The sequence below is a fragment of the Sorex araneus genome, chromosome 6 (assembly GCF_027595985.1).
Source record: "Sorex araneus isolate mSorAra2 chromosome 6, mSorAra2.pri, whole genome shotgun sequence".
Taxonomy (NCBI): Eukaryota; Metazoa; Chordata; class Mammalia; order Eulipotyphla; family Soricidae; genus Sorex; species Sorex araneus.
The window spans coordinates 71,030,984-71,575,983 of record NC_073307.1 but is presented as its reverse complement, the minus strand read 5'-3'; the positions used below and the strand labels follow the sequence as shown (position 1 = coordinate 71,575,983).

Genomic DNA, 545,000 nt, shown 5'->3' with positions numbered 1-545,000 from the left:
GCCATACCTACAGGTGCTCACTGGCGATTCCTGACCCTGTCCTTAGAAGTAACCTCAGCAGTGCTCAGAGGACCATTTATACTCCTGGGGATGAACTGGGGTTGGCTACCTAGGGAAGACCAACATCTTCCCACCGCACTCTCTGTCTGGCGCCAGAATAGTTGGATTTTCACACACACACAAAATGTAGGGTCCAGGGTGTGTCTCTGAAACATGTCCTGGACTTGCAAGTGGGAGGCCTGAGTTCAACTCCTTGCAGCACCAAATAATCAATATAAAAACACAAATAATTTGATAAATGACTACAGGATAATCTAAGTTCTCAAAGAATAGTATTTTAACTTAAAACACTTTTATAAGCTCAGACATGCTTGTATTAAAATAAGAAATCAAAAATAGAGCCCTACTAAACTTTAAACTGTATCAGTTTATCAGCATCACTTGTATCACTTGTCATCCTGTTGCTTATCGATTTGCTCGAGCGGGTGCCAGTAACATCTCCATTCATCCCTGTCGCGTGTTAGTGTAGCCCAATGGCATCTGCTCTCTCCAGCAACACGAAGAGCCTCAAACCATTTGTTCAAGGTCTTGACAAAGAAGTCTGACCATCATAGGAGGCCATTTATCAGAATAAAATGTTTTAAAAAATCAAATCTTCCTTAATAATGCAAATGGTGGATTTATTTTTGCTTGCTCGTTTTTGTTTTTGAGTCATACCTGATTGTGCTCAAGGCTTACTCCTGGCTCTACAGTAGGATCATTCCTGGCGGGACTCAGGCAACCATATGGCGTGCCAGGGACAGAACCTGGGTCAAACACATGCAAGGCCAGCCCCCTACCCAGCTATCACTATTGGAGCTACTACGCTCTGGCTCAGCAAATGGCGAACTTCTTGAACAGAAGACCCTTCTCAAGTTTTAGGATGATGTAAATGAAATAACAAAAAAAAAAGTCTATAAGGCATATATAGTGGTGACTATCTGTAACACTGTAACACTATCTATATAGGCTATATGTAACACTGTGTAGAAAATGAGAAACTTAGAATAATGAGGGAGTCCTGGAGGTGCTCAGGGGACCATATGGGATGCTGGGAATTGAACCCAGGTCAAACGTGTGCAAGGCAAATACCCTACCCACTGTGCTATCGCTCCAGCCCATTATTGTCTGGATTCTTGAGATTGACAGTAAAACATCTCAAGTGCTTAATGCTTTTTAAAATTATGTTTACAAAGAAGTGGTCAGGGCCATGATTCAAAGAGCTAGAGAGTGTTATGTCCATAAGGGTTTCCTGGCATAATCCCTAAAACAGAACTCAGAGTATGAGGTAAGCATCCCCAAATAAAAGTATGAACGCTCATAGAAATGGATTATGCTCCTATGAGTAAGTCAATCACTATGATTCAGAATAAAAATATTCTGGGAACAGAATAGAGTGTCAGGATACAAAGGCCTGAAACACAAATTGACTGATAGTCATTCTATTGTTCAGGAAAAAGCTAACCTCAAAACCTAATGTAAATCACCGTAGACTGATTTACACACCAACTTCATGACCTAGTTTGAACAAGTCATGAAATACCTGAATTCAGTCAGAGCACACAATACATGAAATTATGTGACTGGTAATGCACCCTATACATAACACATCTCACTTTTTTTGGTTTCGTGCTGGGGATCCAACCCAGAGTCTCGTACATTACTCCATCACAACTGCATACTTAAGTGGTCTATTTCCTATAGGCCACTGTCAAATCTGTGTTCACTCACACATTGCATTTGCATGCACTTTTAGAAATGCTTCCTCCATCTCTGCATGTTACAAAAGAGAAGGAATGAAGTAATTTTTGCCACTATCTCAAAAGTGATCACACTCACAGAACAGTAGGAATTGAAGGCCCCTGAAGTTCTCAAACTCTGCCAGTTTCCTGTGATGCCCATTCATTCCTCTGAAAAGAAGCTAGGGGTACAGAAATATAGTAGAGACAGTAAAACAGTGCTTATTTCTGACACTTGTGTGGACATTTAAGCGGCTCCCTGGGAAATCCCTGGCAATGCATGCTACCATTTGGCCAGTATGCCAAATGGAAAGAGATGTATCATGCCAGGAGAATTGTTGGGGAACAGTTTTTCCCCAATGTGCCGAGACATGTTGTGCACTGGGTCCAGGCAGACATGGGGCGAAGGATGATGGGTGCACAGATGAACCACTCCAGGAGACAGCTGATGGCCGCTCACTTTATTGCCAAACACACACATATTTTATAGAGGGCCTCAGCTTAAGAGGATGGTCCAATCACATAAAGTTCAGCATTACTGACCTATCACCTTTCCAACTCTGCTTTGCCCTGGCCCAATCCCAACTAAGGCTGGATGATGCAGTTAGGAATGCAGTTAGGTGACAATTCTTGGGGGATGAGACTCAACACCGGATACCTGGTGCTGGTAAAATGCTCCCAGACACCCCCTACTGGGTCTCTATGCAGGGACAGGTCTTATCTGCTATGCAGGGACAGATCTTATCAGCTCTGGTGCCTGTTGCCATGCACTTCCCAAATACTCTCAAGTGGCAGTATTTTTGTGATGAAACCAATAAAGTCTGTGGTTTAATAGTCACTCACTTCAAAAATATACACTACTTTCAGCACGCATTTACCATCCTGAGCGATCCCTCCAACCATAATTTACTTAGTGGTTCCTTCTCTATCCCAGCTGCCTTTTCCCCCAGCATGGGAGGCCGGCTTCCAAGCCGTGGAGCCATCCTCCTGGCCCTTATCTCTACTATCCTTCGTTGTTAGTCCCCTATTATGTTACTTTATATCCACAAATGAGTGCAGTCATTCTATGTGTGCTGAAAGTAGACTACGGACCAAACATGATGGCCACTTAGTACTTGTATTGCAAACCATAATACCCAAAAGGAGGCGGGGGGGGGGGGGGGAAATGTGCCTGCCACAGAGGCAGGGGGTGGGAAAGGGTGGGGGGGTCACAGAAGGGATACTGGAACATTGGGGGTGGAGAATGGGCACTGGTGGAGAGATGACTGAAACATTGTATGACTGAAACATAATCATGAAAGTTCATAAGTCTGTAATTGTATCTCACGGTGATTCATTAACATAAAATTAGCACTGTAGCACTGCCGTTCATCGATTTGCTCGAGCCAGCACCAGTACCATCTCCATTGTGTGACTTGATGTTACTGTTTTTGGCATATCGAATTCGCCACAGGGAGCTTGCCAGGCTCTGCCATGCAGGTGGGATACTCTCAATTGCTTGCGGGTTCTTTGAGAGGGACGGAGGAATCGAACCCGGGTTGGTCGTGTGCAAGGCAAACACCCTACCCACTGTGCTATCGCTCCAGCCCAAAATAAAATTTAAAAAAAATTAAAAAATATATACACTAAAGTGAAGCCAGAGTGATAGTACAGTGGTGAGGGTGCCCGCCTCGCCTAGGGCTGCCTGAATTCAATCACTGAGCTGATTGAGGTTCCCTGAGCCCCACCAGGAGTGATTCCTTAGTTCAGGGCCAGGAGTACCCCCTCAGCCCTGCTGTGGCTCAAAAAGGGGGGAAATACACTGAAGATGCACTTGTTCACTTCACCTCTTGATGCAGTTTGAAAAAAGAAACTATAATTGTTTGTTTCAGTCTGATAAAGGTCAACTCAACCACTTCCAATTAATCGACTGCAAATCAGCCCGGGGCAGGAAGGGCCTTCACAATGCCTCCAGGGCACCCCCCCCCCCCCCCGCCCTGCTCCTCCGGGCTGATATTTAAGCAAAAAATATCAGGAGCAACCATTGATTAAGAGCATGCAGGGGCCCCAGGATTAATACTGCAGTCGGGGGCTATGATCCACTGGTTAAGACCCCCCACTAGACTGAACAAGAAAGCTACTGATGAAAAGCCGCTTGCCTGGGAGGAGCCCAGGGGAGGAGGCCGGGATAGGGGGTGGGGGGGAGGAGCCTGGGGACAGAATGGGTGGAGAAGAGCCCAGGGAGGAGCCCAAGGATAGAGGGGGGAGGCAGAGCCCGGGGAGGAGCCTGAGGGAGGAGCTTGGGCACAGGGGGTGATGTGGGGACAGAGCCCGGGGGAGGAGCCCAAGGGAGGACTCCGGGGACAGAGCCCGGGGAGGAGCCCGAGGGAGGACTCCGGGGGACAGCCCGGGGAGGAGCCCGAGGGAGGACTCCGGGGACAGGGCCCGGGGAGGAGCCCGAGGGAGGACTCCGGGGACAGGGCCCGGGGAGGAGCCCGAGGGAGGACTCCGGGGACAGCCCGGGGAGGAGCCCGAGGGAGGACTCCGGGGACAGGGCCCGGGGAGGAGCCCGAGGGAGGACTCCGGGGACAGGGCCCGGGAAGGAGCCCGAGGGAGGACTCCGGGGACAGCCCGGGGAGGAGCCCGAGGGAGGACTCCGGGGACAGCCCGGGGAGGAGCCCGCCGCCCGCTCCGCCTACTCCGGGACGGCCCGGGGACCCGCGTCTGGACTGGATAAAGAGCCGCCCTGAGCGTTCTCATCACGCCCTCGGCCCACCCCTGTCCCGCGCCAGCCCAGCATGCGGGGCCGGAGGAGACCCCCCAGCGTGAGGGGAGGCCCGGTCCCCGCCCGCGGGCCGCCCTGCACTGCGCCTGCGCACCAGGAAGTGGCGCCCTCAGCGGCAGTCCCAGACACCCACCACCAGGGGATGCTGCGGAGCCAGGAGTGACCCCGATACCCATGGCCCAGAATGTTACTCGTTTCCATTCTTACATTAAAATTGCCGCATTGAGGGGAAGCTTTTCCCATCTAGCACGATGTCCTAAAGTCAGAGAATGTATTTCGGTTACTTTTGGCTCTATCGTCTAGAGCGACAGGATTCAGGGCCGGGGAGGTTGCTCAATGGGCAAGGCACTGCCGGGCGCATGTGGACCTGAGCTCCACGCCCCGCATCCCGTTCGGTTTCTTGAGTCCGCCCAGAGTAATCCTGAGCACAGCCAGGTGTGACCCCAAATCCCCCCAAAATAAAGAACAGGAGGTAGGATGCTTGCCTCCATGCTGCAGATCCATTTCATATGCACAGTACCACATGCACAAGGATCACTCGTGCACAGAGAGCCAGAAAATTCTGAGCACTGCTGGACGTTACCAAAACGACCTCCAAACACTATCAAGTGGTGATATTTTTATGAAGGTGTCTTTTGATTATATGAAACCCTTTTTAAGTAGTTCAATTGTGTTTACACCTAAGTCACAAAATAAATCGGTTTGGATTCATTAGTGAGGAGCAGAATATCCTTGTATTTATTTGGTGAAGAAGAGCTCAATTGAACCACTTTAATGTTCTGTTCTACTGGCTTTTATCCGCTTCTCCTATAACATTTTCCTGTTTATTGGCTTTTATTTACCTATACAATTTCTGAAATGTAATTAATGAAAGAAACGTCATGGGGGGCTGGGGAAACAGTACAGTGAGTTGAGCACTTGCCTTGCATGCAGCCGACCCAGGTTCAATCCCTGGCACCACATATTGTCCCTCGAACCCTACCAAGAGTGATCTATGAGCACAGAGTCAAGAGTAATCCCTGAGCACTGCCAGGTATGGCCCCAAAACAAACCAAACAAAAAAACTCTTAAGGGTCAGTAATTTAATGGGCTGAGTACATATGAGAGCCTCAAGTTTAATCCCCCAAATTTAATCGCAGACCCAGGTCTCTGAAGCACTACCAGGAATAACCCTGAAAAACAAGACAAAACAAAAAAAAATAAAGCCATCAAATGCAAACACATTTATTATCAAGTGATTCTGTCTTACCTGGGGGTGATGACGGACAGCATGAAAATAGAAAAACTTTCAAGTATTTTCCAAAGTCACTGGAATCAGGTGTTTGGGGGGTGAGGTGTAGTCACACCCAGTGATACTCATGACTTCCTCTTGGCTCTGTCTCTGTACTCAGGGATCATTCCTGGTGTGGTTCAGGGCACGTGACCAACTATCACAAGTGACTCCGGGTGGCAACCATATGGAATGCCAGGGATGAAACCCAGGTCAGCCACAAGTACTGCACACTGTACTGTGCTCTGGCCCCTGTAATTAGTATGTTTTTTAAAAATTTCTTTTGGACTGGGGTCACTGGTGTTGAGAAATGTACACTGCTGAAGGAACAGTTGTCCAAACATTAGATGACTGAAACCCAATCATGAACAACTTTGTAACTGTGTATCTCACTGTGATTCAATTAAAAAAAAAGAAATTTAAAAAGATTCTTTTGGGCAACATCTGCAGCGCTGGGGTCTCACTGCCCCCAGCTCATCACTCAGGGGTCCCTGTGGTACCAAGGACTGAACCCTGGTCTCTAGTATGCACAGCATGTACTCTGGCCTGCTGAGCTGCTCAGCAGTGTGGGGACCATGAGGTGTTGGGGATCTAACTGGAGTGAGGGCATGCTATACATGTGCACGCCGCTGTCTTGTCTGAACTGCATCACTTCTAATTCCACGAGAAGCCCTTCTGGTCATGAGAATTCCTGCTGTCTGTGAAGGGTTGGAATTCAGTGGGGGTTCAGTTCCTCTACTAGCAAATAGCTCCCCTCTTGGAGAGCCCGACAAGCTACTGAAAGTGTCCCGCCTGCATGGCAGAGCCTGGCAAACTACCCGTGGTGTACTTGGTATGCCAAAAACAGTAACAACTATGGTCCTCATTCCCCTGATCCTGAAAGAGTCCCCAATGCCATCGAGCTACACCAACACGCGACAGGGATGAATGGACACATCACTGGTGCCCACTCAAACAAATCAATGAACAACAAGATGACAGTGATACAGTGATACTAGCAAGTAAGTTGGTAATGGCTTCCTTATTTTCCTTCTCAGTTATGGAGAGCTTCCATGTTCCAGTGCTTTGTGAGGTTAACTGGCTTTTCAGAGCAAATACAAGTGCACTGTTTTTTTTCCCTCAACCTTACAAATTCAGACACTGGCAGATTGAAGCTATTTGCCTAATTGGCCCACAGCTAGGAAATGAGAGCCAGAATTGAGATTTAACTTCACCTGGTATTGGTCCAAGCTCTGCAGCCGTCAGATAATCCCTGCCAGATTGTCACGTGTTGTGGGGAGTGCCTTCCCTTGTAAGGGAAGACCTTTTGTTGAGTCGGGTTTCTAGAGATGCTGGGCAGATGTGTCTGGAACATGTAGATACATTCCAGCAGTCTACCTCCACAATATCTAAGGCATAGAAAGAAGAGTTAAGAGAATTTTTGTAAAACAAGGACTGTTCCTTAACTCAACATGCTTTCATGTCAGCTTTTGAGTTCAATAGTTGCTTTATTTGTCAGGACTCCTCCAAGCCCCAGGAATTGGGAAATAAATATTTCCCTCTGTTAATCTTTTTCATCAAGTATGGATTAAGATAGTAAAGGGAGCATCCCACTTCGCAAGCACAGTTTTCAAAAGAGCTGTGCAGGTGTTGCTGAGTTTTTAAGTTAGAAAGACAATTCTTTTTTTAAAAAAATTTTTATTAGTGAATCACCGTGAGGTACAGTTACAAACTTATGAACTTTCATGTTTGTATTTGGTTTACATCCCTCCACCAGTGCCCATTCTCCTCCACCAATGTTCCCAGTATCCCTCCCACCACCCCCATCCCAACCCCCAGCACCCCACCCTGCCTCTGCAGCAGGGCATTCCTTTTTGTTCTCTCTCCTGTTGGATGTTGTAATTTGCAATAGAGGTATTGAGTGGCCATCATGTTCGGTCTATAGCCTACTTTTGGCACGAAGCTTTCAACCCAAGTGGGTCCTCCCAACATTCTCTACTAGGTGTTCCCTTCTCTGTCTCTGCTGCCTTCTCCCCCAGCATGTGAGGCCAGTTTCCAAGCTGTGGGGCAGATCTCCTGGTTCTTAACTCTACTACTCCCAGGTGTTAGTGTCCCATTCTGCTACCTTATAATCCACATATGAGTGCGATCTTTCTATGTGGAGAGACAATTCTTTATAAATGAAGACACGTGTTAAAGAGTGCTGAGGACCAACTTGTCTAAAGTGGAATAATTGGCAGTAGGTGTGAAATGGAGGCAGTGAGGCAAGGACAGAATGGTCTTAAGGTACCCCCAAACAACAAACAAACCATCAAGGGAAGTTTTATTTTTTTTATGGAGAGATGCAAAGATATTATAGGCAGGGAAGCAGTGAAAAGAGTAGGAGGGCATGAGAGTTGCTGTGTTTGGGAGGTAAAGAGTGGAGAACACATAAATGTGTGTCCCTACCAGACTAAAACTAGAAGTAGGGATTGTTGGATTCAAGCTTGTGATTTGTTTTGTTTTGTTTTCTTTTCTCCCAATGCCCAGTATCTTATCCCTTGAATAAGTGTTGAGTGAATGATGTTGCAGCTTTGGAAAAGAGGGGCTTTCCCTCATGAGGCTATATGAAAAAAATTTTGAAAAATCTCTCTGGTGTCAATCAAGGAGAGGACTTCTGCTGAGTAAAGGTCCGTGATGGGGGTTTGTAGCCTTAGTCTACTAGAAAGCTAATCAAGGTTGGATTTGGATTGTGGATGTCTCCTCACTCCTGTCCATCTCAGACAAACTATCACAAGCAATTCAGGGTGGCAAGCCATTAGGAAGTGTGGCTTCCTAATCAGGCCCCGAGGTCTGATTTCCTAAACAAAGCTTGCTAGCAGTGTGTAAGGCAAATAGCGACACATCTCAGCGCCTGCCAAAAATGCCGCAGGTGCTGTGTAAGGGCAGGAAAGCAGCTAACAGTACCGAACTCTGGGAGTAGTTGGTCATTTTTTAGTTAGAGTAGTTCTCAGTAAAAGAGGAAGCCTCAGTTTACCCTCGCCAGCTACCATGAGCAGTTCTGGTTCTGGCTTGCCCATCCTACTTTTTTGACTGGACTTTTCTGATAAACAAGGAGTTAACAATTATTCATCATAAAATTCTGCCCCAGAACTTAGGCTCACAGGGAGACTAAGACATGGACAATATCCGAGGCAGGTCAGAAAGACTCCAAGCAGCCCTCCAAGAGCCTGTCTCCCTGTAAATTCCCTGCATTTGGAAGAAACGAGAGCACAGCCTCCCACTGGGAAAGCCAGACTCCAATCGTGCCTCAGGGCCAAGAGTTTACAACCTAATAAGAAAAGCATGACAGACGCCAAGGACACGGACGTAAATGCCCAGACACCTGGCCACAGGTAACAGGGGTGAGTCAAGTCTATGTAACAAGCTGTGCTAACCTCCTCTTGTTTGCTCAAGGTGATGAGAATGCACCTGGCAGAGGGCACCCAGCACATAGGCCGGAGGTCAGTAGGCTTAAAAACCTCTGGCTGGTGACAATCAGGGTTCTAAGCTTGTGAACTCTCAGTCCCTTGTATGTGTGGGTTTCGGTGTGTGAATAAACCTGGAAATATCTGTCCTGTCTCTATGCGTCTCTGCCAATGGCTGAGCTCAGGGTTGTGGCCACTTAATATCTGGAGGTCCCACAGAGGTCTCTGGCACCTAACATATTCTCTGTAGTACTTGCCATGGATTAGAAACGCAAAAGGGGGCTGGAGCGATAACACAGCGGGTAGAGCGTTTGCCTTGCACGCGGCTGACCTGGGTTTGATTCCCAGCATCCCATATGATCCCCTGAGCACTACCAGGAGTAATTCCTGAATGCATGAGCCAGGAGTAAACCCTGTGCCTCACCAGGGATGACCCAAAAAGCAAAGCAAAGCAAAAAAAAATAAAGTAAAATAAAATAAAACCCGAAACGCAAAGGACCTTTAAAAAGGCCTACGCAAAAAAACCTTTCTTTTACCTTAGTCCTACACGAAGTTCCTCCCCACTGGGGGAGCGTCTTTTCTTTTCTACTTTCCAATAAACTTCTCCACTTTCCAAATCTGAGCATCTGTTTGTTTTTTTTTTTTAATTTTTATTTATTTATTTTTTTTAGCTTTTTGGGTCACACCCGGCGATGCACAGGGGTTACTCCTGGCTCTTGCACTCAGGAACTACTCCTGGCGGTGCTGGTGAGACCATATGGGATGCCGGGGGTTGAACCCAGGTCGGCTGCGTGCAAGGCAAACGTCCTACCCGCTGTGCTATCGCTCCGGCCCCTGAGCATCTGTTTTGACTCACTATTTTCATTCCTGAAAATATTGAAAAACCTGGGAATCTGGAAAGAACTGAGAGACCCTCTTCCGCCGCTTCGGTCGCATCCGTGGCGGTGGCAGACAGGTGAGTTGTGGCTCTCTGGAGTTCCAAACCCCAACAAGGAAACCGGGTTCTGAGCTCCTGCAAACACCTTGGGCCGTTTCAGGCGACCCGCGGAGACGCCTTCTCGCTGCCCAGCCAGAATGGGGCGGCCCCGCCGGCCCTGCGGACACTCGCCCTGCACGGTCTCACCCGCACCTCCTCGCCCGCCCTGCGGATACTCGCCCCTGCACGGTCACACCCGCGCCTCCTCGCCCGCCCTGAGGACACTCGCCCCTGCACGGTCTCACCTGCGCCTCCTCGCCCGCCCTGCGGACACTCGCCCCTGCACGGTCACACCCGCGCCTCCTCGCCCGCCCTGAGGACACTCCCCCCTGCACGGTCTCACCTGCGCCTCCTCGCCCGCCCTGCGGACACTCCCCTGCACGGTCACACCTGCGCCTCCTCGCCCGCTCTGCGGACACTCGCCCCTGCACGGTCACACCTGCGCCTCCTCGCCGCCCTGCAGACACTCGCACCTGCTGCCACACCTGCAGCGGGCGGGTGCGCGTCCGGGCCGCGCTCAAGGCCAGCTGCGGCCGCTGCGAGGGGTCAGCCCGCTGGCGTCCAGCCGGGTGAGCTTCCGCGCGCTTCTCCGTGCCTGAGGTTCCTGCCCGGAATGAGGGACCCCGTTTGGGCCTGGGGGTCCGGGAGCCCGGGAGCTCGCGTCCTTGCGTGGCCCCTCTCTGCGCCCTGCCCACGTCCTTGCGTGGCCCCTTTCAACCCTGAGCTCGGTCCGCTGACGGGCTCCGCTGGGTCGCGGGGTGCTGGGGACCGGCCACGCTTTCCTCCCATTCTCATGATCTAACATCCCGACCCGCAACGTCAGGTTGTTATGGGAAGACCGAGCCCCAGGTCTGGCTCCTGGTCCCACCCCTAGCGCGAGACTGGGCACGCTCTCTAGCACTCGCCCTCGCCTCTGCTATTCATGCCAGACTTGCAGTCAGACCTGGACCCCCTTCCGCCGCAGGCGCTTGGGACTTGGTGGTTTTTATGACTATTTTCATTCCCAGTCACCGTCTGGAAGTTCCTGGGTTTGGAAGGCAACCGTTCTGCCGAACATCAGTTCTGCCTTTGCGAAGTGACACTGAAAAGCTGCGCTCGTGCCAAAGCGTGTCCTGAGACGCCAGAAGAGCCTTGCTGAAGTTCCCCACTAGCACCCACTTTGACTAGTACGTGGGCTACACCTGGCTCTGCGGCTCACCGGTCACTCCCGGTGGGACTCCCGGGGGCGAGGGGGTGGGGAGTACAGAGGAGTCGGGGCTCGAACCCTTGTCAGATGCAGGCGTCCTATCCGCTGTACTAACACTGGCTCCCATGGTGATCTTTTACATGTCTATTCAGAGTCTATGTGAAGGGAAAGAGAAATGCCCAAGGCAGCAACTTAGTTCAAATATAGGTAAAGAAAAATGAACAGATTGTCTTAACTTAGGTGATGGAGAAGGGGATGGATATCAGACCGGAGGCGGGAAGGAATGGCCCCTTTCAGGAGAGCTCTAGGAATGTGGTATGTCCAGGGATGGCTTAGAACAGGGTGAACCTTTATGAAAAGATTGATTAAGTGTTAGATTACAGTCTGAGGGAACTGGTGTGGTTACCACTGCCCCACAGCAGAGTTCTAGCCACGCACGGTAATGCTCTGCCTTCAATTGATAGGAACCCTCACCTTCCTCCCTTACTGGTTTCTGCATTTCTAGAGCCCAGTAGCGTCTTTCATGATTTGTATTTCATGATTGTGTAAATCTGTGTTTTTTTTCGAATGTCTTTTACTGAGCAGGGTTAAACTTTGAAGACCCACTGGATTTGTCTCCAGGCGATGTGTGTGTGTGAGATGGAGTGAGGGTAAGAGAGAAAGGAGTCCATCATGATTGAGATTTTTGATCTAAGAAAGCAGAAAAGGGATCTATCATTTTCTCTGGTGGGTAAATCTTGAGAAATAGGCTTTTCTTGAATGAGGTGGAATGAGAAGGGACCAAAATTCTTACTTTGTGAGCCTCTCAGAAATCTACTGAGCAGTTGGAATTTTCTCCTTTTTCTCTCAATGGCCAGTTGATTACCCGAGAGTCAAGGGAGAGTCCAGGATGGAGATATCTTCTGTTTTTTCCTTTTCGTTTTGGGGCCACACCTGGGGTGCTCAGCTCCCATCACTTTGCCAAGCCAAGGTGTGTGAACCCAACCTCTGATCTCCCTGTTGCCCTGTTGTCCTACCATTGCTTTGCAGTCCTCATCTTTAATGTAACAAATATGGGATTCAGACTTCCTCGAACAATTACTTTCACACGGTCTTTGGGTTCTCACTCAGCATCAGCTGCTGCTGTTTCTTCTCCTTGGCAGGTTCCTTCCTGTCTCCTTGCACTTCCCACATGGTGAGGATTCCAGGATTTTGGCCTCCACCCGCTCCCTCCTTCCTACTACCTACCCTATCAGGCTGAAGACACTGAGTTCCAAAATTTTTAATACCACAAGAATCTTGTATCTCCAGGGTTTGGAGAAACAGTCAAGGGGGAAAGGTGCTTGCCTTTCATGCAGCTCACCCCAAGTTTAATCCCAGGCACTGCCTAAAATTCCCCTAGCACCACCAGGAGTGGTTCCTGAACACAGAGCCAGGTGTAAGTCCAGAGCAGAGGGGATCATATGGTGCAGCCTTCAACCTGGCTCCATGTTGAAATGTTTTTTAAATAAGCTCCTCAATACTTTGATTGGGGTCAGGTCAATCCCATGACTGGTGTGTTTTGGAGATTCTCTATAAAAAGCACAGACACAAATTTTGTGCCCTTGTTTTCCAGACTTAGTTGCCACTTTTTCTATTCTCTGTACTAAATACACTTTATTTAACTTTGTCTTCGTTCTTGTCTGTGAGCCAAGTAGACATTATTGAAACTTAGAACTTTTCTTTGAATGGACTCATGATTTTGGAGATCATACCGGCGGTGTTCAGAGATCACTGCTGGTAGGGCTCACAGGACCCCATGGTGTGCTGGGAATTGAACCCTGCTCTGCCCTGAACTCACTTTTTAAAACTGTACTCATCCTTAACAGTTACCTCTGAAAACAAGGAGTAGTTTTCCCTAGTTTTGTTTTTTCTTTTTTGTATGAGAGTGAAAACTCAACTAGTGACTTCGAAAGTGTACCCATCTGTGTGTACCCATCAGTATTGTGACTCTTCTTTATTAAATACATTTGTAGTCATTGGAGTTCCTTACTATAGAAAGCTAAGAGTAAACCACCTTAAATCTTTAAGGGGAAATGGTTGAAGTTCTGACTTCTGGAGCTGCTTCATGCTGACAAGGGGGCGCTGACTCTGCTTGCATAAGGGGTGAAGTCTCACACTACCCTAGTTTTTTAATGGGTCCCAGGTGATGAATTAGTTGGGATCCTGAAGGTATAATGAGATGCAACACACCCGTCTGTTGTGGGTCCTATTCAAAAGAAGCTAAGATCTGTAGTGATGAAAGCATACAGTTTGACATCATGTTTAATTCACTCAATCCCATGTTGAAAGCCTTAACATCCCATTATCTCAGAGTGCTTTACTAGGAGTCCAGTGTACCGTTTAGCATGTCTAATTCAGCTAATCCCATGTTGAAAACCCTTGATTTCCTGCAACTTTTTAAAGAATTCCATTATCTAAGAGCACTGTAACATGAGTCTGGATAATCCTTCCAATATATTTTTCGTAGATCTTGCCAAAAAGGTACTAGCACAATTCTGTAGATGTAATTTAAAGAGTTTCTTATACCAATACAGTTTGATCAGTTTCTTTCCTTAAAACACAGCCTCAAACTTCTACACATCCCTTTACAGTCTGTCCTGTTAACTTTCCTTCAACCCATTTCAAAATCAAGTTCACTTTAACAGGATTCCCTTCCTATTCCCACTGATAATATCTCCATCCATTATCTTTCTGATTTAAGGCATACATGTAGATTCCTCTAGTCATATCCCAGAAGTTTAAACTCTTATTTTACTGAACTTAGTACAGCATGATCTTCCAAGTTTGGACACAGGTTGCTAATCATCTCATTTAGCATGACAACACTGTACTCTGCAATACTATTTCAAAAGAATTATATTAGTCCTATAGATATTCCAAAAGCTTTAAAGATGCTCACAATTAAAGTTCTTACAACATATATTCACTGGGAAAAACTTCACATTAGAAATTAACCAGGAGGCATCTTTAGGATTCTGATTTCTAGGAAAACACAGATATAAAAAGATTAAAACACTCATTGACTACCATGAAACAGTCATAGACTACCATGAAACAGTAAGGATTTCACACTTGTATACGAAGTTCTCTATAGGTCAGGACTAGGTTGATACCTGGTGACAAAGCTTTGCATGAAATAAAGTTGTGAGAATAATAGCATGCATTTTCATGTACTGGACACTGATTAACGATATAGTCAGTAAAAGTTGACTAGTTATTTTCCCACATTTTCCACACAAGTCTCCATTCTCAGAAACTACTATAGCCAAAGGGGCTCTTCTTAGCCACTTGCAATTTAAAGTGACTTTTTTTTAAGTTCTGAAACTGGTCTGGCATTCCAGCAGGAAAACCTGTTATCTTTATATGATTTAAATCATAGTTTATAATGTTCAAAACACTTTTTTTTCTGATTTCTGAAAGTCATATACTCATTGAAAAAGCTAAAAAATACTGAAAGTTCTATGAAAGACAAGATCTATAATCCACATAGAGAACTGCTGTTAATTGCACTTTTATTTCTTTTTTTTTCTTACTTTCTTTTTTGCTTTTTGGGTCACATCCAGTGATGCACAAGGGTTACTCCTGGCTCTGCACTCAGGAATTACTCCTGGTGCTGTTCGGGGGATCATATAGGATGCTGGGAATCGAACCCAGGTCGGCCACATGCAAAGCAAACATCCTACCTGCTCCAGCCCCTGCACTTTTACTTCTAACTTGTCTTCCAGACTTTTTTTTCACTTGTATATCTGTATTTAGATTTTTTTGCAAAGGTTTTGTTAAGCCATACATGCTACTCATAATTTTGTTTGTTTTTGTTTTATTTGGGGGGCACACCTGGAAGTGCTTTTGGCCCTTCACTCAGGGATCACTCCTGGCATTCTCTGGGAACCATATGGGATACTGGGGATCAAACTTGAGTTGGCTCAATGCAAAGCAAACTCTCTACCCACTGTACTACTACTCTGACACCTAGTTTTAAAGTTAATATATTGTGTTCATTTTTCATGTACAATTCACACTTGTATACAAAGTTCTCTGAAGGTCAGGACTAGGTTGATACCTGGTGACAAAGCTTTGCATGAAATTATAATGCTAATGATTATACAATATTAGGCATCTAGATAGAAATTTTGCTATTATATTAATAAATATATGTTTAACAAACTTCTTTATACATGTATTTTGCATACTATATATAAAGTATAAATATATAAGTATAAATTTGTATCACTGTATCATTGTATCATTGTCATCACTGTTCAGTAATGTCTTCATTTGTCCCAGCCCTGAGATTTTAGCAGCTTCTCCTTACTCGTCTTTCCCAACAATTGGAGGCTCCTTTCAGGGTCTGGGAATGAGACCTGTTATTGTTACTGTTCAATGTGTCAAAATGAGCATTAAGAGGTAACCTATGAGGCTGTAGTGATAGTACAGCAGGTAGGGCATTTGCCTTGCACGTGGTCGATCTGGATTCGTTTCCTGGGATCCCATATGCTCCCCCAATCACCACCAGGAGTAATTCTTGAGTACAGAGCCAGAGAAACCCCTGAGCACCGCTGGGTGTGACCCAAAAAGCAAAAGAGAAAGAAAAACAAACAAACAAAAGAGGTAACCTAGCATGTGGCCAGAGTGGGTAGGGCACTTACTTGCCTTGCACATGGTCAACCTGGCATCCAATACAGTCCCCCAAGCACTGCCAGGAGAAATTCTTGAGAGCAGAGCCAGGAGCAATCCCTGAGCATTGCCAGGTGTGGCCCCCAAACAAAAACCAATAAGAAACATAACATATGTTTAGTCATTAATAACCATGTCAAGGGAATATTTAGTTTCCACTAAATAGGAGGAGGAAGAGGTGACCCAAAGAGGCAGAGTGAATTCAAGAGAAAAGTGGGATGGAGGGTTGAATTTGGCCTCAAAGGAATGGAACTGACAGCTCATTGATGTAGATGGTTGAGAGAAGTTCCGTATATCTCACCACACAAACATTGCACATTTTGTAATTCTTTCTTTTATTGTTTGCAAAAAGTGGGATGTGACTATTATGTAAATATTTAGAACAACTGTGTATTAAAAATCACTTAGTATTTTATGTGATGGTTACTTTTTAAGAGGTTGTTCTTTTGGACTTAAAATGGTGTAATGATTATGGGATGGAAACAGGGTTATTTGTGGTTTTCTTTTCTGTGAATCATGTTTTATAATAGGAATCATCTGGAAAGAAAAAACTTTATCTCCTCTTTAACTGTATTAAAGAGGAGAGAATGGCTGGAGAAATGTCCACTAGGGCCAACGTTGGGGTGAAGGAAGACTTTGGACGTTCGCACCCTGGACAATTCCTCTGCGGGAACAGCTTCAGAGGCGGACTGTGGTAGTGAGAATTGTGGAAGTTTTCTTTTCAGTGCTTCAGGTTTCTCAGTGCCATAGGAGAGTGAGGCCAGAGATGTAATGAGTGGAGAAGGAAGGGCTGACAATTTAAAAGGATTATGGGAAAGTGAATGGGCAAGGGAAATACAGTTGTCAACTCTATCAATCTGAGGGTCAGCAGTCATGAACTTAACGTGACTTTTCTTGTGGGATGGTGGTGTTTGCCCCATCTATATTCAGTACAGCTGCTGGTGTTCACATGAAGAGTACTTCAGGAATTGAGTTTAGTCAGGACTTGAATTGATAAGGGTCCAGAGGGACAAGGGAATTGAGATGATGATAAAAGGTAATCAATGATATTTGGACTTTGGGATTTGGGTTATGGAAGAGGAACGGGGAGATCAGTGAGATTTGGGTGAGTGGAATGTGGGTCTGCAAGTGGATTGGATGCTTGTGTCAAAGCTCAGAGCTTTGATATGCAGACAAAAAAGACAGAATAAAAGGAAATGGTACTACGTGATGCCCAGCTAGGGAGCTCTGGGGAAAGTGATCTTGAAGTGATACTAGGGAGCTCACACATACGTACTCTATTTTTGCCCGTTGATTCCAAGGCTTTGGACAGACAGTTGTCCCTACTCAGTAAGACTTTAGGGGAACTGTGTCCTCCTGGGACACCCAGCTATTCCTTAAGCAGTGAAGTAAAAGGACAGGGAAGGGGGGTTCCATGATAGCAAGATGTTGCTGATCCAGGGCCTTCAAGAAGGTGGAATAGAATATTTTGTTGTTGGGAAGGAAATAAAGCAGCTTGTAATGCAAGTGCTATGGATCCTGGCCAGATCTAAGACTGACCCGAGGTATCTGTTGGTTGACTAATGTGTTCTATTCAGAGGCTTTTTTCTGAAGTTTTTTTCCCAGTGAAGTGATGGGGTGGGCTCTGACACAACCCAGAAATCTTTGTAGTAGACTGTGAGGAAACCTGTACTGAAGGGAGAGCATTTTCATCCACACATAAGGTGGAGGGTAGAAAGTGGAGGGCCGGGGCTGGAGCAATAGCACAGCGGGTAGGGCGTTTGCCTTGCACGCGGCCGACCTGGGTTTGAATCCCAGCATCCCATATGGTCCCCTAGCACCGCCAGGAGTAATTCCTGAGTGCAAAGCCAGGAGTAACCCCTGTGCATCGCCAGGCGTGACGCAAAAAAAAAAAAAAAAAAAAAGTGGAGGGCCAGGGCTGGAGGGATAGTCTTGTGGGTGAGGTATAAGAGGAGGTCGAGGAACAGTGGCGTGGCTATGAGGGAATATTCCAAGCCTTTAGGATTTAGGGAATGACTTATATGGCAGATATACCAATATCCTTTCGGTCTTTTACTATTAGAAAGCTGAATATTTCTTTAGTTTGCTATATTTAGAGATAACTTGCTAAGAAAATTTTAATTTTTTTTCTTTTTGGGTCACATCCAGCGATGCTCAGGGGTCACTCCTGGCTCTGCACTCAGGAATTACCCCTGGCTGTGCTCAGGGGACCGTATGGGATGCTGAGAATTGAACCCGGGCCAGCCGCGTGCAAGGCAAATGCCCTATCCGCTGTGCTATCATTTCAGCCCCGAAAATTTTAATTTTTGGTAGGAAAATTATGGTCTACTACTGGGACCTTGAATGAAGGTGTTAACCTCAGGAATGAAAGATTCATTGTATGCATTTCCTCTTCCCCCTTTTGGTAGATGAAATATGTAACTATTAATGGATGATTTACCCTTTTACCCAAGGTAACTATGTTGTTGTAGTTGTAACAACTACAGTTGTTGTAGCTCTCTACCCTAATTTAAAAACCTTCTATTTCAAGGAAGAAAAGCTGTACAAAAAGCCACCACGTCAGATTCTCTACACAATGAGTCAGGTTTTTATAGTGATGGAGCCAGAAAAGAAAAGCAAATAAAACTTGCTCAAACGGCAAATTCCCCTCAGAACTAAGATCTTTTTGATAGGATTTCGCCGCTGAAACAAGAGCAGGGTGCTAATCTATAAAATTCTTTCCTCTTCCCTTCCCCCCCTCTAGGGGCCACTTATAGAGATACTTGGTACCTTTAAATAGAGCATAGAGGTACTATAGAGGAAATTGCTGGTATCTCATGGTCCCCCAAACACTGCCTAGAGTGACAGTAATCCCTAAACTGGGAATAGCACTCAAGCACTACTGCTAGATAACCCCTCCTTGTTGCCCTCAGAAATATGGATCAAGGAGATAACTATAAAAGGTCACACAGAGACAGAAAGTAGATTCATGGTTGCTACTGGCCTGCGGGGGAGGAAAAAATGGTGTCACTGTGAATGGATTAAGTATTTCTTTTTTTGGAGGGGTAAAAAATACGTATTGCATGCTTTTAAAAAGGTATTTTATGGACTATAAACAACCAATGAAATTGTGTTATATTTGATTGTACCAATTCAGTGATTAAAAAATTTTTTATAAAGTAGTTCACAACATTTGATTACATTTACTATTCAAACCAATCCCACCACCACTACACCTTCCCACCACATTTTGAATATTTCCATCCCAAACCCCAACCACTTCCCCAAAGCAGAACCAAAATAATATATTTTGTGTTGTAATAAAAAACCGCTGAAAATGCTATAAAAAAGTTTCTTAGAGGAGTGTGAAGATTGTTTTATTTCTCAGTGATTATGTTTTTAAATCAAAACCCTCCCTCCTTCATTTCTTTCTGCTGCTGTTGGGATGTCCCAGTGTTGTCACTGTTGTGGTGCTTGGGGGGTGGGATGCCTATGTATCCTATGTGGATGCCTATGCCTATGTGATGTTGGTACACATGCTCACCGCTTAGTTGTGCTCACATCCACCTGGTTGTGTATGGATGTCACACACAACCAGTCATATTCCTTTGGGCAGACAGCAGAACCCCTAGAACTATGCTCCATGTATATGTGTTGCACCAGAGATCAAACTCATGACCTCACACTTGCAAAGGTGCTCTTAGCTATGAGTCATTTACAGAGCTCCAAATCCCCATGTGCCTGTCCATAGTTAATATAAGGTTTTTGTTATATTTGCCCCATCCTCCGCCCCATTTTGTAACTGTGTCTATTGTCAATTTTTACTTTTTGTCAACATTTTTTTATTGGTGTAATTTGGGTTTCCTCCCCTTAGGTTCTCTAAAAATGATGTTTTTCTGCTTCTTTCTCTTAAACTAATAATGGGTTTCAATACAGTGGGGAGGGCATTTGCCTTGCATGCCACAGACCCGGGTTCGATTCCTCCGTCCCTCTCGGATAGTCCAGCAAGCTACCGAGAGTATCCTGCCCACACGGCAGAGCCTAGCAAGGCTACCTGTGGAGTATCTGATATGCCAAAAACAGTAACAACAAGTCTCACCATGGAGACGTTACTGGTGCCTGCTCGAGCAAATTGATGAACAACGAGATGACAGTGCTACAGTGCTAATCAATCATTTTAATCATTTAATCACTTTTAATCAGTTAAAAGTGGCCTTCTGGGATCAGAGAGACAGTATAGCAGGGAAGGTGTTTGCTTTGCATGTGACTGACCGGGTTCAATCAATGTATATGGTACCCTGTATCTTACCAGGAGGGATCCCTGAGCCAGGAGGGATCCCTGAGAACAACTGAGTGTGACCTTCAAACCAACAAATTAATAATGATAAAGATAATTAAAATGGTATTTTTCAAGATAAAAGAGGTAGTACAGAAGATAAGGGTCTGGCTTTGCATGAAGCTGACCCTGATTTGAATCCCAGCTCTATATAAGGTCCCTTGAGAACTTCCAGGGGTGACTCGAGCAGAGATCCAGGAGTAGATCCTGAGTATCACTAGGTATAGCCCCCAAATTATTCCTCCTAAAATAAAATAAATAACAGTGGTCTTTCTTTTAAAGAAAAATATTTATGTCATGGAATATTTCATTGATAAAATAATGTGATCTTTCAGTTACTGTTTTTGTTTTCTTATACAGACTGTCCTATTATTTTTTAACATCACAGAATGAAAGTAATGGTTTTTTTTTTTTGTTTTTGGGTCACACCCGGCACTGCACAGGGGTTACTCCTGACTCTGCACTCAGGAATTACTCCTGGCGGTGCTTGGGAGACCATATGGGATGCTGGGAATCGAACCTGGGTCAGCCTCGTGCAAGGCAAACGCCCTACCTGCTATATTATCACTCCAGCCCCCAAAGTAATGTTTTTATCTATACTTGGGAAGTTACTAAGAGAGGGAAAGCTAATACAGTGCGCCTGGTAGAAGCTTAATTAATATCAATGCTGTGCAGCGATTTATTGGTGTCTGTGGGAATTTGATCTGTGATCCTCATATGCATAAATTACTTATATATAGTCATATTTTCTTATAATCTATATGTCCTCCTAGATACTTAGAATCATTTCTAAATTATGAGTTTATGCAATATAACTGGTATATAATTACTTGTTTATACTAAATTGCTTAGAGAATGACAGTTGTTTGCTACAGACGTAACCATACAGTACCAATTTTTCATATGCAATTGGCTGGATTTAAGGATGTGGACTCTGGATATAGAGCTGATGGTAATTTATTTCCCGAGACTGGTAGAAGAATTGGCTTCCTAAAAGTATTAGAAATCGCTAGTAAGAAAACAAGTATTGAAGCATGATTAAACAATTAAAGGGGAAGATAAATGAGTCAGAGAGATAGTACAGGGGTTATGGCACTTGCCTTGCATCCTTCAAGTAGGATGGGGAAGAAATGAGAGAGAGAGAGAGAGACAGAGAGAGGAAAAAAATGTTATTAAACCTAGACCCAACAGAGCTTCTAGAGCATTTGATTTGTTTTCCCAGGTTCCCTTAGGCTTACATGGTCCCTGTGTTGAAGAATGGAAAAACCAAGCCTGTCCAGTGTCAGGCTAAGTTCAGTTCTAGTTTCATATTCATTTCTTAGTGCAGTTCTGTTGTTTAACTGTGTATAGTATACAGACGCTATTGCGATGTCCTCTGAGCAGACCTAGTATGAGAGCTAGGATCTTACAGTGGTGATGCAGGAGCAGAAAGTGACCAACCAGCTAGCATTCAAGGCCTGAATTGTGGAGTTACAGATAGTAAAGCAGAGGACCTATTTTGGCAGGCTAGCATCATGGTCTTTAAAGTGGTGACTACATTTCTTTTCTTGCATTTTATCTCTTCCAGGCTGTTGTTCCTGATCCCAGAAAACATTTCCAAGATAACGTTCTAAACATGGACTTAAGTCATGGTAGTTTCGTAGAAGATGAAAAACGTGTATCACTACACAGTCTGGAGGAATCTTCTGACACTGTAAAGCAACGTAGGTTTTCTTAGCCTATCTCTTGTACTCACTTTGTGGGTGAAATTATTGAGCCAGGCTTTCATTTCTTTGCCTTTCCCTTTCCCTTCTACCTCAAAGAACTCAAATGGCTCTCTTTGTGAAATTATAGGGGTTTTTAAAACTTCTTTTTTATAGAAACAAAGCATGAAAATAGACAGTTTATTTTACTATACTTTATTTTTTGTTCTTTGGGCCACACTTTAGAGCATGGCAAGCTACCCACGGCATATTTGATATGCCAAAAACAGTAACAAGTCTCACAATGGAGACATTATTGGTGCCCAATTGAGCAAACTGATGAACAATGGGATGACAGTGCTACAGTGGTACAGTGGGCCACAGCCGGCAGTACTCAGGGCTTCCCTCCTGGCTTTGTGCTCAAGGATCATTCCTGAAAGGCTCAGAGGACCATATGGGGTAACTTTGCTCGAACTCAGATCTGCCACATGCAAGGCAAACACCCTACCTGCTATCCTATCACTCCAGTCCAGGGAATAGACAGTAAAGAATAATGACAAGCCCTTGGCCTTTGATTATGAAAGAGATTACCAAGAAGCTGGAGGAGGTGGGGTGTAGGAGAAGCAGACAAGGACAGGATGATTTTGGAGGGTCTTGCACTCTGATAATGGTGAAACTGCAGCAACTTTTGGAATCATAGGGATAAATTTTCATTCTATTGTGACCATGTTTCCGACAGCACAATTAAAAAAAAAAAACCACTTGGACCCTCCACTACACGCCCCGCCCAGTAATAAAATGCTAAAAACATGGTGGGGCTGGGGGTATAGATAGAGCAAACCAAAAGGAACTAGAAGAAAGAGGAAGAGGAATATCAAAAGAGAGAAAAAGTAAAGAAAAGGGAACAAAAACTGAAGATTTTACCATAAGTGGCAGTAAAGTTTATGCTCTTTTTTAAAAAAAAATATTGAATCACCATGATAGTTACAAGCTTTCATGTTTGGGTTACAATCACACAATGATCAAACACCCATCCCTCCACCAGTGCACATTCCCCACCACCAATATTTCCGGTATATCCCCCCCTTTCCCACCCACCTCCCTGCCTCCATGGCAGACAATGTTCTCTATAGTCTCTCTCTACTTTTGGGCATTATGGATTAAGTTTATGCTCTTTAAGGAAGATCTGGACAACAAAATTTAATGTTAAGTTTCAAAGTAAGATAGGGTTATTTACACTTGTTACTAAATAATCCCTGGCTCAAAAACAAAGTGCAATGAAAAATCAAGCATTTTTATAAAGCTCCCTGAAGAGAACAAGTCCCATGAAAGAGCAAGGAAGTCTCACCCATGAGTGAATCTGCTGTATAATCATATTCTAAATTTTAGAATTCCTGTACCTCTCTTAACACTACTGATGTACCAAGAGTAGCACACAACATTTGATTTGATTTAACGAACATGTTAGTAATTTCTTATGCAAGGGCTTAATTGCTCCAGGATAAAATACAACAATTTTCACATACTTTCTTCTAAGGAAACTTTATTGGATCATTTTTAGTGGATTATTCATAACAAACAATACACAATTAATTGTTTTGGTTCTGCTTTGGGGAGGCATGGTTTGGGATTTGGGGTGGAAACATTTGAAATATGGTGGTGGGATTGGTTTGAGTATTAAAGGTAATGAATTATTGTGAACAATTGTGCTATCACTCCAGCCCATTTTTCTTTCTTGGAAAGACTTGTGCTAGTGCTTGGTGAGAGAACAAGAAGAGAACCTTTGAGGAAGTAGAGACAGCCTCAGCAAAGATTCTGGCTCTGGTGGTGGCAGAGACACACGTATGGGTTAAGCTATATATTTAAATAATATAGCTACTATTTAAAAATTTCAGTGTGTCATCAGATATTTTTGGAATTTTAGAAATGGATCTACAAAACCAGAGCGTGGTCTATCAAAATAAAGAGGACAAATGGGACACAGACCTTGCCTATTATAGGTCTTTCAATAGTGAACAAGATTTAAGTATTCAAACTAATGAGATGAATGAACATTTTCTATCTGGCGGTAAGTGTATTGACATCTACTTTATTTTGTACTCCCATTGTTTCTTATGGTGTCCTAAGCTTATTCAGTATATATCTATTAACTGTGTCAAATCATCTCAGGAATACAGAGTACTTTGGTCTTTGCACAATTTTTATATGAATACACATGAGTGAGACCAAACACTGCAGAATCAGTTGAGCCTTTTCCTTAAGAAATGCAGGGTGTTACACAATTTTTGATGCTTTATTTCTTAATTTTTGGGTAATTTTTGACCAGAAATGGTTCTTGGGGAGTCTTCCTGGCTCATTGTTTGGTGGTTGCTCGTGGCACTGGTTCTTAGGAACAATGCAACACAGGGGATTGGATAGGGGGCTCCCATGTGAAAAACACACAGTTCAGCCCTTTGAACTGTCTCCCAGCCCATCCAAATTATTTTTAGAACAACCATATTGTAGACTTGAAAGTTACCTTACTTAGACTGTAGTTTCTCAGTTTAAAAATTATATCTTACTTAAACCTGAAAGCTTTGTAACTTTCCACATGGTGACTCAATAAAAGAATTAAAAAAATATATGTCTTAAACAAAAGAAATTATTTTGCCTTAAAAATAATGCCGAATGGGGACTGAAGAGATAGTATAGCAGGTCAGACATTTGGCTTGCATGTGGCTAACTCAGTTCTATCCCTGGAACCACATATGATACCCTGACATGTACGAGGAGTATTACCAGAGTAGAGAGCCAAAAAGTCCCGAGTATAGCCAGATATGGTCCCAAAACCCCCAAAAGAGAAAGAAAAGGAATGTTGTGCTAGATAGGCCATTATAAAAACTAACCCACTTGGAGTAAAAGCCATGGAATGTGGTATAAATGATAAAAGAGGTCTGGAGAGCAAATATACTGAGTAAGACAAATGCCTAGAAATGACAGACTCTGGTTTGATCCCTGGTACCATGTACCAGGAGTGATCCTTGAGCTCAGAGCTACTAATAAGCCCTGAGTATTGCTAGTGTTGCCCCCAAACAAATGTAAAAAAGATGTTCTGACAATGAAAGGAAAAACTGGGTCTATAGAACATGATTTTGTGCCTTAGTCTGTCAAGATTATGCTGTGCTGCTAAGTTTTCTTGTGCCGAGATACCTGGAATGAAGGAAGATGTTGAGGAATCTATATCTCGGCTTTAATATTAGATCTTTATCTGATATATCATGTTCAAACATTTTTTCCCATTTAGTAGGGATAAAATTCAGAAATACTTTTGGGCTTGAGGCCACATCTAGCTTACTCTTAACTCTATATTCTGTAATCACTCCTAATGGGATTGGGAACCATGTGGTATGCTGGGAATCAAACCTGGGTGGGCTGGGTGCATGGCAAGCGCTTGACCTGACTGTTATCTCTCTAGCCCCAGTGAGTTTTATTTACTTTTCTTTAGCCCAAGTTTCTTCTGTCCTGAAAAAAAGATGGAAGACTACTAACAAGTCTAATGGAAGGGAACAGAGGATAGTGAAGGGAAAGCAGGGGGCCACCAGGAAATGGGATCTTGGGAGTGTCTATTGTAGTTGATGACTTTGGTTGGAGATCGAAGGTGTCCACCTCCTTATGATCAGACATTTGTTTCTCTGTGATGAACTGATGTGCACAGCAGGACATTTGAAGACTCATCTTCATTTGTCAAGCAGCTTTTGGGGTTTCCAGGAGGTGAGACTTCCCTTTCAAAATATGCAACAGTTCTAGGCAGGCTCCTGTGTGCTAACTTGTGACCAAAGGACTTGAATGTTCAGTGGTCCCAGTTTAAATTCCATAGGAATGTAGTCGTGGAAACCTTTAATTAGGTATGTCAAACTCTTCAAAGTTGAACATGATAGGAATGTTGTTTGTTTGGGGGCTCCTACCTTAGTGCTCTCCATGGTGGACCATGTGGTGCCAGTGATTGAACCCAGAGCCACCTCCTTGCAGCACATGCACTCCAACTTGTTGAGCTATATCTCTGGTTCCTAGTGAGGAGTTTTAATTAAAAATGGGGACTGGAGTGATAGTACAATGGATAGGGCATTTACCTTGCACATGGCTGACCTGTGTTCAATCCCCAGCATCCCATATGGTTCCCTGAGCATGGTCAGGAGTAATTCTGGAGTGCAGAGCCAAAAGTAATATTTGAACATTGCTGGGTGTGGCCCAATACCTCCCTTCCAAAAAAAAAGAGAAAAAGAAAAATTTTAAGTGTGTCCTCTATAAGGATCCTTTTGTAAGGCACTGTAAATTTGCAACTCAAACACTCACCATAGGATTTTGACAACCACACATTTATGTACTTAGCATAGTTCTAGAAGATTTTATATACTGATTTTAAATTATTTAATATTTAATTGTACTAACTAGCTAAGTTTTACTTTTGTGCTAGTATTTATTAGGTTAGGACATTATTAATGTTTTTGAAAATCCTTTTTTAAGCTGTAGCTTTGGATTTGATTGCACGTGATGAAGAAAAATTTAATAAAGAGCACCAATTCATGCAGGTTTGTAATTTATTGACATTCATTAATGTTTTAGGTTTCCATATATTAGGGATGGGGATATAGCTCAGTGCTAGATCACCTGCCGTGCATTTGTGAGACCCTCAGTTTGATTCCCCCAACCAATCCTGTGTTAATTTAAATTAGGCAAAATGTTAATTTTATTCTGAATAGACATATAATTAGAATTTTGTTTTGTTTTTCTCCCCTCTTGGAGAGCCTGGCAAGCTACCGAGAGTATCTCACCCGCACGGCAGAGCCTGGCAAGCTACCCGTGAAGTATTCGATATGCCAAAAACAGTAGTAACAAGTCTCGAAATGGAGACGTTACTGGTGCCCGCTCGAGCAAATTGATAAGCAATGGATAGGGCATTTACCTTGCACATGGCTTGTTTTTCTCATCTTTACATTATTTCTACTCTTTCCATTATGATCTAAATTAGTCATTGAAATATACTGACATACTAAAAAATTTTAATTCATTGCCTTTAATTCATTTTTCATTCTATTGCCTTTATAGACGTAAGAGATTCTAATCATGCTTTAAAATTAGGTAATGATGCTTATTTTTATTGACAATTTACTTCTTTCTGCAGATTAACTAATGACACTCACATTATGATTAGACAATATATTAAAAAGAATTCATCTTAGGGGCCGGGGCCATAGCACAGCAGGTAGGGCGTTTGCCTTGCATGTGGCTGACCTGGGTTTGATCCCCGGCACCCCTTATGGTACCCAGGCACTGCCAGGTGTAATTCCTGAGAGCAGAGCCAGGAGTAACTGCAGAGCATCGCTGGGTGTGACCCAAAAAGCAAAAAAAAAAAAAAAAGCATCTTATAATGCAGTTATTCACAAGTAAATCTTCTGAATTTCATGTCTTAGTTACTTACACTTAAATATGCCCAAAACTTGTCTAATTTTTGAACAACTGACATTTTCTTTACATTTTTATACATAATATATATGCTATATATATGTATGTTATATTGCATATTGGTAGAACTGAGAGATGGCTTATTGGGGAAAGGAATGAAATAGTAACTTTTTTCCTAGGAAGAAAATATAGATATTCAGAGCACACATGTGGCAGGAGATAAGTCCTGGGAAACTTCAATCAATTCCAGTCTGTTGAGGAAATCAAACATGGACTTCGAGGATGCCAGTTTTTCACGTCTCTCTTTAGGAGAGTACTTTGCTCAAAGATCTGAAGCTCTTGGTTGTCTTGGTGGTGGACACAATGTGAAGAGAGTAAGTATGATATATACCAGAAATAGCTAAAGTCTCCAGCCTTGCTATTTGAGTGGCATGAGAGTTCTGTTAGAGCACAGAACCTTTAAAACTGAGGCCGACTTGGGGCATAACAGAATAGTAATCAAAGCTTAGATTTTGTAGGCATTCAGGCAGTCATTCCAGTTCTAGCCCTGCTTTTTGGTTGTTTCTCCTTTCTGTGTGTGTGTGTGTGTGTGTGTGTGTGTGTGTGCGTGCGTGTGCGTGTGTGCAAGCATGTGTCTTTTTTAGCAGTACAAGAGGGCTACTTTGGCTCATTACTCAGGAGCTGCTCCAGGCTGTGCTCCAGACCATTCTCTGCCAGCATTCTAAGCCAGCGATCAAATCCGTGCCTTCTGCACACACAGCACGTGCTCCAGCCTGAAGATCTATCTCTCCACCCTGACTGATTCATTCTTTATTTCCAATAATTTTTTAAAATTCAATCACTATGATAGATCCTTACAAAGCTGTTCATGATTAGGTTTCAGTCCTACAGTGTTCCAACACCCATCCCTCCAGCAATGCACAATTCCAGCACCAGTGTCCCTACTTTCCCTTCCATCATACCCCCCACCCACCCCTAGCCTGCCTCTCTTATGTCAGATACTTTCTTCTTCTCTCTCTCCCCTTCCCTTTTGGGCATTGTAGTTTACAATAAAGATACTTAAAGATTATCATGTATATCGTGCTGGGAATCAAACCCAGATTTGGCACATGCATCCCAACCATTAGACTATCTCCCAGCTATTTTTTAAGGGGGTGGTCAGGGTGCTGTCTTAAAGGAAATTACATTGAATTAGGTCCTAAATAATAAGAGGGGCAGACTGAAAGATTGAGAGGAAGACTGTTCCCCAAAGAGTTGCTATGTAAGTGAAGGTCTGGAGGTCCGAGGGCCATTTCAGGAACAGAGAGCAGACTTTGAGCTGCTGTAAGTGGGGGTGGGAGGTGAGGGGTAGGTGGGCCTCAAGGTTAAAGTATGAAAGGGCCAGATCGTAAGGGGCCTTGTAGGTCTCGTGTTTCTCTCAAAAGAATTGGAACAACCTGGCCATGGTGTTCAGTTGCGTCTCTAGGCTAGAGTGGAGGCCACCAGAGGTCTCAGGAGTCTGGGTGCCATCAGTGTAGCAACGAAGCATTGGGGAAGTAGGTAGAGCCTTCAAAAAATGGGATAAAGGCTGGGGACCAGATTGATAATATAGAAACAGAAAAACCAAAGTTATTTTAGAGGTGAAGTCAAATCCCAGTAATAGGGAGTTATGGAGTTATGGAGGGAGTGGTTATTCAAATCAGAACTCAGAACTCAGAATAACATATATAGTGTTGGAATTCACAATTGATTTTTAAAGCTTAAATGTGAAATGGAACCATGGAAAATAGGTATTTTTGTCAGAATTTCTGTTTTGGTGACAAGGTATAAGATATTACTTTTGTTCAAGTTCATAGATTAAGATTTTCCATGTGAAAGAAAATCTTAGATAGGCAAATGGGCATTTGCTACACATAGCAATTTCCTTGAATGTAAGCTTTTCTGAATAGATTCTCAAAGTCAGTAGAGACATACTCACATTCATAAAGATTTTCAAGCATGTACTTGAAAATATTCAAAAACAAAAATATCCTCATATTTCAAGTTCCGTGAGGGCATTTGTTTTCTTACCAATATGTCACTGATGATTAATAGTCCCTGACATTGCAGGTCATTAATGATAATTACTAGAGGAAGGAAGTGTCATTTCAGATTAATTTGGATTTCTTAGTACAAGCAACATTGACAGTATTAATTCTGAAGAGCAATGATAGCAATAAGAAAATTGAAGGCTCTACCTGGGCTTTTTATCTATGGTAATTTAAGGTTAAATGGAAAAAAAGAATGATTAAGTTGCTGGTTAAGATGCGTTACAATCGAACTAAAGAAATAATCTGCATGTTTGATTTGTAGCCATCATTTGGTTATGTCATTACATCACCAGAGATTAAACAGCCTGAGGCTTTAATAAGAAATTTGGATCTATCTGGAAGTGAGTTGGAAAACAAAATGACTCCACTTCGCCAGGAGCCAGTCTCAGGTAATGGAGACTCATGCTTACTGATTTTTATTTTCAAACTGTAAGTCAGTGGCTGGTTGAACACGTACACTGAGTACAATGAAACATGCTCTGATTTTTTTTTAGTGTATTTGGGGTGTAGATTTGATTTTTGTACTACTCTGCGTTGCCTTTTCAATCTAAAGTGGGAACAAGTTAGCTAAAACCTACCTAAATCCTTTCATAAAAATGAAAGTTCATTCAGATAGGCTCATTTTGCCACAGCTCTTCTCCATTATTATCAGCCTGTTTAACTTTTGAAAAACAGTCCATACTCTCCCCCAAAATTGTTGGTATCAAAGGAATTGATCTCATGCACAAACCTGTACAGTTATTGTGTTTTCCTACTCTCATTATAAAATACACGTTTCTCAGACTTGAAGGCCTTTCCCAAGCATGGTGTGCGAGTCTCTGAGAATGAACTGGACGTCTTCAGACCTTCTGCTTTACCACTGAGTCATTCCTCTCCAATTGATGTTTCTGGAACAAGTTTACCAAGGTAGGTGATTATCACCCCCTTTTAAAAAATCTATTAAAATAGTTACATGCCCAGGGTGGGAAAATCAGTGCAGCCAGCCTCTGACACCCTGAAGGGTAGAGGAAGGAAAATATTGCATGAAGCCCTGAAGGCTGCCGGCAGACTCTCCCTGCCACTGTTCCCCCTGCCCAGCACAGTGTGGGACCAGGCGGGGTACACATCCCACTCTGCATCCTGTCTCCCTGCAGTATTGGGGCACAGCCCGTCCCACTGGCAACACCACTCTGCCCCAGGGCTTGCCAGCAGCAGTGCTGCGTGTGGATTGCTGGGAAGCTGCCCCTGCCCACAGGTCACAGAAGAGCAGGTGCACAGCTCGGAGACGTGGGTATTTGTCTTGGACAAAAGATCAGCTCTGGACTCCAGAGGTCCTCTTCCTTTTATGACCTGTATTCTAACACTTTAGGTCAAAATCTCCTAAGGACAGCAAGCCCGGGAAAGGCTTTGAAAGCTGGGATTCCGAGTGATGTTGGAATTTGGTAAGACACTCTTTTTTTTTCCCTGCCACTGCTTATTCTTAACGACTACCACTCTCCGCCCCCCTCCCTTTAAAAAAAATGTAATTTTCACAAATGGGACTGCAAAACTAGTTAGTCCTAAGGAGATAGTTTTGCGTCTCTTGCATATTTTCCTTTATTCTGAATTGAGATACAGGCCACCATATAGCTCCCTGAAGCGACCTTAGAAAAATAGGAAAACATGCACTGGTGAATGATCCTGCTTGCTCTGCCCTGGGATGAATTAGCCTTTCAACCAGTGGGTGGCCAGTTTCGAATCTGCTTCCTGCAGAAGTCCATTTTCTTCCAGTCTTGAAATCTCTAGGAGGTTGGGTTTTGTGGTCATGGGAAATGTCCCGCTTCCTATCCCATCCATGAGAGAGTGCCTGTCCTTACCTCCTAAACAGGGAATCTTTATTATTTTAAATTTTGAGGGCAGTATTAAAAAATCAGCATCTGCAGAGGACTCAGAACATTGCTTTAGGTAGCTATGGTTCACTGCAGAAAATATTACTATGTAGTAATGGCACTGAAGACGAGTGAGGTCAGGGAAAGCTGATCATCCAACGGCTCACAATAGCTGGGGACATCCACTCAGTGCAGGCTGCAGTTTCCCTCTCTGCAGGTTTGTGCTAGGAAACTGTTTCTCATAAGAACAAGCTTACATCAAGGTTAGAAAGCACAGCAAGTAAGGTGCTTGCCCTGCACATGGACAAGGCAGGTTTGATCCCTGACGCCACAATATGGTCACCAGTGCCCCACTAGGAATGATCTCTTAGTATTAAGCCTTGAGCACCACTGAGTGTGGCCCCCCAAATCAAACAACCAGGACCTCCTCCAGATACCTTCCATACATTATGTACATTCATAAGGTTTCTCTCTATAAAGAACCCTGAGATGTACAATGAGGTGAAATTTCTGACAAGGTTTTTCCCTACTTTTTTTTTTACATTTACAGTTTCTATTCTTTGTTAACTATCTGATTAAGAAATGAAGACTAGATTACTGTACAAGATTTTCCCATATACTTGGCATTCATACATTTACTATCTTGTCCACTGGTGTCCAGCAGAGGTTAACCTTTGATTTATATTGTTAATCAAAGATTTACAATATAAATCACTCTCCCCTGTGTGAAATCAGATGTTTGATAAAAAAAATTATGCTTCCTCTGCTGTGTGAACTCTTTGACATACAGTGAGGGATGACTTCCAGGCGAATGATTTTGAGCATTCTTTACATTCATAAGGTTTCTCTTGTGTGACTTTGGCTGGAGCAATAGCGCAGCGGGGTAGGACCTTGCACGTGGTAGCCTTGCACGTGGTGGACCCAGGTTCAATTCCTTCGCCCCTCTGGAAGAGCCCAGCAAGCTACGGAGAGTATCTTGCCTGCACAGCAGAGCCTGGCAAGCTACCTGTGGTATATTTGATATGTCAAAAACAGTAACAAGTTTCACAATGGAAACGTTACTGGTGCCTGCTTGAGCAAATCGATGAGCAACGGGATGACAGTGATGACAGTGACTTTGCTTATGTCTAGTCAGGGATGAATTCTGGGAGGCTTTTCCACACTTACATTCACAAGGTTTCTCTCCTGTGTGTTTTCTGATGTACAGTAAGGGCTGACTTCCTGGAGAAAGATTTTGAACATTCTTTACATCCATAGGGTTTCTCTTCTGTGTGTTTTTATGTTGACTGAGGCATGATTTCTTTACACAAAGTTCTGCATTCTTTACATTAATAAGGTTTCTCTCCTGTGTGAATTAGCTTATGTACAAGGGCTGACTTTATTTGTACTTGAATGCTCTTTACATTCATAAGGTTTCTCTCATGTGTGAGTTCTTTGATGTACAGTAAGGGTTAACTTCCTAGAGAATGTTTCTGAACATTCTATACATTCATAAATTTTCTCTCCTGTGTGAATTTTCTGGTGTACAGTGAGGCCTGACTTCTTACAGAAAGTTGTCCTACATTCTTTACATTCATAAGGTTTCTCTCTCTTGTGAATTCTTTGGTGTATAGTGAGAGCTAACTTCCAGGAGAATGTCTGAATTCTTTAAGGTTTCTTTTAAGGTTTCACTACTATGTGAATTGTCTGATGTAGAGTGAGGGCTGACTCCCTGCAGAAAGTTTTCCCACATTCTTTATATTCATATTTTTTGTCTGTGTTCTTTCCTGTTTCTTAAAAGTTGAATGCAGACAGTTTTCTGGCATTTATAGTATTTCTCTCTTCTGTGTTTTTTATATTTAGTTGACAGTGATTATTTTACATATCATTTCACCACATATTTGGATTCAGGCATTTTTAAAAATCCTAACCATGATGATGATGAGTGAAGCATAATTTCAAGCTACCATAATTCCCATTTTGATCGCTATTATAATGTCCCTCAGAATTAAAGGATGTCACAATTATATTGAATGTCTCAGAAATCTCATCAGATTCAACTGGCAGACACATGTTCTTACATTTATATCATTCATATCATTTAGGCATCACTCCTGAGTAGTTTCCAGTACTTATAACTGTTCTGGAAATATGAACTGAGTTCAAATCAATTATTTTTGTTGAAAGTCATTACTCTTAATTGACGTTTTCTCAAAGCAAGTTTAAATGACAATTGACAATAATTTTTGCCCCAAATCTTCTTATATCAATCAGCCCATGGACAATTTGAATATCTAAAGTGAGAAACATCTAAGCATGTCTTATAGAATTTTATTATACATGGACTGGAGCAATAGCACAGCTGGTAGGGCATTTGCCTTGACCACGTCTGACCTGGGTTCAATTCCTCCGTCCCTCTCAAAGAGCCTGGCAAGCTACCGAGAGTATCCCACTTGCATGGCAGAGCCTGGCAAGCTACCTGTGGTGTATTTGATATGCCCAAAACAGTAACAAGTCTCACAATGGAGATGTTACCGGTGCCCACTTGAGAAAATCGATGAACAACAGGACAACAGTGTAATTGACAGTGCATAGGCTGGAAGGAAAAGAAAAACCTACTAAATTTATGAAACATGTCACGTTTCTCCCCAATGAATGAAAACAAGTTACATTAGGAATAATCTAACTATCGAATCATGCCTTTTTGTTTTTGCTTGTTTAATTTACAATGAAGTATTTGGTCAAAATCATCTATTTTCCGGTTGCAAATTTTAGGAAAGAGGTTTTTACTTACTCAGTTTTCATATACTTTTCCAATACTCTTTTTTTTCATAACTAAGAGCTGTTTTGAACAGCTATTATTTAAACATTATTATTTAAACAGACAACATGAGTTTTCTGAATGAGATGATGGAAGTTATCTGTCGCTTAGGTAACAATGAAGCAAGGGACTAGGGTTTTACAACCACCTATGTTTGCTTTATACTTCTCCGTGGAGAATAGCTATAGCCATCCGTTGGTTCCCGATGTGCTGAGAATCAAATTTATATCATTTGCTTTTCAGAACAATAAAGATACAAGAAAACATCATTCTTCGTTTTCTGCAGGCCTTCCCTGCTAAGCTACAACGGCGATTTTCAAACTTTTACACATGCAAACCAGGCAAAAAGGAATCTTCTGCAGTCAATAATGAAATAAATGATTACTACTTTAGTTTTAACTTTGGGAATCAAGTGTGTAAATAAAAATAACTTTTTCACCCTTTAAAAACTCTTTCACTGTTATACTACTGGGCAACAGGCAAAGTGGTTTTTTATCCTTGATGATATGAGTTTCCTTGAGTACTACTGGCAGCAGTCCCCAAGCACAGAGCCAGAAGCAGCAGCATCAACAGTACCGCACCTTATCTCTGACCTTAGCACCACCAGGTGTAGCCCTAAAGCCAAAACTAAGTATAATAGATTCTGCAACCAGGACTTGTTCTTAAAGAGTTTGAAAAAGGTTTTCCCCACATACTTTTGAATTAATATCCCTGGCATCCTCATTTCATTTCTTGGTACAAGTGTCCTTTCTTGATGCTCACAATGTGTGAAGTATATGCACGTTTGTTTTAGAGTTGTTACTGCTGAAGTTATATAGGAAACAAGGCAATTTGTTTTTATTTTTGGCCTCTGAATCGATTATTTCTATAATTGAGGGTGAAAATTATGTCAACCTCCACTCTCAAACTCTGAGTCCTCTGTTCCCTTGGTTTGGGACCCCAAAATTTTCACATTTTACCTGTAATACTGCAGTGACCTCTTTATGTAAAGAGAAATATACACTATATTCTCAGGGCCATGGCTTCTGCTGTGATGTCGGCTTGTTCATGGACCTTGGCTCCTATTCTTAATAATCTCACCAATTCCAATCAGTTTTGAGCTAATTCCCCACTTGCATCTAACGTGGTGGCAACCTCTAATTTTCAATGCATGTGTTACACTGTCACTATTTGTCACTGTCATCCCGTTGATCATCGATTTGCTCGAGTGGGCCCAGTAACGTCTCCATTCATCCTAGCCCTGAGATTTCAGCAGCCTCTCTTTACTCATTCTTCCCAATGGTGCGACATTAGAGGCTCTTCAGGGTCAGGGGAATGAGACCCATCTATGCCACGGGGAGCTTGCCAGGCTCTCCCTTGCGGACAGGAAACTCTTGGTAGCTTGCCAGGTTCTTCAAAAGGAAGCTTGGTTTTATAGTCTCTGGATGTTGGCCATTGATGGGATTACACGGTGCTGGGGGTAGTTTCTGGGTACGACTGCCTAGCTACTGGAAAATGGGAAATCTGAATGGAAAAGGCCCAGTCCTGATTCGAGCAGCCTTGGAGATCTTGGCCCCAGGTCCCGCATACCTGGGTTTCTCTGCCGGTTCCTTCATGTGTGAGCTCATCTGAATGTATGTTCAGAAAAATGTAAAAGTAAAAAAAAAAAAGAAGAAGAAGAAAAGAAAAAATAAAAGTAATGAGAACAAAATCAATTTTTTAAAAATTCAGGAGCAAGAGAGATAGCTCAACAATGTTTTGCATGCAGCATACCTAGGCTCAATCCTTAGCACCATATGATGGCCTGAGTACCACCAGGTGTGACCAAAACAACAAAATGGTCCAGGACTAGGCTTCAGCTATGATTTTAAAAATAATACCCAACCTACTCAAACTCTTCAAAAAATTGAAAAAGGGACACAATTTTAATGACATAGAAGACATATAGTACAATTGTTTTGAGGCAGTAATAAGCGATATTATTATTATATATTATATAATATATATATTATACATAATATATAGTATAATATATAATATAATAAGCCCTTTTCATCGTCAAATATTAAGTATGTTCTAAACATTTAAGAAGGATTTCATTAATGAATTTTACTAGAGTTTAGGGGAAAATATTATGATTAGCACGGTAGTGTTTTAAGAACTTGAGTAGTATAATGATTAGTTTTTAGCTCTCACAATCACAGTGAAAATAGAAAATCACCCAACTTGTAGGATGTGTTACACACCAAAAGTAAAAACAATCCCTCTCAAACTTAAGCTCTGCCTCCTAGTGCTGTCTCCTAGAAGTGCTTTCTGAACATTTCACTCACCTAAAATACCTTCCATATTTCTCTACATTTCTCTGGGACTCTTACATCATATGACGTATATGTTAAAATTGTTTTCTCTAAACAGAACATAAGCAATATTGAAAGGATATTTTTATTACTGTTATGGCCAGTAATAAAAAAATAAACATTTTCTAAAATTATTAACAGGTTGAACCAGAGGATATGGGCACTGTGGGTGGAGGGTGCAGTAACTTTGTGCACTGATACCATTGACGTTAAAACTACTACTGTAACTAGCCAGAGCAACAGTACAGCAGGGAGGGCATTTGCCTTGCATGCAGTTAACCTGAGTTCAATCCCCTGCAATCCCATAGGGTTCCCCTGTAACAAAATCCAGTCATTAGGAAGCCAGATGTTTGCGAGAACAGATTAGAGACTAAATGACCCCTAATAGCAGACTAACTGCTGGAGATCTGGGCCTGGGAACCCCATGGGTGAGTAATGGCTCTACACAGCACAGTGTGGCCCATTCTCCTCTCTCCCCCACCAAAGGCCTATTCTTGCAATGGTCAGTCACAGTCTGTAGCATCCCACAGAAAACCCTACATTAGTTTTTACATTAGGGCACTAAGGTTTTTAATTATCTAAACTTCACAGAAAGTATATATTACAAAAACTTTTTTGGCCCATTACCTAGAGGGCCATAAATGTACACAGTGCACATTTCTGGTGGCCCCAGTAGTGATTCCCTGTTGATTTTCTCATAAGTCCCTCCAACTTCTTAGATGAATGTAAATGACCCTCCTCAATATTCTGAGCCCAGTCAGTTAAGATACAAAAGCCCCAAAAGCATAACCTGTTGTTCTGCATGAGCATTATCTATAAATGGAAACCAGTGTTTCACCAAGTGGATGATCCAGTGGGCTTTGCTCTATTGACTTTGTTTCAGCCAAAAGGCAATCACTAGAGAGGATGTAGATGATGAAACGTACTTTTCCCCTTAAGTTTGCCTCCGTAGAAACTGTCATCACTGTCCCTTGAAGAACTTGGGGTGTCCCCATGGCAGCAAGGGACTGGGGTAGGCAGTATGTGGGCTTGTTAGAGAACTCACAAAGTAGTCTAGACAAAACTATTTATAGGGAAATAGTGCATTAGCAAGGAAGAGATAAGTACCTTTACTCCAAAGTGTAAAGGGGACGGGTTGTGTTTTCCTCCCCGCCCTGAGCAGAGCCTCGACAGTTGAGGACCTCCAGAACCCAGCCACAGCCATGCTCAGGGCCACTCTCCACATGCTCAAATGAGCCTCATGCATCGGGAAGCTGGTGGAGGAACCCAGGTGTGCAGGACCCAGGACTGAGATCTCCAAGACTGCTCGGATCAAGACTGGGCCTTTTCCACCCAGATCCCCCAATTTCCAGTTGCTAGGCAGTCACACCCAGAGACTACCCCCGGTGCCGTGTAATCCCATCAACAGCCATTATCCAGAGACTATAAAACCAAACTATCTAATCGCCTAGTTCTCCCTCTTGGAGAACCTGACAAGCTCCTTGTGGCGTATTCATATCCCAAATACAGTAACAAATACCTCTTGAAGAGCCCGGCAAGCTACCGAGAATATTCCGCCTGCACGGCAGAGGCAGAGCCTGGTAAGCTACCTGTGGCGTATACATATGCCAAAAACAGTAACAATAGGTCTCATTCCCTTGACCCTGAAAGAGCCTCCAATTGTTGGGAAAGACGAGTAAGGAGAGGCTGCTAAAACCTCAGGACTGAGTGTAATAGAGACGTTATTGGTGCCTACTTGAGTCAATGGACGAACAACGAGATGACACTGATACAGTGATACTCCAAAGTGTGAAGGACAATGTCTTTATCAATAGCAGCTTCTATGTTGCTTTCTGGGCTGTACCCACTGACCCTGGCAAGACACTTTAATGACTTAGGTCTCAGATTCAGATATCCCAAGCCTTTTCCTTTCTTCATCTCTTCCTAAACAGTAGGAGCCTCTCCTTTAGTCCCTTCAAATTCCTCTTTGGACCAGGTAATCCATAGCTGGACAAAATTTTTCTTTTCCTTGCTAAGACCAAATGATTTTTTCCCCATCACACTGCATGGCCTCAGTATAAATCCAACAACCAAGAGATCTGGCCCCAAATGGCAGTCTCATTTACAGCACAATTTTGCAATTAGATCTTCCGCACATGAGATGTCAAATGTTTCCCCAAATACAAGCTTTAAAAAAACCTTGCACGAGGCCAACCCGGGTTCGAATCCCAGCATCCCATATGGTCCCCTGAACACTGCCAAGGGTAATTCCTGGGTGCAGAGCCAGGAGTAACCCCTGTGCATTGCCGGGTGTGACCCAAAAAGAAAAAAAAAAAAGTGTTTCAAAGCTTTTAATTCCTGAGAAACTTCCTAATCATGTCTAATTAGTAAAATCTGAACTAATGAGAAAAGTAAATAAATTTGGGAGGTCTTAAAAGAACTACTTAAAAGCTATTACATAATTATTTTTCCCTGTTAGATGTATCGAAACATTGTGTTTTGGGGGGGGGGTGGGAGATGTGGTTTTGAGCCACACCCTGTGGTGCTCAGGGTTTAGACCTGGCTTTACACTCAGGGAAGAATCCTGGCGGAGTTTGGGGAGCCACATGGGGTGCAATGGATGAAATCCAGGTTGACTGCATGATGCAAGGCAAGTGTCCTACCCACTTTATCTCCAGCCCCAAGGGTGTTGCAATTTTATAACAGTATGTATGTGTGACTTTCCAAATTTATATAAAATGAGGTAAAATTATTTTTTAATTCCTAAAAGCCTTAAAAAAATTATACATTACAAGAGCTGAGAAAACTTCCTGGCTGTTTTATAATAAAATCCTTAATCCTTTCAAAGGCCTCTTCCCACTTATAAGATTGTTCTAGCAGAGCCAGACAGCCAGCTCCATAAGGTCCCAAACATCATGCGTTGTGCTACGGGGAGTTGCACCCGTCTATGACATGACTGACTTCTGCAGTCTAAGGAAAGTGTCTTCTCTTGCTACACTAGGGCCAATGACAACAGTGCTGGCAGTATTCCTGGAATAAGGCCCCCTAGCTAGGAAGCAGTAACACATATCCCACTATTCCCCACACAGGAGTTCTCACCTATCTGGTATTCAGAAAAGGGGAGTGATGGGAGAGAGGGCAGAAAGTCATAGCACCAGCCTGGGGCCAAGAGAAGACCCAACAGGTTGTAGGGTTAACCAGAATGGTCCAGTCAGAAATCAATTCCCAGATTCATCCAAGGGAATCTCTCCTGGTCAGAGATTAATAGGAAAGAACGTGGAGTCCCCAGGATGTACGAGCTGGTAAGTGCATGAATTAGTGAAATAATTCACTGAGAGAGCAGGCAGAAGGCTTATCAGAGAAACAGAACACAGCATGTCTGGGACAAGTGGGCTTTTTTTCCTCCAATGAGTGAAAAGATCCAACATAGCACTTTTTCCAGGTTTACATGCTCTTTCTTAGATGGGGCCCCAGACACATGTGCCTAGGTCTGGGAGTCTGGTCTAGGACAGACCCTATGTCCAGTTGCTGCCTAAATCCTATTGGTCAGTACTTTGCAGAGCTGATGATCTGCAGCTTCTAGGCCTTGCATTGTGGGAAGAGTAACCTGCCAAACATCAGGAGGGTTAAGCACAGAAGCTTCCCCCCACAGTTATTCCAAGATATATGGCTGTGTCTCCAAGCAGGCCCCCCACTGGCTTCTTGCACACTAGTCTATGCCTGGGAATGAGTAAACTGTGAGGAAGTGGTATCTTGTGTCACCCGTGAGCCTCCAAATGTAGGTCCTGCTACTCAGCTCTTGCTGGGGTGATCTGCCTCAGCCGGCACCAATCCCTATGGGTAAATGCAGTCTTGCTGGACCAATTTGCTCATTCATAGCCCCAGGTGACTACAGCCATCCAGGGAACATATCACAGACATTCTCAACAAAAGAAAACGGCAGACCCTGGCACTTCAAATAAAGTGTTTGTTTTTAATCAAAAGAATCATGACTAGTGACTTCCATAACAAGCGCTAAATGATAAATCTTAATTACCAAACTTAATATATCTTAAGCAAATCCTATGGAGGAGAAAGGCCTGAATTATACACCAAATGCAATTAGTAGGCTTTACAAATACATGTGCAGTAGCTGCACTGCACAGCAAAGGTAAACGGAAGAACTTCACTGAGGTGGTTGGAACTAGAGATCAGACAGATGAATTTTCTCAAGAGCAAAAGACTACAACTGTTTTACATCATAACGGAGTCTTGTGTTGTTCTGAGGTGCTGCGCTGTGCTTTACCTACAAGTTGAAGAAATCGGTTAGGAGCAACTGTGCAATGTAATCTAATTGCTCCATTTTGAATACAGAGGACACAACGGAACATCCAAAAAACATGATTTTATTACACAGGATACTCATTTTTATCATCAACTCCTTGAAAATTGAGGCAAAAAGAATCAGGTTTTCTAAGTCAAGGTCTTCGAAAAACATTTTTGTGCTAAAGCAGCTCCAGTCTGGCAAAAACATAAATGAAAGTGACTAAATTGGCAAAGTATATAATAGGCTCAAAAGTCAGGGTGTCTGTTCTCCACCAGTGTCTCAGTTTCCCTCCTTAGGCCACAGTCTGCCTCAGTGGCAGGTGCTTTCCTCCTCCACAATTCCCTTCCTAGTTTTCCCCAAGGGAGGACAGAAACTGGATTGTAAAATGTTGTGGGAGACTTGACATTCAGGAAGGAACATTCACAGCAGTGACAAACAGGCTGCACCCACACCCTGCTATCAGCCACATTTCTTAGGCCTTGGCCTACCCCTATAGTCCAACGCATGTGTCCTGGGCATCAGCCTAATGTCCAGCATCTGGGCCTGGGAGGTGGCTCAGATCACTGAGCACAGACTACAGATGAAGGCCAGGCTCCATAGAGCACTGCAAAGCCCCAAGCAACGAGCCTGGAGGACTCTCTAAGCAAAATGGATCAGCCATTTCTTCAAACTACAGCGGGGCTCTGAAGCTGCAGGGGCATTCCCCACTTGCTAAGGGGACTCTTTTTCAATAATGAGTTAATGCTTAATTTTACTGCAAGCTCTGACTATTCAGGTGTCTTGTTTTGAAGTCAACGAATTTTTTTTAAATGAAAATCTTTAAAAACAGCAAAAAGTAGTTTGACTATGCCAAGTGGGCTCCAGCCTGTGACTCCCACGCCTGCACTCAGCAGCGGAGGGCAGACTGGGGTACCAGGGCGCGTTTCTGCATGGTTCTCGTTCGTGGTGGGGTGGTAGTGTGTGTGCGTGTGGGGGGGAGGGGGGCTGCTCACTGGAGCGGTTCCCCGAGGCAGTGGGCTTCAATACCCCCCTCAAGGTGCGGCCCCTGGAGCCTTGGCCCCTGCGTTGGAGAAGCCCACAAACCCGCCTGCCGGGCCCCAGCGCTTGGCGGGGCTTCCAGGCGCATCTTGCTTCTTCGCGGCGCTGCGGCAGCTCCAGGCGCCGACGGCTGCCAGAGCGCGGCCCGCGGTTCGGAAGGGCGCAGAACCGCCGCACGGGGCCGCGGAGCCGGACCGAGTCCGGGGCACAGACCACCCCTGAAGGCCCGGGACGCGGCCTGTCCTCTGGCCGGCACCACACCACCGGGGCTGGCCTGTCCGAGCTGCGGCCGAGTCTGGCCCTGCGTCCCCTCAGCCGCCACTCCGGGCCCCTCCTCGCGGGCTCGAGGGTCCGGGGCGCCTCACCCGCGGCGTCTCAGGGTCCCCCAGCCCCCCGCCCCTCGTGCCGGGGGCCCTGGGGAAAGACCGCGGAGGAGCCCTAAGTGCCGGGGAGGACCCAGGGGCCCCGACGCCACCACTAGCCCGGTGGCGCCCGCGCGCTCGGCCCACGCCGCCTCTGCTGCCGGCCGCCGCCACCCCGTCCCGGGAAGGCCCGGGCCCGCCTTCATACTCGCCTCGAAAACCTTCCCCGGGCGCCGGATGGCGACGCCCCGTCACCGCCGCGGCGACACGCGCTTCCCTGGGCGGCTCCGACGCTTCCCCGGCCCCGCGTCGCGCGCGCCCGAGCCCCGCCCTCACGTATCTTCCACAGGGACCCGGGCCACGAGGGGTGGGCGGGATTTCCGGGAACATGGCGGATGGGGCGGGCTGCGCAAGCGCAGAAGGAGCCCGGGACTTCCCGGAGCCCCTTTCCGGAGCACAGCAAGTAGACTACATTTCCCACAGGGCTCTGCGTCTGCCCCAACTCAGTCTTGTCATCAAGGCCAGCGCTTTGTGAAAGTCTATAAAAACTCAGGCAATAATAAAAACTAAAATACATAAATAAATCAATAAATTAAAAAAATTAAATACATTTTAAAATAGTAAAAGAAAATAAATAATAAAATAAAATCTGTAAATACATTTAAAGGTAATATAAAAATATGAAGCTGAGGGGTCTACTACTTGTCAGGCAGCACTCAGGGGCCAGATTTGCACTTGAAGTTTTTGAAGGACTCATTTTCATTTTAGATGTACAATTTACACGCACAATTAGAGTCTAAGATACAAAACATGTCTCACAGATGAACAATGAAAGCACATTTACCAAGCATTGAGATCAGCAGTGCTGATGGAAAGTTATTTGTTTCCTTTTTAGTGAGCTCTAATAAGGGTGGAATTCAAAGCAAAACTCTATTTTTTTAAACAATTAAAGTATTTATCCCTTAACCTAGTATTCACGTATAAAAATAAGAAAGAGCTTCGTGAGTTCAAGTGTGAGTGCTTTTGACGGCAGAGAATCACCTCTCAGGCCCTCCACCCAAGGCCAAATGAAGGAACAGGCAACAGGCTGGTTGGTAATCAGTGACTATTTATTCAAGTCTCACAGCATCAGTTATATAGAAATGAAACAGAAATCGTGAAGGGTGGGGGTACATAGGTGTAGTTGAATACAACTGTTATTTATCATAACAATAAACAGATGTAAAGCCCTTTCTTCAGGGAAAGTTCTTCTAGGAGGTTAACTCAAGGACAAAAATCTCTTCTGGAGGTTCAGAACTTTAGATTACTAGGAGCTCCACTCAAGGAAGGGATTCCATCTAAGCAGACTTCGATTTCTCTCCTTCTTTAGTCACTAATCCATTTAAATAATCATATTAAATTTGGACTGGAGTGATAGCGCAGCGGGTAGGGTGCTTGCCTTGCATGCAGCAGACCTGGATTTGCTTCCTCCATCCTTCTCGGAGAGCCCAGTAAGCTACCGAGAGTATCCCGCCCACACGGCAGAGCCTGGCAAGCTACCCGTGGTGTATTCGATATGCCAAAAACAGTAAGAACAAGTCTCACAATGGAGATTACTGGTGCCTGCTCATGCAAATGGATGAACAATGAGACGACAGTGATACAGTGCACTGCTATTAAATTTACTTCTTACTAATATTTCTAGTCATTTTGTATGAACACAGTAAGCTTAAAAGGTGGCTCTTCCCAGAAACATCTCGGTATATATCTCACAGACTACAGTCCTCTGGCTAAGTTAGTCTTTCCTAATCCTAGCAGGGTCTTTATTCAGTTACCTTTTGGAGGGTCATGACAAAGTTTGTTCCATGATGATGCTCTTAACTTATTATACTTCTTATGATGCTTAACCCATCCCTTTCCAATGCCAGGGTAGGTTAAGGCTTGCCCTGGGTACATCCAAGTTCCCCACCCAGACCTTCCTTTGTGGGTAGTGGGGTAAAATTAGGAAGTAAGGGCAACTGAGGTTTAAGCCAAGTAAATGTAATGGATACCCAGGAGTAAATATTATTTGGAGTCCACTCACAAAAGTTACAAAACCATAGCATTGACTGTCATCTATGTCTACACAAAAAGGACATTACATTAAGGTAAACTGTACAAAGGACACAAAAGAAGGATAAAAGCAACATTTCACTTACATATACAAATCCAGAGCCCTTAGAAGAATTTCACTTTACAAATTACTGGGTCTGATTTGAGGCATTGGTGGCATCAGTGTCCTTGTAAACACTAACTTGACCATGAGCATTGATATTTTCGAATGCCTAACAACCCAAATCATATGATTACGCTTGAATAGATGCGGCTCACTGCTGGCAGTTTCTATATTCATCGTCTATGCACCAACATCCAACTATGATGAAGAAGAAATTGAGAAGTTCTACATGGAGCTGGAGAAGTTCTATAAAGAAGACCACATCTTCGACAAGATCATTGTTGGTGATTTTAATGCCAAGATAGGACCGAGAGAGTCGCCCGAAGAACTCCACATTGGAACCCATGGCCTAGAATGGAATGAACAGGGTGAGAGACTGTCTGAGTTCATCATGTCAACCAAGACCATCCATGGTAACTCACAGTTCTAGAAGGCAGAATCTAAATGTTGGACATGGGAGTCTCCCGGTGGACAGTTCCACAACAAAACTCACCACATCATATTCAGTCAAAGGTTTTGCCTGGCAGATGTTGCGTTTGTCCCAAAGTTTCAAACGGGATCAGAGCACCGTCTCCTTCATGCAAAATTCTACTTCAGAACGGGAAGAAAGGTGTGCAAAGTTTAAGTTTAAGAAGAGAACTCCCAGAATGACCACCAACTGGGAGCTCTTTGGCACTATTGTGGCAACATGGGAAGATGCCGTCATTGACAACATCAATGAGGAATACGATCGACTGGTTCAGAACCTCCATGACTGCGAGAAGAATGATAGAAGTGGGAAAGCCACAAACAGACGCCTGTCTTCGGAAACTCTCGAGCTCATTCGCCGACGTGGTTTGGCACGAAACTCAGGCAACCACAAGCGAATGTCCAAGCTTGAAAAGCTGTGCAGAGAAGCGATAAAGGAAGACCTCAAAGAGGGGAGAGCAGCAGTGTTGACTGATGCAGCAGAAGCCAGGAAAAGTCTTCGCAACGCTTGCCTGTCCTTCGCTAACTACAAGACCAAGATGACTGCCCTGCGACGTCCTGATGGATCTATCACATTTCCAGAAGGGCAATGGAGAGGATTATTTATTACTTCTACTCGGATCTCTTTGACAGCCACTTCTTACCTGCTCACATATGAAATTCCACAGGATGAATATGTCGTTCCAAACGTCCTCCCTTCCGAAATCCAACATGCCATTTCGTCGGTAAAGATGCATACAGCACCTGGTCCAGACAAGGTCAGACCCGAACACCTGAAGAATCTGCTGCCAGTACTCATCAATACACTGGCTTGGCTCTTCACACACTACCTGTCTGTATGCAAGGTTCCATCCCAGTGGAAAACCAGCAGGACCATCCTGTTGTATGAGAAGGGAGACATCCACGACACTGGCAACTATCGCCCAATCTGCCTGTTGTCCATCATCTACAAGTACTTCACTAGAGTCATCCTGAATAGAATAGGCATAACACTAGATAAAGGACAATCATGCGAGCAAGCCGGGTTCTGAAAGGAATTCAGCATGATCGACCATATCCACACAGTGACCAAGCTCACTGAAGTTTCGAGAGAGTTCAAGATGCCACTCTTTCTAACGTTCATTGATTTAAAGAAGGCCTTTGAGTCTGTTGAGACTGAAATGGTCATCGAAGCCCTAGCCAAACAGGGCGTTCAAACTCAGTACACCAAGATCCTCTGCGAGCTGCATTATGGATTCATCATCAGGATCTCACCATTCTACAAGGAAGTGATCATTGACATAAAGAGAGGGGTTCGGCGGGTGATACCATTTCACCGAAACTCTTCAGTGCCACCCTTGAGAATGTCATTCGATGACTGGAATGGGAAGGAATGGGATGAAGATAGACGGTCAGCAACTACACCACCTCCGCTTTGCTGATGACATCTTTCTCATAACACCAAACAGTAGCCAAGTGGCACAAATGCTGGCCAACTTCAACCAAGAGTGTGGAAAGGTCAGACTGCAGCTAAATCTCACCAAAACAATGCTCATGAAAAACGAACTAGTCCCTGACGCTCCATTTGCTCTCAATGGAATGAAGATCTCTGAATGCAGCAGCTATGTGTACCTGGGTCAAGAACTCAACATGAGGAACGACTTGGTGCCAGAACTGCTCTGGAGGAAGAGAGCAGTGTGGAATGCCTTCAAGAGTGTCGAAGAAGTGGTTAAGAGGGCAAAGAACCTCTGGCCCGGGCACATATTTTTTACTCCATCATTCTTCCTGCACTAACATAAGCGTCAGAGACCTGGGCCCTCTGAAAACAAGATGAGAACTCTATTCAGGTATCCCAAAGAGGAATCCAAAGAGCTATGCTTGGAGTATCATGTTTCACTCAAGTGAGAGAAGGAATCCGGAGTTCTGACCTCTGTCATCGGTCAAGAATCAGGGATGCTGTCTTGTTTGCTAAGGCATAAAAATCAGATGGGCCGGACACGCAATGCGATTCAGAGATGACCACTGGACTAGAGCTGTTAACTACTGGATTCCACAGGACATCAAAGACAGCGTTGCCGCCCACCAACGAGATGGTCAGACTTCTTCGTCAAAACCCTGAATGAACGGTTTCAGGCTCTTCCTGTTCCTGGAGGGAGCAGACGTCATTGGGCTACACTAGCACTCGATAGGGATGAATGGAGATGTTACTGGCGCCTGCTCAAGCAAATTGAAGATCAACAGGATGACAAGCGATACAAGTTGTTTGGGAATATATGTGATTAACAGATAGGGGAAGAAGAGGACAAAAGAAAGATTAAAGAGGAGAGGATTAGGAGTGCCTGATGAAATTGGAATTGGGTGTGCCTTGAGAGCACTGTTATGGGAGTAATTCAAAACTAAGCTCCCTTCCGGAGGAGCAATGACAAACCAATGTTATCCAACAGAACTTCATACCTGAAGTCTTTCAGTAGACTTTTGAGTCATGCTTTCTCCCCATTTTGTTTACGCTCATATTTACAACACAATTTTCAGGGACATTTTCAGTGGTCCCCAGATTCAGAGTTTTTCCTCCAGTTTTTGGCCCACACATTTGGGGACATCCGAAGCACTGCGTCCTCACATGCGCTCGAATACTTGTCATTCCTAGGATGCCCTTGTGTCCCTATTGGGACACAGCATATGTGATCCCTTTGTTTCTCTTTGTTGTGCACTGTCTCCAAGAATGCAAGACACCCAGAGACTTCCCAGAGTCTCTCTTTCCTCTGCGCCTTCCAGCACTCATACCTGACAGTGCTCAGGGGCACTTCTGACAGTTCCTGAGAGTGGGGAAGGCACACATTTTTTCATTTTATTTATTTTTTAATTTAATTTAATTTTTAATTTTTATTTTATTGAATCACCGTGAAAAAAGTTACAAAGCTTTCAGGTTTAAGTCTCAGTCATACAATGATCAAACCCCCATCCCTTCACCAGTTCACATGTTCCACCACCAAGAACCCTGATATACACCCCCTCCCACCCACCCCCACCTAAGTGGCTAATGATCTTCACTTTATTCTCTCTATACTTTGAATATATTCAATATTTCAATAGAGAACTCACTATTATTTTTTTTTATATTGAATCACCATGTGGAAAGTTACAAAGCTTTCAGGTAGAACTCACTATTATTATTTGGAATTTTCCCCCCAAGAATCAAACCTGCTGAAAAGGCATCATTTGATAATTTGTTTTCCATTGCTGAGAGTGAAGATTATTAGCTAGGTTTGGATTTTTGATATTTTAGCTCAGTTCACAGTCTAGATGCATTTCTTTAAGAAGCCGCTGGGTGCCAAAATGGGTTAGTAGACCTCCAGGATCATAGTCTTTAAGGAACAGAGGGGCCGTTTTCTGCACAGCTGCTCTGGATCTCATCTGGACGAAGAGCGTATTTATTTTTATTTTTATTTTTTATTAAATCACCTGACCCGACGCGACGGGGACGATTGGAGACGTTACTGGGGCCCACTTGAGCAAATCGATGAGCAATGGGAGGAGGAAGGACACTGATACAGTGATACCCTGGTTAAATCACCATGAGATACACAGTTACAAAGTTGTCCATGGTTGGGTTTCAGTCATACAATGTTTCAAGACACATCCCTTCACAGTGAACATTTACCACTACCAATGGGAGAGGGGGCACATTTGGGGCTAGACATGAAACAGAGGCTGGCTGCCTGTAGCCACGTGCCTTCACCTCTGTACTCTTTCTAACCCTTGCAGGATGTTTTTCTGTTCTTTTACATGTGTTTTTGAAGATGACCAGGTTGACTATTTCCTTTCCTGTGCAAATATTTGTTAGTGGGAATATTGGGGCCTTGATTGGCTGTGCTAGGGGCTTACTCCTGGCTCTGCACTCAGGAATCACCCCTAATAGGCTCAGGGTGCTTTTGATCACATCCAAGTTGATCACATGCAAGGCTAGCACCTTACCTGCTGTACTATCACTCCAACCCCCTTATTTAAAAATATATAAAATGAGTATTTGTACTATTACATGATTTGTCTTATGCAAACCAGCATGACTCCCCCTATTAGATAAAATTCTTGATACCATAAAAAATTTATAATTAAGATTTCAAATATCAATTAGACTGGAAGAAATCATACCCAATGACTGTGTATCCTGCTGCCTGATACGCACGTTTCTAATTTATAATCCTAAATATTATAAATAAAATTTTCATGACTTAGCCTTAACTATTCATGTTTTATTATGGCTTAATATATAAAGCATTTTATAAATATCTTCTACGTGAAAACCTGCACATGTTTTAGTTCTAGCCTTGCAAATGGCATCATTATCTGGCACACACAATTTCTTTAAAAAATTTTTTTAACTTAGACACATGATTAACAAAGCTGTTAACAGTAGATTTCAAATACACAATGTCCCCATGTCCAGTACCACCTCCTCAGAGCCCCGGATCCTCACCAACACCACAGTTTCTAAAGCAGCAGTTCTACACTACTGTAAGCTGTGCTAGTAGGACACTGGACACTTTACCATCGCCATTGAAACCCTGAGCACACGGCAGAGGCACAGAGTGACCACTAGCTTCCACCTGAGCCCGCTGGAACTCCATCTTCTGGTGCTCTGGTATGAAAGGGTTGGTTGAGATTAAGGTTTTGCTTTTGTATGCTTAAACTAGGGCATAGACAGGAGGTTGGCTCCATAGCTTAGAAGCAGGCCTCACATGTTAGTGGAAAGTCATCCTAGATAGAGAAGGGAGCACCAAGTAAAATGTGATTGGAGATCCTGCGTGGGGAAGGAGATGCGTGCTGAAAGTAGACTAGAGACTGAACACGATGGTCACTCAATGCCCCTGATGCAAACCACAACACCCAAAAGGAGAGAGAGAGAGAACAAATTGGAATGCCCTGCCATAGAGGCAGGGTGGTGTGGGGGGATGGGATGGGGGTGGGAGGGATACTGGGTTCATTGGTAGTGGAGAATGGATACTGGTGGAGGGATGGGCTCTCGAACATTGCATGAGGGTAAAACAAGCACGAAAATGTGTGAATCTGTAACTGTACCCTCACTGTGACTCACTAAAAAAAATAAAAATAAAAAATAATAATAAAAAAAGAAAAAAAACAAAGGCATAGAAATATTTGAGAATATGGGTAGGTAAATGAGGATCCCATAATAAGGCATCAGGTTTTAAATTGACACCAAGCTGTCCATTGTACAGAGTGTTTCCTTGATGAACAGTAATGATTTTGTTAAAATTCTCATTTAAGGGGCTGGAGCAATAGTTCAGTGAGTAGGGTGTTTACCTTACACATGGTCGACCCCTGTTTGATCTTCAGCACCCCCTACTGTCTCCCAAGCACTGCCAGGACTAATTCTTCAGTGCAGAGCCAGGAGTAACCCCTGAACATCGCCAGTGTGACCCAAAACCAAATTTTATAACCAAAGCCACTGAAAGCTAAACCAAAGGAGTTTTTTTTCTCATTTAAATACTTGCACATTAAACTAGTGACAAACCATTCTTAGGTTTAAAATTTGGGGCATGGGGCCAGAGAGATAGTACAAGGTGCTTGCCTTGCACACTGCTGGCCTGGGCTCAACCCCTTGCACTCCATATGGTCCTCTGAGCACAGCAAGATGTGATCCCTGAGCATAGTGTCAGGAATAAGTGTGAAATACAGCCAGGTGTGACCCCAAAGCCTTCCACAAGTAAATGCATAAATATTTTAAAAATAAAATGTTTGATGCAAAATGTTTTCGTTTCTAACTGTGTGAGCAGCCCCTACGCACCAATAAGGAGAGAATGACAACAGAGTTAATAAACATGGGCAGCACTCAGGACAGCCTGTCCACATGTGGCCTCAAAAGGTTTCCTCCTGAAGCATTCATTTCTTTATTTTGATTTTAGGGGCCACACCAAGCAGTGCTCAGGGCTTACTCTGGCTCTGAGCTCAGGGGTCACTCCTGGGGGCTCAAGGAATCATAAGGGGTGAAAGTTTACCAACAAATATATTTTTACCTGAAACAATTGGCATGTTTAAGTAGTAATCAAATGATTTTAATATCATTCATAATTTCTTCACAAATTTTATATTCGACATCCCCATGTTGCTATTATTACACATTTGGGGGAATATATTTTCACTAACAAACTTCTGGCTACTATTCTAAAATTTTTGCCCACTGGTTCTTTTTCAACTTTTCCAGTCTTGAATTTTTCACATTTAATCTAAATAAATTATTATTCCACCTTTTTTTCTTGGTATGAGATCAGGGTGAGAGAATTAATGAAAACAACTCTAGTTTGACACACTGACCAAGTTATAGTATGGACACATTTAACAGTTTTTTTCTGTTTTAAAAAATTATTTTTAATTTTTTAAAAAGGTTTAAGAACAGTTTTAAAATTTTGGGTTTTTGTGTGGGAACTACAACTAGTGGCGCGAAGGGGATACTCTTGGTTCTACAGTCAGGAATTACTCCTGGTGGTGCACAGGGGACCATACAGGAGGCCAAAGATCAAACTTGAGTCGAGCAGGTGCAAGCAAGTGACCTAGACACTGTACTATCTCTCCGGGCTCCCCCCAATTTTTTTAAATTAAAAAAATTCTCTATTAAGGTGAAAATTTTTTGTCTACTAATAAAATAGCATTATTTTAGCATTCCTCAAACATGTCCTCTAAGAGAACACATCCTAATAGTGATTTTTTTTACCAGCATATGAAATGCTATTAGCTCTGACAAAGAGAAGGAAAATTGTTGAAACCAACATTGTATATATTTAGTTATAAGTATATAACTAAATGTTACCCAACTATCCTTTAGAAAATATGGAAAATGTGGAATAATTTTTGTTTACTATGGCGAGACTGTGGTAATCAATTCTTTTCAGCAATTTCTTTTGTATAATACAAATTGGGGTGATGCACATAGGACTAGATTATCATTTTCTTGCTTTGACAGTCAAAATACAGGGGTCAGGCTGTCTTGGTGGAAGATGTCAGCCTTGTGCTACACACTTTTTCTGCATTGAAATATTTGGGTTCCCACTCACAGGCTGACATCCAATGGTGGATCTGATGTTCACCAGAACCTTATTTAAGAAATAGTAAATTAAAAGAATCAGAGACACATTTTGATCTATGTCTTTTGGTACTGAGTAATCAGTGGGGAGAATTTTCTGTTAATCAAAGGCAACTTTGAGGCTCCGGGTGACTCTTAGTTGGTGCATGGCCAGTGGTGCTGCATGGCCGGGGGCCGTGTTCTTCCAGGAATCACACATGGGGCCTTTCTGAATGACTGCCACATTCTTTTCTGTCTTTAGAAAATAAATGTGGAATGAATGTGATCTCCTTGTAAATGAGTCTTACAAGACAGAACAACTTAGTGATGCAGAATTGTGTGTGGAGGGGTGGGGGGTGTTGGAGATTTTTTCTTTGTTTGTTTGTTTGGTTTTAGGTTTGGTGGCCACACCCAGCAGTGCTCTGGGCTTATTCCTCACTCTACATTCGGGGATCACTTTTGATGCTACTGGGAGCGCCATGTATAGCACAATCGCTCGAACTCTAACCAGCAGCAGGCAAGGCAAGTGTTCTGACCTCTAAGATCTCTCCAGCCCCAAGAATTGTGTATTTTTTTAAAAACAACTTAATACTCTATTATTATAAAGTCTTCTGATATATTATTTATTTTATTATACTTATAATTTAGAAAAATATAACACCTAGTTTAAAAGGTCTATAATAATTCTGTATTACATTAAACTTTTAATTATTTTTTATATTTTAAACTATAAATTTATTGTATCTCTCTATATATTTTTTAATTTATTTTTTAATAAGTGAGTCACCATAAGGGTACAGTTACAAATTTACCCATCTTCATCCTTGTGTTTCCCTCATACAATGTTCCAGAACCCATCCCTCCACCAGTGTCCATTCTCCACCACCAATGAACCCAGTATCCCTCCCACACTCCACTCCTGTCCCCCCCCCCCCCACCCTGCCTCTGTGGCAGGGCATTCCATTTTGTTCTCTCTCCTTTTGGGTGTTGTGGTTTGCGATAGGGGTATTGAATGGCGATCGTGTTCAGTCTCTAGTCTACTTTCAGTACGCTTCTCTCTTCTCACGCAGGGTCCCCAACCACATTTTACTTGGTGTTCCCTTCTCTATCCAGGCTGCCTTTCCCCCAGCATGTGAGGCCAGCTTCCAAGCCATGGAGCCAACCTCCTGGTATTATATACTGCTATTCTTCGGTGTTAGTCTCCTACTCTGTTATTTTATATTCCACAGATGAGTGCAATCTTTCTATGTCTTTCCCTCTCTTTCTGACTCATTTCACTTAGCATGATACTTTCCATGTTGATCCACTTATATGCAAAGTTCATGACTTCATCTTTTCTTACAGCTGCATAGCATTCCATTGTATAGATGTACCAAGTTTCTTTAAACAGTTGTCTGTTCTCGGGCACTCGGGTTTTCTCCAGGTTCTGGCAATTGTAAACAGTGCCGCGATGAATATATAAGTGCAGATGTCATTTCGATTATATCTTTTTGTTTCTCTGGGATATATTCCCAGAAGTGGTATTGCTGGATCAAATGGAAACTCAATTTCTTTTTTTTTCATCTGGACTTTATTGATCTAATAAAATTACATTAAGAATTGAAATGAGGGGTTGGAGAGATAGCACAGTGGGGCTGGAGAGATAGCACAGCGGGTAGGGCGTTTGCCTTGCACGCGGTCGACCCGAGTTCAAATCCCAGCATCCCATATGGTCCCCTGAGCACAGCCAAGGGTAATTCCTGAGTGCAGAGCCAGGAGTAACCCCTGTGCATCGCCAGGTGTGACCCAAAAAGCCAAAAAAAAAAAAAAAGAAAAGAATTGAGATGAATTATACATTATTGTGCTCATGTTTCCCCCATACAAAGTTCGAGAACCCATCCCTTCACCAGTGCCCATCCTCTACCACCAGTAAACGCAGCATCTCTCCCACCCTCCGCAGTCCCGTCTCCCCCCCCCCCCCCCGCCACCCCACACTGCCACTATGGCAGGGTATTCCCTTTTGTTCTCTCTCTCTGATTAGGTGTTGTGGTTTGCAATAAAGGTATTGAGTGGCCATTGTGTTCAGTCTCTAGTCTACATTCAGCACGTGTCACCCCTCCCCCGCATGACCTCTGACCACATTTTACTTGGTGTTCCCTTCTCTGAGTTGCCCAGAATGAGAGACCAGGCTCCAAGCCATGGAGTCAACCTCCTGGTACTTATTTCTACTATTCTTGGGTGTTAGTCTCCTAGTCTACTATTCTATATTCCACAGATGAGTGCAATCTTTCTATGTCTGTCTCTCTCTTTCTGACTCATTTCACTTAGCATGATACTTTCCATGCTGATCCACTTGTATGCAAACTTCATGACCTCATTTTTTCTAACAGCTGCACAATATTCCATTGTATAGATGTACCAAAGTTTCTTCAACCAGTCATCTGTTCTAGGGCACTCAGGTTTTTTCCAGATTCTGGCTATTGTAAACAGTGCTGCGATGAACATATAAGTGCAGATGTCATTTCGACTATACTTTTTTGCTTCTCTGGGTGGTGGTATTCCCAGCAGTGGTATTGCTGGGTCAAATGGGATTTCAACCTCTAGTTTTATGAGAATCATCCATATTGTTTTCCCAAAGGGCTGAACTAGGCGGCATTCCCACCAGCAGTGTAGGAGGGTCCCTTTCTCCCCACATCCTCTCCAACAGTGGTTGATTTTGTTCTTTTGGATGTGTGCTAGTCTCTGTGGTGTGAGGTGGTATCTCATGGTTGTTTTTTTTTTTAATTTTTTATTGAGTCACCATGTGGAAAGTTACAAAGTTTTCAGGTTTAAATCTCAGTTATACAATGCTCGAATACCCATCCCTTCACCAGTGCTCATATTCCACCACCAAGAATCCCAGTATAGCTCCACCCCGCCCCCTCACACCCCAACCCCCCCACGCCCCTAGCTCCCCCACCCTAAGCCCCCCCCCCGCCTGTGTAACTAATAAATTTCACTTTACTTTCACTTTGATTGCATACAATATTTCAACAAAACTCACTATTATTGTTTGGAGAGTCTCTCCCCTAAAGTCAGACCTGCTGAAAAGGAAGCATTAGATAATTTGTTTTCCATTGCTGAGGATGAAGAGGTATGAGGTCGAGTGACCACACTTAGCGGCCTCTCAGTTTTGGGTTTCTGTAATGTAGTATTTTAGTAACTAAGTCCAGAGAGATATCTGCCAGAAGTTGCATCGTTGCCAACTTGTACTTCTCAGTTACATTATATTCCACATATGAGTGCAATCTTTCTATGTATGTCTCTTTCTTTCTGACTCATTTCACTCAACATGATACTTTCCATGTTGATCCACTTGTATGCAAATTTCATGACTTCATGTTTCCTGACAGCTACATAGTATTCCATTGTGTAAATATACCAGAGTTTCTTTAGCCAATCATCTGTTTTCGGGCACTCTGGTTTTTTCCATATTGTGGCTATTGTGAACAGAGCGGCAATGAACATGGAAATGCAGATATCATCTCTACTATACCTTTTTGCCTCTCCGGGATATATTCCCAGGAGTGGTATTGCTGGGTCAAATGGGAGCTCAATTTCTAACTTTTTGAGAATCGTCCATATTGTTTTCCAAAAGGGCTGAACCAGTCGGCATTCCCACCAGCAGTGAAGGAGAGTCCCTTTCTCCCCACATCCCCACATCCCCACATCCCCACATCCCCACATCCACGCCGGTTGCTTTTGTTTTTGGGGATGTGGGCCAGTCTCTGTGGTGTGAGATGATATCTCATTGTTGTTTTGATCTGAATCTCCCTCATGATTAGTGATGTTGAACATTTTCTCATGTGCCTCTGAGTCATTCGGATTTCTTCTTTGGGAAAGTTTCTGTTCATTTCATCACCCCATTTTTTGATTGGGTTGGCAGTTTTCCTCTTGTGGAGTTCAACCAGTGCATTTCACATCCTTGATATCAACCCTTTATCTGATGGGTACTGCATAAATATCCTTTCCCATTCTGTAGACTGTCTTTGTATTTTGGTCACTGTTTCTTTTGAGTTGCAGAAGCTTCTTAGTTTGAGATAGTCCCATTTATTTATCTTTGTTTTCACTAGCTTAGCCAGTGGCGTGTCAGCTTTGAAGATAACTTTGGCTTCAATGTCATGGAGGGTTTTGCTGACCTTATCTTCAATGTACCTTAGGGATTCTGGTCTGATGTTGAGGTCTTTAATCCAGTTTGATCTGATTTTCGTACATGGTGATAGATGGAGGTCTAAGCCCATTTTTTTTGCATGTAGCCGTCCAGTTTTGCCAGCACAATTTGTTAAACATGCTTTCCTTGCTCCACTTCACATTTCTTGCTCCCTTATCAAAGATTAGATGATCATATATTTGGGGGTGTATGTCAGAGTATTCAACCCTGTTCCATTGGTCTGCCGCTCTGCCTTTGTTCCAGTACCATGCTGTTTTAATGACTACCGCTTTGTAGTAGAGTTGGAAGTTGGGGAGGTTGATTCCTCCCATTTTCTTTTTCCCAAGGATTGCTTTAGCTATTCGTGGGGGCTTATTGTTCCATATGAATTTCAGGAGCGCTTGCTCAATTTCTTTGAAGAATGTCAAGGGTATCCCTATAGGGATCGCATTGAATTTGTACAATGCTTTGGGGAGAATTGCCATTTTGACAATATTAATTCTTCCAATCCATGAGCAGGGGATGTCTTTCCATTTCCTCATGTCCTCTTTTATTTCCTGAAGTAGTGTTTTATAGTTTTCATTATACAAGTCCTTTACCTCCTTTGTTAAGCTGATTCCGAGGTATTTGATTTTTTGAGGCGCAATTGTGAATGGGATTGCTTTTCTCAGGTCACTTTCTTCTCTCTCATTATTTGCATATAGGAAAGCCATGGACTTTTGGATATTGATTCTATAGCCTGCAACTTTACTGTACGAGTCTATTGTTTCTAGGAGTTTCTTGGTAGAGGTTTTAGGGTTCTCTAAGTATAGTATCATATCATCTGTGAATAGTGAGAGCTTGATTTCTTCCTTTCCTACCTGAATGCCCTTAATGTCTTTTTCTTGCCTAATCGCTATTGCAAGTACTTCCAGTACTATATTGAACAGAAGTGGAGAGAGTGGGCATCCTTGTCTCGTCCCTGTTCTCAGAGGGAAGGCTCTTAGTTTTTCCCCATTGAGGACAATGCTTGCCATAGGCTTGTGATAAATGGCTTTGACTATATTGAGGAAGGTCCCTTCTATACCCATTTTGGCTAGTGTTTTCATCATAAACGGATGCTGGATCTTGTCAAATGCTTTCTCTGCATCTATTGATATGATTATATGATTTTTATCTTTTCTTTTGTTGATATGGTGGATTATGTTGATTGATTTCCGGATGTTAAACCATCCTTGCATCCCCGGGATGAATCCCACTTGGTCGTGGTGTATGATCTTTTTGATGAGTTGTTGAATTCTATTTGCTAATATTTTGTTGAGAATTTTTGCATCTGTGTTCATCAGGGATATTGGCCTGTAGTTTTCTTTTTTTGTGGTGTCTTTGTTTGCTTTTGGTATTAGGGAGATATGAGCTTCATAGAAACTGTTAGGGAGGGTATCTGTTTCTTCAATTTCCTGGAAGAGCTTGAGAAGGACTGGCAATGTTTAATGTTTAAATGTTTGGAAGAACTCACTAGTGAATCCGTCTGGACCTGGGCTTTTGTTTTTGGGGAGACTTTTGATTACAATTTCAATTTCCTTGATGTTAATTGGACTATTCAGGTACTCCAGGTCTTCTTGGTTCAGCCTTGGGAGATTATAGGAGTCGAGGAATTTATCCATTTCTTCTAGGTTCTCTTGTTTCGTGGCATAGAGATTTTCAAAGTAGTCTCTGATGATCTTTTGAATTTCATTGGTTTCTGTTGTGATGTCCCCCTTTTCATTTCTGATTCGGCTTATAAGGGTTCTCTCTCTCTCTTTCTTTGTGAGTCTTGCTAGTGGTTTATCAATCTTGTTTATTTTCTCGAAGAACCAGCTCTTGGTTTCATTGATCTTCCGGATTGTCTTTTGGGTTTCCATGTCATTAATTTCTGCTCTAAGTTTTATTATCTCTTTCCTTCTGCCTGGTTTTGGCTCCTTTTGTTGGTCCTTTTCTAAGGTCTTGAGCTGTGAAGTCAAGTTATTTATGTGGGCCCTTTCTTCCTTCCTGAGATATGCTTGCAGAGCTATAAATTTTCCCCTTAAAATGGCTTTAGCTGCGTCCCACAGGTTCTGGTAGCTCGTGTTTTCATTCTCATTTGTTTCCAGGTACCTTTTGATTTCTTCCTCGGTTTCCTTCCTGACCCACTCATTGTTCAATATCGAGCTATTTAATTTCCAGGTGTTTGATTTGGTTTTCTGCATCTGTCCACAGTTAAGTTTTATCTTCAGTGCATCATGGTCTGAAAAGATAGCTGGTACAATGTCTATCTTGTTGATTCTGTTGAGGTATGTTGTGTGGCCCAGCGCATGGTCTATTCTGGAAAATGTTCCATGTGCACTGGAAAAGAATGTGTATTCCTTTTTTTTGGGATATAAAGCCCTGTATAGATCTATTAGCCCTCTCTCTTCTATTTCTTCCTTCAAAGCCAGTATTTCATTGGTGAGTTTTAATCTTCTAGATCTGTCCAGAGGAGACAGTGCGGTGTTGAAGTCTCCAACTACTATTGTGTTGCTCGAGATGTCCTTCTCGAGGTCTCTTAGCAGCCGTTGTAGGTATTTAGCTGGTCCCTCATTGGGTGCGTAGACATTTAGGAGTGTGATTTCTTCCTGATGTACACATCCCTTGATTAATAAAAAGTGGCCTTCACTATCCCTTCTAATCTTTTTCAACCTGAAGTCTATGTTGTCCGATACTAGTAAAGCCACCCCGGCTTTCTTGAGGGAGTTGTTTGCTTGCAGGATTGTTTTCCATCCTTTGACTTTGAGTCTGTGTTTGTTCTGGCTATTCAGATGTGTTTCTTGCAGGCAACAGAATGTTGGGTTGAGTCTCTGAATCCATTTTGCCAGTCTGTGTCTCTTAATTGGTGAATTCAGACCATTGACATTAAGGGAGATTATTGTTACGGGATTTTGTGACGTCTTTCTGCAATGGTTTGTTGTGCTTGTAGGGGTTGTTCTTGTCTTACAAAAGCCCCTTTAGTGCTTCTTTTAGGTTTGGTTTTGAGTCTATGAAGTTCCTGAGCTGTTGTTTATCCCCAAAGTAGTGTATGATTCCTTCTAGTTTGAACGAGAGTTTAGCCGGATAAAGTATTCTTGGTGAAGCGTTGATTTCATTGAGTTTTTTCACTATATCCCACCATTGCCTTCGAGCTTGGAGGGTTTCCTCTGATAGATCTGCTGTGAGCCTAAGGGGTGCTCCTTTGTATGCAATTTCCTTCTTGGACCTTGCTGCTTGGAGTATTGTGTCTCTCTGGAAGATGTCCATCATTGTAACTATGATATGTCTTGGGGTTTTTCTGTTCGGATCTCTTTTAGCTGGCACTCTTCAGGCGCCTTGAATCTGGATGCCTGCATTGTCCAGCTGTGGGAAGTTTTCAGCAATGATTTGTTTGACTGTGTCTTTTTCGTTGGGGTTGGTTCCCTGTGGTTCTGGTAGTCCAATGATTCTAATGTTGTTCCTCTTGAATTCATCCGCTAGGACTCTGATTCTGGCTAGAGCTATTTTGAGGTCTCTTGCCATGGTTTGATGTTGCCTGTAGGCCTCTTGTAGCTCATCTTCAAGCATACTGATTCTGTCTTCGGCTGCAGTCATCCTATTGTTGAGGGAAGCCAGAGAGTTTTTGATTTCATGTATGGAATCCTTCATTTCTTTTTGAAGGTTTTTTATTTCTGCTCTCATTTCTTCCCGTATTTTGTCGGCTGTCTGTTGTATTGTTTCCGCCAGGTCTTCCTTGAAGTTGTCCATCTTTGCATTGAGTTCATTGAACATGTTGAGGATTTCAACTCTGAATTCTTTCTCAGAGAGGTCAAGTTTGTAGGAAGCGCCCATTGAGGTTTCCGGACTCCTTTGATCGTCCTCTGGTTGCAATGGGGATTTTCGCTGTTTCTTCATGTTGTTTGTGGTGATATGAAAGAGGGCCCTTGATGATGAGTGTCCCTGTTTCCTTTTGTTGCAAAAAAGGATTGTGGATAGGCTCAGTTAATAGTGGTTGGCTTTTTACTTGCCGGTTGTAGAACCTGGTCTCCTACTGAGATGTTTCCTTCAGGTCTTATGTGAAGTCTTGTGTTTTATTGTCCTACTGCTTGCGAATCGCTAGGATGTTAGTCTTGGATAGGATGTGGAGGAAACTACTTGCCGCCGGGTGAGCTTTGGCCGGCCGGCAATGAGGCCAAGCCCACTTTTCTTAGACCACGCCCCTAGTGGTTAGGCCACGCCCCTTTCCCACAACCCGACACTGGTCAACGTGCTGGGGGTGGCGTGCTGGCCACTCGGCCGGCAGTCCGGAGGGGAGGGAAGCCCGGGGTGCTCAGGGCCGCGGAGCAGGCTGGGATCTCATGGTTGTTTTGATCTGCATCTCCCTGATGATTAGTGATGTAGAGCACTTTTTCATGTGCCTTTTGGCCATTCGTGTCTCTTCCTTGGGAAAGTTTCTGTTCATTTCTTTGCCCCATTTTTTGATGGGGTTGGATGTTTTCTTCTTGTAGAGTTCAACCAGTGCTTTATATACCCTTGATATCAACCCCTTATCTGATGGGTATTGTGTAAATATCCTTTCCCATTCTGAAGATAGTCTTTGTATTCTGATCACTGTATCTTTTGCGGTGCAGAAGCTTTTTAGTTTGATGTAGTCCCATTTGTTGATCTCTGTGTTTACTAGATTGCTTAGTTCCGTGTCATCTTTGAAGATACCTTTATCTTCAATATCGTGGAGGGTTTTGCCGACCTTGTCTTCAATGTACCTTATGGGGAAACTCAATCTCTAATTTTTTGAGAAGCATCCATATTGTTTTCCAAAAGGGCTGAACCAGTCGGCATTCCCACCAGCAGTGTAGAAGGGTCCCTTTCTCCCCACATCCTCTCCAACAGCAGTTGCTTTTATTCTTTTGGATGTGTGCCATTCTCTGTGGTGTGAGGTGGTATCTCATAGTTGTTTTGATCTGCATCTCCCTGATGATTAGTGATGCAGAGCATTTTTTCATGTGCCTTTTGGTCATTCGTATCTCTTCTTAAAAAAAATTCTGTTAATTTCTTCGCCCCATTTTCTGATGGGGTTGGATGTTTTGTTCTTGTAGAGTTCATCCAGTGCTTTATATACCCTTGATATCAACCCCTTATCAGATGGGTATTGGGTGAATATCCTTTCCCATTCTGAAGATTGCCTTTGTATTTTGGTCACTGTATCTTTTACGGTGCAGAAGCTCCTTAGTTTAATATAGTCCCATTTGTTTATCTCTGTTTCCACTTAGTTGGTCAGTTGTGTGTCATCTTTGAAGATACCTGTAGCTTCAATATCATGGAGGGTTTTGCCAACCTTGTCTTCAATGTACCTTATGGATTGTGGTCTGATGTTGAGATCTTTAATTCATTTTGATCTGATTTTTGTGCATGGTGTCAGGTCGAGGTCTAAGCCCATTCTTTTGCACGTGGTTGTCCAATTATGCCAGCACCATTTGTTAAAGAGACTTTCCTTGTTCCACTTCACATTTCTTGCTCCTTTACCAATGATTAGATGATCATTCATTTGAGGTTGTGTGTAGGGATATTCTACCCTGTTCCACTAGTCTGCGGTTCTGCCTTTGTTCCAGTACCATGCTGTTTTAATTGTTACCGCTTTGTGGTAAAGTTTAAGGTTGGGGAGGGTGATGCCTCCCATTATCTTTTCCCCAAGAATTGTTTTAGCTATCCGTGGGCATTTGTTGTTCCATATGAATTTCAGGATTAGTTGATCCATTTCTTTGAAGAATTTTATGGGTATCCTTATAGGGATTGTGTTGAATCTGTATAATGCTTTAGGGAGTATTGCCATTTTGACAATGTTGATTCTCCCTATCCATGAGCAAGGGATAGGGAAATGTTTCCATTTCCTCATGTCCTCTTTTATTTCATGGAGTAGCATTTTATAGTTTTCTTTGTAGAGGTCCTTTACTTCTTTAGTTAAGCTGATTCCAAGGTACTTGATTTTCTGGGGCACAATTGTGAATGGGACTGCTTTTTTCATGTCCCTTTCCTCTGTCTCATTGTTTGAAAATAGGAAGACCATGGATTTTTGGTATTGATTTTATAGCCTGCAACTTTACTGTATAAGTCTATTGTTTCTAAGAGTTTCTTAGAAGTTTTAGGCTTCTCTAGATATAGTATCATATCGTCTGCAAATAGTGAGAATTTGATTTCTTCTTTTCCTACCTGGACGCACTTAATATATTTTTCTTGCCTAACAGCTATCGCAAGTACTTCCAGTACTATATTGAACAGCAGGGGTGAGAGTAGACATCCTTGTCTTGTCCCTGATCTTAGATGAAAGGCCCTTAGCTTTTCCCCATTGAGGATAATGCTTGCCGTAGGCTTGTGGTAAATGGCTTCGACTATCTTGAGGAAAGTACCTCCAAAATCCATTTTGGTGAGAGTTTTGACCATGAACGGATGTTGGATCTTGTCAAATGCTTTCTCTGCATCTGTTGATATGATCATATGGTTTTTATCTTTACTTTTGTTGATATGATGGATTATGTTGATTGATTTTCGAATGTTAAACCATCCTTGCATCCCCGGGATGAATCCCACTTGTTCATGGTGTATGATCTTTTTAATGAGTTGTTGGATTCTATTTGCTAATATTTTGTTGAGGATCTTTGCATTGGTTTTCATCAGGGATATTGGTCTATGGTTTTCTTTTTTGTGGTGTCTTTGTTTGCTTTTGGTATTAGGGAGATATGTGCCTCATAGAAACTGTTTGGGAGGGTTTCTGTTTTTTCAATTTCCTGGAAAACCTTGAGGAGAACTGGGAACAGGTCTTTTTTAAATGTTTGGAAGAATTCGCCAGTGTATCCGTCTGGACCTGGGCTTTTGTTTTTGGGGAGACTTTTGATTACAGTTTAGATTTCCTTGATATTAATGGGTCTATTCAGGTATTCCAGGTCTTCTTGGTTCAGTCTTGGGAGATTGTAGGAATCAAGGAATTCATCCACTTCTTTTAGGTTCTCTTGTTCCGTGGCATACAGGCTTTCAAAGTAGTCTCTGATGATCTTTTGAATATCCTTGGCTTCTGTCGTGATATTTCCCTTTTCATTTCTGATTCGGTTTATTAGGGTTCTCTCTCTCTCTTTCTTTTTGAGTCTTGCTAGCAGTTTATCAATCTTGTTTATTTTCTCAAAGAACCAGCTCTTGGTTTCATTGACCTTTTGGATTGTTTTCTGGGTTTCATGTCACTCTAAGTTTTATTATTTCTTTCCTTCGGTCAGATTTGGGTTCCTTTTTCTGGTCCTTTTCTAAGATCTTGAGCTGTGAAGTCAAGATATCTATGTATGCCCTTTCTTTTTTCCTAAGGAATGCTTGCAGAGCTATAAATTTTCCCCTTAACACAGCTTTAGCTGTGTCCCATAGGTTTTGGTAGCTCGTGTCTTTATTGTTGTTTGTTTGGAGGTATCTCTTGATTTCTTCCTTGATTTCCTTCCTGACCCACTCATTGTTCAACACCAAGCTGTTTACTTTCCAAGTGTTGATTTACTTCTATCTTCAGTGCATCGTGGTCTGAAAAGATAGTTGATACGGTTTCTATTTTTCTGATTCTATTGAGGTATTTTTGGTGGCCCAGTACATGATCTATCTTGGAAAATGTTCCATGTGCACTGGAAAAGAATGTGTATTATTTCTTTTTGGGGTATCAAGCCCTGTATAAGTCTATTAGGCCTCTCTCTTCCATTTCTTCTTTCAGAGTCAGTGTTTCCTTGCTGACTTTTGTTCTTGTCGATCTAGCTAGAGGTGACTAGACAGTGTTGAAGACTCCAACTATTATTGTGCTGCTAGCAATGTCCTCTTTAAAGTCTGTTAGGAGTTGTTTTAAGTAGTTAGCCGATAGCTCATTAGGTGCATATACGTTTAAGAGTGTCATTTCTTTCTGTTGTACATATCCCTTGATAAATAGGAAATAACCTTCACTGTCCCTTCGAATCTTTTTCAACCTGAAATCTATGTTGTCAGATACTAGTATGGCCACCCCAGCTTTTTTGAGGGAGTTATTTGCCTGCAGGATTGTTTTCCATCCTTTGACTTTGAGTCTGTGTTTGTTCTGAATGTTCAGGTGTGTTTCTTGCAGGCAGCAGAATGTTGGGTTTAGTTTCCGGATCCATTTTGCCACTCTGTGTCTCTTAATTCGTGCATTTAGGCCGTTGACATTGAGAGAGATTATTGTCATGAGGTTTTGTGTCATCTTCCTTTGGGGTTTGTTGTTCTTGTGGGGTTCTTCCTTGTTTTACAATAGCCCCTTTAGTCCTTCTTTTAAGTTTGGTTTTGAGTCTATGAAGTTCCTGAGATGTTGTTTATCTGAGAAATAGTGTAAGATTCCTTCGAGTTTGAGTGAGCATTTAGCCGGATAAAGTATTCTTGGTGATGCGTTCACTTCATTGAGTTTTTTCACTATGTCCCACCATTGTCTTCAGGCTCGGAGGGTTTCCTCTGATAGGTCTGCTGTGAATCTAAGGGGTGCTCCTTTGTAAGTGATTTCCTTCTTTGACCTTGCTGGTTGCAGTATTGTGTCTCTATCCACAGTATCCATCATTCTGACTATGATGTGCCTTGGAGTTTTTTTATTCGGGTCTCTTTTTGCTGGTACTCTTAGGGCTCCTTGGATTTGGATGCCTGCCTCCTCCAGCTGTGGAAATTTCTTAGCAATGATGTCTTTCACTGTGCTTTTTTCATTGGGGTTACTTCCCTGTGCTTCTGGTACTCCAATGATTCTTATATTATTCTTCTTAAGGTCATCCCCTAGGACTCGGATTTGCTCTAGTGCCATTTTGAGGTCTTTTGCCATTATTTTTTGTTGCCTACAAGCTTTGTGCAGCTCATCTTCGAGCTCGCTGATTCTGTCTTCGGCTGTAGTCATTCTACTGTTGAGGGCTCCTACTGAGATTTTTAATTCATCTACCTATTCCTTTATTTGTGTGACTTCCGTTCGTAACTTTGAAATTTCTGCTCTCATTTCTTCCTGCATTTTCTTGGTGGACCGCTCCAATGCTTCATTTATATCCTCCCTTAGTTTATTGGATGTCTGTTCCATGGTTGCTTGGTACTCATCTACTCTCCTCAAGATTTCCTCTCTGAATTCTTTTTCTGAAAGTTTGTATAGGTGGGTAGCCCCTGTTGAGGCTTCAGGAATCTTTTCTTCATCCTCTCGTCGTGGAGGGGATTTTCGCTGTTTCTTCATATTGGTATGGAAGTATAGAGTTGAAACATTCTAGTTGTCTATCTCTATTCCCTCTTGCTAGGGGAGGAGGGGTTCTGTTTGCGATAAACTGATAATGGTAGCCTTGTACCTATTCTAGAATTCTTCCTTACTCTCAGGCATTCATCCTGATTTATGTGGGGCCTCTAGTGAAGGTTTAAGTATATGCTCTCCTTGCAAAGTTTCTATTGTTCACGGATAGTTTTTGTGAAGGGAGAATAAGCTAATATACTACTGACATAGAGTGATTGGGATGGCCAGGGTATTTTTCAAAGGAACAGGTTATACAGATTATGCTAAAAAAATAATAGCTGTTGCTGCTCCGGCAGGAAGCCATACCCCTTTTGAGACCACGCCCCTTGAGATACAGGCCACACCCACAGTAACCACTTGGGACACTGGCAGTGCTCAGTACACGACAGGGGCGACGCAGTTGGGGAGCGAGCAGAGAGGCATGGGGATGGGCACAGGGTCTGGAGGGTCCTGGGAGGGCCGGGGGGTGGTGGTGGCAGGGCCCACCTGGGAGCCGTTCGAAGCGGAAAAGTAGGAGTTCCTGGTGGGCAGATTATCTTCAGGACAGGGGCGACACAGTTGAGGAGCTAGCAGAGAGGTGTGGGGATGGGCACAGGGTCTGGAGGGTCCTCAAGAATTGTGTATTTTAACATCACATGAGGCTGACACCCAAGGACGGTAGATATAAGGGCCAGGAGGATTGCCCCATAGCTGGAACTGCTTCATGAGTGGAGGGGAGAAGGCAGATGGAATAGAGAAGGGATCACTAAGAAAATGATGGCTGGAGGAATCAGTTGGGATGGGAGATGCATGCCGAAAGTAGATAATGGACCAAACATGATGACCTTTCAGTGCCCGTGTTGCAAGCCATAATGCCCAAAAGTAGAGAGAAAGTATGGGGAATATTGTCTGCCATGGAGGCAGGGGCAGGGTGGGAAAGGGGTGGGTATACCGGGTATATTGGTGGTGGGGAATGAGCACTGGTGGAGGGATGGGTGTTTGATCATTGTGTGATTGTTACCCAAACATGAAAGCTTGTAACTATCTCACAGTGATTCAATAAAATTTTAAAAAATTAAAAATTAAAAAAAACCCAACTCATTCTCACCACTTTGGAAAGATATTTCATAGTAATTTTGATTTGTATTTCCCTAATAATGAGTGAGTAGAGCTTTTACTTTTATGTTTCTATGGGCCATCTGTATACCTTATTGGAGAAGTATCTGTACAGTTTTTTTCTGCCCATTTTTAAACTTCTTTTGTATTGTTGAGTTGTGTAAATCAACTTTTGGATATCATCCCTTAACATATATGGTACTCAAATATACTCACCAGATTATCAATTAAAAAATGTGCATTTTGAAAGATCTATGGAAACATTTGCTTTTATTTTAGTTGACAGACCCAAAATGTAAGTTTTAGTTACCTGAAGATCAAAAAAATGGGGGGAAGAAAACAATTTTAGTTAAGAAAAAGTCATTTATGTTCTTCCTAAATTTAAAAGTATAAGGTACAACTGCTATAGCACTTCGCACAATTCTTAAATAATGGAATAGGGTGTAACTATACATTGGAGCCGGAGCATTAGCACAATGGGGTACCCTTGTATGTGATGAAAACCGGATCAATTCCCAACACCACATATGGTCCCCTGAGTCAAGCCAAAAGTAATGTTGAGTTTAGACCAGGAGTAAGGCAGGAGCTCTGCAGAAATAAAACATATATAATTATACTTGGATAAGGTTACACACATTTATATCTGTATGTGTTTACAAAAATTTTTGTTCATTTTCTTGAGTGACACCTGGAATTGCTTAGGGCTTCCTCCTGGTTTTGCACTACAAAATCACTGGTTGGGCTTGGCGACCATATGGAAAAATTCTACCACCATTCCACCCTCTCACCGCCATATTTCCAATGTTTCCATCCCAAACACCAAGCCCTGCCCCCAAGCAGAACCAAAATAATATTTTTGTATTGCTAGTTATGAATAATTTGCTAACAATATTTGGAAAATGTTTTCTTAGAGGAAAGTGTGTGAAGACTGTATTATTTCATCCAAAAGCCATTATGCCCTTCTATAAAAGATTACTAACAATTTAAAGATTGAACCTTATGTGCTTATATATGTTTGTGTGTGTGTATATATATATGTATATATATACATACATATATTTTCCCCTAAGATTGGTTGCCTTCTAGCATAGACCCCATCAAAGGTGGTGTGCTACACTTGGTATATCAGTGATGTAAAGTATGGGAGGTCACAGCGCACGCTCTAGAATTCTAAGATTTAAAATGTAGTTACACTGCAGATTCACTAATGGGGGAAGTTCGCCTGACCTTGTGGAGAGCAGCCATGAGCATGACAGGACTGAGTTCTAGAGGTCTTTCGCTGCAGGGGCTCTGCTGGGGTGGGGCGTGGAATGCACCCATCAGCCTCTGGTTGCCCTAGATGAAACAGCCTGGGGTGGGCTCCAGAGGCATTTCTATGGCATATCTACAGTTATTTGATTATCCTCAAATCTGCAACAGTAAGGAATTTTAAAAAACACACAGAATGTCTTCCTTCTGACACCTTGTCCCTTTGAGATCAATGACAAATGATAAAAACTGCAGAAGTATTGTTACACTTCACATCAAAGAAGACTCCCAGAAGGTTGAATTTATTCTAGAATTTTATTGCGGAGGCCACATCAGTGTTCAGGGCTATTCCTTCCTCGGCGGGACTCAGGAGAGTTACGTGGCAGTGGTCAGGACACCATTACTTGCCACGGAGATTGGACGGGAGGGGGGCTAAGGGGGTTGGAATCAGGGTTGTGGCACTTCCACCCTGTCCTGTGTCTCCGCCTAGGTCTTCTCTAGCCCACTACACAGACAGCCTGCAGCAGGGACACGTGGAGGATGTCATCAGCCATTTCCCGATGCAGTCCAGGTGGAAGAAGTGCTTGCAGGGCAGAGTCCGAATGTGGTCTCCGTCCACAAAGTCCAGCAAACAGATGGCACAGTCCCGGGTCCTTCCCGCTGCAGCTTCTCCGCTCACGTAGACGCCAACGGGAAGACAGCGCCGGCACCTGAGTCGCTGGGCTCGATCTAAATCTGCCGGACTCCGCTGGGCTGCTGGCAGGTCTCTCAGGAGCAACTGGTCCGGGCTTGGGACCGTCTCAGATGAAAGCTGACTGGACTGAGACTCGGTGTCCGAGGGGTCACTGGATCTGCAGGTTTGGAGGCAGTTCCCCATCCTTTGCACCAGAATGCAGATCTGCTCACTCTTCTGAAAATCCTGAGAATCACGCACTCCACCTTCCAGAAAAAGGCGATAGTCAATAAAATGGATTCCGTGAGGCAGGCTCCATCTCTAGATGTGATTACTGCCCCTCCCCCTCTCCCAATAGCACTGCTGGTTTGGGATAACTGGCCTGTTTTGGAAATGCCCTGAGAGGAGCAGAGCCCTAGGCACCGAACACAGCAGCGTGGCCTGACCGGAGTCAGCCAGTGTGTCAGTGTTGGCGTGCTCTTCCCAAGCACAAATTTTCTAATGTGATTGTCTTGCGGAGGACATACCACATCGACATTGTGACCCCAAGACAGGACTGCAGGGCTCCCCCTTGTGAGTCTTCACGGGGAGGGGGGGGGGCCCGTGGTGCCGGGACTGGGACCTGGAGCTCTGCAGAGCACGTGCTGCAGCCTGTGAACTGTCGCCCCAGCGCTGGGTCCCAGGTTCGAGCTCTCAGGGCAACTTCACAGGGCCTTGCACTAGACTGATCAATTCCTTGGGATTTTGCCATGAAAATCCACTGTACCCATTGTTACTCAAGGCCTCCACAAAGTACACAAGTCATCCTTCATTCGCATGCAAACGAAAAAGAAAAAATAGAGGCAGAAGCAGGGAACTGGAGGCAGGACCTCTGAGTGATCTATTCTGGCAGCGAGGCGAAGATGAGCGAGTCGGGAATCACAGCATCCCCACCAGAACAGAGTGGAACGGGGGCGATCAGAACAGGACCAGGTCACAGAAATGAGTAGGAAAGTTCTATATGCGACTAGGAAACTCATTTTATTAACCGCTGAATCTACCAGATTGTACTAACTGTGTACTTGTCAACAATTATGTTAGAAACCCTTTTGTATGTGTGAGGTGTAAAGTAATGTTTCCATGGATCCTGGATCTAACTGATAGAAATTCTTTGAGACTGTATGTGGCTCAGCCCATTTCAGCATTAGCTAAAATGTGTCAATTAAATTGTGTCAATAAAATTGGCTCTCCCTGTAATCTCTCAAGAGTTTGTCCTGCTTCTTGGACAGACTTCTGTAACACAACTGCCCACCCACCCTGTAGCATGCCTTTGTCCCCAATATTCACTTGCCTTCCGTCTGATGAACTGAACTTCTCACAGCTGTCTTTACTGAGGTCCAGCCTACATTAGTCTTTTCTCCCCAAGTGCAAATAATAGTTCATTTGACCTTTTAAACAACTAGAGGAATAAAATTTGGCAGCAAAACCTATGATCTAGGTATTTACTATAGGACCACACTGGTCTTACGGCAGGAAACTGGCCTCAATATTTTTTACAGCTATGTACAATTTCTCTCACAGTTACCAATGAGTTAAAATTCAGGGAATTCACGTATTCATAACAACATAGCCTTCCCTCCCCATGAAATACTCAAATATTCATGAAGTACCCAAATACTCATAACATAATGGTAACATAATTACCAAGTACCCAAAGAAAGTTGTCTCCAGTACTTACCATGCAATGGAAGCACAAGAAGGCTGCCTCTGGATGCTGCTGTCCCCACAGAGGTAACAGAGAAGAGTGTCTTGACTCTGTGCTACAGAGACCCCAGTGTGGGGACTCTTTATATAGGGGTCAATGCTCAGCCAGACCACATAATCTTGTCACTCATTGAAACACACAAGACCCACCCTTGTAATTTGACACTAGTCATGATAAATCTCATTAAGCTCACTTTTTTTTTTTTGCCTTTTTGGTCACACCCGGCGATACACAGGGGTTACTCCTGGCTCTGAACTCAGTAATCACTCCTGGCAATGTTCGGGGACCTAATGTGATGTTGGGAATCGAACCCGGGTCGGCCGTATGCAAGGCAAACGCCCTACCCGCTGTGCTACTCCAGCCCAAGCTCACTCTTTAATGAAATAATTATTGAAATCAGAGAAATTTTATAAAAGCAATGAAAGAAAATGGGTAGTTTTGAAATCTGAACTTGTGTAAGTCACAAAAGCAAAGTTGTCATCTTCCTCCCAGAAGTTACTGTTTCATGGGATTTTGTTGTTCTGAGCAAGAAGAAAATCCATTCTGTTCTTCATTCCCTAGAAGAAATTTATACTTCTAATATCCGTTCATGCTTGGAGCATTACTGTGATATTGCAATGTACTGCAAGACATATCTGCTTGCTAGATATGTTCTTGTTGAAAATGTGTCTTCAAGGGGCTGGGGATATTGCTCTTGGTAGCTCATTTGTCTTCCTTGTGTGTGGGCCAGAGTTCAGTCCCATGCACGGAAAATATAAAACTGGAGAACAAACTTCAAAGGAAAACACTTTCCCGGATGCCAGAGCACCTGTAGTTTACTAACCATGCAGGTCTCCAAGTTAGATGGGGTTGCTGTTCAAAGAACCCAAATAGCCTAAAATCACAGATGCACCTTTCACATCCCAGCATACATTCTACAGTTCTATGACAGCTTTCTAATGAGTGCCCAGGCAGTGGGGGCACAGATTATGCTCAGAGGGTCCAAGGGCCACTCCTAGCTTTTATATTCAATTGCCACAGAGTGCTATTTCTGGTGTCTCATTAAAGTGGAAATGAGGGAGCCAACCTCTAGCAAAGAGTGCTCCCCACTCTCTGCTCCATCCAGGAAATATCCGCTGGGTCAGTACTGTTGAGATGTTGGAAGCACTTCAATGGCACAGACGTTCACATGCTGCCAGTGCTGGTAGTAGCCATCAAGCTGTACTTGAAGTTCACTTGCTGTGCAGGGATGGGAGATGATCCCTGTCTCCTGATGTCTCAGGGAACTGTGGACTCAGCTCAGCAAGGCCCTGCTCTTTGCAGGAAAGAAATGCCAGTCCTAAACTTGGTATGAGCATTTTGAGTCCAGCGCCTTCCCGAGCAAAACAGAATTGCAGGAAGGTGTGAAATTCGAAAGCAAGAATTTTTATAAGGGAAGTTTACTTCCAACCATGAGTGCTGCTGTGCTCTTTGCTCTCTGTCTTCTGTCCGAGCCAACCTTGTAATCTTCTGACTTCTCCCAACCTTCTAGCCACATAACTTCACTATTTGACTTTTTCCACCTCCTACCCTGTTGCTTTTGACCTGATTTCTACGGTGACTATTTTTCTCACATTGTAACTTTTTCTTCTGACCCCCCAGTCCCTTACAGCATAGTTTATATAGAAATTGGGGGCTGGAGCGATAGCACAGTAGGTAGGGCATTTGCCTTGCATGGGGTTGATCCGGGTTCAATTCCAAGCATTCCTTATGGTTCCCTGAGCAACCTCAAGAGTAATTCCTGAGTGTAGAGTCAAGATGAACCCCTGTGCATCTTTTAACACAGAAAGAAATCATGCAGGGTGGGGCTACAAAGGTGGGGTTGAAGATTATCCAATCAACAAAGAGAGCTAAGACCACTCCTCCAGGAGATCAACTCAAGGACAAAAATCATCTAAGGACATTGCTTCAGATTACTAGGAGATCCGATCAAGGGCGGGATTCCATCCAGAGTGTGTTGCTTTCTTCTTTGCTCAGCTAGCAATCCACTTAAATAGTCATAGTAAATTTACCTCTAATAATATTTCCAGCAATGTCATTTTGTATGATCATAGTAAGAGATATCAAGTTTAAAGTTTGGTTCTTCCTGAGGACATCTCACTTTACATTCCAGAATAAGTTCTCAGACCAGGTTTGTCTTTCTAAAACCCAGCAGGATCTTTATTCAGTTACTTCTTTTGGGTCATGACAGAGTTTGTCCATGACGGTGCTCTTAACTTATAGTTGAGTATCATGGTCCTTGGCCTGGCCCATTTCGATGCCAGGGTACCTCACAGCTTGCTGGGTCCATCAGGCCCTCATTGGGACCCTGCTCTTGGAGTGCTAGGAACTAAGGGCAACTGAGGCTTAAGTGAAGTAAATACGAATGCCCAGGAGTAAATATTATTTTGGAATCAGTTACTCCCATGTGACATAATATAGCATCATTGCTAAATAAACCATATAAATGACATAAAGGAAAGAGAAAAGCAAGATAGGATTATTCGTTGTGTCTCAGTTGCCCTGTTGTAGGAGTGGCTCAGTAAACCTTAAATCCCTGCAGGAGCAGCAAAGTGTTATCCAACACCTGGGGTGGGGGTTGGGGGGCAGCTGTGGCCCCACCTCCTGGCAGATCTGTGATATTGGAACTCCCAGTTGAATGCAAATGTTTTTTCTCAATAGATTTCTTTGGGGGGGTCCTCTTGGAGTAGGTGCTCAGCAGTGGATTTGCCGGGTCTATGGGAGCTTAATTCCTAAGTTTTGGAGAAGCATCCGTGTTGTTTTCCGAAAAGATGGGCCAGTCGCCATCCTAGCAGCAGGCTGCGAGGGTCCCTTGCCTCACATCCACACCAACACTGAAATGCTTTGGTTCTCTCTGAGGTGTGTCAGTCTCACTGTGTAAGAGAATATTTCACTGTTGTTTCTAACTGCATTTCCCTGATAATTACTGATACAGAGAATTTTCTCATATACCTCCTGGCCATTTGAGTGTCTTCTTTGAGAAAGTTTCTTAGAAAGGTTCTGTTTGTCACTCCCTCCATTTTCTCATAGGGCTTCTTTCTTTCTTTCTTTCTTTCTTTCTTTCTTTCTTTCTTTCTTTCTTTCTTTCTTTCTTTCTTTCTTTCTTTCTTTCTTTCTTCCTTCCTTCCTTCCTTCCTTCCTTTCTTTCTTTCTTTCTTTCTTTCTCTTTCTTTCTCCCTTTCTTTCTTCCTTTCTTTCCTCCTTCTTTCTTTCTTTCTTTTTTTCTTTCTTTCTTTCTTTCTTTCTTTCTTTCTTTCTTTCTTTCTTTCTTTCTTTCTTTCTTTCTTTCTTTCTTTCTTTCTTTCTTTCTTTCTTTCTTTCTCTTTCTTTCTCCCTTTCTTTCTTCCTTTCTTTCCTCCTTCTTTCTTTCTTTCTTTTTTTCTTTCTTTCTTTCTTTCTTTCTTTCTTTCTTTCTTTCTTTCTTTCTTTCTTTCTTTCTTTCTTTCTTTCTTTCTTTCTCTTTCTTTCTTTCCTTCTTTTCTTTCATTCTTTATTTCATTCTTTTTTTCTCTGTTCACAGTAGCCAAAATCTGAAAATAACCCAAGTGATTAAGAATAGGTGAGTGGATCTGGATCAAGAAACTATGGTAGAAATACGTAGTGCAATAGTACTTGTCTCTAAGAAAATATTAGATCATGTCATTTGTGTCTAAGTAGATGAATCTGGAGAGGAACAGGTAAAGACATACCTCTGATATTTAGGGTATAAAGCAACACAGTAGAGGAATTTAAAAAATCCCCCAAAGCAACAGAAACCAATAATTGGTCTTTGGTAGGAAGATTAACACAAGGATGACTGGGGGGGAACTAAGGTGAAGGGTGGGGCGGGCTCTGAGGACAATGGTGGGGGGAACTAAGGTGGGAAGGGGAAGGGGAAGGTGTATCTCTGAAATCCTATCACCAACAGTATTGTAAACAAGATCCCTAAACTAAACTTTAAACCCCCATGGGCCAGTGCAGAATTTGAAAGTTGACATGCCACCAGTTTCTAGGGTATCCAGTAGGGCTCCCAGAACAAGAAACAAAGTTCATGGACACTACACAAAATCACGGAGTTTCCAGATGAAGAAAGACAATATTTTTTTGTAATTGAAAATAGTATTTTTAACAAGTCAATTCTTTTCAACTTTATCTGAAGATTCAGTCTTTTATTTATTATTATTATTATTATTATTATTATTATTATTTTGCTTTTTGGAGGTCGCACCAGTGATGCTCAGAAATTACACCGGACCATGCTTGGGGATCCATATGGGGTTCCAGGGATCCAACCCAGTTACATGCAAGGCAAATGCTCCCCAAACCCCCAAATCTCTTTTTTTTTCTTTGTGGGTCATACCCGGCAAATGCACAGGGGTTACTCCTATCTACACTCAGGAAATACTCCTGGAGCTGCTCAGGGGACCATATGGGATGCTGGGAATCATCCCAGGTCAGCCACATGCAAACCAAATACCCTCTCTGCTGTGCTATCGCTCCAGCCCTCATCCCCACCCGACTCTAAATCTTATCCCAGGAAGTGTCTCAGCCTGAGAGGGAGGGATAAGACATGGGATTAAGACACTGACATTCCCCGCAGCTGATCCCAATTAAATCCCAAGCAGCGCTTCCTTCAATCAAGCATGTGCTCAAGACTTTGAGTCCACCTGCCCAGGAACACTTGTTTTTTTGGCTTTGTGTGTGTGTGTGTGTGTGTGTGTGGTGTTGAGGGGAGCCTCCTGAATCCAACTATTTACCCCAACTTTACAGTATGTTAGGAGAGGTCAGGGGCAACCTCCCTTGAGTAGAATCAAAGCTGCATCTGGAAAAAAACATAAACAATTGGGCCAGATATCATAATACAGTGCTGAGGAAATTCAGCCTTCCTGCAGCTCACAGGGATTGATCCCACCAAGCATCTCGGGAGCAACCTCTGAACAGAAAGCCAAAAACAATCCCTGGAACAGGGGTGGGGTGGCCTAAAACCACCCCCCCAAAAGTAAAGTAGCACCTGAGCACACTGGGTGTGGCCAACATGTCACAAGAGATGAAAGCAAAACAAAAAGACACTTTTCTGCTCCCATTAAACAACACTAAGACTTGCTCCTTCTGCACATCTGCTCCCTGAGCATGTCTCCCTGTTGAGAGCATGCATCACCCACATCTCCCCTCTAGAGATGTGCAAGTTCACACGTTCAGACTTACGCTGGGATGTATGCTGGGCTCCCCCTCCACTCTGGAGAAGCCCACGTTCTCTCTTGAGTATGTTCTCTCTCAGTCTCTAACTCTGTGTCTCTCTATCTCTATCTCTCGTCCCTTTCTCAAAATTTCCAAACAAAATCTTATTTTAACAAAACTCTTGATTTCCAAGAGTATTTCTAAGACTGTCTAGAAACCACTTGTAGAGGATGCACAGCCATGTCTGTGCTTTCGGAAGAGCTGTCTTGTCTCCTCAAGTGATGTCCCTGAGGCTTGGGCACACACTTCTCTGTGTTCCTTCTTTAAAGGACTGCTCCTAGTAGAACAGAGAAGTGACCAGTCGGACAATTCCAGTCGGAAATGATTACTCTGGACAAGAACTGAGCGCGGGGGCTGGAGCAATAGCACAGCAGATAGGGCATTTGCCTTTCACGTGGCCAACCTGAGTTCCATTCCCAGCATCCCATGTGGTCCACTATGAACCGCCAGGAGTAATTCCTGAATGCAGAGCCAGGAGGTAACCCCTGTGCATTGCCAGGTGTGACCCAAGAAGCAAAAAAAAAAAAGAAAGTAAAAAGAACTGAGCGCTGACGGGAGAATCAAGGAATTTCCATGATAACATTTCAGTATCTGTATTGAAAACTATAATGCGTAAAAGGAAAATCAGTGACAGAGAGAGAGAGAGAGAGAGAGAGAGAGAGAGAGAGAGAGAGAGAGAGAGAGAGTGAGAGAGAAGAAAACTGCCTGCTACAGAGGCAGTAGTGGGGGGATTGCAATAGGGACAAATGGGGTCATTGGTGGTGGAAATGTACACTGGTGAAGGGTGAAGGGATGGGTGTTGGAACATTGTAGGACTGAAACCCTCCATGAACAACTTTGTAACTGTGTATCTCATGGAGATTAAATTAAACATAAGTAGATTAACAAAACAAAATTTTTAAAAATGCCTTCAAATATTAAAAAATAAAATAAAATAAAAGACTGCTCCAACCCAGCCTAAACAGCACTTTTGTGATTCCAACCAGGATTCCCTCCCTGCCTCACAGGCCTGAGTTTGAGTCACCTGGATCATAAATTCTGGAAAAAAGTAAAATATTTTGCCTTAAGCTTTTTAAATAAGCAGATTGAGAGATTACAGGAACATAAAGTAATACCTTTTTAAACATTAAAGATTTATTATATTACATATAACATACAAAATCACCCATAGGCCTAAAAAGACTCCAAGAGCTCAGACCATTCGTACATAACTGGTATGCACCCAACCAAATCCCAAAAGACTTTGGATACCTGAAGTCATTTGGATACCTGAAGAATACATTTACTCTGGGATTCTGAAACATTCTACCATTTTTAGGTTATTATAAACCTTAAGACAACAACTCTATCTACTCTGAAATGAGTTGCATTGTTAGTAGCGCTGTAGCATTGTTGTCCCATTGTTCATCGATTGCTCCAGTGGGCACTAGTAACATCTCCATTGTGAGTCTTGCCCTGGAGTGATAGCACAGTGGGTGGGGTATTTGCCTTGCACGTGGTTCGATTCCTCCGTCCCTCTCAGAGAGCCCGGCAAGCTACCAGAGTATCCCCCCTGCACGGTAGAGCCTGGCAAGCTACCCGTGGCATATTCGATATGCCAAAAACAGTAACAGTATTGTTAGTAAAACACAGAAATTTTGGAACCCTGGAAAATATTCTCCTTAAAAGTTTATTTTCCAGTTTGATGTTTTTAGTCCTGAGGATTGAACCCTCTCCCTCACACATGCAAGACAAGTAATCTTCCACGAGCAACATCCCCAGATCTTTGAAGACACGTTTTCAACACCAATACCTAGCTGGCAGATATAATACTTTGAAGTCTTTTTCAATGTCACAGTAATGCTCCAAAGCATGAAAGGACATTTTGAATATAAATTTCATCTCAGGAAAGAAGAGAGGATGGATTATCTTGCTGTTTAGAACAACCAAATTCTACCAAACAGTATCAATTATGGAGAAAAAAGGGCAGCTTTGCTTTTGTGACTTAGAGAAATTCATATTTCAAAGAAATCTCTATTTTCTTTAATTTCATTACAATATTTGCAGGTTTTCTTTGGTGGTTCTTTTTATTATTCAGTCACAAATAGCAGTGCTCGGGCATCCATGCAGGGCTCACTCCAGGATAGGTTGGGGGGGAAACATTTTTCTGTTGCTTCTGTTTGAGGGCCACACCCAGCAATGCTCTAGAGTGTACACAGGGTTCACTGCCAGCAAGACTCAGGGGGACTCTTGTGCTGGTGACTGAACCCCACGTGCTAGGCAAGCACCTGAGCTACTGCATTATCTCTCTGGCCCTGAAAAACAGTATTTTGAACTATCAATTAGTTGTTTTATGACTGGTTGTATTTTAGAAATGAAAGTTTTGTCACTAGAGATGTGACAATAAAGGGGTTGGAGAGATAGTGGAGGGGTGAGGGTGCTTGCTTTGCACGTGGATTCAGTCCCCACCACCCACACGTGTCCCCTCCTCCTGAAAGCCTTCCAGGCTGCTCTTCAGGCCCATGTTCTCCTGCAAACACTCATTCTCCTTCTCCTTTTCTACTCTGGAGAAGCCAAGTTCTCTCTCAAGCATGAATTTCCTTTCTTGTTCTCTCATTTCATGGTTCACAGTAAACTTCCCATTATAAATATTCTGCTTTCGCATTTCACATCCTCCTGCAATTTTGTTTTGCTCGGGAAGGTGATGGACTCAAAATGCTTGTACCAAGGTTAGGACTGACATTTCTTTCCTGCAAAGAGTAGGGCCTTGCTGAGCCAAGTCCATGGCTCGATGAGACATCAGGTGACAGGGATCATCCTCCATCCGCACAGCAAGTGAACTTCAGGTACAGCTTGATGGCTACTACCAGCACTGGCAGCATGTGAACGTCTGTGCCATTGAAGTGCTTCCAACAAACTCACAAACAAATGACCCAGCCGGACATTTCCTGGGGAAGTGGTGGTCCAGGTGGATGGAGCAGAGAGTGGGGAGCTCTCTTTGCTAGAGGTTGGCTCCCTCATTTACACTTTAACAAGCCACCAGAAATAGCACATTGTGGCCCAGTGAGCCTAAAAGCAGAAAGTAGCCCTTGGACCTTCTGAGCATAGCGGGTGACCCCACTGCCTTGCCACTGATTCGAAAGCCATCATAGAACTGTAGGATATATTTATTCTGGAATGTGCAACATACACATATGATTTTAGACTATTGGGATCCTTTGGACAGCAACCCCATCTAACTTGGAGACCTGCATTGTTAGTAAACTACAGGTGCTCTGGCATCCGGGAAAGTGTTTTCCTTTGAAGTTTGTCCTCGTTTTATGTTTTCCGTGCATGGGACTGAACTCTGGCCCACACACAAGGAAGATAAATGAGCTACCAAGAGTAATATCCCCAGCCCCTGAAGATGCATTTTCAACATGAACATATCTAGCAAGCAGATATGTTTTGCAGTACATTGCAATATCACAGTAATGCCCCAAGCATGAACGGATATTAGGAGTATAAATTTCCTCTAGGGAATGAAGAATAGAATGGATTTTCTTGTTGCTCAGAACAACAAAATCTCATGAAACAGGAACTTCTGGGGGGAAGATGGCAACTTTGCTCTGTGACTTAGACAAGTTCAGATTTCAAAAATGCCCATTTTCTTTCATTGCTTTACAAGATTTCTCTGATTTCAAGAATGATTTCGTTAAAGAGTGAGCTTAATGAGATTCATCATGACTGGTGTCAAATTACAAGGGTGGGTCTTGTGTGTTTCAATGAGTGACAAGATTATGTGGTCTGGCTGAGCATTGACCCCTATATAAAGAGTCCCCACACTGGGGTCTCTGTAGCACAGAGTCAAGACACTCTTCTCTGTTACCTCTGTGGGGACAGCAGCATCCAGAGGCAGCCTTCTTGTGCTTCCATTGCATGGTAAGTACTGGAGACAACTTTCTTTGGGTACTTGGTAATTATGTTACCATTATGTTATGAGTATTTGGGTACTTCATGAATATTTGAGTATTTCATGGGGAGGGAAGGCTATGTTGTTATGAATACGTGAATTCCCTGAATTTTAACTCATTGGTAACTGTGAGAGAAATTGTACATAGCTGTAAAAAATATTGAGGCCAGTTTCCTGCCGTAAGACCAGTGTGGTCCTATAGTAAATACCTAGATCATAGGTTTTGCTGCCAAATTTTATTCCTCTAGTTGTTTAAAAGGTCAAATGAACTATTATTTGCACTTGGGGAGAAAAGACTAATGTAGGCTGGACCTCAGTAAAGACAGCTGTGAGAAGTTCAGTTCATCAGACGGAAGGCAAGTGAATATTGGGGACAAAGGCATGCTACAGGGTGGGTGGGCAGTTGTGTTACAGAAGTCTGTCCAAGAAGCAGGACAAACTCTTGAGAGATTACAGGGAGAGCCAATTTTATTGACACAATTTAATTGACACATTTTAGCTAATGCTGAAATGGGCTGAGCCACATACAGTCTCAAAGAATTTCTATCAGTTAGATCCAGGATCCATGGAAACATTACTTTACACCTCACACATACAAAAGGGTTTCTAACATAATTGTTGACAAGTACACAGTTAGTACAATCTGGTAGATTCAGCGGTTAATAAAATGAGTTTCCTAGTCGCATATAGAACTTTCCTACTCATTTCTGTGACCTGGTCCTGTTCTGATCGCCCCCGTTCCACTCTGTTCTGGTGGGGATGCTGTGATTCCCGACTCGCTCATCTTCGCCTCGCTGCCAGAATAGATCACTCAGAGGTCCTGCCTCCAGTTCCCTGCTTCTGCCTCTATTTTTTCTTTTTCGTTTGCATGCGAATGAAGGATGACTTGTGTACTTTGTGGAGGCCTTGAGTAACAATGGGTACAGTGGATTTTCATGGCAAAATCCCAAGGAATTGATCAGTCTAGTGCAAGGCCCTGTGAAGTTGCCCTGAGAGCTCGAACCTGGGACCCAGCGCTGGGGCGACAGTTCACAGGCTGCAGCACGTGCTCTGCAGAGCTCCAGGTCCCAGTCCCGGCACCACGGGCCCCCCCCCCTCCCCGTGAAGACTCACAAGGGGGAGCCCTGCAGTCCTGTCTTGGGGTCACAATGTCGATGTGGTATGTCCTCCGCAAGACAATCACATTAGAAAATTTGTGCTTGGGAAGAGCACGCCAACACTGACACACTGGCTGACTCCGGTCAGGCCACGCTGCTGTGTTCGGTGCCTAGGGCTCTGCTCCTCTCAGGGCATTTCCAAAACAGGCCAGTTATCCCAAACCAGCAGTGCTATTGGGAGAGGGGGAGGGGCAGTAATCACATCTAGAGATGGAGCCTGCCTCACGGAATCCATTTTATTGACTATCGCCTTTTTCTGGAAGGTGGAGTGCGTGATTCTCAGGATTTTCAGAAGAGTGAGCAGATCTGCATTCTGGTGCAAAGGATGGGGAACTGCCTCCAAACCTGCAGATCCAGTGACCCCTCGGACACCGAGTCTCAGTCCAGTCAGCTTTCATCTGAGACGGTCCCAAGCCCGGACCAGTTGCTCCTGAGAGACCTGCCAGCAGCCCAGCGGAGTCCGGCAGATTTAGATCGAGCCCAGCGACTCAGGTGCCGGCGCTGTCTTCCCGTTGGCGTCTACGTGAGCGGAGAAGCTGCAGCGGGAAGGACCCGGGACTGTGCCATCTGTTTGCTGGACTTTGTGGACGGAGACCACATTCGGACTCTGCCCTGCAAGCACTTCTTCCACCTGGACTGCATCGGGAAATGGCTGATGACATCCTCCACGTGTCCCTGCTGCAGGCTGTCTGTGTAGTGGGCTAGAGAAGACCTAGGCGGAGACACAGGACAGGGTGGAAGTGCCACAACCCTGATTCCAACCCCCTTAGCCCCCCTCCCGTCCAATCTCCGTGGCAAGTAATGGTGTCCTGACCACTGCCACGTAACTCTCCTGAGTCCCGAGGAAGGAATAGCCCCTGTCTTTACCACAACCCCAGTAAAATGCAGAAATCAGGGTTGGAGAGAGACTCCACGTGCTGGGCAGGTGGTTGCATGCAGGAGATCTGTGTCAAGTCTGGGCACTGCATGGTTCTCCCACCACTGCTAGGAGCTGCTGCTTGAGCAATGGTGGTTGTGGTCACTAAACTAAACATAAATTCGAGATGACATGGCAGAAACTCCTGTTTTTTCTTAATATGTTTATTACCTATTCTACATAACGCAGGAGAGAGATATTCTTCGTTTGTATTCACTGCTTTCTTTTTCAATTTTGTAAGACTTGTGTACAAGAAAATTACTTTGATTTCTTGGAAATAAGAGTGAAAATCCTTCACTGAGGACCTGAGTTTGTTTCCTGCCACCATATGACTCCTAACCTCACTGGGCCAAGTACCAAACCATCAACCTAGAGTAACTCTGAGTATCAGAGTTGACTCTAATTATCACTGTAGCACTGTCGTCCCATTGTTCATCGATTTGCTCGAGCAGGCACCAGTAAGGTCTCCATTGTGAGACTTGTTACTGTTTTGGGCATATCAAATATGACACGGGTAGCTTGCCAGGCTCTGTCATGCAGGTGGGATATGCTTGGTAGCTTGCTGGGCTCTCTGAGGGATGGAGGAATTGAACCCGTGTCAGCCGACTGCAAGGCAAATGCTCTACCCACTGTGCTATAATATAATTAGTCACAGTTTTTCTCCACTGATAACTCACTATGAAAAAAACACTGACTGAGACTCTGATTCTTTTAAGTTATTACTTCTGAAATAAACTTCTTGTGAAAATGAGATCCACCATCAAATGCCAGTGTGTCACTGGCAACCAAATCTTTCATGCAGAAAGAGTGTTTATATAGGACTTACATCTTCCACCAAACCACTCTTGTCCCTCTATGTTTACTTTCAAAGCAAGAAAGAAATATCCTAGTCTATCACATTTCCCAGTGTGTAGTTGTATTTTCTGTACAAAAGAAAGTGTTGAAAACCTTGAAACATCATGATCTAATCATATAAAAAAGAATCATTTCTCATTCCTCACATTTTCTAAAGGATGGATGTTTGGATAACTTCTTGGGAGTTATAGACAATAAATAGCTATAATGTTCTGTTCAACTTTTTCCCTCTCTCTGTCACAATACGAAGCATTTCACATGTAATAAAAAGAATAGTTTTAGGAAGGCATAGTCTCTTAAATATGTTGAAGAATTGTACGAAATTTGCATGCTTAAAACATCTTATTAGTAGAGAAGCATTTTTTTTAAAAAAGGTCTGGATCCACAAAATAAAATGTTCCATATGGGAGACTAAAGTGTTTTTCATTGATAACTAATTTTTAACCCTAATCTCATATTGAGAAAATTGTTTACAGTACTTCTTATGGTCCCAATGTGGAGTTCTTCGAGTGAACTTCTCAGTCCTATCTTGGCATTAAAATAACTAACAATGATCTTGTAGAAGATGTGGCCTTCTTTATAGAATTTCTCCAGCTCGATGTAGAACTTCTCAATTTCTTCTTCATCGTAGTTGGATGTTGATACGTAGAGGATGAAGATAGAAACTGCCGACAGTGAGCCACATCTATTCAAGCATAATCATTCTATTCAGGTTGTTAGGCATTTGAATGAATCAATGCTCATGGCCAAGTTCGTGTTGACAAGGACACCAATGCCACCAATGCCACTGATGCCTCTGTTGTCGCATGTTCCGAAGAACAGTTCTTCTCCAGTGTTGAAAATGGTGTGATGCGATCGATGCCTTCTCATCTCAGTCAATCTAATGGCACTGAACTTGATGTTCTGCGCTTGCACCATCAGACCCTTGATGGATGCTTCCGATGCCAGCATACGTGCATTGAAAGTATAGTCATTTTAGTCTTTCTTCGTTTTGGCAGTCTAGTTTGTCCCTGAGATTTTTTTCAGCCTCTCCTTGCTCATCCTTCTTAACTCTGCCATATTTGGGACTCTTTCAGTGTCAGGCAGTTGAGGCCCATTGTTGTTACTGTTTTGGGCATATCAAATATGCCAGGGTCTGCTGTGCAGGCAGGGTACTCTTGGTAGCTTGCTGGGCTGTCAGAGAGGAATGAAAGCTTTTAGGGCAGCCTCCAATCACCCTTACAGGTGTTCCCATGATTCAAACCATATTTGAACCCCATCAAATATGGTGCAAAAATTATGGAAAATTAATATTTTTGTCTTATGGTGTGTCATGCAGCACAAGATGGCCGCGCAGTCTGGAAAGCGGCCTGGGGCTTGGCGGTGGCTGGGTAGTGGAGGTAGTGGAGTTCTGCTGGTGAGGTATTTATCTGACTCCTGTAGTGTGGGGCATCTGGGTTTGATCCCGGGAGCGCTGGAGATTGGAGGAGGCAGACAGAGGATATTGTTTCAGGGTCTCGAGCCTGGAGTCGCAAAGTTCTGCTCTACCTGGTTCTGTATGGCTTCACTCATGCATGAGGTTCAGCCCGAGTGTCCGGAAAGTGGCCTGGAGCATGGCGGTGGCTTGGGTAGTGGAGTTCGTCATAACAATTTTTAATAATATATCTAATATGCAAATTTAACTTCCTGTAAAATTGCAATTAATTTAGAATGAAAATCCAGTAAATGGATTTTTAGTATCCCAGCAAACTATTTCACAAGCAATATTTCTTACTGGGTACAAGGTTGATCTGATTATAATATATTTGCTTTACATCATCTGAAATCAAATTACTTTCACATATGCTGAAAACACAATTTTAAAAAAAGTTCCATATGTGTCATTAACTCGAGCTTATTCATTATATTATGTCCCGTTTTGGATTCCTTCAACATCTTTTTTCTTTAAACATCTTATCTGCTTTCTTCTCATCTGTTGAACCATTTTCCCTACAATCAAATAATTATTTATTAATCTTATTTTACTGCCAAATTTATTGATATTTCTAAGCAAGACTATCCCTAAACTTCTTTGAAATGGTGCCACAAATCGGGGCCGGAGCGATAGCACAGCGGGTAGGGCATTTGCCTTGCACGCGGCCGACCCGGTTTGATCCCCGGCATCCCATATGGTCCCCCAAGCACTGCCAGGAGTAATTCCTGAGTGCAAAGCCAGGAGTAACCCCTGAGCATCGCTGGGTGTGACCCAAAAAGCAAAAAAAAAAAAAAAAAAGAAATGGTGCCACAAATCTTAGTTCTTCCACCAAAATTAAACAGTTCTAAGAACTATTAATTTTCTAAAGTTCTGACTATGATGTTCTAATGGATGCCTCTACCCAATAAACATTTTGGAATCTTGATGTGAATATAGATGATGTTATTTTCAATAAATATTTATCAACATTTATTTACACACTAGTGATGAGGTTCTAAAATTTATATAGAAAAAATAGATGATTTCATGGAGTTTACTCACACTTAAAAAAATGCTAAGTTCATATACAAGTTGGAAATTCTACTGAAGTAACTGATAAAGCAATGTTCAACTATTTTTTGTCCTTTTTGGGTCACACCCGGCAATGCACAGGGATTACTCCTGGCTCTGCACCTCAGGAATTACCCATGGCAGTGCTCAGGGGACCATACGGGATGCTGGGATCCGAATCCAGGTTGGCCACGTGCAAGACAAATGCCCTACCTGCTGTGCTATCACTCCAGCCCCAATGTTCAACTCTTTCAGAGGGTCAAAACTGTCTTGAAATTACTCTAAGAAGCAACAGAGTAACAGCTGCTGAGGACAGAATCAGTGAGCTTGAAGATGAAGTCCAGAGACTATCTAGAAAAGAGCAGAAAATGGAAAAGAGACTGACAATCTGGGGACAGACGGCAATAGAAGATCGTGATGATGCCAAGAGGAGTAACATAAGAATTATTGGAGTACCAGAGGGACAGAAAGAAAACCCTGATGAAGAAGAAACTGTCAAAGACATCATTGCTACGATGTTCCCAGAGCTGAAGAAAACGTGACCACATTCAGGAGGCTCGAAGGGTAATAGCTAGAAAAAATCCAAATAAAAAATACCCAAAGACACATCCTGATCAAAATGCCCAAAACCTTAGATAAAAAATCCTGAAAGCAGCAATATCAAAGAAAGAAATTTCCTATAAAGGAGCATCCTTAAGATTCACAGCCGACTTGTCTGATGAAACTTTCATGGCCTGAAAACAGTGGTGGGATATAGTGAAAAAACTCAATGAAATGAATGCCTCACCAAAAATACTTTACCCAGCTAGACTTTCATGTATAACAGAAGGAACAGCACACAGTTTCACAGATAAACAACAGCTCAGGAACTTCATAGATTCAAAACCATGGTTACAAGAACAACTGAATAGGCTACTTTAAGACAAGACAGGAAGAATCACCAAATTGCAGCAGAAAAATGGGACAAAGCCCCATAACAATAATCTCTCTCGACATCAATGGGTTAAACGCACCAATTAAAAGACACAGAGTGGCAGGATGGATTAGAAAATTGAACCCAACATTCTGCTGCCTGCAAGAAATACATATCAACAGTCAGAGCAAACACAGACTCAAAGTCAAAGGCTGGAAAACAATCCTACAGGCGAACAACTCCCATAAAAAAGCTGGCATAACCATCTTAGTATCAGACCACATTGATTTCAGACTGAAGAAGGTCACAAGAGACAGTGAAGGTCATTTCTTATTGATAAAGGGATCGGTACAACGGGAAGAACTAATAATACTAAATATATATGCACCTAATTAGGGACCAGCAATGTACTTAAAACAACTACTCATAGAATTGAAGAAAGGCATCTATAGCAACATAATTCTAGTGGGAGACTTCAACACCACTTTATCGCCTCTTTTTTTTCTTTTTGGCAATGCTCAGGGGTTACTCCTGGCTATGCACTCAGGAATTACTCCTGGAAGTGCTTGGGGACCATATGGGATGCTGGGAATCGAACCCGGGTCGGCCGCATGCAAGGCAAACGCCCTACCCGCTATGCTATCGCTCCAGCCCCGTCCGCTTTATCACCTCTTGATAGATCAACCAGACTCAAGCTTAGCAAGGACATACAGCATCTGAGGGAATAAATGGAAGAAAGGGACTTAGTAGGTATATACAGAACACTTCATCTTCAAAAAGCTGAATATACATTCTTCTCAAGTGTAGAATGTATATTGGAACATTCTCCAAGATAGACCACATGCAAAGCTACAAAACATACCTCCATAAAATTAAGAAGATAGAGATCATATTAACGATCTTCTCAGACCATGATACGCTGAAATTAGAAATAAATCACACTCACAAACAGAAAACTACATCAAACTCCTGGAAATTAACAGTTCACTATTGGGCAACGAGTGGCTTAGAGAGGAATTCAAAGAGGAAATCAAAAGATTCCTGGAAATGAACGAAAATAAGGTCATGAGTTATCAAAACTTATGGGACACAGCAAAACTGTGTTAAGAGGAAAGTTTATAGCTTTACAAGCATCCCTCAGGAAGGAGGAGCGAGCTCACATAAGTAACCTAACCTCACAGTTTAAGAGCTTGGAGAATGACCAACAAAAGGAGCCCAATCCAAACAGGAGGAAGGAAATAATAAAACTCATAGCAGAAATTAACAAGATGGAAACCCAAAGAACAATCTAAAAGATCAATGAAACCAAGAGCTGGCTCTTTGAGAAAATAAACAAGACTGATAAACCTGTAGCAAGACACAAAAAAAGGGAGAGAGAAAACCCTAATAAACCAAATCAGAAATGAAAAGGGGGCATTACAACAAAAACTACAGTAATTCAAAGGATCCTCAGAGATTACTTTGAAAAGTTTTATGCCAAAAAATACGAAAACCTCAAGGAAATGGATAAATTCCTAGATTCCTATAGCCTCCCAAGGCTGAACCAAGAAGACCTGGAATACCAGAACAGACCTATCACCATCAAGGAAATTGAAATGGTAATAAAAAATCTCCCCATGCAGAAAAGTCCTGGCCTAGATGGATTCACTAAGTGAATTCTTCCAAATCTTTAAAGAGTACTTACACCAATCCTCTTTAAGCTTTTCCAGGAAATTGAAGTATCAAAAAATACTTCCAAACAGTTTCTATGAAGCAAATATCACCCTGATACCAAAAGCAGACAGAGACACCACAAATAAAGAGAATTACAGACCGATATCCCTAATGAACACAGACGCAAATATCCTCAACAAAATATTAGCAAATATAATCCAATGACTCATCAAAAAGATCATACACCATGACCGAATATGATTCATCCCAGAGATGCAAGGATGGTTTAACATTTGCAAATCAATCAACATAATTCATCATATCAATAAAAGAAATAATAAAAACCATATGATCATTTCAATAGATGCAGAGAAAGCATTTGACAAGATCCAGCATCTATTTATGATGAAAACTCTCAGCAAAATGGGCATTAAGGAACTTTCCCCTATATAGTCAAAGTCATCTACCACAAACCCATGGCAAGTATGATTCTCAATGAGAAAAAACTAAAAGCCTTCCCTCTAAGATTGGGCACAAGACAAGTTTGCCTGCTTTCACTACTTCTATTCAATATAGTACTGGAAGTCCTGGCCATAGCAGTTAGACAAGAAAAAGATATCAAGGGCATACAGATAGAAAAGGAAGAGGTTAAGCTATCACTATTTGCAGCTGATATGATACTATACTTAGAAAACCCTAAAGACTCTACAGAAAAGCTCCTAGAAACAATAGATCAGTATAGTAAAGTGGCAGGCTACAAAATCAACACCCAAAAGTCCATGGCTTTTTTAAATACAAATCATGAAAGAGAAGAAAGAGACAATAAAAAACCAATACTGTTCACAATAGTACCTCAGAAAATCAAGTACCTTGGAATCAGCTTAACCAAAGAGGTAAAGGAACTATACAAGGAAAATTATAAAACACTACTTCAAGAAATAAAAGAGGACACTAGGAAATGGAGACAAATCCCCTGCTCATGGATAGAAAGAATGAACATTATCAAAATGGCAATACTGACCAAAGCACTATACAAATTTAATGTGGTCCCTATAAGTATGCCCATGACATTTTTTAAAGAAATAGACAAAACACTCTTGAAATTCATATGGAACAATAAGCCCTCAGGAATAGCTAAAGCAATCCTTGGGAAAAAGAAGATGGGTGGCATCACCTTCCCCAACTTCAAACTCTACTACAAAGCAGTAGTAATGAAAACAGCATGGTATTGGGATAAAAACAGACCTGCAGACCAATGGAATACAGCTGAATATCCTGTCACAGACTCCCAAATATATGGCCACTTAATCTTTGACAAAGGAGCAAGAAATGTGAAGTGGAACAAGGAAAGCCTCTTCAAAAGTGGTGCTGGGAAAACTGGATAGCTACCTGCAAAACAAATGAACTCTGACGTCTGTCTAATGCCAGGCACAAAAATCAGATCAAAGTGGATTAAAGATTTCAATATCAGACATGAATCTATGAGGTACATAGAGGAAAATGTAGGCAGAACTCTCCGTGACATTGTAGCTAAAAGCATCTTTAAGGATGAAACAGCACTGACCATGCAAGTGGAAGCAAACATAAACAAATGGGACTACATCAAACTAAGAAACTTCTGCACTTCAAATGAAACAATGACCAAAATACAGAAAGAGCCCACAGAATGGGAAAGAATATTTACCCAATACCCATATGATAAAGGATTAATATCCAGGATATATAAGACACTAGTAGAGAATTGTACAAGAAAAAAACTCCAACCCCACCAAAAAATGGGAGAAGAAATGAACACAAGCTTCCTCAAAAAAGAAATACAAATGGCCAAATGGCACATGAAAATATTCTCCACATTGCTAGTCATCAGGGAGATGCAAATCAAAACGACAATGAGATGTCGTCTCACACCACAGAGAATGGCACACATTCAAAAGAACAAAAGCAACTAGTGCTGGTGTGGATGTAGGGAAAAAGGAATGCTCTTTCACTGTTGGTGAGAATGTCGACTGGTCCAGCCTTTTTGGAAAACAATATGGACAGTCCTTCAAAAACTAGAAGTTGAGCTTCCATATGGCCCCACAATACCACTTCAGGAATATGTCTCGAGGATGCAAAAAAGCACAGTAGAAATGACATCTGTAACTTTATGTTCATTGCAGCACTGCTCACAATAGCCAAAATCTGGAAACAACCCAAGTGCCCTAGAACAGATGACTGGTTAAAGAAACTTTGGTACATCTACACAATGGAATACTATGCAGCTGTTAGGAGAGATGAAGTCATGAAATTTTCTTATTAATGGATAGACATGGAGAGTATCACGGTAAGTGAAATGAGTCAGAAAGAGAGGGACAGACATAGAAGGACCATACTCATTTGTGCAGTATAGAATAACATCACATGAGGCTGACACCCAAGGACAGTAGATACAAGGGTCAGGGGTATTGCCCCATAGCTGGAAGACTGCTTCATGAGCAGAGGGGAGAAGGCAGATGGAATAGAGAAGAGATAACTAAGAAAATAATGGCTGGAGGAATCAGTCGGGATGGAAGATGTGTGCCGGAAGTAGATAACGGACCACACATGATGACCTCTCAATGTCTGTGCTGCAAGCCATAATGCCCAAAAGTAGAGAGAGAGTATGGGGAATATTGTCTGCCATGGAGGTATGGGGAGGGTGGAAAAGGGGGGTATACAGGGGATATTGGTGGTGGGGAATGTGCACTGGTGGAGGGATAGGTGTTTGATCATTGTGTGATCGTAACCCAAACATGAAAGCTTGTAACTATCTCATAGTGATTCAATAAAATTTTAAAAAAGAAGAAATAAATTACTCTAAGAAGTGCATGTAAGATTATCGGAACTTTAGTTGATCATTAAAATAAATGTCAAAAAGGCTTATGAATAGAAACAGAACAAAATTAATAAAATATTAAGAAATATTGCATTGTCAAGAAAAGGTGACCCATATGACCCAGCAATATCACTCCTGGCAATATATCCTGGAGATGCAAAAAAAAAAACACAGTAAGAATGACATCTGCACTTGTATGTTTAATGCAGCACTGTTCACAATAGCTAGAATCTGGAAAAAACCCGAGTGTCCAAAACAGATGTCTGGTTAAAGAAACTCTGGTATGGCCATCTTGCTGCACTCAGCAGTGAAGGCGGGCACCACAACACCGGAGAATGCACCAGGCCCCACACCAAGTCAATAACACTGGGGTGCCCCAGATGGAGCAGGTGCAGTCTCCCCGCCTTCTCCAGATGGAATCCTGGCGACCATGAGCTTCTATAAACATGGCTATGGTATGTGGAGACCAGGACTATTTCTTTGAACCTTGAGGCTGTGCGAACTTTCCCAATATACAACGTGAGCAATGGAAAATAGATGATCTAGCATCTGCCCCTAGAAGGCAGGATCTCATGGTGGTGCAAATATCCAAGAAAAATATAATGCCCAAAACTATAGAGTGTATCTGAACAACTGTCTGCTGTAGAGGCAGAGTAAGGACTGAAATGGAAAAGGGGGGGATAATGGGGATATTGGTGGTGGGAGGTTTGCACTGGTGGAGGGATGGGTGACTGATCATTGTATCGATCACTGAATATCAAACATGCGGCTTTTGGCAGAAATGCGTCCGGAATATACATTAGGTTTCCGGCTCCCAGGTGGGAATGGGTTTCATGCCTTGGCCTGTTCCCCCTGGCAGCTCAGTTGCCACCGCCATCTTCCAGAGGCCTAGGCCTAGGGGCTGCAGTGACGAGGAATGTGGGGTCTCACAGGATGGGAACAGAGCCGGCCCTTCCCCACCCCCACCCCTACGAGACCCCGAGTTGCTGCCCACAAACGAGCCCTCTGGCTGCTGATCAAGCTGCTTATTGGCCATGATCTCAGAAACAAAGCTCGGAACAGAGCGGCTTTTGTCAGAAATCCCTCCAGATTCAATTATTAAAACTTTAGAATTCCAAAATCGTGTGGCCACAGTAGCAGCCGCGCATCATCATATGCAATTCACAATCAGCAATAGAAAACAAAATGGTGCCTTTTTGGCAGATCTGAGTGTTGGGGTAAAATCCCAAATAATAGTGGTGGGTTTGGTGTTGAAATATTGAATGTAATCAAAGTAGAGAGAGAGTAGCGTGGAAATCCTCTGCCACACAGGTAGGGGGAGGGTGTGGGATGGGGGATGCTGGAGTTTTTGGTGGTGGAAAATGTGCACTGGTGAAGGGTCAGGTGTTTCATCATTGTATGACTGAGACTTAGACCGAAAACTTTGCATTATCGAGTTCACGTTTCTGTTAGTCTCGCCGCTTGGGAACCCAGAGTCCCGGGCTTAACACTACCACCTGGCTGTCTGCAAAATGTCCTGTCACCTTGTCACAGGGAGACCTGCTCTGCCTGGGGCTAGACCCGCACTGAGGAGCTGGCTTTATGCCAGTTTCTCCCTTTCTCTGGGCACCCGCTTAGATACGGCAGCTCCTTCCATGCTCCGCGAGTGTTTTTCCCTCTGTGACCCTACCCGGTGAACTGATGCTATTTGACTACCTCAGCTAGAAAGAATCTGACGGGCTGAGGATGGAGGCTGTTGCAATGGCTCCATGTGCTCAGGCGCCCCCTTATGGCAACAGTGCAGAATCTCACAAAACAAGCAAGTAACAGGAATCCAGTTCTCTCACACTGACTGCATAGACTTCTTTACTTCATATACGAATATGTGCACATAAAAATAAAAAATCATAATGCTGTCTCAGAGCATGACTAAATCCAGCCAGTGAATATCATTCACATACAATACAGTCTTACTTTCTCAGACTGCAACTGTTAACTGGTCTACAAAGAAATCACGGTGTTTTTTTTTTTAAAAGAGGATGCATGAAATACTTGCTAAGGAATGTCCCGGAAAAAGACAGCTTTATGTCTAGCTTCTACCTTATGAAATCTGTACTGACAGAAAGTGCAGCAAAGTGTATTTTTACATAATCAGAACCATTTTTCTGCTCACCAGGGAAGGGAATTTTCCGCATGCAGTCAGGAAGTTGCAATTCTGAGCTCAGTGAGTCTGGTTATATTGGGGTGAGTACTGGAGTGGGTACTGAGGCAGGTACTGGGTTGAGTACAGGTGTGAGTATTAGTATGGGTAATGGGGATGAATACTAGGAGAGGTATGAGATGCGAACTGTGGTTAGTACTGGGCTGGGTACTAGGGTAGGTACAGAGTGAGTATTGGACTTGGTACAAGGTGGGTACTGGGTGAATACCAGGGTCAGTGGTGTTCTTTCGAATCCAGTTGTCAGGCATTTCGTGCCAGCTAGGTGGAGGGTTTGCTCAAAGCCTCCTTGTTGAAGAAGTGTCGGGCCACCACGTTGCTGAGGAGCACGGAGTGGCAAGAGGGGTTGTGTCTTCTGTGGGATGCCCTTGGCGGTGGCTGTCCAGGTCACCTGCAGACAGCGAGTGTGAGTGAGGGCTGTCCCAAGCGGAGAACTGGCACCGGGAACTGACCCCCGCTCTGTCCCTCTGGGGAGGAAGGCACAGTGTTGGAAGAGTCATTCACTGAGGATTCTCCTCGTGGCCAGTGGAGTGTGGAGGTGAAGGCCGTCCAGCGCTGAGGAACTCCCCCCTTCCAGCAGAGCAGTCAGTCGCACCTGGAGAAGGCCACGTCTGACACGCCTGGCGCCTGACACACACACAGGTCTGCAGCGAGGGGCTCCCGGAGCCACAGGCAGCCTCACAGGACAGTGGCAGGAGATGGGCGTGCCCTAGGCAGACAGAGATGGGAACCAGGCCCAGCAAACAGTCATTCCAAGGGCTGGCCCTACTCTGGGAGCATTTTCCCATTGGGACTTTAAAAATAAAAAATAAATTTAAAAGAAAAGAAAACTCCATTGGCAAGAACGTGCGACCAAGATTTCTTTGGGCGAGACCAGCACAGGAGGGAGGGGGTGCGGAGCTGAGGGTTTGGGCTCTGGCATCCGCCTGGGGTCACAGTGTCTCCCTACCATCAGGCCAGTGTGGTGGAGAGAGCATGCTGTGTAGCCGGAATTGCAGGGATCAGACTTGGAGACTGAGAGTTGGAGTGCCCCAGTGACTGAGGCGACAGGCTCAGGAGAGGTGCCGGGTCAGGGGGACCTGGGCGTGAAGCCCCTCCTCACCCACACCTCACTTTATGCTGGCATGTGAGCCCTCCGGTGCTTTATCCAGGGGACCCTTCTTTTTCCTTGCACATGAAGTTGGTGACTCTCCTTGAGGTCCCCTGTGTCAGATACCCACTCCCAGCTCCAGGAGAAGCGCCCCTAGGGGAAGTGAGGGAGGAGGAATCTGGGCTGGACCCCAAGGGCTGGGTATGTACCCCACCCACACTGGATATTTCTTGAGGGTAGAGAAGAGAGCTGAGCAAAGCTGGGTGACCCTGAACCCAACGTTTGGTTTTGAACATCTTAACTGAACAAGTGAACAGCAAGTGGGAGCCTTCTAAGAGGTGATGGGAGGTCAGGGTCAGAGGGGAGAGGTGAGCTGCAGGGAGCTGAGAAAGTGCAGGACTAGGGCACTTGCCTTGCACACAGTGCACCTGGGTTCAATCCCCGGCATCCCATAGGGTCCACCGAGTACTGCCAGGAGTAATTCCCACCAGGAGTAATTCCTGAGTGCAGAGCCAGGAGTAACCCCTGTGCATTGCCAGGTGTGACCCAAAAAGGAAAGATAAAAAAAAGAAGTGAAGCTGCAGCAGTTCTCGTGTTGGCTGCTTTATCCACACAAACAGACTCAAGAGAGGTAGCAGGACCCTTTATTCCAGAAACATCTGCCTGGGGTTAGGATGGTGGAGGACTCCTCAAATGTGCCCCGTGGCTGGTTTTCAATCAAGGGTTCCCATACACATCCAGAGATGGACTCCCAAGTCAATGAACTGAGTTTGTGAATCACCTCAGTTGCACCTTACCAATGAAATGCTTGATCTAACTGAAGGTTCAAGGGCTTTTCCTTTTTAAGGGGATGGATGGAGCAGCCTGGAATTAATTATGTTGGTTACTTGCCCTCGGGCAGTTTCAGAGACCGTGGAAAAGTATGATGCAGCCTCAGGCAGAGTACCAGGGAACAGGCAGGATTATCCCTCCTTGCCCTCAATGCACCCTAAAGCATGTTCATTAATGATCCGTCTGCTCAGAGGAGCAGATTTGAAGTTCAGGAGCAGTAGCTGAAGCCAGCTTTTCTCCCCAGCCAGAGCCCACATTACCAGTGCAATGCCTTTTCTGTTTGCCAAACCCGAAAATGATCAGGGCTGACTCTTGTCTCTGCACTCAGGGGACCCTCTATGGTGTCAGGGATTGAAACTGGGTCAGCCGAGAGCAAGGCAAGTGCTGTCCCCGCTGTCCTCTGTGGTTGCGTGGAGGCTGGCCCTGAGGGCAGGTCTCCGTGTGGGCAGGGCCCAGGGGTGGGGCTTTGGAGGGCGGGATCAAGGGGGCAGGGACCTATTGGGTTGGCTCTAGAGCTCTGAGGAGAGAGGCAAGGGGCAGGATCAATGTGGTGGGTCCACAGGCCAGTGGGCAGGGCCAAAGGGGCAGGGCCTGTGGGCGGGTCTTCAAGTTGGGGGGGCAAGGGTCGGGCCGAAGGGAGGGCTCCTTGGGAGAGGCCAAGGGAGGTGGGAATTGGGAGGGCCAGGAGAGGTGCCTCCAAGGTTGGGGCCCTGGAGGCAGGTCCAGGCTGTGGCCAGTCACTGGGGTTAGTGGGCCCCAGGGGCAGGGGTGGGGGGGTGGATACAGAAAACAAGATCTGATAAGACCTTCAGCAGCAGACCCTGAGGAGATTGGACCCCCTCCCCAGGAAGGAAATTCCTGAATACCCTCAGATCATGATCACAAAATCCTGTTAATCACCGATTTCTCGGGTGGGCTCAGTAACATCTCATTTCCTCCTTTCCCTGAGATCTTAGAAGTCTATCTTGACTTGGCCCTCCTAACGATGTTGCACTGGGGGCTCTGGGTCAGGGGAATGAGATCCAGCTTGTTACTGGATTTTGCATATGAATACACCATGGGAAGCTTGCAGGCTGTCCCATGTGTGCAGGAAACTCTCAGAAGCTTGCCAGTTTCTCCCAGAGGGAGTAGGCTAAAGATATCGTGTGGCCGTAAAGTGGCCACGCGCTTCTGAGAGCTTGCTTTTAAGTCTCTCTCTGGATGTTGGCCGTCGATGGGATTACACACACCTGGGCTCCACTACCGGTACCTTCATGCATGAGGCCTGTCCAAACGTGTGGAGAGGGGCCTCCAGCATGGCTGTAGCTAGGTTCCAGTGGTCTTCGGCCACCGGGAGCTCTGCTCGGGGTGGGGAGGGAAGCTGGAGCCCATCCCCTCCGAGGGGCCCCAGGGAAGACAGCCAGGCGTGTGGGCAAGCCTAGAGAAGATTCCAGGACATTCCAAACCACGCCAACCGGAGAAAAGCCTATAAAAGTCAGTCCAAAAGTCCATTCAAGGTTCTCTCTGCCCTTGGAGAAGCCCATGCTATTTCTTGAGAGCATTTGTTACTCTCTGTCTGTCTTTGTCTCTGTCTCTGTCTCTGTCTCTCTCTCTCTCTCTCTCTCTCTCACTCTCTCTCCACACCTCCAAAAACTTCCAAATAAAATGTTTTACTTTACTTCACTGCTTGTCTACTCCTGAAATTCTTCTCTGCGAGGTGAGACAAGAACCTCGAAAACCCTGGGTAAGGCCTGGGACTGGTTTCTCCTTTCCTGCAAAGGGCAAATCCTCACTCTAGCCAAGTCCGTGGCTCCCTGAGAAATCGAGTGGTGGAACCAACTCCCCGTGCCAAGCAGGGGCTCACCACAGACTTTGCCAGTCCTAGGCTTCCCAGCGGGTCCTGGGTGGCAGAAGTGGATTGGGAGGTCACCGTCTTTCTCTTCTCCCCAACTCACGTGAGCCACCCTTGGGGTCCACCGACATCAGTTTCAGTGGTCTGGGGCCAGTCCATGGTGGGCCCCAGGGTACCCAGAGTTGGAGGAGCTGTCCAGGTGGGGATGGGTTGCCCTGGAGGCCCTTGGGGTAGAAGCAAGCACAGCTGGTCACAGTTCCAGGGCCAGGCGGGGTGTGGCCAACCGTGGGCATGCTGAGGGCCTCAGTGACTGAGGGCTGGCCCAGTGTTGGCTTCGGGGGTGGGTTAATAGGCAGGACCAGCTCTGAAGGGCCCCTGTTTCCAGGGATGAAGGATCAGGCCAAAGGTGGCCCCCAGGGCACAGGGCAGGCCTCAGCAGTCTAAGGGTGTGAGGCTGATGCAGGCAGGTAGACAGGGAAAGGCCCTCGGCAACGAAATTTAGGTCAATAGAACTTCTGGGAGGAAAATCTTAAGACTGATCCACCCTGTGGATACAGGAAACAGACCTGATAAGACCTTCAGCAGACCCTGAGGTTGGACCCCTCCCCATGAAGTTCCTCAACCCTTGGACCTCTCCCTTAATCTGATTAATTCAGCCCAAAGAAGATCATCACCACTCCCAACCTCCCTGGTAACCTCCTTAGCAACGGACTTTTACCTGGGAAGAAGTCCTAATGGGGACAGGTTGGAGAAACCCTATAAGGGCCACCTTGAACAAGGGAAGGGCGTGCATATGCTGCCCAACCCCATGTGCTGCTTGCGCCCATGTGGCTGAGCACATGTGTTGCCCGCATCTCCCTTCTTGAGATGTGGACTTTCACGCTTTTGTGTCTAATGCTAGGATGTGTGTAGGGGCTCTCTCCAGTCCTGGAGAAGCCCTGTTCTCTCTTGAGTGCATTATTCTCTCTCTCTCTCCCCCCTCATACACACACCTTAAAAATACTCCAAATAAAATCTGTTTATTCACTGTCTGTCTACTCCTGAAATTCCTTTCTGCAAGACGAGGCAAGAACCCAGTAACCCTGGGTCCCGAGTGGCAGAGGCGGATCGGGAGAAAGTGACCATGTCTCTCCTCCCTGCTTCACATAAGTCACCCGTGGGGCCCACTGACATCAAGGGGCATTGTCAGGGGGAAGGCAGGGCTGCTGGGGGTTGGTCCTGAGGGTCCTGGGAGGCACGATGCCATCATATGGATGGCCTCGGGGAGCCAGGGATCAGGTCTGGCCCGGGGCAGGCCTCGGGGTCCTGGTGATGGAGGGAGGCCTAAGGGAGCCTGAGTGCCTGATGGGGGCAGGGACAATCCAGAGCACCCACTGGGGTCCTCAGGGGCTCAAGGCTGGTCCTGACAGAAAGTGGAACTTCTCCCAAAGACGAAGATAAAAGAGTTGAAGTAATCTTAAAAGTATGAGAGTTGTATGTAATTACTCCTCTCAGAAAGCGTCACATATAAAAATGCACTTCCTGTTGCTAGCATATAGAAACAAGTGGCTGCAACGCCACAGGGAAAATAGGTAAAAACTTTAACATCTCCCCATCTATTTACTTAAAAGATATGAAGTAATCTGGAAAAGTTCAAAGCTGCATGTCTTTTCTTCCACGAGAAAACTTCACATTTAGCAGGCTGTATTTTCCAATTGATTTTTTTTTTTGTTAAATCTGATCCAATTTTATATATTGGGGGTGGTCCATTTTTTTTAATCATACTCGGTAATGCTCAGGGGTTACTCCTAGCTCTGCACTCAGAAATTACTCCTGGTGGTGTTCCAGGGAACCTATGGGGTGCCGGGATCAAACCCGAGTCTGTTGCATGCAAAGTAGATGACCTACCCACACCACTACCGCTCAGGCCCTCCAATTGATTCCAGTAGGAGATTCACTGCTGCCGATATATGGAAACAAAGGTTCCCAAATCCAGAGGGAAAAGAGATAGAAAGTGGAATTTCTCAATGTTATGCAATCAAAAGCATGGACTTAATCTTAAATGTACTTAAACTGTTGAAGTGATCTTAAAAAGTAATCTTGGGAGTATGGTGCCACCAGCAGGTCAAGTTTTCCTTTCGGGATGAGTGCATCAGCAGTCTGATGGTGCCTTCAGGCTTCCTGATATTCCACAATTGCCGCTGTGCCTTTGGCCAAACCCCAATAATTTGGGGCCAAGCTTACCAAGAAGTTAAATAGCCAAAAGTGTCAGAATGTCCTGATCCTGTGCCATGTGTCTTCACCGGGGCACCTCAGAGAGGGGTGGGTTGAATTTTCTTCCCTACCCCAAGCAGAACCCCAGCAGCTTAAAACCTCCAGAAACCAACTGCCACCATGCTCAAGGCCGCTCTCTGTATGCTCAGATGAGCCTCACCCAAGTAGGGGACGGGCAGAAAAACCCAGGTATGCAGGGCCCTGTGACTGAGATCTCCAAGCCTTCTTGGATCGAGACTGGGCCTCCTCCCCCCAGATCCCAGATCCCCAGTTTTCCAGTAGCTTGTCAGTCACACCCACAAACTGCCCATGTCTGCCCGGACCTGGTGTGCAACAGTCTGGGCATGCTGGGGAAAACTGTTCCCCAACAATGTTGCACTGAACTTGTGGGAAATGTCTGAGTTGAGTCTTTTATTTGGCCTGAATCTAGGCTTGCCTTTTCCATTCTTTGAAATCTCCTGAAACTATCATTGAAATCAATGAGAAGTGCATGAGATTTTGCTCAGAAAATGCCTGAAAGAATGGTAACCGCACAAGTAATATATGTAGAAGGTCAAACTGCACTGGTAATGTGATGATCTCCAAGTTTTGTCTTCTTTTGCCCTAAGACTTGGGCAGCATTCTTCTTTCACTGATGTCAATTGAACTCCCTTGAAATTAATGGACAAGTATACATTGCTAAAAAAAACATGTTTATGCAAGAAGAGTTAGAGATTCTCGGATCTGCTGTTCTCTGTCCTTACCTGAACCTAGCTTGCGTTGGAAATCTCCAAGGACACCTTGTTTCCTATTGAAAGAGAGTGGCCAGGTTACTTTTTTCGAAAAGCTGTGAAACTCCCACAAGAATCACTGGGAAAATTCACTTACCAAAGCCACCATGTCCTGCCCCGGCAGACGTCCTCTGGCGCCCTGAAGACCCACCCCAGATCAAACGTCCCTGATGATCCCAGGGTTCTGCTAGAAACTTCAGTGCCAGTATCTCCAAAAGGGAAAGAGATATAAACCTGAACTTCTTGGAAAGAAACAGTACAAGGTGAGAAAGGTAAGTGCTTATTATCCAAGCTGCAGATCTTTTCTTCTTTCAGAAGACTGCATATTTAGCATATTGCTATTTCCCATTAATTTCAATAGGAGTTTCGCTTTTCTGGCATACAGAAACAAAAGCCCTAACTCGACAGAGAAAGAGGTACAAACTGGAACTTCTTCCATAAGATGCAGACCCAGGTGTGTAAGGTATGTGGAAAATGTCCCAGATGTAGATGTTTTCTTCAAAGATTGCGCTGGCCCAGTCTCAGAAGGGCCCTGGGGCACGAAGGGAGTGGAGCTGCCTTCAGTGGACCACGGGGTCTCAGGGAGGCAAGGCCAGACGGGGCTATCCTGGGGCCCCGGAGAGTGGGGACAGCCAGGGTGACCCAGGAAGGGGGGGATGGCCCAGAGCGGATTCAGGGGTCCCCAGGTTTGCAGGGTCATTCTGGGGCAGGCCCCAGGGGCACGGCCAACACCTGGTGGACTCAGGGGTGGATGGGGAGCAGGGCCTGCCTGGGGCAGGTCCGGGGGTCTCAGTGGGTGCGTGTAGCTAGACCCAGAGTTTCAGGGTGTCTTGCCTCACAGAAAAGAATTTCAGGAATAGACAAACAGTGAATTAGAAGAGATTTTATTTGGAGGGTTTTTAAGGAGTAGAGGGGAGGAAAAGGAAGAGTAACATACTCAAGGGAGAACGCGGGCTTCCCCAAGGACAGAGAGGGCCCCTAACACACCCCAGCAGTAGACAGGAAAGCATGAAAGTCTACATCTCGAGAGGGGAGATGCGGGCGACACATGTGCTCAGGCACCACATGTGCTCAACCACGTGGGCACAAGCAGCACATGGGGCTCAGGCAGCATATGCACGTCCTTCCTCTGTTCAAGGTGGCTTTTATAGGTTTTTTTCCAAGACGCCCCCACGTGGGGCTTTCTAGCTAGATAAGAGTCTATTGCTAGGATTGCTGCTAAGCAGGATTGCTGCTAAGCGGGTAGAGTCGGGAGTGGTCATCTTTGAAACTCTTTTTCTTGACCTTTGGCACTGCTGGACTTTCTCTCAGAGGATGTGTCCAGCCTCCTCTGGTCTGGGCTAGCTGAGGGTTAATCAGGTTAACGGAAGGAACTGAGGGGTCTCCAGTAGTTTCCTTCAGGCCCTTTCTGTGGGGAGGGTCCGGTCCCCTCAGGCTCTGCTGCTGCAGCAGGTCTAACAGGTCTGCTTTCTGTGTGCACAGGCGGGTCAGACTTAGGACTAGGGCTTTTACTTTCCAGAAATATCATTGCCATGATGTGGGGGAGAAGGAGGAGCTCCTGTAACCTACCAGCCTGCATAAGGCCCGCAGGGGCAGAGCCCGTCCCTGGTGTGATGGGGCCCGGTCAGGGTCAGGTGCTGGGGCCAGCTCAGGTTCGACTCAGGTGGGGCCCATGGAGTCAGGGCCAGCTCGAGGCAGGCAGTGGGACCCCAGGGCGTGTGGTGGGGATGAGGCCATCCCAGGAGAACCCCTGAGCACCCGGGAGTGAGTGCAGCTGGCTCAGGGCTTGCGCAGCAGGCTTGGGAAGGGCAGAGGTGGCCCACAAGGAGCCCGAGGGCCCCAGGGAAGTGGGTCTTGCCTGGAGGGCCCCCCGGTCTCCATGGGGGTGATGCCAGACCAGGCAGCAGCAGGGAGGGTGGGGTGGCAGTTCCTGCCCAGGGTGGGCCCCAGGGTTCCGAGGTTTGGCACAGGCCGAGATAGGCAAAAGGGAAGCTCATGAGGATCTCGCCATGGGACTTCAGCGGCTGGGGGCGTGGGGCGACCAGGGTGGGCTTGGGGGTTTGTGGCACTCCGGGGCGGTAGGGCCTGCCTGGAGCAGGTCTTAGGACAAGCGGCCCCCGGGGTGTGGGGCTGGCCCACGGGGAGCTCGGGGACAGCACTGGCCAGAGGAGGCTTGTCCTGGCAGGCCCAGGCCTTCTCCACTGTAGCCACCGCCTCAAGGCAGCCCCGGGCCAGCCACAAGCCCGAGACCCATCGGCCTGGCCTGCCCACCGCCCAGGTGCGCCCCGAGGCCCTTCTCAGACTGCCCCCCCACTCCTGCCCCCCGCTGCAGCCCTAAGGCCCACCCCTGGCCAGACCAGCGACCTGGACCACTGCAGGCCCCAGGGCCTTCCATGCGACAGCCCAGCCACCCTGCCTGCCCCTGGGCCACCCCAGGCCAGCCAGGCAACTTCCTGGGTTGCTGGCCCCAGTGCCCACGCCTGGTCACCCCGCAGGCCAGGACTGCGTCCAGCCCCAAGGCCTGTGTCCCCCCAGTGCCTAAGTCCGCACTGGACAGCCTCGCCCACCATGGCGCCGCCACTCTCAGAGTCCTGCCCGCGTAGGCCCCACCACACGCCGTTCCCGGGGATGCCCGGGTGCTGAGAGCACCTCCCCCAGCCTCCAACATGCTGGGTGCCAAGGCCAGCGCCCCGTGGGTCTCGCCTCCCCTGTCCTCTACAGGCACCAAGACCGCCCAGGAAAAGTCACCACCTCCCCCCACACCCCCCAGCTGCTGTTAGCTCTGAGACCCTACCCCAGCACACCACGCTGCCCTCATTGCTCACAGCCAGCCGGAACCCTGTCTGTCCCGGGGCCTCCACTGCGGTGAGGCCCTAGGCCAGCCACACCCCCCCCCAGCCGCCATCCCAGAGGCCTGCACGGAGCCGGTGCCCCAACGTGGGCCTGCCCAGCCTGCACGGCCGCAGCACTGAGGGCCCGCCCTGGGCTGTGCCACTGCCACCTGGCTGCCCCGTGCCCCACAGAGCCTGCTGCAGGTGCCTAGGCCAGTCCCGGGGCCGGCCCAGGCCCCCTCTTCTCTCCCCAAACCCACAGTGCCTAGGCCCCGCCTGGGCCGGCCCCAGTGGCACTGGAGATGAGGCCATGCCCCGGGCCAACCTAGCCCAGGAGATGCTGGCAGACGGGAGACGGCCCGTGGTGACGCGTTTCTGAGGAGTAACGAACCCAGCAGGGCCAAGGCGGCACACAGGACCAAGGCCTGATAGACCCTCACCCGGCACCAGCAACGTCCTAGAGGGCTGTGGCCCCCTTCCGAGAGAAGCTCCAAGAGGAAGAAAAAGCCAGGAAAGGATCATCAAAGAAGACACTGACCACTGCCAACCAACTCCCCTAGCAACACCCTAGCAACGGCCTCTAACCCAGCTAGAAGCCCCACATGGGGCAGTTTGGGAAAAACCCTATAAAGATCACCTTGGTCAGAGGAAGGGTGCGCATACACTACCCGAGCCCATGTGCTGCTTGTGCCCACATGGCTGAGCACACGTGGCGCCCGAGCACATGTGGCAGCCCCATCTCCCCTCCTGAGACGTGGATTTTCATGCTTCAGTATCTACCGGGATGTGTAGAGACTCTCTCCACATTTAGTGCAGCCCGAATTCTCTCTTGAGCATTTTCACTTTCTTCTCCCTCCTTCCCATTCATAAAAACCTTCAAATAAAATAGCACAGCCAGTAGGGCATTTGCCTTGCAGGCGGCTGACCCGGGTCGATTCCTCTGTCCCTCTCGGAGAGCCCGCCAAGCCACTGAGAGTATCCCACCTGCACGGCAGAACCTGGCAAGCTACCCATGGCTTATTCGATATGCCAAACACAGTAACAAGAAGTCTCACAATGGAGACGTTACTGGTGCCCACTCGAGCAAATCGATGAACAACGGGATGGCAGTGCTACAGTGCTACTTCGCTGCCTGTCTACTCCTGAAATTCCTTTCTGCGAGCAGACACGAACCTGGAAACTCGGGTAAAGCTGAGGATTAACTTTCCTTCACTGCAAAGAGCAAATCCTCGCCCCAAACTGAGTCTGCAGCTCCCCAAGAAACTGTGTGGTAGGGATCAACTTCCTGTACCTATAAGACCTAGTGGACATCAGGTGTGGCTTGATGAGACCTCCTAGGCTGGAGGGGCTCGGCCCATGCTGTGCTCATCACAGAGTTTACTAGTCCTAGGCTCCCTGGGTGGTAGAGAGGTCGGATCAGGAGAAAGTGACCTGACCTCTCTCCTCCTCACAGAAACACAAGCCAGCCCTGGGGGCCCACGGAGGACATGGGAACACGGGACACAGGGACACAAGACACGGATATGGCAGATAGCACTGAGGCCTGACCCTGGCCTCACCACCTCCCCCAGGGCCTTTGCTATTGCCCAGGCCCAGCCCTGGGCTGGACCTGTCCCCTACCCCCCTTTGGTGCCAGGCCCAACATGAGGCACGCCCACTGCTGGTGGGGGTCATGGGCTGGAGCCCAGAGACCTGCCCGGGTCTTCAGGCCGCTGCGATACCTCAAGGCCCGCCTGGGCCGTGCCGCTGCCCCCGAAAGGCCCATTGCATGGTGCCAGCGCCCAGGCCCGCCGGGGCTGGCATTCGACATGGGTGCTGCCGCTGCCCCTGCACCCTGGGCCCCAGACTGGTCCCCCTCCCTGCAGCCCCCCGCCTCGAGGGTTGCTCGACCCCGCCTCGAGGCTGGCTCGGTCCCGCACCTCCATGGGCCTGGCCCGCCGCAGGAGACAGGGCCCGCCCAGAGCCACCTTCGGCCCGCGAGCCCCCTCTCCCCCAGCAGGGCGGGCCCGACCCCCAGGGCCGCTGTCTGCACCCAGGCCGGGTCCCAGGCTGAGCCCCACCCCCACCCCGGGACTGCCAAGGAGGCGCCCCTCCCGTTCCCGCACCCCCAGGGCTGACACCCTCACAGAACCTCCACCCCTGAGGCCTCCGCAAGGCGGGGGGCCGCTGCTGGTACCCAGGACCCCCCGCCCCCGACCCGATCCGAGGCCGCCCTCACCCACCGGCCACCAACGACCCCGAGGACCTCCCGGCGCTGTCCTGCCCCCGCCCGATTTCACCACCCCCGGCCGCGGTCGGCGCCGAGACACGCCCCAGCCGGCCAGGGGAGCTTCGAGGGTCCCGGCCCTGCCCACCCCGGGGAGGCCCCCCTTTGGGCCAGTCCCGATGCCCCGGGAGGCCCCGGCCCGGCTGGCCGCTCCACCCCGCGGCCCACCCCGCTCGCGCCCCCACCCAGGCCGCGCCGAGGGGCAGCCCGACCCCGCCGCGCCGGCCTGGGCGTGAGCCCCCCGCCTGAGCCCCCGCCGCCCGCGCCGCGCCCGCCCCCCGCCGGCCCCCCTCCGGGCCGCCGCCGGTACCGCATCGAGGCCCGCCCACGGGGCTGCCACTGACGCTCCACCCAGGGCCGAACCCGAACCCCCCGGTCTGCCCGCCCTCCCTGACGCCGACATCCGCCCGAGGCTTGGCCCCGGAACCCGCGACGGAAACGCGGCTCTGTCCCCAGGTGGCCGGTGGCCCGGGCTCGCCCGCCGGGAGGAGGGCCGCCCCCGGCTGCCACACCCTGGGATGGGCGGCCACCACCTGCAGGGCCAGCGCCTGGGCCACCGCAGGCGACAAGGCACCACCCTGGGCGGTCGCCAGTTAGCACACCTGTTCACACACATGTACATATATGTTCACACGTGTACATGTATGTGCACATGTGTTCACGTGTATATACATGCATGTGAAAATGTGTTCACATTGCATCTATATTCACATTTGTATGTTCACATTTGTGTGAATATGTGTACAGGTGATCACGTGTGCCCATGTATCTGCAGGTGTGTACAGACATGTACATGCGAACATGTTTACATGTGCATATATATGCACATGCATGTACATTTATGTTTAGATATATGTGTGCATTGTCACACGTGTGCGCACATGTGTATGTATGTGTATGAACGGTGCACATGTATGTACATGCGAACATGTGTGAACATATACACATGTGAGCCTGTGTACATGTACATGTATGCACATGTGAACATATTTGCTCATTTATGTGCTCATGCATGTGCATGTGTGTTTCCCACATTTCCCTCATTCTTATTTTTAAGATGAGGATTATTAGTAAGATGGGTGTGCTGCTTCTCTCTGGTGAGTTTTGCAATGGCTGAAGATGTTGGTTTCTGTGAGTGGTCCCACCTGGTGGTGAGGTGGGTGATGGTGATAGCACCATCTCTGGACCCAGTACAGGAATTGATGCTGCAGCAAATTATCAATAAGAAGATTAGCATTCCAGTTTTACAGGAATCCAGCTTTTAATGGTATTCCAAAATTTCAGGTTTATTGGATTAAGGTTATTCCGCCAATTTCAAGGAGTGCCCCTGCTCCTTCAGATTTTGTTGATAATTAATCACTTGCTGATGTAATATGGATAGCATCCTGTAATTTATTACTAAAGTCCATGTAGGGTTCTGTAAGGCCTTGCTGGACTGTGGCTTGAGGGAGACTTTTAGAATTAAATTGCCCAATCAAATATAAATTTTCAGGGGCTGGAGTGATAGCACAGTGGGTAGGGCATTTGTCTTGCATGCGGCCAACCTGGGTTTGATTCCCAGCATCCCACATGGTCTCCCTAGAACCACCAGGAGTAATTCCTGAGTGCAGAACCAGGAGTAACCCCTGAGCATCGCCGAGTTTGACCCAAAAATAAAATAAATAAATAAACAAATAAATTTTTGCAGGCAAATGCCATGCAGGCATTTGCCATGGTCCTAATTCAACGAGTTGATCAAAGGTAATTTGCTCTCTTCTGCTTGGTTACTTTGAACGACTCATTAAGTGTAGGCTTTTCTTAACTCTGCCTATAAACTACATACTGAGCTGGCGTCAATATAATTTTCACAAGAGTCTTCTAATCCCTGTGTAATCTCCGGGCAGCTAGGGAAAGCCTCAGGGGCTCTCCCTCTTGCCGCCCAGGTTCGGTGGACTTGGGTCACTCTCACCGGGGTGGCTCATGCCATTGGTGGACGAAGGAGGAAATGAAGCCTCCAGGCTGGTTGATAAAAAAAAAAAAAAAAAAAAAAAAAGGAAAAGATAAAGGCATTCCATGGACTTTTTGCTGTTTCAGTTTGGCCTTTGCACTTTATATTTATTTACTTATTTATTTATTTTTGCTTTTTGGGTCACACCGGCGATACACAGGTATTAATCCTGGCTTTGCACTCAGGAATTACTCCTGGCTGTGCTCAGGGGACCATATGGGATGCTGGGAATTGAACCTGGGTCGGCCTCATACAAGGCAAATGCCTTAATTGCTCCAGCCCCATGCCTTTGCTCTTTTAAATATGACCACACAGATTTCAAGTATGTAACAAAACCAATCCAACTGCTACGTTTTCCCAAAACCCTTCAATAGATCCTCACCACATGTCAAATTTGTTTGCCAGAGCTCAAGCATTGACTTTCTGGTGAGCCAAGGCTTTGATTTTAATAAAGTTTTTTGCAATGAAATTCGGTATTTAAATCAGGAAGAAGAAAGGCAGTTAAGAGAACAGTATAATGAAAAGCACTTGCAGTCCAATGGTGCATGAGCTCTCTCGTAAGTTTTTCCTAACGCTTCCAAACGTCCCGTAACATTCTTGAGGATCAGAAGAAGTTCATTAACCAAGTGCTTGAGAAAATTGAAAATTTACTACAGAATGTGATGTCAGTAGGCACATGGGTGACTTATGTGAAGTGGAGAAAAGAAGATGGTCACTTTTTTCCCGATCTGCCACCCAGGACCCAAGGTTACCGGGTTCTTGTCTCACTTGCAGAAAGGAATTTCAGGAGTAGACAAGCAGTGAAGTAAAATAGATTTAATTTGGAGGGTATTTGAGAGAGAGAGAGAGAGAGAGAGAGAGAGAGAGAGAGAGAGAGAGAGAGAGAGAGAGAGAGAGAGAGAGAGAGAGGGAGAGAGAGAGAGAGAGAAACACACTCAAGAGAGAAAGTGGGCTTCTCCAAGGGCAGAGAGAATCCCTAGATCCCTAGAGGGGAGATGCGGGCGACACATGTGCCTTAATCAGATTAAAAGAGAGGTCAGAGGGTTTGAGGAACTTCATGGGGAGGAGTCCAACCTCCTCAGGGTCTGCTGAAGGGCTCACCAGGTCCCAGGCTGACCCCCTCACCCCATCCCGGGGCTGCCGCCTGCACTGAGCCTCCACCCCGGGGGCCTCTGCCAGGTGAGGGGCCTCTGCAGGTGCCAAGGACACCCCGGGCCCGACCCGATCTGAGGCTGCCCTCACCCTCCGGCCACGGGGAGCTTGCCAGGCTCTGCCTTGCAGGCGAGGTACTCTCGTAGCTTGCCGGGCTCTCCGAGAGGGGTGGAGGAACCAAACCCAGGTCGGCCACATGCAAGGCAAACGCTCTACCCGCTGGGCTATTGCTCCAGCCCATATATGCTATATATATATATTTTTTTCTCTATGATTTGTTGCCTACTATTTAAACCCCACCGAATGTGGTGTGGTACTCTTGGAGAATGGGTAGGGCGCGTCTTACAATGTGTCCAGGAATATGTTCACTCATGTGTGAGGCTTGGCCCGCGTGTGTGGAGAGCGGCCTTGAGCGTGGCTGTTGGGTTGTGGAGGTTTTTGGCTGCTGGAGCTGGGTCCCTTGGGGTGGGGAGGGTTCTCACCTGTTCCCCCCGGGACACCCCACATGAAATAGCCTGGAGCAGGGTCTGGTGGCAAGGCTGGGGGGGCATCATGTTGCTCCCTTCCAGAAGAAAGAACCAGGTAATCTGGATGGTGGCTGATGAGATTATCTGGCACCGGCAGGAGGTGGTTTATGGGCATGACCCCTGAGTCGCTGGAGACTGGGGGAAGTGGGCAGAGGATATCTCTGCTCCTGGACCTGTTGAGTCCAGAGTCCAAGGTCACAAAGTCCCGCATTACCTGGGTCTCGTGGGATTTCATGTGTGAGGCTCTGCCCGAGTCTGTGGGGAGCGGCCTTGAGCATGGCGGACTGAACTGTATTTCTAAGGAAGCTCTGTTTTCTCGAAACAATTCGTTTCCAGAAACTGAACGGCTGGGTTTGAATCCAGAAGACAGCTCGCAGTCTGTCTTGAAATTAAAGAAATCCAAAACCCGGGGCTGGAGCAATAGCACAGTGGATGGGGCGTTTGCCTTGCACGCAGCCGACCCGGGTTCGATTCCCAGCATCCCATATGGTCCCCTGAGCACCACCAGGAGTAATTCCTGAGTGTGTGAGCCAGGAGTAACCCCTGTGCATCGCCAGGTGTGATCCAAAAAGCAAAAAAAAAAAAAATCCAAAACCCTAAAACCAGAGCACCCATAATGTAATGCTTTTTATTTGACTTTATGTACATATCTGTAGTTTTCTTAATCTAGAAACTATTTCTTAATCATCCCAACATAATTTTCCAGCAGATGAACTCCTGTTTGTCCTTAAAAATTGAAGACGTTGCCCTGCTGTGGAATCTCATGCCTTCATTTATTATCTTGGTGTTGTCCAGCAGTTCCAAGACAAACATATTTGATTTTGGGGTCACAATTTATGCTTGACTCTGTGCTCAGGGATCATTCCTGGCAATGCTTGGGGTGTTGCAAATGGATCTGGGGTCAGTGATGTACAAGGCAATTAACTTTAACCTTGCTTTTCTTTTTTCCTTTTAACTTTTTAATTGAATAGCTGTGAGATAGAACCTTACAAAGCTGTTCGTGATTGGGTTTCAGATGCAGTGTTCCAACACCCATCCCTCCACTAGTGTACATTAACTAGAACCAGTGTCCTCAGTTTTCCTCCCATCATCCCCCCCTCCCCCCACACACACATCCCCAGCCTGCTTCTATGGCAAGTGCTTTTATCTTCTGTCTGTCTGTTTTTCTCTCTCTCCTTTTGAGCATTGGGTTTGCAATACATATACTGAGAGCTTTATATCCCTTTACCTAAACTTAAGACTCAATTCTTGTCCAGTGTGATCATTTCCAGCTATTATTGTAATACTGGCCCCTTCACTATCTAACCTACCATCCACCCCCCCACACATATGGTTAATTCAAATCTTTGAACACTCCTCCTAACCCCTGTTTTCCCTGGCCGTGGATATTAGTCTTCTAATATATATGCATTATATATTGTACCACAAATGAAGGCAGTTATTATATGTCTGTCCTTCTGACTCATTTCACTCGGCATGATATTTTCCATGTCTATCAAATTATAGGCAAATTTTGTGATTTCATTTTCCTAATAGCTGTGTAGTATTCCACTGTGTATATGTGCCATAGTTTCTTTACCCATTTGTCTGTTTTCTGGCACTCAGGTGGTTTCCAGATTCTGGCTATTGTAAATAATTCTGCAATGAACAGAAACAGAGAGCTACAGATGGTGTTCCTACTGTGTGTTTTTGGGCCCCTGGGGTATATTCCCAGAAGTGTATTGCTGGGTCATGGGAGTTCAATTTCTAGGTTTGTGAGCAATGTCCATATTGTTTTCCAAAAATACTGGACCAGTTGGCATTGCCACCAACAATGAAGGAGAGTCCCTTTCTCTCCACATCCAAGCCAGCACTGGTTGCTCTTATTTTTTGGATATGTGCCAGTCTCCGTGGTGTGAGGTAATATCTCATTGTCAGTTTGATTTGCATCTCCCTAATGACTAGTGATGAAGAGAATATTTTAAATGTGCCTTTTGCTCATTTGAATCTCTTCTTTGAGAAAGTTTCTCTTTATTTCTTCTCCCCTATATTATGTTTTGATGGGGTTGGATGCTTTTTTTCTTGTAAGGTTCAACTAGTGCCTTATATATCTTTGATATTAACCCTTATCAGGAGGGTTTTGGGTGAATAAACTTTCCCATTCAGAAGGCTGTCTTTGTATCTTGGTCACTGTTCCTTTTTTTTTTTTAAATTTAAGAATTTTATTTTATTGAATCACCATGTGGAAAATTACAATGCTTTCAGGCTTAAGTCTCAGTTATACAATGCTGAAACAACCATCCCTTCACCAGTGCCCATATCCCACCACCAAAAAAAAAAACCAAACACAGTACACCTCCCATCCAGCTCCCCCGCAACCCCCCCACCCCCCGTAACTGATAAATTTCACTTTACTTTCTATATACTTTGGTTACATTCAATATTTGAACACAAACCTCACTATTATTGTTAGGAGTACCCCACTAGAGTCAGACCTGTTGTGAAGAGATATGAGGTCGGTTTTGGATTTCTGTACTTTAGCAACTAAGTCCAGGGAGATGTCTTCCAGATATTGGATCATTGCAAGCTTGTAAACCCCATCTGTGGTCGTCATAATATGGCGGTCACCATGCCCTTCACCCCCTGCAAGGAAGAGGCGAGAGAGAGAAATACCTTTCCCCTCCTGGCCAGGCATGGGGCCGTGGCTTAGTTCTCAGTCTGGAGACATTCTGCTAGGAGCTGCCCATGCCGAAAAATGTAGCTGGCATCTGGAGTCACACTCGTGCAGCTGTGGAGAGGCCGCACACACGTGCGGCCCCCGGGATCACATCTTGGCGGCAGCGGTCACTGTTCCTTTTGAGGTGCAGAAGCTTCTTAGTTTAGTGCGGTCCCATTTGTTTATCTTTGCTTCCACTTGCAAGGTCAGTGGTTTTTCATCTTTGAAAGATAACTTTAGCTAAAATATGGAGAATTTTGCCTTCATTTTCTTTCATGTACCTTATGGATTTGGGTCTGATGTTGAGTTCTTTAGTCCGTTTTGATCTGACTTTCATGCATGGTATTAGGTAGAGGTCTGAGTCCATTATTTTTGCATGCAGCTGTTCAGCTTTGCCAGCACCAGTTGCTGAAGAGGCTTTTCTTGCTCTAGTTCATATTTCTTGCTCCTTTATTAAAGATTGAGTGATCATACATTTGAGGTTGTGTGTCAGGATATTCAACCCTATTCCATTGGTTTGCAGGTCTGCCTTTATTCCAATATCATGCTGTTTTAATTATTATTGCTTTGTAGTACAGTTTGAAGTTGGGGAAGGTGATGCCTCCGAACCCCTTTTCCCTAAGAATTGCTTTATCTATTTATGGGGGTTCAATGTTCCATATGAATTTCAGGAGTGTTTGTTTAATTTCTTTGAAAAAATGTCATGGGTATTCTTATAGGGATCTTACAGAATCTGTATAATGTTCTGGGGAGTATTGCCATTTTGACAATGATAATTCTCACAATTCATGAGTAGGGAATATCTCTCCCTTTCTTATATCTTCTTTGAGTTCTTGAAGTGGCAATTTATAGTTTTCTTTGTACAGGTCCTTTACCTCCTTAGTTAAATTAATTCTGAGATCCTTGATTTTTTTGAGGCATGATTGTGAACAGGATTTTTTTTAAATATCACTTTCTTCTCTTTCATTATTTGAATATAGGAAAGCCATGTACTTTGGGTATTGATTTTGTAAGCTGCCACTCTAGTATACAAATCTATTGTTTCTAGGAGCTTTTTGGTAGAGGCATTAGGACTCTGTAAGTATAGTAACATGTTATATGCAAACAGTGAGAGTTTGACTTCCTTTCCTATCTAGATTCCCTTAATATCTTTTTCTTCCCTAACTACTATGGCAAATACTTACAGTACTATATTGAATAGAAGTGGTGAGAGTGGACATCCTTGTCTTGTCCCTGATCTTGGAGGGAAGGTTTTTAGTTTTTCCCCATTGAGAATAATGCTTGCCATAGGCTTGTGGTAGATGGCTTTGAATATATAGAGAAAAGTACTTTCAATTCCCATTTTCTTGAGAGTTCTCATCATAAATGGGTACTGTATCTTATCAAGTGCTTTCTCTGCATCCATTGATATGACAATATAGTTTTTATCTTTTCTTTTACTGATACGGTGTATTGGGCCAGAGCTATTAGCACAGTGGTAGAGTGCCTTGCACATGGCTGACCTAGGTTCAATTCCTTCACCCCTCTTGGAGAGCCCGGCAAGCTACCGAGAGTATCTCGCCTACATGGCAGAGCCTGGCAAGCTCCCTGTGGTGTATTCAATATGCCAAAAACAGTAACAACAAAGTCTCAAAATGGAGACATTACTGGTGCCTGCTCGAGCAAATCGATTAGCAACAGGATGCCAGTGACAGTGATATGGTGTATTATGTTGATTGACTTGTGAATGTTAAACCATCCTTGCATCCTTGGCATGAGTCCCACTTGGTCATGGAATACGATCATTTTGATGAGTGGTTGGATTCTATTTGTTAATATTTTGTTGAGGATCTTTGCATCTGTGTTTATCAGGAATATTGGCCTGTAATTTTCTTTTTTTGTGCTATCTCTGTCTGCTTTTGGTGTCAGGGTGATATGTGCCTCATAGAAACTGGGAATGTTTCTGTTTCTTCAATTTCCTGAAAAAGCTTGAAAGGGACTGCCAATAGGTCCTCTTTTAAGGTTTCAAAGAATTTACTAGTGAATGCATCTGGACCTGGGATTTTGTTTTGGGGAAGACTTTTGATTACCATTTCAATTTCCTTGATAGTGACAGGTCTATTCAGATATTACAATTCTTCTTGGTTCAATCTTGGCAGGTTATAGGAATCCAGGAATTTATCCATTTCTTCTAGGTTCTCTTGTTTCATGGGATATAGATTCTCAAATTAATCTCTGATCATCTTTTGAATTTCTGTGGTTTCTGTTGCAATGCCTCCATTTAATTTCTGATTACATTTATTAGAGTTCTTTCTCTCTTTTTGTGAGTCTTGCTAGTGGTTTATCAATCTACTTAATTATTTTGAAGAACTAGCTCTTGGTTTCATTGATCTTTTGCATTGTCTTTTGGGAATCCAGATCATTGATTTCTGTTCTTAGTTTTATTATTTCTTTCCTCCTTCCTGGTTTGGGCTCCTTTCATCGGTCATTTTCTTAGGTCTGAAGCTGTGAAGTCAAGTTACTTATGTAGATAATTTCTTCCTTCCTGATAAATGCTTACAAAGCTATAAACTTTCCCCTTAACACTGATTTAGATGTGTTTCACAAGTTTTGATAGGTCATGTCCTCATTCTCATTTGTTTACAAGACTCTGGTTTTCTTCCTTGATTTTCTTTGTAACTCACTGGTTGCTCAGCATTGAGCTGTTTAACTTCCAGGTGTTTGATTTGATTCTCTGTCTCTGTGTGTGATTAATGTCTATTTTCAGTGCATTATGGTCTGAAAAGATAATTGATGTAATTTATATCTTCTTGATTCTATTGATAATCTTTAAGTTCCAGCGTTTGTTCTATTTTATTCCACGTGCATTGGAGAAGAATGTGTATTCGGTTTGGGGGGAATGAAAAACCCTGACTATATCTATTAGCCCTCTCCCACTCCTTTTTCAGAGCTAGTACTTCCTTGCTGAATTTTTGTTTCATTGATCTATCAAGAGGTAACATGCAGTATTGAAGTCTCCAACCACAATTGTGTTGCTACCAATGTCATTCCTGAAGTCTATTAGCAATTGTTTTAAGTATTTTTGCTGGCCCCTCATTGGGTGCTATATGTTTAGGACTATAAATTCTTCCTGATGTATATGTCACTTGATAATTAAAAATGGTCTTTGTTGACACTTCTACTCTTTTCAGCCTGAAATCTATGTTGTCTTATACTGGTATAGCCACCCCAACTTTTCTGAGAGAGTTGTTTGCATAAAGGATTGTTTTCCATACTTTGACTTTGAGCCTGTATTTGCTCCAACTGTTCAAATGTGTTTTGGAGACAGCAGAATGTTGTATTCAGTTTCTTAATCCTTTTTGCCACTCTTAATCGGTGTGTTTAGACTACTGACATAGAGAGAGATTATTGTCATGGGGTTTTGTGCCATCTTTCTGTAGAAGTTTGTTGTGTTTGTGGGGTTTGTCTTGTCTTACAGTAGCCCCTTCAGTCCTTCTTTTAAGGTTGAGTCTATGAAGTTCCTGAGCTGCTATTTATCCATAAAGTAATGTATCATCCCTTTGAATTTGATTGAAAGTTTAGCTAGATAGAGTATTCTTGGTGAGGTATTTATTTTATTGAGTTTTTTCACTATATCTCACCACTGTCTTTGGGGCTGAATAGTTTCATCTGATAAGTCTTCTCTAAATCTAAGGGATGCTCTTTTGTATATGATTTCCTTCCTTAACCTTGTTGCTTGCAGTATTGTGTCTCTATAATATTCATTGTTCTGATTATGATATGTCTTTTTATTCGGGTCTCTTATAGCTGGTACCCTTTGGGCTTCTTGGATCTGGATTCCTGCATTCTCTAGCTCTGGGTACTTCTCAGCATTGATGACTTTAACTGTTACTTCCTCAATGGGGTTGTCCTTCTGGTAGTCTGATGATTCTTATGCTATTCCTCTTGAATTCATACCCTAGGTTTCTTATTCGCCCTTGAGTTATTTTGAGATCTTTTCCCATTATATGCTGTTGCTTGTATGCTTTCTGCAGCTCATCTCCAAGCTCACTGATTCTGTCTTCGGCTGTTGTCATTCTACTGTTGAGGGCACACACTGAGTTTTCTATTTAATCTACCAAATTCTTTAATCGTGACACTTCTGTGTATAGCTTTCTTATTTTTACTCTCATTTCATTCTGTATTTTATTGACTGACCATTCCACTGTTTCTTTCACTTTCTCCTGTATTTTATTGGCTGTCCATTACAGCTGGGTGAATCTGATACAGCAGAAACAGAAGCGTGGAGCACCAGATTAATTTAGTTTTTCACTTTAATCTTGCCCATGGAACAGGTAGCCAATCAGCATAGATAATGGGATGGCTGGGGGGGGGGTGGATTATAGCAGAGGATTAAAGGAAGCCCCCAACCCCAGCTCTCACTTTTCTTCTGGCTCTCTTTCCATACTTGCATCTTGCTTTCTTCACCAACTGCGGGATAGGTAAGGCTGCACACCAGACAGATGGTCAAGTATAGGTAGGCCACATAGCCCCAGAATACAGGTAGGGCTCAGATGCATGGGAAAGCTCAGATTCAGGCAGGGCTTGGATGCCCAGGTAGTGATACAGTGCTGAGCACAAGAGTGTCTCTCACAGACACACACACACACACACATACCCATAGTGATACAGTGCTGAGCACAGGAGTGTCTCTCACACACACACACACACACACACACAACCATAGTGATACAGTGCTGAGCACAGAAGTGTCTCACACACACACACACACACACACACACATACCCATAGTGATACAGTGCTGAGCACAGGAGTCTCTCTCTCTCTCTCTCTCTCTCTCTCTCTCTCTCTCTCACACACACACACACACACACACACACACACACACACAAACATACCCATGGTCATGGCTTCAAATGAGGAAAGCCAGGACAGGACAACAGGACCTGCTAGGGTACTGTGTTGCTGGAGACCCAGCAACTGGTACAGAGCATGTGGCCATGGCTGGATACTGAGGAAAGCAAACTTGGAATAGAGAGAGTGACGCAGTGACAGGACCTGGCCGTTCCTCTCAGGAGACAAGTAGACTGTGTGGGAGGAAACAGAGAGGTGATTCACTGGACAGGGCAGGACCCGTGATGTCGCTCAGAGCTAAAGGAGAGGCCTGGACATCTTGGGGGGAGGGGACCCAGACCCTTCTACCTTATCAGTACAATAAACTCTGTTTATATTTTGAGTTTTGTATGCAAATCTTTCATACAAATCTTAAGAACCCACCAGAGCAGGAAAATCCACTTTCGCACTAACAATTCAAAGAGGAAAAAGAATAAGTACTTTGCTAGAAAAAAATAGCAGAAGTTATTTTTTATTGTGGTATCACTGTATCACTGTCATCCCATTGCTCATTGATTTGCTCAAGTGGGCACCAGTAACGTCTCTATTGTGAGACTTGTTGTTACTGTTTTTGGCATATCGAATATGCCAGGGGTAGCTTGCCAGGCTTTGCCGTGTAGGCGAGATACTCTTGGTAGCTTGCCAGGCTCTCCGAGAGGGGCAGAGGAATCAAATCTGGGTCAGCCTCATGCAAGGCAAATGCCCTACCCGCTGTGCTATCGCTTCACTTAATGATAAGCTACAAAAAATAAAGATCACCTAAATTCTCATCTAATCTAAGACGGAAAAGAAGCTCGTGCAGAAAAGCAAACCAAGGCAGGCCTCAGCTGACAGCACTTTTGGGAAAGGGAAGCTGAGACCCGTGAAGACCCGTTTCTGTGGGGATTCAGACCTTTTATTGTGGTAGAAAAAATAATAAATTGTGATAATTTTTGTCCCAAACTCAGTTTTGCCTCCGATTAGATTTGTGACCTTTCACAGAATAATGAATGGAACTTGGTGGTTTCTAAAGTTCTTCAGACTTTCTCTTTATAAGTTATCATTTATTCATAATGTCAAGCATTATATATCTATATGTATGTATGTTTTATTATCTTTACTTTTAAAGGAAAATATTTCCTTTGCCACTCCAATTTTCTCAATTATGAAATGGAATGATAATAATTTCCTACTCACTATTCAACCTTATAAAGTGGTTGATTGTTTCTAAAACTAACTTGGAAAATATAAAATACTGTCACAAATACCTGACATATTCACATGCACAAGAATATACATATATAGAGGCTGGAGCCATAGCACAGTAGGTAGGGCATTTGCCTTGCACACAGCCAACCCGGGTTCGATTTCTAGCATCCTATATGGTCCCCTGAGCAATGCCAGGAGTAATTCCTGAGTGCTGAGCCAGGAGTAACCTCTGTGCATGTGACCCAAAAAGCAAAAAAAATAAAAAATAAAAAAGAATATACATATATGTTCCAGAACTGTTTGTTCATCTTATTATCTCAGAGAGATATATAGATAGATTGTTTACCTGAAAATATATAAGGTGCCAGATGACCAGATTAATGGTTAATCTAATGCTATTCCCAAGTTGTGTGGGTATGTTTGTGTGCAATCTCACATGCAAAAGTTATAATTATATCAATTCAAATATAATGTAATATTGCCATTTAGAATAATAAACAGTATGATCCTTGATAATTTGCCTCTCTTATTCACCTCTCTATGTTCAATAGCAATGTATGTTGGAGGAATATCTCTTGTCTTAAAAATCACACTCATTTTTTCTTTATACTCTGTCTTCACTTCACTGTTGTAATATTAAAGGGATTTGCTGGAGTTCATTATGAGTTAAAATGATCTGTGCATAGAAAACAATATATTAGTGTTGAAAATATACATTTCCTATACAATATTTTAACATTTTATTTCATTTTTGAACCCTGAAATCTTTTAATGTGTAAACTGCAAAGGTCTGATTTCACTGCCGTTTGAAACCAGGGAGTTGAGAGACGCAGTGATGGGTAAAAAGAGCTTTGTTGGCAAGAAGTTGGTAGGATGAAGATGGCAATTCATGTTCTCAAAATAATCACCGTATCCCAGCAGGACCTCAGTTTGATCTCCCACAGTTTTATGTTCCCCTGTGCAATACGAGAAGTGGTTCCTGATCACATAGTCAGGTGTAAACTCTGAACTCTTCCAGCTGTGTCTCAAAACAAGCAGGAAGGGAGAGAGAGAGAGCGAGCAAGAGAGAGAGAGACAGAGAGAGACAGAGACAGAGACAGAGAGAAAGGGAAAGAGAAAAGAGTGAAAGAAAGAAAAAGAAAGAGATAGTGAGATTTAAAGAGATAGAACAGATTTTATGAGAAAGAGAATAATGGACTTGTTAGAGTGAATTACAGACTGCTGAGTACCAAAATTTATTTCTTTATATTTGCAAACTAAACAAAGTAAGGATCAGACAAAATAAGGGAGAATGTCTTTATTTTCAGGCTTTGGCTGAAGTGTAAAATGATGACATATTATCCTTATCTTTTAGACTTGGGGACAAGGACCCAAATACTGATATTGAACATTACATAATAATAAACTTCGACTCAGTTTCAAATCTACTATTTTTGTTTAGTTTCCTAACTTGTATCACTTGTATCACTTGTCATCTGTTACTCATCGATTTGCTTGAGTGGGCACCAGTAATGTCTCCATTTGTCCCTGTTGCGTGCTAGTGTAGCCCAATGGTGTCTGTTCGTTCCAGAAACATGAAGAGCATCAAACCATTTGTTCAGCATCTTGACGAAGAAGTCAGATCATCTCGTAGGTGGGTGGCCAGGCATTCTTTTGACATCTGGTGGAACCCAGTTGGTAACAGCTCTAGTCCAATGGTTGTCTCAAAATCACATTACATGTCCAGCCCATCTGATTTTTGACTCCTTGGCAAACAAGTCAGTGTCCTTGATTCTTGATCGCCAATGGAAGTCAGAACTTCAGATTCCTTCTTTCACTTGAATGAAACTTGGTACTCCAAGCATAGCTCTTTCAATTCCTCTTTGGAAGACCCGAATAGCAATAGTGTTCTTATCCTGTTTTCATAGGGCCCAGGTCTCTGAGGCATATGTTAGTGCAGGAAGAATGATGGAATCAAAAAGATGTGCCCAGAGGCCAGAGATTCTTCGTCCTCTTAACAATTTCTTCGACGCTCTTGAAAGCGTTCCACGCTTCTCTCTTCCTCCTGCACAACTCTGGTGCCAAGTCATTCGTCATGTTGAGTTCTCGACCTAGGTACACGTAGCTGTTGCATTCAGAGCTATTCATTCCATTAAGAGCAAATGAAACATCAGGAACTAGTCCGTTTCTCATGAACATTGTCTTCATGAGATTCGGCTGCAGTCTGACCTTTCCACACTCATGGTCGAAGTCAGCCAGCATTCGTGTCGCTTGGCTAATGTTTGGTGTTATTAGAATGATGAAGAGGTAGTGTAGTTGCCGACTGCCTATTTTCACTCCCATTCCTTCCCATTCTAGTTGTTGCATGATGTTCACGAGGGTGGCACTGTAGAGTTTCGGTAAAATGGTGTCGTACTGTTGAGCCCCTCTCTTTACGTTGATGATCACTTCTTTGTAGAATGGTGAGATCCTGTGGTGAACCTGTAATACAGCTCATGGAGGATTCTGATGTACTGAGTTTGAATGCCCTGTTTGGCTAGGGCTTCCATGACTGCTTCAGTCTCAACAGAATCAAAGGCCTTCTTTAAATCAATGAATGTTAGACAGAGCGGCTTCTTGAACTCTCGAAACCTCAATGAGCTTGGTCACCGTGTGGATATGGTTGATCATGCTGAATCCTTTTCAGAACCCGGCTTGCTCACATAGTTGTCTTTCATCTAGTGTTCTGCCAATCCTATTCAGGATGACCCAAGTGAACAGTTTGTAGACGATTGACAACAGGCAGATCGGGCCATAGTTGTCAATGTCGTGGATGTCTCCCTTCTTGTACAACAGAATGGTCCTGGTGGTTTTCTATTGGGATGGAACCTTGCATTCAGACAGGTAGCATGTGAAGAGCTGAGTCAGTATATTGACGAATACTGGCGGCAGATTCTTCAGGTGTTGGAGTCTGACCTTGTCTGGACCGGGTGTTTTACCACTTCTTTACCGACAAAATGGCGTGTTGGATTTCGGAAGGGAGTACGCTGGGAATGACATATCAACCCTGCAGAATTTGGTGTGGACATGGCTATCAAAGAGATCTGAGTAGAAGTCGTAGATAAACCTTTACATTGCCCTTCTGGAAGATGTTATAGATCCATCAGGATGTCGGAGTGCAGTCATCTTGGTCTCATAATTGGTGAAGGACAGGCGGGCACTGTGAATACTTTTCCTGGCTTTTGCCACATCGGCTAACACTGCTGCTCTTCTCTCTCTCTCTCTCTCTCTCTCTCTCTCTCTTTTCTCTCTCTTTTTCTTTTTGGGTCACACCTGTCAATGCTCAGGGGTTACTCCTGGCTCTGGACTCAGGAATTACTCCTGGCAGTTTTCAGGGGATGTTATGGGATGCTGGGAATCAAACCCAGGTTGTACACATGCAAGGCAAACGCCCTACCCGCTGTACTATCGCTCCAGTCCCTGCTCTTCTCTCTTTGAGGTCTTCCTTTATCTCTTCTCTGCACAGCTTTGCGAGCTCAGATGTTAGCTTGGGATTGCCTGAGGCTTGCACCAAACCACGTTGGCAAATGAACTCAAGAGTTTCCAAAGACAGGTGTCTTTTTGTGGCTTTCTCACTCTTGGCATTCCTCGCACAGTCATGGATGTGCTGAACCAGTTGATCATATTCCTCATCAATGTTGTCAATGACAGCATCTTCCCATATTGCCACAATAGTGCCAAAGAGCTCCCAGTTGGTGGTCATTCTGGGAGTTCTCTTCTTAAACTTTGCAACCCTTTTTTCCCACTCTGTGAAGTAGAATTTCACATGAAGGAGACGGTGGTCTGATCCCGTTTGGAATTTTGGGACAGCAGCGACATCAGTCAGGCAAAACTGTTGATTGAATATGATTCGGTCAACTTCATTGTGGAACTGTCCACCAGGAGACTCCCATGTCCAATGTTTAGATTCGACCTTCTGAAACTGCAAGTTGCCATGGATGGTCTTGGTTGACCTGATTAACTCAGACAGTCTCTCACCCTGTTCGTTCCATTCTAGGCCATGGGTCCCAATGTGGAGTTCTCTGGGTGACCTTCTTGGTCCTATCTTGGCATTTAAATCACTGGCAATGACCTTGTAGAAGTTGTGGTCTTCTTTATAGACCTTCTCCAGCTTTATGTAAAACTCCTCCATTTCTTCTACATTGTAGTTGGATGTTGGTGTGTAGATAACGAAGATAGAAACTGCAGGCAATGAGCCACATCTATTCAAATGTAAGCGTCCAATTTGGGTTGTTAGGCATTCAAATGAATCGATGCTCATGGCCAAGTTTGTGTTGATGAGGACACTGACATCACCGATGCCTCTGCTGTCGCATATTCCCAGGAGCAGTTCTTCTCCAGTGAAAATGACATGATGTGATCGATGCCTTCTCATCTCAGTCAATCCAATGACATCATACTTGATCTTCTGTGCTTGCACTATCAGGTCCTTGATGGATGCTTCTGATGCCAGCGTACATGCATTAAAAGTGCTGACAGTCATTTTAGTCCTTCTTCATTTTGGCAATCTAGTTCAGCCCTGAGATTTTAGCAGCCTCTCCTTGTTCGTCCTTCTCAATGCTGCCGTATTGGGGGCTCTTCCAAAGTCAGGGGAATGAGGTCCATTATTCTTACTGTTTTTGGTGTATCAAATATACCATGGGTAGCTTACCAGGCTCTGCCATGCAGGTGGGATACTCTCGCTAGCTCACTGGACTCTCTGAGAGGGACAAAGACTTTTGGAATGGCCTCTAATAACCTTTATAGGTGCTTCCAGTCTACTGAAAGCAAGCTTTCAGTTGACTGGCATCTTGTAATGATCTGCACATTGACAAACATGCCACACACCTTGTGCATGGACATGCTGCTCACGTACAGAAAGTACTGGCCAGATGGATACAGTCTGGCCCTGCACCTACCTGCATCTCTGGGCAGCACCTGTTGGTTCATTCTTCACCGGTTGGCACCATTGCCACCCCCTTCCCATGATGATGCAGTGAACCATGGAGGGGGTAGTTTCCTAGCACCTAAAAGAATGTGGCACAGAATAGTGATCATTAAATGTTCTCAGTTAATTAGTCATTAACGATTTTTTTCTATTAATGAATTAAGTGAAGAGGGTCCCTGGACTAGCACAAGACTGATAGAAACATTTCAAAAGGAAACAGGCCCAAATAAATTAGGAGATGAGAACCAGAAAGTACAGGAGTTAAGGCATTAAGACACTTGCCTTGCATACGACAGAGCTGAGTTTGATCTCCCACACTACAATATGGTCCCTTGTGCCACACCAGGAGTGGTTCCTGGCCACAGAGACAGGTGTAAACTCTAAACACTTCCTGCTGCGACCCAAAACAAGAAGGAGAGCGAGAGAGAGAGAGAGAGAGAGAGAGAGAGAGAGAGAGAGAGAGAGATGAGTGAAAGAAAAAGAATAGTGAGGAGAGGAGAAAAAGAAAATAAAAAGAGAGTGAAAGAAGGAAATATAGATAATCTATATGACTTAGGCCTGGAAAAGTGACTTTGGATTAAATGTTAGGCCTGGGCTAGTTCCTTCCTGTGTCATGATATTATCAGTATCCTATGAATAAACATCTTTGCTGAATTGCTATAAGTTAACATGTAGAAATTGTTTATGAGAACTGAAATACCCTGGAAGGGCATCCACAGCAGTTTGTCTCAAATTATGTTTCCCTGGGAGATTTATGATCTCAGTCAGTCCCATGCTGAACAGTATTAATTTTGTAACTGTGTCAAACCCTTATTCTCAAAATAAGCTATTGATTGCTCACCAGACAACTTAATATAAGATTCTTGTTAAGCTATTTCACTTTATGTTTCTGTTTGTATTGCTATTAGTGTAGCCTACATAGGGTATCCTCTTCATAAAACTCAAGGAATTTTATTTAAGATATTTAGATGTGAAAAAGAACACACATATATGACTTTTTTGTTTGATACCTTTCAAAACTTTGGAAATTATTAAAAATAAAATGACAGCCCTTTGGACCCTGCTGCGGAGCGAGCATGATGGAAGAGCCCAAGGAAGCGCTCTTGGACTCCAAACAGCCCACTGAACTAATTCCGGCATGGGACCAGAGACCCCACGGTGCGCTGAAACAGTGGGAGCTGGGCATCCCCCAATTCTTTTAACCTCTCTCTCTCCACACCTCCCCCCTGAGCACAGCGCAGGATCCGCGGTTTTCCTGAGCGCAAAATGGAGACGGCGATCCAGCTGAAACGGGAGGCGCGCGCGCCTGCGGGAGGCCCCAGGGGGCGGGGGCGGCGACCCCCGCCCACAGCAGATAGATACTTAAACCCACCTCCCCCACGTGCGCTTCCCTTTGGACCCTGCTGCGGAGCGAGCATGATGGAAGAGCCCAAGGAAGCGCTCTTGGACTCCAAACAGCCCACTGAACTAATTCCGGCATGGGACCAGAGAACCCACGGTGCGCTGAAACAGTGGGACCCGGGCATCCCCCAATTCTTTTAACCTCTCTCTCTCTCCACACCTCCCCCCTGAGCACAGCGCAGGATCCGCGGTTTTCCTGAGCGCAAAATGGAGACGCCGAGCCTCTCTCTAGGCTTCTCCATCTTATGAGCACCATAAAAGGGTAAAAGTTTGTAGTGATGTTATTTCTGGTTGTACTTTCCCTGGACTCTATACAGAAACCCAAAACCGCGCGGCCGCTGTCGCGGCCGCGCGACCTAATGTCATCTTAGCATCAGCAATATGTAATATGTCCCTTTTTAATGGGTCGGACTTTTGTGGGAGATCCTAACAAGAATAGTAAGTCTGTTGCTGAAATATTGAAGGCAATCAAAGTGGTAGCCATCTCTCTAGACTGAACTAAGCTATATCCCCACGCCGGCTGAGAAGAAATATCCTTCTTTCTCGGGAAGAAACGCGGCGTGGTGTCAAACATAGTGTGATGTCCATTAAGCAAACAGACCTGGTGGCGTGGGAATGGGATATAAGGGGAAAAATTATGTACATGGAACAGTGGGACGCTGGTGGAATCTCGAGCCGGAGCCGATACCAGCGCAAGCCCTTCGGTTCCAGAAACTGCTTGCAGAAACTCTACTAGTCTATCAACTAAGCCAGAGCCCCACGCCTGCTGATGACGGGAAATAACCATCCTTTTCGGTTTTTTTTCCCCTTGTCAGGCAGCGTGGCGATTACCAAACAGGCGTGAACTCGGTGGCGCGGGGCAAGGGGGAAAAAGAAAAGTTATGTAACAAACAGCGGGACTTAATATCTCTATATTCTTAGCAGTGGAGAACTATCAAATGCCTCCTTGGCAATAGGACTGCTTTCCTTTTTTGGGGGAAACCCCAACAACGGTAGTGAGTTGTGTGTTGAAACATGGAATGTAATCGAGATAAGGCATAAACGAAGTGGAACTTATCATGTACAAGGGTGGGGACTGGGGAGGTGGGAGGGGGTGGCAGGTATACTGGGGGGGTTGGTGATGGGAGATGGGCACTGGTGAAGGGAAGGGTGTTTGAGAATTGTATAACCGACATAATCCTGAGAACTATGTAACCCTCCACATGGTGATTCAATAAAATTATTTAAAAAAAAATAAAAATAAAAATAAAATGACAACTTAAAAACTTCTTTAGCTATGTTTCGATAACCATGAGTGCAAGTCAAGAGATGTAATGAATCAAGCAACAAGTCAGCAGGTTGGAAGATGGCAGACTCCTGTATTCAAAGCAAGCACTTTGCGTACACACTCACAAAAAGCAACTTTTATAGAGTAAGAGAGAAGTATATTCTTAGAAAGTGTGGGTTATAAATTGGCTTGTACCAGAGTGATTAATAAATTCCCTCATAGTGTGATGCATATTCCCCAAGCCCCAGTGAACTGATGATCCTCTGAGGCACGCTTTCAATGTATTCACAAAGATTAAGATCCATCTTGATACAGTGCAAGTGGAAGAAGGGTGAAGCATAAGGTGAATTTATTTGTCACCTTAAATCTTTTTTTTTTTAATTTTAATTAATTTATTTATTTTTAATTCGTGAATCACCCTGAGGGCACATTTACAGATTTATACACTTTTGTGCTTATGCTTCCCTCATACAAAGTTCTGGAACCCATCCCTTCACCAGTGCCCATTCTCCACCACCAGTAAACCCAGCATCCCTCCCACCCTCCCCGATCCCATCTCCCCCCACCCCACCCTGCCACTGTGGCAGGGCATTCCCTTCTGTTCTCTCTCTCTAATTAGCTGTTGTGGTTTGCAATAAAGGTGTTGAGTGGCCACTGTGCTCAGTCTCTAGCCCTCATTCAGCCAGCAACTCCCTTCCCCCATATGGCCTTCGACTACATTATAGTTGGTGATCCCTTCTCTGAGTTGCCCTTTCCCCAGAATGTGAGGCCAGCCTCCAAGCCATGGAGTCAACCTCCTAGTACTTATTTCTACAATTCTTGGGTGTTAGTCTCCCACTCTGTTATTCTATATACCCTAGATGAGTGCAATCTTTCTATGTCTGTCTCTCTCTTTCTGACTCATTTCACTCAGCATGAAACTTTTCATGCCCATCCACTTAAATACAAAATTCGTGACCTCCTTTTTTCTGACAGCTGCATAGTATTCCATTGTATAGATGTACCAAAGTTTCCTCAGCCAGTCATCTGTTCTAGGGCATTCGGGTTTTTTCCAGATTCTGGCTATTGTAAATAGTGCTGCGATGAACATACATGTGCAGATGTTGTTTCGATTATACTTTTTTGCCTCTCTGGGATATATTCCCAGCAGTGGTATTGCTGGGTCAAATGGGAGCTCAACCTCTAATTTTTTGAGAGTCGTCCATATTGTTTTCCAGAAGGGCTGAACCAGTCGGCATTCCCACCAGCAGTGTAGAAGGGTCCCTTTCTCCCCACATCCTCTCCAATAGTGGTTGCTTTTGTTCTTTTGGATGTGTGCTAGTCTCTGTGGCGTGAGGTGGTATCTCGTGGTTGTTTTGATCTGCATCTCTCTGATGATTAGTGATGTAGAGCACTTTTTCATGTGCCTTTTGGCCATTCGTATTTCTTCCTTGGTAAAGTTTCTGTTCATTTCTTTGCCCCATTTTTTGATGGGGTTGGATGTTTTCTTCTTGTAGAGTTCAACCAATGCTTTATATACCATTGATATCAACCCCTTATCTGATGGGTATTGTGTAAATATCCTTTCCCATTCTGTGGATAGTCTTTGGATTCTGGTCACTGTGTCTTTTGCGGTGCAGAAGCTTTTTAGTTTAATGTAGTCCCATTTGTTGATCTCTGTTTTTACTAGATTGCTTAGTTCTGTGTCACCTTTGAAGATACCTTTATCTTCAATATCGTGGAGGGTTTTGCCGACCTTGTCTTCAATGTACCTTATGGTTTGTGGTCGAATGTTGAGGTCTTTAATCCATTTTGATCTGACTTTTGTGCATGGTGTCAGGTCAAGGTCTAAGCCCATTTTTTTGCATGTAGTTGTCCAGTTGTTCCAGCACCATTTGTTGAAGAGACTTTCCTTGTTCCACTTCACATCTCTTGCTCCCTTATCAAAGATTAGATGATCATACATTTGGGGTTGTGTGTAGGGATATTCCACCCTGTTCCATTGTTCTACGGCTCTGCCTTTGTTCCAGTACCATGCTGTTTTAATTGTTACTGCTTTGTAGTAGAGTTTGAGGTTGGGGAGGGTGATGCCTCCCATCATCTTTTTCCCAAGAATTGTTTTAGCTATCCGTGGGCGTTTGTTGTTCCATATGAATTTTAGGATTGCTTGATCCATTTCTTTGAAGAATGGCATGGGTATACTTATAGGGATCGCGTTGAATCTGTATAATGCTTTGGGGAGTATTGTCATTTTGACAATATTGATTCTCCCTATCCATGAGCAAGGTATATGTTTCCATTTTCTCATGTCTTCTTTTATTTCATGGAGTAGCGTTTTATAGTTTTCTTTGTAGAGGTCTTTTACATCCTTGGTTAAGCTGATTCCGAGGTACTTGATTTTCTGGGGCACGATTGTGAATGGGATTGCTTTTTTCGTGTCCCTTTCCTCTGCCTCATTGTTTGTATATAGGAAAGCCATGGATTTTTGGGTATTGATTTTGTAGCCTGCAACTTTACTGTATAAGTCTATTGTTTCTAAGAGTTTCTTAGTAGAGGCTTTGGGCTCCTCTAGATATAGTATCATATCATCTGCAAATAGTGAGAGTTTGATTTCTTCCTTTCCTATCTGGATGCCCTTGATCTCTTTTTCTTGTCTAACAGCTATCGCAAGTACTTCCAGTACTATATTGAAGAGAAGTGGTGAGAGTGGGCATCCTTGTCTTGTGCCTGATCTTAGAGGAAAGGCCCTTAGTTTTTCTCCATTGTGAATAATGCTTGCCGTAGGCTTGTGGTAGATGGCTTCGACTATCTTGAGGAAAGTTCCTCCAAAACCCATTTTGGTGAGAGTTTTCATCATGAATGGATGTTGAATCTTGTCGAATGCTTTCTCTGCATCTATTGATATGATCATATGGTTTTTATCTTTACTTTTGTTGATATGATGGATTATGTTGATCGATTTCCGGATGTTAAACCATCCCTGCATCCCCAGGATGAATCCCACTTGGTCATGGTGTATGATCTTCTTGATGAGTTGTTGGATCCTATTTGATAGTATTTTGTTGAGGATCTTCGCATCGGTGTTCATCAGGGATATTGGTCTATAATTTTCTTTCTTAGTGTCACCTTAAATCTTGCCCAAGGGACAGGTAGCCAATAGAAATAGAAAATGAGATGACTGGGGCTGGGAGATGGCAGCAGATTAAAAGGGGCCTTGAGCCCTTCCAGCTCTTCCTCTCTCTTCTCTCCCTTTCCTCACTCTTCTCTCTTCCCTCTGTCTTCACATTTTCTTTCTGTTCTCTCTCCTCTCTCTTCACAGACACACAGAAGGCTGCAGGTTCTTATAGGGCTCATGCCCACACACGGAAAATAGCTGAGAGCAGGCAGGCCTCAGAGAACCAGACTGGCAGTCTACAGCAAGGAAAGCTCCAATTCGGTCAGGGCTCTCGGATGCCCAGGTAGGGATAAATACTGAGCACAGGAATCTCATGCTTGTGTATCCTGGCCTTGGCCAGGAGACTAAGGAAAGTCAGAAAAGGACAAGAGAAAGTACTGGGGTGCATTTGAGAGAAGCCCAGCTACAAATACACACCTCGGGTGTCTCATCCACAAGCAAGAGGTGGCAGGCTGGAGACCTAAGGAAAGCCAGGACAAGAAGGCTGGACACCATTGAAATATAGACCAGGGAAGGTCCAGGGACATGATTTTAGATTAGAAAAGTGTATACTGGACAGAGAATGACAAAGACCTGGTTCTCATGCACTGGAGGCAATAGACTGAGTGGGACAGAACTGGTAGGTTGAACCCAGGACATAACCGGACAGTACTAGTGACATCATTCATGGGTAAAGGAGAGGCCTGGGCATTCGGGGAGAGACCAGGATCTATCTACTTAAGCTCATACAATAAACTCTGACTTCTTAATCTTCTGAGTTTTGCATGCAAATATTTTATACTATTCCCAAGAACCCATCAGTGTAGGAAAATCTACTTTCATGCTAACAATCTGATTAAAATTTCTGTCCTCTATCCTTTAGGATAAAATAAGGGAAATATTCTTAATATTTTCAAGCATCCTTGCCAGTGTAAATTTTCTGGTTTCTAATATTGCTTCTAGCTCCTGATTTCTTTTTCTTTTACCTTTCTTCATTCCCCTGCCCCAGGATTGTCCAGTATCCCTCACCTATTATAAGCACTCTAAAGACGGGCTTTCTGTTATCTCTCTTCATTTTCCTCCTATTGTCCTTTGAATTCAATAGCATTCTGATTCCACCTGGAAAATTTAGAGTTGGGCACAAAGTTGTTGTGCCTCCAGTAGCCACCTTTAAGTCAGAAATGTAATCACTAGGATTACACTGGACACAGAAGAAATTATAGACTAATCTGACTAGAAAGGCAGAAGACTGATTATCACTTCTTGGTATTGATGGTTTTAAGTTTATTATTATTATTATTATTATTATTGTTTATTGAGCTGCTGGAGCTGTTAAGATTGTTTTAAGTCTTTGGCCATCAAATGAACTGCCTGAGTTACTAATTCACATTGACCTTAATTTTCATCCTTTACTTTTTCTTTAGAGATTGTTATACAGCACTTTCTCATCAAGACATTTCTACAGGGGGTGGCTGGAAATTACTTAAGAATAAGTGCTTAATTTGTTTAAGAATAAGCACTTAAATAATTCCTCTACACACAAAAACTACCAGTTAGATAAAAAATAAAAATTTGAAAAAATAAAATCCTCATCTTCTAAAAAAATTTTTTTAAACCAAAGTCTATTTTGTTTTATTTTGTTTTTCTCCATTTTTATCACGTTTTTCTAGCAGAGCATTCACTGCTTCTGACATTTTAGCCTGCCCCAAATCCCAGAACAGATGGTCCCTTCAGGGAAGCTCAGTAAACGCTGGATGCTTGGATGACCATCCAAGCTTGGAGATGCTTAGCCTCTCCCTCCCTCGGGAGGCCTCAGATGACAAGTGGTCAAACCAGTTTTCCTTTTCTCTCAGGGTCCTTGATCCATCCAGTAGCAGCCGGTTCCAGAGAGGGTAGAGACCCTTTGCAGTTGGGTTGAGCGTCGGTCTCCGGCCCCGCAGGCGCCGGTCGGGTGTGAGAGTGATATGCCGTGTCTCCAATCAGAGAGCAGTTTTCTTTCCGATTCCGCCCCCTCTTTCTCCCGGCCCCAATAACCGCCTGGATAGGTGGGTTCCCACCCAGCACCCGGGGGGTGGGGCCTCCTCCGAGCGAGGTTTTGCAGAGGGGCGGCCGGGGCTTTGCAGCTGCTGCGGAAACCTGTAGGACAAGGTGTGGCCGTACCGCGGCGAGCAGGAGCTGGGAGCAGGTAGGAGGCATCCTCTCTGCAGGGAGAGCCGAGAGGCTCGTTCTCGGCTGCTGCCGCCCCCGCGCCCCGCCCAGTCATCTCCCAGACCCTGCGGTTCACCCGGGGAATCGCCCTCCCCGCCATCTCTCAGAGCCCTGTGGTCCATCCTGGGAATCGCTCCGGAAGGTCGCGACTGGAGGGATGCGGGATGCGGGTACCGGGCAGGAGGGGTGCGGCCGGCTGCGGCCGGGTACCGGGCAGGAGGGATGCGGCCGGCTGCGGCCGGGTACCGGGCAGGAGGGATGCGGCCGGCTGCGGCCGGGTACCGGGCAGGAGGGATGCGGCCGGCTGCGGCCGGGTACCGGGCAGGAGGGATTGCGGCCGGCTGCGGCCGGGTACCGGGCAGGAGGGATTGCGGCCGGCTGCGGCCGGGTACCGGGCAGGAGGGATGCGGCCGGCTGCGGCCGGGTACCGGGCAGGAGGGATGCGGACGGCCGCGGCCAGGGACCTGGCAGGACGGGGCGGCTCCGGGAGGAGCCGAGCAAGCCCGCATCTGTGTCCCAAATTCTCAGAGGCCGTGACCGCCGCCCCCGGACTCGGGGGAGTTCCGGGAGCCCTGGCGGGGAGGGGATGTCTGGCAGAAGTGTCAGGAGCCGGGAAGCCCTAGCACGTCTGAAATCCAAAAGAGCTTTTCTTCTCTCCACGGCAGTCCGTTCTTTCTCATTTTCCCTTTACTACTTTGCACCTAGATTAGCTGGGGAAACAGACAAAAATCAAAACCCCAAATGCCTGGGAATTGCGCTGAAGGGGTGAGGGATCCCCTACCCCGGGCCTCTCGGCTAAGAATTCGTTTCGGTTCTGAGAGTTGGGTGGGGCGGTGGAATCCTTTCGGCTCGGAAGACGTTTTCCCATGTATGGCTTCGGTATCTAGAAGCAGCGTGCCCTGCTCTGCCCGCTGCAGACAGCGGAGGGCAGGTGGCGAAGGCTTCTTCCCTCCGTAAGTGGCGTTGCTTTTCGGGAACCACCTTCTAGTAGTTGGTGAAAGGTGAGCCTAGCCTTGGGGGTTCCTCTAGAGTAAAGTAATTGGGCGCCTGTGGGCTTCAGTCGCCCTCCGGAGTGACAGCATCTGGAATAATGAGGCTGGCGGAGAGATCAGCTCCTGCTGGAGCCAAATGGGTGGAAACAGAGGGAAGAACTGCAGAAAAATTAGACACCGCATCACTCTCAGGGACAGATGATACCCTGCTCTGAAAATTACTGAAAAATTGGGGCGACGGGAAATGAGAAAGATCCTTTTTCATTTATTCATGCGAAATCCAGCTTGAACCACATTTTGCATGTGCACGTCTCCAAGGTGGAGCTATATATAGCTCCTGCACATTCAGCCCTGTTTGCCTTTCGAAGCAGTCTAAAAGTGCTCAGTGGGAGGGGCTGAATAAAACCAAGATCTCTTTTGGAGTAAAAGCTGGAGAAAATGCATGCAGATTTGAGGAAATACTGCAGAAATGGTTCTGCAAATTTACACGATCACTATCTCCAAATATTACTTAAAATCTATTGTACCCCTTGGACTTCATTCATTCCCTTCATTCCCCGCCCCCAGTTTCACTGTTTTTATGGAAACTTGCTAACCCGAAATGCAATTCAGATATTGAATAAAAAATCACATATCATATCTGAGTATTTTATTAAATTCTCATAGAGAAAACTGATTAGTTTATGACTGCATCTTGGTTGTTTGATAGTCAGTTTGAGTGTTATCCTATAAGTAGCAGCATTTGGGGAACTGGGTAGAAGTAAAACTGGGCAGAGGAAGTAAAACTAAGGGATTTTTAGAACATTTAAACTTTTTTCTGTTTGTTTTTGGGCCACCCTCCGAGGTGCTCAGGACTTACTGGCGGAATACTCAGGAATCACTCCTGCAGGGCCACACAGCACAGCAGGGATCTAAGGCCGGCACCACCCTGCCCTACTACTGCGCCCCAGCCCAAACCCTTAAATATTAACAAACAAACAAACAAAAACCCCTGATATTTGACAATGATTTTCAACATTTTTATGCTGATACTTATATATATCTTTTTATAAAATTTACTGGTAGGCCTGAGATTTAAACTGTTTTACAGTTTTGAATCATATCTAAGCTTTGTGGACTGTGTTTCCTTTTTCCATTTCCTAGAATTATTTGATGAAGAAATAACTTGATATAGAATTACTTGATTATTTTTATTTTCTTAGATGAGAGACTAAGGTTTAGAGAGCACAATGTGGTTAAGGTCCTAAAAAATACATTATTTCAACCCAAATATTCCAACAATCTGCTATGAAAGATACAGCAGTTTTCCCTCAGTTTTCAGCCTCCCATATTCTGGAAAGGAAATTCTGTCAAAATTGATTCCAGCAACACTCTAGGCCACAGTTTTTCAGTGTTAATTTTATATGCATCTTTATTTACTTCTGAGTTTCTTTGGGGTGTGTGTGTGTGTGTCAGTATTCAAAGGCTCCTTCTGGCTCTGTGTTCAGGAGTGACCCCTGTGTGTCCTTGAGGAATCATATGTGATGCCAGGGATTCAGACTGGGGGTAGCAGCATGCAAGGTAAGCACTTTACCTCCTGTATTAGCTTTCTGGCTGATTTCTGAGTTTTTATTATATTACAAAGTAGTAATTGACTATAAAGATGAAACTTTTACCATTCACCAAAAAAATGAAAGAGCTCAGTAATAAATCAAAATAAAATTCATAGGTTATATGATATATTATTATATCACCTAGACATGCAATATAAGGATATAAAATGGATGACTAGATAAAGCAAATAAAAAAAGACACACCAGTTGTTATTTGCTGATAGTAATGTTACTTGACCAGAAGGGGAGGGTCATGCATGGGTGATAAGACAGGGGTGTTAGAAAAAAGAGATGGAAACCAGTTGAGCTAAGAATCTGTAACAGAAACAAACTTTTTAGACTATTTCCACCTATCTTGACCTTTCTGAATAGACTTTAGGCTCCTGCACTCTTGCCATGATTTTTAGAGTCAAAGCCCTGCATGGAAGAATTTGATGGGCTGCATGACCATGCTCTGCCTCTATGCGATAAAGATCTCTGACAGAGATGGAAAGAACAGAGATCCTAGGGCTGCAGAGACAGTATAGCTTAAGCCTCCTGAGAATTCTATTGGGGTTTAATCTGGGGTTTGATCTCAGGCACCCTTTTAAGAAAGTAGTTTAAAAGTCACCTGCTAGGAGTGATCCTGAGCTCCCGAAGCCAGGAGTAAGCCCTGAGCACTCCTGGGGGTGGCCCCCAAACCAATATTTTTCTAATCTATGTCTTAAGAATCAGATGATACTGGTATAATAACTTTTTTTTTAAAACTATCATATTTATAGCTAACTGATTTTCAAAATGAGTAACAGTACAGATCAATAGGGAAAGAATGGTCTTTTCAACAAATGATATTGGTAAAACTGGGTATCTATACACAAAACCAAGTACACAAATAAATTCAAACCTGTTTATCATACCACATAAAATTAATGTATCAGAACTTGGAATGTGTGTCAGTTGTAGAGCACCTAACTTGCATGTCTAAGGTCTGGGTTTGATTTTTGGCACTCTTTGGTTCTATAAAAACTACCAGAAGTGAACCTCTCAGCAATTCCTGCCCCCAAATCAAAATGAATTAAAGATATAAATGTAAAAGCAGATATTATGAAACTTTTTAGAAATAAATGTGTGAATCTTCTTGAGTTTATACTAAACAATAGTTTTTTTTTTTTTAAATTCTTTTATTGATTCACCATGTGGAAACTTACAAAGCTTTCAGGTTAAAGTCTCAGTTATACAATGCTCAAACACCCATCCCTTCACCAGTGCACATATTCCACCACCAAGAATCACGATATACCTCCCCCCCCACCTCCCCAGCCACCCACCCCGCATGTGTAACTGGTAAATTTCATTTTACTTTCACTTTACTTTGATTACATTCAATATTTAAACAAAAAAATTCACTATTATTGATTTGGAGTTTTTCCCCCCCTAGAGTCGATCTGCTGAAAAGAAAGCATTTGGTAATTTGTTTTCCAAGCAATAGTTTTCTTAGGTAAAACAAAAACAATAAAATCAACTGAAGAAAAAATAGGAAAAATTGAATTTTATCTAAAACTTTTTGAGTTCCAAATGGTACCATCAATAATGTCTAATACTCAGACGCTGTACATTTGATTAGGGCTTTGCTTTTAAAATATATATTAAGAACAGATGAATCAATAGTAAAAAAGAGCAAATGTACAAGTGATTAGAATAGTCTTTTCCAAAGAAGTTATACAGATGGCCAATAAAATTATTAAAAGATAATTGCCATCAGAGAAATGCAACTTAAAACCACAATGAGGGCTGGAGTCACAATGAATAGGGCAGTTTTCTTGCATTCTGATGACCAGGATTCGATTGCCAGCATCCCAACTCAATGGTTCCTTGTGCACAACCAGAGGTAGTTCTGAGGGCAGAGCCAGAACTAACCCCTGAGCATTTCTGGGTGTGGCCTGAAAAGAAAAATATAACCACTTCGTGCCTACTAGAATTTCAATAATCAAAAAGATAAAAAAATAATAAAAAAGAATTACAAGAATTAAAAGAGGTATGGTGAAATTGAACCCCCACAAAACTCTCAGTTGATGACATTGTAAAATAGGCATTCATTTTGGACATATAGAAACATACTATTACCATATAATGCAACAATTCTGAAATTTTTAGGTATTTGGTCTTCAGATACATATAGGATAAATTCAAGAAAATGCAAATATCTATCGATAGAAAACCACACAAATGTTTATAACACTATTCACAATGGCTAAAATGTGGAACCACCGAATTGCCTTTCTTTTTTAAAAAAATTTAATTTATTCTTTTATTGAATCACCATGTGGAAAGTTACAAAGCTTTCAGGTTTAAGTCTCAGTTATACAATGCTCGAACAACCATCCCTTCACCAGTGCCCATATTCCACCACCAAGAGTCACAGTATACCGCCCCCTCCCCCCTCCCCCCACTTCCCCAGCCCCCCGCCCCGCCTGTGTAACTGATAAATTTCACTTTACTTTCACTACAATATTTCAATATTGAAATTTCAATATTTCAACCAAAAACTCGCTATTATTGTTTGGAGTTTCTCCCCCCTAAAGTCGGACCTGCTGAAAAGGAAGCATTTGATAATTTGTTTTCCATTGCTGAGAATGAAGAGACATGAGTTTGAGCTGCCACACTAGCTGCCGCACGGTTTTGGATTTCTGTATTTTAGTAACTAAGTCCAGAGAAATATCTGCCACAAATTGCATCATTGCAAGCTTGTACCTCTCAGCTACTTTATATTCCACATATGAGTGCAATCTTTCTATGTCTGTCTCTTTTTTTCTGACTCATTTCACTCAACAAGATACTTACTTTTCATGTTGATCCACTTATATGCAAATTTCATGACTTCATGTTTTCTGACAGCTACATAGAATTCCATTGTGTAGGTGTACCAGAGTTTCTTTAACCAGTCATCTGTTTTTGGGCACTCTGGTTTTTTCCAGATTCTGGCTATTGTAAACAGTGCTGCAATGAACATAGAAATGCAGATGTCATTTCTACTATACCTTTTTGCCTCTCCGGGATATATTCCCAGGAGTGGTATTGCTGGGTCAAATGGAAGCTCAATTTCTAATTTTTTGAGAATCGTCCATATTTTTTTTCCAGAAGGGCTGAACCAGTCGGCATTCCCACCAGCAGAGAAGGAGAGTCCCTTTCTCCCCACATCCACGCTAATACCGGTTGCTTTTGTTTTTTGGGATGTGGGCCAGTCTCTGTGGTGCGAGATGATATCTCATTGTTGTTTTGATTTGCATCTCCCTGATGATTAGTGATATTGAACATTTTCTCATGTGCCTCTGAGCCATTCGGATTTCTTCTTTGGGAAAGTTTCTGTTCATTTCATCACCCCATGTTTTGATTGGGTCAACAGTTTTCTTCTTGTGGAATTCAACCAGTGCATTGTATATTCTTGATATCAATCCTTTATCAGATGGGTACTGCGTAAATATCCTTTCCCATTCAGTAGATTGTCTTTGTATTTTGGTCACTGTTTCTTTTGAGGTGCAGAAGCTTCTTAGTTTGAGGTAGTCCCATTTATTTATCTCTTTTTTCACTTGCTTTGCCAGTGGCGTGTTAGCTTTGAAGATACCGTTGGCTTCAATATCGTAGAGGGTTTTGCTGACCTTGTCTTCAATGTACCTTAGGGATTCTGGTCTGATGTTGAGGTCTTTAATCCATTTTCATCTGACTTTTGTACATGGTGATAGATGGAGGTCTAAGCCCATTTTTTTTTGGCATGGAGCTGTCCAGTTTTGCCAGCACAATTTGTTAAACATGCTTTCCTTGCTCCACTTCACATTTCTTGCTCCCTTATCAAAGATTAGATGATCATTTATTTGGGGGTGTGTGTCAGAGTATTCAACCCTGTTCCATTGGTCTGCAGCTCTGCCTTTGTTCCACTACCATGTTGTTTTAATTACTACTGATTTGTAGTAGAGTTTGAAGTTGGGGAGGTTGATTCCTCCCATTTTCTTTTTCCCAAGAATTGCTTTAGCTATTCGTGGGGCTTATTGTTGCATATGAATTTCAGGAGCACTTGCTCCATTTCTTTGAAGAATGTCAAGCGTATTCCTATAGGGATCGCATTGAATTTGTACAATGCTTTGGGGAGAATTGCCATTTTGACAATATTAATTCTTCCAATCCGTGAGAAGGGAATGTCTTTCCATTTCCTTGTGTCCTCTTTTATTTCCTGAAGTAGCGTTTTGTAGTTTTCATTATACAAGTCCTTTACCTCCTTAGTTAAGATGATTCCAAGGTACTTGATTTTTTGAGGCACAATTGTGAACGGGATTGCTTTTATCATGTTGCTTTCTTCTCTCTCATTATTTGCATATAGGAAAGCCATGGACTTTTGGGTATTGATTTTATAGCTTGCAACTTTACTATATGAGTCTATTGTTTCTAGGAGTTTCTTGGTAGGGATTTTAGGGTTCTCTAAGTATAGTATCATATCATCTGCGAATAGTGAGCGCTTGATTTCTTCCTTCCCTACCTGAATGCCCTTAATATCTTTTTCTTGCCTAATCGCTATTGCAAGTACTTCCAGTACTATATTGAACAGAAGTGGAGAGAATGGGCATTCTTGTCTCGTCCCTGTTCTCAGAGGGAAGGCTCTTAGTTTTTCCCCATTGAGGATGATGCTTGCCGTAGGCTTGTGATAAACAGCTTTGACTATATTGAGGAAGGTCTCTTCTATGCCCATTTTGGTGAGTGTTTTCATCATAAACGGATGCTGGATCTTGTCAAATGCTTTATCTGCATCTATTGATATGATTATATGATTTTTATCCTTGTTTTTGTTGATATGATGAATTATGTTGATTGATTTTCAGATGTTAAACCGTCCTTGCATCCCCGGGATGAATCCCACTTGGTCGTGGTGTATGATCTTTTTGATGAGTTGTTGAATTCTATTTGCTTATATTTTGTTGAGAATCTTTGCATCTGTGTTCATCAGGGATATTGGCCTGTAGTTTTCTTTTTTTGTGGCGTCTTTGTTTGCTTTTGGTATTAGGGAGATATGAGCCTCATAGAAACTGTTTGGGAGGGTTTCTGTTTCTTCAATTTCCTGGAAAAGCTTGAGAAGAACTGGCAATAGGTCCTCTTTAAATGTTTGGAAGAGGGGCCGGAGCGATAGCACAGCGGGTAGGGCATTTGCCTTGCACGCGGCCGACCCGGGTTCGATCCCCGGCATCCCATATGGTCCCCCAAGCACTGCCAGGAGTAATTCCTGAGTGCAAAGCCAGGAGTAACCCCTGAGCATCACTGGGTGTGACCCAAAAAGCAAAAATAAATAAATAAATAAATAAATGTTTGGAAGAACTCGCTAGTGAATCGGTCTGGACCTGGGCTTTTGTTTTTGGGAAGACTTTTGATTACCGTTTCAATTTCCTTGATATTAATAGGACTATTCAGGTACTCCAGGTCTTCTTGGTTCAGTCTTGAGAGATTATAGGAGTCCAGGAATTTATCCATTTCTTCTAGGTTCTCTTGTTTTGTGGCATATAGATTTTCAAAGTAGTCTCTGATGATCTTTTGAATTTCTTTTGTTCTGTTGTGATGTCCCCCTTTTCATTTCTGATTCGGCTTATACAGAATCCATAATTCTCTCTCTCTTTCTTTGTGAGTCTTGCTAGTGGTTTATCAATCTTGTTTATTTTCTCAAAGAACCAGCTCTTGGTTTCATTGATCTTTCAGATTGTCTTTTGGGTTTCCATGTCATTAATTTCTGCTCTAAGTTTTATTATCTCTTTCCTTCTGCCTGGTTTGGGCTCCTTTTGTTGGTTCTTTTCTAAGGTCTTGAGCTGTGAAGTCAAGTTATTTATGTGGGCCCTTTCTTCCTTCCTGAGATATGCTTGCAGAGCTATATTTTTTCCCCTTAATACGGCTTTAGCTGCATCTCACAGGTTCTGGTAGCTCGTGTTTTCATTCTCATTTGTTTCCAGGTACCTTTTGATTTCTTCCTCGGTTTCCTTCCTGACCCACTCATTGCACAACATCGAGCTATTTATTTTCCAGGTGTTTGATTTGGTTTTCTGCATCTGTCCACAGTTAAGTTTTATCTTCAGTGCATCATGGTCTGAAAAGATAGCTGGTACAATGTCTATCTTGTTGATTTTGTTGAGGTATGTTGTGTGGCCCAGCGCATGGTCTATTCTGGAAAATGTTCCATGTGCACTGGAAAAGAATGTGTATTCCTTTTTTTGGGATATAAAGCCCTGTATAAATCTATTAGCCCTCTCTCTTCTATTTCTTCCTTCAAAGCCAGCATTTCCTTGGTGAGTTTTAATCTTCTTGATCTGTCCAGAGGTGATAGGCCGGTGTTCAAGTCTCAAACTACTATTGTGTTGCTCACAATGTCTTTCTTAAGGTCTCTTAGCAGCTGTTATAGGTATTTAGCTGGTCTCTCATTGGGTGCGTACACGTTTAGGAGTGTGATTTCTTCCTGCTTTACATATCCCTTGATTAATAAAAAGTGGCCTTCACTATCCCTTCTAATCTTTTTCAATATGAAGTCTATGTTGTCCGATACTAGTAAAGCTACCCCAGCTTTTTTGAGGGAGTTGTTTGCTTGCAGGATTGTTTTCCATCCTTTGACTTCGAGTCTGTGTTTGTTCTGGCTATTCAGATGTGTTTCTTTTAGGCAGCAGAATGTTGGGCTCAGTTTCTGAATCCATTTTGCCAGTCTGTGTCTCTTAATTGGTGAATTAAGACCATTGACATTGAGAGAGATTATTGTCATGGGGTTTTGTGCCATCTTTCTGTAAGGTTTGTTGTGCTTGTAGGAGTTTTTCTTGTCTTATAGTAGCCCCTTTAAATCTTCTTTTAGGTTTGGTTTAGAGTCTATGAAGTTCCTGAGTTGTTGTTTATCCGCAAAATAGTGTATCATTCCTTCGAGTTTGAATGAGAGTTTGGCTGGATAAAGTATTCTTGGTGAAGCATTCATTTCATTGAGTTTTTTCACTCTGATAGGTCTGCTGTGAATCTAAGGGGTGCTCCTTTGTATGTGATTTCCTTCTTTGACCTTGCTGCTTGCAGTATTGTGTCTCTATCCATTACATCCATCATCCTAACTATGATATGTCTTGGAGTTTTTCTGTTAGGGTCTCTTTTAGTTGGCACCCTTCTGGCTCTTGAATCTGGATGTCTGCATTCTCCACCTCTGGGAACTTTTCAGCAATTATTTTTTTGACTGTGGCTTTTTCAATGGGGTTGGTTCCCTGTCCTTCTGGTACTCCAATGATTCTAATGTTTTTCCTCTTGAACTCATCCCCTAGGACTCTGATTCTCCCTAGAGCTATTTTGAAGTCTCTCCCCATTGATTGTTTTTGCCTATAGGCTGCCTGCAGCTCATCTTCAAGCTTGCTGATTCTGTCTTCTGTTGTAGTCATTCTATTGTTGAGGGCACCCACTGAGTTTTTAAATTCATCTACCGAATCCTTTATTTGTGACATTTCCTTTTGTAGGTTTTTAATTTCTGCTCTCATTTCTTCCCGTAATGTCTTGGCTGTCTGTTGTATCGTTTCTGTCAGGTCCTCCTTTAACTTGTCAATCTTTCCATTGAGTTCATTGAAAATCTTCTGGATTTCACTTCTGAATTCTTTATCGGAGAGCTCAAGTTTGTAGGAAACATCTATTGAGGCATCTGGACTCCTTTCATCATCTTTTCCTTGTGGCGGGGATTTGCGCTGTTTCTTCATATTGTTGTGGTGATATGGAAGAGAGACCTTCAAGTTCACCTCTGATTGTGAAAAAGGATTCTGAATGGGCTTGGTCAGTGGTGATCAATTTCTTCTGTACCACCTCTAGAACATGTCCCTCTCTGATGTTCCTCTATTCTTTACGTGAGGCTTCAAGTGATGCTTTTAGAGAATGGGCTCCTTTAGCTGTGACTTTAAGAACTGCTTATATTCATTGGTACTTTTGAAAACTGGAATTAGCTAGCAACCTATTTATGAACTATTTTTGGGACAACTAAGATGATACTCGGGGATATAGGTGATGAGCACTGAGATGTACCGAATAATTACTTGGTATTTTGAAAATATGTGCGGCTGCATGAGCGGCCGCTGGCTTAGAAGTAGGCCACGCCCACTTTTGTTGAGGCTACGGCCACCTTTGGCGAGTCCACGCCCACCTTTGTTTAGGCCACACCCACTTTTGTTGAGGCCATGCCCACTAGTGCAATGTGGCGGGGGAGAGGTGCAGGCGCAGAGGAGATGCGCCCATTTCAGTCCACTAACCTGCAAGAGGGAGCTGACCGGTGTGGCGTTGCTGGAGGGTGGCGAGGGGCTGGGGGGGGCGGGGGAGGTGCAGGAGCAGAGGAGATGGCACCCGTTTCAGTCCACTAACCTGCAAGAGGGAGCGAACTGGCGTGGTGGCACTGGAGGGTGGTGAGGGGCTAGCTGGTATAATAACTTTTAAAGAAAAATAAGAAGTACCTTCTAAGAAAGATCACCTAATTTTCCTCCACTTTCTGTTGCTTCTGTTTGCTCTACAGTAGTTATTTGGAGGTGAAGCCCACAACCTAAGTACGTACTTTGTAAGGACTGTAACTGCTTTTTGATTGACAAAGCTTTCTGAAGTAACCTATGTACCTTGCTTATTTTCTTTTTTTGATGTCTGCATTCTAATCACATTCTGAGCAGAGAATTCTCTAAACTAAGATTAGAAATGGACACATTCCCAGAAGAAAAAAATTCACGATAAGATATATATTTTTTTATTTGTTCAATTATGAAAATGGAACTTGCATGGCTGAAGTATTTGGTGATAATATATTAAATTTTTCTTATTTAATTAAATTTTCTTATTTGGTTCCTTCATCCCTTAAACTGGGTGACTACTGCACCTGGGATTAATGAACTGAATGTAGGGGGTTTCAAGAAATCTGTTCTAAAATAAATGATCAGTATATGTTTGATTTGTATGTCTATTTTGTAGTCTGTATGTACCTGTATAACTTCTCTGGCACAAAAGGTTGCAAGTGGAAAAAGTTTAACCTTTTAGGCCTCATTTAGCCCACATAAGATTGGTTTTGCCAAGGGAGGCAAACAGAAATCAAGTGAAAGTCACTTTGAAGAAAGTGTTTGGAATAGACCAAATCAGTCAGTTTGGGATTACAATTCTCGCCTTCAAATATATCTGAGGCCTATACTTTTTGTCTGGTAACTTAATACATCACTAAGCCTCAGTTTCCTAATTTATACAATGGGAATAATTGTCCCCAAAAATGAATGCTAGCACAACTTTTAAAGATAATTGCTTTAGCGTAATCTGTGACATTGTACTCAGTGTTTATCTTCTCTGCTCCCTGAGAAGCAGGAACAAGTAAAGCAGTCAGTGGAGTTACTTATTATAAAGTATGTAATTATTAGAAAAAGTATGAGTAAAAGTCAAAGGTTCACTAACAGTAGTGAACTAAAACATCAATGTAGAGAAAAATGGGCATCCAACTCCAGTGAAAAGGATAACCGCATAAATCCTACGCTTTTCATTTGTAAATCTAACTGCAATCAGTCTAATTTTGTTGCTTAATTCTCATTTCTATGCTCGATTTGTCTTGTAGTTAGACAGGAAATGCATTTCAGGTTAAAAAAAAGGACATACTTTTATATGCTCCACCGCAGTTCTGAGTAGGCTCAGTGATTCTTAACAAGGAAGCATTGTCAAATGAAATGTTTGAATGGAAGCAGGGATAACACGAGGATAATCTATTTGGCTATGTATTGGAGACTATTTTTGGAAACTTCCATTAGCTAATTTATACTGTTCATGAGAAGTAATGTTTATCCTTTTCCAATTGTTTCACTTTTCCAATAGAGGTTATATATTTTCTTATATTTTGTGGCCCTTGAAACTGATTAAAGACTGCATAAATGAATAAATAACATTCTTCCTCTACAAAACATGCAATGTAATTGCCTCATTAAAGAAAGTAAATTGGCCATTATCCATATCATATAACTAGAGCCTATTTTCTCTGTCTTCAAGTTTAAATATTTGTTTTCACTTTATTGGGTATTATGTATGGGTTCCTTTTTATTGCTGCTTTCTATAGTGTTAATCTCTTTGAATTTTATGTCCTGATCTCACAATGTTTGGATATCATAGTTTTCTTTTTTTCTGATCTCCCTAACTTTGTTTTCTTCCTTTTCCTGCTTCAAGTTTTCATATATTATCCCCCAAACTTATGACATTTAACTTTTCATAAATAGATTTTTCTGTCAACATTTCCATTTGTATTATCTTTTCTACTATTTATTCCAGTATTTACTGAGTGGCTAAGAACATAGGCTTTGGAAAATATATATATATACATATATATAATTATCATTGTGTACATAAGTGAATTTTTATAAGTCAACTGATGATTGCAATGCTTTAGAATTTTTATGGGATTTTCTTTTTTAATATTAAATAAGATAAGTGAAACATTTGAAGTAGGAGCTGGAGTTAGAAAGATAGCTGAATAGGCTGAGTAATATTAATAAAATAACTAGAATCTCATTGTTTTATTGCTTAGAAAACTTCATGTGCCCGGCTAAAAGTTTAATAGATACTGTTGAGGGTGTTAGCGTTAGGCTACTTTCCTTCTTTGAAGTGGGATTCAATTTATATATCATCATCATCATCATCATCATCATCCCGTTGATCATTGATTTTCAGGAGTGGTCTCCATAACGTCTCCATTCGTCCTAAACTTGAGATTTTAGCAGCCTCTCTACTCATCCTTCCCAATGGTGCTGCATTGGTGGCTCTTTTAGGGTCAGGGGAGTGATGGGTCTCATTCTCATGATAGGTCTCAATTTACATATATCATGTATATAGCCCGTGTAAAATGCTCATAAGAGATATGAACTATAGTCTCAGTCTACTAAGATATCAAAATTATGCATGTGATTCATAAGCACATAATACCTTAATTCTTTCTTAAGCTACTGCTGTCTATTTCAAAAGTGCCATAGGGCAGATCATACTACAGAAGATATTTATGACCAGATTACTCAGAAAGCAGTCCACATTGTTTGCACAATTCTTATATGACTCAAGCACTAAATCTGCTTTTGCCTGGATAATTCATATAGTTCTTATTTCACAGGATAATTACTTCCCTTCGTACTTGATTTTGATGATTGTTTCATCATTTTTCCTGTCTTGCTTGATCTGATTCAAAAAATGCTTAAGTTTCCTTGGTCATTCAGAACATTTAAATTAGAGCTATGTAGAACTTTGCTTGAAACCAAGCTTGTTCAGTTAAAACTGTGTGATTTGGGGCTGTTTGCTTAATCAGTTTCTTAATCTCCTGTGTAGAAAATGAAAATGTTCAAAATTCAGAGTTCCTGCTTAAGAAGCCATTTAAACACAATCCAAATTAGGTGCTTTGTTAGCACAGTAAGTAGTGTGTCAGTCTCATAAGTGCAATATAAATTAATACAATTTATAATATACTTATAAAAATAACTGGTAAAAATAAACAATACAAACTGGTTATAATAACATGCCTTTTTGTCAAACATATGTTCTTGTTCTTTTATTTATTTATTTATTTTTAGCTTTTTGGGTCACACCCGGCAATGCACAGGGGTTACTCCTGGCTCTGCACTCAGAAATTAACCCTGGCGGTGCTCAGGGGACCATATGGGTTGCTGGGAATCGAACCCGGGTCAGCCACGTGCAAGGCAAACGCCCTACCCGCTGTACAATCGCTCCAGCCCCAATCATCTTTTTTAAATTAGATTTTATCAGGTTCTCCTAACAGACCATCAAGATAACTGACCATCCTTCTCTTTTTTTCTGTTTTGAAATTTAAAACAATTTTTTAAATTGAGTCACCATGAGATAGAACATTACAAAACTGTTTATGATTGCATTTCAGTCATACAATGTTCCAACACCCATCCTTCTCCACCAGTGTAATTTCCCAGTACCAGTGTCCCCAGTTTCCCTCTCCCCACTTCAAGCCACCCCTAACCTCTACCTGTCTCTATGGCAGGCACCTCTCTCTCTTTCTCTTTCTCTCTCTTATTTTCTGATCATCCTTCTTAAATACATCTTTTCTGAAACAAAACAAAACAAAAAGTTTCAGGACTCCCCTCTCCCTTGGAGACTGAATACCATTGTAAACCTTTCAAAGGTTTCTCCTCAAAAAGAAACTTATCTACAACAAATCAAGTTTGAGATGGCAATGACCTCATACAAAACTGGGAGCTCTTCCACTCTTGTCTTACCCCCCGCAGACTTAAGCTGGAAACCCTCCTACCCACCAGCTTAGCCTCTTTTTCAGTGGAATTAACTGCAGAAGGAAGACATTTGTCCTTTTCCCTCTCAAAGTGTTTCAAGGGGGAAACTAGCAAAAGTCCCCTAAAAAAGAAGCCCATTTAAATTCTCATATCTGAAATGACAAGTAGGCTGAGCCTGCCCCTGCTAGCACAATCCGCTTGCTTTTCACCGTCCCGGTCACTCTATTCTTGGGATAAGCTCAAATTATTTTATCGACATTTCACTTCCTTCTCATGATTTGCTGGGAACATTTTATATACAATTCCTTCCCTTCCCAGAATTGGCTACTGTAGCCACTTGGCCTCCTCACCTATTTATCAAAATAAAAAAGCAGACGCTGGGGCAATAGTACAGTTGGGTAGGACGTTTGCCTTGCACACGGCCGACCCGGGTTCGATTCCCAGCATCCCATATGGTCCTCTCAGTACCGCCATAGGTAATTCGCGAGTGCAGAGCCAGGAGTAACCCCGGTGCATTGCCAGGTATGATCCAAAAAGCAAAATAAGCAGAAACTTCCCACTTAAGCAGCCCAAATACAGTTGAAGATTCCCAAGACTATACTAGACCATTCTCCCTCTCTCTCTGGAGACACTCCTGTGTTAGTATGAGCAGTGTACATTCTGTTAGTAATTTGCTTTGCCCTCGGACTGAAGCGATAGCACAGCAGGTAGGGCATTTGCCTTTCACGCGGTCGACCCGGGTTCGATTCCTCCGTCCCTCTCAGAGAGCCCAACAAGATACCGAGAGTATCCCACTGCACGACAGAGCCTGGCAAGCTCCCCATGGCATATTTGATATGCCAAAAACAGTAACAAGTCTCACAATGGAGACATTACTGGTGCCCGCTCCAGCAAACTGATGAGCAACTGGGACAACAGTGCTCCAGTGCTACTTTGCTCTCACCTTAACTGTCTTATTCTTCTAGTGAATTGTTTTACCACCAGGCCTGGGTTCAAGCTCCTCTCCATTCACACTCATTGCCCATCTCATGGAGGAATTCCTCAGGCACATTCTCTACACTGAACTTACCTTTTTAAAAACAATTCTATCAGGTTTCTCTGCTGAAAACTTATTTGATAGTACTATTTTTTTTTTCCTGTAAGATGATCAAAGTTCTGGGGCCGGAGCGATAGCACAGCGGGTAGGGCGTTTGCCTTGCACACGGCCGACCCGGGTTCGATCCCCGGCATCCCATATGGTCCCCCCAGCACCGCCAGGAGTAATTCCTGAGTGCAAAGCCAGGAGTAACCCCTAAGCATCACTGGGTGTGACCCAAAAAGCAAAAAAAAAAAAAAAAGATGATCAAAGTTCTTTGTATTGCCTCTAAAATCTTTTTGTAAATGTCCCTGTTTACTTTTCGGAATTCATTTCTTATTCTAACTCCTCTATTTCTGTAAGACCAGACTCATAGAACTGTTTGCATTTTTGTGTATCAAGTTCTTTTTTCTCTTTTCCAAACCTGTTCTGTCACTTCATATTCTCTCTACAACCAGAAATTGCCAGTTTCCTCAGCAGCTCTAATTTATTCTCAACCAATTAAAATTTCCAATAAATTAAGAATTTATATATCTGTCTTGGAAATCAGTCAATAAAAGCTAGACACAGTATCAGTCTTCACACTTTTTCAAGAACTATCTTTGCTTCCTAGTTTATGAGTGTAAGACTAACAAACAAAAGAAAAATTTTTAATGAGCAGCTTTATGAGAAGCCATGTCTACGACACTAAATAATTTTCAAAAGCTAAATCAGTGTGTAGTTCTCTTTTAAATAGTTACACATTTTATATCACTGTATCACTGTTGTCCCATTGTTCATTGATTTGCTCGAGTGGGCACCAGTAATGTCTCCAGGCTCTGCCGTGCAGGCGGGATACTCTCTGTAGCTTGCCGGGCTCTCTGAGAGGGACGGAAGAATCAAACCCGGGTTGGCTGTGTGCAAGACAGATGCCCTACCCATTGTGCTATCGCTCCAGTCCTGTATATATATATACACATATATATGTACATATATACATATATATACATATATATACGCACACATAAATATATATATATACATATACATATTTTCCTCTAAGATTGGTTGCCTTCTACTTTAAACCCCATCAAATGTGGAACAATGCTCTTGGAGTATGAGTCGTGAGATATGAGATGTTGTGGCTTCGCAGTCCAGGGATTGGTTTACTTGTGGGTGAGACCTGGCCCGAGTGTGTGGAGAGAGGCTGCGAGCATGGTGGAGGTTGAGTTCTGGAGGATTTTGGCTGCTGGGGCTGGGTCCCTTGGGGCGGGTTGGGGCTCACCCGCCCTGCTCCAGGGTTCCCCAAATGAAACAGCCTGACGAGGGGCCTGGCAGTGTGGTATGGCAGTGTTGTTTTTGCTTTCTTCCAGATGTAGCCCTGCACTGTAGCACTGTCATCCCGTTGCTCATCGATTTGTTTGAGCGGGCACCAGTAACATCTCCATTGTGAGACATTGTTACTGTTTTTGGCATATCAAATATGCCACGGGGAGCTTGCCAGGCTCTGCCGTGTGGGCGAGATACTCTTGGTCACTTGCCAGACTCTCCGAGAGGGATGGAAGAATTGAACCCGGATCAGCTGAGTGCAAGGCAAATGCCCTACCTGCTGTGCTATCGCTTCCAGAAGTACATATTTTTAATGACTGATTTGTTTCTAAAATGGTGATTTATTTTTAGAGGCATGTGCTATGAAAAGAATAATTTTTTTTTCTGTGGGCCAGAGAAATAGTACAGAGGGTAGGGCATCTACCTTGCATGTGGTAGACCCAGATTCCATCCTCAGCATCCCATATGGTCCTTGAAGCACTGTATAGAAGTAATCACAGAGTGCAGATCCAGGAGAAACCTTTGAGCAGTGCTGGTTGTGTCACCAAAACCAGTATTTTTTTATATGCCCTACCCGCTCCAGCCCCAGTTCCATCAATTTTTAATCTAGTCTTCCTCCACAGCTCTCTGTGAAATATTCTGGAAGATGCTTCTAATAATAATAAAGCTGTTTAAGATATTACAATGTTGGGCCAGAAAGATAATTCAGCATTCTCTTTGAGATCAAAGAATATATCCCATGCAAAATAGAGTCCAAGAATATAAAGTACCTAGGAATTAACTTAACCACAGAGTAAGATCTATACCATAAAAACTTCCAAAGCATTTTAAAAGAAATACAAGATCTTAGAAAATTACAAACTATAATACACAAAAGTAGAGAGAAAGTAAGAAGAAAAGTCCCTGCCATAGAGGCAGGTGGGGTGTGGGTTGAGGTGGGGGATTGAGAATGGCAGGAGGGAGACTGGGGACATTGGTGGGAAATGTACACTGGGAGAGAGATGGGTGTTGGCACATTGTATGACTTAAACCCAATTATGAAAGTTTTGTAGCTGTGTCTTATGGCGATTCAACAAAAAGTAAAAAAGAAAATGGAAAAATGTTTCCCGCTCTTGGATTAGAAGAATCAGTATTGTCAAAATGACCATTTTACCTAGACTACTGTATAGATTCAATGCAATCCCTATCCAAATTCAGACAGCATTCTTCAAGAACTTAGAATAGTCCATAATAAAGTTTGGATGGAATCACAAAAGACCCTGAATATCCAAAACCATACTGAAAATTAAGAAACTGGCAGTGGTGGTGGTGGTGGTGGTGGTGGTGGGGTTATCTCAGAGCCTCTAACTTAAAACTATACTATAAAGCTATAGTGATCAAAACAGCATAGTATTGGACTAAAAATAGACTCTGAAAAATGGGTAAGAATAGAATGCCCAAAGACTAACCCTCTTATATATTGTCAGTTAATAGTTGACAAAGATGCTGAGAGCATCAAATGGAGTAAAGACAATCTGTTCAACAAGTAGTGCTGGGAAAACTGGATAAGCACACCCCCCAAAATTAAAACTGGATCCATATATCATACCTTATACAAAGGTCAATTTAAAGTGGGTTAAAGACTTGTACATCACACCAGAATCTATAAAATACATTGTGGACATCCCAAGAACTGGACCTCAAGAGGTGTCTTCAATGATAGAAGGCCATTGGCAAAGGCAACAGAACAAAAATTAAACAGATGGGACTACATAAAATAAAAAAATTTTGGCATGGCAAAAAAAAAAAAACCATGGGATTAAACTTAAAGACAGCTAACTGGATGGGAAAAAAACCCTCATCCAGCACATCAGGTAATGGGTTACTATTCAGGATATACAAAGCACTCACAAAGATCAACAACAACAACAACAACAAATCCAAAAACCCCATCAAGAAATGGAGAGTGGAAATGAATATGGACTTCCCTGAGGAAGACCAACAGATAGGTAACAGGCAAAACTGCATACCATCACTTATTATTAGGGAAATATAAATTAAGACAGCAATGAGATACCAGCTCACATCAGTAAGAATAGCACATATCAAAAATATTGGGAGAAATCTGTGTTGGCAGGTGCAAAAAAAAAAACAGTTCTTTTTTGGTGAAAAAAGAGTTCTTGTCCATTACTCCTGGGTAGTTGTTTTTTTCAACTCCTATGGAAAACAGTATGGAGTATATTCAGTAAACTTAAAATTGACTGACCATTCGACAAGTAATTCCACTTTTGGGTATTTACCCACAGGTCAGAAAAACATTCATTCAAAAGAAGGTATGTGCAACACTATTCATTGCAGCATTCAGTACAATAGCGAAGGTTTGGAACCAACCTAGTTGTCCAACAACAGGTCAAGGGATCATGAAGATATGGTATATATACAAAATAGAATATTACAGAATACTACACTGCAAGGAATGATGAAATCATGCAATTTAATGCAACATAGTTGGGACTGGAGCGATAGCACAGCGGGTAGGGCGTTTGCTTTTCATGTGGACAACAAGTGTTCGATTCCTCCGCCCCTCTCAACGAGCCCGGCAAGCTACCGAGAGTACTGCACCCGCACGGCAGAGCCTAGCAAGCTACTCATGGCATATTGGATATGCCAAAAACAGTAACAAATAAGTCTCACAATGAGAGACGTTACTGGTGTCCGCTCGAACAAATCGATGAGCAATGGGATAACAGTGACAGTGACAGTAGTTGGGACTAGAAGATACCATTTTAAACAAAATAAGTCAGAAGAAGGACAAACATAGGATATCACGTAAGATGATAAGATGATATATATGTTGTTTAGAGTGACTGGATGAGGAGGACAATGGTTGAAAGGAGGGATTCTTAGATCATTGTTGGTCTCAGAGTATATTTAGGAGAAGAAAAGCTATAGAGTGAAGGGGAAGTGGAGAAAAGATGGAGCAACAGGGACAGGAGCAAGCTTGATTCAGATACATCCATGATGTCAAGGAATGAGGGAGGTAAATAACCAAACCACGAAGTCAATAACACTGACATTACCCAGACTTTAAAACTGAACATAAAAGGTGCCAGTCACTATGCCAGCTGGGGTTGGTGGTGGAGGGTGCAGTTGGAGAGGGAACCTGTAAACACTGGTGGAGTGAAGTTGAAAAAGGTGGTGGATCACTGATAGAATATTGGATGTCAAAGCCCCAACTTTGTATATCTTTGTATATCCTTGTATGTCTTTGAATACTTTTGTAATTCATGGTACTTTAATAAAATAAAATGTTGGATTAACAAGAGGATACAAGAAAATATCCTATATTCACGGGTTGGAATAATCAATACTATCAAAAATACATATAGACACCAATAACAGTCTACCAGGACTTAGGAAAATGGAATCATAAAATACCCTATATAGTCAAAATCATATTGACAAACAAGTAATCTGTTTTTTGTTTTTATTTTTTATTGAATCACTCTGAAATACAGTTGCAAAATTGTTATTGATTACATTTTAGTCATACAATGTTCCAACATCCATCATATCACCAGTGTACATTTCCCAACACTAATGTTCCCCGTTTCCCTCCTGCCACATTTCCCCGGCTACCTCTGTGGAGGGCACTTTTCTTCTCTTTCTCTCTGCCTCTGTTTTTTTGTTTCTTTCCTTTTGGACATTCTTGTTTGCAATACAGGTACTGGGAGGTTATCATGTTTGTTCCTTTGTCTACTTCTCAGCACATGGTTCCTTTCCGGAATGGTCATTTCCTATTATTATTGTCTTAGTGGTCTCTTCTCTGTCCTAACTGCCTTCTACCCCCAACACCTCAGGCAAACTTCAGTCCTTCTTGCCCTGTTTCTACTGTCTTTTGTTTTAGTCTCTTTATATGCTTTTTTTTTTAATTCCACAAACGAGTGCAATTCTGTCTGTCTCACTCCCTCTGACTCATTTCACTAAGCATGATACTTTCCATGTCTACCCATTTGTAAGTGAATTTGATGACTTCTTTTTGCCTGGTGGCTGCGTAATATTCCATTGTGTAGATGTATCACAGTTTCTCTATCCAGTCTGTTCTTCAGTACTCTTTGGATCTTTCTGGATTCTGGCTATTGTGAATAATGCTGCAGTGAACATACGAGGTGCATATGGTGTTTCTGCTTTGTGTTTTTGGGCCCCCTGGGTATATTCAAGAAGTGGTACTCCTGGGTCATATGGAAGTTCAATGTCTAGTTTTTTGAGAGATGCTCATATTTTCCAAGAAAGCTGGACCAGTTAACATTCCCACCAATAATGAATGAGAGTAACTTTCTCTCCACATCCACATTTTTTGATGTGTGCCAGTCTCTATGATGTGACATGGTATTTCATTGTTCTTTTGCTTTGCATCTCCCTGATGATTAGTGATGTAGAACATTTTCTTTCTTTAAAAAAATTTATTTTATTTTCATAAAGTTGTTCACAATAGTTTGTTACATTTAATATTACAACACTAATCCCAGCACCATTACTTACCCACCACCATATTTTGAATTTCCACCCCAACCTCCAAATTCTGCCACCAAAGCAGGATCTAAATAATTTATTTTGTATTGCTTGTTATGAATAATTCACTAAAAATAATCCAAACATTTCCTTAGAGGAAAGTGTGGGATGATTGTTGTATTTCTCTCTGGAGTCATTAAGCCTTTGTATAAAATTACTAACGTGTTGGTAAAGATTGAGCCTTGTGTGCTTATATATATGTGTGTATATATATATTATCACATATTATTCATCTCAAATAGGTTGCCTTTTACTTTACACCCCATCAATTGTGGTGCGCTACTCTTGGTACCTTAGTGGTTTAGAGTATGAGATGTTCCTCCAGGAATTCTAAAATTTTTTGTTAGTGAATCACTGTGAGGTACAGTTACAAACTTATAAACTTTTGTATTTGCGTTTCAGTCATACAGTGATCCTTTATCCATCCCTCCACCAGTAGGAATTCTAAAATTTTAAATGCTGTTATATAGCTGAGTTTAATTTAATTTTTTTTAACTGGGTGGTGACTTTGGGGCCTGGAAGCATTTGTGTCACATCGTTGTATTGCTCTCTTCTGACAGATTTATTTGGGAGTCTCTGGATTATAGCCGTTAATGAGTTTATATGGCGCAAAAGTTCCTTGACTTGACTGCCATGCTACCGGAAACACAGGAGGATGGGGGAAGGTCACCCATTCCCGACTCCATGCAAGCCTGGAGATTTCAGTCACTACTCCTGCATACCTGGGATTTTCAGCAGATTCCCTCATGGATGAGGCTAATCGTACCCTGTGGAGATCAGCTAGGAGCATGGTGGTGATTGAGTTCTGGAGGTTTTTGGCTGCTAGAGCTTGTTGGGGTGGGGAGGGAAACTCACTCACCCCCCTCCGGTTGCTCCAGTTGAGACAGCCTGGCACAAGGTCCAGAGACATCCTGTAGAGCATTTTCTAATGTGCCCTTTGGTCCCTTCTTTGAGAAAGTTTCTGTTTATTTCTTCTCGCCATTTTTGGATGGGGTTTGTTGTTTTTTTCATGTGAAGTCCTACCAGTGCCTTGTATATCTTGAATATTAACCCCTTATCTGGTGGGTATTAGTTAATAGTTTTTCCCCATTCCTTGGACTGCCTTTGTATCTTGGTCACCATTTCTTTTGAGGCGCAGAAGCTTCTTGATTTAATGAAGTCCCGTTTGTTTGTCTTTGCTTCCATTTGCTTGGCTAGTGGTGTTTCATTTTTGAAGATGCCTTCAACTTCAGTGTCGTGGAGAGTTCTGCCGCTGTTTTTCTCCATGTACCTTTTGGATTCAGGTCTGATATTGAGGTCATTAAAACCATTTTGATATGACTTATGTGCCTGGCATTAGAGAGAGGACTGAGTTCATTCTTTTGCATGTAGATGCCCAGTTTTCTTAGCATCACTTCTTGAAGAGGCTTTTCTTACTCCACTTTATATTTCTTGCTCCTTTATGAAAGATTGAGTGATCCTATATTTGAGGATGTGTGTCAGAATGTTCAGTTCTATTCTATAGATCTGTGAGTCTATATTCTAAATACCATACTGTTTTAATTACTACTGCTTTGTAGTATAGTTTGAAGTTGGAGCCGGTGACACCTCCCACCTTCTTTTCTCCAAAGATTGCTTCAGCTATTCGTGGAGATTTATTGTTCCATATGAATATCAGGAATGTTTGATCAATTTCTTTAAAAATGTCATGGGTATCCTTACAGGGACCTCATTGGATAAAACTTTGGAGAGTATTTTCCTTTTGACAATGTTAATCTTCTCAATCCATGACCAGGAGATGTGTGTGTGTGTGTGTGTGTAAGTGTGTGTGTCCTTTTTAATTTTTGTGCCCTCTTTATTTCTTGATGTAATGTTTTGTAGTTTTCTTTGCATAGATCCTTAATCTCTTTAGTTAAGCTGATTCTGAGGTATTTGATTTTCTGAGGCACAATTTGAATGAGATTTTTTTAAAAAAAAATCTCTATCATTATTTGGGAAAGTCATGGTCTTTTGGGTATTGATTTTGTAGCTTGCCATTCTACTATACAAATATATTTTTTCTAGGAGCTCTTTCAAAGAGTTTTTAGGATTTTCTTAGTATCTTATCATCTTCAAATAGTCATAGCTTGATTTCTTCCTTTTCTATCTTGTTGCCCTTCATATTTTTTTTTGGCCTAATTTCTATTGTAAGTACTTCCAGTACTATATTTAATATAATTGGCAAGAGTGGGTAAACTTATCTTGTGCATGACCTTAGAGGGCAGGATTTTAGTTTTTCTCCATTGAGCCTAATGCTTGTTGTGGACTTGTGATAGATAGCTTTGACTACATTGAGAAAAGTGTCTTCAACTCCGATTTTGTTGAGAGTTATCATGAATGGGAGCTGGATCTTGTCAAATGCTTTCTCTACATCTATTCATGTGTTCATATGGTTTTTATCTTTTTTTTTATAAAAATGGTGTAATGTGTTGATTGACTTGTGAATGGCAACCCTTGCATCCCCAGGATGAATCCTATTTGATTATGGTCTATGATCTTTTTTTTTCTTTTTGGGTCACACCTGGTGATGCACAGGGGTTACATATGGTATGCTCAGAATCGAATCTGGGTCAAGGCAAATGCCCTACCTGCTGTACTATCACTCTAGCCCCATAATCATTTTATGTTATTGAATTCTATTTGCTAGTATATTGTTAAAGATCTTTGCATTTGTGTTTCTGAAAGAGAGCATCTTTTAATTCTCATTTTTGTGGTATCTCTGTGTGCTTTGGGTATCAGGGTGATATTTCTTTCTTTCTTAGTGTTTATATTTCTTTAATTTTCTGGAAAAGTCTGAAAAGGATTGGCAGTAAGTCCTCTTTAATGATTTTAAAGAATTCACTAGTGAATTCATGTGGGTGTGGGCTTTTGTTTTGGTGAAGACCTTTTATTACCATTTCAATTTCCTTGATGGTGATAGGTCTGTTCAGGTATTCCAGATCTTTTTGGTTCAGCCTTGGGAGATTATAGAAACATGGAAATGTATCCATTTCTTCAAACTTTTCTTTATGTGGCATAAAGATTACCAAAGGAATCTCTGATGATCTTTTGCATTTCTGTGGTTTCTGTTGTGCTGTCTCCCTTTTCATTTCTGATTCAGTTTATTAGGGTTCTCTCTCTTTCTTTGTGAGTTTTGTTAGTGGTTTATCGATCTTGGTTTTTCTTTTCAAGAACCAGTTCTTGGTTTCATTGATCTTTTGGATTGTTTTTGGTATTCCAAATCGTTGATTTCTGCTGTAAGTTTTATTATTTCCTTCCTCTTATTTGGTTTTGGTTCCTTTTGTCATTTTTCACGACCTTAAACTGTGAGGTTATTTATGTGGGCCCTTTATTCCTTTCTGATGAATGCTTGCAGAAGTATAAGCTTTCCTCTGACACTACTTTTGCTATGTTTCACAGTAAAAGTTCTAGTAGTTTGTGTTGTCATTCTCATTTTGTTTGCAGGAATCTTTTTTTTATTTAATTGAATCATCATGAGATACAGTTACAAAGCTTTCATGTTCGAGATTCAGCTGTACGATGATCAAACACCCATTCTTTCACCAGTGCACATCTTTCACCACCAGTGTCCCCAGTATATCCTTCCCCCCATCCCAGTTCTCACCCTGCCTCCATGGCAGGCAATTTCCCCATCACTCTCTACTTTTGGGCATTATGTTTTGCTCAAATTTTCCCACCACCATTCAAGCCTGCCTGCCAGTCTCAGTTGCTCGATCATTTATTGTCCATTGCTCATTTTGAATATCCTGGGTGCCATGGTCACGTGCTTCTGGAATCCTAGATTGTAAATAGTGGGTACCAGAGACTATTTACAATATGGGGCACTAATCCATTTTGGGATTCAATTGGGCTTCGCTGGACCAGGGCTATTAGTGTGCTTAGATGGCGCCTGGACGCACATTGTGGGTGTGACATCCAGGTCAACAAGTGGGCATGGAGCCTGAGAGGGAAAGCCTAGTGCCTCTGCTGCCATGCGGCATAGAGATTTAGTCCTGGAACCCGCAAACCTGGGCCTTGCTTGTGGAAGCTCGTGGTCACTGGGATTCCATCTGGAGGAGGCAGGGAGACAGCACCTGCTCCCTCTGGGCTGCCCTGGTGAAACTGGCTTAGTATTGGGCTTGGAGAGAGCTCTGGCTCTTCTGGGTGTCTTCTGGGACTCACTGCTGTGTCTCAGGCTTTTGATCTCTTTTGAGATCTACTTATGGGTCTCTGAAGCAAGGCCAGTAATAGAGTTCACATGGTGGCGCTGGAGCTGATTCATGGGGATGACTGCCAGTGCTTCCATGTGTATTGGGAAGTGGGGGAAGTAGCCCAGCCCAACTCCGTGAAAGCCTGGAGATTTCAGTTATAAAACCCGCACACCTGAATTTTCAGCAGATTATATCTTGGCGAGGTCTGTCCTGAAATGGTAGAATCAGGCTGGGCGTATGGTGGTGATTTTAGATTGTGGAAGCAAGCAGCTGCGTGGGTTGTGGCTGCCAGGGAGTAGAGGGGAAGCTGCTGCCTATGCAGCCGCCAGTTAATTTCCCTTTCATAGTGCATTGGACCCGTATCTCACTCTTCTATACTGAACACTTATACAGGCAACCTGGCTACCCCAACAACATTAGGCCAATAATCCGCTAGCCTATTCCAATAAAAATACCCCCAAAACTCACAAAAATAACAGTAAACACAAGAATATGTACAGACCTAATCTAAAAGAACAGGGCCCCCAAATCAGCTCTAGAGGCCCACATAAATCACACAGGAGCACGAAATAGGAAGGTAATATCATTGAAGGAGAAAGAAGAGACCTCCATTGACCAAGCTCGTCCAGATCCTCCTATGCAGTGAAAGGGGGCATTGATAGCAAACTGGAGGGATCCACCTTCATACTACTATTGCATCATGGGGAAAAAGCACAGATTCCCCATCATGAGGCGTGGACAAAGAAAAGAGCCCTGAAGTTTTGATAGGGAATATCCACACACATAATCTGTCTGATAAAGGATTCAGAGATGAAATGGTGAGGATGTTTAATGAGCTCAAAGAAACAGTGGAACAGACATCCAATAAAATACAGGAAGAAATGAGAGCAAAAATAAGAAAGCTGTACATGGAAGTGTCACTCACTATTAAATAATTCAGTAGATGAAATAAAAAACTCAGTGGGTATCCTCAACAGTAGAATGACAACAGCTAAAAACAGGATCAGTAAGCTTGGAGATAAGCTGCAGAAAGCATACAGGCAACAGCATATAATGGGAAAACATCTCAAAATGGCTCAAGTGTGGATAAGAGACCTAAGGGTTGAATTCAAGAGGAACAACATAAGAATCATCAGACTACCAGAAGGACAGGGAGGCAACCCCAATGAGGAAGCAACAGTTAAAGACATCATTTCTGATAAGTACTCAGAGCTGGAGAATGCAGGCATCCAGATCCAAGAAGCCTGAAAGGTACCAGCTAAAAAGAGACCAGTAAAAAGACTCTGAGACATATTATAATCGGAATGATGAATACCATGGATAGAGACAGAATACTGCAAGCAACGAGGCTAAGGAAGGAAATCGTATACAAAAGAGTATCCCTTGGATTTAGAGCAGACTTATCAGGTGAAACTACCCAGACCCGAAGACAGTGGTGGAATATAGTGAAAAAACCCAATGAAATAAATGCCTCACCAAAATCTGGCTAAATTCTTAGTCAGACTCAAAGGAGCGTTATACTATTTCATGGATAAGAAACAGCTCAGGAATTTCATAGACACAAAATGAACCTTAAAAGAAGGAGTGAAGGGGCTATTGTAAGACAAGACAAATCCCCCACAAACACAACAAATTTCTACAGAAAGAAATTTCTTTCAAATTTCTACAAAACCCCATGACATTAATCTCTCTCTTTGTCAATAGTCTAAATACAGCAATTAAGAGTGGCAAAACGGATTAAAAAACTGAATCCAGCATTCTGCTACCTACAAGAAATGCATCTGAACAGTTGGAACAAACACAGACTGAAAGTCAAAGAATGGAAAACAATCCTTCAAGCAAACAACTCTCAAAAATGCTGGTTGGCCATACTAGTATCCAACTACAAAAATTACAGACTGAGAAAGGGTAGAAGGGACAGCAAAAGTCATTTTTGTAACCAAGGGATATATACATCAGGAGAATTTACAGTCCTAAACATACACACCAAATGAGGAGCCAGCAAAATACTTAAAACAACTGCTAATAGACTTCAGGGAGGACATTGGTAGCAACACATAGTTGTTGGAGACTTCAACACTGTATATTACCTCTTGATAGATCAACAAGACTAAAACTCAGCAAGGAAGTATTGGCCCTGAAAGAAGAAATGGAAAAGAGAGGGCTAGTATGTATGTATATGATTTTTCATAAAAATTCTTCTCCGATGCACATGGAACATTTTCTAAGATAGATCATATGCTGGGCCACAAAACATACCTCAATAAAATCAATGTAGGAAAGCATTGGTTTGTCCTTTCTCCGTTTTCGCAGGGAATTTAGGTTTATTGGGTTATACACATCACAGTGCTCCCGAGGTTCTCCCATTCCTTTGTGTTTATCTTTAACTTCTCCTCTGTGTTCTGCTTCCCTACGTATAAATCACCTATGTTCCTTAATCAGACCCTGTAAATTATAAGGTTAGATCCTTCCATGAACTCTGGATTTTTGTATTTGTAAGTGAAATATTCCTTTTCACTTTCCCTTATGTCCTTTGCATAGTTTATTTTAGAGAAATATCCTTTTGTTTAGACACAAGAAGACAGTTAAATCTGTGCTTTTGTAACTTGGGAGTTAATTGATTCCGAATAATATTTACTCCTGGGCTTCTGTCATATTTCTTTGGCTTAAGCCTCAGTTGCCCTTAGTCCTAGCACCTCAAAAGCAGGGTCCTGATGAAGGGACTGGTTGGACCCAGGGCAAGCTGTGAGCTACCCTGGCATTGGAATGGGACAGGCCAAGTGCCTGTCTTATAATAAGTTAAGGGCAGGGTCGTGGACAAATTTTGTCATGACCCAAGGAGAAGTGACTGGACAAGGTTCCTTCAGGGATTAGGAAGCACTAATCTGACATGAGGACTATTGTCTGGGGCTATAGTGAGATGTCCCCAGGAGAGCCACCCTATATCTCAGTAATATATCTCTTACTGTGTCCATACAAAATGGCTAGAAAGAGTATCAAGAAGTAAAGCTAAGATGATTGTTATGGATTGAAAAAAGGACAAGTATGTCCTTAGGTGAAATTCAGCTCTTGAGTGGATCTCCTAGCAGGAAGAAATTTTTGTTTTAGAAGAGCTTCCCTGGAAGGAAGGGAAGGGCTTTACATATGTTGATCTGACCTAGGTGTAGTTGCTACCTACAACACTTGGAGGTTGGGCTCTAGACAAAGGATGTAAGACTGAGCACAGGGAGAGTAGCATGAGGGATGGGAGGAGATGGGAATATGGGGCAGTATGAGACTGGAATGCATGCACAGTGAGACTGGAACACGAGCCGGGGAGAATGGGACAAATGGCATGACCAAGATTGGAATAAATGGCTACTGATCACCAACCAGCCTGGCGGCCCTGTTCCCTCCGTTATGTGTCTGTTGGCGGCAGCTGCAGGCCGGGGTGGGGAAGCAGCTCATGGCCACAGAATGCATGTGGCGGGAGAGAGCCCATACCACTTATCTATTTTGTGACTACACAGTCAAGAAGATAGACATTGCATCAACTACCATGTCAGACCATGTTGTGCTGAAACTAGAACTTAATCACACACAGAAACAGAGAGTCAAATCAAACAGCTGGAAATTAAACAGCTCGTTGCTGAACAACTAGTGGGTTACAGAGTAAATAAAAGAAGAAATCAAAAGGTTCCTGGAAGCAAATAAGAGTGAGGACATGAGCTACCAGAACTTGTGGGACACAACTAAAGTGTATTCAGAGGAAAGTTTATTTCTCTGCAAGCATTTCTCAGGAAGGAAGAAAGGGCCTACAAAAATGACTTGACTTAACAGCTGAAAACCTTAGAAAATAACCAACAAAAGGAACCCAAACCAGGAAAGAGGATAGAAATAATAAAATGTAGAAGAGAAGTTAATGGTCTGGATTCCCAAAAAACAATCCAAAAGATCAATGGAACCAAGAGCTAGATATTTGAAAAAACAAACAAGATCCATAACAACAAGCAAGACTCACAAAGAAAGAGAGGGGCTGGAGCAATAGCACAGCGGGTAGGGCGTTTGCCTTGCACGCGGCCGACCCGGGTTCGATTCCCAGCATCCCATATGGTCCCCTGAGCACCGCCAGGGAGTGATTCCTGAGTGCAGAGCCAGGAGTAACCCCTGTGCACCGCCAGGTGTGACCCCCCAAAAAAAAGCAAAAAAACAAAGAAAGAGAGAACCCTAATCACATCAGAAATGAAAAGGGAGACATCACAACAGAAACCATAGAAATTCAAAGATTGTCAGAGATTACTTTGAGAATCTGTATGCCACAAGACAATAGAACCTTGAGAAATGGATAAAGTCCTAGGTTTCTATACTCTCCCAATGCTGAACCAAGAAGATTTGGAATATCTGAATAGACCTATCACCATCAAGGAAGTTGAAATGGTAATCAAAAATCTTTCCCAAAATAAATACTTAGGCCCAGACACATTCACTAGTAAATTCTTCCAAACCTCCAAAGAGGACCTGTTGTCAGTCCTTTTCAAACTTTTCCAGGAAATTGAAAAACACTCCCAAGCAGTTTTTTTTAAAATTTAATTTTATTTATTTATTTTTAAATTTTTATTGAATCACCATGTGGAAAGTTACAAAGTTCTTAGGCTTATGTCTCAGTTATACAATATTCAAACACCCATCCCTTCACCAGTGCCCATATTCCACCACCAAAAACCCCAGTATAACCCCCGCCCCCCACCCCCAACTGTATAACTGATGAATTTCACTTCATTTTCTCTTTACCTTGATTACGTTCCATATTTCAACACAAAACTCACTATTGTTGTTGGAGTTTCCCCCCAAGAATGACAGCCCTACTACCAAGGAAGCATTTGATAATTAGTTTTCCATTGCTGAGAATGAAGAGATATGTAGCCCCACTGCTCAAAGTACATAACTCTTTTTTCCCCCCTTTTTCCTTTTCTTTTTATTTTTCCCCTCATCCCCCTTCCTGCAGCTCATAGTATGGTGGACGCCATGCCACGTTTCTCCCTGAAAATGGGAAACAACCGGGAAAGAGGGATATTTCCTCTTCTCGGCCAGCGTGGGGCTGTTGCTTAGTTCATAGTCCAGAGAAATGGCTGCTACTTTAATAACCTTCAATATTTCAACAAAAACTCAATGTTATTATTTGGAATTCTCCCCCCCCCCAAGTCAGACTTGTTAAAAAGGAACCGTTTCACATTGCTGACAATTTAGAGATGTTAAGTCAGTTTTGGATTTCTGTATAAAGTCCAGGGAAAATTCTACCAGAAATTGCATAGCCCAGCTTACAGTCCCAGTGCATTGCTGTAAGAAGCTGCGCTGGATGCCCAAATGTGTTAGGTCTTCTGGAATCAAAGTCTTTAGGCGCAGAGGGTCCGTTTCACTCTCAGCAGCTCCGAATTTATCTGGGCCGAGGGCGTGCCAGTTACACCCACTTCCCATGATTCCTTAGGAGCCTCAAGTGTAAAAACCGTATACCTCTGGGTTCGGAGTCTTAGAAGATGGCTCCTTCCATGTGGATGTTGCTGCCGCTGCCATTTTCTGTGCAGGAAGACAGAGTGGGGAGGAAAGATCCATCCCCGGGAAGCACGGAGTTCTAGCCCAGCTCACAGTCCCAGTGCATTGCTGTAAGGAGCTGCACTGGATGCCCCCCTCCCCCCAAAAAAGGAACAGTGACCAAGGTACAAAGACAGCCTTCTGAATGGGAAAGTTTATTCACCCAAAACCCTTTTGATAAGGGTTAATCAAGGCACTGGTTGAAATTTATAAGAAGAAAAATCCAACCTCATCAAAACACAATGTAGGAGGAAGAAATGAGCAGAAAATTTCTGAAAGAAGAGATTCGAATGACCAAAAGGCTCATGAAAAAATGCTCTTCATCACTAGTCATTAGGGAGATGCAAATCAAAATGATAATGAGATATCATCTCACACCACAGAGACTGGCACACATCCAAAAGAATAAGAGCAACCAGTGCTGGCTTGGATGTGGAGAGAAAGGGACTCTCCTTCATTGTTTGTGGCAATGCTGACTGGTCCAGCCTTTTTGGAAAGCAATATGACCATTCTTCAAAAAAATTAGCAATTGAACTCCCATTTGACTCAGCAATATCACTTCTGGGAATGTACCCTGGGTGCCCAAAAACCCACAGTTTAAATACCAACTTCACCCTTATGTTCACTGTAGCACTAGTCACAATAGCCAGAATCTGGAAACCACCTGAATGCCAGAAAACAGACGAATTAGATAAAGAATCGATGACACATCTACACAATAGTATACTATTTGACTGTTTGGAGAAAATGAAGTCATAAAATTTGCCTATAAATTGATGGACATGGAGAGTATCATGCTGAATGAAATGAGTCAGAAAGAAAGGGACATATAGAATTGACTGCATTCATTTGTGGTTTATAAAAATATATATAGATAGTAGAAGACACATCCATGGCCTGGGAAAACAGGATCTAGGAGAACTGATCAATCGTTGGAATCAACCACAAGAGCATGTGTGGCAGATGGTAGGTAAGATAGATAGTGAAGGGACCAGGATGATAATAATAGCTGGGAATGATCACACTGGAGAAGAACTGAGTGTTAAAATTAGGTAAAAGGGTATACTGGATAACCTTTCAGTATCCAGACTGCAAACCACAATGCCCAGAAGGAGAGAGGGCGGAGGAGAGGGAGAGGGCGAGGGTTGGGGAGAGGGAGAGCAAGAGGGAGGGAAGCAGGGTGGCAGCAGGGGAGGAGCATTGATGGGAGGGAAATTGGAGACACTGGTGCTGGGAAATACACATGTTGGAGGTATGGGTGTTGGAACATTGTATGACTGAAACCTAGTTATGAGCAGGTTTGTAAAGATCTATCTCAGTGTTTCAGTAGTAAAATCTTAAATAAAATAAAAATATTATTGAGGCATCTATATTGCCATATGTAAACATATGAAACTGTATCCATATCTTATAGCCTACAGAAATGAAATGGAAACGTTTTCATTTTCTGAAAAGAAATATCCAACTGAATCCACACTCAGCTCATCAGATAAAGTGTTAACATTCAAGATATATAAGGCACTGATTAGGATCAACAATAACAACAAAAAGTCCAGAAATCCTATTAAAGCTGGGAAGGAATGAATAGACACTTCTCTGAAGAAGACAGGTCAATGTTCAATAGGCACATGAAAAAGCGCTCATCATCACTTATTACCAGGAAAATTGATGTATGTTGTATTACAATTGATGTATGTTGTATTACACAAGAATGGCACAATGTCAAAAAGCAAACTATAAATAACTCTGTAATTCATGGTGCTTTTTATAAACCAGATTTAAAAAAAAAACAAAAAACAAATGACACATATCAAAACCTTGGGAACAATTTGTATTGGTGGGGTGTGCTGAAAAGAGAATTCTCTGATAACCAATGTTGATCATAATCCTGGGGTCCATTGCTTGGAGAAAAATTAATATCAGTTGTGGGATTGATGTTGGAATGTGTATGCTTACAATTCTATTGAGAGCAACTATGTAAGTCATGGTGCTTAATTCATCATTATCCTGTTGATCTTCGAATTTCTTAAGCAGTCTCAGTAACGTCTCCATTCGTCCTAGCCTCTCATTACTCGTCCTTTCCATTGGTGCCGCATTGGAGGCTCTTTCAGGGTCGGGGGAATGAAACTCATCATTGTTACTAGTTTTGGCATATAAATACACCATGGGGAGTTTGCGAGGCTCTCCCTTGTGGGCAGGAGACTCTCAGTAGCTTGCCAGTTTCTCCTACAGGAAGAAGTAGGCTATAAGAACTAGGTTTCCGGGAGCTTGGTTTTATAGTCTCTGGATGTTGGCCGTTGGTGGGATTACAGCAGTCCCTGGGTGTGACCACCTAGCTACTGCAGAATGGGGAATCTGGGCAGAAGAGGCCCAGAAGAAGAAGTCTCGTTTTTTCATGATATTAACATTGGAAAATAAATAATATTGTAAGGTCAAGCCGAAGTCTATTACAGAAAAAGTATATTTTTATCTTTTGAGAAAACAGTAGTTGATTTTGTCCATCTCTTCTTTCCAAACCTAAATATTCAAATACCCTTATTTATGAGTTGTGCTTTTATTAATTATTATTTTTAGTTTTTTATTATTTTTTGCTTTCCGGTGATGCACAGGGGTTACTCCTGGCTCTGCACTCAGGAATTACCCCTGGAGGTGCTCAGGGGACCATATGGGATGCTGGGAATCAAACCCGCGTCAGCCGCGTGCAAGGCGAATGCCCTACACACTGTGCTATTGCTCCAGCCCCGAGTTGTGCTTTTAAAAACATAATATTATTATAAAAGTTTGTAATATTTTTTATTCCAGACTTTCTTATGAAAGTATCAAGTCATTAACTCTTTACCCTTCCCAACCCTTCCCATCCCATAGTCTGACCCCCCACCCTGAAAGGCAATTAAATAAGCTGCACTGATATTATTGTAAAAGCTTCTTACCATCACTTATTTTCTACATTTTCTTACACTGCACCTTTTTATTAAGTTATTGAATGTTGTATAAAGAGTTCTAAAAACATATTGTCATTAATAAAGAGAAATGTCAATTTAACTTTAATGCTCTCTTTCAGAATTTAATGTGTTCATTTTTATAGTTGTCAAAGTATTCTCTAAGCAGCAATGAATCTGAGCTTTATGTAATGACACATTTCTTTAAAAACTCAGGATGGAGAGCTGGTTAGAGTAGAGAAAAATTTTCTTTCTCATACTTCCATAACTCAAAATAGCTCCAATCCTGCCAGTCTTTATTGGTGACGACACCTGGTCTTGACCGGAAGCTATTTGGTAAGCAAATTTGTTCTGGACTGATTTGAGTACATGTACCTTATTTATTGTAAATGATCTAAGTATGTTTAAGTTTTCTGAAGACAATTTTTTTATTACACTATATTACCTAAGACAGGTATATATCTTTCCAAAATTGCACACACAAAAAAATCTTTTTGTGGGGAGCACTCTCATAGTGTTGCTTGGAGGACCATGTAGTACAGGGAATAGGATTCATAGATCTTTAATGAAAATTACACCCTTCAGTACTTGAATCATCTTCCTGGCTCTTTCGATAGTATCTTAACTCAATACACGTGGCCTTAAGAAAAAGATTATAAAAGATTATATGTGCTTCAGAAAAAGATTATAAACTGGTTAGATGTTATCCTTGCTAACGTTCAGTTTGTGGTTTATTGAGATGTGTGACAGTCAACACTGCCTTCAGTTGGTCTATATATAGTTACTGAGAGTTTACCAGTTGGAAAATTATCACATTTTTACACATTTATAAAACATGTTTTATATATGGTGTATACAATGCTAACTCAGTGGTATAGACATAGAATTTAAGGGTAAGTTTACAAATACAAGAGATTTGAGAGAGAACTTTTGTTATTGCTTTTTATTTTATCTTTAAATTTATTAATTAATAAAATAAGGCAAAATCACAGCAAATAGGGTATCTCTTCAGATGCAACGAATGAAAAGAAAATATGGAAGCGGGTGATAAAAACTCTGCAGCAAGTTTGTGGTTAGAAGAGAATTGCTTAGAAGAGAATTGTTGGATCATATGTATGTCATCTTGTTCATTTTTTGAGTCTCATCCTTTTGTATTTTCCTGATTGAGAAAACATCCCTACCAAAGGTGAATTTAACAGAAAACTTTTAAATCTGCAAAATATTTGTAATATTTTAGTATTAATTTTAAATATTATTGTAATAACAGTAATATCAGTAATATCTAATGGAAAGTTGTAAGGCTTGATTGGGTAGTGCTTGTAATGAATGATGCTTGGAAAGTAAGATGTTCGTAAACACTGCTTCTTATAAAGCTGTCTCACTTAGGACAGGTGGATATGGGTTTTGTTAGGAAATTATACATAATTGACTTTCATTTTCATTGTATATCACATTTTCTTTTTATGGACTAAATTGTTCCATAATCTTAGAAGATTTTTTTTAATAAGTGAAGTACTATTTGATGAAATAATCTTCAGTTGCTTTAGAACTAACGTTTATACTGGGAGTCTTTGAGTTAAGTGACACGATACTTCCAGATTTAATTTCTAGAATTTTTACAGGAAGCAGCAGAAATTGGAACTTAAGGGAATGCTAAAATATTTTTTGGTTTTATTTTATTTTTCTGAGTTCACACACAATGTTGGTGAGTCTTTTCTGGTAGTGGTTAGGGGACTCTCCTGGCTTTACTGGGAATTGAACCCAGGACCAACTGCACCACCACTGTTACCTTTCCTTCACCATTAAAAGGAATTCTTTCAATGCTGCTTGTAAAACTGGCTTCAAAGATGTGAATTCCCTAAGCTGTTGTCTGTTTTTGAAGCTCTGTATAGTTTGAATATGAATGATAATATAGCTGGATACAATATTCTTGGTAAGGTGTTCAATTTATTGAGTTTTTGTACTATATATTTCCATATATTTTCATATTCTTCTGACTCATAGAGTCATTTGATAGATCTGCTGTACATCTAATGGACTTTTCTTTTTTATGTAAATATCTTTTTTTGCTCTTGCTGCATTCGATGTTCTGTCTCTTTGGAGTTTGTCATTTGAATATAATGTGTCTTGGAGTTTTCCAAATTGGATTTACTTTTATTGGGACCCTTTGGTATCTCAGCACCTCTAATACTTAACTCTGGGAAGTTCTTATCATTTATTTAACAAATATATCTTCATCATATTTTTCTTCCTGTTCTTCAGGGACTTCGATGATTCTTATACTGTTCCTCTTGAACTCATCCTATAGTTCTGTTGTATGCTGGTCATTTCTTTTCAGACCATTTTCCACCTTCTACTGTATCCTGGTGGTTTACTCATTCTTGTCTTATAGCTCCTTGATCTTTCTCAGCTTCTGTTATTCTGCAGATCAGAGCTTTTACTGACCTTTTTGTTTTAATATCACCTACTATGTTCTTTATTTCTGCCATTTCTAACTATAGTATTTTTAAAAATTTCATCTCTCATACTTTCTTGTGCTTTGTTGACTACCTGTGCTATTGTTTCCTTGAACTCATTGAACATCCTCATCTGAGTGCCACTAAAGACAGTATCTGAGGATTATTTACTAGTGTTTATGTCTTCAGTGATATTATTTTTGCTCATTGAGCTTGGTGAGCGTCTGTGTGCTTTCCCCATTGCTTTTCTAGTGTTTTTGTTCGGGGGTCTTTATAGTTACCTTCCTCTTCCTCTTACCTTCCCTCCCCCACTCCCTATTGGAGAATTGTAGAACAGTTGTCCTGTTGTTCACCGATATGCTCGTGCAGGCACCAGTAACATCTCACAATGGAGTTGTGAGACTCCTTGTCACTGTTTTTAGCATATGGAATATGCCATGGGTAGCTTGCCAGGCTCTGCCATAGTGGGTGAGATACTCTCGGTAGCTTGCCAGGCTCTCTGAGAGGGGCGGAGGAATCGAACACGAGTTGGCCACGTGAAAGGTGAATGCCCTACCATTATGCTATTGCATTTTATTTATTTGTTTATCTATTATGCTTGGGCACCACATCTGATGGTGGTCGGGGCTACTGGAGGCTCTATTCTTTGGATTGCTCCCATAGTGCTTGGTGAATCATGTGGTGCTGGAGATCAAACCAGGATCTGCTGCATACAAAACATGAGCTCAGACCTTTGTGCTATGTATCTATCTCTGTTTTGGTTTACTATATTCAGGACAACCAGTGTGGATGTGGACAGCCAGTGCAATACCTGGATTTCCATAAATAGATTTTTATAGGCATATAGTAGACATAGGATCCAGCCAATTACTAGCTTTTCAACAAAGAGAAAAATGATCATCAGCAAATATTGATAGGTCTTGCCTAACTTTTTAAAAAAATTTTATTTATTTTTTATTGAATCACCATGTGGAATGTTACAAAGTTCTCAGGTTTATGTCTCAGTTAGACAATGCTCAAACACCCATCCCTTCACCTGTGCCCATATTCCACCACCAAAGTCCCCAGTATAGCTCCCACCTTCCACCCCCACCCCCCATCCCTGTCTGCTTAGTTGATAAATTTCAGTTCATTTTCACTTTACCTTGATTACATTCCTTATTTCAACACAACATTCACTATTGTTGTAGTTTTCCCCCAAGAAAGACAGCCCTACTGCCAATGCAGCATTTGATAATTAGTTTTCCATTGCTGAAACTGGAGAGATAGGAAGTCCCTTTGTTTCAAGTACATAGAGTTTTTCCCCCCTCCTTCCAGTGCCACCAAGTTCGTGCCTGCTTAATGAATAGTCCTCATATTATGGCTGACACCATGCTGCCCTACGAGAAAAAAGGATACTTCCTTTCCTAGGCCGGCGTAGGGCTATGGCTTAGTTCAGTCTAGAGACATGGTTGCGAGTAGTTTCTGGAACCGGAAGTAGTCTAGTTAGGCTCTGGATTCTGGTTGATCAGCAACATCGCGGCCACTCAAAAGTGTGGCCACCCGGGTCGAGTCTCGGTGGAACAATTGCTGGTATCCGCCCGAGACTTCCCAAGCATCCCGCTGTTCCAAGTATATAGGTCTTTTTTTTCCCCCCTCCCATTCCCGCACCTCTAAGTTCGTGCCTGCTTAATAGACTTCATAATATGGTGGACACCACACCGCGTTTCTCCCAGAAAAGGGAAAAGAACCGAGAAAGAAGGATATTTCCTCACCTCGGTTGGCTTAGTTCACAGTCTAAAGAAATAGCTGCTACTTTGATTACCTTCAATATTTCAACAAATAACTCGGTACTATTATTTGGAGTTTCCCCCCACAGTAAGACCTGCTAAAAAGGAACCTTTTCACGTTGCTGACAATCACTGCAATTTTTTACTTCCCTTTTGTGGTGCTCATATGATGGAGAAGCCTGGAGAGAAGAACCATGCCCCGCTGGAGGCCCATGGGCCAGTAGCTCCGATCACACAGTTTGGAGGCATTTTTGGGGCGCTGTTCGTGTCCAAAGGAGTTCAGTTGCCTCCGGGATCGAGCTCACGCGGCGGCAGAAAAGAACGTACCCACATGGCGCTGTGCTTAAATATCTGCGCAGGGCGGATCCGGAAATCCCGCCCCCTCAGCTTTCCCGGACATCCGCGGGTACCTGCATACTCTAAAAACCGGCAATCGCCTCTCTGCGTTCAATAAGAGAGAGTTGAGAGAGAAAAAACCGTGCCCCGCTGGAGGCACATGGGCCAGTAGCTCCGATCACACCGTTTGGAGGCATTTTTGGGGCGCTGTTCGCATCCAAAGGAGTTCAGTTGCCTCCGGGGTCGAGCTCGCGTGGCGGCAGAAAAGCGGTCTTGCCTAACTTTATACCCTGTTTATAGGGTATAATAATGACCTCCAGTCATTGCATGTTGTGATTTTTTAAAGCAAAAAATCTTTCTTTCCATTTTTAGCAAAATGGAAGTTTCTGAAAATTTCTCCCTTGTCCTTGCAATTTACTAGGATAATTTGAAAATAGGTATACAATTTCATGAAAGCCCACTTCTCTGCTCAGCTCAGTATTATACAGGTGGGTCTCTGTGATAGTGAATATTTCCAGGCTCTGTAGTATTTTCAAAAATGAAAGTACTGAAAACAGTTGCTCCAGTCTCAAAACTTGTAACAGGTATGAGAGTTTGTTGAAAAAAAGAGAAAGAAAAAAGTAAAACAACTCCCTTATGGGAGAGGCATTAGAAAGAAAAATCTATGGGGATAGGGGTCGGAGCAATAGTACAGTGGGTATGGCGTTTGCTTTGCACATGACCGAGGGATCGATCCTTGGCATCCCGTATGGTCCCCCGATCACAGCCAGGAGTAATGCTTGAGTGCAGAGCCAGGAGTAACCCCTGAGCACTGCTGGGTATGACCCAAAAAATTTTAAAAAAAAGGAAAAGGAAAAAGAGCCAACACAAACTGTGGGGCTGAAGAGATAGTAAAGGTATAGGACACTTCTTTTGGGAATGGCCGATCCAGGTTCAATCCCCAGAAATCCTCAAAGTCCCTTGAGCTTGTCAGGAGTAAGCCCTGAGAACCACGAAGTGTGGACAACTCCAAAAACAAAGACAAAAGTAAAAGAAAGCCAGGAATGGCTCATGTCTTAGAAAGCGACTTCTTTTTTTTTTCTTCCTTTCCCATTTTTTTATTTGATTTTTGGGCCACACCCAGAAGTTCTTAGGGCTTACTCCTGGGTCAGGGATCACACCTGGGGTGCTAGGGATTGAACCCAGCTGGATCACACACAAGGGAAATGACCTCCTTACTGTACCATCTATTCAGCCCAGCTTTTTTCTAGGTAAAACTATAGAAAAAAACCTTTACATTTTTCGTGTTTTTTTGCTAACGTAGCAAAATACTTGAGCTAAGGCTTGGGAATGTTGCTGACATTCTTTCTTCTAAAATTTATTTTTTTATTTATTCTTTTTTTTTTTTTGCTTTTTGGGTCACACCCAGTGATACACAGGGGTCACTCCTGGCTCTGCACTCAGGAATCACCCCTGGTGGTGCTCAGATGACCATACGGGATGCTGGGAATTGAACCCGAGTCGGCCGCGTGCAAGGCAAATGCCCTACCCGCTCTGCTGTCACTCTAGCCCTATTCATTTTTGTTAAAAAAATTATTTGCAAAGAGTTGTTCACAGTAATTGATTACATTCAGTATTGCAAAACCAATCCCATCACCGTTACACCTTCCCACCATCATTATTTTGAATTTTCTCACCACCAACCACGCCTGTCCCAAAGGCAGATGCTAATTTATTTTGTATTGCTTGTTATGAATAATTGACTAAAAATTATTTTAAAAGGTTTCCTTAGAGGAAAGTGTGTGAAAATTGTTGTATCTTATCTTGGAGCCATTAAGCCTCTGTATTAGAGATAATTGACATGTTGTTAGAGTGTTAGAGTTTGAGTCTTGTGTGCTAATATATATACACACACACATATATGTATTTATCAAGGTTGGTTGTATTCTACCTTATACCTAATCAAATGTGGTGTGCTCTACTCTTGGTATATCAGTGGCATAATCATATGAGATGTTGTGCCTGCGTGCTCCTAGAATTCTAACATTTTTTCATAGGATACTAAGACTGGAGTTAAATTATTTTTAACTGGATGTGATTTGGGGGTTTGGAGGCATCTCTGCAGTGTGTTGCTCTCTTCTGAGACTTATTTCTGGGTCTCTCTATCATGGCCGTTAACGCACTCAAATGGTGCGGAGAGGCAGTTTGTGCACATGACTGCCAGGAAAGGGGAGCACAGGGAGATGGGAGGAGGGGCCCATTCCTGACTCCAGAAGCCTGATGATTTCAGTCACAAGTTCCAAGTACCTGGGATTTTCAGTGGATCCAATCTCATGCGTGGGTGGCTTAGGGCGAGCCTGTAAAGATTGGCCTTGAGCATGGCGGTGATTGGGTTCTGGAGGTTTGCTGCTGCTGGGGTTCTTTTGGGGCGGGGGTATCACATCTGCCCCTTCTCAGGTGCCTAAATGAGATCAGCCTGGTGAGGGGTGGGGAGACATCTCTGCAGCGTGTTGCTCTTTTCTGAGATTTATTTGCGAATCTATTTTTTAATTTTTTTAATGTTATTTTTATAGTTATTCACAATAATTTATTACACTCAATATTTCAACACCAATCCCACCATTTTTATACCTTCCTGGCACTATTATTTCAAATTTTCCTACCACCATCCAAACCTGCCCCAAAGGCAGATACTAAATAATTTATTTTGTATTGCTTGTTATGAATATTGACTAAAAATGATCAAAAAGGTTTCCTTAGAGGACAATGTGTGAAAATTGTTGTATCTCACCTTGGAGCCATTAAGCCCCTATATAAGAGATCACTAAGATATTGTTACAGGTTAAGCCCCGTGTGTATATACATATATTTATACATATATATGTATCAAGATTGGTTGCCTTTTACTTTATACTCCATCAAATGTGGTATGCTACTCTTTGTATGTCAGTGGTGTAGAGTATGAGATGTCCCTCCAGGAATTCTAAAATTTTAAATACGGTGTTAGAGCTAGAGTTATTTTTAACTGAATGGTGATTTTGAGGACCCGAGGCATCTCTGCAGCATGTTGCTCTTTTCTGAGGTTTATTTGTAAATCGCTGGACCATGGCCGTTAATGTGCTTATATGGCACCCAGAGGTTTGTGGGCATGACTGCCAGGTAGCTGGAAGCACAGGTAGTTGGGAATAGGGTGACCATTCCTTAATTTGTTTCTTTTTTTTTTTTCACTTTTTTGAGTCACACCCGGTGATGCACAAGGGTCACTGCTGGCTCTGCACTCAGGAACTATCCCCGGCGGTGCTCAGGGGACCATATGGGATGCCGAGAATCGAACCCAGGTCAGCTGTGTACAAGGCAAACTCCCTACCAGCTGCGCTATCACTCCAGTCCTCCATTCCTTAATTTGTATCAGCCTAGAGGTTTCAGTCACAAACCCAGAATAGCAGGGTCTTCCAGTGGATTTATTCTCCTGAGTGAGGAGCTTGTCCCAAGCCCTGAAGATCAGCCATGAGCATGGGGGCGATTGGGTTCTGGAGTTTACGCTCACAGGGTTATGTTGGGACAGGCAGAGAGACCCACCCACCCATCTCCCTCCAAGGTTCCCCAGATGAAGTGCTGACATCCTGTTAATTTATAATTCAGACCTGTGAGACAAGTTATTTTATTGGCCTCAAGAATCTGATGGCTGTTCCATCATTTTATGACTGAAACTCAATCATGAAAGCTTTATAACTGTATCTCAGGGTGATTCAATAAAAAAAGACAAAAAACCAAAACCAAAACAAAAACAAAAAATAATTTGCAGATGGGGAGATAGCATTGCAGGGAGGGCATTTGCCTTGTACTCGGCTGACCTGGATTCAATCCCCAGCATCCCATATGGTCCCTTGAGCACTGGCAGGAGTAATTCCTGAGTCCAGAGTAGGAATAACCCCTGAGCATCACTGGATGTGACAAAAAAAGACCAAAAAAAATCTTCAGGCACCACAGATGTACTGCAGATAAGGATAATACACTCATAAAAATGAAATTTGAGATAGTGGGAGGTTTTTTTTTAATTTTATTTCATTGAATCACCATGTGGAAAATTACAATGCTTTTAGGCTTAAGTCTTAAGCATACAATGCTGAAACAACCATCCCTTCACCAGTGCCCATATCCCACCACCGAAGACAAAAAAAAAAAACCACAGTACACCTCCCATCCTGCCCCCCCCCGCACCCCGCCAGCCTTGTAACTGATAAATTTCACTTTACTTTCTATTTACTTTGGTTACATTCAATATTTCAACACAAACCTCACCATTATTATTAGGAGCACCCCAATAGAGTCAGACCTGCTGTCAAGAGAAATGAGGTCTCTTTGGTTTTGTATTTCTGTGATTTAGCAACTAAGTCCAGGGAGATTTCTTCTGGATATTTGATCATTGCAAGCTTGTAAACCCCATCTGTGGTCGTCATAATATGGCGGTCCCCATGCCCTTCATCCCCGGGAAGGGACAGGCGAGAGAGAGAGAAATACCTTTCCCCTCCTGGGCGGGCATGGGGTTGCAGCATAGTTCTCTGGCTGGAGACATTCTGCAAGAAGCTGCCCATGTTGAAGTTGGTTCAGCTGGGTCTGGATTCACGCTCGTGCAGCTGCGGAGGAGCCACACGCGCGTGCGGCCCCCGGGGTCACATCTCGGCAGCGGTCGATAGTGGGAGATTAAGATGGAGTTTCTCTGGGAAATTGGTCAGGGGACAATAAGGATTTCTGCTGGTTACTGGCAAAAGAGGCTTTCTCTATCACTATTGAAAAAGCACAGACTCCTCAATGACACAGCAAACAAAAGAACATGTAATTTAGTTCTAAAGAGATGGAATTAACAAAATAAAATAGATTATATTCTTATATATTGGTTGCTACAACCCAGTAGAAGGTTTATATATGTTAGGCTAATGTCAAGTCAATTTTTATTTTATTTTATTTTATTTTATTTTTTTTGCTTTTTGGGTCACACCTGGTGATGCACAGACAGGGGTTACTCCTGGCTCTGCACTCAGGAATTACCCCTGGCCATGCTCAGGGGACCATATGGGATGCTGGGATTTGAACCCGGGTCGGCCTCGTGCAAGGCAAACGCCCTACCCGCTGTGCTATCTCTCCAGCCCAAATTTTTATTTTAATCAAATAAGAAATTAAACTTTTACAATTAAGGTAGAACAAGAATCATAATGAGAGAAAAATATGAAAGATGAGTTGCCTGGAATGAAAAAATTGCCAAAATAAGAACCAACCCATATGAGAGTAGAAATTATTGATACATTTTCACTAAATCAATTATAAATAAATGAAGAAATTATTCTGGAACACAGAAAAATTAGGGAGGTGCAAAAGTAGCAAGACAAGAGATATTATCAAGGTACCACTAATGTTACATTTGGCTTGAATTACTTTAGACAAGCTACTTCCTGATGGTAGATCCCCAAACTTCCTTTTTCTTGGAGATTGGAGGATGTACTTTAGAAAAAAAAAAGGGGGTAATCATATGTTCCTTCTCCACCCTCGCACTCTGTCACTCAGGTATATGAATTAGATAATGGCTTCTCACCAACTACAATATCCAGGAAAACCTTTCTCAAGGATCTAAGACTTCCCTTCAAAGAACAATCATCACAAAACATAATTGCCCTGAACTTAATTATGTTTCTATGGGAGGGTAGGAATCTAACTTCAATAAGTGCCAGTTAGCTAAAAGACTAACTTATCATTTTGATCTTTCCTCTTAATGTCTTTTAGTACTTTTCCATTAGCTCATCCTAGCTCTGAAAGATTCTCTTTTCTCCCCCTTGAGTGGGGTTTAATGCATTTCCCTTTCACCCCCATCTTAATAGTTCTCAAGTCTTCTTTTACTCTTTAACTTTCTCCAGTATAATTTTACTTTGGCACATTGATCCTTGTGATTCAATATGTTTAATAAGAATTCAGTAATAATGATAATACAAGACCGGAGTACATACAGAGGTGCAATAATTTAAGAGTCACTGTCACTGTCTGTCATCCTGTTGTTCGAGCGGGCACCAGTAATGTCTCTCATTGAGAGACTTATTGTTACTGTATTTGGCATATCCAATACACACGGGTAGCTTGCCAGGCTCTGCCACTCGGGCTCGATACTCTCAGTAGCTTGCCAGGCTTTCCAAGAGGGGCGGGGGAATCGAACTTGGGTCAGCCGCGTGAAAGGCGAACGCCCAACTGTATGGAATAAAATTTTATGCATTCAAAGACTCTAAAGAGTCAAAAACTTACAATAGCAAAGTATGGAGATACATTTTGAGAAGAAATCAACTTATAGATATGGTGAAATAACCTGTTTTTTCCTTAAATTTTTTTCATTATTTTTGAGGTAATGTATTAAAATGGTTTCCATATCATTTTACATTTGCAGTCTGCTTCACCATCCTCACCACTAGAGTTTTACTAACTCTCCATCACTGTTCCAAGATCTCTTTTTCCTCTTCTGCTTTTATTATATATCTATATCTATATCCATATCTGTATCTATATCTATCTATATAGCTACATATCTATATTTATATCCATCTATCTATATATCTTGATTTACTCGAGCAGGCGTCAGTAACATCTGCATTCGTCTCAGCCCTGAGATTTTAGCAGACTTTCCTTACTTGTCTTTCCCAATGATTGGAGGCTCTTTCAGGGTCAGGGAAATGAGACCTGCTATTGTTACCTGTTATTGTTACTGTTACAGATGACAGTGATACAGTGATACAGTGAAATATATTCATATATATGTATATGTATATACATATATATATATATTGTGTGGCTGGAGCGATAACACAGCGGTTGCATGTTCGCCTTTCACGTGGCCAACTCGTGTTCGATTCCTCTGCCCCTCTCGGAGAGCCCAGCAAGCTACCGAGAGTATCGAGCCCACGCAGCAGAGCCTGGGAAGCTACCTGTGCGTATTGGATATGCCAAAAACAGTAACAATAAGTCTCTCAATGAGAGACGTTACTGGTGCCCGCTCGACTAAATAGATATATTGTGTCACACCCGGCAATGCACAGGGGTTACTCCTGGCTCTGCACTGAGGAATTATTCCTGGTGGTGCTTAGGGGGCCATATGGTATGCTGGGAATCGAACCAGGTTGGCCGCGTGCAAAGCAAACACCCTACATGCTGTGTTATTGCTCCAGCCCTTATAATAATTTTAAGGTTGTATAGGAACTCTTTTAAGGAAAGAAGATAGCAGAAAGGAAAATAAGTTTAACTGTAGCACTGTCGCACTGTTGTAGCACTGTTATCCTGTTGTTCATTGATGTGCTCGAGCGGGCACCAGTAATATCTCCATTGTGAGACTTGTTACTGTTTTTGGCATATCGAGCACACCACAGGTACCTTGCCAGGCTCTGCCGTGTGGGCTGGATATTCTCGGTAGCATGCCGGGTTCTCCTAGAGGGACGAAGGAATCCAACCCAGGTCAGCCGTGTTGGCCACGTGCAAGGCAAACACCCTTACCCACTGTGCTATCGCTCTAGTCCCTTAACTTTACAATAGTGCAAAAATAATATTATCTCAGTAAAATGAATTTAAAATTAGTACATTATGTTTGCATTCTCAGGATATTATTTAATAAATTATGAAGATATTAAATATTCATTTAAAACAATATTTTGTGCCTAGATAATATAATATTCTGATCAATTTGAGGTACAGCAGGTACTAGCCTCAAACCAGTAAACAAATAACAAAAGATGAGACAAAATAGCCGCACAAACAAAACCCTAAGAATAGAAAGTGGTAGAAGGAAAAAAAATTTTTCATAACACATTTTCTGGACACACAGTAGTCAGTATGAATGACTAGTCATGCCCTCAAAGATGAATCTGAAAACAGAATATGAGAAGGAGAAACGAAGGCTTTAAAATTGAAATGAAAGATAAAATATTAATGTATATCATTTAGAAAAAACTTTGCAAACCATAACTTTTACAGTGGCAGAAAATGCTAATCAGTGTTAGAAAAAGAGAAATGAATGGGCAATAATTCATAGAATTCAAAAAGTGACTATCTTAGAGGAACTACAGAAGCTCAGTGTTGGTCACCAGTTTTCCACTAGTAAAATTTCCATGATGGGTGGGCTCTTGCTCTTTGGTGTAAGAAGAATCACTCTTACGCTGGTGCACACAAGAGGCAGGAAGAAATACTCGAGTGGACATCTGGATGACAAGGACGGCAACCATTGGTTCTTCATCTAATGTTCCTGCAGTGATTTTTTTAAAAAACTTTATTTATTAAAAATTTATTTTAGACATGTGGCTTGCAAAACTATTTTGTTAGTGAAATAAGTGCCCCTCCACAGGTGGCTTCTGTGAGGCAGAGAGGAGAGGGACAGTCACTTCCTCCTGATCCCCCTCTGCCACCCTGAGGCCGTCCGTGAAGACTAGGACTGATAAGTCTGCAGTGAGCCCCCTGAGGCATGGCCCAGAGCCCCGCCAGCCCCATGAGGAGGCTGTCAAGCCCATCTGATGTCTGCTTGGTCTTCTCTGCCCTGGGGTTGATCCCCACCACCTGGTTTCTTGGGGAGCCACGGACTCAGGTTGGAGTGAGGAATTGCTCTTTGCAGGAAAGGAGTCAGTCCCTGACCTTATCCAGGTTGCTGGGTTCTTGTCTCTCCTCATTGGAAAGAATTTCAGGAGTAGATGAGCAGTAAAGTAAAATTGATTTTATTTGGAGGTTTTTAGGAAGGGGAGGATGGGAAAAAAAAAAGTGAATGAGTAGAGAAAATGCTCAAGAGAGAACACAGCCTTCGCCAAAGGTGGAGAGAGCCCCTTTCACTTCACTGGATGTGAAAGCATGAAAGCCCGAGTCTGCAGAGGGGTGATGCGGGCGTCATATGTGCTCAGCCATGCGGGCACAAGCAACACATCCTTTGTTCAAGGTGGCTTTTACAGAGTTTCTCCAGTCCACCCCCACCTGGGGCTTTCTGGCTAGTTAAGAACCAATTGCTAGGGCTGTTGTCAGGGGGTAGAGTTGGGAGGGTCCATGATCCCCTTTGAAAACTCCTTTTCTTGACCTTTATTCCTGCTGGATCTCCTCTCTGGGCTGGATTCAGCCTTCTCTGACCTGGGCTAGCTGAGGGTTAATAAAGAGGAATCAAGGGTTGTGTGTATGTGTGTGTGTGGGAGACGAGGGCTTCCCTAATCTACCTGCCTCCATCAGGGTTTTATGCATGGAACATTCCAGCAGCACAGCCTCTCCCATATGTGCACTGCCCTGCACCATTGTCCCAATGTCCCACTCACTGCTTTTTTTTTCCCATCTCCCTTCCCCCTGCGTAAATTTCCTCCTACTTAAGACTAGTTTTTGTTGCCTTTGGGCATTCTTTATATCCAGCATATAAGAGAGATCATTCTGTGCCTGATCCTCTCCTCACTAACTTGACTCTGCATGAGACTCTTCAGAGCCTGCAGGCAGCAGCAAACTCCGACTTCATTCTTTCATAAGGCTGAATAGTATTCCACTATGTATTGAAAGCACTGTCACTGTCATCCCATTGGCATACTGAATATGCCACGGGTAACTTGCCAGGCTCTGCCATGTGGGCGAGATACTCTCGGTAGCTTGCTGGACTCTCCAAGAGGGAGGGACGGAGGAATCGAACCCAGGTCAGCCGCGTGCAAGGCAAAAGCCCTACCTGCTGTGCTATCGCTCCAGCCCACTGTGTATAGATATAGTAGTTTTTGCAGTGGTATATTGTAGACTCCTGGATGGGGTCTGGGCTGTGATGGGAGCCTCAATTTGGGGCCTTGTCATAGAGTCTATCAGGACCGACAGAGAAAAGAGAAAATGGGAAGAGAGATGATTAAAAATGTGAAGTCTTCAACCCAGAGGTACTCGCTTTGTAGTGATGTGACGCGCAAGAGATCATGGGATGGGGGTATTACCGGCACACCCTCAGCCCAGATGAGATCTGGAGCAGCCGCGCACGACACAGGCCCCTCTGCTCCTTAAAGACTATGATCCGGGAGGTTCTACTAACCCATTTTGGCACCCAGAGACTTGTAGAAATGCATCTAGACTGTAAACTGAGCTAAAACAACAGAAATCCAAAACCGCGTGGCCGCAACAGCTCCTATAATCTTCATTCTCAGCCATGGAAAACAAACTATCAAATGATGCCTTTTCAGCAGGTTTGATTGTTGGGGGAAAATTCCGAAAAATAGTCAGTTCTCTGTTGAAATATTGAATGTATCCAAAGTATAGAGAGAATAAAGTGAAGATCATTGGCTACTCAGTTGCCGGGGTTGGGGGGGTGGGAAGGGGGTGTATTTGGGTTCTTGTTGGGGGAACAGGGGCACTGGTGAAGGGATGGGGGTTTGATCATTATATGACCGAGACTTAAACCTGAAAGCTTTGTAACTTTTGTCACGGTGATTCAATAAAATAAAATTAAAAAAATATGTGAAGTCTTCATAGTTTCCAGCCTGTGGCCTTTCTTGCTGATGTAACTTTGTGCTATAGAAGTTACTGCCTTCTTCTGTGAAAGTATCTTTCTATTAAAAAATGATATCCTGAATATTATCTTGCAGTCACGTTGTTAAAGTGGTCGTGACCTCACAAGCTGCCAAGGGGTCACTGATTTTCAATGAATGGCAAGAGATGTTTAATGATGATGATGGTGAAGATGATGATTACAGTGATTTGAGGCACTGTTTCTTTTCTCTGAGATTTTATAAGGAAAAGAAAGAGCAGCAAAGACACTTTCACAATCTTAGAGCGTGGGGTTGAAGGAGGAACAGGAAAGCTACCTCTGTTTTTCGGTGAGAAGGTTTTGGACTGTAGTTGGAAATGTTTAGAAATTACTCCTAGCTGAGCTCAGGGACTATAAGTAGTGCTGGAAATCGAACTGGACTGGTCACATGTAAATACTTTTACCTCCCCCCTCCTCAGACTATCTGAAGTTGTCTTTTTTTTTTTTTTAATGATTTGGATGACTTCTTGTTTTACACACTCCTTTACCACTCTACTCCTCAAATGGGTGGGAATACCTGAGGTGAGGTCCTGACCATATTTGTCCACTTTCCTAGTGGACATGTCATGGTAATTATAAAACTGCTATGGTATTAATTTGATGTAGTCTAATGGATTGTATCTGAGCCAACCTTAGCTCCTCTGTCACTGAAGTCTGACTTATGTTTGTTGGTTATAATACAGGAGAGGCCCTTTGGGGGCATAAAATTAAGTGGAAGTTTTCTCTCACCCTGAATTTGGTCTTTGTAAAAAACTAAAGCTCGCCGACGAGCGTGTGCAAGCGTGTACACTCGAGGGCTCTCCAGGTGCTCTGTCTCACGCCCGAGTTCGGTGCTCTGGAACCACTGTGTGTGGCTGTTGGTCAAGAGCAGGCGACGGAAGGAAGAAGGCCAGATTGGTTGCTCGATCAGTTTATTTCATTCTCTCTCCACTTCTCTCCTGGTTCTGGATCTCTCTCTGGATCTTCTTCTATCTCCCTCTCCTGTCTTCTTCTTCTGTTTCCCCTCTCTGCCACACAGTCTTAGTTTATATAGCAAATTACATAGGGCAGTAGCAAAAAGGTGGGTTTAACATCAACAAATCAACAAAGAAGGGCAAGACCATTTCTTGAGGAGATTAACAAAACCTCATCTAAGGAAATCTCATCTAAGGAGACCCACTCAAGGGTGTGATTCCAAACAAGGGTGTGTCAGGGTGTGAGCTAGTAATCTGCTTAAATAGTTACAGTAAATCTACTTCTAATATATCTAGCAATGTCATTCTGTATGAGCACAGTAAGAGATATAAAGTTTGGTTCCTCCTGAGGACATCTCACTATACAGTCCTCAGGCCAGGTTAATCTTCCTAACCCCAGCAGGGTCCTAGTCTTGTCGTTACTTTTGGATCATAACAGCATTTGCCCATGACCATGCTCTCAACTTATAGTTGAATATTGTGGTGCTTTTGCCTGGCCCATTTCGATGCCAGGGTAGCTCACAGCTTGCCCTGGGTCCATTCCGTCCCTCGTTAGGACCCTGCTTTTGGGGTGTTAGGAACTAAGGGCAACTGAGTTAAGGGCAATTGAAAGCAGATGCTCAGGAGTAAATATTATTGGACTCAATCAACTCCCAAGTTACAAGCACAATATTAATTGTCTTCCTGTGTCCATACAGAAAGGATATTGCTTTAAGGTAAACTATGTTCCCTAAGGCAAGGCTAAAAGGACAAACCCCATTTTATCCTCCAGGTCTTGGCATTATTCTGTTGGATATATGGTTTAATAGGAGCTACCTTCTTTTCTTTTCTCTGCCTTTTCTCTTACTATTATTAACTCTTGATGCTGCATTACTAACAATCACTGTCACTGTCACTGTCATCCTGTTGCTCATCGATTTGCTCGAGTGGGCACCAGTAACATCTCCATTGTGAGACTTGTTGTGACTGTTTTTGACATATTGAATACGCCAGAGGTAGCTTGCCAGGCTCTGCTCTGTGTGTAAGATACTCTTGGTAACTTGCCGGGATCTCTGAGAGGGGCGGAGAAATCAAACCCCAGTTGGCTGCTTGCAAGGCGAATGCCCTACCTGCTGCACTATCGTTCCAGCCCGTAACTAACAATAAAAGAATTAAAAGAAAGATTTATGAAGTACTCATAGAAAATATGGAGAAAGATTTAAAGATTGATTTCTAGAAGATTGTGGTTCATGTACATAGAAATAGATTAATTGTATAAAATTGCTACTCTTATTCGAGCATTGTATAACTGAGATTTAAACCTGAAAACTTTGTAACTTTCCACATGGTGACTCAATAAAAAATTAAAAAAAAAATTGCTACTCTTAACCACTTCTAATGTACAAAAAGAGTGGTGAGGTAGATTAATATGCTCCAACTTAATAAGAGAGAGAGTCTCTTGCCCACACGACTGGCTGTCTTCCCTGGGGCCCCTTGGAGGGGATGGGCTCCAGCTTCCCTCCCTGCCCCGAGCAGAGCTCCCGGCGGCCGAAGACCACCGGAACCTAGCCAGAGCCATGCTCAAGGCCCCTCTCCACATGTTCGGACAGGCCTCATGCATGAAGGTACCGGCAGAGGAACCCAGGCGTGTGTAATCCCATCAACGGTCAACATCCAGAGACTTAAAAGCAAGCTCCCAGAAGCGATATCTTATAACCTGCTTCTCCCTCTGGGAGAAATTCGCAAGCTACTGAGAGCTTCTTGCCCACATAGGACAGACTTGCAAGCTTCCCATGGTGTATCCATATGCCAAAGCCAGTAACCAGCTGAATCTCATTCCCCTGACCCTGAAAGAGCCTCCAATGCAGCATCGTTGGGAAGGCCGAGAAGAGAGAGGCTTCTAAAATCTCAGGGATAGGATGAATGTAGAGGTTACTGAGACCACTCGAGCCATTCGACGATCAACAGGATTTCGTGATCATGATCTTGATCGTGAACTTAATAAAATGTGTACAAAAACATACCTCAGTATTTTAGTGTTGTCAGTGAGTGGAAGATTATAGTTTATTTTAATTACCTAATTGTAGCACTGTATCACTGTCATCCCATTGTTTATCGATTTGCTCCAGCGGGCACCAATAACATCTCCATTGTGAGACTTGTTACTGTTTTTGGCATATAGAATATGCCATGGGTAGCTTGCCAGGCTCTGCCATGCTGGCAGGATACTCTTGGTAGCTTGCTGGGATCTCCTGGAGGGACGGAAGAATGGAACCCGGGTTGGCCGCATGCAAGGCAAACCCCCTACCTGCTGTGCTATCGCTCTAGCCCAATTACCTAATTGAATTAAAATAATTGAACAAATACAATACACAACAAAGATACTTTGTAATCTGAACAACGTACCTTGGAGAATAAGAATTTGTTTTTGGTAATCTTGGTATGGGGAAACTGAATGTTGAATCAATGATTAAAACATAATTATGAGATAGAAAAAAAATTAACTGCAAATGAGGAAAGCTATGGAAATTGTTTATTTTATTTGCCTCACCATGTGAAAGAATTAAAACAATTTTAAGTATGTCATATTTAATTTAGGAAATTATTTTTCTTTTATTTTTGTGTTGTCTGATAAAATATTCTATGGATGTTACATCAACTTTATTATTATTTTTTACAAAATTTAATTGTATGACATAATATAGGAAGTAATGAAAACATCAATGATACGTGAAAATATATAATCACAAGAGAAAAATTTTGTACAAAAGTTCAGAGTATATTTATAATGTAGTATTTTATTTTTGTTTTGGGTCTCACCTGGCAGTGCTCAGGGCTTGTTTCCTGGTTCTGCACTCAGGAATTACTCCTGGTGGTGCTTGGGGACCATATGGAATGCCAGGGGTCAAACCTGAATAACTCATGCAAGGCAAATAGTTTATTTGCTGTAAGGCTTTGTTTACATGAATAAACAACTTGCATATGCTTATCCATCTATATATCCATATATAATATAAATGCCGAAATATTTTTGTTTTTGAGCCACACCTGGTGGTGCTCAGGGCTTACTCCTTACTCTGCACTCCGGAATTATATGTGGTTCCATCCCATCACCACATCACTCTTTAAGCCTTACCAAGAGTGATCCTGAGCACAGAGCCAGGAAAAATTACTGATACTGCCTGCTATGTCCTCCAAACCAACAAAATAAAACAAAAGAAAATCCACACAAATTCAGCATGTTTCATTACCTCAGTAACTGACAGATTTAGCATATTAAAAGTATCCAAATTGCACTTATCACTTGATACATATTAAAGATGGATTTATTGTTTATCTTCAATTAAAATTTAGCATAACTAATGTAACCTAATTCAGAAGGGGTCCTTCAAAAGCAAAGAAAAAATTAATTATATCTGTAATGTTTAATTTCTTTAAGAAAACATCTGAAAGAAGTATGGTACACTTATGTTCTGTTTCTTTCAAAAGTGTTGAACAGACCTTGTTGGCAGTAACAACACAAAGGAAAGTTAGCTTGATGGGAACTTATTGATACATATACAAAATCCATATGAAGAAAAATAGTTACATTACCAGGTGTTTGGAAGGGAGATATGCGTAACTTGAAGATGTCATATTTTGTTCTTGCATAGACAGACTTGTATAAAGGAATTTATGATTTCTATTAATGCATTAATAAAAAGCTCAATAAATTATGAATTATTAAAATAATAGGAATAACCCAATGAGTGACTTGTATAAATATAATTACATTCTAGTTGGAGTTGTTACTTAATACTTTGAATAAAGCAGAAAATTATACAATTATTTCATAATGTGGATTTATTTACAGTATACTTTTGAGTCTTTACTGTTTTCTCTATTTCTGTTTTATACTACTCCATTACTCTCCATCCCTAAGTAGTAAAAGCTCTTTAATTCCTCTTCCTCCTTTCTGGGTATATTCAAGTCTTTCCTCCTATTTCTGATGTAGCACTGTTGTCCCGTTGTTCATTGATTTGCTCAAGCGGGCACCAGTAATGTCTCCATTGTGAGACTTGTTTTTACTGTTTTTGGCATATTGAATACGCCACGGGTAGCTTGCCAGGCTCTGTCGAGTGGGCGGGATACTCTCGGTAGCTTACCGCTCTCCGAGAGGGATGGAGGAATCGAACCTGTGTCGGCCGCATGCAAGGCAAACGCCCTTCCTGCTGTGCTATCGCTCCAGTCCTCCTATCTCAGTTAAATAAATTGCTAACATGTAAAATTCATTAGTCACTTTAATAAAATGAATCACTTTTCATTGAATGCTAGGAAACATTATGTTAGTATAAAATGAAGGACATTCTAGGACTCAGACATGCCTACCTCTTTAGTCTCAACTTTAGCACTGAAAAAACTCTGGAAGCTTCTGCCCATTCCTTTTCAGAGGAATCCCCCGCCAATTTGCTTCACCTGCGTTTTGTTTACTGATTTTAAATATATATTTTTAAGCTACTCTATCTGATTCTCTCTCTGATGGAATTGACTTTCTTTTGGTTATCTTCCTGTAGACACTTTTACAATGCAGACTAAATTTTGTAATTTTAAAAATATATAAATTCTTCCTGTACTTCTCCCTCTGGGAGAAACTGGCAAGCTTCTGAGAGTTTCCTGCCCACATGGGACAGCCTTGCAAGCTTCCCATGGTGTATTCATATGCTAAAGCCAGTAACAAGCTGGATCTCATTCCCCTGACCCTGAAGAGCCCCCAGTGAGACATCATTAGGAGGGCAGAGTCGAGATAGACTTCTAAGATATCAGGGAAAGGACGAAATGAGATGTTACTGGGCCCGACCGAGAAATCGGTGATTAACGGGATTTCGTGATTCTTGATATATCCTTCCTGTACTCAGTGCATTCCTCATGACATCATTTCAGATATCTTTTTTGTACTTTGTTCCCAGCAACTACACAATAAGGTATAGTCTATACATAATTAATAAATGTTAAAGTGAGATTTTGAAACTTTTTTTTTCTTTTTGGGTCACAGCCGGAGATGCACAGGGGTTACTCCTGGCTCTGCACTCAGGAATTACTGCGGCGGTGCTCAGGGGACCATATGGGATGCTGGGAATCAAACCCAGCTCGGCCACGTGCAAGGCAAACGCCCTACCCACTATGCTATCGCTCTAGCCCCGATATTTTGAATCTTAACTGAATTCATTTAAATAAAATAACATAGATACAGCAGATAATCACTATCCCAGAGAAGAAGCAAACAAGAAGACTAAATTTCTTGACATAGGAGGGCATATAACAGTATCTCTAGTTTTACTGGTTACTCATTCTTTTATTTGTTTATTCCTTTAAGTGTGCCTGAGGGCTTGATTAATAGTACTGTGGATAGAATGCTTGCTTCCACAGAGGCTGTTTAGGGTTCAGTTCCTGCAGATGGTCACCTGAGCCCTGCCGGAAGTGATCCCTTAGCTCAAGCCAGAAGTAAGCCCTGAGTACCAGCAGGTGTTCATTTAAAACAGCATTTAAATTACTTAAACCATGAAAAATTAGCCTCAATAATTCTTACTTAAAATACTCAGTTGGACTTATATCATGACCTGTATATTTTTAGTATATTTGATAACATTATCAAATAATTATAAAATTATAAAATGTCCCTTCTTTCATCTCACTATTGTTATATTTAGATATGCAGAACCTGGCGAGCTATCTGTAGCATACTTGATATGCCAAAAACAGTAACAATGACAGTTCCCATTCACCTGATCCCGAAAGAGCCCCCAATACACCATTGGGCTACTCTAGCACGTGACAGGGACAGATGGAGACGTTACTGGCACCTGCTCGAGAAAATTGATGAACAATGGGATGACAGTGATACAGTGACAGTGATATTTATATAAAGTATCTATAAATTGTTGCCCCTAAAGTATGTAAAATAATGAACTAAAACAATAAATTCAGTAATGCATTGACGGTCTAGCCTTAATTAAATCTCAACAAGGGACTTTGAATTTTATTGTTTTATTGTACTTAACTTTAATTAAAATATTATTTTTCTTGTTTTTCACTTAGGTAACATGATTTATAATAGATTTCATATTATTTTATTACCCCACCTCCATTACCACTGCCCCACAATTCCTTCCCCCACCACTGATTTAATTTAAATATCTATTATCTATTAATCACTATTTGTAAGAGATATTATAAATATCAAAGCCTTAAATAGTCTGCACACATGGATATTACTCTTATTTTATAGTTAGGGAATGTGACTTTTTGGGTAGTGCTATGACTTAGTCAATATAACAAGTAGTTAATGCCAAGTCTCAAAGGCATAGACAAAAATCACTTCATACTATTTCTCATGATTATAAATGCAATTCTGATTTTAGATATTTTTGATATACATATATCTATTATTAAAATAATTAAATTTTAATTTTAATGAAAAAATTTTAATGAAAAACCTTGAAAATTCTAGACAGATCGTTTTCATTACCAAACAAATACATTTGTATTTCTTATTTATATATTTTAATTTTCTTTGAAGGGAAGAATTTTCTTTTTCTTTTTCCTCCCTTGTTTTTAGGGAAAGAAATCTAGGTTTCTGATCATTCCAAAAGTTCAATGTATTAATCATCTCAAGAAATGAAACAAAATTACTTATAATAGACATTTCAGTTTATAAAATCTTGACTTAGTTACATTTGATAGAAGCAGGAATTTGATATTAAACATTTAACCTGTAACCTAGATACATAGAAAAAAATGTTTTCCTACAGTTTGATATAAAAAGAACTTTAGCAAGTTTTATTTATTCTCATCTTTTATTGTGCAGTATAATGACTGAAAATTGAGTTTTTTAATAGCTTTAATAGTCTAAAACTGAAAGGATGATTTTGTGGCATTTCAGAGTCCAGAATTTTTCCATAAAAATTGAAAGTAGACAATTTGTCTTAGTTTCTGAGGATTAAGTGACCAAATTAATTTGCACTTTGTTACTAATATTTTGGAAATAAAATTGTAAAGGGAGAAAAATTTGTTTCTTTTGTTTCTTAATTGTTCCATTCATTTGTGTAGCCCATCTTCTTTCATGCCATTGTAGAAATTCTGAGCATTGCTGAGAGGGTTTTTGGAAAGTGATTTGAAAGAAAAGTTTCTAAGTGGTTGAAGCATGTATGGTGTCATGAAGGTAAAAAAGATGCTAGCGTGTTTTGAATTTTTTTCCTTTCATTTGACAGAGTAACATTTTTTGTTGTAGAACAATTACACTTGCTCTAGATTTTCAAGCGTTTCCTTGAAACTCCATTGAGTTTGAATTGTTATTTTATGGGACATGGGGGATAAAATGATACTCTAAAACTAATTAGAAGGCATGAGTGTTAGGAAAATAGTTAAAACTATTGCTTCAAATAATCTTGGATGTTCTGACATTTATTAAAGCACTTAATTTTATTAATTTATTACTTATTAAAGAGATAGTAAGGTGAGCCACTATTATATATAAATCGACTAAATATTTTGTGTATAATTGAAATTAATTTTATAATGTAGGTCAATATAAAGTCATTTAAAGTCATTTAATTTGTAGTTAAAAATTATACGTTTTTTGTGATTGTTGATGCATCTTCTACAAAATAAATTGTCATGCACTGAATTTCTAATTTTTTGAAACTTGTTAAAATTTGCATTGGTGATCATACTATCCAGAACCAGATATTTTGTCACTCTGTACTGAGGGTCTTTAAATGGTTGTACCTTGTTTTTTGAAGATTTTTTGTCCATAGAACTAAGCTTACATAGTGTGGGGAGGTGGGGGAAGAGAGATAAGTAGGAGGGGAGAAGGCAGATGGAATAGAGAAGGGATCGCTAAGAAAGTGATGGCTGGAGGAATCAGTCGGGATGGGAGATGTGTGCCGAAAGTAGATAATGGACCAAATATGATGACCTCTCAGTATCTGTGTTGCAAGCCATAGTGACCAAAAGTAGAGAGAGAGAGAGAGAGAGAGAGAGAGAGAGAGAGAGAGAGAGAGAGAGAGAGAGAGAGAGAGAGAGAGAGTATGGGGAATATTGTCTGCCAAGGAGGCAGGGGGAGGGTGGGAAAGGGGGTGTATATCGGGGATATTGGTGGTGGGGAATGTGCACTGGTGGAGGGATGGGTGTTTGATCATTGTGTGATTGCAACTCAAACATGAAAGCTTGTAACTTTATCTCACAGTAACTCAATAAAATTTAAAAAAAAGGTGTCCTTGGGATACTGATTAAGGCAAGAAGGTGGTGGGTATGGTGTTGAAATGATATATGTATGAAAATTACTATTAATATTATTGTAAATTCCTGTTCCTCAGTTAAAATGTATTTGGAAAGATTATTTTATTTTTGATTTAGTTAACTTTAAATTTTTTTATTATACTATACATATATATACTATGCAGTTCTAAGAAAGATTATAGTAGCAAAATCTATCGATTTCAACTTTGTTTAGAACTGCATAGTATATATAAGTATATATATATGTATATTCATAAAACTTCTTGTTCTATATTTCAATGTTGGGCATTTGATTTATTTATAATATTCTGGCTATTGTATTATATACTACAATAAACATATGTGTACATGTATCTTTTCAGATAATGTTTGTGTTTTTTAGAGGGGCACACCAAAGTGGTAGTTGGGGGTCACTTTCAGTGGTGCTCAGGGGACCAGGTGGAGGTGCCAGTGACTGAAATGAAGGTTCTGCATTCAAAGTCCACATTACACCCCAGCCCTTTAAGCCATCTCCCCATTGACATCTAAGAAAATAAGCAATAGTGTGTTTCCCCTCATTCTTTTTGTTTGTTGGCTATACCCAGTGTTACTCAGGGCTTACTTTTGGTTCTGTGCTCACGGATCACTTTTAGCAGGGCTTAGGGGATGGTATGGAGTGTTGGGGTTTGAACCTGGGTCAGCTATGTACAAGGCAAGCAATCTACCTGAGGCTCTATGGCTCTAACCCCTCCCCTTATGCTTTTATTTACAATAAAAGCAAGAAATTAAAATAGCTGAGATTGTTTCTTTATTATTATTTATTATTATTTACTCAGTCTCTCTATAAATTCTGTTTTTCAGTAATAGTCTGACTGATCAAATGAAATGTTTACAATAATAAAGATATTTTAGCTCTACTAGAATATCTTTACTATTGCATTATATGTTGTTGCCTTTGGTGGTTTTAATGATTAGATATGGAATTTTTTTGGCTTTTCAGGTCGCACCCAGCGATGCACAGGGGTTACTCCTGGCTCTAGACTCAGGAGTTACTCTTGGTGGTGCTGGGGGGCGCCATATGGGATGCTGGGAATCCAGGGAGGCCTCGTGCAAGGCAAACCCCCTCCCCACTGTGTTAAATATGGAAATTTTGACATAGACGGATGTGTTACAACCCTGCAAAAGAAAAAGTAGAAAAAGTAGAACCTTGGAAAAAGTAGAACCTTGACTACTCCAAGGTTCTAAAGATTCTTTTCAAAGGGAAAAAGAGAGCAAACCTTATTCTTGCTCACTTCTTGCCTCCTTCTTTTCAGTGATCCTTATCTCTGTTGCTTTCTGTGTTTTCTGTGTATCCGACTGTAAAAAGGTGGGACATAGTGAAGGAAATTATAATTGCCCATGATTCTATATTTAGAATCACTTCTTATTATTCTCTTTTTGCCATTCCCTCTCTATTTCCCCTTCGTTGTTGTGGTCTGTGGTCACACGCATGACTGACTGTCATGCTCAGATATTTTTAGCTGTGGTACTTGCAAGGAGCACCACAGCTACGCTCCACAGCACTGGGCTATACTAGCACGCGACAGGGATGAATGGAGACATTACTGGCACCTGCTCGAGCAAATCGATGAGCAATGGGATGACAAGTGATACAAGTGGTACAAGTGGTGCTTGTAAGGAGGCTGCTCACACACTTTGCTGTGGTGCTTAAAGAGTTTTGTCAGTCTGTTGTTGGGGTACTTTCACACATGCCTGCCAGATGTCATACTTTGAATTGAAGAACACAGGCTATAAATGTGGCTCTTGAGGGTGAGTGGCTCATTGTGTCTCACACAGTTATTGCGCCCTGCCTGGGATGCTGGCAGCACAGACAGGAAAGCCTCCAGGCTCCTTCCTACACTAGACCCACCAGGATTGCGCTAGTACAGGTGTGACACTCGGGCTTGAACTTGTGACCACATGTTTGCAAAGCTGGAGCCATAATCAAAGCATCTTAAACTGTGGGTTATGTAGATCAGGGGGTTGTGTAACTGAATGTGAGTGATAGCAAAAAGGTGCAGCACAAAAATTAATTAAAAATTAAATGAATAATGAATCCAAGTTTTTTCTGGTAACATTTATCTATTTGCACGGTATGATTTCACTGTAGCCTTAGTTCAGAAAATACAACAAACAAATTTTGCACCATGCATGCTATCATAGCACATAGCACCAACTGCATTGATTTGCCAAAAATACTTCAGCTTGGGTGTGAGACTATTTAGTATGTTATGAATTTCAGTTTTTTTAAAAACATGCACCAAGGTTTTGTTCTTATAGAAACATAATAGTTTAATTATGGGAATAAAATACTGTTTTCCTAAAGTCCTTCTTCCTCATGTCCTAATTTGATATGTAACTATAAATTTACTATTTCTTTAGGCTTTATTGTGTTAGATTCCTAGCTTTTAAAAATTTGAAGCAAATTCCTCAAACCCAGGTTTGATTTCTCCTCCCCTCTCAGAGAGCCCGACAAGCTACTGAGAGTTTCTAGCCCGCACGGCAGAGCCTGGCAAGCTACCCGTGGGATATTCAATATGTCAAAACAGTAACAACAAGTCTCACAATGGAGATATTACTTGTTCCCACTTGAGCAATTTTTCAATTTTAATGTAACTGTATGCAGGTATCTGTCAATTGTAGGTAATCATTCAAGATTATTTCAGCACCATGACTTACAAAGTTATTTATAGTTGGGTTTTTGACATACTATGTTCCATCCATGATCCTGCCACCATGTTCCCAGATTCCCTCTCCTGCCTGCCCTCTTCCCCCCGCCCCCAGTCCCAGCCTTCCATTTTGACTGACAGATTTTAAGTTTGGTTATTAAAGTTTGGGTCTCATGATTTCAATGTTGTTGATTCTGTGGTTCCGATATTTAGCTTTATCATTCCATAATAGCACTTACATGCATGAATCCCCTTGATGACTGCCCCAGTTGCTTTTCATCTCAATCGTCTTCCCTTCCCCTTTATTCTATTTCTTTCCTTTCCTCCCCATACTCTGAGGTCTAGAGTGATCTAGGCACCCCTTGATCCCCTAGCTTATTGATGGACATCTAGTTTGATTCCAAATCTTCACTATTGTACTGAGCGCTTCAAGGAATAATGGTGTGCATAAGTCTTTTTGAATTAATATTTTTCTGACCTGGGGGTAGACACCCCAAAATGTAATTGCTGGGTCATAAGGTAGCTGGATTTTAAGTTTACTGAAAACATACTGTTTCCCATAGGGTTGGGACAAACAACATTCCCACCAGCAGTGGATGAGAATTCCTTTTGCATCATATCCCCACCAGAACAGATGGTTCCCATTATTTATTTATTTAGGCTTTTTAGGTCACACCTGGAGATGCTCAGGGGTTACTCCTGGCTGTGCACTCAGGAATTACTCCTGGTGGTGCTCAGGAATTGAACCTGGGTCAGCCACATGCAAGGAAAACGCCCTAGCAGCTGTACCATCCCTTCAGCCCCTGTTCCCATTATCTTTGATAAGGACCATTCTCAGGGGTATGAAATGGTATTTCATTTTTGTCTCAATTGGATTTCTCTAATATGTGTTGGTGAGCATTTTTCTCATGTGCCCACTGGCCAATTGCTGGTCTTCTCAGAGTCCATGTTCATTTTCTCTTCCAATTTTTTGATAGGCTTTTTGGATTTTTTGTTGCTGATCTTTGTGAGTACTTTAGATATCTTGGATTTCAGCCCTTTATCTAGCTTGTTGACCAAAAATATTTTCTCTCATTCCACTAACTATCTGTCCTTTAGTTTTGTCTCATATTTTGTTTGCTATGCAGAAACTAAATTTGATGTAGTCTCTTTTATTCTTGATTCTGTCACTTTTACCTGTCGCCTTGTATCATTGAAGATGCCTTTGAGTTCCAGTTCCTAGATCATTCTAGCTATATTTTCTCAACGTATTTTAGACATTCTTGTCTGATCTCAAGGTTTTTGACCCATTTTGAATTAAGTTTTGATTTTTGTGTAAGGTGTATGGATTCAGCTTTTTTTTAAACATGTGGTTATCCAGTTTTGCCAGCACCATTTTTTAAAGAGATTGTTTTTTTCTTCATTGTATGCTTTCAGTACCTTATCATATATATGGGGGTTTAGTCTTGCATATTTTATTTTCTTTGGTCAGAGAGTCTGTCCCTATTCCAATACTATGATGTTTTGATCACTATAACCTTGTAGCATAGTTTCAAGAAGCTTATGAAATACCCACCAACATCAGTTCCTTATTTTCCATTGTGGTTTTGGCAATTCGGAATCTTTTATGGTTCCATACAAATGTTACTATGGATTGTTTTAAGTCCTTAAAAAATGTTGTCTGAATTTGGAGAGAGATTGTGTTAAATTTATATAATACCTTAGGAAAGATGGTTCTTCAATCCAATAGCATGGAATAATTTTCCTAAGGTCTTCTATTTCTTTTTTAGGTATTTTGAACTTTTCACATAATAGATCTCTCACCTCTTTTATTTTAAGTTGATTCCTAAGTACTTGATGTTATTGGACTCCATTTTGAATTTGGTAGATTCTTTGATTCTTTCTCCTCTGATTTATTGTTTGTATAGAATAGTACCACCCTTTGTGTGTGTGTGTGTGTGTGTGTGCGTGTATGTTTGCACGTATTGACTTTGTAGCCGACCACTTTGCTGTATTGTTATATTGTTTCCAGGTTTTTTTTGTGGACTTCTTTGGGTCTTCTATCTATAATATAATGTCATCTGCAAATAAAGATAATTTGACTTCTTTTCCAATTTTGATCCATTTGGTTTCCTTTTATTACCTGATTGCTGTTGCTAGAACTTCTAATACAGTGATGAATAAGAGGAGATATATTGGACATCCTTGCTTTGTACTTGATCTCAGTGGGAATTCAGTTTTTCACTATTAAGAATAATACTTGCTGGCAATACTCCCCAAAGCACTATACAGATTTAATGCGGTCCCCATCAGGTTACCCATGATATTTTTTCAAAGAAATATACAAAACAGTCCTGAAATTCATATGGAACAATAACCTGCCACGAATAGCTGAAGCAATCCTTGGGAAAAAGAATATGGGTGACATCACCTTCCCCAACTTCAAACTAGACTACAGAGCAGTTGCAATTAAAACAGTATGGTATTGGGCTAGAAATAGACCTGCAGACCAATGGAACAGAGTTAAATATTCTGTCATAGACTATCAAATATATGATCACTTAATCTTTGATAAAGGAGCAAGAAATGTGAAGTCGAACAAGAAAAGCCTCTTCAACAAGTGGTGCTAGGAAAACTGGACAGCTACTTGCAAAAAAAAAAATGACTCAGACATCTATTTAATGCCAGTCACAAAAGTCAGATAAAAGTGGATTAAATACAGCACTGTTTACAATAGCCAGAATCTGGAAAAAACCTGAGTGCCCTAGAACAGATGACTGGTTGAAGAAACTTTGGTACATCTATACAATGGAATACTATGCAGCTGTTAGAAAAAATGAGGTCATGAAGTTTGCATACAAGTGGATCAGCATGGAAAGTATCATGCTAAGTGAAATGAGTCAGAAAGAGAGAGACAGACACATAAAGATTGCACTCATCTGTGGAATATAGAATAGTAGACTAGGAGACTAACACCCAAGAATAGTAGAAATAAGTACCAGGAGGTTGACTCCATGGCTTGGAGGCTGGTCTCTCATTCTGGGCAACTCAGAGAAGGGAACACGAAGTAAAATGTGGTCAGAAGTCATGCGGGGGAAGGGTGATGCGTGCCGAATCTAGACTAGAGACTGAACACAATGGCCACTCAACACCTTTATTGCAAACCACAACACCTAATCAGAGAGAGAGAACAAAAGGGAATACCCTGCCATAGTGGCAGTGTGGGGTTGGGGGAGGAGACGGGACTGGGGAGGGTGGGAGAGATGCTGGGTTTACTGGTGGTAGAGGATGGGCACTGGTGAAGGGATGGGTTCTCAAACTTTGTATGGGCGAAACATGAGCACAATAATGTATGATTCATTTCAATTCTTAATGTAATTTTATTAGATCAATAAAGTCCAGATTGAAAAAAAAGTGGATTAAAGACCTCAATATCAGACCTGAATCCTTAAGGTACATGGAGGAAAATGTAGGCAGAACCCTCCAAGACATTGATGCTAAAGGCATCTTTAAGGATGAAACATCACTGACTATACAAGTGGAAACAAACATAAACAAATGGGACTGCATTAAACTAAGAAGCTTCTGAACCGCAAAAGAAAAAGGAACAGTGACAAAATACAGAGAAAGCCCATGGAATGCGTAAGATTGTTTACCCAATACCCATCAGATAAGGGGTTAATATCTAAGATATACAAGACACTAGTAGAATTGTACAAGAAAAAAATCCTCCAATCCCATCAAAAAATGGGGAGAAAAAATGAACAGAAAATTCCTCAAAAAAGAAATACAAATGGCCAAAAAGCACATGAAAAAGTGCTCTACATCGCTAATCATTAGGGAGATGTATATCAAAACAACAATGAGATATCATCTCACATCACAGATACAGGCCAACAATGAGATATCATCTCACATCACAGATACAGGCACACATCAAAAAGAGCAAAAACAACCAGTGTTGGCACAAATGTGGGGAGAAAAGGTTGCTCTTTCATTGTTGGAGGGAATGCTGACTGGTCCAGCCTTTTTTGGAAAACAACATGGGCATTCCTTCAAAAACTAGAAATTGAGCTCCCATATGACCCAGCAATACTACTTCTGGGAATAATTCCTGAGGGTGCTAAAAAGCACAGTAGAAATGACATCTGCACCTGTATATTCATCATAGCATGGTTCACAATAGCCAGAATCTGGAAAACAACCCCAGTGCCCAAGAACAGATAACTGATTAAAGAAACTTTGGTACATCTACACAATGGACTACTATGTAGCTGTGAGGAGAGATGAAGTCATGAAATTTGCTTATAAATAGACATGGAGAGTATCATGCTAATCAAAATGCATCAGAAAAAGGGGAATCAGACATAAAGTGACTGCACTCATTTGTGGAATATAAAAATGACATAATATGAGACTAACACCCAAGGACAGTTGAGACAAGTGCAAGGAGAGTGCTCCATGGTTGGAAGCCTGCCTTATGAGCTGAGGGAAAAGGCTAGTTGGGATAGAGAAGGGATCAATAAGTCAATGATAGTTTGAGGGATCCCTTGGGATGGGAAATGTGTGCTGAAAGTAGATAAAGGACCAAACATGATGGCCTTTCAGTATCTGTTGCAAATCATGATGCCCCAAAGTAGAGAGAAAACATGAGGGAAATTGTCTGCTGTGGAGGCAGGCAGAGGGTGGGATGGGGGAGAATACTGGGGACATTGTTGGAAAATGTACACTGGGGGCGGGGAGTGGCATTAGATCATTGTATTACTGAAACTCAAACATGAAAGCTTTGTAACCATATCACATGGTGATTCAATACGAAAAAAGAAGAATATTTGCTGTGGGCTTGTTATAGCTTCAAAAATGGTTCCTTTCACTTCTATTTTGTTTTGTGTGTTATTATCATAAATATATGTTGGATCTTATCTAAAGTTTTCTTGCATCAATTGATATGATCATATATTTTTTTTCTTTTTGGGTCACACCTGGCGATGCACAGGGGTTACTCCTGGCTCTGCACTCAGGAATTACTCCTGGCGGTGCTCAGGGGACCATATGGGATGCTGGGATTCGAACCCGGGGCAGCCGCATGCAAGGCAAATGCCCTACCTGCTGTGCTATCGCCCCTGATCATATTTTTTTTACTTTCCTCTTACTGATATGATGTATTACATTAATTGATTTCTGTGCATTGAAACATCTTTGCATCTTTGGGATAGAATCACTTGATAATGGTGTATAAATTTTTTTGATATGCCTTTGGATTTTGTTTGCTAAAATTTTGTTGAGGATTTTTGCCTTAATATTCATGAAGAGATTGGTCTGGTGTTTTCTTTTTTAAAAATGTCTGTCTGCTTTGGGTATTAACTTCATGGAAGGTGTTAAGAAGAACACTTGTTTCTTCAGTATTTTGGAAGAGCATAAGGATCAACAGGAATAAGTCATCTCTGAAGTTTTGATAAAATTCACCAGTAAACCCTTCTGGACCAGATGTTTTGTTGTGGGGAAATTCTTGATTACTGTTTCAATTTTCTCACTTGTGATTGGTCTCTTCACTCTTTTTATTTTCTTTTTCTTTGGTTTCAGGATATTATATTTTTCTAAGAATCTGTAAATTTTTGTTAGATTCTCCAGGTGAGTAGAGTTGTTTATAGTAAGCCCTCATGATATTTATGGATTTCCGAAGTCATAGCAAGTTATGTAGATCTACAAAGTATACAATCAGGTGTGTGCAAGCACTTTAAATTTTTGTAATTTTTCCCCTTTAATTTCTGATCCTATTATTTGAGTATATTCTCCTTTTTTCCTCATGAGTGTAGCCAAATTTTGTCTATCTTATTTATTCTTTTTAAAAACTATCTTCTGGTTTCACTGATTTTTGTTTGTATTGCTTTCTTGGTTTCCATATCATTGATTTTTTTGCTCTGGTTTTATAATTTACTTCCTCCTGCTTGTCTTTGGGTTCAGTAAGACTCAGTGAAATGTAAAGTTGTAAGATTTTTAAGAGTCAGTCCAGCACTGGTACTATCAGATATAGTTTTTTGATATCAGATTATGAAAAGAAATTATGTTTAGCTGTCAGATAATCAGTTCTCCTCATGATTATAACAAATCGACATAAAATAATATATTCGGCAATATGCATTAAGCTTGCACAACAAGAGATAAAGTGGCAACAACCAATCACAAAAGAAAAACACAATAAATCTCTTGAAGGCAGCAATCCTACTGCAGGAGTAAATGAAATGAAATTGGGAAGAGATCTTTAAGGTACAGAAACCTTTCCTGGTGCTGGCAGGGGTGGGGGTGTTGGTCTAACACCTGGACCCTCAGCCCTATTTATAATCTAGTTGAGAAGAACCTCTGGGACCTCTGCTGAGAGACCAGACAGGAGCAAAGAAATGCATAGGAATAATCAGAGACCATGAAAAGCCTACATTCGTTTGCCATGGGACCCAAAGCAATAGCACTGCACCTGGCGCTCAGGAGAAGAAACCATAGATATACCTGAAGCATTTAAGAGGCAGACAACGGAGGCACCCCAGAGCTACCAGAGTCAGACCTGACAGCCACCATCTTGGCGACGTTTAATATCCTTGCTAATAATAGCAGTGATAAGTGTATATTTGAAGCATCCTTCACAGAACCGGGTGCTGAAGGACGACCTGTTGAAAGCAAGGCAGACATCTGACAAGAAGCCAGAGTAGCTCTGAGCTGAGACACAGTGATCAAGAGAATCCACCCAGGGCGTACAAACAGGCCTCCCAGACAGCAACCCCAAGTGCTGCGGCTGGCAGTGAGCATCCAACCTTCCGGGGTTAGCAAGGAGGCCCCTCGGCCTGTGCACACCTCGCAGACCCAAGCATCCCAGCCTCACATTCTTTCAGCTTCACATTAACCGTGTGGCTCGGCTGGCCAGGCCGATAGCTCTAGCCTTCTGGGGAGCCCTCTGGCACTGTAGCCCCAGATGCCTACAAGAACTCGTTTGTCTAAGGCCCCTGTCTTCTGGTTTGTACCTGTGACTCCAGTCTCCTGAAAGACGCTTTTCAGTTGTAAAGCTCCTTGCGAACAAAGCTTGCTTTACCTGCTGCCCTAGTCTCCAGCGGTACCAGCCACTCCCGAGACCTATAGTGTTTGTGTACCATGTAGTTGCTTTGTAACTGTGTGTTTCTCAGTGATTCAATAAAACAACAACAACAAATAAATAAGAATGGAGAATGAAGTTGTTATCCAGGCATGCCAGCAACTGTACAGGACTAAAACTGTGGGGAGTGAAAAGCCCTTTGTTTTCACTGAAGTCTCTTCCCCTTAATAGTTTTTTTGCACTCTGTTCAGCTGAATCAGTATTGAGCTCCAGTTTCAGGGACCAGGTCCCTTTCCTCCTCTCTCCGACTCCCAGGCCTTGTTTTGTCAGCTCTGTCCTTGGCAAACCTCTGGCAGCTGGTGCACTTGGCTGAAGATACCGTGGAGGGGTGACTGGGTGGAGGTAGGTTGTCCCTGAGCCTAAAACGGGAAATACCATGTTTATCTCACCTGAAAACCCACTGGACTTGTTCGATAGCACAGCGAGTAGGGCATTTGCTTTGCACACGGCCGACCAGGGTTCGATTCCTTTGTCCCTCTCGGAGAGCCTGGCAAACTAACGAGAGTATCCTGCCTGCTTGGCAGAGCCTGGCAAGCTACCCATGGCGTATTCGATTTGCCAAAAACAGTAACAAAAATTCTCACAATGGAGACCTTATTGGTGCCCGCTCAAGCAAATCATTGAACAACAGGGACGACAGTGCTCCCGTGCTACAGTGAAAACCCACTGGGCATAATTTTGTCTGACTGGGTCTAATGATAGCCTTAAGCCTCTTCCTTCTCAGTTTAAAAGATATCCTAAGTCTATGTGACAGTGAGTAGTAGTCTCTGGAACATGGAGGGTTTGTTTTTTTTTGGGGGGGGGGTTTGGGTCACACCCAGCGATGCACAGGGGTTACTCCTGGCTCTTCACTCAGGAATTACCCCTGGTGGTGCTCAGGGGACCATATGGGATGCTGGGATTAGAACCCGGGTCGGCCGCGTGCAAGGCAAACGCCCTACCCGCTGTGCTATCACTCCAGCCCCTTGAACATGGAGGTTTAGGCACAAGACAGATGAAGTTTAGTGACATGTCTGCAGATTGCCTAGTAAACCCTTCAGCCTGTGTAGGGGTCCTTGGCTTGTGCCCCTTTTCAGTCTCTTGGTATTTTCTTGTGGCAATACAGAGTCTGTAAGACTGATTTTTATTTATCTTCTATACTTGGACCCCCAAACTTCCCTAGTGCTAGTCTCACTCCCTGCCACCCCCCCTCGAATTCAAAATATAATTCCCTCTCCACGTGTGATTAAGGTCACGGCCCCAGTTGAAACCATGGGAACTGTGTGGATGTTATTGGGCTGATCCCTCATGTTTTCTGCTCTGCATTGTCTCCCCAGGGAGTGCAGTGTTTACTGCAATAGAGAGGCCCAAACTTTCTTTTGCCCATTTCATTCTTAAAATCACTTACACGTTTTCTTGATTATGAACTCAGTGTTACCACATTTCTGAGTAATCTGAATTGTTTACTACTAGTAGTTACTTTAAAGATATAAACCAAAGGTCATATGATAACGTTTTGTATAGACAACGTGAACTGTATTCATTACTAAAAGCAGGAAACTTTAAATTTGTAGAAAACAGACTAACAAAGCTGCTTTTCTCGGGCAGCTTGAAATAAAAACTCAATACATTATCCTGGCTGCCTCAATCTTTTTATTGTGTGCAGTTTGGCTGATGAAGAATGCCGGGTCAAATGCTAAAGAAGACAGCCATTTTCAAACAGGGTGCTAAAAAGAAACAAAGAAAAATCCCTTAGTTTTTGGGTGGTGGTGGTGGGGGATGGTGCTCAGTGCTATGTGCCACTTTCTGCTAGGGTCTTACCTGTGGTGCTTGAGGAGTCATTCGCAGTTGTAGAGTCCGCCTGTGGTGAGCTGCATGTGGGCCCGTCCTTCACCTGTCCGCTAGGGTCCTAGACTGTCTCCCTACCTGACCGTCGGCACATGGGGCCCGTCCTTCTCCTGTCCACTAGGGTCCTAGACTGTCTCCCTACCTGACCGTCTGCACATGGGGCCCGTCCTTCACCTGTCCACTAGGGTCCTAGACTGTCTCCCTACCTTACCGCCTGCACGTGGGGCCCGTCCTTCTCCTGTCCACTAGGGTCCTAGACTGTCTCCCTACCTGACCGTCTGCACATGGGGCCCGTCCTTCACCTGTCCACTAGGGTCCTAGACTGTCTCCCTACCTTACCGCCTGCACGTGGGTCCCATCCTTCACCTGTCCACTAGGGTCCTAGACTGTCTCCCTACCTGACCGTCGGCACGTGGGGCCCATCCTTCTCCTGTGTCTAGGTATTCTGTGAGTTCACAAAGTAACATGGGGGGCTGCTGCTATACATGTGTGTTTGGTGGCCCAGAGTTGCCTCCCCACCTCCCCAGGCCTCCCCAACAGAGAGACAGAGAGACAGGGAGACGGGGGACCACAGCATGATGGTGAAAATGGCCCATTTCATGCAGAGCTGCTAGCATACTTCTAGAACATCTGCCGGGGCTTGAGGTAAGGACATAGGCGTGATTGGTCATTTACGTAGATAAACATTTGGCAGAGGAAATTCTCTTGGGGAGATTAACTCAAGGAAATACTCTGTCTCCCAGGCACATCTACATTGCTCTTACCTTTCCCTCTAGTTGTATATTATCTATACTTGCAGTTTGGATAGATACAGCGAGAGATGAAGATCCCAACACTTAGTTCTCTGGGCCCTGAGAGCAAGCAAGGATTTACCATAAATAACTGGCCAGTCTATGTTCTCAGGCCAGTTCAGCTTGTCCCTCCTCTTGGGGGTCCTGTCTCTTAAGTCATAACAGCTTGCATCGAGATTATGCATTTATGCTTTCTAGAATGTCCCATTTTGATGCCGGGTAGCTTTGCCACTCACCCTGGGTCCATCCTAGCCGCACGGCGAGACCTCCCTTTTGGGGTGTTAGGAACTACAGCAACTGAAGCCTGAATCAAGTAATTATGACCAATTAATTATGCCCAGGAGTAGATATATTTCAGAGCCATTCAACTGCCAAATATTAGGAGCATAGCATTAATGGTCTTTCTGTGTTTAACCAAAGGACATCACTCTACAATAAAATATAAAAATGCTATAGGGGAAATAGAAGAGAAAGTACAAATACACCAAATACAAAGCAGTACAAATACAAAGTTCAGAATTACCAGAGAGTTTTGGCTTATGAGTAATTAAGACTGACTTGGAGAACTGTGACAATGGGAGATAAAATGCAACGGAAAGATTAAAGATAAACTTTAACTCGATTAGGGATGGTAGCAAGAGCACGATAAGCTTCTTTGGGAGGAAGAAAAGGGGCAATTCACTGATGAAGCCTAAAACACTTAGGGTTAATATCCAACCGTATACTATTCTAATTTTTCTACCAGAACTGCTCCCCAGCCCCTGCCAAAACCCTTGACTATTTTTTTTTTGTTTTGAGGCCACATGAAACGGTGCTCAGGGGCCTGGCAGTGCTTGGGGGACTATATGTGTTTCTGGTGATTAAATTCATGCTTGGCTGTGTGCAAGGTGAACACTCTACCGCTATACTATTGCTATGTATTCTGGTGTGCCTTGTCTTTTAATGTCCATTGGAACTTTTTTTAAAGAATAGAAAATTTATTTTTTTTATTATTTTTTAATTTTTTTTTGCTTTTTGGGTCACACCCGGCGATGCACAGGGGTCACTCCTGAATCATGCACTCAGGAATCACCCCTGACCGTGCTCAGGGGACCATATGGGATGCTGCGATTCGAACCCGGGTCGGCCGCATGCAAGGCAAATGCCCTACCCGCTGTGCTATCACTCCAGCCCCAGAAAATTTATTTTTATGTGAGGAGTTCAAAAGAAAAAGAGTGAGAAAAAAAGGAGGAAATAATGTAACTTTTTGAAAGAGAGAACGATGCTTAAAGAACTAATAAATGGAAATTTATACACATATGTGACAAGAAAATTTATAAAAGAAATCTTAAATGTCTGAAAGGCAGGGCCCTGAACAGTCGTAACAAGCTCGGTAAGGGAGGCCCTCTAGGTCTTTGATAATTGGGATGAGGCAGAGTGTAATGAAAATAAAACAGAGTAGAAAAGAAAGTACAGCTCTGGTTGTCCTAATTAAGTCCACGTCTCAGGCTAACTAAGAAATCTGGTGTTGATCTAAAGATCGAGGAAAGAAGCCTTAGCTGAACCAATACACGCACTGCCCAAGGTGGGGGCACTGCCCCGCAGGCCAGCTGACTGTCAGCCCTTGAAGGAAGCTTCTAATGCAAACTTCTCTCCAGCTGATGGCATCTGAGGAACTACCAACCTCCAACACCAGCTGGGTATGTTCTCATTATACAAATGGAGTTTCACGTACAAGTGGAGGCAGGTCAGAATACAAATTTTCTTACTTTATATGAGAGCTTCCGACTCTGTCCTAACCCAGCCTGCTGAATTTATCTACAACCTTAACTATAAGGTGTGTTATAAACTGTGGCCACCAGGCGATGATCCTATGAGGTACACTTTCGATGTGACTAAAAATGTCTGATTGATGTTTATATTCTATTACTGATGAAAGTAGTTTTAATCAAAAGGAATGAAGACAATCAGGTGGCAAACACACAGATGTATTTGGGGATATCATGCTAAGTGGCTAGCCAGAGGGGAAGAGCAAATGCAGAATAATTTCTCTCACTTCCAAGCTATAGAGAGATATAGTAAGGATAAAAACAAATGCCCAAAGGCAACACAATCTGAGAACTGAATTTACAATGTGGGGCAGAAGGATTAGGATGAGGTTCCCTGTGGGGTAGGGGTCCCTAGACAATGATGGTGGAGGAAAGTGGATTCTCAGATGGAGTATGTGGTGTTTGAATATTACCCATAAAACCTTACCAGTAACAATAGCATAAATCAAGGTTCTTAAAATAAAATAAAAATTGGAAACAAATTAGTACTATTTAGTATAACACACCCAGAAAAAACTATGAGACAGCTCTAAGAAATGAAACCATAGAATAATATTTATTGACATGGAAAAAGATTAGCAATGTACTTTTATATAAGATATGCCATATTTAAAATAACATATGCACTTAAATATCAATTTAATGGAAAGAAAATAGCCACATATACAAAGTTAAACATAGGGGAAAATTGAAAGTCTATAATACTAAATATTAATAATTAGATAATAAAATTAGAGAAAATTAGTTTCCCCATAAAGTTTGCATACACTGTGCAAAAATAAAAATATAATGACAGGTGGCAAGTTATGTGGTTTCAGCTGTTTCTAGATCATCATTAGATTGCATGGGAATAGAAACTGGTTTTGAGGTCTGGTCTTTTATTTTTTTTAATTTTTTAATTTTTTTAAAATTTTATTTTATTGAATCACCATGTGGAAAATTACAGTGCTTTCAGGCTTAAGTCTTAGTCATACAATGCTGAAACAACCATCCCTTCACCAGTGCCCATATCCCACCACCGAAAAAAATAAAACCACAGTACACTTCCCATCCCGCCCCCCTCCGCGCCCCCCCGCCTTGTAACTGATAAATTTCACTTTACTTTCTATTTACTTTGGTTACATTCAATATTTCAACACAAACCTCACCATTATTGTTAGGAGCACCACTAGAGTCAGACCTGTTGTGAAGGGAAATGAGGTCGCGCGGTTTTGTATTTCTGTACTTTAGCAACTAAGTCCAGGGAGATTTCTTCCGGATATTGGATCATTGCAAGCTTGTAAACCCCATCTGTGGTCGTCATAATATGGCGGTCCCCACGCCCTTCATCCCCAGGAAGGGACAGGCGAGAGAGAGAAATAACTTTCCCCTCCTGGGCGGGCATGGGGTCGCGGCTTAGTTCTCTGGCTGGAGACAATCTGCAAGGAGCTGCCCATGTTGAAGTTGGTTCAGCTGGGTCTGGATTCACGCTCGTGCAGCTGCGGAGGAGCCGCACGCGCATGCGGCCCCCGGGGTCACATCTCAGCAGCCAAGGTCTGGTCTTTTTAATATCATAGCGAATCGGATTCAAGTTATCTTCTATTTATCCAAGTAGAAGTCTACTACCTTCTAATCTCTATTAGGAACTGTTTATACACTTTATAGTCTTCAGGGTTATTTAATTTAATGTTCAAGTTAGTCCTTGGTTGTATCTCTTACCTGTGCAAAAACATTGTCCAAGCCATTAAGACCCAAAAGGAAGAGATACTCAATCAGGTAAAGTCCATCCGTAATTGAAAAAATAAACAAAAAAAAATTTTCATTTGTTCTTCAAATTCAGCAGGAAGTAGCCATAGAACTTTGGTATACTCACTCTCCTAAAAATGCAAAGTGTGTATTTACAGTCGGTAGTGTTGAATACCCAAAGTTTCTCTAATACCTTATTCTCACCTTGTTGATTATTGTTAGTGCTGAAAACCCTAGCTATTTTCCTGCATTCATTGCTATTTAACACTGAATCCTGTTCATATCAATAACTATGACTGAAAAAGTCATGGGGATTTTTACAGGCGCTGTGTTGAATCTGTCTTGGGTAGGATTGCCATTTTGACAGTATTCAAACATGTACAGGGGATGTGTTTCCATTTTGCTGCGTCTAATTTATCTTAGTAGGGAATTAGAGTTTTCTTTATATAAGTCATTCTCTCCTCTAATTAAGTTCATTCCTGGATACTTGAGGGACATAAGTGGCTGGAATTGTTTTATAGAAATGACACGGGTTTCTGTGTTTTGATTTTATAGTCCATGACTTTATTGTACAAGTTTATTGAGTCTAGAATTTATTTGTTTCTTGTAAAACACTTAAGGTTTCTAAGTTTCATGTCATTTGCAAATAGTGATAGTTTAAATTCTTCTTTTCCATACTGGATCCTTTTAATATTTTGTTCTTGTCTAATTGCAAGAATATCCAATAATATATTAAATAATAGTGTTAATAATATAAAGCTCTGTTTTGTCCCTCATCTTTGAGGGAAGGCTTTTGAATTTTTCACCATTAAATGTGATGTTAATTGTGATTTTGCGGGTGCATGGCTTTAATTATATCAAGAAAATTTTCTTCTATTCCCATTTCATTAAGAGTTTTTTTTCAAACAATGTATCTTGTAAAATGCTTTCTTTGTATCTTATATATGAGCTATAATTTTTATCTTTTTTTTGTATTGATGTGGAATATTACATCAATAGACTTGTCTATTAAATCATTCTATCATCTCTGTAATAAATCATATTTGGCCATGATATTTGATCTTTTTGATCTATTGCTTAATCCAATTTGCTAGTATTTTGTTTAGGATATTTGCATCATGTAATCAAGGACATAAATCTGTAATTTTCTTTTTTATTGCTTTCTCTGTCTGCTTCTTGTAATAGGGTAGTGTTTGTCTTGTAGAAATTTTTTGTGCAGGATTGCAATTTTCCCCCACTTTTTGTGGGGAATTCTAGCCTGAGATATATTGGAAATAGCTTTTCTTTAAAGCTTTGAAAGAACTAATGAGTAAAGCCATTTGACATGGGTTTTTGGTTGAGGCAAAGTTATTAATTTCTTTGTTGAGAATTGGTCTGTTTGAGTGTTGTTTTTCCTCTTGACTCAGCCCTGGAGATTATAAGACCCCCACGTTTATTTTCTCTTCTAAGTTTCATGTTTCTCTAGTTTCATGGCGTAAAAATTTTCTTAGAGAGTGGAGTAATAATACAGCTACTAGGTCACTTGCCTTGCAAGCAGCCAAACTGGGTTTGATTCCTGGTACCCGATATGGTTCTCCAGAGTCCTGCCAGGAGTGAATTCTGAGTGAACCAGGAGTATTACCTGAAACACTGCTGGGTATGGCCCAAAAACTTTAAAAAGGATTTTTTTCTCATAGTAATTCTTGGTGATATTATAAATTTTACTGGTTTTTGTTGAAATTCATATGGAGTGATAGCCTCACCCCCAAATAATCTAGAAAAGAAAATATTAGAAACGAAATTTTAAGAAAAATAAATATGGGAATATTTTCTTTTTCCAACTTTATAATATACAGTAATAAAGAGAGAGTGATGCTAGAATAGACAGATTTTCTGGCCGATGGAATATAACTGTGGACCAGGGACATGTCCTCAAGTCTGGGGTTGGCAAATCTTTAACTAAGGAGGCAAGAATTTTCTTCAACAAATGCTAATATGAAAATTGGTCAGCCACATGTGGATAACGTGACTCAGACATCTGATCACACACCTTAAACAAAGAGCAATTCATAATGGATTAAAAGTCTTGATATCAGACTGTAATCCATAATTTATATTAAGAGACATAAGTAGAATCTACTGGTGTCTTCAGTGATTCATGTCCATACATTGGACAAGTAAACACAGGCTAAAAAATAAAGCCTGACTGCATAAAATTAAGAAGTTTCTGCATTACAAGGTGTTGACTAGAATTTTAAAAAACAAGAACACTGCACTGAGTGGTAGAAAATATTTTGCCAATTATTTACCTGAAAAAGGGTTAATTTCCTGATAGATAAAGCATGTGTAATGTTTAGCAGCTAAAGAAACTAAGAACTCTATCACAAATTAAGAAAAGTCATAAAATATCAAATGCTTGACAAGACATTCACTGTTACTGTCACTGTCATACTGTTGCTCATCAATTTGCCCAAGTGGGCACCAGTAACGTCTCCATTGTGAGACTTGTTACTGTTTTTGGCTTATCGAATATGCCACGGGTAGCTTGCCAGGCTCTGCCGTGTGGGCGAGATACTCTTGGTAGCTTGCCGGGCTCTCCAAGGGGAGTGGAGGAATCAAACCTGTGTTGGCCTCGTGCAAGGTAAACGCCCTAACTGCTGTGCTATCGCAAGACATTAAATTTTATAATTTATTTTTGAAATAAACATAATTTAGGTATGAAAATGAAGGAAATTAAATTGGCTTTTATTATAAATAAAATCACTGAAGTAGGAATGTATAGATAAAAATAAAGAGAAGATAGTTGTTTGCTTCTATTACCATAATTCTTGATAAATTTTCTTTGTATGTGTTTCAAAGTGTCATTTGTACATTAATTCAGTAAATTTTTTCTTCAGTTCTCTGTGAGTGAATTAGGTTTTATAGAGAACATAAACTGGGTTTTAAGGCATTTTGAATTTGGACCTAAAGTATTAAAACTCATGAGTTAGAAAATATTGTCTTATCTCTTCCAGTCTGTTACACCTCATTATCATTCTAAAGTAAAATGTTTATCTATCATTATTTTTGCAATTTTTTAACTTTACATTTTATGTATCTATCCATTATTCCTTAAACAGAATGACTCTAGCTACACCATTTGTTATGGCTTGTTTTGGATTGCTTTACTGGAAAAATTTTCTCGTGCCCCACCTAACCCATTTGGAGAATTACAGGTACTCTTCAGCAATGATTCAGTTGAAACCTTTGCCTGATCCTCTTCTTCAGTGCCTCCTCACCTAGAAATTGCCATTTTATACTTTATTCTTCCTCAGGAAAATTGTCTTAACTCCCTCAAATGCTTCAGGATATTTTATTAGCTGAAATCACCAGAAGATGTTGATGAATCATGAGGAGTGAACAGTTATAAAACATTAGCAAGTGAATTACAGTAAACATAGATATTGTTGTAATGCACATTTCTTTTTTTCTTTTCTTTTTTTTTGCTGATAGAGACATTCTTATAAATGGATATTCCCTTATAAATATAGTTGTGTCCTACAAATGACTTTTTCTGCACTTGTTCAAAAATTATAAGCTCAAAATAGCCATAGCCCTCAGGCCAAAAGATATATTATGTTTCTCTGTATTATAAGAAATGTGAGTACTAGAAGGGCGGTGGGGCAGGCGGGCCACCGGGTCATCGTCTCGGACCCACCTTGTGTGGTCCGCAAAAGGGGCAGCAGGGTGTCCGCGGAGGTCTCGGAGGCGGCGTCCGCCGAGGAGCAGGAGGGCATGGAAGATAAAATAACTAGTCCAGAGAAAAGTGAAGAAGCAACATTAAAAGCAAGATGCCCTCATCTAGGACAAAAATCTGGAGGTTCAGATTTCTTAAGGAAGCGACTACAAAAAGGGCAAAAATATTTTGATTCTGGGGATTATAGCATGGCTAAGGCAACAATGAAGAACAAGCAACTTCCTGCTGCAACTCCGGACAAGGCCGAGGTCACTGGTGACCACATCCCCACCCCACAGGACCCTCCTTGGGGGGAAACCATCTCTTGTTGCTAGCAAGCTGGCTGGCTGATTAAAAGAGCTGAACTGCATGAACCTCATTCCTGTTGTTTCTTTTTTGACGTTACTTCTCTTTTTATTTCCTTTTATTCGCTAAGTCGTTTGAGAGTGAGTTTCATAGGTGGTGGTATTGTGTGTGCTGCGATACAAGGGAATATACACGTGTCAGGTCGATTAGTTTAACAGTGCACTGATGGAAAAGGGTATGTTAGCAACGTGAAGTAAGCTACTGGCGAGTAATTGTATATATATTCCCTAACTCCTAGTCTAGGACTGGTTCCAACAAACAAGCAAGTTTTACAGTTCTAATATTTTGGCTTTCTTTCTTATCTTATTAATAACTTTATATGTTACTCTTATCTAATATACCTGTACGGCATTGATTTCTTATGTGATTTCCTTTTGAATTTTTGTAAAGACAAGAAAGAAAAAGAACAAAAAAGTAAGTTTAAGACCACAAGTTGGAAGAAAGTTCACATATTTCAAATCTAAATAGACGGGGCTCTGAAACATTTCTATCTATGTGCTTGGACTTGAATGGCCTTAAACCTGTTTCAGCTTTAACAGTAGAATTTTACTTGGGCAGTATTTGCCCTCTGGTGTAACTTAGTCACTCCAGTGCTTCACAGCTGCCATTGAGGCTCGTATTCTTCAGTTGTGTAGGGCTAGAACATCTTTTGCTGTTGACCATGTGAATGAAGTGTGCATGTGCATGGACTGTTGAATCCACTTTGTGCCATTCTTATAAATACAGTGGTTTTGCACAACCTCTCACAAATACCTGTATTAATTTCACATTAGAATATAGGTGATGTGCCAACCAGAAGCACAAGAGTTCCCACACTAAACTATGCCATTAGAGCTTTTGTATGTCACGAGCAGTTTATGGACAGTCTCGGCCTTGTACAATATGCCAGACTCCAACCTGCTCTGTCTGCAGCAGGCGAGCTTTCCCATTTGTCACTGATGTCCGTGAGAGTCAGTGGCCTTGTGCAAATAGGATATGTTGCTTCGGCATATCTTTTGTCTATGCAGAATATCTTATCTTAACTTTAATGAAAATTTCAATTCATGTAATTCAATGTATAACTTTTTAAGTGTAAAATCTTTTACTTCCACAGTCAGTTTTTGGAACACCAGAATAAAGAGCTTCCATGTTCTCCTCCTGTGGTCCCCTCCGTTTTCCTGGCTGCTTTCCCTTGAGTCATGGTGGGCTGCATTGTTGGGTTTGCGGGAAGCATAGATGCAGATAGCCTGTGGCCAGTGGCCTCTGCCGAATGCTGTTACTCTGTAACAGTAATGAAGTTATAATTTCTCTGTTGTTACCCACTCTTAATCCTGTATTACTAATATTTAGCAATTATTTAAATAAAAGTAACTTTATAATGAAACACATTTAAGAAGACTGGCCCGGGATACTATGTAATTATGAGACAAAGTGAATTAGGTTTGTGACAAGTAACCACATGATTGGTGGGATATATTCAGATTAAAATACTAAGATAATTTGCTTCTGAAAAAAAATGTAAATACTATATAATGTGAGAGTCAGGAATATCTGAAATTTCATGTAGGTAAATTCAAACTGGTTGTCTTACATAAATTTATTATATTTTACAAGACAGGGTATAGTATCTGTAGGTAAAATTAAAAAATAGGATTTTAACAAAATAAAGAAGTTTAATATCTCTTGTTTCATGAAGAAAAATATGATAAATATAGTATTTGAGATAAGAGCCCCCCAGTGCGACATCGTTGGGAGGCCGACTCGAGATAGACTTCTAAGATCTCAGGGAAAGGACGAAACGAGAGGTTACTGAGCCCGCCTGAGAAATCAGTGATTAACAGGATTTCGTGATTCGTGATTTGTGATGGTATTTGAGCAATATTCTTGTGAATATCTCTTTTCTGTCTATAAGAAACAGAAACTTTTTTTTTGTATTTCTGAAGTGCTTTGAGAGTACTGTCTTGGTGACACATAAATGAAATACAAAAGCCAATTTGTTTCTATATCTAAGTGGGGGGTTATTGCTGACAGTTGTGCCAGCCAGTACAGAATGTAGTAGAGTTCTTTCTCACAAGACACTCATGGCTAAATGGCCTGAGTGCCTGTTGATCAACAAGAATTTTATCTGCTCCTACTTCACTATCTTTTTCTTTTTTCTTTTGCTTCTTTCTTCTATTTTCCTTCCTTCCATCCCATTTTTATTTTTTTAATAATAAAGACTGTTTTTCCCATTCTTCATATTGTCCACCCTCACCATTTTTTCCTAGGCAACCAACTTCTGTTGTTAGTGTTCAGTATTATTTTAATTTTAACTAATTTTTTAAATCAATTTTATATACTCATATTAAACATATGGGTGAAATAATTCAATAATGTTTCCTTTTGATTTATTATTAAATGGCCAAGAGTTTGGTATGTGGGAGAGCCACCTATAAACTACCTCACGCTCAGTTATACAAGCTCAAAGCCTCCGCCCCTCTTGGCAAGCCTGGCAAGCTACTGAGAGTATCCTGCCAGTACGGCCGAGCCTGGCAAGCCACCCTTACTTATTCGACACGCCAAAACCAGTAACAACAACATGCTCTTCATGTTCCTGGAGTGAATAGATGCCACTGGGCTACATTAACACGAGACAGGGATGAATGAAGACGTTACTGGAGCCTTCTTGAGCAAATCAATGAGCAATGGGATGACAGTGATACAGTGACAGTGATATAATTTCAAGCTCCTTCCATTTTGCCATGAGGGAACTGAGGAGACTAAAGTGTTTTTCTGAAACTCTATTGTACTCAAAATTGTAAGTCACTGCATCAGCTAATTTCTTTAGTAACCTTTTTTTCTCAAGATAACGGATATGTCTATCCCAGAGAGGCAAAAAAGTACAATCGAAACAACATCTGCACATGTATGTTCATCGCAGCACTGTTTACAATAGCCAGAATCTGGAAAAAACCCGAATGCCCCAGAACGGATGACTGGTTGAGGAAACTTTGGTACATCTATACAATGGAATACTATGCAGCTGTTAGAAAAAAGGAGGTCAAGAATTTTGTAGTTAAGTGGATGGGCATGAAAAGTTTCATGCTGAGTGAAATGAGTCAGAAAGAGAGAGACAGACATAGAAGGATTGCACTCATCTATGGTATATAGAATAACAGAGTGGGAGACTAACACCCAAGAACTGTGGAGATAAGTACCAGGAGGTTGACTCCATGGCTTCGAGGCTGGCCTCACGTTCCGGGGAAAGGTCAACTCAGAGAAGCGATCACCAACTACATTGTAGTCGAAGGCCATGTGGGGGAAGGGAGTTGCGGGCTGAATGAGGGCTAGAGACTGAGCACAGCGGCCACTCAACACCTTTATTGCAAACCACAACAGCTAATTAGAGAGAGAGAACAGAAGGGAATGCCTTGCCACAGTGGCAGGGTGGGGTGGGGGGGAGATGGGATTGGGGAGGGTGGGAGGGACACTGGGTTTACGGGTGGTGGAGAATGGGCACTGGTGAAGGGATGGGTTCCCGAACTTTGTATGAGGGAAGTATAAGCACAAAAGTGTATAAATCTGTAACTGTACCCTCACGGTGATTCTCTAATTAAAAATAAATAAATTAAAAAAAAAGATAACGGATATGTCAAAATAACATATATTGAATAGCTTGCTTTGACTCACTGCATCCTTGAATTAATTTTTTTAAAGCACCCTATCTGAATCGTATGTTTTAAAACATTTTTATCAAGACTAGAGTGTATATTTATCTGGCAGAAATTAAGTCTTATGTTTTAAAACTTGTATTGAACACCAATTTTTCTAAGTTTATATCAATATTATGGAATATATAGAAACTTAAAATAATAGTATCAGTTTTAGCAAATTTCTTCACCAGTATATAGAAATTTTTAGAATTTGTGGCAATCATAAGTTAAACTTTTCCCAAATGTTTTTACTTAAATAATCAATATAAACAGTTCAACAAGGTAGGCATTAATAATATAGCTCTTAGTTTCAAATTTGATGGTTAAATAAACTGTTTTTACAACTAATCAATGTCAGACCCAGGACCAAAATTCCAGGCTATATTATATGAAACATTGTGCACTTAACTACTGATTGCATGCATATTCTCCTAATGCATCTCAGCTTAAGTATTGTCAATGAAAAGTGAACAATATAAAATTACCTTTTAAAATATTCATAAAGAAAAGCTAAGCAGTCATTTTGCTATAGATATTTGTAGAATAGGCTTTATGGATTGTAGAAAGTCGATGGCTTAGATATTAAAAATACAGAAGTGGGAATAGAGAGGTAGCTCAGTGTACTGGAGTATGCAGGAGCCCCGGTTGCATTCAGTAGCATCAAATTGTTCCCTGAGTACTGTCACAGTAATCCTCCTTGAGGCTAAAGTAGCCCCTGAGCAGTGTCAGATATGAGACATTTAAAAAAAAATAACAGATTGTGATTATCAGGCAGAAGAAACATTGAATAAGTTATTGCATCTTTGAAACTTCATGCTTTCACCAGATTTTAACAAACTTGTCTCACCTATTGTAATGATAATATTACTATTCAAATATGATTGTAAAATGATAAACATCAATGTGACCCCCAAAACTTACTATTAATAACTAGGTATTGACCCTAACCCTCCTGACTGCATAGTGTTCACCAGTTTTTGATAACCCAGCCCTTTGGGTTATCTCCTGAACCCTGTTAGTGAATTTTAAAAGAGCTTTCCTAGTGATCTGTTACATGAGTTCTGTGATTTTAAGGTTTATTCATTGTGTTCTGTTCTAGAAAAGAATGAAGAACCTAATCTGGAATGGGTTAGAATTGATACTTGCTGATGGACATATTGCTTATGGCTGAGATTTATGTGTTCATACAGGACAAAAATTAGGTAAGGAGGGATAGAACTTGAATAAAATCATGGATAAAAAATAATTTTTCAATATTAACTTTGAAGGTTGTGATGGTAGTGATGTGGTGGTGAGGAACTATTGTGACTAAGTGAAAATTAGAATAGAGGCAATATTTAATAATAATATTTTTATGAATACTTGAGCAATACTATTTGATTTATGTAGGCAATTCTGAATTTTCTCTTAAAGCACCACAGAGACTCAGTAAAGTAGTGCATATGCTTCTGATGTAGGAAGCCTGGTTTTGATACCTGGCACCACATAATACTCCAAGAACTGCCATCAATGACTCTAAACACCAAGTTAGAAGTAGTCCCTGAGTCCCATGGTATGAGCCAACCTTACTTCCATCCATACTCCCCACCCCAAACCCACCTAAGTGAATATGAATAAACTTAGATACAAAATCTGAATAAATTATATAGCATCAGTGAAGGAGATCAAGGTAATATATGTTAAGTATTAAAACACAAAGATAAAGTGTATGTCAAGTAAAATATATCCTGCAATAAAACAATAGATCTTTTAGAGAAAAAACTTAAACTGTAATACCTTCTAGTCAGATATATGAAGTTGAATGTTGAATATAAACTTTTTTTTCTTTTTGGATCACACCTGGCGATGCACAGGGGTTATACTCCTGGCTCTGTACTCAGGAATTACTCCTGGCGGTGCTCAGGGGACTATATGGGATGCTGGAAACTGAACCCGGGTCAGCCGCGTGCAAGGCAAACGTTCTACCTGATGTGCTATCGCTCCAGCCCCTGGATATAAACTTTTTATTTAAAAACAGGCAGCTCAGATTTTTTAATATAACCCTATCACAGTTGCTAATTCTCCAAGCCTTGTTAATAGTTAATAAAATCACAAGCTGTATTCTGATTCATTTGCCTATGATTTAAAATATTTTGCTACCCTTACTCTATTTTGTGTAAATGTAAAAATTAGATAAATGTGATCTGTTTTGTAGTGAGGGATTTAATAAACCATTATTAGAATGAGCTTAATTACAGATATATTCTACCCAGAAAAAGAAGATGGTATGAGACTAAATTACATGATATTTAACATACGCTGCAAGGAGATAGGGTAGGAAATGATCAAAGAAACTTTCAAAAGAAAGAACAATTACATTTTCTTCTTTTCTACATTTTTAAGACTTAATCACTGTGAATTCAAAACTATAAAGTTATTCATGATTTTGTTCCAGTCATACATGTTCTAAAACTGAGCCCTTCTCCATTGACCTCTTCCCTCCATCAGTGTCCCCAGTTTTCTTCCCCACTCCCGCTAGCATGTAGGCTCTTTATGCCTGCTGTCAGCTCTCCATCTCCTTTAGAGGACTGCTTCCCTTCACCAATGCTGTACTGTATCCTTCCCTAACCTATAGTGCCCCGGGAGCTTCCTAGTGTAAATCAGTTCTCTTGCTCATTGAAATGTCTTTTGGCATCTGTTATTCTCCCACTATATATTTTTCATATCCCACATAGGAGAGAGACTGTGTCTGATTTTCCCCCTCTGACTAACTTTACTCTGTATGATACTCTCTAGATCCGTCCACATAGCAGCAAATTGCATGACTTGATCTTTTCTTACAACTGAGTAGTATTCCATTGTGTATATGTACCATAGGTTTTGTTTTAATTCGGTCAACTATTTTAGGGCACTTGGGTTGTTTTCAGCTTTGGGCTGTTATGAATAGTGATGCAATTAACATAAGACATAAGAATTCAGGTGACTTTTCTGCATTGTATTTTTGGGCCCTTGGAGATGTAGCCAAAAGAATGGTATTGTTGGGTCATATTGAAACTGAATTCCAAGTTTTTTTTTTTCTCATTGAACTTTGTTTTTAATGGGTCTCAAAATTCTGTGACAGATTTTTGGTCAAGTTGTTTCCATTAAAAAGTATTGATTTTAAAAACTAATAACTTAAACTGTCACACACACGCAAAACACAAATGGTCCACAAAACATTTTCCTTTCCTTCGGAAGGTTTTACGATGCATTGTTATCATTAACCAGTCTTTTACTATTAAACTTAAATGGCCAATTGAGACAAACAGTTCTGAGACCGTTCTTCCACCACTGATTAAGACTGGGGTGGCAGGTACTGGGGATAATATTCATTTAGCCTTCTGAGCCTTCTGGGCAGACTTGGTAACCTTGCCAGCTCCAGCTGCCTTCTTGTCTACTGCTTTGATGACACCCACAGCAACAGTCTGCCTCATATCACGAATAGCAAAACGACCCAGAGGAGGGTAGTCAGAGACGCTCTCAACACACATGGACTTGCCAGGGACCATATCAGCGATGGCAGCGTCACCAGATTTCAAGAACTTGGGGCCATCTTCCAGCTTTTTCCCAGAACGACGGTCAATCTTCTCTTTCAGCTCAGCAAACTTGCAAGCAATGTGGGCTGTGTCGCAATCCAGCACAGGTGCATAACCAGCACTGATCTGATCAGGATGGTTCAGGATAATCACCAGAGCTGTGAAGCCTGCAGCTTCCATTGGAGGATCATTTTTGCTGTCACCAGCCACATTGCCACGACGAGCATCTTTAACAGACACGTTCTTGACGTTGAAGCCCACGTTGTCCCCAGGAAGAGCCTCGCTAAGAGCTTCATGGTGCATTTCAACAGACTTCACTTCAGTTGTAACATTGACTGGGGTGAATGTGACCCCCATGCCAGGTTTGAGCACACCAGTCTCAACTCAGCCCACAGGGACAGTACCAATACCTCCAATCTTGTAAACGTCCTGGAGGGGCCCACGCAGGGGTTTGTCAGTTGGACGAGTGGGAGGCAGGATGCAATCCAGAGCTTCAAGCAGTGTGATTTCACTGGCACCGCCATCCTTAGGTGACTTTCCAACCCTTGAACCAGGGTATATTAGCACTTGGCTCCAGCATGTTGTCACCGTTCCAACCAGAAGTTGGCACAAATGCTACTGTGTCAGGGTTGTAGCCAATTTTCTTAATGTAGGTGCTGACTTCCTTAACAATTTCCTCGTATCTCTTCTGGCTGTAGGGTGGTTCAGTGGAATCCATTTTGTTAACGCCAACAATGAGCTGTTTCACACCCAGTGTGTAAGCCAGAAGGGCATGCTCTCGGGTCTGCCCGTTCCTGGAGATACCGGCCTCAAATTCACCCACACCAGCAGCAACAATCAGGACAGCGCAGTCAGCCTGAGAAGTGCCTGCAATCATGTTCTTGATAAAGTCTCTGTGTCCTGAGCATCAATGATGGTCACATAGTACTTGCTGGTCTCGAACTTCTACAGGGAGATATCAATGGTGATACCACGCTCACATTCAGCTTTCAGTTTATCCAAGACCCAGGCGTACTTGGAGGAGCCCTTTCCCATCTCAGTGGCCTCCTCGAATTTCTCGATCGTTCTCTTGTTGATGCCGCCACATTTGTAGATCCGGTAGCCAGTGGTGGTGGACTTGCCCGAGTCTATGTGTCCGAAGATGACAATGTTCATGTGAGTCTTTTCCTTTCCCATTTTGGCTTGCGTTTAGCTGTGGTTTTCACGACATCTGTGTTCTGGCTGCAAACCCGTTGCGAAAAAGTCCAAGTTTTTTTTTTTTTTTTTTTTTTTTGAGGAACGTCCATATTGTTTTCCCAAACGGCTAGACTAGTGGATGTTCCTACCAGCAGTTTCCCCCACCTCCACCCCGTTCAGATCAGCACTGGTTGCTGTTGTTCTTTTTGATGTGTGCCAGTCTCTCTCAGTGAAGTGATATGTCATTGTTTTTTTGATTTTTATTTCCCTGATGAGTAGTGATCAGAAAATGTTTTCATGTGCTTTTTAGCCATTTGCATTTCTGTTTATCTCTGCTTCTCATTTTTGAGAGGCTTGGATGATTTTTCTTGTAAAATTCTACCACCGCTTTATATATTTAGATATTAATCCTTTATCTAATAAATCATGATATCAAAATGCTTTCTTTCAGCCTGTAGGGTATCTTTGTATTCTGGTCATCATTTCCTTTGAGGTGTAAAGCTTTTCAATTTAATATAGTCCAATTTAGAAATCTTTGCTTTCACTTGCTTTGCCAAGGGTGTTTTATCCTTAAAGATGCCTCTAGTTTCAATGTCAGGAGAGCTCTGCCCATGTCTTCCTCTGTGTAGTTTATGGACTCAGATCTGATATTAAGGCCTTTATACTAGTTTGATTTGACTTTTATGCATGGTGTAAGGAAAGAGGTCTGAGTTCATTTTATTTTTCTATGTGGCTGACCAGTTTTCCCACTACCACCTGCTAAAGAGGCTTCCCTTGCTCTATTTCATTATTTTTTGCCCTTATATACATGAACTGTCTATAAACATATGAGGGTCTGTCTCAGAATTTTTCAATTCTATTCCACTGGTTTGTTTCCTCCTGACTTTGTGGAGGTTTATTTTGTGACCCAGTATGTGGGTCTATCTTGGAGAATGTCCCATGCACACTGGAAAAGAATGTATACTCAACTTTCTGGGGGGTGCACATATAGATGATATATAAATATATATATATATTCCAAACCACTCTCCCATTTATTTCTTCAGATACAGTATTTCCAGTTTTAGTCTAGTCCTTCTCTCGAGAGGTGATAGAGTATTGAAGTCTCCAACTATTATTGTGTTGCTTTCAATATCTTCTTTCAAGTCTGTGAGCAGATGTTTTAACTATTTTGATTGACCCTAATTCAAAGCATATATGTTTACAAATGTGAGTTCTTTCTGATGTACAATATCTTCTATCATTAAAAAATGATCTTCTCTGTCCCTTATGAGTTTCTTAAGCCTGAAATCTATGCTGTCTGATAGAAATTGTATAGAAAGGCTACCCTGGCCTTTCTCAGGGAATTGTTTGCTTGAAATATTGTCTTCCAACCTGTGTTTGCCCTTAGTGTTTACATGCATTTCTTCTAGACAGCAGGAAGTTGGGTTTGAATTTCTAATCCATCCTCGCCACTCTGTGTCTCTTAATTGGTGCATTTACACTATTGATGTTGAGTGAAATTTTTGTCATAGAGTTTTGCTATTTTTTTGTTTGTCTGTTTTTGGGTCACACCTGGCGATGTACAGGGGTTACTTCTGGCTCATACACTCAAGAATTACTCCTGGCCATGCACAGGGGACCATATGGGATGCTGGGAATCGTACCTGGTTCAGCCACGTGCAAGGCAAATGCCCTACCCACTGTGCTATTGCTCCAGCCCCAAGTTTTGCTATTTTTTTCCTGTGGAAGTCTTGTGTATTTGTAGAGATTTGTCATGTCATAAAGAAGCCTCTGCACTCCTTGCAGAGTTGGTTCCAAGTCTGTGATGTTCCTGAATTGTTTGTTTATCTGTGAAGTGTCTTATTGTTATTTCATATCTGAATGAAAGTCTGTCTGGTTAAAGTATTCTTGGTCAGGCATTCGTTTCATTGAAAAATTTATTTTATATATCCCACTGTTGTTTAGGACCTGCTGGGTCTAGTTTGATAAATCTGATATAAATGTTAGGGATGCTTCTTTGTATGTAATTTCCTATGTTGATCTTGTGTTTTTAATATTCTATATCAATGGCTTTCTTCATTCCTATAAGGATGTGTTTTGGAGTCTTTTCATTTGAGTCTCTTTTTCTGGTACTCTTTAGACATCTTGGATCTGGATGCATGAGCTCTATGTCTGGGAACTTGGCAGCAATGATGTCTTTGTTGGTTATTCACTGGAATTGTCTTCTTGGTCCTCTGGTACCCCTTTAATTTATATGTTGTTTCTCTTGTATTCATCCTAAAACTCTTTTAACTGTTGTTCATTTCTTTTGAGATTTCTCCCCTGCACCCCATCTTCTAATGTCAATAGAGGTTTAATGCTTCTCAGTGAAGCTTGCTTATTTTGTCTCCAGCTGCTGATATTCTGCTACTAAGGCCTTACACTGAGTTTTTCATTTCACCTACCAGATTCTTTAGTTTGTTATTTCTGATTCAATCTTTCTCACACTTTCTTATGTTTTTTTTTTTTCTGTCTGTGACCCTGTATTCTTGAGCTCAGTGAACATCCTTACAATTTTCTCTATAGAGTCATTGTCTGAGAGACTTTATGGGTGATTAGTGCTGGAAGAATTTTCTGGGTTATTATCTTTGCTCATTGTATGTGGTGAGATTCTCTGCTGCTTCCTTATATTTTCCTGAAGCACCCTGGGGACAAGTCTCTTACTGTTTGCACCCTTCTACTACTAGGAGATCTCTAGGTGGATTCACTGGTTGGTGCCTTCTCTGTTCTCTGGTGAAGTTCTCCAACCCACGTTGTTGTTCCTCACAGTTTAGATGTTTACTTTAGATGTGTGCTTGGTTATAAGGCAGGTTAATTCAGTTATTATGATCGCCCTATTACATCCTAAAGGACATAGTTTGCAAAAGCTTCTCTCTTGTTCTTCAATTATTTTCTTCCAGATTCTTGCTAACCCAACATCATCTCGTCTTGGAGGTCTAGCTTAAATCGGCCTTGCACCCAGCTGACCCTGGTTTGATCCCTGGCACCACAATTACCTGAGCCAGAGTAGTGACCCCTGAATGCACACTCAAGAGTTAATCTTGAGCACCAAGGGGTGTGGCCCAAAAAATAATTAAACATTAAGGTATACATGCATGTGCCAGTGTCACATTGCCACCCACGGTGGCATCCGTTAACATCCACAGAGGGCATGCTGGTCCCCAAGGAGAACAGTTACAACACCCTCGTGAAGGCCGTTTTAAGGGCTCCTGGCATCCCTTGCCAATTGGCACCAGAAAATTACAGTGATATCCAGCTGGTCTAAATCTTTCTGGGCATGTTTACCCCTTATCTTAGTTTCCCGGTTGGTCCAGGCTCCAGGACAGAGTTTTATGGTCCTAAAAATTATTATGACCACTGGGGCAGGAGTTTGGGAATGAAATGTGCCAGGTCAATGGGAAGAAAGGTGGGAAGTGGAAACTGCCTTGAAGAACGTGGCTTCCTTCTTCACTGGGAAGGGAAGACAAATCTTCCAGGCCTAATTGCCAATGATCCCAGTTTCCCCATCAGCCTAGACTCCAGGATTGCCCATTATCTTAGTTTCCCTGTCAGCCGAAAGGCCAGAGCAGAGTTTGATGTTCCTGTGAAGCCCTGGGTGCTGCGACAGTGCCTTGCGGGTGGAATGTTTGTCAGGTTGATGGGGGAGAGATGGAACATCTGGAGAGAGGAAACTGTGGTTTTGTGTCTCACTGGCAAGGGGGAACTGAGGCTTCCTTTTTCAATAGCTCCTTTCCCTCGGATTCACCTTCTTGTCTGTGAGCCTCTAGATGCTGCCATGAGGGATGAAAGATCAGAAATGCCTTTTGCCTTCACCTTGGGAAGCCTGGAGGTAACCATGAAAACCCAATGTGCTGCTTGTCAGGTTTCCCTGAGCCAAGTTCCCTTTCACCTGGGCGTCCTGAAGCGGAGGCTTCTCATGCCCCTCCCGGCCTGAAAGCTGCAGTCCTGAGCAGACCTGAGGGTCGTACTCCTGGGACAAAGCTAAGCTGGTGGGCATTGCAGCTGCTGGGAGCTGCCCTGTGCCCAGAGTACTAAAAGCCTGAGTTTCCTTGTCTCTGAGAACCTGAGGAAAGGCACGAAGGGTGCGGCCTGCACGGCTTGAGTGCTCTAGACACATTCCCAAGACCACACACACCATGATCTGAAAACTGTCACTCCACGAGCACTTCCACTTGGGGAACATCTCCTTCCAACAACTCGTCATCCCTTCCGTGAGGACAGATCTGAGCCGGAAGTCGCTGCCTCTGCTCCTCCTGATGTGGCTTGGACTTGCTGCTCTAGCAGTGGCCGCCTGCGAGAGATTGAGAGCTTGACCATCTCTGGGGCGAGGCCACTAGAACTTCCCCACTTAGAAACCTGAGAGCTGCATGGACCCCCACTCCTAGAAGCCTTTTCTTTAGTGGGTTCAAAACCATCCTGGATCTGGGAACCACCACGAACTAGTGGCTAAAACCAGAAACTTTTCCTTTACCTTTATGGAGCGCTGTACAAAAAGCTGCCTGTGGCATGGTGGCTTGACAGCCACCACCTCTTTTCGCCTGGGCATTCTGAAGTGGAGGCTTCTTGTGCCCCTCCTGGCCTGAACACTGTCGGCCCACCACACTTAGACCTGGAGAGCTACAATCAATTGTCTGCTCTTTCAGTGTGAGACCTGAATTCACATGATCTGTGTACCAAACATTGAACTTGCCCCCCTACCTGCGATCTCCCTTAGAAGCTATTGCTCACAACTTGTAAACTGCTTGTATCTCAGCCCTGGACCAGGAGCCGCCTTGACAGCTTCTGAATTTCCCTCCAGAGCATGGCTAGAACTGTTAGCCAGGCCCAGAGAAGCACTTCACCTTTAAAGCTAACTTTCTCATCAGAACAGAGCTGTATGACAGGATCTTTTGTTTGAACATAGATCCCATATTTCTTGCTTATCTCGCAAAGAAATAGTCTTTACAACATTTTCTGAGAAGGTGAAGCCTGAATTAACTAAGCCTTCTCCTTGAGCAAAGACCCAACAAAACATTTGCACACATGTAGCCATCATTTATCAATTTCTTTCCAAGTACATAACCTGAAGTTACTATCTTTTGTACTTGAACACATCCTACTTTTGTTGCTTCCTTAGTAAAACAGATAAATTCCAAAACATTCTTCAAATTGGCAATAACAACTTTAAACAACTTTTCTGTTAGACCTGAGACCCAAATGACTGCATCCTTTGCCTGAAGACAGACAAAAATCTAGCACTCCTCTTGAAAGGGCTAGAAATGAAGTAGCAGAACTTCTTAACTCCTTACCAGGAACGAAGAAATACAACAAAACATCTATAAAACCTCTTTCCCCACTTCCTCCACCCTTTGGTAGGTGTGGCCTACGATTGGACCCAAGCCTAAAGCCTTGTTGTGGGTGTATTGCTTTAAGCTAAGGGTTTGGCTGTTAGTGGCTCATCCTATAATAGCAGCCTTTCTCTACATTCTCAGTGAAATGCGTTTCTTTCCAACTCGAAGGATTGAACAAAACCGCAAAACTGGACAGAAAAGTTGCTACAATGTCCAAAGAAACAAATGTCCAACTGTTTCCATAATATTGCTGAACTGATTGCTGGCCACTCTAGAGGCTTTTTTAAGGGAGGATAATATGTTTGGACTGAGCTGATCAATCCTCTTGTTTTTGTTCTTTGATGCACCAGGCCTGGAGTACAAAAACTAAGATATGCTTCTTCATTCTCCATCCATTTAGGCATCTGTATTTTGTTGTATCTATTGGTTTTGAGTTTCGCATATGAGCAAAATATACTTCTATTGCTTTTGGCCTGCTCAGATTTTCCATACCCTTAAGAGATGTTCTTAATATTTCTTCCTCCCCGTCCCCCTCCAGCTCTCTAGAGGTCTTGACCTTGCTGAGTCTGATGTATTCCCGACTTCCCAGTGATTTGGTCCTTAAGTAGAGAAAAATTGCGCGGGGGGAGGCGGGAGTGACCTATCTCTCTTGTTTCATCACATTTCCATACTTGCAATCTGAAATTAAGTAGCTAGAAGTCCCAGTTTTCTTTCTCCTGCTTGCAGCTTAAGAGAGGGCACGAACACAGCACCTTCAAGTCCTTGCTTCCAGCAGCTGCCTAGCTGGTTCCTGTACATGTTTCGCAGGCGTGTGGGGGGCGAGGGAGGGTCACGTGTTTGTTGGTTCCTGTGGCTGGTTCTCTATACAACTCCACACTGAATACCTCGCGTTGGGGAATCAGATATGTTAGTACTGAAGCTGGAGGACCCCCCAAGTGGCTTATTTGAGGCAGAGAGGAGAGAGACGGTCACTTTCTCCTGATCCACCTCTGCCACCCTGAGGCCCGCGGGGAAGGCTAGGACTTCTGTGCGTGAGCGCATGTGTAGCACGAACCAGAGGCAGGGGACTGGCAATCCACACCTGACAGCTCCCTGTCTTCTTGGCACAGGAGCTAATTTCCACCACCTGCTATCTTAGGGAGCCATTGTCAGTAGAGCGAGGAATTGCTCTTTGCAGGAAAGGAAAGCCAGTCCTGCCTAGGCCTTAGAGGACTTTGTCCTATCTCACAGCAAATAATTTCAGGAGGAGACAAGCAATGAAGTAAAAACATTTTATTTGGAGGCTTTTGAGGAAGGGAGGGATGGAGAGAAATGGGAGAGCCAGTAAAGTGGAATCTAGGTACCTATCCCCACTTGGGATACTAGGTATCTACCCAAAGAAGAAAAAACACTTTAAAATTGGTATATGTACTTTACTGTAGCACTATATACAATAGCCAATATTTAGAAACAATGCGAGATACCATCAACAGGCAAGTGGAAAAATAAAATTACACCATATATTTATTATGGAATGCTACCAATCTCAAAGAAACATGAAATCTTGCTTTTTGGTACAACATAGATAGTACTAGTATGATCATGCTGAGCAGTACATGCCAGAGGAGAAAGACAAATTATTATAAACCAGATTATCTTGCTTTTATATGCTATGAAGAAAAAAATACAAAAACAAAGAGAAAGCAATTCAGTGAAATGAAATTCAATTCAATGAAAGCAAATCCTTATTCTTAGTCTCTGACCAAAAAATCTAGGTTACCTTGAGGTGAGGGGGTGGATTGAGGGAATCTGGCACATTTTTAAAACTTTAAATCCCATGGCTTACAAGTTGTTCATAGTAGTGTTGTTCCAGATACTCAGTGTCCTAACACCAGTCGTACCACTGATGTGACCGTGCCTCCGCCACCGTCTCCTTTTCCCACCAACTCCCACGCTTACTCGCCTCGCTGGCACAAATAGCTTATTTCATATTGCTTGATACAACAAAATGGCAAAAAATTTATAAAAACAGTACAGTAAAAGAATTTGTGAAAATGTTTATATCTCACAATGTGGTTATTAAAGTCATTACAGCTTCACTGAGCTTTTAGTTGCTAGTTCAGCCTTCTACGATTTTGTTATTTCCTTATTTCCTTTTCTTTTTTTTTTTCCTTTTTTCCTTTTCGGGTCACACCCAGAGATCCCAGGGATTACTCCTGGCTCTGAACTCAGGAATTACTCCTGGCGGTGCTCGCCCCCCGCCCACCATATGGGATGCTGGGAATCGAACCCAGTAAGGCAAACACCTACCCCCTATTCTATTGCTATTGCTCCAGCCCCTCCTTATTTCCTTAGTGACCTTAGTTGGCTTCTCTGTTACTTTCCCCTCTAATTTGGTGTGGTTCAACTGGGCTGTCAGTATTGTGGAAGCTGAAGGTGTCGCATGTCTTCATGTGCAGCCACATGCTATAGGAATTACAAGGCCTGTAGAACTGGGCCAATGATTTCCGCAGCTTTGGCTTGGCTTCCTGAATTGCAATCCTGAGCCATTTCAAAATGCATTCATGTATGTCTCATGCTTACTTGCTATTCTCTTATTTAAGGTTGCCAGAACGAGCCACCATGCAAACAGCTCAGCCTTATTACTAATCTCTGCAGAGAAGCCAATAAACACTTTTTGAAAGCACTTTTTTTCTTCCTGGGACAGATACCTAGTATCCAAAGTCACTGTCATCCCGTTGCTCATCGAGTTGTTCGAGCAGGCACCAGTAACGTCTCTCATTGAGAGACTTATTGTTACTGTTTTTGGCATATCCAATACGCACGGGTAGCTCGCCAGGCTCTGCCGAGTGGGCGCGATACTCTCGGTAGCTTGCCGGGCTCTCCGAGAGAGGCGGAAGAATCGAACTCGGGTCGGCCGCGTGAAAGGCGAACGCCCTACCGCTGTGCTATCGCTCCAGCCCAAGTATCCAAAGTAGAGGTCAATGTCAATATCCCCAGTGCGGAAGTACTGAATACAAATCAGGGGAGTTCTAAGAACTATCACACTGTGAATAAAAGTACCGACTCACTGCTCAGAGCATCCTCACTGCTAATCTCAGTAGTGAAGCTGTGAAGCTGAGCTGTTGTTATATGACGGGGCTGTGGGGTGTGGGTGGAGCTTCCAGGGGAGGCTGTTTGTCCCCACCCTGAGAAGACCCAGAGTTTTCAGCCCAAAGACAGGTATAGCTGGGATTTTTGTTGACTTGGCCTCTGCATAGCTTAGCAATGAACCTTCGCTATTTACATGAAATATTTATTTACATGGTGGCTGGCTTTTCCCTTTAAACACATCTTGTAAGAGAGGTTTTCCGTGCTCTGTGTCTCCTGGAGGTTTTCCACAGTCTGTGGCTGTGGTAACCTTAAACAAGATAATAGCAAGTGAGTGTGAAACATACATGAGCACATTTTGAAATGACTGAGATTTGCAATTCCGGAATCCAAAGGTTAGAAATTCAAAACCCAAATCAGAAGTGTTGTAGGATTATAAAGTGAAAGCAGACAAAGGTTCACTTTTATCCATTCTTTTGAACTGATCCCAAAGAATTTAATAAGTTTACATTAAAATTGCTGGAGCGATAGCACAGTGGTAAGGCATTCGCCTTTCACGCGGCCGACCCGAGTTCTATTCCTCTGCCCCTCTCGGAGAGCCTGGCAAGCTACCAAGAGTATGGAGCCCGAGCGATAGAGCCTGGCAAGCTACCCGTATGTATTGGATATGCCAAAAACAGTAACAAGAAGTCTCTCAATGAGAGACATTACTGGTGCCCGCTCGAACAAATCTATGAGCAACGGGATGACAGTGACAGTGACATTAAAATTAAAAACCTAGGGCCAGCGAGATAGCCCAGGGGCAAGGTGTTGTCTGGCATCTAGCTGATCCTGGTTTGGTCCCTGGCATTCCACTGTTCCTTCTCACACTGCCAGGAGTCATCCCTGAACAGAATGCCCGCAGTAAGCTCCTACTACCCATGGGTTTGGTCGTAAGCCAGCGCCTCTCTCCCAAATTAAACCTAGAAGTGCTATAAGGATGGTGATGGAGAATTTTTGGCACTCTGCTGGTGGGTGGAAGTATAGGAAATTTACATCAAACGTACACACATTAACATTATTTTTAAATGATCTGGAACAGAATAATAGTTTTTTAAGTTGAAGAAAATTCTTTTTCTAAAAGAAAATTATTCTAGATAAAATATTTTTAAATGTAGGGATTGCTTTCCTTATCTTGTCCATTTCCCTAACGCTAATTATCAGAAGATAATACTTGAATTTAAACCTTAATCAGGAATGTTTTTTCAGAATTTTAGATGCAGTGGAGGATGTCTTTTACCCCCCCCCCCCTCAAATATGGTACTCAGCACCCAACAATCTTAAAAATCTGCATTTTCTAAAAACAGAATTAAGATTTCTACATAATCTGCTTCTTATGACCTCACAGGCAAGATGATTTACTTTGAATATGTGAGCCAGACAATCCTGTGTTTTTTAATACACAGGATTGTTTCTGAACAAGGCTCTTTCTCAGGGCCTGGACTCAATCCCCTGTTGACTCAAGCAACAATGGAACAATAGATCTTCATGGTTACACTTGCAAACTAGATCATTTTAAACAGACTCTTGAAATGCAGATTGTTCAGGGTATTGGCTTTGCTATTTGTTGTTGTTTCTTTTTCATTAAAAATTTTAAAGCCTTTTTTATATTAACTTTTTAAAGTAAAATGATATTGGTTTACAATGTATATGTTTTCAGTGAACAATTTTTATTTGTTCAAATAAATGTTACCTCACCATGCCCAATATCGGTGTATCCTTCCACCACAATTCACTGAGTACTTTCCAACTTTTACTTTTGTTTGTTTGCTTTTTTGGGTCACACCCGGTGATGCTCAGTGGTTACTCCTGGCTCTGTACTCAGGAATCACTCCTGGTGGTGCTCAGGGGACCATATGGGATGCTGGGAATCGAACGCGAGTTGGTGATTTGCAAGGCGAATGCCCAACCCACTGTGCTATTGCTCCAGCCCCTCTTTTTTTTCTTTCTTTCTCTCTCTTTTTTTCCCAGTTGTTCACAAAAGAGTGAAATCATGCATGGTTGTTTTTCTTTTTCTGACTTATTTCTCTTAGTATAATCTCCAGTTTCATTCAGGATATTTTAAATGGCAAGATTTTTCATATAAATAAATAGTGCTTTTTTGCGTACATATAATCTCTTTATACATTCATTTTTCTTTTTTCTTTTGCATCACACCCAGAGATGCACAAGGGTTACTCCTGGCTCATGCACTCAGGAATTATTCCTGGCGGTGCTCAGGAGATCATATGGGATGCTGGAAATCACCAGCCCCCTATACATTCATTTTTAAATTGGGCATATGGGTTGTCAATTATCTTTGAATATAGGCATAAGTACATGAATATAGGCATGCCTACAGTTTTTAAATTAGTGTTTTTATATATTTTTGATGACTACCTAGTACTAAATTTGCAGGATCATATGGTTTATCTATTGCCTATATTTAATAAGATATTTTTGACTGTAAAAGTCTGATCTTTATTGCTTGATGAGACCAATTAGTCGAGAGATAAAATGATAGTTTGTCAAAAAGCTTTATTCAGCCTCAGGCCCTCAGGTTGGAGGGTAACTGTCTCAGATCAAATGGATGCATTTTGATCAAGTGCAGCAGGAAGCAGCTGCCCGGTGTAAAGACAGTGCTCTCTGTTTCCATCTTGCTTGGTCTTTAGAAAAAGGACACTCTCAGTTCTGCATCCATGCGAGTCAGCAAGAAAAACTAGCATGCGGGGTGCTGGGATGGCCACACACCCAGTGAATACTCTATCCTTTGTACCCAAACATCTACACTCTTTTGGGCCATATTGCCTCAACACAGATTAAAGTTTCAGAAAACTGCAGAATTTAGGGATCAGAACAATAGTAGAACATGTAGGCAATTGCCTTGCACACAGCCAATCTGCGTTCAAGCTCCAGCATCCCATAAGGTCCCCAAGTACCTCCAGGAGTAATTCGTGAGTACAGAGCGTCACTGAGTATTGCTGGGTGTGACCCCAAAACAAACAAATGAAGAAACAAAAACACTGCAGAATTTCCTTAATAAAACATAGTGTTACATATTTAGAATTGAAGTTCTGCACTTTTTTCTCAAAGTTATTGTGAATTCCATTTTAGTTATTTGTGTGTTTTATTCATTTATTAGTACATTTTGTAAATGTTGTGAAAGTAGTATTGCTAGATTTAAACTGCTGTTGGAGAGGATGTGGGGAGAAAGGGACCCTTCTACACTGCTGGTGGGAATGCCGGCTAGTTCAGCCCTTTTGGAAAACAGTATGGACGATTCTCAAAAAACTAGAGGTTGAACTCCCATTTGACCCAGCAATACCACTACTGGGAATATATCCCAGAAAAGCCAAAAAGTATAGTCGAAGTGACATATGCACTTATATGTTCACTGCAGCACTGTTTACAATAGCCAGAATCTGGAAAAAACCCGAGTGCCCTAGAACAGATGACTGGTTGAAGAAACTCTGGTACATCTATACAATGGAATACTATGCAGCTGTTAGAAAAAATGAGGTCATGACGTTTGCATATAAGTGGATCAACATGGAAAGTATCATGCTAAGTGAAATGAGTCAGAAAGAGAGAGACAGACATAGAAAGATTGCACTCATCTGTGGAATATAGAATAATAGACTATAATACTAACGCCCAAGAATAGTAGAAATAAGTACCAGGAGAATATTTCCATGGCTTGGAGGCTGGTCTCTCATTCTGGGTAACTCAGGGAAGGGACCACCAAGTAAAATGTGGTTGGAGGACATGTGGGGGAAGGGTGAGGCGGGTGGAATACAGACTAGAGACTGAACACAATGGCCACTCAACACCTCTATTGCAAACCACAACACCTAATCAGAGAGAGAGAACAAGAGGGAATTCCCTGCCACAGTGGCAGGGTGGGGTGGGGGGAGAAGGGTCTGGGGAGGGGGGGGAGGGATGTTGGGTTTACGGGTGGTGGAGAATGGGCACTGGTGAAGGGATGGGTTATTGAACTTTGTATGGGGGAAGCATGAGCACAAAGATGTGTGGATCTGTAACTGTACCCTCACGATGACTCTCTAATTAAAAATAAACTAATAATAATAATAAAAAAAAGAAAAAAAAATAAAGAATGAGTTAAAGAAAAAAAAAAAGAAAGTAGTATTGCTAGATTTAAAAAAGTACATCTTTTTGGCCACACGTGGTAGTACTCTGAGTTTGCTTGAAGGGCCACTCCTGGCTCTCTGGCTGTGAATCACTTTTGGCAGTTCTCAGAAGACCATGCATTTAATGGCATCAAACCCAGGCCTGTCACATGCGAAGAATGCTTTCTAATTTACTGAGCTATCTGCATAGACCCATACTTTATAAAATATGGTCTACTTTGTGATTTATTTGAAGGTTTATTTTTCAATGTTAGAAACTATATATTTAAATGTGGGAATATAACTTACCCAAGAGAATAAAACATGAAAATGGCCTCCCCAAAAACGAGGAGCTGAATTATCAGCAGCTCTTCTGGGCAGGCATACTTGTCTTTATTTTGATCTCCAATTCCTTGTTTAGGTTTGCAAATAATACAGAAAATACCTTGTGAAGCATCCATTGAGAGATAATTATTCATTCTGGTGTTCACTGGTGTCCACCCTTCCTAAACATGTGCTTCCCTGTTCTTCATCTCAAAAACCTGCCTCTGTGGCCAGGAAGTCAAGATATTTTGAGGATAAATTTGCATCTTCCAAGTGACAGCTTGTTGTTAATAAAGCTCTTATAGAGTCCTCACCGTGTCTCTCTTTAGATTGGCCCGCCAGCAGCGGTGGAACTGGATCTTCACGTGATTATTTATATTGGACAATAAAATATATACATTTGATGGTTAATCTCAGGCTACCATTAGAATATTTTAGCATAAAATACGTGCAAATATCTTCTCATTGGTTAGGCAGGGATAATGTTTATACATTAACACTTGGATAAAAGTGGTATCTTCCTGTACATTCATGAATCACACCTCATTGTCATCTATTCTCCTGCTACTCTAACTGATATCAATTGTTACTGTATATAGCCTGAAATTCACATGATCATACCTCTTCCAGAGGTCAATTGTTCCCTGTGTTATAATTAATAATTGAGATCCTTAGATATACTTGGATAGTTATGTGATTTTCTACTTTGAGTCTATAAATCTCATATTATCATCTAGTCTTAAAAATATGAATGTTGTGTTTTTAAAATGTTTTTAATGAATCACTGTGAGACACAGTTACAGACTTACAAACTTTCATGATTACACTTCAGTCATACAATGATAAGTACCCATCCCTCCACCAGTGCCCATTCTCCACCACCAGTGTTCCCAGTTTCCTTCTCACCACTTCCACCCCATCCCCCTGCTTCTGTGGCAGGCACATTCCCTCTTACTCTCTCTCTCCTTTTGGGTGTTATGGTTTGCAATATAGGTAATAAGTGGTCATCATGTTTGGTCTATAGTCTGCTTTCAGCACACATCTCCCATCCTGAGTGAGTGCTCCAAGCATCATTCACTTAGTGGTCCCTTCTCTATCCCAGCTGCCTTTTCCCCCAGCGTGTGAGGCCGGCTTCCACGCTGTGAAGCGATCCTCCTGGCCCTTATCTCTACTATCCTGAGGTGTTAGTTATCTCCCATTATGTTACTTTATATACCACAAATGAGTGCAGTTTGAATGTTGTGTTTTTGTGTGGTATATACAAAAAGATATTTTAGAAAAACATTATTTTATACTTCTAAATCTTAACAATATCATGTTCAATCCTCTGAAATGTAAATATAAAGAATAATTGGCTTTTCATTGAAGACATTTGGGGAAATTGACAAGTAATTATTGTATGTATAGCATTTGCTATTTTACTTGGATGTCCTGGTATTGTAAATTACATTATGACATTTAAAAATGTTGCTTATGTTACCCTGGGTGAATATTAACATAATTAAGTGCACATTTTGTTTTAAGCATTTTTTTTTCTTTTTGGGTCACACTCGGCAATGCACAGGTGTTACTCCTGGCTCTGCACTCAGGAATTACTCCTGGCGGTGCTCAGGGGACCATATGGGATGCTGGGAATCAAACCTGGGTCGGCCACGTGCAAGGCAAACACCCTACCTGCTGTGCTATCACTCCAGCCCCAACCATTGATTTTTTTAAGCCACTAAAAATACTATAAGAAACCATGTTCTTAATAGCTAAATTTTAAGATTAAGGGCCCTCACATCTATTCTGTATACTTCTAACTTGCAAAACAGTTGACAGTAATGATAATATATGGCCATTTATTTATTTGGGGGGTGTGTTGGGCCATGCTTGTCAGTGGTTAAGTTTTAGTCCTGTCATTACTGGTGGTCTTTGGGGACCATAAGTGATGCCAGGTATTAAACTAGGGCCAACTCTGCGCAAGGCAGTCTTCTTAATCCCATACTATGTCCTCAGTGTGTGTGAGTGTGTGTGTGTGTGTGTGTGTGTGTGTGTGTGTGTGTGTGTGTAGTGTGTATGACAGCTGCTGGTGCTCAGGGCTCTGCACTCAGTAGTGTGTATGACAGCTGCTGGTGCTCAGGGCTCTGCACTCAGTAGTGTGTATGACAGCTGTTTGTGCTCCTGGATCTGCACTCAGGAATTCTTGGTGATGCTCGGGGGAACATATAGGATGCCGAGGATTGAACCGAGGTCAGCCACATGCAAGGCAAATGCCTTACCCACTGTACTATCGCTCTGGCCCCTGCCCTCATTATGCTGATTTAAAAATCTCCTATGATTTAAAGCTAGAGAGATTGCACAGTAGTTAAGACACTAGCCTTTTAGGTGGCTGACTCGGTTTAGTCTCTGGCACCACATGAGATCCCAGGTCGCTGCTAGGACTGCGTGGAGTATAGAGCCAGGACTAAGCCCTGAGAACTGTTGGGTGTGGCTGAGAAACAAAACAAACAAAAGGAAAAAAAAACTCCTATGATTTATAGGTATGCATTGCTCACATATTTTAGAAATAGTAGGGAAAATTACTTATAATGCAAATGTTCAGCTAAATGTGAAGAATGTGTGTGTTCTGAATAAAATAAAAACTATTCAATAGTGTTTCTGCTGCAGAAGGACTCAGCATTCTGCAGCATGCAAATGTCATCGCTGTGTGTGTTTTACCCAAGTGAATGCTACTGGATGGAAGGCGTTTGCCTGTGATTTACAATGTAATTTTATTTGTAGAAACAAACCAATCCTGGAACTCCAATTGTCTTAGTAATGAGATGATCAATAGACTATTACTGTATTGAACTAGGGCTACAGGAAGTGCATTGAAGGTTTTGATGCATGAATTATGCATTCAGTGCTCATTCTTTAATCTTGGAACAGAATTGCAGGGTTTATGTAGTCGGCTCAGATAGTTTCTTGCTTGAAGTGACTGCAGTGAAATGCCTAATATTTTCTGGCATAGAAGCAGCATTGACCAGGGACAGCTGAATTTGGAAGACGTAATCTCTTCAGCTCCAAGCATAGAAAGCTTTATTTGAAAGTCCTGCTCTACAGAGAGTCAGCTCGTCCAACCTGCCCTCCCGGAAGGTTGGCTGGAGGATGGGGGCAGTGGCTGTGCCTCCCTCTGAGCTCGCTGCTTGAAGTCCTTTTAACTTGCTTTCTGCACCAGGGAAGAGGCTTATTGTGTTTATTCAAATGTCCAATTTACAGTAAATATTTACCCAGAGGGCAGTTGAATGAATATATGAGGTAAGTCCAAGTTTTTCTTTCTTTTAAGAGAACATGAGAATGTGCTGAGTTAAGGTAGCATGGATGCAGTCTTTGTAAGATTGTGATTAGTATTGCAATGCAGTGTTGGAGTGCTCAATTATTACATTATTTGAAAACTGGCTTTTTTGAGGGACCGTGCAGGCATTTTATTTTCAGTGGTATTTTATTTTTAAAGAAACGCTATTGAAAAGGTAGTAGAGCTCAAATGTATATGTGTTTTGAATAAAGAGAAGCCTGTAAAACGGCTGGGACAACAACAGTAGTGAGCAAAATCAATAAAAGAAAATTATCTCTTTCTGCAGAAGTTTTAGCAGGGCTGTGGTACTCCTTTGGCTCTCCTTAATGTCAGTGTTTTTTAGTTTATTATGATAAAGTAAGCTGGTAAACATTTTAAGAAAGGCCTTATTCTTCTCTCCAAAGTACGGGGAAACACTGAGTTACTAAAACTCAAATACTGTGTTGCATACAAATGGAACAGATGGAATTAAACTAATTGGACTAGTATGTCCTTGAAGGAAGACCTTGTTTCAGAAACCAAGCAGTTTGATCTGGATCACTAGCATTTTTGCCTCCTGTCCAAAAGGTCTTACTCCAGAAGAAGGCTAAATAAAATATTTTGAAATTAATTTTTATAAAGTTTAATCATTTCTAGGTCCTTAAAAACTTAATCCGATGCAACTGTAGAAATACTATATAAAAGTGCACAAACTTTTACAAGGAATCTGTAAAACTGAAAAAAAAAACAGTTCCATAATGTTTATATATTTGTGAATTGAAGTGGCATTTAAATGACATGACAAATAATTTGCAGCATGATGTAAATTCCTGGATATTCACTTATGGCAGGAAAATAGTATTAAATTTTTAATAAGAAACTATAACTGCAGAAAATTCTTTAAAATTTTTCAACACATTACAATATTAGTATGTGTATGCTGTAACATGTCACTTATAAAATAATGCAATATATCACATATATCTATTTCTTTAAATAGTTGTTGCTAAGTTTTAAGAAATACGTTTGTTAATCAACCAAGAAACAGTAATAGATTAAATGTGTTTCATATAATAGTCATCACTCATTTAAAAAAGAAAGAAATAGTAATGTCACAGGAAAACTACTTCTCAAGCACTTTACAGTGTATGTAAATTCTGCTACAGCTTGGCTTCCTATTTACTTTCTGATTGTCTTTTGGCACAAAACTCCCTGTATTGTAGAATGTGTTGAAATTTTCAGGACTTCTGAGTTACAGAGCAACTTGACAGGTGGAATTTTCCCTTAGTGAAAGTCAGGAAGAAATAACTGCCTTCTTACAGGTTTCCTGGTGCTGAGTCATGGTTTCAGTTCTGCTCAAATGCCTCTTAATTTTGGTTGACTTATTAAGAGCTGGTATAATGGAAAAGGAAAATGAGAAAGAGCACATGGTATTAAAGGTATCACTGAAATCTAAAGGTATTGACTGAAAACACACACAACATTTTGTGTAATAAGTTTAATGGCAGTGGTACTTGTTGCACTGGCTTGATGACAAGAGTATGAAAAGCCCTATGATTAGTGATAAGATCATGTAGCAAAACTACCAAAATAGCATTCTGGAGTCTATTCAGGGGTCCTTGTAGCATTATACTTTTATTTATCTAAAACTCTGTCATTATTCTAGTCTCAACTCAACACTTGATCTCAGCCAAAAGGCCGAAAAGCAATTCTAGTCTCAACTCAAGCCATCAACCAATCTCATTGAAAATACCTGATAGTCAGATAAGAAATATTTCCCAGATAATATGAGGGAAATATACGATGGGTTATGCTTAGTTTCCAGTTTCAAAAGTAATTACAATTAATTTTTATGGATGATCACCTGGGAAAAAAATTAAGAAATTTTTTGAATTTAGATCTTTAAATTTACTACTTATAGGTTTATTTCACCATCAGGAACAAAGTTGAGATAATGAATCATCTGAATGCATGTTTCTTTTACTTTTCCTTCTCTCTCTCTCTCTCTCTCTCTCTCTCTCTCTCTCTCTCTCTCTCTCTCCTCCATCTCCCCCCCACACTCCTCTTCCTCTTTTTCCTCCTGCTCCTCCTTCTCCTTCTTTTCCTTCTCCTTCTCCATACCTGGCTGTACTCAGCCTTACTTATGCATCTGTGGCCAAGGATCTCTCTTCTCTTCTCTCCTCTCCCTCTCTCTCTCTCTCTCTCTCTCTCTTCTTCTGGGCATTGTGGTTTGCAATACAGATACTAAAAGATTATCATGTATATCCCTTTATCTACTTTTGTCACTCAGTTCTTATCCAGCGTGATTATTTCCAACCATTACTGTTATACTGGTTCTTTTTCTTTCTTACCTACCCTCTGCCCCACACACGCTTGTGGTAGATTCTGACTATTAACCAATCAAAGATTACTCTTGATGACACTCAGGGGACTGTATGTTCAGTCGTGCAGTGCCAAAGATTGAACCCAGGTTTGCCACATACAAGGAAAGCACCTTTGTCTGTGCTGTCTCTCTGGTACCTGAATGCATGTTTGCGCCTTATGAATTTTGATGTCGCTTTCTAATCCCAAGATTGTATGTTTATAATCTATTGTAAGCACGAAGGCCATTTCATAGATAAAATTTTGATATATCCAAGTGGAAAATTGGAGATGAATTAGATCTGGACTAGGTTAAAATTTCTTGGCAAGTTAGGAAGGCAGCAAGGTAGGTGGTTGTGAAGGAGTCTAAGGGAGGACCTAGAAGGCATATAGAAGTTTAAACACAGAAGATGAAATAGTATTGACAAGAAGGGAAGCTAGGTGAAAAATAAGACAATTCTGTTGAAGAACTAGGAGATGGCTCAGAATATTAGAGTGTATGGCTTGCATGCTAGAGGTCTGGGTTCTCTCTGTGTCAGTTCATGGTTCCCTGATCACTATGAAGAGCATCACCCAAAGTACTGAACTGGCTAAAACTTCTGAGCATTGCCAGGTATGACCCAAAAACAAATACAAAGGAACTGGGAAGTAGTCAGTCAGCATGAATAAATAACAAGATAAATAATTAAGATTAGTAGAAATTTAAAAAGTAGAAAATTATCTATGTATAGAAAGATAATTCTGATTATCATTTTATAATCACAGTTAAGGAATTTAGTCTGTAACTTTATCAGGAGATGATTCCCTCACACCCTGATCCTGGTTTTTATTTGTTTTTTATTTTGGGGGATACATTTGGCAGTGCTCAGGGCCTACTCCTGGCTGCTTGCTCACAGATCACTCCTAATGTGTTTGGGGCAAAGAGGAGAACCACATGGGATGCTGGGGATTGAATCTAGTAAGCCACACGTAAGGCAAGTGTTCTACTCACTGTTATTGCTCTGCCCCCAACCCCCAGTGTTACATTTTCTATAACTTGAGTTCTGGCTCTAGTTTGTTTAATATATGAATCTGGATGGAAAAATAATAGAAGTAATATGTGTTAAAAATTACCCTACAAGAGTGAAATTTATTAGCTTATCAAAATCTGAAAATAATCTTTAGTAAAATGTCTTTGTCTTTATTAAAAATAGCACCAGTGGCATCATAATAAAGGAGATGATCACAAATCTCCTGTTTCCAAAGTTGGCTACATTGTGATTATAGATTCTATTTTATAGGAATCTATAATTTATAGAATCTGTAATTTTGAGTATAGAAAGATAATCAGAGTTATAATCTGATTATACAGATAGATAACTTTCTACAGGTAGATAACTTTCTACTATTTTTTATTTCTACTATTCTTAGTTGTTTATCTTTAAATTTTGATTTTCATGTCGACTGCCTACATTCTTGATCTTTTGTATTTGCTTTTGGGTCAAACCTGGCAATGCTCAGATTGTTATTCATAATTATTCATAGAAAATTATTTGTACTTAAGTTATATGATAGTTTTTAAATGGCTTGTGTCATAGGCTTGGCTTATTCTTGTTATTCCAATTGATATTCTTACAGAAATATGGGCTCTAATTGAAGAGGACATTTTCATTTACCACCAATATGAACTTGTTTAACACCAATTTTTCCTTTCATCTTCTACCTAACCTATAAACTTATTTTTTTGTAATACTGGCAGGAAAAATTAATATTATCCAAGGGAGCTTTTTTTCTTTTTTTTGGCGTCACACCCGGTGATGCACAGGGGTTACTCCTGGTTCTACACTCAGGAATTACTCCTGGCAGTGCTCAGGGGACCATATGGGATGCTGGGATTTGAACCCGGGTCAGCCGCGTGCAAGGCAAACGCCCTACCCATTGTGCTATCGCTCCAGCCCCTATCCAAGGGAGCTTTTTATATCTAATTAGAAATGGAAAGGACATTGTTCCTATTTTGTCCATCTTTGCATGTTGAAAGTCTAGTACTATGCTATGGATAAGGTCAGTCTTCAATAAATATTGAATATTGTTGAATGAATTAATGTTAAATGAATAATTACATAAACTTTCAAAATCACATTTAATTAATTCTAAACCTGTATATTTAAGTTGTACATTATATTAGTTGATCTTTTTGAAATACATTCATGATTTTGAATGTATATGTCAAATTTAAGAAAAATTTTAACATTTAGAATTATTGTTAATTTTAATTATTGTTTAATTATTGTTAATTGAGCACACTTAGAAGTGCTCAAAGGATACTGTTGGCTGTATGTTAGAGGCTACTCTCGGAGGGGCAGACGGTGGCTCCAGGCACCAAAGCCAGGTGTTTCCCATGCAAAACATGTATTCAGTCATTTCAGCTCTCCCTGGCTCAACTGAAGGATTTTAAAAAAATAACTGACTTCTATTATACGTTAAATTAAGGAACCAGAATCTATGGGTCTGGGAACTTAAAGAATTGGAGGCATGCTTTGCATTTGGGAGTCCAGAGTTGATTCCCAGTGCCACACAGTCCTTTGGGTACTGCCAGTAGTTACACTGATGAGACATGATCCCTGGAGTTTTCACCAAGACCTGTCATAGCGAAAACAAATGAAAACAAAATAGGAGCAGATATAGTACAGCGTTTAAGGTACTTGCCTTACATGTGGCAGAGCCGGCTTTGATCCTTGGCACCACATATCATCCCCTGAGCAATGCCAGGACTGAACCCTGAGCACAGAGCCAGTAGGAAGCCCCGAACTGTGTGTAGCCCCCACACAGAGCAGAGCAAAACCAGGAAGGAGAATTTACCAGAAGGCGATGGTATCACATGATTGAAGATCATACAAGCAAATTTTGTGAAGCCTAGATATATTTTAGGCTGTACCTTCTAAAGTATATCTGTAACTGGAAATGTATATGTCATTACTGACATCAGTAATGTCAGCATATCTATTCTTGAGGACTTCAATCTCAGTGAAGATTAAATCCGGGATGATTTCAGAAACATACCTGGCCACGAAGATTTAGATACCCATCTTGTTGTTGTCTCTGGCTTTGGTTTATTCCCAGCAGTGCAAGAGATCCAACCCAGGGCTGCCACAAGAAATGCATGTGCTCAGCCTTGAAGCTATGTCCCCAGCTTCCTTGCATTCCTTTGTTTCCCACTTTTACTGTGTCACTGTATCACTGTCATCCCATTGTTCATCGATTTACTCGAACGGGCACCAGTAACATCTTTATTCCTTCCAACTCTGAGGTTTTAGCGTTACTCTTCTTTCCCAACAGTTGGAGGATTGGAGGGTCTTTCAGGGTCAGGGGAATGAGACCTGTCGTTACTGTTTTGGGCATATCAAATATGCCACAGGTAGTTTGCCAGGCTCTGCCCGTGCTTGTGGGATACTCTCAGTAGCTTGCCAGGCTCTCTGAGAGCTATATAACTCTCTACGACTTGTTGCCTACGGTCCGAACTTCATTAAATATGGTATGGTAATTATAGAAAATGGGTAGGAAGTGTCTTATAATGTGTAGCGCAGTCCCAAAAGCGGCCTGGAGCGTGGCGGCAGTTGGGTCGTGGAGGTCAGCTGCCCGGGCTGGGTCTCTTGGGAGGGGAGGGTTCTCACCCGCCCCCTCTGGGGCACTCCAAGTGGAAACAGCCTGGCGCAAAGTCCCACTTTTACTAGTGACTATATAAACATTTTCTAATATTTCTTATGGGAATTACATTATAAAGGGCAAATTTGGGTGATTGGTGCTGATTGATTGAAAAATTAATGTGAAAATGTTTTGTGATTTAGAACTGGAACAGATAATCTATAAGTAAAAATACTTTGATTTTAATAAAAATGAATTTATGTTATATGTATAAGTTATATTAATCATAAGGATAAAATAATTAAATATTTAAAATTATTTTGAATAAAAATTATCTTTTGACTTCCTCTGAACAATTATTATTCTACTTATATCTATATGTCCCATATTTAGCACAATGCAATTTATTAGTATTTATCATTAACACTTATTAAGATTATTTTGTTTTTGCTTTTGAGACATACCTGCAGTACTCAGCACTTACTCCTGACCCTGCATGTAGGTGACCACTCCTGGTGTTCTTCAGGAGACCATGTGGGGTGCCGGCTATGGACCTGGTGCAGCTGTGTGCAAAGCCAGTGCCTTACCTGTTGTACTCTCTCCAGCCCCTTAAGAATTTTTTGTTTATATAATGAAGATAATAGTTATAGTGAAATGAATTACAATGAGGCAGAAGGGATGCAATAAAGTATTTTTAAATCAATAAATACAATTTTGTATTGTGAGTCAATTATAGATACAGGACAAGTTATATCTAGCAAAGTCCCAAGAATTAGGGCTGGGGAGATAGAATTCAGCTTAAAGGACATATCTCACAAGTTCCCAACCCGGGTTTAACCCTTGGTGGCAAGTGATCCACCAGCACCCTGGAATCACACCATGGAACATCCAGGGATATCCCAATATTCCCTAACACTGCTCAACCTGAGCAGCAGTGCTCTCACCCCCTGGCCTGGTGGCCAACTTTCATGGGAGTCCCTTGAGCACTGGCTGGGAAACTTCCCCTTAAAGAAAAAAAAGAGAGGACAAAAAGAGGGAAGGAGAACAGAAGGAAGGAAGGAAGGAAGGAAGGAAGGAAGGAAGGAAGGAAGGAAGGAAGGAAGGAAGGAAGGAAGGAAGGAAGGAAGGAAGGAAGGAAAATAGGTGTCTTGATGAGTCTCATCTTAATAAAGATGGTTTGAAGTAGTACATTGCTTCTTTGAACTTACTGAAGATGCTAAATATATAGGACATTTTTGAGAAACACAGAAGTCAAATGAAATACAAAAAAAATGTGGAGAGAAGTGGTTATGTGTTTTAGAATACTCAGTCGAAAAGAGGAAGAACATGAATAATTTCTACAATAGATGTATTTGGATGAAACTTCGCAGGAGAGTTTTGTCAAGGTCTAAAACTTAAAAAAGAATATTATCTGACAGAAAGATCGTTTCACAATTTTAAATTGCAATAAAACAAATCCAAACACAGTTCTTATCTTTTTCTCTTTTCCCTTTCGTGTGTGTGTGTGTGTGTGTGTTGGGGGGGTGTATTTCCAGTGGTGCTCTGGGTTTGCTACTGGCTCTGTGCTCAGGAATCACTCCTATTGGTGATCAGGGGACCATATGAGGTGCCAGGATTGAATCTGGGTCAGCTTCATGGAAGGGAAGTAACTTTTCTGCTGTATTCTCTCTCTGGCCCCTACATAGATTTATTTTCTATGTTCAGTACTATGTGTAACTTTCACTGTGGAAACAACTTTAATGGTGTTAATGTCCTCCTATTCTTCCCCAAATTTTGTTTTATGAAAACACTGTGATTTACAAAGTTGTTCTTGTTGGGTTTTAGATGTACAATGTTCCAATGTTCATATTCCGTCCACCAGTGTTCACAGGCTCCACCCCCCTCCGCTCCCAAGCCTGCCTCATTCACTGCTGGTGGGAATGTTGACTGGTTCAATCCCTATGGAAAATGTTATGGAGGGTTCTCAGCAAACTTAAATGTGAGCTGCCATATGACCCAGCAATTCTTCTTTTAACCATTTAACCCCATGGCAGAAAAACATTCATATAGAAGGTTGTATGCACACCATTATTCATTTCAGCACTCAGTACAATAGCTAAGATTTGGAATCAACCTAGATGTCCAACAACAGATCAGTGGGTCATGAAGTATATAAATACACAAGTATATGTATATACAAGATGTGGTATATATATCCAGTGGAATACTACATAGCAGTAAGCATTGATGAAATCATGCAATTTGCTGCAGCATGGATGGATCTGGACGATATCGTCCTAAATGAATTAACTTAGAAAAAGGAGAAACACAGGATGATATGATGTCAAGTCCTCCTTGAGCATACAGTATCAAGGATATAGGTCAAAGGACAAGTTTGGCATTTACGAGGTCCAAATTCAGTCCCAGGTAACACATAACCCCCTAAAGAATGTTGGTTGTGTTCCTGGTATCTTCCAACTACCACTGAGTCTTCTCTCAGCACTATTGCTGTGACCCTGAGCCTAGTAGCTCTTGTTCTGTCATTAAACTCTGGGGCTTGCACCATGTAGTATCGTAACCCTTACCAGCTCTAATGGTTCCAACAAATTTCAATTAGTTCATCAAAATTACATGCTTTATGCAATGATACAACAAATTTTTGGTAACCAAGGTGGATATTATTTATAATATAAAATTGCACGAGTCTGTATTGTAATTCCATTGGTAGTGTTGTTGTTCTGATGGGTGAGTGGGGGGGGTGGTCGTTCACCATCCTGCAGTGACCTGAGGGTTCCCTGGTGCATTTGGGATGGATCACCGCCCCCCTCCCCCGCCCCAGGGCTGATGATGATGTACGAATGAAGGAAGCAATAGACGAATGAAGGAAGTGGGCCACCAGGCTGGTTGGTAATCAATGGCTGTTTATGCATGTCTCACAGCATTAGTTACAGAGAAATCATGAAGGGTTGGGGGGTAGCTATTACGCAGAGTTGTGATTGAACATTGTCATACACAATACACAGATTTAAAGCCTATTCTTCAGGGAAAGTTCTTCTGGAAGATCTACCCACGGACAAAATCTCATCTAGGGGCTCAACACTCTAGATCCCCACTAGGAGATCTGCCTGAGGGTGGAATTCCACCTAAGGGCATATTGCTTTCTCCTTTCCTTTGCTAGTAATCCATTTAAATGATCATTTTAAATTTACTTAATAATGTTTCTAATCATTTCCTATGGAAACAGAGATTTATGATGCTTAAATGGTACCTCTTCCTGGGGACATCTTGCTATATATCCCAGACTACAGTTCTCAGGCTAGGTTAATCATTCCTAACCCTAGCAGGGTCCTTATTCAGTCACTTCTTTGAGTCATGTCTGTTTGTTCCATGATTGTAATCTTAACTTCTTATGGCGCTTAGCTTGTCCCTTTTTTATTTTGCTCTTTGGGACACACTGTTCCAATGTACCGGGATTACTCCTGGCTCTGCACTCAGAAAATACCCCTGGATGTGCTCAGGGGACCATATGGGATGCTGGGAATCGAACCTGGGTTGGCTGAGTACAAGTCAAACACCCTACCCGCTGTGCTATTACTCCAGCACCTAGCTTGTCCTTTTTTGATACCAAGGTAGCTTATGACCTGCCCTGGGTCCATCCTTGTCCTTCACCAAGACCCCTCCCACCTCCTCACCTCTTCTTTTGGAGTATTAGAAACTACGGGCAGCTGAGGCTTGAGTCAAGTGAATATGACAAATGCCCAGGAGTCAATATTTTTCTGAATCAATTAACTGCCACATTACAAAAGCACAGCATTAACTGTCTTCCTGTGTCTATATACAAAAAGGGCATTTCTCTAAAATAATCAGTGTAAAGGACATAAAGGAAAGAGAAAAGCAATATCTCACAAATACAAAATCTAGAGCTCTCAGAAGAATTTAACTTACAGGTTACAGGGTCTGATTTGGGGATGTTAATGATTAACAGGGGAGGAAGAGCACAAAGAAAAGGTTAAAGGTAAACCAGAGGGTTGGGAGTACCCAATGAAATTGGGTATGCCTCATGGAATTTGGTGTGCCACGGGAGCACTATGGTAGGTATAACTCAATAAACCTAAGCTTACTGCGGGGTAAGAAAGGACAAAACAATGTTACTTCTTAAAATGCTTAGAACTATAATCCAACAGGTAGTGTCTACTTCATAGGGTTGTTTTCACAAGTCCCACATTCCCACATAATCAGATGCAATCCTCCTTGTACTGCTCTTGTGGTTCAGGTTAAGTGTGCAGTGTGCACAACAAGCAAGAACATACTAGTACTACAGCCAAGTATATGAGTACTGGAACAAAGTGTGTGCTTATAAATATTGTGACAATATCTAGAACAAAAAGCAAGAAGGAAGGGGAATGACAACATTTAGAATTGTGACAATTTCCTCTAATGGTAGACTTTTAATTCTAGCTTAGTATTCAAGCAATTGATTTCTAAAATTATTAAATAAATGAATTGCATTATAATGCATTGTTTAGTCATTACATTTAGTTGCTTTTTCTTCTCTAAACGATCAGTTTGAAGAAACAATCATTAAAATGGAAGGAAATTCTTGGAAGGTATTGTCCTCCCCAGCATTGAATCTTCCAGTAATTCTCCACACCCCCATAAAGGAAATGCCTATAAAAGAATCATTGTACTGTGATTCAAAACACATAAAATATTTAGATCTTAACCATAGGTATATGTTAGAATAAATCATTCATATACACCGATTAAGAAATGAGAATCTATTGAAATATTCTCAGCATGAATATTTTACATAATTACAGATTTTGTGCCAAAACTTTTGCAAAATAATGTGAAGTATGACCATTGTGTGAAAAAAATTTTTGGTATTAAAATATCATATTTCTAAACTACCTCTGATTTAAGATTAGCATGCATGGAATATGAACAATTATACTTTATTACTTAAAAAATTTAATTGAGGCACCGTGATTTACAAAGTTTTTCTTAGTTGAGTTTATGCCTACGATTTTCGAACACCACTCCCAGCACCAGACTGAAGCGATGGCCCAGCAGGTAGGGCGTTTGCCCTGCACATGGCTGATCTGGGCTCGATTCCTCCGTCCCTCTTGGAAAGCCTGGCAAGCTACCGAGAATATCCCGCTTGCACGGCAGAGCCTGGCAAGCTACCCGTGGCATATTGGGTATGCCAAAAAGCAGTAACAACAAGTCTCACAATGGAGACATTACTGGTGCCCACTCGAGCAAATCGATGAACAATGGGGATGACAATGCTAAAAGTGCAGTGCATTATTTGCTATTATTGGCTGGCAAATTATAATTGAAACACTACATATGGAAATTTTTGCTATAGTGTTGTAAATGATGGATTTGTACAATGTAATATTCTATGTCCAAAAACTGTAAAACCATCATCCTTTGCAGCTGTTTACCTTTTAGCAACATAAGGAACAGTATATATACCTAATACACTGTCATATTCATAATGTGCATTGTATATTACATGTAATGATTAACAGTGTGATAAGTTATAAACCAATTTTTTACTGAATAAGCAGGGTGTGACAATTTTGCTCTGTGATATTGATGATTTTTGGTAAATTTCATTTTTTAAAAATTTATTTATTTTTAATTAGTGAATCACCATGAGGGTACAGTTACAGATTTATACATTTTTGTGCTCATGTTTCCCTCATACAAAGTTTTAGAACCCATCCCTTCACCAGTGCCCATTCTCCACCACCAGTAAACGCAGCATCCCTCCCACCCTCCCCAATCCCATCTCCCCCCACCCCACACTGCCACTATGGCAGGGTATTCCCTTTTGTTCTCTCTCTCTAATTAGGTGTTGTGGTTTGCAATAAAGGTGTTGAGTGGCCATTGTGTTCAGTCTCTAGTCTACATTCAGCCCGCATCACCCTTCCCCCGCATGGCCTCCGACCACATTATATTTGGTGATCCCTTCTCTGAGTTGCCCTCTCCCCAGAATGTGAGGCCAGCCTCCAAGCCATGGAGTCAACCTCCTGGTCCTTATTTCTACTATTCTTGGGTGTTAGTCTCCTACTCTGTTATTCTATATTCCACAGATGAGTGCAATCTTTCTGTGTCTGTCTCTCTCTTTCTGACTCATTTCACTTAGCATGATACTTTCCATGCTGATCCACTTATATGCAAAATTCATGACCTCAGTTTTTCCAACAGCTGCATAGTATTCCATTGTATAGATGTACCAAAGTTTCTTCAACCAGTCATCTGTTCTAGGGCACTTGGGTTTTTTCCAGATTCTGGCTATTGTAAACAGTGCTGCAATGAACATATGCAGATGTCATTTCGACTATACTTTTTTGCTTCTCTGGGATATATTCCCAGCAGTGGTATTGTTGGGTCAAATGGGAGCTCAATTTTTAATTTTTTTGAGAATCGTCCATATTGTTTTCCAAAAGGGCTGATCCAGTCGGCATTCCCACCAGCAGTGTAGAAGGGTCCCTTTCTCCCCACATCCTCTCCAACAGTGATTGCTTTTGTTCTTTTGGATGTGTGCTAGTCTCTGTGGTGTGAGGTGGTATCTCATGGTTGTTTTGATCTGCATCTCCTGATGATTAGTGATGTAGAGCACTTTTTCATGTGCCTTTTGGCCATTCTTATCTCTTCCTTGGGAAAGTTTCTGTTCAATTCTTTGCCACATTTTCTGATGGGGTTGGATGTTTTCTTCTTGTAGAGTTCAACCAGTGCTTTATATACCATTGATATCAAACCCTTACCTGATGGGTATTGTGTAAATAACCTTTCCCATTCTGTAGATTGTCTTTGTATTCTGATCACTGTATCTTTTGCAGTGCAGAAGCTTTTTAGTTTAATGTAGTCCCATTTGTTGATCTCTGTTTCCACTTGGTTGGCCAGCTGCATGTCATCTTTGAAGATACCTTTATCTTCAATATCGTGGAGGGTTTTGCCGACCTTGTCTTCAATGTACCTTATGGTTTGTGGTCTGATGTTGAGGTCTTTAATCCATTTTGATCTGACTTTTGTGCATGGTGTCAGGTCGAGGTCTAAGCCCATTCTTTTGCATATAGTTATCCAGTTGTGCCAGCACCATTTGTTAAAGAGGCTTTCCTTGCTCCACTTCACGTATCTTGCTCCCTTATCGGTAAATTTCATTCTTAAAAGGTCTGCTCATGTAATTGATAGTCTGAAAATTATTACTTAATTTATATTCATAAAATAAATGTTGATGGCTTATACTTAAAAATAAGAATGTTGCTGTTGAACTTTATGAGTCTCCATTTCTCATATGGAAAACTAAGGATTAAATTAGATTATATTAGTCTTTATAATCAATAGATACTAAATTCAGAAAAACTGAAGGTCATATTGATTTGCAATTATGAGAAAGGAGAATGAAGAACAGAATTCTAATTTATTAGTGAATTTATTGTTTATGGGTGTTATTAACTGTGTCACAGCAAAATTACTACCTTTTATATTTTCATGAGAGAATAAAGCACTCCCCATTTATAGAGTAATGTGGATTCCAATTCTTATCTATTATATGCTTTCTGCTAAGCAATGTGATACTTATTTTCATAATTCATTAAATTCATCACTGAAGTAACACAAAATATATTTAAGTGTATTAATTGAACTGGTGTTATAACTCAAAGGACTGTGTTGAATACTTTGCATGGGGGCCAGAGTTTGATTTCTGGCACTGCTTGCTTTTCCAGAACCAGGAGCATCTTTGAGCCATAGGCAAGTTGTAAGTTGTAGCCCCCAGACACCACGTAGTGTTGCCCACAAGCAAACAAGAAGTGTGACTAAACCCTTCTATATGCCTATCATATATGATATATGCAACATATATCAAGAATATGACATTTAAGTGTCTTTATTTTTTATTTTTTTTGTTGAGGTGACTATGATTTGCAAGATCATAAAGATTTATATGATTAAGGGGTACAGTGTGAATTGTGACTGCCAAAAAAGATTTCTGATTAAAGTTACTGTCCTTAACATGTTTTGTGACTGAAATCTCCAGGATTTCCACATCCCAATGCTGCCACCCACTGAAACACCCACCAAAGCTGTAACACTCATGAAAAATTTAGAATTACTGGAGAGCATGGTCTTGAGATATCTCTACAACACTGTAGCAGCATACTAGATTGGATGGGATGTAATGTAGAAGACAACCAATCTTGATTAACAAAACATAAACACAGAAGTAACAACATCTTAGTAATCTCTCATACAAGGACTGAATGTCACCATGAGATAACACTCATTGTCATAGTGGTCCCTTCTCTATCCCAATTACCTTCTCCCCCAGCACTTGAGGCAGACTTCCAAGCACAGACTAATCCTCCCGACCCTTGTTTCATTGGGTATAAGTCTAAAGCTATGATTTTTTTTATATCCCCAAATGAGTGCATTCTATGCCTGTTCCTCTTTTTCTGACTCATTTCACTCAGCATATTTCCCATGTCCATCCATTTATAAGTGAATTTCATGACTTCATTTTACTTAACAGCTCCATAGTATTCCATTGTGTAGATGTACCATCCTAGTTTCTTTAACCAGTCATCTGTTCTTGGGCACTTGAGTTATTTCCGGATTCTGGCTATTGTGAATAGTGCTGCAACGAACACAGAAGTGCAGATGGCATTTTTGATGTATGTTTTCGGGCCCCTGGGTTGTATTCCTAGAAGTGGCATTTCTGGATCATACAAAATTTCAGTTTTTAGTTTTTTGAGGAATGCCCATATTGTTTTCCAGAAAGACTGGTCCAGTTGACATTCACACCAACAATAAATGAGAGTCCCTTTCTTCACACAACTGCACCAACCTGGTCGTTCTTTTTTTTTTCTTTTATGAATGTTGTATCTGTGTGTGAGATGATATCTCCTTGTTGTTTTGATTTGCATCTCCATGATGATTAGTGATATAGAGCATTTTTAAATATTCCTTCTTGCCATTTGAAAAATTATTTTCTTTCACAAATCTCTATACTTTTAATTCATACCCAGTTCAGGCATAAAATTGAATTCTATAGACATTTTTGCGCTCAGCAATTGATGATATTCTATGGAGCTTTGCCACATCAGTGCTCCCAGTGGACCTATTTGGCTACAGCCCTACTGGGAGACTCACCTCGGAAACAGTTGCTCAGTTCATGCCAGGAGCGGAAGAACATGATATAGGGCTCAACAGGACCCCAGATTCATATTGAATGCTGGCATACAGCTAAAGTTTTGTAAATAATTTCTGTCAGTGCTCCCCTCCCATGCCTCCACTTTAGGTTGGTGTTTTATGTTTGGCATTAGCTTGCTGCTCTCTTTCTCTTTTTCCCTTCTCTTTCCCCATAGCAGGGAAGCACTCTCCTTTGCTCTAAATTTCTCCACAGTTCTGTGATCTGCAGAGTTGAATCTCCTTAAGGCAACGGTTACTTATTTATTTTTTGGGTGCTTTTTCTAAATAAGACCCTTCACACAGGATCCTGTGTTCAGTTCAGCTTTTATGATATTTTTGTGTGTGTGTTATAACCACAGGTGCATTACAGAACTGTTTAATTTTTTTCAGTCATCTTTACAGAGTAGACTTTTAATAATCTTACTAAATTCTGTAAGTACTGTTAATGTCTTGATTGCAATTAATTAACTTAAGATTTTTACTTTGGAATTTCTTTAGTGAATGAATAAGTATTTAATGAGAAGGATAGGGAAGGTAAGAAGAGAATAAGAAAGATAAATGGGAGATAAGAGGGGGAGTAAGTAGGGCTTCAGGTATATTGGTGGTATAGAGTTATAAACTATAGTTAATAATACTCTGAGTGTGAGAACCAAACTACAACAACCAAACTTGAAATTAAATAAATAAAAATTAAAAGTAAAATACTTATTTATGGAAAATATAGAAAGAATAAATAATGGTGTAAATATAATAAACGATCTTTTTCAAAATACAAGATCATAGTCTTTATAAGGATTACATGCTAACTTTTTTTTTCTTTATGGGTCACACCTGGCAATGCAGAGGGGTTACTCCTGGCTTTGCCTCAAGAATCACCCCTGGCTGTGCTCAGAGGACCATATGGGATTCTGGGAATCAAACCCAGGTCGGCCACGCGCAAGGCAAGCACCCTACCCGCTATACAATTGCTCCAGCCCCAATTACATGCTTACTCTTAATGTAATAGAAAATTACACTTTCCTCTTTGTTATGAGACTCACATTTTTCAGCTTTTTATGAAATGAGCTAGATAAATGCTTTTTAACTTAATTTATATTTAATCTTATTAATAAATAAAATCAATATGAATAGGAAGCCTGAAGGACACAGTGAGATCATATCTCCCAATCTTGTCTTAAAGACTAATTAATAACATAGTTGTGTCTTGAAGTTCACCCAGGTGCAGAGAATAAATTCATGTCATGCTTTTTCATATTGATATTTTTGAGTATTTTTTGACTCTAATTCATGTTAACTAATTCATCAAATATTGTAGAGAAGATACTTTGCTTCCTTTCAGAAGAGTTAATACTTAATTAGTATTTAATGTAGCACTTCTTCAAAAAATTTTTCTACATGTTTCTTATATTAAGAAAAATAATTTCTCTGGTATGTGTTATCTGGAGTCATTTAGTTTAATAAAAATTTCTGAGGAAACAACAGATATTCTGCTGCTCAAATAAGTACCAAATTCAGAAGAAAAAAAATTTCCTTAATTATTTTATGCTCTATACAGTCTAGTCCTTTTTCCCTTGTTTCTTTTTCTAAATAATGTACAGTTTCTACATAATGAGTCAAATGAAAGATAAAAAGGAAGAAAAATAAAGAAAATCTAGAACTGAACATGGTTTTAACAGAAAAAGAAAGGAGAGAAAATGAAAAATTGAGAAATGGGATAAGAAAATATAATTTGATTTTTGTGTATGAAAGTAAAGTCTGGTCTATCACAATGAAAGTATAAGGCAATAACAGACAAATACATTTTAATTAAAACTAATCCCATTCAAAATGTGACTTTTACCTGAGTTTATTAATTTTTCATTGTAGTAACATTGGTTTACCACACTGTCAATGTTTACACACAGAAAGTACAATGTTAAAATATGCTTTCTACTAAAATGCTTGTTAGTTGTTGGAATGCCTTTTTTTTAATAAATGTCTACCCAACTCTTCTCCTCATATTTTCAAATTAAAAAAGGTTTTGTTTTGTTTTGTTTTATGTGAGTGCTTTATATAGCTTGAATTTTAGCCCTTTTGCTAGATACGGTATGTAAATATTTTCCCATTTAGTAGAATCTCATTGTTTTAGTAATGGCTCTTTTACTTTGAAGAAGCTTTTTTGTTTGATGTTTATTTTCCTTTCCAATAAGGTCACTAAAGATACTACTGGATCACTATCATGGAGTGTTATGCCACTGTTTGTATGTATCGAGGTCTTACATATACGTATTTAATACATTTTGAGTTTACTTTTGTACAAAATATGAGATGGTGCTTCAGTTTTGTTCTTTTGCGAATAGATATCCAATTTTTCTAGCACCATTTCTTGAAAAGACTGTCCTTTTTTCACTTTATTTTCTAGGCTCCTTTGAATTGTCCATATTTATCATAGTTTATTTCTACAATGCCCATTCTATTTCATTCCTCTTAGTGTCTGCTTTTATTTCTTAACTATGCTGATTTTAAAAATTATTAAAATATTAAATTTATTATTTAATATTTAAAATTATTATTATTATAGCTTTGTAGTGTAGTTTAATGTTGAGGATCCTATAGTTCTTTTTTTTTTCACTTTTTGTGTCGCACCTGGTGATGCTCAGGGGTTACTCCTGGGTCATGTACTCAGGAATTACTCCTGGCGGTGCTTGGGGGACCATATGTGATGCTAGGAATCGAACCCAAGTCGGCCGTGTACAAGGCAAATGCCTTCCCTACTGTGCTATCGCTCCAGCCCCTGGAGATCCTTATAGTTCTTATATTCCTCTCAAATTTGCTAGAGCTATTTAGTGGTTTTTCAGTAAAGTTTGTTCTTTGGCCTTGAGGAATGCCCTTGGCATTTTGATATGTATTGCACTGAATTAAATCTTTGGGTTACATGACCATTTTAATAATGTTAATTTTTCCAGTCTATAATTATGGCATACTTTCCACTTTCTTTGTATATTTAATTTATTGTAATAGTTTCATATGTATATTTTACCTTCTTTGTAAGTTTATTCCTGGGTACTAGAATTGTTATGATTTAAATTTTAAGGGTTATTCAATTTTTTAAAATTTCTCTATTTTTTAAAAATAGAAATGTACAAAGTGCAGCAGTATATTAATTTTGTAGCCTTCCACTTTGCTGTATTGATTTGTAGCTTGCACCATTTTATTATGTGTTTAGGCTTCAGAAATCATATGCTTAGGAACCACTCAAAAAAATAAGAACAGATATATTATGAGAATCCTCATTTGTTTTTAGCTATGGGTAGCACTGTAGCACTGTAGCACTGTCGTCCCATTGTTCATCGATTTGCTTGAGTGGGCACCAGTAATGTCTTCATTGTGAGGCTTCTTGTTACTGTTTTTGGCATATCGAATACACCACAGTAGCTTACCAGGCTCTGCCATGCAGGCGGGATACTCTCAGTAGCTTCCCGGGCTCTCAGAGAGGGACAGAGGAATCAAACTTGGGTTGGCCACATGCAAGGCAAATGCCCTACCTGCTGTGCTATCGCTCCAGCCCTAGCTATGGGTATAGAAAATAATTTAAAAACCTTATATTTCCTTATTACAGTCAGGAAATCAAAATAGATAAAACAATTTTTTCACAGTTGCCAGTTTAGTAACATTATAAACACAAGGCCATCACATTCATTCACTAAATCACAGATGTTGAGTAAGTTATTTTTGGTATCATTTTGACATAATTTTTCCCAGTTTCAAGTCTAATTTTCCAAGTCACTTTTGAAAATAAAAATGTAAATAATTGGGAACAGAGAGACAATACACTTGCCTCATTCGAGGCTGACCCCAGACACTCTTGAGTACCGCCAGGAGATCCTTGAGCGCAGAGCTAGGGGTAAACACGTCCTCGGGGTGTGGCTCCAAAACAAAATGAACAAATGAAAAGAGAGATGTGATCACGTGTGTGTGTGTGTGTGTGTGTGTGTGTGTGTGTGTAAAACTGGGGAAAGGAATGATTAAGGGCAGGAGAGAGAATTCTCATTGCAATTGTACCCTGGACATCAGGTAGAAAAGTAGACAGCATAGGAAAGATACATAGAGACAGAACAAAAATAGTCTGATAAACATGGACACTTATCTGTTTCTAAGAGCTGACTTTGATTACGATGAAGTAAGGGAACAGAAGAAGCAAGTGTCAGGAAAATAGGTACATGGAATTATATATAGAAAAGAAATTGACCTGAAAAACGTTTAAAAATACTTTATTATGATTCTTCTAAATTTAGATACATGGACTTATTTAACTTAAATAGTATAGTTGTGCCTTTTCTTAATTTAATTCAGAGAAAATGTCATTAACAGCATTAAAAGTGGAGAAATTTTGTTTTGTTTGGGGGACATACCTAATTATGCTCAGGGTTTACTCCTGGCTCTGTTCTCGGGGATCACTCCTGACTTTGCATAGGAACCCACCCATATGTGGTGCTATGAATTAAATCAGGGTCAGCGGCAGCTAGGCAAGTGGCTAATCTACTCTACTAGCTTTATTGCCTTCACAACATCTCTTTCCTTCTCCCTGCTTTGGTAAGATTCCTTCTAAAGACCAGATTCATTGCTTTTGGGTATTTATTATTTCCTTGCTATTTGCTTTACATCCTACTGTGATATAAAAAGGATCAGGGAGACCATTCCAAATCTTTTACTTACTCATTGCAAATTTTTCTCCTTAAACATCATTTTTCTTCCTCTAATCCACTGTTAAATATCACTTTACTCTTTTTTGAAAAATATTTGTCTTCTTGTGTTTTTTATATATGAAGTGATTTCATATAATACTTGTCTTTTTGTCGTATTTAGTAATGGGTGCTCTAGGTCCATTCATGCTGTTACAAATGGAAGAATTTTTTTCTTATGGATGTATGTATTCTACTGTTTTTATTTACCATACTATCTTTATCCAACAATGAAGACATTTTTGATAGTCATTTGGGTTGTTATCACATCTTGGCTATTCTGAGAAATTTTGTTTTATACGTGTAGGTAGCATATAACCATTAGACTTGACTTTGGTTTTCTTAGGTATATAGAAAAAAGTGTACCTTATATTGGTTGTGACAATATATTTCTCCTAATAGTGTTGTTAAAGTCATGGTCTGAGAATTTATTGAGCTATTAAGTACAAGTTGAACCTCTGTGTTACTGTTTGAGCTCATTGAGTTTAGTGAACTTTTACTCAGTTTCCCCCATCTAATGTTTCTGTGCTTGTATTGAGCTGTTGGCTTTGTTCGTTTGGCGGTGCTGTGTGGCGAAAATGCAGCGGCTTTAGGGGTGTCAGAGCTGGGGTGGTCAGCTGCAGGTGTCTCTCTGGCTCAGACCATTTGTGAGTCAGGTCATTTCTCTGGCAGTGCAGTTACTATTTGTTATATCTATTTGGAATTTTGGATTACCCCTAGGTTTTTTTTCTCCTTTTTGGGTCACACATGGCAATGCACAGGGTTACTCCTGGCTCATGCTCTCAGGAATTATTCCTAGCAGTGTTCGAGAGACCATATGGGATGCTGGGAATCGAGCCCGGGTCGTCTGCGTGCAAGGCAAATGCCCTACCCACTGTGCTATCACTCCAGCCCCAAGGATTACCCCTAGTTTTGTTCAAAGTTTACCCTTGACTTTGTACTCTCCCATACTTCTGGGTGCTCAGGAGGCCATATATGTGCAGAGCACCAAACTCAGGTCGGCTGTCAATCCTGCCCTCTATTTTATTTGTTGAACTTTATTTTTGACTCATTATAGTAAATCTCTGTAAATGTTAATGTTTTTAACATATGCTTGAGGAAATGCCTTTTTTTCATTTATTAACTCAAAAACATTATCCATCATGTAAGAGAAACATGGGCTAGGAACGTGATTACAGTGCAGTGGTTTTCACTTCAAAATGTATCTCAGTATCTCCTCTGGAACTCACGCCTAACTTCAGGCATAGTGCTGGGAATTTCAGTGAGGTAATTAATATGTTGTGCAAGGCTTCCAGGTGATTATAATTTGCGTTGAAGATAAATAATAAAGAACTTTTTATGTTAAATATAATCTTCAGAATAAGTTATTACTTCTAGTCTTGAGAAAATAAGAATAATAAAGTTGTGTCTGTATTTCAGACACCATATAATTGTGACTGGAAAGCTTCGCATGTCATTCCTCACATGTGTTCTAAATTGAAGAAGAAAACCCTAATGGTTATAGCACTGACATCCCTTTTCTCCTTTTGCTACTGCCTGCACGCCAAATTCACAGTATGAAAGAAATGTATTTAAGCATTTTTAACAGGTGTGAGTGATTGATATAGATAAACAATGATATAGATAAAAAAATTCTTGCTTAAAGGGTGTTGCTAGGAAATAGTGTAAAAATAAAACCCCTTACAGAGCTGTTTTCCATCCAGTAACAAAAAAATTATTGTGGTAGTGTGTTCTTAATTTTGAAAGTGGGAAAATACTGTTAAAGTTGCATCCTAAGGAAATCTATTTAGCTTTATTTGAATGGCCTCATTTTGGAAATAGTTTGGTCATTTATGTTTTAGTGGAACTCCGAGTTATTCTCACTTTTATTTGTATAAAAACAAAATTATGGGGGCCGGAGCGATAGCACAGCGGGTAGGGCGTTTGCCTTGCACGCGGCCGACCCGGGTTCGATCCCTGGAATCCCATATGGTCCCCCAAGCACTGCCAGGAGTAATTCCTGAGTGCAGAACCAGGAGTAACCCCTGAGCATCGCTGGGTGTGACCCAAAAAGCAAAAAAAAAAATTATAACTTTACAGTGGCATTTTGTCAAAATAATACATTTTAGAATATATAAAACTATATAAATATGATATAGCACTGTAGCACTGTCATCCAGTTGTTTATCAATTTGCTCAAGCGGGCACTAGCAACGTCTCCATTGTGAGACTCGTTACTGTTTTTGGCCTATCGAATACGCCAGGGGTAGGTTACCAGGCTCTGCCGTGCGGGCCGGATACTCTCGGTAGCTTGCTGGGCTCTCCAAGAGGGATGGAGGAATCGAACCGGGTCAGCTGTGTGCAAGGCAAACGCCCTACCCACTGTGCTCTCGCTCCAGTCCCTAAATATGATATAAAAACTTAATTTTTGATTTTATAACACTTATTAAATTAACATCACCTTCAGAAACTTTGCTATATAGAAAGTATATATTTTCCTATGAATTAATGAATTTCAATTTTAGAATTGAATAATATTGAATCTTATTGTAAGGGAAATCATATTTCTTTAATTTTTAATGTTTAAGATTACTGGGAAATATTTATAAATATTAAGTAAATATGAATCAAAAATTTTCATACTATTAAAATTTTTTACTAGATAATTATAGGTATACACTTACAATAGCGTTAGCAGAAACTTTATTTTTCTTATTTGCATGTATTACTATTCAAGAAACCCATTGTTTAGTTTATATTTGTCACTTGTGTTTAATTAAATTCTTAATTCGTTTTGCTCTTTTGGCACATAATCACACTATATTCAAATAACAACCTAGCCTCCGTTTTTCTAATTGCTTAACAATTTGATTTTCACTTCATTTTGAACTTTGTTTCGCCAGATTTTAAGAGTACTGCTAAATTCGCGTCCTTAAATATTCAGTGGGGTTTTTACTTTCAAATGCTTTGAAAAGATTTGGGATAAATAAACAACTCAGCCATTGTGGGGGAAAAGAGCTGTGGGGAAACTGACCTGGTCTCTTTTCTGCCTTCCGGCGGGGAGCCAGAGCCGCCTTGGCAGTTGCCATGACGAAACGGTCCCCAGCCTGGAAACATTAAGGGGAGGCGTTATCCGTGTGCCCAGTTCTGCATCTTCCTTCCTCCCTCCTGACCTTCCTCAGAGCTGCTCCCAATTGCGCTTTGTGCTGCTCTCACTCTGCTGGTGCCCATGTCCTCCCCGCAGGTCCTGGGGCGGGTAAGGCACCAGGGGCGCCCGCTGCAGCTGCTTCCTCTTGCTCGCGTCATCTCTGTTCCTCTGGTTCCACTGATGACCTGGCGTCATCTCTGTTCCTCTGGTTCCACTGCCCTACCAATGTTCCTTATTGCTGCTCTAAGTAAGCAACACTCAATCTATGTTTCTAGCCACTGACCGCCAAGTGTTTTCTGTAAAAATCAAATTCCGTGCTCTCGGGGAGCTGCGAAATGCCCCACCGCAGGCTGCAAAGCCCCTCGCTAGTGCAGGGATGACTCTGCATCCTGCGTGAAAGGGCGTTTGCAAGGTGTTTGCAGCTCTCCCGCGGCTCGCTCTCGCCGCCCCCGTTCGGTGCTCTCCAGCCACTTCTCCACCCGGGACAGCTGCTGCCTTGGACGGATGAAGGAAGAACTAGGGCCAAGCTGGTTGCTGATTAGTTGCTGTTTATTCAGTCTCTCACAGCTCTCTCCAACACCCCCCTCCCCCGGCTCTCTGCGATTCTGTTTTCCTGCTGTGTGTCTCCTCTCTCTCTCTCTCTCTCTCTCTCTCTCTCTCTCTCTCTCTCTCTCTCTCTCTCTCTCTCTCTCTCTCTCTCTCTCTCTCTCTCTGCTGTCTCTGTAACCGCCTCTCCTTCAAACCATCAATCAATCCATTTCTCCCTACAATCCCCCTCTCAACAATCCCCCGCCCCCATGCTCCCTGCAGCTGCTCTTTTTATCCTCTCACCAGGCTTCCCCACAGGAAGCAGGATCAAAAAAGTTTCTCCAGACTTCTCGACCACCTGCAGCCCATGAGGGCAAAGCAGCCTTTAGGTGTGTTTCTCCTCTCCTTAGACCTGAAACTTGATTATCATCTTTAATTATTCTAATATTTACCATTTCTGTATGGACACAGTAATAGACACTTTTAGGTATATAGGGTGACTCTCCTGGCGACATTGTACCGCTCAGACTACAGTGCTCAGGTCAGATCAATCATTCCTAACCCCAGCAGGGTCCAAATCTAATTAGTGCTTTTGGTTCATGACAGAATTTGTCCACAACCAAGCTCTTAACTTATAGTTAAGCTTTAGGGCACTTTAGCCAGGCCCATTTCGATGCCAGTGTAGCTCATAACTCACCCCTTACCCTGGCTCCATCCAGTCTCTCGTCGGGACCCTGTTTTTGGGGATCTAGGAAGTAAGGGCAATTGAGGCTTAAGTGGAGAGAGCGAGGTCCAGGAGGTAATATTATCTGGAGCCAATAAACTCCCAAGCCACAGGCTTGTCTTTCTAACTGCCTTCCTGTATCCATACAGAAAGCAACTGCTCTGAAATAACTAACCATGCAAAGGACATTAAGGAAAAGAGAAAGACAATATTTACAAGCCAGAGTCTGATCAGGAGACAAAGGTAATTGAGTGGTTGAGGGACAATCGACACACACAAGCTTCCAGAGGCCAGGAAGGAAGGGCCAACCAACCGTTATCCTACAGGTTTCCTTGGAATTGTATCGTTCAAATCTCTCATAGATCTGGAGTTGCACTATTACAGCTATGGACCTTTTTTCACAGATTATTAAATCTAGTCCCATGTAACACTATCAATCTGTCAGATACTATTCATGTATCTCCATTATTTAGGGAAGATGCTGCTTATTTTACACTAGATTATAACAAAATATTAATGACCACAAAAGTTTTTAAATTATGTAATTTGTGGCCAGAAGATAACAGGCTGCGATAAAATGATTTGCATGCACAATGCCTGGCCTCAATCCCTGGCTCTGTGGGAATGACGCCAGAGTACTGAAATGGGCACATCCCCTGAGCAAACACTCACAAGTAGGCACAAGAACCAACAAACAAAAGCACATGTCCTGGTGAAACAGTGCCGTGGTTTGGGTGTGTGCACAGCAGATTCCCAGGATGCATCCTGGACTCATGCACTGAACTGCTGGAGCAATTGGGTGAAAATTGCCCTCGTGACCCCTGGAACTCTTGAGCAGTGCTTAAAAGCCCTCACCCCCATTTTGAATCCTAATTTATGATGCTGAATTTTGTATGTGTGTGTGTGTGCATGTGTGTGTGTGTGTGTGTGTGTGTGTGTGGTGGTGGTGTGCATGCGCGTATGTGCCCTCTGTGGGCACTCTGAGCAATCCTCTTGGGCTGCCCCCAGCTTCCCAGGTCGCGGATTAATCTTGGGCCTCCTCCTGCATGCAAAGTACGAGTTCCACCACTTTGGTCCTGCGTGTATGTTTTTCAAGTAGCTGTATTCTCAAAAATTAGCTAATAATTTTTCATAGAAGTTAACCTACATATTTTCCTTTCCTTTGCTCTTACAAGAAACTAGTGGCATTCACAGCCATCCTTGGTTTTGGCATATTAGGTGTGGTCTTTTATACTTCGGTTTTGGAGATTGTGAACATTTTGTTTGCAGTACTCAGGTGATCACATGGTCGATTGCTGGGCTCACATACCTAGTTGTGATGCTCGCTGGGGAATGAGCACTTTTAATTACAGTGCTTTCATTCGTTCATTCTTCAATGTGATTTGACAGATACCAAGGTTTTTAGTTCTGTGAGAATCACAAAGCGCAGCATGTTTGACATGCCTAACATCATACAGGTTTCATGCTTATAAGTAAATTATTACTGAATTATCATTAAGCCTGAAAAAATTTTTTAAAAAGTTTTTAGTTTTTTATGATAGAGGCCCTGAGTTTGATCCAGATCACCACATGGTCTCTGAACAGTTCTGTCGAGCTCATGAGCACTGCTAGCCCAAGCACTCTATTGCTAGCTGAAACATGGGATTGCCAGACCCACACACCTAGGGGAGCACTGTTAGGGTGGTTCTCATTTAAAAAGAAAGAAAGAAAAACTATAGATGCATTGGCTTAAATTTTAAAAGATAATATTTTTATGATTTAAAAGATCATATTTATTGACATAACTCAAATAGTTATATCTATAATCAAAGATTTCTTACCTTGCCTTCTGAATTACAAATTGGAGTGTGATTTGCAGTCTTGTGCTTATGTGTTCTTGATTTTTGATTAGGATTTTAATGAAAATATGGTTAACAAATAAAAGATAATAAAGTTGGGTTTCTTTGGCTTTTCTGTTTACTTTTTTTAAGTTGGTGATTGATTTTTTGTCACATTACTGTTGCTCACAGAAGAAAGGCAGGAAAGGTATTTTCTCAATAGAATTTTATTAAGTACGGAAGGTAGCTGGATTTTCTTAGAATTTGATTAGTGCCTAATAAATTGGGTAGCTCTTCACAAATAAAACTAGATTGGACAATGTGAGGGATCCAGCAGAGAGAAAGGAGCACATTCCTTGTTTCAGTATCTAGAAAAATAACATGCTGAAGAGGAGCATAAATGTGGGCCAAATAATAAGCTCATTTCTGTGACTTTTTTTAGTTCAGCTTCTAATATCATACTAGTGGTTGTGAGGGCCTGAACCAGCAGATGTTTGCTTCATGGGACCAGTCAATCAAACTTCTTCAAAGTATTTTGAATGTGGCTGTAAATCCTTCAGTGGGGCTGGAGTGATAGCACAGTAGGTAGGGCAATCGCCTTGCACACAGCCAACCCGGGTTCCAATCCCAGCATCCCATATGATCCTTTGAGCACTGTCAGGAATGATTCCTGAGTGCAAAGCCAGGAGTAACCCCTGTGAAATGCTGGGTATGACCAAAAAAAAATTCCTTCAGTATATTCTTTGTAAGGTTACAAATACGCTCTTCAGAAATGCACTATGTATCTGCCCATTTGCTGTATTTCTCCTAATAGTTTGAAAAACTATTAGGAGAAAGTTTTTCTCAAAAAGTTGATAGAAATAGAATTTCTGCCTCTTATTAATTGGATTTTGGGTCAGAATAGTAAGAAAAAAGCAAAGAAAATTGTGTATTTTAAAATAAAACAAATCAGTTAACCATGGTGGAAAAGTTAGAATGTGATTGATGAAAAGGAAAGAGGCTATTGGCATATCCTTACTCTACTTTGGGGCTTTTTGTTTATATACAGGTGTACAAATATAGGTAATTATGTTTTTCTAAGTAAATGAAATATTTATAACACTCAATATTAAAATATTAGAATTCTGACTACTTTTTATATTCAGAGATTTGGAAAATGTTAATTAGGATTTCCTGTGTATTAGGCCTTATGGCCTTTTGAGTCTTTTGTGCTTTCCCTTTTAAACTTATATACAAATGAGGCATGCATTAATGAGAGTCAATGAAAATGTTTAATACTTGCCATGAAGGAAAGGCACAGGGCACTATGAAATTGCAGTGGGTAAAATTGATTTTCACTGGTATTGCGTGAACATTCATTCAGTTGGAGGCGCTGAGACAAGGAATTCAAAAGAAATTTATGTTATGGAGGGTCCAGGTTCTCTCAGACCTGTGACAAAGGTAGAGAGCCCTGAAATCTCCTTTTATTACCATCCTACAGTTCATTCTCTAAAGGGCTCAATACAGTGAGGTCATCAACAAAGGAGTTACAGGAAGAACATGCAAAGCTGAAAGCTTTTCTTCATACTGAAAACAAACAAGCGAAGTACCTAGATCTGCAGACTGACAACAAACAGGCTAAGTAGAACCAGCGATCTGTGAGAAAAGGAAGACTGACAGTTTCAGTATACCGAAATTTAGGAAATTATTTACCAAGGCAGCCAAAAGAAAAAGATGTTCAGCCTCATCCAAACCAGTCAGGACACATGAGCAATCTCGCCCATTTTCCTGGGTCCCTATGTTCCTGCCCGGGTGTGGAGCAGCTTACATGGGCTCATCCTGAAGATCTCACACTCCCCGACACACTGGTGCTTCAGAGATAGCCTTCCTATCAGAAATACACTTGGCTGCTCCCTGAAAAAGACATATCATAGGGATAAACAGGAACTAGATCAGACAGAACCTTCTAGCCCACTTTGGTAAATTTATTTAATAAGATGCAGAAAATATCTAAAAACTAAAAGATCGGAAAAGTTTAAAAGTGAACAGAAGATAAAAGAAATTTAGGATGAATTAAAAAACAAGAAACAGGAATCCCCAAGGAACAGAAAGGCAATTCTGACGAAGAATGGTTGGTAAAAACACTCATTGCTGATAACATTAAAGGTTACATATAAAAACTTTACACTATACCTGTATTGCAAACCATAATGCTCAAAGGGGGTAGGAAGGGAGGGAGAGATAGAGGTAGAGAGGGAGAGAGAGAGCGAGCGAGAGAGAGAGAGAGAGAGAGAGAGAGAGGAAGGGAGAGAGAAAGAGAGAGAGAAGGAGTGAGGAAGGGAGGGAGAGAGAGACTGAGGGAGTCAGAGAAAAGAAGGGATGGATGGAGGGAGGGAGGGAAAGAGGGAGGGAGGGAGGGGGAGGGAGAGGGAGGAGGGGGAAAGAAGAAAAGTGCCTGCCACAGAGGCAGACTGGTGGGAGGCGGGGGCAGGAGGAAAGCTGGGGACATTGGTGGTGGTAAACATATACTGGTGAAGGGACAAGTGTCAGAACATTGACGACTTAAACATTGTTATCACACACACTCCCAGCTCTGTGCCTGGAAGAGCTCTCTAGGAACCAGCTGAGTGTTTCTCTTTTTTTCTCTCTGTTGAAGCTATCCCGGTACAATTTGATGTTAATATCTAGCTGTTTAGAGCTTCCTGTTCTGGTTACAGAAAAGCTTACTGTGTCATTGACTTTGCTGCTATTCTGCCTGTAAAACAATGGTTATTTTCCCCTGTACCTTCCAAACTAGGGATAAAAGAAAATTAACACTATTGTATCTATGTTTTAAAATTATACTCATTTAAAGTATCCATTAATGTGTGATGTCATTTTATATTTTACTTATTTTGTTATAGTTTATAGTAGCATTGAATTATTTTATAGTTGCAGAGTATTAAACCAATCCCTCCACCCGTGTTTCAAGTTCCTCCACTATTGTTTTAGATCCCTTTCCTGGTTCCCCTCTCAGTTCTCAGTTTTACTGATCATGTTTTACGATTTATTCTATTGCGGACCATATGTGGTACAGGGATTTAATCCAGCATTGGTCACAGGCAATGCAAGAACCTTACACCTATACTATCTCTCCAGCACCAAAAGAGAATTCTTTAAAAATAGGAAATCTGTCATGTGTTAGTCACAGAAATATATCATTAATATTGTGATATGAATATATTTATTTTTATTATTATGTTAAACAATCTATTTAACATATGACATTTATTAACATAAGTCAGATGTGGACACATATTATTTAATTCTTATCTAAAAATAACAAAATATAGAGCAGGTGTCATTTTGGGAGTCATTTCATTAAATGTTCTGTATCTTCTGCATTTAATTTTTTTTTACTTATTTTTTAACAGGCAGGTTCTAGATCATTTATTTTGTATTGCTTGTTTTGAGTACCAGGAGATGTAGCGTGGCCATGAAAGCGGCTGCATACTCCTGCAATTCTAAAATTTTAGATAAGCTGGGTCTGGAGAAATCTCTGCAGTGAGATGCTCAGTTCCAAGATTCATTTGTGAGTCTCTGGATCATAGCCGTTAATGCACTAAATGGCAGCAGAGGCAGTTCGTGGGTGTGACGTCCAGAGCCCATTAGGGGCGGAGAGATGGGACGAAGCAGCCCATACACTATACCTTGGGGCCTGGAGTTTGCATCAGTGCTCCCGAGGTCATTGGGATCTGGAAGTTTGCAGCAGCCATGGTTCCTGGGAGGCAAATGGAGGGATGGCACTTGCTCCTGTCTGAGGCACCCTGGTGAAATTGGCCTGCTGTGAGGTCCAAACACATCTCTGCAGCGAGCTGCTCGGTTCAGAGATTAATTTGGAGTCCCTGGATCATGGCCATTGCTGCTTAAATCGCAGCCGGACGCAGTTCGTGGGCGCGACCCGCAGGGTCCATAGTGGCAGTGTGATGGGAAGAAGTGGCTCATCCCCTGTCCCTGAGGTCTGGTGTTTGCAGTCACTCGTTCCGCATACCTAGGCTTTTCATTTGGTCCTGGGATTTCTCGGTCAGTGGGGTTCCTAAGGGGCGGCTTGAGTGATGGCGCCTACTCCCTCCTGAGAACCTCCTTAACTTGGCCTGGTCTGGAGGCGTCCCTGGAGCGAGCTGCTCGGGCCTGGGATTCACTTGTGAGTCTCTGGCTCATGTCCGTGAATGCGTTTAAATGGACGAGAGAGGTTGCACTGGGCACACATGCAGGGTACCTAGGGCGGGGAGATGGGTAGGAATGGCCCATTTCCTATTGCTTGAGGCCAAGAGTTTGCAGCCGCTGGTCCTGCGTATCTGTGCTTTTCATTCGGTTCTGGAAGTTCGCAGCCACTGGTGTTCCTAGGGGGTAGGTGGAGGGATGGCGCCTGCTTCCATCTGAGGCCCCTGGTGCTGTCGGCCTGGAGCAGGCCGGCGGCATCTCTGCAGCGAGCCGCTCGGTTCTGAGATTCACTTGAGAGTCTCTGGATCATGGCCCTTAACACGCTTAAATTGCGGCCGGAGGCAGTTTGTGGGCGTGACGTCCAGAGGCCCGTAGGAGGATGGGAAGGAGCAGCCGTCGGGGTCACTTCAGGCCTGGGCTTTGCAGTCACTGATCCTGCATCACTGCGCTTTTCACTGGGTTCTGGAAGTTCCCGGCCTCTGGGGCTCCGGCGGCAGGTGCAGAGACAGCGCCTGCTCCCGTCTGAGGCACCCCCGCGAAATCAGCCTGGCGAAGGCTGGGGGCATGTCTGCACCAAGCTGCTGGGTTCTGATTCATTTGTGAGTCTCTGGATCAGGGCTGTGAATGCACCTTTGTGGCAGCTGGGCGGCTCACGGCCGAGAATCCAGTTCACCTCGGGGGTGGGAGATGGGAAGGAGCGGCCGTATCCTAATCTTTCAAGCCTGGAGCCGGCAGCCACCGGTTCCGTGGAACTGCGCTTTTCCTGGGTTCCGAGAGTTCGCGACCCCCGGGATTCCTAGGGGGCAGGCGGAGGGAATAGGCTTGTTCCACCTGAGAAACCCCGGTGTAACCAGCCGGGCCCGGGCCCGGAGGTGTCTCTTCAGCAAACTGCTGGGTTCCGAGATTCATGTGAGTCTCTGGGTCGTGGCCATTAGCGCGCCCGTGTGGCAGCCAGAGAGTGCGGGCGTGATGCCCAGTTTACCGCAAAGACAGGTGGTAGGAGGGCGCAGCCCGCATCTCTCCGTTGAGGCCCGGAGTTGCAGTCTCTGGTTGAGCTTACCTGGACTTTCATTGGGCTCTTGAATCTTTCAGCCCAAATGGTTCCCGGTGGTGGGGGAGGGCCACCCGGCCCCTGTCGCAGCCACCTCGTGGCAGTCGGCCTGCTGTGAGTTCCAGAGGCGTCTCTGCACGGAGCTGCTTGGTTCCGAGATTCCGTTGTGAGTCTCTGGGCCACAGCCATCTCTGTGCTAAATGGCAGCTGGAGACAGTTTGTGGGCATGATGTCCTTTGTCCCGTAGCGCGGGGAGATGGGAAAAAGCGGTGAATCCCCTATCCCTTCAGGCCTGGAGTTGGCAGTCCGGTGTTCGTGGGCTTTTCACTGGGTTCTGGAAGTTTGCCGCCTCCCTGGTTCCGAGGGGGCAGGTGCAGGGCAGGCGCCTCCTGCAGCCTCAGGCACCCTGTGGAATGCGCCTGGCTCGAGGTTTGGAGACGCGTCTGCAGGGATCTGTTCCGCTCCAAGATTCATCGTGCGTCTCTGTATCACAGGCGTCGACGAGCTTAGACGGAAGCTGTTCATGGGCGTGACATGCAGGGTCCCATGTGGAGCGGGGGGAGATGGGAAGTGGCAGCCCGTTCCCTGTCCCTTGAGGCCTGGAGTTTGCAGTCACTGGTCCCACGTTCCTCGGCTTTTCATTGGGTTCTGGAAATTCGTGGCCACGGGGTTCCTAGGTCAGGTGGAGGGACGGTGCCTGCTCGTGTCTGAGGCACCCTGGTGCAATCTCTTCTGAATGTCAGAGTGGAATGATATGGATTAGTATATTAGGAATACACATGCACATTCTCTATGAGTATTGGGAATATTCCAATCCTTACACGCTTAATAGTCTAAACTTTTTAGTATGCTTAAAAATTCCCTGAAGTTTTGATTCAAATGCGCCTTGGGTATTATTCCAAAGATTTTATTAACTTTGGAGGATTATTGCAGATATAAATTTTATTAAAACTTGTTAGTTTTATTAAAAGCACGATCAAATATGGGTGATCCAGACTGTATTTTAGGCTACCTTGGCATAATGTTTTGCAAATGTGTTTTTTATTAAATATTCAAATATAGTAAGAATATATGTGTTTTAAAAATTCAAAAATATAAAATGGGTCTAGATCTCTGTTATAGGATTTTTATTTATTTATTTATTTTTAATTAGTGAATCACCGTGAGGGTACAGTTACAGATTTATACATTTTTGTGCTCATGTTTCCCTCACACAAAGTTCGAGAACTCATCCCTTCACCAGTGCCCATTCTCCACCACCTGTAAACCCAGCATCCCTCCTACCCTCTCTGTTATAGGATTTTACTACTTGTGTATTACTGAGTAATCTACACGAGCCACCTATCGTAGTTAATTTCTAAAGTCTCACAAAGAGCTGGAGAGAGTTTTCAGAAGGTTAAACATTTGCTTGCATGTAGTCAGAGGTCAAATCTGGTTGCATTCCCAGTACTGCATGTGTTTCCCTGAGCATTACCAGGGATCATTCCTGAGCTTAGAGCCAGATTTATCCTATAAGCCCCATGGATGTAGCTTCTCCCTGCAAAATTAGAAAACAAAATAGAACATAAATAAAAATCTCACAGGGATTGGCAACATCAGATAACAGAGAGTCCTTACTTGTAATGAGACATATGCTTATTTGTTTAATGTCTCCCTGTTTCTGGAGCTCCTTTTTATCCTCATTCTCCTATTTGTCATCTTTGCCTGTTTATTTTCTTCTATCCTGTTCCTCTTTTAACAGATACAATAGAACAGAAGAATCATAAACTATTTTTTATTACCAAGTTCTACTAAATTTCACCTGCCATGTTTTACCTTTCGTATAGTATTTATCTCCTATTTTAAACAGTAATTCTTTGCCAATCTATGGTGATTAAACACTAAATAAAGTATGGTTTTGCCCTTACATAATAAACTGTTCATTATTAATGCTATAGAAAAATAGTTGAGTTTCAAATATTTCATGACAAAATATTTCTTTTTTACTCATATTCACTGACTAGATCAGCAAGTTTTATTTCAGTTGACCAAGAAATCACATGGATTTATTTATCCCTTATTAGTATTTCATTTTCTATTAATGTCTCAGTTTTGCAATTTCAGTGAAAATAATTTATATGATCTTAGACTATCAATTCCATTATAGGTAGTTTGAATCGGCAGGAACTTTCATGTTTTCAAAAATTTTAAGAGACGCTTGACTACATACATACAGGATTTTAAGTGTGGGTCAAATACATGTAGGAGTTGCTATGTATTCTGCCACCTAAAGATGCTGGTTTCCTGAACCTGGCAATGAATATAATTGTTTCAGTCTGTAGTCTTGTATTTTGTCATGAAACTCAATTAGATTCTGAAAAATTTCTGCTAAATATCAAATATGAAAATCAAATATAAAAACCCCACAAAACTGAATGTATGAGATCCAAAATAGAACCAAACTTAACAATGCTTCTCTGGTCTCTCTCCTCTACTGTACTGATGACTTAATGTGATAGACAGGAATGATAAAATAGCTTGGCACTATAAAATAATTGACTAGCGACAAACAGGTGTGTGAATAAGGTGTAAAAGACGCTTTCATACTGATCATCAAGAAACCCATTAAGAATGCCCTGTGCAGAGGCAGGGTGGGGTGGTGGGGGATGTAGTGGGGGTAGGGAGAGGGATACTGGGATCATTGGTGGAGGAGAATGGGCACTGGTGGAGGGTGGAGGGATGGGTAAACGATCACTGTATGACTGAAAATCAAACACGAAAGCTCATAAGTTTGTAACTGTACCTCACAGTGGTTTATTAATAAAAAAATTTAAAAAAAACATTAAATGAAATAAATTACATGCTTCCAGGGTGATTTCTGAAATAGGAAGTATTTTGGAGTGAAGGAAACATACACTATGACATAGTGCTCAGAATAGTGCAAAAAGCAACCCAATATCAAAAGGAAAATAAAATCATTTCCTTCTGATCTGAATATGCATATGGAAATTGGAGGACAAATTTTCAGCCACACTCATTAAAGTATGCATTATAATGGCACTTTAGACATTGTCACTTAAAACCACATTCTATAGAATATATATAGCAACAGTGATCCCTAACCTTTTACTCTTCTTACTTGAAAAGGAACTATTAAATAACTTTCTCAGCTGAGATATTTTTACCGTATTTTTGGTTTCCTAAATTTATTTGATCTGCTTAGCTACAATTAATGTCCTTTAGTGTAGACAGTCTAATTTCCAGTCTATAAATTTTAATGGGATTAAATGATCATATAATTCACACAAATGAAAAATTTAAGAACTTTTAAAAGTAATTACTCTTCATCTTTTATCTGTTTTCCTCATTCATATTTTCTCTCATCAATGTTTCTACTACTATTCTCAGTACAGAATTATAGCAGCAGCACTGATCCATGAAAATCATTTACATTCACAAATCGTAAGTTTATAAAAAGATAAATTAGAGGGACTGGAGTGATAGTACAGTAGGTAGGTTTGGCCTTGCACATGGCAAACCTGGGTTTTATCCCAACATTCCATAATGTCCGCTAATACCAACAATAGTTAATTCCTGAGTATAGAGCCAGGAGTAATACCTGAACACCACAGGTGTAACCCACAAAACAAAATAGAAAAAAAAGATAAATTAGAAATCCAGTGTAATTTTCACAGTAAAGTACACATGTCTTTTCTCTAAAAGTTGTAATGTGTAAAATGAAATTGTTGTTAGAAATTGTTATCTATACCAGAATAATTTTAAAAAACTTGTTTCACTAACACTTGAACAAATAATAAGATAGAGACCACAATGAAAACCATTATAACATGTACATATTTTTTAAAGTTTGTCAAAAAATATGAGCACTTTCTTGGTATATTGGTTTTTATTACTTCTGACTGAGCTTTGAAGTCAACAGACCTAGAAAAAGTTCCTTTAGTGAAAAAGAAAGTAGAGAAAGCAGACAGATAAGCTATGTAAAAACTCTGTTTCAAGAAAACCATGGTTTTGTAAAGATCAACCAGGTGATGCATGTACCAATACTTTACAAATTATGACATGTGTACTTCCCTCGCTCCCCCTTCCCTTCCCTTCCCCTTCCCTTCCCTTCCCTTCCCTTCCCTTCCCTTCCCTTCCCTTCCCTTCCCTTCCCTTCCCTTCCCTTCCCTTCCCTTCCCTTCCCTTCCCTTCCCTTCCCTTCCGTCTTCTCTCACTTTCTCTCCTGTCCCCTCCCGACCCCTCCCCTCCCCTCCCTTCCCTCCTCTTCCCTTCCTCCCCCAGTACAATTTGTTGTAGAGACTTTCCTTGTTGCATTTCACATATCTAGACCTTTTGTTGTAAATTAACTGGCCATAAATAAGATGATTTATTTCTGGGCTCTCAATTTGGTTCCATTTATCTGAGATTCTAACTTGTTCTACTTTGACACAATTTTAATTACAATAACTTAATAATAAAGATTAATTTGAAGTATAATACTACCTATCTATATTTTTTTCTTTAGAGTACTTTCATGACTTCTTGGTAGTTTCATGGTTCTATGTAAATTGTAGAAATGTTATGCGTTTAAAAAAACAATAGATTTTGAAAGCTTCCCAGTTATGTTTTGCATTAATAATTTTGTTCTTTATGTCCTTATAAGGAAGGCTCTCCAAATTTCTATAATTCACTGAATGTAGACTATATTCTTCCATGTTAACATATAAGTAGTTATGTAGTTTTTACTGAATGGGTAAATGAAAGAAGTGAAGAAGTAGAAGGAAATAGAATACGTATTTGATGGGGGAAGGATGTTTGGTGTCACACCCAAAGGTTCTCAGGTTTGCCCTCTTTTTATGTTCAGAGATCACTTCTGAAGGTGCTTGGGTACCAAATGTAGTGCTGAAATTAAAACCTGGGTTAGGTGTATGCAAGACAAAAGCCGCAATGGAAAACACAAATTTTTCTGATCTTGTTATTGCTTGGGGGTGTGCTGGGGTCACTTGGGGATGGTGTGAGGTGATGAGCAACAGTGGCTGTGCTTAGAAATTATCCTTGGCTCCGTGAACAGGGATTATTTCTGAAAGTGCATAGGAGACTTTATGTGGTCCAGGGATTGAAGCAGTGTTGCCCCCATGCAAGCCAACCACCTTATCCTCTGTCCTACAGAATATATTATTAACAAATATATTTTAGCATTTGCAAAATATTGTTTCTAGAAAAATATGCTTCAAGTCATCAATAGGTAAATTTGTCATATTTTTATGATAATATCATAACAAGATAAAACTATTAATGTTCATGAGTTCACAACCCTCATACAAATACTCATATTAAAATTATTGCCACAGACACATTGAAATGTTGCTATTTGCAGTAAAGATGCAATTAATTATAATATTCACTTGTTAAATATTTAAAAACTGAAATACCTATTGATTGACCTGTCTGTGTTCTTGGTATCATCCAGAAGCAGAACTCTTGTTACTAAGTGTACCTTTTTATTATAAAAGTATTTAAGTAAGCACATTTATTTTACAAACAGGAAATATGAAGTCAGATTAATAATTTTGCTAGCCACAGATATGAACATTTATACTAACTTCACTTCTTCCCTCTTTTCTTCCCTCTTGTCTGTTTCCTTTCCCTTCTCTTGATACAGGCATCTAATATTATCCAATTGCCCTAGCTAACTTCTTTTTAAAAAAATCAACTTTAAGTTTTACTGAATACAAGATGAAAATGTGGCTTATGAATATTCATCTTATGATATCTGTAACAGTATGCCTATCAGGTAAGACATATTCTTTTTACATTACCCTTAAATTATTTTAATATAGTCAATATGTATATTTATTTTATTCATATTTGAATTAATTTGTGGCTCTGGATCATATATAAACTTGATCCCATTTTCCCTGACTTTTTACTTCCAACTAAAATGTCACAGTGTAATATGTTTTAAAATGATTAAAATCTGGAACTCTAGAAAGGGAAAATGTTCCCTGTTGTGAAGAATTTGTCAATTTATGGTCAGTAAGTATTCTACCATGGTTGATTTCAATTTGACATTATTCAGTGTAGAATTTGGAAAGATAAGAAAGTTTCACCATTATGTAGGATTTGCCATAACATATGAGGATTAAACCTCATTAATGTCAAATAAAATAGTAATAGGTTTTAAGCTTCTTTTGTGTTTTTCTTTACTTATACTTTAATATAATTTAATTTTTATTATTGGCATTTGAGTCTTATAAAAGTGATTAAAATTAAACAATTCAAAAAATCAATGAAACCAAAAGCTGTTTTTTTCTAAAAATAAGCGAGATTGATGAGTGGTTAGCTACACTCACAGGAAAAGGAGAAAAGACTCTAATTAGCTGAAAGAGAAATGAAAGAAAGACATATGAACAGTTTTCTATAGAAATTCAAATGATGAAAAGTTTCAGTGGTCGTCCCTAGATCTCATGTTCTGCGAATCTGTGTTTTGGGTGTATGGTTGTACCCCTCACACATGTCACTGCTATAACTGAAGCCCCGATGCCTGTGAAATCATCATGGCTCTTTAGTAAAAATTGAAAAAAAGAAAAAGAATGTTAGGAATGTGATAAACTTTTCATTTGTCTATAGAATTTTTTTTTTAATTTTTAAAATTCTATTGAATCTCCATGAGATAGTTACAAGGTTTCGTGTTTGGGTTACAATCTCACAATGATCAAACACCCATCCCTCCACCAGCGCACATTCCCCACCACCAATATCCCGGGTATTGTCTTTGGAATTACTGCAGTATATATTGAATTATAAGTAAGGACATTTTAGTCAAGAAGAAAATAAAAGAAGTTCAAATGATAATCAGGGATTATTATAAAAATGTTTGTGTTATGAAATTAGAGAAACTAGAAGAAATGAATTTAAATTTTGGGTTTTTATAAACTGCGAAAGCTGAATCAGGAGGAGAAAGGACACCTGAACAAACCAATAATAATCAAGGATATTGGAATGGTTATCAAAAGTCTTCCACTAAACACAAGTATGGGTCCGCATAGGATTATTAGTTTGTTCCTTCGTATCTTTAAAGAAGTCCTACTTCTAAGCCTTTCTGACTCTTCCAGAAAGTCATGGATATAGGAATCCTCCAGTTTCTATGAGGCAAATATTAACCCTCATAAACCAATGGAGACACACTAAAAAAAGATTACTATAGAGTTTTATCTGGGATCAATATAGATGCAAAGATCTTTTCAAAAATTGTAGCAAGTGGTCTAGCTGTGACCTGCTGAGGTGGCGAAGAGACAGTTGGCTCGTGTGATTGGTGTGTCTGTTTAATACAAGAAAATGGAAACTGAGCAGCTAGAGGAACCTTTCCCTGACACGGGAACCAGTGGTGAGTTTGGTAAGCACCCTGTAGAAGACATGGAGGAGGAACAGGCTTTCAAGGGGCCTGGACACACTGATGAGATGGCGGATGCCACACTCTGCTTCAGAGTAAGGCTGCTGGGCCGCTGACTGGGAAAGAGCACTGAGGGTGTCCTGCAGACTGCAGTGGCAGTGTTTCAGGCCCAGACAGCAGTGGCCCCAGCATGCTGAGTCTTAGTGCTGGTACTGAACCAGTTGGATATTTCTGAAGAAAATCATCCCTACATCTGAAGAGGGCTGCAGTGGCTATCAACCACGGAGACCAGCTGGCTCCCACTGAAATCTGATGCTGTGGAATGCTTGAATTACCAAGACTACAGAAAGTGCCTTTGACAGCTAATTAAGACTGTTGATTCATCAGTCTGGCAGGAGAAATATTGGGGTCAAAGGTGCCAAACTCAAAACTACCAGAGAACACTCAGACAACAATCAAACTTTCCCAGGAATGCTGCCCTCATTCTACTGACAGAGTTGTACTTGTTGGAGGAAAACCAGATAGGGTCGTAGAATGCATAAAGATCATCCTTGTTTTTATATCAGAGTCTCCTATTAAAGGACGTGCACAGGGGCTGGAGCGATAGCACAGCGGGCAGGGCATTTGCCTTGCATGCAGCCGACCCGGGTTCGATTCCCAGCATCCCATATGGTCCCCCAAGCACCGCCAGGAGTAATTCCTGAGTACATGATCCAGGAGTAACCCCTGTGCATTGCCAGGTGTGACCCAAAAAGAAAAAAAAAAAGGACGTGCACAGCCTTATGATCTCAATGTTTTTGATGATCGTGGTGGTTTTACTATGACCTTCGCTTACTGCTGTGCTCTCCCGTGTGATTTCCCCTTTGGGTAAGAGGTGGTTTCACAGAATGCCTCCTGGTTGGAATGACTGTCCCGTGCCTTCATCTAGGAGAGTTTATATGATGACTTGAGCCCTCGCCATGGCCCACTGCTGATGTCTCCAGGACGAGGTGGCAGAAATGGTAGCAGAGCTCGGAATCTTCCCCTTCTTCCATCACCACCACCTGGCAGAGGAGATCTGATGGCCTCTGGCAGAAGAGGAAGACCTGGGCTTGTTATGATGGCATGGTTGGTTTCACAGCTGATGAAACTTGGGACTCTGCAAGAGATACATGGAGCGCATCCAAATGGCAGATGGCTCATTACCAATTACAGAAGCACAGGACCAGATATAGAATGCACAGTATTTGCTGCAGAACAGTGTGAAGCAGTATGCAGATGATGAAGGATTCTAATGCAAGATATTTTTTCTTTTATATAGTGGGAAGCACTATTCTGGAAAGTTTTTCTAAGGCTAGTAAAGAACTGAAGGTGTTATGCATCTTTTCTTTTTGTTTTATCTGTTTCTGTTTTAAAAAAAGTCAGCATTCCTCTGCTTCATAGGTCTTCTGCATGTACTGAAAATGTAGTGAAATCTCTGTTGTTCACCAGATATAATGTTTTAGTTCCTTAAAAAATAGTGTGTGTGTGTGGGGGAAGGGATGCAAAAACTAACACTGAATTTTCCAAAACACAGCAGAATGAGTGGATTTTAATTTTTATTCATTGTTGGTTATTTAAAAGAACCTCCCCCAATGTAATTATTGTGAACACTTTGCTTTGTGGTCACTATAAGGTTTGGAGTTAAGGGTGGGACAGGAAGAGTAACAATAGTCCATAGGTCCCTGGCAACTATTCAGAGCAGTGTGCAAAATGTAATGCTCTTACAAAATGTTTTATGATTTTTTAAATAAATTTAGTAAGCCTAAAAAACTTTTTTAGCAAGTTGAATCCAACAATACATAAAAAAATGCAAACATCATGACCAAATAAGATTTATCCTAGGGAAGCAAGGATGGTTTACTATTCATTTGTCAGTTAGTGTAATGGTGTCATAACAGTTGAAAGAAAAATAAAAACCACTTACCCATACCAGTTGCATGTGGAGAAAGCGTTTGGAAAATTTCAACACCAAGTCACGAAAGAAAGTGCTCAATAAGATGGGGACTGAAGTAGTTTATCTTAATATAGTTGAAGCCATTAAGCATGAAACCACAGCTAACATCACAATCAATGATGAAAAACTGAAAGCCTTCCCTAAAGGAGTAAGTATAAGACAAGATTATCCCCTCATTCAGTATAGCATGGGAAGTCCTCTTCTTAACAGTTAGGCTAAGAAAGAGATATTAAGAGCATTCCGATGGGAAAAGAAATAGTCAAATTGTCTCCGTTTTGCAGATGACATGATATACTTAGAAAATACCAAGAACTGTATCAAAATAAAAGTAGAAACAATAAGCTTATGAATAAATTAGCAGGCTATAAAAAGTACATGCAGAAGTCCATTGCACTCATAGAGAAATTAAAAATTTTCATTCCCATTTGTACCTAAAGAAAATTAAGTATTGGGGCCAGAAAGATAGTATAGCAGTTCAGGCACTTGCATTGCTCTGAGCTGCCCTGTGTTCAATACCCAGCATCTTATATCGTCCCCCAAGTCATTCTAGTAGTGATCCCTGAGAAAAGAGAGAAGAGTAAGCCCTCAGCACTGCTGTGTGTGGCTCTTCTGATCCATAAAACGTACCTGAGAATTGCCTTTAAAAAAGTTGAAAGATAAAAAGAAAGGTATAAATTACTACCAAAAGAAATAAAAGAATACACAGGGAGTGGAAATATATCCCCTTCTCATTGACTTCTCGTTTGACTTCACATGTCAAAAGGACAGTGTTATCTAAAACACTGTACAAATTCAGTGCAAACCTTATAATATACCTATGACATTTAAAAAAGATAAATAAAATTTATAAATAAAAGATAAATCACCTGAATCACCTGTCATCCCGTTGTTCATTGATTTGCTCGAGTGAGCGCCTGTAATGTCTCCAGTCGTCCCTGTCACATACTAGTATAGCCCAATGGCGTCTGCTCGCTCCAGGAACACAAAGATCATCAAACCATACATTCAGGGTCTTGACGAAGAAGTCTGACCATCTCGTAGGTGGGTGGCTAGGTGTTCTTTTGTCCTGTGGAATCCAGTTGGTAATAGCTCTAGTCCAGCGGTCATCACCAAATCACATTATGTGTCCGACCCATCTGATTTTCAATGCCTTGGCAAAACGAGACAGCGTCCCTGATCCTCGATCATCAACGGAGGTCAGAACTCTGGATTCTCACTTGAGTGAGACGTGATACTCCAAGCAGAGCTCTTTTGATTCTTCTTTGGATACCTGAATAGCATTCTCATCCTGTTTCCATAGGGCTCAGGTCTCTGAGGCATATGTTAGTGCAGGAAGAATGGTGGAGTCAAAAAGAAGTGCTTGGAGCTGGAGGTTCTTCGTCCTCTTAACAACTTCTTCAACGCTCTTGAAGGCGTTCCATGCTGCTCTCTTCCTCCTGCGCAGCTCTGGTGCCAAGTCATTCGTCATGTTGAGTTCTTGACCCAGGTACATATAACTGCTGCATTCGGAGATGTTCATTCCATTTAGAGCAAATGGAACATCAGGAACTAGTCTGTTTCTTATGAACATTGTCTTCATGAGATTCAGCTGTAGTCCGACCTTTCAACACTCATGGTTGAAGTTGGCCAGCATTTATGCTGCTTGGCTAATATTTGGTGTTATTAGAACGACGTCATCAGCGAAGCGGAGGTGGTATAGTTGCCAATTGTCTATCTTCACTCCCATTCTTTCCCATTACAGTTGTCGCATGACATTCTTGAGGGTGGCACTGAAGAGTTCTGGTGAAATAAGATCACTCTGCTAAACTCTCTTTACATCGATGATCACTTCCTTGTAGAATGGTGAGATCCTGGTGGTGAATCCATAATACATAACTCACGGAGGATCCTGATGTACTGAGTTTGAACACCCTGTTTGGCTAGGGCTTCAATGACTCTTTCAGTCTCAACTGAATCAAAGGCCATCTTTACATTGGTGAACATTAGACAGAGCGGCATCTTGAACTCTTGTGAAACCTCAATGAGCTTGGTCACCATGTGGACATGGTCTATTGTGCTGAATCCTCTTCGGAACCCAACTTGCTAGCATGGTTGTCCTTTGTCTAGTGTTTTGCCAATCCTATTCAGGATGACTTGAGTGAACAACTTATTGACAATAGACAACAGGCAGATTGAACGATAGTTGCCAATGTTGTGAATGTCTCCCTTCTTGTACAACAGAATGATCCTGCTGGTTTTCCATTGGGATAGAACCTTGCACTCAGACAGGTAGTGTGTGAAGAGCCAAGCCAGTGTATTGAAGAATCTACTGGTGGCAGATTCTTCAGGTGTTCGGGTCTGATGTTGTCTGGATCGAGTGCTGTATGCTTCTTTACAGACAAGATGGCTTGTCGGATTTCTGAAGGGAGAACGCTGGGAACGACACATCCATCCTGTGTACATATGCGGGTGGACATGGCTATCGAAGAGATCTGAGTAGAAGTCATGGATAATCTTCTCCATTGCCCTTCTGGAAGATGTGATAGACCCATCAGGATTTTGGAAGGCAGTCATCTTGGTCTTATAGTTGGTAAAGGACAGTTGGGTGTTGCGAAAACTTTTCCTGGCTTCTGCTACATCAGCCAAGACTGCTGCTCTTCTCTCTTTGAGGTCTTCCTTTATTGCTTCTCTGCACAGCTTTGCGAGCTTGGATATTAGCTTGTAATTGCTTGAGGCTCGTGCCAAACCATGTTGGTGAATGAACTCGAGAGTTTCTGAAGACAGACGTTTTTTTGTGGCTTTCTCACTCTAGGCCTTTCTCGCACAGTCATGAAGTTGCTGTACCAGTCCATCGTATTCCTCATTGATGTCAACGATGGCATCTTCCCATGTTGCTGCAATAGAACGAAAGAGCTCCCAGTTGGTGGTCGTTCTGGGAGTCCTCTTCTTAAACTGAGAAATTGGTAAAGAAACTGGTTTATATACAAAATGTAATTCTACTCAGCTGTAAAAAAGACAAAATCATGCATTTTACTGTTACATGGATGGAACTGGATCGTGCTGAGCAAAGTCAATCACAAAGAGGAACACACCCAAATGATTTCTCTCATAGGTGGTATAACTGTAGCACTGTTGCACTGTCGTCCCGTGGTTCATCAGTTTGCTCGAGCGGGCACCAGTAGTGTCTCCATTGTGAGACTTGTTACTTTTTTTGGCATATTGAATACACCACGGGTAGCTTGCCGCTCTGCCGTGCAGGCAGGATACTCCTGGCAGCTTGCCGGGCTCTCTGAGAGGGACAAAGAAATCGAACCTGGGTCGGCCGCCTGCAAGGCAAACGCCCTACCTGCTGTGCTATTGCTCCAGTCCAGTGGTATATAACAAGAAGCATAATAATCAAGTTAACAAATGGCCAATCTATTCAACCATTCATTAAAGTTTCATTAAAACTTTCATTAAAAATGCATACAAAATAATATTTTATTTAGCTAAGCAATGCTTCATTCTAATAATTTTATTATTTTCAGACAGATGATAATTTTATAAGTCTGTAACAATTTTAATAACATTTATGCACACATGCATAACTGTGCACATATATTAAAAGGTTGTAGTAATATTATTTATTTTTCTGAAAAAATAAATCAAATCATCTTATTAATATTAAAAGATCATACTAAATCTTTTGATAAGAAAATAAAATTCTACAATTGTAATATGTAAAGGTAAGAAATAAATTAACTGAAAATACATAACATTTTAAGCTTCTTAGTATAGGACCAACAATCTAATTTCATTCACTAGTATTTCAATTATTGGAATAATATTTTAAACCATGCTTCTAGAGTTCTTTTAATATTAAAATAATTTTTCTGATTCCTTTTCAGAGTTTTCATGGCACAGACGATATGGTCATGGAGGTGAGTTGATCAAAGCATAAATGTTTAATTTTATTCAAACAAATCATATTTTGTCTTTACTTAAGATAGTAAAAACTCTCAAAAACTAAGGGTGAATTGTCAATTTTAAATTACTTGAAAATTTTCTAAGATGATTTATTTGGGTTCATAAAGCAACTTTGTTTTTCTAAATGAATGTACGTATATAGCATACAATATCCTATCAGAGGATTATAGCAAACTAGAGATATTTAATGCAATATATTTTCTGCATATTTTATATCAAGCAGATGTTGTTAAATTTTGAAGCAATATTTTACCTTTAAAGATGCTTAACTTCTTGGGGCTGGAGTGATAGCACAGTGGGTAGGGCATTTGCCTTGCACGTAGTCGATCTGGGTTCCCTGAGCACCACCAGGAGTGATTCCTGAGTGCAAAGCCAGGAGTAACCCCTGAGCATCACCAGGTGTGACCTAAAAAGCAAAATAAATAAATTAATTAATTAAGAAGATGCTTAGCTTCTTGATGTGCAGATTGCCTTTCACACTACAAAATACTATGACAATATCTTGAACTTTGAAAATATGTTTTTAATACATCCAGTTGCCAAAGTTTTGCTGTCTCTTAGAAAAAGAATTAGGAAACCAACTGACAAGAAAAAGCATTCTCTGTTGAGTATAATTGGTTGCAGACTGTTCTTACTGTAACTTCTTCCTGGTTAGGAATATGGCTATTTGACTGTTCAATGACTATTTGTACTTACAGTTTCCAGAATTTGCCATTATAATAGGAACAATCTTTGCTGTACATGTTTTTTAAAAATACTATGCTATTTCTCTTACTGGAACTGTTGAAAGAAAATATGTAAAATAGATCTATTTGATCATCAAATTTATTTTTTAAACATACCACTTATTTTGTTGAACCCATCAAAGACTGTATTCATATCTCATAATAGTAATGCTTTAGTTAAATGTTTACACAGATAATAGTTTGAATTTAATAAATATTATTGGTATTTAAAAAGAAAATAAAAATGCTTAACTTTTTTTTGAAAGTCTTGCTGTGCTGGAAAACATAATTGATAAAAATTAATTTGAAGCATAAACATTGCTTATCTGAAAGTTCAAAGATGTAAAATTTATTTACTTATTAAATATCATCAATAATTTTGTTTGTTTAAATTATACTTCAACATTTCTTGCCAGAAGGACAGAGAGCATGATATCACTGTATCACTGTATCACTGTTATCCCGTTGTTCATCGATTTGCTGGAGTGGGCACCAGTAATATCTCCATTTGTCCTAGCCCTCAGATTTTAGCACCCTCTCTTTACTAGTCCTTCCCAACGGTGCCACATTGGGAGGATAAGAACATGATATAGTGGAAAAAATAGTCGCAAGAAAGACACCTTCATTTACATATTCAGTCTAGTATTTACTAGTTATGTTATCTTTGGTTAAAATTCTATTGCCACCAGCCTTGGCTTTCTATATGTAAAAATCTCAGAATTCTTCTATTAAAATAGTTTTATGATAAGCTTCCATCACAGTGATCTAAATAATTGGTACAGAATTAATACAGTGTAGAAGTCATTACATTTTGAAAGAAGGTAAAATCAGGAAGAATCAATGAGGAGCCATGCCAAAATTTGCATGCCAAATCAGGGTATTCATACAGAGTGGGTTGGAAGATCTGCCGTTGTAATGGTTATAAATATCAAAAGAAATGAAAGGCTCAGCCTAAATTTCACCAAAGTTATTTGTTTTCACCCTGTGAGTCACAGGTCTGTTATCAAGCTCTTTAATCTATTTAAATTTGACTTTTGTATATGGCCCTAGAAAGAAGTCTATTTATTTATTTATTTTCTATGTAGCTGTCCAGTTTTCCCAGCATCAGTTGTTAAAGAGTCTTTCCTGTTCGACTTTATATTTTTTGCTCTTTTATTAAATATTAAGTGATTACATACCTGAGGGTCTGTCCAAGGATATTCAACTCTATTCCATTGAAATTAGGATGTCTTTATGCCAGTACCATGCTCTTTTGATTATTAATATTTTGTACTACAGTTGGGAAAGTGACTCCCAACTTCTTTTACCCAAGAATTGCTTTAGCTTTTCAATGGGGGTGAAAGTTATTTCGTATGAATTTCAGGAGTATTTGACCCATTTCTTTGAAAAATTTCATGGACAATCTTATAGAGGTTGCATTGAATGCCTACAGTGCTTTGATGATTTTTGTCATTTTGATATTAATCCTCCAAATGAAGAATTACAGAATGTGTCTCTATTTCCTTGAGTTCTCTTTTATTTGTTAAACTAGTGATTTGTATATTTCTTTGTATAGGTCTTTCACATCTTTAGTTCAGCTGATTCTGAAGTACTTGGTCTTTGGAGGCACAATTGTGAACTTTTTTTTTTTAATTTCCCTCTCCTCTCTTTTATAATTTGCATATTGGAAAGCCATGGAATTTTATGTATTAGTTTTTTTGCCTGACATTTTACTATAAAAATATAATGTTTTTGGTAGAATCTTTAGGATTTTCTGAGTCATCTGCAAACAGTGAGAGCTTGACTTGTCCCCTTCCTATTTGGATGCCCTTAATTACTTTTTCTTGCCTAATTGTTATGTCAGTACTTCCAGTACTATATATATATTTATATATATGCATGTATATACATATATTATTTTTTATTTTAATAAATCATCATGTGATACAGTTACAGACTTACAATTTTTTGTGATTATGTTTCAATCAAACAGTGTTCGAGTACCCATCCCTCCATTAGTGGCCATTCTCTACCAACAATGTTCCCAGTGTCACTCCTGCCATCCCCACCTCTTCCCACCCCCTGCTCTGTGGCAGACACATTCCCTCTTAACTATATTGAATGGAAGCATAGAGAGTGGGAAGCCTTGTTTTATACCTGAACTTAGGGTGAAGGTTTTTATTTATTCTAATAAATTTATTTATTGAATCACCATGAGAATAGTTACAAAACTTTCATGTTTGAGTCTAGGTCATACAATGACCAAACACCCATCCTTTCACCAGTGCACATTTTCCACCACCAAAAACCCCAGTATACTCCCTATCCCACCTCTCTCCCTACTTGTGTGGCAGATAATTTCCACATTACTCTCTCTCTACTTTGATTACATTCAATATTTCAACATCAGTCCTAACATTATTATTTGGAATTTTCCCCGAGCACTCAGACCTGCCAAAAAGTCAACATTAGACAATTTGTTTTCTATTGCACCTTATGAATAGCATATGATCTCGAAATTCTAAAACTTCAATAATTAGGTCTGGAGAGATTTCTGCCAAGAGCTGCTTGGGTTTGAGATTTGTTTGTTCATTTGTGTGTCTCTGGCATCATGACTGTTAAGGAGCTTAATCAGTAGCAGGTGGGGTAAGGGGGCGGCCGTTCCTGGGCAGCATCTCAGTCCCATTGGGGTGGGGGAGGAGGACCGGCCCCACTCCTATCCTTCGAGGCCTGGTGTGTGTCATCACTGCTGGCCCATACATGGATTTTCCAATGAGCTCTGGTAGATGGCGGCTGTCGGGCTTCCTGGGGATGGAGGGACGACATCTTTTCCCATCTGGGGTGGCCCGGGCAAAGTAGGCCTAATGCAAAGTCCAGAGGCCTTTCTGCCAAGAGTTGCTCGGATCCAAGATTCATTTGTGTGGGGTGAAGTCTTTTAGTTTTTCCTCACTGAATGTTCTATTTGCTTTGGGCTTGTGGTAGATGGCTCTGACTATCTTGGGGAAAGATCCTTCAGTTCCCATTTTCTTGAGGGTTTTTTTTTTTCATGAATGGGTGCTGTATCTTGTCAAACATTTTCTCTGCATCTACTAATATGATTATATGACTTTCACTTTTTATCTCATTGATACAATGTTTTGCATTGCTTGACTTGTGTATGTTAAACCATTCTTGCATCATCAGAATGAATCATGCTTAAGGGCTGGAGGAATAGCACAATGGGTAGGGCATTTACCTTGCACGAGGCCGACCCAGGTTCAATTCCCAACATCCCATATGGTACCTGAGCACCACCAGGAATCAGGGGTGATTCCTGAGTGCAGAGCCAGGAGTAACCCCTGTGTATTGCTGGGTGTGGCCCAAAAAACAAAAACAAAAACAAAAAAACAGAATGAATCCTGCTTGATCATGGTGTATGATCATCTTAATGAGTTGCTGGGTTATATTTGCTAATATTTTGTTGAGGTTCTTTACACCTGTGTTCATCCTGTAGTTCCAGTGTGTGTGTGTGTGTGTGTGTGTGTGTGTGTGTGTGTGTGTGTGTGTGAGTGTTGACTCTGTCTGCTCTGGTATCAGGGTGACATTTTATTTATACAAAGTATTTGGGAGTGTTTCTGTATTTTAAATTATCTGGAAGAGTCTGAAAAGGATTGACAGTAGGTCTTCTTTAAAGGTTTTAAAGATTTCACTAGTGAATACATCTGGGCCTGGGCTTTAGTTTTGGGTAGAATTTTGGTTACCATTTCAATATCTTCAAAACTGAAAAATCTGCTCAGATTTCATATCTTATTGGTTGAACCTTGGGAGGTTGAATTGTACTAGTTCTAGAATCTCTCCATTTCTTGTGTGTTCTTTTGTTTCATGGCATATAGATTTTCAAAGTAATCTGATGATCGTTTGAATTTCTGTGATATCACACTTTTCATATTCAAATTGGTTTATTAGGGTTATTGCTCTGCCTTCTTTGTGAATTTTGCCAATCCTTTATCAGTCTTGCTTATTTTTTCAAAGTATCAACTCTTGGTTTCTTTGACCTTTGGGATTACTTCTTGGATTCTAGTTCTTTAATTTCTGCTCTATGTCCCTTCCTCCTGCTTTAGGTTACTTCTGTTTGTCTTTTTCTAATTTCTTAATTTGTATAGTCAAGTTATTTTTGTGGGCCCTTTTCTGTATCCTGATGAATTTATGCAGAGCTATGTGGTTGCCTCTTAACACCGCTTTTGCTGTGTCTCACAAGTTTTGGTAGGTCGTGTCCTTATTCTTGTTGGTTTCCAGGAATCTTTTTATTTCCTCCCTGATTTCTTATCTGTCTTTTCAATAGTTTAATTTTCATGGTTAGATTTATTTCTGCCTTGGTGTTTGTGATTAACTGGCTTTTCAATAGTTTAATTTTCCATGGTTAGATTTATTTCTCCCTTTGTGTTTGTGATTAACACAAATCAGTGCAACATGGTCTGAGATGTTTGGTACAATTTCCTCTTGACTTTGTGGAGTTATGTTTTGTGTCCCAGCATGTGATCAATCTTCGAGAAAGTCCCATGTGCATTGGAGAAGACTAGCTTTTGGGGGATGAAATGCCCTGTACATCTACTGAAGTCCTGTCTTCTATTTCTTTCTTTAAAGTAACCATGTCTTTACTAAGCTTTAATCTAGTTTATATATTGAGAAGTGAATAGATTGTATTGAAATCTCTAACTTCTACTGTGTTATTATGTTTTTGGAGTCTATTAGCAGTTGTTTTAAGTATTTTGTTGGTCTGAACGATAGCATAGCGGGTGGGGCGTTTGCCTTGCACGTGGCCGACCTGGGTTTGATTCTTCTGTCGCTCCCAGAGAGCCCGGCAAGCTACTGAGAGTATCCCGCCCATAGGCAGAGCCTGGCAAGCTACCCGAGGCATATTTGATATGCCAAAAACAGTAACAACAAGTCTCACAATGGAGACATTACTGGTGCCTATTCGAGCAAATCGATGAACAACGGGATGACAGTGCTACAGTGCTGCAGTAATTAGATACATATATTTTCAGAAATATGAGTTCATCCTGTTGTACATATTCCTTAATCATTAAGAAATAACTTTTTGCTGTCTATTATTGCTTTTTTGAGGAAGTCTAAGTCATCTGATAGTAGAATGGCCATCCTAGGCTTTTTGAGGTGTTCATTTGCTTGCAGGACTCTCCTCCAACTTTCGACTTTGAATCTGTTTTCTCTGTTGATTCAAATGTTTCTTACAGGCAGCAGAATGATGGGTTCAATGTTCTAATTCATTCTGACCCTTTGTGATTCTTAATTGGTGCAGTTGGCCTGTTGACATTGAGAGAGATTATTGTCATAGAGTTTTGTGCAATCTTTTATAGGAGTTTGGCATGTTTGTGAGACTCATCTTGTCATAAAGTAGCCCCTTTTATTCTTGTAAAGGTGACTTTGAGTCTGTGAAGTTCTTGAGTTGTTGTATATCCATGACATTATATATCATTTCTTCAAATCTGAATGAGTATCTGATGTCTGATTGGGTAAAGTATTCCTAGTGAGGCATTCATTTCATTGAATTTTTTAAAAACTATAACCCACCATTTTCTTTAGGTCCAGAAATTCTGTTTGTTAATTCTGTAAATCTTTTTTAGCTAGTGCCTTCAGGCCTCCTGGATGCGAGTGTACGGATTCTACAGCTCTGGCAATTTTCCAGTAATGATTATTTTGACTGTTGCTTCTTTGTTAGGGTTATTTTCCTAAACCTTTGGGGCTCTGATGATTCTTATGTTGTTACTCTTGAATTCATCCCAAAGTTCTGTCAGCAATTCATTTCCTTCTGTTCTTTGGAAGTTTTCTGTACCTCATCTCATTATTTTTTTAATTTATTTATTTTTAATTAGTGAATCACCGTGAGGGTACAGTTACAGATTTATACATTTTTGTGCTCATGTTTCTCTCATACGAAGTTCGAGAACCCATCCCTTCACCAGTGCCCATTCTCCACCACCAGTAAACCCAGCATCCCTCCCACCCTCCGCAATCCCATCTCCCCCCACCCCACCCTGCTACTGTGGCAGGGTGTTCCCTTTTGTTCTCTCTCTCTAATTAGGTGTTGTAGTTTGCAATAAAGGTGTTGAGTGGCCACTGTTTCAGTCTCTAATCTACATTCAGCCCGCATCACCCTTCCCCCGAATGACCTCCGACCGCATTATACTTGGTGATCCCTTCTCTGAGTTGCCCTCTCCCCAGAATGTGAGGTCAGCCTCCAAGCCATGGAGTCAACCTCCTGGTCCTTATTTCTACTATTCTTGGGTGTTAGTCTCCTACTCTGTTATTCTATATTCCACAGATGAGTGCAATCTTTCTGTGTCTGTCTCTCTCTTTCTGACTCATTTCACTTAGCATGATACTCTCCATGCTTATTCACTTATATGCAAAATTCATGACCTCCTTTTTTTCTAACAGATGCATAGTATTCCACTGTATAGATGTACCAAAGTTTCTTCAACCAGTCATCTGTTCTAGGGCACTTGGGTTTTTTCCAGATTCTGGCTATTGTAAACAGTGCTGCAATGAACATATAAGTGCAGATGTCATTTCGACTATACTTTTTTTGCTTCTCTGGGATATATTCCCAGCAGTGGTATTGTTGGGTCAAATGGGAGCTCAATTTTTAATTTTTTTGAGAATCGTCCATATTGTTTTCCAAAAGGGCTGATCCAGTCGGCATTCCCACCAGCAGTATAGAAGGGTCCCTTTCTCCCCACATTCTCTCCAACAGAGATTGCTTTTGTTCTTTTGGATGTGTGCTAGTCTCTGTGGTATGAGGTGGTATCTCATGGTTGTTTTGATCTGCATCTCTCTGATGATTAGTTATGTAGAGCACTTTTTCATGTGCCTTTTGGCCATTCGTATTTCTTCCTTGGTAAAGTTTCTGTTCATTTCTTTGCCACATTTTTTGATGGGGTTGGATGTTTTCTTCTTGTAGAGTTCAACCAGTGCTTTATATACCATTGATATCAACCCCTTACCTGATGGGTATTGTGTAAATATACCTTCCCATTCTGTAGATTGTCTTTGTATTCTGTCACTGTATCTTTGGCAGTGCAGAAGCTTTTTAGTTTAATGTAGTCCCATTTGTTGATCTCTGTTTCCACTTGGTTGGCCAGTTACATGTCATCTTTGAAGATACCTTTATCTTCAATATCGTGGAGGGTTTTGCCGACCTTGTCTTCATGTACCCCATCTTAGATCTCACTAATTCTGTCCTCAGCATTTGTTATTCTGCTGATGCCTTACAGTAAATTTTTTCATTTCAACTACCAACTTTTTTTTTCAGTTTTGTCATTACTGTTTGTAGTTTTCTTATATCCATTTGTATTTTGTTTTATTTGTGCCTTTTTGTTGCTTCTTTGAGCTCAGTAAACATCCTAAGCATTTCCACTCTGAATTCCTTTTCAGAGAGATTATATAGGTGGATATTAATGATCGAGTTCTCAGTATTACAAATCTTTGCCCACTGTTGATAATGGGATTCTGTGCTGTTTTTATCATGGTTCCTTTTGTAGTCTGGGATGTAGTTCTTCCACTTTACTCTCAGTGTCCTCATGACTGCCAGAGAGATCTCCAAAGAAGTGCTATTGAGATGGCGAGATTATCTTGTGGCCACTCAGGTACTGCGGTGCTGCTCTCTGACCTTTGGGCAGAGCCAGCTCTCAGGGTACTGCTGCTTGGTGTTTGGTGGCATTTCCAAGATTTTGGGGGATAGTGCAGGCTCAGCATTCATGTGCTGGGATCCACTTTGGGGGTGTGCGGCACTGCCGTCAACAAGATCGTTTTTATTGATCAAAATTTACTTAGATAGGAGGGGAAAGAAGCAGAGGCATATGTTCTTAAGAGACTACTCAAACCTCTCCAGAATGGAAAAAGGCAGAAAAGGAAGATCCATTTTTAATGGAGAACATGGACTGAAAAAGCAAGCCTTTTTTAAAAAAATACTTTTGATTATATTTTCTAAATGAGCGTACATTTATATGACTATCACTGAGAGACAAAAGATATATGAAATTGCATTAAGAGCAAATAAAAAGAACTGGATTTGTTTTCAGTTATCTTGGGAAGTCATTTTTGTATTTTATTTTAGTTTTTTGGGAAAGAGTTTGGGCCACTGTAGTGATCTCAGGGCTTACTCCTGACTCACTCAGAGATCACTATTAGCGGTATGCTGGGATCATATGTGGTGCCAGGATTCAAACCAGAATAAGAAGCATGCAAGTCAAGCTCATCTCTCCAAACCATGTATTCAATTAAAAGCAAAATTAGGCACTGTAATTTACAAAGTTATTGAAAATAGAGCATCAGGCACACAATATTCCAACTCCAATCTTATGATCCTTCCACCAGTGTCCTTATTTATACCTATCCCTCATGCTCAGTCTGCTTTCTTAACAGACATACTTTGATATTTAGTATTGTAGTTTGGCTCCCATGCTTAAAGTTGTGTTGGCGCTAGTGGTTTTGATAATAAATATATGCATACATAGATTATATACATAGATACATAGATACATACCTCATTTGTACACTGCTTATGTTCCAAGGCCCCTTATCATTGGCCCTATGTTACCTCTAGACTTTCTCTTACATCTTTTTGAAGGCTGTTAGCATTTGTCTTGAATATATAAAACTCTGACTTTCCATCTCTGACAAAACCAAAAATTTTCTAATAAAAAAGTGATTTATTCAATAATATTCATATTTTAACATAGTATCTTTTCTATTCCTTGTAGTTTTTAGCACCATATCATACTCTCAAAGGAAGAGAATTTGCCATCTAACTATTTATATAGCTTCAAAAAAAATAAAAGTTGCTCATTTTTTAATTAGTTGAGAATATAATATTTATATTAGTAGGTCTTTTCCTGTCTTTGTGTTTTATCCTCTGTAAAATTTCTTTTTTCATAATTTTAGTAACTTACATAAACCTAACAAAGTGATGAGTTTAAATGTAATTCATGGAAGCTATGAGGTTCACTATAAATATCTCAGTGCAATTTAAAAGTTTGTTTGTCTTTCAAAGCCCCAAATGTGTTCTCAAAATAAAATGTATAGAGCAATTGCTAAACACTGTAGTTTTACATTACCGTAATCATACTTGGTACAAATTTAATGCAATCTCTATCAGGATACCCATGACATTTTTCAAAGAAATAGAATAAATACTCCTGAAATTTGTATGGAACAATAAATCCCCACGAATAGCTAAAGCAATCCTTGGAAAAAAGAAGATGGGTGGCATCACCTTCCCTAACTTCAAACTCTACTACAAAGCAGTAGTAATTAAAACAGCATAGTATTGGGATAAAAACAGACCTGCAGACCAATGGAACAGAGTCGAATATCCTGTCACAGACCCCCAAATATATGGCCACTTAATCTTTGACAAAGGAGCAAGAAATGCAAAGTGGAACAAGGAAAGCCTCTTCAACAAGTGGTGCTGGGAAAAATGGATAGCTACCTGCAAATAAATGAATTCTTACCTCTGTCTAATGCCAGGCACAAAAGTCAGATTAAAGTGGATTAAAGACCTCAATATCAGACATGAATCTATAAGGTTCACAGAAGAAAACATAGGCAGAACTCTCCATGACATTGAAGCTAAAAGCATCTTTAAGGACGAAACAGCACTGAAGCAAACATAAACAAATGGGACTACATCAAACTAAGAAGCTTCTGCACTTCAAAAGAAACAATGACCAAAATACAGAAAGAGCCCACAGAATGGGAAAGAATATTTGCTCAATACCCATCTGATAAGGGATTAATATCAAGGATATACAAGACACTAGTAGAATTGTATAAGAAAAAGACCTCCAACTGCATCAAAAAATGGGGAGAAGAAGTGAACAGAAATTTCCTCAAAAAAGAAATACAAATGGCCAAAAGGCACATGAAAAAATGCTCCATATCACTAGTCATCAGGGAGATGCAAATCAAAACAACAATGAGATATCATCTCACACCACAGAGACTGGCACACATTCAAAAGAACAAAAGCAATCAGTGCTGGTGTGGATGTGGGGAAAGAGGGACGCTCCTTCACTGTTGCTGGGAATGCTGACTGGTCCAGCCTTTCTGGAAAACAATATGGACAGTCCTTCAAAAACTAGAAATTGAGCTTCCATATGATCCCACACAGAAGGGTCTTCACAAAGCGGGGATAAAGGTCTGCAAAATTTAAATCTAAGAAGGCAACTCCCAGAATGACCACTGACTGGGAGCTCTTTGGCTCTATTGCAGCAACGTGGGAAGATGCCGTCCTTGACAACATTGATGAGGAATACGATCGACTGGTTCAGCACCTCCATGACTGTGTGAAGAATGCCGAGAGTGAGAAAGCCACAAACAGATGCCTGTCTTCGGAAACTCTCGAGCTCATTTGTGAACGTGGTTTGGCATGAGCCTCAGGTAACCTCGAGCTAACGTCAGAGCTCGCAAAGCTGTGCAGAGATGTGATAAAGGAAGACCTCAAAGAGAGAAGAGCAGCAGTGTTGGCCGAAGCAGCAGAAGCCGGGAAAAGTATTCGCAATGCTTGCCTGTCCTTAGCCGACTACAAGACCAAGATGACTGCCCTCCAACGTCCCGATGGATCTATCACATCTTCCAGAAAGGCAACGGAGAGGATTATTCACGACTACTACTCAGATCTCTTTGACAGTCGTGTCCACCTGCCCACATACCAAATTCCGCAGGATGGATATGTCATTCCCGACATCCTCCCTTCTGAAATTTGAAATCTGACACGCCATTTCATTGGTAAAGACTCTACAACACCTGGTCTGGACAAGGTCAGACCCAAACACCTGAAGAATCTGCCGCCAGTACTCATCAATACACTGGCTTGGCACTTTACATGCTACCTGTCTGAATGCAAGGTTGAGTCTCAGTGGAAAGTCAGTAGGACCATTCTGTTGTACAAGAAGGGAGACATTGATGACATAGGCAACTATCGCCCAATCTGCCTGCTGTCTGTCATTTACAAGTTGTTTACTCATGTCATCCTTAATAGAATAGGCAGAACACTAGACAAAGGGCAACCATGCGAGCAAGCCGGGTTCCGAAGGGGATTCAGCATGATATCCACACAGTGACCAAACTCATTGAAGTTTTGCGAGAGTTCAAGATGCCACTCTGTCTAACATTCATTGACTTAAAGAAGGCCTTTGATTCTGTTGAGACTGAAGTGGTCATTGAAGTCCTATCCAAACAGGGTGTTCAAACTCAATATATCAAAATCCTACGCGAGTTGTATTATGGATTCACAAAGAAATGATCATTGATGTAAAGAGAGTGGTGTGGCAGGGTGAGACCATTTCACTGAAACTCTTCAGTGCCACCCTCGAGAACATCATGCGGCAACTGGAATGGGAAGGAATGGGAGTGAAGGTAGATGGTCGGCAATTACACGACCTCTGCTTCGCTGATGACATCGTTCTCATAATGCCAAACATTAGCCAAGCGGCACAAATGCGGGCTGACTTCGACCACGAGTGTGGAAAGATTGGATTGCAGCTGAATCTCAAGACGATGCTCATGAAAAATGAACTGGTTCCTGAAGCTTCATTTGCTCTCAATGGAACGAACATCTCTGAATGCAGCAGCTATGTGTACCTGGGTGGAGAAATCAACATGAGGAATGACTTGGCGCCAGAACTGCGCAGGAGGAAGAGAGCAGCGTGGAATGCCTTCAAGAGCATCAAAGAAGTGGTTAAGAGGATGAAGAATCTCCGACTCTGGGCACATCTATTTGATTCCACCATTCTTCCTGCACTAACATATGCCTCAGAGACCTGGGCCCTACGCAAACAGGATGAGAATGCTATTCAGGTATCCCAAGGAGGAATTGAAAGAGCTATGCTAGGATTATCACATCTCACTCAAGTGAGAGAAAGAATCTGAAGTTCTGATCTCCTTCGATGGTCAAGAATCAGGGATGCTGTCTCATTTGCCAAGGCATCAAAAATCAGATGGGCCGGTCATGTAATGCAATTTAGAGATGACCACTGGACTAGAGCTGTTACCGACTGGATTCCATGGGACGTCAGAAGACTGCATGGCCGCCCACCAACTAGATGGTCAGATTTCTTCGTCAAATCCCTGAATGAACAATTTGAGGCTCTTCCTGTTTCTGGAGCAAGCAGATATCATTGGGCTGCACTAGCATGCGACAGGGACAAATGGCGACGTTACTGTCACCCGTTCGAGCAAATCGAAGATCAATGGAATGACAACTGATGCAAGTGATGACCCCACAATACCACTTCTGGGAATATATCCCAAGGATACAAAAAACCACAATAGAAATGACATCTGTACCTATATATTCACTGTAGCATTGTTCACAATAGCCAAAATATGGAAACAACCCGAGTGCCTTAAAACAGATGACTGGTTAAAGAAACTGATACATCTACTCAGTGGAATATTATGCAGCTGTTAGGAGAGATGAAGTCATGAAATTTGCTTATAAATGGATAAACATGGAGAGTATCATGCTAAGTGAAATGAATCAGAAAGAGAGGGACAGACATAGAAGGACTGAACTCATTTGTAGAGTATAGAATAACATCGCAGGAGGCTAACACCCAAGGACAGTAGATACAAGGGCCAAGAGGATTGCCCCATACCTGGAAGCCTGCCTGCTTCATGAGTGGAGAGGAAAAAGCAGATGGAATAGAGAAGGGATCACTAAGAAAATGATGATGGCTGGAGGAACCAGTTGAGATGGGAGAGGCATGCCGAAGGAATATAATGGACCAAACATGATGACTTTTCAGTGTTTGTGTTGCAAGCTATAATGCCCAAAAGTAGAGAGAGAGTATGGGGAATATTGTCTGCCAAGGAGGCAGGGGGAGGGTGGGAAAGGGGGGTCATACCCGGGATATTGGTGGTGGGGAATGTGCACTGGTGGAAGGATGGATGTCTGGTCATTGTGAGATTGTAACCCAAACATGAAAGCTTGTAACTATCTCATGGTGATTCAATAAAATTAAATTTAAAAAAGGCAAAACAAATCATACTTGAAACTTTTAGAAAAACAAGAGACATATATATATATATATATATATATATATATATGGAAAGTCCCAGAAATATTAATGTGAAGTAGTTTGCTCTTTGATATAGAAGACAGGTATAGAAAAATATCTCAAATTTAATATTATTTCAGTATCAAAATAGATTCAGTGTGTTGTTGAAAATTGTTCTGTGCTTTTGTTTGTTCGGAGTCACAGTCAGGTATGCTCAGAATTTGTTCCTGGTTCCTACTTAGAGATTTTTCATATTGGTGATTGGGTTCATATGCAGTAACAAAGATCAAATTAGGCTACTATATCTCTGGCCCTTTTATTTAATTTCGTAGATAAAAATTTTATTGTTCCCTTTAAGAACAGAATAAAATGAAGTATGCATAAATATCAGTAAATATTAATTCATATAATATTTGAATATTTCTTGATATTGAGGAAAAACAGCAGGCACTAATATTCAATTTTATAGTTAGCTTTAGTTAAATTTTCCCAAAAGTTTTTATTCTTTTTATATCTCATTTGTGAGATTGCCTATAAAAGTGTACTCTCATTCATTACTAGTACAGGAAATTTCATTATTTCCAATGAAAGTTATGTTGATTGTATTTGTTTTCTATAAAAATTAAGCTTATTATTACTTTTAGTAGGGGATATTCCCAGGGATTCTTGGCATGTCACTGTGGGAATTCACTTGAGATTTCTTCATGGCACAAATTAATTTTATTTTTAATATAAGTGACAAAGATAAAGAAATTATTTAAATTCTAGATTTTTAAGTGCTGTTCAAATTTTTCTCAAGAGCTTATACCTTAAAATCAAAAGTCACAATCAAATAAATATTTAATACTGTGAATTTATTAAAATATGCAAATATACCACCTAATTTCACCTTGAGACATGTGTACTTACATGCATATATCTTTGCTCTGTTTGGGATTTTAAAATTCTTTAATCAAGCAATTTATAATGAGTATCACATCTCAGCACAGTGGGTAGGGTGTTGGCAGCCGACCCGGGTTCGATTACTCTGCCCCTCTCAGAGAGTCCAGCATGCTACTGAGAGTATCTAGCCCTCAGGGCAGAGCCTGCCTAGCAAGCTCCCCGTGGCATATTCAATATGCCAAAAACAGTAACAAGTCTCACGATGGAGACGTTACTGGTGCCTGCTAGAACAAATTGGTGAGCAACAGGATGACAGTGATCACATCTTTTACTTCAAAATGACAAAATGGCAATTTCATGAACATTGATAAAATTTTAAATTCATTTAAGAATTCAGAATTATTGCAAACCTAAATGGTGTTTTTATTTTACCTCTTATTTTCTACCCCTTATTTCTCTTAAAGTTTTATTAATTTGAATTCTCTTTTATTGCTACTGAGGCAACATGGTTTACAATAGTTTGTTAATGTTTATTCTTTTGGTGTATAAAGTTCCCACACTTCAACCACCACCAATCTACATATAGTGATAGTTTTATTTCTTTGACAACTTAAATAATTTTGATTTCAATCTTATAGATTTGCTGTGGCTAGGAATCTACTCTTATGTTGAATAATGGTAGTGAGTATTGATCTCCTTGCTTTATCTTGGAGGAAAGGCTTTTAGTTTTTCCACTCAGTACGGCAGGTTTATCATATATGAGCTGATTACGTACACATGTGTCCTTTAATCTCATTTTGGTGAGTTTTTTGTTTTTACCATACATGGAAACTGAATTTCAGGAGAAACTTTCTCTGTATATGTTTACATGAAAATATTTTTTCTTTTGTTTGTGGGTCACACCTAGAGAATTCAAGGACGACTACTGTCGTGTTATTTGGGGGAACAGTGGGAGTGCAGGTTCAAGCTCAGGCTTCTATTTGCTAAACATTTGCGTTATTGCCCCAACTCCATAATATTCTTAACTCCCCATTTCCATTATTATGTGCTTTTTTATCTTTCTTTTTGTTGATGTGGTAACATAAACAATAATTTGTATATATTAAACTGTTCTTGCATCCCTGAAATAAATCTCACTTAATGATAGAATATGACTCATTCATGCATTGTTGAATCTCATTTACTAAGGTTTTGTTTAGTATCTTTATGTCTGTGATCATCAGGAATAATGGCCTGTAATTTTCATTTTTTAATAATGTCAGCTAGACTCATTAATCTGGGCTTTTGGTTTTGGGAAGGGAGAGATTTTTGAATATGCATTCAATTGCATTTTTTTTAAATGTAGGAGAACTGCTATTTGTTCAGCCATTAATTAAGCTGATTGATTTGGCATGAACTCCACATCACATTTAAATTTTTTTAATTGAATATCTGTGAGATAGACCAATACAAAGCTGTTCATAATTGGGTTTCAGTCATACAATGATCTAGCACCCATCCCTCCACCTGTGTACATTTCCCACTTCCAATGTCCCCTATGTCCCCTGTTTCCCTAACACCCTCCACCCCCCACCCCAACCTGCCTCTATGGGAGGCACTTTCCATTTTGTTCTCTCTCTCTCTCTCTCTCTCTCTCTCTCTCTCTCTCTCTCACTCGCTCGCTCGCTCGCTCACTTGCTCTCTCTTCTTTTCCTTTTGTGCATTATGGTTTTCAATACAGGTGCTAAGAGGTCATGGCGTTTGTTCAGGGCATTCGGTATTTTTATCAGGACAGTAAAGGTTGGAGTAGCTTTTCAATTGGGTGGTCGCTTTGGGGTGTGGATGTGACTTCCGAGGCTTCTGGAAGTACAGGTTAGTCGGGGGGGGGGGAAGTGGCTCATCCCGATCCCAAGAAAGCCTGATGCCAGGAATCCATCCCAACTCAGGCACATGGTAACTATGTGCCTTAATTGTTCTATTTCCTGGCCTCATCTTTTCATAGTTTCTTTATATATAAAGTTAAACTGACTATTGCTATTAGCTTTCCTTATTATGAGTTTTGCTAGGCTGTATGAATAGATTGTTCACGGCCTCAATTTTTTTAATTTCCGGAAACCGTACTTCCCTCAATGATATTTTTAATGGTTTTTTGACCATGTTATAAGATCCCCTATTCATGTTATTTGTCGACTAATTCTTTGAGCTATTGCTTATTACTGATGGTGATAAATATACAGAAAACAATTAAAACTGACTAAGCAAAAGATTAGCTTTCTCAGGAAAAATCTAAAATTCATCCTTTTTCTTATTAAAAAAATCATTAAGAATCAGAGAGATAGTAAGTTTTCAAGGATCTGGAATTGATTTCTCACACTTCATAAAGAATCACAGAAAAAGTGATACTATGTAGAGAATTAAAACAACATAGTATGGATTAACTGAAACAGATGAAGGACATAACTAGATAAATTATAAAGTGCCTTAATAGGGCTAGAATAATTAAGTGGTGATTATAAAAAATGCATGGAAAGTCTCAGAGTTGTGGAAATAAAACTTGTTTGAGGATTTTCAAATGGTTAAGCATGGTAACACAAGATGCTTTAAGAGACATGATGCAAAACAACCATTTTGAATAGAGAACTTAATGATTTTCTCAAAATGAGGCAGGTAAATACTGTTAATGGAAATGGAGAGTATAATTTATGATTTTTAAATGTATCCAAAATTTCTTTCACTTTAAAAATGGTATAACATAAAATAATATTTCTTTTCTTATAGTTTCTGAGGAAGACAAAGGATTTGGACCAATATTTGAGGAGCAGCCTATCAATACCATTTATCCAGAGGAGTCACCGGAAGGAAAGGTTTCATTAAATTGTAGGGCACGAGCCAGCCCTTTCCCAGTTTACAAGTAATGTACCTCACTGCTCTATTTAAAATGGATTACCAGAGGTTGGGAGAAGGTTCAAAGAGATTCAGTGCATGTTTTGCATGAAGGAGTCCCATGCTTTATTCCCAGAACCATATGGTTGCCTGAGCACCAATAGGTGTCACCCAAAAAGCTAACAAAATCAAAAATAGAATGATCTATCAGACTAAAAATTACAGATAGCGCTATGAAATTTTGCTGACAAGGAATAATATAAAATTTCTTATTAGTCTGAGGACATCATAAAAATATGAATATGCATTATTAAAATCAATTACTTCATATGCAAATAAATAGTAATTTTTCAATATGCAAATAATTTATTTTTATTGAACAGGTAATGCCAATTTAACTTTGATTATGTCAATGCATTTGGCATTGTTCACTTAAAACTTGATGTACAGAGGAATCAAAAAAATTGTTCAGGGTACATGTCTCTCACCTTGCATATGATCCATCCCTGGTCTTTCCTTGTACTGCATATGGTCTCCCAGAAACTCCAGAAGTGTTCCTTGAGCACAGAACCAGGAGTAATTCCTGAGTATAGCTGAATATGATGTGGCAGTGCTTTAGGCAGAGTGAGGTATGGTGCCAGGATTAAACCTGGACTGGCAGCCTGCAAAGCAGATTTCTTTCTTGCTATATGTTCTCCAGCCCATTACACACATTTATTCAATGTTTGTACCTATTTAGCCATCTTCATAAATATCTCTTTTCTGATTGGGGCGGGGTGCCTGTACCTTGGCTTTTTCTGTTTTAAAAAGTTCAGAAAAGTATACCAACATTTCTGGTCTGATGCAAATTGTAAGATTAAAAGGCATCAACGGCCTTGACCCAGAGACACAGTAGTGAACCCTAGAGGGCAGCAGCTTGCTGGAGAGCTCTCTGGGCCTCACAGTGAGCCAGTTCCCTGGGCACCTCAGGTGGAGTGCGTGTGCTCGCTACAACCAATCCAGAGGGAAGCCTGGTGGCCACAAGCTTCCAGAAGAAGAACCCAGGTACATGGGTTCAAGGACTAAGACTCCAGGCCCCATGGAGGCAGCGGAGATGGGCTGTCCCTTTCCATCTCCCCACCCACTTGGGATCCTGGCTGTCACACCCAGGTACTGGCACTGGGCGCCATCTCGGCACATCAATGGCCTTGATGCAGAGCCTCCCAAGTGAGTCTCAACATGGATTAGCTCCCTTCATAGATGTCTCTGGACTCCAACCATTTACAAGTTTAGAATTCCAGGACCTCTAATGATATTCATAATAAGCAATAGAAAATAAATTATCTAGCATCTGCCTCTGGCAGGCAGGCTTGAATGGTGGTGGGGAAATTCGAAATAACGGTGGTGGGAAGGTGTAATGGTGGTGGGATTGGAGTTGAAATGCTGAATGTAATCAATTCATGTGAACAACCTTATGAAAATAAATTTTTTTAAAAAGTTTAACAAAAGTCCAATGGATTTGAATTTCAGTTGGGAAATTGTTCCATGAAGATAAAGGAAGTGATTGATTGCTGGAAAACTTGGGGCTTTCCTGCTCTGATCTCACCTGCCTAAATTGAATGTTGTCATTCAACAGAGCTGATTTTAATAGTAGATTTTTGTTTTGGAAAGAAAATATCTTTCCATCATTTAAAGAAGTTATCAGAAAGATTATCCTTTCTCCTCATTTAATGATTACTGAATTCATTTTCTCTTGTCTTTGGCCATATTTTAAAAATGATCCTTAAAATAATATGAATTTAAATACAAAATACCACTCTTTAGAAAAATTTTATTTTCATAAAGCTTTTTGGATGTTTTTGGCTATATCCAGCAGCACTCAAGAGCTACATCCAGTAGCATTAAACCTGCATTTGTAGTGCTCCTGGCCTGTGTTCAGAATTGGCCCCTTTCAGTCCTCAGGGGACTGCATGTGGTGTCTGGGGTTTGAACCAGGATCATGGTCACCACAACCACATGTAAGAAACATGCTTTGCCTTTGGTACTACCTCTCTGGTTCAAAATATTTTTATTGTTTAATTTCATGCACAGAAGTTCAAATTATTTTATGAAGTTAACAAATATTAAAAAAACATTTCATGGGATATGTTATACGTAATGGTAATTTAGTACATGGTAATGGTCAAAGGCTGGTATAATGGAGATTAATTCAAGCTCATACTTTTAAAATTTTCTTCTTCTTGTTGTTGGTGTTATTGTTTTTCCTTCTTCTTCTTCCTCTTCCTTCTCTTCTTCCTTCTTTCTTCTCCTCCTCCTTCTCTTCCTTCTCCTCCTCCTTCTCCTTCTCTTACTACTCCTTCTCTATCTCCTTCTCCTTCTCTTCATCCTTATTCCCTCCTCCTCCTCCTTCATCCTCCCTGCCCCTAGTTGCTCCTCCTCCTCCTCTTCCTCCACCTTCTCCTCTTTCTTTCCTTCTTTCCTTCTTCTTTCCCCTCTCCATCACTGGTACTGAGGAATTACTCTGCCTCAGAGCTCAGGGATCATTTCTGGTGGGTTCAAGGCACAATATGGATGCTGGGAATAGAACCCAGGTCTATCATGCAAGACAATTGCTGTGCTATCTCTCCAGCCTTAAGCTCATGATTTTATGAGAGAGGAAGATGAGTCCTAAATAATTGAGTATTTAGGACTCAGAAAATCTCATTTTGTACTTAAACAAGTTTTATGCTATTCAAAAGATGTGATTTTTTCCACCACTAGGATCCATGTACATATGTTGATAGCATCTCCAAAGCAATTTCAATGTTTATTCAGTGATACTTTGTCCTTGGCATTCATGCACAAAATATTTGCAAGTCATTGTCTAGGTTAGAAGATTAACAACCAAGGCAAAGAGGTTCTCAGATAGTTCTATAACATGTGCCACTCTTTTGTTACTCCCCCCCAACACCACCATCTGTCAGAAAGTAAGAAGCAAAATCTACATCGCAAAGTTTATACATATTTATTGACAACACCTTATTTACTGTTCTTTGCTAGTTCTTGGTTACCACCATTTTGATTTCTTAATTCTTTGTGTTTTACATTCTTAGAGGAAACTATTAAAGTGAATCACGTGTTGAAAACATTTGGCGGGGGGCGGGGGTTCTGCTAGGGGTAGGAGGTTTGGCCCTTCCAGCCCTGCTAGGACCTATTCCTAGCTCTATGCTCTAGGGTGACTCCTGGTGGTGCCAGGGATTTGAACCCGGGTGGGTGAGATCCAAGCCAATGCCTTAACCCTTCTAATGTCTCCCCAGCTCCTCATATGGAATATTCTTACCAATTTCTTTTAAAGCAAAGCTCTGTTTGGTAAATACATTGCCAGTTCCTTCCAATGAGTACTAAAAATTTTAAGGGATAGTGTGGCCTGACACATCATTTATGATCTGTAGATGAGATGCTTGGTTTTTACAGTGTGTGGTGAGCATTTGATATGCACCCTCCCCTCCCCCCCCCCGTGAAGCTTATGATGGAGCTTGTCTGGTGAAAAAGAACACATTCTGTTTTCAAAATTTACTTAATGTTCAGAGTAGTACATGATAACTTTGGTAATCATGCAATTTCTCATTCCTAGAATATTATATGCATAACATGTTCTAAGGTATGTGCAATTCATGACAATATTGGTCTCCTAGGTGGCTCATCAAATAGTATCAATTGAAGAAGTGGGGAGCCAAGAAGGAAGTAACCTTAGTAGAGTACTATCACCATACAGTTCATTCCCTCATTTCCCCAAAGGGATTTGGATGGGAAAAGTATGCCACAAGCACTGCACAACATTGATGCTATTGTCCCACCATTACTGCAAGACTATTGTCAAGCTAAACCAAGGTCCATTTGATCTTCACAGTGCTGAACTGAATCCCCTTTATCAGAGATCATGAGTTCTGTAGGGACCCAGAGTCTCAGACTGAGTGAGGGATTGCTCTTTATAGGAAACGGAAACCCAGCCCTGACCTCTGCTCAAATTTCCAAGAATCACTGTTTACTCCTGCAGAAAACAATTTCAGAAGACAAATAGTAAAGAAAAATAGTTTTGTTTAGGTAATATCAGTAGATAGAGAAAAATTAAAGTGAAAGAGAGAGAAAGAGAGAGAAAAGAAAAGAGAAACAGGTTAATAAGAGAACAAAACTTATACAGATACAGAAAGACATCTTTCCATAGAACCAAAGAAAAAATCGGATCCACAGAGACAAAATTAAGTCAATAAAAAAATTACTTTTAGTCAACATACTGGGAAGAAATCCATAGCAGTTGGAATTGCCCAAACCTATTACCTTGTTATACACTGAGAAACTTGATATTGCCTGAGAAACTTGATATTGTCAAGCAGAAATTATGTTGCTATCAATCAGTAGTAGGGAGAGGGAGCATTTACTTTTTGGGTTGAAATTTGGTAGGTTTTCAAATGCAAAAGCACATTTCCTTATGATTTAAAATATTCTCTTACATTGTATGAATAAAAATAAAATATTTTCTCACTGTATCATTGTCATCGGGTTGTTCATCGATTTACTCGAGTGGGCACCAGTCACATCTCTATTCTTCCCGGCCCTGAGACTTTAGCAGCCTATCCTTACTCGTCTTTCCCAACGATTAGAAGCTCTTTCAGGGTCAGATGAATGAGACCTATCATTACTGTTTTGGGCATATCGAATACGCCATGGGTAGTTTGCCAGGCTCTGCCCATGCAGGCGGGATACTCTCGGTAGCTTGCCAGGATCTCCGATATATATATATGTATATATATATATATACATATATATATATATAACTCTCTATGATTTGTTGCCTACTGTCTGAACTCCATCAAATATGGTGTGGTAATTATGGAAAATGGATAGGAAGTGTCTTATTTATATATATAAAATTTTTTATACATTTTTATGTACATTTTACAATTTAAGAAAAAAAATAGCTGTGTAGGTCTTTACAATTGTTTCTATTGCAATCAATAAAACAATTAAAATTCAGCCAGAATACTAGACTAAGTGTACAAAATAAATTAGAAAGCATTCTGAGAAAAGAAATATGTTATAGCATTTTTTCTATATTTTCTCAGTTGACTTAATGAAAGATAATCTGAAATTATCAAATATTTTTGTCCTAGTTATTTTAAAGGAGGCAATGAGTAACTAGGTTACCTACCACTATTTCTAAATGCAATCTTATAATCATTTCACAATACATCTATATTACTGTTTATGATCAGTTTATTTTTACCACAATTCCCAAAATTACATATTAATATGATATTGCATATTAATAGTTTGGTCATAAAATCACCAGTTAATATTTTCAAATTGTATGACCTATCTATTGCGGTTGAAATATATTGTTCGGAGAATATAACCCTGACTTAATTTAATTTTGTAGAAAATTACTTTGATATTTTGCACCAGATATTCATATTTTATACTTTATTTCTGCTAAGGGTGATACCTTAATAATTTATATAATATATTTGTATTTTTATTAATCCAGCCAGTACATAGGTGTTATCAATTATAACATACTCATATCTGTTTAGAACCCGTTTCAGGTAGCAAAATCAATGAAACATTTGTCTTTTAAAATACTTTATTTTAAAAATAAGAAAAATTTTCATATATTTAAACATTTATATTATGTTCTTGTAATAAATTATAAACCATGAGCTCAGAAACACAGGTTATAGAATATAAATAAATTATCTAAGTCATTTAATAAATTATTTGACTTCATATGGAGCTATATACACATTATTTTAGAATTCTGATAACCAGATAAACTGATTGTAGGTCTCAATTTTTGATGTGCCATTTATTTGTTTTTCCTATAGATGGAGAATGAATAATGGAGATGTTGATCTGACAAGTGATCGGTACAGTATGGTAGGAGGAAACCTTGTTATCAACAACCCTGACAAACAGAAAGATGCTGGAATATACTACTGTTTAGCATCAAATAGCTACGGGATGGTTAGAAGCACCGAGGCAACCCTGAGCTTTGGATGTGAGTGAGAAAACTAAAAATAGTGATTGTAGTTTGGTGGGGGGAAAATGATGCTTCATAACTTTCAGTGTTATGAAAGTTCAAGACAAAAAGAATCATGAAAAATCATTTATTTTAAATTTAAACTTTTCTCCTTTTGGGGTAACAATGAAAAATATTTTGATAAACACTGTGGAAAGTAGAATTGGTACTGAAATAAATTGTACATTTGAGAGGAATTGAACTCAGGTATGTGACTTTAAATATCAAAATTTAATTATGTTACAACTATATAATAGGATTAAAATGTAGTCTTTAGAGAATCTGTCTGGGTAATGATTACTAGGAAGAGTAAACCAGGAAAAAGAGCAATAAGATTAACTTGATGTATCAACTGGTTATTATTTATAATTTTTATTTAAAATATTATAATTACATTAATTTATTTATAACAGTATTGACATCTTATGGTCTTGTTTTACACAGTTACCTCACCTCACCATCACCAAAGTACTCAAGATTTCTCATTAATGCCCCTGTGAGAGACTGAGAATTTAAGTGATAAACACAAACCTTGAAATATAATTGGCAGATTTCACTGCACAACAGGAAATAAGACTATCTCTAAAAACAAATCAAGACAAATGTCAAACATTCTCTAATTTTGTGGTTGGGATGAGAAAAAAAAATTCAATAATAGGAAGAACAATTTTTTTACATGTAGAATTATAACGGTGTTATTAACATCAATGTAAGCTAGGTATTTGAGAATAGGTATGGCGTTCAAGTAGTGCATCAAGACTATAGTAAATTTGGAGAGTTTTATTCAGATAGTAATTTTTAATAGTGACTTTTTTGTGGTATACATTATACTAAGAAAAACAAAACTGATCAAAGGTAAAAATAGGAAGTAAGACAGAACTAAAACAGTAAAATATGCAGAAATAAATACAGTATTAAAACTGTCACCGTCATTGTCATCCCATTGCTCATCGATTTGCTTGAGTGGGCACCAGTAACGTCTCCAAAGTGAGACTTGTTGTAACTGTTTTTTTGCATATCGAATACGCCACGGGTAGCTTGCCAGGTTCTGCTATGTGGGCGAGATACTCTCGGTAGCTTGCCGGGCTCTCTGAGAGGAGTGGAGGAATTGAACCTGGGTCGGCCTTGTGTAAGGCAAATGCCCTACAGGCTGGGCTATCCAAACTCCGAAAAATGTGAGTTCCAGCATTCAGGAAACAAAAAGAAAATTAAAACTAAAGAAAGCACAGAATTTGAAGAGAAACAAAAGATTGGTAGCTTTCATGTTCCTCAATTTCCTGCTATTTATCTTTATGTTTTCTTGACATTGGAGTCCTTCCTCTGGAATAGAAATGCTTCAAATACTTAAGTGTTTGAAATGAGCCCAGCTTTCCCAAACCAACTGAGAAGTATTATATCCAAGATGAACTAGTAGCAGAAAGATTAGTTTTAGTGAATCTCTATTTATTGACCAGAGAATGAATGTGTTTTCCTTCTTGCTTTCATAATTAGATCTTGATCCCTTCCCACCTGAGGAGCGTCCTGAGGTCAAAGTAAAAGAAGGAAAAGGGATGGTACTTCTTTGTGATCCTCCATACCATTTCCCAGGTAAATTTAGTTTCTCTGTGACTATAAACATTGATGGAATAAAATGGCCAAGCTGTTATTTTCTTAATAACAACGGTATATTTATAACAAATATTTACAATTATATACTCAGTAGTTACATAACATTATTTACTAATGCTTATGATACTTTTTCCTTATCATTTAGAGCACTTAGTCATAATTCAAAACTATGTTTAAAAATGATTTACGATTTTGTTTATAAATAAGTTATATGTTGTATTATGTCCTCATAAAAATTCCTAGATGGGGCTAGAGCAATAGCACAGCGGGTAGGGCGTTTGCCTTGCACGCAGCCGACCTGGGTTCGATTCCCAGAATCCCATATGATCCTCTGAGCACCACCAGGGGTAATTCCTGAGTGCATCGCCGGGTGTGATCCAAAAAGAAAAAAAAAAAAAAAAGATCTAGGGGAAAAATTACTGTTTACTTTAAACTTTTGTACATGGTGATAGGTGGAGGTCTAAGCCCATTTTTTTTGCATGTAGCTGTACAGTTTTGCCAGCACAATTTGTTAAACATGCTTTCCTTCTCAGCACCATTTTTAAATATTTAGCTGACTATATATGTGAGGGTTAATCCTTGGGTATTCTATTCAGACCATTGATCAGAGGTTCTATTCTTATTCCAGAATCATGCTGCTTTGATTATTATGCCTTTATATTATTATATTATAGTTTCAAGTAAGTAATGAGATACCTCCCTCCACCCCCCAAGTTAAAATTATTAATGGTTTCTGGCTATTCAGGGTTTTTGTGATTCCATACAAATTTTATTATGAACTACTCTAAATCCTTAAAATTTCTGTCTGAATTTGGATAGGGATTGTATTGAATACATATAGTAGTTTAGGAAAGATGGTCATTTCTGATAACATTGATTCTTCCAATCCAAGAGCATGAAATATTTTTCCATTTCCAAAGTCTTTTTTTTTCTTAAATGTTTTGAAATTTTTACGATATAGAGCTCCCACTTCTTTTATTAAGTTGATTCCTAAGTCCTTGGTATTCTTGGACTCTGTTTTGAATGGGATAGATTCTTTGATCTCTTTGTCTTCTGATTCATTATTTGTATGTAAGAATATGTAAAAATGTGACTGATTTTTGTGTATTGATTTTGTAGCCAGCCACTTTGCTGTATTGGTTTATTGTTTCTAGAAGTTTTATTTTTGTGGACTCTTTCAGTCTTCTGTATATAATATTATGTCATCAGCAAATATATTTAATTTTTTCTTTCCCAATTTTAACCCCCTGTGATTTCCTTTTCTTTCTTGATTACTGTTGCTAGGACATCTAGTACATTGTTTAGTAGCATGGTAGCACTATCATCCTGTTCATTGATTTGCTCGAGCAGGCACATTACGTCTCCATTGTGAGACTTGTTGTTATTGTGTTTGGCATATCGAATATGCCATGGGTAGCTTGCCACGCTCTGCCGTGCGGGCAGATACTCTCCGTAGCTTGCCAGGCTCTCTGAGAGGGGTAGAAGAATCAAACCTGGATCATCTGCGTGCAAGGCAAATACCCTACCCACTGTGCTATTGCTCACATTTTTTGTTTGTTCAAAGTCATTTTATTCTAAGATTGATGAGGGAAGAAAAGTCTCTCCTGATACTGAATGAAAGAACTTTATTTCGGGACTTGCAGTATATGACTGTTTTTTTGTATAGACGCAATAGTTCCAAATGACAGAGGTGCTATCTTGTGAAGCAAATGTACTTCAAAGCAAGATAAGAAATTCTGAGTTCAACCCAGAGCCCACAGTATATTAAGTATATTAGAAAGCTGTTATATATGTATATATATATATTTTATTTTGAGCCACACTTAGCTGTGTTCAGGGTTTACTCTAGGTTCTGTGCTCAGGGATCATTCCTGCAAGCACCCTACTCACTATAGTATGTATCCAGTTCAGAAAATTTTTTTTTTTTCTGCCACACTCAGCTGTGCTCAGGAATTCTGCTCACATTGTTTAATAAGAGAAGAGATACTGGAGATCCTTGCCTTGTACCTGATCTCAGTGGGACTGCTCTTAGTTTTTCACCATTAACAATAATATTTGCTGTGGGTTGTTATAGATCATTGTCACTGTATCACTGTCATCCCATTGTTCATCGATTTACCAGGCACCAGTAATGTCTCTGTTCCTTTCATCCCTGAGATTTTAGCACCCTCTCCTTACTCATTCTTCCCAACGATTGGAGGCTCTCTCAGGGTCAGGGGAATGAGACCTATCATTACTGTTTTTGGCATATCGAATGTTGTTATAGATCGCTTTTATTATCTTGAGGAAGGTTCATTTCATTCCATTCTTATTTTTGTTGAGGGTTTTTCTCATAAGTGGTTGCTGGAACTTGTCAAAAGGTTTCTCTGCATTAATTGCTATGATTATATGATTTTTAACTTTCCTTTTACTTATGTGGAATATTATATTAAGTGATTTCTGGAAATTGAACCACCATTACATGCTTGGGACAATCCCACTTGATCTTGGTGTATTTTTTTTCATGTTATTTGATTTGATTTGTTGAGTGATTTTTCATCAATGTTTATTAAGGACATTGGTCTGCAGTTATTTTTTTCTAGAAATGTCTCTTTATGCTTTGTAATGTTAGCTTAGTAGAAAGTGTTAGGATGAATTTCTATTTCTTTGATATTGTGAAATAGCTTGAGAATCAATAGCAATAAGTCTTCTCTAAAGGTTTGGGCTTGATAGATCTCACAGATAAATCCGTCTGGACCAGGACTTTTGTTCTGAGGAGATTCTTGATTATTGTTTCAATTTCCTTGCTTGTAACTGACCTCTTCACACTCTCTATTTCCTCTTCTTTGATTTTGGGATATTACATACTTCTAAGGATCTTTATATTTCTCTAAGTTCTCTAGCTTAACCGAATAGTTATAAGTAATAAGCTCTTATAATGCCTTGGCTTTCTGATTTCTTGGGTTTTACTGTAATTCCCCCCTTTTGTTTGTGATTTTACTTATTTGAGTACTCTACCATTAATTTTTATGAGTGTAGCCAACGGTTTGTCTATCTTATTTATTCTATCAAACAACCAGCTTTGGTTTCATTGATTTTTTTTTGTATTGCATCTTGGTTTCTATATCATTGATTTTTGCTCTTTTTTTTCATAGTTCCTCACTTATAAAAATTTGGATTCACTTTTTGTTGGTTCTCCAAACTTTTGAAATGTGCATTTAGGCTGTTGATTTTATCTCTTCTTCTTTGTTAATGAAGGCTTATAGTGCTATGAGTTTCCCACTAAGTACAACTTGCTGTGTTCCGTAGGTTTTGATGACTTGTTTCTTTATTATCATTAGTCAATGAATTTTTAAAATATTTTTCTTGATTTCTTTGACCCAGATATAATTTAGTAGCATGTTGTTCAGTCTCCAATATTATAGTTTCTCCATATTTTCTTATTATGATTAATTTTTATCTCTGTGTCATAGTATTCTGATAGAATACTAGGTATGATATTTATGTGTGAATATAAGTAGGTTTGTCTTAAGTCCTAATATGTTATCCATCTGGAGAATGTTCATGTGCACTAGAGATGTATGTGTTTTCATCTTTTTGAGAATATAAGACCCTGCATATACCCACTAGTCCGATTCTTCTAGTTCATTTAATGTTCTATGCTTTTACTGAAAATCTGTCTAGTTTATCTGTCCAGTGGTGACAGTGGAGTGTTGACTGTCCCCCCACAACCCCCCAATATTATTGTGTTTTCATCCATATATTTCTTTAGTTTTGTGAGTAAAAATATTATACACTTTGCTGATCCTGTACTTGGTGCATCTATATTAAAGTTAGTACTTCTTCTAATAAGTACTGCTTATTACTCCCTAGCTAGTAAGTAGTGTCCATCCATGTCTCCAATTACTTTCTTTAGATTCAGTTGGTTTGCTCTGACATAAGTATGGCTGTTCCAGTTTTTTGTTTGTTTGTTTGTTTACTGTTGGGTTGAATGATAGTTTTCCATTCTTTTTTTCTGGACCTATGTTTAAATTCTGATTTTAGATATGTTTTCTGTAAGCAGCAAATGGATAACTTTTGTATCCTGATCCATTCTGCCACTCTGTCTGGATGAGAAATTTTAGTTCATTGATATTACAAGAGGTTATATTTTTAATTTTTAAATTTCATGTTTCTAATGTTGTTCACAATAATCGATTACATTCAATATTCTAACACCAATCCCACCACCATTATACCTTCCCATGATTGATTTTATTTTATATTGCTTGTTATGAATAGTATGAGATATCTATCTCATAGGGACTATCTCACAGAGATTGAATAAATAAGTGAAAACAAAAATATTATGTGATGCCTCCTAGAATTCTAAAATTTTAAGTATTTAGGGTCTGGAAACAATCTCTACAGTGAGCTATTCTGTTCTAGGATTCATTTGTGAGTCTTTGGATCATGGGTGATAACACACTTAAATGGCACCCAGAGGTAGTTCATGGGCGTGACAACCAGCACCCTGGGAGGGTGGGAGATGAGAAGGGGCGGCCCTTTCCCAATTCCCTGAGTTTTCAGTCACTGGCCCCGTATACCTGGGTTTTTCAGCAGATTCACTCTCTTGTTGAGGAGTCTGGGGACGAGTCTGTGAAGATTGGCCGGAGGGTCGAGGCGATTGGTTTCTGGAGGTCTGTGGCCACGGGTTTCATTTGGAGCAGGCAGAGGAGCAGCACGTGCTCCCACCTGAGGCACCCTGCTGAAGGCAGCCTGGTGCCAGGTCCAAACACATCTCTGCAGCGAGCTGCTCTGTCCCCAGATTCATTTGTGAGCCTCAGAGAAATTACTGATATAAAGGGTTGTGTTGCCATTTTACTGTGTGGGGTTGTTGCTTCTACAATTGACTGTTTGGTTTATGAAATCTTTCAGCATTTTACCTAGGCTCAATTTAGTTACAGAAAATGTTCTTGTTTGTCTGAGAATATATCTATCCTTCCCTCTCATGTAAATGATAGCTTTGCAGGATAGTGGATGCTAGTTGAAAGAGGGTTTTTTTGTTTTGTTTTGTTTTTTTTTTTTAAGGAATAATCTGAATATATAACTCCACTCTTTTTTCTCCTGTACTGTTTTATATGTTTTATGTGGACTGGAGTGATAGCACAGTGGGTAGGGCATTTGCCTTGCACACAGCCGACCTGGGTTCTATTCCTCTGTCCCTCTTGGAGAGCCCAGCAAGCTACCGAGAATATCCCACCCTCATGGCAGAGCCTGGCAAGCTACCCGTGGCGTATTCAATATGCCAAAAACAGTAACAACAAGTCTCACAATGGAAACGTTACTGGTGCCCACTAGAGCAAATCAATGTACAACAGGACGACAGTGCTACAGTGCTACTGGGTTATATGAGAGATCTATTGTGATTCTTATGTTGTTTCTTATATTTAAGGTTTCTCTTCTCTTTAGAATCTTTAAGAAGTCTATCTCTAGATTTTGACAGTTTGATTATTATATGATTATATTATCTCTTTGGTTTTGTTTTGCGTGGCACTCTTTGGGCTCTTGAGTCTGTACATCAGCCTCCCTAAAGAGAGTAGGAAGGTTCCCAGCAGTTATCTCTCCCGCCACTTGTTCTCTCCCCTTTCCCTTTTCTTCTCCTTCTATTCTTTTTTGCTAGCATCCATTAAGTACCTTCCATTCTCTTCCATTCTAGTGCTTGCATTTCTTTTGTCAGTTCCTATCAATGCTGGCTTTTATTTCGTCTTCAAGTTTATCTATCTCGTTCTCTACCTGTGAAATCCTGCTATTATGGCTTGCTATTATCTTCTGTATTTCCTTCCATTCATTTTGTATGGAATCGGTCATCCTCTGTGTAAATTCTTTGAGTTGGTCAAATTTCCCATCTAATTATTGCTTAATTTCACTAGCCAGTGCTTGTGTAATTTTAATTGCTGATGTAATGAGTAATGTCAGGTCCTCATCACCCAGGATCAAGAATTCTAATGGGCTTGATGGTTTTCCTGGGTTTCTATCTCAGTCTGAAGAGGCAGTTGGTTTTCTTAGTTTCCATAGTGTTCTTTGAATTTCATGTAGGTTAATGTTGGATGTTTAGGTAGCCAGTTACAGATTTGTTTACTTTTGTTTAGTTATTATTTACAGATTTGTTTAGTTATTTATACCAGAAGACCACACATACCTCTGCTGTTCAGATTTTTTCCTTTAACATGGATTGTTATTATATGATGACAAGAGGTTTATGACAAGGGGCTTTGAACTAGTGACTCCATTTAGTTGGCTGAGTTATATGACCAGAAGTCAAAGAAGTATGTTTGTTATATCCACTTGCTTCAATAAAAAATGTATTAAGTAATAATTTCATATTAACGCGAGTACACCTGCATGGTTTGGGGTTTGGAGAATTAAAGTGACCATCACTCACTAAAATTCCCTGAAGTAAGGATTGCAGTCAGAGAGGAGGGAGGCCTTAGGTCCCGGGTCTGAGGTCTTCTGCAGAGCCTGTCCCTGAGAGGGAGAGTGTGGGCACACAGTCGGTGCCCAGAAGCGCACACCTGGGTTCGGAGATTTAAAACTTATATGAAACAGTGAGACACTATGACCTAGGGGCTGGGATTAGTGAGAAGGGAGCCCTCAGGGCCCCGGGTCTGAGGCCTTTCACTCAGAGCCTGGCCATGGTGAAAGAGGGTGGGCGCCCGAGTTTGAAGAATTAGAATGGATGTCGAATTATATTACTTTCTGGACTAGGGGCTGGAATGGGTGAGAAGGGAACCCTTAGGGTCCCAGAATCCTGATTGTGATCAATACATACTTTTAACTATTTAATGCGGTTTAAATTAAATTATCAAAATACTAATTAAAAGATGCTAATTACTACCAACTACCAAAGTGCTAATCACTTTCATTTGTTTTACCAAACAACACTTTTTAAATTGTAAATATAAATATCCAGTAAAATCATTAAAATGTTTTTTAATTCTTCTATTTATAATGCTATGTCCTATAATTGACTCTATAACTTCCTTTCAGGGGTCTGAGGGTTAGTACTGTAGGTAAGTTAGTACTATAGTACTGTAGACCAGGTGCTTGCTTGCACATGGCCAACCTAGATTTAACCCAGAACTGCATATCATCCACGGCCCCCAGCCCCAAGTGATTGCTGAGTCAAAAGTAAGTCCTTAGCAATTTCAGGTGTGGCCCAAATCTACCAAAGGAAAAGTCAGTAAGAGTATAGTCTTTTTTTTAAATTTCAAATGCTATTTTAAAAATCTTGAATAGCATCCGCCTTCTCCCCCCTCTCCAGAAAAGCATGGGGGCAAGGAACTAACAGCCTTGAGGACTGAAGGTGCCAACTGTACTCCGAGTACAGTAGTTGTTGCTGAGAACCAGTTATCACAAAAAGGAGAACAACATTCTTTGGTGAGATGCCTCACTATCTTAAACTTTACATGTCAGTTATTGTAATCAGATGGCTCTCACAACAGGAAGCTCTTCCAATGAAGGAGACAGAGAACAGATGCAGGACAACTGGACAGTTCCAGCTCCAGACCCCTGCACTCTGGATTGAAAGGGTCCATAAATGGCCCAACACTTCCTTTATCTGTCTAGTTCCCAACTCCTTCTTCTTGTTTTGCCATCCTAGGAACTAGTGGTCTTTTTCACAGATAAAGGGGACTAGTGGCTGAAGGTGCAGAAGTCTCCAAGGTAGATTTATTTCAAAAGAGTCTCCCTGGCAGAGGTAGCAAAGATAGGGGTGTTTCCATTTGAAATCTTTCTTCCCAAAGGGATGCAAGTTTTCCTGTGGAACAAGATCACTGGAGAAAAATTCATAGTATATGAAAGTATCAACAAAAAATTTCTTGTTGAAAATGCCAAATATTATGACAATGATTTTCTCGATTAAGCCAATGTTTTCTAATTAACTCCTAAGAATGCTGTGTTTCAATTTATTGTTTTGGAGTTACACAAAACTGAATACAATTCCAAATGTGGAATACAATTCCACATTTCAAATGAATTTTAGGTTGTAGGTTTTTTATTTCATCCCCTAGAAAAAAACAAGACTTGTTGTAGATCTGCTACTTAAGCATCAAGTAGTTGTTGACTGTGCCATAATAAACCAGCATTTCTGTGCCAATTCTTAACAAAATGAATGGTTTGGATGCCCTGGTGAAGGGCAGTCCCAGCAACAGCAGAAGTGGCAGTTAATGATTTTAATCCCATGATTCCTAAAATGAACAGCATTAATAAATACATCCATGGAATAATATACACCTTCTTTCCATAATATACACCAAAGGGAAGGCTGCCTTGCCCTGAAGCTTAGAGGGAATTTGTAGAGACCCCTACCCAGGCTTCAGAAAGTAAGGAGAACCAGTAGCTCTCACAGATATTCTTAAATTTAGACAATTGAATAATCTTCAAGAGACATAGACAAAGTTTATTTTTCTGTTATCAAACCTCACTTTTCCTATCACCAAAACATTTACACAAGTCTGATTTCATTTAGTAGTAAGACTGAGGCCATATTCAACATGTTTGGTGGGTTATCTTAAGATAACAAGTCAACAAATCTGCCCAGGTGTTTGTGAATTACCTAGACTATTTGAGGGACAGCCTAGATAGCTGTAATGCTAAATTTCCCTTTGTAGTGTATAACGGCTTGAAGCCAAATTTGACCTGTGAGTTTGAAATACAATTGACATCTGTACCTTTGTTGATGGGCTGGAGCGATAGCACAGTGGTAGGGCGTTCGCCTTTCATACAGCCACTGACACGTGTTCGATTCTTCCACCCCTCTCTGCCCGGCAAGCTACCGAGAGTATTGAGCCCTCATGGCAGAGCCTGGCAAGCTACCCGTGGCATATTGGATATGCCAAAAACAGTAACAATAAGTCTCACAATGAGAGACGTTACTGGTGTCTGCTCGAACAAATCGACGAGCAATGGCGGGATGACAGTGACATTGACCTTTGCTGATACAGATGGGAGATTTGGTAAAGACAAAAGTATATAATTAATTTCTTTTAGATAATTTTTCAGAGCCTCTAGGGTCCCAAGAATTAGACATTCAAACTATTTCATTAATATCAAAGTTGATATATTCTACCATTCTACTATAAGCATTTGCTTATCTGCATAACTACTGATGGGTTCATAATGGCAATCATAACTAGAAACAGTGGTTGATGTTTTGCCAGAATTAGTCTGGGTCACTACTCTTTCTGATTTATGGAAAAACTTCATTTGTCCCTAGCTGGGCAGTGATGCTTGATGGGTCTTTTTTTATCACTGTTTTGAGCTTGGCAAGTTCATAAAAACTTTTAGCTATATAAAGAGTTCAATTTCTTTCAGGGGCTCCTAAAGATGAATATTTTCTTTATCTTGCATTACTTTGACTACATAATGAGTATCAGAAATAATACTTTCCTCTCCTGTCAAATCCTTTACTAATTGAATCACTACCATAATTTCCACTCTCTGTAAAACTGTATCACTGTCATCGATTTACTTGAGCAGATGCCAGTAACATCTCCATTCATCCCAGCCCTGAGATTTTAGAAGCCTCTCCTTACTCGTTTTTCCCAACTATTGGAGGCTCTTTTTAGGGCCAGGGTAATGAGACATGTTACTGTTACTGTATTTGGCATGTTGAATACGCCACAGGGAGCTTGCCAGGCTCTTCCGTGCAGGTGAGATATGCTCGGTACCTTGCTGGGCTCTTCGAGAGGCATATATATATACACATATACATATTTTCTACCTACCTACCTGTCATCCCATTGCTCATGTTGCTCATTGATTTGTTTGAGCGGGCACCAGTAAGATCGCTCATTGAGAGACATATTGTTACTGTTTTTGGCATATCCAATATGCACGGGTAGCTTGCCAGGCTCTGCCGTGCAGGCTCGATACTCGGTAGCTTGCTGGGCTCTCCGAGAGGGGCGGAGGAATCCACCTCGGGTAGGCCTCGTGCAAGGCAAACGCCCAATCGCTGTGCTATCGCTCCAATCATATATATATATATAATTTCCCTTTAAAGGGGAATATGTTTTCCCTTAAAGGGAAGGGAAATTCTACTCTGCACAGAGGAATAAGGTCTTTGCCACACCTCCATAGTAGAACCCTAAGAGCCTGCTTTTCTGTTACTGCTTCCATCTATTAAGAAGGTAGATGCTTTGATTAGAGGTTGGGATGATACGATTTTAGGTAAAATACAATTAGTTATTTTAAAAATTGAAACAGTTGAGAAGGGTAATGATGATCAATTTGCCTATGAAGTCAGAAGGTCCAAAGTGCCATTTCAGTTTCATTTGGAATGCTTCTTCTACCCATTAATGATAAGAAGGACAACTATTTTATTTGGATCCTGGCCAATTAATTAGTGAAAGGAGAATCATCCTACAGAAATTATTTTGCTTATTTTGTCTAAATAAGTATCCAGTCTTTTTTGCTACACTTGAGGTGAAAGTACTCATTCCATTATTCTTTCTTGTTGATTTAAAACTCCTGCAGGGAAATGTTTAGAAGGAAAAACTAGCACCCTTATTTTATCATGCTCTAATTGGGCTGTATGAATTCTAGCTTGAACACAGTCTAATTCTAATTTGGCACAAGGGTCAAGTAATGAGAGTTAGTCAAATTAGGATCTCCTTTGAAAATGTTAAATAATTCAGTCAGTCCATAAGTGGGGATTCCTAAAGTAGCTGGGTCCAGTTTATATCTCCTAATAATTTCTGAAAGTAATTTAGGGTGCTTAAGTTATCAATCCTAAGCTATATCTTTGTGGCACAGTGATATTCCTATTTATTAAATAACCAAGATGTTGAATTGTATATTCATTCAGAATTTTATCAGGAGATATGAAAATCTCTGCTTGAAATGATTGTTCTTTTAATACTGGAGTAACAGCTTGAAACTGATCATTAGTTTACAGAGCTATGGAAATATCATCTTTGATTTGGATGACATAAAATAACTAGTTCTTATAGGCTGTAAGGCAAGGCCAAGAAAACATTGACAAATCTTAGGGTTGGTTAGCATGCCTTGAGTCAAAACTCTCCACTGATATATGGATATTGGTCCTAAATGATTTAGCTAATGATAAAGGAGAGCATTGTTAACACTATAGAGGTCAAACATACAGAATATATAGTTTTAACAGAATATCATGTATACTGGATTCTTTTAGTTCCATGTTTAAAACTTTAAGTAATATTTAAGTTTCAAATTTTTCTAAGAGTTCTACAGTTTTGTTCTTAGTTCTATACTGAGTCAGCACTGTGGAACATCTAACACTCTTTTTCACAAGCTTTCTAAAAACAGATACTAGAACAGTTCTGCACATACAATTTAAAGATCTCATAACAATCCAGTTTGAACATATATTTTATTTATTTATTTGTTTATGTTTAATTGAAGCACAGTGAGATACAGTTAGAAAGTTATCATGATTAGGTTTCAGTCAATATTCAAACACCTGTCTCTCTACCCCAGTATATATTTCCCCAGTTTCCTTCCTGCCACCTGCCTCTATGGCTGGTACTTCTCTCTCTCTCTCTTCTCTGTCTTGCTTGCTCATTCTCTTTTTCTCTCTTTCCCCACCCGCCCCCTTTTGAGCAATATGGTTGCAATACAGGTACCGAAAGGTTACAATGTATATTCTTTTGCCTGCTTTCATCTCTCATTTATTGTCTGTCACTGTCATCCCATTGCTCATCGATTTATTCGAGCAGGCACCAGTAAGGTCTCTCATTGAGAGACTTATTGTTACTCTTTTTGGCATATCCAATACCCACGGGTAGCATGCCAGGCTCTGCCGTGCTGACTCTTAACTCTCCGTAGCTTGCCGGGCTCTCGGAGAGGGGCGGAGGAATCGAACTCGGGTTGGCTGCCTGAAAGTCGAACGCCCAACCGCTGTGCTATCACTCCAGCCCCCATTTATTGTTCAGAGTGATTATTTCCAACTATTATTGTCATAGTGGTCTCTTCTCTATTCTAACTGCCCTTATTCTCCACACACTTCAGGCAAGCTTCCACCGAGGTACCAGCTCTTCTGTTCTTGAATGTCCACAAATGAGTGCAATCAGTCTATGTCTGTCCCTCTCCTTCTGACTCATTTCACTCATCATGATACTCTCCATGTCCATCATTTATAAGCAGATTTCAAGACTTCATTTTTCCACTTCCATACTATGCAGCCATTCTCTAGGCTGCATAGTATTCCATTGTTTAGGTTTACAACAGTTTCTTTATCCAGTTGTCTGATTTTGGGCACTCAGGGTGTTTTCTGTTTCTGACTATTGTGAATAGTGTTGCAATAAACATAGAAGTGAAGATGGTTTTTCCACTGTGTGTTTTTGTACCCTTGGATATATTCCCAGTGGTATTGCTAGCTCATATGGAAGCTCAATTTCTAGTTTTGTGAGGAATGTTCATATTGTTTTCCAAAAGGCTGAATTAGCTGGCAGTCCCACCAACAATGAAGGAGAGTCCCTTTCTCCCCACATCTGTGCCAGCTCTGGTTGTTCTTGTTCTTTTTGATATGTGCCTGTCTCTGTGGTGTGAGATAATATCTCATTGTTTGGATTTGCCTCTCCCTGATGATTAGTGATATACAGCACTTTTTCCTGTAACTTTTGTCAATTTAAATGTCTTCTTTGAGGAAATATTTAGGATATACATTTTCTTAAAATATAACCCTCAAGTTTTCTATATATTTCTTTACAATTCATTCTCACCAGTAACTTTTATTCATTCCAATTCACAATCAACTAGTGTCACTTTAACAGAATTTTTTCCCTCAATAATTATATCTCCATCCATTATATTTCTTTCCTAAAATATAGTCACAACTTCCAGATTTAACCCTCTATCTTACTAAGCTTAGTACAATTTAATTTCCCCAGAAATTTGGAGATTAGTTTATTTTTTCTCATTTTATTCCCAATCCTCCTTGAGTGAAAACTCAAGTGAAGTAGTAGTTTTCTAGTCACTTGCATATCACAGTGACCTCTTTCCCCTTTCCACTAGTTTTAATCTTTGCTCCCATTCCTCCCCCCACCCCACCCCCAAATCTTTGTGGGGTAGATTCCTTAGTAAGCATAAGTGTAGTCCTTCAGGCTAGGGAATGTGTTACCTTGATCTTTCACTAAGATAAGTGGCTACAGTTTATCTTAATGATAAACTTAAAGAGTCTTAATGCAGTCCACCTGGAGTCACTAAAAATCTAAATTGCCAAAAACTTTACTAGATTTTTTAAAAAACATTTTGGTTTATTGCATTTAGTGCCAGTTTCAATATATCATTATTTTCTCAAATCATAAATATTCTATGGCTAGATATTCTAATAATTTAATATAGAAACAAAACAAACATATACATTTGACTAGAAAACTTTAGTCTTTATTAAAATTTTAGATAAAAGTGAAAGAAGACATTTAACCTGTCAGAGCTTTTATAAGCTCAAAAACTCTGATTTAATTCTGGTAATTTTGTGCAGAGATACAAATGTTGCTGACATTTCATCTCTATTTGTAGAACATTCTAATTTCTAACTAAAATGGATTAGTCTTGCAAGATAAAGCCCTGTATCGAAGTTCTAGAGCTTTCTTATTTCTATTTGTCTTTTAAACTCTAAATACTCTACTCTTTCTAAACAGTACAGATTTTGAGGCTCAAGAATTTTAAGAGTTAAAGCATTCCATTTTTTCCAATAAGACATTTAGATCAAGAATTTCTGTTTCTTTATAGGCTCAATAGCTAGTTTAGAAAATTTTCAGTTTACTTTTGATATAGGGTCTCAGTAAATAAGTAAAGCATCTAGACTTTTAAAATTGTTGGATTACATACCACTGCAGCTCGCCCCATTTGTTAGATCAGGTTTCTACTTCTGATTTCAACCTGGCTTTAACATTCCAGTATTCTACACACAGATAGATAAATTGACTAAAATCATGGAGTAACCACAAATACACTCATGCACAGTCATACACACTCATACACACATACAATCATATTCAATTAATTGATATGTTCTTGTTGTTATTCTGACCCATCAAGAATGACAGGGAAAAAAGACTGACGTGGGGCTGAGAAAGGAAGGGACAGTCCCAAGGGGAAAATAGTCTTGTTGGCACATTGGGACCTTGTCATTTCACAGACTCGCATAATAGACTCTGTTCCCAGCCTGTTTTACATGGAAAGAGGCCAAGAATATGCTTTTATTGGTTTGAGTCCGGCAAGCTAAATTATGGCCAAGTCTTTGTAAACCTAAGAGAATGAGAAGTTATATCATCAACTCTTGGAGCTCTGAGGGAGGAAATTAACATTTTCATAGCAGACATAAGGACAGGTTGCCTCAGTGTCTGTGCTGCTGCCAGACATTCTCTAGGAGTCAGAGGAGGAGTGGCTGTAAAAGTCAGATAAGTTAAATTGCTGCATTCACCAATTTCAAATCAGTAAGCATTCTCCATTTATGTCTTTGCATATATCACAAAAAAATCGAGAGTTCCACAGACTATGGGGAAGTTTGACATGAGTCTTATCTAAATAAGCTCTTTGATAAGCTTTTAATGTGGCCAGTTTTTCTTATTCAAGGGCCACTGTCTCACCCAGATGGACTGGGTGGACTTTCTTACCAAGTGTTAGGACACATAGCAACAGCTCCCATGGTTAAAGATTTTGAAATTTAAAGTATTGATTTCAAGGGTATTCATTTTCTTCTGCAGGTTTTAACAGAGACACAGCTGGGATGTTTAAGGATGCTCTCCTCTAGTGTAAGAGATCTCTCCACCATAAATTATTAGCTCTGGGGTCATATTTAAGGTGCCAGTTCCTAATTCTGGCCCTTTATATGTTAGGATCTCCTGACTCAGCCTCAGCCTTAGCATTGTTTGTAGGTCAGATAGAATTATTGAGGTGGTTTAGTTGGCCATGTCTGTGGTCTGTTGTTCTGATATTAAAGAAACACTGGTCCTTGTGTCTACCAGACCCCTGAGTTATTTTCCATTAGTTTTTATCACATACTCAGGACAAGTATTCTTGATTTGTTCATACCTCTGGCCTCTCTAGGAACATTGATTGATAGGAGCAACCGAGGGGAGTGATTTACTCTCATCCCCTTTTCACTATCTTTGCGGCTTGTCAGGGTTTTCCCAATTCCAGTTAATATCAGACAATTCCTAGTGCTTTATGTTCCTGTTTAGATGCTAATTCTCACAGACTGGACCCAGGTAAATAAATTTAAGAAAAGGATTAAGAAAAGAGACAGAAATAAGAGACAAAAAACATGGGATCAAGGCTAACAGCCTAGTGGACTGAGAGTCCTGACTGTCCACTTGCAGAATTTATTTCTTAGAAATGGTAATCAAAAAAAGGAGAACAACAAATTTGTGAAAGGCTTTCACAACAGGAAGTTCTTCCAAAGAAGGAAGCAGAGAACAGATGCAGGACCCCAGCAGGGGGAAAGAGTGGGGTTGGGGGTCAGCATTGCACCTCCAGACCCCAGAATTTTGCATTGGAAGGTCCACTGTTTATACATTTCCTTTCTCCACTTTTTGATCGTTTTGTAGATTTTTATCATTGTTGACTTTTGTGTATTCTTTACATATCTTGGCTATTAATCCTTTATCTGATTTGATTAGTCCAAATATTTTTCCCTTTCACTTAAGGATCTTTTAGTTTTAGTTTCTTCAATTATGCAGAAGCTTTTTAATTTATGTTGCATTACTTTATTTTTGATTCTGTTACCTTTGCCAATGGAACTATATTATTTAAAACACCTTTGAGTTTCAAAATTTTGAGCATTCTGCTAATTTGTTACTCAGTGTATTTTATGGATTATAGTCTAATCTCAAAGGCTTTAATCCACTTTCAATTGACTTTTGTATAAGGTGTGAGATATGAATTCAGTTTCTTTTTTTAATATGTGACTATCCAGGCCTCCCAGCACCATTTGTCGAAAAGGTTATTATTACCCCAAATCATGTATCTAGTTTCTTTGTCAAAAATTAATTGGGTTTAGATATGGGTTTTGTCTTTGGACAATTCTAACTCATTGGTCTGAGAGTCAATCTTTATTCTAATACCATACTATTTTGATCTCTATGACTTAATATTATAATTTCAAATAGGAACAGGGATACTTCCAAATTTATTATTTATGACATGATTAGTGAGAGTGTTTTATGCTTCCATACAAAAACTTATTATTGACTGTGCTAAATTTAGACTGGGATGGCATTGAGTCTACATAGTAACTTAGGTAGGATGATCATCTAACAACATTAATTGTTGTTGTTCCGGGGGTCACCATTCCCCAGTGACCCAAAGGTCCCCTGCTGCATTCAGGGCTGAACACCATTCCCCGGCCAGCTGACAGTGATGGACAAAGGAAGGAATGGGTACCACAGGCTGGTTGGTAATCAGTTCCTTTTATTCAAGTCTTATAGTGTTACAGATAAATCATGAAGGGTCGGGGGTAGCAATTATACATAGGTGTGCTTGAACATTATCATAAACAATGAATAGATGTAAAACCATTCCTTCAGGGGAAGTTCTAGGAGATGCACCCAAGGACAAAATCTCATCTAGGGGCTCCAGTGCTCTAGCTACCTACTTGGAGATCCACCCAAGGGCAAAATTCCATCTAAGGGTATTATTACTTTCTCTTTTCCTTTGCTAATAAATAATTAAACAATCATATTAAATTTAGTTCCTAATAATATTTCTGGGCTAGAGTGATAGTGCAGTGGGTAAGGTGTTTGTTTTGCACACGACCAACCCAGGTTCGATTCCTCTGCCCCTCTTGGAGAACCCGGCCAGCTACTGCGAGTATCTCACCTGCACGGCAGAGCCTGGCAAGCTACCCGTGGTGTATTTGATATGCCAAAAACAGTAACAACAAGTCTTACAACGGAGACATTACTGGTGCCCCCTCGAGCAAATCAATGAGCAATGGGATGACAGTATACAGTGATACAATAATATTTCTAATCATTTTGTATGAACACGGTAAGAAATATATTAAGCTTAAAGGGTGGCTTTTTCCTGGGGACATCTTGCTATATATCCCAGATTACATCCTCAGGCCAGGTTAGTCTTTCCCAATCCCTGAAGGGTACTTATTCAGTCACTTTTTTTGGGTTATGTCAGCATTTGTTTAATGACCGTGCTCCTAACTTATTATACTTCTCATGGTGCCTAGCCTGTCCTTTTTGGTGCCAGGTTATCTTATGACTTGCACTGGGTCCATCCAAGTCTCTTATGGAGACCCCCCTTTTGGGGTGTTAGGGACTAAGGGCATCTGAGACTTGATGGATCTACAATATGATGGATGCCCAGGAGTAAATATTATTCTGTGTCAATTAACTCCCATGTTATGAAAGCATAGGATTAACTGTCTTCCTGTACCTATACAAAAAAGCACATTTCTCTAAACTGTGCAAAGTACATAAAGAAAAGAGAAAAAACATATCTCACTTCCAGAGCCCTCAGAAGATTCGACAGACAGGGAAGATGAGCACAAAGAAGTTAAAGATAACACAGAGGATTGAGAGTCCCCATGGAATTGGGTGTGCCTCAGGAGCACTTTGACGGGTATAGCTCAATTAACCTAAGCTCCCTAGGGTAGGGGGTGAGAAAGAACAAACCAGAGTTACTTCTTAAAATGCTTAGAACTATAATCCAACAATTAATTCCTCCAATCCAGTACATGAGATAGTTTTTTGCTTTCTAAAGTTTTCTATCTCATTTTTAGTGTTTTATGCTTTCATGGAATAGATATTTCATATCTTTTGTTAAGTTGCTTTCTAGGTACTTGATGCTCTTAGACACCATTAAAATTTTTTTTATTGAGTTATAGTCTGATTTCAGTCATACAGTATTTCAACACCCATCCCTTTACCCGTGTACATACATTTCCCACCACTGATGTCTCCAGTTTCCCTCCCGCCACCATCACCCCGCCTGTCTCTATGTCAGGCACTTTCCTTCTTTCTCTCCCTCTGTCTCTGTTTTTGTCTGTCTGTCCATCTGTCTCTTTTTTCCTCTCTCTCTCTCACAGACACTGTTTTCCCCCCAAATTTTATTTTATTCTAATAAAGTAGTTCACAATAATTTGCCATATTCAGTGTCCCAACACCAATCCCAGCACCATAACATCTTCCCACTGCCTTTAGTTATCCTCCCCACCGCCCAAGTCTGTTATGTGGGGAGTGGAGCATAAAAACTCACATGGCTGGTTTTGCGGCCACATGCTCCAGGGATTCTGAGATTTTGGATAGGGTGATACAATTTGTGGCTCTCTTGAGAAATTTATTAGTCAATCTCTGGATGATGGCTGTTAATAAGTTTAAATGGCACCAGAGGTGGTTCGTGGGTGTGGCCACTGGGCTTCCAGAAAACAGGAATATGGGTGGTGGTCACCCATTCTCCACTCAGCAGAAACCTGGAGTGGGGGGGGGTCACAAAAGTCATATACTGGAGACCTTCAGCAGATTCATTGTCATGCGTTAGACACTATTTCTAATGAAATGGGCCGTTTGAGTTTTCCTCTTCTAGTTCTATTCCTCTTTTGTATTTTGTAGGAATATGAAAGACTTTTGTGTGTTGATTTTGTTGCTGGTATTATCTTTGGGATTTTTTTGTTGTTGATTTTTATTACAATGTTTAAGATGTGCGTAGGTCATTAATTTGAACTTTTTCTTCTTTCCTAATATAGTCTTATACTGCTGTAAATTTCTTCCTTAGTACAGATTATGCTATGTTGCATAGATTCTGATAGTTTGTTCATTTTCAGTTTCCAGAAATATTCTTATTTCCTCCTTAAAAGTAATGCAATGGTGGCTTTTTATTTCCTCTTTGAAATGAAAATTTTTATTTCTTCCTTAATAATAATATAATGATAGCTTTTTATTTCCTTTTTGGAATGAAAGACTAAAAATATCAGCACTTAAACTAAAGCAAAGTAAAATATTGGCACAAAATAGACACAGTTGAGAGAACATGTGATGGAATGCATGCATCCACGGTACAACTTTGTAGGAATTTTTAAGCGTTTGCGTATGTAGATTATTGTAGTGTCAAATTATAATTGGATGCTACAGATATTTTTTTTACATAGGTAAAATCTGTTCTATCAAAGAAACTTTTTAAAAATGCACATTTTCTTCTTCTTATCCAAAAACAAGATTGAAAACTTTTCATCCAGAATGTACTTTAATGTAATTCAAGAATAATTATGTATTGTTTAGCAAGTTAAATATTATATTTCAAAGTAATAAAATAAAACCATGTCTAATATACAATAATACTTCATAATAAATTTATACTGTAATATGGTTCAAGATCTCTGAGGTAAGTCAAATTAATCTTAGACATTTACCAATAAAAGCAATATATCTGAAACATCTGAAACACTTACCAATAAAAGCAACATATCTGAAATTAAAATGCTAATTAACTCATTTATTATTTGAGCAAGTTAACAGCAAATATATTTTGACTTTTTTAAAGATGATGAAATCTTCATGACACAATGAAAGAAAAAGTCTTAGTTAAATAAGGGTGAGGGAGATATCTCAAGGGCTAGAGATTCTGTCCTTGGCTCTGTATGACTCTCTAAGCATCTCTGGGAGCCAGAATGAGCCCCAGATGTGGCTTCTGAATAGCAACAACAAAATGCAAGTATTAATTGTGAGACTTGACCTGGGAATGCAATACAGCTATCATATCTATCATGATACAATTTTGGCAGTGGTGGGATATAGAGGGATGTTACAAAGTCAGTTGTACTAATTGAACCTTACTAAACCTGGTTAACACTGCAAAACCTTACTAAATTAGCGATATCAATTCCTACTTTATTTTATTAAGAGATGATGATATCTAACATACTGCAGTTATTTTTTGAGTTAATGGATTTTCAGCAATTTTTTTATTATTAATTACATTTACTGAGTTGATAGGGCTGGATAGCACAGCGGGTAGGGCATTTGCCTTGCAATGCAGCCTACCTGGGTTCGACTCCTCTGCCCCTCTCAGAGAGTCCGGCAAGCTACTGAGAGTATCCCGCCAGCATGGCAGAGCCTGGCTAGCTACCTGTGGCATATTCGATAGGCCAAAAAACAGTAACAACTAGTCTCACAATGGAGATGTTACTGGTGCCCACTCGAGCAAATCGATGAGAACCGTTATGACAGTGATACAGTGATTTATTACATAAATTTAGACTAATTAGGACCAGAGAGACAGTATAGTATGTAGGGCATTGCCTAGAGTGCAGCTGACCTGTATTTAATTCTTGATTTGCAATATGATCTCCCAGTAACCTCCAGGAGCAATTCTTGAGTGTAGAGCCAGGAGGAAGCCCTCAGCATTGCTGGGTGTGTCCCCTCATCCCCCTGCAACAAAGTTCAACTAATTATTGTTTCAAGTACCAGAAGGGAAGCAACATGTCTGTTTTAAACAACTTGTCAAAACATCAGTACATAAATTGTATCAGGATGTATCTAATTAGTAAACTAGAGAATTCCATGGGACAGTAAGACAGCACAACAATTCTATAGTTACACAGTACATTCATAAAAATGAAATTATTTGACAGAGGTCAAATGTTATAATAGCTCATTTCTCTTCAAACGTATGAGTAGGATTCAGAAAAATTAAATTTTAGAGAAAAAATATTAGTTTGACTAAGATCATATTTCATATTGACTTAAAATGTTCATATTTATTTTCACATTATTATGGAGTATCCAGGCCAATCAGAATACATTTTGTGTATAGTATCTTAACAGTTTATGGTTAAAAGACTTTTTCTACATGCAAATTTACAATTTTCAGACTCTTATGTTTTTGAATTTTTGATTGAAAAACATTACAAAAATATTGATATTTTTCAACATTACAAAATTCTAAGCAATTAATTTAATCTCTGTTTTATTTATTGAATAGCTGAAATAATAGTACTTATAATTGATGAAATGATTTAGAGATAAAGACAGGCATAACTACTAATCACTGTGCATATATTTACTCCAAATGTGGTAGCTTTTATAAAAATTGCATCGTTTGTTTTGGCCTTTCTTTAAAATTTTTCTTTTAATTTTCTAGATTAGGTTATGAGCTAGCTTTTTACTTGAATGCATAATACATGCTTTAGGAGAAGAAGTAAATATTTAATAAACCCTATCTTTTCTAGATGATCTTAGCTATCGCTGGCTTCTAAATGAATTCCCTGTATTTATCACAATGGATAAACGAAGATTTGTTTCCCAGACAAATGGCAATCTCTACATTGCAAACGTAGAGGCATCAGACAAAGGCAATTATTCTTGCTTTGTTTCCAGTCCTTCTATTACGAAGAGTGTATTCAGCAAATTTATCCCACTCATCCCATTACCAGAACGTAAGTACAGTAATTTTTAAACTCCACTTCCAGAACACTTCAATTATACAAAGACTGTCTGCTTATGACATTTATAATTCCACAAAGAAGTATTCAGTGGAATCTTATCTGGCTGCTCTACCACGGACAACAGGATACACACTTTGAAGTCTTGATTCAGTTTTTCTGAGAGAAAAGGTTTTCGATATAAAAGTGCCCGCCTACTTCCGGGTTGCTAGATTAGATTGATTCATTGGACAAACACCTTTAGAGAGGAAATCCTCTGCATCAGAGTTTTGGTTTGCCAGATTTTTCATTAGATAACTTCTAAGTAAGCTAACCAAAGAAAACAAATTATTATGTTGAAACAAACTATAGTGATTATAAAATGGTGGGGGGGGAGACAATTTGATTAATTTAAGTTTGATTATTTATTTTTGATTACTATCTCTGGTTCTGGACCATGTAGAATTGGTGAGAAAACCTGAGGCTCCTTTATACACAACACGCGGTCTCAAACTTTGAGCTATCTCCCGGACTCTATTACGATATTTTAAAGGAGTTATTTACATGATACAAATACATACATATATATGCGTGTATGTGTGTGTCTTTCTATTATTTTTATTTAGCACAAGGCATTTCTCCTACAAATATACTTTCAAAGACTACTGAAAAACTTTTATAGTCATTCCAGGGGCTCCAACTGAATTATTTATTCTTCTTTTTAAGTTGTGCCATTGCCTGAGAAGATATCAATAAATTTGCTTACATCACCACACTATTTTTCTTATCATAAGTTTGCTGCTATACTCATACAGTGGGTACAAATACCTGAGGAAACACTGCTCTTTGACAGATTTAGGAATGGCTCCTATAACTACAATAGGTAGTTATGACAATCAAAAAAATGCCATCATATTATTGTAAATCCATTTTTATTACTCTCCTCAAGATAATGTTGACATGCTTGGTATTTATTAAATGCTTCTTGACCTTCTGACTTTTCGAAGATGTTTTCCTGCATTCATATATTTAAAAGGAGTTTTCATATTATACTTCCTTTCTTTTTTCAACTTGTCTCTGGAAATTTTGTTATATTTATTTATTTGGTTTGGGAACCACACCTGGCAGTGCTCAGGACTTAATCACGTCTCTGAACTCAGGAATAATACCAGGCAGCATTTAGCGAACCACATTTGGTTCTGAGGACTAAAACCAGGGTTGTACGTGTGCAAAGCAGTTTCATACCTGCTATCCGATCACTCCAGACACTCATTTCTATTTGTTTCTTACATTACGTCCTGGCCCAAAATGTAGAACCCAGATACTGATTTAGCAGAATTATCTGTTACCCACATGATTATACTGTTGGTTCAGTAAGCATCCCAGGCCATTCTAATGAATTAGATCATTACCTACACTTTAAGAAAACATTACTCTAATGAGCATGCTGTTTATTATTCCACTAAAATTCAAATTACACTTGTTCTCTCCTTTCTGTCCTGATTTTAATTATGTCCTCATTCAGCCCCTTATCTATTTTGTCTGATTTAGTCAACCTCTCTAGATATCTCAAATTTCTTTTCCTCATGATACATAAGTGTTCATATCATTTTCCCTCAAAAAATATTACTATTTTCCTACTAAGATAATTTGGCTAAAATATTACTATTTTCCTATTAAGATAATTTGGCTAAAATATTTAGTATCATAATCTTAGGTCTTCTAGAATGTAGGTTCATATTCAACTACACCTACATCAATATCATTTAAATTTCTAGAATTTTTTTGGATTGTTTTTGGCCCATGCCTTGTGGTACTAATTACTCTCGGATCTATGCTCAGGAATCACTTCTAGTAGGGCTGGAGTACCATATGAAGTACCAGGGATTGAATTTAGGTTGATCATGCACCCTACCTGATGTACTAAATTCTGGCCCCAAATTTCTGGAATGTCTTAATCCCTGCACACTATTGGAGTTTTGTCATTTTACATTATTTTCTCAATCTGATTTTGTTCAGTTCAAATATCTTGCCTTTGAAATTCTATTACTCCCAACATACTTCCAACAATCTTCACATAATATATTTTTATTTTATTTATATTTTAAGACAACTGTGTATTGATTGATATCTTTAATATTAAATTTTAAAGATCATGTACACTTTGTGGTTCCCCAAAATGTGTTTTCACCTCTCTAATCCTATACTTTTCTCTCAAAAGATTCAGCACTCAAGAACCACAAATGAAATTATGTAAAGTGATAAGTATAATGCTTATGGATAAAAATTTTCTCCTTTCTCTCTCTCCCTTCCACTTTTCAACTTGTTTACCCTTAAAGTTTATCTATGATTACTTCTTTGTCCTTTTATGTCTATGCCTTTATTTTCCATTCTCCTTTCCTTTTTCCTTCCACTTTATTTTTTCCGAGTGCCGTATAGCACTTAGCACAATGTATTAGCATATTTGATGCGATCTAAACATTACTTTTAGTTGTTTTTATCAGATTCATTACACAGCTCTCAGAATGACTCATATCGTATAAATATTGTATAAAATATCTCATATGTCATGATGTTTTATCTATTTAACCACATCATTGTATAATATATATCAATACCAGTTATTACCACATATTATAGAATATCAATTTTTGTCAAACCTCACCATACCATTTAATAATTAATGGATTTTTTTGTCTTAATATTAGGAACAACAAAACCATACCCTGCTGATATCGTAGTTCAATTCAAGGACATATATACACTAATGGGCCAAAATGTGACTTTAGAGTGTTTTGCCCTTGGAAAGTAAGTTTAGTTATATTTTTAATTAATGGAACTAAATATATGTTTTTATTATTTTAGGTGATAAACTATACTAATGTTCAAGTACAAACAAAGTTATTGCTCTGTTTAATTCTTTAATTCTTATTATCCCCTTTATAAAGTCCTGTCCCTGATATTCGATGGCGGAAAGTCCTAGAACCAATGCCAAGCACTGCTGAGCTCAGCACCTCTGGGGCTGTCCTCAAGATTTTCAATATTCAGTTAGAAGATGAAGGAATATATGAATGTGAAGCTGAAAACATTAGAGGAAAGGACAAACACCAAGCGAGAATTTACGTTCAAGGTAAATATGTCAATTTTCTATAAATTTAATCATATCTTATTTGCAATCATTTCAGACTCAAAAAACTAGAATACAATAATTAAATTTGTCAAAAGCAGTGAATAAACTATTTGAGAAATAGATAAAATATTTATCTTATATTTAAGATAGAATTTACAACCTTTTAAGTTATCACTGAAGTACCTGTGTTTATAGCAATGTTCTTCTTAATAGTTTTTACTTATTTATTCATTTTTTCCTTTTGGGTCACACCCGGCGGTGCACAGGGGTTAACTCCTGACTCTGCACTCAGGAATAACTCCTGGTGGTGCTCGGGGGGTCCATGTGGGATGCTGGGAATTGAACCTGGGTCAGCCGTGTCAAGGCAAACGCCCTACCGGCTGTGTTATCGCTCCAGCCCCCTTAATAATTTTAAAAACATAGAATTAACACATTTCATTATTGCTCTTTATCATTCTTTTATAATGCTTTTAAAAATTTTTGGAGAGAGAGCCCACATAACGCCTATGATCAAATCTGAGTTCTCACACATTTCAGATGAGCTCTGCCTCTGAGCCACGCTCCTGCTCAATCACTGTTATTGGTAGAAGAAGCTATGCTTCGTGCTTTGGTTTAAGGCAATAGTCTTCACACTGTAGCAGCATAAAAATCCCTAAAGAGCTTATTAAATTACAAATTGCTAATTTCCATTCTCAGGGTTTCTGATTTAATAAGTGTATTTGGGGCCCAATTATTAAATTTTCAGCTTCTAGGACATTTCTCAGGAATAAATATACCACCAATCTCAGAGACACATTTAAGGAAACATTGTTTTTTACTCATTTTTATTGAAAAAATAAACATATATTCAAAATTTTATTTTATTTATTTTTCCCTATTTGAAACTTTAAACATTTCACTGAAGCTTCATAAAACATGGCTTATAAACTATTTATAAACAGTCATTTTAGGTATACAATATTTCAACACCAATCTACCACCAGTGAGACCTTCCTCCACCAATGCCCGAAGTGACCTTCTCAGCTTGTTATATTGCTTATTACAAGATAAGTCTTATAATGGTGTTACTAAAATTATTGTCTGATTTCCTAAGCTATTAGGTGCTAGTTGGCCTTCTGTGCCATTCTTTATGCTAATTAAGTTTAGTAGGGTCCTACAAAATTATCTCTTTTAATTTGCTGTGTCTCTACTGGGCTGTAATGCTGTGAATTTTGGAGATGTCACTTGGCCTTATACGCAGCTGTGCGCTCCAGCACCTGTTTCATTAGGATGATTTGGGACCATAGCATCTCAGGACTATCAGGCTGAGCATAGCTGTGATTTCTCTCTGGGACTGGTCATAGGTTGGGCATTGAAACCTGAGCAGAAGCTGGATGAGGTGGGTGGAGTGCTGTCCCCTCCAACAAGTCAGGGACTCAGCCTGTCCCATGCTGAGAAGTCATATGGACCCAGAGACTGGCCCTACTAGGTTTGGCCTGGCATGACTTCTCTCTTTTTTCCAGAACTTGAGAAAGATCATATAAAGTATAGTCATGCACTGGATATTTCCTCAAATACATAGGGTATGATAGAAGCAAGCCTATATAAAGGAGATATATTTTCTTTTCTTGAGGAATGCATGCTATATTCATGTCATGTATAAAATCCCACAATTTATACACACATCCATAGACATATAAGCATACTTACACATAATATACAATCATAAACAAAATAATACATGGGGCTGTAGAGTTAGTAGTACAGTGAATAGGGCACTTGCCTTGTACATAGCTGACCTCAGTTCAATCCCTGGCACTCATAGGGTTCCCTGACAAATATTAATCCTACCAATACATGAGCAGTGAATATGTCTCCATTTTCTTGTGTCCTCTTTTATTTCCTGGAGTAGTGTTTTGTAGTTTTCTTTGTACAGATTTTTTCACTTCTTTAGTCAAACTGATTCCAAGGTACTTAATTTTCTCAGGCACAATTGTGAATGGAATTTTTTTAAATATCTCTTTCTTCTCTTTAATTTTTTGAAGATAGGAAAGTCATGGACTTTGGGGTGTTTAGTTTATAACTTGCCAGTTATTATACAAACCTGTTGTTTCTAAGACCTATTTTGTTGAGTCTTGAGGATTTTCTAAGTATAGTATGTCATCTGCAAATAGTGAGGACTTGACTTCTTCCTTTCCTATCTGGATTCCCTTGATATCTTTTTCTTGCCTAACTGCTATAGCAAGTACTTCCAGTACTATTTTGAATAGAAGTGATGAGAGTGGGCAAATTTCTCTTGTTCCAATCTTGGAGGGAAGGCTTTTAGTTTTTCCCCTTCGAGCATAATGCTTCTGTGGGCCTGTGGTAGATGGTTTTGAATATACTGAGGAATATTTCTTTAACTCCCATTTTTTTGAGAGCTTTTTGTTTTATAAGAAATTCATGCTGGATCTTGTCAAATCCTTTTGCTGCATTTATTGATATGATCATATGGATTTTATCTTTTATTTTATGTGGTGTTTAAGGTGAATGACTTTTGAGTGTTAAACTCAAAATGAATCCAACTTTTTCATGGTGTGTTGTTGATGATGATGAGTTGTTGGATTCTATGATGAGTTGTTGGATTCTATTTGCTAGTATTTGGTTGAGGAGCTTTACATCTGTCTTCATCAGGGATATCAGCCTGTAATTATCTTTCTCTGTGGTATCACTGTCTGCTTTTGGTATCAGGGTGATATTTTCTTAGTAGAAACTGTTTGGAAGTGTTTCTGATTCTTCAATTTCCTGTAAAAGTTTGAAAAAGATTGGGAGTAAGTCCTCTTTAAAGGTTTGGGAGAATTCACTAGTGAATCCATATGGGCTTGGGCTTTTGCTTTGTGGGAGACATTTTTTTTAATATTTCAATTTTCTCAATAGGGATAGGTATGTTCAAGTATTCCAAACCTTTTTGTTTCAGCTTTGGGAGGCTATTGGAGTCTAGGAACTTACTCATTTCTTTGAGGTTCTCTTGTTTTGTGGCATAAAGATTCTCAAAGTAACCTCTGGTGATCCTTTGAATTTCTGTATTTTCTGTTGTAATGTCCCCTCTTTCATTTCTAATTCTGTTTATTAGTGTTCTTTCCCTCTTTCTCTCCTTGTGAGTCTTGCTACTAGTTTATCAATCTTGTTTATTTTCTCAAAGAATCTGCTTTTGATTTCATTGATTTTTTTTTGATTTTTGGGGGGACTTCTAGCTTGTTAATTTCCATTTGAGTTTTATTATTTCCTTCCTCCTCTTTAGTTTGGTTTCTTTGTTGGTCATTTTCTAAGATCTTAAGCTATGAGGTTAGGTTACTTATGTGGGCTCACATTCTCTTCCTGCAGAATGCTTGCAGACTTATAAACTTTCCTCTTAACACTGCTTTTATTGTGTCCCATGAGTTCTAGCAACTCATGTCTTCATCCTCATTTATTTCCAGAAATCTTTTTATTTCCTCACTAAGCCATTGGTTGTTCAGTAGTAAGCTGTTTAATAATTTCCAGGTATTTGATTTGATTCTCTGTTTCTGTGTGTGAGTCACTTTTATTTTAAGTGCATCATGGTCTGGAAAGTTCATGATACAATTTCTATCCTCTTAATTTTATGAAGATATCTTTTGTGACCCAGCATGTGATCTATCTTGGACAATGTCCCATGTGCACTGGAGAACAATTGGTATTCCACTTTCGGGAGATGAAATGAAACATATGTGTGTGTGTGTGTAAATGTCAAGTATATGTAATTTTCTTCCTTTTCTTCCCTCAAATAAACGATGTCCTTGCTGAGCTTTAGTCTGGTTGATCTGTTGAAAGGTGATAAAGCAGTGTTGAAATCTCGAACTATTATTGTGTGCTATCCATGTCTTTCTTCAAGTCTATGAGCACTTGTTTTATGTATTTTGCTGGTTCTTCATTAGGTGCATACACATTTAGGAGTGTGAGATCTTCCTGATGTATCTAAGTTACTTTTATAGTTCTATATTATACTGTCTTTAGGCAAAACTTCTATCAGAGTGTCTGTACTTAAAAGAAAGTGGGGTGGAGGGAGTGATTGATTTTCTTTATGAAAAGGGAAAAGATACTGTTAAATAATTTAAGATAAAGAAGTAAATTAAATAATTTTTAAACCTTTGTTATTTGTAGGGCTTCTTATTAGAAAAATAGTTATTTTAAAGCTTCTTTTAAATTTGCTTCGCAAAATTTCAATGATAGTGAAAATAATTATAATTGAATTACAGTTACTATTGGTACAAAATATAGAATAAAATGTGTCAAAATTATGTAAATACTTTTTCAGTGGTTCTCACATTGGTTTAATGACATATATAATATTTGGTGTATTATTCTTAAGGCTAATCAAATGTAATATTTTCCCTCATAAGATTATGGTAAATATTTAAACTTGCATTTGAAATTGACAATATTCTTGACTCTTCAGCATTTCCTGAGTGGGTAGAACATATCAATGACACAGAAGTGGACATAGGCAGTGATCTCTATTGGCCTTGTATAGCCACAGGGAAGCCCATTCCTGGAATCCGATGGTTGAAAAATGGATATCCGGTATGTATGTTAATTTCTTGAGTCCATGTTTAAGCAACATTTCCATATTTTCCTAGAATGAATTTAGTAGATGATTCCGTAAAGTATGTGTAGTGAGTCCTAAAATAAAATATCTTTTAATAGATGCAATTAATAATAATAATTAACTTGTTTTGTCTTTAAAGCCTTTCTATACTGTTATATCTACCTTCTTTCTCCTTACCATTTTCTTTGTTGCATTTTTTGCCTCTTTTTTCCTACTGACCTGACTCTACTACCTGATACTTTCCTCTGTGCTTTGCCATGGTTTCCATGGCCTCACAGAAACAGAGTGAAGGTCTTACCTTTGGGTTTAGGGACAAGTAGTATCAGGGGTTCCTTACCTGTTCTACAGCAATCTCCCAGCTGGGAAAAGAGGGAGAACATGGACTTTCGATATTAAAGTATGAATAGAACAAGAACAATTGGCCAGGGTAAGTGGGTTTTAGTTGCCTGGACCATGAAAAACCCACTTCACTAAACTTAGTAGGAGTAAAATTTATACACAAACTAAATTAAATGAAAATATTTATATTAAAGCTTTTCATTAAATGTATTTCACTCTGTATTCTTTTCAGTATCATAAAGGTGAATTGAGACTATATGATGTGACTTTTGACCATGCTGGAATGTACCAGTGCATAGCTGAAAACACACATGGAGCTATTTATGCAAATGCAGAGTTGAAGATCTTGGGTCAGTATTATTTCTAATTAACATCCTATTTTCTATTTCTAGTCTTAGCATTCAACACTAAAGCAAATAGGAGTAAAATATTGTACAGAGATAGTAATTGATTTCACATACTTTGTTTTATTAACTGCTAAAAAAAACCCTAAAATCAAGTAGAATATGAATCATCTCATTTATTTATTTATTTTTGCTGGACTGGAGCGATAGCACAGTGGGTAGGGCATTTGCCTTGCATTCGGCTGACCCGGGTTCTATTCCTCTGTCCCTCTCGGAGAGCCTAGCAAGCTACCGAGAGTATCCTGCCCGAATGGCAGAGCCTGGCAGCTACGCATGATGTATTCGATATGCCAAAAACAGTAACAAGTCTCCCAATGGAGATGTGGCTGGTGACCACTTGAGCAAATCAATGAACAACAGGATGACAGTGCTACAGTGCTATTTATTTTTGCTGTTTTTGTTTTGTTTTGGGACTACAGATCCGTCTGTGCTCAGGGCTTACTCCTGGCTCTGTGCTCAAGGATCACTCCTTGCACGTCTTTGGGGATCGTATGAAATGCCTGGGATTGAAGCTGGGCCATAGTATGGAGGGTAAACTGGAAGTTTCTACTCTTTCTTAGTCCCGTTTTTTCTAATGTTTTTAGTGCATTGTTTTTAAATTAAAGGAAAACACATTAATTTGAGGCAATTGTATATACTATTTAAAATATTTTAATGTAGGGGACCAGAGCCAAGTGACTGGCCAGGATTTGATCCCTGGCACTCCAGCTAGTCCCCTGAGCCTTTCCAAGAGCGAGGAGTAAGCCTTGTGCACCCTGGGTGTGGCCCACAAAGCAAATAAACAAAATATGCATGTGTTTATGTTTTGTAATAAACTTGCATATGGAAATTTTTACAAGTGAGTGTTCTCTTATATATAGTTAGCTAGTTTCTGCCTGAAAATCACCTAATGCAGGGCCAGGAGAGTACTCAGTGGCAGGAGCACATGCTTTGCACAGTGGAAGCCTGGGTTCTCTCGCTGACGACCCATAGCAGACGCAGGGGTGGGCCCCCAGCAAAGTACAGGAGATTAGTCTCAGCACCACAAAATGTGACTTGAAACGTAAAAGAAAAGAAAAGAAACCTAAAAAGCAACAAGAAAACAAACTGCACAAACAGAATTCTACAAAGCATGTGACCCAACTTCATAGGCGTTTAGAATCTGCTTGTTTTATATATCCTGCACATTATAGATATTCGACAATGGATACAGAGTGGTCAGGTTAATAGGAAATAATGTACAACCTTCTGCTTCTTGAACTTTAATCATAAGCAAGGGTTCAAAGTGAAAATTGGAAAACAATCAGACAGTATAAAAAGTCCAGGGAAATGCATACTTAAATTAGACAAAATAGATTTCAGGTTAAGAAAGGAAATGATAGACAGGGATTGACATTGTATAAAGATGAATCTGTACATGAAGTAGGCTATCACTCATTGGTAGTTTGCTGCTCAAATGAAAGGGCAACAAAATATATAACTAGTAAATAATACCAACGATTTAAGAAGAGTAATCTAGCAACAGAAGAACCATAGACTTTCACACTGCAGTCCACCATTGCATCGATCAGACTAAAATTCAAGTGGCAAAAAACAGCCTTAAGTGAGTAGTTGATTCTCCAGCCCTCCAAAGTAAAATATACATTCTTTTCTATTTATCATTTAAAAATTCTCCAGAATACATACTGAGCCACAAAGCAAATGTCAGTAAATTCATAAAGATTAAATTACAAGTGTCTTTCAGATCACAGTACATTAATGGTAAAAACTATAAAAAAATCTAGGGAAAACTTAAAGATCTGGAGATCTTCATTCATAATATAGGATCTTCAGATAACTTTAATGCACAGATAAAATGTGAGAATCACTGACTAAACGGTGAAGAGTCAAAACCTAGACAGAGATATCTTAGCCCCAGAAATTACAGATAATTGTAATATGTGGTAGCGAATGGATGAAATCTCATAAGGAGACTGATAAATGGTCTAAATATGGATTCCTAAAGAGTTAAATTAAGTCATCAATAGTATAACCTTTTTTTAAAACCCTATATATTTTTTCATAATCATTACTCTGTTGTTTGGCATTGACTGAACTATTGGTTGACCATGGGCATCTCAACTGACTGGATTTATTATTCCTGTATATGTTTTAAAGTAGAGTCTACATAAGGCAGGGATCTCTTTTTTCACCTTGCTGTGTCATAGTACTCAATAAATTCTGTACACGCAGTACTCAGTAAATTTTTATTTAATGGAGGTTAATTGTTGTTTAGTTAAAAGAGTATTCTTATGAATAAAAAAAAAACTAGATTCAAATTTGCATTCTACCTGATACTTACTGCCTATAAATATTTGGCATCTTGGCAAATTATATAATCTTAATCAATATTAGTTTTCTGATTGTAAAGTGAAAGTAGTTCATTTAGAGTATGATTAAAAGTACTGATTATACCCTGGGTTTACTGTACTGTTTAATTCTCTTTAGATTTTAATTTATATTCCTTCCTTCCTTCCTTCCTTCCTTCCTTCCTTCCTTCCTTCCTTCCTTCCTTCCTTCCTTCCTTCCTTCCTCCCTCCCTCCCTCCCTCCCTCCCTCCCTCCCTCCCTTCCTCCCTCCCTCCCTCCCTCCCTCCCTTCCTCCCTTCCTCCCTCCCTCCCTCCCTCCCTCCCTCCCTTCCTCCCTCCCTCCCTCCCTCCCTCCCTCCCTTTCTTCCTTCCTCCCTCCCTTTCTTCCTTCCTTCCTTCCTTCCTTCCTTCCTTCCTTCCTTCCTTCCTTCCTTCCTTCCTTCCTTCCTTCCTTCCTTCCTTCCTTCCTTCCTTCCTTCCTCCCTCCCTCCCTCTCCCCTTCCTTCCTTCCTTCCTCTTTTTTTATATTAGAATTAAAACTCAGTTATGTGAAACCTGGGGAGATAGTACAAAGGGTAAGGCATTTGTCTTGAAGGTGCTTTACCCTGGTTCAACCTGAGCCTCACTAAGTGTGATTCCTATGCACAGAGCCAGGAGTAAGTCCTGAGCACCTCCTAATCTGGCTCAAATTTCTTTTTAAAAAACCTCCATTAGATGTGCCTTTCAACATAAATGTATATGTTGTATTTGGCTATAACTAAAGTTTGTATTAATAAAGTAAATAAAATAAACATTTTATTTGTGTGAATTTGGCTATAACTAAAGTTTGTATTAATAAAGTAAATAAAATAAACATTTTAAATGTGTGAATTTTATTAGTAAAATATATTTCAGTACAATTAAGGAAAATATTGGATATGGAATTGTTTTGGAATTTACAAAGATTAATATTTTCCGTTGACTATTAACTGGGTTTAATTTAATAATAGAAGAAATATATCTTTAACTTATAGCAAAGAGAAAAGTGGTGATTTATTTCCTTCTAGCTTTGGCTCCAACTTTTGAAATGAATCCCATGAAGAAAAAGATTCTGGCTGCTAAAGGAGGAAGAGTTATAATTGAATGCAAACCTAAAGCTGCACCTAAGCCAAAATTTTCATGGAGTAAAGGGACAGAATGGCTTGTTAATAGCAGCAAGTAAGTTTAGAAATTAGAAATCCAAATGTAATTCATTATTTGGGAAAATTAATTTTATAGAGAACTTGTCTTTATATAATAATATAATATGTCTTTTAGCTCTTCTCCAAAAGAGATACTATAGTTCAAAAACAAACAGAGATACTTATTCATCACTGATAGCATCTATTTTTTATTTTTAATTTTTTAGGTCTTTAGAATTTATAAGGGATTTTTAAATTAAAGCTCAGATTTCTTGATAATTTTTCCAGGCCACAAAAATTATGAACAATATGCAATCAAAAGGATATTTTACAAAACAGACCATCTATATTTACATATTATATAATTTTGTGATTTTAGCCTATTTAATAGCCTACTTGGCATATTATATGCTATTTAGAAGTAAAAACTAACTTTTCTTTTTATTATCAACAGCAAATTCTCATATTTCTCAAAGTAGGCCCTTAGGTCTACTAGACCCATAGGTAGAACATAATTAACACATACATTATGCCTTTAGGACAAAACATAAAGTATGTACTTGCATAAACTAATTATTTAAATTTGCACTGATTAGTTTTTATAAGTCCTATCAATAAGTTACAGCAATCATGCATCTTTGGGGCCTTGCATTGAACTACTGGCCCTGTTTGCAGAGTTTTGTTGATGGGAAACCTGGGGCCTCCTGAGCACAATTTGGGAAGCCTCCCTCAAAAAAAAAAATTAGGCCATTAAATCTTATCATTTAAGCCTGTCATAATGCTTTATTTTGAACAAACATGTTAATTCTTGATCTGCAAGATCTAGCAAAAATCTATAGATCAAAGATTTGTGTTCTAGTGTTATCTATTAATATCTATATATTTAAGCATCACTTTATTGTATATAATAAAAATAATATGTATACTAATCACATATGTAGTATGGAGAGACTACTTGCTTTAATTTAATATCTAACTTATTATTTTAAAATACATTACTTAATGAGCTTTTGGCACGTAGAAGATAATTTTCAAATAAATGAATGGGTTAGTGGATATATTGCCTATTGGAGCTGTGACCTAAAACAAAGAAGTACCAATTACTGATATCAAGATATGACCGTTTTGGGATCAGGCCATTTTGCAAGAGGCCATGTGGGCCCCTGCACCACCTAGGTGGTAGAAGCATCACCAGGAGTGACCTGAATCCAGAACCAAGAATAGGACCTGAGCACAGCGGGATGTGATCCAAGCCACCCCCCCCCAAAAGATATTGCCATTTAGTAGAAAATAGCTTAATAAGAAAAACTGAAATATTTCATAAAAATATGTGTAAGGAAAAACAGAAATATAGGATGAATAATTCCAAGATAGGGGCAATGACATGTCTGTATGCAACATACACATGTACCTGTGTAATTAGAATTAGAATGAAGAGGCATAGTCTTACTGAAGATTCATCTTTGTAAAAACTTTAAGGATATGAAAAACAAATGAGATTTTTTAACACTTAATAAAACAATGGAAAAATTTTGGTTTTTACTTTGCAAAAAGTTGAAATTTACTGGAGGGGTTTGAACTGCAAAATAACAACATCAAGAATAATAGCATAATATGATTTGCATCACATGTTCATATATGATTGACATGTATAAAACTAAGCTTAGAGCTTAGATAGCAATGGTTAGAAGCAAATCAGTTAGAGACTGCCACAATAATACAAGAAAAGGATAAAAGTGACTTTCAAAAGGAACTTGTCAATTCGCAGAAATAGGATAAAAAATGTTAAAATGTTTCCTCTTTAAATAACTGTTATCCAACATAATTTGTTTAAATAAGCAAAATATATTAGCATTTCTATTTTAAAATGTCCACTACTAAAATATTTTATCACATTAACTTTACACATTATTTTTACCATTTCAACAGAGTACTCATTTGGGAAGATGGCAGTTTGGAAATTAATAACATTACAAGGAATGATGGTGGTATCTATACATGCTTTGCAGAAAATAATAGAGGGAAGGCTAATAGCACAGGGACTCTTGTTATCACAGGTAAGAAAATATTCTATTGATACTCTTTGTTTCATAGTATTTTAAATTAATTTTCTAAATTGAATTACAGTGAGATACACAGTTACAAAGTTGTTCATTATTGGGGTTTAGTCCTATAATGTTCCAACACCTGTTCCTTCACCGGTGTACATTTTCTACCATCAATATCCCCAATTCTACCTCTCTCCTGCCCCCCACACACTTGTCTCTATGGCAGGTCAATCTCTCTCTCTCGCTCTCTTCAACCAAAAACGAATGCAGTCATTCTACATTTGTTCCTCTCCTTCTGACTAATTTCACTCATCATGACACTCTCCATGTCCATCCACTTATAATCAAGTTTCATTATTTCATAGTATTTAATATCTATATTTTAAACTATTTTAAATATCATGGTTACAACAGTGGTAATGTTAATGATTTTAGTGTACAGCTTTTACTGCTTTCCACCACTATCAAAGTTATTTCTGGGGCTGGAGCGATAGCACAGTGGTAGGGCGTTTGCCTTGCACGAGGTCGACCCGGGTTCAATTCCCAGCATCCCATATGGTCCCCTAAGCACCGCCAGGAGTTATTCCTGAGTGTAGAGCCAGGAGTAACCCCTGTGCATCGCCAGGTGTGATCCAAAAAGCAAAAAAAAAAAGTTATTTCTAATAAGACAGGGCTAATGCTTTTAAAACAGCTGACGTTTTGGTTATTTTCTATTTCAAATATCTTTTGGGTATGTCTGTTTCTTACGGAAATTGTTCCTAGAATTTGTATTTGAAAACATGTTATTTCTTTACTCAGAGAAATAATATGTTGGTTTTTATTCTTTAAGTGCACCCATTATACTGTCTCAGATTTTCTTGCATTGTTTTACTCCTGTGTTTTTAATGTATAGATCCCACACGAATTATATTGGCCCCAATTAATGCCGATGTAACTGTTGGAGAAAATGCCACCATGCAATGTGCTGCCTCATTTGATCGTTCCTTGGATCTTACATTTGTTTGGTCCTTCAATGGCTATGTGATTGATTTTAACAAAGAAAATACTCATTACCAGCGGAATTTTATGGTATGTGTTTCAAGTTTCATCTTATTAAACACATAATGGCCTCTAGATGGGAACTTCTATCAGACTCAAAAATAGGCAAAGTAAAGCACTTCATTATTCTCATTATATTAATTGTAGCACTCCTTAATTTTGAATAATAACTATAAATATGAAAGTTGGTGGGTATATCAATAAGTGCCCATTCATTTGAGTTTGGTTCCTTTTAGTTAATTTTTCATTCAATTGTAATTAAATTTATATGTATATGCACTGTACCTCAGTATATCTATAGTTTAACTTCTAGTGCCTCCAATTTCACAAGCATAACATTTGGAAATTATTGTAAAGATGACTTAAAGACATTTATTTTAATTTTTTTACAATATATAAATAGTGATATATTTATATAAGCAACAGAAAAAATTCAATAGAATATCATATACATATATTATATAATGACCTGAGAAAAAGTTACAACAAAAATTGGTAGCAGGATTAAATAAAGATAGAAAGGTATGGGAAACTGCATATTGCACAATAATTTATAATAAATGTAAAAGATGCTTATGCAATATATAGAAATCAGATCTGTGTTACCAAGAGTCAGAAAAAAAACAGAGATGATAAGAAATAAAATAATTCTAGAAAATAGTGAAAAAATATATAAATAGTATCAAATATATATAACTAAATTAAACAAAACAAGATCACTCGCTAAATACTTAAAGATAAATGAGACTAAAGTTTTTAAGGGATTATGCAAGAAATTTCATGTATTATAGCATAGGCCAAGTTGCTAAACTCAACAACCATACTGTGGTTTAGAAATGCCTGTTTTGCAATGTGACTTTGAGGCAAGACATTTATTTTTATTTTTAAATGAGTAAAATAGAGTAAGAAACAGAAATATTTATGTGAGGAGTTTTGGGGAGCTTAGTTCATGTGGTATTTGAAAAAGGTTTATTAATAAACCATTTTTTTAAGGATAGGAAGTTCCATAACTAAGTATAGTGAAATAATTGTATATATATATATACAGATGTATATATATATATATATATGTATGAATTAAGCAGAGTCAAGAAGACCAGAGTGTCATTTCAGGAAAAACAGGGGTGTAGGAATGCTATCAGTTCATTGGCAGAGATGTCAAAGCTACAATGTAACCTTGGAGAATTTCATCATCATCATCATCATCCTGTTGATCATCGATTTTCTCGAGCAGTCTCAGTAACGTCTCCATTCGTCCTAGCCCTGAGATTTTAGAAGTCTCTCTTTACTCGTCCTTCCCAATGGTGCTGCATTGGAGACTCTTTCTGGGTCAGGGGAATGAGACCCAGCATTGTTACTGGTTTTGGAGAATTTATCACTGCTCTTCTCAGTATTTTATCTAGAAGGCTAACTGTTTACAAATATAAAATTATTAATAGAAAAAGTAAGTGTAGTTTTTTTTTTAATGGAAGAGGTGCTCAAGAAACCTAGGGAACATCCTGTGTGGTGTATTCCACAAATGAGTGCAGTCATTCTCTATCTGTCTCTCTCTTTCTGACTAATTTCACTTAGCATGATACTCTCCATGTCCATCCACTTATATGCAAATTTCATAATTTCATCTTTCCTAACAGCTGCATAGTAGTCCATTGTGTAGATGTGCCAGAGTTTCTTAAACTAGTCATCTGTACTCGGGCACTTGGGTTGTTTCCAGATTCTGTCTATTATGAACAGTGCTACAATGAACGTACAGTTGCAGGTGTCAATTCTACTGTGCTTTTTTTGCACCCTTGGGAGATATTCCTAGAAGTGGTATTGCTGGGTCATATGGGGGCTCAATTTCTAATTTTTGAAAGATTGCCCATATTGTTTTCCAGAAAGGCTGGACTAGGCAGCATTCCCACCAACAATAAAAGAGAGTCAATTTCTACACACAGTTGTGCCAGCACTAGTTGTTCTATTTCTTTTTGATGTGTGCCAGTCTCTGTGGTGTGAGATAATATTTCATTATTGTTTGGATTTGCATCACCCTGATGATTAGCTATGTGGAACATTTTATCATGTGCCTTTTGGCCATTTCAATTTCTTTTTTGAGGAAGTTTCTGTTCATTTCTTCTCCCCATTTTTGATGAAGTTGGAGGTTTTTTCTTGTACAAGTTTACTAATGTCTTGTATATCCTGGATATTAACCCCTTATCTGATGGGTATTTGCTTGGTCAGTGGTGTTTTATCTTTAAAGATGCCTTAAAGAGCTCTGTGTCCCGTGCCCGCCCGCGGCTGCGGGACAGCTCGGAGCACCCCCTCCCCGCCGGGCAGGTCCCAGTCATTCGCCCACCGTGCCTGATCCCGCCCTCCCGTGTCCGACAGGTATATTGGCTCTTCCCCTTGGAGACCCTGTGCCACCTGGAAAAGCGCCCTCTGTGTCCCGTGCCCGCCCGCGGCTGCGGGACAGCTCGGAGCACCCCCTCCCCGCCGGGCAGGTCCCAGTCATTCGCCCACCGCGCCTGATCCCGCCCTCCCGTGTCCAAAAAGGTTAGGGGCGTGTCCTGTCATTTGGGGGCGTGGCCTTAAAAGTGGGCGTGCCCTGTTTCCAGAGCGGCGGCCGCTAACGCGGCCGCAGATATTTTTTTACCATTCCACGCATTGTCCTTTGGCTACAATTGATTGAACTCATTTCTCCGAAGAACTCCCTCATCATCTTAGTTACTATATGTTGATACTCAACTAACCTAGCCTATCCTAACTTCACAAAAACTGTCAATGAACACATCAACTTGCACGGAAAAGTACTTTGTCAAAAGAGCATAACCAAAAATCTTTAGTCGAGGTTCCTCCCAAGTTAACGAGAGCTCCAGATAGTAAAGCCCATAACAACATGAAGAAACTGAGAAAATCCCCACCACTAGGAGAGAGCCAAGAAAATATCTCACTAACCTCAGCAGCGACCTCCCAGAAATACACCCTCCTCTCAGATAGAGAATTCAGAGAGGAAATTGTGAGGATGATTCATGAACTCAACACAACTATGGAACGAACATCCAATAAATTAAGGGAGGATATGGATGCCGCGTTGGAACGCTCCACCAAGATAATCCAGGAAGAAATGAGAGCAGAAATTTCAAAGCTATGAACAGAAGTCACACAACTAAAAGAATCAGTAGATGAAATGAAAATCTCCGTAGGAGCCCTCAATAGTAGAATGACTACAGCCGAAGACAGAATCAGTGAACTTGAAGATGAGCTGCACAAAGCATATAGACAACAGCAAATAATGGCAAAAGACCTCAAAATGGCTCTAGAGCGAGTTAGAGTCCTAGGGGACGACCTCAGGAGAAACAACATAAGAATCATGGGAGTGCCGGAACCACACGGAACCAATCCCAATGAAAAAAACACCATTAAAGACATCATTGCTAAAAAATTCCCAGAGCTAGAGAATGGGGACATCCAGATACAAGGAGTCCGAAGGGTGCCAGCTAAAAGGGACCCAAATAGAAAATCCCCAAGGCATATCATAGTCAGAATGATGGATGCCGTGGATAGAGACACAATACTGCAAGCAGCAAGATCAAAGAAGGAGATCATATACAAAGGCGCACCCCTTAGATTCACAGCAGACCTATCAGAAGAAACCCTCCAAGCCCGAAGACAATGGTGGGATATAGTGAAAAAACTTCATGAAATGAATGCCTCACCAAGAATACTCTACCCGGCTAAACTCTCAGTTAAACTTGAAGGAACCATACATTATTTCATGGACAAGCAACAGCTCCGGAACTTCATAGACTCAAGACCAAATTTAAAAGAAGGACTCAAAGGGCTACTATAAGACAAGGAAAAAGATCTATAAGAACAACAAACCCTACAGAAAAATGGCACAAAATCCAATGACAATAATCTCTCTTAATGTTAACGGGCTAAATGCACCAATCAAGAGGCATAGAGTGGCAAAATGGATTCGGAAACTAAACCCAACCTTCTGCTGCCTACAAGAAACACATCTGAATAGCCGGAACAAACACAGACTAAAAATCAAAGGATGGAAAACAATCCTGCAAGCAAACAGCCCCCTCAAAAAAAAAGCAGGGGTGGCCATACTAGTATCCGATAGCATTGATTTCAGGCTGAAAAAGATCAGAAGGGACAGCAAAGGTCATTTTATATTCATCAAGGGATATGTGCAACAGGAAGAAATCACACTCCTAAATGTATACGCACCTAATGAACGACCAGCGAAATACTTAAAAGAACTCCTAACAGAATTTAAGGAGGACATAACTAGCACCACGATAGTAGTTGGAGATTTCAACACTGCCTTATCACCTCTGGATAGATCGACAAGAACAACACTCAGCAAGGAAACGAAGGCCCTGAAGGAAGAAATGGAGGAGACAGGGCTAATAGACCTATACAGGGCTATATACCCCCAAAAGAAAGAATACACATTCTTTTCCAGTGCACACGGAACATTTTCCAAAATAGACCATGTTCTGGGCCACAAGTTATACCTTAATAGAATTGGAAAGATAGAAATTGTATCAACTATCTTTTCAGACCATGATGCACTGAAGATGGAAGTTAATCATGCACAGACTCGGAGAACCAAATCAAACACTTGGAAATTAAACAACTCACTATTGAACAATGAGTGGGTCACGGAGGAAATCAAGAAAGAAATTAAGAGATACCTCGAAACAAATGAGAATGAAGACACAAGCTACCAGAACCTATGGGACGCAGCTAAAGCTGTGTTAAGGGGAAAATTTATAGCTCTGCAAGCCTTCCTCAGAAAGGAAGAAAGGGCCTATATAGATAGTTTGACTTCGCAGCTCAAGATCTTAGAAGAGGACCAGCAAAAGGAACCCAAACCAGATCGAAGGAAAGAAATAATAAAACTTAGAGCAGAAATTAACGATATGGAAACCCGAAAAACAATCCATAAGATCAATGAAACAAAGAGCTGGTTCTTCGAGAAAATAAATAAGATTGATAAACCGCTAGCAAGACTCACAAAGAAAGAAAGAGAGAAAACCCTAATAAACTGAATCAGAAATGAAAAGGGGGACATCACAACAGAAACCAAGGAGATTCAAAGGATCATCAGAGACTACTTTGAAAGTCTGTATGCCACAAAACAAGAGAACCTAAAAGAAATGGATGAATTCCTTGACTCCTACAACCTCCCAAGACTGAGCCAAGAAGACGTGAAATACCTGAATAGGCCCATAAATATCAAGGAAATCGAAACGGTAATCAAAAGTCTCCCCCAAAACAAAAGCCCAGGTCCAGACGGATTCACTGGCGAATTCTTCCAAACATTCAAAGAAGACTTGTTGCCAGTTCTCCTTAAGCTTTTCCAGGAAATCGAAAAGACAGGAACCCTGCCGAACAGTTTCTATGAGGCACATATCTCCCTAATACCAAAAGCAAACAAAGACACCACTAACAAAGAAAACTATAGACCAATATCCTTGATGAATACCGATGCGAAGATTCTCAACAAAATACTAGCAAATAGAATCCAACAACTCATCAAAAAGATCATACACCATGACCAAGTGGGATTCATCCCAGGGATGCAAGGTTGGTTTAACATTCGGAAATCAATCAACATAATCCATCACATCAACAAAAGTAAAGATAAAAACCATATGATCATATCCATAGATGCAGAAAAAGCATTTGACAAGATCCAACACCCATTCATGATAAAAACTCTCACCAAAATGGGTTTTGGAGGAACTTTTCTCAAGATAGTCAAAGCCATCTACCACGAACCTATGGCGAGCATTATCATCAATGGAGAAAAACTAAGGGCTTTTCCTCTGAGATCGGGGACAAGACAAGGATGTCCACTCTCACCACTTCTCTTTAATATAGTACTGGAAGTATTAGCAATAGCCATCAGGCAAGAAAAAGATATTAAGGGGATTCAGATTGGAAAGGAAGAAATCAAGCTCTCACTATTCGCAGACGATATGATACTATACCTAGAGAAACCTAAAAGCTCTAGTAAGAAACTCTTAGAAACAATTGACCTATACAGTAAAGTCGCAGGCTATAAAATCAATACCCAAAAATCCATGGCCTTCCTATATGCAAACAATGAGACAGAGGAAAGGGACATGAAAAAAGCAATCCCATTCACAATTGTGCCCCAGAAAATCAAATACCTTGGAATCAGCTTAACTAAAGAAGTAAAGGACCTCTACAAAGAAAACTATAAAACGCTACTTCATGAAATAAAAGAGGACATGAGGAAATGGAAAAATATCCCCTGCTCATGGATAGGGAGAATAAACATTGTCAAAATGGCAATACTCCCCAAAGCATTATACAGATTTAACGCGATCCCTATGGGGATACCCATGGCATTCTTCAAAGAAGCGGAGCAAGCAATCCTGAAATTTATATGGAACAATAAACGCCCACGGATAGCTAAAACAATTCTTGGGAAAAAGATGATGGGAGGCATCACCCTTCCCAACCTTAAACTCTACTACAAAGCGGTAACAATTAAAACAGCATGGTACTGGAACAAAAGCAGAACTGCAGACCAATGGAACAGGGTGGAATATCCCCACACACAACCTCAAATGTATGATCATCTAATCTTTGATAAAGGTGCAAGAGATGTGAAGTGGAGCAAGGAAAGTCTCTTTAACAAATGGTGCTGGCACAACTGGACAACCACATGCAAAAAAATGGGCTTAGAACTCGATCTGTCACCATGCACAAAAGTCAGATCAAAATGGATTAAAGACCTCAACATCAGACCACAAACCATAAGGTACATTGAAGACAAGGTAGGCAAAACCCTCCAGGATATTGAAGATAAAGGTATCTTCAAAGATGACACGGAACTAAGCAATCTAGCAAAAACAGAGATCAACAAATGGGACTACATTAAACTAAAAAGCTTCTGCACCGCAAAAGAAACAGCGACCAGAATACAAAGACTATCCACAGAATGGGAAAGGATATTTACACAATACCCATCAGATAAGGGGTTGATATCAAGGGTATATAAAGCACTGGTTGAACTCTACAAGAAGAAAACATCCAACCCCATCAAAAAATGGGGCGAAGAAATGAACAGAAACTTTACCAAGGAAGAGATACGAATGGCCAAAAGGCACATGAAAAAGTGCTCTTCATCACTAATCATCAGAGAGATGCAGATCAAAACAACCATGAGATACCACCTCACACCACAGAGGCTAGCACACATCCAAAAGAACAAAAGCAACCGCTGTTGGAGAGGATGTGGGGAGAAAGGGACCCTTCTACACTGCTGGTGGGAATGCCGGCTAGTTCAGCCCTTTTGGAAAACAGTTTGGACGACTCTCAAAAAACTTGAGGTTGAGCTCCCATTTGACCCAGCAATACCACTGCTGGGAATATATCCCAGAAAAGCCAAAAAGTATAGTCGAAGTGACATATGCACTTATATGTTCACCGCAGCACTGTTTACAATAGCCAGAATCTGGAAAAAACCCGAGTGCCCTAGAACAGATGACTGGTTGAAGAAACTCTGGTACATATATACAATGGAATACTATGCAGCTGTCAGAAAAAATGAGGTCATGACGTTTGCATATAAGTGGATCTACATGGAAAGTATCATGCTAAGTGAAATGAGTCAGAAAGAGAGAGACAGACATAGAAAGATTGCACTCATCTGTGGAATATAGAATAATAGACTATAAGACGAACACCCAAGAATAGTAGAAATAAGTACCAGGAGGTTGTCACCATGGCTTGGAGGCTGTTCTCTCATTCTGGGCAACTCAGAGAAGGGAACAGCAAGTAAAATGTGGTTGTTGGTCATGTGGGGGAAAGATGATGCGGGCCAAATATAGACTAGAGACTGAACGCAATGGCCACTCAACACCTTTATTGCAAACCACAACACCTAACCAGAGAGAGAGAACAAAAGGGAATTCCCTGCCATAGTGGCAGGGTGGGGTGGGGGGAGACGGGACTGGGAAGGGGGGGTGGGATGTTGGGTTTACTGGTGGTGGAGAATGGGCACTGGTGAAGGGATGGGTTATCAAACTTTGTAAGGGAGAAACATGAGCACAAAAATGTATAAATCTGTAACTGTACCCTCACGTTGACTCACTAATTAAAAATAAACTATTAATAAAAAAAAAAGAAAAACAATATCTGGATTGAATTATTAAATAATCAGAGCTTTTAAAGCATAAAAAAAAAAGATGCCTTAAAGATGTCATGGAGGGTGCTGCCTACATTTTCCTCCATGTACCTTATGGATTCAGGTCTGATATTTGTCTTTAATCCACTTTGATCTGACTTTTGTGCTTGGCATTACATAGATGTCTGAGTTCATTTTTTTACAAGTAGCTGTCCAGTATTCTCAGCACTATTTGTTGAAGAGGCTTCCCTTGTTCCAATTCACATTTTTGATCCTTTATCAAAGATTAAGTGATCATATATTTGAGAGTCTGTGACAGAATATTCAACTCTGTTCCATTGGTCTGCGGGTCTGTTTCAATTTCAATACCATGTTGTTTTAATTACTACTGCTTTGTAGTACAGTTTGAAGTTGGGGAAGGTGATTCAACTTACCTTCTTTTCTCCCAAGGATTGTTTCAGCTGTTTGTGGGGGTTTATTGTTCCGTATGAATTTCAGGAGTCTTTTGTCTATTTCTTTGAAGAATGTCATGGGTAACCTAATAGGGACTGCATTAAATCTGTATAGTGCTATGGGGAGTATTGCAATTTTGACAATGTTAATCTTCCTGATCCATGAGTAGGGTTTTTTTCTCCATTCTGTAGTGTCCTCTTTTATTTCTTGAAGTAATATTTTGTATTTTTTTTGTATAGGTCCTTCACCTTTTTAGTTAGGCTGATTCCTAGGTACTCAATTTTCTGAGGTACTATTGTGAAAGGGATTTTTAAAAAAAATATCTCTTTCTTCTCTTTAATTATTTGTATATAGGAAAGCCATGGACTTTTGGGTGTATATTATGTAGTCTGACACTTTACAATACAATTCTATTGTTTCTAGGAGATTTTTTGTAGAGTCTTTAGGATTTTTTAAGTATATTATCATGTCATCCACAAATAGTGATAGTTTGACCTCTTCCTTTCCTATCTTGATGTCCTTAATATCTTTTTCTTGCCTAACTGCTATGGCAAGATTTTCCAGTACTATACTGAATAGTAGTGGTGAGAGTGGGCAGCTTTGTTTTGTCCCTGATCTTAGAGGGAAGGCTTTTAGTTTCTCCCCATTAAGAATAATGCTTGCCAAGTGCTTGTGGCAATGACTTTTACTATATGGAGGAAAGTTCCTTCAGTTTCCATTCTGCTAGGAGTTTTCATCATTAATGGGTGCTAGATCTTGTCAAATGCTTTTTCTGTATCTATTGATATGATCCTATGGTTTTTATATTACCTTTTATTGATATGATGGATTATGTTGATGAACTTGCGAATGTTAAACCATCCTTGCATCCCTGAAATAAATCCTACTTGGTTATGTTGTATGATCTTTTTGATGAGTTGTTGGATTCTGTTTGCTAGGATTTTGTTGAGGATCCTTGAATCTGTGTTCATCAGGGATATCGGTCTGTAATTCTCTTTTTTCGTGGTATCTCTGTCTGCTTTTGGTATCAGGGTGATATTTGCTTCATAGAAACTGTTTGGAAGTGTCTCTGATTCTTCAATTTCCTGGAAAAGCTTGAAAAGGATTGGCAATAAGTCCTCTTTAAATATTTGGAAGAATTCACTAGTGAATCTATCTGGACCAGGATTTTTGTTTTTGGAGGGATTTTTTTTATTACCGGTTCAGTTTTTTCAAGGTGATAGGTCTGTTCAGGTACTCCAGGTCCTCCTGGTTCAGCCTCAGGAGGGTATAGGAATCCAGCAATTCATGCGTTTCCTTGAGATTGTCTTCGTTCATGGCATAAAGTCCCTCAAAGCAATCTCTGATGATCCTTTGAATTTTTGAGGTTTCTGTTGTGATATCCCCCTTTCCATTTCTGATTCAATTAGGGTTTTCTCTCTCCGTTTCTTTGTGAGTCTTGCTTGAGTTTTATCAGTCTTGTTTATTTTCTTGAAGAACCAGATCTTGGTTTCATTGTTCTTTTGGAGAGTTGGGGGGCTTCAATCTCATTAATTTCTGTTCTAGGTTTTATTATTTCCTTCCTCCTATCCAGTTGGGTTCCTTTTATTGATCAATCTCCAAGATCTTAAACTGTGAAGTTAGGTTACTTATGTGGGCTTGCTCTTCTTTCCCGAGAACTGCTTGTAGAGCTATAAACTTTCCTCTTAACACAGCTTTTGCCATGTCCCTTAACACAGCTTTTGTCGTCTCTTCATTCTCATTTGTTTCCAGGAATTTTTTGATTTCCTCTTTCATTTCCTTTCTAAGCCACTTATTAAGTAGGGAGCTGTTTAATTTCCAGGTTTTTGTTTGATTTTCTGTTTGTGTATGTGATTCACTGCTATTTTCAGTGCATTATGATTTGAGAAGATCATTGATACAATCTCTATCTTCTTAATTTTATGGAGGTATGTTTTGTAGCCCAGCATGTTGTGTCTTGAGGATGTCCCATGCACACTTGAGAAGAATATGTGTTCAGCTTTTTGAGGATGAAGTGTCCTGTATATATTTACTAAGCTCCTTTATTACATTTCTTCCCTCAAATAAAATATGTCCTTGCTAAGTTGATCTATCGAGTGGTGTTAAAGAGTGTTCAAATCTCCAACTAGAATTGTGTTGCTATCGATGTCTTTCTTCAAGTCTATGGGTAGTTGTTTTCAGTATTTTGCTGGTACCTCACTAAGTGCATATACATTCGGGAGTGGGATTTCTTCTTGATCTACAGATCCCTTGATCAATAAGAAATGACCTTCACTATCTCTTGTGACCTTTTCAGTCAAAAATCAATGTGGTCTCATAACAGAATGGCCACCCCATCTTTTTTGAGGAAGTTGTGTGTAGAATTGTTTTCCAGCCTTTGACTTTGAGTCTGTTTGCTCTGACTGTTCAGATGTGTTTCTTGCAGGGAACAGAATATTGGGTTCAATTTTCTGATTCATCCTACCACCCTGTGTCTTATAATTGGTGTGTGTAGCCCATGGACACTGAGATATATTTTTATGGGGTTTTGTCCCATATTTCTGCCAAAGTTTGGTGTATTTGAGGGGCTTGTCTTGTCTTAAAGTAGCTCATTTAGTTCCGAGTTTTTGTTAGTCTGTGAAGTTGTGTGTTGTTTCTTCCAATATGAATGAGAGTCTTGCTGGATAAAGTATTCTTGGTGAGGTGTTTATTTCATTGAATTTTTCACTGTGTCCCACCACTGTCTTCAGGGCCTTGGAGTTTCATGAGGTAAGTCAGCTGTAAATCTTAAGGATATTCCTTTCTAGACAATTTCTTTTATCTTGCTGCTTTCAGAATTTTGTCTGTGTCTATGTTTTTTGTCATTTTTATAAGGATGTTTCTTGGAATATTTTTATTTGGATTTCTTTTAGCTGTTACTCTACAGGCCTCCTGAATCTGCTTGCATGTGCTCTTCAGTTTGGGAATGTCTCAGCGATGATGGCTTTGACAGTTTCTTCTTTATCAGGTTTTCTTTCTGTCCCTCTGGGACTCCAATGATCCTTATGTTACTCTTCTTGGTTTCATCCTGATTTTCTCTTGACATCTGTTGGTTTATTTGTAGGCTCTTTTCCATTTTCTGCAGTTGTCTGGAGATTCTCTGCACCTCATCCTGAAGCTCACTGATTCTCTCCTCAGCAGCTGTTACTCTGTTACTGTGGCCTTCCACTGAGTTTTTCAATTCATCTACCAGATTTTTCAGATCTGTCATTTCTGTTTGTAGTTCTCTTTGCAGTTTCCTCATTTCTGCTCTCAAATCCTCTTATATTTTATTAACAGTGCATACCATTGTTTCTTTTAGGTCCCTATGCATCCTTAATAGATCCCCCTCTAAATTCCTTGTCAGAGCAGTTGTGTAGCTCACTATTATTGCTTGGGTTGTCTGGGCTAGCTGTTTCCCTCAGTAAGCCTAGTGGGTTTCTGCGTTGCTTTACCATTTTGACCTGTGCAGTTGGACTTTCACACTCACTGTTACTATTGTGTTTTTGGTATAGTATTAATTGAGGTAGGGGCTAATGAATTATTGGCCTAATGTGTTTTTTGGTTATCAGGCTGCCCTAGTGAAAATTCCACATAAGAGACTAATTTATGGTTCTTATGGGTATGGAGATGGAGATTAACTCGCAGCTGCTAACGTGGTCGCGACTCCTGAGGCCATTCCCACTGGGCCTCTGAGCTATCATTGGAGGTTTTAGGTCCTTGCAGCTTGAACCTAGAACTGGGGCTATTTCTTGCCTGGCTCCCATCGGTCCCATGGAGTTCTGGCCTTGAGCACTGTCCCTGCACGTGCACAACTGAGGCTCTGGAAGCCACTCCCACCAGGCCTCTGACCTATAAGTGGGGGTTTTAGGTCCTTGCAGCTTAAACCCTGAATTGGGGTTGTCTCCTGTTTGGCTCCCGCTGGTTCCAGAGTTCTCTGTCTTATATATCTTTGGTATGAACCCTTTATAAAATTAGTGATAGGCAAGTAATTTCTCCCTCTGTGGGCTGCCTTTGTGTTCTGGTCATTGTTTCCTTTGAGATACAGATATTTCTTAGTTTAGTGTAGTTCCCTTTATTTATCTTTACTTCCACTTGTTTGGTCAATGACATTTTATCCTTAAAGAAGCCTCTACCTTCAATGTTATGGAGCATTTTCCCTACATTTTCCTCTATGCACCTTATAAATTAAGGTCTGACATTTTATTTGACTTTTGTGAGTTATAAAATATTATAAAGAGGTCTGGGTTCATTTTTTTCATACAGCTGATAAGTTTTTCTAACACCAACTATTAAAGAGGGTTACCTTGCCTCATTTCATACTTTTTGCTCCTTTGTCAAAGACTGACTGAACTTATGTCTGAATATTTGCCTCTGGGTTTTCAGTACTATTTCTTTTTCAGTACTATTCCATTGATCTGAGAGTCTGTCTTTACTCAAGTCCACACTGTTTTAATTACTACAGCTTTGTAATACAGTTTGAAGTTAGGGAAAGTGATGCCTCCATTCTTCTTTTTCCCAAGGATTACATATGCTATTTTGAGGGTGGGGCTAGTGTTCCATATAAATTTCAGGAGTGCGTGGTCTAGTTCTTTAAAAAATGTCATGGGTATTCTTTTAGGAGTTGCATTTAATCTGTATAATGTCTTGAACTGTATTGCCATTTTGATGATGTTAATCTTCCTAATCCACTAACAAGCAAAACATTTCCATTTCCTTGTGTCCTCTTTTATTTTTTAAATACTGGTTTATAGTTTTCTTTATATAGGTCTTCCACCTCTTTAGTTAAGCTGATTCCTAGGTACTTGGTTTCCTGAGGCAAAATTGTGAATGGGATCTACAGGCTTTATTTCATAGTGTTTGTTCATAGTGGAGAAGGGAAGAAAGGAACAAACATTTATATTTAGGAAGAATGTTAATTAAAACTTGCAAAATTGCTAAGTAGTAAATCAGACTTTGGAATATCTCTGAGCTATGACAACTTCTAGTGTGTAAATCTGTTCTCAACAAAAGAAAAAATAATTTATAATTCAGTGAAAGCTATAGTTTTCAGTGAAAACATAGTGAACATTTGTAATTTGTGGCTAGAATATGCTGAAGTCCATGATCTTTACTTGCTGTGTAAGAATTTTATTGATCATTGAGAGCCTCACCTCTTAAGGTATGAAAAGTACTAATAGCATTGATAAAAACTTCAGGAAATTCCCATATACACAATGTTATTAGAAATGATATGGCATATTTTCTTTCGTTTTTCCTTCAGAGGCATATTAATGCCAAATAAAGAGCAAGAGAAGAAAAACATTCCTTGTTACTGATTTATACAAGTAAATCTTTGAGTTGACTATATAAAGCCTAATGTTTAAAGCAGAGATGATTTTTAAAATAATTTTAGTACTAAGATTTTAGAATAAATTAAAAAGTTTATTCTAAAGATTAAATTGGAATTTAATATATTTGAAAACAAAATTGTTCTGTTTGCATGTGAATCATATACAAACAAAAGTACATAATTTCTTTCAAAATTAAATAAGAAAACATGTAGACAGTTGTATGTTTCAACTGAGAGTCTGGTGAAAGAATAACTTTATTAAGAAAAAAGATTAGCTATACAGATTATTAATATTTTACAAAGGACCATTGTTATGGTGCCACAAGTTACTGGTTTTTATTTATTTTTTTGAATTGTAAAATTGAATAATGAACATTTGAAGTTTCTGAGGTGTCATATTTTTTTATTTAGTAATATGGATCATAGAAATAGAGTTTTGGAGAAAAAGTTTGTAGACACAGGAATTGAGTCAAGTAGTGAGTTCACATAATAAAAGAATATAATAAAACTAACTGCTTTTTATGCATTCTTTCTAAAATGCAGCTATTATCTTGTCATAACAGTTTTTAAGGATTTACTTAATATGTTTTATTAGGAAATATTTGGTGTCAAGATGCAGTATTATTATGTATGTCAAAGCACATTAAAAAGACTGTTTTATAACCATATGGTTTTATATTTTATTTTATTAAAACAGTTTTCACTAGACAATGACTCAAAAATATGTGCCAATTGGCTTTCATACTAGCTCAAGGAAAATTTTTTATTACCATCCCCATATGTACAGTCTTATATTCTCCTTATCTCACTTTTTAATTTTAGATTTGGCCACACCTAACTGTGCTCAGAGCTTACTGTGTCAGGGATCGATCCTTAGATGGCCGTTTGCACGGCAAGCACCGTATCTGTTGTAATATTGCTCTGGCCCTAGCAACTGTGAGTTCTAAACATTGCCAAAATCACCCTCAATTTTGATACTTGTGAGATGAGAGTTCAAATGTTTCTTTAAAGTTATTATTGTTAATTTTAAGCAAAATTTGAAGATTAAAATCAAACACAGTTAGAAAGGTATAGGACAGATTCCAAGAGAAACATTAAATATCGAATTTTCATTTTTTCCCCTTGTAGAATCAAGATGTGTTAGTTTACAAACTTTAGAGTTTGATAGCACTACACACCCTTGCCAACTAGGGAAGCTTATCTCAACTTTGGAATCCAGAGGGTTTATTGAGGCTTAATCAGGTTGCAGTTGATTAATTGCACAATTTCATTTCAGTTCATTTGAAATGGGGTCTTCATCTAGGTATCTTTTCAGGGGGGATGTTGCGAGACCACTTCATTAGTTATATTACTTGTTCATCTCTCTCCACCCTGTTCAGTTATACCATAAGACTCACTATTGCTAGAGTAGTTCAAGAGAACATAGGAATAAAAATTACTGATTAATATAACTCAGGAAGAGCCAGATGAAAGAGACTCATAGAGGCTTCTCCTGAAGCCCCTGCCTGGCACATTTCCGCCGCCGCCGTCGGATCCTGACCAATCTCCATCCTGCAGACCATGATGCACTGAAGATGGAAGTTAATCATGCACAGACGCGGAGGACCAAATCAAACACTTGGAAGTTAAACAACTCACTATTGAACAATGAGTGGGTCACTGAGGAAATCAAGAAAGAAATTAAGAGATACCTCGAAACAAACGAGAATGAAGACACAAGCTATCAGAACCTATGGGACGCGGCTAAAGCTGTGTTAAGGGGAAAATTTATAGCTCTGTAAGCCTTCCTCAGAAAGGAAGAAAGGGCCTATATAGATAGCTTGACTTCGCAGCTCAAGATCTTAGAAGAGGACCAGCAAAAGGAACCCAAACCAGATCGAAGGAAAGAAATAATAAAACTTAGAGCAGAAATTAACGATATGGAAACCCGAAAAACAATCCATAAGATCAATGAAACAAAGAGCTGGTTCTTCGAGAAAATAAATAAGATTGATAAACCGCTAGCAAGACTCACAAAGAAAGAAAAAGAGAAAACCCTAATAAACCGAATCAGAAATGAAAAGGGGGACATCACAACAGAAACCAAGGAGATTCAAAGGATCATCAGAGACTACTTTGAAAGTCTGTATGCCACGAAGCAAGAGAACCTAAAAGAAATGGACGCATTCCTTGACTCCTACAATCTCCCAAGACTGCGCCAAGAAGACATGAAATACCTCAATAGGCCCATAAATATCAAGGAAATCGAAACTGTAATCAAAAGTCTCCCCAAAAACAAAAGCCCAGGTCCAGACGGATTCACTGGTGAATTCTTCCAAACATTTAAAGAAGACATGTTGCCAGTTCTCCACAAGTTTTTCCAGGAAATTGAAAAGACAGGAACCCTTCCGAACAGTTTCTACGAGGCACATATCTCCCTAATACCAAAAGCAAACAAAGACACCTCTAACAAAGAAAACTATAGACCAATATCCTTGATGAACACCGATGCGAAGATCCTCAACAAAATACTAGCAAATAGAATCCAACAACTCATCAAAAAGATCATACACCATGACCAAGTGGGATTCATTCCGGGGATGCAAGGATGGTTTAACATTCGGAAATCAATCAACATAATCCATCACATCAACAAAAGTAAAGATAAAAACCATATGATCATATCAATAGATGCAGAGAAAGCATTTGACAAGATCCAGCACCCATTTATGATCAAAACTCTCACCAAAATGGGTTTTGGAGGAACTTTTCTCAAGATAGTCAAAGCCATCTACCACGAACCTAGGGCAAGCATTATCATCAATGGAGAAAAACTAAGGGCTTTTCCTCTAAGATCGGGGACAAGACAAGGATGCCCACTCTCACCACTTCTCTTTAATATAGTATTGGAAGTATTAGCAATAGCCATCAGGCAAGAAAAAGATATTAAGGGGATTCAGATCGGAAAGGAAGAAATCAAGCTCTCACTATTCGCAGACGATATGATGCTATACCTAGAGAAACCTAAAAGCTCTAGTAAGAAACTCTTAGAAACAATTGACCTATACAGTAAAGTCGCAGGCTATAAAATCAATACCCAAAAGTCCATGGCCTTCCTGTATGCAAACAATGAGACAGAGGAAAGGGACATGAAAAAAGCAATTCCATTCACAATTGTGCCCCAGAAAATCAAATATCTTGGAATCAGCTTAACTAAAGAAGTAAAGGACCTCTACAAAGAAAACTATATAACTCTACTCCATGAAATAAAAGAGGACATGAGGAAATGGAAACATATCCCCTGCTCATGGATAGGGAGAATAAACATTGTCAAAATGGCAATACTCCCAAAAGCATTATACAGATTTAACGCGATCCCTATAGGGATACCCATGGCATTCTTCAAAGAAGCGGAGCAAGCAATCCTGAAATTTATATGGAACAATAAACGCCCACGGATAGCTAAAACAATTCTTGGGAAAAAGATGATGGGAGGCATCACCCTCCCCAACCTTAAACTCTACTACAAAGCGGTAACAATTAAAACGGCATGGTACTGGAACAAAGGCAGAGCTGCAGACCAATGGAACAGGGTGGAATATCCCCACACACAACCTCAAATGTATGATCATCTAATCTTTGATAAAGGAGCAAGAGATGTGAAGTGGAGCAAGGAAAGTCTCTTTAACAAATGGTGCTGGCACAACTGGACAATCACATGCAAAAAAATGGGCTTAGAACTCGACCTGACACCATGCACAAAAGTCAGATCAAAATGGATTAAAGACCTCAACATCAGACCACAAACCATAAGGTACATTGAAGACAAGGTCGGCAAAACCCTCCAGGATATTGAAGATAAAGGTATCTTCAAAGATGACACGGAACTAAGCAATCTAGTAAAAACAGAGATCAACAAATGGGACTACATTAAACTAAAAAGCTTCTGCACCGCAAAATATACAGTGACCAGAATACAAAGACTATCTACAGAATGGGAAAGGATATTTACACAATACCCATCAGATAAGGGGTTGATATCAAGGGTATATAAAGCACTGGTTGAACTCTACAAGAAGAAAACATCCAACCCCATCAAAAAATGGGGCGAAGAAATGAACAGAAACTTTACCAAGGAAGAAATACGAATGGCCAAAAGGCACATGAAAAAGTGCTCTACATCACTAATCGTCAGAGAGATGCAGATCAAAACAACCATGAAATACCACCTCACACCACAGAGACTAGCACACATCCAAAAGAACAAAAGCAACCGCAGTTGGAGAGGATGTGGGGAGAAAGGGACCCTTCTACACTGCTGGTGGGAATGCCTGCTAGTTCAGCCCTTTTGGAAAACAGTATGGACGATTCTCAAAAAACTAGAGGTTGAGCTCCCATTTGACCCAGCAATACCACTGCTGGGAATATATCCCAGAAAAGTCAAAAAGTATAGTCGAAGTGACATCTGCACTTATATGTTCACCGCAGCACTGTTTACAATAGCCAGAATCTGGAAAAAACCCGAGTGCCCTAGAACAGATGACTGGTTGAAGAAACTCTGGTACATCTATACAATGGAATACTATGCAGCTGTTAGAAAAAATGAGGTCATGACGTTTGCATATAAGTGGATCAACATGGAAAGTATCATGCTAAGTGAAATGAGTCAGAAAGAGAGAGACAGACATAGAAAGATTGCACTCATCTGTGGAATATAGAATAATAGACTATAAGACTAACGCCCAAGAATAGTAGAAATAAGTACCAGGAGGTTGTTTCCATGGCTTGGAGGCTGGTCTCTCATTCTGGGTAACTCAGAGAAGGGAACACCAAATAAAATGTGGTTGGAGGTCATGTGGGGGAAGGGTGAGGCGGGCGGAATACAGACTAGAGACTGAAGACAATGGCCGCTCAACACCTTTATTGCAAACCACAACACCTAATCAGAGAGAGAGAACAAAAGGGAATTCCCTGCCTTAGTAGCAGGGTGGGGTGGGGGTAGACGGGACTGGGGAGGGGGGGAGGGATGTTGGGTTTATGGGTGGTGGAGAATGGGCACTGGTGAAGGGACGGGTTATTGAACTTTGTATGGGGGAAGCATGAGCACAAAGATGTATGGATCTGTAACTGTACCCTCACGATGACTCTCTAATTAAAAATAAACTAATTAAAAAAAAAGAAAGAGACTCATAGAGCAAGGTATAAAGAAATATATGAAATCTGTGTGCTCTCTGAAATACACATTTCTCCCAAATCTGCACACTAGCTAAAAAACTCCATAACCCATCCTTTTGGATTTTTTATGGAGATTTCATTACATAGGTCTGACTGATTAAACCCTGAGTTAAAGTTGAACTCAGCTTCTGTCTACAGAGATCTGAAAGTGAAATCATGTTGATTTCCCTAATCCCCATCCTAATGCCATCTTCATTAACATAAAAATTATGTTCATTATCAATTTACTATCCATACTTAGAAGGCTTTCAGAGGTGTAAACCAGGAACTGTGAAAACCAAATATATCTGAGAAAGATATTTTGGTGTTCTGAATTTAATACCAAAAAGTCAAATAAGAGCATTGAAAATATTGTACCTATAAATAACATAAACTTGATGGCCTAACTTTTATTGTAGTTAAAATGTATTTGTATTAGTTTAAGAGAAAAGATCAGAATTCTTGATAAGCAATTTACTTTTTCATCAAAGCAATGTATATTAAATGTTGACATGTTCTTAATACTGAACTGGGCTTGAGGATATAGCACATAGAGCTCTGCACATACTCCACTTAGATATAGGAAGAACTGTGTTTCTTCTTCACCTAAAAGTTGCAGGTTTTTAGACTGATAAAATTTAATGAATAATTGCACAGATGATTAAGTGCAATTGAGATATATAGCATGGCAAGATATATTATCCTGTGATCAAATATAATAAGTGAAATGGAACTATTTTCTGAGGAAATTTTTTGACTACTATTGGTACATTCAGGGTGGTAGGTAAAGTTGATATGATCATGATACAATGGAGAACTGGAAATGGAAGAGCACAAGGTGTAAATAATTTCCTGAAGAGGAATGTTCTTTCTAGAAATCATAGTACAAGTAGATTGGTGACACTAGATTATCTGGATTATTGGACATAATTTAGAAAGAATCACTTAGCCATACTACAGTTCTCATTATAGGAAGGGAAATATTCAGGGAATATTCAGAAGATTATATTTTGTTTTTATGAAGATGTGTATTTTAGGATATATATACAAAAGGTCACTCTGGGTGTCAAGTGGAGATAAGTGGAACAGGGATGCAGGTAATGACCAATGGAAAGAGTATGTTAAAATGATTTTGCTGGGCCATAGAGTTAGCAGAGGTCTTAAAGCATGTGGCCATCATGCAGTTTATCATGGTTTGATCCTAGCACTGCTTATGGTTCCCTGAGCATTTTGAAAAAGAAATTAATTATTAATCACCTATTAACCATTGATTTTAATTTATTAATTATTAATTTAACCATTTCATTAATCTGGTTGTTTTAATTAATTCAATTAATATAATTTATTGATTATCAATTAATTATTAATCAGAAAGTAATAAAGAAGTTAAAGAAATTTCTAAAGAAGTGAGATTTTCTGGGAATATTTTGCCATAGATTTCCAGAAAATTAAATGCTTTCAGGAAGACGATCAAATGACATTATAAGATTAAATAAAATGAATTCAAGACATAGGAAACATGAACATCACCAGCTGTGGCCCTAAAGCAAAAAAAATTTTATAAAACCAGGGGCCAGAGATATAGTACCGCAAGTAAGGTGCTTGGTTCTGTGTAGCCGACCCAGGTTTGTTCCTTCACATCACATTTGGTCCCTTAGCATTGCCATGTGTGGCCCCTAAGACAAAACAAAAAATTAATGTCCCAGAGTAATTCCAATGTAAAAGATGCTTACTGGTAGTGTTGATATATCCTACCTTGTGGGACACTACCAGTTCTAACATATTTAATTCTTGAGTAAATCTAAAATGATGATACAAATTTTATGATGGCTTTTCTGACAAAAGAAGGAACTAAATTTTTAGTCAAAAGTCTTTGGTATGACAAAGAATAAAAGATTGATAGAGGATAGCTAAGAGATTCATAGAGCCAGAAATCTTAGATACTTTATTAAACAATTTTCATTTTAGCCAAGAATTTTTACTTATTATTGTTTTTTTATTTGTTGATTTTGGGAGCCATACTCAGCGATGCTCAGGTCTTACTCTTGACTAAATGAAGGGTTACTCTTGCTGGGCATGGGGACCACATGGATGCTGGGGTCCCACTACACGCAAGACAGTGCCCTAGTCACTATTATTGCTCTGGTTCCCTGGTCAGGAATTTTGAGGCAAGGTGATTTAGTAAAGTTCTCAGCTGTCTTTATATCATATAACCACACTTTTACTAAAACTGGCTAATATCAAGGAACAAAATGTATGGCCATTGACAAGTTAGTTATTTCTTCTTTTTTACTTTCTTATTCATTTCTATTTATTTTCATTACTTATTTCGGACAGGGTTGAGGAGAGGTGTGTTGGGATAATCCTGACTATGCTCGGCCTTATTCCTGACTCTGCACTCAGTGATTATTCCATGCTCAGGGCACCAGGAAACCAGGTACATAGATTACCTGGCTTAAAATTGTTGGAAGAGAGCCCTATAATTTTTTTCAAAATCAAAAATCTCAGAGAGATAGTATATTGGGTAAGGCTTTCATGTGGTTGACCCAGCTTTAATCCTGGAACCCCATATGGTTGTCCCAATCAGGAGTGACCCCTGAGTGCGGAACACCATGGGGTAGGTCTGCACCATTGAGTATGGCCCCTCATCTTTTTAAAGTATCTATGGAATAAATGTATTCCATAGTATATGGAATAAAAATAAAAGTATATGGCATAAATGAAGACTCTCAGACCATAGCAATGTGTATGAGAACCCAGAGATAGATTCCAAGCAGCTGATCTTCAATAAAAGATCACGTAGTATGAAGTAGAGCAAAGAAAGCCTCTCCAATAAATGGTGTTGGGAAATCTGGCTAGCCAAATGCAAAAAAAAAAAGTTTTATTTTAGATAATTGTATCATACTGTAAACAAAATTTGATTCCAAATGGATCAAATGTCTTGATATTAGACCCATATCCAGAAATTACATCATGGAAAAATTCAACATGACACTGATTATAGAGGCATCTTCAATGACTCAGTGCCATTGTCCAAGAAAGCCAAAGTAAAGATAAACAAATCGGACTACATCAAACTGAAAAGCTTCTGCATCACAAAAGCAGTGGCTAGAATAGAAGATATCCTGAGTGGGAGAAAATACTCACTCATCATCTGACAAAGTGCCAATACCCAAGATACATTAAACATTTGTAAAACCTAACACCAATAACAGGCTGAAGCAATAGCACAGCAGTAAGGCATTTGCCTTTCATGTGGCCGACCTGTGTTTGATTCCTCTGCCCCATTCAGAGAGCCCGGCAAGCTACCAAGAGTATAGAGTCCGCACGATAGAGCCTGGCAAGCTACCCATGGTGTATTGGATATGCCAAAAATAGTAACAAATAAGTCTCACAATGAAAGACATTACTGGCGCCCGCTTGAACAAATCGATGAGCAACAGGATGACAGTGAACATCAATAACAACAAAAACAAAGCAATTTCATCAAAAGAGGGGTGAAAAGCTGGAACAGATACTTAGACAACAGGAATATGGAAAAAAATACTCTCATCACTAAATGTCAGAAAATAAAAACAAAATGACAATAAGGAATTACCAGTGAGACTGGCCCATATCAAGCACAATAGAACCAATCAGTGTTGATGAGGATGTGGAGAAAGGAATCCACCATTCACTGTTGGGAATGTCTTTTGGTTCACCTACTGTAGGATAACATGGGGGTTGTCCGTTTAGCCTTGCTGCAGGGAACTTAGTTTACCTTAAAGCAATGTCCTTTCTGTATGGACACAGGAAGGCAGTTAATATTATGCTTTGTAACTTGGGAGCAGATTGACTGCAATAATATTTACTCCTGGGCATCTGCTTTCTCAACTCAGTTGTCCTTAGTTCTTAGAACCCCCAAAACAGGGTTCCAACGAGGGACAGAATGGACCCAGGGCAAGCTGTGAGCTACCCTGGCATTGAAATGGGCCAAGCGAAAGTCCCACAATACTCAACTATAAGTTGAGAACATGGTCATAGACAAATGCTGTCATGATCCAAAAGTAACAATGAGACTAGGACCCTGATGGGGTTAGGAAGACTAACCTGGCCTGAGGACTGTGGCCTGGAATATATTGTGAATGTCCTCAGGAAGAACCAAACTTTAAGTCTGATATATCTCTTACTGTGCTCATACAGACTGACATTGCTAGAAATATTAGAAGTAAATTTACTATAACTATTTAAATGGATTACTAACTGAAGAAGGAAGGAAGTAACACACCCTTGTTTGGATCCCACCCTTGAGCGGATCTCCTAGTAATCTGGAGTAATCTGCTTAGATGGGATTTTGTTAATCTCCTGGAGAAATGGTCTTACCCCTCTTTGTTGCTTTGTTAATGTTCAACCTACCTTTGTGTCACCACCCTATGTAATTGCTATATAAACTAAGACTGTAACGGGAGAAGGGGCAGAGGTAAGACAGAAGCAAGAAGAGACAGAAACAGAGAGAAGACACAGAGGTAAGACAGAAGCAAGGAGAAGAGACAGAAGTGGGAGAGAAGACACAGAAGCAGAGACAGAGAGAAGTCGGAAGAGACCAGAGGAGAGACTGCAGAGAGAGACAGACAGAACAGAACACAGCGGCACACACAGAAGCAGAGCACAAGTAGGAGCCATCCCGATCCTGTCCATACACAGTGTCTGGAGAGCAACGAACGCAAGGGGCGAGAGAGAGCGCCTCCTCCAGAGCCCTCAAACTACACAACACACATCACATCATTGCACCCTTCCGCGCATGCGCCTTTGTATTTACAACCTACTATGGAAAAATGTTTGGTGACTTCTCAAAATAAAAAACTAGCTTCCATATAATCCAACAATTCTCTCAAGCACTCCATATTTACTATGCATAGTTATGTTATTTACTATGTATAGTTATACATAATACTATTTATGCATAGTTGTGGTTGGGCTCTATATTTATTATGTAAAATATTAATCTAACATATATACTGTAATAGAGCTTTATGTCTATAATTCGAATAGTAAATCAATGTCTTGTTTGTTATTGAAGCTATATATCTGTTAAAAAATGAGTTTTCTAAATGTTTCTACTAAAAGAAAATTTTGGAGATAATGAGCATGGACTTTTTTATGTTTCCACAACCAAAAAAGTGAGTGGCATGCACAACCAAACTAGTTTATTTAAATTACTTGACTACCATAGGTTGCATTTTTATCTTTCTAAAAGCAGGCATATTATGACCTATTTCACAGGCTGTTTTCAGAAGTAAACCAAATATATGCATATATATGTCCATATATTCAATTAATGTATAGGTATTGCATATATAAGTGTGTATATGGTCAGAAAATATTTACAGGTTAGGCTTCAGTAAATGTTAACTATTTTTAAGATTTGCATAGGGATGGTTTTTGATAATTTAAAGTGCCTCAGAATATTTTTAAATGTGTTTTATACTCTTCTAAATATTAGGAATAGGAACAAACCATAAGTTATTGCCCATATAGAAGTTATATTTTGCTAAAACAAACAATAAAATCATAAAGTTGAACTGTCCATTTTGAAATAATCTTTTCAGTGAATGGGAAAATAGTATAGTTTGCTAAAACAAACAACAAAATCATAAAGTAGAATTGTCCGTTTTGACAGTTTCAACAATCTTTTTAGTAAATGGGAAAACTCTTTTAAATTAGGCAGTTAGATCAATTTTGCAAAACCGAATTAATAATTTTTCCTCTACATATAGCATTGATTTACCCTCATTGAAATCTAGTACTGAAACCTTGCATATTAACATTTGTCTTTGAAAAATATCAATGAGGGACTGGAAGGGCTGTGCTGTGGGTAGTAGCATATGTTTGCCGTGTATGCTGCTGATGTAGATTCGAATATGGCTCTTGAGCCCCGCTGGAAAGGATTCCCGAGGGAGTAAGGAATGTACCATGCACATACCTGGATGTAACCCAGAAATCAAAATTAAAAAAATTAAGGGCTGCAGTAAAAATATATCTCTTGGTAACTGTATTACCCTCTAATAAAAGAAACAATAAAATGTTAAAGATATTTTAGTTAAGAAGAACTTAAGTCATTTATTTACTTTAATTTTTACTTGAGATCCTGATAACAAAAATTTAAATAACGTTAGACATCTGGCTCACATATCAAAAATGAAATTAAGGTGCTCACTTTATTAAGGAAACATGTGTATTTTGTACCCAAAACACATGTCATTGGTAGAAAATTTTTAATTTTCTAACTTAGCTAATTTTGCTCACAGCTGGATGCCAATGGGGAACTACTCATTCGAAATGCCCAACTCAAGCATGCTGGGAGATACACGTGCACAGCCCAGACAATTGTGGACAATTCGTCAGCTTCCGCTGATCTTGTTGTAAGAGGTAAGAGTGTCAACATTTTAAAATTAGAAACCAAAGGTATTTGATTTGCATAAATATGTATGATTTGGTAGCTCTGGCACAAACTTTTTATGTTCTTGATTCTTAAGAATAGCTAAGTGTATTTCCCATGTTTGCTTCCAGACAAGTAGTAAGCAACACTGATTTTGTTTGCTTTAGCTAACTACATAACTTGGAGAAACTTACAATACTTATCTTCTACTAAATTTTTCTGCTTTTAACTTAGTGCTAACCATAAATTCTTATTTCCTAGCTAAAAATTTTAGTGTTTTGAAACAGTTCTTTCATTTTTTGAAATATATTTTGGTTCTGTTTGCTAAAAGCTAAAGTGCTATATATTTATCATATTTATTTTATAACTAATGAATACATATACTATTTTTCTATTTACTGTCAGTTTTCAAGCTAGTCCCTTTGTTTTAGAAATATAAATTTATTTCATTAGTAATTATTTATAACAATGAGGTCTTGAGGTTGATTTATGGCAAGGAAAGGAAGGAAAGGAAGAAGGAAAAGGGGGAAAGGGGAGGGGAGAGGAGGATATAAAATGAAGAATGTGCTAGGTGATATATGATTATTTAAAATATGATGTCATTGGACCAGACCGATAGTACAGCAGGTAGGGCACTTACCTTGTTCACGGTGGAACTAGGTTGGTTCCTCAAAATTTCACATGTTTCTTGAGTGCCACCAGGAGCAATTCTTGAATGCAGAGGAAGAAGTAACACCTGACAATCGCCAGGCGTGGCTCAAAAACATATATATATATATATGCATATATATATACATATATATGTGTGTGTGCGTGTGTGTATGTCTGTGTATGTATATATGTGACATTTGTTTATGTTTATATTATTTGTAGATATATAGCTCATTTGCTACTTGTCTCTATTTTATAGTTTGGAATATGAACACCTAGTTTAAAAATTATTCATGCAAAGCTGGTAAGATAATGCAGCGGTAGGGTGCCTGCCTTGTTCATGGGCTATTCTGGATTGCATCCCTAGCTCTGGATATGGTCCCTTGAGCACCATCAGGTGTGGTTCCAAACCAACAACAACAATAAATCATGCACAGAACCCGGGAAGATATCTCAACAGGTGCTTGCAAGAAACTGGTTTAATACCTAATGAAAATTGCTGGTTTTTCAAGTACATATGCACACATGTGCATGTTTCTGTAATCATGGATAGTTGAGTGTATGTGTGCAAAAGATCATGAATGATATATGTAAAAGACGATAAATTTCTAACTGAGGTATTTCACCACCTTTTTTACTTTTAAAATTTTAATCTTTTGTTTGGGGACCAAACTCAGCAGTGTTCAGATGCTACTCTGGAGTTGGTGCTTGGGGATTACTTCTGTGGTATTTTGGAGATGATAAAGGGACAGGGATCAAATGCAAACCTCCAGCACGCAAACCTCGTGCTAACACCATTTATGTTATCTTCCTGGCCCTTCACCACTATTCTAAACTGAGTTTATATTGGCTTCAGTGAATTCATAAAATCTGTCTAGTTGAACCTATTTATACCTAGTTATGCCTAGTTATACCTATTTGTTCTTGGGTACTCTATTCTGACCCATTAGTCAGAATCTTTCTTTTATCCAGCTATTTTGATTACTATGGTTTATTGTATAACTTCAAGTTAGGTAATGTGATGCCTACCATTTTATTACTTTCAGAATGGTTTTGGCAATTCAGAATCTTTTATAACTCTACACAAACTATAATTGATTATCCTAAGTCCTTGAAGAATGTTGTCTAAATTTGGAGAGGAATTGCACTGCATCTATATAGTAGTTTAGGTGTGGGGGGGAGTCATTGTACAATATTGATTCTTCCAATCCGTGAGCATGGAATGTTTCTCCATTTTCCAGGAGCTTCTTCAATTTCTTTAATTGTTGTTGAAGTTTTCCTATATAGGTCTCTTACCTCTTGATCAGTTGATTCCTAGATACTTGGTGCTTTTGCACACTATTTTAAATGTATTAGTCTCTTTGATCTCTTTCTTGTCTGATTTGTATATAGGAATGCAACTGGTTTTTGTGTATTCATGTTGCAGCCGAACACTTTATTGTATTCCTTTATTATTCCTAGGAGTTCATTTTTGTCGACACTTTAGGGTTTTCAATGTATATCATCATGTCCTCTGCAAATAGAGATCATTTTACTTTCTCTTTTCTAATTTGAATTTGTTTCATTTTCTTTTCTTGCCTGATTATTAATGTTAGACTTTCTGATACAATGTTGAATAACAATGAAGAGATACTGGACATCCTTGCATTTTGCTGGGTTTCAGCGGGAATGCTTTCAGTTTTTCACCATGTGAATAATATTGGCTATGTTTTTACAAATCTGATATCTGTTACAAATAAAAGATATCTGTTACTATCTTCAGAAAGGTTCTTTCTGCCCTTATTTTATTGAGGACTTTTATCATGAATGGTTGTTTGGGTCTTGGCAAAAGCTTTCTCTGAATCAAATGATATGACCATATGCTTCATTCCTTACTGTTGTTGATGTGGTGCATATATTAATTGATTTGCATATACTGAAGCATCCTTGCATCTCTGGGATGATTCTTATTTCATCATGGTTCATGCTTTTTTAAAATGTGCTGTTGGATACATTTTTCAAAATTTTGTTGAGGATTTTTGCACTGATATTCAGCAAAGAGATTGGTCTGAAATATTCTCTTTTTAATAGTATCTTTGTTAGATTTGGATATCAGTGTAATATTAGCTCTGTAGAAGTCATTAGGAAGAATTCCTTTTTCGTTGGCATTTTAGAAGAGCTTCAGGATTAATGGCAGTAAGTCTTCTCTGAAGGTTTGAAAAAACTGACCTATAAATCCATCTGGGCCAGTACTATTATTTTTGGGGAAAGATTATTAATTACCATTTAAATTTCCTTGTTTGTGATTGACTGTTCAGACTTCCTATTTGAACACTTTCTCTCTTTTTTTTTATCCTCATGAGTCTAGTCAAAGGTTTATCTATATTGTTTATTCTTTCAAAAAAACAGCTCCTAGTTTCATTGATTCTTTGTATTGTTTTCTTGGTTTCTATATTGCTGTTTCTGCACCAGCTTTTATTATTTCTTTTCTTCTACTAGCCTTTGGATTCATTGCTGCTGTTTCTCCTGACATTTAAGTTGCACATTTAGGTTTTTGATTTCATGTCTTTCTTTTTCCCTTATCTAAGCCTGTATTGCTATGAGTTTCCCCCTAAGTACTGCTTTTTTTCCCATAGATTTGTGGCCCATAGATTTTAGTAACTAGCTTCTTCATTATCTTTAGTGTGAAAAAGCATTTTTTTGACTTCTTGTTTTATCCAGCTGTTATCTAGCAGCACATTGTTTAATCTCCAGGTGTTAGGTTTCTCCCCACCTTCTTTGTATGGTTAATTTCTATCTCAGTGGCATTGTAGTGTGATTGGATGGTTAATATGATTCTTATGTTTGTGAATTTTCATAAGTTAGACATATGTCCTAAAATGTGATCTATCCTGGAGAGTATTTGTGTGCACTAGAGAAGAATATGTATTCAGCTTTTTGATGATGTAAGGCCCTGTGTATATATCCACTATTCCAGTTCTTCTAGTTCTTCTTCATTTAGTGCCCCTATACCTTCACTGACATTCTGTCTAGTTGACCTGTACAGTGGTGACAATGGAATTTTGAAGTCCCCCAATACTATTGTTTCGATCCATATGTTTCATGAGCAAAAATCTTATAAACTTTGCTGATCCTACAACTGGTGCATATATGTTAATTTAAGTTGTACTACTTCTTCTATTTTTCCCTTGATCCATAAGTAGTGTTGATGCCTATCTCTAATAACTTTCTTTAGATTTGATGCAATTTTGTCTAATATAAGTATGTCTGTCCCAGCCTTTTTACTATTTTTCCATTGGCTTGTATGATTGTTTTCCATCATTTCATTTTGTGTCTGTGTCTATCCTGTGATTTTAGATGTATTTTCTATAAGCAGCACATTAATAGATTTTATTTCTTGGAAAGCATGGACCCTATAAGTGTGAGTCCATGCTTCCACTCAATGTCTTGATTCAGTCCATTGACAATAAAAAAATTATTGATATAAAGAACTGTGTTGTCATTGTACTGTATAGTTATTGTTTCTACAACTGACTGGTTTACATAAGTGGTCTTTTAGCATTTTATTCAGGGTAGTTTAGTTACAGCAAATTCAGTCAGTTCTTGTTTGTCTTAGAAAGTTTTTATTTTTTCCCCTCCCACTTAAATGAGAGCTTCTCAGGGTACTGGACTCTAGATTGAAAGTTTTTTTCAGTGAGTTATTTGAGTATATTATTCCACTCTTTTCCCACCTGTGCAGTTTCATATGGGAAATCTGTTGTCATTCTTCTGTTATTTCTTTTATTTAAGGCTTTTCTTCTCTCTTGTTTTTTTAAAAAGTGCATCTCTTTGGGTTTTTTTTTCCTTTTTGGGTCACACCCGGTGACGCACAGGGCTTATTTCTGGCTCATGCTTTCAGAAATTATTCCTGGCGCTGCTTGGGGGACCATATGGGATGCTGGGAATCGAACCCGGGTCGGCCGCGTGCAAGGCAAACACCCTACCCGCTGTGCTATTGCTCCAGCCCCCATCTTTCTTTGGATTTTGCCACTTTCATTGCTATGTTTCTTGGTGTTATTCCATTTTTTTAAACTTTTTATTTATTTTTATTTCTGAGCTTTAAAATGATTCACTTATCACGAAATCCCATTGATCGTCGATTTCTCGAGCGGGCTCAGTAACCTCTCCATTTGTGCTATCCCTGAGATTTTAGAAGCTGCTCTCCACTCAGTCCTCCCAACGATGTCCCACTGGAGGTTCTTTCAGGGACAGGGGAATGAGATCTGGCTTGTTTTTGGCTTTAGCATATGAATACACCATGGGAAGCTTGCAAGGCTGTCCATGTGGGCAGGAAACTCTCAGAAGCTTGCCAGTTTCTCCTAGAGGGAGAAGTAGGCTACAAGATATTGCACGGCCTTTGTGGCCACGCACTTCTGGGAGTTTGCTTTTAAGTCTCTGGATGTTGGCTGTTGATGGGATTACATACACTGGGGTTCCTCTGCCAGTACCTTCATGCGTGAGGCCCGTCTGAACATGTGGAGTGGGGCCTCAAGCATGGCTGTAGCTAGGTTCCAGTGGTCTTCGGCCGCCAGGAGCTCTGCTTAGGGCAGAAAGGGAAGCTGGAGCCCATCCCCTCTGAGGAGCCCTGGGGAAGACAGCCAGGCATGCAGGCAAGAGACTCTCTGCTTAAAATGATTATTTTATTTTATTTTTATTTCTTTTAATTTTTAATTATAATTTCAATTTTTTTTTTATCAAACACCTATCCTCCACCAGTGTATATTTTCAGTACCAATGTCCCCAGTATCCCTCCCCACAACTTCTCTCTGTCCCACCCTCCCCCTACCTCTATGGCAAAAAATTTCCCTCTTACTCTCTCTCTACTTTTGGGCATTATGGTCTGCAATACAAATACTGAGAGGTCATCATGTTTGGTCCTTTATCTACTTTCAGCACACATCTCCCATCCTGAGCGATCCCTCCAACCATCACTGACTTAGTGATCCCTTCTCTATCCCAGCTACTTTCTCCTCCACCTCAGGAGGCAGGCTTCCAGGTGTTGTTCCATTTGGGTCTATTTTGCTTGGTACTCTTTGAGCTTTTGAGTATGTACATCATCCTTCCTCAAGAGAGTGGGGAAATCCTCAGTTATAATCTCCCCCACCACTTGTTCTTCCTTTTCCCCCCTTTTTCCTGACTTTCAGGTATTCCTATACTTTTGAGATTATTTCTATTGTTATTTATCAAGTACCTTACATTCTCTCCCATCCAAATGCTTCTCTGTTCTTTTGCCACTTCCTTATCAACACTGACTTGTATTTTGTCTTCTCATTTATCTATGTGGTTCTCTACCTGTTCAATTTTTCTACTAAGGTTTACTATTGTGTTCTTTAATTTCTTCAGTTAATTTTGTGTGAAATCTGTCATCTCCTGAATCAGTTCTTCTTTGAGTTGCTCGTTTCTCATTTAGTGATTGCTTAATTATACTGTCTGGTAATTGTTTAATTTCTATTGCCAGTATAGTTAATTTCAATTCCTCAATGACAAGGCTAGAGAGTTTTAGTGGACTTGAGGATTTGCCTGGGTTTCTATTCTTGTCTGACTCAGTAGTTGGGTTCCTTAGTTTCCCCATTGTTCTTTGACTTTTATGTGGGTTAATGGTGGAGGTTTAGATTCCCAGTTACTTAAGAATGATCTGTTCAGATGTTTATACCAGAAGGCTACTGATAATACCTTTGTTGTTCATATTATTTCCTTTACCATATAGTGCTAATTGAGTATGGTGAGGGGTCTTCAACTCTATTTAGTTGACAGAGATTTATGATTGCATAACGTCAGTGAAGTGTGGTTGTTGCATTCCAATGGGTTTAATATGAGTATGTTCAGTAATAATTTCGCATGAACACTAGCATGTCTGTATGGCTTGGGGTTTAGAGAATTAGAGTTAGAGCCAAACCATGCAGCTCTCTGATCTAGGGGCAGGGTTGGCAAGATTAAGGTCTGCTGGGTCCCTGGCAGAGGCTGACTGTCAGGAGGCCAGCCAAAAGGAGATGGTGAGGATGGGCAGAGTCTCCTAGGTTGTTTTATGTAAGTTTCAATTGGCAACATTATGTGTATATGTGTGTGTATGAACCATTCTACTTTGTTTCATTGGCCAAAGTACAATGTATGTATTTATGTTAGGTACTCTCTTTAATTTTACTTTTTGGATTGATATTCACCAGAATTTAGAAAATGAATTTTTTTGCTTATTAATCTGCTTTTAAACCATCCCCTGATTACACAATCCCCAAAGCAAACAAAACCTAACGCATGGTAATTAGAACTAGAAACTGAGGGGTTAACTGTATGGGGACAAGACCTTAGGATAAAGGTGGGGAATTCTTGAAATCTTGAAACACTGGTAGAAGGAGTGGCGAAACTAAAAAATGGTCTATATTTATATAATAATAACTTCAGCACTATTGTAAACTATTATACCTCAATAAAAAGAACAAATACAAAAAATAATGGAAATTAAAATCTTAATTTCTTATATTAATGAATATAATGTAGCCAAATAATTTTATAAAAGTGGACAATATGTTTTAGTCTATGTAATTTGCTGTATTTAATGATATATTAAAATAATAGCATTAAGTGATTAATGGCTTTTTTAATACTGAAAATGCTCTTCAGTATTTATTTCTCCTAACCAGTCTAGGTTTTCAGAGCTCATATCCAGAGACTACTCTCTAGGCTAAATTATGTTTTGTATATTTATTTGGAGATATTGTTGCATATTAATTACTATTTATTGAAAACAAATGGAATAAGTAAATATTTCCTTGAAGTCTTATAATTATTAATGTGTTATGTCTGTTTTACCTTTCAATTTCTTCATGACATTTATATTACATTTCTGCACTTATGATTAAATATAAGCATGTACTTCAGAATGTTGAATTTGGAGCTCATGTAAATAATTTTAATACCTACATTTAGTAAATTTCTGTTGAGGGTCTTTTCATGTATTAGCCATGTACTTAGTGGCAAACACCTTGGAATTCCATATCATTTTTTTACTTCACACTAGACTTTTTCCAGAAGGTATGAATAAATAATATGGTTAAGTTCTGAAACTTCTATATTAGTCACTCAAAACTTTAATATTCTAGGAGAGTGTGTAGCTAATTTATGAGTATACCATAAGATTACCAATTCTTTTCTAGATGTTACTGATTATATCTTGAAGTTTGTTTTCCTCCCTTCCATTGTCTGGCACATGATAATATAAATAATAAATAAATAATTAAATAATAATGTTAAATTTAAAATAATAGCAAATGGTGTGTAGACACCAAATTAGAACCTTCCCCCCATCACCCCCTTCCCAAACACCCTACCCTCAGCATATAAAGAGATCAAGAACACAAACAGTTATGTGGGCAGAATCATATATCTAGGGTCAGAGAAAGCAAAATGGTTAAGGTTCTTGCCTTACATGAGACTGTAGCCCTAGGAATCCTGGTTTGAATCATGACACCACAAAAGATCCCCAGAGTATCACCAGGAATGATCACTAAGCACAAATCCGGGTATAGCCCCTAAGACTGCCTGGTGTGGCCCCAAAACAAGAAGCAAAGCCAAAAGAAAAATATTTATATGTTCAGATTATTATAATCAAATCAAAGATACTAGCTTACGTCTTCTTTATTTTTAAAAATATTTGGGTTGGAAAAGCCCACATTTACCTTAGATACTGAAATAATTGCTTCTGATTTCCATGCTTTCCATTTGCTTTGGTCAAGAAAGCTTGCCACAGAAACAGACTAAAGATTCCATTGCATTATTCTCTGAGACAGAAAAATGGCCCTAGCTGTCCACACTTGTTGGGATAGTGACTGGTTTGGCATGGCATTCTGAGCCCACGTTACATTAAAGCACAATGATGCATCTATGGTAGTAAAGTTTACTTAAATTAAGCATTGAGAATTCACAAATTCAAATTAAAATAAAGCTATCTTGTGATTATTACTTGGTGAAGCTGAAATAAACTAAGCACAAATAACTACTTATAATAAGTACTGTATCACTGTCATCCCGTTGCTCATCGATTTGCTCGAGTGGGCACCAGTAATGTCTCCATTGTGAGCATATTGGATGTTTTTGGCATATTGAATATGTCACGGATAGTTTGCCAGGTTCTGCCATGCGGGCGAGATATTCTTGGTAGCTTGCTGGGCTCTCTGAGAGGGGCAGAGGAATTAAACCTGGGTCGGACACGTGCAAGACAAATGCTCTACCCACTATGCTGATTTAGAAAATAAATATTATTTAAAAGTTGGGCCCTGCTAGTAATTTTACCTTTTAAAAGCTTTTATAAAAACTACATCTCTTCTAATGCTTGGAGTGTAGTCTTTACCATACTGCTGGATTCATTTAAAAATATTTTGTTTATATATGTATTATATATATGTATCACTGTATCAATGTCATCCCATTGATCATCAATTTGTTCGAGCGGGTGCCAATAACATCTCCATTCATCCTAGCCCTGAGATTTTAGCAGCCTCTCTTTATTTTTTTTATTTTTACATATATTTATTACATTGTTTTTTATATTTTAAACATGAGATCATTTTAATTTTTATAAATTAAGAAAGTTACATAATACAATCTTCCATCAAAGCCACTGTGACTATGATAGAAATATTTATTTTTATTTTTTTTTAATTTTAATTTTTTTATTGAGTCACCATGTGGAAAGTTACAAAGTTTTCAGGTTTAAATCTCAGTTATACAATGCTCGAATACCCATCCCTTCGCCAGTGCACATATTCCACCACCAAGAATCCCAGTATAGCTCCTCCCCGCATCCCCACACCCCTAAACCCCCCACGCCCCTAGCCCCCCACCCTTAGCCCCCCCGCCTGTGTAACTAATAAATTTCACTTTACTTTCACTTTGATTGCATACAATATTTCAACAAAACTCACAATTATTGTTTGGAGAGTCTCTCCCCTAAAGTCAGACCTGCTGAAAAGGAAGCATTAGATAATTTGTTTTCCATTGCTGAGGATGAAGAGGTATGAGGTCGAGTGACCACACTTAGCGGCCTCTCGGTTTTGGGTTTCTGTATTTTAGTATTTTAGTAACTAAGTCCAGAGAGATATCTGCCAGAAATTGCATCGTTGCCAACTTGTACTTCTCAGTTACATTCTATTCCACATATGAGTGTAATCTTTCTAGGTCTGTCTCTTTCTTTCTGACTCATTTCACTCAACATGATACTTTCCATGTTGATCCATTTATATGCAAATTTCATGACTTCATGTTTTCTGACAGCTACATAGTATTCCATTGTGTAGATGTACCAGAGTTTCTTTAACCAGTCATCTGTTTTGGGGCACTCTGGTTTTTTCCAGATTCTGGCTATTGTAAACAGTGCTAGCAGCCTCTCTTTACTTGTTCTTCCCAGCGGTGTCGCATTAGAGGCTCTTTCTGGGTTAGGGGAATGAGACCCATCATTGTTACTGTATTTGGCATATGAATATGCCATGCAGAGCTTGCCAGGCTCTGCCGCGTGGGCAGGATGCTCTCAGTACCTTGCCAGGTTCTCTGAGAGGGAGAACTAGGCTATAAAAGTTGCTACTCCTCACTTCGATTCTGGAGAGAAAGCAGGCATGTTTTATAGAAGTTAATGAGACTAGAATGAGCTTAGACATCCCATTTCAGTGTTCCATTAGGAACTTAATAAATTAATATTTGCCAGTACTCCAAATAAAGTTGATAATTATGCTAATTAAGTCGAATTACAAAATTCACATGCTCAAATTACAAAATTTTAACAAAATTATTACAAAATATTTAGTGATCTGACTTTAACATTGTAGCACTGTAGCACTGTTTTCCCATTGTTCATCATTTGTTCAAGTGGGCACCAGTAACATCTCCATTGTGAGACTTGTTACTGTTTTTGGCATATTGAATATGCCACAGGAAGCTTGTCAGGCTCTGCCATGTAGGCAGGATACTCTCGATAGCTTGCCAGGCTCTCTGAGAGGGACAGAGGAATGGAACCCGGGTCTGCCACGTGCAAGGCAAACGCCCTACCCATTGTGCTATCGCTCCAGTCTGACTTTAACATTAATAACATTAATTTGAATATATGCAATGAGAAAAAGTACAAATCATCAGTAACTTCTAAAAGTTTTTGTGAGCATGGATAAAATGATAGTTTTTATTTTTAATAGTTCTATTAGTACGGCAAGCTACTGAGAGTATCCCGCCCCCACGGCAGAGCCTGGCAAGCTACCCGTGGCATATTCGATATGCCAGAAACAGTAACAACAAGTCTCACAATGGAGATGTTACTGGTGCCCACTCGAGCAAATCGATGAGCAACAGGAGGACAGTGCTACAATGCTATTAGTATTGGCAACATATATCTTTGTAACTCCAATCCTTATATGTAAAAAGGAAAGACATATATTAGGTCTAAAATTAAAATATATATTAAAATAAGATATATAATTTGAAATATGACATTAAAACATGATAGTATTAGTTGTATTTTTATGATGATAAATAAATCTGTTATTATTTTCCAACCAGTATTTGAGAAACAGGTACTATTAATATTCTGTCTATACTCATGAAGAAATGGAGGCCCAGGGGGTTGGAGCAATAGCACAGTGGGTAGAACCTTTGCCTGCACTCGACCAACCCAGGTTCGAATCCCAGTCATCCCATATGATCCTCTGAGCACTGCCAGGAGTAATTCCTGAGTGCAGAGCCAGGAGTAACCCCTGTGCATCGCCGGGTGTGACCCAAAAATTGAAAAAAAAAAAAAAGGAAATGGAGGCCCAGTGAAGCTGTTGCTTATATGTGGTCAAACAGCTGTTAAGTGTTTTAATCCAATCATCTGATTTTAACATTAATAACATTAATTTGAATATGGGCAATAAAATAATAAATGTGTAAAATATTTATATCAAGTCCTTTATCTTTATAGTAAAAGTTTTTATTCCATTGAAGTGTTGATATACAAGTTTACTTTTGTTATTGATATATTTTGATTGGCCTAGTTGTCAAAATATACAAACTAAAGCAATTTAAAATATGCTTTAACTACTCAGTGTCATACATAATCACAATGTTAAAAAGAGTAAATAAATTACAGTAGCTTATTCTTTTCTGTTTGGGCCACACCAACAGTTCTCAGGGTTACTCCTGGCTCTGCACTCAGGAATTATTCCTCGTGGTGCCTGGGGAACATATGGGAGGCCAGAGATCAAACTCAGGTTGACTTACATACAAAGCAAGTGTCTTACCCACTGTTCTATTGTTCCAGCCCACAGTAGATCATGTTGATAGTTGATGTTTCAATATTCTCTTTAACCTTCATAATAGTTTATTGAACTCTTTCCTCATGAAATATTTTTATTACTGAAGTTATTTACTCTTCTTCCACACAATCTTCCTTTAATTGTTCAGAAAAACTCTTTCTCATGTATTTCCAGTACATAAGCAATATACAGCAAAAATCTTTAAGGAGTTGTTAAAAATTATATTATTTATGCTAAGGCATATTTTGTCCTTATACTTATTTCCTTCAAATTTTATGGATCAGAGAGATAGAAGAGCTGGTAAAGGGTTTACCTTGCAATCCTCAGCATCCCATACTGTCCTCTCAGCCCTAGAGGGGTCATCACTGAATGAAGAGCCGTGTAAACACTAAACACCACTGGGGGTACACCCCCATTAAAAAGAGGAAAATAATTCAGGAATGTTTTCTATCCATCTAGCAATAATATTTGCTTCCAGAAGAATGCAATTTTTGTTCCTGTATCATTTTTCATGTATTATCTGTCATATTGTATAGTAAAGAAAACATTTCTTTAACGGCTTTTCAGTGTTTTACAAATACCAACAAGCTCCAAAAGTCTTAAATCATTCATAATTACACTTAAAAAATGTTTTATTTGAAGCATGTGGTCTACAGTGATGTGCATTATAAGTTTTCATGTGTGCAACATGCCAACAACACAACACATCCTCCACTATTGTCTCAGTGTCCCCTCCTGTCCACTCCCTCTTCAACCCTTTCCTCCCCATGCCCACCCTACTTCCACCCCTCCTTGATCAACTCAATTCTATGGACCAGTACTCATAGTTCTCAGGTATTGTTGTCTTTGACAACTAGTCATTCCCTAAATATGTTTATTTATTTCTCATAAACATAAATATAATTAAATAAACATAAACATAAATAAATATGTTTATTATTCTCACATATGAGTAAGATCATTTGTATCTCTCCCACTCCTTAAAAGTATATGTTATATAGTTAATTTATACTGTTTAATATATAATTTACCTTGACTTCCTTAAAATTTCTGTGAGATATATTTTATAAACAAAGTTAACAGATATATTCATTACCTCTCATATAGCCAGATATCAGTTGTCCTCGAGTTTACTTTAAAATTTACCTTTCCTCACTATCAGTTAATGTTTAGCTCTGCCGGACTGAGAAATAAGAGTTTATGTTTTGTACTCTGTCCTATTGGTTTATGATTCATTTTATCAACTAATTATATTTTCTTCCCCAAACATTCATTGATAATCTAAAGAGAAGTCAAAGGCTAGAATACAATTTTAATTTATTTGAATTTAGAATTTCACAATATATTTTAACTCATTAAACAAAATAACTATATACATTACTAAAAAATTACCAAACACTATGTAAAATCTCTTCTAAGCTAAGAAATCTTATTATGTTTAATTTATGTGATGTCTGCCACAAATATCAGGAGTGTATAATATTTTTTATGGTAACTTGCAGACTGGAGACTGGTTTCCTGCCATCACCATATTCCTGCTGCCATCAAAATGCATCCGTTTGATCAGATCACAAATGTTTTATGCTTTGGATCTGGAGCAATAGCACAGTGGGTAGGGCATTTGCCTTGCATGCAGCCGACCTAGGTTTGATTCCCAGTATTCCATATGGTCCCCCGAGCACCACCAGGAGTAACTCCTGGTACATGAGCTAGGAATAACTCCTGTGCATCACTGGGTGTGACGCCAAAAACCAAAACAAAACAAAAAAAGTATTTTATGCTTTAGCAAGTGAGAATGAAATCCAAACTCAGAAAAAAATTTACCCTCCAACCTCAATTTAGGAATATGTGAAAAGATTTTAGTTCTTCTGAATTTCTTTCACACAGTTCTTCTAATTTCCATCAATACCTGAGATTAATTGAAATGTAAGCAAAGAGAGCTGAAGTAAATTTTAAAACTGATTCTGTGGATGTCCACTGGTAAACTAAACTCTACTAGGTAAAAATCATAGATATTACCCTCCCCACTTCTTCCTTGACAGTGAGTATATATAGAATCCCTTATGTATGTAATAAAACCACTGCATACTATCTATATTTGACTTAAAATAGTTCATTAGCTAGGCTTTGTAGAGGGTACTCATATTTTTTTCTGCCAGGATACTTTTTCTGCATTATTATACAGAGCTGCATAACATATTTATAAGTGAACACAGATTTGGGTATAAGTCTAAAGCTTTTTTCCTCCTCTGTGAAATAAAATCACTATTTTAATTTATAATTTCCAGCGTTAGTCATTATTAATAATTATAGTCACTATGTGTACATATAACAGGGTGAGAAAATAGACTGTGCTTCCTTTATGTCCCACTTGGAGGCCCAACTTCTCCATAAAACTTCATTGGGATAGAAGTGAATGAGAATGGGGGCTGGAGCGATAGCACAGCGGGTAGGGCTTTTGTCTTGCATGTGGCCAATCCAGGTTCCCAGCATCCCATATGGTCCCCCGAGCACCGCCAGGAGTGATTCCTGAGTTCAGAACCAGGAGTAACCCCTGTGCATCACTGGGTGTGACCCAAAAAGCAAAAAAAAAAAAGGAATGAGAATTAACATACTGCAGAGATAATCTTACATCTCTTTCTAATATCATTAGTAGCAAATAATCAAAAGTCACTAGAATTTAGTGATACACGATGAGTGCTTTTGACTAGTCCAGCTGCCTGTCACACTGAGCTTCTGTCGGACATCAGCTCTCTGCCCTCTCTGGCTCCCAATAGCTAGAGCCTGGTCACCTCCACAAACACCCCTGAGAATTTCTTGCAGAAACTGGGGCTGTTGATAAACATTTATCCGATCATTTTTACACCCGATTTTAAACAGCTCGAAGGACCACCATTTAGTTTATTCCTACATTACTAGTAAATATTGTGACTCACAAGTATGCAATGACGTTCATCTCCAACTTTTGGTTCACTTGAATCATTGCTTAAATTCATCCTCAATAATTTTTTTCGTAATTATAAAACATCATATAATCCTGTACTATATAAAGTATGTTTGTACTCTGAGGAATGAAGTAACAGAAGGTATAGGATGCTTTGTTTGTTTTATTTGGCGGCCACACCAGAGGAGACAGTTGTTTACTTCTGGCTCTGCATTCAGGGACCACTCCTGACAGCATTGCAGGAAAATATGAAGTGCTATGGAATTGAACCTACATCAGTTGCATGCAAGGCAAGCAACCTACTAGCTGTAATATCTCTCGAGCCTACAAATTTAAAACTTTTAAGGAGGACGTGAATGGCCCAGTTACAACTTTTGTTCTTAAGAAAATCAGGATCTTTTTCTGAAGATTGATTTGATTGAGCCAAAACTTGTTACTTCACAATTATTTTATTCATTATTTCAAATTTGTTTATCAAGGAAACATAGTCCCTAAAGAACTTAGCTTCCTGCCTCTAATTGGGCATCCTCATTCTCCCTTCAGCTTCATCTTTCCTCTTGCAGGTAAAAACAGAAAAGGTGGCGAGAAAAACAAAGTGGATCCTTTTCTCCCTGTCTGTGCAAGCCTCCCTCCAACCTGGTGATCGTTGACATTCACCATTTATGTGAAACTTTTTTATTAACATGACATATTAGGTTTTACTAATTAACTCAATCTTGTAGTTTATAGATTTTTGCCTCCATCTAGTTTTTAGAAACCATGTTTTTCTTCTAAAACCTTTAAACATACTTTGAGAAGAAATAAACTTAAATATATAATGTACAGCTTCACTAACATCTGAAATATGACTAGTGAAGTAACAGAAAATATTATGTAATGATCAAGTGAGATTTTTGTATTTCCAAGTTCTGTTTTTCTTTGAAATTGTGTTTCTCAGAAATCACTATTATATGATTTTTTTGAACTGCAAATTGTAATACATGAATACTGGTACTGTTTGATTTACTCAAGCAGGTAATGAAATATGTTGTGAAATTCACTAATGACCCATTATAACTAAAATGTAAAATAAGAAACACTACTTTAGAGACTTTTCGTAAAAACTTTCCTTGGAATGGATGAATGAAAAGTAGGCTTGCTAGGGCTTTGTAGGGACTTTCCAACAATTTCAGGAATTGGAAAATAAAAACAGACAGTATAGGGAAAATGTTATCTCAGTAATAAGATTTAAGTGAAGATGACTAAGACAACTGATAATATGCATATATGTGTATGTACATATATATATTCTCTTACTATTAAACTACTTGTAATTTTTTCTTTGGGGAGGAAAGTTTAAAGGAATACATTAAATTTTATATATATTATATATACATACATATACATAACTTTCTGATACTGCTTAAAGTCTATTGCCTGAAAATGCCTTTCATTTTTCCCCTGTGATAGGAGAGACATATCTAAAATCCCTGCTTCCTTACAAATAGTTTTTCTGATCTTAAATAGGCCTATCCTGAGGACTGAGGTGTTGCTGTCATTGATCTTTTAATGATTTTTTGGTCAACAATAAATTGTGTATATTACAGAGGTTTCAATAAGCTATACCATGTAGCCGAGGTGATGCTATACAATCTGTGTTTGAATAATTAATTACACTTTTCTATATTATCACAATGACAAAATTTTCCAAAGACCTACTTCTCATATCATATTCCCATTTTAAGGGCTAAATGATTGTATAGAGCTTTCTTATTTAATAACCCTAATATCCAGATCTATATTTGAAGATTTTTAAGAAAAGATTTGAGGGATAGAAATATTACTTAACTCTATATAACTGTATATAATTTGTTGATAGTTTATAGAATAAATATCTCAATAATTTTTATTTCTATTTGCTGTTAAACTTTTTATTTTTTGTCTCAGTTATTTTCTCAGAAGGTATTATTATAGAATTTAGACTGCATCCAGGTAAATTTGCATTTTAATGGCATTTAAAACTAGCTTGAGGACATTCATGCATCAGTAAGTATCACCATGGAGACACACACACAAGTCATCATTGTAGACATCCTTTTAGATATTCTATTAGTAAAAGTATAAAAGACTAGATAGGTTTACCATTTTAAAAGAAAGTATAAAAACTAAAAATGAAAATGCATTACAAGCATAGCTAGAATTAGAAAGTGAGAGCCTTTTGGGGTAAATTTCAAGTGTCAAGTTGAATTATGCAATTTTAGTCATCTCACTTTATCCAAATTTCTAGTTAAGATCTGAATTTAGAGATCCAAGTGATAGTACAGAGGTAAGGATGTTTTCTGTGCACACAGCTGACCCCTGTTGAACTCCAGCCCCCTAGAGGGTTCTCCTAACCTGCCAATAGTGATCCCTGAGCATAGAGCCAGGAGTTAGCACTGATGGGAAGATTTGAATCCATATTAATCAACATTAGATATAATAAAGCAGTAATGTTCTAAGATGGTAAAAATATGTGGCAGTTTCATATTAGTAGTTTTAAATCCAAAAATCTACAAATAGTGATTTGTATTTTTATAACATAGAGTCTTAACTAATTTGTATTGTAAGAATGAGTGTAAAATAAAAGGACTTTAGTTAACATATTAAGAATATATTAGCTGCTCATATGTAAACCAATGCTTTTTCAGTTGTTTTAATTTCATGTTCTTTTTTCAAATAGACAGTAATATTTTTCCAAGACTTTTGTTTCCCTATTCAAACATTTATTAAAAGTTGCTACTTTAGTGAAACTAAAATGAACCACAGAATGTTTTACTTTTAATTACTAGCTGGAAAATTCTAAGTGGAAAGATAATTTTGCTAGGATCCTGCTTTTATCAGTTCCAGAATATCAAAAGTTTCTAAATGGTTAAAAAGAATATCTTCAAGAAATTCAAGAAGTGAATATCTTGAACAGACACATTTCTTTTTATTGTTGATGGTGAGGTTGGGGACTTCCCAAGCAGTGCTCAAATAGCCTGTTTGGGTGCCTCTCACCGCAGTGTGCTGCCAACTGGCCTTGTGGTTCTATCACAAGGGTCTCAGAAATCCACAGGCTCTATAGTGCCACGGATTATCTAGATCACCAAGATGAGGGTGGAGGTCTCCAGGGATACAAACAGATGTTTGGCACTATAGACTGAGCTGGGGACCACTGCATGCAAGACAAGTGCCTTTACTTGCAGTTGATCAATAGGTGATGACTCAATGTTAGGGAATGAGAGTGCAAGTATACACTACTGTGCAGAGGACCACCAGGTGCCAAGGAGCTTCCAGGGCCACTTCCTGGTGGACTGGGGGGGTGTGGTTTGCATATGGTGCTGGAATTTTTGTGCCTAGCAGATGCTTTATTGAGCAATCTCATTGGTCCCATAATACTATTTTTAAATAATTATATTATTGAAAAATTGGCCCAAATGACAAATTGAATCCAAATTCTAAAGTGACAGTGGTCTGTTCATCCAGGCTTGTGTTTCTTAATCTTTAAATTAGAGAAAAACAATAGCAAATAAATAACAAATAAACAGCAAGTTAAATAGGGAAAATAATAGCAAATGTACTATTTGTCTCTTGATAAGAATTATAAAAGATTCTATGATATCTTTCATGTGACATAATAAAGATTCAATAGCATGCATTACTTTTTAAAATATACAAAATTACTTTTACTTCATTTTTTCTTTTCATATATTTGGTTTGGGGGCCATACCCAGCAACGATCAGGGCTTACTTCTGTCTGTGTGCTCAGGGATCACTCACTTCTGATGAGGCTCTGGGGACCATCTACTGTACAAGAAATTGAACCCTGGTTGACCACATGCACGGCAAGCACCCTCCCACTGTACTATTCCTCCAGTCCCCTTTCTTTTCTTTTTTTTTTTTTTTTTTAATTTTATTGAATCACCATGTGGAGGGTTACATAGTTCTCAGGATTATGTCGGTTATACAATTCTCAAACACCCTTCACTTCACCAGTGCCCATCTTCCATCACCAACCCCCCCAGTATACCTGCCGCCCCCTCCCACCTCCCCAGTCCCAACCCTTGCACATGATATGTTTCACTTCGTTTACGCCTTATTTCGATTACATTCCATGTTTCGATACACAACTCACTACCGTTGTTGGGGTTTCCCCCAAAAAAGAAAAGCAGTCCTATTGCCAAGGAGGCATTTGATAGTTCTCCATTGCTAAGAATATAGAGATATTAAGTCCCGCTGTTTGTTACATAGTTTTTCTTTTTCCCCCTTGCCCCGCGCCACCGAGTTCACGCCTGTTTTAGTAATCGCCACGCTGCCTGACAAGGGAAAAAAACCGAAAAGGATGGTTATTTCCCGTCATCAGCAGGCGTGGGGCTCTGGCTTAGTTGATAGACTAGTAGAGTGTCTCCAAGCAGTCTCTGGACCCGAAGGTCTTGCGCTGGTATCGGCTCCGGCTCGAGATTCCACCAGCGTCCCGCTGTTCCTTGTACATAATTTTTCCCCTTATATCCCATTCCCACGCCACCAGGTCTGCTTGCTTAATGGACATCACACTGTAGTTGATGACACACCGCGTTTCTTCCCGAGAAAGAAGAAAATTTCTTCTCAACCGGCGTGGGGATATAGCTTAGTTCAGTCTAGTGAGATGGCTACCACTTTGATTGCCTTCAATATTTCAGCAACAGACTTACTATTAGGATCTCCCACAAAAGTCCGCCCCATTAGAAAGGAACCATTACATATTGCTCATACTAAGATGACATTAGGTTTTGGGTTTCTGTATAAAGTCCAGGGAAAGTACAACCAGAAATAACATCACTACAAACTTTTACCCTTTTATGGTGCTCATAAGATGGAGAAACCTAGAGAGAGGCTCGGCGTCTCCCTTTTGCGCTCAGGAAAACCGCGGCCCCTGCGCTGTGCTCAGGAGGGAGGAGTTGAGAGAGAGACAGGTTAAAAGAATTGGGGGATGCCCGGGTCCCACTGCTTCAGCACGCCGTGGGGTCTCTGGTCCCATGCCGGAATTAGTTCAGTGGGCTGCTTGGGGTCCGAGGGCGCTCCCTCGGGCCCCTCCATCGTGCTCACTCCACAGCCGGGTCCAAAAGCTCCCCTTTCTTTTTATTTCTGATTTTTTTGGCTACGCCTGAAGGTGCTCAGTGCTGCTCCCACACTATACTCAGGATCAAGCCTGGTAATTCCTGGTAATGTTTGAAGTACCAAGTGTAGTGGTGGGGAATCAAACTGCTTGAGAGCATGAAAGGAAAGCACCTTACCCCTGTATCTCTCTGGCTCTAACTTCCTTCATTAATCTAAAACAAGTATATAGCAATAATCATGTTGTGAGTTCATAACTCAATTTTGAAATACAGACAAATCTAAGAAAATGATAGTGTAAACTCATCAGTGTTCAGGTAATTCTTTGGAAAGATTTTGCAGACATTGCATATAAATAGCATCATATGACTTCTAATTTTTTAAATTTTTATTGGGGGAGAGAGTTAGGTACACCCATTTTTGCATAGCTACTTTTGCTGACTCTGTGCTCAGGAGTGAGAGTGATTGCTGATGGTGGTTGGGGGACTACATACAGTACTTGGAGGAATACATGTAGTGCTGGAGATCAAACTGGAACCAGTAATATGTGAAGCAACCACCTTACCTCCTGTACTGTCTTTCCAGCCTATAATCATGTTTAACTGATCCTTTTTTTTTTTATCTCAGCCCCGGGTCCCCTGCATCTTATAGCCTACTTCTCCCTCTGGGAGAACCTGGCAAGCTACTGCGAGTTTCCTGCCCACATGAGAGAGCCTCGCAAACTCCCCATGGTGTGTTCATATGCCAAAACCAGTAACAATGCTGGGTCTCATTCTCATTCCCCTGTCCCTCAAAGAGCCTCCAATGCGGCATCATTGGGAAGGACGAGTAAAGAGAGGCTCCTAAAATCTCAGGGCTAGGACAAATGGAGATGTCACTGAAACTGCTCGAGAAATTTAATGATCAATGGGATGATGATGATGATGATGATTTTTTTTTATCATTTTGGTGAAAAGAACAAATATACAGTTTTTCAGAAAATCCAGTTACTTGTACTGACTAGATGAGTGTGTGTTTGTGTTTGTTCACAAAAGTATGTGTGAGCACTCTTGCTGCCGCATGCATTCAGTGGCCGTGAGCCCCTTTCCCCATCCTGGCCAGCAGCTGCCAATGAAGGAGGGAACAGGATTTCCAAGCTGGTTGGTGATCAGTTGCAGTTTAATCTCCTTCCCACTCTTTATTCCATTTTCCCGGCATGCCTCTTCCATTCTTTCAGTGGAGTGCCACATTCCAGTTTCATATTGCCCCTCCTCCTGTCCTTCATGCTAGTTTCTCCTGCGCAGTTTCAAGGACTTAGTCATCAATACCCCAGAAATTGGAATAGCAAATACAAATAGGTGAGATAACACAATCAACATATGGAAAGCCCTTCTAGAAGCTCTTCTAGGACAAGGATTTCATCTGTTAGGATATCCGCTCAAGGCAGGAGTTTCACCTAAGGGCACATTTCTCCTTTCCTTAGTCCATATTTATTTAAATGGTCATCTTAAATTTATTTCTTAATATTCCTTATAGTCATGTTGTATGTACACAGTAAGAGATATGTTAAGCTTATAGGGGGGCTCGCTCTCCTGGGGACATCTTGCTATAGGTCCCAGACTACAGTTCTCAGGCCATATTAGTCCTTCCTAACTCCAGCAGGGTCCTTGTCCAGACAGTTCTCTTTGGATCATTACGTAATTTGTCCTTTGTCCCATTTCGATGCAGGGTAGCTCACAGCTTGCCCTGGGTCTGTCCAAGTTCTTTTGTTGGGATCCTGCCTTTGGGGTGCTAGGAACTAAGGGCAGTTGAGGTTTAAAGAAAGTAAATGTGACAGATGCCCAGGAGTAAATATTATTCAGAGCCATTTAACTCCTAGGTTACAAAGCATAGCATCACTGTCTTCCTGTATCTATACAAAAAGGACATTGTTCTATAGTAAACTATGCAAAGGACATAAGGGAAAGAGAAAAGCAATATTTCACCTACAAACACAAAATTTAGAATCCTTAGAAGAATCTGTTTTACAAGTCACAGGATCTGATTTAGGGGTATAAGCATAGGGGAAGCAGAGCACAAAGGAGAAACTAAAGATAAAGTCAGAGGAATAGGGATGCCTCAGGAGCACTGTGATGGGTGTAACCCAAAAAAACCAAACTCCCTGCAGCAAGAGAGAAAGGACAGAGGAGAAAGGACTAACCAATGTTATCCTATGTTTATGTGTGTGTGTTTATGGCAATAAACTCTCTAGACTTAGCATCCCTTTGTAAAATTTATGGGTTTTGGCTTTTGAGTTCTAAAAATGTATGTATCCATACCAAATTTCAAGATATTTATGTTATTTGTCTATAGTCAATAGTGTAACATTTAAAAAAAAATCCTACAAACCTGGAAAGAGACCCTAAATAGACCTTTAGAATATGGATGTTTTGACCATAGGGAAATCTTATGGAGAAATTTTGTTAAATATCCTCTGAGATGTATATTTAAAGCTGAAGTGAATATTGTGGGCAAAAAGCAAGAATATAAGATGGAGGTCATGCAAATGGAAAATTAAGAATAGTCCATATGGCAGATTTTACTTAAATAATTAAATAAGAAGGTGTAATGAAAACATACTTGTTTATACTTCTAATTATATATAATGGGAATTTGGTCATTTGGGTAGACCCAAAACAATAATACTTGACTCTTTATAACATCTGTTAACTTTTAGAAGATTCAGGAAATTAAGCTAGCAGGACCATCTTGTAGATAAGCTTAGTAGAATGAATTTTATAAAACTCGAGGGCATGCACAATGGTGACGAAAAGCAAGGGATGCTGATAAAACTATTTATAAAAATATAATACAAAACATGCTTTAACTAACTTATTATCCCTTCCTTGCATCTTTTCTTTCTTATTAAATTTTTGAAATTTTATTTAAGCACTGTGATTTACTAAGTTGTTCACAATACAGTTGTTTCAGGTCTTCAATATCCCAACATCAGTCCCACCAACAATGCACCCTTACTTCCACCACTGTTGTTACCTCGCAAGCCTTCTTCCTTAGCAGTAACAATATATTTCACTTGATTTATTTCTATTTTCGTTTTACGGCCATACCCAGTGATGTTCAGGGATTACTCTGGATCTGCACTTAGGAACCACTCCTACAGTGCTCAGGGGACCATGTGGGATGCCTGGAATTGTACTCAGGTTGACTGTATATGAGGTGAGCACATTACCCTCTGTACTATCCAGTCCCCACAAAATAGTTTACATTATATTGCTTATTACAACATATATCTTGAAATGATGTTACTAAAGTACTAAAGTCATTGAGGATTTCCTGAGCTATTAAGTGCTAATTGAGCCTTCTGTGTTCTGTTTTCACGCTGAGAGTAGTGGGCTTCTATGTGACTTTCCTGGTTCCTACTGGTCTGTCAACACTGTGAAGTTTGGAGTTATGTGGCCACAAAAGCCAGGAACTTTGGAACTGGGACAATTCAGCTGCCGTGGCCTCTGAGGATGAGTCATGAAGCCGGGCCATTACAGTGGCGTTGGGAGCAAGATATGGGTGGGGCCTACGTTGGCTCGGGGTGATCAGACCTACCTGAAATGGCTCAGCTGCCAGCATCTCCCTCCCCACGTACTCTCTTTCATGTCTTATTTTTTCTATGTCTTCTCATATTCTTCTTTCTAACTCCCTAAATATATCAAAGAGGTAAGAGATACTGTGGAATCAGAGAGACAGTACAGTAGGTAAAGAACTTGCCTTGCACGCAAGCCGGATACCTGGGACTGCATATGGTCCCATGAGCCTGGCTGAAAGTGATCACAGAGCATAAGGTCAGGAGTAAATCTATAGTCAGCTCTGGCCCCCAAAGTCAAAAGAGTATTGCTAAAAAGCTTTTTCCAAGGCTTATAAAGAAAGAGCATATATGTATGTATATATATATGTATATATACATTTTGTAAAAAATATATACATATATAAAATATATACATATATATGTGTAAAAGAGCAAAATCCTCCTAATCCTTCCTTTAATTTTGAAGGATAAAAACTCATGAAAGAAGTAAAATGAAGGAAGACTAAAATAACAAAAATTTTTAACTTATTAAGACTAAAATATTTTGTAACAAAATAAATCTAGTCACTTAAACGAATCACAAATCACAAAATCCCCATTAATAGTCGTTTTCTTTCTTGAGCGGGCTCAGTAACCTCTCCATTCGTCCTTTCCCTGAGATCTTAGAAGTCTCTCTCGGCTCCGCCCTCTCAAGGATATCGCACTGGCACTGGAGGCTCTTTCAGGGTCAGGTAATGAGATCCAGCTTGTTACTGGAATTAGCATATGAATACACCATGGGAAGCTTGCAAGGCTGTTCATGTGGGCAGGAAACTCCCACAAGCTTGCTAGTTTCTCCCAAAGGGAGAAGTAGGCTACAAGATATTGCTTCTGGGAGCTTGCTTTTAAGTCTCTGGGTGCTGACCGTTAATGGAATTACACACACCTGGGTTCCTCTGCCGGTACCTTCATGCGTGAGGCCTGTCTGAACGTATGGAGAGGGGCCTCGAGCATGGCTGTAGCTAGGTTCCGGTGGTCTTCGGCCGCCGGGAGCTCTGCTCGGGTTGGGGAGGGAAGCTGGAGCCCATCCCCTGTGAGGGGCCCCGGGGAAGACAGCCAGGCGTGCGGGCAAGAGACTCTCTGCACTTAAATGCAGATTAAATACAAATAATCCTTACCATTTAACCAGTTTATACAGTTCATTCCAATTTAAAATTGGGATATACCTTAAGACATGTGATATCACCAAAGTATGAATCTTTTTCCACTATAGTGTCCCTAATTTTGTCCACAAGTGTTTCCACTAAAAAGCTCTAAATTTGGCATAGTATTCTTGGGAATTATTAGCTATCTTCCTGAAAAGCTTTAAAACTAGAGAGGTATCAGTAGAGTAATAATGAAATAATCTGTGTATAACAATTTTTTTATTTACATTTCCTACAGTTTAAATTCTTAAACAGTTTTCAGAGATTAGGAACTTGGTCCAAAGGGGTGAAGTACATGCCTAGCATGTGTGAAGCCTGAGTTTGAGTGAAGGAACTAGCATCTGCCATGCTCCATTTCCTAGCACCACTGGGTAGTGTCCTTTCCTTGCGACTAGCAAGACTGGCCGCTACCACCCCAAAGCAAGGACCCACACACCAATTTTTCAGATGATGAGCCAGACAAGTATTGGGATACTATCATTGGAAGTGATCCCTCCATCCTCCACCTCAACAATAGAAAAAAAATTTTTTTGTACAGCAATGGGAATTTGGAATGAGAATGTAAAGGGGAAAGTGGAGAGAGACGGGCAGGAAGAGTACTAAAAGAAACTCAAGAATCAGAATTATTATTTTTTTTTCCCTTGATGAGTCAATAGGGTAGTCTGATCCTAGAAGCCTTCCCTTGTGCTGAGGGACAAGTAACTGCATGACTTTATTTTCAGCCCGAAAATTTCTCCATTCTGATAAGAGAAAAGAACAAGTAATACAGGATGAATGGTTTGAAAACCCTTTGGGGAGAAGGTTGGTCCTGAGTTGAATAAGTAGGTTATTAAATTTTAATCTCTAAAGTACTACTTATTTTTGCTACATTATATAACAAAAATTTCCTCCATCATATTTGCCAATAACACTACCATTAGTGAAATAAATGTGGTAAATCAACAAATAGTAAATGAAAAAAAAATGGACAAAAAGTAAATTAAAAAAAAGTGGTAAATGACAGATTCCTGTCAATTATTAACACATACTTTTAATTATCTTGGGCTCTGAATTACAAGGCTTAAAAACCTTATACAAGTTTCAGTTAACTGCTAACATTTACTGAGATCTTTTCAGGAAGTCAGCTTAGCCTTGTTTTATTTGTTGAACCAACTGACAGTGCTCAGGGCTTACTGCTGACAGTGCTCTGGGAAGCATGGTGCAGGCTGAGCACAATGCAAGGACCTGTCCCCCAAGCTTTGTATTATTTAGTGGTGTTAATTAAATCATAACCAGATGTATACACAGTGTGTGTTCATGAAGCTCCGAAGTAGAGATTGGTTCAGGTGGTCTGCGGTCTGTTTTTGTAAAGTTCGGTTTGGTTTTGGAGTCACAACTGGTGGTGTTTAAGACTTACTCCTTCCGCTGAAAGTGGTGATCCTCATAGGACCATATGTACCAGGAATTGAACCAGAGTCACTTGCAAGGCAAATGTTTTCTGTACTGTTCTCTGGTTTCTAAATAGAGTTTAACTGAAACACAGCTTTGTCCATTTAGTTATATGCTTACACTGCTTAGGGGCTGGAGCGACAGCACAGCTGCTACAGCATTTGCCTAGCACTCGGCTGACCCAGGTTCGATTCCTCCATCCCTCTCAGAGAGCCCGGCAAGCTACCAAGAGTATCCCGCCCACAGGCAGAGCCTGGCAAGCTCCCCAGGCGTATTCAATATGCCAAAAACAGTAACAACAAGTCTCACAATGGAAACGTTACTGATGCCCGCTCGAGCAAATAGATGAAGAACAAGACAGCAGTGCTATGACGGCGACAATTAAATCATAAAAAACAATTCTGTGTGAAATTTTATTATTCCAATTTTAAAGATGGACAAATAAAAGCTTAGTAAATTTAAGGAACTTGCTCTGACTGGCAAGCAAGGCGAGCCCCTGCGGTGGAGAGGACGGCCCCTGTGCACGTCCGCTCCCGTAGCCCCTGCAGCCCCCGCAGTGGAGAAGACGGCCCCTGAGCGCGTCGGCTCCGGCAGTCCTTGGCGTCCATGAGCCCCAATACTTTGGCGGCATCCAAGGGTGAAGGAAAGGACTGCTGTCCCCACAGAGTCATGGGCCGGCTACTCCCACAGCATTGTGGCACACAGCACAGGTGCCGTTGTTGTCCTGATATTCCAGATCCAGAGTGTGACAGGTACCGCTGTGGGCGCGTAACAGAGGTGAGTTTAGGGTCCATGCAGGAGAGTGGACCGATTTCATGGACTTCTGATTGACACCGTGCACAGAGATCTGTCTTTTTCAGTGTTTGGAATGAGGACCAGAGCCAGAACACTGGTTCCGGATATCTTTTTGCTTTCTGAACTCTCCATTGGGCCCGCACACAGCTACCCGATGGCCCAATTCTGGATCTCTGACATCCGTTTCGAAACACATGCCCTCAGGTGGCCCTTCAGAACACCTGCCTCGATGGTGAGAAGGACCCTGGCTGGCTCTCCAGTGGAAATTGAACCTTCCTAGGAAATTATAGTCCTTGATGACATTTTATAGCTCTTCCTTTCAATGAGAATTGCCATTTTAGCATGTAACTTTTTACAGAATCCTATGCAATGATTCTAGAATATTGAAACTGTATGATGTGCTAAGAATTTGTGACCAACATTTTTATATAAAGACAGATCCAAAACAACATTTTTATATAAAGACAGACCCAAAACTTTTGAGAGGAACAAAAAGGGCTAAAAACCCACAAAACTTCCAAAATAAATTAAGATGGAGAATTCAATGTCAGTTCTATTTTATTTTACGTTTTACCTTCTTATTAGAAGTACTGTGATTTACATACTCTTAATGATGGTCCAACATAATTCCAACATTGCACCCATCACCTGTATACCCACTTCCATCTCTTATGAATCCCAGCAACCTTCCTTTTACCACAACCCCTCCAACTTAATTGTGTATATTGGTTCTATTGTATGGCCTTTGGTCCTTTCTTCCGAGCTTTCTGTGTACCTTTAAGTGGGACATATGACTGAAATCATTCTGTATTGATCCTTTTCCATCTGACTGACATCATTCTACATGATGTCCTATAGCTGCATCCATCTTTCAGCAAATTGCATAATTTTATTCTTTCATAAGGACTGCATAGTATTCCATTGTGCTTATAAACCATAACTTGGTTCATTCACCTGTAGTTGGGTATTGAGTTGTTTCCATGTTCCGTCTATTGTGCTAAACTGAAGATGCACATATCATTTAAAATTAATTTTTCTACGTTTGTGGGTAGAGATGCGAAGAAGTGGTATTTGTTGTATGAAGTTTCTATGACTATTTTTTGAGAGACCTTAATTTTTCTCAAGCATATTTTAGTTCTAAAATGCTTACTCTCCCTGCCCACTTTCCCATGCAGCTCCAGACACAAACTTCTGGGAGATAACTGTATAAAATTGTTAGATGGAAAAGTTACTTTACATGAGATGGGACATTACCAAGTAATATCATCACATCAGTGTTTTGAGAATAACTTTTCATTTGTTTTAACATGCCTTATGGTGATATGTGAATTAAGATTTTAGTATCTTATGCTTATATCAATTGTGAAGATATTTGCTGCCCCTTAAGAAGAGTAAAAAATTGTGAATTGAGAGTTCCAACAAATAATTAGCTTAATAATAGTAAGATGCAGCTTTAACCTTTTAAAATTGTATTTGTCATTCAAGTATTATAGAGAATAGTAGTAGAAAATTAAGTTTGTTTGTTTATTGATTGATTGATTGATTGATTGATTGATTTGTGAGCCACTCCTGGCAATGCTCAGGCCACTTCTGACTTTACACTTCAGGATCACTCTTGGAAGTGTTTGGGGGCTGTATTGGAAGCCAGCAGTTGAACCTGGGTCAATTGCATGCAAAGCAAGCACCTTATCCACTTTACTATCTCTCTAGCCCCATAAATAATAGTTTAATGATGTAAGATTGACTATGGGAATCTGTCTTAAATTCTGTTTAATATTTTTAATGTTACTTTAACATTTCAGAGTGTTACATCTCTATGCTCAAAAAAAATTGGAATATGTGAACTTATCTTTAAAAATAATTATTTTTATCTTTATTTAAAATATTTTAATACTCCACTTAGTAATTGACTTGGGATGATACTTGAGATGATGTGGATTAATGAGCTTCTTGGTTCTGACCAGAAATGAATATGCTTTTCACTGTTATTTATACACAGAAAGATGCAACATGTTAATTTTGAAAATAAATGGTGTATTTTATGTCTATTTTAATTTGTAAGTGAGTTGTTACTTTCATTAACCACAAATGTTTTAGTATACAATTATAGAATTCATATTTATAAAAGTTGGTTTGTTCTATTTAACTTATTTATTCCCAAATAATAAAATTTATTACCATCAGTAGTATGTGTTGTGTATCATTTTAATATGAATAGTAATGCATTTGTTACTGTGTGTATGACATACACCCACCCACCCCCTAATTGGAACCAAACAAATGGACGTTATTTAAAGTTTTGGTTGATTTCTATACCTTTTCAAAAACCAAAGCCTACAATGGAAAGTAATTAGTATGTAGGTTAAGCATATAATTTGATAAATAAGTAGGATGGAGTTTATTTTTAAATAAAAGACAAAAACAAATACCTTATTTAGTACTAGCTGTATTCAGTGTGACAAAATGAAGATGCCACTTTACCACAGTTGCTGATTATTAATAATATATTTATAGTCAGTTGGTCTAATTTAACTGATGATAGGTCTTTCTGGTGCAAAAAAGCAAATGATATCACTTTCTAAGATGTCTGTTTTAGACTTATGTGTTAACTAAGACTTCCATAACACATCAAGTTCTCTGTCATCATAAGGCTTTTCTCATTGTTTCTCATTTTAAAAACACTAGAAAGGACCTATGGGACAGTACAGCAGTAGGACATTCACCCTGTGGGTGGCTGACCTGCTTTATCCCTAGCGTCCCTTGATGGTTCCTGGAGACTGCTAGTAGTCATCCCTGAGCACAGAGTAGGGGCAAGTCCTGGAAACCAACGAGTGTGGACCAAAAACCAAGGAAAATAACAGATGAAAATCTTAAAAAGCAAGAAATTGTGACTCAGAGTTTAAATGCAATTATCATGGTATTTACTACTTTCAGTTATAGTTATTTGTTGCTGGTCAGTTTTACCCATTTCAAAATGTAGAGCGCATTTGGTACAGTGCTTTGTTTAAAGGATAAGTAAATAATACAGAGAAGCTGTGAAAACCCTTTCCTAACACCTAGGGATTTTTTTAGCAATATAACTAATATGAAGTGTGTTCCTCAAAGTGATGCACATATACACATATCTCTCTCTATATATTCCTAGAAAATTATACCCCAGGTGAAATAGATTTCCTAAGACACAAAATATAAGTAAGTATTTATTTCATTATGGGGTGGTATAATGCAACTTTTGACTATTCTTGTATCTAGTTACTCATTATGTCCCAGTTACCAATTATATTTCATGAGTAAATGATTATTGTTAAACACATTCTGAATACTAACTTCATGTTTAAATGATAGAAATTTCTTTTGTATTTGTGTGTGTGTGTGTGTGTGTGTGTGTGGATGGTGGCTCCCAAGTGGTGTTCAAAAGGTCCAGGGTTCCACTGCTGATTCTTTAAATTATTATCAATGCCAGAGAGATAGTACAGGAGATAAGGTGCGTGACTCACATGTAACAAACCCAAGTTCAATCCCGGCACCCCATATAGTCCTGTGAGTGGCTTATCCTGTAAGTGGATAAAGCACTTGCTTTACATCCAGGAGTGGACCCAAGCACAGTGTTAGGAATAAACAATTACCAATATATCACTTAGTCCAAATATAAGTAATCTTGTCATCATTTCTTAGAATTTATCTTGAAACACTATGGATATCCATCTAGAGGTTCTTTAACTGGAAGGATATTTTGTATTCTAATGTGCACTGATTTCTCTTAGAATTTATCAATACATTACAAACAAATTTTCCTTTCAGGCCCTCCTGGTCCTCCTGGTGGTTTGCGGATAGAAGATATCAGAGCCACTTCTGTGGCCCTCACTTGGAGCCGTGGCTCAGACAACCACAGTCCTATATCTAAGTATACTATCCAGACAAAGACTATTCTTTCAGATGACTGGAAAGATGCAAAAACAGGTGAGGTTTATTTGTCTGGTGACGACATATTTTGAAATCAGCTTTTTAATCAAGGACAAAAAACAGAAAGTTTTCCTGAAACATTATTAAGTACTATGTTTGTGTGCTAGCGTCCTGTAGTAGGGATGAAAACTAGAGGATGCTTAAACATCAAAGCTATTATCGGAAAATTTCATAAAGCTCCCCTGACAAATATTGCTTCTTTGAAACCACCATTGGTTTACCTCATTCTGATTAATAAGGAAAAATGATCAATGGTAAGTCTTACTTTGTTGGTAAATGTAATTATAGCTTACAATTTATAACCATTTTCTAATTATATTACTATAGTTGTGCATATTAGAAATGTTATATTTATGATAAATATTAACTTAAGCCCTTTAATCTTACTACCATAAGTACCTTAACTTACTACCATAATATTTTATGTTTTAAAGATAATCAAACTTTGTTTGAATTTTAGGTTTTATTTCAAACCTACTTATTTTTTAAAAATTTTAAGTGCTCTGATTTACAATGCCATTATTAGTAGAGTTTTGTAAGTACAGTGTACTAGCACCACCCCCTCCACCGGAGTGCCTGCCTGCCTCTTTCACCACAAACCTGCTTCCCTCTTCCCATCTAACACTGCACCCCCTCCTGTTGCATCCAGGTGGCAGCAAAATTTGCTTTTTATTGAGGTAATATTGAGTTTAAAGAGCATAAAAGATTTTGTTTTGAGATTCACTATTAACACACCAACCACCAAAGTCTCAATATTCATTAACCACAGTCCATGATACTCTCCCCTCTGACCTCTGACCTCTGACATACAATCTCAGTTCAGAGTCTAAGATTTTTCTTTTCATCAGATTTTTTCTATTTCATTGCTTTGATTCTTTACATACCACATATAGGCAGATTATTTATATTTGGCTTTTGATTATTTTACTTAGCATGTAGTTTTATTCATGCTGTAGCAAAAAGAAAGATTTTTTTTTGAATGTTAGAGCAGTATTTTATTGTGTGTCTTTATCCACTCAACTATTTGGGGTCATTTCTGTTGTTCCTAGTTAGAAATAGACTAACCATGAAGATCGATAGACATATATCCTACCCAATTAGGTTGCTTGTGTCTGGAAGTCTGGAAGTGAAATTGCTAAAACATCTGGTAGTTCCATTTTAAATTTGTTTCTTTTATTTAAATTTGTTATTAAAATACCGTGATTTACAAAGTTTTTGATAGTTGAGTTGTTTTTTTTTCTTTTTTGCTTTTTGGGTCATACCCAGCGATGCTCAGGGGTCATTCCTGGCTCTGCACTCAGGAATTACCCCTGGCCATGCTCAGGGGACCATATGGGATGCTGGGAATCGAGCCCGGGTTGGCCGTGTGCAAGGCAAATGCCCTACCCACTGTGCTATCACTCCAGCCCCGATAGTTGAGTTTTAAACATACAATATTCTAGCATCATCAACCTGTCATCAGTGTCCACTTCCCTTACCAGTTTTCAGAGGTTCCCTTGGCATTGGCAGGTTAGGTTGCTGGAGTGTGGATCTGATGTTTTCAACATTGTTCACTTTCTGGTTTGCATATAGAGCCATAGCACTCCTCTGCTCCACTGATGTACCCAAGGGCCTTGCCCCTTGCCCCCCCCACATTGCTGCCTGCATGCCTCTTCTTAACTCCACTTAATTTTTTCCCTTTTCTGTCCTCTCCCTATACTCTGTGGTCAAGGGTGACATAGGCACCCACCCGTTAATACATTGTCCAGTTATTCTGTGTACCATTGATAAATGAGATCATTCTGTGTATGACCTTCTACTTCCAGCTTCTGCATTTAACATGATATCTTCCATTTGCATCAAAGTCGCAGACAATTGTATGATTGCATAATTCCTTGTGGTTGCATAGTAGTCCATTGTGCCTATACATTGCATCTTCATAATCTACTCACCTGTCATTGGATACCTAGGTTGATTTCATATTTAGCAATTATACCAAATGTTGTAATTAATAATGGTGTGCATATTTCCTTACATTTATTTAATTTTATTGAATCAGAGTTATTTTTATGAGATACACAGTTACAAAGCCATTCATGTTGGGTTTCATCTATACAATGTTCCAACACCTGTGCCTCCACCAGTGTACATTTTTTTATTTTTATTTTTATGTTTTTATTTTTTATTGAATCACCATGTGGAAAGTTACAAAACTTTCAGGCTTAAGTCTCAGTTACACAATGCTCAAACACCCATCCCTTCACCAGTGCACATATTCCACCACCTCCACCAGTGTACATTTCCCACCACCAATTTTACCATTCATTCAGGAAATCTAGTTATTTCTTTAGAATTCTGCTTTTTGCTATGGTTTCTTTAATATATTTCCAAGGTTTAGCTGCATATACATGAGATAGGAGCTTGATAGAAATAAAATAATCTTAGTTCTACCGTAAATTACTAAATATATGATATCTATGTGTATCACTCTGTAGCACTGTAGCACTGTCTCACTGTCGTCCCGTTGTTCATCGATTTGCTTGAGCGGGCAAGAGTAACATAACGTCTCCATTGAGAGACTTGTTTTTACTTTTTTTGGCACATCGAATCTACAGTTCATTATTTATAGTGACCTATTATCTCATACTATGAACTTAACATTTTATTACTCTTATTTAATTTTTATTTAGCTCAACATAATCGGTGTTATTTTTTGAAAATAGTAATAACAACAATGAGTCATAAAAATTATCTCTCGATCTTCTTTTTTAAATATTTGTTTGATTTAGATCCCCCAATTATTGAAGGAAACATGGAGAGAGCAAAAGCAGTGGATTTAATCCCATGGATGGAGTATGAATTTCGCGTGGTAGCAACCAATACTTTGGGTATAGGAGAACCTAGTATACCATCAAACAGAATAAAAACAGATGGTGCCGGTATGTAAAATTGACTTATTAAACAAAAAAAATTCTGAATACAGTACCATTTTAATATGCAAGTTGCATGCATTTGGAAATAATGCTCTTAGGGTCCTGATTTATCTTACCTATAAAACTTTGTGTAAATGTACTTCATACTACACACACAGATATGTATATATTCTATTTTGAGATAAAAAATTCAAAAAGGAAAAAGGTTTTTTTCTTAATTTTCTACATAATTAACATAGGGATGTAGGTAAGCAGAAACTACAGTATGTTTCTCTATAGACCAGTTAAATGAAGTTGGAATTATTGATTGAGAAATTAAAAATGTGTTTATTTGATAGTAGAAATTATAATCTGTGTCTGCTGTTCCAAGATGTATCCTGCCAGGGTTGGGAAATGTTGAAGTGTTAAAGGATAAAATACACAAATATACTGAAATTTTTTTCTAAGAGTTTAAAAGGATTTTAAAGAATTTTAAGAATTAAACTAATTTTTCTGACTATAATAGATTGGTTGACAATTGTCAGTGGGCAGACATAAGGCTGCAGTTAGCAGTCTGTTGTGACAATTAACAGACGTCTCCTATTTCTTTAGTAGTTGACAATTATTGATTGAGAGTTATTCAGTAATATTTCCAGAAGTCCCAACATTAAAATGTAACATTCTAGTCATTTCAAGCATGCAGTTTGATAAATTTTTATTGGTATAAATTGCAAAATAATTGCCATAATAAAGTATATATAGTTTCTTCCTTTCTGGTGTGTGTGTGTGTGTGTGTGTGTGTGTGTGTGTGTGTAGTAAGAACTTTTAAGACCTCATATTTAAATTTGCAGTAGGTACTAATAACTATACCAGCCCTGATGAACACTACATCTCCAGGACTTATTTATTCTAAGACAAAGTTTTAACCTTTTTACTTCTCCCATTTTATCCAATACCCATCCCCTCTTCTGGCAACAATCAATTTGTTTTCTGTCTCTTTAAGCTTTTTGTTTTGTTTGTCTTTAGATTCCACATAATGAAGACATCATACAATGTTTTCTCTGTGTAACTAATTTCCTATTCTCAGAAACTGCAAGATGTATTTTTTTGGGTTAATAAGGTTTATGTGCATATATAAAAACATTTCATTCTTCTATTGATAGGTATTTTAATTGTATACATATCTTTTTCCATTCTTTTTTTATAATTTCTTTAACTTTATTTAAATATCATGGTTTACAACGTTGTTCATAATACAGTTGTTTCAGGCATTCACTGTTCTAGCACTAATATTACCACCATGTAACTTTCCTTCCTCCATTGTCCCCAGTTTCCCACCCACCCTCCAAGCCTGCCCCCTTGGCAGGTGAAAAAGTAAGTTGTTTTATACTGCTTGTTATAGCAAAATAGTAAGTGGAATTATCAAAAAGTAGTTCAATAAAAAGTTTGTAAAACTTGTTATATCTCACAATTGGGTTGTTGAGTCATTGTCTGAGGATTTACTGCATTCTTCATTGCTAGTTCAGTCTTCTGTGTTACTGTCTTTGCTTATTGAGCTTAGTGGGCTTTTATGTTATTTTTCCATGCTGTGATCTGGCCCCTAAAATTTTAAAAGTTAACCCTTTATTTTGGAATAGTTTCTAGAAAAGTTGTGAAGATAACTTCACAACTACACAACTTCAGAGTTCCCTTTTATTTTTCTTTTCTTTTTTTTAAATTTATCTATTTTTAATTAGTGAACCACCGTGAGGGTACAGTTACAGATTTATACACTTTTGTGCTTATGCTTCCCTCATACAAAGTTCGGGAACCCATCCCTTCACCAGTGCCCATTCTCCACCACCAGTAAACCCAGCATTCCTCCCACCCTCCCCAATCCCATCTCCCCCCACCCCACCCTGCCACTGTGGCAGGGCATTCCCTTCTGTTCTTTCTCTCTAATTAGCTGTTGAGGTTTGCAATAAAGGTGTTGAGTGGCCACTGTGCTCAGTCTCTAGCCCTCATTCAGCCCGCAACTCCCTTCCCCCGCATGGCCTTCGACTACATTATAGTTGGTGATCCCTTCTCTGAGTTGCCCTTTCCCCAGAATGTGAGGTCAGCCTCCAAGCCATGGAGTCAACCTCCTGGTACTTATTTCTACAATTCTTTGGTGTAAGTCTCCCACCCTGTTATTCTATATGCCATAGATGAGTGCAATCTTTCTATGTCTGTCTCTCTCTTTCTGACTCATTTCACTTAGCATGAAACTTTTCATGCCTATCCACTTAAATACAAAATTCATGACCTCAGGGCTGGAGCGATAGCACAGCGGGTAGGGCGTTTGCCTTGCACTCGGCCGACCCGGGTTCGATTCCCAGCATCCCATATGGTCCCCTGAGCACCGCCAGGGGTAATTCCTGAGTGAAGAGCCAGGAGTAACCCCTGTGCATTGCCGGGTGTGACCCCCCCAAAAAAAAAAACCAAAATTCATGACCTCGTTTTTTCTGACAGCTGCATAGTGTTCCATTGTATAGATGTACCAAAGTTTCCTCAACCAGTCATCCGTTCTAGGGCATTTGGGTTTTTTCCAGATTCTGGCTATTGTAAACAGTGCTGCGATAAACATATATGTGCAGATGTCATTTCGATTATACTTTTTTGCCTCTCTGGGATATATTCCCAGCAGTGGTATTGCTGGGTCAAATGGGAGCTCAATATCTAATTTTTTGAGAATCGTCCATATTGTTTTCCAGAAGGGCTGAACCAGTCGGCATTCCCACCAGCAGTGTAGAAGGGTCCCTTTCTCCCCACATCCTCTCCAACAGCGGTTGCTTTTGTTCTTTTGGATGTGTGCTAGTCTCTGTGGTGTGAGTTGGTATCTCGTGGTTGTTTTGATCTGCATCTCTCTGATGATTAGTGATGTAGAGCACTTTTTCATGTGCCTTTTGGCCATTCGTATTTCTTCCTTGGTAAAGTTTCTGTTCATTTCTTTGCCCCATTTTTTGATGGGGTTGGATGTTTTCTTCTTGTAGAGTTCAACCAGTGCTTTATATACCATTGATATCAACCCCTTATCTGATGGGTATTGTGTAAATATCCTTTCCCATTCTGTGGATAGTCTTTGGATTCTGGTCAATGTATCTCTTGCGGTGCAGAAGCTTTTTAGTTTAATGTAGTCCCATTTGTTGATCTCTGTTTTTACTAGATTGCTTAGTTCCGTGTCACCTTTGAAGATACCTTTATCTTCAATATCGTGGAGGGTTTTGCCGACCTTGTCTTCAATGTACCTTATGGTTTGTGGTCAAATGTTGAGGTCTTTAATCCATTTTGATCTGACTTTTGTGCATGGTGTCAGGTCAAGGTCTAAGCCCATTTTTTTGCATGTGGTTGTCCAGTTGTGCCAGCACCATTTGTTAAAGAGGCTTTCCTTGCTCCACTTCACATCTCTTGCTCCCTTATCAAAGATTAGATGATCATACATTTGGGGTTGTGTGTAGGGATATTCCACCCTGTTCCATTGGTCTATGGCTCTGCCTTTGTTCCAGTACCATGCTGTTTTGTTACTGCTTTGTAGTAAAGTTTGAGGTTGGGGAGGGTGATGCCTCCCATCGTCTTTTTTCCAAGAATTGTTTTAGCTATCCGTGGGCATTTGTTGTTCCATAAGAATTTTAGGATTTTCGATCCATTTCCTTGAAGAATGTCATGGGTATACTTATAGGTATCGTGTTGAATCTGTATAATGCTTTGGGGAGTATTGCCATTTTGACGATATTGATTCTCCCTATCCACGAGCAGGGTATATGTTTCCATTTCCTCATGTCCTCTTTGATTTCATGGAGTAGTGTTTTATAGTTTTCTTTGTAGAGATCTTTTACTTCCTTGGTTAAGCTGATTCCGAGGTACTTGATTTTCTGGGGCACGATTGTGAATGGGATTGCTTTTTTCATGTCCCTTTCCTCTGCCTCATTGTTTGTGTATAGGAAGGCCATGGATTTTTGGGTATTGATTTTGTAGCCTGCAACTTTACTGTATAAGTCTATTGTTTCTAAGAGTTTCTTAGTAGAGGCTTTAGGCTTCTCTAGATATAGTATCATATCGTCTGCAAATAGTGAGAGTTTGATTTCTTCTTTTCCTATCTGGATGCCCTTAATCTCTTTTTCTTGTCTAATAGCTATCGCAAGTACTTCCAGTACTATATTGAAGAGAAGTGGTGAGAGCGGGCATCCTTGTCTTGTACCTGATCTTAGAGGAAAGGCCCGTAGTTTTTCCCCATTGATGATAATGCTTGCCGTAGGCTTGTGGTAGATGGCTTCAACTATCTTGAGGAAAATTCCTCCAAACCCCATTTTGGTGAGGGTTTTCATCATGAAAGGATGTTGGATCTTGTCAAATGCTTTCTCTGCATCTATTGATATGATCATATGGTTTTTATCTTTACTTTTGTTCATATGATGGATTATGTTGATTGATTTCCGAATGTTAAACCATCCTTGCATCCCCGGAATGAATCCCACTTTGTCATGATGTATGATCTTTTTGATGAGTTGTTGGATCCTATTTGCTAATATTTTGTTGAGAATCTTCGCATCGGTGTTCATCAGGGATATTGGTCTGTAATTTTCTTTCTTAGTGGTGTCTTTGTTTGCTTTTGGTATTAGGGAGATATATGCTTCATAGAAACTGTTTGGGAGAGTTCCTTTTTTTTCAATTTCCTGGAAAAGTTTGAGGAGAACTGGCAACCAGTCTTCTTTAAATGTTTGGAAGAATTCACCGGTGAAACCATCTGGGCCTGGGCTTTTGTTTTTGGGTAGATTTTTGATTACAGTTTCAATTTCCTTAACATTGATGTGTCTATTCAGGTATTCCAAGTCTTCTTTGTTCAGTCTTGGGAGATTGTAGGAGTCAAGGAATTCATCCATTTCTTTTAGGTTCTCCTGTTTTGTGGCGTATAGGCCTTCAAAGTAGTCTCTAATGATCTTTTGTATCTCACTGGTTTCTGTCATGATGTCCCCCTTTTCATTTCTGATTCGATTTATTAGGGATCTCTTTCTTTCTTTGTGAGTCTTGTTAGCGGTTTATCAATCTTATTTATTTTCTCGAAGAACCAGCTCTTTGTTTCATTGATCTTTTGGATTGTTTTTTTGGTTTCGATGTCGTTAATTTCTGCTCTAATTTTTATTATTTCTTTCCTTCGATCTGGTTTGGGTTCCTTTTTCTGGTCCTTTTCTAAGGTCTTGAGTCGTGAAGTCAAGCTATCTATGTGGGCCCTTTCTTCCTTCCTGAGGAATGCTTGGAGAGCTATAAATTTTCCCCTTAACACGGCTTTAGCTGCATCCCATAGGATTTGGTAGCTCTTGTCTTCATTCTCATTTGTTTTTAAGTATCTTTTGATTTCTTCCTTGATTTCCTTCCTGACCCACTCATTGTTCAACATTGAATTGTTCAATTTCCAGGTGTTTGATTTGGTTCTCCGTGTCGGTGAGTTGTTGTTAGCTTCTATCTTCAGCGCATTGTGGTCTGAAAAGATGGTTGATACAATTTCTATTTTTCCTATTCTATTGAGGTATGTTCTGGGGCCCAGTACATGGTCTATTTTAGAAAATGTTCCATGTGCACTGGAAAAGAATGTGTATTCTTTCTTTTGGGGTTGTAAGGCCCTGTATAGGTCTATTAGGCCTCTCTCTTCCATTTCTTCTTTCAGAGTCAGTGTTTCCTTGTTGAGTTTTGTTCTTGTCGATCTATCTAGAGGCGATATGGCCGTATTGAAGTCTCCCATTACAATTGTGCTGTTAGTGATGTCCTCTTTGAAGTCTGTTAGGGGTTGTTTTAAATATTTAGCCGGTCGTTCATTAGGAGCGTATACGTTTAAGAGTGTGATTTCTTCCTGTTGTACATATCCCTTGATAAATAGAAAATGACCTTCGCTGTCCCTTTTAATCTTTTTTAACCTGAAGTCTATGTTGTCGGATACCAGGATGGCCACTTCAGCTTTTTTCAGGGAGTTGTTTGCTTGCAGGATTGTTTTCCATCCTTTGACTTTGAGTCTATGTTTACTCTGTTTGTTCAGGTGTGTTTCTTGCAGGCAGCAGAATGTTGGGTTTAATTTCCGGATCTATTTTGCCACTCTGTGTCTCTTGATGGGTGCATTTAGGCCGTTGACATTGAGAGAGATTATTGTGATAGGATTTTGTGTCATATTTCTGTGCTATTTGTTGTTTTTATGGGTCTCCTCCTTGTCTTACAGTAGCCCCTTTATACCTTCTTTCAAGTTTGGTTTTGAGTCTATGAAGTTCCTGAGCTGTTGTTTATCCGAGAAATAGTGTATGGTTCCTTCGAGTTTGAGTGAGAGTTTAGCCGGATAAAGTATTCTTGGTGAGGCATTCATTTCGTTGAGTTTTTTCACTATGTCCCACCATTATCTTCGGGCTCAGAGGGTTTCCTCTGACAGGTCTGCTGTAAATCTGAGGGGTGCTCCTTTGTATGTGATTTCCTTCTTTGACCTTGCTGCTTGCAGAATTGTGTCTCTATCCATAGCCTCCGTCATTCTGACTATGATATGCCTTGGAGTCTTTTTATTTGGGTCTCTTTTTGCTGTACTCTTTGGACTCCTTGTATCTGGATGCCTGCCTTCTCCAGCTCTGGGAATTTCTTAGCAATGATGACTTTGACTGTGTTTTTTTCATTGGGGTTACTTCCCTGTGCTTCAGGTACTCCAATGATTCTTATGTTGTTCCTCTTGAAGTCATCCCCCAGGGCTCTGATTTGCTCTATAGTCATTTTGAAGTCTTTGGCCATGATTTGTTGTTGTCTATAAGCTTTCTGCAGCTCATCTTCCAGGTCGCTGATTCTGTCTTCAGCTGTAGTCATTCTACTGTTGAGGGCATCTAGTGAGGTTTTTAATTCATCTACCAATTCCTTTATTTGTGTGACTTCCGTTTGTAGGTTTGAGATTTCTGCTCTCATTTCTTCCTGGATTTTCTTGGTAGACCGTTCCAGTGCTTCATTCATCTTCTCCCGTAATTTATTGGATGTCTGTTCCATGGTTGCTTGGAGTAGGTCGACTCTCCTCCAGATCTCCTCTCTGAATTGTTTATCTGAGAGGTCGTAGATGTGAGTAGCCCCTGTTGATGTTTCTGGAATCTTTTCTTCTCCCTCTCTTCGTGGAGGGGATTTTCGCTGCTTCTTCATATTGTTACGGAAGTATAGAGTTGGAACTTTGCAGTTATCTATTCTTGTTCCCTCTTGCTGAGGAAAGGAGGGGCTCTGCTTGTGCTAAACTTCTCTTATTCACTGACAGCTTTTATAGTGTCAAACTAAGCTAATGGATATTTTGCATGAGTGTTTGAGATGGCTAAACTGATTTTCAAAGAAATAGACAGTAACTATTATGCTGAAGTAACAAAGAATAACTGCGGCCGCGTTAGCGTTGGCCGCTCCGACAGGAGGCCATGCTCACTTTGAGGCCACGCCCCCAAGATACAGGCCACGCCCCCAGTGTCTTCCTGTTAGACAGCCAGGTGGGACGCGCAGGACACGGGGTGGGGCAGCTGCAGGATGTCGGGGACCCCGTTCGGTGGGAAGCAGGGGATGGGAGGGCGTGGCTGAGAGTCAGTGATGGTACCTGGGTGGGCAGGCCGCAGTTAGAGAGCAGATCGGGAGACGGGATGCGCAGGACATGGGGCGGGGAAGCTGTAGGATCCATTCTTGATTTGAATAGTTTATCTTATAATTGTGTTGTAGCATTGTCATCCCGTTGTTCATTGATTTGCTCGAGCAGGCACCAGTAACTTCTCCATTGTGAGACTTGTTGTTACTGTTTTTGGCATACCGAATATGCCACCAGTAGCTTGCCAGTCTCTGCCGTGAGGGTGTTTCAGTATATTACCAGGCTCTCCAAGAGGGATGGAGGAATCGAACCCAGGTCGGCTGTGTGCAAACCAAATGCCCTATCAGCTGTGCTATCCCTCAGCCCACACATATCTTAGCTATTGAAAAATACAACACACAATCGGGGTGTTTGCATCTTTTCAAGTTAGTGGTTTTGGGTTTTGTTTTATAAGTAAACTGAAGGATCATTTGGCCATTCCCAGCTGTGTTCAGGCATTACCCCTGGCTCTGTGCTAAGGGTCCCGCCAGAGGTGCGTGGGGAAAGGCTGCATGGGTGGCAAGTGGCTTAACCCATGTATTATTTCGTTTACCATCAAAATCTTTTTTTTTCCTATGTGGATTTGCTTTTCATTTTGCCGTCGATTAACATATATATTTGTCATTTTCAAGATTTATGTCAGGAGCGTACCCTCAGTGTTTTATTCTAGAATTTTTGTTTTTTGTTATACTTTCAAATGTTAATGCATATTGAGTTTATTTTGTGCAGGATTTAAAATGGTGATTTATTTTTTTGCACAGGATTATTCAGTTCTTTGGTGAATATTGTTATTTTCCCATTGTATTTTCTTTATATATTGTTGTAACTATCACTGTATCACTGTCATCTCGTTGCTCATTGATATGCTCGATCAGGCACCAGTAATGTCTCTATTGTGAGACTTTTGTTGTTACTGTTTTTGGCATACCGAATATGCCACGGGTAGCTTGCCAGGTTTTGCCATGTGGGCGAAATACTCTTGGTAGCTTTCCAGACTCTCCCAGAGGGCCGGAGGAATCAAACCCGGGTCAGCTGCGTGCAAGGCAAATGCCCTACCCGCTGTGCTATCGCTCCAGCCCATAAGTTGTAAATTAGTTGACCATATATGGTGTGTGTATTTCTGAGTTCTGCTTTCTGTTACAATGATCTGTGCATGTTTTTATTTCAATTCCATACTGCTTAAATTATATAATTACTACAGTTGTACAATATAGTTTAAATCAGGTAACTGATTTCATTTTTGTTTTTATTTCAAGAATTCTCTATTTGAAACTTTTTATAATTCCATGTAAACATTAGGACTCTATTCTATTTCTATGAAAAATATAATTCGATTATATTTATTATATGTATTATATATTATTTATATTATTATATGTATTATAATTTTGATATGGATTCATGGAATTTATAAACTGTTATGAGTTCTATGGATATTTTAACAATATCAGTAGTTCCAATGTACAAGCATAAAACATTTCAATTAATTTTTTATAGTGATCTGTAGTTTTATGTATACAAGTCTTTTAGCTTCTTGGTTTATAATTTTATTCCTAGTGCTGTATTTATTTTAATACAATTGGAATTTTCCGTATTTTCTTTATGATTTAATTTTAACTGAGGTTTTATAACTTAAAATGTATTAAGCTTAATGCTTTAGACATACTGTGTTACTGTATCTGCAGAATAACAATTTACCTCCACCAATATCCCTAGGTCCTTTTTACCCACTGCTCCCCTATCTTCAAAATTGACAGATTTGGTTCTACTGGTAGAACTCATAGATCATTGCCTTTGTCTTTTTCTTTTGAATTTTATTGTAGGTTTTATTTATTTACTTTTTAATTATAGTTTAAGTAACAAATGTTATTTTCAGTTTTGATAAACAAAGTTTCTACACTGTCACCACCAACAAAATGCCCACGACCTTCCTTCATTACTTCCATGATACCCCTCTTTCCATTACAAAATCTACTTTGCAGCTAAAGGTCAAGGGTTTGACATTATTTGACATTGTAGAAAACCTGTTCGGGTCTCTATATTCCACATATGTGTGGGATCATCTGGTAATTGTTCTTCCCCTTACTTCAGTTCCACTTAAGTTGCAGCAAATTGAAAAATGTTATCTTTTTATAGCTGTATAGTATTCCACTGTATTTGTATATCACTATATCTTTATCTGATCATCTGTCAATAGAATTTGGTTTTTTTCCATGTCATTGAAATTGTATTTGGCTTTAAAATAATCATAGGAATGCACATATCTTTTCAGTTTTACATTTTTGTGCCTTGGAAGAGGTATTGATAATTGGGATCATAGGACTATGAAAACTGTATTTTTAATGTTTTAAGAAGTCAGCATGCTATTTTCCATAGATACTGAAACATGATCACTTCTTGCCACAGGGTACTTGCTCTGCTTCCCATTTCCCACGCTCTCTCTCACCACAATGTGTCTGCAATTTCTTGACCCTCTTGAAGGTCCCCGATCCATATCTCTTTAGAGCATGAGTTCTAAATCTACCTCCACTTGACATACTAAGAGATCCTCCTAAGGCATTAATGACTACCAGAAATTAATAATGTCATAAAGCACTACAATGGTGCTATAAACAGAGAATTTACTGCTCATATTGCTTATAATTTGGAGCTCTATTACCACCAATGATACACTAAGAATAATAGAAAAAAATCAAAGAATTCAGTCTTTCTACCAATAGGGACAGAAGTACAGGTCTTTTCTTGAGTACCTTAGAACACTATAATGTTGCTCAAAGATAGATCTGGAAGCAATGGTTCTTCAGTTTTCAATGAACTGGGTAGATCATTGGAAAAATAAACGAATAAACTCCAAAAAAATTAATGGAAATTAACCGCAACCTACTGAGAGTATCTTGCCCACATGGCAGAGTCTGGCAGGCTACCCATGGCATATTTGATATGCCAAAAACAGTATCGACAAGTCTCACAATGGAGAGACTGGTTACTGGTGCCCACTCGAGCAAATCGATGAGCAACAGGATGACAGTGATACAGTGAAACAATTAACTAAACATAGTAAAGGTAACTAACGAATACAGTAACAGGAATCAGTACTGGATTAGAAGAAGATGGAATTTAATCCTTGTTTTTAAGGACAAGACAAAAATGTCAGCAATGAAGAAGCAGTAATAGAAATAAGAATTTTGAAAAATAATTAAGGTATTTAATGGACAAAATCAAGAAAAACATCTGTGAATTATTGGCATCTCAGAAGAAGAAGAGAATATGCAAAATTGGCTGGCAAAATATAATAGAGATTTTGAGATTTTTCTTAGTCTGGAGAGAGACTTGTGCACTGATCTTGGAGATCCAAAGTATACCAAATAAAATTAACTATAACAGAAAAATATCAAGACAGATTGTAATTAAAATAACAAGAAACAAAGGAAGAGACAGAATACTTAGAGTGAGAAGAGATAAAGCTTCAAGTACAAGGGAAATTACAAACTTCATATCAAATTTCTCAAAGAAAACTCAGCAAGCAAGAAAGGGAAGGAATAATATTGTGAAGTACTGAACAAACTGTACTTTTAACTTCAAATTCTTTATCTGGGAGGTTTTCATTTATATTTGAAGAAATAATAAAAACTTTATTAAAAGCTAAAGATAATTATTGCATCCAAATCACAATTGTAATAAATACTGAATGACTACATGATACCCTATAGTTGCAGCAAGTTGCATTTCATCATCACTTGCAGCTGCAGAATTTTGCATATGAACCACATCCCTATTTATTTATTTTTTTTATTTACTTATTTCATTGACTCACCATGAAATAGTTATTCATGATTGGATTTCAGTCATACAGTGTTCCAATACCCATCCCTCCACCAGTGCACATTTCCCCCCACCCCCCAATCTCCCTCTGTGCCTGAAGAAAGGCAACTTTCTTCTTGCTTGCTCTCCAATCCTCTCCTTTTGTGCGTTATGGCTTGCTACTGGGTGGCAGCTTCGGGTTGTGTACATGACTGCCAGGGCTTCTGGAAGTTTAGAAAGGTAGGGGTAGGAAGCCCACCCTGACCCTGAGAGAGCCTGGAGATTTCAGCCATAAAACATACATACCCGCATTTTCATCACATTAGTGTCTTGGTGAGGTCCATCCTGAGACAGTGGAGGCTGACAGGAGCATAGTAGCAATTTTGGATTGTGGGATCAAGTGGCTGCCAGGGGCTCTTCTTTGGTGGACACCAGGCTGACCCGCCCCTTCTGTTGTACCCCTTTTGTACAGCCTTGTGTAGGTCCAAGATTAATTGCAGTTTCTAGATCTTTTGAGATTTTTTTAATGAGACTTGTGGCATGGCTGATAAATGAGCTTGTGTGTCTGAACCTGAAATGGTTTGTGGGTGTGGTTCCCACACAGCTAACTTTTGGCCATTTAATTTCTCGGGTAGGTTGGTTCTGAGTTGTTAAGTCTGACCAGAGGCACAATGGCAATTTTGGGGTGTCAGTAAACCTGAGGGCACCCATCAGGCTACTGATGCACTCCACCCATGGGTCCAGGTTGACCTGACAGCAATGCCGAGTCCCCGGAGGCCGCCCGTGGCGACAGCAGCATTAGATCTGGCAGGGACCAGAACTGGGCCCAGGGCTGCTATAGTATGTGACTTGGGCACTCTGGGCAGGCTGCAGCCACCAGTCCAACAGACTCTGACTGGGGGGCACACGCTCCCCAGACAGTTGACGCTCAGAGAGGTTTTCCTTCATAATATGCTGCATGCAGTGCTGGCTGGTGTGGGGAGAAAATGATGGTGGAGTGGCTCTGCTGCTGGCAAATTGCCAGGGGCCCCTAGTGGGGACCGAGGGTGTCTTCTCAACTCCTCAGCAACACCGCATTCTGCATCGTGCCAAGTCAGTTCAGACACCTTAAAACTCTGCCACTACCCGTAGCACCATGAGCGGCAGGACCTCCTCCAGCTGGCTTTTGTGCCGCCAAACTCATGTGGTGGACAACCAGCTGTTTTAATTTAATGGTGCTCTTCCTGAGCCAGAATATCCAATGGGCACCCACGCTCACTCATGCAGAAAATTTGTGTCTCCATCTGCTGTTCAGAGCACAGAGAATTGTCATCCCTTCAGCACTTGCTGTTGTGCCACCACCATGTCAGTACCACACCTTTAGTATCCACTCACCCCTCGCTGGACACCTGGGTCGATTCTATCCTACTATTGTACTCAGTGCTATAGCCAGAAAAGATGTGCATGTCCTTTCAAATGAATGTTTTTGTTCCTTGGGCTTAGAAGGTTAAATATTGGATGACCTCACTTATCTTTGGATATAGAATAATATGACAAGGGAACTCAATGTACCAAATGGAATCCTTGGCCCTAGATTATGCAAATTAAAAGATTATGATTAGAGAAAAATGGAGGAGGGAAGTAAGACAAGAGCAAGAATCAGGGACTTTGGACACAGGTGGGTATATATATATGACCAACAGGTTTATCAATCCTGTAAGCATGGAACCAAAACTACAATGATTAAACTGAAACTCAAACATGAATTGTAACTGTATCTCACGGTGATTCAATAAAAAAATAAAAAATAATAATTAAATTTTAAAATGTGCCTGGTAAGGAGGCATTTTGGAACCCAAGAGATCCTGGGACAATTGTGGAGAGAGAAATTTATGCTAGTGGTAGAATTGGTGTTTGAATATTGCTAAATCTCTATTATTGACACATTAGTAAATTAGTGTCTAAATTTAATAGTTATTTTTTGATCAAAGCTGTAGTAAACCAAAATCTCTTACCTTCCAGGACTGTCAGTTTAAATTTGAAGACAAGTACATTGTTTGCACTTGAAGTACACACTGCACAGTTTGTACTTGAAGACAAGTACACTGAATCATGACAAATAGGTCATGATGATTGCATATTTAAGAAGCATGTCAAATATGATGTAGGGATTTTCACTAATCAAATTTACTTATTTTGGACATAAATATCTTTAATTTATGAAACAAAGGAACCAAATGAATGTCCAGTAGCAAAAAAATCCAAAAAAAGTTGGGGCTGGAGAGATACGGTTAGACTCTTCTCTTGCATGTGATCAACCCAGGTTCCATCTCTGGCACTCCCTATAGTCCCTAGAGCTGCCAGAAGTGATCATGAGCACAAATCCACTAGTAGGACTCCTCCCTTTTCATTACGTCGTAGCAACCTACATGTCTGTTCTCTGTCATATAAACAGACCTAGCATCACATTTCCTGAAAATTCTAGGTTTATGGCACTTATTCACAAAGATTCACACCATCAGCATAGTGGGAGCATAGTGAACACAATGAGAAAGACACATAGAAGACAATCAAACTCAGTGAATGAAAACAATAATACAGAAGGTTCAACCAACACCTTACAGTTCTATAAATCCCTAAGAAAATGACTATTCTTTGAGCTCATTAAACTTCCTAACCATGATGTCACTAAAGAAACTCCCACAGGTATTCAGCAAATCACAAAAATTATGAGAGCTGAAAGGAGAAAATGAGAGAAATGAAAAAGATGGTGGGTGGTATTTTAAAACAACAACAAAACACCTCCTTAGAATATCTGAGCAGCAGAATAATAGTAGCTGAGAAAAAGATTAAAGAGCTCCTAGATATAATGCCTTCAGAAACCTTCTAGAAACCTCTAGAAGACAGCAGAAGATAAAAAAGTCAGAAAATAGATGAATCCAAGAGGAACAATATAAAAATTATCAGAATGCCTGAAGAAACAGGAAGGCAAATTCAATGACGGACCAATATTTCAAAAACAAACAAGAATTTCCCAGAGTAAAGGAATACAGGAATCCATATCCAAGAGTACAGAACATTTTTCAATAACTGAAATTTCGATAAAAATCAAACAAGAAATTTTATTCGTGATAACTTTGTGCCTATGAATATGGCTTTGAGTTAAAACAATAATTGCAGTATCTCAGTAGTCAATATATTTTGAATCAATGCATACTTACTTGATTTTCATAATTTAGGACTTAAACCAATCTGTATATTGTTAAATAAATAACAAAAAGCAAAGAGGACTTTTGTTTTGGCACATTAAGGATTCAAACAGAAAGGTTAATGGGTATCATAAGTTTTATCTTCTTAGAAAAGAATAGTCATAGCATTGATTTGATTTTTATTTAAAATGCTTTTGTAAGTATAGCTGATCTAAAACATTATTATTAAATAACTATTACACAAAAAATCACGGAAAAAAACAAGTAAAAAACTCATTTTAAACTTAAAAATCGTTATAAACATTTTATTCATAATTTAATTCAGTGTTTATTCTAAATGTTTAAATTATTTTAAATGATTAAGCTTATTTTCTGTTAAATGCTCTGAAAAGTAAGTGAAATAGTTTCCTTGGATTGGTGTGAATGTCCTTGGAGTAGTGTGAATAGCTCACACTTCCTTGGAGTAGTGTGAACTACTTCCCCCCAGGAAGCCACTATCCAACCAATTCCTTCTGTTTCTGTAGAACTGAATAGAAGCGAAAAATATCTATTCTTGTTTCTAAAATTTATGTCAGATAAGTAGGTTATGTATCAATTCTATCTACAGGGAAAAAATAACCATTAGCAAGTAAGCTAATGAGCATTTAAAGTTAAGTGGAGGAAATTAAACCCATTAATTAAGATAAATGTAAAAACATTTTTATAAATACCAATTTCATTTTTTTTGCTTATTTTGGGACTGGAAATTGAGTTATATAGTATTGCGCCTTCGATAAATTTTTATTCATTCAATAGAAATCGAGTAAATTGTAATACATTTTTAATAAACTTTATTGCTTCATTAAATAAATAAAATACCAATGAAATTCTGTTCAACTATACAAAAAAATGAAATCAGGCAATCTGCTACTATCTGAATGGAACTAGACTGTATCTTACCAAGTCAAGGCAGTTACAAAGAGAGGGACATATATACAGAATGATTTCTCTCATAAGTGGAATATAAAGAAGCATAGTATGGAAGTAACAAATGCCCAATAGCAACAGATCCTGAGAGCCGCCTGCAGAACCGATCTTACCAAAGGAGGGGTTTGTATCTATAAAGATGGGGAACTTTTAGACGTGGGATAGCAAAATAATTTATCTTTCTGTAATTAATGAGAACTCTAATATAAGTTAAAACATCAGAGCCTTATTTTTTTCTATTTTATTTATCTCTTTTTCAGCACCTAATGTGGCACCATCAGATGTAGGAGGTGGGGGTGGAAGCAACAGAGAACTGACCATAACATGGGCTGTAAGTATTAATAAATTGCACTTATAAATAAATTGCATACATGCGAGTTGTTTTACCTATACTTAAACCCATTTTCTTTTCTGAACTAAATTAAAATTGAGACAATTACTAAATTTTCAGAATAAATTACTAAATTCTTCTTTAGTCAATTCCTTTCATATTTTACCTGACTTACTACTACTCAGTGTAAGTTCTGCATGCTAATAAATCTCTTGATTTTAATGGTTAAATAAGTATTTAATTATCTAATTACAGAGATGTTCTGAATCCATTTTGTCCTGGTAACTCTATTAACATTTTGGGTATTTTAAACTACAGAGTCAACTGGAAAATAAACACTTTCATGTCAGTATCTGTTTTTCAAGTAAAAGACTATTTATTGGAGCCCGAAGTGATATACAGCAGATAGGGTATAGCTGGTTGGGTTTGACCACAATACCCATATGGTCCCCTGAACACCACAGGAGTGATTCCAGACCTTGGAGCCAGGACTGAGCCCTGAACACTACCAGATAGAACCGAAAACCCCCAACAAAAAAGTTCTCGCTTAAGAAAACGAACTTAATTTGATCACTTGTATCATGGGATAAATTTTTATAAATTTAGTTATTGAATACTTTTTTATTTTGAGGTAGCATCATCTACAGTAGTATCAATATCTGTGCTTTTGTCATACAAAATTGCTCCACTGCTAATACCACCAATGCAAAGCCCCACCACTGTCCCTGGTTTGCTCCACCCTTCATCATTTGAATACCTTCTTTTATCTTTATAGTACAAAGGTTTGTTTTCATTGCACGTTGCCATTTCCTTATATATATATATATTTACATACTGCACATAAGTGAGATTGTTTGAAATTTGTCTTTCCTCTGATTTCTATATCCATCAAGCTCTAGCAAAGGGAAATATTTTGTCTTTTCTTTACTCCACTGTATTTTTTAAAATGTTTCTTTTTATTTTTTTAAGAACTGTGATTTACAATGTTATAGGTAGTTGAATTTTAGGCAACACCAATCCCATCACCAGTGTCATCTTACCTCCATTATGATATATAGGCCACAATGTTTTTCATTAAGCTCTCCTTGACCATTCTAGTGTTCCTAGATTTGGGCATTGTCAGTTGTCAGCACTTCAGAGAAAATGAGTGTGCCCCTACCTTTTCACACTAATGATTCTGTCTTCTGAAGCTCTCAACCAAGGAGTTGAATTACTTGTTATACTGGATGGAGTTTGAAGTTTATCAGAATATCTCTATACTATTGTGTTTACCCAGGTGTGTGTAATCCCATCAACGGCCAACATCCAGAGAGAGACTTAAAAGCAAGCTCTCAGAAGCGATATCTTTAACCTATTTCTCCCTCTGGGAAAAACTGGCAATCTTCTGAGAGTTTCCTGCCCACATGGGACAGCTTTGCAAGCTTCCCATGGTATATTCATATGCGAAATCCAGTAACTAGCTGGATCTCATTCCTCTGACCCTGAAGAGCCCCCAGTGCAACAACATTAGGAGGGCCGAGTCGAGATAGACTTCTAAGATCTCAGGGAAAGGACGAAATGAGATGTTACTGAGCCCGCCTGAGAAATCGGTTATTAACCGGATTTCGGGATTCATGATTTGTGATTGTGTTTAGATATTGAACTAAGCAACAGTCTCACCAACTGTGAGTGAGGATTATTTTTTCACTGTGTATCTGTCATCTCAGGTTTTTTTTTTGTACCTTTTGTTTCATCTACTCTCCCATATTTTCATAGGGTTCTTTGCTGTACTTTGGGAGTATTTTAATGTCTTGAATGTTAAGGTGTGAAAATGTTTTCTCCCATTCAGTAGGATGTTGTTTCATATTAGTCATCATATTTTAAAAATCTTGTCGGACTGGAGCGATAGCACAGCAGCTAGGGCGTTTGCCTTGCACACGGCCGACCCAGGTTTGATCCCTAACATCCCATATGGTCCCCTGAGCACTGCCAGGAGTAATTCCTGAGTGCAAAGCCAGTAGTAAACCCCTGTGCAGCGCAGGGTGTGACCCAAAAAGCCAAAGAAAAAAAAAGGTCTTTGTGTTACTTATTAAGTGACAAAAATGTTACAGAGAAAGAGAATTTTACAAGTTGTCTGACTAGGTAAGAGCTTTTTATATTATCTACTTGGCCATTTGTCTAGATATTTCTCATTGCCTCTTAGTTTTCTGTGAGCCTGAGGTCTGGGACAGAATTTATGATCTTGGGAAATTGTTTACTTTCCATTCTCAGAAAGAGCCCAGGAATTTATTTTGACTGTTTCAGTTGCAGCTAAAATGGAACTGCGCACAGCCGCTGGTAAAGGGAGCAGGGGCTCCCTCTTCCGATATGATCATTGCTGTTAATAGAAGAACATGGATTATGTTCCAGAATATTTTGAAGACTTCAAATTAGGTTATATATATTTAGAAAGTTATTATTTTTGCCCTTTTTGCTTGTTTGCTTTAATTTTGAGGCAATACTTGGCAATGTTAGGGGTTACTTCTGGCTCTGCACTCAAAAGTCATTCCTGCAGATGCTCAGAGATCATATGGGATGTTCAAGATCCAACGTGGGTTGGCTGTATGCAAGGCACCCACCTTACCTGCTGCGTTCTGACCCCTGTGTAAACATATTTTGTATATGATAAAGTGCATTTTAAGTAAGATAAGTTCGAATGATCATGTAAGATACAAAAATGAAGTTAGAGTTTCATATTGGCCTGATATTAACCTCTCGGAGTATCTGACTCAAGGTCAGATGAGGAATTTACAAAATTCTATAATCATTTTTCTTATTCCAGAGTTTTAAAATCTATAATAGAACCCAAGAACAATTAGTTGTTGAAAACCCAGAGCACATTTTGTTACATAATTGATAATTTGATAACCGTGTAATTACTGTGCAACTGGGTGGAGATTCTTATATTTCTGTTCATTCATGCTTTACATAAATATATTAGAATATTTGTGTTATATTTTTCTCAAATATTTTTTGAGACATTATGATTTTCTGGTTAAAACATAAATACACAGATTGTATATTTTCTGGCTAAAAGGCTAACTGATTTATATAACTAGTGTTTATATAACTAGTTTTAAGTTAGATTTCATTAATAATGATTTGTTATAGCAACGGCAGATTTGACTTCTGGGAAACTGAGGTGTAATAATAGGAATATACCTCTGAGGGCAGAGTGGAAAAAGCTTTCCACAGTGGGAAGTGGCTTTCTGGGTAACGTGAAGTAGGGATGTTTTCCATAACCTTCTTCCCAAGTTATTTACACAAATAGGAGTTAATGTGTTTTTTCTCCCCCCACTACCCGGGGAAAAGCACTGAATTTATGGTGGTCCATTCTTGAATTCCTAAAGCAGCCTTTGTGTGAGCATTCTTGGGGTCTCTACTGCCAGGGAGAGGTCCTCTTCTTTCCACAGTAGACAGTTGCCTCTCTCCTGTGCTCTGTCCAGGAATTTTGCATTTCAGTGGCTTTCCTGGCTCCTGAGATGTTTTTATTTTTCTTTTTATCTCTGAAGTCTTATGGCTAGTTTAGTTTTCAAAGTCTTTTCAACATGTTTTACCAGGGTTCCTATTATCTCTGCCTGCAACAATTCTATACAGATATTCTAGAGTCTGTATGAGGTTTTGACTAGTCTTCCAACTAAAAGAAATTCATTTTCTCATTTCTTAAATGATACTTGAAGCATTATTATAGGTTCTAGGAATAATAAGGTAAAACAAAACTTACCTCCAAAAGGGTCCCTCTCAAAATTTATACTGTAGTAATTAAGACCGGACTGGAGCGATAGCACAGCGGGTAGGGCATTTGCCTTGCCCACAATGACCAGGGTTTGATTCCTCCGCCCCTCTCGAAGAGCCCAGCAAGCTACCGAGAGTATCCTGCCCGCACAACAGAGCCTGGCAAGCTATCATTGGCATATTGGATATGCCAAAAACAGTAACAAGTCTCACAATGGAGATGTTACTGGTGCTCCCTTGAGCAAATCGATGAACAACGGGAGGACAGTGCTACAGTGCAGTAATTAAGACAGACATTAAAGTATACAAACTAGTAAAGTATATAGTGTTTGGTCATGATAGAGTAAAAAGAAAAAAACAATTTTAGGAGGTAGTTTATTGTGAAATGAAATTGAAATTAGCTTTGTGTGCACAGTGAAAACATTAAGTAAGAGATTGTTATCCTGAGAGAGTGAAGGAATGGACCTCTGGTTTGATAGTAGAGCATTTTAAATTGAAAAAACAACAAAAAAAAATGATAAGTTCTGAAGCTGGAGAGATACTATACACTTGCCTTGCATGTGTCAACCCAGTTTCTATCCCAGCATCCTGTATGGTCCTTAGAGCATTGCAAGGAGTAATTTCTGAGTGTGGGCTGGAGTGATAGCACAGCGGGTAGCACGTTCACCTTGCATGTGGTTGACCCAGGTTCGATTCTTCCACTCTCTTGGAGAGCCTGGCAAGCTATCGAGAGTATCCCACCTGCACGGCAGAGCCTGGCAAGCTACCCGTGGCGTATTCCGTATTCGATATGCCAAATACAGTAACAACAAGTCTCACGATAGAGATGTTACTGGTGCCCACTCGAGCAAATCAATGAACAACGGGATGACAGTGACAGTGACAATTTCTTTTTTTTTTTTTTAATTTTATTGAATCACCATGTGGAGGGTTACATAGTTCTCAGGATTATGTCGGTTATACAATTCTCAAACACCCTTCCCTTCACCAGTGCCCATCTTCCATCACCAACCCCCCCAGTATACCTGCCGCCCCCTCCCACCTCCCCAGTCCCCACCCTTGTACATGATAAGTTTCACTTCGTTTATGCCTTATCTCGATTACATTCCATGTTTCAACACACAACTCACTACCGTTGTTGGTGTTTCCCCCAAAAAAGGAAAGCAGTCCTATTGCCAAGGAGGCATTTGATAGTTCTCCACTGCTAAGAATATAGAGATTTTAAGTCCCGCTGTTTGTTACATAACTTTTCTTTTTCCCCCTTGCCCCGCTCCACCGAGTTCATGCCTGTTTAGTAATTGCCACGCTGCCTGACAAGGGAAAAGAAAACGAAAAGCATGGTTATTTCCCGTCATCGGCAGGCGTGGGGCTCTGGCTTAGTTGATAGACTAGTAGAGTGTCTGCAAGCAGTTTCTGGAACCGAAGGGCTTGCGCTGGTATCGGCTCTGGCTCGAGATTCCACCAGCGTCCCACTGTTCCATATACATAATTTTTCCCCTTATATCCCATTCCCACGCCACCAGGTCTGTTTGCTTAATGGACATCACACTGTAGTTGACGACACGCCGCGTTTCTTCCCGAGAAAGAAGAAAATTTCTTCTCAGCCGGCGTGGGGATATAGCTTAGTTCAGTCTAGAGAGATGGCTACCACTTTGATTGCCTTCAATATTTCAGCAACAGACTTACTATTCTTGTTAGGATCTCCCACAAAAGTCCGACCCATTAAAAAGGGACATATTACATATTGCTGATGCTAAGATGACATTAGGTTTTGGGTTTCTGTATAAAGTCCAGGGAAAGTACCAGAAATAACATCACTACAAACTTTTACCCTTTTATGGTGCTCATAAGATGGAGAAGCCTAGAGAGAGGCTCGGCGTCTCCATTTTGCGCTCAGGAAAACCGTGAATCCTGCGCTGTGCTCAGGAGGGAGGAGTGGAGAGAGAGAGAGGTTAAAAGAATTGGGGGATGCCCGGTTCCCACTGTTTCAGCGCACCGTGGGGTCTCTGGTCCCATGCCGGAATTAGTTCAGTGGGCTGTTTGGAGTCCAAGGGCACTTCCTTGGGCTCTTCCATCATGCTCGCTCCACAGCAGGGTCCAAAGGGCGACAGTGACAATTTCTGAGTGCAAAGCCAGGAGTGACCCCAAAACACCCAAAAATTGGGAAGTACCTGGGATACTCCATGAATAGCAAGTTTTGTAAATAAAGTCATCAAGTGTTTGTGCATGTTTTGCCTGGCACAACCAAGAAGCACTAACCTATGAACTAAATATTTTTATTTTTAATACAATGAACATGCATCATGTGACGTTGGTGGGCCCTCAGGGGACTTAAATGAGATAGAGGAGAGACAGTCTCTCCTGATCCACCTCTGCCACTTCAGAACTGGCTAGGGAGGCTCTGACTGACACAGTCAGCCGTGAGCTGCTGCACAGCATGAACCTGAGTCCTGTCAATCAGCCGTCACCTCACTCTCCCACTAGGTAGTCGTCAGGCCACACCAGACGTCCACTTGTTCTGCACCCGATTTCTTGGGGAGCCCTGCACTTAGGCTGGAGCGAGGAATTGCTCTTCGCAGGAAAGCAAAGTCAGTCTAAGGCCTTCCAGGTTTTTGTTGTTAGAGAAAAGAATTTCAGGAGACAACAGTGAAGAACAACAGATTTTATCTAGAGGTTTTCTGAGGAAGAGAAAAGGGGAGAAAGAGAGTGGTGTGTTCAAGAGAGTGTGGGGTTCTCCAAAGGCATAGAGCCCCAGTACGTCTCCCGTGGAAGACACTTGTGCTTGGCCACATGCACAGAAACAGCACATGGGCTGGGCAGCATATGCACATGCTTCCTTTGTTCAAGGTGACTTTTATAGGGTTTTTCCCAAGTTGCCACATGTGGGGCTTTCTAGCTACATAAGAGTCTGTTGCTAACGGTGGTTGCCTAGGGGTAGATGTCTTTGTTGAAACTCCTTTTCTTGACCTTTGTTCCTGTTGAAACTTCTATTCGAGGGTGGGTCCAGCTTTCTCTTGTCTGGGCTAGCTGCCAGTAAAGATCTTAGCAGGTCAGAGACCCTCTGTAATGTGGGTCCTGACAGCCTTTGGGCTTCCAGGGAATTCCATTGCCATGAGGACCCTTGCTATCTGGCTGCCTACATCACATGCATATCGTAATTGTTATTTGTGTGTAATTTTCCCCATTATGTCACTAAAGTGCTTTTATATTATAATTTCTGTTTAGCCTTTGTCAAGAGAATACCACTATGGCAACAATTTTGGTTATATAGTGGCATTTAAACCATTTGATGGGGACGAGTGGAAAAAAGTCACAGTTACTAATCCAGACACTGGCAGATATGTCCATAAAGATGAGACCATGCGACCATCTACTGCATTTCAAGTCAAAGTTAAGGCCTTCAACAACAAAGGAGATGGACCTTACAGCCTCACTGCAGTCATTAACTCAGCCCAAGATGGTAGGTAAACACACATACACGCATACCCCCCCCCCCACACACACACACAAAGAGCCAGAGAGGAAAAATTTAATTCACTGGTATGTATTTTGTTTTCTGTCTTTAGAATCTTATATCTTAATAGTAATACTGTGCATTTTCTAAGTGAGTATTATTTTGAGCTTAAATACAGTGTCAATCTCTCCATTGACATTTTTTCCCTTTTTTATCCTTTTAATGCTTGATTTAGACCTCTGTTCTGATTTTTGGATTATAATTTTGCAGTTAGAAATTCTTTATACTTATTTGGAAACTCATTATATTTATTCATTCATAAAATCATTGCTTGGAAATTCTTTAACATGTGCTGGTTTATTTTACAGTTACCCCCTTTGTATCCAAAATCTATGTATTTAACACTTATGTAACATTTTGTCATTACAGTAAGTGCTGAAATTTTATTTAAAGGAATATAGTAATTTCCTTTATTTAAAGAAATGAAATGAAAAGATGAATAAGAAAAACACTTGAATTTTTTTTTTCTTGGAAAGAAACGTTTGTGTTGGAGACCATTATGGTGAAAAAATAAAAAAGCAACAATAGATACTTTCTTTGCTTTTAAAAGAAACTTTAACTGAGCCAAATGTGTTCACAGAGAAGTTTATATATCTATGATATATAATATTTAATTCAGATTAAATATAATTATTTTGATTACTCTACTTTCCTATTTAAGCTGCTTAAATACTTTCCTATTTAATAATTATTTAATAAATAAATAATTATTTATTTTCAAATTAAAGAGATCTTTCCACTAGGTAAATAATAGGCTGGAAGATGAATAGATATTTACTTGTCTGTTGACCTGTAACATTTGTCTTAAGCCTAGTTCCCCTTTGCATATGTGTGAAGCACAAAGGGGAAAGTTAAAAAACTTAAAATTATGTGATGTTCTCCTCTGAAGTCTTAGAGGACAAATATTGCTAGTTTACTCATTTATATTATTTTCCTACAAATAGACTTTTGTTTTGCTCTTCAAGCTTATTTTCTCTTTTGAACTTAGATTTCCCCTCTTTCTCTAAAGTCTCATCTTCCTAAGTTTAATTCAATAAAAACTAATTTGCTTCTCCAAAAATAAACTTTCAACTGTCCCAATAGAGTTATCATAACTCAAGAGTTACTAGCTTTCATATTTTACGCAAAACCTATTATTACGGGCTGGAAAGATGAGAGTACAGGGGTAGGGTGCTTGTCTTGCAGCATCCCATCCCAATTTGATCCCTGGCACACCTTCTGGTCCCCTGAACCTGCCAAGAGTGGCTCCTGAGCACAGAACCAGGAGTAAGCCTGAGCACTGCCAGGTGTGAACCCAAACCCATGAAAATAAATAAAGAAAAACTAATATGTATTCAAATTCTTCCATATTTTTTATTTCTAATACAAATAAGAAAAGTTATATATATAATGTATCTATACACATGCATATTTTTATATTTATTGTACTAAATGCACAGAAAATAAAACATAAACTTCATTAAATTATAACTAAGTCAAGACCTTTAGCACTAAATTATAAATCTTACATTCTCCATGTTATGATTCACTTTGATTTAATTTTAATAGCATAACTCCAAAGAGTGCATCTCAGAGAAAATAAAAGTAGACGTATTTTTGCAGTACTTTTAAAGTATTTTTAACCTCACATAATATATCATTTATTTTATTTAATGTGTAAGTAATTTATTTGATGTGCTTTATGTGTTTGGTGTGTTTTATTTGATGTGTAAATAATTTACTAAAAAGTCATCTTTTAGTCATGGCAATCTGTATTTGATTATCCTTCTTTACTGTCTTTCATGAATCTCCTAAAATCTGCATGTGCTGAAACTTACATAAGTATTGATTATTTTTTCTGGAAAAGCCACAGTCATAGTACCAAATTTCTTTTGATTTGGAAAGACAACAGTATTTTATGTGCATAATAGTTTTAACAATAAAGTGGATTATTGCTGACTTATGAAAGATATTAAAAATAATCTCTTCTACTTAACAATCTTTTTTTACTTAAAATTTACTTTGAGTGATTTTTTTCTCTTTGGTTTTGTGGGCCACACCTGGCGGTGCTCAGGGACTAGTCCTGGCTCTGCACTCAGAAATTATTTCTGGCAGGTATGGGGCCCATATTGATACTAGGAATAGAACTTAGCTAAGCTGTGTGCAAAGCAAGTAAGGCAAGTGTCTTACCTGCTATACTATCTCTTTGATCCCAGCTTTCCCTAACTTTCTTAAGGATATAGTTTAGATTTTCACTGAACAGAGGCCTTTATGATACATATTTGATTTGATGCTAAATTGGTAGATTAGACTTCATAAAAGATTTCCTGGAGCCTCTTAAATGGCTGACTTGTGTTCTATCCATGGAACTAACATATGCCTTCTGAGCACTGTGAGTTGTGATCCCTAGGTAGAGAACCTGGAGTAAACCTTGAGCACTGCTGGGAGTATACCAACAACCTTTTTAAAAAAAATTTTTATTAGTGAATCACCGTGAGGTACAGTTACTGACTTACAAACTTTCGTGCTTGCATTTCAGTCATACAATGGTCAAGTACCCATCCCTCCACCAGTGCCCATTCTCCACCACTAATGGTCCCAGCATCTCTCCTACCACCCCCACTTCATCCTCCCAACACCCCACCCCGCCTCTGTGGTAGGGCATTCCCTTTTGCTCTCTCTCTCCTTTTTGGTGTCCAACAACCTTTTTAAAAGAAAAAATTAAAGCTTCCAGAGTCCAAATACAGTGGATGTCACAACTTTTTAAAGAATTATTTCTGTTTAACTTGGACTTAAATGAGAATTGTTTTCCTCTAACCCACAGAAATACAAAGAGATAATTGAATATCAATTGATAAAAGTGAAGATATTCATACTAAACATCCTATTTTTGACAACATAAAATTGATTACTTCAATACAAAGAATTAAATTTGTGTTAACAGACTTTATTAAGCAGATTAGGAGAATGATGAAAAAAGCAATATATTTTTGTAAAATTATGTTTGAGTACTTACTTGAATATTGTGTATGTATATGAATATATGTCTATATCTTTGGTGACAATGAGATAAAATTATTAGTAAGAATAGAGGTAATAGTTGTATTTATTTTATATTAGTATCTTAAAAATACTGGAAATTTAACATAAGTTTAATCCAGCCATATATTTAAGAAACAGTGCTATTTGAATTTAAGTATCTTATATAAGAATATAATGTTCTCATCAAATTACAGCCCCCAGTGAAGCCCCAACAGAAGTAGGAATAAAAGTCTTATCATCCTCTGAGATATCTGTTCATTGGGAGCATGTTATAGAAAAAATAGTGGAAAGCTATCAGGTGAGTTCAACATCTGTCAATTGAAGTACATTTATTCATGAATTATATTTGTATAGCTTATTGAATTCCTTTGCCTTTTTTTAAAATCGAATCACCATGAGATACAGTTAAGAAGCTTTCGTGATCGTATTTCAATTTTCCAACACCCATCCCTCCGCCAGTGTACATTTCCCACCACCAGATTCCCCCATATCTCTCCTGCCACCCTCTCTGCCCAAACCTCGCCCCTCCCCCCAGTCTGCTTCTATAGCAGGCAGTTTTCTTGTCTCTCTCTCTCTCTCTCTCTCTCTTTTTGGAAATTATGGTTTGCAGTACTGATACTGAGAGGTCATCTTGTTTGATCCTTTATCCACTTTAAGCACACATCTTGAATCCAGAGTGATCCCTTCCAATCATCAATCATTGTCATAATTGACCCTTCTCTTTCTCCCGGTCCTTGAAGCAGGATTCCAACTGAGGACCATTCATCAGGGCCCTTGTTTCTACTGTCCGTAAGTGGTAGTCTCATACTTTTTTTTTCATATCCCACAAATGAGTGCAATCATTCTATATCTGTCCTTCTTCTGACTTACTTCACTCAGCCTGATACTCTCCATGTCCATCCATTTATAAGCGAATTTCACGACGTCATTTTTTTCTAACATTATGTAGATGTACTATAGTTTCTTTAACTGGTCATCTGTTCTCAGGCACTTGGGTTGTTTCCAGATTCTGGCTATTGTGAAAGTGCTACAATGAACACAGATGCAGATTTCATTTCTACTGTGTGCTTTTTCACCGTGGAGGTATATTTCAGAGTGGTGTTGCAGAGTCCTGTACAATACTAGAAGCTCAATTTCTAGTTTGTTGAGGAATGCCCATATAGCTTTATGTTGCACGCCGCTTCGACCAGCAAAGAAACACGCAACCCAGACATTCTTCTTAAACAGCGATTTATTCAGGGACCTTTTCATGCATTGGGGAAGAAGGGGAACGAGGAACATCTACCTAGGCGGCTTCCGCCCTTATATATCCCTCTCGCTTCTTGTTTATGCCCAAGTATCTACAGCTGATAGGCTAGTTACACCTCGTGGGCGTGACAGGACATCCTGTTTCCTTATTAGGAGTTGTTTTCGAAGCACGGTGCAATAACAGGAAACAGGTGTTGTTTTCGAGGCACGGTCCCCTGGAGGCTCTCCACAGTTCGGCATTCCCACCAACAGTGAAGGAGGGTCCCTTTGTCTGCAGCTGCACCAGTACTGGTTATTCTTATTCTTTTTGATGTGGGCCAGTCTCTGTGGTATAAGGTGATCTCTCATTGTTGTTTTGATTTGCATCTACCTGATTAGCAGTGTAAAGAATTTTTGGCCATTTGTATATCTTTGAAAAATTTTCTGTTTCTGAAACTTTTCTGAGAAAAAAAAAGTTTTCATTTTTTCTCCCCATTTTTTGATGGGGTTGGAGGCTTTTTTCCTTATAAAGTGCTATCAGTGCCTTATATACCTTGGATATTAACCCCTTATCTTATTGGTATTAGGTAAATAATTTTTCCCATTCTATGGGCTGTTTCTATACCTTGGTCATCCTTTTTTTTTTCTTTTTGGGTCACACCCAGTGATGCTCAGGGGTCACACTTGGCTCTGCACTCAGGAATTACCCCTGGCCGTGCTCAGGGGACCATATGGGATGCTGGGAATTGAACCCAGGTCGGCCGTGTGCAAGGCAAACGCCCTACCCGCTGTGCTATCACTCCAGCCCCCATCCTTTCTTTTGAGGTTCAGAAGCTTCTTAGCTTAATGTAGTCCCATTTGTTTATCTTTGGTTCCACTTTCTTGGTCAGTGCTGTTTTATCTTTAAAAATGCCTTTAATGACATGGAGGATTCTGTCTATGTTTTCCCCCATGTACATTATAGATTCAGGACTAATATTGAGGTCTTAAATTCATTTTGAACTGACTCTTGTGCCTGGCATTAGACAGAAGTGTGAGTTCATTTTTTTTTTTTTTTGCATCTAGCTCTCCAGTTTTCCCAGCACCATTTGTTAAAGAGGCATTCCTTGCTGTACTTCATATTTCTTACTCTTTTGTTAAAGATTAAGTGATCAGATATTTGAAGATGCCTGTCAGTATTGTGTCTCTTTTTATGGAATTTGTCATTCTAATTGTGTTATGTCTCAGAGTCTTTTTATTAGGGTCTCTTTTAGCTGGTACCCCTTAGGCTTCTCGGATCTGGATGCCTGCATTCTCCAGCTCTGAGAACTTTTCAGCAATAATGTCTTTAACTGTTGCTGCCTCATTGGGTTGCCTCCCTGCCTTCTGGTACTTTAATGATTCTTATATTGTTCCTCTTGAATTCATCCCATATGTCTCTTACTGACCCTTGAGCTTTTTTAAAGTCTTTTTCCATCTTCTGTTGTTCCCTGTATGTTTCTGCAGTTCGTCTTCAAGCTCACTGGTTCTATCTTTGACTGTTTTCATTTTATTGTTGAGAACACATAATGAGTTTTTTATTTCATCTACCACATTTTTTGTTAGTGACACTTCTGATTGTAGTTTTTTAAATTTCTGTTCTCATTTCCTCCTGTATATTATTTACTGTTCATTCCACTGTTTTCTTTGGGGAGTACTACCATTTTGATAATGTAAATCATCCTTAACCATAAGCAGGGGTTGTGTCTCCATTTCCTAGTGACCTCTTTTATTTCCTGAAGTAGTGTTTTATAGTTTTCTTTGTATGGCTCCTTCACCTCTTTAGTTAAACTGATTTTGAGGTACTTGATTTTCTGAAGCGCAGCTGTGAACAAGATTGATTTTATAATATCTCTTTGTTCTCTTTCATTATTTGGTTATAGGAAAGTCATGGACTTTTCGGTATTGATTTTGTGACCTGCCACTTTACTATACAAACCTATTGTTTTTAGGAGCTTTTTTTGTAGAGTCTTGAGGATTTTTAAGTAGATTATCATGTCATCTGCAAATAGTAATAGCTTGATTTTTTTCTTTTATATATGGATGCCCTTGTTATCTTTTTTTTTTTTGCCTAACTGCTATGGCAAGTACTTCTAGTACTATATTGAATAGAAGTGGGCAACCTTGTCTTGTCCCTGATCTTAGAGGGAAAGTTTTAGTTTTCCCTCATTGATAATAATGTCTGCTGTGGGATTTGTGGCTTTGAACATACTGAGGAAAGTTCCTTCAGTACAAAAAAACTTCCATTTTGTTGAGTTGTTTTTTTTTTTAATCTTAAATTGGTGCTGATCTTCTCAAATGCTTTCTCTGCAACTATTGATATAATTATAGGGTTTCCTCTTTACTTTTATTGATATGGTGTATTATGTTGATTGACTTGTGAATGTTAAACCATCCTTGCATCTCCAGGATGAATCCTACTTGGTCGAGGTGTATGATCTTTTTATAAGTTGTTGGATTCTGTTTGCTAGTTATTTGTTGAGGATCTTTGCATCTGTGTTCATCAGGGATATTGGCCTGTAATTCTGGTTTTTTTTAGTGGTGTCTCTGTCTGATTTTGGTATCAGGGTGATATTCACCTCATAGAAACTGAAAGTATTTCTCTTTCTTCAGTTTCCTGGAACAGAATTGGGAGAAGGTCCTCTTTAAAGATTTGGAAGAATTCACTAATGAATCCATCTGTGTTCACTTTTGTTTGGGGGGAAACTTTTGATTACTATATCAATGTCCTCAGTAGTATAGGTATATTCAGGTATTCCAAATCTTCTTGGGTCAGCCTTCGGAGATTATAGGAGTCCAGGAATTTATTCATTTCTTCAAGGTTCTCCTGTTTTGTGGCATAAAAATTCTCAAAGTAGCCTCTGATGATCCTTTGAATTTCTGTGGTTTTTGTTGTGATGTCCCCTTTCATTTCTGATTGTTTGTAAGTGTGTTCTCTCTCTCTCTCTCTCTCTCTCTCTCTCTCTCTCTCTCTCTTCCCCCCCCCATGAGTCTTGCTAGTGGTTTATCAATTTTGTTATTTTCTTGAAGAAACTGCTCTCGATTTCACTGATCTTTTGGATTGTTTTTTGGGCTTCTAGTCATTAATTTCCATTCTAAGTTTTATTATTTCCTTCCTCCTCTCTAGTTTGGGTTCCTTTTGTTGGTCATTTTCCCAGATCTTAAGCTGTGAAGTTAAATTACTAATATGGGCTCGCCCTACTGCTGTGCTATTGCTCCAGCCCCCACCTCCTGTATCTTTTTGGGTTGGTCTTTAGCTTTTGGGGTCCCACCCCAGCCATGCTCAGGGCTTTCCTCTGACTTTGATCCAGTGTAGTAAATGTTCTTTAGAATCCTGAAGGCAGGTAAACAGTTGCAAAAAAAAAAAAAATCAGCAAAGTAATAATATTTACAGTTAAACAAACCTTTTAAGACAATCTTATAAAATACTAAATTTCCAATTTTTATGAAGCATTTTTAATTAAAATGCACTGTTAAAATATTAATTCCAGAGTTCCTGAGCAATAGTGCAGCAGGTAAGGTGTTTGCCTGGCACACTGCTGACCTGGGTTCCATCTCCTGCACCATATACCATCCCATAGGCACCATCAGGAGTAACTCCTGAGTGCAGAGTCAGGAGTAATTCCTGAGTATCTCAGGGTGTTGCTAAAAACAAAACAAGAGAATCATTCTGATTTGGAGAGAGAGTAACAAAGAGACTGCCTTGGGTGTGACTAACCTCAATTTGATTCCCAGCACTCCATGTGTCCCGTGAGCACTGCCAGAAATGGCCCCCTCAAACCTTATGTGCATATACGAATACATATATATATACATAAACATAAATATGTAAAATATTTAGGCCACACCCCAGCTGGAGGCCTCCAGCATCGTCTGCCCCTCGGCTGCCACTTGCAGTGCTGCCTTCTCATTTGCCGCCTTCCAACAGGTGACCCCATGTGTTCAGTGTATTCGTGTCCTGGACCAGTGCCAGGCGTGGGGGCCCAGTGGTCACATGTGCCCCCACCTTCTTGCAGCTTGTGTATCCTGATCTAGCTTTGACTCCTGGCTGAGCACTTACAGCTGGGTGCTGTAGCCAGGCTCCTCAAATCCGTGGCCTCCAATATTTTTTACCAAATTTTCTTCTACAGAAATATCTTTTGATCATTCCATTAGCCATGTAGTGGTGACAATCAGTATTAAATAAACTATTATGGGCTTGTTCCTGGAACAGGCTTGAGAGGTGTTTGGGAAAATGGAGGGTTTGGTATTGGAATATTGGATGCCTCTAACAATCATGAACAACTTTGTAAACTTTGTTTAAATGTTTAAACTTTGTTTGGGGAAAAAAAGAAAATGATCCCTCTCCCTGCCCCCCCCAAGCAACAACAACAATAACAATTGTTTGGTGGGATTCTTATTTCTTCTGTTTGATGAAAAGAAATTGAGTAGTATGGGTAGAAAGTTCTCTAAAAATTTGAAAAAACTCACTGGTGAAACCAGATCTTTTGTTAAGTTCTACCTTTTGTTAAGTTCCATTTTTGAAAGTTCTAATTCAAAACTTTTTTTAAGTTCCATTTTTAATGATTATACATGTTTTATGTAAATAAGAAATTAAGAATTGAGAATGGTATTAAACATTTTATAATCATTTTTCTCAGTATTAGACAGTTTCTCTAGATACTGCTTAGTTATGAAAGTAAAATCCTTCCTTATACAGTCATCTAAAATATGTAAAGTATCAGTATAATTGACAATTATTTAAAATTTTTACATTAGGTATGATTATATATTTCTTGCCAATTAAGTAACCTTATTTAAATAATAAAATAATTTATTCAGACTTAAGCAACAAAGGCTCTATCTTTTTTTTTTTTTTACTTTATGGGTCACACCCAGTGATGCACAGGGGCTACTCCTGGCTCATGCACTCAAAAATTACTCCTGGCAGTGCTCAGGGGGGACCATATGAAATGCTGGGAATTGAACCAGGGTTGGCTGCGTGCAAGGCAAATGCCCTACCCACTGTGCTATCACTCCAGTCCCCAAAGGCTCTATCATTGATGAAAACCTTTTATGACTGCAAATAAATAAAATTATTCAAATGAAATTATTTTACTGGTAACATAATAGCATTTAATAAATAATACTTCTTTATTATTTTTCTCTAGTTCTAAGGAAACAATTTCACAAACAAAACTTTTGGAATGAGTTAGGTTATATTTCTGTCACACTGCTTAATATTTCATAGTAAATTGAAATACTGTATTAAAAATTCAGGGTAAATGAGAAATATTATTTTGGAAAATGCTTCTTAAAGCCACTTTTATATTTTAAAGGTAAATCCTATGCAGAGATTTGTTTTGCTTTTGTTTTATGTCAGCAGAGGACTATTGCAGTCAATGAAGTCATTTTGGTTTCTAGCATCTTTAATGGTATTGGTATTGTATGACTTGCCATATTCTAAGACTGATGGAAGTGCAAATAGCCAGTGTATTTGGAGACTATGAAAATCTCTCTAAATCAATGGTTACAAACTCAGCTGAAAGAAAATTTTTATGAATTTCATGACAAAATATTGATTCTTTGCAGATTCGATACTGGGCTGCCCATGACAAGGAAGCAGCTGCACACCGAGTGCAGGTCAGCAGCCAGGAGTACTCTGCCAGGCTGGAGAACCTGCTGCCAGACACTCAGTACTTCATCGAAGTCAGAGCTTGCAACAGCGCAGGGTGTGGGCCCCCCAGTGAGATGATTGAGACTTTCACCAAGAAAGCGCGTATGTCTCAGTATTTTCCGTAGATCTTTGTTAAATCTATTGATGGTTTAATCATGTCAGATACATTTGATACAAATTTCCTGCACAGCAATCTGAGCACATACAGTGTTCCATTTTATTCTTTATTGCCACACAAGAATTTTTTAAAAACCTACTTTTTATAGATAACAAAATTAGGGAGAATGTCCACACACAGTGTTTTGTTGTATAAAATTACATAAACTTATATAAAACAGAATAATTTTATGTAATTTTATACATTTTATGCCAAGAGCATTCTGCCCACATGGATGGCAACCTCTCCATGGCGTATTTGATGTGCCAAATACAGTAACAATGATGGGTCTCATTTCCCTTACCCTGAAAGAGCCTCCAATGTGGCATCGCTGGGAAGAATGAGTAAAGAGAGGCTGCTAAAATCTCAGGGCTAGGACAAATGGAGATATTACTGGCGCCCGCTTGAGAAAATTGATAATCAATGGGATTATAGTGATAGTGATATATAAAATTACACAAATTATATAAACTCCCTTGATAAAGCCTTGTTCCCAAATTTTCATTAAGAAATAATTGTTTTGCATATATTCTGTGATTTTAAACATTGTTTTCATAGAAATGCACTGAGAGCATAAAAGTTAAAATTTTTCTTTGTTTTTACTTATAGAATGCCACTATGAAATACAAATGCAAATTAAATATTGTGATTTCAATTTACTCCTATGTTATTGTATATTCTCATATAGTAGGATCCTTTACCTTAAACACATTTTTTTGTCAATTTTATCTTCCTAACTTCTTTTTGATATCTATTTCTTCAATCCAAACTTAATGCTTTAGAGGAAATTTATATGCAGGGCGCTGGAGTATTTAATTAGAATTTGATAGCATAATTATTTTTGTTTAAACATTTCTGAAATTTGCTAAGATAAATAGAAGTCCTTTAAATAAATCACAAGAACAAGACTTCATTTTTAGACATTGGATAAGTGTGTGTGACCGTTACCTCACATTTCAAGCTACAGTTTTCCTTCTATTCTTTTCCTACACTTATTCATTAATCAAAAATATGCTATGTGCACCTCCCTATTTAGATGATTGAGAATACAGAAGTAATATGGCCAGATCAAGGAGGGAAATAACAGAAAAATAAATAAATGAAAATTCTGTTTGAGCAGATGCTACAAAAACTAGGATATGAATAGTAATAACAAAAGACATCAAGGGGGCAGAGATAATTATCTCAAGGAGCAAAAATATCTGGGGCAAAAATGTCTTAAAGTAGAAAAATTTTAATTTTCAGTAAGTGTAATAAGGCAAACGGAGTCACGGTGAAGCATGAGAGAAGCAAAGTAACTCTACAGGCGAACTGTGACATTCCTTTCAGTTATAGGTCACAGTAAGTAGTTTGAGTATCTTTAAATTGAGATATAAATATTTTAAGGCAGAGAGCGATATCTATGATTTTTGAAATTGATATTATGTTTTTAAAATTAATTCCGGGATAGGCTAACTCATGGATAAAATTAAGTCCTAAGTTATTTCACTTTTTAGAAATGGGGCCGACAGAGGGTGACTTGTAGAGCAGCCTGAGAAGCCAAGGAGACACAAAATAAGAGACCAGGAATTTGAGAAAAGAAGTAATTTCAAGAAATAAGTAGGTCAGTTCTGTGGACTATTTCATGATATAAAATTTGAAAAAAAAAGTGACATTAAATTTGCCCATGTAGAGGTGATTGATGTTCTTGAAAACAACAAGTTAAAAAGACTGGTAGAATCCCAAGAAAATACGGTGGGAATAGAATTTCAAAAATATAAGCTACCCTACAAGACAGGAAGTGCATTAATTGGCCCATGAGTGCAGAATGCTCAGCTTACAAAATATTCATCAAAATTAGCTGTTGTTGTCATATCATAATCATTAGTATGATAATTTGTGATATAATTCGTTTGCAGTACTAATGTAAACTGTTCATTATGGAAGCAAAGCCGATATCATTAGCAACCAGAGGTAATGATAACTGTCAGTTCATTGTTATTTTTCGTAGCTCCCAGCCAGCCACCGAGGATCATCAGTTCTGTAAGATCTGGTTCAAGTTACATCATTACCTGGGATCATGTAGTTGCACTGTCAAATGAATCTACAGTGACTGGATATAAGGTAATAAAATTGACCATGTAAGCTTCATTCTTTGTAAAGAGTGATTGATCATTTTTTAAACTTTATGCTCTTAATAAAAATTCATTCAGTTTTCTTTTTCTAGTTATATAGAAGAAATAAATGACATTATTGTAATGATTTTTGAAATGAGAAAAGTATCATAAATTCTAAGAAAAATCATTATATGTCAACTCACTGCTTGTTTTTTTTTACAAAAGAGGCCCTGAGAGATTGAATAGAGGTTAATGTAATTGCCTTGAGTGCAGACATCCCTAGTTAGAGCCTTGACACTTCAAGTATTCTCCTGAGGAGCCCAGGCGTGACACTGATCACATATCTAGGCATAAACTCTGAACACAGCCAGGTGTGGCCCCTAAATAAAATATTTATGCACACAAGAATATCATTCTTATTGTTGTGGTTATTACTATTATGTAGTGATACACAGTCTTGTGACGGGAGATAAATCAAGGACTGAGCACATGTTTTTCATAGTTTGATACCCTGAGTTGGGATCCTCATGGTCCAAAAGTGCCTGGAGTAACACCTGAGCACAGAATATTGTTGAGCACTGTCTACAGGTGTCCCCCAAACTAATAACAATGACAACAACAATAACAACAATAATCTTGCTAGAATAGTCAGTGCATAAAAGCAGATATCATAAAAAGGTTTTTTTGTTTTCTTTGTTTTTGGCAAGAGGGGTGTATTTTGGAGCTACATCCAGCACTTTTTAGAGCTTACTCCTGACAGTGCTCAGGGATCACTCTTGATGGTACTCAGGTGACAAATATGGTACTCAGATTTAACTTGATCTGCCACATGAAAGCTTTCAATAGTGCAGTCCGCCCACCCCTTTTTCTACTGTCCTTGAGTATTAGTCTCATACTAGATTTATTCTTTTTTATATCCCACAAATGAATGCAGTCATTCTATGTCTATACCTCACCTTCTGACTCGTTTCACTCATCATAATATTCTCGGTTCCCCATCCACTTAAAAGTGAATTTCATAAGGAACTACCCTAGAAGGGGGAAAAGATTACCATTATTGATTTAGCGCACCTAGAATCCCCTCCTGGAGCAAGAGGAATAGTGATATAGAAGCGGGAGGTTTCACCTTTATTGTTCCATAACAACATGAAGAAACATCGAAAAAACCCACCACAAAGAGAAAATGAAGAGATTCCAGAAACCTCAATAGAGGTCACCCACAAATACAACCTCCTCTCAGATAAAGAATTCAGAGAAGAAAATGTGAAGATGGCCAAGGAACTCAAAACAACCATGGAACGGACAACCAATAAACTAAGGGAGGATATGAACACAACCATGGAATGAACAATCAATAAACTAAGAGAGGATATGAACACAGCCTTGGAACGGACCACCAAGAAAATACAGGAAGAAATGAGAGCAGAAATTTCAAAGCTACGAACAGAAGTCACACAATTAAAGGAATCGGTAGATGAAATAAAAAGCTCAGTAGTAGCCCTCAACAGTAAAATGACTGAAGCAGAAGACAGAATCAGTGAGCTTGAAGATGAGTGGCACAAAGCTTACCAACAACAACAAATAATGGCAAAAGACCTCAAGATGGCTCTAGGGCAAATCAGAGTTCTAGGGGACAACCTCAAAAGGAACAACATAAGAATCATTGGAGTAACAGAAGCACAGGGAACTAATCCCAATGAAAAAAACACAGTTAAAGACATCATTGCTAAGAAATTCCCAGAGCTGGAGAATGCGGGCATCCAGATCTAAGGAGCCCAAAGGGTGCCAACTAAAAGGGACCGCAACAAAAAAACTCCAAAGCATATCATAGTCACAATGATGGATGCTGCGGATAGAGACAGAATACTGCAAGCAGAAAGGTCAAAGAAGGAAATCACATACAAAGGATAGCCCCTTAGATTTAGAGCAGATCTTCCAAGCCCAAAAACAATGGTGGGATATAGTGAAAAAGCTCAACGAAATGAACGTCTCACCAAGATTACTCTATTTGGCTAAACTCTCACTTAAACTTGAAGGAACCATACACTATTTCTCAGATAAACAGCAACACAAGAACTTCATAGACTCAAAACCAAACCTAAAAGAAGGTCTCAAAAGGGCTGCTGTAAGACAAAGAAAAACCCTAACAAGAACAACAAACCCTACAGAAAGATGGCACATAATCCCATGACAATAATCTCTCTCAATGTCAATGGGCTAAATGCACCAATTAAGAGACACAGAGTAGCAAAATGGATTCGGAAACTAAACCCAACTTTCTGCTGCCTATAAGAAACACACCTGAACAGTCAGAGCAAACACAGGCTCAAAATCAAAGGATGGAAAACAATCCTACAAGCAAACAACTCCCTCAAAAAAGCTGGGGTGGTCATACTAGTATCTAACAACATAGATTTCAGGCTGAAAAAGATCAGAAGGGACAGTGAAGGTCAGGTCATTTTCTATTCATCAAGGGATATGTACAGCAGGAAGAAATCACACTCTTAAACGTATATGCACCTAATGAGCGACCAGCTAAATATTTTAAAGCAACTCCTAACAAATTTTAAGGAGGACATCACTAGCACCACAAAAGTAGTCGGGGACTTCAACACCACCTTATCACCTCTGGATAGATCAACAAGAACAAAACTCAGCAAGGAAATAATGGCCCTGAAGGAAGAAATAGAAGAGAGAGGGCTTATAGACCTATACAGGGCTTTACACCCCAAAAAGAAAGAATACACATTTTTCTCCAGTGCACATGGAACATTCTCCAAAATAGACCACGTGCTGGGTCATAAAACATGCCTCAACAGAATCAGCAAGATAGAAATTTTATCAACCATCTTCTTGGACCATGATGCACTGAAAATAGAAACTAAGCACACACAGACATGGAGCACCAAATCGAACACCTGGAAATTAAAAAAGTGCCTGTTGAACAACGAGTGGATCAAAAAGGAAATCAAGAAAGAGATCAAAAGATACCTCGAAACAAATGAGAATGAAGACACAAGCTACCAGAACCTATGGGACGCAGCTAAAACTGTGTTAAGGGGAAAATTTATAGCCCTGCAAGCATTCCTCAGGAGGGAGGAAAGGGCCTACATAGAGAGCTTGACTTCACAGCTCAAGATCTTAGAAAAGGACCAGCAAAAGGAACCCAAGCCAGACCGAAGGAAAGGAATAATAAAACTTAGAGCAGAAGTTAATGATAGGGAAACCCAAAAGACTATCCGAAAGATCAATAAAACAAAGAGCTGTTTCTTTGAGAAAATAAACAAGATTGATAAACCGCTAGCAAGACTCACAAAGAAAGAGAGAACCCTAATAAACCGAATCAGAAATGAAAAGGATGATATCACAATAGAAACCAATGAAATTCAAAAGATCATCAGAGACTACTTTGAAAATCTCTATGCCATGAAACAAGAGAACCTAAAAGAAATGGACAAATTCCTTGATTCCTACAGTCTCCCAAAACTGAATCAAGATGACTTGGAATACCTGAATAGACCCATTAATATCAAGGAAATTGAAACTGTTATCAAATGTCTTCCCAAAAACAAAAGCCCAGGCCTGGATGGACTCACTAGCGAATTCTTCCAAATATTTAAAAAGGACCTGTTGCCAGTTCTCTTCAAATTATTCAAGGAAATTGAAGAAACAGGGACTCTACCAAACAATTCTATGACGCTCATATCTCCCTACTACCAAAAGCAAACAAAGATATCATTAACAAGGGAAACTACAGGCCAATATCTCTGATGAACATGGATGCAAAGATTTCAACAAAATACTAGCAAATAGAATCCAGCATAAAAAAATCATACATCACGATCAAGTAGGATTCATCCCGGGGATGCAAGGATGGTTTAACATTCGGAAATCAATCAATATAATCCATCATATCAACAAAAGTAAAAATAAAAACCATATGATCATTTCAATAGATGCAGAGAAAGCATTTGACAAGATCCAACACCCATTTATGATGAAAACTCTCACCAAAATAGGCTTAGAAGGAACTTTCTTCAAGACAGTAAAAGCCATCTACCACAAACCCATGGCAAGCATTATCCCCAATGGAGAAACACTAAGGGCCTTCCCTCTAAGATCAGGGACAAGACAAGGATGCCCACTCTCATCACTTCTGTTCAACATAGTACTGGAAGTACTTGCAATAGCAATTATGCAAGAAAAAGACATTAAGGGTATACAGATAGGAAAGGAAGAAATCAAGCTCTCACTATTTGCAGATGACTTGATTCTGTACTTAGAGAATCCTAAAACCTCCACTAAGAAACTCCTAGAAACAACAGACTTGTATAGCAAAGTTGCAGGCTATAAAATCAATACCCAATAATTCATGGCCTTCCTATACACAAATAGCGAGTCAGAGGAAAGTGACATTAAAAAAAAAATCCCATTCACAATTGTGCCTCAGAAGATCAAGTACCTAGGAATTAGCCTAACTAAGGAAGTAAAGGATCTCTACAAGGAAAACTACAAAACGCTACTCAACAAAATAAAAGAGGACACGAGGAAATGGAAACATATTCCCTGTTCATGGATAGGAAGACTTAACATTGTCAAAATGGCAATACACCCCAAAGCACTATACAGATTCAATGCAATCCCTATAAGGATACCCATGAAATTCTTCAAAGAAATTGATCAACACCTGAAATTCATATGGAACAATAAACTCCCACGAATAGCCAAAGCAATTCTTGGGAAAAATACGATGGGAAGCATCACCCTCCCCAACTTCAAACTTTACTACAAAGCAGTAACAATTAAAACAGGATGGTACTGGAACAAAGGCAGAGCCGCTGATCAATGGAAAAGGGTGGAATATCCCTACATGCAACCCCAAATATATGATTATCTGATCCTTGATAAACACGCAAGAAATATGAAGTGGAACAAGGAAAGCCTATTCAACAAATGGTGCTGGCATAACTGGACAGCCACATGCCAAAAAATGGGCTTAGACATCGACCTAACATCATGCACAAAAGTCAGATCAAAGTGGATTAAATACCTCAACATCAGACCACAAACCATACGGTACATTGAAGACAAGGTTGGCAAAACCCTCCACGATATTGAAGATAAAGGTATCTTCAAAGATGACATGCCACTGACCAACCAAGTGGAAACAGAGATAAACAAATGGGACTATATTAAACTAAGAAGCTTCTGCACTGCAAAAGATACAGTGACCAGAATACAAAGGCAATCCACAGAATGGGAAAGGAAATTCACCCAATATCCATCTTATAAGGGGTTGATATCAAGGGTATACAAGGCACTGGTTGACCTCTACAAAAAGAAAACATCCAACCCCATCAAAAAGTGAAAATGAAATGAACAGAAACTTTCTCAAGGAAGAAATACGAATGGCTAAAAGGCACATGAAAAAATGCTCTTCATCACTAATCATCAGGGAGATGCAGATCCAAACATCTATGACATACCACCTCACACCACAGAGACTGGCTCACATCCAAAAGAACAAAAACAACCGTTGTTGGCGTGGATGTGGGGAGAAAGGAACCCTCCTACACTGCTGGTGGGAATGTCGACTGGTTCAGCCTTTTTGGAAAACAATATGGTCGATTATAAAAAAATTGGAAATTGAGCTTTCATTTGACCCAGCAATACCACACCTGGAAATATACCCGGAGAAGCAAAAAAATATAGTCAAAATGACATCTGCACCTGTATGTTTATCGCAGCACAGTTTACAATAGCCAGAATCTGGAAAAAAACCGAATGCCCGAGAACAGATGACTGGCTAGAAAAACTTTGGTACATCTACACAATGGAATACTATGCAGCTGTTAGAAAGCATGAAGTTATGAAATTTGCATATAAGTGGATCAACATGGAAAGTATCATGTTGAGTGAAATGAGTCAGAAAGAAAGAGACAGACACAGAAATATTACACTCATATGTGGAATATAAAGTAGCAGAGAGGTACTAGCTAGCAATGATGCAACCTCTGGCAGAAAGCCCTCTGGACTTAGTCACTAAAATACAGAAATCTAGAACCTCACAGCTGCTACTGTGGCTACACTACATCATATCTTTTCATTCTCAGCAATGGAAAACAAATTATCAAATGCTTCCTTTCCAGCAGATCCGACTCTAGGGGGGAAACTCCAAACAATAATAGTGAGATTTTGGTTTGTATGTAATCAAAGTAAAGAGAAGTAAAGTGAAATTTATCAGCTACATAGGCAGGGTGGGGGGGCTGGTGGGCGGGTGATGGGGGGAGGTTTACCGTGGTTCTTGGTGGTGGAATATATGCACTGGTGAAGGGATGGATGTTCAAGCATTATGTAACTGAGACTTAAGCCTTTCTGAAAGCTTTGTAACTTTCCACATGGTGATTCAATTAAAAAAATAAATTTTAAAAAAGTGAATTTCAGAACTCCATCTTTCCTGGTGGTTGCTTAGGATTCCTTACGTAGCTATACCATAGTTTCTTTATCCATTCATCTGTTTTCAGGCACTCAGGTTGTTTCCAGATTCTGGCCATTGTGAATAGTGCTGCAATGAATATAGAAATGCAGATGGTATTTCTCCAGTGTGCTTTTGGGCCCTCGGGGTATATTCTCAGAAGGGGTCATATGGGGGCTCAATTTACAGTTTTTTGAGGAATCCCCATATTTTTTTCAAAAAAAGGCTGGACTATCTGGCATTCCCACCAACAATGAATAAGAGCGCCCCTTTCTCCCTGCATACGCACCAGCCCTGGTTGATCTTGTTCTTTCTTTATGTGTGCCAGTCTCTATGGTATAAGATGGTACCTCCTTGTTATTTTGATCTGGATCTCTCTGAAGATTATAGAAGAAAGAGAGATTTTTTTAAAACATCTCATTCACAATTATGCCTCAGAAAGTCAAGTACCTTGGAATCAGCCCAATTAAAGAGGTGAAGACCTATACTTCGCTACTGTCCTTATTTCTACTGTGCCTTGTTTCCACTGTTCTTGGGTGTAATTAGCCTCATAATGCATTTTTAATATTCTACAAATGAGTAAAATCATTCTATGTCTATCTCTCTTCTTCTCACTCATTTCACTCAGCATGATACTCTCTATTATCTATCCACTTATAAGTGAATTTCATGTTTTCATTTTTCCTGGTGGCTGCAGGAAAACTACAAAACACTGCTTCAAGAAATAAAAAGGAGGGGGCTGGAGTGATAGCACAGCGGGTAGGGCATTTTCCTTGCACGTGGCCGACCCAGGTTCAATTCCCAGCATCCCATATGGTCCCCCGAGCACTGCTAGGAGTCATTCCTGAGTGCAGAGCCAGGAGGAACCCCTGAGCATTGCCAGGTGTGACCCAAAAAGAAAAAAAACAAACAAAAAAACCAAAAGAAATAAAAGAGAGCAGGAGGAAATGGAGACACATCCCCAGATCATGGATAGGGAGGAATGACATTGTCAAAGTGGCAGTACTCCCCCCAAAATTCTACAGATTTAATGCAGTCCCTGTAAAGATACAGATAAGATTTTTCAAGGAAATAGATAAAACACTCCTAAAATTCAGATGGAACAATAAACCGCACAGATAGGTAAAGTAGTGCTTGGTTTTGAAAAAGATGGGAGGCATCACCTTCTCCAACTTGAAACTCTACTACAAAATGGTACCAATAAATGGAATAGAGTTGAATATCCTGACACTGACCCTCGAATATATGATTATGTCATCTTCAATAAAGAAGCAAAAATTGTGAAGTGGAGAAACAAAAACATCTTCAACAAGTGGTGTTGGGAAAAGTGGGCAGTTACATGCAAAAAATTGAACTCAGAACTCTTTCTAATGCAGGCACAAAAGTCAGAAAAAAATGGATTAAATACCTCAATAGCAGACCTGAATCCATAAGGTACATGGAGGAAAACATAGGTAGAACCCTCCATGATATTGAGGCTAATGGCATCTTCAAAGATGAAACATCACTACCCAAGCAAGTGGAAGCAAAGATAAAAAATGGACTACGTTAAACTAAGAAGCTTCTGCACCTCAAAAGAATTTGTGACCAAGTACAAAGACAACCCATGAAATGGGAAAAATTATTTACCCAATGCCTATCTGATAAAGGGTTAATATCAAAGATATATAAGCCACTGGTAGAACTTTACAGTGAAAAAAATTCCAACCAGAAATTTACTTAAAGAAGAATTACAAATGGACAAAAGGCACATGAAAAAAAATGCTCTATGTCACTAATAATCAGGGATTTACCTCTCACTTTAAATTAAAAGTTGAGTAGGAAAAGCATATAGAGAGCTGAGAAAGGCTGAAAGGTCAATTTCTTGTGCCAGTGTTAGCTAGGTTGTTATTGCAGAGAAAAATTTCTTCTTCTTTTTTGTTTATTCTGTGGGGTCCAAACCCATTGGTGTTTACAGATTACTCCCGACTGTTCTAAGGTACCATTTCTGGCAGTGTTTTGGGATCCATAGCTGTGCCAGGAATCAAATTAGGGTCAGCCATGTGTAAGGCAAGCACCCTGACTACTGTACTAACTCTTATCCCCATGAACAAACAAATTAAAGGCAAGAATCCATTAATCACTGTATCACTGTCACTGTATCACTGTCATCCTATTGCTCATCAATTTGCTCAAGAGGGCACCAGTAACATGGCCATTGTGAGACATGTTGTTACTGTTTTTGGCATATCAAATATGACGGGTAGCTTGCCAGACTCTTTTTTTTTTAAAAAAAAGAAAGAATAGTCTATTATTGCTGAGATAGAGAAAGTAATAATGGCCTAGATAGAAAACTAAATCAACCATAACAATACATTAATAGTACTTTAAGGCAAAGTCTAACCCAAGCAAAACACTAAAACACTATAAAGCTTGAAAACGGTAATGCAGCAGCAAAAGACAAGTTTGATACCAGCAAATGTTGCTTTTTTGAAATTTAAGTAAAGAAGATATTTTCAGCATAAAAATTCATGGTGAAATTGCAATTTTAAAAATTCTAACAAATTATCCAAATATTTAGCAAAGACTATTTATGAAAGTGGCATCACTAAACAACAGATTTTTAGGTAGTTTCTATTGGAAGAAGGGAGCATTCAGCACACTATCGCTGGAATGTATAGATCAGTGCTTCATCTTCAAAGGACATTCCAACTCTATTGGTAGGAAATAATGCATTTTTGACTTTTAATGGAAGCTAATGCCTATTTACCCACCCAAAGATCCTAGGGTTGTTTCAGGGACACAAGGATTGCTTGAAACATGCAAACCAATTAATGTTAATTCATGGCATCAACAAAAAGAAAGATAAAAACATATGGTTGCATCTATTTGTAAGGCAAGCACTCTACCCATGTACTATCACCCTGGCCCCAAAACTAGATCACTGTCTAGCATCATGAATAAAAGTTAACTCAAATGGATTAAAAGTTTAGATGTTAGACCCAAATTCATCAAATACATGGGAGAAAGATGGACAAACTCCTCTCTTGTTTTGCTTCTGGGTTCAACTCTGAACAAAGTGAAAAAGGAAACAAAAGCAAAAGTAAATGAAGAACTTATATCAAATTTAAAAACCTCCAGACAGTAAAAGAAACAGTCACTGGTCCAGAGCAATAGTATAATGGGTAGGGCTTCCGACTTGCATGCATCCCCCACTTGGTTTAATCTCTGGAACCCCATTGTGCCCCAAGCCCACCATGAGTGACCCCTGAGTGCAGGGATCAGCTCTGAGCATCTCCAGGTATGGTCCCAAAACAAAGCACAAAAACTACAAAAACAAAAAACTGCCGCTAAAACTAAAAGACATGGAAGAAAATACTCCCACATACAGTGTGACAAAGGGCTAAAAATGTTAGAAACAAAGAAAAAAACAGCATTTTAATAATAACAAAACAATTATTCCAATTAAAAAATAGGAAGAATAGCTGATTAGTTGCAGCTACAAATAAGACAAACAACTCACCATAGGTATGTCAAAAAAATTGTCAATCATGAATACAACATAATTTCCTTAGCCATTTAACTGTAAGTAAACATTGGATTATTAATAGTGTTAGCTATTACAAGTATATCTATATATTTTTTGTAGTTTTACATTTTCATTTCCTATGAGGAAAATTGCTAGATAGGTCTGTATTTTACTATACAAAGCACAAACAATTTTATCAAAAAAATTGTCAGTCATCCTGGATTATCAATGCAAATAAGGTAGATGAAAACACAAAATGCAATGAGATGCCACCTAACAACAGTGAGAATCACCTATTATAAAGGTCCAGAAACAAGAGCTGACGTGGAAATTGAGATAAAAGACTATTGCTGGTAGTGTAAATTGATTTAACCTCTATTGAAAACAGTGTTGAGATTTTTTTCATTTTTTAAAAAACTTCCTACCCTCTCAATAAAATGATAATTGAAGGAACTTTCCTGGACATATTCAGGTTCTTTACCACAAGCCCACAGCTATCATTATCTCAATGGGGGAAACCTAAAAGCCTTCCCTCTAAGATAAGACGGAAGACAAGGTGTTCACTTTTGCCATTTCTATTCAGTACTGTACCAGAAACATGTGTCAGAGCAATTAGGTAAGATAATGATATTAAGGGCACCCAGATAAGAAAGGAAGAAATCATACTCTCATTATTTGTGGATTATATGAAACTATATTTAGAACATCTTAAAGACTACAATAAAACTCTTTTAGAAGCAACAGATTTGAATAATAAAGTGGAAGGCTGCAAAATTAATAGCTAAGTCAATGGCTTTTCTTTATGCAAATAATAAAAGAGAATAGATATTTAAAACAACAATCTCATTCAAAATTATGCATCAGAAAATCAAGTAACTTGGAATAAGCTTAACTAAAAAGTTAAAAGATCTATACAAAGAAAAATTCAAAATACTGATTTATATTTCTATGCTCGATGACTCAACAACCAGTCTTTCAGGAATAATTTTAACTTTCAATCTTATTATCTAAGAAATTCATTTTTTTTCCTTTTTGGGTCACACCAGGCAATGTACAGGAGTTACTCCTGCCTCTGCACTCAGGAATTACTCCTGGTGGTGCTCAGGGGACATATAGGATGCTGGGAATCAAACCTGGGTCAGCTGTGTGCAAGGCACACGCCCTACCCGCTGTGCTCACTCCAGCCCCTAAGAAATACATATCTTAAAAGCTATCTCTAATACAGAGAATAACCCTCTAATGAATATGAACAAAGACAATTTTTAAGATCTAATGGAAAGGATTCATGATTTTATCTAGAGGCCATTTTAAAGATGCATAATCAGATAATTAAGTCAAACTGTTAATATGGAAAGGAGTTTAAAGGAACGTTATTCTAGCCCTCATGCATTACTTTAAGTGCTCAAGATTTCAGTGATGTGTGTAAGTGCAGTAGATGAACAAAGAAACATTTGTTGTGATAGAATCTAGATTGATGATTGTGCTGCAATTATTATGAAATGACATCAAAGTATTTAAAATAGATCATAAAATCAGCTAATAAACTAGTAGCAAGGTTTGAGAGGATCAGCTTCAGTTTTGAAAGAATATCTGTTTTTGTGTCATTTATTATATATGTTCATGTACATTATATGTATTGATGTTTATATATGTAGATATATTACGTATTATGTCTATTATATGGACTGGAGCGATAGTACAGTGGGTAGGGAGTTTGCCTTACTTGAAGCCGACCCAGGTTCAATTCCTCTGCCCCTCTTGGAGAGCCTGGCAAGCTACCCGTGGCATATTCGAGTATCTCGCCCGCAGGGCAGAGCCTGGCAAGCTACCTGTGGCATATTCGATATGCCAAAAACAGTAACAAGTCTCACTGTGAAGACGTTACTGGTGCCCACTCAAGCAAATCCATGAGCAACAGGATGACAGTGATACAGTGACAATGATGTGTATATATGCATAATATATGATTATGCATATATAATATATAGATTATATATTATACATGTTGTATTTTCAAACAGTATCACAAATTACAGAGAGCTCTTTCATGAAAGGTAGGGTCTATATATGCAGCAAATCTTACTATTTCTAAATTACTGTGACCACCATCTTAACATGTCAGTATTGGAAAAAGATCCTCCTCCAACAGCAGTGATAGCGTTTTCTGTAACTTAACATTTTAGCGAAAAAATATTTTTTAAATTAAAATATATATACAATCTAATTTTAATGCAGTATTGCACATTTAACAGTATAGAATAGACAGCCTACAGTATAGAACCTTGAGAGATAGTACCATGACTGAGGCATGCATGTGACCAATGTGAGAGATAGTACAATTGAGAGATAATGCAGTGAGAGATAATGAAATTGAGTGGTATTACAATGACTGATGCCTTGTATTTAGCCAATGTGGGTTCAATGCCTGGTACAACACATGGTCCCAGAGCTCTGCCAGGAGTGATCCCTGATCACAGAGCCAGAATTAAGCCCTGAGCACCACCAGTTGAAGCCCCCAAACCATCATCATCAACATCATCATCATCATCATCATCATCATCATCATCATCATCATCATCATAATGATAGCACTTTAAGTGTATATTATAGAATAACTAAAATTTTATGTACACAAAAAAACCAAACCATTTGTGTGACTCATTTACTATATTTACTTTATTGTGATAAATTGGAACCAACCTGCAATATCTGTGAAATCAGTCTGTAATATTAATTAAAATATTAAATTTTAGGCATATTTTAGGCAAATTCAATAAAATATGTTTTCATTAAAGGCACATTTTTGCACTCTTTATTTTACATTATTAACCTAATTTAAATTCAAATGATTTATGTGCTTGGATTCCTCTAGAAACTATGAAAAAGCAATTTTGTCAATTAATTAACCATTATGTGAATTTCCCAAATCAATATTAGACATAGATTTCTCAATTATTTTAATAGAAATGTAATCCAATTCTGTTTTTTTTCTTTTCCAATTCTGGTTTTAATATTAGTGCATTGGATCATTTTTATCGCTTTATTAAATATGCATATTTTGAAACCTTTTAAGGTACTTTATAGACCCGATGGCCAACATGAAGGCAAACTGTTTTCAACTCCTTCACACTCCATTAAAGTCCCAATCCCCAGGGACGGAGAATATGTTGTAGAGGTCCGTGCACACAGTGACGGAGGAGATGGAGTAGTATCTCAAGTCAAAATTTCAGGTAAGCCAGTCTTTAACTACATGCTTACTGTGTACTTGCGGTTTCTATTTTTCAAGTTTTATAGGAAGGAGCCACAGCAGTGCAGGGCATCAAATTTAGGCATGTTCTCTACCAACGGGACTCGTGTCTCTGTGCGTGTCTCTGTATGAGGCGAGCCCCAGAGGAGAGATAGGACTAATGTTCACACCAATATTAGTTTTCTTGCTAAGTACTTAAAAATACCAGTGATGCACTGAGACAGTACTTCTGTCCGTAGGGTAAACAAAAGTAAAATTTGTAAATTTGTTCTTAAAAAGAAAAAAAGGAGGGGTTGGGAGAGTGTACAATAGATAGAGTTCCTGCACATACCCAGCCCAGGTTTGATCTTCAGAACCCTTTATGGTGCCCCAAGCCTCGCCGAGAGTAACCCTTGAGCAAAGAGCCAACCGTGGCCCTCCAAAAATGGAAGGGGGCGGGGGAGAAACAAACAAAATGTTAACTGTATCGTGTATCTTATACTTATTATTATCTGGCCTGGACATTAAGGTACAACTAAAGTACCGTAATACAGTAAAATGGGGCTTAGTACTGGACAATTAGATACTTTTTTGCTTCTGTGCTATGCACAGGTCTCACTACTGGCTCTGTGCTTAGGGATCACTCAGGTGAGGACTGGATTGGGGGTGATGCTAGGGAATGAACTCAGGTCAGCGACATTCAATGCAAATACCTCACCTGCTGTACAATCTGCCTGGCCCTCTAGTCCATTAGATGCTATCATTACTTTCTTTATGTCAGAAGGAAATTCAATGGACTCATTTTAATTATCTCCTAACCCTCTCTTCCATGTCTTACATAATATGTATATATATTTATAAATTTAAAGTGAAGATGATAACTCTTCCCCTTACCATATATCCTTTTTTTGTCTCTCATATACTTTTCTACAAAAACTACACATTTTTCATACTTTTTAATTTGATTATATTTGTTTTCGGGCCACACCAGCAGTGCTCCTGGCTGTACTCAGAGGACCAGATCAGGTGCTGGGTACCAAACCAGGGTGGTTTGCATGAAAAGCCTTACCTCCTGTACTATTTCTCAGCCGACATTGTTTGATTTAAGCTAAATATTTGAGAAAGAGATGTCTTTCCCCTTTTGGATTTCAAGAGCTTATTATTTGTTTAGGTTTTGATACCTTATTCTTACCCTGTATACATGATACATGAGTTAAAATGGAGTAAAATTGATAATTTTATGAGAAATAGCTTTTTATTTGGGCTTTGTGTTTTCAATACCATTGATATTAACGTCTCAAGAATGCAATGTTGCTGCACTGTACCTACCATCAGAGTGTATAGCATCTCTCCACCATTGTCTCTAAGTTCAACTATACACTTAAGCAAACTCAGTTTTATAGGCAGACTCGCAGGATATGTTATCATTGACCATTTTTGTTCCCATATATGCTTCTTTAAACTCTACTTATGAAATAATTCCTTATTTGTCTTTGTTCCTTTGACTGATTTTTCTTAGTAAGATATCTTTCAGTTTCATTCAAGTTGCAGGCTTTCATCTTCCCTTATAGCTTAATAATAAAATGATACGTGTGTATGTATATGTGACACAAATTTTTACAAAAAAAATCTGAGTTTACTTTTCTTTCTTAAAATTTTTTTATTATGGGTTAGGTTTACAATTGTGATAGTGTTCACATTTTTGATATTCATGTTTTGAGTTATTGCACACTCACCCAAAGTACCTATGACTCTCCCACCCCCATCTTTGTGTTACCTCTGGTTCAAAGTTCGTTCTCACTGAGTCTCTCTCTCCCCTTTATTTTAGAGAGTTGTGGTCATAGTGCATACTGTTACCTCCCTTAGCACCACCCATGTGCTCAAGACCTACCACCTATTTTCTGTGTAACTTCCAGTCAACCTATTCATTCTCCTCCCACTCTCTCCCAAACCTGACACTCTCAAGTATGTGTTCTAGTATCTGACTGAGGTTTATTATCAATTAATATTGCCCATACAATTGGTATATATCTTTATACATCATATATTAATGAATCATCCTATATTTGTCCTTATGCCTCTGACTTACTTTACTTAGTGTGCTACTTCCCAGTTCCATCTAAGTTGCCAGGAACTGTATGACTTTTTTCCTAATGGCTGCATAGCCATTTTTTGTGTGTATGTACCACAACTTTTTAAATTTAATTTTATTTTTGTAAAGTTGTTCACAATGATTTATTAATTCAATAATTCAATACTAATCCAACCAGCATTATACCTTCCCACCACCATCATTTCCAATTTTTCCAACCACCATCCAAACCTCCCCCAGAGCAGGCCCTAAATAATTTATTTTATCTAGCTTGTTATGGATGATTCACTAAAAATGATACAAAATATTTTTCACAGAAGAAAATGTGTTAAGATTCTTGAAGTTCATCCTGGACCAGTGAGCCCTTGTGTAAGAGATTACTAACTTGTTGTTACACGTTAAGCCTGTAAGTTAGTATTTTCTTAATTGAGATTGGTTGTCTTCTACTTTACATCCCATCCAATGTGGAGTGCTACTCCTGATATATCAAATTCCACAACTTCTTTTTCCGTTCTTCTGATGTTGGATATTTTGGTTGCTTCCATCTTAGCTATTGTGCTAAGAGCTGCTCTCACATATAGTTTCAATATACGTGAAATTATATGTGGTATGCATTAATTAATTTTTTAAACATTAATGTTTTGTGTTTGGGGGGTTGATATCTAGAAGTTGGGTAATTGGGTCAAATGGGAGCACTGTTCTCATTTTTTTAAAAAATAAATCTCCATAAATTTTCCGAGAATGCTAGACCAGGTGACATATGCATAAGCGGTAGATGTTACTAATTTTCTTTATGACATCCTCACCAATATTTTTGTTTTTATTTTACACACACACATACATACACATACACAGAAGTGTTCTGCATATCATTTTATTTCATGTATTTCATGGTTTCTGGTCTAATCTATAAATCCTTGACCCTTTGAATGAATTTTTATGTATTATATGAGATATGAATCTGGTTATTTTTACAGTTTCCAGCACCATTTGTTGAAGAGGTTTTCTTGCTTCACTTTATGTACTCAACTCCTTTGTCACCAAATAACTGACAATAGCTGAGTATTTTATTAATGGTTCTCACACTGGTCTGTCATCCTTTACTTATTCTAGTACCGTACTATTTTGATAGCTATAGCTATATAGTGTAAAGGCATTATGATGAAGAATACAGTGGGTAGGGTGCTGCCCTTGCCTGTGGCCAACCCAGATTTGATCCTTGGCATCCCAATCATCTGTAGGAGTGATCCCTGAGCACAGAGTCAGGCACAACTTTTGAATCTTGGAACAGATTACTTGGAACAAGCATCTTGGAACAAATTACTTGGAACAAGTATCTTAGAACAGATTACTGATAGTTTAGTCAAACTGAGGAAGATTGTGGGCTCTGTGTGCTGTTGATGGTAGGACCCAGTACCTCACAATGGCAAGGTAAGTTATTTACCAACAAACTTATCCTGTGTCCGAAACTGAAGATTTTAAAGGACATTTTAGAGTGTGAATTTCCCCCTTAAGGGCAAGAAATAGTCTAGTCCTTTGAAATCTATAAGTTGGTAATAGCATTATTAGATATTTGTTACTGAAAAATCATTTTTGGAACTGTGGAAAATACATGTTATATAACAAAGATAATGATCTAAAATTGAATGAGGGGAATGCTGAAGTCATATAGATTCTAGAAAACTAAAACAATTTTCCCATTATATTTAATGCTATTATATATTCATTGGCAAAGCCTGGCAATCTGCCCATGGTGTATTCGATATGCCAAAAACAGTAACAACAAGTCTCACAATGGAGATGTTACTGGTGCCCGCTTGAGCAAATCAATGTACAATGGGATGACAGTGATACAGTGATATATTCATTGTGTTGATTTTATATAAAGTAGCACTGTAGCACTGTAGCACCGTTGTTCATCGATTTGCTTGAGTGGGCACCATTGTGAGAAAGGTCTCCATTGTGAGACTTGTTACTGTTTTTGGAATATCGAATTTGACACGGGTAGCTTGCCAGGCTCTGCCCTATGGGCAGATACTCTCAGTAGCTTGCCAGGCTCTCCAAGAAGGACAGCGGAATTGAACCTGGGTTGACCACGTGCAAGGCAACCGCCTTACTCTCTGTGCTATCGCTCCAGTCCTATATAAAGTAATGATTTTATATAAAATATAATTTATTACAATGTTTTCACAGAAGAAACCATGCTATTAGTTTAGACTATATGTCCAAACCCGCTGGATTAAATACTAAAATCATGATTTTTGTTTTGGTTCTGGAGGGGCCATACCCAGCTATGTTTAGACTTACTCCTGGCTTTGTGCTCAGGGGCCACACCCAGTGGGCCTGGGGACTTTATGGGGTGCTGGCAACTTAACGTGGTCACACACATGCAAAACAAATGTTACTGTCTCTCTAACTCTGAAAAACCAATTTTAAAAATTGTCATCTTTGGGTTTTATTTATTTATTTATTTATTTTGCTTTTTGGGTCGCATCCGGCGATGCACAGAGGTTACTCCTGGCTCTGCAATCAGGAATTATTCCTGAAAGTGCTCAGGGGACCATATGGGATGCTGGGAATCGAAGTTGGGTCAGCCATGTGTAAGGCAAATGCCCTATCCAGCTCCCAAAATTGTCATCTTTGACACAGTAGTTGCAGAAGGGCTAGGAAGACATTGTCTATGTGGGACCTTTAGGTATTTAACTCTGTTGTTCCCATCCTCCCTCCTCTAGAGCCAAATTAACATAGTTAACATATATAGAGTCCATTCATACATTATTAAATTAGGATGTGTATTAACATCATCAATAATGCAGGTATATGCTATGTAAGCATTTACTTCTTGATAAATAATAAGGACAGAGAGTTATTACATGGGATACGGTTCTTTGCACATGACTGACCTTGGTTTGACCCCTGGTTCTACATGTGGTCCCTTACACACTGCCAGAAATGATTTCTGAGAACAGAGTGAGAAGGAATCCCAAACACTAAGAGTGGTCCAAAAACCAATCAAGTAATTATTAATAAACATTAAGCTTAACAAATTTGGCTTAGTAATAAGTTTAAGTTATTTTGAGCTTCTAATCTTATAGAGATTGCATAGTAGCCTAAATAAAGAAGAGGTTAATATATACGATGGCCATAGGCTTACTTTATCCTCCCTTCTTTCATGGCAGAATGTTATATAAGTTCTTGATTTATCAATATGTAAAAATAGTAACATCGAAAGTAAAGCATAGGAGGGGAGTAAGAAGCTATATAAGAGCACTTTATATTTTCATTAATTCTGGGAGAAAATCTTACTCTGATGAGATAATACTACTCAAGATAATAAAAAGAAATGAGGAAATAATTAATGTACAGCTAAGTGGAAAGATAAAAATTCTCTTAGATTAATGTAGAAACTCTGGATTTGTAGTATACTGAGATATTCAAAGAATAGTGAACAGCGTGGTGGTGCTGATCATACTTAGAGGTTGAGCGAATGCAGTGAGGCTGGAGAGGTAGTGAGGATTTAGCCTACCAAGTCTTCAGTGCTGATTAAGACTCTGGGTGTTATCCCGTATGTAATAAGAATCCATTCAAATGGGGTGGGGTGGGGGTGATGGTAACCTCCCAAGGGATGTACTCCTAGTCCTGAACACCAGTTATGGTGGTACCAGTTCTTCAGACAGTTCAGTGGTACAGAGTCCTTCATTTCTACACAGCGCATGAGGTGCCAGAAATCAAACTTTGGGCCTCATGTGTACAAGACACGTGCTTCAGCCCTTTCAGTTTTCTCCCAGCCCCCTGGCACATTTTAAGATAAAAGTGATATATTCAGGCTGATATTTTTCAAGTTTCACTCTAGCTTCTCTTTAAAAGGTAATTGAAATATTATGAACAGTGAGTATAATCTGTGAATATCTGGAAATTTAAAGGCTATTAGAAGTATTCTGATGTTAGTTCAACTGTAGTTAAAATCAGCATGTCTTGAGGCTGGAGTGATAGCACAGCAGGTAGGGCTTTTGCCTTGCACGCAGCTGACCCAGGTTCGATTCCCAGCATCCCATATGGTCCCCTGAGCACCGCCAGGAGCAATTCCTGAGTGTAAAGCCAGGAGTAACCCCTGTGCATTGCCGGGTGTGACCCAAAAAGAAAATAAATAAATAAATGAATAAATAAAAATCAGCATGTCTAGTGTAGTTATAGTAAAAGAAGTAAAAAGAACTTATATGTAGGATTAATTTAGAAGAAACCTGAATGTTTTGTGTTTGTTTTAGGGCAACACTTGGCATTGGTCAGGGGCTGCTCTTGGCTCTCTTGTGGGTGATCACTCCTGGTGGACTCAGGAGACCATACTTAGTGCTGGGGGGGTCAACCCTTAGTCAGTGGTGTGCAAGGCAAGCACCCTACCTGCTGAGATGTCACTCTGGCTCTGATCCAACATTTTTGTTACCTTGATAAAGGGTATGAAAGAGTGTTTTTGGCAGAACTAAGGGTTTAGTTAAATAGAAAGGAAATCCATTGAATATAAATAATGGAAGAAAATAGGAGTTCATAGCAGATTGGATATATTTAAGAAAAATTTCATCTAACAAAACTGAAAACCACACCTAAGAACAGATAACACATTTGTCAGAGAACCAGTTTGAGTCATTACATAATTATCTGAAGACCATACTAACCTGAATACAAAATCAAAATAGCAGATGGTTGTTACAGTTACCCAGAGATGACACATGTTTGACTCAATAGAATATCAAAAGAAAGAAGGTTTTTTGCTAGATAATTTAAGTATCTAAGCATTGTTTATTAGGATATTTTTAGCCATCATAAATCATAGCAACTCAAAATTACTTGAGAGGAGCCAGGACGATATTTCTGCTGTCCCAGTACAGGCTAGCCATGTAGGAGGCTCAGTTCCCTAGGACCATGTGGTCCCCTGATCACCATGAGAAACAGCTTCTGAACACTGACAATGGCCCAAAAAACAAAAGGAAAAAATGCTTTAGGGATAGGTTGTCTTTAGTCATGTGGTGCTTCAGAAATAAAATTAAGAATCAATTACACCACCTACTTTTTCCATTTCGCATATATCAGAATCAGTTTTATACTAAGATTTGTCTTCCCTGTGGTTGTAAGATAGCTGCCTCAAGTACTTGAAATTATTATATACACGTGTAGTAATATCCAAGGAAAATGGTTGGACTTTGTAAAGCTTTATCTTAAAATGAATGGTCTTTCCTAAAGACTCTCAGAAACATCGTTCTTATATTGTCAAAAACAGAATCAAAAGTCTACCCATAAGCTAACAAAATGACTTTTACATGGCTTATCAAAGTGATCAGAATCTGTCACTTTATGTATGGGATGGTCTTATTTGAAGAGTAAACATCCAAATAAATAAGAAGAAATATATTGTCAAAAGATCAAAATTGAAGTATTTCCTTGTCAGTATTCAAAACTTAAAGACAAAAACAGACAAACAAATAGGAGCAAGTAGAAAATAAGTTGGAAACAATTTTCATAGAAATTTAAAGAACACTGAAATGTTATGAAGAAAGATGCAAAGTTAGTTTCAAAAGAAGAATATTTAAAAGGATTATTGTTTTATACTACACTTGGGCTGGAGTGATAGCACAGAGGGTAGGGCGTTTGCCTTGCATATGGCCGACCCAAGTTTGATTCTTCCGTCCCTCTCGGAGAGCTGGACAAGCTACTGAGAGTATCACACCTGCACGGCAGAGCCTAGCAAGCTACCCGTGGCGTATTTGATATGCCAAAAACAGTCACAACAAGTCTCACAATGGAGACATTACTGGTGCCCACTCGAGCAAATTGATGAACAATGGGAGGACAGTGCTACAGGACAGTGCAGTGCTACATTGTTGTATAAAGTAATAGAGAACATCATCAACATATACCTAGAAACTGAAAGCAGAATTTATCAGTCAAAGGACTATGCCAAACACAATACTGTGACTCAAAGTTAGTAGACACAGGTTTATTTTTAAAATATATTTTTATTTTATGTGACCATTTATTTTTATTTTCATTTGGGGGCCACACCTGGTAGTGTTCAGGGCTTACTGCTGACTCTCAGGGATCACTCTTGGTGGTGTTCAGGTCATCATATGTAGTGCTGGGGATTGCATCCAAGTTGGCCCCATGCAGAGCAAGTAGCCTATCTCTTTGTACTATCTCTCTGACTAATTGCATGACCATTTGTAAAGAATATTTTCTTAGGCAAATGCAAATAAGGCCTAAATCCTTATTGTTGAGCTAAACAGCTTAAATCATTACAAACTATAAACATGACATTGTTATCTTGGATTTGATACTCCATAATGCTTAAAGCAGTGAGTCAATTACTTCCCCCCAGAAAAGCTGCATATGGTGCTGTATTCCAGTTTTGGAAACCTATATTAAAAAGATAGTCTTTGAAAGCAAATGCTTTCTCTCATTGATTATATGGTCATGTAATTTTTACTTGTCCTTGTATTGATATGGAAAATTACATTGATTTTATTGCATATATTAAAATATCCTTGTATCCCTGGGATAAGTTCTACTTGGTCATGGTGTATATGATATATGTATGTATATTTTTTTACTTTTGGGTCACACCCAGCGATGTGCAGGGGTTACTCCTGGCTCTGCACTCAGGAATTACTCCTGGCGATGCTCAGGGGGCCATATGGGATGCTGGGAATCAAACCTGGGTCAGCTGCGTGCAAGGCAAACGCCCTACCCACTGTGCTTTCACTCCAGCCCCTATATTTTTAATATATTGTGGGATTCAGTTTGTTAATATTTTTTTGAAGTTTTTTGAATCAGTGTTCATCAGGAGTACAGATGTAAAGTTTTCCTTTGCTTTGGGTATCAGAGTAATGTTTAACTAATAAAAGCTGTTTCAGAGAATTTCTGGTTATTTACCTTTGTGAAGGAGCCTGAAGAAGACTTGTAGGAGGTATTATGTAAAGGGTGTAAGAATTTACAAGTGAATCCTTCTGTACTCAGGCTTTTGTTTGGGGGAATGTTTTTGAGTACTACTTCAATATCTTTAGTAGTAATTGGTTTGTTCATGAGTTCTGTCTTGATTCAACCTTGTTATGTTATAGGAATACATAATACATTTATCCATTTATCCATTTCTTTTAGTTTCTTCACTTTCATGGCATATGGATTATCTAAATAGTTCCTAATGATCTTTTGAATTTTTGTAGCATGTGTTGTGTGATTTCTGATTCAGTTTACGAGGGTTTTTGTTCTTTCTTTCTTTGTGGGTATAGTTAATGTTTGTAAATCTTGTTTTTCCTTTTAGAGAACCAACTGTTGATTTCATTGATCTTTTGGATTGTAATTTTATGTTTCCATTCATGAATTTCTTCTCCAAATTTTATATTTTCTTCCTTTTGCTTGCTTTGGTTTCTATTTGTTGTTATTTTCTAGATGCTGTGCTGTATAGTTAAGTAACTTAGCAGCACATCTTTTGCTCCCTAATGAACATGTGTATTGTTATAAATTTCCTTCTTAGCACTGCTTTTGTTATGTCCCATATGTTCTGGAAGTTTATGTCTGCCATTCTCATTTGTTTCCAGGAATCATTTTTATTTATTTTTTTCTGTTTGTGTCACACCCGGCAGTGTTCAGGGTTTGCTTCTGAATCTGTTCTCAGGGATAATTCTTTCCAGGGCTCAGGGAACCATATGTGGTGCCAGGGATTGAATTATGTCGACCTCGTATGTGAGTTTACCACCAAAGTCCAATGTGTACTTTCTGTAAAATGTGGGGGAGGAATGACAGTATTGTGTGGCTGCATTAGCAGCCATACACTTTCAGCAGGCCCCCAAATGCTCCTGTTGCTTTGGGGACAAGAGTGTCCTGGGTAAAGTGTGGCACTGAGGTTGACAGCTTGGCACTCATCACGTTAAGTCCCATGGGGTTAAGAAACCCTTTTGTCTGAGAAATTCTCATCTATGACTTCTTTATGATGCTTCTTCAGTGAACTTTCTGTTAGTCATAGATTCCAATGATCCTTATATTGTTCCTCTTGAACTCACCCAATTCTCTGCTTTGTTAGTGTTTTCTAGAGGTTTTCTGCCTCTTATCTTGGAGCAGTTCAATCTATTAGCTACTTCTTATTCAGACCTTCTTTTGCATTTTTGTATAACCTACCATACTTTGATTTCTGTTATTTTTTATTGCAGTTTTCTCATTTCTAACCCCCTACCTTCCCCATACATGTAATTTCTTGTGATCTACGGACTTCTTATGCCATCATTTCTTTGAGCCCAATAAACATCCTCCATGTGGTATCATTATAGTAATTCTCTGAGAGTTGACAGAGCTAATTGTTACTGGTAGAGTCTTTAAATATTAAATAAATATTTAAATTTATTATTTAAATTTAAGTAATATTAGATAAATGTTAACACATGTTAGAAAGCAGTTATCAAGTTTAATAAACAATATTTCATAGAATATAGTTACCTGTAAGTTTCTGAATAAAGTGAAAATAGTTACCACTATTTACTGATATCTTGAATTATAGGATATATGAAGCAAAGTTTGCTTGAAAAAAAATATGGAAATATATTCAGAAGCAATCTGCTTTAGTAAAGAAATAGTCACTTCACTCATACTTAAATTGGATTTTTTGTCTTTGTAATTTACAAAGTAATGACATGATCAAACCATATCATTATTTTCATAGTACATATCTTGAAAAAACTATGCAGAAAAAAATATAAATAGAGAAAGGTTCCTGTATTTGCATGAAAACAACTTAAGTTTATTGGCATATAATCAATAGCATAGGAGAACAACTTCAAATGGTTTTATGCCCAGCAAAGATAAGTGACAACATATTCATATTCTATTAGCATTTCAGAAAACTCATGCATATTCTTGAGGGAGAGTAGTGAGCATGCACAATTGAGTAACACGTATTGTGTATATGTTATAATGGCAGAGAAGCATTATTGGGGATGTATTTTTAGTCTGGTAGTGAACAGCAAGGAGACTGGAGATTGATAAGAGCTCTCCTGCACATTCTAGCTGGTACTGTCTCTTCAGTGGCCTGGCCCTTAGTAATGCAGAAGTGTTCTTTTCGGTTCCACTTTTGCCCAACCACAGCCAAGAGAATGTAGGGGACAGATTCTCCCAGAGGTTGTCACACTCTGCAAATTACACTCTTCAAAACTTCGAGGCTCAGACCAGCTTTGTTTTAGCTTTTCCTAACCAAGAGTGGCCTTCCAAGTTGAGATGGGAGTGAGGAAAGAAAAAGGATAAAGTTTTAAAAAGCTTTGGCAGCAGTTACTGAATTATTTTATTAAATCCTCAGAATTTACTCTAAAGATTATATAATTTTTAAAAGATAATCTTTAATTAAATGGCATTTCTGCTTTGCCCTCAGTAAGTTTCCAGGATAGCTGTGTACCTAATCACCATAAGTACAAGAATAGGATAATTGTGGCTAGGGAGAGGTTTAGAAATTGGCACACCTTTAAGACACTGAAGGATATTAGAAACAAAGACCAGGATGAATGGTCCATGGGATAATTGTTGGACGTTGTATGACTGAAACCCAATCTCAAAAGCTTTGTAACTGTATCTTGCTGTGATTCAATAAAAAATAAATTTTAAAGAATAATATGTTGTGTATATATTAAGGTTCACTGCATTCTCTAGATTTAATAATGAATATAAAATGCAGCTACTATGGGGTAGAGAAAATAGCACAGGATTTAAACCCAGTGTTTATTTCAATCCTTAAATTTTGCTTGTGGAAGGCGAGCAAATCTTAGTCTGGAATACTTCATCTGTAAATAAGTGTTCTGCTATAAACTTCACATAGAATCATAAGAATTAAGGAAAATAGCACACGAAAATTTCCATAATCATATTAACATAACAAATAGGGGGAAATGAAGAAAATATTATTGTTGACATTTTATAACAATGAAAACATCACTGTATCACTGCCATCCCATTGCTCATCGATTTGCTCGATTTGCACCAGTAACATCTCCATTGTGAGACTTGTTACTTTTCTGGGCATATCGAATACGACATGGGTAGCTTGCCAGGCTCTGCCGTTCAGGTGAGATATTCTTGGTAGCTTGCTGAGCTCTCCAAGAGAGACAGAGGAATCGAACCCAGGCCGACGGTGTGCAAACACCTTACCCACTGTGCTATCACTCCAGCCCTGAAAACATATCAAAAATATTTTTTATTCATTTTATGGTTATTTTAGGTAAAAGTTAAAGCAGTTTTTACTTTTATGTTATTGCACCCTATCAACACAAGTAAAGATAGAAATAATATAATCATAACATTGGATTAAGAAAAAAACATTCCACAAGCTCTAATACCAATTTCTTTTAAAAGGGTTTTTTTGGGAGGGGGTTATTCTTTGGCCGTATCTAGCAGTGCTCACTTTCTTTCTGTCTCTGCACTCGGGATCACTCCTGGCGGGGCTCAGTTCAAACTAAAATTGACTGGCCACTTACAAGACAAATTTATCTTTTTATTTTTTTACTAATTTTTTTCTTTTTTTTAAATTTTATTGAATCACCGTGATATAGTTATAAGCTTTTTTCTTAGTTAAATGGGAACAGAAGGAACTTTCCTTAATATAGTTAAAGTTAAATACCTCAAGACCACAACTAACATCAGACAGGACAATACTTCCCCCTCTTACTGACATTATTTAACTTAGTATTGAAAGTCCATGCCACAGCACCTAGGCAAGAAATAAATGTTAAGGGGTCCAGATTTGAAAAGTAGAATTAAACTGATACAGTAAAATGTCAGGCTACAAATCAACATACAGAAATTCATTGCATTTCTCTCTGCAGAGAGCTCCCATAAGGTGAATTCTAAAGATTCTCCCTCAGATAGTTAGTCACAATAGGGAAGCTTCTTTGAAACTCAGTGAGCTTGATGAGTGAAGATAAATAGCCTGGAAAGCTCTACGGGTCTTAACCAGTGTCATCCAACTCCATAACCTCCCAGATAATAACTTGAGAGACACCTTAATGAGAATGTTTAATGAAGTTAAAGAAAAATGAAATAAGAAAATATCATAGTGGAAATGGAAAAACTACAATCAGAAGTGAGGGAACTGAAGAGTATGGTAGATGAGATTAAAAATAAAACTCAGTGGATGGCCTCAGCAGGAAAGTAACACAACAGTTGAGGAGAAAATTGATTCACTCCAAGATGTGATGCAAAATAACAAAAGATGCAATAAAACCTGAAAGAAAATAAGCAGCACACCAGAGAAATATGGGATGAGTTCAACAAAGCAATATAAGAATCATGAGCATATGTATCCAGGTAACAAGAAGTTGAATTTGATGAAGACTCACTAGTTAAAGAAAACCTGAAGGAGAATTGCACAAATATGAGCACTGCATGCACCCAGATCCAAGAGGCCCAAAAGGCCCCAGTCAAAATTGTCCCAAATAAAATTATTCCAAGGCATATATAATTAGAATGGCAAAAGTGAAAGACAGAGACAAAATATTGAAAGTAGTAGAATCAGAGTTGATACCAGGAGAAAATGGCAGGATATTGTTAAAGGGGAAAAAAATCAATGAAATTAATACCTCACCAAGAATACCCAATTAGATTATTATTTCAATTTGAAGGAATGATACAAAGATTCATGGACAAGCACAGCAATAAAACTTCATAACCATGCAGAGTTTTGCAAGAAGGAATAAAAGGGTTTATTTAAAAGACAAGATAATCATAAACACACATAACTAGTACAAAATGATGACATATTTTGATTAAATTATATTACATGACTAGTACTCTGTTGGATTCAAATAAAAGTCTGCGTATCTCCAAAGAAAAAAATTTCTTTATGTTTTAACTTTCAATGTTATTGCATTTAAATCACTAGTCAACAGACAGAGTAGCCAGATGGATCAGAAAAATTAATCTAATTTTCTGTCATCTATAAGAGATATATCTTAATATCCAGGGTAAATACAGGCTCAAAGCCAAAGGCTATAAAACAATCTTATAGCCAAATAATTCCATTGTAAAGACATGTGTGGCAATATTTATATCATGCAACACAGGCTTCAATTTTAAAACGGACACAGGTGACAGGAATAATCAGTTTTATTTATCAAAGAATTAATACATCAAAAACTCACACACCCAAATATAAATACATTTATTGATGGATCACCAAAATACCTGAAAGAACTGCAAATACATCTGAAAGAAAATATTGAAATCAACATAATAGAGGTTGGATATTCAACACTGTATTAATACTGATGGGTAATTAACTCAACAAGAAGATACTGGCATTGAAAAATGAAATGGAAGAGATGGGTGGACCTAGCAGATATATAGAGGATGCATATTTGACATTTTCAAAGGTAGCCCATGTACAGGTCACAAAACATATTTCCATAAAATCAACAAAACAAATATCAACTATCCTGTCAGACCATAATGCTTTCAAAATGTAATACATCATAAAGAGAAACTGCAAAATACTTCTCGATTAAACAATCAGTGCGTCAAAGATGAAAACAGAAAAGATATCAAAAACATTTCTGGAATGCATTTTTGAAAGCAAACAGGGTAGTTTGATATCATACAATGATCGAGTACCCATCCCTCCACCAGTTCCCATTCTCCACCAGCAATGTTCTCAGTATCCTTCCCACTACTAGCCCATCCCCCCCACCTCTGTGGCAGGTACATTCCCTTTTACTCTCTCTCTCCTTTTGGGTGTTATGGTTTGCGATATAGGTAGTAAGTGGCCATCATGTTCGGTCTATAGTCGCATCTCTCATCCCAAGCAAGCCCTCCAAGCATCCTTTACTTGGTGGTCCCTTCTCTGTCTGAGCTGCCTTTTCCCTCAGCATGTGAGGTCAGCTTCCAAGCCATGGAGCAATCTTCCTGGTCCTTATCTCTACTACTTTGGGTGTTAGTCTCCCATTATGTTACTTTATATTCCACAAATGAGTGCAGTCCTTTGTCTGTCCCTCTCTCTCTGACTCATTTCACTTAGCATGGTACTCTCCATGTCAGTCCACTTATATGCAAATTTGATGACTTCATCTCTTCTAGCTGCATAATATTCCATTGTATAGATGTGCCAGAGTTTCTTTAACCAGTCATCTGTTCTCAGGCACTTGGGTTTTTTCCAGATTCTGGCTATTGTGAACAGTGCTGCAATGAACATACAAGTGCAGATGTCATTTTTACTATACTTTTTTTGCACTCTAGGGTATATTCCCAGAAGGGTATTGCTGGATCAAATAGGAGCTCAATTTCTAATTCTTTGAGAAATGTCCATACTGTTTTCCAAAAGGGCTGATCCAGTCAGCATTCCCACCAGCAGTGAAGGAGAGTCCCCTTCTCCCCACATCCACGCCAACACTAGTTGCTTTTGTTCTTTTGGATGTGTGCCAGTCTCTGTGGTAGGAATCTCTGAATTCTTTATCAGCAAGATTTTATTTGTCAATATTCCCTATTGAGGATTCTGGGCTTTTTTCTTCATCCAGTCCTCATGGTGGAGATTTGCACTGTTTCTTCATGTTGCTGTGGTAGTACGGATGTGGGCCCCAGCTGTTCACTATCAGTGTCCCCCTCTTGCTGAGAGAAAGGATTCTGGATGAGCTAGGTCGAAGGTGGTCACCTTTTTCCCCTTCTAGAATACTAACTTCCTCTTTGGTGCTCCTCTGTGACTTATGTCTAGTGCAACTCCAGAGGATGTGTTCTCGTATATTAGATTTGTTCAGTTTCTGTGTTCACATTTATTTTGCAGAGCTTAGGCTAGTGAACTATTGGCGCAATGTGTTTATGACAGCTGGGTTGTCCTCCTCAGAATTAGGTTAATAGAGACTGATGTGAGTCCAAAGCGCTGGGAAAGGGGAAAATAACTGCAACTGGCATGAGCAGCCGCCTCCCCGGAGGCCACGCCCACTTCCACACTCTACCTGTTAGGGGGTTGGCTGTATTGGTGCCTGAGCCAGATTAAAGTCCCACTGCTGATGTGGTTGGTCCTAAAACTTGCAGGGATCACCTCTGGCCTGGGTGCTCACAGGGTGCATCTTGGCTGAGTGAGGGTCTTGCAGTTACCTGGGTAAGTTTTCTGGACATGCCACCCCGGAGGCCACACCCACCCACACACATACAAACTATGTTAACAATAATTATTTTAAAGTATTATTGATGACAGGGAAAACAGCATTCTTATTTTTACCAATTTATAAAATATGTATTCCTTGTTTAAATATCTTTATCTTCTGATAGGAATTTAGGAGTATTGGTTCATAGGACTAAACGGGACAAAAATTTGTGATGTTGTTAATTGAAAGTGATATTTAAACAGTCCAATTCTCTTAAATAAGAATAAAAGTAAAGCTGTGCTGGTTTGTGCTTCTGTTATTGATCTTTTTTCATTATTAAACCCTCTTTACTTTCAGACTACATAATATATTCTTTTTTTGTTTGTTTCTTTTGTGTTGTTCGTTTTTTATCTTTTTTTTGCATTTTTTTACATGATATATTCTTTACCAAAGCAAACAAATGTTAAACTGATTCATTAAAATAATCTGCTTTTTTTTTTTATTTTGTAGGTGTATCCACTTTATCACCAGGTATTCTTGGCTTGCTCATGCCTTTCCTTGGCTTAATTATCTATTTGGAATTCTGAATGTGGTGTTCTCAATCCAGCTCAGAGGAAAATCTCGTCCCTGTGATGACTACAACAATTACTGCGGCTCCATCCTAGCCAAATATATTCTGCTTTAATTATCCAAAAATAATGATTGAGGCATTCAGGAACTCTTTATTAAAAAAGAATAAACTTTTAAATGAATCTAAAATTATTTTAACTTGTTCCAATATGCCTTATAAACCACTTAACCTGATTCTGTGACAGTTGCATGATTTAATCTAATGGAACAAGTTACAGTGTTCAGTTCTATAGGCTGTAGAGTGAAAGTCAAATCACCATACACAGGTGCTTTAAATTTAATAAGTTGTGAATTAGAATAGAGGTTGAAACATTGCTCTTATGTGGTAAATGTAATAGTAATACAGTCTCTAGTATGATTCTCTCTGTTTAGGGCCTTGTGTACGTACTTTTTAAATGACTTGTCATTCATGACATTTTGAATTTTCTTGAAAGAAAAATAGAGTATAACAATTTTTGATGCAAATTCCATTACAAATATAATTTTATGACTACCTTGAAATATTTTGGATATTGAAAACCAAATTCCAGAAGTTACTATGAGTGTTTTTATTTTCAAAGTAAGTAATTTTCTAAATATTTCATTTTCAGAACCAGTAAAACTTTTCAGTTAGCTTTTTAATCATAAAATTAACCTGGCATATAAAGTTTTTTCACGTTTGTATTCCATTCTACTTTTATTTAATTTATTTATTATTAATTTAAGTCCCTAAAAAATAAAATTATTGTCTAGAATATCATAGCATCCTGTTTATTCATATGTGGATGTATGAATTTTGAAAAGTCAAGTGCTTCCATTTTCTTAAGTTTTTAATTGAGAAGTGGCTGTATTTTTGAAATTTGGGCAATTAAGTGAATATCAGTTATCAGAATATTTTACTGTTTGATTTTGAGCATTTCTATGGAAACTATACCTTTCTATAGGCGTGGGATCAAGCAAGCATCTATTGATTGAAAAATCCATGGTACTCCTTAGTTTTAAAGTTCAATTTAAGCCCATTTCTCAATTAAACGCAATAATGAAAACTGACTAAAAATACCAAATTAATGTTTCTAAAGGTACTTTGTAGAATATGCAAAACTGGAAAGCAAAATGGAGATGAATAATGTCAATGGTGTTTCCTAAGTGTTAGTGCTTTTGATTTTTACAAGTCACAAAAGGAAGATGCAAAGTTCTTCATTCTCCATGGTATGCATGGAAATGTGTTTGAGTATGGGTGTGAAAAAATCAAATATAAAGTATTAACTGGCTCATGAAATAGTGCAATGTCTGTGATTTAAGAGGTTAATCCTATTTTATTAGCACACACTTGATAGTCAATTAGAGTATATCTTTATAGAAAGGAACCTTATAGGTTCATAGGAAATATTTATAGGGAACAAAACAGATCTATTACTACTTTATCCCCCTTTATTTAATTTATAATTTTTGTACTATATATATCTATGTGTAAATGTTTAGAACTTTCATTATAAAATATTAATAAGTATTTCATTAGTTTATAAAATGGACGTTTAAAAATATGTGAAATGGATTTCCTAGTGAAGAAATGTCAGCAATCTTAAGGTGTTACCAGTACTCATGAAAAATTTACTTATTTGAAAAAGAAACAAAAATCTTTTCATACTTAAGGGAAATGAATACTCTATAAGTCTTCTGTACAAATGTTTGTGCTTTCATTGTTGCACTTTGGGATTTTCTTTTTGCAATGTAACCCATGTTGGGCATTTTTATATAATCAACAAATTTGTTTGCCAAATGCATGCTTGTTTTATTTTAGGATACATGGTAATAAAGAGCAAAGCTGGTTAGATTTTGCATGTAATGGTTCTGAAAGGTAATAACAAAACAGATTTTGGAAGTTCTTTGCTTATTTTTTAAGTTTTGGTAGAAATAGGTGGATTAAAATCTCATACTGATGACTTAGGCTTTTCATTTCCTCATCCTATTGTGCAATTTGACGGGACTATCAGTTTAAAACTGCTGTCACACTAATAATGTACCATTTGCTTTAAAGCACATGATTCTTAATTAAACTTTATACAGTTACACATATGTTTTCCTTTGTATTTTAGTAAAGGTGACTATAGTTTTATTTGATACTGATAAATGTTTAATTGTTTTTATTTTTTTAAATCATTTTCAAAGGAGTAGTATAGGACTGTGTTTTGTCCTTTTATGAATGAAAAACAGAAAATAAATAATAAAGAAATAAATATCTTGCTTTTACCCAAAACTTTTCTTTTGATTTACCTAAAATTGAAATTTTAATTTCTGTTAATCTTATCATAAGCTCAATAATGTGGAATGGGCCAGGTGTTTTGATAACAAAAAAGAAAAATAATAAGCACAAGTTCAACATTGGAATGGTTCAACCAAAAGTATAACACAAAAATAAAAACACAGACACATAAGCAAATATGAACGATCGTGTACACACACATACAGAAATAAGATCACCTGGCGAAAACAGTTTGGGGACTGTGTATTCAGAAACAAGTCAGTGAGCTGTGGCGGGCTCTCTCCTGCCACATGCATTCCGTCTCCGTGAGCCACTTCCCCACCGGGGCCTGCCACCACCAACAGAAGCACGAGAGAGGGAACAGGGCCACCATCATTTGGAGTTTACTCCAATCTTGTCTCCTCTGCCACCTTCCAGTCTCACCGACTCCCGTATTCCTCCTTCTCCCATGCTAGTATCTCCACACGCTCTGTCTCGCAGCCCTAGTCTGGAGCCCAACCTCCAAGCCTTGGGGGTAGCAACTACACCTAGGTGAGGTAATAAATCGACATATGAAAGCCCTTCCTTCCTTCCTTCCTTCCTTCCTTCCTTCCTTCCTTCCTTCCTTCCTTCCTTCCTTCCTTCCTTCCTTCCTTCCTTCCTTCCTTCCTTCCTTCCTTCCTTCCTTCCTTCCGGGAAGCTCTTCTAAGACAGATCTCCTGCTAGGAGATCTTCTCAAGGGCATATTTTAAATCTAAGGACATACTTCTCCTTTCCTTAGTTCATAAATAATCATCTTAGATTTACTTACTTAATAATCTTTCTCTGACAGTGCTACAGTGCTAATAATCTTTCTAGTCATTTTGTATGGACACAGTAAGAGACATATTAATCTTATAGGGTGGCTCTCCAGGGGACATCTCACTATAAATGCCAGGCTACAGCGCTCAGACCACATAGTTCTTTCCTAACCCTAGCAGGATCCTTATCCAGTTGTTATTCTTTGGATCATGACAGAATTTGTCCATGACCGTGCTCTTAACTTAAAGTTAAGTATTATGGCACTTGACCTCTCCTATTTCAATGCTAGCATAGCTCACAGCTAGTCCTGGGTCCATCCAGTCCTTTCTTTGGGACCCTGATTTGGGGCTGTTAGGAACTAAGGACAACTGAGGCTTAAGTCATGTAGATATGACAGATGCTCAGGAGTAAATGTTATTCAGAGTCAATTAATTTTCACGTATTTCAGCATAGCATTGGGGGCTGGAGCAATAGCACAGTGGGTAGGGTGTTTGCCTTGCACACGGCCAACCCGGGTTCGATTTCCAGCATCTCATATGGTCCCCTGAGCACTGCCAGGGGTAATTCCTGAGTGCAGAGCCAGGAATGACCCCTGAGCATCGCCAGTAAAGAGAAGTAAATGGATGGAAGAGAATGTAACATTCATGACATATAATTGCAAGAGGAATAGTCTTCAAATCACAATACCAGAAGAAGAAGAAAAAGAGAAAGGAGATTAATGTCACTGTCACTGTCATCCCATTGCTCATTGATTTGCTTGAGCGGGCACCAGTAACGTCTCCATTGTGAGACTTGTTAGTGTTTTTGGCATATCAAATACACCATGAGTAGCTTGCCAGGCTCTGCCGTACAGGCGAGATACTCTTGGTGGCTTGCCGGGCTCTCTGAGCGGGGCGGAGGAATCAAACCCTGGTCACCTGCATGCAAGGCAAACATCCTACCCGCTGTGCTATTGCTCCAGCCTGGAGATGAATTATGGATAAATAATAAACGTGAACTTTCCTGATTTCTGAAGAAAGGTAACTGCACAGATTCAAGAGGCCCAAAGAATACCTATCAAAATAGACTCAAACAAAACAATGCCAAGATACATATCATTGTATCACTGTCATCCCTTTGCTCATTGATTTGCTTGAGCAGGCACCAGTAACGTCTCATTCGCCCCTGTTGCATTCAGGGTCAGGGGAATGAGGCCCATTATTGTTATGTTTTTGGCATATTGAATATGCCACGGGTAGCTTTCCAGGCTCTGCTGTGTGAGATTCTGCATCACTCTCTTCCGGGAGCTTTGTTTTATAGACTCTGGATCTTGGCCATTGATGAGATTACATGTCACCAAGGGGTGGTTTATGGGTGCGGCTGCCAAGCTACTGGAAAACTGGGGACCTGGGTGGAGGAGGCCCAGTCTCGATCTGAGCAAGGTTGGAAATCTCAGCCACTGGTCCCGAATACCTGAGTTCCTCGGTCGGCTCCTTCATAGGTGAGGTTCATACGAGATACTTAGCAATCAAAATTGTAAAATCAAAACATAAACCCAGACTACTTAAAGCTGGAAGAGAAAAGAAAATCCACAAATACAAGGGAAACAACATAAGAATAACAACAGACCTTTAATATGATGTACTATCCAAGAAAAAAAGGGAAATGACATATTTAAAGTATTAAATGAAAACTTCCAGTCTAGGATCCACTACTCTGCAACACTAATCATTTAGACTTGAGTCAAGTCTAAATGATTAGTGTCATATAAAAGCTGGAAATATTAGCAACAATCTTATCAATCCTGTAAGAGTTATAGAAAGGCCTCCTGTTTAAAAAAATATCAGATTCTTGAAAAACTGCTTAATTACACACACACAGCACAGTCTTCTATATCATTAACCTCTCTCAAAAAGGTGGGTGAGTGGGTCAGAAAAGAAAATCCATTCATTTTTACCTACAGGAAACTCACTTAAGCTCACAGAACAAATACAGATTTAATGGATGAAAAACAATTAGACAAGCCAGTGGAAGAAAAAAATTTGAGATAGCATACTTATATCAGATTAAATAGCAATCATTATAAGAAAAAAATTAGAGACAGTGGTTGACACTACTTATGCATTAAGGGAACAATGGATCAAGAAATACTGTCATAAACATTTATGCACCAAACGAAGGCTCAGCAAAGTTCATATAGCATCGATAACATTGATGAAAACACAATAGTAGTGGAATACTTCAACACTCTATTTTTGCCACTAAGTAGATCAACCAAATGTAATATTAAAGAGACAAGAGCCCTAAATGAGAAGCTAAAAGAACTGGGATTGTTGGATATATATATATATATATATATATATATATATATATATAGGACTCTTCATCCTACAAACAAGAATACAGGTTATTTTATAATTCATAAGGAACATGTCTTAGAATAAATCTTGTATAGGGCATAACTCAAACATAAATAAATTTACAAATATAGAAATTGTAAGAAGTAACTTCTCATCCCATGCCATAAAAGTGAAATTAACAGAAACGGGATGGGAAATTTTCCACTTGGAATTGAAAAAAACACTACTAAACAACAACTAGATCAAAGCAGAAATCAAGGAAGAAATAAAATAAAATCCTTGAAACTAATAGCAATGAAGATGCAAACTATCAGAATCTATTCAGCAGAGCTGTGCTACGGGAGAAATTCATAACAGGCTTACATTAAAAAAGAAGAAAAAGCCCAGATCAACAACCTAAACACATCTCAAATATCTGAAGAAGAGACAGATAATAACCTAAAAAAGTAGTAGATGTGGAAATAGTGAACACTAGAGCAGGAAACAAAATAGAAACCAAGAAAATGATTTAAAAAATCAAAGAAACCAGGAGTTGGTTCTTCAAAACAATTGACAAGATAGATAAACATAACTTAGACTCACAAGAAAAGAAGAAAAAATGTTCAAATAAATCAGATCAGAAATAAAAGACAAGAAATGACAATGAATGCTTCAGAAATACAAAATATCTGTGGTTTATTTTGTGATGTCCCCTTTTCATTTCCTATTCAGTTATTAGGGTTCTCTTCCTTTGTGAGTCTTGGTAGTGGTTTATTGATCTTATTTATATTTTCAAAGAACCAGTTCTTGATTTCATTGATCTTTTGGATTGGTTTTTGGGATTCTAGTTCATTGACTTCTTCTCAAAGTTTCATTATTTTTTTTCACTCCTGCCATGCTGGAAAACAATATGGACATTCCTCAAAAAATTAGAAATTAAGAACCCATTTGACCCGGCAATACCACTTCTGGGTATATACACTGGGGCCCCAGAACACAGTATAAACACCATCTGTATCCCTATGTTCATTGCAGCACTATTCACAATAGCCATAATCTGAAAACAGCCCAAGTGCCTGAGAAGAGACAAATGGATCAAGTACATGGACAAATGGAATGTACATCTACACAATGGTACATCTACCCCTCAGTTGTTATATATACGTATATATATATTTATTTATATGTGTGTGTGTGTGTGAAGACATATCCATGGCCAGGGAAAATAGGATCTAGGAGGACTGATCAAAGGCTGGAATTAACCACAGGTGTATGTGCAGCAGAGGGCAGGTAAATAGGTAAATAGAGAAAGAGAGAGACAGAGACAGAGACAGAGACAGAGAGACAGAGAGAGAGAAGAAAAATGCCTGCCATAAAGAAGGCTGGCTGGGGGCATGAGGGGAGGTGACGGGAGGGATACTGGGGACACTGCTGCTGGGAAATGTACATAGGTGGAGGGATGGGTGTTGGAATACTGTATGAATGAAACCAAATAATGAACCTCTTTGTAAAGATCTATTGGAATCTCAGTATTCCAATAATAAAATCTTTTAAAAAATACAAGAAAGGCTGCTATGACCAACACTTAAGCGGGAGAATCTAGAATAAATGAACAGATTCTTAGACTCATGTAATATCCTACCACTGTAAAAGGGAGTATAAAGCCTTCATAGGCCAATCACAAGTAAGCAAATTTAAGTATTAACAACAACAAAAGTCCCAGTCCAGATGGGTTCACTGTTGAGTTCTATCAACCTTCGGAGAAGATTAACTGCACTTACTCCTTAAGGTCTTCCAAAACATCAAAGATACAGTAATCCTTCCTAACACTTTCTATGAGGCTAACATTATACTAATATACAAAGCAGATATAGACACTTCCAGAAAAGAAAATTTCAGACTAAGCTCCCTGATGAACATGGAAGCAAAAATCCTTAACAAAATCTTAGTTAGCCAAAGCCAACTATCAAAAAAAAAAGCATCCCAATCAAGTATATACACAATAAGTACGTAAGGATAGTTCAGCATGAACAAATCAATTAACATGATACACATCAGTAAAAGAAAAAGAAAATATAATTTCTATTTATTCAGAGAAAGCTTTTGACAAGATCCAACATGCAAGCAAGATAAGAACCATCAATAAAATAGGGATGGAAGGAAATTTCCACAAGACAGTAATAGCCATCTGTAACAAGCCCACAGCCCTGTCATTCTCATATTTTAATAATTTTATATTTAATTAAATGATTGTGATTTACGAAGTCAATGATAGCTGAACTTACTTTAGGTAATACTTTAACATCAATCCTGCCATCAGTGTCCTCATTGACCCCATCCCTTGCCTTCCAACCTGACAGGCACATTACAAAGTCCCAGTGGTTACAGCTTTACTCTGATGAAGGAAACGAAGTCAGTATCACTCTTAGTGGTGAATCACTGAGATCAGGTCCAGGGCAAGGAGCTCCACTATCTCCATTTTTATTCAATATAGTTTTAGAAATCCTAGCTACACCAATCATGCAAGAAAGACAAATCACAGGGATCCAAATTTGAAAAGAAGTCAAATTATCAGTATTTGAAGAAGACATGATAATATATGTAGAATACCCTAAATAGTCTACAAGAAATGTTCCTAGAAACAATAAACCAATAAAGCAAAGTAGCCAGCTTCAGAGTCAATACACACACACACACACACACACACACACACACACACACACACATACAAGGTTGCATTCCTGTATACAAAGAAAGAATTAGAGAACACAATAAAATAGCATAAAAAGTAAGATATCTAGGAATAAACTTAACAAAAGATATAGAAAATCTATACCATGATAACTTTAAATCATTTAAGAACAAGTTATAAGAAGACCTTAAAAAATGAAAAAATACCCCATGCCAGTGAATTGGAGGAAACTATATTGAAAAAATGACTATCATATCTAAGTTGTTGTGTAGATTCAAAGCAATCCCCATCCAACTTCACATGTCTTGCATACTTAATTCTAGAACCCAGAAAAGTCAACAATAAAATTTGTATGTAATCAGAAGAGACCATAAATAGCCAAAGCCATACTGAAAAATAAGAAATTGGGCAGCATCTTATTACCTATTTTGTAACTGTATTTAAAAAGATATAATGATCAACACTGTGTGATGGGTTCTTTGATGAATGGATCAGGATCAAATGGATTGGAATCAAATAACCAAGGGCAAACTCCATATAAATGGGTAATTTTCAATAAAGGAGCTGAGAACATGAAATGGAATAAAAATAGCCTCTTCAGCAAATGGTGCTAGGAAAATTGGATAACTACTTTAAAAAATTCAATCTGGATCCGTAACTCACACCTTAAACAAAAGTCAATTCAAAGTGGATCAAAGACCTTGAAATCTGATAGAAAGCTATAAAGTACACTGAGGAAAATATAGACAGAACTCTCCATCATTTGGACAGCAAAAAACATCTTTAATAATCTCAGCTCTCCGACCAGACAAGACTCGGAGTGTCCGCATACAAAAGGCTCCTCTGCTCCTAAAAGACCATGATCCCAGAGGCCTACTCACTGCTTTCGGCACCCAGCTGCTTCTTACAGAAGTGCCTCTAGACTGTGAACTGAGCTGCAAAACCATGTCTCCCCAAGAGGGAAAAGGTTTTTCTCTCTCGGCTTTTCCTTTCCGAAGTGGTGGCGGCGGCAGTGGTGGCCACGTGTGACTGCCATCTCATAGAGCCCAGTAACCGGAGGTAGGAGCTTGCACTGACGCAACTTCTGGCAGAAATTTCTTTGGACTTAATTACTAAAATACCAGAAATCCAAAACCACGTGGGCGCGATAGCGGCCGTGTGACCGCATATACTCTTCATTCTCAGCAATGGAAAACAAATTATCAAACGATGCCTTTTCAGCAGGTTTGTTTGTTGGGGAAAAATTCCAAATAATTATAGTGAGTTTTCTGCTAAAATATTAAATGCAATCAAAGTATAGAGAGAACAAAGTGAAGATCATTAGCCACACAGGTTGGGGGGTGGGATGGGAGGTATACTAGGGTTCTTGGTGGTAGAACATGTGCACTGGTGACAGGATGGGGGGTTGATCATTGTATGGCTGAGAAACCTGAAAGCTTTGTAACTTTTTTCATGGTGATTCAATAAAAAAATAAACAATTTAAAAAAAGCATCTTTAATGATCTGATACCACTGACAAAGGCAACAAAATATAAAACAAATGGAAGTATACAAAGTTAAAGAGCTGCATGGCCAAAGGAATAGGACTAAAACTAAAAGCAGTCAACTTAATGGGAAAATATATTCACATTTAATACATCAAAGATTTTGTTTAATATTTTTATTGATTTTTGTTTAATTTGTATTTATTTTTATCTAATAGTGGTGAGGTACAGAGTTACAATGTTTTTTATGATTGGGTTTCAGGCACACAATGTTCCAATACCCATCCTTTCACCTGTGGATATTTTCTACCACCAGTGTCCCCTCTTTCTCTTATGCCAATCCCTCCCCACGGTCTGCCTCTTCCTCTCTATCTCTCTCCCTCTCTCTCTCACTCTCTCTCTTTCTCATTTTCTCTCTTCTTCTGGGCATTATGGTTTGCAACATAGGTCCTGAAGAGTTATCATGTATATCCCTTTATGTAACTTCAACTCTCAGTTCTTGTTCATTGTGATTATTTTCCACTATCAGTGTCATAGTGGTCCCTTCTCTATTTTTTTTTGTTTTTGGGTCACACCTGACAATGCACAGGGGTTACTCCTGGCTCTTCACTCAGGAATTACTCCTGGCGGTGCTCAGGGGACCATATGGGATTCTGGGATTCGAACCCGGGTCGGCTGCATGCAAGGCAAACGCCCTACCCGCTGTGCTATCACTCCAGTGGTCCCTTTTCTATTCTAACTGCTCTCTCCTGCCACACTTGTGACTAGCTTCCAACAGTGCACCAGTCCTCCTCACTCTGGTTTCTATTGTCCTTGGGTATTCGTCTCATACTATGCTGTTTTATATCCCACAAATGAATATAATCACTCTGTCCGTCCCTCTCCTTCTGACTCATTTCACTCAGCAGATAGTGGGCTGATATTCAAGATATATAAAATACACACAGCGATCAATGAAAGAGAAAATGCACAGACACTTTTCAAAGGCAGACAAGCAGATGTGTAGTAGGCATAAAAAATGCTCAGCATACTTAACATTAGGGAAATCCAAATCAAGATGACAATGAGATATCATTTCATACCAGTTAGAATAGCATGTATCAGATATAATACGAACAATCTGTGCTCGCCTGGATCTGTTTATAAAGGAATTCTCATCCACTGCTGGTGGGAATGATGTCTGGTTCAATATCTGTGGAACCAGTATGGAGAGGCCTCAGAATACTTAGAATTGGGCTATCACATGATCCAGAAGTTCCATGTTTGTGCATTTTCCTCTATGACATAAAAGCATTCATTCAAAAGGATACAAATGCACACTATTATTTATTGCTTCAGTTAGTACAATAGTTAGAATATGAAATCAAGCAAGGTGTCTAAAAGCAGATGAATGGATTATGAATATATTTTTATATAAACACAATGGAATGCTATGAAGCTTCAAGAAATAATTAAATTACACAATTTGCTGCAACCTGGTTGGAACTGGAAGATATTATGTAGAATGAAATAAACCATAATTAAAAAGACAAACACAAGGTGATCTTGCTTATCCATGGTATATAGAATAACTGAATGAGGAAATTAATGCAGTAAAGGTGGGATGCCTAGATCACTTTGACACTTTGGCCTCAGAACTTAGGGAGGAGGAGGGCAGAGAAGAAAAGAAATCAAGGTGGTGAGAGTTGGGGCTGGAGGGTGGAGCAAGAAGGTGAATAGAGAAGTAATGGGGGGTGTGGAGCATGTATTAGGACTTTGGTTATCTGGTGACATGGGAGAGTGATACAGCTAATTGCCAAAGAACAGACATAAACAACTCTGAAAATATGGGATTTGAGCAATAAACACTGAACTTTGTAATGTGTCTGTCAAGGTGACAGGTAGGGCATGGGGAGAAGGGCAGAGAAGAGGAGGATGGAGCATGGGAAAACCAGTGGAGAGAAGTAGACTCTGGTTGGTTAGACTACATAATTTATAGGACTTCAAGTTTTGTTCAATATATTTGAGAGTTGGTAAAACTTATTTCTGGCACAACCTCATGTATCATCAAATTACACTGTTGAAATTTTATGAATCTGCACCTGAGAATTCTGAAATTTTAATCTAAAACATAAAGGTGACTGCATTATTTCTCCCTTTCATTGTTCGTTTTGACCACAATAGTACACGTAACAAATAACTGCATCTTAGCTTATGTATGTGCCTGGTCCTAAGAGACTGTTCTCTATTTTACCTGACAATTTACCTCTTTGTTTCAATAGCAGAATGAAAATAGTTAAATAATACTATGTTTATTATCTCAAATTTCTGAAAAATATCATTGTCATTCTTACTAACACTCACAGAATAAGAACTTTTCCCTTAGGATTTACAGTGACTTTAGTTTTCTATTGAATTTAGCACAGTTAAACAATCTTTACCCAGAGAAATGGAGCTTCAGAATAACACAGAAAATTGGGTTATTAGTGATCAAGTAAAGTGACTGTTACAAACTCACAAAATATTACACACTGCTTTATTTATTCCTATGTTTCTCTTCCTCATTCCTGTAACTTTTAAAAAAGTTGAACTATTCTGGTGACCTGGTTGTTAGGGTCTACCTACAGCATTGTGTGTCATCCCGAATTCCCTAGGCAAATACTCCCGTGGATCAGGCACAGGTATCCAGTGAAGGCAGCCTCAGGACTGGGGGGAACACCAAGAAGACCTCAGCCTACAGGTCTCAGACGAACAATCATGTTCCTAATGCTGTTCAAAAGCCAGAAAGATACCAACCAGATGGAACCCTGACATCACCTCCCACTGCCTGAATTCTAAATCCCACACAAAAAAACAGTCTTCAAGAATTGTACTTCTCCAACTTAATTCTGAAGATACTGATACCCCTATGGAGGTCAACAGTCCTACTGCATATAGAGTCCTAGTGAATCAGTAAAAGGATGCTAACAAAAATTCTCCAACAAAAAAGGCAGACATGATAGTGAAACTGCATAAAAGCCCACCAAGTCAAAAAATTGATAATAATAGCTCAGGAAAACCTACCAGCACCAACCAACTCTATAAATGCTCAGATCATGATTTAAGAATGGCATGATGCTGATGTTTAATAAGCTCAAAGAAAAAATGGTACATATACAGGAGAGCATGAGAACAGAAATAAGAAAACTACAAGAAGTGACAGAACTGAATAATATGGTAGGTGAAATAAACTCAGTGGAAGGATTCAACAGAGATTGACAATAGCTGAAGAAAAGAGATAGTGTGTTCTATTATGGAATTCAGGATATGTATACAGATGGAAGAAATACTGGAAATAAATGAATAGCACACCAGAGAGGTAGGTGATGAGTTCAAGAGAAATAATATAAAAATCATTGGAATCCCTGAGAAACTGTCACTGTCACTGTCACTGTTGCCCTGTTGTTCATCGATTTGCTTGAGCAGGCACCAATAATGTCTTCATTGTGAGACTTGTTGTTACTGTTTTTTGGCATATTGAATATGCCACGGTAACCTTGCCAGGTTCTGCTGTGTGGGCGGGATAGCTTGCCAGGCTCTCCAAGAGGGACGGAGGAATTGAATCCGGGTCGGCCATGTGCAAGACAAATGCCCTACCCACTGTGCTATCTCTCCAGTCCCTGAGGGACAGGAAGGAGAAATGAATAAAAAATAAATGAAAAAGAAGTGAATGAAAAAACAGTAGTCCAAGAAGTCATAGAAAAACTCTTCCTAGAGCTGAAAAGTACATGCACCCATAACCATGAGGTCAGAGGGTTTCATAATAGAGAGCTCTAAATAAAATTTTAAAAATCGAATAAATACTGTAAGCAAAATGACAGAAGCTAGACACCGAATATTGTAAGCAACAAAATCAAAGAAGAAACTTACATACAAAGGAAATCTTACAAGATTCACAGCAAATCTTTCAGATGAGACTCTATAGCCAGAAAAGAATGGGGAAATGCAATTTATTTTTTTAAAGCTGAATGAAATAAATGCCTCACCAAGAATACTCTGTCTATCTAGAATATTATTCTGATTCTATGATCCATGATATAAAATTCCTCAGACAAATAGCAATTTAATGATGTAATAGTCTTAAAATCAATTTTGTGAGAAGTAATTGAGATTTTCTAAGTGGAAAGACAAACCCCCAAATCACTACCACAGAATTATAGCAATAAATCCCTTCATATCAGTATTCTCACTCAGTGTCAGTGGACTGAATTCACCAGTCAAAAGACACAGACTGGGCAGAACTTCCAGCCTGTCTTCAATGGGGCACCTTGGAAGGGGGCAGGTTGAGTTTTCCTCCCCTCCCCAAGCAGAACCATTGCAGCTGGAAACCTCCAGAACCCAACCACCGCAATGTTCCAGGCCCTTCTCCACATGCTCGGACGAGCCTGTGGGAGGGAGCTGGCAGAAAAACCCAGGTATGCGGGACTCCGTGACTGAGATCTCCAAGCTCTCTCAGACTGAGTCTGGGCCTCCTCCCCTCAGGTCCCCAGTTTACCAGTCGCTTGGCAGTCACACCCACAAACTGCTCCTGGAGCCATGCAATCTCATCAACGTCCAAGATCCAGAGACTATAAACTAAAGCTCCCAGAAGAGAGTGATGCAGAATTTCCAGGAGCGTGTGGCCCCATTCGCAGTTGGCAGTTGCACAACCTCTTTTTATTTTTTAATTTATTTTTTTTTTATTTTATCACCATGTGGAAAGTTACAAAGTTCTCAGGTTTATGTCTCAGTTATACCGTATTCAAACACCATCCCTTCACCAGTGCCCATATTCCACCACCAAAATCCCCAGTATACCCCCCGCCCCTGCCCCACACCCCAACTCTATAACTGATGAATTTCACTTCATTTTCTCTTTACCTTGATTACATTCCATATTTCAACACAAAACTCACTATTGTTGTGGGAGTTATACCCCCAAACAAGATAGCTCCACTAAGGAAGCATTTGATAGTTAGTTTTCCAACAAAAGATTATATGTTTTCAGGTTTTAGAAAAGGTTGCGCCGCCGCTAACGCGCTAACGCGGCTCGGATGTGTCCCAGTCCCGAATCCCGGAGCCGTGTTCGTTGCTGCTCAGTATCGCCAGGGCTCCATCTAGAGAAGGTATGCAGGCTGCACCTCCTCCGTCCGGCTCCCCGGTGTAGTTGCACAACCTCTTATATGTTAGCCCACTTACATACCAAAAGTAGCACACATTTGTTTTGCTTTCAACATACTTGCTTATATTCTCTTATAAATGGGCTTAAATGGCTCCAGAATGAAATACAACAACCTTCACACACTTCCTTCTTATTGTGGTGGGAAGGTGCTTGGTGGTGGGATTAGTGTTTGATTATTATCAATAATGAACCATTGTGAACTGCTTTATGAAAATAAAATATATAAAAATTGAAAAGAAAAGACATAAAATGGCAGGATGGATCAGAAATCTGACCTTAAAGCTCTGCTGTCTATAAAAGATTCATCTAAACAGTCATGGTAAATGTAGGCTCAGTGTCAAAGGCTGGAAAACAATCTTACAGGCAATCTTACACCCTTGCCTTCTAAGTGCCAGGGTATATATTTGAAGTTCAGGTAGATGATACCTCCCATCTTTTCCCTGCAAGGATTGCTTTAGCTCTTTGTCAGGGTTTATTGTTCCATATAAATTTCATGAATATTTGATCTATTTCTTTGAAAAATGTCCTGGGTATCCATTTGGGACTGCATTGAATATCTATAAAACTACAGCTTTCGGAAGTATTGCCCTTCGACAATGTTAATTATCCCAATTTATTACCAGGAAGTGTTTCCTTATTTTTGTCATGTTCTCTTTTATTTATTGAAGTAGTAGCTTGTAATTTTCTTTGTATAAGTACTTTGTCTTTTTAGTTAAGCTGATTTCAAGGTATTTTATTTTCTGAGGCAAAATTGTGAACAAGAGTATTTTTTTAAATATATCTTCTGTTTCATAATTTGTATACAAAAATTGTCATAGAATTCTTTTTTTCTACAAAGACATTTCTTTAATGTTAAGAATAATAGACTACTACCACTTTTTGATAAATTGTCAGATGTAGAGTCATTATTGCCTATGCACTACTTTCTGGCATTATACTCGGTAAAATTATCATAATTTTATACAGGGGTTGAGGTCTCCTGTAAATATCATCCTTTTATGTGGACAAAAATGCTTAATAAAAAATCACCTAACTTATTAAAAGCCAAATGTTCTTTTAATTAATCCCACTTGTTCCCCAATTTTTGAAGTGTTCATTTTGGTCTACCTTTTTATAAAAGTTGTTTATAAGTACTTACAGAGTTAACATTAAAACTACAGCTAATGACACTTTTGAGGCAAAGCAGAAAACTCACGATTTTGTTTCCAGGTTTTTTTTCTTCACTGAATTATGACTTTCACTGTTCTATTAAACCATCTGGTTGAACACTGATATTTCATGGTTTATAATTTTAAAAATACCAATGAGTTTAAACATTGATCTGCACAAAGAAATAAACCTCTGGATATTGATTTTGTAAACTTTCACTTTATTATACAATCTACTATTTTAAAAGCTTTTTTGTAGCATTCCTAGGATTTTCTAAGTATAATGTCATATAATCTGCAAATAGTGAAAGCTTAACTTCTTTTCCTATCTGGATGCCCTTGATAACTTTTTCTTACCTAATTGCTATGGAAAGAACTTACAGTACTATATTGAAAAGGAATAATAAGAGTAAGAAATTATGTTTTGCACCTGAGAGGGAAAGCCTTAGTTTCTCCCCACTGACAATAATGCTTGCTGTGGGCTTGTGGTAGATGGCTTTGGCTATATTGAGGAAAGTTCTTTCAACTTCCATCTTGCTAAGAGCTTTTGTCGTAAATTGATGCTGAATCTCGTCAAACACTTTCTCCGCATGTATTGATATGGTCATATGGTTTTTATCTTTTTATCATTTTGAGCACAATGTGTCTTGGAGTTTTCCTATTTGAGTCTATTTTCGCAGGAATCCTTCAGGCCTCTTGGATCTGGGTGCCTGTTCTCTCCACTATGTGATTTTTTTAAATCAATGATTCCTTTATTGTTTCTTCATAGAATTTTCTTTCCTGCTGTTTGGGGACTCTGGTGATTCTTTTATTTTCCCTCAGAACACATACCATAGTTCTTTCGTACGTTGTCCATTATTTTTTTGACATTTCCCAACATTTCCTTCTTTAATAGCAGTTTCTTCCATTGCATTTTGGAACATCTTGATCTTTACTTCAGCTTCTATTATTCTGTTACTTAGATCTTATGTTGAAGTTTTATGGTTTGTTTTTGTTTTGTAATTTTTAATTTTTAACACTGATTTACAAGGTTATTCATAATACAGTTATTTTAGACTTTCATGTAGCAAACAAACACATTTAATTCATATTGCTCATTACAAGAAAACAGTAAGTGAAATTATTTTTAAAAAATCAACAAAAAGAGAAGTTGCTATAACGTATCTCACAATGATGCTACCAAAGTTATTGGCTGGGGATTTAGTGAGCTAGTTGGTTCTAATTGAGCCTTCTGTATTGTTGTTTGCACTCATTGAGCTTGGTGGGCTTCAATACAATGTTCCCATCAAATTTGCAGTGCTCCTACTGGGCTGTCAGTATTATGAAATTTGGAAGTGTAGCATGGCTCCATACTCCATAAGTGTGGAGCAGCGTGGAGGGTTGATGATGTTCAGTTGTGGAAATGGGCATTTCTATGCCAGGTGATGTCAGGTTTGGGTGAGATTCTATTGAGATTTTTTTTAAATATCACCTACCATACTTTTATTTATGCTTGCTGTTTTCTCGTTTTGACTCTTATATTTTAATACTTTCTTGATTTTTCTGACTACCATGCCCTCATTTCTTTGAGCTCATTAAATATCTTCAGTACTTAGAACTTTACGAAAAAAACAAAAGCCCATCCAACCCCACCAGAAATCGGGGAAAAATAAATGAATAAAAATTTCCTCAAAGAAGAAATAGAAATAGCCAAGTACATATGAAAAACATGATCTACAGAATTAATTATCAGGCAGATGCAAATCAAAACAATGAGATATCATCTCACACCATAGAGACTGTCCACATCAAAAAGATCAATAACAACTGGATGTGGACAGAAAGGGCCTCTCATTCACTGCTGGTGGGAATGCTGACTGGTTCAGTTTTTATGGAAACCAATATGAACATTCCTAAAAAAAAATCTAGACATTGAACTTCTCTCTGACCCAACAGTGCTACTCCTGGAACTATACCAAGGCCTATTTTCATATTTCATTATATCACTGTCATCCTGTTGTTCGTTGATTTACTCAAGTGGGCACCAGTAATGTCTCTATTACACTCAGTCCTGAGATTTTAGCAGCCTCTCCTTGCCCATCTTTCTCAACGATTGGAGGCTCCTTCAGGGTCAGGGGAATGAGACCTATCATTACTGTTCTTGGCATATTGAATATGCCACGGGTAGCTTGCCAAGCTCTACCATGCGGGCAGGATACACTTGGTAGCTTGCCAGGCTCTCTGAGGGGTATTTTCATATTTATGTATTTATTTTTTCTTTTTTGCTGTTTTATTTATTTATTTATGTTTTTCTTTTTCTTTTCTTTTCTTTCTTTCTTTTTTATATACATTAGTGAATCACTGTAAAGGTACAGTTACAGATTTACACATTTTTGTGCTTATGTTTCCGTCATACAATGTTCGAGAACCCATCCCTCCACCAGTGCCTGTTCTCCACCACTAATGAACCCAGTATCCCTCCCATCCCCCAATCCCATCCTTCCCACCCCATCTAGCCTCTGTGGTAGGGCATTCCCTTTTGTTCTCTCTCTCTCTTTTAGGGTGTTGTGGTTTGCAATAGGGGTATTGAGTGGCCATTGTGTTCAATCTATAGCCTACTTTCAGCACACATCTCCCTTCCTGAGTGGGTTCTCCAACCACATTTTACTTGGTATTCCCTTCTCTATCTGAGCTGCCTTTTCCCCTAGCATGTGAGGCCAACTTCCAAGTCATGGATCCAACCTCCTGGTACTTATTTCTACTATTCTTGGGGGTTAGTCTCCTATTCTGTTGTTTTATATTCCATAGATGAGTGCAATCTTTCTATGCCTGTCTCTCTCTTTCTGACTCATTTCACTAAACATGGTACTTTCCATATTGATCCACTTATATGCAAAGGTCATGACTTTATCTTTTCTAATAGCTGCATAGTATTCCATTGTATAGATATACCAAAGTTTTTTTAACCAGTCATCTGCTCTCAGGCACTCGGGTTTTTTTTCAGATTCTGGCTATTTTAAACAGAGCTGTGATGAACATCTGCACTTATATGTTCATCGCAGCAATGTTCATCGTATTTTCATATTTAAATAATATAAAAGGTATAAATAAGTGGTAGGCATTTGCCTTGCACGTAGCTGACCCAGGTTCCATTTCTGTATTCCTCTTGGAGAGCCTGGCAAGCTTCCTAGAGTATCTCGCCCTCATGGCAGAGCCTGGCAAGCTACCCGTGGCGTATTTGACATGCCAAAACCAGTAACAACAAGTCTCACTTGTTGAGATGTTGCTGGTGCCCACTCGAGCAAATCTATGAACAATAGGATGACAGTGACAGTGATAGTGATAAATAATTTTCTATCAAAATTACTAAAAACCATTTTTTTACTAGGCAAATAACTTTATTAACCTTTGTTTCAAACTTTATTCCCGGGCTGCTTCAGCTTAATTAGCAACAAAAAAATGACTTGCATATAAGCAAAAACTGAAAAGAGCTGCAGTGCCCAAGAGACTTGAGCTTAAAAACATTAGATCTAGATCTTATTAGATTCCTGAACAAAATTTATAAAGCAGTCATCATATAAAATAGCAGTTCCCAGTAACTTCTTCAAGTTTTATCTTCAGAAGTTGACTCAGTTCAGTTTGCATCATTCTTGGAAGCCTCATCAAAATTCTCCAGGAGATCTGGAACTTCATCATCATCATCCTCTCCAGGAACAAGTGGTGCTTTTCCATCCACCGATTGTTTAAGCAGAGCTTCAGCCAGTTTCCTTAGACTAGTCAGACTGTCTGCACCAGCTGGTTTAAGATGCTGGGGAGCTTTTCTGTCAGCTGCTTTGTCTCAGCATGGCGGGTGATGGTGACAGTGTTTGCTGGAGGGATGCTTGACTTCAGGGTTATTAAAGTGGATCACTGTTCCTTGGTCTGCGAACATATTCACCTCTTCAAAACCAGAAATATTGTTTATGCCTAACTTCATTAAGGAGAACTGAAACTTCTTATCATCTGCTGCCGCTGTCCTATGAACCACCTTCTTCTTTTATTTTTTTTAATTGCGTTTTATGATTTTTAATTGAGACATTGTGAGAAGAGTTACAGGGCTTTCAGGATCAAGTCTCAGTCATACAATGATTAAACACCCATCCCTTCACCAGTGCACATGATCCACCACCAAGAACCCTAGACACCCTTCCTCCCTCTCCCCCTCTGCCTGTGTGGCAGATGATTTTCAATTAACTCTCTCATTGCTATGATAACATTCAATTTTTGACCGAAAATTCACTATCATTATTTGGAGTTTTCCCCCAACAGTCAGACCTGTCAGAATGGCATCATTAGATTGTATGTTTTCTATTGTTGATAACAATGAGCATATGATGTTGCATGGTCGTGAAATTGGCCGCCCAGTCTTGGGATTCTGGTATTAAGACCAGAGGTATTTCTGCCAGTGGCCGCTGCATTCCAAGGTTGGTTTGTGTGCCTCTGGGATCATGGCTGTTCAGGAGTGGGGGAGCTGTTCATGGGAGGCCATTGGAGTCTAATTACGGCAGTAAGCAGGGCCGTGAACCACCTTCTTTCTGCGAGCAGTTCCTTTCCCACCAATGCGCACTTGGGCTTGCAGTTGGGCGAGCTTCTCTTGGTTTATTGTTTCTTTCATCTTGTTGGAACAGAAATGAGGCTGCACGGGGTACCAGGTTGGCACTCATGGGGTCTCGGCGGACCAGCTGAGATTACTCACACACACGCGGGGCTGCGTGATGGCAGCTGATTAAACACAATTGAAAAATTTTTAAATGTGATATTTTGACTTAGTTTTTGTTCTTGGGATAAGATCTTTAGGAAGATTTGCTCATCATGTTTGTTTCTACTTTTATGTTAAAGTAGTAATAACAGTGTTTTATACATCTTTTCTTTTTTTCCTTTAAGTTATTTATTTTATTGAATCACCATGTGGAAAGTTACAAAGTTCTCAGGCTTATGTCTCAGTTATACAATACTCAAACATCCATCCCTTCACCAGTGCCCATATTCCACCACCAAAAACACCAGTATACCTCCCACCCCCGCCTCCGTAACTGATAAATTTCACTTCATTTTCTCTTTACCTTGATTATATTTCATATTTCAACACAAAACTCACTATTGTTTTTAGAGTTTCCCCAAAAAAAGACAGTCCTACTGCCAAGGAAGCATTTGATAATTAGTTTTCCATTACTGAGAATGCAGAGATATGAAGCCCCGCTGTTCCAAGTACATAACTCTTTTTTTTCTCCTTCCCATGCCACCAAGTTTGTGCCTGCTTAATAGTCCTCATAATATTGCAGACGCCACGCTGCTTCTTCCTGAAAAGGGAAAAGAAACCGAGAAAGAAGGATATTTCCCCTCCTCGGCCAGCATGGAGATATGGCTTAGTTCACAGTCTAGAGACATGGCTGCAAGCAGTTTCTGGGACCGAAAGTAGTATAGTTGCCTCCAGATCCTGATCGATCAGCAGCAAAGTTGCCTCACAAAAGTGTGGCCACCTGGGTCAAATCTTGGCGGAGCACGTGCCGGTATCTGCCCCGGCCCGAGACTGCCCAAGTGTCCCGCTGTTCCAAGTACATAATTTTTTTCTATTTTTCTTTTTTTTTTCTCAATCCCATGCCACCAAGTTCGTACCTGCTTAATAGACCTCATAATATGGCGGACACCACGCCGCTTCTCCCCAAAAAGGGAAAAAAAAAACAAGAAAGAAGGATATTTCCTCTCCTCAGCCAGCGTGGGGCTATGGCTTAGTTCACAGTCTAGAGACATGGCTGCTACTTTGACTACCTTCAATATTTCAACAAAAAACTCACTATTATTGTTTGGAGTTTCCCCCCAAAGTCAGACCTGCTAAAAAGGAACTGCTTCACATTGCTGACAATTAAGAGATATTAGGTCTTGGAGATTAGGTTTTGGATTTCTGTATAAAGTCCAGGGAAAATTCTGCCAGAAATTGCATCACTGCAAGCTTTTACTTCCCTTTTGTGGTGCTCATAATATGGAAAAGCCTGGAGAGAGAAACCCTTGCCCACGGGCGCCACATGGGGCAGTGGCTCAGTTCACAGACTGGAGGCATTTCTGCAAGCTGCTGGTGTCAAAGTAGTTCAGTTGGCCTCCGGGATCATGCTTGTGCAGCCGTGGAGAGGCCCATACGTCTTATTTTCTAGAAAATATTAGAATTATATTTTAAAAAACAGAACATGTGAGAGATTGTGTCCATTTTGCTGCAGTTTATGTGGAATATTTAGTCTTAATTCCTTTTTAAAAAAATTAAGAAGTACATCTAATTAAACAAGATAGTGCTATTGAATGGAAGCAACATATTTTATTATTTTGTATCTTAATCACTATTTAAAAAAACATTTAACTTAAGAACCATGCTTTACAAGGTTATTGATAGTTGAGTTTAAGGCATATAATATTTCAACACAATTCCCTCCACCAATGTCAACTTTCCACTTCCAGTGTTCCCCTATTCTATACTCCCCCCCCCCCTTACTGCTTGTCACCTTCACAGGCATATTACAAAGTCCCAGTGGTTGGGTCCTAGAGCTCATGTTTTTACTGTTCTTGAGTCTGTGTTTTGGATATTTAGGTATAACGTTCTCCCACATCACTAATATAAGTGAAGCCCAGACCCTGTTCACAGATTACTAATTTCCTCTGCATTTGATTTATTCTCTTCTCTGTCATTCTCCTCTCTAAACTCTGAGACCAAAGATGATCTAGGCACCCTCCTCTTTACTACAATACATTTATTCAATCAGTCATTCTATATGCCACAGATAAATGAGATTATCTTGTATTTGTTTTTCTGGCTTATTTTACTCAACATGATATCTACCAGTTCCCACAAGGTTGCAACAAATTGCATGATTTTATCTTTTCTTGCAGCTGCATAATACTCCATTATGTATATAAAGTACATGTTCATAGTCCATTCATCTATTGTTGAACATCTAGGTAAATCTTAGGTATCTTAACTAGGTATTAGTAAACACTTGGACTGAAGTGATAGCACAGTGGGTAGGGTGTTTGCCTTGCATGCGGCCAAACTGGGTCTGGTTCCTTCGCCCTTCTTGGAGAGCCCGGCAAGCTACCAAGAGTATCTTGCCCACACAGCAGAGCCTGGCAAGCTACCCGTGGTGTATTTGATATGCCAAAACCAGCAACAACAAGTCTCACAATGTAGACGTTACTGGTGCCCACTCGAGCAAATCGATGAGCAACAGGATGACAGTGACAGTGATTAGACACTTAAGTTGATTCCGTATTTCAGTACTGAGTGCAACAATAAATAATGGTGTGCATATGTTCTTTGAAAAGTGTCTCTATGTCCTGAGGGTAGATGCCTTAAAGTGTAATTGTCAGCACCAGCATTGTGGCTCCTTAGGGACCTATCCTAGGTTCAAGAGGAGGTCACAGAGGTCTCCTGAATTCCAGGAGAACCAAGAACTTGTAACAAATAGTGTAGAAAGAGAGGGACAGGCTATGTTTTATTTTTTAAATGAGACAAACTAAAGCTTGAATTTATGAAGCTGTAACTCCAATTTAATATGTTAATGTAAGACTGTGGGTTTTTTCTTAATAAGATATTATATTGTCAGAGATATCCTAGCTATTAGGGATTAACATAGTTACTTATATGGAGTGATAGCACAGCAGGTAGGGCTTTTGCCTTGCACGTGGCCGACCCGGGTTCGATTACTCCATTCCTTTTGGCAAGCTACCAAGAGTATCCTGCCTGCATGGCAGCCTGGCAAGCTACTCATGGCATATTAGATATGCCAAAAACAGCAACAACAAGGCTCACAATGGAGGTGTTACTGGTGTCCACTCAAGCAAATAGATGAACAATGGGATGACAGTGCTATGGTGCTACTTATATTATTTGTTTATTTTTTTAATTTTGTTCTTTTGGTTAACCTGGTGGTTGACTCCTGGCAATACTCAGGGGACCTTATAGGATGCTGGGGGTCAAATTCTGGCCGATGGCATGCAAGGCAAGCACCTTAGACACTGCACTATTGCTCTGACCCTCCATAGTTACTGATATTTAAACGATATTTAAAATTACTATTACATTACCTGCAAAATATGAAAAAAGGAAAACATATTATTTTTTAATCAAAATTTAACTTAATTAAGGGGACAAGGCTGAATACAGGAAGCAAGACATTTGCCTTGCATGTGGCAGAACCCTGTTCAATCCCTAGTCTGGAAATGCCACCAGGGGCCACTCCTAAGCACAGAACTAGCAAAAACCTCTGAATAGTAACAAGGGCTATTGTTGCCCCAAAAGAACAACTACAAAACAAATTTATTGAGGGTTCAGAATGTTCCTCAGTAGTGTCAAAGTTGCTTTTCGTGCTTGAGGCCCTGGGTTTGATCTCTGGAACCATGCATGACCTCCTTAAAAAGAGTCTTTTTTTTCCTTTTTTTTGGATTTACACTGCTCATTTTAATTCACTTCTCTGGCTTGTCTCTAGGTCTTTGTTTTCTCATGTATTGAATCACTATGAGATACAGTTACAAAGCTTTCATGTTTGAGTTATGGTCATACAATGATCCCTTCACCAGTGATCCCTTCACCAGTGCATATTTTCCTCCACCCAAATCCCCAGTACCCCCGCACCCAACCCTTTACCTCCCTGTGTGGCAGACATGTTTCCACAGTATTCTCTCTCTCTACTTTTATTGCATTCAATATTTTGACACCAGTTCCACCAGTATTATTTGGTGGGAATTTGAAATTTTCTCGCCACCACTCAAACCTGCCAAAAGGGCAGTGCTACACAATTTATTTTGTATTGCTTGTTATGAATAGCATATGTTGTCGTGTGGCTCCAGGAGAGACTGCGTGCTCCTGGAATTCTAAAATTTTAATATTTAAGGTCTGGAGATATGTCTGCAGTGAGCTGCTTGGTTCAGAGATTCTTTTGTGTGTGTCTGGATCACGGTCATTAAGGAACTTAAATAGTAGCCAGATATATTTCGTGGGCCTCATCTCAGCATCCCATCGGGGTGGGGGTACAAGAGGGACCAGCTCCTCCCCTATCCCGTAGGCCTGGCATTTGCCGTTACTGCTCCCGCATACCTGGACTTCTCATTGGGTTCTGGAAGATGGAAGCCACTGGGATTTCTAGAGGGCAGGCAAAGGGACAGTACCTGCTCCCATCTGGAGTAGCCCAAAGAAAAGTGGCCCATTGCAAAGTCCAGAGGCAACTCTGCAGTGAGCTGCTCAGTTCTGAGATTCTTTTGTGTGTCCCAATAAGAGTCTCATATTCCCTATAAGTCTAGGCAAGGTAATGCTGATATATATATGGATATATATATATATACATATAATGTGCAACAAAATAAATGTTATGAGGTTGTGTACAGTTGAAATCACTGATCTCCTATAGTCTGCTTTTGTTTGTTTCATTCACAGAGTAATATTCCTCATACTTAATACTTTTTTATAAATCAAAAGAGTTATAAAATCTTTGGAGGAGCTGGAGCAATAGCACGATGGGTAGGGCTTTTGCCTTGCACGAGACCAACCCTGGTTTGATTCCCAGCACCCCAGATGGTCCCCTGAGCACTGACAGGGGTAATTCCTGAGTGCAGAGCCAGGAGTAACCCCTGTGACTCAAAAAGCAAAAAAAAAACACTTTTGAAAAATTTTAATGGCAGAAGAGAATGAGACACACCAGGGTTCCACTGATTTTCTGTAAAGTAACTTCCTTGAAATCAAGATATCAAAAAAAAAAAAACATGTTTAATTGAAGTTCATCATGTATCTTTCCTTCTAATTGTACAGGCAGTAGTTCTCTCTTATTTAAGATATATTATCTGGAAAGATGCATTACTTTTATTTTGTTGTTTCATAAATTTAATGACACAACCTAATTTGAAAGGAAATACTTTTCTGTTCTTCATCTTGTTAGAGTTGTAGGAAATTTATAATGGTTTTGGGACTCTAGAAGTCTCATACTTATTTATGTATATTTTTATCACAAAATAATTTTTGTGATATTTTAAAACTATTTTGTATACTTGTAACATTTTGTGAAGAAAACGTAGCAATAGCTTTCTTAATAAACGTCATTTTTATCACAAAATAATTTTTGTTATATTTTAAAACTATTTTGTATACTTATAACATTTTATGAAGAAAATATAGCAATACCTTTCTTAATAAACGTCAAAAGGCAAATTGTAAAATAGCATTCAATTTGAATTGGTGTTGAAAATTTAATAAATTTTCATGCAATTCAGAAGTCAGGCTTATAGATTTAAGAATAAAATGAATTGGCTATCATCCTCAAAAAACTCAAAAAGGCAATATTACCCTTTTTATTCTTTTGGAATATTCTCAATTTGACTAAATTCTACACTACAGTAAAGTGTAATGTAAGAAAGTAAAACATACTGATTATAGTTGGGTGTTTCCAAGCATAAAACTTGGGAAGAGGGGAGACAGTCATTTTTTTGGTGAGCAAAACTGATTTTGGGGGATGGTAAAGACTTTAGCCCTGCAGGTGGATCTTATATTTCCTCATTGAAATTGGGGGACTTATTCTGTGGCTGCAGTTTCTTCATCTATTGTAGGATAACATTGGTTCATCCTTTCCCTTTGCCCAAGGAGCTTAGGTTTATTGAGTTAGTGCTCCCCCTCATAGTGCTCCTGAGGCACTACCATTCCCCTGTGTTGATCTTTAACCTTTCCTCTGTGCTCTGTTTCCCTTATCTGTGAATCACCTTTATTCCCAAATCAGACCCTGTGACTTGTAAGGTCAGATCCTTCTAAGAACCTTGGATTTGTATTTGTAAGTGAAATATTCTTTTTTCTTTCCTTTGTGTCCTCTGCATAGATATTATTGCATTCACTTGAGAGCCATGTCCTTTTTATATAGACACAGAAAGACAGTTAATACTGTTCTTGTAATTTTGGAGTTAATAGACTCTGAATAATATTGATTCCTGGGCTTTTGTCTTATTTACTCTACCTAAGTCTCAAATGCCCTCAGTTCCTAGCACCCCAAAATTAGGGTTCCAACGAATGGACTGGATGGACCCAGGGCAAGCTGTAAGCTATCCTGGCATCTAAAAGGGACAGGTCAAGTGCCATAAAATTTATAATAAGTTAAGAACGTGGTAGTGGACAAATTCTGTCAAGACTCAAAGAGAAGTGACTGGATAAGGACTCTGCAGGGATTAGGAAGGACTAATCTGGCCTGAGGACTGTAGTCTGGGATCTATAGTGAGATGCCCCCTGGAGAGCCATCTTATAAACTTAATATATCTCTTACTGTATCCTTACAAGATGACTTAGAAGGATTATTAAGAAGTAAATCTAAGATGATTGTTTGTGGACCAAGGAAGGGAGAAATATGCCCTTAGATGAAATTCCGCCCTTGAGGATTTCCTTGCTGGAGATCTTTTTCTGAGAAGAGCTTCCCCAGAGGGAAGAGAAGAGCTTTACATATGTTGATTGTTCCATCTGACCTGGGTGTAAGTTGCTACCACCAACCCTTGGATATTAGGCTCTTGACTAAGGCTGTGAAACTGGGTGTGGGGAGAGTAGCAATGGGGGACAGGAGGAGATGGAAACGAGGGGCAGTGTGAGACTGGAATGGAGTACTCAGTAAAATTGGAATAGGCACTCGGGAAGGTTGGAGTAAATGGCAACTGATCACCAATCATGAAGGAGGCCCTGTTCCCTCCTTCACACATCTCTTGGCAGCAGTTGCAGGCCTGGGTGGGAAGTGGCTCACGACCACCAAACACATGTGGTGGGAGAGAGCACACTCAAGTTATTGAATACACTATCCTCATCATCTCATTTCATAACTCAATTCGTAGTCCTTCAAAATCTCAGATATTTGGTTCTGTGTTTTTTTTAAAGTTTCTTCTAATATCAGAACTTTTATATTTCTTAATGGCACTGATGACACATTTTGTAACAATCACTATAGCTCTGCTAGCTTTAGCTAGCTTTGAGTTAAGTCTTCACTAAGCCAATGTGCAAGTCCTTTTATGACATGTTTGTATATATATGATTCTGCTAAAGGATATTTTGTTGAATTCTTATGTAAATGATAATGCGTTTAGGAGAAATATATAAACTGAATGAGAAAGGTTAGCAATTATTAGAAAAGTTCAAGCCAATGAAAAATAGAAGCAAACAAAAACAATTTGATATATTATTATGAGTATAATTCTTATAGTAATATTTTATGCAGTAGAATTATCTTGGTTTTAGAAGTATCAGCTATCAATGTTATCAGAGACTGCAAGATAGTTCTAATTGCTTCATAGCTGTGGATCAATCATTACACAAAGTTCTTCAGGTTTTTCTTGACTCCGTGGAAGAAAGGATCCCAAATAGTTATTATCTGAAATGAATTTACAGCTTAAAAAACTGAACTATTAATAAAGTAAGCTAGTTTTAGTCTGACATGTAGATTGGGACAGGAAGCACAATATAGCGGGCTGGAGCTATCGTACAGCAAGTAGGATGCTTGCCTTCACACAGCCTATCCAGGTTTGGTCCTCAGCATCCTATATGATCTCCCAGCCCTGCAAGAAGTAATTTCTGAGTGCAGAGCCAGGAGTAAACCCTTAACATTGATGAGTGTGGCCCCAAAACAAAAACAAAAAAAGCACAATATGCACACTGATACTGTAAGTCTCAACGTGTCTTAAAATACATACTTTAAGTTAAAATTGAAATGTCATGCAAAGATTACCTTTGCTGCCAATAATAATCCCCAAATGAACTAAGATTATTTGTTTCAACTAGTTAAAAATTTCAAATGGCTAATTTATTTAATTATATCTTAAAATACAATAGCCTGAAAGGAAATTAAGGACTTCATGGTGGGACCTATACACTGTTGAAGGGTTTGGTTTTTGAACATTGTGTAGCTGAAACCTAATCATGAGTAACTTTGCAATTTTATCTCACCATGATTCTATAAAAAATCATTATATATTTCTATAATGACTCCAAAAGACCAAAATAATATGTGTGCGGTAACACATACCCATATATATATTTTTTTTTAACAATGTATGAGTACTTCTATTTATTTAGCCATTGATTAAGCTGATTGAATTGGGCATGAACTCCACATTACTTTTTTAAAATTCTATTCTGAATGTTAACTTTATTTTATCATTTTATTATTATCCCCCCCCTTTTTTTTTTGACTCACCATGAAATACAGCTACAAAGCTTTCACGTTTGAGCTTCAGTCATGTAGTTATCAAACACCCATCCCTTCACCAGTGCACACCTTCCACCACCAAAATCCCCAGCATTCCCCCTGCTCCGCCATTCCAATCCTTCCCCTGCTTATGTGGCAGACAATTTCCCCCATACTCTCTCTCTATTTTGGTTACATTAGATATATCGACACCAGTCTCCACCAGTCCACCACTCAAACCTGCTGAAAAGGCACTGCTAGACAATTTGTTCTGTATTGCTTGTTATGGATAGAATATAATGTCCAGGAAATTCTGTGTCATTCTCTTCCGGGAGCTTTAGTTTATAGTCTCTGGGTCTTGGCCATTGATGAGATTACATGGTGCCAGGGGCAGTTTGTGGGTGACTGCCAAGCTTCTGGAAAACTGGGAACTGGGGAAGGAGGCTCAGTCCTGATCCAAGCAGGCTTAGAGATCTCAGTCACAGGTTCCCGCATATCTGTGTTTTCCTGCTAGTCCACTCTCTGGTGAGGTTCATCCTGTTTGGGGTGAGGCTCATGCCCTCTTGAGTGAGGCCTGTCTGAGCATGTGTCCTTGGACATGGCGGTGGTTGGGTTTTGGAGGTTTTCAGCTGCTGGGGTTCTGCTTGGGACAGGGAGGGAAACTCAACCCGCCCTACTCCAAGGTGCCCTATTGAAGACAGTGTGGCGTGGGGTCAGGGCATCTCACGGTGCTCTCTTCTGGGAGCTTTAGTTTATAGTCTCTGGGTCTTGGCCATTGATGAGATTATATGGCACCAGGGGCAGTTTGTGGGTGTGACTGCCAAGCTTCTGGAATACTGAGGAGTTGGGGGAGGAGGCCAAGTCCTGATCCGAGTGAGCTTGGGGCTTTCAGTCATGGGTTCCCACCTACCTCTATGCTACAGGCCCTAACTGCATCTTTTGATCTCTTTTGAGATTTATGGGTCTCTGAAATAAGCCAATAAATGAGCTTATATAGCTGAGCCAGAGGTGGTTTGTGGTTTCTTTCACATACCTAACTTTTGGCCATTTAATTCTTGGTAAACTTGGCCCCAAGTTGTTGGGGTCTGGTCAAAGGCACAGTAGCAATTTGGGGGTATCTGGAAGTCTGAAAACATCATCAAGCTGCTGATGCACTCGCCCCGAAGGTACAGGTTTACCTGCTGGCGGAACCATACCCCCACACATACGCATATATTTTGAAATATATGAAGTGGTAAGGTAAAAACAAAATGATGAATGGGAAGTAGAATGCATAACTACATTATTTTTGTTCTTACATTAGAGTTAAAAATGAATTAAAACCATATAATGAAATTATTTTCTATATAGTAGCATATCTTTAAATATAGTAAGGAAGTTTCTCCCTTCTCTCTGTATGGCAATAGGCTGAATCCACCCATAAACATGCTTTTAAATGTATGAACAGATATTAAACCTGATGCAAAAGAAACTGTGGTCAGAAGTCTAACTATCCTCTAAAATCACGGCTTTGGTAAAGCATGCTGATGCTTTGAATTTTTACAGCTATTTGAAAATATAGAATATGTGTGTACTTACAATTTTCCTAATTGGGGGCAGAGAAAATATGTTTAGTTCTTTTATTTTCTTCCATGTACTTTTCTTAAAGTTAAGGGTATAGTAAAAATATTGTTTTGTTTGCTTACATAATTAAAGAGATTTATTGGCAGGACTAATACATATTTGCAAAAGAGATCAAGTGATTATGGCCTGAAGAAGTGAGCCTAAATGTAAGCATATGTTCATAGTTTGCAAGATTATTATATTAATTTACTGCAAATTCCTCATAAATGAAGTATTGTATAGTAAATATAGCTATTCAAAATGCTTCTTGTCAAGAAAATAGTCTGCTATTCTCTTATTAGCTACATAGTGGTTTGTAGTGACTCAAATAACACACTAGAGGGCAATATAACATTGCTCTGATGCTGAGAAAATGTTCCACTACTGAAAGAACACAGTATTTCTTTGCTTCTATCTTGTTTGTTTTGAAAATGGGTTTTTTACTAGCAAAATTATTTCATTATTTCCTTTTACTTTTCAGTTTACTTAAAAAATTTGAAACAAATTCTTAGTTGAATTTTAAGATTAAAAAAAGAAGTAAATTACTCTGTGGATATATCCTTTGAACATGTACTTTTAATTGATAGAATTAAAATAAATGGCTTCAATTTTTTTTTTAATTTTTTTATTGAGTCCCCATGTGGAAAGTTACAAAGTTTTCAGGTTTAAATCTCTAACGGGTTCTTCTGTTGGACGTATGTGCTTTATAAAATTTGTGTTAAATAACTGTAGCACTGTGGCACTGTCTTCCCGTTGTTCATCGATTTGTTCGAGCGGGCACCAGTGACATCTCCATTGTGAGACTTGTTGTTACTGTTTTTGGCATATTGAATACACGATGGGTAGTTTGCCAGGCTCTGCCGTGCGGGCGAGATATCTCGGTAGCTTGCCGGGCTCTCCGACAGGGGCGGAGGAATCAAACCCAGGTCGGCTGCGTGCAAGGCAAACGCCCTACCTGCTGTGCTATTGCTCTGAATGGCTTCAATTTTTATGTTAACATAAGTATGCCATAATATGAGGCAAAATTTTTCTCAAAATGAATATTTCTGCTCAAAATTTTATTTGTCTGCAATTTAGGTAATACACACATGCACACACATATAAAGAAATTCATTATATCTTTAAATTTTAAACACATATCTTTAAATTTTACTTAATTTTAATTTAATTAATTAAATTAGGATAATTAAGTTAGGATAAATATACCATTAATATAGTTTGTTTTACTTTAGATAACTGTTTTATGTGATCCCTGAACATACAGAAGGGACCGATTTTCTATTTATTTTATTTTATTTTTATTTATTTATTTTTTTTTAAAATTTTTTATTGTGGAAAGTTACAAAGTCACAAAGTTTTCAGGTTTAAATCTCAGTTATACAATGCTCGAATACCCATCCCTTCACCAGTGGATTTTCTATTTTAAATTCTATGGAATCAATTAAAAAATGCTATGCCAGCAAAAGCAGCAACAAATTAAAAAAAACTATATTATACTTCTAAAGAAACTATATTAGGACTTTTAAAAGAAATTACATTAGGACTTATGTTTTCTAAAATAAGAGTGAGTCCGTTCTGGGCTGTTATTGTCGCAGAAATAGTTTAGGATAAGAGTGAGCATATGAATGACACTATCATTCTTTTCATATGAAGGTTGGAGAGACAACTTAGGTGAAAGAATTTTGTATCAACCGATTCGATTTTATTGTCTTTGGGATTTAGACTAACAATCCCCAAACTTGTAGGGATATCTCTGTACCTCTGGTACTATTGTTTACACCATCAGAACATTTTTAGCATGTGAGTGGGAGGGGGTGGTGGGGGCTGGCAGTGTCCTTCATGGTGATACTCAGGATCAGGAGACAAACTTGGCAATACTCAGTTGTGTGGGCTTGGTGTTTCAATGTTTGGGTCTGGAAAAGTAGTACTACTTAGCTCAGTGTTGCTACAGGTTACCAGGAATATGGGTAGTGTTGCAGGGAAGGGGCACGTGGTGCTGGAGATGAAACTCAGGGCCTATGCATGCTAAGTATGGATTCATTTTTAACTTATTTTAGGTATTCTTCAGCCCTAGATCACTTGTTGAACTTAATGCCATGATTTATTGAAAATTGAAAGTCAAAATGATATGCCATAAATAACAGGAAATGACAGATAGAAGTAGGTACCTTAAATAGGAGAAAATAAAATAGAACATTGGAAAATATACTGATGAGCTTACTATGTTTAGAAAAATGCATAATTACAAATAATACATACATGAAAAGTCCTTAACTTTAGTTCATTGTAAAAGAATTTGCTTCATTTGGTCCAAGGTATTTTAATTCAGTATGTATGATGAGATTTTAAGTCAGTAAGAAAGTCCCCATTTTCCCCCCTTATGTTGATAATACCTAGAACTGAGACCGTTATTTTAAATGTGCTCCCTCTTTTTTTTTTTGCTTTTTGGGTCACACCAATGATGCACAGGGGTTACTCCTGGCTTTGCACTCAGGAATTACTCCTGGCGGTGTTCAGGGGACCATATGGGATGCTGGGAACTAAACTCAGGTCAGACGTGTGCAAGGCCAATGCCCTCCCCGTTGTGCTATCGCTCCAGCCCCTTAAATGTGCTTCTAGTTGGATATTGGATGTTATTAATCAAATTGTAGTTCATATTTTTTCAATTTTTATACATTTTATTTTCATAAAATAGTTCACAATAGTTCATTATAGGTAAGATTCAAACACCCATCCCACACCGAGCACTTTTCTGCCACAATAAGAGGGAAGTGTGTGGAGCTTGTTCTCTTCTGGAGCCATTTGAGCCCGTATATAAGAGAATACAAGCAAGTATGTTAAAACTAAACAAATAGGTGCTACTTTTGGTACGTAAGTGGGCTAGAGTATAAATATAAATTCTATGTCGCTCTCTTTTGGGAGCTTTAGAATATAGTCTTTGGATCTTGGCCATTGATGAAATTACATGGCAGGGGGGCAGTTTGTGGGTATGACTGCCAAGGTACTGCAAAACTGGGTAGCTGGGGGAGGAGGCCCAGTCCCGATGCAAGTAGGTTTGGAGATCTCTGTCACGAGTCCCTAATACCTGGGCTTTTTCTGCTGGCTCTCTCCTGGGTGGTGAGGTTTATCTAAGTGTGTGGAGAGTGGCCTTGAGCATGGCGGTGGTTGGGTCCTTGAGGATTTTCGGCAGCAGTGATTCTGCTTGGGGCGGGGAGGGAAACTCAATGTGCCCCCCTCCCAGGTGCCTCAGTGAAGACAGCCTGGCACGGGGTCCGGACATTGTGCCCGTAGTTTATATTTTTATAGGCAGTAGCAAATAAAGCAGATAAGTAGCTAGATCTCCGATTATTTTGTTTGTCACAGGTAGGATGTGCATCTCATGTAAATATAACTTGAAGAGACTGAAATTATACAGCTTTCTTTTCACTCTACACATATTCTTAAACTTTATTTCTTTCTATTTTTCTATATTCAAAGGATAAAATGCCCCAAATGAGAAAGGGTGAGACTAGACTAAAGCTCATTTGTTTTCTGCATTATTCGAGACCAAATAATTCATAAAAGTCAAAATTCTTTCAGAACCTGTTGTGTATGAATCTACCACAATAAAGGCAACTAGAGTGAAACCTGGGAAAAGTCCACTCCAACCTCTGGGAAAGTAACAAAACAAGTATTCATTCTGTGCTGTTAGAACCTTTTATTGGTCTACATGTTTGTCATTTGGGGATTATTAAACCAGAAATCAAGGGGAAGTGAATTAGAAAGTTAAGAGTCCTAGAAAAGAAAACTCACACACATGAAGAATGCAGAGGCCACTCTGGAAAGATTAGAAATGGCTGATAACTGATTCTCATAAAATGTCAATTTTCTTGATCCTAGACTTAGGCTGATCTCAGACTTGACCTCAGACTTAGACTGATCTTTTCAACCATGTTGCCTGGGCAAATATTTAGAAATATTGCTTGCTTATTTGTTGGAAATGAAAAAAAAATTGATAAAAAGAGTAAAATAATTTTTGAGACTATTTACATCTCTTAAATAAATCCTCCACTACCCAGCCACTGCCATGCTCTAGGCCGCTTTCAGGACTATGCGGCTGCTTAGTGGCCACGTGACACATCATAAGATACTTCATGCCTTTTTTTCATAATTACCGCACCATATTTGGTGGGGTTCAAATATGGTGTGCGGCCCCTCCCACTGCCGAGATGTGATCCCGGGGGCCGCACGCATGTGCGGCCTCTCCACAGCTGCACGAGTGTGAATCCAGACCCAGCAAAACCTCTTTTGGCATGGGCAACTCCTCGCAGAATGTCTCCAGCCTGAGAACTAAGCCTCGGCCCCGTGCCCACCCAGGAGGGGAAAGGTATTTCTCTTTCTCTCTCCTCTTTCTCTCCGGGGATGAAGGGCGCGGTGTCCGCCATATTAAGATGACCACAGATGGGATTTACAACAAAAACTGCAGCAAAAGGACACGAGGGTGCTCTTGGGAAGGTGGGAGGCACCGGCCCCTCCCACCACCGAGATGTGATCCTGGGGGCCGCACGCGTATGCAGCCTCTCCACAGCTGCATGAGCGTGAATCCAGACCCAGCAAAACCACTTTCGGCATGGGCAACTCCTCGAAGAATGTCTTCAGCCTGAGAACTAAGCCTTGGGTTTTCAAGCCTGCAATGATCCAATATCTGGAAGAAATCTCCCTGGACTTAGTTGTTAAAGTACAGAAATTCAAAACTGCGCGGCCGCTGAGGCCGCACGACCTCCTTTGTCTTCACAGTAGGTCTGAATCTAGTGGGGTACTCCTAACAACAATAGTGAGGTTTGTGTTGAAATATTGAATGTAACCAAAGTAAACAGAAAGTAAAATTAAACTTATCAGTTACAAGGCGGGGGGTGGGGGGGCGTGATGGGAGGTGTACTGTGTGGGTTTTTCTTTTTTCTTTTTTTTTTTTGGTGGTGGTATATGGGCACTGGTGAAGGGATGGTTGTTTCGGCATTGTATAACTGAGACCTAAGCCTGAAGCATTGTAATCTTCCACGTAGTGATTTAATAAAACAAAATGATAACCTAAAAAAAATAATTAAGTTAGACAATTGATGAGATGGCTCCGTGGAACGGAGCACAAGCTTCTCAAGAAGAAATCCCCCACACTGCATATTTTCTACAGGTTCAAGGTAGGAGTAGCCCCTGAGTGTTGTTGGATGTGACCCGAGAATCAAAATAAATGAACAAATTGAACAATTAACTTAGATCCTACCAGGTACCTTGAATTTTGTTTGTTTATTTAGTAAAGGGTCATCTATTCCTTCATTATAGAATAAATCAAGACATTGCTAAAATAAAAATATGGTGTGAACCATGGGAACACCTGTAAGAGCAATTAGAGGCCACCATAAAACCCTCCATCCCTCTTGGAGATCCCGGCAAGCTAACAAGAGTACCCTGCCCACACAGCCAAGCCTGGCAAGCTACCCATGGCATATTTGATATGCCAAAACCAGTAACAACAATGAGCCTCCTTCCCCTGACACTGAAAGACACCTCAATACGGCAGCGTTAAGAAGGACGAATAAGGAGAGGCTGGTAAATCTCAGGGCCGAATTAGGCTGACAAAATGAAGGACTAACATGACTGTCTGCAATTTTAACACACGTATGCTGGCATCAAGGACCTGATGGTGCAAGCTCAGAAAATCAAGTACGACATCATTGGCCTAACCGAGACAAGAAGGCATAGATCACATCACACCATTTTTGACACCGGAGAAGAACTGTTCCTTGGAACATGCGACAGTGAGGCGTTGGTGGTGTCGATGTCCTTGTCAACACTTGGCCATGAGCATTTATTCATTCGAATACCTAACAACCATAATTGGACAATTACACTTGAGTAGATATGGTTGTCTATGCACCAACATTCAACTACGATGAAGAAGAAATTGAGAAGTTCTACATGGAGCTGGAGAAGTTCTGTAAAGAAGACCACACCTTCTACAAGATCATTGTCGGTGATTTTAATGCTAAGATAGGACTGAGAAGGTCGCCCGAAGAACTCCACATTGGGACCTATAGCCTAGAATGGAACGAACAGGGTGAATGAACAGGTCTGAGTTCATCATGTCAACCGAGACCATCCATGGTAATTCACAGTTCCAGAAGGCTGAATCTAAAGGTTAGACATGGGAGTCTCCCAGTGGACAGTTCCACAATGAAATTGACAACATCATATTCAATCCAAGATTTTGCCTGACTGTTGTTGCTGTTGTCCCAAAATTCCAAACGGGATTGGACCACCATCTCCTTTGCACAGAATTCTACTTTACAGAGCAGGGAGAAAGAACTGCAAAGTTTAAGTTTAAGAAGAGAACTCCCAGAATGACCACCAACTGGGAGCTCTTTGGCACTATTGCGGCAACATGGGAAGATGCTGTTGTTGACAACATCAACAGGGTATACAATCGACTGGTTCATCAACCTCCATGACTGCTTGAGGAATGCTAACAGTGGGAAAGCCACAAACAGATGCCTGTCTTCGGAAACTCTCAAGCTCATTTGCCAACGTGGTTTGGCATGAGCCTCAGGAAACCACAAGCTAATGTCTGAGCTCAGAAAGCTGTGCAGAGATGTGATAAAGGAAGACCTTAAATAAAGTAGAGCAGCAGTGTTGGCCAATGCAGCAGAAGCTGGGAAAAGTATTCACAATGCTAGCCTATCCTTCGCCAACTACAAGACCAAGATGACTGCCTTCTGATGTCCTGATGGATCTATCACATCTTACAGAAGGCAATTGAGAGGATTATTCACGAGTTCTACTCGGATATCTTCAATAGCTACGTCCACATGCCCACATACCAAATTCTGCAGGATGGATATGTCATTCCCAACGTTCTCTCTTCCGAAATTCGACACACCATTTCGTCAGCAAAGACACGTGCAGCACCTGGTCCAGACAAGGTCAGACCTGAACACCTGAAGAATCTGCTGCCAGTACTTGTCAATACACTGCTCAGGTCTTCACATGCTACCTGTCTGAATGCAAGGTTTTGTCTCAATGGAAAATAAGCAGAACCGTTCTGTTGTACAGGGGAGATATCCATGACATCGGCAATTATCGCCCAATCTGCCTGTTGTCCATCGTCTACAAGTTATTCACTCAAGTCATCCTGAATAAAATTGGCAGAACACTAGACGAAGGACAACCATGCGAGCAAGCTGGGTTCCGTAAAAGATCCAGCACGATCGACCATATCCACATGGTGACCAAGCTCATTGAAATTTCAAAAGAATTCAAGATGTTACTCTGTCTAATGTTCATTGATTTAAAGAAGGCCTTTGATTCTGTTGAGACTGAAGTGGTCATCGAAGCTCTAGCCAAACAGGGCATTCAAATTCAGTGCATCAAGAACCTCCATGAGCTGTATTACGGATTCACCACTAGGATCTCATTATTCTATGTGATCATTGACATAAAGATAGGGGTTTGGCAGGGTGGTACCATTTTGACGAAGAAGTCTGACCATCTCATTGGTGGGTGGCCATGTGGTCTTTTGATGTCCCATGGAATCCAGTCGGTAACAGCTCTAGTCCAGTGGTCATCTCTGAATCTCATTATGTGTCCGGCCCATCTGATTTTTGATGCCATGGCAAATCATCATCCCTGATTCTTGATCATCGAGGGAAGTCAGAACTCCAGATTCCTTCTCTCACTTGAGTGAAATGTGATACCCCTTTTGATTCCTCTTTGGGATACCTGAATAGCGTCCTCAGCCTGTTTGCATAGGGTCCAGGTCTCTGAGGCGTATGTTAGTGCGGGAAGAATGGTGGAGTCAAAAAGATGTGCCCAGAGCCAGAGGTTCTTCATCCTCTTAACCACTTCTTTGACGCTCTTGAAGGCATTCCACGCTGCTCTCTTCCTCCTGCACAGTAAAGGTGCCAAGTCATTCCTCATGTTGAGTTCTCGATCCAGGTACACATAGCTGTTGCATTCAGAGATATTCGTTCTGTTTAGAGAAAATGGAACATCAGGGACTAGTTCATTTTTCATAAACATCGTTTTGTTGAAATTCAGCTGCAGTCCGACCTTTCCACACTCACGGTCGAAGTTGGCCAGCATTTGTGCTGCTTGGCTAATATTTGGCATTATGAGAACAATGTCATCAGTGAAGCGGAGGTGGTGTAGTTGCTGATCGTCTCTCTTCACTCCCATTCCTTCCCATTCTAGTTGTCGCATGATGTTCTCAAGGGTGGCACTGAAGGGTTTTGGTGAAATGGTATCACCCTGCCGAACCCCTCTCTTTACGTCAACAATCACTTGTAGAATGGTGAGATCCTGGTGGTGACGCCGCCGTAATACAGCTTGCAGAGGATCTTGATGTACTGCGTTTGAATGCACTGTTTGGTTGGAGCTTCGATGACCACTTCAGTCTCAACAGAATCAAAGGCCTTCTTTAAATCGATGAACGTTAGAGCAGCATCTTGAACTCTCGTGAAACTTCAATGAGTTTGGATATGGTTGATCGTGCTGAATCTTTTTTGGAACCCAGCTTGCTCGCATGGTTGTCCTTTGTCTAGTGTTCTGCATATTCTATTCAGGATGACTCGAGTGAACAACTTGTAGACGACAGACAACAGGCAGATTGGGTGATAGTTGTCGATGTCATGAATGTCTCCCTTCTTGTACAACAGAACGGTCCTGCTGGTTTTCTATTGGGACAGAAACTTGCATTCTGATATAGTCTCTATAATAGAACCATGCCATTTTATAGGGACCAAATGCTGTTAAAATTTATATGGAACAATATCCTCCCCCCACACAATAGCAAAGTAGTGATAGGAGAAAAGAATATGGGAAACTTTTCTTTCCCTAATTTAAAATTATACTACAAAGCTATAATAATCAAAATAATGTCATACTGGATTAAAGACAGACTTTCAGATTATGAAAGAGAATTAAGGACTTAGAGACAGGCCCTCATGTATATGGACTAATCTTCAACAGAGGTTCTACCATTATGGAATGGAGCAAGAAAAAACCCTTCAACAAATGATGCTGTGACAACTAGTTAGCCACATGTAAGACATAAACTCAGACCCCTATCTTACACAAAATGCAAAAGCCATTTCAAAATGGATTGAAGAACTCAATCTCAAACATGAATCCATAAATTATACTGAAAGAAACATTGGAAGAACCCTTCAAAAATTAAATGTAAGAGGTATTTTTAATGAGTCAATCCCATCTGCCAAGGAAACAGACACAAGAATAAATTATTGGGAGTACTTCAAAATAAGAAACTTCCATACTGCAAAGCAAATGACTGGAATAAAAAGGCACCCCACATTCTGGAAAAAGTTTTTTTGTTCACAACTTCTTTGCGAAAGTTTCTGTTCATTTGTTCTCCTCATTTTTTGATGGGATTAGATTTTTTTCTTGCTTGGTTCTATTAGTGCCTTATTGATCTTGGATATTAACACCTTATCTGATGAGTATTGTCACTGTCACTGTCATCCATTGCTTATTGATTTATTCGAGTGGGCACCAGAAACATCTCCATTGTGTGACTTGTTGTTACTGTTTTTGGCATATTGGATACACCATAGGTAGCTTGCCAGACTCTGCCGGGCAGGCGAGATATTCTCGGTACCTTGCCGGGTTCTCCAAGAGGGGTGGAAGAATCGAACCTGGGTCAGCAACGTTCAAGGACAATGCCCAGCTGTTGCTCCAGCCCATCTGATGAGTATTGGGTAAGTTATTTTTCCCATTTCATGGGCTGTCTTTTGTATCTTGTTCACCATTTCTTTAGACATGCAGAAGCTTTATAGTTTAATGTAGTCCTATTTGTTGCTCTCTGTTTCCATTTGCTTGGTCAATGGAGTTTAATCTTGAAGATGTCTTAGCTTCAATATCATGGAGGTTTTTTGTATGTTTTCGTCCATGAACCTTATGGATTTAGGTCTTATATTGAGGGCATTAATCCATTTTGATTTGTCTTTTTGTGCCTAACATTAGAGAGAGGTCAGATTTCAGATTTTTTTGCATGTAGCTGTCCAGTTTTCCAAAGACCAGTTGTTTAAGTGACTTTTTTTCTGCTCCACACACATTTCTTGCTTCTTTCTCAAAGATTGATTGATTATATATTTGAGGATCTGTGTCAGAATATTCAACTTTATCTCATTGATCTGAGAATATGTCTTTGTTCCAAAATGCTGTTTTAATTACGACTGCTTTATAGTGCAATTTAAAGTTGGGGAAGGTGATGCCTCCCTTCTTTGTCCTAATAATTGCTTTAGCTATTTAGGTGTTTTTTTTTTTCATATCAACTTCAGGCACATTTTACCTGTTCCTTTGAAAATGTTTTTTATTTCATAAAGTAGTGTTTTGTGGACTGGAGCCATCGTACAGCAGGTAGGGCATTTGCCTTGCACGCAGTCAACCCGGGTTCGATTCCTTCGTCCCTCTCAGAGAGCCCAGCAAGCTACCGAGAGTATCCCGTCCATATGGTAGAGCCTGGCAAGCTACCCGTGGCATATTCAATATGCCCAAAACAGTAACAACAATTCTCATCATGGAGACAATACTGGTGCCTGCTCAAGCAAATTGATGAACAACGAGAGGACAGTGCAACAGTGCAGTGTTACAGTGTTTTGTAGTTTTATTTGTATATGTCCTTCATCTCTCTTGTTAAGCTGATTCCAATGTATTTGATTTTCTGTGGCATGATTGTGACCAGCATTGTTTTTTTAATGACTCTTTGGTCTTGATAATTATTAGTGTATATTAAAGCCATGGACTTTTAGGTATTGATTTTGTAACTTGCCAATTTACTATACAAACATGTTTTTCCCAACAGCTTTTTTTTTGTAGAGCCTTAACAATTTTCTTAGTATCATGTTATCTGCAAACAGTGATAGCTTGACTTCTTCCTTTCTCATGTGACTGATTGCCTTGATATCTATTTCTTGCCTAACTGCTATGGCAAGTATTTCCAGTACTATATTGAATATAGTACTATATTGAATAGAAGAGGCACGAGTAGGCAACTTTGTCTTGTGCCTATTCTTAGAGGAAAGGATTATTTTGCCAACTGATGGGCTTGCTGTGGATTATTTTGCTTACTGTGGGCTTATTGTAAATGTCCTTGGCTCTATTAAGGATATTCCCTTCAACTCCCAATTTGTTGAGAGTTCTTTTAATGAATGGGTGCTAGATCTTGTCAAAAGCATTCTCTGCATCTGTTGCTATGATCTTATGGTTTTATCTTTTCTTTTATTAATATTGTGTATTATGCTGGTTGACTTGCAAATATTGAACTGTCTTTGGATCCCTGGGATGAATCCTACTTGGCCATGATGTATGATCTTTTTGATGAGTCATTCTAATCTATTTGTTTTAATTTTGTGAAGGATTTTGCCTCTGTGTTTATCAGAGAACCTGTAGTTCTCTTTTTTTGTGTGGCGTATCTGTCTGCTTTTGGTATTAGGGTGATATTTGCCTCATAGAAACTATTTAGGAGAATTTCTATTTTTCCAATTTTCTGAGAAAGCTTGAAAAGAACTTGCAGTAAGTCCTATTTAAAAGTTTAAAAGAATTCACTACTCAATTCAAACAGGCATGGGCTTTTATTCTGGGGAAGACTTTTGATTACTATTTCAATTTCCTGAATAGGGTTAGCTTTGTTCAGGTATTCCAAATCTTCTTAGTTCAGCCTTAGGAGGTTATAGGAATCCAGATATTTATCCATTTCTTCAAGATTCTCTTGTTTCATGGCAGAAAGATTCTCAGATTAATAGCAAATGACTCCTTGAATTTATGTGACCATGTCCCATCTTTCATTTCTGAGTCAGTTTATTAAAATTTTCTGTCCCTCTTTCTTTATAAGTTTTCCTAGTGGTTTATCAATCTTGATTATTTTCTCAAGGAATCAGCTCTTGGTTTCATTGATCTTTGGATGGATTTTGGGGATTGCAAATGTTAATTTGTCCTGTAAATTTTATTATTTTGCCGTTTCGCTGCTCCTGCCGCTCGAGCATGATCGAAGAGCCCAAAAGAGCTACTTTGGACACCAGCAGACCACTGAAATACTTCCAGAATGTGAACTGAGAGTTTACGCCAGGCTGCGACAGTGGGGAAGGGTATCTCTCTCTAGGTTTTTCCATCTTATGAGCACCATAAAAGGGTAAAAGTTTGCAGTGATGTAATTTCTGGCAGAGTTTTCCCTGGACTTTATACAGAAACCCAAAACCATGCGGCTGCAGCAGCGGCCGCGCAACCTAATGTCATCTAATCATCAGCAATATGAAATCGTTCCTTAGTAACGGGTTGGACTATGGGGGGAAAACCCTAACAAGAATAGTAAGTCTTTTGTTGAAATATTGAAGGCAATCAAAGTGGTAGCCATCTCTCTAGACTGAACTAAGCCATAACCCCACGCCGGCTGAGGAGAAGAAATATTCTTCTTTCTCAGGAAGAAATGTGGCGTGGTGTTAGCCATAGTATGATGTCCATTAAGCAGACACGAACCTGGTGGCATGGGAACAGGATATAAGGAAAAAAATTATTATGTACATGGAACAGCAGGATGCTGGTGGAGTCTCGAGCTGGGGCCGATACCAGCACACTACTTTTGGTTCCAGAAACTACTTGCAGACATGCTGCTAGACTATCAACTAAGCCATAGCCCCACGCTGGCTGATGACGGGAAATAACTATCTTTCTCAGTTTTTTTCCCTTTGTCAGGCAGCATGGCATCAATTATACTATGAGGATTATTAAGCAGGCATGAACTTGGTGGCGCAGGAAGAGGGAGAAAAATAAAGAAAAGTTATGTAACAAACAGCAGGACTTAATATCTCTACATTCTCAGCAATGGAAAACTATCAAATGCTTCCTTGGCAGTAGGACTGTCTTTTTTTGGGGGGGTAAACTCCAGCAACAATAGTGAGTTATGTGTTGAAACATGGAATGTAATCAAGGTAAAGCGTAAACGAAGTGAAACTTATCACTTACAAGGGCGGGGACTGGGGGGGCGGGAGGGGAGGGAGGTATACTGGGGTGGTTGGTGATGGAATATGGGCACTGGTGAAGGGAAGGATGTTTGAGTATTGTATAACTGACATAACCCTGAGAACTATGTAACCTTCCACATGGTTATTCAATAAAAAAAAAAATATTATTTCCTTATTCCTGCCTGTTTTGGTCTTCGTTTGTTGCTCATTTTTCAAGATCCTAAGCTGTGAAGTCAAATTATTTTTTTGAAATATTATTTCCAAATTATTGGAATTATATATATTTCAAATTATGTGGACCCTTTTTCCTTTCCTGTTGAATATTTTCAAGACTCCAAACTTTCCTCTTAACACTACTTTTTTTTCTTCTTGGGTCACACCTGGCGATGCTCAGAGGTTACTCCTGACTTTGCATTCAGGAATCACTCCTGGTGGTGCTCAGGGGACCATATGGGATCCTGGGAATCGAATCTGGGTCAGTCGCATGCAAGGCAAATGCCCTACCCGCTGTACTATTGCTCCAGCCCCCACTTAACACTGCTTTTTCTATGTTCCACAATTTGGTAGCTCATGTCCTCACTCTCATTTATTTCCAGAAAACTTTTGATTTCCTCTCTAACCCACTGGTTGTTCAAGAGTGAGCTGTTAAATTCCCAGGTGTTTAATTTGATTCTCTGATCCTGTTTGTAATTGACTTGTATTTTAAGCGTACCATGGTGTGAAAACATAGTTGATTCTTTTCCTATCTCCTTATTCCTGTATTTTTAATTTTCCTACCTGATGAATTCCTAGCTTCTTAATATTATGAAAGTATGTTTTGTGGCTCAGCAGGTGGTCTATCTTGGGATAATGTCCCTTCTCAATGGAAAAGAATGTTATTTGGCCTTTTGGGGATGAAAAACTCTCTTTATATCTCCTCATTCCCTTTATTCCATTTCTTTCTTCAAAGCCAATATAAGCATGTTGAGCTTTACTTGGTTTGTCTATCAAGAGGTGACAAAGAATTGTTGAAGTTTTCTGTAAAAAACTAAAGCACGCTGAGGGGCATGTGCACTCTCGGGCTCTCAGAGCAGCTCTGTCTCACCGCCCGTGTTCGGTGCTCTGGAACCGCTGTGTGTGCTGTAGGTCAAAGGCAGGCGATGGAAGGAAGAAGGCCAAACTGGTTGCTGGATCAGTTTATTTCATTCTCTCTCTCTGCTGCTCTCCCGGCTCTCGATCTCTCTCAGGATCTCTGGATCTCGACCCCCAACCCACTCTTAAAGCCTAGTTAAATCTCCTCAGCATGAGGGGCTTGGGGCGTACACATAGGTGTGGTCCCCATCAATAGGGGTGAGGTTCCTTTCCCTCAGGGGATGCTTCTCCTAGGACTGATTCTCTTTCAGCAGGAGGATCCACCCAAGGGTGGAGTCCCATGAGTGTGTTTCTCCTCTCCTCATCCAGCAAACATATAAGCATTCACAATATTAATCATTTTGTATGGACACAATAAGAAATGCATTAAAGCTTATAGAATTGCTCTCCTGGGGCCATCTCAATCTCAGACTACAGTGCTCAGGCCAGATCCGTCTTTCCTATCCCTAGCAGGGTCCTAGTCTCATAATTACTTTTGGATCATGACAGCATTTGTCTATGATCAAGTTCTTAACTTATAGTTAAGAATTAAGCACTTTGACCAGGCCCATCTCGATGTCAGGGTAGCACATAACTCACCACTTGCCCTGGATCCATCCCGTCCCTCGTCGGGACCCTGATTTTGGGGTGCTAGGAACTAAGGGCAACTGAGGCTTAAGTGGAGAAAGCAGATGCCAGGGAATGAATAATATTCGAAGGCAATTAATTCCCAAGTTACAAAAGCATAATATTGTCTTCTTGTGTCTATACAAAAAGGACAGTGCTTTAAAGTAAATTATTCAAAAAGCATAAGAAGAGGAGAAAGGCAATATTATAATATTCAGTGTCCTAGGAAGGTCTGACCTTACAAATTAGCAGAGTCAGATGAACTGTTTTGGGGAATAGAGCATAGAGAAGTGATTACAGCTAAACAAAGGGATGGGAGTGACTCGGGAACACCTTGATGGGTGTGACTGGGGTAAGCCTAAACTCCAGGAAAAACCGGGATGAGCTCCTTGAGGCAAGGTGGGTGAAAGGACAAAGTAATGTCATCCTACAGTCTTCAACAATGTTTGTTATTGTTGTTGTTGCTACTCTTTTGTTGTTGTTGCTCCCAATATCCTCCTTGAAGTCTATGAGCAGCTGTTTTATGTATTTTGCTGTTTTTCTGTTTGGTGTATAAATTTTAGGATTGTAATTTCTTCCTGATGTACATATTCCTTCATTATTAAGATATAACCTTCACTGTCTCTTCTGACCTTTTTCAGTCTGAAGTCTATGTTGTTGGATACTAGTATATCAACCCCTGTCTCTTTGAGGCGGCTATTTGCTTGAAGATTTGTTTTCCAGCTTTTGACTTTCAGTCTGTTTGCTATGACTATTCAAATTTGTTTCTTGTAGATAGCAATATATTTGGTACTTTTTAAAAATCTATTTTGCCACTCTGTATCTCTTAATTTCTGTATTTAGACCATTGACATTGAGAGAAATTATTGTCTCTCAATGGGGTTTTGTGACATCTTTCTGTAGATGTCTGGTGTGTTTGTTGGTTTTGTTTGTCTTCACTTCTTTCAAAGTTTGTTTTGATTCTATAAAGTTTCTGAGATGTTGTCATGGAGTTGTGCATCACTCTGAAATCTGAATGATAGTATAGCTGGGTAAATTATTCTTAATGAGGCCCTTGTCTTATAAAGTTTTTTTGTGATGTGCCACCATTGACTTCAGGCCTGGAGGTTTTCATTTAATACATTTACTTAAATCTAAGGGATGCTCCTTTGCATGTAATTTCCTTCTTTGATCTTGCTGCTTCCAGCATTGTGTCACTAGTAAGATTTTTACCATTCTCATTAGGATATGTTTTGAACTTAAAAAAAAACAGAACCTTTTATTAGTGTCTCTTTTAGCTCATTCACTTAAGGCTTTCTGAGTCTGGCTGCCTGCATTCTTGAGCTCTGGGAACTTTTCAACAATGATGTCTTTGACTACTACTTCCTCATTGTGTTTGCCTTCCTGCCCCTCTGGGATTTCTATGACTTTTATTTTGTTTTTCTGATATCATATTATATTTCTCTTGTCTGCCCTTTTATTTTTGGGGTGCTTTTTCATCTTCTCCTATTGCATCTCATCTTCCAGCTAACTGCTTCTGTATCCAGCTGCTTTTACTCTATTATTGAGGGCATCCATTGAGAATTTCATTTTAGCTACTGAATTTTTCATTAATGATATTTCTGCTTGGAATATTCTTATTTCTATATTCATATGCTCCTGTATTTTATTGGCCCTCTGATCTACTGTTTCTTTTATATTCTCCTGTATTTTACTGGATGTCTGTTTCACTGTTTCTTTGAGCTCATTAAACATCCTCTCCATTTCATCTCTGAATTCTGTGTCAGAGATTATGTGTGTGGGTATTCCTTCTTGAGGCTTAAGGTCTCCTATTTTCATCCATTCTTCTTGATGGGTTTCTGCACAGTTTCCTCATTGTGCCTGTGGTAGTCCGGATGTGGATCTTTCCAATACACCATCAGTGTCCCCGCTCACTGCCATGGAGCTGTCTGGAGGGGTTTGGTCGGTGAAGGTCTCTTCTTTCACTGCTAACAATGTTCTCCTCCAATTTGTCGTTCCTGTGAATTTGCATGGAACCTTTTGCGTTGATTCAAGAAAAGTGTTCTTTGGCTTGAATTTTTGATTTAGGTTGTCTTGTTTCTTGTGCTCACCATTACTTTTTTCGGATTTTGAGAAACTTTTATTGGAGTAGGGGCTAGTGGACTATTTGTTTAATGTGATTAGGGTGGCCAGGTTCCCCCGGTTCACATAAGTTCATGTAAGAGGTCAATATGTGGATTTTATGATATATGGTGTGGGAGATGCAGCCAGTGCTCAAAATACAACACTAACTACTGGTGTGACCTGTGGGAGGTCCCAATCATTAAGGCCTTGCTGCATCCATCATAGTGTGTGGTTTGAGGTCACTAATAGCTTTCTGGCCTTCAGGAAAAAATCTTGCTTGAGAGTTATGTGTTTTGCTCCTAACCAGTTGTGAATTCCTTGGTGCTTAGAAAACCATGGCCACCACTTGTCTGACCTGTCAGAGATGCCAAGCATTAGGGTCTGGCAGCAACTATCACAACTTGTGGTTTGGAACCTTGCCAGTTTTTGGCCTGCAGGATAAATCTCTGCAGAAACACAATGTTTGATCCTAGTCTGCATGTGATCCTCCGCACTTAGTTTTTCCTGTAGTGATGGTTTTGAGTTTATGGAGTGTGTGAGCTGTTTGTCTGTGAAGTTGTGCATTATTCCTTCAAATATAATGTGAATCTGGCTGGGTAAAAGTATTTTTGGTGAGATGTTCATTTTATTGAGTATTTTTTTTTACTATATCTTACACTATATCCTACCACTGTCTTCAGGCCTGGACAGTTTTTCCTGATAACTCTGCTGTAAATCTAAGTGACACTCCTTTGTATGAAATTTCTTTCTTTGACCTTGCTGCTTTCAGTATATTATCTCTTGGGTTTTTATTATGATGTGTCTTGGAGTATTTTTATTTGGATATTTTTTAATGGTACCCTTTGGGCCTCCTGGATTGGGTGCATGCATGACTCTTCAGTTCTGGGAACTTCTCAGCAGTGACTTTTGATTGTTGCTTCTTCATTAGAGCTGTCTTTCTGCCTGTGGGGCATGGATAAGTCTTAGTTTGTTCCTCCTCAGTTTCATCCCAAAGTTATCTTGCTATTTGTTTGTTTATTTTGAGGCTCTTTTCCATCTTCTGCTGTTGCCTGGAAATTTTCTGCACATCATCTTGATGCTCAGTCATTCTGTCCTCAGCAGCTGTTACTCTGCTGCTGAAGGAATAGTAAGCTTTTCATTTCACCACCAAATTTTTCAGATCTGTCAGTTATCTTTGTATTTTCTTCATTTCTGCTCTCATATCCTCTTGTGTTTTATTGGTGATGCATCCCATTGTTTCTTTGAGCTCCTATATATCCTTAACAACTCCTATCTAAAAATTGTATCAAAGATATTATATAGCTTATTATTGCTGGTTGAGTCATTCAGGCTAACATCTTCACTCACTAATCTTTTCTGTATTGTTTTACCATTGTGACCGGTACAGTTTGGAGTTGTTTCTTGCGTGTTGTTGTGTGGTTAGGTGTCTACAGTTAGGATATTTTTCTATGTTTATGGTGAGTTATAGAGAGCCGCACAAGGGGGTGGGTGTTGTTTCTCACCTGGGGGGGCAAAATGGTGATTCTGAGTTAAATGCATGACACCTGATGCCTGGCCTTCCTCAGGTTCTTGGGTCTGGGGCTGAGCTGGGACAAGTGGGGGTGGCTAAGCAATCCCCCCCACCGTTATCGACTTTGCAGGGAGGTGGGGGGCAAACTGGGAGGCAAATTGGTGATTCTGAGTGAAATGCAGAGCAACTGACACCTGGGGTTCCTCAGTTTCCAAGGACTGGGGCTAACATGACATTTCAAACTATGTTAAACATGTGACATACACATGCATAAACACAATGTACGTGAAATATTTAGAGTTAGTTAAGTCCTTATAAACAATGAAAAAACTTATTCTGTTTTCCTTTCTGTTGCCGAGATTACGCATGTATTTGTATGTTTATTTGTTTGTATCTATTTCTTTTTTCTCTTTTCTTTAATTTTTTAAGAAAGTTATGATTTACAAAGTTACTAATAGTTGTGCTTTAGGCATACAGTAATTCAACCACAATCCCTCCACAAGTGCCAACTTCCCTCCCCAGTGCTGGCAGGTCCCCTCCCCACTCCCACGCCCACTCCACCTCACCTGTCAACCTGATGGGCACATTACAAAACTTTAGCGATTGCCACTTAGATCTCATGCTTTCAGTTCTGTTGAATCTGTGTTCTGGGCTTATGGTTACACCCCTCACTCATATCACTGGTATAGCTAAAACACTAATGCCTGTTAACCCATTACTTACTGCTCTCTTCTTTCCCCCTTGATTGCTTTTCTGTCTCCTCTCTAAACACAGGGGTCAAGGATGATGGAAGCATCTCCATTTTATTACGATACACACTCTCATTTAGTATTCTGTGTTCCAAAGATAAGTGAGATCATCTTATTTGTTTTTCTTCTTCTGACTTACTTCACTCAACTCGACATCTTCCAGTTCCAATCTAGTTGCAGCAAGTTGCATGATTTTATTGCTCCTTGCATTGCATAGTATTCCATTGTGTATATACATCACATTTTCATAATGAATTCATCGGTTGTTGGACACGTAGGTTGATTCCATATCTTAGCTACTGTACTGAGTGCAGCAATGAATAATAGTGTGCATATGTCCTTTTGAGAGAATATTTTTATGTCCTGGTGATAGATGACCAAAAGTGGAATTGCTGGGTTATATGGCAGTTCAATTCTAAGTTTACTGAGAACTCTCCACGCCTTTTACCACAGGGATTTGTACCAGACAACATTCCCACCAACAGTGGATAAGAGTTCATTTTACTACATCCCTAGCAACAGATGTTCCTATTACTTTTGATATATGCCATTCTCACTGTGAGATAGTATCTCAAAATCATTTTGATTTGAATTTCTCTGATAAGTGATGCTGAGAATTTTTTCATGTCTCTTCTGGCCATCCGCCTGTCTTTCGCAGATGTGTCTATTAATTTCCTCTCTCCATTTGTTGATAGGGTTTTACATTTCTTTTTGTTGATCTTTGTGAATGCTTTATATATCCTGGATATCAAATCTTTATCTGATGTTTTGAATCCAAATATTATTTCCCATTCAGTTAGCTGTCTGTTAGTTTTATCCTATGGGCATTTATTTATTTATTTTTGCCATGCAGAAGTTCTTTAATTTCATGTAGTCCCATTTGTTTATTTTAAATTTTATCGCCTTTGCCAGTGGTATCAGAACAATTATAGTAATTTATTTTTTTATTTTAATGAATAATTGTAAAATACATTTACAGACTTACAGACTTTCATGATTGTGTTTCAGTCAAACAATGTTCAAGTACCCATCCCTTTAGTGTGCCCATTCTCCACCCCGCAAAGTTCCCAGTATCCCTCCCACTACCCCCACCTCTTCCCACCTCCTGCCTCTGTCGCAGGCACAATCCCTCTTAATCTCTCTGTCCTTTTGAGTGTTATGGTTTGCAATACAGGTAGCAAGCAGCCATTATGTTTGGTAAATAGGCTACTTTCAACAATCATCTACTATTACGAGCGATTCCTCCAACTATCATTCATTTAGTGCTCCTCTCTCCATCCCAGCTACCTTTTCCCCCAGTGCATGAGATCGGCTATCAAGCCATGGGGCAGTCCTCCTGACCCTTATTTTAACTGTACTTAGGTGTGAGTCTCCTATTATGTTACTTTATATTCCACAAATGAATGCAGTCCTTCTATGTCTGTCCTGCTCTTTCTGACTCATTTCACTTAGCATGAAACTCTCCATGTTGATCCACTTATATGCAAATTTTATGACTTCATTTTTTCTAACAACTGCATAATATTCCATTGTGTAGATATACCAAAATTTCTTTAACCAGTCATCCGTTCTTGGGCACTCGGATTTTTTTTCCAGATTCTAGCTATTGTAAATAGTGTTGCAATAAACATACAAGTGAATATATCATTTATACTGTACTTTTTTGCATCTCCAGTATATTTTTCCAGAAGTGGCTGGGTCAAATGGGAGCTCGATATCTAGTTTTTTGAGAAACGTCTATGTTGTTTTTTAAAAAAACGACCAGTTGGCATTCCCACCAGCAGTGAAGGAGAGTCCCTTTCTCTTCGAATCCTCGCCAACACTGTTTGTTTTTGTTCTTTTGGATATGTGCCAGTTTCTGTGGTGTGAGATGATATCTCATAGTTGTTTTGATCTGCATCTCCCTGATGATTACTGATGAAGAGCATTTTTTCATGTGTCTTTTGGCCATTCGATTTCCGTTTTTTTCTTTTTTGGGTCACACCCGGCTATACACAGGGGTTATTCCTGGCTCTGTACTCAGGAATTACTCCTGGTGGTGCTCAGGGGATTGCATGGGATGCTGGGAATTGAACCCAGGGAAGGCAAATGCCCTACCCGTTGTGCTATCACTTCAGCCCCCCCATTAGGATTACTTCTTTGAGAAAGTTTCTGTTCATTTTATTGCTCCATTTTCTGATGGAATTGGATGTTTTCTTCTTGCAGAGTTCAACCAGTGCCTTCTATATCCTTGATGTTAATCCCTTCACTGTCATCTCGTTGCGAGCGGGCACCAGTAATGTCTCTCATTGGGAGACTTATTGTTACTGTTTTTTGGCATATCCAATACGCACGGGTAGCTTGCCAGGCTCTGCCACGCGGGCTTGATACTCTCAGTAGCTTGCTGGGCTCTCTGAGAGGGGCGGAGGAATCGAACTCAGGTTGGGCGCATGAAAGGCGAACGCCCAACCTTGGAGGGTTATTGGGTGAATATCTTTTCCGATTCTGTAGACTGTCTTTGTATTCTGGTCACTGTTTCTTTTGAGATACAGAAACTTCTTAGCTTAAGATAGTCGCAAATGTTTATATCTGTTTCCACTTGTTTGGTCGATGGTGTTTTGTCCTTGAAGATACCTTTAGCTTCAATGTCATAGAGGGTTTTTTTGTTGATATTTTCTTCAGTGTACCTTATGGATTCTGATCTGATGTCGAGGTCTTTAATCCATTTTGATCTGACTTTTGTGCATGGTGTTAGGTAGAGGTCTGAACCCATTAATTAATTAATTAATTAATTTTGCATGTAGCTGTCTGGCAGAGAGTTTCTTGCTCCTGCGCCTGACTGTCTTCACCAGGGCCCCTCGGAGGGGGTGGGTTTCAGTTTCCCTCCCCATCCTGAGCAGAACCCCTGCAATCGAAGACCTCTGGAACCCAGCCACAACCATGCTCAAGACCTCTCTCCACATGTTCAGATGAGCCTCACACATGAAGGAACTGGCAGAGGAACTCAGTGTGGGCCCGGGGATGAGATCTCCAAGCCTGCTCAGGACTGGGCCTCCTCTACCCAGATTCCCCCATTTCCCAGTAGCTAGGCGGTCACACCCAGAAACGCCCCCAGCACCGTGTAATCCCACCAATGGCCAATTTTCTGTAGAGGTTTGTTGTGCTTGTATAGGGGGTTTTTCTTATCTTACAGTAGCCCCTTTAATCCTTCTTTTAAGGTTGCTTTTGAGTCTATGAAGTTCCTGAGTTGTTTATTCATGAAATAGTGTATCGTCCCTTGGAGTTTGAGTATGAGTTTAGCTGGATAAAGTATTCTTGGTGAGGCGTTCATTTCATTGAGTATTTTCACTATATCCCACCATTGTCTTTGGGCTCAGAAGGTTTCCTCTGATAAGTGTGTTGTAAATCTAAGGGATGCTCCTTTGTATGTGATTTCCTTCTTTGACCTTGCTGCTTGTAGTATTGTGTCTCTATCTGTGGTATCCATCATTCTGATTATAGTATGCCTTGGAGTCTTTTTATTAAAGTCTCTTTTAGCTGGTACCCTTTGAGCTCCTTGGATCTGGATGCCTGCATTCTCCAGCTCTGGGAACATCTCTGCAATGATATCTTTTAACTGTTGCTTTTTCACTGGGGTTGCCTTCCTGTCCTTCTGGTACTCCGATGATTCTTATATTGTTCCTCTTGAGTTCATCCCCTAGGTTTCTGACTTGCCCTAGAGCTATTTTGAGGTCTTTTCCCATTGTATGTTGTTGCCTGTATGCTTTCTGCAGCTCATCTTCAAGCTGCTGATTCTGTCTTTGGCTTATTTATTCTACTGTTAAGGGCACACAATGAGTTTTTTATTTCATCTACTGAATCTTTTATCAGTGACACTTTTGTTTGTAGCTTTCTTATTTCTGCTCTCATTTCTCCCTGTGATTTCTTGGCTGTCTGTTCCACTGTTCCTTTCTTGTCCTCCTTTCATTTACTGAATGTCTGTTCCACCATTTCTTTGAGTTCGTTGAACATCCTCAACATTTTATCTCTGAATTCTTTGCCTGAGAGATTATATTTGTGGGAATTTTCTGATGAGCTCCAGGGCTCTTTTCTTCATCCACTACTTGTGGGGGAGATCTGTGCTGTTTCTTTGTGTTTCTGTGGTAGTATGGATGTGGGTTCCTTCAGTACACTACCAGTGATCACCTCTCAATGCAAGGGAGGATTCTAGATGGGCTCGGTCAGTGGTTGTCTCTTTTTCCCTCTTTGAGAATACTACCTCTTAGATGATCCTCTGCGCCTGATGTGGGGCCACTAGTGTATCTTCAGGGTGTTCTTTTTCATTAGGATTGTTTGATTCTTTGTGTCCACTGTTATTTTGTTGTTTTGGGGGAGTCTTTTGATTGGAATAGGCTAGTGGACTATTGGCCTAATATGATTGGGATGGCCAGGATGTGCTCTTCAGAATTAGATATTGGAGGCTGAGCTGTGAGTCCAAAAGGCTGGGAGGGAAAAATAAATGTGGCTGCCTCGGAGGCCACACCCACCAGCTGCTTTACCTGTGCAGGGAGTGGTGGTTTGCTTCAGTGCCTGTGCGGGGCTTGGAGCTCACTTCTGTCACTCCTGGGGTTTCCCCCAGCCAGGCTCTCTGCAGGGGCGTTGGCCCGGAACGGGGCCTTCAGGGTCCCAGGTCCAGTCTTGGGAGTGCCCACCAGCCACCTCACCTGTGCAGGGAGTGGAGGGTGGCTTCAGTGTCTGCGTGGGTTTTGGAACTCACTCCAATTATAGTGATTTTGAAGTCCAAATCCCGAGGTGGTCTCCCTATATTTTCTTCTGTATACTTTACAGTTTTTGGGTGGATCTCAAGATTTCTGGTCCACTTTAAATTGTTTTTGTGTGAGATGTAAATATGGATGCAGCTTTAGTTTCTCCTTACATGTAGTTATCCACTTTTTCATCACCATTGTTGAGAGGCTATCTTTACTCCATATCCATATCTTACAACTCGCACAAACTATGGCACCCAAATTCAAATACAGGTATCAGGTTAAGTCAATGGTGGGTCAGTTATTCACTCAAACCATAATGGTTATATTCCAATTTCCAGTATTATTAAGCCTAAATTAAGTAATAATGTAATACATATAATAATGCCTATTGCTCATCTAGATTGCTTTTATCGAGGTTATTACTTGATTGTAGACTATTGTTTATATATGCATATTTGAAAATTAGATCTTCAAATTCATATAAATGACAATGAATTAAGAAACTAATAAGCATTTATTTCCAAACTAATTATTTAATATGCTGTGTAGCAGTCCCAGATCTCTGAGACTCTAATCATATAGACCATCTATTCTGAAGGAAAAAAAAACCTCCCTGAAAGGCTAGTGTTTAGAGGCATGGATTTATTGTTACTGATGAGATTCAGTTCTTGCCAGTTCTTACCCTGCTCTTGCCAGGAGGGATATTAAATATAGCGTAAATATAGACAAAAGTGTTCACAACAAGGCTCTGTGCACAAAGTTATGCAAAAGTTTATAAAAACACCTTTTGGTGACTTTCCTCTTAACATATTGGCCAGAATATATTCCAGGAATACCCAGCACTTGCCACTCAATAGGCTGTAATATTGCAAGGGTTTCAGTGTGTTCGGTTTCAGTTTTCCCACATTATATTAATTTTGTTTACCACTTTATTGAACATTCTTTGATAATTTATATCCTAATAAAATAGGATTAATATGCAGCAAATTAGAATAAATGATCACTGTATCACTGTCATCCCCTTGTTCATCAATTTGCTCGAGCGGGCACCAGTAACATCTCTATTGTGAGACTTGTTGTTACTGCTTTTGGCATACCGAATACGCCATGGGTAGCTTGCCAGGCTCTGCCGCTCAGGTGGGATACTCTCGGTAGCTTGCTGGGCTTTCTGAGAAGGACAAAGGAATCGAACCCGGGTTGGCCATGTGTAAGGCAAACGCCCTACCTGCTGTGCTATCGCTCCAGCCCAGAATAAATGATATAGAATTTATATAGATTTCATTCACGTGTTCAATGATTCAGAAATATCAAAATATTTGCTTGCTATAAAGAAAATTTAAGAACAATGCAGTGAAAAGGTAATATTTTATTTATGTTTTGTTTATTTTGGTTTTGGGATTCAACTGATGGTGCTTAAGGATTTCTCTGAGTCTGGTACTTGGGAGAGCATATGGCACCAAGAACAGAAACCAGGACTTCTGCAGAGGAAGCACATGTTATTGATCTATTTTACTGCCCTGGAAGTAATATTTTAAAATATATGCTTTTTTCCCAGATAAGATCTGGAGCTGCTGCACATGAAACGGACCCTCTGCTCCTAAAGACTATGATCTGAGAGATCTTCTAACCCATTTTGGCACCCAGGGCGGCCTCTTACAAAAATGCATCTAGACTGTGAGCTGTGCTACAATTCCGTGCCGCCCGGGAAGGGATTTTTCCTCTTCACCCTGTTTTTCTGCATGGAAAATGGCAGCGGCAGCAACATCCATGTGGCGAGAGCCACCTCCTAAAACTCCCAACCCAGAGGTATGAATTTTGCAGTGTTGTGGCTCATAGGTGATCATGGGAAGGGGGCGATAGCAGCACACCCTCAGCCCAGATAAGATCCTGAGCTGCCGACCGTGAAACGGACCCTCTGCTCCTAAGGACTATGATCCGAGAGGTCTTCTATCCCATTTTGGCACCCAGGGCGGCCTCTTACAGACATGCATCTAGACTGTGAACTGAGCTAAAATATCAGAAATCCAAAACCGAGCTCATAGAATCTTCATTCTCAGCAATGAAAAGAAATTATTAAACGATACCTTTTCAGCAGGCCTGATTGTTGGGGGAAAATTCCAAACAATAATAGTGAGTTTTCTATTGCAATATTGAATGTATTCAAAGTATAGAGAGAATAAAGTTAAGATCATTAGCTACATAGGTGGGGGCTTGGTGGGAGGGGGGTATTTTGGGGTTCTTGGTGGTGGAACATGTGCACTGGTGAAGGGATGGGGGTTCAATCATTATATAACTGAGACTTAAGCCTGAAAGCTTTGTATTCTTTTTTCACGGTGATTCAATGAAATAAAAACTTAAAAATAAATAAATAAATAAATAAAATATATACTTTTTCCTATAGTGTGTTTTATATTTTTTTAGATTTAATGACACCTAGGCCTTTACAATAATACAGTAGAATAATATTGATTATTATTAAAGTTAAAAACCTTGTTTTTATTTTTATGTGTTGAAAGTCACTGTCACTGTCATCCCATTGCTCATCGATTTGTTCGAGCGGGCACCAGTAACGTCTCTCATTGAGAGACTTATTGTTACTGTTTTTGGCATATCCAGTACCAGTGGGTAGCTTGCCAGGCTCGGCTGCGCAGGATCGATACTCTCGGTAGCTTGCCGGGCTCTCCGAGAGGGGTGGAGGAATCGAACTCGGGTCGGCCTTGTGAAAGGCGAATGCCCAACCGCTGTGCTATCACTCCAGCCTGTGTTGAAAGTATAATTATTATTTTAGAAATATGAAATATAATGTATTTGTAGAGCCACAGGTAGTTTTCTAGGACTAAAAAGATTCTGGTTCATTATATTTGATAATATTTGATGTATTATTTTTCCTCTTCACTTTGTTTATATCTCACAATATGATACAACCTTAACAGGTCAAAATAATGTGTTTACATTCTTTAGTGCCTGTACCTAGATATTTTTTAAAATGACATAATATAATGCCCACCTCCCAAAAAACAGAAAGTAGAGGCAGGATGCATTCATTAAGTATTTTCTAAGTTTTTTAGAGGTAATTTTTTTAAATTATACTTAATGACTTGCTTAGGTACAAATTATATGGTCAGATTCTAAAAATATTGTTAGATTCTTTTTTATTACTTATTAAATTACAACGCAGTAACAGTTTTAAGTATCTGTGAGATTGTTTTGAAGAAATATTTATGTAAATATGATTTATAAAGCTCTTTCTAGAGACAGAGGTGATAGCAAGAGGTTGAAGTGCCCACCTAGAAGTAATTTGCGGTCGCAGCTCTGACCCTTCTTCACATCTTAGCCCTACAGAAGATTTCCTGAGCACTGCATTGAAAAGCCCTAACCACTGATCAGGAGTAACTCCTGAACACTAGGGGGCTCAGGGACCCCCAAACCCAAAATAAACCCATTAACTTTTCTTTATATTTTACAGAATTGTTTTCTCTTCCAAAACTCAAATTTTCAGCTGTTCCTTTAAAAATTAGTTTATTGAATCACCATGAGACAAAGATAGAGATGAGATAAAGCTGTTCATAATCGGGTTTTAGTTATACAATACTCCAGCATCCATCTCGACCACAGTGATTTCCTAACACCAATTTCACTCCTGGGCATCAGCCATATTTACTTGACTTAAGTATCAATTGCCCTTAGTTTTTAGTACCCCCAAAGCAGGGTGCCTACAAAGAGACTGGATGATACCAGGGTAAGCTGTGAGCTACTGTGACATCGAAAAGGGACAGGCCAAGTGCCATAAAACTTATAAGTTACGAGCATGGTTGTGGACAAACTCTGTCATGACCCAAAGAGAAGTAACTGGACAAGGACCCTGCTGGACTTAGGAGGGACTAATCTGACCTAAGGAATGTAGTTGGAATCTATAGCAAGATGTCCCCAGAAGAGCCACCCTTTAAGCTTAATATATATCTTAGTGTGTTCATATAAAATCATTAGAAATATTATGAAGAAATACACTTAAGATGACTATTTAAACGGTTATGGACTAAGGAAAGGCGAAATACACCCCTAGATGGTATTCTGCCCTTAGGTGGATCTCCTTGCAATATGAGAATTTGTCCTAGAAGAAGCTTCTTCATAGGGAAGGAACCATACCTTGTGTAATACAAAACCATACCTTGTACAACCACACCTGTGTGTAATTGCCACCCCCAACCCTTTATGATTTGCTCTATAACCAAGTCTGTGAGAGTGGGTATGGGGAGACGGAATACGGGCAGTGGTGATACTGGGAAAAGGCAGGAGGTGACTAGATTGGAATAAATGATGACTGATCACCAACCAGCCTCGCCCCGTTTCCTCCTTTCTTTGCCCATCACTATCCACCCTCAAAGGTGGGGAGATGACTCGAAACCACCTAACACATGCAGGGCATGCCCACACTTTTTTGAATGCACAATCCTATGAATTTCTGCAGTTTCTGTTGCACATTCCCCTTTGCATTTCTGAGTTAGTTTATTTCATAATATAGTTTCTGATGGACTGGAGTGATAGCACAGCAGGTAGGGTGTTTGCCTTGCACATGGCTGACCCGGGTTCGATTCCTCAGTTCCTCCCAGAGAGCCCGGCAAGCTACCAAGAGTATTCTGCATGCATGGCAGAGCCTGACAAGCTATGTGTGGTGTATTAGATATGCCAAAAACAGTCACAACAAGTCTCACAAAGGAGACATTACTGGTGCCCGCTCAAGCAACTCAATGAACAATGGGACGGCAGTACTACAGTGCAGTTCTTGATATAGTTTAGCTTATAGGTTTCTCTCTCTGTTAATTTGTGCATCTCCCTAGTGGTTTATCAATCTTATTTATTCTCTCAAAGAAACAGCTCTTGGTTTCATTGATATTTTGCATTTTTTTTTGCATTCCATCACATTAATTTCTGCTTTACATTTTATCATTTCCTTCCTCCTGCCTGGTTTGGCTTCTCTTTGTTGATCATTTTTTTAGATCTTAAGCTGTGAGGTTATGTGGACCCTTTCTTTCTTCCTGATGAATGCTTGCAGAGTTATAAATTTCCTCTTAATCCTACTTTTTCTGTGTCCTCATTCTCATTTAGTTCTGGGAATCTTCTGATTTCCTCTTTGATTTCCTCTCCAACCCACTTGTTATTCACCATTGATCAGTTTAATTTCTAGGTGTTTGATTTGATTTTTCACTTCTGTGTGAATCACTTCTATTTTCAGTGAATCGTGGTTTGAAAATATAGTAGATATAATTTCCACCCTCTTAATTTTATGGAGGTATGTTTTGTGACCCAGCATATGAACTATCTAGGATAATGTCCCATGTACACTGGAGAAGTTCATTCAGTTTTGGGGGGAATGAAAAGTCCTGTGTATATCTACTAACTCCCTCTCTTCAATTTCTTCCCTCAAATAAAGTATGTTCCTGCTGAGCTTTAGTCTGATTGATCTATTGAGAGGTGACAAGGCAGTGACAAATCTCCAGCTACTATTGTGTTGCTATCAATGTCTTCAAGCAGTTATTTCAAGTATTTTGCTGGTCCATTGTTAGGTGCATATACACTTAGGAGTGTGAGTTCTTTTTGGTGTACTGATCCTTTGATCATTAAGAAATAACCTTCTGTCTCTTTTAACCTTTGTTAGCCTGAAGTCTATGAAATCTGATACTAGTATGGCCACATGGCTTTTTTAAGAGGGTTGTTTGCCTGAAGAATTGTTTTTCAACCTTTAATTTTGAGCATGTATTTGCCATGATTGTTCAGATATGTTTCTTGTAGGCAACAGAATATTGGGTTCAGTTTTCTATTCATCCCGGCAGTCTGTGTCTCTCGATTGGTGCATACAGTCCATTGACATTGAGAGAGATTATTGTTTTGGGGATTAGTGCCATCTTTATGCAGGAGTTTGGTGTACTTGTGGGACTTGTGTTATCTTAAAGTAACCCATTTAGTTCTTCTTGAAACAATGTTTTTTTTTTTTTTTGGTCTATGAAGTTCCTGAGTTGTTGTTTATCTGTAAAATCATGTACTGTTCCTTCAAATCTGAATGACAGTCTGGCTGAGTAATGTATTCTTGGTGAAACATTGATTTTATTGAGGGTTTTATCTAATGAGTTGCTGTGAATCTTAGGGATGCACCATTATAAGCAATTTCCTTTTTTGATCTCGCACTTTTCAGTATTCTACCTCTATCTGTGTTTTTCATCATTCTGATTAAGATGTGTCTTGGGGTATTTTTATTTTGATTTCTTTTAGCTGGTATTTCTTGGACTTCCTGGATTTGGGTGCATGCACCCTTCAGCTCTGGAAACTTCTCAGCAATGATAGTTTTAACAGTTGCTTGTTCGTCAGGGTTTTCATGTCCCTCTGTTACTACAGTGATTCTTATGTTGCTATTCTTAAGTTCTTCCAAATATTTTCTTGTCATCTGTTGGTTTATTTTGAGGGCTTTTTTTTTCATCTTCTGCTCTAGTCTAGAGATTCTCTGCACCTCTCCTTGAAGCTTACTAACTCTGTCCTCAGAATAACAGCAGTTACTCTGCTGTTGAGTTCTTTTAGTGTGTTTTTCATTTCACCTACCATGTTTTTCAGGTTTGTCATTTCTGCTAGTATTTTCATTTGCCTTTTCTTCATAACTGCTCTCGTGTCCTCCTGCATTTTATTGGTGGTGTGTTCCATTGTTTCTTTGAGCTCCTTATGCATCCTTAAGAATTCTATTCTGGGGGCTGGAGCGATAGCACACAGCAGGTAGGGCATTTGCCTTGCACGCGGCTGAACCGGGTTCGATTCCCAGCATCCCATATGGTCCCCTGACCACCGCCAGGAGTAATTCCTGAGTGCAGAGCCAGGAGTAACCCTGTGCATAGCCAGGTGTGACCCCTCCCCCCAAGAAAAGAATTCTATCCTGAATTCCTCATCAGAGAGCTTATATAGCTCATTATTACTTGTTGGGTCATCTGAGCTAGCTTCATCACTCATGAAGCCTGGTGGGTTTCTGCATTGCCTCACCATTGTGACTTTTGCCATTTAGGGTTGTTTGTTGTGTGTCTTTTTGCGGGGGTTAGAAACCTAAGTTAGATTGTATGTGTAAGATAAATCAGAGTGGTGAAGAAATGAGCAGCTACAGAGTGAAGCAGGGTGTCCTTGCTCTACATGGTGGTTCCAGGTTGGGGAGATACCTGATAAAGGCAAAGAGTTCTCCAGTTTTCCCAGGGTTGGAGTGCTTACCTGATGTCGTAGTGCTTTTCCCTCTGACTTCTTGCAGACTTTTTGTCACTGTTCTGTTTTAAATGGCATCTTGCCAATTGAAATGCTAGTGACCCTAATTTCCTTTTCCATGTTGACAGCAAGCATCTGTTTTTCTATATTTGCATAATTCAAAATGCCAGTCAACAACAATTGATCACATTTCTGACAACAGCTTGGACCCTAACTCTATGTTGCACATGTACTTGCTCTTTTGATTAATGAACATAAACAGAGGTGACAATTCACACTTGTATATAAATGGAAATGTATAGAAATGCAGCATGCTAGTAAGTTAAACCTCCCCTAATTCTATTGCAAGCATATTGAAAACAAATACATTAATTCCCAGAGAAAATTGTATTTATAACTGAGATATATCTAAATATGGAAATACACATGTGCTGCTAGGTTTATTTTCATCTTAAAATATTTTAAATGGTCATGGACACGATTGTCCACTGTGTCATGGACTACACTGCTTGTCCACTGAAATGTTATCTCAGGGTTACAGAAAATTGTCTCACCAAATCCATACAACCTTATCTCTTCAAAAGGCAAAGCACTACAATATTCAGTTAGGATAGCCCACACATCAGTAATGAATTGAATGTGCCCTTAAAGCACATTCATCAATATTAAAACTTTTACATTTATGAAGTGTTTTAGCACTGTTGCTCCATTGATCATCAATTAGCTAAAGCAGACACCAGTAACGTCTCCATTGTGAGACTTGTTGTTACTGTTTTTGGCATATCGAATACACCACAGGTAGCTTGCCAGGCTCTGCCATGCGGGCAGGATATTCTTCGTAGGTTGCTCCAAGAGGGATGGAAGAATCAAACCCAGGTCCGCTGTGTTCAAGGCAAATGCCCTACCCTCTGTGCTATCAAGATAAATATTATTTAAATAAATTGTTGGGCCAGGCAGCTGGTAGGATGCTTGCCTTGTATGTGGCCTACCTAGGTTAGATCCTTGAAGAAGGTAGGAAGATATAAACAGAATAACTCAGTGGGATGCATATCAATCTTTTTTTCTGTTTTTAGAACTACTTCTTGGAGGGAAAAATAGCAGATATAATAATGATTTGTGAACCTTCAAAGGGCCACATTATTTAAATAGATGGAAGAATGGGCACAACAATAAAAAATCATAAGCATATTTCACAAAAGTAGAAATAATTTATACAAAAGTAAAAGGCAAGTAGGGTGTGTTTGAACAATCTCTCTTTAGTAAATTATAGTGGCTTAAGGCATACACTCTGTCTTAGATTCATATGATGATTTTATGCTTAATACATGTCAGAGATTCTTCTAAATATTTCCATGTGTTCATTCTTATAACTTCACAATAAATTTTGGTACTTTAAGTACCCCAAATTTCCCAAAGTACAGAACTCTTAATATTTAGAATATTCATTGATATAAACCTTATTTTTCTCACTGGAAAAAATGGGTATAAAAGAAGCTATGTATTTTTAATATGACATATTTTGTAGGTTGCTACATAAGTTAAATGGGATAATTTTGTAAAACAATTGGCACAGTGTTGTATAGAAATGTTAGCGATTTTTACCACCAGTAGTTAATGTCCTATATTTGTCTGTGTAATAAGAGTAGATGGATGGATGAATGGATGGACAGACTGGAGCGATAGCAGGGCTTTTGCCTTGCATGCGGCCAACCTGGGATCAATTCCTCCATCCCTCTCAGAGACCCTGGAAAGCTACCAAGAGTATCCCATTCGCATGGCACAGCCTGGCAAGCTACCCATGGCATATTCAATATGCCAAAAACAGTAATAATAAGTCTCACAATGGAGACGTTACTGGTGCCTGTTCCAGCAAATCGATGAGCAACGGGATGACAGTGCTACAGTGCAATAAGAGTAGAAGCACTGTTATTCTTAAACATTCATTTCTACTTCAGTTGTTAAATGTATTTATCTAATTAGGAAGACAGTTTTACCCCACTCATATATGATGCTAACAAAAAGAAACTGTTTAGGGGGATTACTATATTCACAAATTTTCTCTCAATCTATGAAAAAAAGATTTATTTAAAAATATTTACTTCACATAGTAGATTTAGTCTCTTATCAATTGCAGTTAGAAATTCATCTTTACAGGTTTAACTAAATATGAAAATTTAGAAACATTCACTAAGGATGTACAGGATTAAAACAACCCATACATCAGCCAGCAGATGGCAGAGGACCCAAGCATCTGAACTTGGTCCTAAAGCTGTATTTCCCAGCAAATGGAGTCTTAATTTTTCATGCCAATTTATAATGCTCAAAATATAAAGCCTGTTGTCTGAAAATACAGTGCCATTTATGAAAATCAAACAGACACGAATGTGGGATGCCTACTTTTACCAAGAGACATGAGAGTAGTGAATTACCCGCTGAGAGAAGCAGTAGCTTTGATTCTCATTAGCCTTATGAATGAGGTTCTTATTCTCAGTCCAGGTATGGTGTTCACAAACAGATGGAGAGCTGTCTTATACCCCTTTATTCTCACTTTATGTCACTTTGGTGTTTATCACTTGGTCCAGGTGTATGGATGATAAATTCAATAGACTATAATAGCTGGCCTAATCAGTAATCTCCAGCTGCGCCAACACTAATTTAGAGTTACTACTGCAATTAAGGTACAGTCTCCTGCTGAAATAAGGTTGGGGAAAGCTATTGTTGCAGGAAGTGGAGAGGTTCTGCTATTCTGTGTTGTGTAAGAAAAAAACATTTTTTAATGAAATCTCTTTTTTTGTGGATTAGTGACCAGAGAGAGAATTCGAATATAGGATTACATACATGCAAATATTTTTTTTATCTTATGTTCAGGAATGAGGAAAATAATTGATATGAGCAAAGTGAAAGGTATTGTGAAATAAAAAGAATATTAGTCATTTTAGTCTTCAGCAAAGAATGTAAGGCTAATGGCCTCCATCTGATGCAAAACCCAATTATGCTAATGGCCCCTTTAGAGGTAAAAGCTGTGTTCATAAGTCAGTTCAGACCTTTGACACTAAATATGTTTCAAAGAACATGTAGGTAAACATTTTACTTGCATTTACTTGTTGTACCCTATGTCCAAATATCTTTCCCTTTTATATATTCATTGGCCATAATGTAAGAGTACTCGAGTGGAAGCCTTTATCCGGGCATGATTGGATACGTCCTCCAGGGTGAATCTTATAGTACTATTAGAGGTAATGGGAGTAAAAACAGACAGATGAGTTTTCAAAAAGCAAAGTTATCATCTTTCTGTCCAGCGTGGTGTTTCTTACAAAATGCAAGAAGAATTTTATTTGTTTGGGGGTCCAAACCCATCTTTGCTAAGGGTTTAATCTTTAGTCAGAAATCACTTTTTTGAAAAAATTGAATCACCATGAGATACACAGTTACAAGGTTGTTCATGACTGGCTTTCAGTCATTCGATGTTCCAACACCCATCCCTCTACCAGCATACATTTCCTACCGCCAATGTCCCCTGTTTCCCTCCGCCACCCCCCCTCTCCAGACTGTCTCTTTGACAGGCACTTCCCAGCGGGTTTTTGGAGCTCAGGGGAGCCATCTGCACTGTTAGGGATGGAACCTGGTTCAGCTGCGCAGGCAAATATTCTACTTGCTATATTATCTTTATTGCTACAGGATTTAAAAAAAATTATTTTGTTCAGGGGCTTAATCATTGTGATCAGTTAATATCTGTAGCACTGTAGGACAGTCGTCTTGTTGTTCATCAATTTGCTCCAGCAGGCACCAGTAACGTCTCCATTGTGAGACTTGTTGTTACTTGTTTTTGACATATCCAATACGCCACAGGTAGCTCTGCCGTGCAGATGAGATACTCTTGGTAGCTTGCCAGGCTCTCCAAGAGGGATGGAGGAATTGAACCCAGGTCTGCCGCTTGCAAGGCAAACGCCCTACCTGCTGTGCTATCACTCCAATCCATACTTGCATTAATTCACCTTAGCAGCCTGTTTTATGAATTGATTTACAAACCACAAAAAGTTACTTTGGTGATTACACAGAAAGAGCAAGTCAATAGAATGCAATATAAAGCACTATTTTTTCCTTCCACTGCACCTAAAAATTTTCAAGCAGACCAGTTATTACCATGACATAGATTAAACTGTGAGATAAGTCTTGTATATCAAGTCACTTTTGATTGCAGAAATTATTTATTAATAATCAAAACTGTTTAGTCAAAGTTAAATTTTCTTCTTGTGTTCCTTTAAAAAGCCCAGCAATCAGAAACAGTCAGGGATTAATGTACTTGACTTGTATGCAGCCCTTCCTGGTACCCCATATGATCTTTTGCTCTCAGGAGTCACCCTTGAGCACAGAAACAGAATATTACCTGATATTACCTGATGTGTAAAGTCTGGTGGGAGCTTCCCACCCCTGCTCCCACCCCCCCCCCCAACCAAACCTTTAAGTCAGAACTAAGGGAACAATGGCAAAGTACTGCCGCACTAGAACTGCTCTTATCCAAGGAATTCTATTTCCAACTGTCTAATTTCTTGAACGCTCTCATTAACTAAAAGTATGGGTTGAAGTACCACAGGTCTTGGGTCCAGCTGAAATGAAAAAAGATCTTTTTAAATGTCCAGTTATGAGGGTGATAAATTCTTGATCTTGGATTGTAAAAGCCAGGTTACCAAGCAATTGTGGGGAGAAAGTAAGAGGGGAATGAAGAGATGGACAATATATATTGTACATGCTAATTCTACTGTAACCATTTACATAAATAATACTAAATTTTTTTAAAGCAAGTATCCTGTAATGTTGGTAATTCTGGAGGATTTCTAGAAGTTTTAAAGCAAAGCCATGTAACATAATAATAGCAATATGCAAGGAATCTTACCTAGGGACACTCAAAGAGCGAGGGGAAATTCATCCCGCCGAGCTCACGAGCACAGAAAGGCAGCAATGAGAGGCCAATATGGTAGACCCTGACAGTTGTTCTGCATAACTGAGTATGCCCGGGGGTTGGGAGGGATCATAGGGTACTGGTATAGAAACATGACACTGCAATGTTGGGTGTAGTATTGGAGCACTTATAGTGTCTAAAACTATTATTAACAGTATTGTAAATCATAAAATAAGTAAAAATTAAAGAAAAATAAAATTTTAATGACATATGAAATAAAATTATCAGAATCAGATTTGATTTTAGTCATACAAGTAGGTAGTAATTAAAACCTAAAAAATGACTTAATTTAAGGCAATTGTTTTGTATGTAGCCAAACCAACTGAAATTTCTGGCCCTACATTTTGTCCTCTGAGCATCTCCAGAAATTATCTCTGAGTGCAGAGCCTGAAGCAAACCCTGAACATTTCCAGAGTTGGCCCTGAAAACAAAAAATCAAACAAAAACGAAACCTAAGATCCTAAAATATTTACAATTTATCAACCTAAATGAGAAACAGTAATGTTCTAATAATATAAGATATGGTTATGATAGTTAATGCTATAAAACTAATATTTAGCAATAAATAGGATAAACCATTAATGTATTTTTATTTGGAATTCTCTCATGGTAGTTCTCTTTTTTGTTCCTTCCTTTATTCTCAAGCAATAGTGTTTTAGCTTCTTGTCTATTTGAAATATAAAAATTTGATTGGATATATGGAAATAAAACATTATTATTTACCAACAGAAACTAATAGCTTTAATTTAGTTTTTTATTAGTTTGGTAAATAATAAAAGACATCATTATTTACCAACAGAAACATAGCTTTGATTTAGAAAGGAGAGATTTGTTGAAACAAATAATTAGATTACAATAAAATCAAGTGTAGAGTACAAAGAAAATAAAATGGGTTATAAGAATTAATAAAAGGGAGTTGAAAACATCTTAAGATTTTGCTTTTGGTTTTAACTAGGTTTTATGCTTATATCACTCTGCAAAGCTATCATCTTACTTTGTAGAAAAAAGCAGCAGAAAATCTGACTTAGATTCTATGGTATAAACTAAATAATTTTGTTAGACTAATCCATTTCTCCTTTCTAGGCAATTTTCCATTTGATGATTGATTACTCAATGCAAACTTCAGCAGCCAGCCAGAGGCATTTCATACCAACCACATTAGAGACTCTTCTTTGAAGTAATTGTTTTCAGAGCATATCCTTAACCTGGTTTACATAAATACTGAACATAAATTCTAAAGTTGATAAGGTAAATAGACAATGGACAATGACATTTCTACTATCCTAGTTTGTCAAATTGTGGAAGACTGAACTTCAGTAATGTTAATAGTTTTCTCCTTGCTCTACATATACACATCCAGATACAGGTGGCTATCTGGGTGTATATATGTATAAATATCTAGCCAGAAGGATGTGGACATTCACCAGAAGTCTTTGCATTGGATATTGCCATAGTCTCACATGTCAGCAAATGAATACTATGTTATAGCAGCAGTTTTTCACTGTGGTAAATAGTCTAATGATTTGTGTTATAAAAGAAACACACACATTGAATGATAACCATTTGAAAAATCTACGGCCCAGTTTTTTAATATTAATAATTGATATTCTACACTTTTCCTTTATAGTCTTGATGGTACTTAGGTTTGGAAATGTATTATTTGGTGTTACTTATGTATCACTAAATTTTCTTACCTACACATACACACACAAACACATTAATTTGCTTTCGTAAATTCTCATTCTAGATAGTCTCTGCATAGAACTTAGGCACCATTTTTTGTGCTATGATATGTAGAAGCAGGTAATTGTATTCAAACATTTTTTTAAAAAGTTTAATAATGTATATAAAATTTCAATTCCCAGAATGCCATGTTGAATATACAAGCAACAGTTAGAAAGAGACATACTTGTATTTCCATTCTCCCACTGAACTTAATAATTTTTTAGCTTGGATGTCTAGTTTCTAAAAGTAGTTAAATTCTATATAATTTGCAGCTGGAAATTTTAGCAACTCAATATTTGATATATAAAAGAAACTTTCTAGTATTAAAGTGTGTTATCTAAGATTAGATTTTACTCATAACAGTTAAAACTTTCTTTTTTATTGATTCACTGTGAGATACATAGTGAAAACGCCTTACAAAGCTGTTCATTGTTAGGTTTAAGTCATACAGTGTTCTAAAACCCATGCCTTGCCACAGTGGCAGGGTGGGGTGGGGGGGAGATGGGATTGGGGAGGGTGGGAGGGACACTGGGTTTACGGGTGGTGGAGAATGGGCACTGGTGAAGGGATGGGTTCCCAAACTTTGTATGAGGGAAGTATAAGCACAAAAGTGTATAAATCTGTAACTGTACCCTCACGGTGATTCTCTAATTAAAAATAAATAAATTAAAAAAAAAACCCATCCCTCCACCAATGTACACTTCCCAACACCAGTATTCTCAGTTTACCTCCCATCACCCAAACTCCATACCAGACTGCCTCTATGGCAGACACTTCTCTCTCTCTCTCTCTCTCTCTCTCTCTCTCTCTCTCTCTTTCTCTCAGGTTGTCATATATATGACAACTATATATATATATATATATCCCTTTACCTACTTTTAACCCTCAGATCTTGTCCAGCGTGATCTATTTCCAACTATTATTGTCATTATGGTCCTTTCTTTATCTTAGCTACCCTCTGCCCCCCCCCACACACTTGTGTTAAATTCCAACCACTGAGCTCTTGTTTTCACTGGCCTTGGATGTTAGTCTCTATTACGTATTTTTCATATACCACAAATGATTGAAGTTATTCTATATCTGTACCCATCCTTCTGACTCATTTCACCCATCACAATGCTCTACAAATCCATCTATTTATGAGAAAATTTCATGACTTCATTTTTCCTGACCACTGCATAGTATTTCCTTGTGGAGATGTGCCATAGGCTCTTTGTTCAGTCGTCTGTTCTTGGCACTCATGTTGTTCCCAGATTCTGCTATTGCGAATAGTGCTGCAATGAACATAGGAGTGCAGGTGGTATTTTTCTGGATATATTTCCAAAAGTGGTATTGCTAGAACAAATGGGAGCTCAATTTCTAGTTTTCTGAAGAATGTCCCATATAGTTTTCCAAAAAGGCTGGACCAGTCTGCATTACCACAAACAGTGAAAGAGTCCCTTTCTCCCTGAACACCAGCTCTGGTTGTTCTTGTTCTTTTGGATGTGTGTCAGTCTCTGTGTTATGAGAAGATATTTAATTGTCTATATTTTCATCTTCCTGATGTTTAATGATGAAGAGCTTTATTTTTCCTTTTTTGGTCACACCCGGCGATGCACAGGGGTCACTCCTGGCTCTGTACTCAGGAATTACCCCTAGTGGTGCTCAGGGGACCATATGGGATGCTGGGAATCGAACCCGGGTCGGCCGCGTGCAAGGCAAACGCCCTACCCGCTGTGCTCTCACTCCAGCCCATGAAGAGCTTCTTTATGTGCCATTTTTGCATTTCAAATTTCTTTGTTGAGGAAGTATCTGTTCATTTCTTCTCCCATATTTTTGAATGGGGTTATATGCTTTTTTTCTTGTGAAGTTTTATCAGTGCCTTATATATCTTTTACACTAACCACTTATCAGATGAGTATTGGGTACCATTCTGTAGGCTCTCTTTGTATTTTGGTCAGTGTTTCTTTTGAGGTGCAGAAGCTTCTTAGTTTAATATAGTCCCATTAGTTTATATTTGCTTGTGCTTGCTTGATCAGTGGCTTTCCTCTTTGAAGATTCCTTTACCTTCAGTATCGTGGAGCATTATGCCTACATTTTCTTCCATGTACCTTATGGATTCAGGTCTGATGTTGAGGTCTGTAATCTATTTTGATCTGACCTTTGTGCATGGTGTTAGCTAGAGATCAGAGTTCATTATTTTACATGTGGCTGTACAGTTTTCCCAGCACCACTTGTTAAAGAGTATTTCCTTGATCCACTTCATATTTCTTGCACCTTATCAAAGATTAGATTACCATATATTTGAGGATGTGTGTCAGAATATTCAACTCTATTCCATGGTTCTGTGGGTCTGTCTTTTTTCCAAAACCACGCTGTTTTAATGACTACCGATTTGTAGTACAGTTTGAAGTTGGGGAAGGTGATGCCTCCCGTCTTCTTTTTCCTACAAATTGCTTTTGCTATTTGTGGGGTTTTATTGTTCCATGTGAATTTCAGGAATGTTTGATTAATTTCTTTGAAAAATGTCATGGGTATGCTTATAGGCACCACATGAGTCTGTATAATTCTTTGTAAAGTATTGCATTTTGACAATGTTTATCCTCAAATCCATGAGCAGGGGATGTGTCTCTATTTACTTATCTTTTCTTTTATTTCTTGAAGTAGTGTTCTGTAGTTTTCTTTGCATGGGTTCTTTTCCTTCTTAGTTAAGCTGATTCTGAGGTAATTGATTTTCTGTGGTATGAGTGTGAACTGGATTATTTTTTAGTATCACTTTCTTTTCTTTCAGAATTTACATATGGGAAAGCAATGTACTTTTAGGTATTGATTTTGTAACCTGCCATCTAATATACTAATCTATTGTTTCTAAGCACTTTTCAGTAGATACTTTAATGTTCTCTAAGTACAGTACCATGTTATCTGCAAATAGTGAGAGCTTGACTTCCTTCTTTCCATTCTAGATGCCCTTAATAAACTTTTCTTCCCTAAGTGCTTTGGTAAGTACTTCCAGTACTATGTTGAATAGAAGTGGTGAGAGTGAGTAATCTTGCCTTGTCCCTGATATTAGAGGGAAGTCTTTTAGTTTTTTCCTATTGAGAATAATGCTTGCTGTGATCTTGTAGGTGGTTTTGACTATATTGAAGAAAGTATCCTTAACCCCCAATGTATTGAAAATTTTCATTATGGATGGGTGCTGAATCTTGTCAAATGTTTTCTCTGCATCTATATATATGATTATATGTTTTTAACTTTTTTGTTTTATCAATATGGTGAATTATGTTGATTGACTTGTGAATGTTAAAGTATCCTTGCATCCGTGGCATGACCAAGTAGGATTACTTGGTCATGGTATATGATATTTTTGTGAGTCTTTGGATTCCATTTGCAAATATTTTGTTGAGGACCTTTGCATCTGTATTCATCAGGCATATCAACCTATAATTTTCTCTTTTTTATGTGTTATGTCACTGTCTGCTCTTGGTATCAGGGTGACATGTGTCTCATAGAAACTGTTTGGGAATCTTTCTGATTCTTCAATTTCCTGGAAAAGCTTGAGAAGTACTGGTTATATATACTCCTTAAAAGTTCAGAAGAATTCACTAGTGAATCCAAGTGAACCTGGGCTTTTGTTTTTGGAAAAACTTGATTACCATTCTATTTCTTCAATAGCTATGGGTCTATTCAGGTATTTCAACTCTTTTTGTTTCAGCCTTGAGAAGTTATAGAAATACACTAAGTTATTTCTTCTAGATTCTCTTGCTTTGTGGCATACTGATTCTCAAAGTTCTCTTTGGTTACCTTTTGAATTTCTGTGGTTTCTGTTATGTTGTCATCCCCCTTTTCATTTCTGATTAATTTCCTCCTGTATTTTGGATGTCTGTTCCACTGTTTTTTGAGCTCATTAAACATGCTCACCATTTCATCTCTAAATTCTTTGCCAGAGAGATCACATATTTGGGTATTCCCTGTTGAGGCTTCAGGGCTCTGCACAGTTTCCTCACACTGCTGTGGTGGTCTGGAGGTGGATTTTCCAGTTCACTATCTGTGTCCCCCCTCTCACAGCCCAAGAGGACTCGGTGAGCAGATGGTGGTCTCCTCTTTCTTCTTCAAGGATATTCCCTCCCCCTTTGGTACTCCTGTGTGACTTGTGTGGGATCTATAGCACTGATTCAAGGAACATATCTATTTAGATTGGGGTTTTATCAAGTCTTGTGTTAACCATTATTTTGTGAAGTTTTGAGGGTATTTTCATTGGGTTAGGCTAGTGAAATATTGGCCTAATGTGGTAAATTAAATGGTGGCCGCAGCTGCCGCCAGGAGCCCCCCCCCCGCCCCCCACACACATACATGCTGGTGTACCTGGGGAATGAGGGGCCACGCACTGGCACAGATCCTAGGTTACAGTTTGATTCCCAGTCCCGGTGCACTTCTAAGGAATCAGGCGTACCCTCTCGCCTAGGTGCTCATCAGGCACCTGTGGATATAGAGGGGGCCTTTCTGTTTGCTGTCACCTCTCACCACGCCCCCACCACCAGTATCCCTGGGGGAGGAGAGACCACGTGTTGGTGCAGATCCTGTGTTACAGGTTACGGTTTGATTCTTGATACATTCTAAGGATGCAGGTGTACTCTCTCACCAGGGCACTCATGTAACCTGTCCAGCTAAAACTTTTTAAATAGTGAAATGAAAAGACAAGAAAATCAGTAAATTAGTTAGCAAAAATCAGGAATCCGGAACCAATTTGATTGTTCTTTCTGGCTACATTTATATAAAAATAATTGTAAAGTTAAAAAAATGTGAAGAAAGTCTTAGTTAATAGAAAAATCTCTGGTGTTCTTTAAGTACATTCCTTTTATAATGTGTTTTAGAATTAGGCATTTCATCTAGTGAAAGGACAAAAAAGAGAAAAATAATGTAAAACAAAGATAAGGTTGGCAGAAACTCTTTTTTATCATTAATAAGTTTATTGAACTTGTATAATTAACCTAGACTTCTCAATGTTGTCATGCTATTTCTGTCTTTCGGCAGAAACTCTTAAATCAGATTTCCTGTTCTTTTATTGGAAGAGGGGAGTGGAGAACATACCTGGTCTATTTCAGGACTTACTTCTGGCTCTGTGCTCAATAATCAGCCCTGGAGGGTGTTGGGGACCCTCTGAGGTGCCAAGGATTGAACCAAGTTAGCTGTGTGGGAGGCACACAGACACATTTGTGTTGCCTTACCTGCTGTATTCTCTTCAGAGATTTCCTGTGCTTCAGTGAAGACCTAGGTTTCTACAGAAGCTTTAGTTTTTTGTTTTAAATTTTTATATTAAGTCATTAACATTGGTTAAAATACTATGTGTTTAGGGATTAGCTAAGAGGGCAGAAGTTTAAATTTTAATATAACAATAATTCCAATTAACTGGGTAGAATATTACAAACAGCCCAGGACTTCTGTCAGAGTTTCTCACTACACAGCATGGGCATTTTTTTCACATACACCTCAAAAATTATTAGTAAAGTAATTAATCCACTACCCTATCCCAATCTAACTTTTTATTAGTAATGCTAATTGTGATGTAGGGCTGTTGGCGGAAGCACTGTGTTGGGCTTAGTGAAGCTTGTCACCAGCTAGCAACAATTGTATTTGCTCTGCTGGTGACAGTGTGATATACTGGCATCACATTTTGGATACCAAAATATTTTACATGTTAAAATAAAATATACATTTTTCATAATTATGCTCACATACAAAAAAGGTATTCTTATGAATAATACAGAGGTTTTCAGCAGTATTATATACTGTAGGTAATAAAGGCAGCCTCTGCCCGAGACTGCCAGGAGAGTTGTAAAACAGAATGCATTAGTTCAGCCTTGTGATAGTAAATCACTTTAGTATGTCAGTCAGCTCTGGCTAACTTTTGCTCCTGAGATCAGAAAGAAAAGTGTGCCATATGACTCTGGATGTTTTCTGAAGTGTTTAAATTGTTCCAAATCTCCCAGGTAATGTTTTGAGTGAGCAATATGTTCATATAACAAGTGGCAGTATTTCTCAGGTAATATTATTGTGATGCATTTTGTTGTTTTATTGCTTGATGTGGCTTATTTTGTCCTAATGGAGACTGTGCTTCTCTATGTCTCTATTTGCAATACACTACAGTGTTTCTTTAAAAATGTATAAATTCTACAATACTATGCAACTGCTCTGATGTCATCCTGCCTGCCAGTTATCTTTACAACTATGGGAAACCAGAATCATAACTATACTTATTTATTCACTTAAAATATGGATATCCTTGTAGAAACATATTTTTGGGCCTAAAAGGCCAATATTTTATCATTGTTTAATATATTTTGAAAGATGACAACCCAGCCTAGTTGGCAATAAATCTCAATTGCATATATTTCAAAAAGAATATTGTTATTTTCTCTAAGCAGTCTATGTATATTAATGACTCCTAGAATAACAGCAAATGTTATGATTGTTGATATGTATAAAAATGTTCAATTTAACACAGTTTGTAAGAGAGTATGCACCTTTTAAAAACACGTTAAGAGTTTTTTGTACAGTAACAAAAACAAACAAAACTACATAAAATTAACAACTATTATAAAACATAAGTTTTATTTAATTATTTTTTCCTATTTTTGACAGCATAAATGAATTCTAAAAGTTATCTTAGTTCTTTTTTATACATAAGGTTAATTATGAGGCTCAAAATTCCATACACTGTTTATTCTAACCTATAAACAGTTAGGAGATCAATGATTTGATGCAGTGTAAATTTTAAGATGGGTTGTAACAAGTCTTTTTTTTTTTAATTGCATCACTGTGAGATCCAGAGTTACATGGTTGAGTTTCAGTCAGTGTTCCAACTACCCATCCTTCCCCCATTGTACATTTCCAACCACCAATGTCCTCACTTTACCTCCTGTCACTCTCCCCCTGCCCCCAGCCTATTTCTGTGGCAGTCACTTTCCTTCTCTCTGTCTGTCTCTGTCTCTCTGTTTCTCTGCCCACCCCACCCCTCCACCCCCCACCACACACACACACACTCCCCAATCCCTCGTAATGTCTCTGTCTGCTTCTGGTATCAGTGTGATGTTCTCTCTTAGAAATTGTTCGAGAGAACTTCTCTATCTTAAGTTTCCTGAAAAATATTGAAAAGGATTGGCAGTAGGCTCTCTTTAAAGCTTCAAAAGAATTCTCTAGTGAATTTATCTGGGTCTAGGCTTTTATCATTAGGAAGACTTTTGATTACCATTTCAATTTCCTCAATAGTGGAATTCCAAATACTCAGCTTTGGAAGGTTATAGGAATTCAGGAGTACGTCCTATTTTTCTATGTTCTTTTATTTTTTGGCATAAAGATTTTCAAAAAAATTTCTGATGATCCTTTGAATTTCTCTGGTTACTGTTGTGTGATGTTCCCCTTTCATTTCTGACTCTCCCTCTTTCTCTCTCTCTTTCTCTCTCTCTCTCTCTCTTGCTAGGAGTTTATCAATCTTAATTATTTTTTTCTAAGAGACAGCTCTTATTTTCATTGATCTTTTGGACTGTTTTGTAGGATTAGAGCTTATTCATTTATGCTCTGTGTTTTATTATTTTTTTCCTCCTGCCTGGTTTGGGCTCCTTTTGTTGGCCATTTTCAAAGACCTTAAGCAGTAAAGTCAAGTTATTTATGTGGGCTCTTTCTTCCTGATACATGTTTGCATAGCTATAAGCTTTTCTCTTACTACCGCTCATGCTCTGTCACAGTTCTGGTAACTCATGTCTTCATTCTTGTTTGTTTCCAGGAATCATTTTATTTCCTCTCTGATGCCCTCTCTGACCCTCTGATTGCTCAGTAGTGAGCTGTTTTATTTTCAGGTTTTTTATTTGATTCTTTGCGTCTGTGTGACTAACTTCAATTTTCAGTTCATCAGAGTCTGAGAAAACAGTTGATGGAATTTGTATTCTCTTGATTTTATGGAGGTATGTTTTTAGCCCATTATGTGTTCTATCTTGAAAATTTTCCCATATTCACTGGAGAAGAATGTGTATTCAGCTTTTGGGGTATGAGAAATCCTTTATGTTTCTCCTAGCCCCATCTATTCCATTTCTTCCTTCAAGTTTTCTTGTTGAATTTTAGTATCACTGATCTTTCAAGAGGTGACAAAACAATGTTGAAGTCTCCAACTGTTATTGTGCTGCTATCAATGTCTTTCTTGAAGTGTATTAACAGTTGTTTTCAGTATTTTTCTGACCCCTCATTGAGTTTTTATATTGAGGAGTGTAGTTTCCCCTTGATGCACATATCACTTGATTATTAAGAAACAAGCTCCTTTTTCATCCTGAAGTCTGTTTCATCAGATACTAATATGGGCACTCCAGCCTTTTTCAAGCAGTTGTTTGCTAGAAAAATTGTTTTCTGTTTTAACTTTGCATCCGTGTTTGCTTTGACTATTTACATGTGTTTTTTGAATCCAACAGTAAAATATTAGATTCAATTTTTAATCCATTTTGCTTCTCTGTATCTCTTACTTGGTGTAGTTAGAACATTGTCATCGAGAGAGATTATTGTCATGGGGTCTTGGGACATATTTTTGTGAAAGTATACTGTGTTTGGGGAATTTTTATTGCCTTAAAGTGTCCCCCTTAGTTCTTTCAAATTGGTTTTGAGCCTATCAAATTTCTGTGCTGTTGTTTATCTGTGAAGTGTGTATTATTCCTTCAAATCTGAATGATAATTTGTCTAAAATAGAAGCCTTCACTTCATTAATTTTTTTACTATGTCCCAACATTGACTACCGGCCCAGAGGGTATCATTCAATAGGCCTGCTGAAAATCTTACAGATACTCCTTTGTATGTAATTTCTTTCTATGATCATAGTGCTTTTAGTATTGTACCTCTATCTATTGTTTTCATCATTCTGATTAAAATATGTCATGGAGTCTTTTTATTTTGGTCTCTTTTAACTGGTAAACTTCTGGCTCCCTGGATCTGTATGAAGGCTGTCTCCATCTGTGGGAACTTAGCAATAATGTCTTTGACTGTTACTTCATCATTGGGGATGTCTTCCTGTCCCCCTGGGTCTATGATGATTATTTGGCTATTCATCTTGAATTCACCACAACGTTCTCTTGTCTGCAGTTGATTTATTTTGAGATCTTTTTCTATCTTCTTCCATTGCCTGAAGGTTTTCTGCATCTCATATCAAGCTCACTGATTCTGTCTTCAGCAACTGTTACACTGTTGTTGAGGGGATCTGTTGAGTTTTTCATTTTACCTAACAAAATTTTCAATAACATTTCTGCTTATAGTTCTCTTATTTCTGTTCTCACATCCTCCTGTATTTTATGGGCTGTCATTCCCACTTTTTCTTTGACATCATTTAAACAGTATCACCCTTTCATCTCTGAATTTTTTAAAAATAAATATAAGGTAGGTGGATATTCTCAGTTGAAGAGTCAGGGCTCCTGTCTTCGTCCACTTATTGTGGCGGGGTTCCATGCTGTTTCCTCATTGTGCCTGTGATAGTCTGAAGGTAATTCCTTCCAATACCCTCTCAGTGTCCTGCCCTCACTGTCACTGAGGGCTCTAAGGGATCTCGGTGGTGGTGGTCCCTTCTTTCTGCTTCAAAGATATTTCCCTCCAATTTGGTGTTCCAGTGTGTTTGTTAGAGTCTCTTATGCTGTTTCAAGGAATGTTCTCTTTGGCCTGAACTTACTGCTACTCTTTGATTAGAGTTATATTGTTTCTGGTGCTCAATGCCACTTTTGTGGCTTTTGAGTGAATGTTGAGTGGAGTAGGTGCTAATAGACTATTGGCCTAATGTAGTTGGGGTATACAGGCTGCCCTGATGAAAGCTTAGTCAATGAAAGAGGCTAAGATGTGGATCTTTTGGGATATGAAGATTAGATTTACTGGTGGTTTCCTTGTGGCTGCCAGCTCAGAAAACCATGCCCACTGTTGGTCTGACCTTGGGAGGAGACAAGCATTAGTGTCATTCAGGGTCAGAATGTATATTTGAATCCTGCTCCAGTTTGCTAATTTACTTGCAGGAAAATCCTTTCCTTCAGGCCATTCACATTGATAGGCTTTCTATGAGGAGCAGGCACTAGGAAAGTTTCTTTCCACAGTTGTTAATATGAAGGGGATGCCAGCACTTGAGGCTGCTCAGAGAATTACATCCTCTCTCCTTCCTTCCTTCCTTCCTTCCTTCCTTCCTTCCTTCCTTCCTTCCTTCCTTCCTTCCTTCCTTCCTTCCTTCCTTCCTTCCTTCCTTCCTCCCTCCCTCCCTCCCTCTTTCCCTCTCTTTTTTCTTCCTTCTTTCCCTCTCTCTCCCTTCCTTCCTTCCTTCCTTCCTTCCTTCCTTCCTTCCTTCCTTCCTTCCTTCCTTCCTTCCTTCCTTCCTTCCTTCCTTCCTTCCTTCCTTCCTTTCCTCCCTCCCTCCCTCCCTCCCTCCTTCCCTCCTTCCTTCCTTCCTTCCTTCCCTCCTTCCTTCCTTCCTTCCTTCCTTCCTTCCTTCCTTCCTTCCTTCCTTCCTTCCTTCCTTCCTTCCTTCCTTCCTTCCTCCCTCCCTCTTTCCCTCTCTTTTTTTCCTTCTTTCCCTCTCTCTCTCCCTTCCTTCCTTCCTTCCTTCCTTCCTTCCTTCCTTCCTTCCTTCCTTCCTTCCTTCCTTCCTTCCTTCCTTCCTTCCTTCCTTCCTCCCTCCCTCCCTCCTCCCTCCCTCCCTTCCTCCTCCCTCCTCTCCTCCCTCCCTCCCTCCCTCCCTCCCTCCCTCCCTCCCTCCCTCCTCCCTCCCTCCCTTCCTTCCTCCCTCCCTCCCTCCCTCCCTCCCTCCCTCCCTCCCTCCCTTCCTCCCTCCCTCCCTCCCTCCTCCTTCCTTCTCTCCTTCCTTCCTTCCTTCCTTCCTTCCTTCCTTCCTTCCTTCCTTCTTCCTTCCTTCCTTCCTTCCTTCCTTCCTTCCTTTCTTTCTTTCTTTCTTTCTTTCTTTCTTTCTTTCTCTCTCTCTCTCTTTCTTTCTTTCTTTCTTTCTTTCTCTCTTTCTTTCTTTCTTTCTTTCTTTCTTTCTTTCTTTCTTTCTTTCTTTTCTTTCTTTCTTTCTTTCTTTCTTTCTTTCTTTCTTCTTTCTTTCTTTCTTTCTTTCTTTCTTTCTTTCTTTCTTTCTTTCTTTCTTTCTTTCTTTCTTTCTTTCTTTCTCTTTCTTTTCATTCAGTTTGGGAATGTACCTGCTTGTGCTCAGGGCTTACTTCTGGCTCTACCCTCAGGGATCATTCCTGATAGTGCTAGAGAACCATATGGAGTTGGTTTGAACAATGTCAGTTGTGTGCAAGGCAAATAATATCCTATCCATTGTTCCCTCCGTCATATCCCTCCAGCCCAGTTTGTGGTTTCTTTTGCCACTGCTTAAATCGGTACATAAAATAGGTACATTAAAAAACAATGGTAAGGGCCGGAGCGATAGCACAATGGGTAGTGCGTTTGCCTTGCATATGGCCGACCCGGGTTCGATCTCCAGCATCCATATGGTCCCCCAAACACTGCCAGGAGTAATTCCTGAGTGCAAAGCCAGAAGTAACCCCTGAGCATCACCGGGTGTGACCCAAAAAGCAAAAAAATAAAAAAGGTCATGAAAATTCTTTTTGCATGTATTTGATTGTTCCTTTTAGCCATAACTGGAAAAATGAGACACATTTTAGTTCTTTAAAAATAGCTTTCAAGTGTGCGAAATAATTTTTAAATATTCTGAAGCATGGTATCAAACCATTACCTGAAACAAGTTTGGAAAAGAATATATGCATATTAAGTGTGAATTTAAATTGTGTTCTGCAACATTAGAAAACATGTCCCAGACATATTGTACAAAATATGTACATCAGACCATTAGAAGTACTGGTTTTGGCTCTATATTTGACAAGATTAACTAGTAGTTGTAATAAACAACCCCTGGATCCGTAACTTAACTCTGCAAAATATTTATGTAATTATTCTTGGTTCGTCTTTTCTAAGATTTATCTCAAAATTCATTGATTGCAAGATTCACTGCCATATTAGAGTCCTTTGTACCGAGCTGCTCAGTCGGTGGGGTGGGGTGGAAGATAGAAATACATTAAAGGGGGCTAGAGTGATAGTACAGAGGGAGGGCCTTTGCCTTGCACACAGCTGACCCGGGTTCTATTCCAGCATCCCATATAGTCCCCCAGGCACCTCTAGGAGTAACTCCTGAGTGCAGAGCCAGGAGGAAACCCTTAGCATCACTGGGTGTTACCAAAAAATTAAAAAATAAGAAAATAGAAATATTGTATCACTGTCATTCCGTTGTTCATTGACTTACTCGAGTGGGTAAGTTGAGACATTACTTACTCAAGCCAGTAATGTCTCCATTCTTTACAGCTCTGAGATTTTTAGCAGCCTCTCCTTACTTGTCTTTCCCAACAATTGGAGGCTCTTTCAGGATCAGGGGAATGAGACCTGTTATTGTTATTGTTTTTGACATATCAGAATACACCACGAGGAGCTTGCCAGGCTCTGCTGTGCAGGCGGGATACTCTCGGTAGCTTGCCGGGCTCTCAGAGAGGCATATATATTCGATATACCAAAAACAGTAATAATAAAAGATTTCATTCCTCTGACCCTGAAGGAAGCCTCCAATCGTTGGGAAAGATGAGTAAGGAGAAGCTGCTAAAATCTTGGGCTGGGATGAGTGGAGACGTTACTTGCACCCACTGAAGTAAAATGATGAACAACAGATGACAGTGATACAGTGATA

General features: G+C 39.8%; 4 protein-coding genes and 3 pseudogenes across 10 annotated transcripts; 4 read left to right on the top strand and 3 right to left on the bottom strand.

The window, feature by feature from the left end:
• Positions 1 to 68,258: 68,258 nt before the first annotated feature.
• LOC105942776 (RING finger protein 11-like) lies at positions 68,259 to 78,049 on the bottom strand. Its single transcript, XM_012931682.1, has 2 exons — positions 77,863 to 78,049; positions 68,259 to 68,692 (listed from the first exon to the last, which is right to left on the bottom strand). Exons 1-2 carry the CDS (start codon positions 78,047 to 78,049, stop codon positions 68,259 to 68,261), a joined length of 621 nt encoding a protein of 206 aa, XP_012787136.1.
• Positions 78,050 to 80,818: 2,769 nt separating this feature from the next.
• Positions 80,819 to 81,190, top strand: LOC129405886 (RING finger protein 11-like). Its single transcript, XM_055143576.1, has one exon. It carries the CDS (start codon positions 80,819 to 80,821, stop codon positions 81,188 to 81,190), a length of 372 nt encoding a protein of 123 aa, XP_054999551.1.
• A 48,306-nt stretch (positions 81,191 to 129,496) lies between these two features.
• Positions 129,497 to 466,132, top strand: CNTN1 (contactin 1). 7 transcript variants are annotated; one of them, XM_055143916.1, is made up of 25 exons: positions 129,514 to 129,608; positions 132,111 to 132,183; positions 269,970 to 270,101; positions 277,542 to 277,574; positions 295,025 to 295,157; positions 300,970 to 301,142; positions 302,655 to 302,750; positions 323,953 to 324,159; positions 326,853 to 326,952; positions 327,093 to 327,274; positions 331,710 to 331,834; positions 332,431 to 332,548; positions 335,976 to 336,126; positions 338,019 to 338,146; positions 339,030 to 339,205; positions 364,596 to 364,716; positions 395,465 to 395,623; positions 398,395 to 398,544; positions 414,357 to 414,427; positions 421,406 to 421,640; positions 424,910 to 425,013; positions 431,532 to 431,718; positions 433,764 to 433,876; positions 446,926 to 447,082; positions 463,777 to 466,132. In XM_055143916.1, exons 3-25 carry the CDS (start codon positions 270,044 to 270,046, stop codon positions 463,851 to 463,853), a joined length of 3,054 nt encoding a protein of 1,017 aa, XP_054999891.1. In that variant the 5' UTR covers positions 129,514 to 129,608; positions 132,111 to 132,183; positions 269,970 to 270,043; the 3' UTR covers positions 463,854 to 466,132. The 7 variants fall into 7 exon arrangements, 6 of the variants coding, with proteins under 6 accessions (XP_054999892.1, XP_054999891.1, XP_054999893.1 ...); XM_055143919.1 differs by lacking the exons at positions 129,514 to 129,608; positions 132,111 to 132,183 and adding exons at positions 232,648 to 232,997; positions 249,022 to 249,119; XM_055143917.1 differs by lacking the exon at positions 132,111 to 132,183 and having other exon boundaries at positions 129,497 to 129,608.
• On the top strand, positions 208,122 to 208,397 carry LOC129406084 (cAMP-regulated phosphoprotein 19-like). The gene has a single exon (XM_055143921.1). It carries the CDS (start codon positions 208,122 to 208,124, stop codon positions 208,395 to 208,397), a length of 276 nt encoding a protein of 91 aa, XP_054999896.1.
• Positions 215,297 to 216,829, bottom strand: LOC101547563 (elongation factor 1-alpha 1-like; annotated as a pseudogene).
• LOC101547840 (heterogeneous nuclear ribonucleoprotein K-like) lies at positions 271,646 to 272,945 on the top strand (annotated as a pseudogene).
• Positions 466,133 to 483,352: 17,220 nt separating the features above from the next.
• LOC101548108 (transcription factor BTF3-like) lies at positions 483,353 to 484,372 on the bottom strand (annotated as a pseudogene).
• Between the last annotated feature and the right edge of the window lie 60,628 nt (positions 484,373 to 545,000).

Coding starts and splice junctions, on each gene's coding strand:
- LOC105942776 (XM_012931682.1), bottom strand. CDS start 78,049: ATGCGAAAGCAGAATATTTATAATGGGAAGTTTACTGTGAACCATGAA. Junction 68,693..77,862: donor CTTTCAGGAGGAGGGGACAC/GTGTGGGTGGTG, acceptor TTTTTCTGGAAG/GTGGAGTGCGTGATTCTCAG.
- CNTN1 (XM_055143917.1), top strand. CDS start 270,044: ATGAAAATGTGGCTTATGAATATTCATCTTATGATATCTGTAACAGTA. Junction 301,143..302,654: donor GGCAACCCTGAGCTTTGGAT/GTGAGTGAGAAA, acceptor TTTCATAATTAG/ATCTTGATCCCTTCCCACCT. Junction 431,719..433,763: donor GACTTTCACCAAGAAAGCGC/GTATGTCTCAGT, acceptor TATTTTTCGTAG/CTCCCAGCCAGCCACCGAGG.
- LOC129405886 (XM_055143576.1), top strand. CDS start 80,819: ATGGGGAACTGCCTCCAAACCTGCAGATCCAGTGACCCCTCGGACACC.
- LOC129406084 (XM_055143921.1), top strand. CDS start 208,122: ATGGAAGATAAAATAACTAGTCCAGAGAAAAGTGAAGAAGCAACATTA.